Source organism: Oenanthe melanoleuca, chromosome 4 (genome assembly GCF_029582105.1).
Source record: "Oenanthe melanoleuca isolate GR-GAL-2019-014 chromosome 4, OMel1.0, whole genome shotgun sequence".
NCBI classification, from domain to species: domain Eukaryota; kingdom Metazoa; phylum Chordata; class Aves; order Passeriformes; family Muscicapidae; genus Oenanthe; species Oenanthe melanoleuca.
Genome location: NC_079337.1, coordinates 53,576,266 through 54,152,981, shown reverse-complemented (window position 1 = coordinate 54,152,981; position 576,716 = coordinate 53,576,266). Strand labels below are relative to the sequence as shown.

Here is a 576,716-nt window from a genome sequence, read left to right as displayed (position 1 = left end):
GTCCTTGGTGAGTAAATATTTCTTCATATTTGTAAACTCATGTCCATGTTGTCCATCCATCACCTTTTTCTAAGGTCATCACTGAAGAAGACAGAAATAGAAGCTTGAGAAACAAACATGTTTTATGAGAAACAGTGTTCTGTAGGGCTAATGCAGAAAAAAGGAAGATATCATTTATCCCAGTCTGTTTGCAAAACAGAATTTTAGGATTCATTAGGGATACCAGGAAAAGATGACATTTTGTTACTTCAACAAAGCTTCTTTCTCTCATCAGAGTTCACCAACTTTCCATTTTGTTTTATATCTTCTGAAATGCCTGCTCTCAAAATAATAATATATTTTTAAAAGAATTGCCTGAAGCTTTCTTGTAAACTTAAAATTCTTTCTATGTTTCTTGGACATAGTTTGAAAAATCAGTCTACAGCATTCCAAAGAGCACTTCCAAGCATTACAAAGAAAAAGCTTATTTCAGAGGTTCTTTTAATTATGCTTTTTAGTCAGCCCATATATTTAATGCAGTGTTTGTTGTGTCGTTTTTTGCACTTGCATTAAGGATAATTTATAAACAGAACAATTTAAAGTGCATATAATGTCAGAGCACGTGTGTTCATGCAATCCACAGGACTTAGAAATTAAAGTTGTCTTTCATTTCTCACATAAAAAAGGATAATAATATCGAATTATTATGGTCATATTTCTCCAGTATTTTATCTAGTTCTGGTATGCAGACTTCAAAAGGCTATTGCAGATTTGGAAATACTTCAGAAAATACTCAAAGAAAATCTTTGTCTTCTCCAAAGATGTCTAACATTAAAACCCCGACATTCATAAAACTACCCTTTACCCCAAAATGGTTGATAGGAGATATTGATACAGAGAATATTCTGGGCTAATTTAGTTCAGCTCCCTTCCACAAAGTCATAGTATGGTTTAAATTGTACAATTGTTTTTTGTTTTTTTTCCCCCTTGGAATTGTGTGACTCATTGTGTAGGCTAAGTAGCACTTACTTCACACATACAGGAAAAATTTTCTTTATCCATATTGTGGCTTTACAACTTGGTTATTGCACATCCTATCAAAATTCTATACTCAGAGTTTAATTAACGGCCATTAATGGCAGGTACTTCTGTTTAACTCATCACAACAGTGTATGAGAACTTGAATAAGTTACTTGAATTTTACAACCCTTTAAAACGAGAGTGGGATGGTACAACCTCCTTTTCAATATACGAATGAAGCTCCAAAAATATATTAGGATTCAAGTTGTCCAGTGTTATGTTTTCAGGATGTTGGTATTTACATATAACATTGTATGTTCAAATTACTGCTCTTACTGTCTTTGACTGTGCTGGAAAATACTGAGCATTTCTTCATTCAGGACACAGAGTTTCAGTACAGTCAACAACCATTTGTGAAACAATTCCTCTTGTGGAGATACTGAAAACTCAGCTGGACATGGACCTCAGTAACTTGCTCTAGATGACCTAGGTTGAGAAGGAATGCTAGACTAGATGATCTCGAGAGATCCCTGCCTATCCCAATATCTTGTGGTCCTATAATTCATCTTAGTCTTTAGTTTCTCCTTTCAACTCCTCATGCCCTTACCTCACCTAGTGATACAACATTATCCAGCAAACTCCTACAGTGTAAAGCAAGAAGCCAGACTTTTTACCAAATGAAAAATTATTAATTTTCTTACAGCCATTTTCAGGAAAGCCTGAACTTTCCTTAAAATTTTGATCTAAAGTCAAACATAAACTAGGCAAAAGGGGGAACTTTTGGCAAGGATAGAAGTAAACATAAGCAGGCTCTTATGAGTAAAAAAAGATATTGTTATGGCCCTAAATGGTAATGGCCCTAAAGGTACCAGAGTTCCAGCACTCTGTATAACAAGAATGCTGGATAGCATTTACATAAGGACAAAATTTCTGTCCGTAGAGACCCATTAAAGGAGGAAAAGCATAATGACAGCCAGGAGAGAGAAACTGGATGATAAAAAAAGCCCAAGCTGGAGATAAGGTGCACATTTTAGTAAATGCAACTTTTAAAAGATATGCTTGCATTTTCTTGTATTTTCAAGTCAAGTTTAGATGTTCTAAATACATATGCTCTAAGCTGACCAGAAACATCATAAAGTGAAAGTAATGACCTGGGTTATATCTGTGGTCAAATTAAATTACTGTCATGGTCTTGCCTGGCCTTAAATTCTGTGATTATGAAGATGTCTCTCTAGAGAATTTTGCTATTCATGACTTAAATCTGAAATTAATACCATTTAAAGGAAAACTGTTAGATTAAGTTTGATTTCCTTAAGACTCGTGAGAGATAAGAGGTTAAACACTGACAGCAGCCCCACTCTTAAGAAAAAGTCACAGGCATGACCTCAGGTTCTTGGACAACCTCCAAATACCACTCAGAGAAGACAACCCTGATTATTGCTTAGTTTGTTTCAACTTTCTGAAGTTCTACTCAGTTTATATTAGCTAGAAGTTTGGTCCTGTTACAGATAATTTAGGATGATGACTTAAATATCAGTATGATAGGATAACATTTGTCACCAGTATAGTTTTTTGCAAATCTGAGTATTTGTAATTCCTTTTAAAATAAAAAGAAAATTAAAAAAAAGAGAAGTTTTAAGTGAAAAGGGATGGGGTTTTGTGTTGTATCAGCCTAGATGCTGTTTGCCAGGGTAAGTATCTACTTAGCAATTTGGTTTTGTTCTTTGATTATGCCTATCATTTTTGTTCTTTGATTATGCCTCCTGCTGTGAAATTATTGTTCACTAACCAATGATTATATAAACTGATTATATAAACTCTTACTTTACCTACACTGTACATCTGAAGAAGATTTATTTTGAATAAAATTATCTGCACTTAATTTCTCATTAGGAGAGAACAAAGCCCAGGAAGGCTAATCAATCAAGGAAACACTTGTCATCCTTATGAGGAACACTGCCCAAACTTCATCATCAGAGGGACAGGGACTGGACTAGGCTGTACAAGTAATCTGCTGCAGCCCAGCTGCATCCCAGCCACAATAAGCATTCTGTACACACTTGAACAAGAGCAAGTCTTTCTGCATTAGCTGAATTTAAGCTTTACCCAGGAAGATCCATAGGTTTTCTTAGTAGCAAGGACATCCTGATCAATCCCCATGATGGATGGACATGTCATGCATCTGACATTGCCTTAGGATGGAATCCTTTATATCCATTAGTCCTCTCATGTTTGTAACAACTATCTGATAATTTAAAAACATGATTACTTTTATTAAAAGACTTAATAAGTATGTTAAAAATAAGAGAATGAAGGATGGAATGAGCTCACCCAGCATTTCCATGAACTTGCTGTTCTCGGTTTTAACTGAAACAAAATTGAGTTACATTTTGATATTCAAGGTGCTATTATTATTTTTGTTAAGACCCAAACTAATTTTCACTACTAGCAAGTTAAGATATATTTAAATTGGTTTGATTTTTTTATCCTCTTGGTTCATGGAGGTGCTTATTAGTCTTATTTCAAGTCTTGCCTAGTGTCTGAAGGTCTGAATCCAGTTTCTAGTAATTTATGACAAACTGTGATCTTTGCAGACACTCCTTTAAGAAAGAGTACTAAATACAAAGGGGAAGAAAACACACTCCTGGATGAGTGGTATTTATGAAGGTGTTAGGAATATATTATTGCAAATGTTAACTGTTCCTAAATATGAAAGAACAATCTTCAGCTATTTATGTTATTACATCAGTTTGTTCTATACATATAGTTATAATTTTATGCATGTACTATACAGTCATATAAATTATTAATCTAAAGTTAAAACCACTGATATTGAGCATGTTTTGGGGACTGTATTTTCAAATCAATTCACATGCCTCACATGAACATTTAACTAATGCTTTTGAACTTCCTCAAATTTCATCACATTTGTCATCCTCTTCATCCCTCAGATCTCTCTACATTTCTTATTGGTTACACCATCATTTGTTATATTAAAATTTCAATTTCAGTGAATTCCTTGAATAATATACATATATATTATTTTGTTCTAGAAACAGGACATGCTGGAACTGCAGACTCCAGAATATGGAATGATATATGCAGAATAAATTACCAGGAAAAATGTATTTTGTTGCTGAAGAGGAGAACTACTAAAAGTACAATATTTTTTAGTCACTTATTTCTCAAGTGGATAACAAACTAAACACCCTTAAACTCACAAAAAATTGTAAGCATTCACACTATTTTAAAATTTTTGATATCCTACCTCATAGAGAAGACCACCTAATATTGTTTCATCTGCTGACTTGCAGGACAGTTCTGCAGAACACCTACATTCACATTTAGGGCCAAGCCTTAGACACACTAATTTAGTATTAGCCACACTTTCTTCTCACTATATTATGTCTTTATAGATCTTTGTTATTTTTCTGAGACAGTTTCCATGAAGGAATCAGATTTGTCTTTCCTTTCATTGCAATAACTTTAAAACATTAGTTTTATATATATATATCCACAGTTTTTCTGATGCTTAGTGTACTTGTTGTCTGCTTGATAAACAAATAATAAGTATAAACACAGATAGCTGTGCAAGAAATGTGATTTTGCTGTGCAGCATAGGAGAGTTGGACCCCATGGGTCTCAAAAGTCCAAAGATGACCAACACCATCAGCCTGGCCAAGATGGTCTACCTGGTTTCCTGATAATTTCAGTGAGATTTGGGCATTCATCATCATCATCATTTGTGCATCATTAAGAGAACATTTTTCCAAGAAACAAAGAAAAAATTTTTTTAAGAAATCATGACCAAGCTCTATACAGTATGTGCATAAATGGCCTTTTCTGATATATTTTTCTCTAAATATTTCTATTGGTGTATAATTCAAATTTCAAAGTAGAGTTAAACAGAGATAAGAGCACTGTGAAATTTAAAGCTAAATTGAAAGTGTGAAAATCTAGACTAACATTCCCAGAATCCAAGCATTAGTTAACAAATTAGTGATGTAGGATCATTGTTTTAATTTCACATAAAAGTTGATCACTGAGTGCATCAGAAATCTTTTAGAATGCTTTTAATTTTCTGCTGCTACTCATCACTGAAATTTCCTCATTATATGTCCTGTGTTCTTAGACTGAAATTTCTGATTTTGTCTTCCTCTGCTAGTTTCTGAGCTATTTTCTTTCACTTCCTGTTTCCCCTCATTATGTTCCATGGGCTTTAATTAATTTCTGTATTTGATATTATGCAGCTGCAGGGTATTCCTCTCTTTTATGCCTTTAGTTGCATTTAATACAATATTAATCTGCATCATCTATATCTTACTCTATCTTTGTTGCTTGGTAGCCTGTTCACCCCTGAGAATATATTAACTAATCTGACAACTATTTCCTTCTGACATTAAGCATACTGATGTGTTTTTCCCTTTTCAATCTCAATTTATTTTTAATTATAAACCTTAATTAGATCATGTTTCCTACTGCTTAGGTACTTTTTCATTTGCTACATCTCTAATTGCATTCTGTTTTACTTAAATTGAGTGATTTTTTTCTCTTTTGGTTTCTTTAAAAAATATTACCTCATAAAGCTCAGAATAATCTCAAAAGAGAGACTAGTAAATCATGGTTTTTGCTGATTAGGTATTTTGGTTTAGCTTCAAAATGTATTATATTAAAATACATGTATCTCAAGAATAATCTGATCACAGCTCTTCATCCAAATACTTTGCCATCTCTAATGAGGAATAAGGCATTTGGACATTGTTCTTGCCATGTGAATCAGATGTGGATTTTGTGCTTGTTAAATTAGAAATAGAGCAGATGAGAAAAGGAACTTCAGCATCTCTTTATTTTGTTGGCTCGATCTTGGATAGATAATGCTTATTACTGTGTGGTGCTGAAGCATGTCCAAAGAAGGGCAATGAAGCTGGCCAAGGCTCCAGAGCATATTTACAAGGAACAGCTGAGGGACCTGGGGCTGTTCAGCCTGGAGTAAAGGAGGCTCAGAGGAGGCTCTTTCACTGCCCCACTGCATGAAAGGAGGTGTAGCCAGTGTGGTGAGCCTCCTCCCCCAGGTAACATGCAACAGGACAATAGGAAATGCTCTCAAGTTGCTCCAGGAGAGGTTTAGACTGGATGTTAGAAAAAAATTCTTCACCAAAAGCACTGGAACAGGCTGCCCAGGGAACCTGTTGAACCAACACCTCTGGAGATATATCACATATAGATGTGGCAGTGAAGGACACAGTTGAGTGGTGGATTTGGCAGTGCTAGGTTAATGGCTGGACTTGATCTTACAGGTTTTTCTAATTTACACTATTCTATGGTTCTTTGATTCCATTTCTTCCTCATGGCTAGTGTCCAAAGGTGTGTGATTGCAGTGGTAAGGGACCATCCTTGGCTTGCAGGAGATGGGCTGTGCTGGCTGTAGGTCATGTCCAGCTGCTGAAACCAGAGCAGAGAGCTGCAGAGGTCTCTGAGGAGATACAGTTCCAGCTGGCTCCAGGCAGCTACAACAGACCCATCACAGGGCACAGCTCACCTCATCAGCCAACCCTGTGGTGCCTCTGGGGTAACATGGTTAAAAAAACCCTGAATTTCACTGACTTGATGAAAACTGCCTGTGCTTTTTTCTCTTTAGGGGATACCTTTTACCTTCCTTGTTATAGTATCATTAATGTGATAACTCTAAATTTTATGTGTCCTGCCAAAGAAAGAGGTGATGACTGCTTATGTTTATTTTGCCTTTTTCCTCCCCCTTCTTTCTTCCTTTCCTCTATATTGCAAATATTCAGTAGACAAAGTTGGGAAAAATTTCCAGTTTTAATTTCAAGTGGGAGAAACGTGAAGAGCTAGCCAGAAAGTTCAACTAGTAATGCCCTGGCCATGAAAAAAAAAGACTTGTAGAAAGATTGTTCCTAAGTTTTAAATTTCTTTGCTCTTGACACTTTTACTGCTTTAGGTCCTTGGTCATTTGGTCCTTAATCACTTGGGTGTTTACAGTGTTGCTTTCCAAAGGAAATTAATGTGACATGTCAAAGAGAAAAGTTATATAAGATAACATATAAAGTGCTACCAATTTTTCCTTAATGGCTTACATTATAGCTGTCATCATAGAAGTGAATGTCAATTTGGACATATATAGAGGAGTAAAATACAAATGTCCAAGATTTTCAAAAGTGAGTATCAGAACTAAATATGTTCACATTTCAAAAATTCTGTCTTTCTTCTGGACCTGTGTTTGATGTTTTTAAGATTTGCTTTTATTTAGCTGCACATTTATTTCAGAGATTTAAAACTGATTTTTTAACAAGTATTTTTGTAATCTTAGCATGGAGGTTTTTATTTGAGGATTGCTCTATTTCATTACTGTACTTAACAGTGATGCAGTTGATGGATTGAAGCATTTGTGATTAAAAAAACTTTTACACACTTGAGACTGTAGAAACAATAAAAGGGGATTAGTCCTTCAAATATTAAAATTATTTTAGAAGGGTTATGAATATTACCCAGCTAAAACCCATCTTAGGACTACCTCCCCTGCTTTTTTAGCTGTTACCTCAGGCTACACAGTAGATAAAATCTTGTTAGTACATGGATGAGCCTATTAAAAAGCTATACTGTGTTGAGTCATCTATTGTAAAATGTATGTGCATAAACCTCTTTCACAGATTGAAAATGCTGTTATGAAAAAAATAATGCTAAGAAAACAGACTGATATTTTATTACTGAAATAAAATTGGCCAGAAGGATTCCAACAATTAAAACATTCATGTGTGAAGTACTTCTGTAAAACAGGTCAAAGGAATGGATTTATGATCCCCTTTAATTAGTGGTTTCTTATTTCAAGTTATATAGGCTTTTGTTCCAGTAATTTTAAATTCCTGCTCTTGCAGATTTGTTTTAAAAAGACAATGTAATAAGGAATTTGGACTTCTGCACTATTGAAATGCTTATGACAATTTTGTCTAAGGAAAGGGTAGCTTGTTATATAAGGGCAAAATCTGCTTCCACCAGGCTATTTTCAAAGAAAAGGAAATCCTGAATGGCTCTCTGAAACAGGCTTGGAGGAGTGGGGCACTGTCCATGAAATGAATGTTCCAAGCCTGAACATCTGGCAGGGCTGTGGTTGGATTACCCTCTTGCTTTAGGGAAAGGAACTAATGGTCAATTACAAGAGTACACATTAAGATAAAACCCTCTTAACAATTGGTGTCACTGAAAGTAATTGTCTCACTTCTAAACCATTTTTTACTGGCTTAGAGTTATGGACTCAGATTTTCCTGGTAAATGAATAGAAATCAGTAATGTTAGATGGGTCACAACTAGTTTAAAGTGTAAAAAGGAGGCTGCAGTAGTGCCCTGGGTCCAGCCTGTGAGCCATGACAATGGAAACATATTTTAAAGTCCTTATATAGCCTGTGGTCCTTCATTTCAAAATACTGTTATTTTGCAAAGCACATTTTACGTAAGATGCAAAAAGCACAAAGCTTGCTCACATTATACATTTAGATCACTTTATAGTTCTACTGAGTCAGTTGGACTGGACATGCCCAAGTCCAAGTTTGGAAATGCAATGGCAAAACTTAAATCTAGAATTGATCTCCTAAATTTTAACATCTAGTTCTTTCCTTCAGTTATGTTTTCTTATCTCCCCCAAATAATGTGCTTATCAAACAAAATGTTCTGCTCCATATCATGGAACCTCTCTTTTAATTTACTCTGACATAGGCAATGCACCAACAAAGTTATTAAAGTAAGCAGTCTGTGCCAATGGAAATCTTACTGTAACATCACTGAATGGTGATGCTTATGGAGCAAAAAAAAAAAAAAAAAAAAAAAAAATTAAGGCATAATTTTGAAAACCTGCAGGTGTCTTAAGTCTGTCTTTAAATTTCTCTCACTTGAGTCTGTGTATATTTGAAAGCTGATTGCTGTGTATAAGTGCTTTAATGTCTCAATATTTTAGTGATTTAACACTATCAATTGATGTGATATAATAGATAGATTGTTATATTCTATTAAGTATTTAATATATACTTCCAAATTGCCTCAGCACTGCTGCAATGACTCCTCCCACTTAAAAACCTGAAAGGGAATTGAGTGAATGTAATGATATTGAAGTAAATGCTAGGATATGAGTTCCTGTTGAGAAAAAACACAAAGAAAAAGAGAAAACCCCAGAAGTTTTGGAACTAAAACCGAAGTGCTACAATACTTGCTATAGGTAGGCTATTTTTTGGCTACTATAATAGAAACTGCAGAGCTGACAATAGATAGCAAATGTTCATACTTCAGTCATCCTGGCCTCAATTTTGTAGGTTAAGTGGATATATATTTTTATTTTTTTTAATTTGTTTTCAATTTTTTCAAGGAAAGATGCCTTTTACAAGCAAACACGTCTTCACTGAAGTCCAATTCATACCATCCTACTAAAATTTAAGTAAACCAAACTCCAGTGGTTGTAAATATGTCCAAGTTAGCAGAGCCAATGTAAAGAAGAATATGATGTGGTTTTATAGAATTCATGTAATTTAACTCTGTATTCACACATGAAACTCTTGCTATAGTAATTATTGCAGTCATATCACAAACAATGTGTTTATAAGGTGGTGATTAAAGTCATCCTATTAAATAATTTCTAGAATGCACACAAGATAAAGGAAATTAGTGAAAAAAACACTTTTATTCTTTTTTTCATGATAAATCAGATTCCTTAAGAGAAAATTTCAGTGGAGTATTTCTATCTGAGCTGCTAGGAACTTCCATGATCAGCCAACTTGCATAGTTTTGTCTCTAAAAGAAAAATACATGTATGGCTTATGTGGGTGCATTTTGGTCATGTTGATAAAAATTTTGATTCTTTGAAAATGTGGTACTCTGCAGAAAAATGAATAGGAAAGCCCCAGGATTTTGTGTTTTGTTGTCTTTCGCTTACAAGAATGCTGAAAGAAAAGGTTTAAGCTGTTACCACTATGAAATCCATAGAGGGACAGAATCCTAATTTGGCATATTTTAAGAACAGAATCAGCCAGCACCATGACCATGCTAGAACTTTGCTCATATAATCACAGTTTCTTTGTAACCCTTCTTTGTAATGGATAATTTGTCACATTTTTTCTGACCCTGAATCTTTGCCACTTCTCCAAAATCCATTATCCATAACATAGCTTTCTCTATTGATCTGTGCCATAAATAACCAAATCCAGGCACATAAGGGTGTCTTTAAAAAGCATGAAGGAGAGCAAAGCACCTTCCTTTGGTTAAATCATTATTTCTATTTTCTATTGCGATCTCATTCAGGAGCATCCAACAGGGATCAGGAAACCATACAAACAAATAACAGAATAATAACACCTTTCCTATCAGCTCAGACCTGAATTGGATATTACTTTTGTAGAAAAAAGCTGAATCTCTCTTATACCCAGCATGCCTGCAACTGCTGATCTGCCAGTTCCTTGGATTGTCAGAAACACATGAATGTGACAGTCACTGATTGAGAGGACAGTTCTGTGGACAGATGGGGAAGGAACTGTTCAGGGCTTGGTTTTGTTTCTTTTGTATATTTTATTGAGGAGCAAAAGAGCACATATAAACACACACATATAAACACAAACCCATTTGGAGTACAACACAGAGGGAGATGTACTAGTGTTGCTCATCATCTTTCTATCACCAAAAAATGTAAAAAAGAAAAAAATTCTAATTTTCTAATTCCTAGTGACAATTTCTAAGCCTAACAGATACGGGAGGTTTTCTAGTTCCTGCAAAATCAGGAAATTTCCTATGGAAGTACCCAATGATGTAAGCCAGACTATTTTTTGCATGAGTTCATGTCATGAATAAATACCATTTCACTCATTAGAAGAAATTGGTAGTGAGACAGAAAAGAATATACAGAAATTTGATTACTTTGTTTTTCATGGTTTTTTTTTTTTCTTTCTTTCTTCCTGTCTAATTTCACTTGTGGCAATAGCAATTTTCCTGTTTCTTCAGAGGATCTCAGGTGATACTTTATGTCAGATGGCACAGAGTTATTGAATTCCTTGAGTACAGTAGGCTTAACAAGAAATAAATTGTACTTGTATTTCTACCTGAAACACAGGATTTTATTTATACCACTCTTATAAAAGTTATTAAGACAGTTATTTAAAATAATTTGAACAGCTATTTAAAAACAGGCTGTGTTTATAGCTTTCAGTAAATACAAAAATAAAAGTTAAAAAGTTACCGAATTTTAAGTAGACACAAATATGTAAATGAGTATAAATATTTGCAGAGTTAGTGATGAGTTTGAGAAGTACTACTGGAAAATAATAAGAATGATTATAAATAATTACATCCAAACTAATTTCAAATTCCATATAAGAAACTTTAGAAGAAAGAGGTAGTGAAGAAACAATTGCTACATTGTTTATCAGAAGCAAATGAATGTGAATTTTTTCAGTCATCAGAGAGGTTTGTAGAAGCTGCTTCTGCTGATAGGAGTGCAGTTTTAATTTCTACCACAGAAAACCTTGATCTATTCTGTGCAGTCTGAGCTTATTCCACAGACTGAAACAATTATATCCTTTCCATGAGAATACATCTATTGGCAAAATGACCTCCATAACCTCAAACCTGCCTGGGCAGCATGCATTTCTTTCCTGCCTTTTCTCCTGGTAAACAGGAGTGTGGACATAAAATGGGAAGAGTATTTCTGTATTACTGATTTCATCTGTGCTTTGGTTCTCAAATCCAATTGGCATGACAGTTAAAATTAGCAGGACAAGGGCAACTGTCAAGGATGAGGCTGGCTGTAAGCAGAGGGGCTTCTGTGGCTTTGTTTGCCTGTCATTTCAGCTGCTATGTCAGCTTAAATACCATCAGTTAAAAAACACAGAGCATAGCTTAAGGAGTAATGGGATGGGGGGCACATGATCAAACAAGAATAAAATCCAGAGAGACCACACTCTCGGGACATTGTGGCACAAGAGTCTTTCACAAAATGTCAGTGCAGGCTGATTAAACAAATGCTGCTTTCAAGGCAAAGCTGATCACCCTACAGTTTATTGGAAAAGTTCACATGTACTTGTGTTATCATTCTGAAATACTATGGGTAAGTGAAAAATATTACAGTATTGTGACAAAATGGAAGGTTGCATGAAGCCTAAACATTTTCTGTACCTAGTATACCAGGATTTCACATTTTGCTTGATTTGCATTCTGTTGACATGATTTAAAAGCCTTTCAAAATGGCTCTTTGCCCAGACACAGCTTGAAAGTCCAAACTCTCCCACAAAAGCAGGTGAAATTCATTTTGCCACTTGTACAGTTCCATTCATAAATCTTTGTTCAGTATAGTTGAATTTTTTCCATTAATAATTGTCCTTACCTGAAAAGTTACATGATACTCACTTACTAAAGTTTTTTTTCTACAATTCTGACTCACTTTTTTTTCCTCTCTCTAATCTATTTTAATATTTATGCATGCATAAAACTAATCTTTTTTCCAGAGATTAGTTATTCTTATCCTGTTAATGTAAGAAATAAAACACAGTAAAAAAAGTAATTTGTAAAAGAAACTGGAGTAAGAATAGTGTAACCTTTTTTCTGGATGTAGAGAAGCTTCAAGGGTACTGTCACACGTTATAGATCCAAAGTTCACACTCCTTAGTCAAATGACTGTCCTGCAAGTCACTGATTAAGAATTGCAGAAATTGGCTGAAGTCCCTTGATTTCAGCTATGACAAGAGAACAAAGGTCCATTTGTGTCTGAGGGAGAGACAAGGAGTGTAACCAGGCAAGAAGAGGGTAGGGTTGAGCTTTTCAAATAGGTGCAGAAGTCAAGACACAAGTAAAGCAAGCTGTGTGCCAAAGAGAGGAAACACTGGTTAATGATTAAGGGGTTAAATCAGATAAAGCCCAAACTGAAGGGTATGAATTGTATTAGAACTTAGTTAGCAGAAAAGCAGCCATATAGGGAAGGCATAGAAAGACAGAGTCTATAAGCAGCCAGTAAAAAAAGCCAGAACATTCCACTAACAATAACCCCAGACACAGGTGACAATCAAAATAGAAACATGATAAAATACAGAAAAACTCTTGTGCCATCTTCCTCTTCTGCAAAATGACATAATGACAGTGCAGGGGAGTAATCCTCAATTTCTGGGGCAGTGAATCTTAGCAAAGCTGAAATAGGATGTGCAAAGACAGATCATGCAGCCATTCTTTTGGGGGGAAATGAAGGAAGTGGGAGTGGGGTTGTCTTTCTTATAATCTTTTCTCCTCCTAAATAACCAAAAATCATTATCAGAATGAAACTCTTCAGCTGAAACTAAGTCCAAGAAGGGATTAAAAATCTGAGCTAGATAGGACATGGATCACATAACCAAAGAGAAGTCTGAATCCACCACAGCTGCAGAAGGAGAGCAGAGTTAGCAATTATTTAGTGAGTTGCCCATTTAACTCTGTGTGCCCAGTGCAGCCCACAGGAACTTGGCTGGCAACGCTGTCCTCTGGTGTCTGGTACCACTTCCCTGGATGCCTTACATACCTTCTGCATACCTGGCTCTGAATTACTTCCTAAGCCTATTCTGTGGGGCTTGGACTAGACAGCTCAGATTTGCAGTTCCTGGAATTCAGATTGTGGCTATAAACCCTGTCAGGCTGAAGACATTTCCATGTAAATTACTGCATTCAAGAGGAATGCATTAGCCACGGAATGATTATATGAAATGAAATTGCAACAATGCCACAGCTGTGGTTTTGAACAAAAGCTCAAGTAATTGTGGTTGTTTTGTCCAGACCTTAATGAAATTAGTGGGCTATAGAAGTGCTTTTCACATGCCTGGGCTCAAAAGCATTCATTTTTCTTTTAAGGTAAGAAAGAAAAATAGAGGTACACATATTTTCAGATCTCAAGGAAGTACTAGTGAAAACAGTGTCTTTAGGAGATTTTCTCAGCTGTTGGGTCTTATAGGGAGTATTCTGCCTTTTTCAAAGAAGAAAAAATTAGAAATGGGGCGAGGAGGTGAAGCCTATTTCACTTAGGAGCACTGATGCATATTTCTGGAGTATAACAACTCATTAATTGGTGTTAATTGTATTGTACATTTTTAATCACTTTACCTCATTTTCACATTTCAAAAGAAAAAGTGAAAGTATCTAGTGCCCCTTCTGAATTTGTAGTTACAGTATCCCTTTCCCATGCGGTAGGTCAGCAGGACTGCATTGCCTCGTTTTGCGTGTCAGGGTCCCATTAACCTAATGTAACAGTTGGCACCGATTTCTGAGCAAGTTTTGTCTATGAAGTCAGGAGGAGAATCTGAGTGGAATATAATACTCTGCTAAAACAATAATACTCTCATAATCTAACCCTCATTACCTTGTCAAGCCCAGTGACAGTCTTTAATAGCATTCATTCTTTTTATGTTTTATTTTAAGTGATTTCTTTGTAGCCATTTGAAAACCTAAAATAAGATTGTTACTCTATCTGCATTTAATAGGGAATCATTCTGTCCATTTCTTTATATTTTAATTTTTTTTTGAAACTGGGAAGCACTTATGTTAATTTTAAGGCAGTTTGCCGCTGACCTCTTTAAGAAATGGATGGAAGTACATACATTTTACATACAGTTTTTAAAATTTTCTATCTTGAGTAAATGGTAAAAAGATATAAATGGTGTTACAAGAATACTGCTAGAAATTTTTTTCATTGTCTCATGGTTTTGTCACCAAAAGGGATATTGGGAATTGAGGGAAAGGATTGGATTTCCATGGCATGGCTTGTGCCACCTGACATTGTCAGTTAGCAAAACATATGAGAGAGGAGAAAAATACAGATGTGCTTGGGGGAGGGGGCTTGGGGGGTGGCTTTGTGGCTTTCTGTGTTTCTTGTCCCCTTCCACAATGTGCACCCCACACTTTTCTTCCTGGGCTGGTGTGGTTCATTCCAAGGCAGTGCTGGTCTCCCAGACCAGGCTGGATCCAGCAAACGCCCTTCCCTGAGCTCAGTGGGCACTTGCAGCTCATCATGACTTCAGAGGAGGTTGGGAAGATCAACATCTGACATGAGTAAGCTCTGAAAATAGCACTCTCCCTTGTCAGGTTCCCTGAGGGCTGATATCCATGGCATAATGAGAATTTAATTGACCACACATCAGGCTTCTCTATGTTCATACCTTTAAAATCTGGAATGAAGACTTGTCAAGGATTCTAAAATGAAAAAGAACTATCAAAAAAGGTTGGAACTTCCATTTGAAAGAAATTAGGAGCATCAAAAGATCTATATCTAGCTTAGCTGCTGTTTCAGTTTTGAAAATGGTGTGGAAATACCACAATTTTGTTCCTTAAACTTGATTCTTTTGTACATTTAGTTACATACCACAAAAATAAATACCTCTTCAAACTGATATTGCATTAGTTTCTTTTTCATTAGGTCTCCATAACCACTTTCTACCCATTTGGGTCCCCAAAACATAGCAATGAAAAAGTAATATACAATTCCTAATGATTTTCTGAAATACTGCACAGGTGCAAGCTGCAGCTGTTATGAGTAAACTAGATTTTGCTAAACTAATCCAAATCCCATTGGGGAAATAGAAGAACCACTGCATTCCCATAAAAAGAAAAATGTTTTCATTGTAGGATAATGAAGTTTCCATGTACATTCTACCTAGTCAAAAGGTGCTTTACAAAGAAAATTAAAGTTATCTTATAAAAACTGATGAAATATATAATCTCTTAGATTCTCACTTTGTTAAAAGTAAAATGGTATTAGTTATCCTCTTTAAAAAGCCTCACTAACATTTTCAAAATTGAATGAAATGGTTAAGATTATGTTATGGATACTAAAATAGATCTGAAATTAAAACAATAAAGCATTATCCCGACATATCTAAAATATACAACAGGTAAATTACAGTGAAAATTGCATTTGCCTGCATGTTTCTAAATGCATGTTTACATTTGGTAATATGCTATATGCTCTAATTCGTGTCACTAAGCTTTTCAATAAGGAAATTGTCTGAAAGATTTGGGTGTTTTTTTATTTTAAAACCCATATTGTATACAATGATAAACATTTAATGGAGGCAACAAACACCTTCACCTCCAGATCAACTGGCTGATGGTGCATGGAGTTCAAGGAGTGAGTTTCTCATCTTTGCTTCTCTGCACCTTCTCAGGCTTGAGGTAACATTAACCAATATAAGGTATGGAGACCTCAGCTGAGGTGTGGACATGGTTATTCTCTGAGGGAGAATAATCTCTGTTCATTGGCACAATGAAATTAATTTAGAGTGTCAAAGTTCATTTGCAGATATGTGAAAAGGTCTGAACAAGCTTCTGTACTAATACATAAAGTACAAATCTCAGAATAACAATGTGTTTTCCACTAGAAAATAAGTTATTTTGAGGCAAAACTTTCCTTCTCAAACTAAAATATTAAGCCACTCAGAAAATCTGGAATTCCTGGAACACAGTTTAACTCTGGACCATTGCTAAAAATCACTCTCAGTGCTTGGGCACTTGTACCAGGATGTGCCCTCCACAACCATTGCAGGGCTGCCCTGTTTGGCACTGCCAAGGAACTGGGGGTGCTTTGGAAATCCCACAGTTGTGCTCACTGTGAGGCTGACAGCAGCTCCAGGTTTGGACACTGGTGTGCTGCTGTCCCTGAGCCTTTCCATCTGTGTTATGGGGGAGAACATCTCAGAAAACACTTCATAGCCTTAGGGAGAGCCCTCTCAAAGCAGGGCAATTTGCTCTAATAATTTATTAGCTTACAGGTTATCATATTTATGCATTCCATAGGGAACTTTTCAGCTTCCTATTTTTTATATATTATCTATTTAAAAGCTAAGAATCATTGCAGACTTTGGATTTGCACTATAAAAAGGCCTAAATTATTATTTTAGTTTCCTAATGATGCTAGCAGGAAAGAACAATTCCATTTTTATTTTATTTTTTTTTAATTTTTTTTTCCCCAGCTAATATCCAGGATCAGAAGTGGATTACTTACCTGAATTACTCTTGGTACTTACTGCTTTACACTGTTTATGCTTATTTTTAAGTGAATTAATTTAAAACCACAGTCTCCTTTGTTAGGACAGATTGATTTTTGTAAAAAACCTGAATGAATTACTACTACAGATTTTAAAAGTGGGATGTAGGCTACCAAGTTTGCGTATAACTTTTGCCTATTTTGCTATTGTGATATTTCCATTACCAAATCTGATTAGAATCTCATTAGACACCATAAAAATAATGTATTTTAAGTCATCCTAAAGTGGATTTTAGGAGAAAAAGAGAGATTTTTTTTTTTTTTTTTTTTTTTTTTTTTAACTTCATCAATGCCTGCAATATTTTGCAATTATTTTTTTGGACATACCTTATATTTTTAGAAAAAGGGTTTGAAATGGGGTTTAGACTCTTTGGGAATTCTTGCTTCCTTGAATCAGACTGCAGAAGATTCTTTTCATCCTAATTGGAAAAACCATTTCACTTTGCTTAGTAAGCAGAGCTGTCAGTTATTTCTCTCATTCTGGGCAGACATATCACCTCCATCTTTCTTAGGAAGATGAGCCTAAGGCAACATTGAAAATCTTGGAAAGAATTGTGCTGGTTGCAGCTCAGGTGTTCGATTTTCATGTTAAACACCTGCAACCTTTTGAATTTTCAGGCACATTTTGTTGCATATTTCCAAATTCATTCCCATTTGTCATGTTCCTAGCTAAGAGAAGACAAACTGGTGCATTTCTGAGGCTGCATCTGTCTGAAATGCATGTCCTAGCCAGTCAGATTTTGGAACGAGTTATTAATAAATGCTTGTGTGTGAAAGGCTAATAGAAAGGCAAACTGTTAGCAGTAATAATTCCTTTATGAAAAATTATTACATTACATATGTTTCAACATGTAAACAGTGAATGGAACTAGCAATGGGGCCCATTAGCCTTTGTGTGTTTATTTGCTTACTGTAAACTGAATATCCTCAGAAGTATCTGCTGGAATGAGTCAGTAATTTACAAATTAGAAATCTTGCAGAAGTGCTTCAGCAGATCTTCATGATTATGCAGACGTGTCTTTAGGAACAGCATACTTTCTGCATGCCTTTAAGGATCAGGAAAATAGATTAAGGATATCAAAGCAAAATACAGACCCCCTGCAACAGATCATTTAAAGTTCTGAACAGTTTGGAAAGCCTGTAACCACTACAGCCACTCCATATTTATTTTGATAATTATGCCACATGGAATGTGCTGCTTTTCACCCCATGCTGTAAAACTCAGAAGTTTACAGTCTAATGTGGAGTAGCAGCATCAGAATGCTAGAGATGGACCAGTTCCAGCACTTACTGAATCATTAGCCTTGGGCAGAAAATATTTAGGATATCCATGCAGAAAAGAATTTATTCAAATAATATATGAGGTTTGACTTAGACTAGGGAATTATAATTGTCAAGATTGACAGGTGATACTGCCTTCCTTCACATCTCTGTGACTTTCCTTTATACATCTTGTCAATCATTTCCCTTCTAAATTTATTTAAACAATGTGTTATTCCTCTTTAGAGATGTTAACCCATTAGTATTTACTGCCCTACTAGTGTCTAATCAGAACAGAAAATGAATTCTCCATAGGAATTATGTCAGCAGTCAGAACAAAAAAGGTCATGTGAATAAAATTAAGAATGCTCTAAAAAGTTTATTTAATGAAAAATATGATCCTGAAAATGACAGAAGGGCCAAATTGGCTGCTTGCCTAATAATGGCATGGTAGTGAAATTAAAGCAGAAGTCAAAAACTCAATACATTAAAATGTTAAAAGCAGAATAATATTCCAACCAATAAAAATAGATCTTTCAAGTGTAGAATATTAATAGAGAAATATTCTGTGTTAAAATATCTATAAAATAATATATAACAAGTTTACTAGAGCAATAGAATCAAAATAGGAAAGAGAGGTCATTCACTATATGAAGAAGATTAAGATGTTTGAAGAAATAAGAAAGCCAAAGAGTTTAGGAACACTCCTGCATTTGGAAAGAATTAATATGTCTATTGTTTAGGTGGAAATATATTGTCTATTTATAACTCAAAAAAGATGTGAAGTAACATCTGGAGGTGATAAACATTTGAAATCATCAAGCTGGGAGAGCTGCACAAGAAAGAGTTAGTTGATGACACCTCTGGCTTGATAGTGTTGATTCGTAATAAATCTCTGGGATTGCAGAAAAAATTCAGAAGACTGAAGGACAGTTCATATTGTGCCAATACTCAGAAATACAAGTATGAGGAGTATGATATTTATAAGCCTGGAGCACTTACCTTTAATCATGAAAAGTTGGATACAATTTCACTCTCAGGTACATAAAGGAGAACAATTCATGCTAACTAACATGAATTGGTGGGAAAAGGAATATATATTTCAACAAACATAATTTTATTTTTAGTTTAATTGAAGATTGTGACAGTGATCATCACAATTGTGATAGTGTGTAGGAATTAGAGACATGCAAGCTGAATCCCTTTTTGTTGAGGATAAATGGAGAATAAATATCAAACAGTTCATAAATACTCCACCTAGACCTTTTGGTGATCCAGATGTTTGGGTGGTAATGGAATAAAACACTCTTCACAAACACAGCATATGACCAGTGAAAGCCAACAGATAGGAATTAACTGGGGAATAGAGAAAAAATGTTCCCTTAATAACTGGGTGGTGGCAATATCCACTCCCAGTTGCCTGTAATAAAACACAAAACTTTACCAAACAGTGTCAGAATGATAATATTAAAGCAAATCTTTAATTGAAAGCCTTCACGGTGCACAGTATGGCAATATGCACACATTATACAATATTTTTACAGTTTTATAAGGTTATAAGATTAGTATACCATTCAAAAATTTTCCAATTAGAAGAGCAGCTGGTTAGGCAATTTTCCCCCAAGTTCTGCCTCACTGAAGCTCCCCTGGATCTCTCAGCCCTACACTTCCTTCTGCCTATGATATAAGGTGCAAAACAAAGTGTCCTAATGGCAAGACTAAACAGAATTTCAAGAATTTACTAGTAAGGATTTATTAAACTATGGGAGAGGGCAGAAAACATACCAGAAATTATAACTATGTATTAACAGTCTACAAATTTTCAAATATGTGACAAATATGTAGAAGGCTAAAAATCTTTAGGTGTCACCAACCATCCTCTGTTGGTGGGAACCCTGATGGAAGAATGCTGAAAGATGGTTTTGCATAAGCACCATTGTAGTAAGAATAAATTTCTGGTAATCCTTGCCCTCAGGGAAAACAGAATAGTAATTAATGTTTATTAAAAAAAAAACAAACAAATAAACAAAAAACCCAAAAAGCTCCATATATATATATATATATATATATATATATATACATATACACACACACACATAATTTTAAAATATTTTCTCTGTAGACTTTTCTGGCTAGAGATAAAGCAGAAAAATATGCAGAATCCTTACCCTGACTTCTGCAAAAAGTCTTCATGTCATGCAATAAAGGTGAAAATTTGCTCATTCTGTTCTCTTCGTCTCATTACCCATTATTCTACAGTGATCCCAGAAATATTATGGGTTGTGTAATTTGAAAACCCATAATGTGTGAGAGTGAGTTTCACACATAAAGGGACATGAAAAGCTTGAAAAGCTGTTTCACCTCATGACTTGCCTCTGCCTTTCATTGATTTCAGCTACCTGTCAGGCTCAGCTCTTATCTTTGACATTACTAAACTCAGCTGTGTTCAAAGTTGTAAATTATAATAAAACTCTTCTATTCATCATTTCAGTGCCATGTGCATAACAATTATTCTAACTGCACAATAAATGTCAGACCAAATTGTTCAGGGCCTTTTTTTGTATATTTAAGTGTGACTGAGGAAACACTGGAAGAAGTTGAGGAAATTGCTTAGAAGCTTAAATGATTTTCTAACCTCATTCCATACCACAAAAGATTTTCAGAGATACATTCCTTTTTTATTTTTTCCTTTCTTTCTTTTTCACAATAAAGCTGATAAGTTGTCTGGGATTAAAAACTTTTTTCTTTCCACTTTATTGGCACCCAATTTTGAGAAGTGATTGGAATCCTTTGGACATTATTTTAAAGTAGTAATTATGTTTTGGAACAAATATTTACTCAGAAGTCTCCCAAAAATGCCAAGAATTAAAAACTAATGGTAAATGGTGAGTTGTGGCACAACAGATTGATAGGACAGAGTTTCAAATCTCCATGAAAAGTCCAGTGTTAATATATTTGTAAATATTAGTGAATATTCACAACGTAACTCTGAAGTTCAGAATTTATTTTATGAATAGTCAAATCCAGAGAAAGCCAAAAGAAAATATTAGAGGATTATGTGACAAGTAATGTGGTAGCATGATGTCAAACAGGACTAAATACTGATTAATCCACAGTGGAGTGGATTATTTGAATTTCCTATTCACATCACAGGTGTAGTGCATCAATTTGGGAATGATTCCTGGGAGTTTCTCATCATCCTGACTCTGAGACACAACCTCAGAAACTGGCAGAATTGTCATGTCTTAATGAAAAGGAGAAGATTCAATCTGCTTAGGGAAATAGCAGTTGGGTAGATAATGTGACATCTGCAAACTGGTGTTGGAATCTATTTCAGAAATGCATGATCAGAGACATGATAAGCCTGAACCAGTCTAGCAGTTCCCAGCTTTCTGTAGAGAATTTTTTCTAGCGGAAAGAAATATCTCAAGGAATATATCTAGTCCTTTTGGAGCCCATTTTGTTCATTGAAATATATAAATAAATTCCAATTTCTTTTAGTAGTTTTTAAAAGCTAAAATGTTATATCCTTCTGAAAAACAAAAATTGTTCTTGGCATGAAAACCACAAAGACAACAACACTTTTGTTTTATTTCTAAGTCAATTCATTTAAGTAGATTTGGAAAGTGTGTTACTCTTATAAATACTAAAGAGTAGAAGTTTACTTGCTCTTTAAACAAGAAAAAAAAAAAGTATTTGGAACTTGAGGAACCAAGTGGAGATTGGAAGAGCAATAAAGATGTGCTTATGGTTGCTTGAGATTAATGGCTTTTACATCAAAAACAATCAAATTTTTTTGCTGCAACCAGTTTTGTTTACATTTGTTTCCAAGTTGGAAATTAGTGAAATTTCTTCCCTACCCTGGAAAGTTCATAATGGCACTTACTGCTACTGTTATATAGGTATAAATATATAAATATATGTATGTATACAGACACATCTACAGTGTATGAAAATGCAGAGTTCTACTTTTCTGCCTGTTTGTGATGCAGACCATGTACAATGCCAGGTGCTGAAGCACTCAGTTGCCAAACCCCTTGGATCTCATTACGACTTTTTTCATATGAGCACACTCAGGAATTAACAACATAATTGGGATCAGTCAGTCTTTTAAAAGTTTGTGTCCTTGAAATATGTGCCATAATTCCCTTAGAACTTCTCAAACTGGAGAAATGTCTTTAGTTTTCCATGCAAATTGGATTTGTATATTTAAATTCAGAAAACATAATAGAAATACAGTCTGCTCCATTTAATTGAAAGTACACTTATAGATATATTTGTTTAAATCAAATGATGATGCTGTTAGTTCTGGTGCAGGAGAAAAAGAACTGGCAGAGACATCTGATTAATCTATTTTTGATCTGAGAGAAGAGGGCTCTGACTTCATTCTATCAACATACTTGCAAATATTAGGTTAATTACTAACACTGAAACTTTTATGATAATGTGAGAACCTGGTCACATTTTGATCACGGACAGCCCTTAAAATAATCTGTTTAACTATTATAGTGTAGGGAGCACCAATATTTATTCTACAAAGCTCAAGAAAGGTCTGGCTAAAAGACCCTGACTCAAGTCACCTCCTTGGTGCTCTCTGGAGCTGCTGCAGGGTGGTATTGCTGCCACAGTATATTGCCATAAAGAAATCTCAATTAATATCTTCATTTGTTGTGAAGAACATGTGAATGAGAGTCCTGTAGAGTGAATGACACCACAGGATATGTCTACATTAGGATTAGGAATTTGTTTTTTTAAAAAGAATCTACCAGTTGTCACCATTCATTCTGCTTTTGTTCAGGGCAGGGAACAACAACCTTCTTTCATGAGCTTGATGTAAACTTGCTTCCTCATGATAAAAACCATGTGCACTGCCTTCCAGGGATGCTAAACCAGAAGTTTGGCCTAAATCTAAAGTTCAGAAGTCCTTGTGCTGTTGCGGGTTTAATTTTGTAATTGTAAAATGTCAATGCACAATATTTTTGAAGGTTACTTTCAAATTTCTTTCTTTTAAGTGAAAGATCCAATTTTTGATGAAGAAAGAACAATTCTCTCTTAAAGCCAGATATTTTACAGTTTACTGAGTGATACTGAGCTTATGTGTTTCATTTTACCAGAAATTAAACTTAACATTTGAATTTAACTTGAAGATTAGAATTCAAGTAAAAGCAGTGAACAGCATAGAAGGTTAAAACCTTGATTCCATTACACTAGTGAATGCATGATTGGGAGTAAGAAAATGGGAAACATGGAAATAGAAGCATACAGAAGCCTCTAGCAATAATTTTTCATAAATTTATAATGTTCAGTTTAAAAAAAAAACGAAAAAAACACAACAGCAAAAAATGCATTTCTTTGTGATTTTCTATATAACTTTAACTGTGGGATTGGAAGTAAAAATGGTTGTTGAGAACTGAAATGTCATTCTACTTACCAGCTGAGAGACAGGTGGCAGCTCCTTCCAATAGTCTGACACAGCTGAAGTAAAGCATTTATGGGGATGTTTCCTGTATCCAAAATGAAACAAATCTTACTGTAGGTAAACAGATTAATAACTGCCCAAAACCACAGAAAGGTCTGTCAAAAAACACCACCAGCTTTAACAGAAATTCCATTGGTTTTTGGGATGGGTTTTCTGATTTATGTAGATACTGAAAATAGAAAAAGAATGATCTAGAAAGTTCAAAAGTGATGAGACTTGTTTTAGTCTTCTCCCATTGAAATCACTAAGTTGCTTGTTTAGTTTATTTTTTGTGCAGCTTCAGGGAGAAAAAATATGATTGTCACAACTTTCTATTTTAGAGTCTTTTAGAAATGCACTAGTGTGTGGAAAGACTAAGATAAAACCTCTCCACAAGTTAAATCCTGTTCATTCATTCAGTCTGTTAACGTTTAATTAGAATTTAATTGATTCATGGGCTTTGTGTTGATCATTTGCAGGCATCCACTGCCATAATTTCAGTGTGCTTTTAGATGTCAAGATTGCTTAGTGAACAATGTAAGTGGAGGAAAATGGCAGCCATTAAATTAATTCTCCCAGATAAATAACTTAATCAGACCTATTATATTTCAACAGAGAAGTTCAATCTATTATTTTCCCTGTACTCCAGAAATGCTACTCTGTTTTAATCTCTGCTTTTAATTTTATTTTTTTTTTTTTAACTTAGAGTGAAATTCTCCTTCGATCTATGTATTAATTATTTCTGGGAATGTCCCAAAAGTTCAAGAGCTATGATTGGTAATCTTATGATTACCAAGATTGATGAAAGCATTCCCATTTAGAGTAGAAATGCACATTCTTTCATTCTTTACTTCCTCTCCACCCTTTTATCAGGCAGAAACTAGCAGTATTTACTTATGTTCTAGCGTAGTTCTTAAAAGAGTGACTCGAAGGAAATAAGAGAGAAGTGTGTTTACAGCATAACTAATTATTCACTTTCCTGACTCTAGATAAAAGGAATATAATATGTGACACAGCAGGTTCTGCTCTTGCCACTGGAAATATAAATTAACTCTCCTGACTCTAGGAGATTTGTTTGCAAAATTGAACTGGTGTAACCGAGATCAGAGCCTGTTCCAAAGATCTTGAATAATTCCTATAAGGCAAATGCCTTCAGCTGTCAATCTTCCAAACTGACCTGTCAGTGTCACATAATAATTAAACAGCAGCTGGCATTAGTGCAAATTTATAATTGCTATAATCCTTATTGCTGACATGTCAATATTTAACTTGCATTAACCTTTCCTTTGAGGCTTACAAATAGTGCATCTCTGGCTTGCTCAGTATAATTTTTCATGTCATTGCCTTGCTAGGTACAAAGATTTATAATGTCATTTTGTGATGGATACAGACCACTCCTTTACTTAGCCTTGTAAGATGCACTAACTCTAAACTAACACTGGTTCATTTATTTTTTCTCTACTCTGCCTGATAACTACTTTTTAACCATTTAAACAATTAATAACATGAAGGCCAGGTCTCCAATATTTAGTGTGAGAATGTCACTCTTTTGAATTTTAGACTGCTTCTTTGGAGGCTGAGACCATCCTTACTACCATCACTATATAATGCAGCTAAGTTTTCAGAGTTTTTTCAGTTTAAAATGTAGTTAAAACATATCAATAGCATTTAAACATCAGGGAGAAATATTGCGAATTTTGGAACACTTATAGAAAGTTAAAATTAAGCCATTATTTTAATAGTCTCTCTTGAGAAAACAAATATGAAAATTCTGGCTAGAGTGGTTTTTGTGATTCATGGACAGTCTAGTCGACAAAGCAAAAAGAAGAAAAGAACTTGTGTACACTCACTCTGAATTGTTCCCTACCTTATGCTGTGTATGAAAGTAATAAATTATATGTAAACTTTTGTCAGAATACATAACCCCTTTTTTTTTCATTATTCTCTGTACAATGAGGATTTTTCTTCAACTACTTATCACATGAAGCTTATAAAAACTTATCTTATTATCATTAGATTCAGCATTACATTTGGGATCCAAATACTTGGAGTGATCACAAAATTAAATGACAATTAGCTCCAAAACTGTTGTGACTTCAATTCAGTTCATCACACCAAACTAAAGCATGTTCTAGGAGGCTATCCCATATTTCCATTTCCAAAGATCTCATGGTTATCTTGCCTTCCACTCTTCAGGGTTCTCAGAGTTATTTAACAAGTACCTATATATTTATCTTTACAGTCCTTACAGCAATGATAATGCTATGGACTGGTACAAAAGTTCAGCATATAATAAATGTTGTCATCAAAAATTCTCATAGCAAAGTGAAATAAATGACTTTTTATTAACATCTGAGTATTCTCTCTTCATCCTTATCACTGATCTTTCCATTATGTGCCCAGTAATGGCAAATTATAGGTCAGGGCTCTTCCTTGAAAGGGTGAATTAAAATTCTACCTGGTGCAGACACTGTTTCAAGATTTATTGAAGTTACAAATAACTACACTCAGGTTTATAATTAAACAATCTAATTTGTCACTTACTGTTATATTTCTGAGGGCTCTTGACTCTTTACTCTGTGGGGAATCACTGCTCATGTCTTCCAGATCAAGTTTTCAGGCTGTATGTAAGTGTGTAGTGGATTGATAAATGCCAGGCATCATGCATAGGAGGCACAATAGATGGTGCTTAATTCAATTGATTAAGAGCAAATGAGAAATGTGAGCATGAAATAAGAAAATTAGACCAGACTCTATATGGCAAATAACTCCTTCTGTGTCTGAACATTCTGTAAAAGTTTTGATTTGTCTTTAAAAATACGTACTTTTTAAAAAGGAAATGTTTGAACCTTCTGAAGAATCCATATGTGCTGCAAGTTCCAGGAATGAATTTAGTTATTGCTGTGGTTACATCAACATTTGCTGTAATATGACATAATCAGCTGTGATTTGCTGTGGCACAGAAATTGCATAGATATGTTTGATTTTGCCAATATGTTCTTGTTTTGCAAACATACTAGGTATTTTGAAGTTCCAGAAGGGTTTAAGATGCAGGCTGTCAACTTGGTTTAGTTATTATGATGACTCTTCAAACGGTTTCAAATTGAGCTGGGAACATTTCTCTAAAGTGAATTTCCTGGATTTAAGAGTTAAAGTATTTTTCAAACAAGTAGAACCTATTTTTTTAAACCTGCAAATTCCTTCCAGTGTTATTGTTCTTAAATTGTCTTAAATACATCATGAGTTGCTATACCTCTTTTCCATAGTATATCCATTTTAATGTCCCTATACTAAATGTACACGTATTTGGATTTTTCATTCATTCTTCTACTATATTTTTCATTATTTCTTTTTTCTTTATTGAACCTCATTTTTCCTTAAATTAGTTTACTGCATATCACCTGGATATCTCTATTACTAGTAAATTATGTTGATCTCTTGCAAAATTTCATATCTATCACTATTGATATTATGATCTTGATATTTTGATATTTCAATTTCAGAGTTCTTTATTTTCCTTATTTTTCCATCCCAAGTGATGTTTACAACTCCAGGCAGATGGTATAAGTCATTGGAGGAATTAAAAGATGGCACACATTTTAGATAATGTCTCAAAAGATGGCTCATCTATGACATACTGACAACACAACATACTTTTACATACTGTTACAAAGAAAATTACCAAAAGCTCTATAGATTTTACAGTAGAATCTCTCTCTCCACTAGACCAGATTGCTCAGGGCCCCATCCATCCATCCTTCCTGGCCTTGAGCACTTCCAGGGATGGAGCAGCCACAGCTTCTGTGAGCAACCTGTGCCAGTGCCTCAACACCCTCATAAAGAATAATTTCTTCCTAATATCTAATCTAAATTCTCTTCCAGTTTAAAGCTGTGATTCCTTGTGGTATTCTATACCACTGCAGTGTACCATGCACTTACAGCATGATACCCTCATTTGAACAGCTCCGTGTTCTAGAGAAGGATACCGAGCCTGTCTCCCTCCTGCTTTTTTTTCTATTTTATAGTTGTACATTTTTCATTGGATGGATGGGATCCCAATCTTGGTTCAGGCTAGTTTTCATAGTCTAATCAGTAAGAAATGCTATGGAAAAGTATAAATTAAAGGTTCACTTCTCTAGAAGGAAAAGGCTGCCTGGAAGAAAGTTCTTTCTTTAACTATATATGCATATATTATGAAAAAAGTAATTTCCTCTTTTACTACATATAGTGTCCTGGAAGAGGATGCTGTTTTGAATTTCCAAAGGGCTGAACTACAGGTAAAAAGTTCAGACTAATTCCTCTGCAATGACTTTTTCTTTTTTTTTCCCCTGTGTGTAGACAGCTACCTTTTTATTGTGCAGTATTGAGCTTGCATGCTGAGTCTCCTTCTGGATAGCTAAATTTTAGATGTTAAAATGTTAAATTGATACCAGCAAGAGATAAAATGAAAAATTCCATGAATTTCAAGGTCTTGAGAAGAAAGGTTTACTGGAAAATATTTGCAGTGATAAGTTTATATTGATTAATATTTTATGAGATTTTTAATATTTGAAGTTAACAATACTAACCAGATGGGATAGAATTATTGTGTCAGAATTTTTTGTTTGATTTCAGTCCATTGAAGAGTGATTTATGCACGAAATATTCACTATTGTTTCTTGTCTCTTCTGTGCACTAGATCACTGTTGTATTTTTTCACAGATTGCTGTAGTCTTTAGCCCGTAAAGGACAATTCTAATCATCTGTGCTGTGCCTGACTGCAAAATGAGCATCTGCTTAAAAAAGACCTTTATGTTTTCAATATCATAAATTTTACCAGCCAAAACCAACCAAGCTTGAAAAAGTGGATTACTGTGTGACATCAACTATCAATAGCTCTAACTGCATTTATGTGAAAAAAAATTCATCAGTGCCAGAGTTGTCTTCCAAGATTCTAGATTACAAAAATCTTTCAGGAAGAGTAAGGGAAATCTCATAATTGCAGAGATGTGATATGAAAACATGTCTGGATAAAGTTCACGAGAATAAATGGTTTAGTTCTTTCCATGAGGGTAAAGTAAGGAAATGAGCCATCTTTTTGAGTTTAATGTTCTGTGACTATATATTTTATACTGTCTAATGCGATTAATTTATTCTCTAACTGTCAAAATCTTAGTTGTGCCATACATTCAGTTATGAAAGAATAGTAGATGCTTGCAGCATAAAATATTGTAGTCCCTGTCAGCTCTTTCTTCTAATTTGGAGGGCACTAGCTGTTCAAGTTCAGCAGGAAAGTAGGTAAACCTGTGGCTCAAATTGTGCATGCTACCAGGCAGAAGACAATTGACTGTATGTGTTTGGGAAGAGGGAAGGAATTACAGGAAGTAGAAGGTGAAGGTTAAGGCTGGAGAATAAAGCTGGGAAGTAAAGAAAGGTCCCAGAGATGCAAGGACTCAAATGCTTGATTCCCAAGTATGGTGTGTACCAGCACAATATTCTGCTCATCTTCCCTGGGTGAGTATCCACCTCCCATCTGGGAACTGGAGATGTAAAGAACCTGGTGTGAGAGGGGAGACAAACTAGCAGGTATGCCAGTAACTGAGTCAGGTGTAGGAATATCTCAGGTTTTTAAATTCTGTTACCCAAATCCACTATGGGATAATTTAATCTCATCTTCTTTTATTCAGATTTGGGAATCATTCAAATTTTTCATACTAGGAAGTTATGTTTGCCTTCCTATAAATTACATCTGACTTTGTCTTTTGATTTGCCTTCTTTAAATGTTTAGTGTGTTGTTAATGCTTAAAGTTACGCTATACTTTAAAAGATTTTAAGAATTGCCTTAAAGCCATGAATGAAAAAGTGTATATTTTTCATATGTAATAGCAAAATCCTTTGACATATACATATATAATCTCATATCTACACAGGATTGAGATTAGTCTCTCTAATCTACACAGGATTGAGATTTTCATGCATTTCACCAATTATTACTGTATTCAAGATTGTGCTCATCTAAATGCTATATCCTCTTCAGCCTGCATTTACATCTGAAATATAACTGTACTTTTATATTTAACTGTGTATATATGGCTTAAATTATATCCTATTATTTCTCAGACAGAAAAGGTCAGTGTAGTCCAAAATTAATTAATTAAATTATTTATTTTTGAAACCTTGTTTCAGAATCAAGAGGACAAGACACAAAATTGGATCTGAAATACCCTTTGACACTCATGTTTTTGATCTTCCTTTCCCTGGAAATGATTGAGACCTGTATATAGATACCTGAATAGGAAATGACCTCATTATTTTTTCATATTTTGTCTCATATAATTATGTCCTTCCTCAGACACACTTTTGATCTATGTTACCATGCATAAATCATATCTGAGTTCACAGAGCAATCTGACCTTGGGAAAATTGGGCTCTTTCAGGTACAAAATCTATTTCAGAAAGTCAACACAGCTTTGTGGAGATCTAGTTGCAAAAATGGTTGGAAATAAGAAGACATTGTTTCTTTTGAAAAGTTTCATATCAAATTAATTTCTGAAGTCTAAGCATACCTAATTTTGTACTGGTAAAATGAGCTACTAGCAAAACCTTTCAACAAATACAAAAAACTCGGTAATAAAATCTACTCATCTCTGAGTCTCCAAAAATCAGAGGTAAATTCCTCATCTACATTGAACTTTTTCTGATATTATCCTATTTCCTCTCAGTCTCAAAAGGAATGCACAAGACAGGGAGCAGGGAAGCAAATGCAGCTTCCTGTAAAACCTCTTGAGCATTTATTGCAGAAACCTTAAGATTATCAAAACGGTCGGAAAAACCTAAATTAGAAGCATTTGATGGTGATTTGGTGATCACAGTTTACTTAAACATGACAATTTATCATATACTAAACCATTCTCTTGTATATCTGAAAGCATTTAAATTAAATAACAAATTTCTCTTAACTGACTTTTTGGATACCGACCTGTGAAGAAAAGGACTTCTATGAACTGAGTATTTTCCACTGAATCATAATGATTAATTTGGGTGCTGGTGAAACAAGGTGCCATGGAAACTGAATACTTTCTAAGTCTGCTCAGTGGACCTGAAGGAAATGAGCTGATGAATATCTTGCTGGGCCATGAGGTCAGCCTCCCTGGCTTACACAGAGCATGAGCACAGCAGATAGACAAGGTCACCTGGAGTTTTCTTCTCTCCCAAGACTCTCTGACAGTCACCTACAGCAGGTGTTTAGTGAAAATAAGCAAGAGAAATACTCTTATCCTATTTTTTGTCTCATACAGTGGGAAGAAGTCTTGTCCCTTTTTTGATGAAATTCAATCATAAACCTTCAAGGAATTCCTTCCCATTTTTTTTGCACTTTATGAATGCTTCATTCTGGATGGCAGTGGTCACTGAAGAATGTTTCCTCCCTATACTCCCTTTGGTTTAGTGCATCCAAGCTGGCAAGTATAGACTATGGGAGACAATGCTGTTGGCATTTGTGTCTCATTTAGCATCTCACAAGAGTTCTTCTGATAAGAACATCTGGTTTCAAGTTTTTTTGGTATCTATTCTCTTCACTTATTGCCATGCCCATATCATATCTAATAATCTGTGTGAAGAGTACTGAGGTTTGTAGGCCACCATCTACTTTAGAACAGCTCAATATTTTTCCATAACGTATCGTCTTATGAATTGAACTGGTACAAGACTCATTAAAAATACTGGATATTTACATTTAATTTAAAAATCAAGATATATTATTTGGTTGTATAATGACAACAAAATATTTGTTTTTTCATCCATAGAAAATTCAATCCTATAATATATCTGCAAGATTTCCAGTAACCATAAGAATTATACCCATGAGATGGATATTAGTGAATCTTCTTTTATTGTAACGTTCTCATCACCTTATTCAATATAAGTTAACTCTAAGGGTCTTAGGAAAAACCAAACCTGTAATGGTCAGGAGGAGAAAAGCTCTACTGTGTGTAAGGAGAAGAATGAAGGATGTGCTAAGTAATGTTACCTGTATCAAAGGTGGGGGGGTCTAGGATTCACAGAGTCTTGAAACAGCTTCAACTCATTAAGGATTAATTAACAAATATGTAACTGGGCTATAAAAGAAAAATTATTCTTTGTAACTTTAGGTCTCTAACTTGGATCCTCTGTGTCACCACTTACTAGATAGCTTATATTCTCACTGGAAAGTTCTTAGAATCCCACAGGAACCAGACAATTTGCACAGTGAGGATATTTCTGTTTCACTGTTGAAAATTCGTATGGGTATTTATGTACCTGGATCTCATTCATCAGGGTTCTGTATTCTGATAATATTTAATCACCAAATCAGACCTAGACATAAGTTAGAGAAATAATTACCTTCATAGCTCTGTGACTGCATAATCAAAATAAAAGGTAATGAGAAGAAAATCTTCCTATCTGAAGGTATTATTTTCTTTAAACTTGTGCACAGAAATATGATTGACAATTAGGACAAAGTAAGGATTAGTGCTGAAAAGAAAGAAGAATTTATTGTTAACTACAGCTGAAAAAAAAGCAAAATCTTAATTGAATTATCTTTCTTATGATCGTATGTACAGAACTGATGAAGAAAAAAGAGTGGTAAGAACAGAATACATCTTTTGACCATGTGAGAATACTTATGCTACCTGGATAGTTGAGGGATGCATAATATGTATAAATAAGATATATATACATACAGATTCATTGAGATCAAATTTTGAACTCAAGATTAATAAATGCACAATTATAAAAAATCAAACACTTAAAGAGAAAACAAACTTATAAAGATGATGAAAAAGTGCTTTAGAAATGATTTTAGGATTTTGTGTGAGATATAAGCACAAAGCTATTTGTTGATTTGATTGCCATGCCAAGGTAACTTTGTCTCTGCCAAAACAGAGGTTTTTCATTTTCTTCACTCTGTGACCTTTTAAAATTGCAGGAGTTCAATGGCAACCAGTTCAGAACATCCATCATCCTCACTGCAGCTGCTCCAATGTCCCTGAGTACATGGGTGCCGAAATGGGAAACAAATTAACAGTTCCTTTGTGGAAAGTGTGCTTTCTTCCCTGAGTGCCTGATGAGACTTCTCCCTCCATGTGTCTCTTGCAGATAAATCAGCATTCGTATTTCACTGCACAAAACCTACATAAAATAGCAAAAACATACAGTAAAATATCTGGAAACAATGAAGAGAAGCACAGAAAATTATTCTAAGTTCCTGTAACAAAGGACAAGCGAACAATCAGCAAAATAGAAGTCATATACATAGTTCATTCAGTGAAGACAGGTCAATAAACAACACATACAGAATAAATTTGTCCTACATATGGTATTCAATTACGAAATTAAACACTAACAATTAGAAAATTAATAAGAACATTAAAGAGAGTAACCATAGAATCTTTGCCAAGCTTCAGTCATTCCAATTTAGTTATGCAATATTTAAAAGAAAAATAAATTGTATTCAGCTCAAAATACTGGTCATCTGCTGCTGTTTAAGGACTCATACTGTACATGGAGCATTCAGCTCCATCCTTAGATTAAAATCCCATTTCATCTTTTCAGTCTGTCTGGGTTTTCACTAGCTCCTAAAGACACTTAGCAGAAATAAATCCAGAAAGTGGCCTTGAAGTGCAGTAGACACAAATTATTCACTGCAACATGGATAAGTAATTTGTGGAACTCTTGTGTTCTCTATTGTGTCTGTGGCTGTCTAGTGCATGCAGTCTTTTAAATGGGAAGACAAATTTTTCATTGGCTTGTTCACATTTGGAAGTTACTCCAGTGAAGAGACTTTAGGTTCAAGTACCTGATTTGCACATATCAAGTGTTATCACAGACAGCATTGTCAAGAAGTATTCTCATTAACCAAATTTTTGGGATGCCTGACCTGTTTCTGACACTGACCTGGCCTGTGTACACCACACACAGGTGGTTGTGTAGCACACAGCTTGGTATGGCTGCAGGTGGTGTGATGGTTGTGTACCCCCAGCCACCTTAGTGGGGCAGACAGGAGAGGAGGAGGAGGTGGTTTCAGAGAGCTTTTAGAGCAAGGCATAGAAACCCCAGGGAAGGGTATTATAACAGAGCCAGAAGGATTCCAGCACATCATGTTTCTGATTACCAACATTTAATAGACTGGAAGTACATTTATTAGCAAGTTATATGGTTTTCAGTTTTGCAACATCCTTATTACTCATCTTGCCATCATCAAATAGTAAAATTGCTTTTATCTTCTGTAAGGTCCCAAAAAACTTGCTTGGCAAGGCTTTTAAAAGAGCTTACAGTTGTTCATGTACTCTAAGTTAGACACAGAAATATTGAGAAGATAGTCCTAAAAGGTCAAAATAACAAAAATAGACTTTACTGGCAACTTTAGAAAATCAGAGAACTTTGGCAAAAGATTTTGTGCAAGAGTCAATCAACATAAAATGTTTCTCAAAGCATTAACTTAGCCCATTCAACTTAGCAAACTCCAAGACTACTAGAATTTAAATTACTCAAAAATTCTGAGAAGAGGGAATTAGAGAAGGAAGAAAGAGAAAAAGATGGCAAAGATATAGGAAAAACCATGTGTAGATACAAAGTCATGGGTTTCAGCAGTGTTCAGCTGATAGAAATTCCAAGAGGAGGAAGGTTCAAAACATATACTCACCTTGTGTTTGGCCTTAAATACCCCTTGGACTCCCTGGATTGTGGTTTGGCCACTCTGGGGCTGGGTTAGGGCTCCTGTGTGCTTGGGATTGGCCACTCCCAGGCTGGGATACAGCCCTAGGGAAGGGGAGGGCAGGGCTGGGCATCACTTCACCAGAGCAAGGCACGACCTTCCCCTTCCTCTCCCCACATAGACCCCAAAATATCTCAAGATATCAATCTTTCCAGCCTCTCACACCTTCATGGACAAGAATGTTATAACGAGTTTTTATGTGCTTTGTTTTTTAATTTCAGTGTTTGGATTTTTTTTATTTTCCTGGAGTCTCATGGGAGCAAAATGAGAAATATTTTTACTTCAGTCAGCAAATAGCATTTAGGAGCAAGGACTGTACCTCTTGAAGGTACATTTAAAGCTCTTTTAATTCAGAATTTTCTAAATTTACTTGAATATTCAATGCCAGCACCTTGGAGAGCTTCCTAAATATAGCAGAGATTTATTTTCACTTTTACAAGATGGTAGATGTATTCTTTCCAAGATCATGCTACAAACTGACAAATACCCTCCAGCTATTATAAAAATAAAACAACATTTATTATGCAAAAAAACCATGAAACCTGAGCAAAAAAACAACAAGAAAGCCCCTCCCAACCTAACAAAACTTGATATTGTGCCAAGTGTCTGAAGAGAAAAATAAATGTGATGCATGTTCCAAAGGGAACATTTCTCTTCACTCACTCCTATCTGAGCCCAAACACCTTTTTCAGAGCTTTAAATGGATGAATACTGAAATTAGAACATGAACAGCCTCAGATACACTTTGGACTGGACTCTTTTCTGTATAGACAGCAAAGCAAAACTGCTTGAATATTTACCCCAAATGTCTGGGGAGACACACATCTGAAAAGAAAATTTATTTGAATTTGTTTGATAGCACTAGCATAGAAATGGTGATGATGATGGCAGTGATGATAATTGCTATTAACAATAACAAGTAAAAAATCCCAACAAGCTGAGATATTTGAGTTGGCAAAACCCTTTGAACATCTGTGCTGTATAATACATTCTTATACTGTGTGAACCAAATATATCCAAGTGCCACCAAGACAACAACAACCCATGGCTGAAGTGCAGAGTACATTTATTGCGTTGTTTCTCTGGGTGGAGGATTCCAAAACACTAACCAAGACACACACACTGCAAAGCTCATTTCAGCAGGGGCAAAAGCAGTGGGGCCTGATCCCTGCATTACATATCAAGAAGCCTGAAGCACATGCAATCTTTCACCACCTGGTGTTTTACAATCTCCAAACCCTGCTACCTCCTTTTTCCCTTTTATAAGGAGGACTTAGTCTGTGGAAAAGCCTCTTAAGTCTTTAACAATATCCTGTTATCTACTCTGAGAAAATTGAATTTCTTTTTCAGCAGACAAGAACAATCCAGAGCAAACACAAATATGTGAATTGTCCCACAATGAATATTTTCTAACATCTCCCAGGTGCAAGGTTGGTCTTTGAGTGAAAACAATTCTAAAACAAACTTATTTTTTTCTCTCCTCACCATTCTTATGTTTTTCAACCCTTTTTTCCCCCCACATATACCAATTAAAGGAAAAGATAATCTGCCTGTGGTACTGACTTTGATAATTGTTTTATTAGTTACACAGGGAAGCTTTAGAGCTAGTAGTCAGTGATATGGTCCTTTAGTCAGGTGTGAAGTGGGTGGTTAACCATGAAGTTCAGACAAGGATCACAGCAAATTCTGCTATTGGTGCTCAAAGGAACATCTGTGTTTCTGTTAAAATCGAATGCCTTAGAGGGTTTAAAATTGATGCCTTAGAGGCAGAAAATGAAGTAGGGCAGGGGAAGATCCATTTAATTTTCTAACTGGACACTATGGGTATCTTCAGGTTTATAAACAGCTTCTGAATTGTTACCTTCAGTGACCATGGTATGGTATGGCCAGAGCACTGCACTCAGGTAACCAGTGTGTGTCCAGTTATATCACTTCCTTTCTTTTCTGCAGCTAATGAGCTCTCCTTGGCTGTGTATCTTTGGCTGACAGAAATCAGTGTCCCTTTATCAACTTCAGTTGTTCAATGGCTCATAATAGAACTCTTTGGACATAATTTCTTTGCTCTTATAGCATGGTGAAATTTTGTTCTTTTGGAGAAGGGAAAAAAAATGATTCTTAATGAGGAGGTCTTGTGGCTTCTTTTGGCTCACATCCCCATCACTAATTTATCTGAACCCCAAACATTAAAAAAGTAAGGGCAACACTGAATCACTGGCAGTATTTCTGACTCAAATAGTATGATTTTAAATTGTTGTAGTCTTCTGCTCCCTCTGACTGTTTACACTTGCTTATTAGGAAAGACTGAAAAATTTGAAAATACCACAACATGAGGGTTAATCACCAATGCTTCTAATGATAATTACTGTTAGAAATATGTGTCTATACATCAAAGAAGCAGACTAGACATATGTAAAACAGCAAAAAGACAATCTTAATAGTCTAAATGTTATCAGGTTAGCCAAGAGACACAAAGATTGTGGGTAAAGAAACAAAGGGAAACAAATACTTGGCAAAAGCTGTATCAGCATTAGCACACCCTTAAAATAACTCTGTATTTTTTTTTTTTTGGCCATGCCTTTTTCAAATGCTACTTTTTCAACTTTATATTAATTCTAAAATGGAGATTTTATTTTTGTCTGATAGTAAAATATCCCTGCTGAAACCCAGTAAGTATAATATTTCCTGATGGAAAGGGCATATATAGTTAGAGAAGAATGTGATTGCTCATATTTGCTCCACACTGCCTTTCTGGAAGTGTATTTGGCCTCCTGAGACATGCCAGAAAGCTGAAAGAAATATTTTATTACTATGAAGATTGTGGTGGTATACATGGCTATTTTATAATATTCACTTCAAATGAGTTTTTACTCCTGGAAATAAAAGTTTTCCTGTCTTTATTAAATTACATTCAATTTAATTTATTACAGTTTTAGGAGTATTGCACTATGAAATCTGGTGATTGTGATGCCGTTTTCAAACTAGAAATGAAACGAGATAATTTTTGTATAGAAGGTGATATAAAAGTGGATTTTTATTGGAGCTCCTGGGGCAGTTATGGAGGAATGCCCACAAAGCCCACCCCCACAGGGATGAGTACATTTTTATAGGTTTTAGGAAATTAGCATTATTGATAAAAAGCACCAATTAGGAGGACAAGTGGTAATACAATTCCCTCCCAGGTCAAGCCCTTCTGTGGAGCCCCCCCTTCAGTATCAGTTGTACTTGTCCATGAAATGTATTTCAAAGAGTTGTTCTCAGCCTTGGTTCCCAGGAAGAACCAAGAACCAGATCCACTGGGACCTTGTACCCCTTAGGGCTTGGAGCTCTAGAATTTGTTTTCTCTTGCTGCCTAGGAAAAGGCATGGAAAACTACTGGGAAAACTAGCTACAAATGCAATAATAAGCTACAGAGCTCCAAATATATGTACAAGTAATACAGAGAATATATATAAAAGAAAATAAGGTAAAAACCAACAAACACTAATTTTATACTTTGCATAAGCAACAACTTATTCAAATAAACTTTAATTTCAATGATTATATAAAAATAATTTATAAGATCATAAACTATATTTCAGTGTGTTTTTTATCTTGAAAATTATACTGATTCTTCCCCCTCCCTTGGGATATTCTTCAGAGACAGAGACAAAACAGAAATTAGTCTCCTTCTAGATTAGGTTATTTTGAAAGACACAGAGACAATGAGACAGGCAGGCTTTGTGTGCCCTCTATTACTCCATAAAGAGCAGTCACTTTCTAACAATGGAAACCTGAAATATAAAGAACTGTCATTTTAATTCAGCCTTGAATGAGCAAGAAATAGGATAGCATAAGTTCTATTATGTCAGGCATTTCACTCATTTTATGGCCAATAGCTGAATGAAGATCAGCTCTTTTCTGCTCACTGTATTTCATCTTAATATATCATCAGACTTATTCTAGGAATGGATGCAAATAGAAAATCTCAAAAACATCCAGTTTGTAGTTGACTCCATCAATGACCAGCTGCAATATTCAAGAAAAGTGAGACACTACTGCTCACTTTCTCAGTGCACAGATATAAAGATAGCTGAAACAAGCAGCAGATGCATTCAAGTATCAGGAAATAAAAGTGTGAAAACAAACGTAATATTTCTGCTCCATGTTACATTTCAAAAATTTTGGGGATTATGCACATTGACCAGATGAAGATTGCAGATAGCCCTTGGTTACTTCATTTCTGGATATGTGAATGTCTGTTTCAGAACCTTGAAGAAAACTGAGTGTGACAAAATGAGAGATCTCCTTTTCTGAATCTGGTTGCATCTCTGTGTACTGTATAGGAGAAGGATGCAGTGACACAGATCTAACATTAGATTTCATTTGTGGTTATTGCTCAGACATCAGGCTGAAGAGATGAGAGGAAGAAACTGATTAAGATCGTTCACTTTGAAAATAAAACGAATTGTTAAATTGGGGTTGGATTCAGGTCAAGGGTGGTGAGTGTGGCAAATAAAGTGAGAGAATTAGACTGCAGTTAGAAACAGTCTGGGTAATTAAAAAGGGGCATGAAGGCCTTCTAGAGTGACAGAGTGAATAAAAAGGGCATATAGGCTAGCAGTCACCAATTGCACTCAGAGTCACATAATTCAGTATATTGGTACATGTGTGTGTTTACAGCTTGTTTATTTCTATGAATTTTCTAGGCTGCTTTGATTTAAGTTTTAGGCAAGAAGCTAAAGTTTGAAACGCCTGCCTTTGCTAAACTTCCAAAATATATCTGTTGAGACTTAAATTTTCTATAAAGGAAGTGCATAAAAAAAGAGAAAATGAGGGAAAAGCTGCTGCATTTTCAAAGGTAATATTTAGCAAAATGTTTCAACTTGAAAAATAAATCAGAATGCAGCAAATCTTACAAAGACTAAAAAGGATTTAAACAGAAAAGAATGGAGTATTCCATCCATTGACTCTTCCTATTAAAGTAGGATTCTTCTCTTCAATCTCTCTTTAAATCTAGCTTTGAAGGTTTCAACAGAATTTGAAATACTTTGTATTTCTATTTCTCCCCCACTCTTTCAATTTTTTTTTTCTTTCTTCTTTCCTTTCCATTGGATTAGTTTTGATGCTTCACAGTCTTTTAATGTCATGTTGCTGTTGCTGTGGAACAATATTTATACATAAAATGCTGTTTCTGTGTAAAGTATACTGTATTGGCAGAGGTGTGGATTATCTGTCTAAAATGAGAAGACTTCTGCACCATTTCATTCCCACAGATGAGGTTCTTTCCTTTTAGCACCTTACAACCCATCCATCTTTGTCAAAACCTATTTACTATAAATGAGCTCAGGCATATTTCTTCGATGATTCAAGTCCTAGTTTATTACTCCTCATTACTTGATGTTCCACCCAATTTAATCACATCTGCATACTGAGAAATTGTCCTTAGACTCATTATTCTAGTTGTGCTCTGATATGCTTGATAAAACTGAATTAGCTATTTCTTTCTATTATATAAAGGATTTTATCACTATATATGTAAACTATATTCTTGATGCCAGATCTAACACCATATTTTTGACATCATTATCTTTTTATTTGAAATTTATGAAAGTAAGATGTTAGAAGTAGTGTCTGAAGTAGAATGCCAGTAAAAGTGGCCAGGAATGTGAAAGCTGTAGTTAATTCTTGGTCTATCCTTTCAGCTATTTCAAGACAGGATTATTTGAAAACAACAATTTGTTAGTGTCAACCTCCAGCCATGTTTCCTGAAATGAAGTCTTCTGACTAATGGGAGTGAGGTCTGGTGGCTATAATTAGTGACAACAGCTAGTTTATATTCTTGGCACTCACAGATTTTTGCAGTGTGATCTGGGGTCATTATGTTCAGCAGTTTACCTACAGGTAAAATGTACACAGCAGCACAATACCTGTGTATTTCAGAATTCCCTCTACTTACTCATGTTAAAACAATTTGGCTTCTGTAAGAGGAGGCAAAGCTTAAAGACCTATACCTGGTTACTCAATATTCTTTAGAAAATTCATGTTTTAATCTAAACTGCCAAGGAAAACAATTACTATAATTGGCAGCTTTTCATTAGCATGCAATAGCAAGAACTTCTTGGTATATTGTCATAGTTGCTCATTTGTTATCTGTGGAGTTTTTGATCTTTTTTACCAATGCTTTTTCCTATGCAATGTATAAAATGTAGGCTAAACTAAACCTAGCAATATATAAAAGACTCTCCACAGGAAAAGAATATCTAAGTTGAAATTAATTTTTTTTTTCTCTCAGTTTTCATTTAAACAATTAACTTAGGTTGCATATGACAAGATCTGGATGTCCATTTAAGTTTGCATGAAAGAGTCTTAGGCTCATTTCATTTTTTTGGTTTTCATTGACCTCTAAATGGTTTGATATTTAGTTTTACTTAGTAGCAGCAGTAATAAATAGATCTAATGTACTTTCACTCCAAAGAAAAGCTACTTTCTCTTACTTCCTCTTCCAAAATTTTTGGTAATATAAACAGTATCAAAGAAAGACATTTTCTGAATCTGAAAAACTGAAATATTTTTCATATTTTAAAAAATATTTTAATGTTTCATGGTTCTAAAAGGAAAAGTAATAAGATATAAAATATAGGACACTTACTGCAGGATTTTATTGTCCTAGAAATAAATAATCCAATTCTCAGATTTCAGTAACAAAAAACTGTAGCTAATATATTAACTAATACTTTTCCTGGAATGAGAAATTCCAGAACTTGGTCATCATTCTGTCATTGTTTCTTGATGGGAAATAAATTAAAGCCATCTGAGAGCATCTGATGGCAGATTAGGATTGGATTTTAATTTTTCCCCCTCAACCTACTTTTCTAACTAGTAAATAATCAATTACATGCTGTCATCATGGTTCAAAATCAGCCAAAACATTCTGGAACCTTCATTAAACTTTTGTCATAAACCTTGCGAGGTGAAACATGTACTGAGATCCAATGGTAAGGGAGCAGCAAAAAATCAGTGATGGGACATCCTCTTTCCCTATAATGAGAAGACTTGCCAAAAAAAAAAAAAAAAAAAAAAAAAAAAAAAAAAAAAAAAAAGAAATATAAAAAGAAAAATATAGCCAGAAAAGAAGCCAACACATCAAAATCCATGAGTGTGTACATTCACAGAGTCATGCCAGAAATTCTACTGGTCTGATACCTGTCTTTTAAGTTTTACCTAATGGAAGAATATATGTTTAAATAACATTAAAATGAAGGATTCTCATATGAGATTTTTTGATTTTTATATTTCTGAATGGTTCTGATAAGACACTCAGTATAATTTTTCATTAAGTCATTAATAAAATATATTCTAATTACAGCAATTACTGTTCAATTTTATATTTTCTAATAATAATTGCATACCTCTTAACTTGGTAATCAGGAATATTTAAACTGTTTTGTATGGAGTGTTAATTGTGTTCACCTGAAATACTGGATAGAGATGATATTCATCATAATATATATTGATTCTCTGAGCAGCATATGACTCTTATTCATGTCTTAAAAACTATAGGAAATAAAACACCATTATCCTTTGAGATCTTTATTCTCTTTTATTTACTTTGTATGGTATATTTTTATTATTCATAATTTGGCAATAAGTCAAATGATTCAATCAATGCTTACCTTAATATCTATTTAAGTTTTCTCTGTGTAGAAAATGACTGATGATTTATTAAGCACATGATTTTTTTTCAATGGATTTCTAATCAATATGGCAGTAGCAGAAATTAGTGGGTTGAATTCAGTGACTACATCATCATGTTTGAGACACAGCAATTCACTTTCCACACAAGCATGTTTATTGTCTTTCCTTTCTTTTGGTTGAAATGAACAAAGGCAATATAAAAAACTAAAAGATACAGAGACAACTCTAACTAATATTATGAACACTTCAGACATGTTTTGAAAATGGTTTCTGTTCAGTGCAGTCTTGCCTATGCTTATCTCTTTCATCAAAACCTGAAAGAAATTGAAAGACAGGCTAATTAAAGTGAAATATTCAGAGACTTGAGAGTATGGATTGAAAGACTAATTACAAGTTTTTCAATACTCCCCTTTGTTTCTGTTTTCCATTTGTACTTTTCCTTCAGGAAAAAAGTAAATTTCTACTAGAATTAGCTAATAATGTTTAGTTTCTCATCCTACATTATAATTTTTTTTCTTTGTGTCTATGAGGCTTCAACATCCTGTTCAGCAAAAAACAAAGTGAGGGAAATATGATCGTGTAAATTTGATGGAAAAGCTATGTTCCACTGCTCAGTTTTATAAATTATGCACAAATATTGACTTATGTATGCTGTAAGACCTCCTAGAATAGGGCCCCAGCATGTGCATCTGTTGAAAGAGCCTGCCAAAAAAAGTGTGTTTCAGCCTCCAACACGTAAAATATGCATATTCAATTACAAAAAATCATGACATCATTTCAAAAAGGTTTCAGTAACTTGCTGCAGTCCCTAGGAAGCAATAACTTGCGTGCCAACAACTCATGTAAGTTTTATGCATCTATTTAACTTAAACAACAACACCAAAAATAAATTAGCATTACTGCATGGCATTTCTCATAACAGACAATGCACTGGAATGCCCTCCAAATAAGGCTCTTGCATATAACAATTATATGACAACATCTTTCTACTTCATGCACCATTTTGAGATCAGAGTAGGACTGACAACAAAAAGCTCACAGGTTCAAAATTCCCTTTTTTCCAGATGTTTTTCTTTTGGATACTCCTTTGCTATAGAATACTTGACAGTATTTTTCTCCAACTTCCTGAAAAGAACCAAAACTATAACCCTGAATATTTATGAAAAGCAATGCACACTTCGAAGCATCACCTTTGGTATTTTCTTTCCATGCCAGCATTGAAGTAATATTTTGGGATTGGGCAAATGTTTAATGTATACACAACCTTCTGAATAAAAATATGAACTTTCCTTTCATGGAAAAAAACAATATCTTGTACTCACATTTGCTTTTCTTCTCAGTTCCTCTGTGCCATTCCTGTGTGTCCCACAGTCCCTACCAAATGACTAGCAATAGAATAAAAAACTCTACCTCACACCTAAAATAAATATAGATAGGCTGACCTAACCACAGGCATACTTTTAATGAACACAATTTTGGGTGTTTTATACAGCTGTAATCTAAGATTAGAAACATATGGTTCTGGTGGTAAATTAGCACTATGAAGATATATGGCAGTGAAAATTTCATGACATTTTCAGAACACATAAAGTACCCTGGGCTTAGATAAATTCAGACCTAACTCATTTTGAAACATGAAGGTTGTAGCCTTGTCAAAACAAGTCAGAATAATGATAACACTATAATGATTTATTGAAGTTCTTATAGGGAATAATAAGGGGAGTTTTAAATTATCATCTCTGTTAGTGTTTCATCTGCATGGGAATCATATAGAATTATGTTTGGGAATAATAAAGCCTTAGCAAAAAGGCCAAATTATTACTGGGATAGATACACAAAATCCTGTGAAACCATTTATTTTTTTTTCAATAGATTTTTCCTTTCCACAAATATTTACTGGGGACAAAACCCATTGGGTTTGGAAGGCAGCTTCATCTTCAGAGCTCCATCTGCCTGAATGCAGGTCTGGATCTATGGATGCAGAACACTTGCAACATAGGAAGGATATTGCTTTGGGCAATTGCACTCTGGTTAGACTTAGAATGTACCTAGTGTACATGTGTTTCAGAGAGCCTTTTTCAATTTAATTAGCATTTTTCAAAAAGCTGTGTTTCTAGAAATACAGAGCATATAAAACAATCCAAACCCAATTTTGAACACGTTTTCTAAAGTGAATACTTTCTGTGAAACAGAATTTACAATAGCTGTAAATTGAAGATCACCTGTGTTTGAATGATAATATAAATTTTGCCTTGATTTTGTTGATCCTACATGCCAATGAATTTAGGGGCTAAGGAACTCTTGAAGAGTCTCTGTGGCTCAAATACTTTACTATTAAATTTAAATGGGAACAACAAAGAGTAAAATGAAAAGGAACATAAACCTCTGGTAGGTCTCTGCTACCACAACTAAATTCCAATATTTGTAGAAAAAGTGTGTCCATTGGCCTGATTAATCTTAGTTTAAATAAAGAACTGTTCTGCAGGAGCTATGAAATAACAAGAATTTAGATTTTGTCCATCTTTCTTTTGAACCATTAAAAGTTTCATTTGTTACTTGGTGATAATAGTTACTTTGGAAAAGTCAAACAAGGCTTTTCCTTTCCTTTTGATAGGACTGAAAGCAAAGAATGGGATCATAGTAAAGGAGATGAAAATAAAGATTTCATATAATCAAATGCAGATATTTTGCCTATATTCTGTTTACCCTGGTTTAATTAGAGCTTTTTTGAGGCTTCAGAAATGGATGAAGAAATTTTTATTACCACGTTTAATTCTCAGTCTATCATCAGTGGAAGAAAGAACAATATTTAGACTCCCCCCTACCTCTAAGTAGAATGAAATCTGATGAGTAGAATAAACACAGAAAAACTAAGAGAAAAAGAAATCCAAACATAAATGCATGGGAAATATTTCTTTTATGAAAAGATTTACTGAATATTTTTTAATGAAAGCTATGATCTAAAACAAGTGGAACTAAATTAAAAATGGGTTATTTGACCCCCATCTCTGAATACAGGGTAGGCCGTATAGAAAAGGAATAAATCTATTTTTATCCTAAATTTTCAAAACCAAAATATTTGAAAAGAATAAATATGAGGTCAATTGTCACCAAACAAATGAGAATTTTTTGGAAGTACTACAGTTGACCAAAAGTAACCTAAATAATCTTGAAATTATATAGCAAACAAATTTAGTACAAAAATTATCTGCATACACACCAATAAAACTAAGAATTTTAATATGTAATTAATAAATAATTATCATGACTTCTATCAAACTATGAATGACAGTAGTACCTGAGGTACAGTATTAGAAAGTGATATAGAGAAAGTTAGGAAAAGGAGAAAGTTCAAGAGGGAAAAGAACAAGCTCACTCTGTATAAATGAAAACAAATAATTAAAAAATTGCAAGATATACTACAAATGTTTTTTCATCACTGTGATCAAGCCTGAAGAATATTACTAACTACACAGCAAATGAGCAGCCCATCTGGATGTAGCAGCAAAATATGATGCATAGTGGAAGTGTGATGCAAGCTGTAGGTACTGTGGAAATCTTTTTACTTTTTTCTTTTTCTATAGGCAGATGGCAAAAAAAAAAAAAAAAAAAGAAAATCCAGTGAAATGAGCTATAAATTCCTTTGGTACTAGGACAGGACTCCAACCAAGACAAAACAAATCTGAATTCTTAATTTGGTTAACTAAAAAATCCTTGGACTAATAATTACTGTTCTATTTTCCTTCTCTCAAAGGCAAATTACTTTCAGGATCTTTGAAGAGTATGATCCTATTAATCCATCTGTCAGTAGCTTTTTAATATTGAAGAAAATAAATTTCAGTTATTTCAATAACTACTTGGGAACTGGAAGGAAACAGAGGTAGAAAAAACAAGTTATTCAAATTGAAAACATGTACTGTCTTTTATAAAAAAGTATTAATAATGGGTTATTACTACATAAACTTTGAAAAGGCTACATGCAAGGTATACATTTTTAAATTTGAAGCTCTGCAGTCTTACTGGTTAACATTACTTTGAGAATTAAAAAACCCCAAATACTGTACTACTAATATATCTGTCAATTTCAAAAATATTCCAAAAATTTTCAATAATACCTTTCACAAGCCTCATGAAAATTAATTCAAATTTCATCAATCAAGGGGTTAAAGTCTCATAAACTTAAATAAAATAAGTGGTCCTTTTAATTTTCTGTGAAGATAGGGTGAGTGAAGAACTGGGTAGCAGCAGAATTACTTGAATCAGTGTGATAATCCTGATTGTTGTTTCTTATTTTAAAAGAAAAAAACCAAACTAGTAAGGATAACTCCAACTTTTTCAAGTTTACTTGTGCAGAGACACTTCTTTTGGAAAGCCATCCCAAAATTCCATACATTTATATAAAAACTTTCAAGGTTATAAAGATGTCATATTCACACTTTATCCCTTACTCTGATTATTTTTGAAGAATTATATTCTGGCAGAGAGTTTTCAAGGCTTAACAAAGTCAATAGCCTCATGGAGTGTAGTATGACCCCAAGACCTGAAGATCCTGGATTCATCTGCATCCAGATCACTTTAAAAGCTGAAAAGCATCCCTGAAGGTATTAAATAATCAGGAACTACATCCTTTCAAAGTTGAAAGGAAGGAGAAATGTACAAAAGTAGATGTTATATGATTAGGAAGTAAGGCAAATTTTTAGCTTCTCTTCTATTATTTTGCTATTATCAGGGTGACTTTCTACAAGGAATTCAGATTAAAATGCCACATTAGAGTAACCTCTGCTAAACACTAACTTTATAACCAATGAAATTTAATTATCAACATCAAAGTAATAATTAAGAAATTTGGATCTATGATTGCACGGAGGAATGGTGTAGAGTGAAGAGTAATTAGAAGATTAACTGGTACATATATGCCTTGAATTCAAGAATTTTGAATCTGTTAAGTCATGCACTGGTTTTCACTTAATTGAATAACAATATTTTCCTTTAAATAATGATATCTGTACATATAAATTGAAACCTTGCCTACAGTTTGGAAAGAGACATTACTCAAAAGCCACACAAAATGATCCTGAAACCTCAAATAGAAGAAAGGTTTGGTATGTTTGAATATATGATCACTGGTATTTGAGCTTTCTCCAATTTTGTTATTATTATATGAAGAAATTACATAGATAAACATAAAAATATATAGTGGACAATATTGTCAAGTGGTGTCAACAACTGTTCTTTCTTCATTGAACTATGCTTTGGCAGCTGCTGCCCCACTGGGTGGCCTCTATGCTACACTTTTAATAGTTTTTATGCCTTCAAATATCATTTCTTTTCAGCAATACTTTGTCTAATTTGTATGACCAGCCAAACCAGAAGCTGCAAAGATAATATTTTTTAACTTCCTTTCTGATGAATAATAAATGTCACATAGGAATTAGAAAGTAGGATGTAGTTCCATGTGCCATCTGCTGCGTATGGGAACAGAAGAAAGATATTAGACTTTAAATTAGGGGCTTCTTTCCTAGAAACTCAAAGATGAAAGGAAACACACAGATCACTTGGAAAATAATACTACTCTATCAGTCATTAGAAATCTATCAGTGCTTAGAAAATCTTACAATATGACATGATACTCTGGAGAGCTCTCTAAGGAATATCTACAAAGTGTATTTTAAATAAAAATTAATGTCATTAATGTCATACAGTCTTTTGATTATTTACTTTAATTTCTTTTCTCTGAGGTGGAAACTGTTAGTGTGCCCATTCTAGCAGCCCACTTGGCCTCAGCTGTCCCTGAAGAGCCAAATGCTGACCTAAGAGAAACCACCACAGACTAGGCTTGGCTGCAAGTCAGAGGGAGTGTCCTCCAGGATGTGTGCAGGTGGGATGATTGAGGTGTTTCTGGCTTCTTTTTTTATTTTTTGTTATTTTACAGCAATTAAAAAAAACAAAATTATGTTTTTTTTCTGCTTTGTAATTTGTTGGTTGGCTGCTACACACAGATTTTTAGTTTAAGCAATTGTCATATGTTTAATATCAGATGTCAGCATTTATTGCACATATAGGAAAAATGGGAGTGGAATAAATGAAAAGATAAGGAGGAAAAGAATGCAATTGTTTTGAAAAAAAAATGGCAGAAATCAGCTTCGGAACAGCTGCACAAAAATAAAACTTCTGGAGAAAATCCTTCATATTAGGCAGTATTTTAATATGTACTATTTCATGTATTATTATAGGGCCTTGAAAGTGCCAACCTGGGATCATTGTATCTTTTTTGTAAAGCTTTAATAAAAGTTTCTTATAAAATACATTGTAAATAATTTTGGCTCAAATTAGAAAAAAAATGTTCAGAACAACGAAATTATGAAATAACATTAACACTTGCTTATTCACAGTATTAATAGTAAGCTGGTATCACCAAAGAAACCAACACAAGTAATATACATGAAGGCTTGTGAAGAGAGAAAGTGTAGAAATATGGCACTATCCCTGAAAATACTGTCAATGCTCTAAATTTGAACTTTAAACTCACTTCTGTTTTTTTAAATCCACATTTCTGTGATGTTTTTGGCTCAACACTTGAGTAGTACACAGATGGGACAACTTTAGCCTGCAGATAACTCGTGTTCTGGCTTTCCATTCTGTCACACTCCCCTCTGAGATTAAACCTGTGTGGCTCTGGGGATAAATTCAGAGACCCCTCCCTGCAGATGCCATGGGTAAAAGAATGAATCTACACCTGGCTGGGCTATTTCCACCTTTCCAGCATTAAGATGCCACCTCAGCAGCCCTTCTGCTGCAGATAGCCAGCACTCCTTTAGTGGCACTGCTGGACTTGCCATGCAACATTAGGGTGACATTTATAGTCCCCCTACAGAGTAACAGTGCATACCTAAGGAATGACTTCCCAAACAAAAAGGACCTAGGCTTTAAGGCTGAAAGGGCATCAAAAACAGCTCACAAGAGTCCTGGGCTACTGTGACACATGGAAATAACTTGCTGGCTTTAGAGTGACTCACCCTGGAAAGCAGGAGCTGGAGCTCCCTTCCTTTGCCTACAGAACAAGAGGCCACAACTTGAGGAAGTTATCAAAGCTATCAGTGTAGCTTTAATAGAATCTAGTAGCAGTTCCCCTTGTATTGACATCTGCTACCATAAAATGGACCCAAGCAGAATTTATTAGAGATTAAAAACCTGTGTCTGAAGTCAAATTTCATCTTGTGAGCTTTATCAGCTTCTTTATGCTAATTAGAATATGACAAAATATTAACATCAACCTCTGCTCCCTGCATATTTTCCAGTAAATATTGACTTACTGTCTGTTAATATTGAGTGGAAATAAATAAAAATTGCCCAAAGCTTCAGGGGGAATTTTTGGTTGAGGAGTCACCTCACGGTTTCTCCATCAGAAGGAAGCCAGACTGTGTAGGAAACAGGGCTGTGAGGATCACCTGAAACTGCTGTTGGAGCCTCTGAGCACCCACACAAAGTAGGAGGCACCTCAAACATCACCACCTCCCTTGTTCAGCTTGTTTTACCCAGCATAACCACAGAAAATAAAAGTGGAAGGTTGGCTTTGTCTCTTCCTGCAGGGAGGATGACAGAGACCAACATGCATGGACTGGGAGTGTAGGCACCATACACCCATGAGCTGGAGGGGAACAGCCCTCTGAGCAGCTGACAGCAAGGCCAGTGCTTCTCACCAGGGCCCAGAATAGGTAGGATGAGACAAATGCTGTCTGAAGGACATGCCTTTGCAATGAATTTCTTAAGTTTACACATGACAAAATCTATTCCCAGAGCCTGAGAGAAAAGAATAAAAGTGATTTGAGAGATGCAAGTCTGACAGAATTATACTCATGTATTCTGTGCAGATGTATAAAAAAAATGCTTGGAAATTTACACATAATTAATCATTGCTTGTATTTTCTGAGCTGTAATAGTCTTAGGATCTCAGTCATATAATTTCATGTAATTAATTTTGCTAGCTGGCAAGCCAGCCCCCAGTCTTTTTGTTTATTGTTAGTTATTCTATAGCAAATAACATCACAAAGAAATTGGACAATAGCATGTCTCAGTTTTTTCCCCCAGAAACAAGGTGTAAGAAAGATGAATAGGTAAAGAATTGAAATACTCATCTCTGTAGCACTGTATGTGTACCTGGTGAAGGTAAGAAAAGGCATATTTTAGTAGAAGAACAATGGTTTGTATCTCAGCATACTGCTGTTCACTGCATGCACGTTCCTCAGAATATCCTGAGTTCATCAGGCATAGTTGGGCTACATGAGGAGAGAAAAATGTTCCATTGAAATGCATCATGTGTAGCAGGCTTCACATGTAGTTTTCACAAGTCTCCAGCTTCTACTGACATGGCTCTGATTTTGACAAGATAGGTCAGTCTAGTTCAAAAGCTGGAACTCATTATGGCAATCCTTTGCAGTAAATATGTGGGTAAAATTAACTATAATGGAATACATGTATTTTTGAGCAACTGTTAAATGCTGGGGTTGGGCCAAACGGACAGTTGGCCTGGGGCACCAGATTTTCCATAGGCACACGCATTGTTAGTGAGCACTTAGTCCCTCTATCTGTTACCTTCAATCACTCGTGGGTGCCTTCATTCTGCCCCCAGGATGTCTGAGCCAGCGTCTCGCCGCAGCCTGGCAGCAGGAAGCCTTGATGAGCCTCCAAGATGAGAGAGGGCAGCTGCAGATGAACGAGTGCATGAAACTAGAGAGTGATGCAGACAGAAGTGCAATCTGCATGTTACCATCTTGTGGGTTTCTGTTGTTTTGTCTTGGTCAAATAACAGTCTGCCCTTGTATGTGGGAGGATGTGGTCCCAAAAGGCAGCTTTGGATGTTAAAGGGCAAGGCTGCAGAAGAGCTCATTCACAATCCATATTGAAAACTCTGATCTTGTTATTTTCTTTCTTCCTCCTTCTTCTGTTCATCTGCTTCTAGGCTTTTGCTTCATGACTCTGGTCAAAATTACTTTCTTACAATTTCTGTCTACTTTTAAACAACTTTTTCTAATGTTATTAGTACTCTCAGTTGGAGCGACATGTAACTTGTACAGATGTCATCAGTTCTTGAAAACAAAATAAATTGTATTTGATGATCCACTCAGTCTTCTGTTAACAAGCAATATTTTTCAGTGAAAGCTGAACACAAAATATAAACAACAACTCTGGGACTTGCCTAGGTAGAACAGTTTCTTACACATTTTGATATTGTGTCCCTTACAGCAACATTCTACATGGAGAAGACTGGCAAACATTAAACCAAGGTCTTAATAAACCACCAAGAAAACAGCCCATTAGAAACACTCAATATCGTACAAGTGACCCATTCTGACCTTCTGCAACTTTGTTTTCAATTGAAACAATCACCAGCTCAAGCATGCAATCAAGTGCCTCCTCATCAAGTTAGGCATTCCCTCAGGGGGAAAAAAACACCCAAACCCACAACAAAAAACCCCATTAAAAACTGCACATGTTTTCCTATATTTTAACTACCCAATACTACCTAATAACTACTTTATTATTGTTCAGTCAAACTTTAAACACACAATCATGGGCAAAGAATCTGCAAGAGGCAACTTTAGAATCCAGGTGTTTGCTTGGATCCCAAAGAATAACTGTATAGGTGAAAAACTGAAAGGGTAACTGAGTTCCAAATAAAACCTGTGTGCACTGTATGGCATATGACAAGTAATTATTTGACTATTTTTTTTAAGGATGAAAAAAAAATTAATTTGCAATGCAGAGTAATGACCAAATAATCACTAGCAATCATTTTCCTGGTTTTGTTCTCATATAGGAAGAGTTTCCTCAATCAACTTGTTATTTGACAGAAATAAAAAGTTCAATAAATAAATTCTAATGATCAATTTAAAACATTGATAATTTTGATCCATTACAGACTTTCACTTGGGGTCAAATAGGAAATATCACATTTTTCAATTTAGTTAGAGTGGTATAAAAGTGCATTTTATATAATAATCACACAAGGACTGAAGGGAACCTCAAATTTTAGAAAAAGAAGCAACTCACGAGGGTGCACTAGCAATGTCATAGGCTAAATACATTATGGAGCAAGGTTTTCAATCTGGGCTGCATGTTTGGCATGTGTGTCTCATTTGCAGCACATACCAGGATGCTGGAAATTGCTTGAGGATGTGAATTTCAATGACAATTGTACAAGACTTAGTAATCTCATATATCTCAGGATTTAGTACCTTGTATACCTATCTAGAGGAATAGATGGTCAGATATAGGATAAAGTTTAGAGTAGCAACTGTTGTGATGCAACAAATGATATGTGGTTCTCCTCCCTAGTTTCCTCATTTTCTCTCTGGAAATTGCTTGAGGGTTTTTCAACAGAAAAAAATCTAGGTGTGCCTATTACTTTCTGTTAAAAAGATCTTCATGGAGTAAAAAAGCAGAATTAGATCATAAATTAAATCAATTATGATGTCTTTACCAAGGAAAATGGCACTGTGGAAGACTGTTGGCAGCTATTACAAGCTCTTTTGATTATGCTCTATTGAATATTTGTTCTGATTTCTCTCTTCTGCCCCAAGCCTTTGCACACTGAAATTCTTAAATCTCATACTTGTATTTCCTTGCCACAATTCACTATTTACATTTTATTCTGCTTTCTCTGTAGGATATGAATTTTCTGTCCACATCAGCTGTATTTATTGGATACTTTTTAACAAAACACCCATTTGTATCTCTCCCCTTCCTGCCTTTATTTATTAAATTAGGCCATACAATATAGTAAAGGTGAGAAAAGCAAGTTGTTTTCATTTGCTGGCTCCCAATTAAGCACGCAGCTGCTGCACTTGAGAATAATAGCCATCCAGGAAAATTCTGGTAAAGGAAAATCGAGGAGAGAGGTAGACAGAAGGATCCTTACTGCAGCAGTCCTCATGGATGACCTGTTTTAGGGAATCATTGGGAGCTGGCATTGATCTATTGTGGAACAGAAAGCTGACTGGCTAATGAAGGCATTCATGGCAGTACATGCAAGACAAAGGTTTGCTCTTCAGTTTTGACACAAGGTGCAAGAACAATGAATTTTATGTTGCAGCTACACCTCTCAAGGGCTGTATTTTATTTTCTTAGGTGTATTGAGTAAGGTGAGGAAATAGATAAATGACAAACCACAAATAATACTGTTTTGAAGGAATATTAGTGTGAATACAATGTGGTAGAAATTGAATTAGCCATGAGACCCTGCTGAGTTGTATGAAATAGCTGTTAAAGCTAATTCTCATTGTAACACATAATGGTATTATCGATTTACTTGACACATGGCTAATGAGTGCAATTGAATACAGTAAATCCTGTTTACTCTTTTAGTGCAAACCTGCCTGCTGCCTGTAATTCAGCTTCCCTTTCATTGTATCTTCATTGTTCATTCAAATAAGTCTGCTCACATTCCTTCACTGCTAGGACTTGATAACATATTCTGTGGGAGCACCTGTGTGACCTTTTTATTACATCTCTGTTATCCTTTCTGACAGTCCAGTGGGAAATTCAAGAGAAACTAACAGCTGAATGGCAGGGGAGCATTAACCCCTTCAGGACTGTACTTCATGGAAGCATTATGACACTACATCACAGTAGTGAGGAATGGATCAGGGTCAACTAGCAAGGTCATTATGAGGCTCTAAAGCCCTGAAACTGTAAGGAAAGAACTTTGACAGAATGGAAGAAATTCAACACAAAAAGGAATCAAGGAAGCTTTTAAATTCTTGGTACAAAATAAGCCTCAAAGGCAAAGGGGCTTTGGACTTTGAAAGGGCATTGCCTGCCTTGCAGTCATTCTCATGGTGAGCAAGGAGTTGAGATCTTTCCTGACACAAAAAAGATTGAGAGTAAGTTTAATTTTCATTTTGACCAGATTTTTTGCTTTTATTCTCAGGGATTTTAGACTCCATAATCAGGAGAAACATTATTAGTGAATTCCAAATTCCATTTTAGATTGTGTATATTTCCCTGTGATTCAACTACTGTCTTGATTTCCCAGATTAAATATGTTCCAAAACCAATAAAATGGATATTCACTGTGTTTTTATTCGTATCTTTAGGGTAGCAGTATTCTTCTATCCTTTCCCATGTACACAAAAATAGAACTATAATAAAAAGTCCTGTTAAAGGCTTAAATGCTTTTTTAAAATTGTAAGGTGTCTTTCTTCCTTTATGTTTTTTTTGTCTTCACATGAGTTGGAAACTGCCATGAGGTCTGGGCATGGGTGATCATGGAATCCCCTTTTAACTTTTTTCCCAGGTTTATCTTGCAAGGGTATAAAGAGTATTAGAAACTAGAGTTCTTAGAATTACCTATTTGTATCCAAAGACATGACAATGTTTTATGTTTGAGTAAACCTGTTTTATTCCAAGTGTCTGTTTTGATATGGAGCATTGCCTCTCACTGCCCTTTCTCATTTGTGGTGTCCTTCAGCACACACATCATTTCTTGACAGTCTTTGATTCTACAAAATACTTCCAAAATGAAAAAAAAAATGAGATAGTCAAGACACTTTACATAGTTTCTTCCAACCTCTCCAAAACATTTGTGATGTTTAAAGGTTCAGATGCCCTCTGTCCCCTCAACATTCACGCCTCAGACTGAATGCTTATTTTCCTTTATTAAAATATTCTGTGGTCCTTAAATATTATATTAAAATAATAGAAAAATAAAAATAGTTTCAAAATCCTACTCTTGCTACCCAGGACCAGTCCAGCTTTAAAAAAAAAAAAAACAACATAAAATGAGTTTGGTACCAGTAGAGAATTTTATGGAATAGATTAAAAATTATTAAAAAATAAAATCTATTTCAGCACTTTAAAAATCTCTGCTTAAATATTCCATTAAATTTTCATGCATGCACCCTGTCCTCCCTTTTCCAGTCAGGTCATATTATCAGTTTTAATTACCCTTCATGAGCATGTGAGTACATTTTTAGCTGATGTCCTTTTTAATTCCATGCATATTTTCTATCAAATATACAATTACAGAGGAAATATGATAAGTTCTCTATTCCCACTTATCTAAAATCCAAAGGTCATACATCTTATTGTTTGAAAAGCTTTTTCTTTCTGAACTTCTGCAATGACATCCAAACCCCATTTCTATATTAATGTGTGATAATCATCGGTCACAATAGCAATAATAATAATAATAGTAGAAAAATGTATGAGATCTTCTCATATTTATCTACTTTGTGGTGTGAAGTACCTTATTCTTAGAAAAGCACTATGAAGATTTAAGGTTCACTCTTCATGAAAACCACCAGAATTTTCTTGCAGATATTGTGAGCACATGGCTTTAACCATTTTTTTTCTCTTGCTGAAGTTACATAGTAAGGAGATTATTTCTTTTTCACTACTTTAAGAAGCTGGTGTAACAAGATAACAGTAAAAACAGTGTCCAAGTACAAGTCTCCTAACAGAAGATACTGAATGCTACATCAATCAGAAGGGGCTTGAACTGTCAGAGAGGTCCCTCTGTGGACCTTTTGTTCTGCTTGGATTTTATTTCTGTCCATATTCCTCTCATCTACCACATTCCTACAGGCAATGACTCTTACAAATTTATTATCAAATGAAACAACCATGAAGCTATCTTCCAAGGATATTAGTCAACTGAAATAAAAAATGAACTTCTGATCGGTTCAAGCCAAACTCTTCTTCTGGGGTTGTGAATATAACTTTTATGTACATACCACCACTGTATAAACTGTCAACTTTGACTCCAGTCACAAGTGCACAAATAGATATAGACTTACTTATGAGTTTTTCCTTTAAAAACTATTCACACCCTGGGCTTGCTTTGATACTAATTAAAGATTACAAAAATGTCTTTGATATCTACTTCTATTTATCCAGACCATTAAAAAAACTAACAACAAAATAAATAAAAGACTAGAAAAATAGTCTTGAAGTTATTAATTATTTTTGACCCTTCATGAGTGTAGTTACAGTGGTCTATGCAAATTAGAAGTTAATAATCACTTACTTATGTCTTGATTTGCTGATTGGGTAAAGCTGAGTATTTTTCACAAGCAATACCTTTCTGGTAAAAAGACTAAGCACAAAGATATTAATAAATTTTAATACATCTATTTCTAAATGAAGCTATGGTTTTCTGTCTCTCTCTCTCTTTGTTTTTTTTTTCCCTAAACTTTTCAATGAGAAACTGGGATGGAGGGAAATAAAGACAAAAAAGAAAACTATCTCATTAGAAAATTAAAGTCATTAAGGAGAATTGAGTTCTACATTTTTGCATTGTTTTCCATTTCATGGACTGTAGATGGAATACGAATATGTTGTGTCTTTGAGGAAGATCAAGAGGAAGGAAGATCACCCCAAACCTACCATGGAATGACAAAAATCTGGCTTGCCCTGTGCTCAGGTGGCAGACCCGGGAGGCACAGGCTGCTTGTGCAGTGAGCAGTGGGAGTGCAGATGAGTGGCACCTCTGTGAGAGGTGATGGAGAACAGCGTGATAGAGAACATTGTGATGGAGAACATTGTGACGGAGAACAGCATGATGGAGAATGCTGTGATGGAGAATGTTGGGATGGAGAACATTGTGATGGACAACACTGTTATGGAGAGCAGCATGATGGAGAACATTGTGCTGGAGAACATTCCCCAAGCAGCTGCTGCTCTCTTCTCGTGCATGTTGGTGCTGCCCAGGGTGGAGGGTCCACGCTGCCTCCCCATCCAGAGCACATCCAGAACCCCTGGCTGAGCCTGGGCTGGCACCCAGCTGTGTTGGATATATGAATAATGAATAAGTCTAGCCTCAAGTGCATGACTTAGGTTAAAAAAAAATTATATCTATATCATCTATATCTATATAATCTATATCTATATCTATATATTTATATGTATGAAAACCTACATAACCTCACTTCCTCAGACCCTTTTATCTTGATCATCATAAGGTTTCACCCTGGTTTGATCATTCCATAACAAAATACATTCACATTAAGAGACATACTTATCTCTGAAAATACCAAGTAACTTGTCCAATATTTTTAGAGAAATAAAACCTCTCTTGAAAAAAAGATGAATTTAAATTCTTCCAAGCCTGACAACTACGGCTTGTTCTGCAGCTATAATTTAGCAGACAAAAGGCCAGAGGGTAATTTTTTCCTGATGTTTCCCTGATAAAAATAAGCAGTGAAGTCAGAAAACACACCAACTTTCACTTTATTAAAAAACTGAAAAACATAGTTACCTGCTAGGAACCATATCCGAGATGGAATTTCTGAGTGTAAATTGCATATCATATCTACAATCACTGTCTAAGAAACAAGAAAACTTAATACTAAAAAAAAATTTTTATTAATTTTTTAAATCATTAGAATAGTTAAAAATAACTTTAACCCCCCCAACCCAAAACCTAACCTTATTCAAAAACAGAGACTACTTTTGCTAAAACTTTGCTCACTTGATAGGAAAAATGATAGGAAGAAAAAGCAATTGATAGGGAAAAAAATTAGAGGCATAGAAATGTGTTCATACAAATGAAAACAAGAGAATGGAATGGATGAGATACTGATTTGTAGGTAATCAAATAAAGTAGTTTAAACACAATAGGAGCACAAAAAATTCTATGTTGATAGAGCTATTTGTTTGTAGAGAAGGGGACATTTTATCAGATACAGAAAGGCAGAAGAATGCAAACATTTTTTTCTTACGTACTTCTGAAGTAGCAAGTTCAATTATGCATAACAAATGAAGGGAGAATATCTTTTCAGCCCACCAGTCATAAGGAAGGAGCAAACCCTGGTAAAACGGGCAGGAAGGAAATAAGATGCTCAATACTTTACACTGGAATCTCATTGAAGAGGTAGCTGAGAATTTAGTTTCCTCCTAAAGGTGGTTCATAATTTTAAAAACAATATATATGAGAAGCAAATTGGTTACACCGGCTTTTGAAACAGATTTCTTACATATTTTAACAACCTAACAAGTGTTTGAAATTTATCTTTATAGTAAAAAATATTTATAATATACCAAATTTTCTCCAAATCAAATTACTATATAAAATTAGTCATGCTTTCTGTGATCTGATCATGTAAGAGATGTGGAATGTAGGCATCATCTCAGCTGAGTGTCCAGCTCTTTCACAGGTCAATAAAGAGAAAGGGATACCTAGAGAGAAATAATTCATCATGCCATCCAACAGGTGTTTACCCTCCCATTGATAACTATTTACAGTTTGACTAGATGTCAAACTATATGTATGGTTTTTTTGTATATGTCAAACTATATTTTGACTATATGTATATATCATACAGAACAGAGAAATAAATGGAGTATTATTCACAAAGAGTTATTATTCACAATGAGTTATTAATATTTTTCTTTTCTTAATAAAAATGTTTATGTAAAGGCAACATTTAATAGTATATCCTAAGAGTGAAAAGTTTAAAAGCCATTCTAAATTTTCTTGTACTAGATAATCTGAAAATGAATTGGAGTTATAAAGTGCAGAGCAATTGACCTTCTTAGATATTATGTACATCACTTATAAAGCTAATTGCATTTTAATTGGGTTTTAGTAAATGGACAGTTTTGCAATGAGATATTAGATTTTAAACACTTTTGGTTTTAATGAGTGTTAATTTTCCTGGTGATTTGCTTCAGCGTAGAAGTATCATGACTGAATTAATTCTGCCTGAAGCTATTCTACATTTAAGGTCATAAATGTTGGCAAGTAGTATGGATGATAAGGAAATAATGATTAAAAAAAAAAAAAAAACAAAGCCAAACCAAAACCAGGGAAGTTCAGCTCAAAAAGAGAAATAAACTTAATTAAAAATTCCCAGGATATAATGGTTCTGCTCTTTTTAGGAAAGGCATTTTTAGCTGCAAATGTTCACAGATTTTGTAGTAAATTTTAGCAAGGTTTGACTTTTTCTCTAATTATAGCCTCAACACAATCCTGGATTAAACTTGAATGCTTGAGATAGAAATATTCTGTGATAGAAAAATTCTAGTAGATATTTTCTTTTTTCCTTCAGGTTCCCTTCCCATTGTATGACGGTCTCTCATTCATATGCAGGACACAGAAATAGCTCCATTGAGATATTTTTAAAAATGATATATTTTTCTAGCTACAAATAGATTTAACATACTCTTTTGAAAACATTCTTATATCTTCTATTCACTTTCTTGTGAGCTCTTCCTACCTGCTGCACTGTCCCTTCATCAGCTGTTAGCTGGACTCCTCGTGTGTGCTTTATAAAATCTCCTTGTTCCCCTTATCCCAGGAGCCCTGACCCTTTCTTCCAGGGAGGGACACCTGTTGCTTGGTCTCTGATCACAACAGCTGGAGTCAGAAAAAATGGATTATTGAGTACCCTGGAACACAACCCTGAGGGCTGACTGGTGAGGCCTTTTCATCTTGGGGTGAGCATCATTGATATTCTTTCCCAAGTATTTGCTGTCAAAGTTTAGCTGCAGTATCTCTCAGGACAAAGCCCAGGTCCCTCTTTCAGTCGTAGACAGTCATTAACTGTCTATATTCTGGCTGCAAGTGGCAGTCTGTTATACTACTGGCTCCTACCAAGTCATTTGGTTGAGGCACATTCAGCTTTTTTAATATATTATCTTGCCTCATCTTCAGCTGTTACACTTAGGGGCTCTCAGAGTCAATACAGGTATCTTAGCAGTTACCATTCATCCTTATTGCAGCAATTTTGCATTATTTTCCAACAGGGGGAATGTGAACCTTACAGAGGAGTGGTTCAAAAATTTCTTCTGATAATATAATAAAATAATAATTAAATAATCAGATAAGTAATCTTTTTTATTATGTATGTACATGTACATATATGTATATATGACTAGGCTTTTCTGGGTGCAGGTGAGTAAAACAGAAGGAATCATAAAAAATCATATACTACTCTGACAGTAATCTAAAATAATTTCTCCCAAATTGGTATAATCTATGAATTCCATTAGCACATTGCTTCTTCTTTCCTTAACAATGCAAAATAAATTAATAGACAAAGAAATATCTGATAGCAAGTGAGAAGAAATACATCAAAAATTGTGAGAGGCAAAATATGTATTTAATGTAAAATAGACTTTTGCCTTGTATGCTTGAGGTGTTAAACTTCAGTCCTTAATCTTTGGATATGATCAAACTATCTTCACCAAAACAGCTGCTGTGCTCAATACTTCAAACATTTTCATTCTATATGTGACAACAGTTTTGAACTGTATTGCATTTTAGAGTATTCAAGGAGTGTTTTACATAATAAAAGTATCAACATAAAGACATAGTTTATTTCCTCATGTATCTTGCCCCAAATAATAACTCTGAAACTACTATTTAGAGGGGACAAAAACACTTATATTCTTTAGGGGGTAGGGGGCTTCTACAGCTATTTCAATTTTAATATTTATAGATCAACCGTTAATTTTTCATCTACATATATTTCTACTTCAGCATATTTAGATAATTAGTGATATTTGTACTGAAAAGTTTTAAAATAAATGTATGCCAAGTAAAACATCTGGAAATTCAGAATAGCAGTAATCATAGTTTGAATTACAAAGGGAAATCTTAACTAAAATGTAGAAGGGTTCAATTATGGTGCAACTAAGGTGGTTAGCCTACATATTGACCCAAAAGACCACTGAAAAATGCATACTCATTTAAGTAACTCATTCAACTCACATAAAAATCAAAGTTCAACAGCTCCAGATGTGAGGCTAATGTACAGGCATATTTGTATGAAAAGCTGAGTGCTGGAAATGGGTCTGCAATGGAGAACTACTTATGTATGCTTCCGGTAAGCAAAAGCAAAGACTAAACTGCTGACATTCCAGCAATGGTAAACCACCTTTTAACTTTCTGAAATTCAGCCCTAATTTACTAAGCTGTGTAAAGAAACCCCAGACACTTCTAACAACACTTGGGCAACTGACTGAACAGGTAGCATGCACTGAGTGTTTCCAAAATCAGAAGACATAATGAAAGTTCAGGGGATTGAAATTTTTTTTCTGCAAGATCAGTGAACTAAGATGAGATGCTTTCCTGGAGGAGAGACAATTCTTTCCATTATTCCAGGTGGATAATTTGACTCACTTTTTTTGTATTTAAAAAAACACCAACCAAACAGTCCCAAGCAGAGTACTGCCTTCCAGATAACTTCTGCTGGAACATCTGGACTATGGATCAGCACAAAGAACTATACAAAACATTAACACTACTGGATCACATGTTCCTTGAGGAATACTTGAACCAGAACACAAGACTGTACTTAGAAATCCTCAACAAAACACCTTTAATCTAGAGGTTTTTATTAAAATAGCTTCAGTTTATATGCAAGTACTCCAACACAGAGTAAACTGTTCCCTTCAGGGAAGCTGCTGATAAAATACAAGAACATATCTGGGAAAAGAAATCCACAGGACTGACCTGAGCACTATCCAGAGGAAGAACTCAAAGGGCTAGAAGACCAGACTTATGGAGAGCCTTCAGTTGAACATAAGTGTACTGAAATTTCCTTGGTTTTTTTGGTTTGTTTGTTTGTTTGGTTTTTTATTAGTTTTTTGTTTTTGTTTTTGTTTTGTTTTGTTTTGTTTTGTTTTTTTTTGTTTTGTTTTTTTTTTTTTTTTTTTTTTGTGGAGAATTCTTTCATTCTACCCTAGCTGAAACCAGGAAAACTGCTCAGATGTTACGGGTTAGCAAACCTCACTTTTCTAGTTATCACCTTGTATTTGTAATTCAAGGGCAATTATCTTTTGTTAATTGTAAAGCTCTTTTAGAGAAAGAAATAACTTTATTTTTATTCAACCTAATTTTCTCAGCTCAGATTTACTTACAGATACAAGTATATGATGGTCTGCAGCAAATTAAGAGCCAGTAATTTGGTTAAAAATATAACATGGTGAAACATCCCAGTAACCATAAAAAGTCAAGGAACTTTGACTGGAAAGATTAAGAAAAGTATTTTACTTTTAAAATTTCAGTAATACCTCAGTCATGTAAATATTTAAATTTTAAACTTATTTTATTATGGGCAGATCCTCATCTGGTATAAATCAGTATGGCTTCTTTGAATTTCAAAGAGCTATACTGATTTACTCCAAGTAACTCCGTGTCTTCCCCTTAATGTTTTCTTATATAATTCTTTCAGAGTTCCTTTCAAATTGTTAGGTTATTTTCAGCTACAAGGGAAGCTGCATTCTGCTTGTTTTTAAGCTATTTTACCCATAGACAAATCTGTGCTGTCAAAACAGGCTTTTAGAAGTTGAAAAAAATCCAAAAAAACCCAAGCTACGTATATAGTATAAGTTGGCACCAGTTTATCTGTAAATTCTTAACCACAAGAACAGCAGTAAAATCTTCTAGAAATTGGAATTTTCAGGCTATCTTGTTTAGCTCAAGGGCAGTTGTTAACGTAGGCAATCTCACACCTCAGATGCTAAGGATATAAAGACATCACATTTATGTTTTATATTTATTTGTTATGACATTGCCCTGAAGAAAACTAACATTACTGTTAAACGAGTAATACACATCATGCAGTGAATGATAGATTGATCTGTCATGACAGAAGGTACAAAACATGTGAAAAGTCTGTTATCTTCAAAATTGGCTCCTTGATCCTCTTGTAAAAAATGTGTTCCATTTGTAACAAGTGTAATTAAAACCATACAGATTAATTCAAGACATAACCAAACATCCCAAATCCTTGAATAATTTACATAGCACTCTGTAGTCTATTGCTTTACTCATTCTGCTTGCTACATGGAAAATTCAGACTCATCTTTCAATGCAAAACTTAGATGCACCATGAAAGATTCTGGTAAGTAAAAGCATTTTCAAAAGAGAGAGAGAGGGAAAATTAATGTAATTGCAACTATTCTTCATAGAGTAAAGTCAAAAGAGGATGAACTTCAGGGCAGGATCTATGAGAAAGCTCTGCAGTGATTCCAAAATTCTGCTTGTACAGAAGGATGAGCTAGATTGCAATCTTCAATATGCATTACATACAGAGGACTGATTGAGTCCAGATGAAAGTTAAGTATTTTGCAATAACTACTGCATGTAGCCCTCAGACCTTCATGTGCTTTGTGAAGTGCAATATGCCCAGATTTTTTTCTCTGAATTCACTATTCCAAAAGAAACAACTATGCTAAACAAACTGTCAGAACCACAGTGATTAAGGTTATGTCACCACCTCTCTGCTGTTTTTCTAGGGACTACAGTTCAATTAAGAAAAATTTACCCCAGCCTGGCATCTAGTTCAAAGATAAATCAAAGCTTACTTAATTTGGAAGAGTAAAACTCTCTGACAATTTATCATCCACAGGAATGAAGAGAAAACATAAAATTAATGATGTTTTGGGATCTATTTTGCATATACTGGATAACATAGATATTTTTAGAAAAAAACCCATGCAATTTCAATGCAATCTTTCCTTTAGCTATTTGAGGGAACTATACTTAATGCCTTGTCGATGGACATTGTCCAGTATCAAGGAAGTATCATTCCAAAACCTGAAAAACAAGTTAATACACTCGGCTTTGACTGCAGAGGGAAAAATTCTATTCCTCCCTGCAGTAATCCTTTTGAAAATACATTTAATGCAAACAAACATCAAGAAGATCTCTCAGTCCTTAGAAGCTCTACTTATGTGATCATTTTGAGTGGAAGATGTAGATAGAGATGAGTGAAGAGTAGAACTGTGTCCCTTGTGTTTTGGAATGTGATGAGGGACATGTGATGAGATGTCTCACCCTATAGAGGAGATAAAAACTGATTCTGTGAAAAACAGAGTCGGAAAAAATAAGGTGTTTAGATAAAGGACAAGGGAATGAGAGGAAGCCAAGCACATCAGTGGATCTCTTTCTCCCCTGTTACCCTTATAATGCACAGTATCTTGATGTAATGCACTGTGCAGCCTCCTGTTTTTAGAAGAGTGGCTCTGACTCCCTCTGCATTCTTGTAATGCTGTAAGTGTAGGGGGGGTTAAGGGGTGGGGATATTTTTTTTAAGTATGGAATTTGTGCAGGGCTGACAGCAAGATTAATAGAGAGGACCATAAGGATTCCTGCTGAGCACTCTATTAAGCCAATAAGCACTGAACTAAGAAAAATTTGCACAATGGAACATAATGGCTTCTGAACAGCTGTTCTGGTCTACCATGTCCAAACTCTTGAAATAATTTCTAAAGTTTGCTCCTCCTTATAAGTAAGTTCTTCCAGTTTTCACTATACATCAAGTAAATATAACATAGTAATTCAACAGCTGGGGTTTTATTTTCCTTGTTTATAAGCAGAAATTACTTTTTCACCTTAACATCCTTGCCCATGTTTGTATTAATTCTAGTCTTCATTTTTCTACTGTACCTCATTCCTCTTCCCTTATACATGTGCAGTTTGTCTTTTTGTCCTTCCTTGGCTATGCTTTACATTTTCTCCAGAATACTTGCTTTTCTTCAGCCTTCTTGTTCTTTTCCACTGTTCTTTCCTGATTTACAGCAGATCCCCTTACTCCCTCCCAACTTTGCCCTTACTCTATTTCTGCCTTCAGCTTAACCTCCTGTTCATGGGTCCATAAGCCCTAATTTATCTTCCATTCCAGGGCTTGCCTAAGTAAAATATAAGAAATTTTTTTCTCCCCCACTCCAGTATTACAGAGCATGGGCGTTCTGGGGCCCTTAAAAAGGCAGCTGGTCCCATTTTGTAAAGAAATCATGCACAGGTGCTGGGAATCATCCAGGGCTGATAGGTTTCCAGCCCCAAAAGTCATAGAAACTTATGTATAAGATTGTGACTGGGGAAGGCTTTAAGTTTTTTGCTTTCCTCTGGGAGGGAAAGGATTGAAGCAGCTTAGTACTGGTAAAGACAAGGACTGGGGATGGCAGTAGATGAGAGAGGCTCCCTTCCCAGGACACAGTAGCACTATCTGAACTTTGGGAAGTAGATACCAATTGTCATGGTTCTTTTATAATTAAATTACTGCCATATCTAAAGTTTGGCATTCAAGAGGTCCCATTTCTAGCTGTACCAGTGAATTCTACCTGTGGCTGGCCTTGTGAACAAAAGGCAGAAAAAGAAGCAAGATCAAAATTCTTTGTAAGAATCAAAGGAAGAGTATCAGATTAGAAGATTTACTTCTAAAAGGAAATTCAAGGATAATCTTGACAGATTCTGATTATGTGTAGATCCACATATCTTGAAAATGGCTGTGGCAAGTAACTTTGAGGCATGAACAGTTCACTGAATTTGTAGACATTAAACTGATGATGTTGGTTCCAGATCTGATGCCAGAAGCTAAGTCCTTCTTTTGGTATGAGAAATTGTGTTCAGGGTGGCATAAAACTTTTAAGTATAACTCTTGGTTTCCTGTATGTATTAGAATTTGATCTTTTATCTCATTTATGGCATGTGGTATCTAATTATCTGTGGAAATGCAAATTTGAGGAGTGGATTCTGACCTGGCTTCTGACCTGAAATCTGTTTCCCAAAATGCCAGGTGATGAACTAAACCTTCATTCTAGTACATAACTAATTTGAAAGGTTCAGGCAGTTTTCTGGAAGCCACTACAGGTAGGCAGAGCATTGACTGACACATCTGATATACTGAGGTTTTGATACACCAGTGTGTTAGTGGAGGAACTCTAAAAATCATCAGTCCCACCTTATCTGAAAAAGAAACCCTAGCCCCAGTAATACGATTTTCTCATATGACGAAAAGTGTCTGACTTCCTTTCTAGACTGATCAGTTATCACTGTTAAGGTCTTGAGCTTTGAAAATATTTTTGCATACTGCCCCATTTTATGTGTGTATTTGATTCTTAACCAAAAAAATGTCCTTTTGCTTGCAGTACTTGACACAAATTCAGATGCAGGATAATAAGATCTGAAGTTAAGTAAGATTGCTAGTATAGGAATGAATTCTGCAGTATCTCAGACTTGTTATTATATTTTCTCCATAGAATTTGTCCAGGCTTTTCTATTTTTTATTGCCAAGTGGTCAATTGAAATTTCATAAATAAGCGGAAATCCTCATAAGAAGTGGATCTGCACCTACACATCAAAAACAGACAGCAGACATTGCAATAGCACTAGTAAATGTTTTCGACAGCACATACCAAAAATTTAGCCCTTCAGTGTGAAGAGGCATTTCTCAGACTATTCCTTAGATTTCTGCAGTTGAGTATCAAAAAAAGAAAGCAGGCAGTATTTCAAAGTATTTGCTTTTCACAACCACACATAGACACTCATTAGTTATTTCTCAGTGTTAAATGTGATGAATTATTTCGCGTGAGAAAATCAAACCAAAAGCTGACAACAATGGAAGTGCTCCCCTCTCTCTCTTCCCCCTGGAGAAACAGGAGGAACTAGGCAATGAGCTACAAATTTACAAGAGCTCATTTTGGTGACTGAATTGATTTTCTTTAATCCCATCATGCTCCATATTTTCAATCAAAAAGCCAAGTGTTTAACAAAGGCTTTTGCCCTGAATAGAGGTATCCTGGAAATTGCCTGTTTCCTGTGGCAGCGGTGAGATTCCCAGCCACTTGAATTGTATGAGTCAGAGCCCTCAAACAGGTCTGTGTGTGACTGCCAGTGGCAGTGTGACAGTGTTTTTCTTAGCAGCTGGGGCAGTTTAGAAGTTATAATGGAAAGATTTTCAATGACTTCCCAATTATATCTGAATATGGTTGGAGTTCTGCTTTGATGTTGCCAACATCGTATTTGAAAGTATCTAACTTTTCCAGATGTTTCCTCAATAAAGTAAAGCATTTTAACTTCCAGTGACCAAATCTTCCCTTATACATTTAAAGCTCCTTTCCAACCACAAAGAAAAATCCTAGATGAATTAAATCAATAAAATTACTGTTATACAATTCTGTTATCTGTGTCCAAGCTGGGCTGAAGTTCACAGGACTGAAAAATCTATGTTTGTTAAGATCAAACCTTTTCCTGGATGGGATCTGCACTGAAACCTGTCCTCTTTGTACCTCTTGGAAATGCAGATATGTTCATCTGTTGGTGACTCCTAAAAGCAGTTTTCAGCTGAGGGGAAGTTAAAGTATTTTTCTTCAATTTTAGGCTCACAGTTAACATCACAGCATTCATATCTCCTATTTTTTTAAACCTAAAACAATGAGGGGTTAAATACAATTTTAGAAATAATTAAGATGTTTATGCACAAAGTTCATAGATGCTGGATTGGATGCTCTTCAGAGATAAGGACAGATGCCTTTTGCAAAGAATATTTCAAAAAAACAATAGAGAGTAAAGAATTAATTTAGCTTTCTACTGCATTTGTATCTCAAGAATTCAGAATTTGAGTACTGATGTCATAAAATATCCATTATTGAAAGGACAGCAATGGTATTCACAGGATTCATCAGTCCCATGAAAAAATTTCTAACCTTCTCTTAGAAAAGGCCCTTTTTAATACCTGGTAAATTGAAATTCCATCAACAAGAGAATGACTTTAACACAATATTGAATTAAACTTGCATTCCTACCAACCACAGATGGAACTTCATCTGTTGTAACAGCTACAATATTTAAGAAGACTCAGTCATTGCACTGAAAATATTTAAGCAGCCTTTCATATATTTTATGTATGTCTTATGGTAACCACCAACCACAACAAAGACTCAATGTCTGTATTTTCAGCCAAATAGCAAAAGAAGATAGTCAGTTTTCAAAATAATTTGAAACTGATCATTTACAAGTTTATTCATGTCACTGTTTTGCAGAAAATTTTAAACACTTCTGCTGAGAAAACCTCAGTAAATTATTATTATTATTAAAATGTTAAATATTATTATTTTAATGTTTAAATGAAATAATTTTCCAGCAGGTATGGTATTATGCATTTATAAAAGTTAAAAATATGAATCAATTTTTTTAAGACTGAAGGATGCACTGTAGTGTTGCTGCTCCTGATTACAAAACACTCATTGATGCCTCTGCTGGTCAGGATTTCACTTTAGTCTTCTGGGCTCTCATCCAACACATTTTGGTCTATGATGCCCTTTGGGGATGGTCCTAAAGTTCCTTCCAGCCACATTCAGCAGCAGTTACTGACAAAGCCACCTCCTTTGGAAATGCAGCAGGGAATGTGTGTTTGTGCATGCAATTGCATCCATTCCATCTTCAGATACAGTTGATAAATCAGCACTCTTTTTTCTTTTTGTTTCTTGCAGATTTGCACTCTGAACTTTTGCAGAGTTAAAAGTGGCAATCATAGAAGCAGGTAGTCTATTGTTGAGGTAACTTAGAATGCACAGTAAATATCTATAAATCATCACAAGCTTCAGATTGATACAGTAGGCACATTTGGACTTTTTCTGATTAATAAAGTCCCAATGTTAGGGAAGTTTTGGGTACTTCCTTTCAGAGGGAAGTGATTTCACTTAGGCTAAAAAAAGGGGTTGAAAAATCAGTTGAGAATGGTCGACAGTTTTGTCCTTGACCAGAAGAGGTCACCCTTGTGTGTGGCATAAATGACTCTGAACCCTCTTTACTCCTTCCCCTATTTCACTAGAAATCACGGGCTGTGGTTTAAATGAAAGATATCATATCCAGCATTTGGGGAAGTTTTGGAATCCAGGTTGGACCCAGGTTCCACACCTCAATCCTAGGTGCAGGTAATTTTCAACCTCCACCATTGCCTGAAGGACTTCACTTGCTCCTTCCTGTGACAAGTTTCACACAATACCTCCAGCTCATGTCGTTTTCAATGAAGAAAAATGTGTCTGAGATCAATTTCGTTATGTAAATTGATACTTGATTAAAGGTGAAAAACGAGTTTCAAGATACAGATTTATTATTTTATATTCATTTTTTTAAAGGATTACTTTCAATCTTTCAGAACGTGACTTTAAAACAAAAGTCATCATTATAAAATTTGTTTTCTCCCCTGCTCTTGAGAATTTGAAATGTAAGAGATGTATTCTTATGGGTACTGTACATTCCTCTACTCCCTAATGGGGGCAGGGGTTTCTAATGCAAATTCAGTCCATCCTTCTTCTCTCTGGGTACAAAATTTGACTTCTCATCTTAGATGGTTTTTTTTCATTCTTTTCCTTCTTTAAAAGAGAAGCAGTGTCCTTTCACATGTGTAACCAAGATCTGGAAATCTGCCAGCATCTGTCTGACTCATCATTTTCAAAAGATGCTGTGAATGCTGGGAATCTAATTCTAGCTGTGAGACTGAAGGTAGACACTTGAGTGCCAAATTCCATTGCCACTTTACCGTTTGAGCCCAAATAAGAAAGCAAAGCAGAAAGCAAAGCAGCTCATTCTGTTGTTATCCTGCTACCAATCATCGGAGAGCCAACATGGCTCTTTATACTAAGAATATGAATAATGTACAAAAGAATTTTAAAAAAATACCTTTAGGCTAGAAAACTGAGACTAATCATAATATTGTTTTTCATGAAAATAGGACTTGCTTTGAAGTATTTATGCTACTTCCTTACTATTCCCTTGGCTATATTTTGTTTTCATAATGTTTATTCAGTTAACTTAGTTATTTTTGTACTTGTCTGGTCTTAATACCTTCTCTTTTCCCCCTTTCTTTTGATTCATGCTTTTTTCAGTTTTCTCAGGCTGATTTATCTCTGTCAAGCATTTCTTCATAGTGCAAGGCGTTGGACATAAATCCATTTCTTATGGCATGTCTATTGCTGCAGAAAAATGTGTTTCACATGGAGCTCAGGTTTTTTCCCCTTATTTTAAACATTATTTTCCATTTATAGAACATGGAGATTAATCATTAAACAGAACAAAATATAACCTAGATGTTCAATTTTAAAACTTATACAGTCTTAACTAAATATTTATTTCCACAGAATTTAGGAGATATTGCTACTGAGGTGTTTAGATACTCTAAATTCAAGTCATAACCTTCAATCCCTATGTAAATTGAACCTGTGCCTTCATGGACCCATCTATTGTTTCTTACAATGCCTGTGATGAAAAATTGAGACCTTGGTTTACATTACTATAATATATTTTGAAGGTTGCAAGGAAAATATTAGCATGGTATCAATGCAGGCAATCAAAATCTACTGGAATCATAGTCATAAGAGGCTAATATTCTCACTGGATATACTTAGAAATAAATTGCTTCCATCTCTGCTACTTGAATATGATGTAGGGATGGGAAATATCTAAGCAACTGCTATCCTCAATATTTTAACAGGAAGGAGTGCCTCTATTTTTTGCTATACCTACAAAAAATATACAACAGTGGAGAAAATAATACCTAATCTGGAGACATCATACCAAAGCAAAGAAAGCACTGAAAAGGTATATTAGTAATGTATCTAAGCATACAAAAAGATTAAAATAAAAAAATTATAAAATTACTCAGAAAACAAGAAAAGGCAAAGAAAGGCAAGAAAAAGAAGACATCATGCCAGTGAGACATGACTTTTTGGGAATGGCTGAATCCTGGGTAACATTAGTTAGTTAGTAGGTAGATGAATATGTAAAAACATTTAAGGATTCCTTTTTGCAATAACTTTTCTAAGCCTGCCACAATATACAACTTCTAATCAGGCTCTATGTCATTTTCCATTAAGTCCTTCTCCTTTTTCTATGAACAGTGTTTGAGGAACTAGAGAATTTGAACACGAAGTGTTTGCATTAATTTACTGATCTTTGTTGAAAATTCGATTATTCTCCTACCACCAGAGCAAGGTTTTTGGATGTTGATGAGTGATTCCATGCCAAGTTTAGTGCAGTCAAAATGACAACAGACACATTCACGAACAAGTCTGTAGTTATTCTAGAACTGCTGACCTAAATAATATATAAGTGAACAGGGAGAAGATACAAGATGTGAAAGAATACCTTATTTTGAAATCAATCTACTGTAGCTAAGATAATTTAAAACAATACTGGTTTATGGAATACCTGAAGTTGTACAGTGGTGTTTTTCAGAAATATTGAGAACAGTTAGGCATCGAGATACCAGTGAAATTAAATCATTGAATGGGAACTGGGAAGACAGGCAGTTGTGGATTAGTTTCCTTTCATGACTGCCACCCACCTCTCCCAAAATAGACACACATAACAAAACCAGAACAGCCATTTGAATTAAACTCCAGACTTTCCTAACAGGAAGTGTGATTGCCTCACACTTTATGCAGGCAATCTCTTCATTAGAAAAATACATAGGAATGGAAATACATAGGAAAGTATGCATAGTACTGTCAGAGAGGAAAATCTGTGCCTGTTCTTTAACAATTGTTTACAGGGAGAGTCTTTTTGCCTTCCTCCTGAAAGCAGGAGGCAGGGTCAAGCTGGGAGCTACAGAGGGGCAGCCAGAGGCAGAGATGGAATAATTGCTTCTGTGCCCTCTTCCATGCCCTCCCCTTGCAGCCCTGTAGGTGTATTAAAATATGGAAAAGTCAAAGCAAAAAGTACTTCTCTGTGCTAAAACTTAGCTGCAGTGTAAGACTTCAGGAGTGAGTTCAGCTGGAGAATGTAGCTTGGCTTCTCTAAACTGAAATAACTTTGGCTCCAGAGTGAGAGAACTGTTTTGGTTATAGTCACCCACACACCCCTGTGATCTAGGTGAAGCAGAGTAGCTGGCACATCCACTCAAGGATTTAGAAAGTTAAACTGAAGCATCAAGGCAGCTCTAACATTTTAGCTGGTGAGGGTATTGGCAGAAAGCTTTGTAACTGTAATGCCTTCAAGCATTGCAAAGAAAAAAAGTAGGAAAGTTTGTCCCTCATTGCTTTTATTGCAAGTTGTTACCTCCATTTAACGTTTCCACCACTGGGTTTTGTTGCCAATGTAAGTTTCAATGAAGACAGGATGACAAATATTTTCACAAATTTTCTGTTTTTCCTGTGAGATGCACCCCATTCTAGTGTCTGCTGAATATAACTGTCATTTAAAAAAAAAAAAAAAAGAGAAAAATATAAATCTATTGTTGTTTTAGAAATCTCACAAACTATTTTCCATGAAATTAAATAAATTCTTTTAAACATCAGAAAGTTTTAGTATAATTCTCTGACTAATCTTGGATATATAGATGGGGGTTGGGAGGTTTTAACATTCACTTAGAGCTCACTAATTGCTGAAACTCTTGCTCATTAAGAACAGTAAAGATTTATGGGGGCAGATATTTGATAATGACCATGACTGGGTTAAAGGTTCCTTTTGTTTGTATATAAATTTTGAAATTCAGTGTAGAGTTTTTTAGCACTGTTCTCCTCTGTAACAACATTTCCCCCACATGAAGATGAAGAAACATAAGAGCTTATTTAACACATGCCAGGCTCTGAAGATGCAGAGCTGTTTAAAAGCACAGTCCAAGATCAAAGTGCTGCTGTTTCAGCCATACACCCCATTTTTATCTTCACTTTATTTCCCCTGTCAGCACTAGAGGCACCAAATGTATTTCCACCAGGAGATGTCTCTTACTCTTAGGTCACTCTTAGATACTTCTCCTGAATTATTCATTCTTTAAACCAGATGGGCACTGGTTCAGAGCCAAGGTGCTGGAAAATTGGGTGTGTTCTATTTATCACATTTATCTGTGTGAGAAGCTTTTATTTCTATCCCAGTTTCTAAAGGGGTGTGTTAAAACACCAACTAAAATTCCAATTCTTCACGTGTACTGATCCTTCTACACAAAAAAAGAGTGAATTTTGCATGACAAAAGATTCTGCATTGTATTATGTTTGCCTCACTATAAGACTTTTGTTCTGCTTGGTTTTGTATGATGCATTGAAATATGTATCATCACATACAATGAGCTGGTACTGAATCAAAAATAAATCCTTTGTGAGTGTGGCTGGTTATGTCATGGTGAGTTTTGTGGGATCAAAGTTTTGATTCCTTTCTTTGACCTAAAAGCTAAAATTCAGGATCTTATGTAGACAGGTTAACAGATAACAAAAAGATTTCTTCCAATATGTAGCTATTTACATTAAAAAAAAATTGTTAGGGGAACCTTGAGAGGAATGAGAAGTGATAAAATAACTGAAAAACTTCTTTTTTTCAGCATTCTAAGATTAAGATTTGACCTCAGAATTCCTACTTTCCTCCGAATCATTCTGAAAGTTTGGCTTCTTGCTCTTTTTCTTAACACTCAGGTGTGCAACTATGGATTTAATTGCTACATGATAAAACATGATAGCTACTTTTTATCTGTTTTATCAGAACTTACTGATAATATACTGATTATAGCAGGAAGGGTAGAAGAGAGTTACCTGAGTCACTCAGGTCTATGAATCAACAGATTAATTCAAGTAATGAAAGGCAGGACAATAATGACAAAAAACAAATCTGTGAAGGAATTTTGGTGAGGGGAATGCATCTGTTGTTGTATATTCAGTAGGAGCAGAGAGGCAAGGCACACAGCCAAAGGAACCAATATCATAAACCAGAGCAGCTCTAGGGGAACCTTTAGCTTCTCTGCAGTTTGCTCCTCTAAGAACAGATAACCTTTTACATTGATAGAAAGGACAACATATGCATTGATTTTTTTGCTTTTGGTTGTTTTTTTGGTTGTTTTTGTTGTTTGTTTGTTTGTTTGTTTGTTTTTTGTTTTTGTTTTTGTTTTTTTGTTTTTTTGTTTTTGTTTTGAATAGAGACAGTGAGTAGAGAATAACTTTTCTGGATTACAGGAAACTTGTTTGGTCTATAAGTTTCCAAACAGAAAGGAAAAAGGAGCTGGATAGCTCCTGTCACCCCATCCTCAGCTAGATCCAAGGGGAACATTATCCAACTAAGAACTATCACTCTGGTGTTTCCCTTTGTCTGTAGCACCATAATTTGCTTGTTTTCAACAGATATACTTACTATTTTACAGCCAAAAATGAGAGAAGAATCCAGTGATGATTTCCCTGGACAATGCTAAATAGAACTAAAATAGAACTAAAAATAGAACAAGCAGTAAAATAAAGTGTATTGTTGGATTTTCACAACTATGTGGAGCTTTCAGCTAAGAGCATTATAGGTAAAAAAAAATAAAATCAATAAACGATTCAGAATTTACCGAGATTCCAAGCCAATGGGAACAAATTTATTTAACCCAGCAAACTGTGGACCAGATGCTAAAGGTGAGTTTCATGCTTTCTGCTGTCAGAACAGATTTCTGTCCTCCCCTATGCAACTCCTTCTCACCATACATGTCTGTTGGCTTTCTGTCAATGAGGGTATTTCTTTTCCTCCAAGGTGAACTAATGAAGACATCAGTAAAGAACCACCATTCCCTCCTTGCACCACTCAAGTGGATAATTTCTGATCACCAGCTCACCCACCATGTATCAGATGAACAACTGTGCAGAAAACATGAGGACTCTGTGGTTGATGATTGGAATCAAATAAACTGTTGGCCTTTTTTGGTAGAGAAAATGTATTAGACTTACTAAACTCTTATCTAAAATCACAAAATAAAGATTTAGAATGGATTTTGAAAAGAATGAATAAGATAAAGCTTGGTACAACAGAATGGTACTAACACCCTTAAACTAGCCAAAGACACAACCCTGAGTTTAGCTGTGAGGAGTATTGGACTTCACTCCTGGAACAAAAAAGGAAATCCTGTCGGTTCGTATTTAAATCCCAAACTATATTTCTATTTAAAAATGCAAAAAAGTATGGCTTTTCCTCTCAATTTCAGGCAAAAGAGAGGGGAAAAAAGTGCTTTTAGAAAACTGGTCTTTAAGTTTGTACAGAACTGAAAAAGCTATTGATCACAAGAGCTCAAAAGATAAACATTTTTAGAGAAAATATAATCCCTTAAATGAAAAATAAGTCTTAATATTTCCTAGTTATTAATTTATTTTACAATCTTCTAAACAATGCTAGCTTATTTGACTGGAAGACACTTCATGAAGCTCAACAGGCTGAATCATAAGCATAAAAGAAAATAAGAGACTAATGCTATTTTTCAGTGTTTTAACACTGATTTGAAGAAGCTAAAGTGGCAACTTTAGAGAACTAACCATTAAAAGTTTTTTTGTCTGTGAAGCAAAACAATTAATAGAGTGCTGTAAGTGCAACACAATTAATCACAGTCAGCACTCTGCAGCTGCCACGCAGGGAAGCTGGCCAAGCAAGCCCACCAGCACTGGCCTGGTGACCTGACCTGGTGTGATGAATGAGAGGGCTCCAGTTGGTGAAAGACAGAGAACCTGGCCCTAAATGTGTGGGTGTGCAATTCCAAGGCACGTGTGTTTGACAGCCAAGAAGATTGTCTCACTGGATACCTGAGGAATTGCATAAGGGAAAGTGACATGTTAATTATTTTGTGTTAAAGCATAATGACTGATTTACGTTTGTAAATATCAGATAAATAAAAGAATGAAAGCAATGACTATTTTTTTTCTTGTTGCCAGTGGTTTTTCTCTGACAGACCTATATTTCTTCTGGGAAATTCAATTTTTACACACCATCTCAGATAGGAATTCCAGACATACCACACATATTAGCTGAAATTCCATTCCATTGCTCATCCTCCTCTGCCTATCTGCAAAGCCTACGTATTTCCAGTATTCCTCATTTTTCTTGAGTTCAACTGTACTTTACAAATGCTGATCAGATCGTGCTCTGTCAGCCCACAAGAACACCAACAAATTGAACTGACCTTTTTAAAAGAGTATACGATGCTGATTTCACAGATGTGTATCATTAGGCAACTAGTCACACAAAAATGTGCACTAGAGGTCAAAGCCTACACAATCTTTATTTTCTTTCCTTCTCCCCCATATGTGATCATTTGTGCCTCAGGATGCTTCAGCTCTTTTTTATCTCTTCTGCTTCCAACACAAAGCAAGCGTGGTAAGTGCCAAAGCTTGCATGCTCTGCAGCTTCACAGCTGTGATACATATGCTTGAGTGGCAATGATAAGGGAACATCATATTAAGTGAAGCTCAAAATGAGAAGCTCTAGGCCACCACCAACCAAAAGACTGCAAAAATGAGATGATCAACTAATCTGATCTTAAAGAGTCTTTAGAGACTGAGGGAATCAGACCAATGCAATCAGAGGAGGAAAGGAAAAGCAAAGGAAGTGTTACTGCAGTAAATGTCACTCTAACAAAAGGAAGGCAGAAGAGCAAGGAGAATGGTTGTATTGGGAAGAGAGAGGAAACACTTTCTGGTTTGATATGAACATTAAACAAACAAGGATAAAAGATAAGGACAAAAGTTCTATGGGTAGGAAGTCACTGGAGTGAAGATGCAAAGTAAAGGGTGACCTGTATTATGTTTGGACAATGAACTACACAAACTGAACTTTTTAATTATACTTTTAACTTTCGAAATATAAAAGAAATAGGGATTAGCTGTCAAAATCCTTGGAAATGTTTAGCAAAACCTCAGGCTCACATCTGAATGGCATTATGTCCTCATAAGCTCATGACTAACTTAAAAGCTAGCCAAAGCAAGCAGCACAATTTTTATTTCTCTGACTATCTGAGATGTTATTTCCCAAAGTGAAGAAACAGAATCTAATGGAGGAATAAAAGAGAGGTACAAACAACTATGATTTTCTTATAATTACTTCTTTTACTGATTTTTTTTAACATGTAGCTGTCTTCAGCTATAAAGATTGAAATTTAAATTCATGGTTAAATCCAACAATGTATAGTTTAAACCAGAACAGTATTGTTTAGCTCTGTAGATGAACTCAATAAAAGGCTGATATAGCCTTGTGAATATTTCCTGCCAGGTCAAAGGTTTGTAATATTTACTATTTATTTAAGAGAAGCAATTCCTGAATTTGCTTATTTTAACAGAGTTCTTAATCTTTACTAATTCATAAAAATTAGTAAAGGTCAAAAAGCATAAGGAATCTTTACATTTTCAAATTCCAAACTTCATATTATCACATAAATTTTCATTATCTTTAAATCTTCTCAACTTCCTGAGAGACCGTGTAAAAAATGAGGATATTTGGACAACCAAAGGTATGAAAAATCTCCTGCAGGACTTCATTGATCATCTATAGTAACTTAGAGACTTCATCAGTTCACTGAAAGATGCCTCCTAAAGCAGAAGGATCTTGCATTATGCCTCTAAATATCCATTTGCCAGCCTATTTTGCCTATCATCAATGATGGGCTCTATTTCTAAATCAAGCTTTGTGTTTTCCTTCCCAAATACCTAAGAGAATAGATATTCTTCTGCTGATGCAATGTCTCATTCTCTACTATGAGGTATGGAATTAATTTGCATTCTTATTTGTGCTTTTAATTATTTTCTGAGTTGTATTAATACAAGCTCTCCTGAGTTAAATTGTGGTTTTTTTCTGTCCACATTTTAAACCCCTGTTGGATGCCCTTTTATTATTTTGCAATCTTCCCTCGGGTACATAACTTCTCTCAATTTATTAGCATCTGCAAATTCTGTTAATGAGCTGTTTGCTTCCACCTCCAGATCACTAATGAAGATTAAATAAAGCTGGATTCTGCACTAACCCTTTGTGGTCTGATTCTTCAGGATATCACACCATTGATTCTGATGAAATGACACCAACATAAAAGTGAAAGAACTCTGGAGATTTGAATCCTGGGGTTTGGATGTGACTACTTCAGTCGTTTTTGGCTCTGGATGTCTGTAAATTTTTTAGTAATTTCATAATCCATAGGCTAAGAAGAATCCTGGAATGAATGTTTTAAGAAATGCTACATGAGAGAATGTGTGATAGCTGAATAATAATAAATTACACTGGCTCTCAACTAAGACTTTTTCAAATGTAGATTTGGTATCTGTCCTGACTCTTTGTTAATAACATGTTGTAACTTAAAGAGGAACAACAAGCACGCAGAAATAATAAAAGTGGATATTAAAAATTATTCCAATATGTAATGTTAAACATATCATGAAAAAGTTTATGTTAAGGATCCAAAGTAGTGTAATCTGAAATGTGAATAGTCAGTTGTGGATAATCAATGAAGTTACTGTGCTGAGGTAAGCTGCAGTAACAGAAGAAGTAAGAATAGAAAGCCTTGAAAAACAGAAGAAAAAGACAGATACCACTTCTGATACAGAGAAATAGGAACATGCATAATTGACATCAAGGAGCCTTAGAAATTAAAAATAAAAGGAAAGGAGTCTGCTAGAAAATATATTGGTCACAAAACACCAAGAAAAGACTACAGTTTTCTCAGATCTCTTTAAGATTGGGGCCATATGCACACGACAAAATCCTCTTTCCTGTTAACGTCTGTTCTAATGGTTTTCTTTCCTCTATGAAAAATACGGATTATATACACTGAAGTATTTCTGAAAATAGTAATTTTAACCTTGTGAATTGTATATCAAAATCCTCATATAATCAATAGTCCCCTAATTCATAACACATACTTTAGGAATCTTTGGCTAGGGTAGATTTATAGGTGATGGATAGAAGAGGATTCCAAGCGGTTTCACTGCTGCAGCCTGTAAAAAGTACATGTTGTATATTGGAGACCTCTCCTGGCTTACTGGTGTAGGATTACATAAAATCTAGAGACAGTTATTTTATCCTGCCCCTAGTCTTCATGTCAAAGTCCACTTGGGCTTCTTAGAAGATTCTTCACTCACCAAATGGTGCAGCTCTCCTACTTTTCTAGACCTCATCACAGGACTGGACAGGGATAGTTCCAAACTAGCAAAACCTACCCCAATGTCTCAGAAACATAGTATATGGTATTAAACTGTATTGCAGGAGGCACTAAACATATTCAGCTATGAAATCTGTAATCTCATTTAAAACTTGCTACTTAGGTAAAGAAAAACTACAGTCAATATTCTTAGTAAGGTATGTCAATGCCTGCGCAGAATATGGAGACTGTATACTGTGAGAAAACAATCCCTGCTTATATCCTAGACTTCCTAGAAGCTCCTTTAATCATTCATTTCCCCTCTTCAGTTCTTATCTTGCTATACAATGCCAAATTAAAGCATGAAGAATTCCATGAAATTCTATTTTCTGTGCTATGTACAGGCACCACCTCCCTTAATAGCATTGTAGTCAACACAGTTTTTTCAACAATGAATGGCACAGAAATATTTATTTATTTATTTATTTGCTTGCTAGTAGTCAGCTGTTTAGAATTTCTACTTTAATTATTTCTGTGCTGGAATGTATGACTGGAAATAAAGAGCATCAAAAATAAGCATTTGCAATCCATGCAAGTCAAATTAATACCTCAAACTTGCAGAAAACAATAGTCAAGAGCCTGGCTGCTATGTGCCCTTCTGAGAGGTTATGATGGAGGTTATGATGGACATCAGCTACATTTCCATTGTGAATAAGACACTGAATAAATCCTCACTGATGTAAATCTCTACATCTATGTTTGGGCTCCCCAGATCAAGGAGGATGTTAAGGAACTCGTATGACTGGCTGGTCAGGAGCCTGCAGCACAGGACAGAGGAGGAGATCATAGGAGAGCTGGGGCTGTTTAGTTGGATTAGGAGGAGGCTAAGGGCAGCCTAATAGCAGCCTGCATCTGTTTGACAGGCAATTAACAATATGACAAATTGTTCCTCATTATCATTACATACCCTGAATATTTTCACTGCAAAATAACCTAAGAGATATAAATCATAATATGATGCACAGGAAAATCTTTTAGACTTTTCAGATAACACGTTTGTTTCCTGTTCCCTAACCTGGTAAATCATCCTCCAGAGAAACTGAAATTGAAGTCATGGTAACCCCTGTAGAAATTTTAAATCTTTTACTTGTTTCCATGAGAAAGGTGGATTTACAGTGACCTGATGCCTAGTGTGAGATTAGAATATGTAAAGGAAAATGTCTTCAATCTACATGGTGAATAATTATGCTTCTATTTAATGAGGTAGCAAGAGGAAATTTAAAGGCAGAACCATGAACTTGATATAACTGATACAACTTATGAAAAACTGCTTTGAATTAACAGCAAATTTGAACACTATTGTAAAATCCTTAACATTATCCCATCTCCCACAGATACAACTTGAAAAGTTTTGAGGCTAATTGGAAACTTCATTGGTCCCTAGAAAGATGGAGGGCTTAATGCCACAGTGATTTAAATTATAGGGTGATTTTAAGGAATTAAAGGCTGCTATTTTAATCACATTGATATATCTACCTATCTCTATCTCTGTCTCTATCTCTATCATCTCTTATCTATCTCTATCTCTATCTATCTATCTCTATCTCTATCTCTATCTCTATCTCTATCTCTATCTCTATCTCTATCTATCTCTATCTCTCTCTATCTCATCTCTATCTCTATCTCTATCACTATCATCTATCTAATATATATCTATATCTACATCTATATCTATATCTAATCTATATCTATATCTATATCATCTATATCTATACCTATATCTATCTATACCTATATATATCTATATCATCTATATCTATATCTATATCTATATCTATCTATATCTATATCTATATCTACATCTACATCTCTCATATATATCAAAATCTGTATCTATATTATCATTACTATCTGATCTATTAACTCAATGAATGCTTTGCAGACTAAAATATCTCAATACTTTGACGATATCATGTTTTAAAGTAAGATTTCAATAAAATATATTATGAGATATTGAGAAGTAAGAAATTAAGCTCCCTCTTTTAGGCTCCTGGAAGTTAACAGGAGTTTACCATTACTTTGTATGGAAGATGAGCATCACATCAAGGTGTGATACTTTTGAAGAATGTACCAGAAGCATTAGAATAAAGTTTAGTCAAGGAAGGGAAATGATGAAATTAATTGGGAAAGACTGAACAGAAAAACAGTAAAAAGGGGATATTGGAACAGATTCTCTCAAAAGAGGTTTCCAGCAGACTCTTTTTTTCTATTAAACCCAAGGCTAGCACTATCATCAAACTGGCAAATGACCTTCAGTAATACAGCCAGGATGAAGAGCACTGTATTGTCATCATAGGCATAATTTGTAGTGTAAGACAGGCTTGTTTAAGAGGAGATACAATTCTCTAAAGTGAATTTTAGTATACCAAAGGAAAATGATTAAAAATGGAGCCAGAAGGATAATCAAAGTATCAGAAAGCATGGTTTATAGTCAAAGACTCAAAATCTATCCCTTTAGAGAAGAAAAGCTTCCAGAGAGATCTGATCACATTAAATTTTAAGTGACTGAAAAATTTCTTAACAAACTCTTCACTATTTCACACAAAAATGTGACAAAAGGCAAATGATAGGAGCTACAGCTAGAAAAATTTAAACCACAAATACATGAAGAATTTTAAGTACTAAAAGTTAGTAGCCATTGGAACAGACTACCAGGAGTATTGTGAGTTCTCCATCCCTTAAAATTTTTTATTTCTAGAAGTCATTCACTTGTTAAAACTCTAATTAATTCAGGGAGAGACAGGAAGGAATGTGGACTACATGCCCTGAGTGTTTTCTGGCTGAATAATTCAACCCAGCGTATCATTTAAAAATCAGTCTGTTAAAAATCATTGGACATAACACAGATGCAAAGAAATGTCCCAATGGCATTTAAATTTGAACATGATAGAGAACTATTATCTGAACAGCAGAAATGTCATCTGTTGGCTTCTCTCTCTAGTTTGAATAATATGTGAGGTATTGCTTGTTAACCTTAAGCAAAATTTTATCAAACCACCTTTGATATGTTGAAAATCTTCTCAAAATTCCCCTTTTCCATAAACCTGTGCAATTAAAACTGTAGGAACATGAAATATTTTTTAAAGTCCTATAAGCTTTGAAAGATTAGAGAGAGCTTAAGAAAAGTCGTTTCAGAAATCCTCCTCCAACGACATATATGCACTAAATTAAATATGCTATTTTTATTCTAAATTCATGTAGCAAAAGTGGTCTTACAAGTATTCCACCTAAAACAGCTGATTCAAATATATAAAGTTCAAAAGAATTTTTTCCTAAAGGGACTCTTTCTCTGCAGTTCTGATCTTTAAGAAATAGCTTAGTGTAGCTCTCAGTTCAAGATTACTTATAAAAGTTCAAAAGAGCACAGAGTAGACTTAGCAATATATGTTTAGGTTGCCAAGCATGTTACTTTTTGCTCCCTTTTGTTTTCTCACCTTGCTTTTTTAATGAAACTTACTACTGAATCTGACAAGAATGTTGAATTTATCCTCTGAGAAGATGCTAAGCTAGCTAAGTTTCAGGAGGAAGCGGAAAATCTTAGGTGGTAAATTCCAATAAACATCAAGATTTTTTTAAAAAATACTAATATTGAAATAAAATTAATATTTTGAAAAATGTGAAATACTTTTTATAATACTGACAGGGCATATATGCATGTCTTTTTCTGAGAAACAATGAAGGAAAAAATTGAATTTCTCAAAATTTTCTTGAAAATTTTATTAACCTACATTCTTAGCCTGCCAGTATCCAAGTGCCAGACATTACATACAAGAGGTCTTCAAAACAAGAGATGGTAATAAATCTCACACAGCAGGTTTTGGGGTATGGTCATTTTGAATAAGAATTTTTTTTTTTTATTTGAGTTTTCTGTAATCTAATTCCTTGAGAAGGAGGTTTCTAAATATCATAGTTGTGGCTGTTAATAGTTTCCCTCCTGGGCTAATGACTCAAGGTTCACAAAACTTATATTTAGAGGAATGATGCCTGTAAGAACATGTCAAAGTTTATTTCAGCTCTGATTCTGTGATACTGTGTAACTTCATCCATGGTGGACACGAGAATGATTCATTTTTTTTCCTCTTTACAGCTTATCTGACAATACAAAGACTCAAATAAGGCCATCACTGTGAATTTTGAATTTTTAGATTTTTCCCTTGCTAGTGAAAATCTTTTCCAAACCTTTATGTCCAAGATAGGAAAAATACTGGCCAGCACTAGCTTTAAAAGGCCACTTAATTTGCTTTGCAGTTACACTATTTATACCCACTGGTGTTATCTGCCTTTCCTTAACAGTGGTGTATCCATGGCTCACACTCAGCCTTTGATCTGCAAAAAATCAGATTCTTGTTGAGCAGTATTCTCTCTTTTCAAGGGCTGTTTCTGCAATGTTAGGATCAGCCTGAATTCCAGCACTGTAAAGTACACCTGCAATCACTCCCACTGTGTAAGCAGGCTCTGTGTTCCATGAAACTGCCAGTAGTGATGCTCTTGAATATCTTCCATCCAGATCTTTGTGGAATTCTATTTAAACCATTCTTTTAAGTTGAACTTCTACCCATCTGTATGCCCATGTTGTGGCAGTTTCACCTAGTCATGCAAGATGATAGAAATTTTAGTTAAGTCAGCATATATGACACTATACAAAATGTCATTAAATATCTCAAAAGAAGAATATATGACATTTGATTATAACAAATACCTCACTGTTCTTATTTCTATGTTATGTTCTAGGCTGTCAAAATAAGGAGTCTGATTAAATATTTATTTCAGGAATTAAGGTAATCTAATATTTTTTAAAAATCAGTTGTTTTCCTTAAGGGGAGCATCTTTGAAGAACACAGAGTCTGCACAGCTCTGTAGTTTGCAAGTCCATCTGACAGAATACATCAAGAGTTGCAGCTCCAGTCCCTGATTTGAATTGCCAAATACTTAATATTGCCTATTGTGCTGACCCCATCTTTGAATAAGCAGACACAAAATATCTCAGTTCCTTTGAGTCCATTTCCTTGTGACTTCTTAGGTCAGGCAAAATGTGCAAAACAGAAGCATGTAAATGAAAACTCTACTATTCATGCTCAGGCACCTAAAGAGGTGGACTGATTTCTCAGCACCATCCAATATCTGTAGAAAGCATATCAGTTTGCTTTAATTTCTAATTAATAAGTGAACATGGAAAAGGAAAGTTTTGATAAAGAATGATTAGCAATTTTATTCACTTTATACACAATGTAGGCTTTCTTGCTGTCCTGCTGGTTTCATTTTAGTCCTAAATCTGTTTTATGGATTTTATGTTACGAGTGAACAAGTTATTCCTCTAAAGTTAAAGCTGATATTTTTGGCTAACCTTCTCACATGGTTTCCCTTGTTGTTCTGCCAATGTTCCAAAGCTCAGCACTAAAGACTTACCCCATAAAAGCCGTGGTGACATGAAAAACCCCTCAGAACATCCTTATTTATTTTCTAGTGTTATCTTTCTGCATAAACAATTAGATGTTCTCCACATATATATTTTCAATATTGTCCTTTCCCACTGAGGTCTCGTGCCAAGCATTAGGTAGGTGACTTGACTGGAAAAGGGACCCAAAACTTTCTGCTTATTATCTGCTGCAAGGCAACTTGTAACAGGTAAGAGCCCTAGCTGTAAATGCTAAAAAGAATTGTGTGTCTGAAACCTAGCACTCCCAAACTTCAGGTGTACAATTGTTTCTCATATATGTACTTAGAGAAGTGCAAACACTTCATTATCTTTTATGAACCCAATACACACCATTAGGGAAAAGGACTCACTTTTTGATCTGGAGTGAGATTTCAGGAATATGGTGATATCCATCCACTGTTTTGCCTTGCATTTGGAGATTCAGGAATGTTTATATCCCTGCTGTTTCCTCTTAAACCATACATGAGCTGTGAGTAATTCAAGTAATGGCTCTTATCTAGATTTCTCACATTAAAGGGACTCCTTAGATTTCAAATCCATCAGCAAAGGATATTTTTTTCTTTGTATAGTGACCAGAGATAAAAGGATCAGGGATACATCCATGCTAGAGGTAAATGGTAATAATCTGGTTATTACCATTAAATGGTCATCCCCTTATTTCACAGAGAGAAAAAGAACAGTGCATATATATATAAGCAGACAGTTGAGCTCTGGAAAACTCAGCTTGCTGTGATTGGGATGCAAACACAAAAGAAACCTTCTGTTGATCACTGTATGATGAATGTGCAAAGCTCCAGTGCTTTCAGCTCCTGCACTATTAGTTTGACTCTTTATATACACTGGCTGTGAGTAGGTCAGCCTGGGAGTCCTGGTGCTGCAGGAGTGAGGCTGCACTGGACTGGAGAAGAAGTAGCAAATAAGAGAAAGTGCCCAAGAAAGAGATACCATATTTTCATTATTTTCTCAGTCCAGATTTATATACTAAAAAAATTTTGAGAATACATACTCTCTTTTGATGATATTTTATTTGAAATTGAGACAGTAGTTATCTATAGAGGATGCAGAACTGAAGCATCTTCATGGGCTTACTCTTGGGAAAAGAAGGGAGGTTTTTGCAGGGCAGCTTGTGCTGGGTTGTTTTTCTCATATCATGAGGTAGATAATTTATTCACCTGGTTATCTTAATGACACATTTCTGAACATGCTCAGGTTTGAATTTGCATTTGTTAAGTAGCATCTACTGCCACTGCCCACAGAAATCCAGTTGAGGAATCACTACTATTTTATGGTATTTCAGAAGGCATCCTTGTAAATATTAAAATACCATTTTTTTATTTTCAGAAACTTCCAGCTACAAATAGTCTTATAATCAATTCATATTCCAATACTCCTCCCTGTTCTCATCTGATAAGATTTTTCACATTTTTGCATGTGTTTCATAGGTCTAGAACCTGAAGAAAGTAGCTTACACATTTCAGAGAAAAGCTCGATTTTTAGAATGAGAAGACAATAAGCAATTAGTATACATAATTTATGCAAAAGAGTATAATTTCTTTATTTGTGAAGAAACTAAATCAAGATCTAGTTCTGTGTATTCTATGTATTTGCTATGGCTTTATAGAAATGTTACTGAAGCTAAAACTGAAATCAGAGTTTTATTCACATGAAACATATCCAGAGGTCAAAAACATGTATTATACCAGATTTCTTATAAGAATTTGCTTTTTTATTTTTTTCTCTACAATTAAAATAATTTACGATTCAGTTAGTGTAATTAGTTCTCTACAAAAATCTGAGGGTTTTTTTCAGCTGTTTACACAGTGGCCTTATCCTGTCATTTTGTGATTAATTTATTCACTTACTCCTCTTTGAAAAATTAGGATGCCTAATCAAAATGTTCCTTATCTATTTTCTAATTTGTTAAAATTTCTCATCAATCTCCACATCTTGCAAGGCAGGAAATACTGTCCATCATGAAAGCAAACCACTGAGCATACTTTTGAAAGAAGAAATTAGTAAACTGATTTAGTTATGAAAATAGTACAACTAAATGACAATTTAAAGATCAACACACTGACATCTGGTTTTAATCTTAACATATCCATCACCTACATTTGCAAATCAGTTAAGAACCTCACAAATCACCACTCCATGAGGAAGAGCTTTTTAGTTTGATAATTCATAAATAATCCTCTATTAATCCATCTTGTTTCAGTTCTGTAAGCTATACATATTCAGAAACACCCAAATTCACACACACGTGTAAAAACATGTAAAAAAGAAAAGCAATCTTTAATTGGGTAATGAGTAACAGACTTATTTACTAATTGGGTGTATTACAGAAGTGTGTTCACACTGCTGTGCTGTACTTAAAGTCCTTGCCAGTGATGCCAGCAGAAGCCCACTGACCTAAGAGCTCACTAATATATGATTATACAGCTACAGAAAAGACAGTAACTCTGATTTGAAAATTACCATTTGTTGTAATTAGACAGCAATGCAGTCTAATTGCTTCAGATATTTTGTGCATTTTGTTAAAACAAAGGAGAGATGATTATTACACTCTACTAAGCTTGAAAAAGAGGATATTTACACAAAAAGAAAAGCATAGCTGGCTAATACTTAAAAAAGGTTTCCTTTACTGTTCCAGCAAAAAATTGATTTGCAATGAGAGTTCTGCTGCTATTCCAGTTACATTTCTTTGTTTGATTTTCCAGTAGAATGGAAGGTAACACAACTGAATATAATTTCACCAGTATAGATATACATGTTTTGGGCTTTATCTGTCATATATTTGGGCTGTTTTCTTGGATCACAGGTACCTTGTCTGCACATTTTTGGGGGTGTTATTGATGTTAGATATCACCAAAAGAGGAAGGTTAGAAGAACAAGCTTGTTAATTATAACAGTCTGATTCTGGGAAAAATCCACTCTTCAATTTTCATCTTGTGCAGCATCGAGGAGGACACGGTACTTGAATTTGTCTGGTTTTCCATTTCCAGCAAGAGATGTAGATGCCTTTAAAGGTATAAACATTTCTTGGGCTTTTACTTAAAAATTGGAAAAGGAAAATGTCATAAATATAAAAATTTTTCAGACTAGACAACATTTGATACCTAATTTTTCTGACTTTAGAGGTATGCTGAATTATATAAACAAAGCTGTGAGGGAAAATAAGTTATTATTCAGAAGAAAACATGTGAAAAAGTAGTTTCAGAGCATGCCTAGGTTTTTGAGGACTACTTAGTTTACTGGGAAACCTGCATGGCAGGGTTAAGGAATTAAGGGCCATATACATTTGTGTATCATTCTTCCAAACAGGCCAAAAGGCTTCTCAAAAGCTGGTTTAGATAGTTCAGATATGATTAATGAGGCAACTTGTTGAAAATAAGTACATAATTTACCTTTGTCATTTACACTTTAGAATAAGTAAAGGACTCTGGCCAGTGTACCTTCAGCAAATTATGTCCTACTGTCAGAATTCAAGCATCACTCTAATGTCCAAACAAAATTATTTGGCTCAACATGTTACCCTTTCCTGCAGAGGTTCTGTTCTGCCCTCAGTGGTGTTTTATATACAAGGGTGTTACAGCTGGGATGTTAGACCTTCACCTTGTCTCTAATGTGGAAATAAATAATCAAGTTTCATCATTTATTTAAATAGAATGTTATTATTGTCAGTTAGTGCCTGTGTCTCTTCCTGGAAACCTATATAATCTGCCAGCAATTCTTAAGACAAAACCTCAGGTTTTGGTCACTTAAAAGATTAAAAAACCAACTGCAAAGCCCTTTGTGCTTTTAATCCTTTTTTTTTTCCTCTTTCTATTGCTAGTAATGTCTGTGGGTGTATAAGACCTGTAAATCAACCTGCTGATGTAGCATGGTTCAGTGTTCTCCTGCCTTTTCTGAAATAACAGTGATATAATTTAAAGTGTCACCATTAATCCACATTAAGCTGCTCTGCACCCTTTCCATTCTTAACTACAGGAGAACAGACCAAAAGTCCATCAGTCTGGCACCTTGCCACTGTCAGCAGCCCCCAACAATGGCTTCAAAGGATGGTGTGAAATCCTCAGGGTGAACCTTGCTCCACAGACTGTTTCATGAAGGGGATGAGAAGGCAGAAATTCTGTTTCAGTCCATGTGGCAACTGTTTTATCTCTTAAATCTCTCAATTGAAGGTACTCTGATTTTGTCTTCTGAATTTAATATACTTATCTTTATCTATACCTGTAAAATAACCATCAAGATAATATTTAAAAATACCATTACAGGAGACCACCTTCACACTCTAGCAAAAGCAGCACCCATTCAGACAGAATTGCTACAGGATCTCGTTTTACTTATTTCATAGAGGGTAACTCAAGGATTTCAGGTAGTTCCTGAAAACTACATTTCTGACAAACAGCATGCAATAATTTATTATAAAATACACTCACACCATCACAAACCCAGCAACCACTCAAAGACATCCAGCATTTATTGCTTCCCACCTTTACATTTTGCAAAGGACACCAGAGGGTTAAAAACAAAATTTTAAAAAAATTAAATTGCTTTTGAGCTAAGCACTTGTATGCCAAGTCTCAGCATGGAAGGAATTTTAGCTGCTGAGCAACCTCATACAATAGTGCTTTAGAATAGAAATGCCAAAGAACAGACCCTTAACTACAGTATTGTAGCTCTGGTATGGGTGCCACTGTGATGAAAGTACTCTGATATAAAAGTGTCTGCCATGAAAATAAAGACAGAGAGACGGCTTTGTAGGTGGAACTTGGGTTCTTTTATGTGAAGACTGACCCAGGCAGTCAGAAGGGGAGAGTATGAGGGCAAGGACCACATTATGTGGGCACGTAGCTGCCTGAGTGGAGAGTCAGGGAAAGAGTGTTGTGCAAAAAGGGAATTATTCTAGCATCATTTCCCACACCTGTGGTAACATTAATGATTTTTCACAGCTTTTCTGTTTGTTTGTTTGCTTTATTGTTTTGTTTTGGGACTGGGTTGTTGCGGGTTTTTTTGCCTAAGATGAGAATAAGGTTATCTGCATTGTTTTAAAACTTCTAAAGCTTCATGCAAAATCTTCAGTGCAGTAGTGTTAGAAATAATATAGGTCTTAGCCTAGTAAAAAATGAGTGAAAAGCATGATGTTTTAATAAAGACAAGTCCTTTGTCCTCGAGCAGTGCAGATGATGTCACATCGGCCTCATGTAGAATTACCTACTTACAGAAACTTATGTGGAAATACTTGTGGCTCTCATGGAAAAGGGAGGTTTTAAGAAGATTACAGACCTTATGAAGAGAAACTTCAGATGTTAGATAAAACAGTGATTTTAAAGAGAAAGGCATTAGGATTAGCTGAACCACTTACCACTTATTTTCAATTTTTTTTCGATGAGATTTGCTTAGTTAAAAAGCACAATTTTAAAGGGGGAGAAACAACAACCACTAAAGTACTGCTCTGTTCTATTCATGAAGAAATCATGGTGGTATTTGAATTATTAATGAATATTTCAATCTTACATATTCTGGTTTGCATACAAAACCTTTTCTTTTTTAATATCTCTTAAAAGATAAACTAACTATATTAGCAAAGTAGTAATGGTATTCCTTGGAAAACCTCTGTTGAGATACTGGAAAAAAAAGAAATTGTGTTAGCCAAATTTTCTGGTATTTCTAAAGGGAAAGAGAGTGAAAATTCTTACTAAGAGTTGAAGAACTTTTAAAAAAGAAATTCATACCAACTGGTGAATATTTCTTTTTGTTGTTTTTGCCAGTTTTGTCACTCAGTGCAAGCCAACTTCCTATGAATTCTGAAAATTATTTGCATCAATGCTGTACTGCCAAAGAACACTGAACCTATAAAACATCATCTGTGATTATTTATGAATACATGAATGTACTTCATTTTTATGGGGCTTGGTACAGTATGGCTTTGAAATAGAAGGCTCATGCCTGAATTAATGCAAATAAATGAGGATTCATGCAATTACTGACTGCTGATAGTTCCTCTCTAGCAACACCAGGAATTATATGAATATTTTGCTTGTCTTGTGTAAGAACTAGAAGCTAATATTGTAGGCTAGAAATTATTCAATTCATGTAGGCTAAAGGCTAGACAATATTTTATCTTTGACAACTTCTTTTTCCTCGCAGTTTTTATCTTACAAAAATTATATTATCTGATTTTATTTGATTTCCTGGTACTTTTTTAGAACCAGGAGGTATTTAGGTTCATCTAGAGTGTCAATATCTGAACCAGTAGTGTGTCCTCTGGCAGGAAATGTCTATATATTAGCCACTTTAATTTCTACTGGGTGGAGTCTATATTTTGCCACTTGAGGGCATCCTGCCATAATGTTCCATTATAAAGACTCACATCTAAATTTTCATTAAAATAATGGATTTCTGTCAAAACAGTGGTATTTTTCAAAAGTGGTGACCAAACATTTGAAACAATAATTTGCCACACTAAACAACCATTTCTATAGATCAAAGTGGGTTCTCTTTCAGGAAATGCTAAGTCAACAAAGAAGGATATGTACCACAGATGCAAGTAGATTGAATTTGCCTGGCGAGAACCAATGTAGACTTCACAGATGTGTAGAAGCTTTGACAAAATTCAGTTACAAAAGTTAGACAGTTGGACCCATGCTTGCATGCACAGACAAGTGGATTTACCTCTTTTTATTGATAAATCATGTCTACTTTAGCTTTAGTGAGATAGATGGCAAAAGTTTCAAACTAGAAAAGACAGCAAAGTGAGATAATGCAGTACTTTGGTTAAATCAATTATTCTGTACTTTGTTAATTGTAGATGTTTGACAATTACACATAAAATGCCAACTCTCAGATGCTTGAAGATACAACCATGTTTTGAACAAATTCTACAGTGGCTATCACATCCAGAACATATCATCTATTGTTCTACTAATCAGTAATATTATAATTGTATCATTATGTAGATGTATACAAAAAGCATCACAGAAAATTTTTTACTCTTTTCTTTATTCAATTTTTGCTCACTTACCTATATAAAGGAATCCATTGTAACATAAAAGGTTATGTACAAAACTTTCAGTTCTTTATAACTTTATTATATTTGACTTTGATGCTCTCATACCACATTTACTTTATGCTGGGCTAGAAATTTTGAAACTTAAGGTCACACAAGTTGCAGTCACCAGGGGTAACAGATCCCAGCTATGAATTTAGTAGCCTTGGTGGTAAAGCAATGGAACACGCCACATTTATTTTTCCTCTCCTCAACAGCTTCCTCCATACTGAATAAGGTGCACTGATTATGAGCTGTGTCAATGTAAGATTTCCTCTTTCCACACTTGGCTTTCAGTCAGCCTTTTTTCTCTTCCACCTTATAACTTTTCTCCACCTAGTTCAGAAACCACATGCTGTCCCTTTATTAACCTGCCATTTAATCAGCCCTTCTCACTAAGCCCATAAACACAACCCTCACAATAAAACTTTATGTGCAAGAAATGTGCTTCTATTTAACAGCCAGTTTAACCTCTCCAGTCTTTCGTTTTTCTTTTCCCCTTCAAACAATACTCACATGGGGAAAGAGACTCATTCACACTCTTTTCCACATGTTCCTTTCATTTCTAATCACAGTGCTCAGCTGACTGAAGTCCTCCCAAGGAGGATCTCAGACTGCTGTTTTATTCTGTATCCTTCAAACCACCCAACTTTTTCCCAGTCTCCCCATTAAAACCATGACCAACAGCTGTAGATTGGCTGCTCTCTTTCACTGTGGTCTGTTCCCTATTTCTTATGTTCCTATAGAAAAAGGATTTGGGAGAGCTGCCACCTTCAGTTTTCCGTGCAAGTGAGGCCACCTCAGTATTGCCATTGCAGGTGTGAGGATAAGCCATAGTCAAATTCCCATTTTTCCACTGTGTAATGCCTCTGACCTCCACACTCTGCTGGGCTGTGGAAGTGGGCTTTCAGCTCCACCACCCTACTGCATCATGTCATTGGCCAGCTTCATCCTGCTGTGATCCTGTCCCTTGTCCTCACTGTGAAACACAGGGTGCAAATGAAGTTATGGAGTTTCAAGTTCACACCTATTATTTAGATTAGACCTTGCAATCCATTTCTTTAGCCTCTTCTCCCATGAGGTCATCCACAGAGTCTAGTTATTTCTTAACACAAACACATGCCCAAAGAGGTGTGCCATTTTCTAATGAATTCTTGCACTTTCAAAAACAGTATCCTTAAAATCTCATTCTAGCATTGCTGTTATGAAAGCAAGCTGACATGTCAATTCACAAGGGGCAGCCTCTGGATGGTGCAGCCACTGCAGCATCACCATCAGGGCAAGAAGGCTGTAGAATCCCCTCAGCCAAGCCTTGCAGACTGCTCATCCTCTTTTCATTGTTCTTCCACAGGTATCTCTCACTGCTTACCATAGGCGAGATGAATATTCAGTATGACCACATACAGTTACTTTGTATAAAGCAGAAATTTGAGAAAACCCCACAAACTATGCAGACATAACTCCCCTTATGAGTCAAGAGAAAAATCACTTTATCTGTTTCAAAACTTCCTGGCAACAGCTATCTATAAAAATGCTGGGTGTGGAAAAGGGAGTTTTTTTGTCATGCATTCATCATCATGCATGTGGGCAGAGCTTTAATACTGATTTCTTCCTGTTTCACAGATGTCATCTGTAAATTATCAAACACTGGTGTTCTTTCTGACTCTTGTAGTGGTAAGCTTATCAACATCTCACAGCAACCCTACTCTATGCACAAAAAATACATATTTACTCTTGAGCATCCTGCTAATTACAGAAGGGAAGAGCCCCATACTATCAATGATATAATAACCTAGGTTGTTGTAGGCTTCCTGTTGCTTCCTTAGGTTCAGAACTGTGTGATTGTACTGATTGTTGAGTGACACTGTGCTCCACCTTACTCCCATTGCCTGAAATTGGCACCCAGAATGACTCTGCTCTGTCATGTCCTGGCTCTTCCCTTGGAAATGGGATTGAAGGGTGAAAAGGTTAGTACATACTTGAGATGTCTTCCTGCAGAGATTCACCAGTGCACTCCAGAGAGGCCCTTGAGTGGTATAAATTGGTTCAGGAACAAAATGGGCATTTGCCAAATATGATATAGTAATGGTTATACATATCTTTTCACTCACTGCTGACATATGACCTCCTCTTAAATTACCACAATGGCCCATAATTAAAGAAATATAAAATGGCTAATCAAAAGCAACATGTTTGGTTTGCACTTCTGGTCACAGCAGGCAGCACTAGGGCTATGCTGCAAATCTCATTCAAAGATGGAAACATCATTGTAGGCCATGCTTGTATATGAATGTCTGTTGTGTCTACAGATTTGCTTACTTTTATATTTGTCTAAAACTCTGAACAATGACAGGTTTAGAAATGGAATTTTATTAGTCCATGGCTATTTATTGATACTAGATACTAGAGTCTGTTTGTGAAAAAGCAATTCTAACACATTTAATGAAAATATATATTTATATATATTATTTCCTTGTTTTATTAGCCATATGTAAATAAAAAAATTCTGCAAGACAATCCCTCTTTTTGTGAGTTGGTACCCAAGTCCACACAGACATACAATAAAGTCTTAAGAGAGAGTGTTATGTATGTTACATTTTAAGCTTGCATTTGTGGAGTGGTTTTGTATGCTGACACATCCCAACTCTGCTCATCAAATTATTTTTTTGATATTAAAATATATGATTTAAAGTATTGCTTCTTAAAGAAATGATAGCAAAAACGAGCAAATTTTCACCATCTTTCTTTGCCTATATGACCATTATCTGCTGCATTTTGTTTTGCTATGTTAATTATGAACTGTTTTGCACTATAGAGTACAGAGTACAGTGTTATTCTGTTGACATCAGAAATTGATTAGGAATATTTCTAAACACACTCATATCTTCTGGAAAAACACATATCTTTAAAAATAGTGAATGTGTGCCCTCTGAAAACTTTCCTGGGCAGGGCAACATGACTTGTGAGACCTGTCATATCAAGAGGCAGAACCAACTCTTTCTATGCAGGTCTTATGGTCTCTGCAGATTTCATTAGAGAATGGCATTGAAATGATACATGGTTTTCAAAAGGTCACTTAACTGCAAGGTCATTGATCTGTTGGTCTTCTTTAACATAATACTTTTACTGTTGTTAAATCATATATAAATATAATTTTTATATTCCATGTCAGAATTACAGAATCACAGACCGTGCTGAGTAAGAAGGGACCCAGAAGGATCATAGAAGTCTGATCCTGGCCCAGCACAGGACAGCCCCAAGAATCACACCATGGGCTGGAGAGCATTTTCCATGCTTCTTGAGCTCTCTCAGGCTGGTTCTGTGACCACTTCCCTGGGGAGCCTGTTCCAGTGCCCAGCCACCCTCTAGGTGAAGAACCATTTTCTAATATCCAACATAAACCTCCCATGAAACATCTTCAAACCATTACCTCAGGTCCCACAGAGAAGAGATGAGTGTCTGCCCCTTCTCTTCTCTTCACAAGGAAGTTGTAGACCATGATGAGGTCTCCCCTCAGTCTCCTCTTCTGGCTGAACTCTGGACCAGCATCTATTCTCTATGTTTGTATATGTGTAGCAATTAGCTAAATCCCACCTTTTGATTTCCTAGATCTGTCACAGAGCTGGAAACATGAAGAGGACATGCTTCAGGTACCCCTAAAAAGAGCTTGTGCTCTGGGATGCCCTTTCTCTAAGGACAAAGCATCTCTTCCATGGCAGAGATAGAGCTCTGGTCTCTCACCACGAGACCAGGAGTGACCTAAGGAGATGCATCCCAGAACTGTCCCAGATCCAATAGCTAAACCTGGAGAAAAAAAGGTTTTGAAAGACCTGATTGTGGTCTTCCAATACCTGAAGGCTGCCTACAGGAAACATAGAGACTTTTACAAGGGCGTGTAGTGATAGGATGAGGGGCAAAGGCTTTAAGCTGAAAGAGAAGAGGTTTAAATTAGATTTTAGGAAGCAATTCTTTGCTGTGGGGGTGGTGAAGCACTGGACATCCCCATCAGTGTTTAATGCCAGGTTGAAAGAAACTGGTAGTGGAAGGTATCCCTGATCATGGCAAGGGAGTTGGAACCAAATGATCTTTAAGGTCCCTTCCAAACCAAGCTAGTCTATGATTCTGTGATTTATAATTCTGTGACCTTGCTTTTGCTTTCATCCAGGTTTGACATAATCCTTTCTTCAAATTTCACCATTCACCCATTCATTTCTGCTGTGGTAAAAGCATTGTAATAAGATTACAATCACAAACAATCCTTCTGCAGGATGCCACATGAACTGGAAAAATAAAAGAGATTAAAAAAATTAATAATAAATTTGAAGCTGTTGTGTATGTCAGCAAAAGTTCGTTACTCCTTTTCCCCCTCCAGATTAAAAGAAAAATATATGTAGCACATTTAGATGCTGTTATATTAAAAATTATTTGGGTCATACTTGCTCTTTTCTGAAGGAAAATATTTTTAAATTATATTTATTTGCACATTAAGATAGAGAAAAAATATTTTCAGCTCAATCCATACAGGGAAAATGAAATTACTACAAGGTAACAGAATACAGAAAATCATCACAATGTGGCCATGTGAAATAGAGCTATTTTCTGCATCTGGCACAGGCAGTCAACACTAGACCCTGTTTTAAATCCTAAGGTTTCTATTTAGAATGCTTTCTGTCTTTAAGAGTAACTAGAAATTAAACAAAGTGATAAACCACCTATGTTTTAATACTTTTTAGAGTAAACATCTTATTTGCTATTACTGAAGAGTTTACTTATTTTATTCATTTTGTCTCATAAATTAGTTTAGTGAACAAACCCCAACACTCTGCATTCAGTGATTCCATGCTATATTCTATTAGAAAACTCAATTAAATAGATATACATGTTAATACATGTCAATATATTTAACCTGGTTTTGGCAAAGAATCTTCCTAGTACTTATTTTGTTTCTAACATTTTCCTTATTTTGCTATATGGAATGGGTACATTGAATGGAACTGAAAGAAAATGAAAATAAAACTAACTGCAAGAGAGCAAACATTAAACTGATTAAAGAGACCTTTATGTATCATTTACCTCTACCACAAGATGCTATAGAGCATAGCAATGTAGGAGATTACAGGAAAAGAAAGGTATGTGGATGAATAAAAAAATAATTCTCAATTGTATCTGAAAAGATTAAGACATTTCATAAACACTTGCAGATGTGCCATGAAACCACTTTGTGAAAGACAGTTTCATTTTTTCATACAACATCTGAAAGTCCTGGGTGGTGGTTTGCTGTACTAGCCTCCTTTCACACTGCCAGGTGGCTCTACATCCACACAATGCTAACTGCTAGAAATTCATAAGTTTTTCAGAAGAACAATGCTTTACTGTGGAAGTTTTATAGTGATAATTGTCATTGATTTTGTGGGGGAAAAGAAAAAACGAAAAATGAAAAAACAAAAAAACCAGCAACAACAACAAAAACACTTCAAAATAATTTCTTCAGTAGTTACTGATCAGGAAATTGATGTGTATCCTTGCTGTGCTCATAAAATGTAATTATAGTGCAAACACCACTGAAAAACAGCTATGCAAGTTAGTTTAATTTGCCAAATTATGCTTTCTGAGAACACTTTATATAAGATTTGTGTTGAGAGGAGACTGTTGATTCACTTGGAATGAAAATTAATTTCGGAATGGAAAGTAAATCAGTAGTTTTTATTTTTAAATCAATAAAGCAGGGCATGTTTCACACCACCAGCTTAGTAAGATTGAGCTCTTTGCAGGCTACATGAGAAATTAAAATGGACATAATTTTCTAGGTTCTGTATTGGTGATTTCAGTATTATCTCTTTTTTTGTGCTCTTTGCTCTATCTGGAGTTTTATGGTGAGGAAGACCTTTGCAGAGATAGTGGTTCACAGAACTTCAGATACATGTGAATTTGATATATGATGCACCTCAGTCTCCTCTGCTAATCAACAAAATGAAACAGCTTTTACCATTCCCACACTTTTAGGCCACTGGGTTTCAAACCACTGTCTTCAGTCTCACATAATTATTCCCTTATGTTTAAGCTCCTCAGGTTAGCTTCTATATCCATCTATTTTTTGCAAGATACTCAAGACTCTCACATCATCATAATGTGCATAAAAAATTAACAGAATATCCTCTGACAGCTCCCTCACTAGGGTGGATGCAGAAGTCCCTTCCCTGACCATATCTACAAAAAAATTCTAGTTCCTTCCAACTCATTGCTTTTAGTAAAAACAGGGTGGGTTTTTTTTCCTGGAAATTATTATTGTAGTGTTAGTGTAATAAAAAGAATACAGAACAAAGAATTTTAAAGAAAGTGAAGTGAATTCTAGTGTTGGATTCACAAATTCACAAATTCGAACTCACTTTCTGGTTCCTTTTTAACTATTCATAAAGTTTGGCTGTCATAAGCTGGACTGATTTGCCAGTCATGAATCCACAGGGGGATCAAGTGTTTTACACTTCAGCTTTTAAGGAATAATCTAAGGTGTAATATTATAAAGTGCAATCTGCTTTTAAAATATATATTTCTTACTTACTAAAATGAACAAAATTGAATTTAGGATTTTCACAAAATAGAGGGTAATATCAGAATATATCAGTAATATCAGAAGCTAAATTTTTATATTTTATCTGTCATGGGTAATCTATGATATTTTTCTGAATCATATACCATGAAAAGTAATGAAGTGTAAAATTTACTTGAAACAAATTTTGCATAAAGTAATCATGCATACATAAAATTAAAGCCTTATTAAAATGTAAGATTTATTTATTAGTTGAAAGTAAGCATTTAATTATATTTAATGTTTTTTTTTCTGAAACACAGTAATTTTTAAAATGTTTTTTCCAGAAATCCAGTAACCTCACATATCTAATGCAGAAATTTTAAGAAAAAGTCTGGGATTCTAATACAGTCACAGCAGAGAAAGCAAGTTTTCCATTGTTCTCTGAAAGAGAAAAAATGTTAGCTGAGTTAAAGATTTCAATTTTTAAAAAGTGGATGATCTCAGCAAAGGCAAGCATGAACAGACTGTATGGGACCTGGATAATGTTAGTGGGGAGAGGGACCATCACAGGAAGCAGGCACATGTTCTATCTAGGAATATGACCCGGGGCATTGGATCACAGCAAGCAGAGCAGAAAGCTTGTATGGAGCCTGGGCTGTATTATGAGGCCACTCCTCAAACTTCACCACAAACAGATTTAGAGAAACAGCAGCAGCACCAATACTTGGCAAGAACAATTTTTTAATTCTTAGGAAGATCCCCTACTTTAAAACATCTCCTTATAATGTTCAAAGATTCACATCCTACACAAAAATTACTTTTACAAACTTCTTTTTACTGAATTTCTTTTTTCCCCTTTTGAGAATGTGGTGTAGGCCAATATAACTAGGTTGGGTAAAGAGCTACATAACATGACTGATCTGCTTTCAAAATTGAGCTGTCTATGGGAGGAGGTTTGCCATGTTTTCTGGTTCTGTATTGGAGGCAATGAGCCCTCCACCTGGTACAGGTAGAGGTTGTTCTGGTATTCTGAAGAGTAAGCTCAATTTAAAAACACAAAACATTCTACAAATCAAGCGAAGATCATGTTTATTTCTAGAAGGATGTTAAAGAAAACAGAGGGATCATCAAATGCACTGTGATCAGAGGGAACTACAACAGGACTTGAAAGCAGGAGTAAAAATCATCTTCAGTTATTAAACTCTATGTGTAACCAAATTCATGTGCATATCAGGATGTCTTCAAATGTTTGGATGTACAATTTTAGACTCAGATAAACTGCACATATAAATTCTTAGCATAGTGAGGTGCCTGGGTTTGCTGTGCACTCCAATTAGATGACCAAATTTTTGCTGTTGATTATTGTGCAAACTATATCAGAACTACTTTGTGCAAAAGAGAAAAATAGGTTCAAAAGATTGCTACTGCAAATGGCAGCCCTGCACTGTTATTTCAGTGAACAGGAGAGAGGAAATGATTTTCTGTATAATCTGGTACATGGAATTAAAAGCTGGACAGATAACACATATGAAAGTATGTCTGTATTTGAAGTGTGGGAAGTAAGGAAAACAACAGATAGTAACATCAAGCTGTGAAATATTGTTTTTCTCGAATATCCCTAATGCAAGATTGATAGCTCAGTTCAGACCCTCTGGAAAATAGAAATAAAGAATGATGGATTTTCACCCTGTCATGAACCTCACCTTATGTAAGGTGGGCAAAAAATCTTGAAATGAGAATGGTGGCACCCCTAAAGCCAGCAAGCTTAATAAATTGTAAACTCAAAAATTTATGAAAATGCATAGTATTCTATGTAAGTGGAAAATGTGCTCAGCTCTTACAGATACAACTAAGTCTAATATGGTATCTTTCAAATCACTTCATAGCAAAATTTAACAGAAACTCTTTGTGAAGTCCATGTCACCTTGGGAAGGATTCTTGTTTAATACTTTCTATCAATCAAATTTCAGACTGTTTTTTGAAACTACCTTCAAATTTCCTGTCCAAAAACCTAATATGACTACCTACTTTTATAACAGAAAGCAAGTAGACTCAAAGCTTACATGTAATAGTCAAACTCATCCCAAGCAACTGTGGTTTTTGAATACAACCACTTGCAAAATATTGTATATAAATATTTTATCCTTATTTTGGACACTTTTCTGTACATCACTTCTTTTTTTTTAATGGGACAGAAAATTGGTTTCCTGAACCTCTCCTTTCCTTTTCACCCATTCAACTTCAGTAAAGTGAAAAACCTACAGGCAGGTTTTTCATTGAACTGAATAGCACAAGATTTTTACCCAAGACAGTGGTCGCTCTCTCATGCCACTAGGTCAAGTACTCTGCTCTGTGCCAAAATCAGAGGCTCACAAATCTGAAGTTTTGGCTAATATAGCACTGAGCTTTCTGGTTATGGTAGGAAATTTCTTTTCTTAAATTATGAAATTTACAGGTAGTCTAAATGTGAGGTAGCCCCTCTAATTTTGGATTCCTAGATTCATAAGATTGCTTGTGTTGGAAAAGACCTTAAATTTCACCTAGCTCCAGCTATGGGCAAGGGCACCATCCTTTAGACCAGGCTGTTCATAGCACCATACAACCTGGCTGTGAGTACTTCCATGGATGGAGCTTCCACAACTTCTCTGGGCAACTTGTTCTGGTGTCTTACCACTCTCACAATTTATAATTTCTTCCTGATCTGTGATCTAAACCAAACCTCTCTCTCTCTTAAGCCATTCCCCCTTGTTCTATCTTTACATGCCCTTGTAAAAAGCTCCTCTCTGGGTCTCTTGCAGGGCACCCCCAGGTACTGGAAGGTGCTGTAAGATCCTCCTGGAGCCTTCTCTTCTCCAGCCTGAACAACCCCAACTCTCTCAGCCTGTCTTCAGAGGTGCTGCAGCCCTGCTTGATCATTTTAATGGTGAGATTTAGCCTGAATGATGTCTTACTGCCCTGTTAGTGAAAAAATGTCAAAGGTTCCTCCAGGCTTTGCTGGGAAGGAGAACTTTGGCAGATGTCCAGCCTACCATTTGGTCTCTTGTCAGCTCCATGGTAGCAGCCTTCTGTGTGCAAGGGCTAGGGACAATGTTCTGTTTAGACAACATGCTGACTGTGGTACAGAGCAGAAAGCTGCTAGCAACACAAGTTGATTTGGTAAAAACAATTCTCAAGAGCCAGAGTGGCTGAAAAATTACCAGGAATCAAATCTGGCTGCTGCCCAAAAAACAAAAGTTTGTTGGATTTGCAGTCCTGACTTCTTTGCTTCAGAGGCTTTTAGAACTATCAGAGAAAGTATAAAATGGCTATGGAGAGACAGCCATCTACTCTAGGGGGACAGTTTATGTCAATGTAATTCAATTCAGAGATGCCAAATGCATATTAGGTCATCCTTTCCATCTTGTCACAGAGGAAAGGAAGGCACTGATCTGTACATCATTTGTTTTCTTTCTCATCTTCTTGCAATATTTCAGAATGATGGGTCCACCTCTTTGCAAGGCAAATCTATAGCCTTGTTAAAAGCTTTTTGCATACTAAAATTACTTTTCAATCTCTTGTATTGCTAGTTATGTACAAATACAGAATTGTCTGTGCCCCCACATTGGTTAGTCCCAAATTTAAGGCAGAGCAGAAAACCTCTCTTCCCATATTAATATTTTCTTTTTTGGCAATAAAAACTAAGTTCAAAATGCAGTAAAAAATTAAATTCTTGCTTCAGAAAATATTTTCTCCATCTTTTTAGCAAAAGGAGAAGTAAAACTCTTAAAGAAAAACAAAAGCTTTTATCCATTTTTTTTTTTAGAACAAAATATATTTCTTCATGAAAATAGTTCTCTTTAAGGATTCCCCTTCTCAATAACATTTTTGTTTGGAAAATAACAGATGCCATTAAAAATTGAAAGGTATTTATTTGCCATATAACTTGTATTAGAACATGTCAGTATTTGTGTTTTATATTTATCTCTCTTCATTGCAGTTTTGGCCTTCCATAACAAAAGAAATAGAGAAAATAAAAATTTTTGTAACTTTCCATGCAATAGCTGTGTTATGTCACATATTAAGAGAAAGGTTGTGAAGGAATAGTTCCCCTCTGTATATATATATTTAGTTCATCCCAGGTCTGTAATGTTTCTGTCCATAAAATTTGCATTCCCTCAAATATATCTATAGTACCAGAGTAAAATGGTTTTTAAATGCAGCTTTCATAGTACTTAAAGAGTGACAGAGAAGAACAATCCATGGCTTATTTTATCCATAAAAACATGACTTTGTTTTGTTCATTTTGATTCATGTAGTATTTTTAGTGTTCAATCTGACTGCTTCTTTTAAATAGCATAGCTTTATATAAAAGCTTTCCAAAACAAGACCCAGAATAAGACATGCCTCTGGACACAGGATTGACATCAACAGAGAACCTGAAAAGATGCAGGAAGATTTAGAGAGCTGGGACAATGAGACAGTGTTTAGATTCTCACATGATAAAAATTGACAAAATGGATTCTTCAGAAAAATATTAAAAATTTTATAAGTTGGGAAAAGGTTATAAAAGGGTGAAACAAATAGCAAAGCCCAGAAACAAGAGCTGAAACTAATATACACACATTCAAGTATTTTTCAGTCCTATCTAATCTAGTGTAAATAAACTAAAAGTAAGAGTGTATGAATGTTTGTGACATGAAAATTAGATATTAAAAATTAGACATCAATGGCATTGTGTAAATCCTTTTACATCCATGTAAATTCTTAAAACATTCTATTAGAACAGCAGATATGCAGTGACTTTTTTAGATTAAATGCACTACAGATGTGGCTACAGTAATTTCACAGTTTAAGCTTTGGGCATATGGAATTTAAAACAGAACTTCATCACCTGGCATTACACATTCAGTTCTTTCTTCACTGAAAAAGCTGTGAAGTAGGTACATTAACTCCAAACAATCATTACTTTAGCACAGTACTTCTCAGTGCTAGTGTTTCTGTTTCCTTACTGAAGCATTATGGACTGACGTGGCCCCTATTATTGCAGCCCTCTCAACCATTTCCTATGCATTTAACTGCCCAATTACCCTGTGAGATGGAATAAACCAACTTATTGCCATTTTATGGGATGAGAAAACAGGACTCAGAGGACTGGTGACTTATCTAAGGTCACACAGCAACAGCTTGAACTGTCTTGTAAAGCAACAGGCTCAGTGCCTTTATTTCTGAGTGAAATAGCATCTCACTGTGCACGGCATCTCACTAAATACACTATGAAATCAAAGAGCTTTCTGTAAGACTAGAGCCTTTTCTCACAAAATATTGATTTCAGAATCCCAAATCTTTAAGAAAAGGAAAAAAAAAAAGCTCTATCATCAAACAGTTTACTTTTACTTTGAGAAGTACAGTTTTTATTTAATTGTAAGTTTGTCATGACACAGAACACAATAATTATTATTTCCGATATTATTCCATAGTTTTTAATTTTAGTGCCATTCATATCAGTACTAACAGAGGGTGCATCTACAGCACAGTTCAGCCCTGAATGGGCAGCAGTTTGTACCTGCACAATAGCACACAAGAGATTTCCCTGAATGTCCCCAAAACTCCACTGTTCTGTGGCACTACAAAAAACAGTCCTCTATTATTGGCCAGTTTCTCCTCTTCTCCAGTGTACAACTAAATGCTTTATGTGATTAATTTTAAAATTTTTTTGTTGTTGCTAATCAATAACATACACTGTCTTTGATTTCTCCAGCAGTCTTAAACCTCTGTTGTGTTATAAACACACACAAGCTGACACACAGAGACAAATACAAACATACACAGACATACACAGACATGCACAGACACACACACACTCCTTCTGCTACAAAAATTTTCTCTTGAGCCCCACAGCAGCTAAAAGGCAGTAGAGCTGCCATGGGAAAAGCACGAATTAGTGAATCTGCACCTGCTTTATCTCTGAGAACAATTTGATGCAGTTGTGTGCAATGTGTTCTCACACAGGTGCTCATACAACACACATACTCACTGGCATTTGGGAAAGCATCATAACTAAAGTTTTTCACAGCCATTACAGAAAGTAATATGTGATCATTTTTGATAGTTTAGGAAGTGGCCTGCATTGCTTACATCCTTAAGGCTTCTCCAGTTCCCATAAATCAATTACTTTCATTTCAGAAAGTAATTTTTATCCTAGAAATCTTAATGTAGCTGGACTAGACAGGCAATGACAAATGTCCTGTACACTGGGTAAGATCTGCAGTGGCCAATCTTGGCCTTAAGGGGAGAATTTGGAAACAAACACTTGTCAAACTGTCCAGAAATTTGCAAGGGAGGCTGGAAAGTTAATTCCAAGACTGAGGTTAAACTGCCAGTTTAGCTGTCTCAAAAACATGGAAATTACTTTCAATGAGTAAACAGAATTGAAGCATAAATCTGCACATATAAAAAAAATGCTTTTTTTGTGAAACTAATTCACATTATCCTTTTAGCAACCCAAGAACAGAACCAGACGCAGTTTTTCTAATAAACAAATGTTCAAATTACAAAAAAAAACCAAAAAAAAAACCAAAAAACAAAAACCATATTACCAAAACTATATTTTCCCTGCATAAGAGGTTCAAGGAGTTCTCATCCTGGCAAAAGAGAGGTATTATAATCAAATTGACTTAGAGTGGAACTTGGCTTCCCTGAAATGCAAAGAAGGTGGGAGGTTTTCCATGCCAGTGTCGCCACTGTTCACACAGAAGTGATGTAAAACTCCCTGAACATAACAGGCCTCAGGAGGTGTGATTATGGATTAAATTCTCCTTCCAGGTTATCCTCTATAATCAATTCTCTAAAAGACAGCTGGTGCTCAGACAGAAATTCTAGGTTTTGTGACTATGTCTTGCTGAAGACTAGCAGGAAATTAAGTCATCCAAGTCTAACTTTAATTTTAGATTGCTAAAGTGAAATTACAGAAAAGAGAGGGCAACTGCGAAACTTCCAGGCACTGCATTTTGTATTGGGTCCTCTTTTCACATCTACAACTGACCTATGATGCATCCTCAGTCCAGATGCTTCACTTCATCATATCATTTTGGCACCATATCTCTCAGTGGTCTATTAGTGTTTGATCAGCTTCAGGGTGCAAATATGCAGATGAAAGTGACATTCTAACATTTTCCTTTGTTTTCTCCTAATTGTAAAGACAATTTTTAGAAAAAGAATATAAACAAGCATGAAAAGCAAGATACAGCATAACATATCTCTACTGCTGTTTCCTTTCCTAAGAAGCATTTTCTGAATGTGCATCATGTGATGTGATTCCACACCAGCAAGAGTTGTTTAAAATTTTGTGCTGTTATGAGTACAGTACCCTTGAAAGACATTGTGAGTGAATGCAAATTTGTTGAGAGATCGATTAAATTTGGGAAGTGTTCAGAATTTTAATTTCTATAAAATAATAGACATTAAATGTTTTCTGTACAGTGTCTTACACCTGAAAAAACAAATAAGAAAAAGAGTAAAAAGATAATAGTCACGATAAGCTCACCTAGCTCTGTGAAAATCTTCAGGGACTAGTAAAATTCATTAATAGGGGAATTATCATGAGAGCACATTCATCCCAAACAAAGACATTTAATTATACCCTGACGTTTTGAACTGTTTGCTTCAAGCAAATTCCAAATCCACTTGAGACTTGGGTATAAAGTTCATCCTCTAAAATAGAGTGATTTGCTTAAAGGTTTATTTTCCTGGGAAAGGTGCTTTGCAGAGAGCCTTCCTCCAAAACAAGATTCCTGCAGGGCCAGCCCTGTTCCCTGAGCTTAGGAAAACCACCAGTAGCTCTTTGGAAAGTGATGTGCAAAAGGCCACACATTGAGCTGGAGAAGGAGCCAAGATTGCAAACATGGGATAACTTTGTGTGTTTGTTTTCGTTCTCCCAGAATAAAACTTAAAAGAAAGCCTAAAAAGTGAAAACTCTGCTTTGGAAGGGATGAGTAACCATGAGACAGAATTTACTATTTCACAAAACAGTGGAAGAAATTCAGCAAATGTTTTAACCTTTGTCTGTTTTGAAGCAGAGAAGGATGTCAAGAATATACAGAAGCTCTTTTTATAGGTGAATCTAAAATAGGAGAGTACAGGTAATATGGGGAAGAATCTGACAAAGAGTCTCAAATTTGAATCGTTTGAGCCTTATCTGCATGCCCTAAGTGTTTGTGCTGATATTTCACTTTTCAGTACCTTACAAATCTATTGAGCTGGTATCATTGTAATGCTAGGAGAGTATTTATGAATCCATTGCAATGACATTATGTTATGAATACTTTTGTATTAGTTCCATTCTGGGCTCAAAATGTGCATCTAATTGAAAAGGTGCAGTTGCTTGCCATACAATCCTTGTAGTAAATACACTCTTGTAAATGTCAAATGAAGATATAAGGAGATGATGTGCCTACAAAATGAATAGAACACACTGAGTAACTGTGACAGAGCCTTTCATTAATCACTGCTGAGAGATAATTAATTAATGTTTTAGTGCCAGTGCTGCATTTGTAAGAAGACACAGCATATGCAAGGCAACATCTCGAGACCCCACACCCACGGTGTTCCAGGACAGAGACAAGAAGAGCAGCTCCAGGCAGTCTGAAGTCAGAGTTTGCTCCCAGCACATTCATTCAGTCACCCCGTGGTCCCAGACCGTTTGGTGGGGAAGGGCACCTTGTCACTGGCTGTGTCCTGCAGGCAGTCCCCTGTCATGTTCATCACTGCTGACAGCCCCAGCCAGTGCCCTTGTGCTAACGAGAGGGCAGGTAGCTGGCTCCCAGGCATCAGCTCACCCTGCTGCAGGAGGCATCCCTGACAACTTCTGTGCAGGGCATTTTGTCAATGTTACTGACATCTTGCCTTTTAGGAGTACATCTGGTGTTTGGGAGGATGCTGAGGAATCATCATAATCTGGGAAGCTGCCTGATGGGTAATGAATAATCACAGAGAATAACCCAATGCTTCCCAGGCACTTTTCAGCATGTAGGCTCCATATACAATAAAGAATCAATTAATATTCTATTAAAAATTCTCAGACAAATGCAAGGATACAATAAGATCTTCTTTATAATTATCAATCACTACTGCTCTGCCCTTGGAAGCCAGCCCAGCTCCAGCTGCCTTTTGCTTTCCTTGCTCTTCTCTCACAGCTTTGACTGACTTCTATTCAGCCTTGAATTTTAACTCCTGAGACCCCTCTATATTTTCTAATGGAAATGCTATGGCTTGGCAATACCCTGCTGAACATCTCCGTGGCCCTTTCATAAGTTTGCAAACTCTCCAAGCCAGAAAACACAGTGAAGTTCTGTTTGTTACTCTCAGGTGACCGTTCAAATGAGTTTTCAGAGACAAATCTTTCACTCTAGCTTGTGTTTTTTCTTCCCTGAAGGTAGAGTCAGGGGCTGTGTAATGATGACATTAGCATATCCTGCAAGTGCTATCAACTAAGGCAGAAAGGCAGAGGAAATGGAAAGAGCAGCTCAACAGTCCTGAATGCATCTCTCACATGCTCCTGGATAGGTGGGTCTATGTTGAACTGTTTTGCTTAGGCCAAACTAAATTGAAGGGATTTTTATGTTTACTAAAATAAACTGAGCCTAACTAATGTCCTGTAGGTTAATTTGTATGTTTGCTTTCTGCACTCTTATCAAGCTGAGATGTGCTGCTTAAAAATGGACCATTTATGAAAAAAAATCCCAGCATATAAATTAAGCTTTCAAACAGGTAGAAAATTAAATCTACGACTGTCCCTTTGAGAATTAAACAACTTTGAAAAGTGCAGACAGTCAAATCAATGTTGTCCTGAAGTTTGCAGAGATGAGAATTGTTCATAAAAGCTATAAGCTCATATATTATTAGAATGCCCAAATTATTATTAACCAAATTCAAAAATCCTTTAGTAAAATCTCCAGACACGGGAACTGAAAAAAATTAACCTTAAAACTTTATTTAGACAATAAGGCAAGATTGTGATTTGGTTTATCAATCTCCTGCCTTTTTTTCCCCCAAAAGAAATAGCTGGAAGTGGAATTCCTTCTCTGCACACATTGTAAGACAAGAGTTAGCCATGAAAGGAATATGAGCTGATGGAAAGACGCAAGGTCACTGGCATGAGGCCATTTGGGACTTTTTAGCAGAGGAATTCAGGCTCTTGAAACATAGATACCATTTTAAGAAGTGTTTTGAGGCTCTTGATGAGTCTGAACATGGTACTGAAACTTCATTTCCTAATTCCAGCTATTAAATATTATGGCCCAATTTGCTTATGGCCCTTAGCTGCTGGACACCTTCAACTCCATAAGACTACTTTACTTCTCCAGAAAGTATCTGTTTGGAGTTGAAGATCAATGAATTTGTTCCAAAAGCAAGAGTCTGGCTTGTCAGATATGACAGCTGGATTGACATAAAGACCCTTCCCCAGCACAGTAACTTACATGATTGATATTTAATGTCTGCATTCCTGCAGTCCTCTCTCCCACTAATTCCTATTTTTTACCAGATCAGTAGACATTTAATTGTTGGTCAAAAAGTGCTTTCCTGAATTGTGTGTTTGATCTTATTTTAGAATCTGCTTGTTTGTGTGGGTTTTGTTTGGTTTTTTTTTTTAATTGTTTTTTGCTCTTTTTTTTATTCATAGATGTTATTTTATTCATAGGTGTTATAACCTGTCCTTCTTATGTAGAGTAAGAGTATCTCTAATAGACAAACTTGGACTTACTAGTCTGAAACATCCTGCTTAGTCATGAAGGCACATTATTTTCTGTGCAAATTAGAAAAAAAAAATCCGAAGCATAAGCATCTTTCAAAATAAAAAATTTGAATATATCATAAAAGTGGTGTTATAAATCCACATAGAGGAAACATCTGTGAAATACTTTTTTCAGTATTCACTGACCAGTGTCAGCTTAGCAGTGTCTGCTGTCTTCCCGCAAGCTGTTCTGCACTGTTTGGTTGCTGTAATCCCAAATGACCTGTAAACCTCAGTTTTGCTCAGAAACACAATCATCTTTTGTCTGATTCACGTTTTTGTTGCTCTGTCAGTCGTTGTACAGGCACAATCAAGGAATTATGGTGTACTGTGTTCAACTTCACAGGCACAGCAAGCCTGGCTGCTCTCAGCCATGCAGCTTTATTAGATTTACAGAATATGTTCCTTTTTTGTGTATGTTGAAAAATTGTCAGAAAAAAAGAATTGCATGTTGAAATCACTGGGAAGGTCTCCACCAGGGTGACTGGAGCACAAACATGAGAGACGTTTATTCAGCAGGACATAACAAGAGAATCTGGAAAGTATTGTGTACAGATGGGGGGAAAATGAAATATATCAGAAGCTATGTTGAACAAGCTTTTCCAGGGCAGGTGTAACTGGCTCACCCCAGCATGTGACGAGCTCCTGTTCAAGGAAGAGCAGGGGGGGTCTGCAGCTGGAGCTACCAAGTAAACAACATAAAAGAGAGTCTGCTGATAGTTCCTGGGACTGATCCTGAGAGGCTTAGAGATGCAATAATTGAATAATCATTCCATTTTTCTAGTATCTTCTTCTGTTCTGGATTTCACTAATTTTGTTTAGTACATGTTGAATTCAAGTGACATGTTCAGGGAGTACAGGGAATCTTGTCATTGGATACTCACTTCTGATCCTTTCAGTTCCACTCTTTTATCCTGGTTCCCTCCTACCTAATCATGCAGTAACCACAAATCAACTTGCCTGTCTTGTACCCAAATAGTCTTGATGGCAGTGCTTGGAGACAGGTACCTTGGGATATTTCATCTGATCAGCTGGTAGGTATAAAATAGATGTAAAATGTATTAGAAGAATTCATCTGTGTCTGATGCCTTAGGCAGATAATGTTCCTTAATCAGTTCCTGGGCTAACTAATACTACCCAGTCTGATTTGATTAATTCTCTACTTATAAATTGACTGTAGAAAATTAACAAAACATGTTAAGCAACACATATTCCATTTATGCTCAGGATCTCTTATGTTACCAACTTACTAAATTGAGATAATGAAAAAAGATAACTGTGTATAAGGTCATTGGCAGTTTTCTTTCTCTTATTATAAATAATTCTTATTCCAGTTCTCTTCACTCCATGCTTTTAACCATTTAGTTGATTTTTATGATTTGGCTATTTTTTAGTACTTACATAATATAAACTAGCACATATATTTGGTGGATATGTACATATCCACCCACCAAAGTGTTTTCTGTGTTCAGATTTGCATGTAGGCCAGACAGTGCTGCTGCACGTGAGAATATAAGAACAAAATAATTTCATTAAATGCTTATAATTGCCCTTCCAGTATTTCTGATTTATTTCTGATTTCTGATATTTCTGATTCTGTAAGAATTAAGTCTAACATGTAGGAAAATAAATACCTGTAGCCCACATTATTAAAACAACCCACTACTTCTGTTACATTACTTATGATCTGTAATACATCACACTTTCAAATATTTTAAATAATTTTTTTGGTTCTTCCTTCAACTCTTTTACGAACACCGAGATGAGATAGTTGAATCCCAATGCATCTGTGCAGTATAAATAAATTTAATCAATACACTCAGAGGACAAATTAGCTGAAGATAACTTGAGGATATTTTTGAAATATAGAACATAAAATGCAGCAAAATGTGTTTGCTACAGCAATATCCCACGGTTGTTATTAAAAGAAGTAAAAACCACTTTAAATAAACAATGTTTCTGGTAATGCTGTATAGTAGCATCTAATTCTACAATGCCCTTCAATTAAGTAGAATTTTCTGTTAAGTAGTGACATGGAGGTCCAGAGTCCCTTCACATCTTTATGCTTCTTTCTGGAAAATACTGTAAAATATATTGTCATTAATATTTTCATATTTGGAATTTCTATATCTGGCAGAGAATATAAATATTTTTAGTAGACTAGGATGTATGGCCTCATTTTGGATATGTTCATTAAGCTTCTGCCTACTTCAGTCTTCTTGTCTATTTAAATTCCAGTCAAGAGTGATTACAGTTTTACCTAAGTGAAAATAAATTCTGACCATGAGAGTTCCTTTGTAACTTGCCATAGGCATTTTTTCTTCATCTTCATCATTTAAATGACTTATCTAAGCACATGAAAATATTCCAACACAGTGCATACACAGCTTCAGAGTTTATAACACAGGAGTATCATGGAAGGGAGACTGATGTTAAAATTACAGCTTGTAGGTATATATGGTTTTCACATTGATAGAAAAAAATTAGGGCTGAAATTCCAAAATGCTGGGAGCATTTTTGTGTTTCAGTGTTTAGAGACTCATAGGTGTTATTCCCTGTGTGTTCAGTTAGGGCATAGCCAGAGAAAATTATTCTGGCTGCAGCAGCTCTGGGTTGAAACAGAAGAAACCTCCCCCTCAGTGCTGCAGTTTACTATTCAGCTACTCACTAAAACCCACTCTCTGGCAGGTGGGTTGAAAACTTGCCTTTCACCAACAGCTTTCAAGGATTTGTTGGAGCTGTGGTTCATACTGTTCCCTCCTCTGGGTTGTCATCTCACCTGTCCATCCAAAAGCAGCACACCTTGCCCTGCATTGCATCAATGCATGTGGTCATGAAACTGCTGCAACTCTGATCAGCACAGTGACAAGAACACACCAAATACTCTTGGGTCTGGCAATTCAGACCACTGCTGAATGTTACATGGCCTGGGGTTGAAGATTTTGAGAAAAAATGGGGCTCTTCATTCCTTTTCTTCTTCTGATATGTGAAGAATAACTTAAATGGTCTTCCAAAACAGCATTTTTGATAATTTTATTAAAGAGAGTCCTCTTACAACTTGAAGGAAATGGTACCTTGTGAAGCAAGCAACACTTTGGGACAAAGTAGAGCTGTATTTAGACCTTAAAAAAACACCATCCAGAACACAGAAAGGAATGGCAGGTGCTTTTAGTTATAGGAAAGGATTAAGCCAAGTGCACACTGAGGCAAGGAGAGTTCTGATTTCAAGGGCAGGGCAAATTGCCAGCTGCAGTGTTTAATTGAGATGAAGAAAGGAAAAATAAGGAATGAAAAATTTTGGTAGTTATATTAAGTTTGGGATACAGAAAGCAAAGGAAAAATGACAAAAGAGTGTAATGTTAAATGTAATCTTCAGTAATGCAGGAGAGCAGAGTTAGATGTCATTTCCCTCCCCTGTTATCAAGGGTCACTACCATGGCCTTAGATTAATTCTTTTATTTCTTTTTGCTGTATTTCTTTGGACAAGAAAATACCTTTTCAGTACTGAAAATAAACTGAAGGTTATGAGGAAGACAGATACTCTAGTAGCAGGGCCAATATGAGTAACTTATACACACAAGAGAAAAAAAACTGATCCAAGTTGAAGTGAAATTCAACCTGCAGGTATCTTATTTCCAAGCCAAATTTAACAGTGCAGCTGAATCTAGTTGGGTAATACAGATCTGAAATGTATAAGAAGGTAAATTTTGGTCAAACATCAAAGGTGATACATCAGTGTGACACTGACTTAAAATTATACCTAGAACTATGTTTTCATTATTCAAGATTCTTTATTTCAGAGAGGAGTTGAAGGAAGAATATTTAGAAGAAATATTGCACTGTATTTCAAAATAATAAGCAACTACAGTGTGTAATTCATTAATATATTATCTACTACTAAACCATACATATAGCAAGTTGAATTTTTCTGTATATAATAGAAAAATATGCTCTTTCATGAAGATAAATAAGTCACTGTAGTGTGTGAAAAATGATCAGTAGATAAAGATATCAAAATATTATATTTCTTGTGAGAAGCCAGAGGGTCTTCATCTCATTGTTATGGAAGATCCCATGAGATGCTTTTTTTAATCAGCATATTCACAGTCCCTTTGGGATATATTTATTATTAGAAAAAGTATTGCAGCATTTGAAATCAGAAATGAAAATTTATAACAGTGTTTATGAGTAGAACATGAATCTCTAGTGAATACAAGTACACAGAGAAGTGAATTTATAATAAACTGTATAAAGGAGTACTCTTTTGCATACTTAACACACTCTGCTAAGTTTTGTAAGTAAACCTTTTTGTATTAAATTCTGAAGTCAAGCTGACCTCAAAGACCTAGCCTTCCACCATATCTGTGAAATATGGATTATCCATCTAGGCCTTGACTCAGCAAACTATTTCAGCATGAATTTAACTTTTTTAATTCTTCACTGAGCTGCAGTAAGAACTGCATAAAGTAGAATCCTATTTTATTGAACAAGATGATAAGTAATAATCTGTTTACTTTTGATATTTTTGAAGAAAGAAGTGCTGATAACCAGTTTTGATGCTGAGATTTACTTTTCAGACTATTTGTAATAAGATTTCTAATAAGTCCTATGCCCCTTCTTTCATAAATAGTTTGTCAAGAATGCATCCTTAAATGGGTACCTTTTGTGAATCAATAAAACTGTGCATCTAAATAAGCATAAGAAATTACTTCTTCAAGCATATTTCAAGGATGAAGATGTAAATGCACATAGGGAGTTAAAATGTGTACAAAAAGAGACTTTTATTCTCTTTATGTATTACAACTAACTCTATTAAGAATGACTATATCTTCCTGGCAATATTCAATGGAAGAAAAGTGTTAATGGGAAAGGCAGAAAATAATCTGCATTATCCTGACATTTGCAAATGACAATATTGTCAGAAGAGCTTGGATAAAAATTAATTAAGAATAAATTTGCAGCTATGTAATTATAATATAAAATTTTTAGATTACATGTTATATAATTATATTAATTACAAGGTTAATAAAATAATATGAAGTTACATATTTCTTCCCAGAAGTATTATGCTTACCTTGGCCACCAGCTTTATTTTCTGTGTTTCTCAGCTCTCTATACTGTGCATCTAAAAAAATTTCCACCTTTATGGAAATCAATGCCAAAATGCTAATTGCTTGCAGTGGAGACAGGATTTTGCCCTGGATGAAAAACTGCATTTAAGGCAGACTAAAGTCCTGTCTCTGGGACAAGAAAATAGGGACAGTAGTTCTGAGCTCACAGTAAGGCTCTGAAGGATATGGCTAATACCTCATGAGCAGATGACCCCATGCTTAGTCTTTCATATACATCTAGCTACACTATTAAAAGGAAAATTCAGGATATATGGAGCCAGATGTGCTGATGACATGAACTAGCAGCTGCTTTGGAGTCTGAACTGCCATACCAGATAAAACCTGTCCCCTGGAGGTCAGCACAACTGACCTCTGCATGTGTGTGGCTCACAGTTCTCAGTGGTGAAGCCATCAAAGAAAGCAGGCAGAGCAGCAAGAGGCAAACCCCAAAGAGAACATTGTGCATATTCTCAGTCTTTCTCAATTTTCTGATTCCTTCCCTCTGAATGGCACAAGAAAAATTATTTTAAACAGCAGCATGGTTAGGAAATGCAGAAAAAAAGAGCAACACAGAAAATTTTACAAAATTTTAATACGTTGAGTTTGAGTTAATTGGGGCTGAAACAAGAAAAGTGTGAAAAATACAGGGCTAGAAAAAGTGATAAGGAACTCTGCTTATGTTTCTGAAGAAAATATTACCCCAGCCACTACATGCTCACCCACTGAATGTAAAGTCTGTCTCACATCATGATTATTACCATACAGTAGTAGGCATTTGTTTTTGCACTGCTCTTTTTGGTTTTGAATTGAGGTAATTTGAGTTCTGTTGAGGGTAAAACTTAAATGGTTGGCAAATGAGCTGTTCCAGTGAAAGAGCTCATAAGTTATTTTGCTGTGCAAACCTCTTGATTGTAAACACCTCTGGGAGATTTCTGTAATTCTTTCTGGTCAGATGGTAAATACCATAAAATCAGCCTCTCACAGTGTTTTTCTGCCCTGACTTGCTTGTGGTCTCAGAGATATGTCAAAAGAGCAAAAATGAATAAACAAACTGACTACAATTTTTAGACATCAGGGAAGACTTCCATGAGATTAATTTAAAGACATATTTGGTGTTTGGAAGGTAAGTTGCTGTTTTGGCTCTTATATTTACTAGTAATGAAAAGGAGAATTTATAAACTTTTGGAGTCTTAAGGCTGGTTCTGAAGGTTTGGATAGGCATTACTGGATCTTCTACATTACTTGCATGAGTTTCTGATTTTTTTATCAGACATCTTTACAACTAAAAATTCCCTTCTAGAAAAGAAAACCCACCCCTAAGGCAGGAGGCTCAGAACTTGATGGTTTTTAAGGTCCCTTCCAATCCAAACCATCCTATGATTCTATAATAAGTAATTTTGGGACAGTCCCTCAGTTCAAGGGGATTGCTGCTTCTATGCTTCCAGGCTTCTCTGAGCAGTGGCCAGAATCTATATTTGGATTCATTCTTCAATCATTTCCTCTCCCTTCTCTAATCCATAGTTTAGCCTCTGCTGTGCTGGTTTATATTTATTTTGCAGAATGGCTAAACATTCTAATTCTAAAAGAAATCTCCCCATTCTCAACCAAACTGTGTGCCAGAGAGGTAAGTCATGAAATAATATACCTTTGCACAGAAGCCAAACATGTGGCAACCACCTGAGAAAGGAGGCTCTGAAAGCAAAAGCATGTCCTGCTACTGCAACAAGAGCTTTAAAATATTACAGTTGCCTTCTGGCCTGTAAAAAAAAAAAAAAAAAGCAGGTTTGACAATACCCCACAGTAAATAGTTGCTTATTTTCCCGTGGAAGTTTTATAACTTTCCTTTGTTTACTACTTCAAAGACCCCCACTTGCTTACCTTCCCAGTGTTTTCATATGCTATTTGTAGAATAAAATGGGATTTTTCTGCTTAATGCAGTTTATAATGCCCTTCTAAAAAATATTATATCTCTAATTTTAATGAAATATTCATGTTTTCAAAGCAATATGGATGAATGTACACTTTCAGTTGATTTCAGTATTATTAAGAATTACATATTACCTTAACATGTCTCTGTATAAGCATCCTGTAACCCAAATATATTTCTGGTACTGAGACTGTAACCTGCTTTGAAAATAGGGGTCATTCCCTAAATCTTGCCTCAGGAGTAAATTCAACAAGGAGCTTTTGTAATTAGCATTATGTATGTGAAGCAAAGTATAACTACAATGCTGTATGTTAAACTGCAATAGGCATATACTGTTATGTTGCTATCTCTTTGTGTTGTGACAGAAACAGAGAAGTGTACTAAGCTCACCAGGATGATGTTTTGAGGATCACATTATGTAATTTGCATTCTGATTATGATTCTCTGTTGATTCATGAGCTGTTTGTCCCTTAGGTTTTTTTGTTTTCCTGCTTGTATTTTAAATTAAAATCCTAAAATTAGCTAAACAAAAGAGAATATTATTTGTACTGGTCAGACCAAGCCTAAAAAAATAGTAGTGGTATCAGTCATAGCACTAATACTAATACTAATACTAATACTAATACTAATACTAATACTAATACTAATACTAATTCTATTATTATGGGAGCCTGCTTTAGTACATGAACTATATCTTTGCCTTTTGTCATCTAAAAATAATCTATGAGCACTGATTGGTGCTGATCAGTGAGAAATCTGATACAGACAGTTCCTTGATGGCTAGAAAAGGAAGTTTGAATACTGCAATGGAAATATTGAATTTAATAAATAGCAGGCACTCTTTCTAATATGGTCTTTCTCTGACCTGAAAGCAGCTCCAAAGCATTAAGCAATCAGGCAGACTGAGCTGCCATTGCAGTTAGGGCATTTCCTTCTACTCTTGGATAACACTCTTCTTTCAACAATTCATCTCATTGCTTCTTGTCCTGCATTAATGGACATGAAAGAGATTAGATCTAAATACAAATATTTTTAGAGGATGTTGTGAACTCCTACCTAGATGATTTTCTACTTACTTCTCTCTTCTTATCTTTGGACTGCTTATGTAGCTATTCAAGGGCCTTTCCTGCACCAGGTTGACATAGCAATCCACAAAGTGTATGGAAGAATTTCTTTATGGCGTCACATTTTTTTCCCAGTGTCTCCAGGACCTTGAGCCTCTTTAGGTCATTGCCATGAACAAAACCAAAAAATAAGAGGTTTATTTAAATGTTTACAGCCTCACAATGATTTCTATAAATAGCTCACTTCAAACATGTTGAGCCATTCTACTCTTGAATAATGGAGCATTTTTTGTTAGTTTCTGTCTTTTATTCTTTCATTGGACATAGTGTTCTTATAGAGATAGTAAGTCAGTAGGATTCAAAGGGTGTGGTATACGTACATGTGCAGTGAAGAATGAACATTTTGTGTTGAATCCAAAAAGATTCGTGTGACATGTTGAGAGGATGGATAGACCTGATTTTAAATGTGTTTCCAACTGTATATGTAACGGATTTTTAAAAACCTTTTTCTCTTGGCAAGAAAACAACTGTACCACATAAAGCAAGATGGAGAGGACAAGCATGCAGAGAGAGCACATCACAAATTAAGTCTTCATGGAAGGGTAAGCATTTTTTTTTAAATGCATCCTTAAATACCATGGGTTTTGTCGAGGGCTGAAATATAGGGAGAAGGATTGTGCACACCACAATATTTAGTTACAGTATATAACTGTATACTGTATATATACAATTCTGTGCTTTTCAACTTTTTAGATTTTCATCTTCTATATTTCTGTCCCTCATCTCTTGCATCTTCAGTAAAAAAAATCTGTTCCACCTTCACATTTAATTGATACTATGGAAAACTTAAATTCATTCAAAAGACATTTAGGACTGCTTTCCTGAAGACCTGTACCAAATCAATCAGCTACACAAAAATGGGTTATTCAGTAAAAGGCTGAAATCAACCCACTGTTAGTAAAAAGAATACATAAAATATCTCTTAGAAATGAGTCAAACCCAACACCAGCTCCAGCCACTTTCTTAGTCTAGATACTGTGCAAAGTTCTACTAAGCAGACTGGGACAATAATATTTCAAACTGAAACTCAGTTCAGAAAGTGTGTATGCATGGGAAGGGATGGTTTCTCATATTGTTCTACTTTGATTATATTTTTGGTTTTCTGCCCGATTGGCAATACGAAATTTGAGATTTTTAATGTCCATATGAATTTGTTATTACAAGTTATTAGTATGAAATTGTTATTACTATTGATAAACAGAAAATGTAACTTCTTAGAAAAATTCTTGGAAAAATTCATTTTATACAATAAATCATGCCACCAGTACTTACCATCCTTAGAACCTTTTTAAATTATTACAGTATGTCCTGTGTAGACAGAAGAATTGTAACTTTTTATTTTCAAAGGAGAAATTTGGGGAAGGTATTCTCTCTTGTTCAGTAATTAATTAGCTCTGTAAAAATGAGAAACTTTATATATTAAACTGGTATGAAAAACCATATTGGTTATGAATCAATTCCAAATCACAAGTTCTACTTGAGAAAATAGCTGAATAGTAAATCAAACACACATGACATAAACAAATGTTCTTTATTACTAAGGCTTTGAAATATAACTTGCATCATAAACCAAATCTAACAAGATGCACGGTTCTGCAGGCTAAGAAAGACAGTATGCTCTTTATTAATTTTCATCATTTTGAACAACATTATTTTAAAAATTACATGAGAAAACACAACTGTTACCAAATAAGTTCTTTTTGTCCCCTAGACTGTGGATGTTGAATTGCTTTGAATATTTTCCTCAGAATTCTAGATCTTATATAGCTGTATGCAACTAGGCACTAACTTCTATTTGTCCTGTTTTGACTACATCCTCTGCATATTGTTAACACAATGACACATCTCCTCTAAAGTGCAGACAATCTTAGATCTTTAGCTCTGCTCCTGGGAACTTGCTATAAATATACTTGTGTAATGCTGCCTTGATGTTTCTTCCTAATCTAGTCTGCAACCTAGAGACAGTCAATATTCAGCATTTAAGCCGGAAAAAAGTCAAAATTCCTTGGTTAAGCAGTCCATAAGATTAAAAAACTCAGAAATTCCATGTTGAAAAGTTTCCTCAAACTCACTGGCTGTGGAAGGAGTATGCCAGCAGATGTGTGTTGTCTGCATGCCATTAATTTTATATTTCCTTGCTTTCAAACTTTTGTTTACTTAAGTAGAAACTTCCTCTTGAATGGTTAGGCTTTCCAGCCTTAAAATTTGTGAGGTCTGTGGGTTTGTGTTTTATCTGTGCTGCAATATCCTTTTAAGGCCTTTTCCAAAGAAGCTAGTTTCATGTCTGTTAATAATTTTTCTTTTCGTGACTGAAGCTAAGAATCACCATTCCAATGCAGTGTGAAAAATGTGGCTATGTTTATTATTAACAAGACTATCCTACAAGATAATCTTGTTAATAATGCAAATCACACCAGTGCACAAGATTTTCTTCTTGAAAACTTTATTTCCTCTGATGCTTTTTCATCTTGTGGGACTGCCTTACAACTGTCACTTTATAAATTACTGTTAAATTATGCAGAGGAGCTTTCAGACAGGTTTACTGTAAAGTAAATTTTGCTTAATAATCAGTTCTGTAACTGTTTTTATGAAAAACATACAGGAAAACATGGTTTGTGCATGTTAATGACGTCAAGCAGAAAAACCCCCAAAGTTGTATAAAGGGAATGACTTAGCCTAGGAGAATTAGGGGTCCTAATTCCTCCCCTAGTACAGGATCCTGCATTTGCTGTTGTAAAATTCAAATGAGTTCTTTTCTGCCCATCTCTCCAACCTGCCCAGGTCCTTCTGAAGGGCTGCACAGCACTCAGGAGGATCAGCCCAAAACTCCTCCCAGCTTTGTGTTGTCAGTGAACTTGCTGAGGAGGTATCTGGACCTTCATCCAAGTCACTGATGAAGTTAAATAGTGAGCCCAGTGCTGAACCTCAGGAGACCCCACTCATGACAGACCACCAGCTAGATTACCTGATTAAAAACCTGGGATCTGCTGTTCCTCACTGCCCACTCATCCAACCCACAGTTCCTGAGCTTGCCTGTGAGGATGCTGCAGGAGACAGTGCTGAAATCAAGGTAGACAATATCTGCAGTTCTCCACTCCCCCATCCAGGTGATTTTTAAATTGTAAAAGGCAATCTGGTTGGCCAAGTGTGATTAACTTTCAATGGATGTATCCTGACTACTCTTAGTCACCTTATTATCACCCTTGTGGCCAGAGATGAATGGAGTGCCTCCAGAATGAGGCACTCTGTCACCTCTCCAGGGATTGAGGTGAGGCTGACTGGCAGGTAGCTCCCTGGGTTCTTCTTGCCTTTTTGAAGACCGGAGTGACATCTGCTTTTCCTTCTTACTCTTATCAGAGAGAAAAAGGAGTTACAACAAAAGGAAAATTTAATTGAGGCTTTTAGAAAAACTGTGGTGCAAAAAACCCTAATATGAAGTATGTATAGTAAAGAAGTAAGGAGGGATGCCCTTGTGCCCTAGAAGTTGTGCAACATGCAAGTAAGAAATGCTGAGTTCTCCAGGCATTGGAGATTTAGGTCTGTGAGTATTCTTTCATCAACAGTGTGCCAGCATTATACAGAGCAGCTCCAAATCAGATTGCCAAGGGTAAAAGAGAATGATGCCTTGCTGTACACCACTCCTTCTTTCTGAGGAGTTTGATATAATATATGAATTTATGCTTGCTTTGGACAAGCAATTCATTCCCCATAGGAAGGATAGTAAATGCACCTTTTGCTACTGGCATTCTTCTACAGCTTTTATTTCTTTTTTTTTTTCACATTCCTCTTGTTTCAACAAATTGATTCCTGTTTTATGGTAGTTGCTTATCATCAAAACCAATATTCTGGCAAGAGAAGCCTTGGATAGGTCTTCCTAACATGTCAGGTGTTACAATACATGCATTGGTTTCATTCCAGCACTTGGCTTCCATCTGAACACAGCAGGAAGTAACCCTTCCAAATTTCCTTAAGCCAGTGATTCTTATTAATGATAGAACTGCCTAATACTGATTCTGCATGTAGTCCATCACCATTCACTTTTGTTTCTCAGAAGTTACAGAAAACAATCATAGCTTATACAAAGATCAAGGTCAGTAATGTACATAGCAAAAATCAGCTATGCCCTGAACATGCTGCAATCAGTGTGAAAAAAACATAAAGATGATTTAACTATCCTTAAAGTGGAAGCATAAAAATTGCTGCTTTCACATTTGATGTATTGGTAGACCTCTTGTCTATGTAGTGGTTTTTCTTCAAAGATGACAAAATACTTCAGAAAAATGCTTGACCAAAGAACTGCAGGAGTTTAGAAAAAGATTCCTGCTCAGAAAAAGGCAAGTGGAACTTACGTACAAAATGGGTAGTTCCAAGATATTTTTTTCTCTTTCTCCTCTTTTGATTTGAATCCTTATTTAAGTCAAAAGTGCCTTGATTTTTTTCCTAGATGGATCTAGATTTTCATGTGGTCCAAAATCTGTGGAGAAGTCAGAACACTTTGCAATGGTCTGATTTAAGATAGTGAATACAGGATTCAGAGTACAGATTCCTCCTATTCAGCAGATTTTGGAACACACACAAGTGCTTATAATTTCCATCCAAAATATGAAAAATACTAGTATTTCAATGCTGCTCAAAGAAAATGCATTAATGCATTTAAAATGTTTTGAATTTTAAAAAAAATGGAGTCTTATAATCCTTTCTCCTCCCACTCTTTCACTCTGTATGTCTATACAACCAAGGAAAGTTATAGTGTACCCTTTTTCTTAAATATTTTTAGTTCTTTAAGATGAAAATAGACTCATTTTTTCTTTTCCAGAAACCATGTCTAACTAGTCAAGATAACCATGTTACAATGGCCACTTTAGTGAATCCAGGTGTTGCTGTGCTGTGTATTCAAGGACCACAGGACAGATAATAAAAAGAGGTAAGAAAAAATGTGATTGTTGATTAAAAATATGAGATCTACATTGTAGTTCACTTTTTATACATTGGTACTTCTATATATTTTCATAGCAATCTCAGTAATAATTTCTTCTTAGAGTGCTGCTGTCATGTCATATTCAGGACCCTTCCCTTCTGCCTTTACAAACACAGAGAGAAAGAGATCATTATTACAAAGAGGTTGGTGTGATATCTACCAGCTTAGTTGTGATTAAGGTTTAAATGGATGCTTCCAAAGCTAAAATTCACATCTTTCCAGGGAAATGTTAATAGGCACAAAGGAGGATAAATTGACCATTGTGAGATTGCAATAGTTAAAGTATAAAGGTTAAAGCCAATTTTGGTTACATCAACAGTAAAATCCACTTACTTCAGATTAAGTGGTGAGCTTCTGCAATTTTTCCATGCAATAACTCACTTTTAAAATAATTATGTGGAATAGAAAAATAGAAAGCTTCTGATCCCTGAAAGTTTAGATTAAAATGAAAAAAAAAAACAACCACTAGCCAAAATTTTATTCCCTTTTTGTTCAGGTAAAAAACCCCCGAAACACTCACTATCTTCTTTATTTAAGTACAGATTAATTATAAAGACAATTATTTCAACAGTTACTGTACTCCAAGTCCACATAAGTATCAAACCATAGGGAAACTATAAGTGTGTAATATGAAATGGAAGGGTGAAAGAAGGAGAAAAGGAGGTGTTGCATTGTAAAGACCTGCAAGGAACTCAAACATGTAATTAAAAAAAAATATATAGTTAATCTGCAATCTGCTATTTTGAAAATGCAGGAGAATAAATGTGAATAATTGGTAGAGGGGTAATACAAAAATAATGGAAGAGTTCACTGATCTCTATAATGACACTTTTCTCTCACTAACCTAAACCAAACCAAACTAAAATACAAAATAAAACAACCACTCCAGACAAAAAAACTTTCTCAAACCCCAAACAAATTTACTGAATGTGTATAAAACATATTTTCTTTTCAAAGTAACTTGTCAAAGAACTGGTTTTCATATATTTTGTAAATATTTTATCCTCCCCAGATACTCTTCTCTTTATGATTGAAGGTATCCAGCATTAAGAATCTCATTTCTTCCTCTATTCCTCATACAGCCATGAGTTTTAAGAGAATATTTTACAACTGATTTTAAGAAACTGGAGCTCCTGTGTCATTTTGATTGTTTCATTAAGCTGTAGGAAATGCAAGTATTTTTCTTTTTCTCCCCACTTCAGATTCTATTAATGTTTCCTTTTGAAAAATCACCAAAAACCTTCCTGTGTTTGGAAGCTTCATTCTGCTGAATATTGTTTGGAGAGAACCAAATCTCCACATAGTAATGGGGAGAATGTTAACTAATATATACACAAGGCATGCTTTCCCCTTAGGCAGAACATACCCTTCATTCAAAGAAAGAATAGTTGTGAGACATAGAAAGTACATTTTGAGAAGCTTTTACAGTCCCTTATAAAAATCACTAGAACTGAAGTGCTCACAAAATCCTGTCTGTAAGCTGACAGTGCCTGAGCTAATTCTATAAATTTTTGCTTTTGCATCTCTTAGCAAAACTGATTGCTACCTGAAAAAGGGTCACACAGATCATCTAAACCAAGAATATGTGGAAAAATAAGACAGTGCCACTATGACTCCATTTTCCCATCTTCACCATTAAATTCATTTAGCAGGTGAATTTTTTAAGACTCTTGATTTTCCTTTATTACATCTTTAATCTCTTACAATAGGGAGTTGATATGATTACGGTTTTAAGGGATCAGCATTATTAATTAGAATTCATTAGCCTTTACAATTATATATTTACAAGTACTTACAATTTAACACAGTTCCTGTGATTCTGCATCCCCATGAAGGAAAAGGCTTATCTAGACTCCTCTCTGAATAGAGGTGGCATGCCTGGGATGCATTGTGCCTTAAAGCAAGTATGATGCTGCTGTCTCTGATGCTGCCAATCACTGGCATGTCATTAAAGCACTGCTGTCACTTCCCAAACCCGTGGTCTTTAGGGCCTGTCTGCCCGTGTGTGTGTGCAAGAAGGGTGGCTAGCACGTTGTGGGTGTCACTGGAATACAAATCACTGTGATTCTATTGTATGTAGCACTTCTTTCACTCAGTAATGCAAAATGTTGCGTTTATCATCATGAGTAAGGCTACAGATGTTCTCTATAGTGAGCATTGCATAGAGGGAAGCCAAAATGAGGGAGTCTAGCAGCTACCTAACATCTTGTTTTCAGCTGTTCATAAAGGACTTTTCAGGGTTATAAATACCACAGGACTCATCCTGCAGATGGGGAAATGGAGGCAGAGAAAGATAAAGTCAGTGTCAGATAAGCCAAAAGGTGTTCTCCCTTGTTAGTGCAGTATTGGAAAGAACAGGAGAAAAAATGGAAACTCTCTCAATAATAACTTGTTTTAATTTAGATATTTAAGTTTTCTGTATTTTGGCATCGACTGAGATTGGGTCATCCCTACTAACAAGCTGCATTAAATTTGCAAATTTTGTATTAAATTTGCAAATATTTTTTTTTGTATAAATTACAGTACATTATTTTTTAAATGTATTGTAAACATACTTTTAAATGCATCAGATATATATGACTCAAACTGACCCCTCATATTCTTTGTGAAAATCTTGTTGTACATTTTAGAAAACAAAATGAAGAACAGGTATCTCTTATTCCTACAATAATTTTGAGGGGTTTTCAGAATTTAGAAGTAATGAAAGAAATTTGTTCTTTATTAGTTTTCCTCAATGTCATATATTTTCACTCTTCTTTTTTAGTTAGAAATTTTATATAAACAACAGTATCTCTATTGTTTTCTTCTACTTGTGACATAAATTTGCTATCACTTTGGCTGCCCTCACTTTAGTAAATGAAAACCTATGCCTCAGTTACAAGAGGTGCTTTAATTACATTCTTAGCTTAAAGCATGTGTAGGTGATTTATAGAATATAAAATAGTGTTGCAAATTTGGGGATTACATGTAGAGTTGCTTCCTCCCCTGGAAAAAAAAATTCTCATTGCTAGTTTCATCTTTCAAATTCCTTCTTTAAATACATTCCAGCAGTTATCAAATTATTGAAATTATCAATTTAGTATATTCACAGATTAAAGTTAAGTCTGTGAGTACCTTTACAAGTTTTTTCTTAATAAATACCAGATTTAGGGTATCTTGGGTCCAGACATCAGGAACTTAATTTTGTGGTATCATAAAAGCATGATCATCTGATATAAATTAAAATAGAAATATTGTGTTTCTACCTTTTTTGATTGTCTAATACTTCTTGAACATTTTCTATGCACCTTCCTTGTGTATGCTATAACTCTATGATTTCTTTTGAAACATTTTGTGTTCCAAATAATATTTTCTTAACAGTAATATTATCATTAAGTATTTTTTTTAAGCCAAGATAGTCTGCTGCTTTATTCCTTGGAATGAATTAATATACCTGATATGAGATGCAATTTTAAATACACGTATTCATTCTTTGCATGGTGGCACTATGATGCAAATGATGAAGGGTGGCAGGGTGTGGGATACAGAAGGAAAAGAAGTTGTTACTTATTTTGTTTTTGCTTTGGAAAAAAAAAAAAAAAAGTCACATTTTAATCATCACATCTTAAAAATACGTTACACTGACTGGGTTATCATTGATCTATTCCAAAACCTACTAGAATCCTGTAAGAACCTGTCCAGTGACTTTAATAGCTATTGATTGAACCTCCAGTAGATAGTGTTTTACAGAACTACTTCTGAAAATATATTCCCTATTATACTTCCCCCTGATTGTTTATTACCTTAGAAATAACATGTGATTGGTACATTTAAGATTTCTATTTGAATTGCCCTTTTTGTACAGTTATAGGCTCCAGAGAAATGTGTCTATTATTGACATTTATGTTGCTCTGTGGATGCATAATTTGGATATTCTTAAACTAATTGCCATAAGTCACCATGTCTCCTTTCACCTGCAATATTCAGTGAATGGAAAAATCATCTTGAAGTAAACAGTAGCCTCCAGACTGCACATGAGAATAATAAGATGTTGTCTACATGTGCATGTGCAGAAACAAACATACAAGTACCATGGGTTGGAGCTCTGATTAGGGTTCAAGATTTCATAGCGTGAGTTAGTTACAAGCATAAAAATGGAGCTCTGCCAATCTCTGTGTTGAACTGCTGGACAATTGGGTGAAATAGAAGCTCCTGATAACATTTGGTCATCTCATCAATTCTCTGTGAGCATTTATTTCTGAGACAAATTTTAATGTTTCAAATTTCTTACCATTGCTGAAAAAAATACTGTTTCTGATAATTAACATTACAAAATAACTTTTCTTCTTTTATTCAGAACTCACATTGTTTTACCATAGTAGGACATTTGACTGAGTTGTTGACTGAGTCCTACACACGTGGTTTTTCTGCATCCATGAAATCCTTTAGAGTCCAAGCCCTAAAACATGGTCAGGTTAGCAAAATTAGATGATAATCTACCCATGTGTCCCAGGACTGTATTTAACGTTTGGAAGGGTCCAAAGCATTTGGTATCTTAAACAGTACCACGAATAAGGACAAGAAATCAAGTTTGGGATGATTTGGGAGATCTTTTATGTTACAAAGCTTGTTTATTCTTTGTCTATGTGTCTCACTCTAAGTGAAAGGAAGTGGCATTGCAAGCAGAAGGATACATTAAACAATTCCCATAGTTTCTAAAGACTCTCCCAAACAGTCCAGGGCAGTTTTTTCTGTAGTATATGTAGCACATTCTGTAGCCTTGCTGATGAGCTGTGAAATGAAAATTGTGACCTAAATGTGGTCTTTCTGAAATGCATTTTGAAAAATAAATAACTGCATCATTGTCTTAGATATCCTGTGCACCAAAACTCATGTTGGCATTGGCATTATTTTGGCACACAAGTGCCAAAGACTTTTGCTATCTGTGCTTGCCCTTGTCTATATATTCTACTCTGAAGGTTCAAGCCTTGCCCCTTGCCTTGTGAAATGCAACTGCCCACAGTCTCTTGCCAAGGACCAAATCCACAGACAAGTTCAGACACCTTATTTAACATTTTTTGTGGTTTGGATTTTAAAGCATCATCTGTTTTCTCATTACTAAGAATAGCATTATTTTTGCCAGCAGCATGACCACAATGACTTTTACACTAATTCCTGTTTAAGTCTCATTGCTGTTTAAGCACTTTGCTGATTCTATTTAGTAGTAACAGATCCCCGTTTTCTGAAATGTTCCAGGAGTACAATGGGCCATATCTCTAAATAAAATGCACAAAAAGGATTCTGCATGAGTTATGTATACTGCATTGCTCTGTGTACCTCCCTAAGTGTTTTTAGATCATAAAACAATTTTATATGGAATTGTACATCTAAATCTCATGTATTGTAGCTTAAATCAAAAGAAAACAATTTCTGAGAGGACAAAACAGTCAGACAACCCAAAATAACTGACCCAGAAACAACTCCAAAACCACCAATGCAGCAGCATCTGGAAACCTGTGAAGAACCAGATGCTGTTGCAAAAATATCTTCCACAGTTTGACATTTGGTGCTGTGACTGACATCCAAACTACTGTTGTAAATATAAGGGAACTTACCACCAGTCTACTGCTACTCCTCTTTTAGAAGAGAAAAACACTCTGTAACATGATTTAAGACTTCCAAGTAGTTTGTGAGTAGAGGAATGACAGGCAAAATGAGTATCTGTAAACAAAAAAAAACCCAATAATTAAGGTATCTTGCTGTGTACTACAGCATTTTCAGTCATTTTAACATAGATGAACTCACATAGCAGCTCCAGATCTGACCCTAAGACTTGGCATTAATTCTCAGGTTTTCTCTAAAATGCTATAACAGCATTTAAACTACACTTATCAAATTTCAGAAGACCTTGGAAAATGGACATTGTTTATTGTTATATGTTTACTGAACCTGGAAATTTACTTACAGTAAAAGTCACTGATTAAAAAAGACTTTTATCTCAGCTGACCATATGTATCACCGGTAATAATTTTTAAATTATCTTTCTACTTTCACTGTGTTCCCTTGGAAATGTTTCCCTTACCCAGAAGCAGATCTCTTGGTGAGGCCTTCTCTCTGATCTACTTCAATTTTATCTATTCTCCTTTCTTCTTTTTATGACTTTTTTCTTCTGTTATAGTCACCAAAACCACTCATCAAGCAGAGAAGAAGGAGACTGACCTTGTTCGTACCTTCCAAGCTGGGGCTTAGGTAGAAGAGTCTCAGAGGATGAGAAAAAGCAGACTAAGATGAGTAGGATGAGATAAGAAAGTTAACAGCTGATGTTTTTCTGTTAAAAATAAAGCAATGAGCATTTATACAGGAACACTGAGCCAAATCTTTCCTGAACTAATTTGCAGTAAGATTTATAATTAATTAATAATTTTCTACTTGTTTACAAAATTGCTGTGAGTTAATTAGCCTTGGTAGCCCCTGTGTTTGCTCCATCATCCAACAACAACAATGAAACAACTAAAATGGTCTAGAAAAAAAATTACAAGAAGTCATATAGTCCTGCCTTGCTCCTGGCAAAAGTGTTGCAAGCAGGCAGTTCCTGTGGCTCAGCCAAAGTGCTGCAACTTGTTAAGCTGCAATAAATTCCACAAATGTGTAAGTACTCAGCTGGCTTGTGTGTGCTCTACAGACACAAGGAGAGGAAAGTGAGGCCAATCCTTACTGTAGGTCTATCAGGAAATCACATTTTCTTTATTTTTTATTTTCTGTTCTTTACTTTCTATTAATTCCCAGTTTCTTTAAACCATTTTAGCCCTGAGCACATGCTCAGCATATTCTGAGTGGTGTCCTGAATAGTTAGAGGCCACTTGTTATTTTAGCAAGAGGAGGACTGGCAACTTACTGTATTTCTAGGTAGCAAGGGCTGCACTGAGACTGGGGCTTACTTCATCAAGCTCAATTGTCTTGCTGTTACTTTGTACTTTCCCCATCTGTTAGTAGCCACCTGTTATATCTCATGCTGATTCCTGATTAGGGCTTCTTGACACCACTGCAATAAAAAATAAATGGCAGTCAAAATTACAGCAATGACTTTTTTAGGATGCAATGAATAAGTGCATTATGCCTGCATTCATTTTCTGGATTAAAACCTGAACAGAATAAAAACAAACCACAGATTTGAGAGACTTTTTTATTTTTTCCCCCCAGAACAGAGGGTGTTGACTGGCTTACATATTTATTCCTCAGAGCTGATTGCACTTCGTAAAAATGATCTTAAAAACAGACTAATTGTCTTTGGTTTCCTGGTTGAGATTCTTTAGAGAGACCTAAATGTGCTTTGGAAGAGAAGATAAAAAGACCCTATAAAAAACCTGAAAGCACTAGCCTTTTTTGGATAATCTTGGTTAAAGAAAAGAGCCAAGTATCAAAAGTCTTAATTAAATTGTTTGTTTTTTAAGCAAAACCCAAATGTTTTCACTGATGAAGTGAAAAACAAGATGTTTTTAGACATTCCTGGGACACTAAGATATGAGAAAAAAAAATTGGGACTGACCTCATAAACCCAGTTTTTGTGGTTGCTTTAATCCAGGGATTGAAACTTAAAAAATGACCCGCCTCTGCACTCTCTACAATGTGCTGTGACTTAAATGCATAGTTGAGATATAAGTTTCCCAACCAAATTCTCAGAAAAAATAAAACAGTGCCAAGAACAACTCCCCATCTCCTGTCTCAACCACAAAAACACATTAGAAGTTTTACTTTGATTGCTTACATTTCTGGCATTTTACTTTTTTGATAAAAATTAAGTTGGTTTATTATTTGACTGGTTTTTGTTTCATTTTTTCAATTTTCTTATGACTGAAGTAAACACACCAAAATAGAACCACAATGAATATTTTTATAAGTGCTGCAAATGCAGCCTGTGATTCTTTCCTGTCTGTAATTTGGAAAACTCCAAGTGATAGTAAAGAAAGAGTTTCCAGGCTGAAAATATGATGGAAATTGGGTGACTTCAAATTCATTTAGTACAATAGCCAGCATGGTTCACCTGGAGTTGAGAACTAACCTGAAGGGGAAAACAGTGGTAACTGAGCCTGCCATTACAGGAACATGCAGAATAGTTCAAGGCCCAGGGAAAAGGGAATATTTTGGCCAGTGTGGTGCAGAGGCAAATTTAGAATTTGAAAATTCCATAATGATCACTTGAAGGGTATGAATCATCTGTCTGAACAGATGCTCAGCAGCCACCTAGGTCTCCTTTCCTGAGACTCAGCTCTCCACATGTGCTCCAGCTGTTTGTCCCCACCTGGCAGCTTTCATAGCACTTTGGGTATTCCCATTACACACCTCTGTGCACAAATCTCCCTGCAACCAGCATCTGGAAATTCCAAATGCACTGGCTCAGAGTGTGGCTTGGAAAAGTGTTAGCTTTGTTGAATTGGGAACTTTATCCATGGCAGCTGACTACAAGCATCAGGCCAGGTTTCCTCTCCCAGTTGCACTGCAGCCTTTGCTCACAGAGGCAGAATGCAAAGTGCAGGCAAGGACCCACTGATAACCTCCTAGTCACTGCATCTGCAAACTGAAATTTGCTATGGCTGCAAATCTATGGCACCTAGCAGTAAAACCTTGCCATCCCAGGCACATTTCATGAAAGCAGTATGATTAAAGTCTTCATTCCTCCTTAATGTGGAGGATAAAAGCATATAGCTTTTGTTTTTTGAGCATGGAGTCATAATGCTAATGTGCAATAAAAAAGCCAAGACTGCAGTTTATCATCCTGTTCCCAACTGCCTATATATAGTGCACACAACATCATCATACTTATAATTTATTTGTTCCCATGTGTCTGCGAGAGAGCTACAGCATACAAAAGTTATTGCTCTCCCTACATATTCCTGCTGGACTGTGTAACCCAAGGCATTTATCTCAATATCATTTTGCAAAGTCAGGTTCTAACAGTTAAGTAATACCATCTCTCACCTCAGCTCTACTTGTCTTATTACCTTTTCTAGTGTCTTACTTTATCTAGATACCCACTGCTATATAGGATGGGTGAAACTGCTATATAGGATGGGTAAAGAAATTTAATCAGTGCTCCTTCATTCATCATATTCATCTGCAAATTAGAACAGTCAGACAAAAGCTGAACTTAGCCAAACCAATCTGGCTTGAAAACTAGCCTGGCAATATTGTGGGAACCAAGGTATTTTGTGGCTCTTCTGACACAGTCCCTGCCAAAACCTTGCAGTTCAAGAAAAATGAATAAAACCTACCAAAAATCTTGAATGTGAGGAAATGTTCAAGTAATTTCTAATTATATACAGATGGGATTGCTATTACCTGGTCACTGACAGTGAACAATGAAAACACAGGGTAGCTGGATGAGTGTAAATAAAAATCCTTGTGTATGTAGAGCCAGATTTAGAGAATCACTGAATTTCATTGAAAAAAAACCTGTAAAACCTAATCTTCCATTAGGGTCCTGAATTCTGACTACTAAAGGTTGCATGTACTGAAAGTCAAATTGGGCTGTGAGGTCCTGTTTGCCCACCCCCTTCAGTAAACATAGACCATGCAGCTGCTTTCTGGGAAGATGTCCCAGCTACCTGCCATTCATCCCTCTAGCAGGGTCTTGCATTTAGCTGTGACCAAATGTTTTCATTTTTCTTCTTCTTTTGCCTTTCTGAATTTGTTGGTTTATTTGTCCCCCAGGATGTTCACAGATTTCCATTCTGTGGTGAGTGGGATGAAAAGACTCAACAAGACCAGTTATTTGAACAATGCCTTGTCACATAAGTTCATGAACACCTTTCCCTATTCACCAGTTTTACTAATCTACTCATTGAAAAATTCAGAATTCATTAAAGCAGTAGACAACATAATTTAACTATGTAGAAAAGAGAACAGAAACTTCCAATAACCTGAAGCTAATACACCAGAATGATTTTGCAATTGGTTGTAGTATAGCTGGTATCTTTGGAAAAAGAAAAAAACTCAATGATGAACAGATCACATTTCCTAAGAATGTTACTAACAATTAATACAGAATTCAAACCCCTCCACTCCACTTATACATTGAAAGTTAGTACAATACAGCAATGAAGAAAATAATATTAAAGAAGAATTTTTTTTTAAATTCCAAAAGGTTGACTGCTAAGGAAGAGAACAAGAAAAAGGACACATCTAAATGAGTAAGACCCTAAGTTACAGCAGGTAGAATACAAGACTTTGAAAATTTAATTTTAAAAAATCCAGAAAAACTACTGAGAGATATTTTTAAAATATTTTTATATTCCATAGGAGGCCTCAGAGATAATGGAGTAATATGCAGGATGGCACACTTAAGGGACATGAGGGCCTTGTTAAACTACAGGGTTACTTTTTCATGTCAGCCTGCAGCAAAAGGTGAGGAGCTGTTAACAAATACTTGAGCAACTATTTTTTGGAAATATTTGGAGTGAGGCTTTGTCAGATATGAGAAGATGGTATGAGAACAGTACAGTTACAACTGTTTTGTTAAATGGGCTGATGCTTCAGGAATGATGAGAACAAGGCTCTGAACATTTTTAGTCACCTTTTTTTATCTGATCATATAAATTCCTGAGGGTTTCCTTCTATTAAGTATTCCTGATGTGTCAATTGTCCTCTGGAATAAAAATAGAAAGAGAGAGTGCCTGAATTCTGACAAATTAATTGCCTATTGCTACCATTCAATATCTTTTATTTTTCAAAGATTCTCTGGGTTTTGGTTGGGTTTGGTTTTCCAGACTTTGAACATGGTGGTTTAGGTGATTTCATGATTGAACCCTCTATAGCAGTTTAATTAGATTTAATCTCACCATGTGAAGACACTGTTTCACTCTCAGAATCCTTACTACTTGTTGCCATTTTGGGGGTATTTACATTTTTTTTCTTCTCTCATACTCTTTGTGTAGTGTGCTAAGATGGTTCTCAACAGTTCACACACACACTTTCTTTCACAGGTGTGAGTAGTGTCTTTTGGTGCTGGTTGTCATGCTGGATCAATATTAGAAAGAATTGTGATAGCAAAGTCTTCTATACCAACATTTAAACATACAAAGACAGGAATAAACAATGTGTAGCTCAAAGATGCATGTAGCTACATTTGTCAAATATTTCTACATTTGTCTACATTGCACCATTTATTCAAGTGTTGCCTTAATTTAATTCTGCAAGCTGCTGCACTGTATGGAGAGCCTTGACCTCACACACCTCTTGGCACTCCTTCACTAAACTCTTGGATATTTTTATATTCTACACTCTCTTTAGGACAGGGAATTTATAGAGAGTGACTTCATTGTTACACATTAACAGAAATATGATATTATAAATGATATTGCTAAAACAAAATGCAGTAAGTCACCAGGACTCCTCAATATCCTTCTGAAAGTCCTGAGCCTTGCTATGCTTTCAAAATACTCTGACCAAAGGCTGTGTCAGAAGGTGAGAATCCCACTTAAGTGCACAAACCTCTGAAAAACTGATGAATGGAATAGAATAGAATAGAATAGAATAGAATAGAATAGAATAGAATAGAATAGAATAGAATAGAATAGAATAGAATAGAATAGAATAGAATAGAATAGAATAGAACAGAATTCACAGATTCGTTTTCCTTCACACTGAGGCAATAATTGAGGAATTTTTTTTCTTTAAAAGAACTCTCACAAAACACTAAGAGATGCATAAAAACTGAAAAGAAAAATTATTTCTTTCCGTGAACTCCTTTGAGGAAATAATAATTACAGTAGATATTTAGACTAAGTAGTTATAGTGTATTAAGGTACTTTAAATTCTCTTTTGTAAAAATCACTCTGAGATCTGTTTCTAGCTCATTTTCACAAAAAGGAGAGATAAACTGTAGCTGTGCATTAAAAGCACTGACATATGTGAAGAATGAAGCATTTCACTGCCAATTATCAATGTGAAAATATATAAGGGAACCAAGTGGACAGCAATAAAGACAAGGTTGTGTGTAATTAAGTATGTTTATGCAAGAATTTGAGATTATGAAGTAGCAAAAATCATAGTTGAGTTGAAATATTTAGCAGAAGAAGGACTGTAAAATTCAGAGAATTTTGATAAGTTAATTGAAGTAACTATGGAGGATTAAATTAACATCATCAGTGTTCATTGGAAGGAAACAGTGAGCTGCATGGATGTGAATAAGGCCTAGATTAAGATAAATTTCACTAAATTTGAAATGGCAAAAAAACTTTTTTATGTGCAGTTAGATATTGTATTAATAAAGTCACTTGGGAATAAAATGGAAAAAAAATCATAAGTTAATGGGAAATTTGAAAACAACAGTCTTAAGTTATCCCCAAAAGATAACTTAGAAAGAACAATAAATACATTAATTAAACATATGAGATTTGTTAAAAGAGTGACAAGTGAAGAAATATTTATCAAGAAAACAAAAAGTAATAAAATGGAATTACTAATAACAGAACCATAGAATGTCATGATTTTGAAAGGGATCTTAAAGATCACCTGGCTCCAACTTCCCTGCTATGGGAAGGTCTTTTATTTGAGCAGGTTGCTCAGAGCCCCATCCAAACTGGCCTTTAACCCCTCCAGGGATGTTCCATCCACAGCTTCTCTGGCAAACCTGCTCCAGGGCCCTGCCACCCTCACAGTGAAGAATTTCTTCCTGGTATCCAATATAAACCTTCTCTCTGTCAGATTACAGCCATTCTCCCTTTGCTGTCACTACCTCCCAGTGAAAAGTCCCTCTCCATCTTTCTTGTTGGTTTCTTTAGGTACTGAAAGGCTGCAGAAATATATTCCCAGAACCTCCTCTTCAGCAGGCTGGACAGTGCAACTCTCTCAGCCTGTCTTCATACAAGAGATGCTCCAGCCATCTCACTGGCTTCATGGTCTTCTCCATATTTGTTCATAATAATTACGGATAAAAGATCTATTGTATGGCTCTGTATTACTTTCTATCTTGCAGTCCTTTGAAAGAAAATGTCTAATACAATTAAAAATTAAGATATTTTGCTCTAAATAATCAAATTTACATTTTCCTGCTGCATTTTGTATGTGAATGTAGATTTAACAGTGTTTTATTGAGACAAATTGCTTAGAATTACAAATACTCCTTTTCTGAGGGTATTGTATATACTTCTATGTACAGTGAAAATAAATACATTAGGTATCAGTTCTGGTGTATATGTCATAAACAGTGATAAACATCTTAGATTGGAAAAAATTGGAATCAAATAAAGCACTGTATAAGTCTATACTATGTATGTGAATTATGACTCTAGGAGAAACATAAGCGACCAGGACGAAAATTTGACTAGGATAGTATTTATATTTCTCTAATGACAAAGTGGAAGAATACAGACAATTAAAGGTGTGCCTTCAGGCAAGAGATTAGGCAGATTTTTGTATTTGCTGCATTTAAGGTAATTGGAGGTATAGCTCCTTCACTGCCAAATCCTTTTAAACATGGATTAGTTTCAGAATTAATGGAATTAGTTATTTTCAAAAGCATTCAGATACAACTTGATTTTTGTGCATTTATCAAATTCTGTAATACTTACTAAGCTCCACTTAGTTTTGAGTCCAAACAGTACAAAATTAAATGACAATAAAACTTTGATGTTAAAATGATAAATACCTTCTTGGCTTGCTTAGACCTTCACAAGTGTTTGCATTACCCTAGCCTGAATATGAAATCAATAATAGATCCATCACAGTTTTTCTGTATTCTATTTTAACTCTTTGCTGTAAATACAAAAGTCATTAATAAGACACTATGAAGAGTCCAAGTCCAGAAAGATTGGACTGAAAACTGTGGTAGTATTATACAAGATCATACACTTTCAATAAAGACAACATGGGAAAGGTTATAGTATAACTGTACTATAGGTATGCAGACAGCCAAATAAGAGTAGACATATTTTTGTTTCATACTGTCAGTTAGGTAAACCACTTTGTTGACTTTCCTAAACAAAATGTGTTTTACTTTTTTGTCATCTTCTAATTTTTTTAAAGAGAAATATTTAGTTTTACCAAAGCTTGCTTGAAATCAATAATTAATTATTTGTAAAATAAATTTGATTTGAATGAGTCCCAACAGATGTGGCTTGTTTATCATCTTTAGTTTCAATTGTCTCTACTGCAAGTCATAACAGAATGAAATGCCTACAGATTGACTTTGCCAGGTGTAGCTATGTAAACAAATGGCATAACATATTAGCACTCTGAACAAAAAAAAAAAAAAAAAAAGAAAAAAAAAAAAAAAAAAAGAAAAAAAAGGCTGCATAATCATCCTTATAGTGTCTTGTGTGATTCTTGTGCTAGAGGTTTTGGATTGAGATAATATGGCTGCAACACCTAAGGCAGAACTAAGTTGAACACAGTTTTAAAAACCTTGCAAGATAAATACAGGATTTGGTAACTGTAATTTCACCTTTACTGATCAAACCAGGTAAAAATCTCTAAAGGTGTTGGTACCTGAGTTTCAGCAACAACCACTGAGTAGAGCACACAGATTTATCCCAAAAAGAAAACCAAATATTAGTGCTGTCAGTGAGAAGGAGCGTGTGCTCTGCGGTTTTTGTAACCGCGGTATCTCCAGCAGCCACTGAGGATTTAATCCTTTTTATCAGCCAAATCCTCTGACTTTTGTTGCACATACAGGAAATTAAAAAGATAAAACTGAAACTAATAAGGAGAGCAAAGTATGACCACCTTCTATGAACAATATGCTCAGTCATGTCATTCAACAGCCAACAACAGTGGGTGAGTATTTTTTTTATGAGATCTGGACTTCTGGGATTTATGGCACTCATTTCTAAATAAAGTAAAATATATGGGAAAATTCTTTAAGCGTCTTATTAGAGGATAAAAACTGTGAGAAATTCACTGAGCACAAAAGAAGTCATCTAAATAAGGATTAAATCACACCTTAACAGCATCTTTTGGGTTTTTCTTTATTTTTCCCACCAAGGAAATCTAGGCAATCTAGGCACAGTCTGAACAGCCCAAAATACTGCAGCTAGATGTTGTCTGATTTTTATGTTTGAGTTACAGAGCTAGCAGAAAGGATATTGAGCAGATTCACATACTTTGTGGCTAGCATGGGAAAGGAGAGGTTTTTAAACTTTTTTGCTAAAATTTCAAGCTTGCCACAAAAAAGTTGCCATTCCTAGGATTAAACTATTCCTTTCTGTTTCTGGCAGTATTAGTGCCAAGAAATGGTACTGTGTCCAACTAGTGTCTGTGAAAGTGCCTACTGATATTTTCACAGAATTTGTTAGAATAAACTAGGTAAGAAAGAAATGTCTTGATTGCTGTCATCTTTAGATAGTACTTAGCCTCAAATCAACTTCTCAGCATTTGTTGCCACTTAGTTTACATTTGGACCCGTAGGATTTAGGTGGCAAATTTCCAAGAGCCCAAGGCAGTCCATACAGTTCAATTCCTGCTGTCTCAGGTGGGTTTGAGCAATGATTTAGATGAACCAGTGAATATTCACTGCAAGAATAAGGAAACATTCCTGTGTTTTGTCATTACACCCTTGCTTTACTGTCTGAACACAATTAAGTGTAAAAGCAAACACGTTTTGCAGACAAGCTATTTTTGACAAGTAGTTTCACCAAATTTAAATTTCAAGCCATAGGTCAAGCCAGACACCAGTGTATTGCTCCATAAGATGCCTCATTGTCCTAGATACACAGGAAGAAAGCTAAGATTCAAAGCTTAAGTTTAGGACATAACTTTACTAATTTAACTGCTATGCAAGCAAACAGCAATAACCTGTATGTTAAAGGCCATGAATTCTTCTATAACTATTTTCACAACCTGCTGGACTCACATAAAACTCTGTCACTCTGCAATTGAACTCTAGACCTGTTGCTTCCTTGTCCATTTCTTCCTCAGAGTTCTGATATGGGCAGAGGAGAGAGGAAAAAGTCTTTCTTTCATTCTACACACCAGGAGCTAAAAGAGCATCCTCTCTTTTCTTTAGTGACTGTTTCCACCTGAGCCTGTTCTAGCAATTTCACACTGTCAGATAAAAAGATGTGGAACAAGTGCAAATTGCACACCTTCTACTTGTAAAGTGACAACCTTTGAAGCTGCATCTCCTGACTGGAACATTGGGTTCAGGCAGCTTAAAGAAGGCTGCCCACTGGTGTGTGAAATCAGGTCCTTCATTCTTCCAGGGAGCAGCAATTAGTGAAGACCAGAAAACATCCAAAGACCCTATGTTGTGGCATGACAGAAAGTGTAAAAGTGCACGAAGCTGGGAAGAGGCAGCCTATACACTCTCTCTGTCATGCAGGAAATGAGGCATCCCAGAACAGAAGCTTCCATTCCAGTAGCAATTAAAATTGTATTGTAAAGAAAAATGTTGCCACAATTTTTCCCATAATAAAACATGGAAACATTGTTGTGTGATCATATGAAAATAAAATTATAATACATGTAAATTTCAGACCATTCATAGCTGCTAAGCAATTAAAACTGAGTGACAAATGCATTGACAATAAACTATGGAGTTTGTGTTCATGATCCAGTATAACTATCCAACCAAATTAAAATCTGTTGTTTTATTTGACCTTCTCTTACTTATTTGTAAATTAAAAAAATAAATTAATATTTCTCACCTTAGTCAAGTCTTTTTATTTTTTTCCTTGTCCTGGGAAAAGTAATAATGAATAGACTACTTACCTTTTGGGCTGTGGTAATGAAAGGCTGACTTGTGCCCACCCATTCCTGTGACCCAGAACTGCAGAATGCTTGCTAATATGTTAAGTCTAATTTTCATCTTAATATTGTCAAATTAAAACCAGAGTAAGTACATTTTTATAATTTAAGACTTGCTCCAAAACATAATATAAAGGAAATTAGTGTCTCAATTGATGTCATTAGGCTTGCTCCAAAGCATAACATAAGGGAAAAGAGGTTTTTAATTGATGTCATTCACCTTGGGATCAAATCCAATGAGCAAACTACAGTTTTCACCTCAAGCATATCATTATTCATATCTACATCTTAGATAACATCAGAAAAAAATTATGGTTGCAGTTTATTCAGCTTGAGCTATGACTGATTGCAGTAACTGGTGATTTATTAGAACTGTCTAAGCTTTTCTTGACATAGTCCAGGAAATATATTAAAGTGGCCAGCCTAGGTTCCTTCAAAAGAGTATTAATTATGCCTTAAAATTAATTTTGTGGAAATTTTTCAGAAAGAAAGTTAATACTTCTTTGAATTATAATATTAATTATATTCCTAGATTATTCCTTATTGTCACATTCAGAGGGAAGATGTTTACACAGCAGTGAAACAATATCAATTCATCACAGTCTTAAATGAAAACCGAATATGATCTGACAGGGAATTGAAGAGGCAAGTTGGAATATCTGTTCCCCAGAAGACAAGAAATAGATTGAGGATAAAGGCATCTTTTCTCTCCAAGTGTAGAGCTGAACCATGAATCTGAGCAATAATGTCATTATGTCTTATTAGTACATCTTTGTTCTTAAAAATGAGACTTAGATGATGCATTGAAGTTAACACAGGTTTCTATTGAGCTGTCCCATTATCTCATGAATATATCATTGCAGTATAGAGAGGAATATATCTAATTTGCCTGAGAAAGGAAAGGGTTGATCATTCACAAGTGAGCACAAGAGAGAATGATGGAGCTGGTAATAACCAACCAAGTATGTCCTAAGAAATGGCACAATCCTAATTTGAGAATACATTAATTTTGGATACTTCCAGTGTCTGGTATTTGCCCATTAATTTTATAACACTTGCCCAGCCCAAAGAGAAGAATAAATTTGCATTATTTAAATATATTTTAATTTTATAGCAATTAGGTTACTACATCCAGATGTCTATTTATTAGCTGTAATAATAGAGTGTTGAGAATTGGTAGATATTTTTATAAATAAAATAGTGCCCTAGTTCTGGCCAGGACAGAGTAAATTTTTGCAGAAATCAAGAGTGGGGCATGGCTAGGATCTGGAGGTTTCTGTACAACCTCACCTCATTTCCAGGAGCAGGGGGAAGGGAGTCTCATTCAGGAAGAAGGGTTTCATTCCAGTTTAGTAAATGTGTTGGAGGGAGGGGTTGGGTAACCCAGGTTCAGAGCTGGATGGAGCAGTTTGGGGTAAAGTGTCTGTGGTTGGACAGGGTCAGGTCAAGCCACACAGACAGCATTTTGCATGTGAATCACTCTGAATTTTGTACACTTTTTAATGAATATTGTTGCTGTTACTGTTCATTTTCTTATTTCTGTTTCCAGAAAATTCTCCTTAACTTAATCCATGACCTTCACCTTTTGTGCCCCAAATTCTCCTCTCCAATCTGCCACAGGGGAGGGGGGAGTGAGAAAGCAGCACATGGTTATAGAGTCCCAGTGGGAACTCTAAACTGGGGAGAACCACTTCTAAACCACATTGAGCTGCAAGGTCAATACATAGAGACTTTGAAAGAGGGGGAAATCCTATGGTTTACTCCTCTACAATGACTCTGTTCAAATAAATAAATTTTTATGCCTTTTGATAAGTGAGACAGTGAAATTGTGTTTTTAATTTACGCCTGATGGAAAGTCAGACTTGTACCAATAATATTAAGTGCCTACAAGAAAACTATTAGAGGTGGTGCAAAGAGTTTAAGTACTATTAATGCATTCATTCAATTTCTTTATCAGTTTCCCACACTTCTAAATGTGAAAACCAAGTATTTAATGTGCATTACACAGATGGCAGAATGTTTGAAGAGTAGCTGACTGCATCTCAGTCCATCTAAGAGATTGATGAATTCTGGCTAGACACCAGAAAGAGGGAGACCTGTAGAAACACTACCAAAACTCTACCAAAAGTTGAGGGCATTTTCCACAGAGCAAACAGTTTTACAGTCAGTCCTGTTGAAATTGTTATCAGACTCCAACTAAAATAAAATAATTAATCATCAATATCAATTTATTTTCCATGATCAAGACCTTAAAGAATATTATTCTCCCTGGAAGTCTGTTTTTCTCCTCAGTCTACTTGCTAAAAAGAAAGTTGACCCAAACTCTTCCAGAGGTACTTTCTTCTGAAAGCTCCTTCTAGCTTTTGTGCATCTCCTGGATGTAGAGCTGCTGGAAAGACATGGAAAGGTGTTTCAGTCCTGTGTAAGGTATTGCAGACAAAGGGTCAGTCCTCACACAGTAAATATCAAATACATGCCAAATATTAAACTTAACTGACACACAGAATAGATCCAGCATATCTTGCTACTCTAGGCATGTGAGTGTCCTTGCCTTGTCTGTATTATGCATCAAATGGATGGAGATTATAGACAAATATACTCTCTCTAATCTAAATCAAGACAAAATTTCTGGCTTGAAAGATGACATGTTCAGGGAACCTCTATATCTGTATATTCATGTAGCAGAGGAACCTGGAAAGCATAGCTCTTTGGGAAGATCCTCACATTCCACTTCTGCTAGAAAGTTATTTAGAAATAGGGAAGATAAAAAGAGTTCAATGTTCTGTAACAGAAATACTACAGCACTGATTGTGCAACATGATCAAATGGATATTAGAAGTATATGTATGTAGTATGAAATTGCTGCAGAATGAAAACAGCAATTAAAAAAAAAATGGTCAAATTTTAATCGTTCATCAGCAGATTTTTCTAGTTTTGAGGTAATTATAGTTAAAGGTGAGGTTAATCCAACATAGAAATTATCCTTATACTTTAAAATCCTTGATTAGGCTTTTGGTGAAGACAAAAAAAAAAGCCAGAAAAAGTGCTTAAAGAAATCATCCTCCATCCTAGGCAACTAATCTTCACATCAATAAAACAAAACCTGAAATTAACACATTATTGTATTTCATAGCTGCACTACTTGGGAAGATTATCTGAAATTGTTCCCTAATACTAATGTGAAAATGAAATTCAGAATTCAAGGAAAAACATACAATGCAAAGGAGAAAAAAGACGAAAAAGCTATATTTGCATAACTTGGTTAAACTTCATTTACACTTCATGCAGCATGCTTTGAACCAACCAGACATTGACTTGTCACTGTAATTTTACCTCTGGCTAGTAGACCCAAAATGGCTTAAATTAAAAGATATAAAACTATATGAAGATACAGGTTAAAAATATTTAGTTCAAGATATTTTAGATATGTTGTGTATTGCTGAAGTATTAACTAGCATATAGAGAAATCTGTGTGGCTGTCTGTGATGTCTCTTTATATAGTTAAACTTTTAAAAAAGCTACAGTTTCCAGACTTATATTATTTGTATGTCTGTGTGCCAAATTTGAAAGAGACTTTAGAACTGATGTGTCTGAAAGAATTTTCTAGTTGGTGGTCATCCATGTTGTACCTACATTTTTTTATGGACAAGATGTGATGTCTTTAAAAGTGTGTATGAGAAACAGAGCAATTGGGAGGCACCCAGTGATTCAGCTGCCTGTGTCCACATTCTCTCCCATTTTCCATCCTGCCTTCATGTCCTCCTCTTCCTTCAGCCATGCTGGCTGTGCTCCTTATTCTTCCCTGAATATCCTACAACATTTATTGAAAAATATTGTCATTTAATTTTCATTCCCTTCAAGTCAACTACGAGCTAAACCAAATGAGGCTGCTCTGACATAACACTAAATAAAATTAGAACTCCTGATGAGATTCTTCCTCATCTGTACTGTTTAAAATTAATACAGCATCTTACATCCCTTAAAACAAAAATGCATGTTTGTTAAAGGAAAGCCATTTGGCAAAAACAAAGTAGAAAGACAATTATCACAAGGCCTTTTGGAGATCTCATGTTAATAAATTAAACAGGAAAAAAAATTGAAATTTTGGGTACCTTTTGGAATAAAAATAACTATTCCAAAAGCAAAGTAAATAGCTTTTTAATCTTTTACATCTTCTCTAAAGCACCAAAACTGATACAATACGCATAACATTTGTTTTTAAAACATTTTCAGGGAGAAGTATTTTGACCATTTCTTTCCAGGTTTTCTAGTAAAATCTAAATGAATCAGAATCAAACTGATCACTAGATCAAGACAGGTTCCAAACCTAAATTGGCAGGTATGTGTAAAGAGTTTTACTGTACCTTCTAGTGTGAAAAGGACCATGATTCATTTAGTAGGAACATCACAGAATAAGATTAATGAATTTCCAGGGCTGATAGTAGCAACAGTCTCTATGCACACAGCCAAAATTATTCTACTGAAGATGAGTTTTCTTCTTACTACTGTTAGGACCAGTGTATTGGCAGCTGAGTAAATGGCCTGTCATTTAGACAACACTGAGATTTTTTTGGTAACCGTCTGATTTAAAACATTATAAACTATTAATCCAGCTGTTGTCCATATTTTTAGACACAGATAAATTTTAGTTTTCAAGTTTAGAATATCTCTTTTGAATGTGTAGGAAGTATGAGATTTTAAAATCACCTGTTCTCAGAGGCATAAATCTTTCTTAGGCAATCTGCATTTACCTTTTTGTTTAGCACCCCAGGCCATATTTGTTATTTAATCTGCTAATGTCAGAAGGAACTGCAGTTCCATAAAGCCATGGGGTGATGAATAACACCCCTAATGGAGTTATAAATTGAGACTAATTGGTTTATGTGATTGTTATTAAGTCCCATTTCAGCTGGTTAATGGAATGGTGTTTGGCAATGGAACAGAGCTAATGTTATCAGATAATTTTCCTTTGAAAATGGCTTAAATTTCAATCTTTCAGATCCACAGGTTCTAAATAAGTCAGATTCATTCCTGCTCAAAAAAAAAAAACTCTAAAATGTGCCAACTCAAGTAAATTCCAATGTTATCAATAATGAGGGTTTAATATTTCAGGGAATTTTCACACCCTATCACAATATCTAACATTGCCTTCAAAATGGCCAAAATATTCCAATCAGTGAAACATTTCATCAGAGACTTTAACCCCGTCTCACAATTGCTTGAATGGTTTCAAATGTCACATAATGAACAAATAAATCGACTTTCATGAAAACCAGATTTGGCAGGAATGCATGAGTGCCTAGTTAAACAGGCAGACTAGGACTCTAGGGGTACTTCTACCCAATTTGTTGTTTTTCAAGTGTAATAACTCCTAAATTAGTATCAAAACATGGTCTAGTTTGAAACTTGAAATCAATACCCACAAGTGATTTGAAATTTGGAGCCTTGCCTCACCATATTTAGGTTTGAGGACTTTTTTTAAATTATCAGTAAAATCCATGGATGCAAAAATACAGTGCCAAATCTAATATCCATAAAGCAATGTGTCTACATCATTAACTGCTGCTTCCTTTCAGTCTTGCTGGTAAGTCTAAGAACACCATGTTTAAAATAGCATAGCAAAATTCATGAAGATTAGCAGTACTAACATGGATTTCCCTGTTTATAAGCATTGACAAGCTTATACTTTATAACACTAGAATGCAAACACCACTAGGGCCTAGTTTAACAAACACAGGTTTCTTAAAAAAGAAAACCAAAACCATAAATGAGTTTAATTTATTCCTATGAGCACAAGCAATAATTATAACATTAATAAAATTTTGAATTATGTTTTAGGGAGCATGTATGGTTGTACCTGTGCAAAATGAAGATGTTCAAAGTTATGTGTGGTCACTGATAAAGGAGAGCTGTGAAAGTGTGTCGTGATGAACAGCTGTCATCAGCTGTGACAGCAGTGCACAGGGAGAGGAGAGGTTCTCAGACAATACATACTCAAACCTAGAAGATATTTATGGACCACAGAACATCCTGAAAGCAAATCTGGAATCAATGAAGTTTCACATTCTCTCTGTAGCTATCATCACCAAGTAACCTGGTCCTGAATAGAACAAGACCTGTGGCTTTTGAATGGCCTTCAAGAGAAATCAAACATTAAGTGAATTACAGTGACAGAATTTGGAGGCTACAATGGCAAGGATGACTCTGGAATGGTGAGCACTAGGTAGTTATAAATGTCACAACACATGCAAATGCAGGGTGAGGACTGCACCCATGCATGGGACTGGGGGACACCAGCATGAGGGAGGAACAGGGGAAGGACAACATGAAATTAATTACTAGAATGGTGAAAGGTAAAGCACTGCAAAATGCCACTGACCTTGAAAGGTGTTACAACTTCAGCATCAGCTCGAAACAACTCAAGGGTTGTCAGCCAAGGTGTTACCAGGCCAATCCAACACTTGTTTGTTGTATTTATGTCTGGTTTTTTTTGTTGTTGTTGTTTTTTTGTTGTTTTTTTTTTTGATGCTGCTTGTCCTTCCGTGGACAAGCATATATCCATACCCCAGTACATGTGACTTGAAATACTCTTATCACTCCTCACACTTTTCTATCATTACAAAAAGACAAAAATGTGAACTTAATATCTGAAGCTGTTTGACTGAGAGCAAGCATGGTAAGTATCATTTGACTGTCTCATCACCCTCCCACACTGTGCTTTTGTGTTATGACTTTTCAGACAACAGCATAAATTTATACAAATACAGACACATTAGCAAGAACTGAGCATTAATTTTCTGAGCTATTTTATCCTAAAGGTGGGTATCTTTTACAAAATTCTGATTCCAAAAAAATTCAAAGAAAAACAGTGCCAAATCTTAACTGAACCCTCTGTTCTCAAACCTTAATTAAACACTGTTCTGTTCTCTCTCTGATTGTCATCTCCACTTCTCCCAGCAACCAACCAGCATGAAGACAGGCATAGATTCTAACTGAAGGAATTGAGGAAATTATAACTAAAACTGGATTTTCTGTCTTTCTCTCTCTCTTTCTGTTATTGATTTTTACAACTATTTGCAATGACAAAGGAAGGAGAAGAGAGAGAGGCTCACATTGGTTCACCAATGAAACTAGACAGAAAGTTTATAGATTTTGGAAATAAATATTTCTTCCAGTTATTCAAGGCTGATGTTTAACCTGTTTTCCCACACCCTCTTTTTCTCAGGTCTACTTAACTTCTTTTATTTTGAGTCACTTCTGGATTTTGTTATTCCTTGATTTTTTTTTTTTTTTATAAGTAGAGAGCAGGACAAAAGCAGAGCATGAATTAGCAAAAGGGGAATGCAGAGCTCCTGGATTTTCTTTTCATTTCCATTTATGGTCTGTAATGTTTTGGTAGGACAGTCACATACTGCAAGGAAATCAGGAATGACCATTGCTGTTTTCTCCTCCCTTGGTCACCTCTCAGCTAACTCCAGTTGCCTCCTGCTCTCCTCTCTGTGGCCATCCCAGATGTGCTGCTCACATTCCAGCTGTGATGCCAGGAGGTTGGCAATGGAAGGACCAGATGTCTCCAAGAGCCTGAAAGACTCCAGCTACCCCTGTTTGCCCTGCCTCATTCTGTGCCTTGGGGCAATGCTTTAGGAGACACCAAATTTGTGGCTCCTGCAAGGGGGAGGCTGAGGTTATTGGATTGTGTCACACAACTCATAAAGACTGGGCTCTAGAGAAGGGAAAACATGGTTATCCTTAGGTTATCCTTATCATCTCACCCTGGTGAACCATCAGGAAAAAAACACCTATGATGGGGCACCCAGTTTTCAGCTGTGGGGCAAAAACTCAAACAGATGCAAACATGACAGTGCTACCTGGCAGTGAAAATGTGCTGCACTGAAACTGGGCTATCTATGCGTTATTTCCAATAAATGCACTGCCAGAGGACATGGGATCTCTCTGAAACATTAGTTAAAGTCATAAATAAGTCAAAAACATTCCAGCATTGATTGAATCATCCTATTTTGTTTGTTCCTACTATTGTTCTTTCAGAGAATTTTTATATTAAAATAAAACTGAATATTTCACAATGCTCATCTCTCTTCTTTTCCTCCACATTTTTGTGCCAAAGGGAGGGTCTGAGTTCTGGCTAGGAAGAGCTAGTAGGAAATCTGGTAAGATTTCATATGATTGGTAAGGAATGATAAAAGTACAGAAGATTTATGTAAATAGTTTGCATCTTTAGTCTGCCTAGTATGGACTGCTTGCTGTTACCAATTGTTAGCCATGCATCTTGTAAAATGGAACCAATGAGAGATATGAAGTAAATTCATGTTACTGTCATTTGCTAGCATGCCAGAATGATATCCAATGTAGCAGGGAGTCAGACAGATTAGAACTGCATATTCAGGAAAAACTGTGCCAGTCTGACTCAGTATTGAAAGCTGCAGGATCAGTTTGAGTATTTAAGAATGTGTGGGAAATAGGATGACATTTAGAGCATGGCAGAAGACTGTGAGGTGACTGACATGTCTGCAGCAGCAACGTTGCCAGTGATCCACACCCACTTCTGTTTTAAGGTATTTAAAGTACACTGAAACTCTCTCTTTAACCCTCAACAAGAATAACCAAGTGAAGGTTTCCTGCAGCCTTCATAACCCTGAAGGGCAAGAATGTCCTCTAGTAAATTCAGCAACTGTGCCAAGAGCCTCTAGAAAGTGAAAAGCTTGGGGTTAGTTAATGGATCAGACAGTCCATGATCCCATCTGACAAGTGCAACTTAAACTTTAAAATATGATGAACAAACAATCCCAGATTAAGCACAGTAGTGGCTTGCCTGTTCCCATATTTCCCTGCTGTTGTGATTTTACATGTTACACCATGGCAGCCATGCAAATTGATTACAACTGGAAATGACAACTCTTCCAGAAATGCATATCACCATTGTTTAAAGGATGCAAAAAGCATTCCACAAGTAATATAAAATCTCTTGCTTCATCTCTTTGGTCTCCACAAAGAAAGTAAAAAACTCCCCATGCATACAATTAAGCCCATGAGAACCAAACAGGGGTACTAAGATGCAGCATTTAAAAATGTTAACTGTACTGTGTGAGAACTGTGGTCTTTTATTTGCTACATTCAGAAATAACATTGAAGAGTAAACCAGTGAGACAAAATCCCTTGTATTAACATGAGAAAGGAAATACTCTTTTTAGTGGAATAGAATCATTTTCAGGTAGTTGGGTGGGGGGATAGGTAATAGCAGTTGCAAATATAAATCCCATTCTGATTACAAGTAACCACAAAATCCTCAGATGGACAGCATTTTGAATGAGGGCCTTTACAAAGAATCAATGGATAATCACTGACTTTGTTGGATTTTTGAGTGTATAAAATGAACCACCAGCCATAGTTTACTTCTTGTAGAGTGTACAAGACATGGTCTGCTTCAGGTCTGTTTTTCAGATCCTTTTTATCTGATGTAATGAGTAAAACTGTACAGTATTTTCTTTATGAAGCTTTTTTTTCTAAAGTGTATTATGTGATGTTCTATGATTTGCAAATTTTATGAGTTTTATTACAATTTTATTACTATAAAATTAGGCAAATTGAAATTTTTTCATAACTTTGCCCTCCAAAAGGGTTATTTTTTTTCCTCAAAATGAGATGGATTTTTATTTGAAAACAAATCTGTATTCTCAGAAAAGTAGGGGTTTGTTTTTTGCTTCAAATTGTAAAATCTAGGTAAACCATCAACATAAAAAGTACTTTCACTTACAAATCACATAAAACAATAAAAATTCCTCAGATTAAATAATTTTATATTTTATTGCTATATTTTGTATATACCTATTAGTCAGAACTTGTAGAAATGTGTATGATAGGCAACCTTACTGTGACATTACATAACATGACATGCAGTTGTCTTCAAACAAGGTCTTGTCTGCATTGTTTCCCCATTCTTAAGCCAGAGATCTAATAGGGGGTTACAGTTTTTCAGAGTGACAGGGTTAGAATACATAATGTACAATTTTCCTTTGCACTCCCACAGAAGAATCTCATGCCTGCAGTGAACCCCTGGCACATATAAATATTTAAAAATAAATATACTTCCCTCCTTTGGCATTTCTTCAAGCTGTGGTTTCCAGCCCTGATATCCAATACGAGCTATGACGATTAAATAAATATATTGTGTCTCAGCAGTGGTTTTCACCATGCACTCTCAGAGGCACTTTTTGCTTAGGATAACTGTTTAACAAACTCTTAAATTCAGAATCCAAAAGGTCAAGTAGTAAAAGGTGCTCTCCTCCATCTGCAGAATAAACAGAAGGACTTAATCTGCTGACACTTCAGGTGCCCCATAGATCTATTTTCTTTTTACCTATCCCAAAATAACAACTTTTGCTTTTTCTTGTATAAAGTATCTGTGCCTGAGAATAAACAAACAAAACTTTTGCTCTGACTTTTCCTGAAACACTGAGGAAAAGGGCTGTGGGCAAGAAAGTTTGCTTCCTATATTTCACAGAGAGTTACACTTTCCTTACTTACTTCTATTCAAAATCAGATTTTGGGGAGACAAAATCTATTTTCAGTTCTTGGACAATTAGGGAACGGCATTTCTCAGGCAAAACCAAGGTAGACCAAGATGCCATTAATTGCCATGGCTGCTCTGGTGCTAGGGGATTGATCAGGTGAGATATGACTTCTGGCATCATCTGGGCAAGCTACTGTCAAGGCTGTAGAAGAAGGTAAAAAATTCCAGCCTTGGAAAAAATTTTTGTGAAAGTCAGCTGCACAGAAAAAATCTCATAATCTTCCATAAATGGGTAAGTGTGAAATGCTCACTGCCGAGTCTGAGGGAAAATCTGCCTTTAGGACACTGTGTCTCATACAGTGTCTTTGGTGGGGTTCCAACTTTTCTTTTTTGTGTTGTCTTATGTGTTATCTTGGAATAACTCATAATTAATGCTTTTTGTGGTTGGTCTGTGATAAATAAAAAAAAAAAAAAAAACAGATTTGAAAAGTGAATGGTGTAAAAAGTTTTTCCAAGCAAATACCTGTACATGAGCTAGTTAGAATAACAGTTCCCTTTTTCTCCTAAACAGAGGGTTGAAATTCCAAGTTTTATTTCTAAATACACATGGAGAAACTGCAACCAGAGAGAAAGCAAAACAAAGACTGCAGCACACAGAAATTATATAATTGTAGAGGAAAGTTTAAACTACAAATTGTCACAAAGACTGAAACAGTGCTCATAATCCTCACCATATTTCATCTTCTATCCTAATAACAACATGTTGGTTATACCATCCTTTCCAAGGTCTGCTGCTAAACAAACTGGATCTAACTTCACTCAGCAAGATTAATTCATAATAAACAAATCCTATTTGGTTTTACCTGATCGTATCATTTTGGACTTAGAAACATTTGGATGCTCTTCTTGTTGTAGTTTATAATCCCTAGCCGAGGATATATAGTAGAAAAATATATTAAAATAATTTGCAAATCCGTCTTGTGCTACTTAATACTCTGCTACTCATTCAGCTATTTGTGGGAAATATGATTGCCTCACCAGCTCAAAAGAAGCAGAGTAAATTATCTTGATTATATGAATACATTGTGGTACCTGTAATTTGAAAGGTATCTGCAGACACAGTAACAAACAAACAAGAAATCAAAACTAGCATAACTAGGAAGGTCCCCAATATGAGGGCAAAAAGCTACAGAAAACATAAGAACTGTCAGATTAGGTCACATCAAAAATCCATATAGCCTAGTGTCCTCTCTTTTATACTTGTCAGGAATGAATGAATAGAAAAAGTTTTTATGGAATGGAAAACAAAAACATTCCCCATAATGGATGCTAGACCTTCAGGTAATCACTCATTAAAAATCTGGAGTTTTATCCAGACCATGGAATTTAAAATTTTCCTATTGTTGTCTTTACCACATTGTGGAGATAATTCATATTTTGCCCTTCCTAGCATCTCATACCAACAGATTCCTTGATTTCCTTCCCAGTTCTTCTCTGTCCTCTGTATCAGTTTTGCTCAGGTTAAATCCAGAAGAGTATACTGAGTTAGGCACCATGGTAGCTTTAAAAAGTCTGCTTTAATTTCCAGAAGCAGTCTCTGTGTAAGTAAAAAAAGCCTATAAACTACTTTCTCACTCTCTCTTTTAATTACTTCTAAATTTTCCTTGGTATTGATCCTTTAATAAAATTATTGAAAAAATCTTGATTTTATTATTACATTATTATTTTTATTATTTTATTATTAATTTTATTATTATTTTTTATTATTAAACATAATATGATTTCAAGTTGGAAACATGTCCCATTTACCCTGATTTTACAGACAGAACAGAAAGCTCTTACATTTCTATTCAAAGTCCATTTCCTGGATTAAATGAGGGTTTAAAATCCTTTATTCAACGAGCATTTTGTTAACTTAAATCTCAAGGCATGAGATTAGTGAATATTTCTTGTAAATCCGTTAATATCCAGACATCCATTCCCTTTCAAGATATTTGTGAGAACTGAGTAATTTCCACAGCAAATTATGCAAATGTGCAATACAAGATCTCCAGCACAGCCAGACTGCACAAATCCTGACCTTCCAACACTCCAGCTGTTCTTGCTCTGGGCTTCTCTTCACCAAGCTGCCAATCTATCCTGCAAAGCAAAGTTTTACAGTGCTGTTAAATGTCCACTAAAAGCCAAGATAACATCGATTAACTTTTTTTATACAAGAGGACTAAACCCAGAACCAAAGACTCATATCAAGATAAAGTTTCTGGACTGAATTTGTCTAAAAGTGGTAGTTAAGACTGATGTGAGGATCAGCCATGTTATGCATATGTTCAACTGGATAGATTGTTGGGTCAGAGATTAACAAAACTATGAAATGTCCTAATTTCAGCTCCTTAACACCTTCAATTAAGAAAAATCCCCAAATTAAATCTCAATTTAATCATTTCTGGAAACATTGTATCACATTTAGTGTTCATGTTGTGGTACCTGAGATCAAACTGATCATCATGTGCCAAATATGATGTTGGATTTATTAAAAAATGTATTTTTTGCAGTGTGAATGCATTTGTGCTTTCCTAAGTGAATAACCAAAGGTATTGTAACAGCACAATAAAAACAATAACAGCTGTCCCAAAAATAACTGCTACACTCTGATATCCAGTATTAACATAATTTTCCCTGGAATTCTTACTTAGATTTCCTATTCTGATTGGGGAAAAAATGGGATTTTGTATTGATTTTTTCTGGCTAGATGACAGGAAGGCATAAACTTATTACAGTGCCATGTAGAGTTTAAATTTTCTAAGAAACAATGTGCAAAATGATCTGTAGAGACCTTCAAAATTTATGTATTGTACTATTGCTTCCTCTCCATAAAAGGCCACGAAGAGAATCAGTGTAAAGTCTAACCAGGTGGTTTTGATTCTTTGTAAGGGTATTCTATTTCTATTTCTATTCCTATTCTTCTCTTCCCCTTTTAGAACACTGTGCAGAGAAATGTTTTTGCCTCTTTATACATTTATTATCTACTTTACTTAGTTCTAATAGATGCTAATGTGTTGATTTTTTTTCCCTGGCTTCAAAGATATTTTAGAAGTAGGGTTCTTGTGCAGGGGTGGAAATAAGTTGTTCTGTCAATAAGTAGATCACTGAGAGTATTGGAATATTTATTATTCAACATCTTAGCTATTTCATAAGAACCTGGACAAAGAAACTCCTGTACACCATAAAGCTATTTTACTTTAAGATAGCACAGCATATAAAGTAAAAGACATACTGAAAGGCTTTCTGGGCTTCAGGGAAATAACAAATCTAGTGTAAGGCTCTTTTTCCTGTGCATGTGGAGATCTAATCAGTTGAGAAAAAATATGTAAAATACCAAGAAGACAGAAGGGCAACCTGCTGCTAAGCAGCAGAGAAGTGCTGAGGAGTCGAGTGTGTCTAAATTCCCCTTCTCTATTTGATTTAGATCATTTTGTAAGAATTGTATAGAAGTAAGTTTGTTCTTTAACCCTGTATCTATTTATATTGTCTGTTCCACTACACAGGTATGATAGAACCAAGGAATGCTTCCATCAAAAAGGACACAACTTGACTACAGAGAAGCCATGTAGGTGAGTAAGAGAAATATACTTACCCCTAAACTGATCCTGATCTTGCTTTCCTATTCTCTACTGGTTCCTCACAATTTCACATAACTTCTATCACGCCATAGCTTAAAAACCATCTGTAAATTAATTTATGTTCTGTTGTCATTACAAACTTGACATTGCTGCAAAGCAACAAGTCTGAAATATATAAGTTACTATCCTTGGGATGGCACAACCATTTTTGCTTATTTTCCAGAGCAGATTGCTCTGACTGACTCCCACTGCAATTTATTTCCCTTTCTTCTTGAAGGACCAGGACTAACCTCTGCAACTAATCTCTCCTTTAATGTATTGCCTTACACACATCTATAGGTAAATGTGAATGCAAAATACTTTCATGCTGGAGCTCTCACATTCTGATAAAACTTTTACAAATTCACTGCAACAGGCACAACAGAAGAAGTAGCAGGACTCCTTACAGGTAACCTAGTAGGTGAAGAAAGATCCCAGAACTGAGGGAACTCCATAACTAAACTATCAGTAAAATTCCTTTCTTCCATTCTAGTCACATGCTCTAAGGCAAAGGTTATGTAAAGGAGCATTATCATTCTTTCCTCTCAGCTCACAGCCTTTGAATTTCTTTCTGCACTGAACCCAAACTTTAAAGAAATCCACACAAGAACTGCATGTCTAGAATGGATCATGTCATGATGAGTACTGTTTTCCTCAGGGAAGTGTTGAAAAGACATTTAATCCTTTAAGATTACAAAAGGATGCATGATCTGGAACTTCCACACCTGTGTAAGTGCTGAATCTAACAGCATGCAAAAACTGTTGGCTCAGACAAAAAACAGAAAAAAGTAGTTTAAACACCTTACCTGTTGTAATGATCCTGTCAGAAGAAACAGCTGGATGAGTGATTAGGATCAGAAAAACACCTATTGGAGTATAAGATAAATACTGAGCTTCTTGACTCTGAAAAAACTGGACTGCTTGAGAGCTTTAAAACTATGAAAAGAAAGGCATGTAAAAATAGAATTTTTAGACCATGGTTCTTGACTAAGATACTGAACTTCAGTACGTGTCCTAATTTAGCTACCTGTCTTCTTTTTAAATGTTTAAAGTGCTGGAGCTCATCAGAAAATTTTTGTTGTGTTATAATGTGCAATGATGATCCCATGCTCCTTAGAAGCAAAACATTTATGTTAATAGTAAGAAAATTGTTCATTTCTTCACACCTTCTCTGAAACTTTCAGCTGACATGTTACAACAAGACAAGGACACACTTCATTACTGAAAATCTCACAGATAATAATCTCATTCTTCTCTCACCCTTTTTTGTGAATTGGCTATGGGAAGCAGCAGTGATCTGCAAAGCAAAGCACAGAACTGGCAAAAGCTATTTTCAGCTTAGTCTTTACCTCTGGGTTTGATCTGGAATTATCCACCAGGTGTTGTGTTTGTTTGCTTTGTGTCAAAGTGCTTGCATATGTGGGGCAGGTTACCCTCACAACTCTTTTGTAACTCATAGTTTCACTTAAAATTAATTAGTATTTTCTTTCAGTAAGTTCGGTTTTGAGTATTGTAATAGTTTACAGAGGAGAAAACTAGTAAGTGTAAGAAAGATCCATTACTGCTGTATAACATTAATGATTTTAATTGCAATGTGGAAAGGATTTTTTTTCTGTTTAAGTAAAGGAAAAATACAGATGGTGATCTAGTGAGTTCATTTTCAGATTGTGCTTCCAAAATAAGGCACTTAGCAACGAGTTGGAAGAATACTTTTTGTTATATGTTTCAGCAAGACAGATAAACATCTCCACAGTTCAAAACCATCAAAAATGTTCAAAAAAACAGCACACTTTGTGACTAAGCAGTTGTTCTGTACTTTAATGCTGATGAAATTTAAAAAGGCAATAGCTCTCCTTAAAAATGCCATGCAGTTTTCAAGAATGATAACTGTTCTGCTTGGGTTTTCTTTACTTATGCTTGACATTTTGAAACAGTTATAATTGACATTATAACTGACTACCTGTCAGAATCGAATTGCATTTGGCTGCTAAACAACATTATCCCTACTGATAGTATTGTTCATCACTGACTAACATTACCTTAAGTTTTGGCACTGCTTTGCAAATTCATTTAATTTATAACAGCCAAATGATCAAAGTTAGGGTTTTGCTCAGATGTGGAAAAGGATGACAAACCCTATCACTTAAACTTTCCTAACGTGGTTACACCTTCTAGTCATTCAAGTGTCAGGTATTGTGGATAATAGTACCTATTGCACAATCCAAGATACAGGAAAAAGTATGGTTTCATTTGTACTGCTCTATGGTTTGTTTCTGGTATAATTTCCAGCAGAGGAAGTTTTTTCAACTGTTCAGCTTAGTTTTCAAATTTACTTAGGATGTATGTCCAGCAGTCTAATAAACAATCCTCAAGAAATAGTGGACCTGGGCTTCTTTCCTCTTTCAATCTTCTTTTCCAATCTCAAGATCCTGAGTAATCCCATCCTGAGTCTGCACACCTGTTGACATTATTTCAGTGCATCTCTAGAAAATTTCTTTGTGATTATTGCCAAACATTTTAATGAACATTTCGGTGCCTGTGAGTAGACAAGTACATAGTAGAGATCAAGCATGTAACAGTAATGTGAGGGAAGAAAGGCATTCTTATAAGAAGATACTAGAGGGCTGTCCATAAGGCTGTTCATGTCCATCCTAAAACTGTGCATAACTGGGACAACACAGGATACACCCTGACTCATGTTTCTTCTGTGGAGGAACAAAATATGAGCAGTGGCTTATCCATCTTGCAGGAATTATCTTGCTTCTCTCATAGCTTGCTGAAACTGGAGACAAGATCAGGAGTGTTTGCTCAGTGTTAGGAGAAGAGAACAGTCTGAGGAATGATTTACATGCAGTAGAGACAAAATGGGAAGCTTATGGAAGCTTTACAGACTTTTCCTTCTGGACTGGGTTGGGTCTTGGGTTTTTTGTGGGAAGGTTCTTCTTCCAGCACTTCCAGAAATATTCCTGTTGTCTGAAGCAGCCTGTTTTCACTGTGGCAAGAAAGGAAGGGCAGGAATTGGTTAGATGAGCAAGCACAGCCACACTGGGTAGTTTTCCAAGTGCTCTGATGGTGACAGAAGCATTGATGTGTGCAGAGCAGCCAGCTGGAGCAATATGCCTGGCAGGGCAATTCTAGGCTCTCCCTACAGCTTATGGATGGGAGATTTTGATCTTCTGGCAGTTCTTGTCTTGAGGGCTTGCCAGAGGTGTCAGAGAGACTCCAAGTGAAGGAAGGAGCTGTGACTGGAAAGCCAAAGGGCCAGCACTATGTGAGAGCTGTATCTGTGCTGCTCATCACAGGGGCAGCTCTCAAGTTATCCTTGGGAAAATGAGGAAGGTCCTGACTCTGGTCATGGCTGAATATCTGAGAGTTCCATTGGCAGTTTTGTGTAGGGTTCCTCTGTGCAGATGAAGAATGTCCTGTTGCTGTGGGAGAGTGTACTTAACCCTGCAGAGCCTGGTGCTCTCTGCCACTGTCACTTCACAGGTGGCTTCACAAGATTTGGGACCAGTGCAGTGTATTCCATTTCATCAGGTAATAAAAGATATGAATTACAGTTGTGTCTGCATGAGAATCAGGTAGAGTAAAATATACAATGTCTTGCTACATTAAAATTGTTTCTATAAATGCTCTCTAGGTTGCTATTTTTTTCCTTCTGGGGTGTAGAAATAACTGGCCAAGTCATTAAATTCAACTTGACTGAAGATTATAAAATAATAGCAAAGGTGAATTAATTCCCTAAAGATGCAACATTTAAGGATTGCTAGACCATAGCAGAATTTATTCATTCAGAAAAAGCATTTGCTAACAGTCCCAGCATGCTTCCAGTGTTTTAAAAAACATGCTGAAGGAAACAAAAACAAATCAAAGAAATGTTCAGATTGTTATTTCTATCATTTTCTTACCAACGTCTATCTACACATGTGCAAAACCACAAAAATCCTAAATTTAGCCCAGTTTTCAGAAAAATACTTACTTTCTGTATTTTCTTAACTGAGTAAAAGAATAGTAGTATGGCACTGATTTGAGTAAAACTGTGGCTTAGAGGGCAGAATTAACTTTTCAATTGATACTGGCAAATGTGTTTGGACATAAAGCATGAAAGTCTTGTAAAATTATCTTCTGACTTGTAAATGTTTAGAACTACCTCCTGGCACTTTTAAATCACTTGTGTTCTTATAGGACTATCTGGTCAGAGGAATTTTGTATTTTCTTCTTACAAAGTTCAGCAAGGGGTTAGGGCTCTTTTGGAGCTCATGAGTGCTTGCAGAACAAAATAGAGAAATTGCTACATATTTTAAAAAAGAAATTAATGAAGTAATTTACTCATTCAGAGTCACAAATATAAACTCTTTGATACACCAGCCATCGAGCTGTTTTCTTGACTATTCAAAATTAAAAGATTTGCTGCATATATGGTGATATTGCCTGGAAAATTCTCACTTTTTTGTCTACCCATATGCATTGATTCTGGAGACTGCACACTGATATTTATCACCAGCTCAGAAACTATTACAAGCATGTTTCAGGCTGCATACATTGATTATCAGGGCTCCAAAAACGTCCTGACTTTTCTGGTAATATGGTTGAACTTCCAGAACTTCAGAGGAAGAGCACTTCAGAAATAACACACCCTCAGACTACAGTGCTTAAAAAAAATCACTTGATTTCATGAACTTCCTATGAGAAATATTTTGAACTGTAAAACTAACAGTAGCAGGAAGTGTATGAAATGCCAAAAGGGCAGCTTTCCAACAGAAAATTTTGCTGGAGAGAGACAGATACAGACCCCACAGCAAGTTGTCACTACATTATTAGTGTCACCAAGTTACTGCTCTGTGACCAGAGTGACCCAAACCTTCTCACAAACAGCAAGGAGGGGAAGGAATAAAGACTATTGCAGTTGATGAAAAGATATTCCATTTTCTCCTTCCCACACATTTATTTTTCATCTCAGCTCTCCATAGCATCTGTTTTGCAAAGCATTTTTAGTGTTCTTCCACTGTAAAGAGCCCAGAAGTTTTTTGGTTTTTTTTTATCGCACCAGGGCCCACCTCTATTTGGCCCAAGCTCTCCCACATTCAGATTCCTCATTTCTCAAGAGTTTTCTTCTCCTCAGTCACAGACTTGTTGCAGCTATTAAGACTCCTCATAAGAGTATCTCTTCCTGATTTATCTACCACAGAAAAATACAGTGAAGATTATATTAAAAGCATGAATTAAATGCTACATTACTGGGCAGCTTGCATCCATGTAGATACTCTCACATGCTGTTACTGTTCTCATTCCAGAACCTTTGTTATTTTCAGTATCTCTCCATCGTGCTACAGTCTGACAGTGCAGACATGCCCTGAGATTGATTAGGAACGGCTGCTCCACACTTAATTTTCACAGATGTTCCCTTCCTTAGCTGCTTCTCTGCCTCTGCTGCAGCTGGTTATGGCTTGAAGACAAACCTGAGTTACTTTTAAAAGTGCTTGAGCATCAATAACAATATAGGGAGCAACATCAGCTGAATGTCTCAGCAAGAATAAGCACTTGATATGACTTGTGAAATCAACAGCTCAGACATGTCTGCAGAGGTTTCAAACATCACCCTGACTTGGGTGATCCTCGAGGTAAATATGTTTTTGAGAGAGTAAAGTTCTTTTGGTTTGATTTTAATTTTAATCCAGGTGATAGTGGACTTTCTCTCAGTATCCAGCAGATTTTCATTGTGTTCCTGTTCTCCTCCTTCCCTTCTCTGTGGGAAGGAATAGGCTACTGTCAGATCATTATCCATGTCTTCCTCTAATTATCCTTTCCAACCCAGCTGAGTGACTGAGAAGTTTGCATTACAATTTAAAGTATATGTTGTTTCTTTATATTAAGGTTCTACATTTGTTAGAATTAAAATCCTATTTATTTGAACTCTAGAGTTTTGGGTTAAACCCATTACACTAAAAATCAAGGCTTTTAGTGCTCTAGCTGCTGTTTTTACAAGGAAGGTATTTATTTACAAAGGTGTGCTTTGAGATAACATTGTACTAGGCAGCAAATTAAAAATGAGCGATGGATAAACTTGTTTCAAAATGTATTGGAAACTATTGATTTCTTTCAGGTACCAGAATAAGAAACATGAAAAAAAAAAAGATAATAATCATATACAACATAGCAAGAATGTTCTTTCACTGATAGTTAATATTTAATTTTAATATTTTCTATCAAAGGTGCACTTTGTAGTGGTGAAGAGATTTATGGCCTTAATGTGCTATTGGCTTTTTCCAACAAAGAAATGGATATTTGCAAAAATTATGTACTTTATTGATCAGTGTTGATTAATGGATTTAAAGAACTTTACTTTCTGAAAATATTTTCTTTCTGCATACTGATTTTCATTTATGTTAATTAGAACCATTTAATAATTCAATTGTGTAAAAATATTGGAGATATTTTGTTGATTAAAGCACATAGACAATTAATTGAATTTATTTTTTTATATTAGATGGCTGATGCACAAGCATTCTTCATTTAATCACTTTTTTAAACAGAGAAAAGACTGAAACACCTTTTCAAATATTTTCATGTACCCAGTCTTTCCATAATTCTCTGTTATAACAAACATATTTTCCATCCATGTTAAGTATTTAAAGATATCACATAAGACCAAAAAAATTCTGATTTCAGCTGAAAGCAACAAAATATTTTTTTCTTTTTTAAATCTGAAAGCAAGAATTCGTTTTGCCATTGTGTTTAAAAACATTACAACAAGAAATAAATTTTAAAAAGTAAACACTGTTTTGCCTAATGCCAGTTAAGGAAGAAAACAAAATCAAACAATAATAAATAGCTATTTAACGTATATAGAAACTTCATCCAGTAAAATTTCAGCATTTGCACACTATATGCCCAAATCTTAATTTTTTTAAAAAAATTCTATCATCTGTATATAGAGAAAGAGATAACTGGTCAGTTTAGTTCAGATCTGAAACTGTGAACTGCTCTGTTAGCTCAATAGCAGGGCATGTTTCACAAAATGTTAGACATGGTTAGAAGTCATGGCCTTCACTCAATTCCATCCACTGATTTTTTTGTTCCCATTGGATATTCAAATGCATCTGTGTTCATTGTAACAGATTAGCATATGTGAACATACAAAGGCCTTGGAACAGAATGTTTCATAGTATTTACTCTTCTGAAAGCACAGTTATGTGAATAAGAGGAGTGAGAAGAATGTCTCCAGCCTGCATTTTCAGGTGCTTCTATCCCAGAACCAATACTGTAATTGTATCACAACCATGCTTCAGGTATGTGAGCACAAGAGAAAAGTGTAAGAAACAATCACATTGAAATTCTGTTTCATATCTCTTGTCCTTTTTTCCTTACACTCATTTAATTGGTGCTAAATAAGATTTCTTTTTATATCTTCAAAACCGCCTCTATAGCCTTATAGCTGATCTTTATAACTGACTGAAAAACTACTAGCTAACACTAACAGTAGAAACACAAATACAAAAGTGTTTTATTAACTAAATTGCTGCAGGTAATGGAATGATCTTAATGTACAGTGTAATTCTATGCTACAAATGCTGAGGCAGAAAGCCAGGGCAGAGAGAGATCTAAAGAACTGTAATTCATAGCTCCTTATCAGTAGACATACAATATGTACTACATGGTGATGTACCTGGCTACTTGTATAAAATAACGAGCCTTGACCAAAATGTAAAGTTCTCAGTGTTATGAGAAAGCTGCAGCATTCAAATGATCTCATGCAAGAAATGAATCTCTGGCAACAGAAAATTATAGCTACATCAGATCTCATTTCACAGTAGAGAAACATGTGAAAATTTATGGCATTTTGCACTGAGATGCTCTGAAAATAGCATTGAGGTGCTCTGTGAGCTCTAAAAATAATTTTACTGGAAAATGCGTATGCATAAAGTTCACTAGCTTTATCTCCAGATTGTAAAATCTTTTAATGCAGCATAATAATTCCAAGTAAATTCCCTCCAAAATAGAATAAATAAAAAAATAGCCCCTCAGGCTAACAAGAAGTGAAACTTCATGGAAGCCAATCTGTATCTCCTAGAGAGTAAGAAGTTTTTTACTGTTCTCTTTCCTACATGCACAGAATTTGGTCTCTGAGTTTTCTGACTTCAATATTTATTTAATTCACAAGCTGTCATAGGACTGAAATGCAGAAATGCAGCTGGAGAACAGGGCTCAGAGCACTGCTCAAATCATGACTGAAGTGGATGCACTAAGTTTGGTAGGTCACAAGCCCTGGCAAGCCAAGGCAGAACTCTAAATGGAGAAGCAAAAGGTGTGCTTGGTGTGCTTTGTTTAAGATAAATCATGCAAGACTGTATGTGCTTATGTACAGGTCTGTGCAAAGGCTCTGTGCAGACCTGTGTTTAAGTAATGTCACAATTGTGTGATTGTGCTATTTTTAGCTATAGTTGGACAGGTATATATATTGATGTGTGAAATCAATAAATCAGCTTCATGCTTGCATCAAACAGGGGTTCTGTCTCCTCCTTTGGCAAGCGGGGGTCCTGTCTTTTTGTGGATTGACATCACTGAAATGTAATGAGATGTATTCTGTTAAAACATTTGTACTTGCAACTACACACACAGCACTTTCCCCTGTTAGAAAACAAAGAGTGCAACAGCATCACCATATCTGCTACAGACCAAATTTTGCAATGCAAATATAGATATATATATTGTATATACATATATATAGTGTATATATATACATATATATATATAATATATCTTTTGATCTGCCCAAAGAACTCTGGGACACTGAGTGGGCAAATGTCAGCAGCTCCAGAGGATGTTTCAAGGGACAGACAGCATCCTCTGCTCTCCCTGTGCAGCATGTCCAGAAATGTTCGGGGCAGAAGCTCCTGAGAACTACTCCTGCCCATCTGTGACTCTCTAATGAACAGTTAGAGCAAAAGGCATCTTTATTAGGTTTGGGTAGGACATTAGGTTACATGTGTTTGCCCTTGCTTCCTTTCACTGTTGACAAATGTACTAAAAGTAGAAAAAAAGAAAAAAGAAGTGACTGTAGATATTTCCAAGTAAAATTCTTGTCAATTCATGGGGCCAAACCAAGCGTTTGTGACAAAATATATTGCACAGAATCCTACTATGCCTTTCAGAATATGTATATATTACCACATGGACTGAGAAGTACTTGAGACAATGAGACTTTTCCACTAAATCTGTATCTTAGTATGTAACCATGGGTCGTAAATGAAAAACATTATCCTTTGGAGGAAATATTATTCATCAGTCAATAGTGGACATCTCATTTAATTTTAACCTCTTTTTTGTGCTCTTTGTCTTTTTACCGTTCTCAGCAACAGTCTCCTCTGTAATCCAGTGGTGCTGTTTGCATTAATGTCAGAGGAATTATGCTGCTGTAAATGGGACCAGGATTAGTTCTGTGACAGGATTACTATGCTGCAGAACCCTCCAGATGAACAATTATATTGCTTGAACTACATATGCTTTTCCTGGGATCATTTAAGTTGGTAAACAGTTCCAATATGTAGCTCTTGCTGATAATGTTATCAGGAATTTTTCCTTCCCAAATTAGGGGATTTGGAAGAATTAATTAATTTCTATCAAATTTGATGCTAGGAATTTTTGAGGACGAGATTAGGTCAGTTATGTTTTTTAAGAGGGGACTTCAAAGAAATAAAAATCATCTGAATAAACAGCTAATCATATGTTAACAGAAAGAAAATTGTTAGCAAGCTTTTATGAAAAAGGAATCTTGACTTTTGACAACATCTAACAAGAAAAAAACAGAGGGCTGCATAGCCAGAATTTTTGCAGTGAGACCTCTGAGGCACTTAGAATTAAGCAAGTGCTAAGAGCTGTACTGGACCATAGCCAAAATGTTCAGAAACCATGCAGTTTCTCTTAAGATTTGAATACTTTTTAGATATGTTCCATTATATGCATATATTCTATTAGTCACCATCTTTCCCTGATGCTTGCTCAATGTAACAACATTGTACTGAATACAGAACCATGAAATTTCCCCCTGTCAACCATTTTCCATGCTGGAAACTAATAATATGTTCCTAGCCTGTGAACTTGATTCTCCTCTTCATTTATAACTTTTATGTTATTGGAATTATACAGAAGACCTTTTTATTCAAAATGATGTTGCAAAATACATTCTGAAAATTGAAATAAATTACATTGACCTTAGCTTATAGCCTTTGATAATAACTTTTAAGGATGGTTTTCCCCCTATGCCAATACATTTTCAACCATTTATATGGTTGGTAAACAATTCTTCTTGCAATCTCTGTAATGCTAACATAGTCTATGAGACATGATAATTATCTAAATATAAGAACTAAAGCTAGAAAAAAACCCACAGAAAAACTCCAACTCCCACCTCCCTGCAAAATCTGTAGTTGTAGTGGTAGCTGAGTAGGAATAGGTTAAGGCAAAATCAACATGTTTGTTCATTAAAACAATCTGAATAACTAGAAGTAACCATGGCATCAAATTGGTAATTTAATGGCAATTTCTCTTATCTTTAACAGAAAAACAAGATCAAAAAAACACCTACAATTTTTTCTTTCTAATTTATTGTGGATCCACATGCTAGTACTACAGCAATTATCCAGGGACTGTCAAGACTGAAAAAAAAAAACATTTTCTTCCTTGGTAACCTTTATCTTAGCACTTCAGAATAATATGCTCACTCTAGTGCAATTAGGCACAATAAATATGAGAATGATTATTCTGGTACATTTTACAAAAAGAAAAATATGTTTTTCAGAAGGAAAATGCTATATTATATGGAATTATCTTTTCTAACTTTCATATGAATTTAATTTCAAAAATTTTGATATATAAACTATCGTAGGCAAATCACTCAGATTGCAGCCAAACTTAATGAATCTGCAATTTGAACAAGAAATCTCTATAGGAGGGGATATCTTAGGTGATTCCCTGCCCCTGTACTTGCCATGAATAATTTGAATTGCCCACACTTACTACTCAGTAACAGGATACTACATTTTGTTCTCATGTTTGGAAGCAGGAGGTTGTCACCACAAAAAATTCCATACCCAATTCTTTAACCTTTTCCAGATGCTGAGGAATAGCATCAACTCTTTGATGCCTTAGTTACCTTAAGTCCATGGAAACAGTGGTAAAAGCAAGAGCAGAGAGATTGGAAATGATCATAGAATCTTTAAGGGAAAAAAAGACCTTTAAGACTATCAAGATCATCAAGTCCAACCATCAACCCAGCACCACCACCATGTTTACCATTAAATTATGTCCTCAAGTCCCATTATCTACACGTTTTTGAACACTTCCAGTGCAGCCTGTCCCAATGCTTGGCAAAATTTATCATGAAAAAATCTAATCTAATCTAATCTAATCTAATCTAATCTAATCTAATCTGAACCTTGCCTGGAGCAGTTTGAGGCACTTTCTCTCATCCTGTCACTTGCTACTTAGGAGAAGAATCCAAACCTCACCTTACTACAACATCCTTTCTCACAGTTTTGGAGAGCAAATGGATCTCTCAGTTTCCTTTTCTCCAGGCTGAACACCTCCAGCTCCCTCAGCCACTCCTCCTTGGTCTTGTCTTTCAGATACTTCACCAGGTTTATTGCTCTACTCTATACTTAATTTAGAGCCTCAATTACTGTCCTGTAGTGAGATGTGGGAACGTGGATGGAAAAACTGCAAGTCTTGACAGAAGGCTTAATATTGCCCAAGCTTGGGCAGCACAGTAGCTTCCTACAGCTTAGGAACAGTTGCTGACAACTTGTCTGGAGAATCAAGCTGATAAGGCCCCATCTGTATAGGAAATTAACTGATATAAACATTTTAAATTAACTTATAGATATAAAAATTTAGATGAACATGTAGCCAAAGATTAAATCATAGAAAAGAGTATGGCTGGAGAGTATAAAGACAGTTCACTGGAGATTGTCCAGCAAAAGAAAACAACTGGGTAACTGTTTCAGTGCCTCTTTTAGAATCCCCCGAAGTCAGTGGGAATGCTTTAAAGGGATTTAAGGTCTGAGAAAACAAATTAAGAGCACAAACCTATAAGCAGACACACACTGCTAGTGTGATGGTCAAAGGATAAAACTGTGAGAGAACAGTGTACCTTCGAGTGGCCCCAAAAGGAGTGGATGTAGAATATGCAGGTGGATTTTATCCAAATTATCCTGTGAAGATTTGTGCAGGAGGGACACAGGACACCTCATAAACTGGTGTCTCTGGGCTTCCATCAGAAGTGAGATCTGCTGCACTCTGAGCCGATGGTGACAGCTGCTTCATACAGGGGACTGGAAGAGGAGCTCCAGCACTCCGAGCAAAACCTGCTGAAGCTTGTAATCAAGCTCTCTGGTATGGATTAGAACAACCATGTCCTGTGGAGAGTAGGCACAGATGGAGACCTGTAATACATGTTCATCAGTGAGTTACACACACATGGACAGGAGGCAGCCAACCTTATGCTCCTGAATTGTCAAGAACCACTAAAATTATTATCAGTGAATTTCTGCCTCTGACTTGTGCCCTGAGAAAAGCTCTTCTCTTCAATCCTATGCCAATTCCTATCCCTTCACCACTATGAAGCATATATTTTAATCCCACAAGAAATAATGGCCTCTGGGTTTAACTGCATCCTGTACATAATGTTTGTAGGAATGGACTTCATATATTTGTCAAAAAATAATAATCCTTGTGGAAAAAAAAAATAAAAGACAACCCATGCAAAAGAATGACCATGATTCATTGCTGTTATTATGGACTTCTTTTTTTGTGATATAAATATTAACAAGGCTTACTGGCAACAAAATGATTTGCTGGGTAGATGAGATACAAAGATGATGGGTTGTACTCCCTCCCTCAGAAGAAAACCTTGCACAAATGAGTTTTGTCTGAGAGAAGCTCTGTCTTGCTTGTTGATTTGCAGGAGTATCATTTATTGTACTTCAGTCTCTTTTCCTTTTGCTTAGTCTTTTAGGGGAAGTGGGGGGAGGGGACAGTATAATACAGCACTCTTCTGTTCATGCTTGTATATTTTTAATCACAATATATTTTAATGAAATATATTTTCATTTATTAAATGCCAGTGAAGTAGCATTTATTTCATCCCAGGAATCAAGATATCCTAAATACTTAGTATTTTCATTTTGGTGTTAGTATGGATGAGAAGAAAAGTAATCTCTTGCTTTAAACTGGTGTGATATATATGTGAGAAAACATGTAGAGCTGATTAATGCAGAAATATGTAAATACATATAAAACCACCCAAACATTGCCATGACTAGGCTTGTAATTTCCCTGAGCAGTTCTGACTAGCAGCATGGTTCAGTTTCAGTGACTTCATTTATGCTGATAAAAAAAGAAGGAGATTCCCCATTTGGAGGAAAGAGATCACAATATATTTATACTTCAGCCAGGCAGAAGGGCAAGGATAAGCAGGGAAGAACAGCTTTTCAAGGCTTTTTTTTTCCCCTGTTTGTTGCATTTGAGATACTCCAGCATATCCTACCAAGTGTCTGGCTGCTGGTGCAGAGCTCAGGTTTGGATAAGTACTGTACTGCACCTGCCAGCTCAAGCAGCACTAGATGCCTCTTTAAACTTCATTTCCTTTCTATTTCAATCAGAGCTAGAAATCCACCTTGGAAATATCACAGCTGGTGTTGGATCAAGGCTTATCTTCCTTCAGAGGATGGTGGAAGGCTTCAGCCCTGGGCTGAGATCAGGGTCTCAGCCCAATGGGAATAAGGTAACTTTTACAAAGAACTTTAAGAAAAAATAATTTCCAAGTTAATAACCACTAAACACGAATATATGTAGCTATTTAGTTCTCATTTTTACTATTGCAACTAAATCAAAATAATTAAAATGCAGTTTTAGCAATCTTTTTTTTTTTCCTTCTATCCTCTCCAAACTCAATGCAAGTATCATTTCCAGGTAACAATGTTAGGACATTTTTCACTGAGGTATTCTTCAAAATATCTTAGTGAGATGTGCTTTGAAAAGAAGCAACATTTCCTCTGAAGAATAGGCCGTTGAGAGGAGTTTTGCCTATTTGACCAGCTGGAGTCCCACCTAGTTGGTCATAGGAAGGAATTGCATGATGTTGTGTGTTATACACAAGAAAATATGTGTGTTGCCTCTTCCCAAAGCTCTGCTAAAAGCCATGAGACATTTTAAACTTCTGATACAGACACATCTTCCTTAAGGCACATGTTTTTAGTATGGATTTATTAACAAAATGTGAACAGCTTAATCATGTTAAAAGTAAAAATGTTGCCTCTGGGAGTTAAATAGTTTCTGTTCTCAGACAAATCTGACCTGTTTATGGTGTTTGTGTGTTCCAGATACCAAAGAATCACTGCTTTCTGGTGGGAATTCTTTGTAACATGCAGCTTTTATTAAGGTTAGGAATTATTGAATCAAATACTGATGAAAATTCTCATCCTAAAAATTATTAAGAATGGCTATTTTTAAAAAAACCCACAACATTTATTTTACTGGAAACATTTGTTTCTCATTTTAAAGGTTTTTGCTTTCACATTATTCTGCCTTGTGAAGTTTATTTTCTTAGCATTGATCATTTAATCTTCCATTTTAAGTTTTTTCTCTGAATATATTGAGATAGACTTTTACAGTTTTTGTTTTAACCAAAACCACAGAATATGATAGAGCTTGTTAAAATCCAGTTTAAGGACATGTGCTAAGCTCACCTTTTTTAACTTCTTCATCTGATAAATGTCAAAGAAGTTTGTTATTAAATTTTGTATTGTGTATAATAATGGAGAAAAGAATAATTTTATGTGAGGTTGATAACACACCAACCATTTAGAAGCCTAAAGCTAATCAGATATAGAAGTGCATTTAACAAGGTCCAGCATGTGAGGTTCCTATCCCAGCATCATATGCAGTGTCAAATTTTCTAAAGAAGGTTTATCTATTTCTGGTTGTTATATAAAGTGGACAAATTTAGTGTATAAAACCACTGGAAAAAAATGAAACAGAAGTGCCATGAGCATGCTTATCTGAAAATGCAACTAAGGAACTTTCTCCATGCATTTCTGCATACATTTCTGGATGAGAGCATGGTACTTATATTGAATTAATCTAACATAATTTACACTGAGAATTTTATCTCTGTCTTATGTAATGTAATCTATTTATGAACTACTGGGGCAGTACAAGTCCAGCAGGGTTATACAGCACAAAACTACTATGGAGAAAGCTGGCATTTGAACAGCAGTCAGGCTTAAGATGTATTTGAATCTGTGAAATGACAATACAATCAAAGAAGAAAAATAATAGACTGATATTCAAATCTGATTGATCTTTATCATGTACAGTATCATGAATCAATTGTATAGGCAACATGAACCTAAAACATTCTCAAAACATTAAGACACAGTATAATTGCAGAACTGTTTGATACATCATGAACTATAAGTGTTTCATTGTTGTTCAGGTTTTTTTTATAATAATAAATGTTCCTTCTTTGGAAAGAATATATCATATCATATCACACTTATAACAAATTATAATTACCCTTTCTATTGCATTAATTTGTCCACCCACCCTTGATATGTCCTTTCTCTTAAGAACTTCCCTGGTCCTGAAAGAATAATGAAGCACTGCAGACATCATCTGAAATGCATTAGCCTTAACTGGTGGGTGGTTCCAGCTAATAGGAAGAAATAGATATAAACACTTTGCCTGGTTTTGTCCCATTCCTCTGGGAGATATGGACTGATAAGATCAGTAGCAAAGCACTACAATATGTGAATCTGAACATATGCTGCTTGTTTCTGATTAAGGCACAAAGTATAGGGAAGAGAGAAAATATCACTCATCAACAGTCAGTATGAGCTTGTATGTGCAAAAACCTCTCTCTCTGTGGTTGTATGTAAAATATGTGTGAGTCCTGTATGGTGATTAAGGCAAAATCGATGGAGCACCACATTTAAATATGACTCACAAAATCATTATGCAGGAAAAGGAGAAGATAGGAGAAAATATAATAAAGGAATAACATACAACTTCAGCTATGGTCCTTGTGATGCTTTGTAGAAAGCAACTCTGTCCAAATCTTCTTTAATTTAGGTCTCTGAGGTTCCAAGTGATTGACTCTGAGGTGAATTGACATTTCTAGAGCTTGACTGAGCTGATCCCTCATTTGTTTTGCACTATGCAACAGCTTGCACAGTCCAGGTTTTTGTGGGTCTTGATAAAACCCACTATTATCTCACAGATATGAGCAATAAAATGGCAACAGTTTGAGTTTGTGGCCAGTTCCTTGGCAAATAATTGGAATGTTGTCATCTCTATACAACCTTAAGGCACAATTTGCAGAAGAATGACAAGGTTTTTTCTGTTTGAGGACTTCAGGCCAGATCTGAAATACCAAAAACACAGTGCAACTCATGCTGGAGAATATAAACAAACAAGGAAAAGGATAGTTCCTACCCTGTACTTCTTAATCTGAGCACTCCAGTTTAAATCTGGGGAGTTACTTCTCTTACAACAGAGATAAAAATCAAATCTAAATTTGTTCAATGCAGTCAGATCTGGTAATTTCATTGAAAATCATCTCTATCTAAAGCTAAAATGCATTGCATTTTCTATGACCTTTTTCTCTTTCAAGCCTGCCAAAGTTCATGGAATCTGAATCAATATAAACAAATAAACTGAAACCAGAGACTATGAAAACTGGTTACTGTCCAGACTCCACACAAGGTTTTTTCAAAAGACCAGATAGGTGAAGACTATTTCTCAAGAAGCAGAACTTCGGAGTAGGTGAATTCCAGGAAAATCAGTTATGTCAAGATTATGAATACTTCTTAAATAAACATAAATAGCACCAGAGTGACTGCTGGAAACAACTGACTGAAGGGTAATTTGCCTGAAGAAAAAGCTCACACAGTTTATTGAAGTCAAATAAAAACATTTCTTAATATATTCTAGATCCTCTGTCAAACTACAAAATCCCTGTTCTTATCAGCATAGATCCTGTAGTGTATCATGGAAAGAGCAAGAAGTGGAATGTGATTCTTATCTCTATTTGTGATAGAAAACCCAATAAATCTCAGAGAAAAGACTACAAGTGAATTATGAGTGCCTTACTGTCCTATCTATACAATGCATTTTTCTTGTAAGAATGATGGTGCTGATTTAAAAGTGTGAAGAGAAAAAGAAATGGAAAAAAGGAAAAGGGAAGAATCTTCCACCACAAAAAGTATGCTTACTTTTTTCTTTCCACCTTTCAGGGAAAATTACAAAAGAACTGTTTTATCAATAGTGGAAATTATGACTGTCACAGAGCAGGCAGTATTTTCATGGGTTTTTGCAGATTTTAGCTACCTAATCATTAAGATATACAATGCTATGTCTAAACTGGGAGCTTTCTGAGCTCCCTGTCCTTGCCACTGTCATAGACATGCTGTGGGCTTGGGCAAGAGAATCCCTAAACAAACCCTACTTGTCCACAAGGAACTTGATTATGAAACACTTTGGTTCACAGATCTTTCCAGTCTAGCTAGTCAGCTTAAGTGTCCTGCATTGAGATACTTCTCCCCTTGGTCAGTAGGAAAAAGAGATGGAAAAAAGGAAAACCTTAAAGAGTACTATTCTTTCATAATCACCACATGTAAACTTACTTTCCCTTAAAAATATCAGTTTCTCATCATTTACTATCCATTCAAATATGGAGAATAATCACAGCTGACATAATATGATACAACAGGTACCTACTAAAGTTCTGATAAATGTAGCTTCTTGTTGAATTTCAGAACCATCTGTGCAATATCTGGGTTACCTACCATAAACATAGGTGTGTGCCCAATTATGTAACCACCTTCTGCCAAATTTCTTCCTTAACAAGCTCTAGTATTGATTTCTGAGCACGACAAGGATGAGGAGCACAGGCAGTGATTTCCTTGATCCTTCTGGTAACAAGCAATAATATTGGCAGGAATAGACCAATAGATTCAATGCTTGGCTCTGAGGATGGTGTGAGGGAGGCCCTGCAGAGACCTAGATAGATCAGAGGGCTGAATAATCAACTGTTCTCCTGGGATGGGGCAGTCCTGGATGTATGGACAGACTGGGGAATGAGAGGCTGGAAAGCAGAGCTGCAGGATGGGACCTGGGGGTCCTGGGCAGTGGAAAGCTGAACATGAGCCAGCAGTGCCCTGGCAGCCAGGAGAGCCAGCCCTGTCCTGGGGGCAGCAGGGACAGCATGGCCAGCTGGGCAAGGGAGGGGATTGTCCTGCTCTGCTCTGAGCTGGGGAGACTTAAAGGAGACCTCACTGCAGTTAAAACTTCCCTGTGATGGAGAGGAGGGGCAGGCACTGATCTGTTCCCTGTAGTGACCAAGGACATATGAAGATATGGGCTGAAGCTGAGTTAGGGGAGGTTTAACTTGGATATTAGAAAAAGGCTCTTCACCCAGAGGGTGGTTGGGCATTGGAAACAGGCTCCCCAGAGCAGTGGTCACAGCCCCACACCTGCCAGAGCTCCAGAAGCATTTGGAAACTGCTCTCCAGGACATGGTATGATCCTTGGGGTGGTCCTGCACAGGGCTAAGAGTTAGACTCAGTGATCCCTTCAGCATATTCTGTGATTCTGTGAACTACTGTACTTGAATGCCCAGGCGACATTCATGTCTCATTTACAAAAAAATTTACATTTCTATTAAGTGTGACACTGTGGCTTGTTTTCATATAGGAAAAAGCCAGACAAATATTTTGCTAAAGAATTCAACTTTCTTATCAACAATGAAGTACTCTAGAGATGTCCCACAAAAACCTATCATGCTACTAAAATTGCTTATTATAATATTGGGATTGGTTCACTTTAGCTTTTGGACTGCAGCACCAGGATGAGTAAAAGGACTCTGAGATCTTATTTCCATTATTCTCAGTCCAAGCCCTTGGGAAATATGCTTCATTTGCAACTTTCAACCAACCTTTCATAGATGCCAGGAACCACAGCAGGATGTTTTCAGGGGGCATGTGAGGAAGGGCTAGTTGAATGTGAGGTCATGATATGAAATATGTAATCAACTCTTTCCAACTAGAACTCTATCCACTTAAAACATAAAACCTGTGGTTCCTACCATTGTTTTTTTAAATTTTATTTTAAATGCGTCTTTTGCTGCAAAGCCAAACTGCCTCTCTCTTCTACTAAAACACTCCCCTGGAACAAATGAGCATTTTGGTTAATGCACAAGGATGATGGAAAAATTATGATTCTGTTGGATAAAATCTCTTTGTTTAAAATAGTTTCCATTTTTCTACAGAGAAATCAGACACCTTGTTGGTGTTTTCTTATAGTAAACATAAGGTCACTGAGAGGAAACAGGCTGGATGGAAGATCATCATGGTATTAAATTGCTTCCATCTGCAAATGCTGTAAATTATGTAGACATAAAAAGAGAAGTTATGATAAGAACTCTGAAGTGTTGTGTATCTGGACTTTAAAACATTTTTCTGCTAAGGACTTTATTCTGCTGCCAAGATTAAGAAACATGAAGTAATGATTCAGGAGTTGGGCCTTGTCAAAGGAATTCTGCTCTAAAAATGTGCTCTTTCCTCTTGGTTTGTTTTTTTTTCTCAATCTCTATAGGAAAGATCATCTTGGATTATTGACTGTTTATTATGATTTTGTATATATTATTTTCTTAGTTCTTAGCTTGAGACTAGTTCTAGGATCAAGGCTGAGGAAACTTTGGAAAAGTACAAGCTTATTTTTCTATTTGTTAATTGTCTTTAAATAGACATACTTTGTTTGTTTGTTTGTTTGTTTGTTTCTTTTATTTTATTTTTGAGGTTTTTTTGGTTTTTGTTTTTTACTTTTTTTTTTTAATAATTCTGAGGCTATGAACCCAAACAATGTTTTCTATGTACACATTTCTACACATACCAAGTACTGATATGCGCAATTTTAGCATCTAATTACTTTATAACATTTACCTAAAAAATTAAGTTCTCTAAATTTTCTCTCTATTTCATCAGAGCTGCTCTGGTCTCTCATTTCACATGGCATTGTCTTGCTTTGTGGCTAAGTTTCTAAAACTACAACTTTCAAAATTTCCTGGAAGGACTTTTACTGCTTTGTCTCATGAAAATAGAAGTTAATTATGGCTCCTCCAAAAATTTAATTACATAAAAACACAGGATGAAATGAATGTAGTTCAAAATGTTGTCATTCCTGTAGTATTTCTTGGAAAAAAAAATTATATACAAATCAATAAATTAATTCCAATTCTTTGAACGTGATAAAATGTATTCTCAACTGTAACTTTTTCTTTCTTCTTTGCTTCCTTTGAGGGCATTTACTTAGCAATTCTTCAAAGGTGCCTTTTTATACAAAAGGATTCATGTGTTTTTTTGATTTTTATCAGTTTAAAACACCATGTTCATTGCAGCTCATTACATGCCCTGAGAAAAGTTGACATGTGAATTAAAGTTTTTTCTCAAGGAGGTCTTACATACTTGCCTAACAAAATACATTACAAGTATAACAAAAACATATATGCACAGACCACAGATATAAACATTTTACAAGGGCAACTCCCATTCCCGTCTGTCTTCTCCTGTGTATCAAACAAATTACTGTAATGTAACAAAGGAAAGGCTGTTCTTTAAGCTGCTTTTCAACTGGAGCCTTGTCTTTCTCTATGCACAGAGAGAACAAAAATGTTTATTTACACATGTGGTTCTTTACAGTTGTGACTCAAAGAGTGCTGCGTACAAACATCTAGAGTTTCTCCAGAGAAAGTTACACAAACGCACACACTGGAGATAATGCCTGTAGGTGAAAGTTCCATTTGGCAGTTGTCCACACAGCCTGAAGATATTAACAGGGAGACTTTGGAGAGAGATGCCAGATTTCTCTTCATCACTACCCAGAGCATTGTTACAGTGATGTCTGGCTCCAGGTCCAAGAATTTCCTACTAAAAAGAACTCCAGGAGTTTTCTTTGATTCTGCTTTGGAGGGGCCCCCAGTAGCCCTCCCAAGGAGATGATGATGAAAGACAGTGATGAAGAAAGTTAGATTTTTTTTTTTTTTTAAGGAAAACCCTCTCCAAAACCTTCAGTCTTGAGGACTAAGATAAGCAAAAATAAGAAAATATGGAGACTCAGGAGGCCTTAAAATTGGTGGTTCTGCTGTGTTGGGAGACCAGCTGAATTCTATTGTAGGAACAGAACCATGTTTTTTTTTTTTAAGTCAGAATCTTTCATTCAAATTTGAGCTTCTTCCTGAAGTATTTTAGAAATATAGAAGATACATTCTGTCTTCTGATTGAGTTATTTCATTCTGGCAAACTCTTCTCTACGTTGGTCTACTGAATAGTTGATCAGATAATAACACTTGAAAAATGTTTGCAAGAGAGGATCACTGAATCTTAGAATTTTCATGTAATTTGAAATAATCAGGAATAAAGAAATTTTACTTCATTTATTTACCTGAAAGGCCCATCAACCTTCTCATTCAATTCATTAGTGTTTTCCAATCAGCTAAAACTGTACAGTGAAAGACAGTGAAAGTAATTTCATTTTGTTGCTTGCAGAAAAGTAAGTTGGTTTTTGGTGCTTGCAGGAGGTATAGTCGAATATTTCCATGGCAAAATAGCATTTAAGGTATTAATATAAAATCCTGAAATTCCTGTAAGGAGAAGAGCAAAGCATTTTAGAAGTGGCCAGGTGAAATCCTTTGGGGAGAGGAGCTCAGTGGCACTTTGCAGCTGATAAATCACATAGTGCCTGTCAGACAGGGCAAAAAAAGGAAGATGTCCTGCTGCTGAGCCAACACCTTTGGCAAAATCACTCTCCTCAGATGAACTTGGTTCATTAGAGCCTAATTGTAATATTAACACACATCTCCATCCCAAAGTTACCTGTCTCCAAGTTATTGTCACCCCTTACTGGGCATGTGCTGGATATCCTTTCTGACTGTATCTTTAAAAGCAAAGTGAGACAATATTACAGCAATCAGCATGTATTCCTAGAGTCACTCAAGCACCACCTAAACACAAAAAAATGTATAAAAGCTGAGAATGGGGGACAGGTTAGGGAGGACTCCACTGTAACTGCTGGGACCAGTTGATGGGCTGAACTTTTCTTCCCCATAGCCTGTTGAGAAAGAATCATACTCTGTGCATGCTGAATATTGTATTGTGGATTAGAGCTTGTCTGTACATTGCTTTGAATTTTTGCAATCAGATACTATCACCAACAATCCTTGAATCTTAACATGCCACAATTTTATATTAATAAAGAATGTTATTCCATAAACTCTCAGTGTGAGTCCTTCATGGACACTAAGAGTTGCTGGCAGCAGGTACCACACTCAAATAAAGAGGAAGACCTGCTGAGGGCTCTCCCCTGTGCTGACTGAGTCAGCCAAGCCACCCCTCTATCCAACAGGACTGCTCAGGGCAGAGTCCCCCCAACAGGATGCTTTTACTGGTTGCACACAAGGGTCTCAGCTTATCTTGAGGCATTGACAGACAAATTAAACACTAAGGGTCAAGGAAGCCTCCCCTCTTCACATGACAAAGTACAAAATGAAAACTTACATACTTAACAAATTTACACACATAATTAACTCCTTATCAGAACAATGATCTGTTGTAATTCAGTATTTGAGGTATAAGAAATTATATCAAGGTATCCTGTAACCCCCTTCCTGCAAACCCCAGTTCCTGTCTTCCTTTCCGGTCCTGTGACCTTCCCCTGTGTCCTTGTACCCACTGGGGGGTCGGGTATTCCGGCCCCTGTCCCGTCTGTGTCCTCATCCCATTGGCAGCTAGCCAAGGCCACTCCCATTCCCCTCTCCTGATTACCTGTTCCCCAGAGAAACTCGGCCTCTTTCCGGCCATACCATCGCCCAGGAATAAACTAAGACTGAAAGAGCCTCTTTTGGTATCCTTCTCCATCCATGATGCGATACTGTGTCTGATCTTAAATAATTAGGAAATAGACACAGTGTAACCGCATCAGTTGGCGCCCAAACGTGGGGCTCTCAGTTTTGGACCCCATTTGGCTAAGAAAGGCCCGTTGAGCTGTTCAACTACCTCTGTGGGTCGGAGCGGCTTTTTGCCAGCCCCGAACATAGGAGGGTGAATCGGATAACTTCTCCGCGAACTCGGAGGAGCCGATTCTGGATTGGAGCTTTTGCAGAGTTACGGCGAGACCGCACTCCGTCTGAGGAAGGTAAAGATCCCTTCGGGGAGACGGGAACCCCTAGCTAGCCCCGAGGTACTGGGGGAGGGGGGAGTTTTAGACGGAGTAGCCCCAAATTCGCGGGGGGAGGTTTGTATCCCGCGGGGGCAGCGGCGGCAGTCCCGCGTGGAGCGGCGAGCGCGTGTGCGGTGTTGCGCAATCCCGCCGGCATTTACGTGCTCGGGCCCCTCCACCGGCGTGGTTGGGCTATTGGCGTGAGCACAGGCGCGGGGATTTCCCTTAGGAGGATTTCCCCGGGACCGCCCGGTGCTGCCGTAGCGACAGCCGCGTGTGGTAACAAAAGCCCAGCACCCCCACACCTGGGTTTGCAACGGACTGCTAATTTGTAACTTTCTGCAACAGTATAGGAATCGTGCATTTTGTGTTTATAACATCGGAATGGGGGGGAAATTTTCTGCACAACAAAAGAGCATTATTTCTCAGCTTAAAGAAATGTTAGATGCGCAAAATTTTGTAATTTCTAAAAAACAGATTAAGAAATTTGTTAGTTTGTTGTCTCGAGAAGTAATAGAATTTGAAAAGCAAGATGTCACTTCAGTTTTATTTTGGGACAATGTTGGAAATTTATTGACTTCTAAAATACAGAAAGGTGATACCACGGCTGCTTTATTTTTGCCTATGTTTCTAAATATTAACCAACACTTAACGCAATTAAATTCGGAATCTTCTGTCCCTGAATTAAAAGAGAAATCAGAAATACCTCAAGAAACTACTAATTCTAACAATCCCCCCAGTTATACAATGTTGCCGCCTGAAAATTCTAATTTAGAAAATCACCTTTCTTCAGTGCAAGGGGGAAAACCTGTACTAACTTCAAACCATATGCCTTTTTCTTCCAATAACCCATTCCTGCATCCAACTCCCATTTCTGCTCCATATCTTCCCAGCTATGTAAACCCATATTTCCAAGCTGCTGTTCCTATATCACCTTGTAACTATCTTTCTAACACAGGGACAGAAAACAATAGGAACTCCGTAAGAGCTGAAACGGGGGGAGGGGCAGCACGTGTTTCAGGAACGCAGGCAGAGACACAGAACCACTTAACCCCTGACTTGCTGACTAACCCTCCTCAACTCTTTGATACAGCTCCAGTTAGTTATGTGGGTAGAAGGAATGGTAGGAGAAGCTACAAGCCATTCTCATACCAAGATAAAAAGGAAATTTGTAAGGTGCAAAGGGAATTTGGGAGGCAAAGTGAAATATTTAAAGGGATGCTAAGAACAACCCTTTTGTCTAATGAATTAGTTCCCCAGGATATAAAGGACCTTTTTATGTGTTTGCTAACTCCAGCTGAATATGAATTATGGCTTAATATTTGGAAACGTTCTTTAAGCAGTCTTTTAACAGAGCTTCACAAAAACCCTGAGCATTCTAAAGATTCTGATGATAATGAAATTACATTGGATCATTTATGTGGGGAGGGCGAAATTCACTGCCCTGAAAAACAAATTCGGTTATTATCTAAATTTATTTTGAATAAGGTTAGTGATGCAGCTGAAAAGGCCTTTATCAGTTTGCCAACACCTGAAGTAACTACTAGTTATGTTCATATTAAACAGCATTCTTCTGAGAGTTTTTTAAGTTTTATAGATCGATTAAAGACACAGGTGGAACGCCAGGTGCAAAATCCAGCCATGCATGCAGAACTAATTAAGGAATTAGCAGAGAAGAACGCCAATCAAGCATGTCGCAGAGTCATCTCAAGCTTACCACTCTACCCAGACCCGACCCTGGCACAGATGATCGAAGCATGCACACGCAAAGCAGAACTGTTCAGTGATCCTGAGAGGACTCCGAGTCCAGCACCTCCTAAGCCTCCAGCACCTCAACCACCACAAATGAAGAAGCAGCACATGTCATCACAGCAGCTAAAGAAGATCACCTGTTTCCAGTGTCAGCAGGAAGGACATTTTGCTAGGGACTGTCCTCAGAACAGGAAACAGAAGAAAATCAGTGGACCAAAAAACTAGAACTGAGGCGCTGGCCTGCCATAAACACCATAGAGCGCCAGGATATAAATTCTGCAGGCTATACTGTAGCAAAAGCCTCTCTCTTGAAAACAAAGGGGGAGGGTGGAAGGGATAATGTGGGGATAACAGATGATATACATGTTAAATGTTCTCTTAACCAGGTCAGGCAGTCCTGTGGCCGTGTAAGGCTCCAGACTACCAAAGGTTTTCATTTCAGATCTGCTGAGTGGACCATTATTACAGTGGACATCTCAAGCCCCTTAATTGACATGACGGTTTGCCACATGGAGAGTGAGTATTTTGTTGTGGGAGACACTGCACACACACCTTTAGAAATTGAAATAGCTCCTATGATCATGAAGGGGAAAATATCCAGTGTTATAATATTAGCCCGTTGCTCTCAAGCACCTTTCTATTTGTGTGAGGGGCAAGTACTGGCCCAAGCCCTTCCTATTCCAGCAGATATCACAGCAGATGATAAGTCACCAGAGGTTTACTGGGCAGAAACAGTAAAGGAGGAAAAACCTTCTCTAGCATGCAACATGACACATGGAACAGATCACCTACACGTGCAGGGTGTTCTGGACACGGGATCAGACGTGACCATTATTCCTGAAAAACTTTGGCCTTCACATTGGGAATTGCAACCTGTGGCTGGGCAGCTCCAGGGTATAGGAGGAGTTAAATTGGCAAAAATATCAAAACGCATGGTACAAATTGAAGGACCGGACGGCAAATTAGCTAGTGTTCGTCCGTTTGTAATTGATTACAAATGTCCCTTGTGGGGGAGAGACTCCATGTCACAGTGGGGAATTAAAATGATAATTCCAAAAACCCCTCAAGATTTTTTGGAAGCAGCCACTGTTGACTGCCAGGTCCAGAAACTAACATGGCTAAGTGACACACCTATTTGGACAACACAGTGGCCGCTCAAAAAGGAAAAATTATTGGCACTTGAAAAACTTGTAGAGGAACAATTGGCAAAAAATCATATAGAAGAAACACTTAGTCCCTGGAATTCTCCAATCTTTGTAGTGAAAAAACCAGGGAAAGACAAATGGAGATTGTTGCATGACCTTAGGGAAATAAATAAAGTAATTCAGGACATGGGGTCTCCTCAACTTGGGATGCCTAGTCCCAGCATGTTACCTAGAGACTGGCAATTGGCAGTTTTAGACATCAAAGATTGCTTTTTCCAAATCCCATTACACCCTGAAGATGCTCCCAGGTTTGCATTCTCAGTACCATCATTGAACAGAGAGGCTCCAATGAAGAGATACCACTGGAAGGTGCTTCCACAAGGCATGAAGTGTAGTCCTGCTATCTGTCAGTGGTATGTAGCTTCATTGTTGTCTCCTGTGCGTGCACAAAGCAGGGAAGCTATAATCCTACACTACATGGATGATGTGCTGGTGTGTGCTCCTGACAATTCCATTCTCCAACACACGCTTGACCTAGTAGTTAAAGTTTTAACCTCTGCTGGATTTCAATTACAGAAAGACAAAGTTCAAAGGATGCCACCTTGGAAATATTTGGGCCTACAGATTACAGCCAGGACCATTGTTCCACAGAAATTACAAATTAATTGTAACCCTAAAACTCTTGCAGATCTTCACTCTCTGTGTGGGTCGTTAAACTGGGTAAGACCGTGGTTAGGCCTCACTAATGAGGACTTACAACCCCTTTTTAATTTATTGAAAGGGGAGAGGGAGCTACTGTCTCCCAGAGAGCTGACACCTGAGGCAAAAGCTGCAATTGAAAAGGTACAGCAAGCCCTGTCTGAAAGGCAGGCTCACCGCTACCAGCCTGAACTACCTTTCAAATTCATTGTTTTGGGAAAACTACCACATTTACATGGGTTAATATTTCAGTGGATTGAGGGGCAGAAGGATTCACTCTTAATCATAGAATGGGTCTTCCTCTCCCACCAAAGATCCAAAACTATCACACAACCACAGGAGCTTATGGCTCAGTTGATTCAAAAAGCAAGAATGAGGCTGCGTGAACTGTCTGGGTCTGACTTCACATGCATTCACCTGCCAATTAAACTTTCTATGGAGGGAAAAAACTCTCCTGAAAGGCTAACAAAAGAAATGTTTGAGCATTTGTTACAGAGCAATGCCAGCCTCCAGATATCTCTGGATAGCTACACTGGACAGATATCTGTTCACAGCCCAGCTCATAAGTTGTTTAATGAGGAATTCCACCTCATCCCTCGTGAAAAGAGAAGCAGGAGACCGCTTCAGGCACTCACAGTGTTCACAGATGCATCGGGGGCCTCCCGTAAGTCGGTGATGACTTGGAGAAATCCTCAGACTCAGCATTGGGAAGCTGATGTTAAGTTTGTGGAGGGGTCACCCCAGATTGCAGAACTGGCTGCAGCTGTGAGAGCCTTTGAGCAGTTTTCAGAGCCTTTCAACCTGGTAACAGATTCAGCTTATGTTGCTGGGGTAGTATCCAGGGCGGAGCAGGCAGTGCTCAAAGACATCAATAATGAGCAGCTCTTTAGGCTGCTGTCAAAACTAATCTATTTGATTTCTCACAGAGAACATCCTTTCTATGTAATGCATGTGAGGTCACACACGGAACTACCAGGTGAAATCACAGAAGGGAACCGGATGGCAGACACTCTTGCAGCTCCAGCTGAAAAGGCACTCCTACCTGACATTTTCCAACAGGCAAAACTGAGCCACCAGCAGTACCACCAGAATGCAGCAGGTTTGGTCCGTCAGTTCCAGCTAACACGGAGTCAGGCCAAGGCTATTGTAGCCACCTGTCCCAGCTGCCAGCTCCAGGCCATGCCATCGCTGGGTATAGGGGTTAATCCCCGGGGCCTAGGCAGCTGTGAGGTGTGGCAAACAGACATCACACACATTCCTAGTTTTAGACGCCTCAAATATGTTCATGTGAGTATAGACACATATTCAGGTGCAGTTTATGCATCCGCACATGCAGGGGAAAAGGCTGTACATGTAAAACAACACCTAGTGCAAGCCTTCTCAGTGTTGGGGATCCCTAAGGAAATAAAAACAGATAATGGACCAGCATACACATCCAAGGAGTTCCTGGAATTTGTCCAGCAGTGGGGACTGGGACATAAAACAGGCATCCCCCACTCCCCTACAGGCCAAGCAGTGGTTGAACGCACACACCAGACACTCAAACAAGTTCTAGCTAGGCAAAGCAGTTCAACTGTGTGGATGTCTCCCCAACAAAAGCTCTGTAAAGCTCTGTTCACAATCAATTTCTTGAATTGTTCGTTTGAAACCATGACACCTATGATCTCTGTATTTCTTTCATCTTTCTTTCCAATATTTAATTAATTATTACAGCTTATAACATTACTCAGCTTTCATATATTCACCTTTAAATATTTCTTAAAGACATTTCCTCAAGACTAACCTAATTATTGGTTGGTACTCAGAAACTGGCAAGCATCAACTATCCCTTTGCAGTGTTTGTCTTCCTTACTGTTCTCATTCTTACAATTAAAAATGTTCTTGAATCTTCTTCAAAACAGAAAAAGTAAACAAGAACTAAAATGTATAAACAAAACACTAAATATACACAGAAATATTCTTGTCTTTCCTCATACCTGCCTTCATATTTACACCCTCATCCTCTAGACCTTATTTCATTTTTATCTCCTGAACTTTTTGGTGCACAGCAGAGGACAATTTATCATCCAACACTTGGAGTTACCACGCTTTTATTGCAGTCCTCACTCACTATCATGATATGAACATTTAGTATTAACATTAATGATTGAACAGCAATTTTATTCTCTGATCAGATAGAAAACTGTTATCCAGAGTTCTCAATACAGGATCCTAAGTAAAAAGTTAACAATCAGTAAATTAATCAATCAATAAAATGTAATCAACATCTTAAATAAACAATTAAGGCAAATATTTTCTTTCTCTCTTGATATCTTAGGCACATGAATACCATAGGCATGCAAGGGCAATAAAAGTTTATTATTAATATTCATGGTTGAAGGGGATTAGAAAGAAAATGAATGAGAGACATGAAGTGTTTTCATTGTGCCTGCTCCAAGTCACTGCAGAATTTCACTTTCTGTCTTACTTATTAAGCAAAAGACAAATTACCATGATGTTAAAGAAATACAGCAGGGAGGAAAATGAAACAAGTGGCCAGTATACTTAAGCATTTAATGTTGTTTCCCCGTAGACACAATTTTCATTTAAGTTTTGCTATCACATTTCTTTAATAAATAAATAAGTAATTAAGCAAGGCAGACTTTATGGAATCACTTCAGCAATTAAAACCCCTCTTTTCCCTGTCATCTTTAACAATAAAAGTTTACAGCAGCACAAATGTCAGTTCAGTCTTATCACACCTCTGGCAACCTGTGCTTCCTGACTTCAGAGAAATGTAATAAAATGGATGGTTATTATATTTTCTTCATTTTTTTTCATAGATCCTAGATATTAATGTAGTAGAAATCAAAAGGTCATCTTGTCTGACCTGCTTTATATCATAAACCATTACTTTTCATATAGGTACCTTATTTTCAACCCTGCAGCTTCACTTTAGTTAAAGTGTATTTTCATAAAGCATCTCCTCCAGAAACACATCTTCTCTTGATCTGAAGACAATAAAGAAGTCCTGTACAGAATCCACTGTTTCTTTTGACAATTTGTTTATATGTAACCCCAATTTTTAATATGGAGAAAAGGAAGACCCAGGGCCATCAGACTCACCTTGGAGCCTGGCAATATCCTGGAGCAAATAGATTGTATTGCAAACTGTGCTTAAGCACATGGAAAATTGGGAGATGATTGGTGGCAGACAACATGGCTTAACTAAGGGCAATTTATGTCTGACAGACTTTGTCACCCTTTTTCAATATGGTTCCAGGTAAGGGAAGAGCAATTGACACGATCTGCTTGGATTAGTGCAAAGCATCTGACACTGTTCTGCATGACATCTTTGTCTCTAAATTGTAAAGACAGACTTGATTGATAGACCACTCATGGATACAGAATTGTCTGGATGTTCACACTTAAAGTCTTGAGGGCAACAGCTCCATATCCAAGTGGAGAACAATGATGAGAGGCATTCCTCAAGTGTTGGAACAGGGACTGACTGACATCTTTGTTGGCAAAACTGAGTGCACCCTGAGCCAGTTTGCTGGTGATAGCAGGCTGTGTGGTGTGGTTGACACTCTGGAAAGAAGGAAAGCCATCTAAAAGGACCTGGGCAGGCTTAAGAGGTGGGTCTCTGCAAACCTCATGATGCCCAGCAAGGCCAAGTGCAAGGTTCTGAACCTGGGACAGGGCAATAAAAGGCATAAATACAGGCTGGGGTGAAGAATGGATTGAAAGCAGTCCTGAGGAGTTAGACTTGGGGCATTGGTTGACAATTAGTTCAATATGATGTGGTAATGTGCAGTCACAGCCCAAAAAGCCAACCATGACCTGCACTGCACCAAAAGCACAGCAGCCATCAAGCTGACAGGGGTGTTCCTATCCCTTTGCTGTCATCAGAACCCGCCTGGAACACTATATCCAGTCTGGGGCTCCCCATATAAGAATGTGGGCCTGTTGGAACAAGCCCAGAAGGCCACAGAGATGATCACAGTACTGCAGCACCTCTCCTCTGAAGATCACCTGAGAGTTGCTTTGCTCAGCCTGGAAAAGAGAAGGGTCCAGGCAGATATTTTAATCTCCCTGTACCTAAAGGAGACTGACAAAAATGATGGAGAGGGATTTTTTACAAGGACCTGAAGTGATAGGCCAAAGAGTAATGGCTTTAAAGTGGCAGAGAGTAGGTCTAAATTAGAATTTGTAAAGAAATTCTTCACTGTGAGGGTGGTGAGGCACTGGAACAGGATACCAAGAGAAATTGTCGATGCCCCATTCCTGGAAGTGTTCAAGACAAATTTGGAGAGGTTGTTGAGTAATCTGGTCTAGCAGAGGGTGTCAGAACTAGATGATTTAAGATCCCTTACACCTCAAATCATTCTATGATTCTTCTCTTCTTCCTCCCTGACAGAGAGATCACATCCCTCTTCAGCAGACCAGCTTTTTCAAAGCCTAAGTAGCTGAACTCCTGGTTGTGGCACCAGTCCTGTAACCATTTGTTGATTTGCTGGATTTGGCTGGCCTTTTCAACCCTTATCTTTGACTGGGAGGATTGATGACAACACTCCCTATGTTCCACCCAGGGCTCTGTAATCCTTGCTATACCTCAGACTCTTCCTGGATGTATCACTGGTGTTTATGTGAAACAACAGCAGCAGATAATGATCAGGAAATTGTGTGACCCTTCATAGCCTCTCAGCCAGATCTCTGAAACAAACCCCTGGTGAGCAGCACACCTGTCTAGATAGTGTGGCACATCAACAAATGGGGCCTTTCCCACTTTCACACCTTTCAGAAAAGGGCTGTCTAAGCTATCACCCATTGCCTTTTCTTAGTTGGGCTACCTGCTATGTGGGGGCTGCTCCAGCATCTCTGCTGAACTGACAAGTCTTTCCTCTTCCTTCTGCAGACCAGTGAAGTGAGTCTGCAAGGGCACCACAGGCTTTGGGAGGAAGTCACTTCCTCTTGAAGGTCTTTGCCATTGCAAGTTTCCATTCTGCAGGTTATTGTCCTGTCTCCCTCCTGCGTGTGTTGGTGGGAGAGTTCTTGGATGTTTGGTCACAGAAGTGCAGGTTCCATGAGCTTGGAATGTGCAATCTCAGCCCTTCTCAGCCTCCCTGTTGCTACATTCTTCTCACTGACTCCTGCAGCTCAGCTACCTGCAGATCCTCCATGTGTCCCTGACCCAAGAGAAAGATTTTGGCACAGCAGGATGGTGGGCACTCATCTGACATCAAAGTCGCTGCTCCTTCAGGTGGCTTTCATCATCTATCCTGGCTGTGGCTGCTGTCTCCACTCAGACAGACCTGCTGAAGGAAGAAGCTGAAGGTCACACCTCAGACTGCAGAAGTGCCCTTGACCTGTGCAGATGGTCACAGAATGGTGCCCAGTTACTGGGGTGTGTGTACTTCAGGTGTCTCCCATTGCACGTGGACCGTGGAATGCTCCTCCTTCAAAGAGGTTCCCTCTTGCTCTAACTACTGTGTGAACATCCCTGGCTGATGTGCCAACCCTTTACCACTCTAGTCATGGTGCTCCTGCTTGCTTGTGCTCCCCAGGGCTGTCTCTGTAGGAGTGAGGGGCAGCCACCATCGCTCTTGGCCCCACAACTCAACAGTTTCTCTTGTGCAAGCTGCCAGCTCCTGGCAAGTCTTGGCACTCCCCTAGCATTTCCCTGGCTCAGGAAACTCACCCTGGATTCCCAGTTCTGCTGCAAAACATGCCTGCACTGAAGTTAAATGACTTAAAATTCATCTTGAAGTCATATTGAAAAATTCCTACCTCTTATTCAAGCTTTTCCATTTAAGTGATCCTCTGCATCAATTATATTCCTAATTTTCATCAGATGTGAGAATCTGCCTTCCTTGAATCACGGCCTATTTCTGTTATTTGTGCTGATTTTCTTTTATTTGCTTACATTGAATAGAACTTTTGACCACTATTCAACCATCAATTTCTATCTGAGTGACTATTACATTGTCATTATCTCTTGTGATGGAATTCAATACCGTGAGATCCATGAAAATACTGTACAATACCTTTTGTGTTAAAAAATTATCTTGTATGATTACTTAAATACTTTAATGGTGTTTTATTACTGCCTGCCTGGAACCTTCAACATTTCTCTGAATGCGAGTTCTGCATTATATATTTTTTCTTTCTGCACAGTCTGGACAGACAATGAATAGATCATGGTTTCCATATGAGTGTATGGTCTGTCACAAACTCCTACAGATCTTCCTTTCCAGGCAATGTTCATGAGTGTGCTTATTTGCAATTATTCTAGGATCCAACCACCCAAACTATTCATGGGTTTACAATAGAGAATGCCTGTTGTAAGTAATGCCATCTGTTATGCCCTCTGTATGTTCCATTTTTTCTATAAAACTTACATGATTTTAGGAAAACAACTGAGTGAGCCCCCCAACTCATTTCACAGGTTCCATTCACGTAACATTCTTCTCGCCAGTAAGAATTCCAGCTTGGCTTGTTTGTTACCCATTTTCCTACCACCTTGATGCTAAAATCTACCATTTTCTTTGTGTTTATCATTGTTCATTTTGCATGTTGCCTGCCTTGCTCTTAATTTCATAGTATTTAGCTAGGTCTTTGTTGAGTTTACAGAATATGCTGCTTGAATTTGACCACAGCAAAAGCTGTGAGATTAATAAGGATTTCCTGAAAACATTCTCTATTCTCTATTCATTCTCTATTCATTCTCTATTCATTCTCTATTGGGTATCAATGCCCAGCTTTTGGATATGAGACTAGCAGCTGGTCTCTGATAGACAGGAGAATGAGGCAGTTTACTTAAGCCAGAAATCTTAAAAAACATCTCAAACAAGTGAGAGCAGGGAGGTTGGACCAGACGACACTGTAGTGCCTTCTAACCTTACCCATCCTGTGATTCATGGCAGAACCTGGTCTGATGCAATTAGGCCCTGACTTCCCACCTGACCATTGCCAGCAGCTGCAGAGAAGTAACAAAACTGGGATGATAATTCCACTGAGTGGGAGGTCAGTGTAACATCCATCTTTATTATCTTCTGCTCGTTTGTGCATGGCTGCACTTTTTTTCTTTTGCATTGGTCAAACAGTCTCTCAAGCATTTCAGTAATGATTGCTTCACTGCATATTTTGTTAGCTTGTCAGATTTCTGTAACTCATTTGGAAATCGTTTTCTTTAAAACAAAATGGATAAAGTGAATGCAGACTTTTTAGCTTTCATAGTTAAAAGTGTGTTTAAGACAACAATAACTAAGAAAGAGAAGAGTATGTAAATGTTAAACTTCATAGATACTTGTGTGGTTTATCTTTTTCCCTAAAGCCTTAGGCTCTGTCATGGGGATGAGGACATGCCAAGGACCTGCTTCATCCATTGCATTGCATTGAGAAAGAACAGGGCTATACTGATCATCCAATGAATTCATCTGACCCCTTGATCCTAAACTCATACTCCCTGAGTGACAGAGAGCTGTGAGATAAAGTTGTAAAGAAAAGGTGAAATAATATATGATTTTTTTTTTTTAACCATCAGTATATGTGATACTTTGCATTACATTCATTATCAAATCAGCAACAATTAAAATTCAACTGTTATATTTTTAAGTAGCTATTGAAACAAGCATAATTTTATATAGATAAAACATTTCACACATGCCAAAATTTCTTTAGTGTGCTTCAATTTACAGGCATTACATCATACCTGAAAAAGAGAGGAAATACTACAGGTGAAACTAATTGGGATTGGAATGGCAAAAGATAGTTGAAAATAAAGACTTCTTGGGAAAAAGGTGGGTCTGTGAACAGAATGATGAAAGAGTAAGGAATGAATGGAATTTCCCAAAAACATAAGAGAGTATTTGAAATTATTTTGACTGAAAAGCAAAATGAAAGGGAGTTTTTCTACTGAGATTGCTTAAAGAAACCAAAACAGCTTTCAATTAAAAGTCAGAGCAGACAAGAATTTCTCTATTAAACATAATCCAACTATTTCTGCAGCTAGCTTTTCAAATCAGGTCAATATTGGCCAGCAAGGGAATCCACAAGTGGCACAATACAAGACATGTTAAAAAATGGTTGTGGATAATGTGCAGAACTTACTTTTCCAATGAGAAAAAGAAGACAAATGTAGAAGCAAAAAATTATTATCAATGCCTGGGAAATATGAAAGTAAGATGTGTTTCTTTAGTCACAGAAAACAGTCCACCTGAGAAAGGATTTCAAAATTCAATTGAAAATAAGAGCGGAGAAGTTTTGAGTAAGCATAGGTGAATACAAATAAATACCTAAAAGGAAGAGAGAAAATGAAAAGTAAAAGAGATCTAGTGATCTGAGCAGAAAGTATAGGTCAATGTACAGGAACCTGTATGCTAAAAAAGTAAAGCAGAAAGCCAAAGAGCATAGCATGAAGTAGGATAGGCATTCACTTAAAGATTTGGGTTAATTTGTCTCTAATAGCACAGAATTAATATATTGATGTGCAAAAAATTATAGTTTTGGAGAAATATTTGCTAAATATGTGGTCTAGTAAGGCTGGCTGAAGGATGGGATAGCAGAAATATTTTGGAGAGAATGAAACCAAAATAAAGTGCTACTCAAGAAGAGAACTCTGACTGACTTGGACTAATTAACTAACTTGAAAAACTAAGATTGATCTGGCTAAAATAATCAAGATATTAATTATAATATTAAGATTAATTAAGATTAATTCTAAGTTTGGGGTATGTTTTAAGCAGGATTTTTTTGATATGTTAATAAGCAAGTAAAAATTTAAATTACATAAAATAAGGAAATATGTCCAATACAAAGTTAGAGAGAGACTAATTCCAGATTAGTTTAGGGTATATAGGAACAGAAATTTGTCCTGCACAACAGTCTGCATGAGAGGGGAAATGAAGGAATAAACAATTCCTTCAATGGTCACCTAAGATGTAGAGCAGAGACCAGAGGCACTTCAGTCATTGCACTCTCTTTGGGGCTGCAGATTTCCAAGGTAGGGCATAAGACTGATAGAAGTGAATGATGTGAATTTCTCTGTAATTTGCTCCACAGAAACATCAATATTAAACTTTGTTTAAACCACATCCAATAAAGACTTGTGGAAACTAATCGACTGTGAAGAGAAGGTTGTAAGATTTTTACTGAGGTGCCAGGATACAACTTTGATTAATTGGATATTAAATGACACTCAGTAATTTGACTGGTCATGAATTAATGGCTTTTCTTCCTGCTGATAGGTCTCATACCTCACTTATCACTATGTCAGACGTTTGATATAAGGTATTAAATCACTTTGAACATTTTTTAGATTACTCAATTATAAGCCTTGTGACTGTTTAATCTCATATCATTTGTTTGATGACAGCCTGTTACATTAAAAAGTCTAGAGGAATCTAATGACTCAGTTATGAAAATTTTGCACTTAGCAGCAATTAGCAAGAACACCTGGTTGCAAGTAAAAGACAGGAAAGCAGTTTCTCAGAGATGACCTCGTTGCAGAATAGAAGAAACATCAGGGTTTACAGTGGGTTAAAAAACCCTGCCAATCAAGAGAGACCAATGAAAAAATTGGAAAGACACAATGGAGCAGATAATATTTTATCCTGCAGTTCTTTGTTATGACAAACCAAGATGAGAAATAATAAAATGACAAAACTATGTGTCCATGGAAATGTCCAGAATTTGCCAGAGTAGATACATTCCCATTCTAAAACAAGTCCAAAATAAAGGTATTTAATGGAGGAGTAAAACCAGCAGTGAACATTCATATTGAACAAGTTATGTGAACACACTTATTTTTCAAGTAGGTAGACATTTTTAAACTGTATTAAGGTCCACAGACTTTTGCTTCAATTTGGCAATATTTTTCTTAAGCACAGATTAGAAATGCAGCCTCTTATCTTGCATTTTTATTGACTTAAATTGACTAGCTGTGTGCTTATAGATCATCACTGATACCAGTTAGCCCTGCAAATATTTATGTAGAATGAATTGAAGTACCATGGCTTTTCTGACACAAGATGAAAGGCAGGAGAGGAGAAAGAGAGGGAAAGTGTGATGGGTCCTCCCTATTTGTATTATATTGCATTGCTTCTGCAAGGAGATCCACAAAGGATCCACAAGCTGCTCCCAGAGAGAGAAATAAGACAGGGAGACTCACACTGGTGTCTCTGTAGGCCCAGGATCAAGATGCCATGGTATTAATTGCCAGTAAAAAGAAAAAAAAACATGTAAGGACATAATTAAATAGGAAAAGTAAGGTAAAATACTATTAAAAATCCATAATAATAATGATGCAATTGACATCTGGCACCACTTTGCATTTATATAGAGTGATCTGACTAATTGAACTTTTGTTTCTTAATTTTTATGACAAGGCTTACTAAGTAAAATGCAAACAAAAGAGATTTGGGTTTTCTTAATATAAATTATTTATATTATAATTTTTGGGAACTGCTGCAATTATTCATGACCTTGTGAGCTTAGTTGTCTCAAAATATGTATTTTGACTACAAGAACAGTAGAATTGCAGACCAAAATTTCCTTGATTTTGCCCCGTTTCACCATGAAAACTCTACCATGCAAAATCAAAATTTGTTTCCTTTCTTTTCTCAGTTTTTGCTGTCATGGGGATGATTTTTGTACAAGTAAAGCCAAAGAGAGGGTCTAGGTCTGAAAAAATATTATGGTAAAGCATAGTGTCCAAATTTAATTTCCTTATGTATTGTCAACCCAGATTTATGTTGTACTATTTCAGAGGCTGACTCTGGTTTTGAACTTTTGATTTCCAGCTGTTGTACATTTCCTCTAGAGAAAAGGTGGTAATCCACACTGGTGTGTGTAATTTTGAAAGAGTTTGAGCCACAGACCACTATTATGATTATCAAAATCTGGAATTACTTGCTTAATATGTTAGGCTAGAAAATGAGAGTGTAGTTTAATAGTACATTACATATACATGGTACATACATCCAATAGTACATTACATCCAAGCTGAAGAGAAAATCTACTGCAAATACCATTTGCAATTTCAGTAAATCATGGCTGACCCTGTTCTGAAAAACCCATAACTACGAAATCCACAGATGACTTCCTTTCATCTATGTAGCTTTGCTTCTGTTAAGATAACTAAGCCAGCCTAGTAATTTTTGCAATAAAAAATTTGCTTCCATACAAATAATGCTAAAACAACAGCTACACAAGATTTGAGGATTTTTAGCATACAGCCAGTGGTGAAAAAAACCCAGTAGCACTTAAACTGTGATTCAGAGATGCTTCATTCACCAAACACCTGCAAACAAATAATGTCCTCATATCTCATAGGAGACTTACTCTCATTCATTTCTAGAATTCCAGACAACACACCTTGCACTATCTCAGAAGAGTCCTTTAGAATTATATAGAAACAAAAAGGGCCCAAACAAGTTGATATTCAAGAATTGATAAAGGTTTGCTGTTTGGCTCTATACCACTTCAGTAGAATGCAAACAGGAGAAAGTCTGCTCCTTAGGCCATATACTTTATACATCATAGCAAAAACAGTTTTTGATGAAAGGATACCCACTTTGAATACCAAAACCTTGTGTTACATGGTCACACAGGAATGTCTCACTCAAGCTCAAGATGGTGCATTGTGGAAGAGCATAAAGCTGGGAATGTTTTGAGAACTATATCTCCATGTTGTTTTTTTCTATTCTGGCAATAAGAAAGTCAAATATAATAAGGCAAAGTTATGTGACAGATTGTAATTTCCAATTAGAAGCCCCAAAAGCTACAAAGGTGTATCGCACTGATCTTCATTGAAAGCAGCAAAAGCAGAGACCTGTCCTGAGTTCAAATTCTTTATAGAAGCAAAGGTAAACTAATTTTTCTCTTGCTTTTTGAACCACTAATGAGAGACTATATAGATCTTAGTCCCAGCAAGCCCTGATGTGATGAGATGACAAGGTGGGCCAGTATAAATTCATGCAATGATAACAAAAGGGTCCCAAGTCTTTTATTGGTGTGCACTTACAATGCATAATATTGCAAATAGGGCCAAATTTCTTCTGCATGATACCCATGGCAGCATTCAACAGATAAAATGTTGCTGGAAAAAACAGAATATAATGGACTGGCAGGCCATATCCCAAACAATGCATGATTTTAACCCTGTTACAAGGAAGAGTGTTTGACATAAGGTCGTGACATTCACATGTGGCTTTGTAGCAATTCAGTTTAGTAAGGAATACAAATTCTCTCTTATAAAGCTTGTGGAAAATTCCCAACTGAAGTTCATATACTCTGTATAAAATTAATTATTCTAGGTACTTATATGCAACTCAACATTTAAAAGATGATTCACATTATAATATCGTTACATTAAGAAGAAAAGCAATTAATTTAAAAATAGTCATACAGAGCACATAATTGCCACTCCAGCTGAATCAACAACACCTTAGTATAGTCCTCAAATCCCATTTAAACCCCTGGGGCCATGGTATCCACTGTGAAAGCACTTATGGGCTGACTGTCCTGCCCAGCCTAACCTGGGTCTCTGCCCCACTCTGCCATGGCCCATTTCAGCCCAGATGGGGCCATCAGTCCCTGGAGGAATGTTGATATTTGATTCTTGTCTTCTGCTCCTCCTGGACAGACCCTGAGCCTGGTTTCTCACCTTGCTGTTTCTGCCGTGGGACCTTGTGCCTGGCACCCTTCTCCACCCATCACACTCATGTTTCTTGGACTGGGCATCACTTTGGTGGGTCTGGCCCATCCTCCCTCACTGAGCAGCCTGGAACATTCTCCCTGGCACACTAGTCCAGGTCCTTCGAAGTTATCAGGAGCTTAGAAGTTCATCCACTTCAATTCTAGTTGCCTCTGTGTGAACATAGACAATTCTTTTGAGTTTAGAACAGGGTATGTAGCCATCAAACCTCAGACAGCTTTTAGTCCTGTAGGATTTTTAATTTCATGTTGGTCTTCTGGGGTAATTTAACTACCAATTTTTTTATTAGAAATGGAATTAGGAAAAATTGGTTTTTTTAACACTTTTCTTATGTTTTGTTAACGAATTTATGCTTTAGGAAATTATGTTATTTACAATGTACTTATTCCTCCACCCACGATGCATGTTCTCTGCACAACAATCACAGTAAAAACATTATAAACTGAAAAAATGCAGATCTGACGAGGTAGTTTATTGCCTTTAGTATGTGACTGCTGAAGTGAAGGAAATATTTGTCACAGTGTTTCTGCTACAGTTATGAGAAGCCTTGTGGGATATTTTCTTAAATGGGGTTAAACTACAGCATGATTAAGATGAACTGTTACTTCATAAATATTCTTAGATGTAAAAAGTGTTGCTTGATAAAAAGGTCTAAATGTATGACAGAGAAATTATGAGAGGAAAAGGAATGTCCTTACTTCAAACAGCTTCCAGCATTTGCTGAACAATGAGCACCCTGAAGCCCTGTCCTTCAGCAGACCCTCAACTGCTTATCTTGCAGAGTTAGAGATAGAAGAGGGGAGTGAATGAGACTTGCCTTCAGCCAAGAATAACACAGGCAATGTACAGCAGCATCAGTGAATTCTGAATAATTAAGCACCAAGAGACTTCTTTCCACTGTGCTGAATGAATGGAAAAGGAGAAGAAACTTCTGCTCATCTTGCAGAGCAAGGATAAGAGCTCTTAAAAAAAGCCAAACCATCTCCTCACCTGGCCTCTCTACCATTAAACTCACTGAGATGAGCAGGAGACATTCCTAATTTGAGAAGAGAATATTTTTCCACTGCTAGGTCACCTTTGGGTCAGCAGAAGGGCAAATGTTCAAGAACTGCCAGTGAGGATTCTGTGTTTCAGGGGAGGTGCAACTTTCTATAAGTGTCATAGAGCTTCCTACTTTTTCTTCTTAATGGCTAGGATATAGGACAAGCAGATAAAAGCACACTTTTTTTGCTTGTTTTTTAAATGATACTTCAGCAATCCCTTTTTTGTTTTGCATTTATCTAGCTGACTCCTTTTAGTCCAAACTTCTTTAATTCTTGAAAAACCAAATTAGCTGCAAATGTGTCGTCTAATGGTTAAAATAAAGAGAAACAGAATGATGACTTTGGCAGAGGGGGGATTATCTAAATATCCTCTGTGTGTTTCCTTTCCTCTCTTAGTGCGAAGATTCAGAAACCACAACTTTGGCTTGATGACACAGAAATAAGAGCAAGTAAACATGATAAAAGGGGAAAAGGAAAAAGGAGAACTGTGAAAAAGCTTGTTGGCATCTCAATGAATGATATTACAGTTTTGTGACCCAGTCATGTTTGTTATTTTTAAAGTATAGTTTTAAAGAAATATTTTAGAAATAAGCACAACTGTTGCATTACAAACAGATATCCTTTTTGACTTTTAGTTCACTCCACAAGACTTCTTAAACTTGAGGGAAAATATATTATGCCTACTCTTTACTAGACAAAGGTGAAATATAAAAAGAACAAATTAATGCCATCTGTTTACAGTGTATCACACTTTGTGTTTCTATCTGCTGGTTCATAGCCATAACAGAATGTTAAATACTCATAGAATGTTGTACTTAACATCTGTGCCTGTTAGGGGTTATACCAATGTGCTTGACTTTGCTGTAGATTTTTAGGAAATGTTTCATTGTCTGTAAGGCATGGAATATGAAATATTTACTGTTTGAATCATTGTGAACTATTAAGATAATGTAATATAAGTGTGTCTACCAGTGATTGCTGTAAAGGAGCCAGGTTTGCTATTCCTATGTTCTCTTCCATTCTTGTGCTCCTCTGTTTGCTATTTTGGTACACTGATATAGATAAGACAGGTTTACTGAAGTGTAATATCAAAAAACCAAAATCATTCATTTGTTGGTGCATCTCAGAAGGGAGAGATGGTAGATTAAAAATGAATTCCATTCATAAAGTAATTAAATAATTTGGGAGAATTCTTATTGTATAATTTGGTTGATATTAGTCTTTCAGTTTTCATAGAGGGGACAGAGATATTTTGAAAGTTCCTCTAATGGAAATCAGCTATAAATTTATTGTTAAGACCAAAATCAATTGCATACTTTACCAGAGCCAAAATATCCATACAGAGAAAATAAATCCTTCCTTCTGCATAACAGTTACAGCAGCACCCCAAGGTCAGTTCTACTACTGAATGCACAGGGGGACACATTGATAGTCTTAATTTGGAGAGAGATTTTCATCATTAGAAAACACAAAAGCACAGTTGGCTGCCTTGTCCTACTCACACTGAACCCAATGGCTAGGAGGTGATTTGGACTGGATTTGTATTTTGAAATCATTCTTCCAGTTATGGCTTTGACAGTAGTATCATTTGATCTTTTACCAGATTGGGTTTGTTCATTTGTTTGTTCAGGCTTTTTTTCTGAACTGGTGGGTTTATTTATAATAGTATTGTTGGTCAGGATAATACTCTAGTTTTGTAAAGAGGCTTCTTTCAGATCTGTGCTGATGAAGATGCCAACACTTAAAAAATATTTGCTTATTAGTTGTTCAATTTATGTAGGAACACAGGATTCTTTCTATACCCTGGGATTCAACTTTAAAGTTCTTGGTCCTCTTTATGTCACAATTTCACAACATTTCCCATGAAAACAGTCTTTTGAGCATGATGACTTAAAAAAGAGACAAGCTCTTTCTACAGAGGAAAGAAAGTATGCATACTCAAAATAACAAAGAAATTTTTAAGGACTTTTTTTTTCTAATAACCTTGCATGTATTTGAAGGACTGAGTGATGAATAAATAGGAATAGACATAATTTTAGACCTCCCAAGATTATGCCCAGCCCTGGCAAAAAAATACTAGGCTAGGTTCTCTGAAAAATTATTGTTAAAATATTTATTATTTTATTAATATTTTAAGCCACATGGATATAAAAATTAAAATATGCATCTATGAATTTATCAGATTATTTTCAAAGTAACTTGAAATATATATATTTTAATATTATAGCATTTTTTTTTCCTTTGGTAATAATTTTCATGTTTGTTTTGGAAGTTAATGGTGCAACATATGCTTCTGTCAGTAATATATCAGCAAACTGTATTTATACTGAATTGTGTGTTCTTCTAGCCCACCACAGCTGAAGTCTGATTGAGACTATAGCCTCAAGTCACTATAAACCAAACAATTATTTTTGAGACCAATGTGTATGCTTCCTAATGATTCACAACATTAAACTCTCACTTGGAAAGACAGCCAAAACTCCCCTTTTGTTGCTCAAGGCATAAAAATTCTGTGGAACATTTTTTAAAATGGTCGTGGGTGACCAAGATGCAATTTAAAACTTCAGTGGTCTTTGCTCAGGGTTGCTTTCTTACTTGTAATTGTTTCCAGAATGTTTGTTTGGAAATTTGTTAGATTATATATCACATGCAACAACTCTATATACCAAATTCACTGCTGTAATACTTGGCACAGCAGTTGGTTATGCTTATTTCAACACCACTTAAAATAGTTAGTTCTTTATGTAAGCAAGAATAAAGGTGATTTCAGCCTATGGTTCTCTTTTCCACATATAACAGCATTAAATGAATTGTAGAAACAGATACTTCTAACAATATATTTTGCAATTTACTGTGGTCGCTTTTCCTCCTTGCTAACTAAAGTAAGAATCTTTCTTTTCATTTTGCCTTCCTTTCTTTCTTTTTTTTTTTAAATTATTTTTTCATACTTGCAATTGACTTCAGATTATTTAAACAGAGAAATCATTTATACATAGAATGTATGTGCTAGTTTTCCAACATCTTAATCTAATATAGCTGAGAAAATATTTTAATTTTTTTTATTTTAGAGAACAATGATAAGAGCAACATAAACATTAAATTGAAATATTAATTTGTGAAATAAAATTTATGTTCTCTATTACTGTTCTGAGCAACAATTACATATCTATGTTCATTCTTTCTGAAGTAAAGTCTTCCGTGTCCTGGGGACCCCAGAAATGGGCACAGCACTACAGATGTTTTTCAGCAATGCTGAGCAGATCAGTTCCCTCTACTTGCTGACAACTTCCTTCATCAAGCAGCCCAAGATATTGGTCTTTCTTGCCATGAGGATGCAATGCCAGCTAATGATCAGCTGGTTGTCAAAGTTTCATCATCTGTGAAACTTAGATGTCTGTGGTTGACATAATTTCCCTCGTGTGATGTTTTTCATCTCAGCCTGAGAAGATGCAGTGTGTTTACAGGGGTTTATTTTCTCTATATAGAAAGTGACCAGACAGATAAGCCAGGTTGTAAGGATGGGTGGTAAGCCAGATTTTACTCAGAGGTAGCTATAATTTTTTCACAGGAGCTCATAGGTTTCTGTGTTTTGGGTCTAAAACAGTCTTAACAAGCCACTGGTGTTTTGGTTATTGTGGAGCAGTCGAGCAGAAACAGCAGCAAAGTTTTCCCTTTTTCCTATATTGTCATCCCAGGTAGCAGGCCAAGATTGGACAAATGTTCAGAGGGAACACAACCTGGAATACTGACCTATATTGGCCAAAGTGTTCCATTCCATTTACTGTCATGCTCAGCAATAAACACTGAGGGGAGGTGGTTTCCAGGTAGGTAAAAATTTCTTGGAGGTTGTCTGGGTGTCAGTCTGCTTATGGAGGTGACTACCTTTGCACAATTTTTTCATTCCTGTTTCCTTCATGTATTGAACTATCTTTGTCTTGACTTTATTTTGCTCTTCCTGTCCCAGTGAGGCTGAGGGTGTGAGCAAAAAGCTGGGTCATGCTTAACTTGCTGGCCTCTGAACACACCTCAAATGTCCATACTGCAAGTCTGCATTTCCCATCCCTGCTACATTCTTGATTTCCAGGTAAAAAAGGTTTAGATAGTTAGATTCAATAGTTTCTGATACACTGATAACATACTGCTAAGAACATGGGGTTTTCAACTGAACAGACATTTTATATGAAAATATCTTTCAATAAGGAAGAGACATATCTTTTAATCAAAACTTATCCTAAACATTTAGTGTAAGCAACCAGCAGATCAATTTTGTGCAGTATCAGCCAAGAAAATTTACCTTCTCTGTCAAAACAACTAAAATTGTAGGCAATTCACTAATGTGATTTGCATATCTTTTCAGATTATGCAAAATAAGTTAACTATGTATTATTAATAATAATCTACTGCAGAAACTTTATTGTCAAGTAGACACTCTGTTGATCTAGCACTGTCATGTTCATTTCCAATCTAATATTTCTAATACAAACCTCAGAAATTCTTGGTTCAAAAAGAAGTTATAAAGAGATCCAGAATGGGGCACTTGCCTTTAGAAATCTAGAATTTCAGTAACCTGGAGACACAAATTTAGTTAAACAATATTATGAGTCCCAAAGCTGTGCAATAAAAGTTATGAAGGAAATAAACAAAATTTATATATTTTAATGCAAGAGAAATCTGCAATACTTTTTATCACTTTATTGGTGAAGGAATTTTTAGCTGAAGGGAAGTAATTCAAAGGAGTTTTTAGCTGAAGGAAAGTAAAGCCTGTTAAATCCAGAGTTCTGTATGTGCAGCCAATTGGGTCAGGAAATTTTACAAGCAAAGAAAGATAAGTCTTTCTTCTTGAAAGTTATAGTCAGGCAGCTCACCTAGAAGTGCTCTTTTTGAACAACAGGTAAACAATACTTTCAAGCACCTTTTGAAAACTTTTAGATTATTTTAGAGCCATCTACAACTTAAAATAAGGGAATTCAACATAAAAATTAACACTTTCTACACAAATACAAACGAAATGTGAAACAAGTAGAGCCAAGCCAAAGTTAAAAATTAACAGTGCAAGATCCTATTGTGAAATAAGGTTTAATAGAAGTCAGTCAAGTGCAGAGTAGAAGAGATTTGGTAAGTATTCCTCTGAATAACAAAGGTGACATTTACAGTTCTTTTGCTGTATCTTATTTCATGAGACATTCACTATAAACAAGTCCTCATTCTTTATTATAAATTACATTTCTGCAAAGGATTTGGTTTCCAAAAATCATACAGGATACATTTATTCATACATGGTATTTATTTATTAAATTTCTGTGAGAACAACAGTAATAGAATGTATTCCCTTATATATCTTGCATAAAATGGAAAAAGAATATAAAATTTGAATATAAATTATGACTGGTTTCCAGCTTAATTGAGAATGCTATGTTTAAATAAGAACTATGAATACAATTGCAACAGCTTTCTGCCTAAGACAAGGAAGATAGGAACCCATATAAAATATATAAAATATCCTCATAGGTCCAAGTGTTGCATATCACTTGCTGTAATATATTTTCTAATGAACTTGCACTAGCATTACTCCTTATAAAGATTAGGTTCCTTTTCTTACCACTCTTAAAATTTCTGCTGCTCACTACAAACTTTGAATTCCATCTACTCAAAGGTGGCAGGGAAAGAACATTTTTCTTAAGAACAATGAACAAATGCAGTTATATAAACAGTCATCTGGCTACTATTAAGTAGATTTCTGATTATTTCAAGCACTCTATTTCTAAGGTTGCTAATACAAGTTCTCTTCTCAGGGCTGTGCTTTCTGGAGAATTTACTCAATGCAACTTGTGTGGCTGGGACCGAGCTAATCTCCATCACAGCACTCTCTATGATGCTGTGATTTCCATTTCTTGCCAGAAGAGTGAGGTTAACACAAATATTCAGATATTCTCTTTCTCTATTAAACTGTCTTACCTCAATGCACAAATCTCCTGTTCTACCTTCAATTTTCTTCTGTTCTTAAAGAAGAGTTTCTTGGTGCACCTGAGTGGGTGTTGGCCATGATCAAACTCCAAGAGCTGATTTTTAACTGATCTTAAATATTCTGTGGTGGAAGAATAATACTTCTACTCATAAACAGAGTGGAAAAAGAAAGTGTTTCAAGTTATTAAGCTGTTATCTTGAATTCAACACTATTTTAAGTCAGACAATGAATTTTGATATAAAGAATCATTTAGAATATGAACTTAAATAGAGTATGACACATTTTCAACATGATTTTATGAAGTCTATACTGTATCAAATAGTATAACTTTTTCTGATAAGATTTTTTAGATGGCTTAATGCTGTGGAATCAATCTATTTAAATTTAGGTACAGAAATTAGATAGAAATTAGAATGTCCACCCCATAGGAGGTTCTTATTTCAAGTAGAAATGTCAGGATTTAGATGAGTGCCACAAAACAGAGAAGGAAATAGGTGAGAGGTTTTGTAATTTTGGACTGTGTTGGTTAGGACTTTAATACAGAAGATGACAGGATGTGTAGGATGGATTGAGAGTGTTGAATAGTGCAAAATAGAATGAAATTTAATAATACAAATTAAAAAGATGTGCATTTTTCTATTTTCTGGGGAGAGGTTTACAGGTTTCCATGGGTTTGCTTCTCATAAGAAGAGAGTATGATGACATTTCAAACAATTTTGGAGGATAAATACCAAGATACAGATGAACTACTTGGGTTACAAAATAACAGCAGCACAAGATCAAAAACATTACAAATTGGTTGTGAATATATTTTGGTGACAAATTGGAAGACAGTTTCTAGCAATGTGAAGAGTGATATTCTGTAGGTGTTTCAATTATATAATAAAAATCTTAATGAGTTCAAGACCAAGTTTGATATGCCTATGAAAAGGAGGAAAATAAGTAAGAAATAAAATGTGCAGAGTCTTCATATAGCAAATCTAAGTTAAGGGGTTTGATTTAAAAATTGGTGTCACAATCAAGAAATATTAGAAGATGGTATAAATGAGTGTAGAGCATAATCTACGCCTCAGTTAGTCTGCAAGATATGTTAGCATACTCTTCACCTATTTTGAGATCTAGAACATAAATTATAACTGTCATCTACTCTGTCTGCCTATGATACTTTACAGTTATGACTTTGGTCTTTTATTGCAGGTTTAAATTTTTTAAAGGATATTCAGCCATGTTTCATGGCCACCCCTGCTTGATGCCAAGTGAAGTAGATGTTCTGTAGTTCTTTCCAAGTTGGACATATTTTATTGTTGTTGTCTATGCCTGATAAGTCATAGGTGCAGGTTCTCTCTTGCATTCTTTGCTACCAAAGTTCATCAACTCCATAATGTTCATCATCTATCAAAAATCGTGTCATGCAAGGAATTGTTTCCCAGATAAAGAAATTGCATATTAAATAAAATATCTTCTGTTTATCCAACATGAGATTTTATTAAATGCTCATCAATATAATACTTTATAGATATTATTATTTTTACTGTGGTACTGAGAAGGTGAGAGGAAGTATCAGCAATTCTCTTAACTACATATGCACTAAGAGCCTAATGTAGTACTTTTTCAAATTTCTAAGAAAAATAAAAAAATATGAGCACAAGCAGTTGAAAAAGTGATTCTGTGAGATATTGCTAAGTTCAACCTTGTTTTATTTTCAGGTTTCTCAGAATAGATGTCTCTTTGGAAAGACTTACCCGGTTACCTAAGGGACAAGTAGATTTTGGAGTTTAAGTATAACAGATGATTTTACTCATAGTCTAAACAATTTTAAAAATGCTATAATCACTCAGAATGGTTTAAATACATGAAAGGTAAATCATCTCTGAGAGATAGAAGCTATTAATTTCGTTGAACATTTCTTGCCAACATTTACATACAGATAAGGAAATATGTTTGTCTTACTTGAACTTCACATTCCAGTCAGAATATCTGTGAAGGGAGAAGCCAAAAGGGAAAAAGTACATCCTTATGGCTAGAGAGGCATTCACAGAGAAGCATATCTCTCTATTGCTATGCAGAAATTGAAAAAAGTGCTTTACTTACCCTTTCTCAATTTTGTTTTTGTTTCTAAAATATTCCATTTTGTACTAGTACAAAGGATAAATAAAATGTGTACATCTTTAAAGGTTGCCAGTCATTTAAAAAACCCACCAATACCTGTATATACAATGCCCCACAAAAACAAACCAGCCAGAAAGCCTACCAAAGAAAAAAAAAAAAAAAAAGCATAAAAAATCTGTTAGAATTGAACATTGTTTAAACTTTTCAATTTCTTCCTTTTTTATTTTTTTTTTCCCTAAGCACAGATTTGCAAAGGGAAATATTTGGTGTTCCTAAAAGTCTGCCTGAGATGTCTAGTATTCAGTAGGAGTACTCAAACAGCTACACAGTAATTACTAAATTTGTAAGCATGTGCATCACTGGTCTCAGGAGTGCTCAAGCACAACACTTAGGCTTGCCAGTAGTTTGAAATTCTCTGAGACCAGTGCTATAGATCTGTCTTTTAGAAGACATTATCTGCCTTCTGGTCTAGCTTATGGTATTAAATTACCTGTGTCCCTGCTCTGCTCAGGGAAGAAGTGGAGTTGGGAGTGAAGGAGTAAAGTCGAGTCTAGGAAAAAAAAGAAAAGGGTGGGGGAAGGTGCTTTAAATTTTGTCTTTTATTTCTCACTATTTTCTTCTATTTTAAATGGCAATAAATTAAATTAATAAGGCAAGTCTGTTTTTCCCATGACAGTAATTGGTAGGTGATCTTTCTGTCTTTATCCTGACCAACAAGTTTTTTCATGTTATTTTCTCCCCCTGCCCTGGGGAGGGGGAGTGAGAGAGCAGATAGGTGGGCACCTGGCAGCCAGGCAAGGCCAGTCCCCTCCAAACTTAAACTCAGATATGAATGATTTCTGAAAGTCATAAGTGTTGTGGGTTTCAGGTTTTTTTTTCCCAAAGCCAGACAGACCAAAGGTCACAAAGCTGTTGAGTGTGATCTATCCATATCTATATCATCTATCTATATCTATATCTATCTATATATCTATATCTATATCTATATCTATATCTAATCTATATCTATATCTATATCTATATCTATATCTATATCTATATCTATATCTATATCTATATCTATATCTATATCTATATCTAATCTATATCATCTATATCATCTATCTATATCATCTATATCTATATCTATCATCTATATATATCTATATCATCTATATCTATATATCTATATCTAATCTATATATCTGTCTACATCTATTTATCTATCTATATCTATCAATATCTAATCTATATCTATATCTATATCTATATCTATATCTATATCTATATCTATCTATATCTAATCTATATATCTATCTATCTATATATCAACTATATATATATATCTATATCTATAGATACCTATATATCTATATCTACATCTATATCTATATCTATATCTATATCTATATCTATATCTATATCTATATCTATATCATCTATATCTATATCATCTATATCATCTATATCTATCTATATCTATATCTATATCTATATCTATATCTATATCTATATCTATATCTGTATCTATATCTATATGTATCTATAGATTGCACATGATTCACATGCAAGTGTTTATCAAAGGTATTCAACAGACTGTTAATTGTACTCTGGAATAGTAAACTTGCAGATACTGACTGTCTTAAATAGGTTTTTCCTAAAATAAAAATTCACATTCACTGAAAATGCATACTTGGATTTGATTTAACCCATGGTTTTACCTAAAGATGAATAAATTTTTATTTAAATAGAGATATAAAAAAATTAAGGGGTTTTGGAAGAAAAAAAGGGCAATCAAAGATAATTTTACACAGCAGGAAGATCCTTCACTATGTGAAATAAATGAGAGAACTGTTATCTATTTAGGTGAATGGCTACTTAGACTCAAATTTGCAACAGAGTAAATTCAACATATTTTGTTTAGTACTTAGCAGAGCCTGAAAAACTGAGCTTTTCCATGAGGCACAAAGATAAAAAACATACATTTTCAATTAAAATCTAGACATCTTCATTAGAAAAGGTATTTTCTTGGTCCCAGAGTCTTATCTAAAAAGGATTATATCAATTCTCCTTAGCTAGAATTTCAGGATAGGTGTGACAAGATCTTCAGTGAAAATGATGGGGTAAAGTAAAAAGCAAAAATGCTCACAAGCAAACTTTGTCCCCCTAACAAAAAGATGAGAAGCCCAAGTGTTACTTTAATACTTTTATTTCTTCAGATAAATTGATTTTTCTTTTACACAGCTTTCAGTATGACAAAATATACTTTTTAAAATATATATTTCTTATTTGTGTCATCACAGTAAGCCCAAAGGAAATTTCTATTCATTTTTGAAAATTATTAGGTTTTACATTTTTACCTTATCATTCATAAAATAGGTTTGGGTTGAATATAATTTTTTTCTGAAATAACACCCTCAATGTCTCACAAGTTGTAGTGAACCTGCATTCATTTGAGCTTTTTTTCCCATGTCTTAATCTTGATCTTTCCCAGCACAATAGTAATAATTTGGAAGGCAGGCAAAAATTATGCCCTTGGTTTTAACAAAGTGAAGTAATTGGAGTATTAAAACTCCAACACTGGAAGAACAAGATCACCTGTGTCCATTTTTCTGGTTCAGTTAAAGCTTGGTAGCAAAACTAAAGTGTTGCAGTACATCACACCAATCTTTTTCTGATCAGAACATATTTTTGAGTTTTCTATGCAATCATTTTTTTGTGATTTAGAAGAAAATTATTTTAGTCTTAGAAAAATATTAAGATGAATCCTGGGAACTCTCCATTATCTTGAGTTCAGAGAGATCTTCACTTCTGATAACTTCTTTGCTGCCTTTCTCTTCTTAATCTTTTTAGCCACCAAAAAAAATTCCATATCCTGGGTGAAATTCAAGACTTCTGGTAAGAAAATTTACAATTTACTATATTCACCTGTATCTGATTGAAAATTCTAATTGTGTAATTCTACCCTGCATTGTAAAGCTACCCCAAAGGGCAGGTGTAGGAGTAGGCTAGAAAAGAAAACCATTAACAGAAGAAAAGAAGACATTAAGAAAATTAGAAAATAGTAATTTGAACACAGAAGAAAGGAAGACATTAAGAAAATTAGAAAATAGTAATTTGAACAACAGATAAAGCAGAGTTTTTGTTTTTATTGTGTGTTCTAATCACCACAACAGTGATTGTCCTGAGCACTCAGCACAGGGGAACATTTAGATTCAAACTCAGCCTTGGAGTTTTGCCCCAAGCCCATCTCTGCTCCAAATGCAGACTTCAGTGACCCTTCTGTGCCACCCTGGATCTTCCTACTGCTCTTACAGATGCACAGAGTACAGAAATAAATTTTAATCTTCAGTTCTCAAAAGCCTGCCAGAACTAATGCAACGAATTAGGGGGTAAACAGCTGTTGTACTCCTGAGCATGGCAGGCAGGAGGGACATGACTGCTGACTTCCCCAAGGCATGCTGCCATCCTCTGAATGACAACTAGCAGCACTGGGGGAGGAGGGCTGCCCAGCCTGGCAGCAGCTTTGGCCACTCAGCCCAAACCCAATGCAATTATTTGAGTGAAACATCACTGAACTAAGAAACACATCTGTGTCTTTAATTACTAACTTGGAAAAACAATAGAGATCATATTAGTATGCTGGCTGTGGAGACATAAATGCTCATTATAAAATGTTCAACTGTAGTAGAAAAAAGAAGAAATGGCTTGTGGTTAAAAGGCTTCCTCGAGGCTATTGAAATCAAAAAGCAATAATTTATCTTAGTGGAATTAATTACTTCCCTCCTTTTGACCAAAATATTGCTTATTAATTTATTAACCATTAACTAATTAATTTTTGTATAATAGATGTTCAATATCTTTCCAAAGAGTGCAATTAAACATAAACTAGTTGATTTCAGTTTGTAGTTGTGCATCTTTTTTTCTCTTTGCCAGGATGTTGAAGTATACCTTTGTAATTTTTTTTAGTATTATTATTGCACTTATTGCTTTGGGTTTTTATTGTCTAGTGAGGCTGCCTCTCTATGTTTGAGGCAATGAATGTAAAAAATAGTAAAAAAAATGGACTTTGCCTTCAGAAAAAAATTTAAATGAAGATGATGTACCCAAGTAGAAGGCTTTCCTAAGATACAACTTCTATGAACTTCTGAGGGGCTAAAAATGAAACTTCTAGGATGAGAGATATATGATCCCACAAATGCTGGAATTTCAAGGGGAAAAGACAGCAGAACTGATATTGAGTCAATACTATTTAATTTCATTCATAACTCCTGCATGTCTCATTGTCTTCCACAAGTCATGTAGTTCTACTGATATCTTTAATGTCTTCATTTTTCCCTGCTATGCCCACATCAGTTGATTTGAAACATCATCCTAAATTACACTCAACAAAGAGCCCAGCCAAGTTAAGTACCACAAGTCTTTAATAGCATTAGAATAATTTTATTGTCACAACTATGCAACACAGGATATAGAATATTCAACTCTCTCCAACTTCAACATAGATAGATATTTACTTTGACAGTATTTATAATAATATATTTAAAGTATTACTCATGTTACTTAGGAGGCCTACAGAGTTAGAGGATTATTAATAGATAGCTCTATCAGATGAATTATAGGTCATAAAAATCCCATATGAATAACATCTTAATTTCTTGAAAAATAATATTGTTTCCATTATCACTACACTATATGGAGAGCAAGACAATGAATATGTATATATGTGAGGACATAAGCACATATGTAGATAGGTACACAGAGAAGCTCTTCCCAGCTCCCCAGAAAATACCTGATCATCATCTCTAGCCTCTAGACACCAATTTTAGATCCTTCTTCACTGTCAAGTATGAGCAATGTCTGTCTAAAATCATTATCAAAAACCAGTATGACACAGATCTTCCCTCAAACCATTTTATCATACTACATAATTAGACAGCATTATCTGAATCCTGTCATATTTATTATGAATAATATTAGACATCCACAATAGACATGTGAATTATCTTATGACACCTGGCACCTTTCCCTTCAATGAGTGTGCAACTGTAACTTGTTTTATAAGCACAGTGCACTCAGATAGTATCCAAGAAATGCCTGTCTAATTTTAACATGTCAAAGGAAGAGATCAGTTGAGTGAAATGCTGAATTGATATCAATATTACCTGAAAGTTTCATTCAATTAAAAATTTAGAAGGAAAAAAAACAAATTGCTTTATTCTTTAAAATTAATAAGATCTAGATAATTCAGTCAATTCTGTCTTTTTCTTGCTCTGTAAATAAATAAGGAAAGAATTCAGTTCATTAGGCAATCCAAGAAAGTCATATTGTTTTGTCTTTTAGCTTTTAGTACAATTCACACAAATCTGTGCTTCATTAAGATCAAGTTGTAGAGCATGTGGTTTTTTCCAGTAATGGTGTTTCATTTGCCAGCTCACAATGGAGATGTTGTGCACAAAGCAGAACTAAAGAAAGCAAATCTGAATCCTTGAGGTACTTTTTTTGTTCTTTACTAAACTAGAAGTGTCCCAGTGTAACCAGCCAATCTGCTTCCTCTTTATGGATGCTTTAGCAATGAATGATTGATGTTATTTTCCTCAAGCTTTTTGGGAATTTCAGGCAACTGAAGGGTATGATCTACCTTGTCATATGTCACAGCCAGGTAAAATAGCAATATTGTATTATATCCCATTGGGGGTGCTGTTAGAGAGAAAGTGAGAAATTAACATGTGGCTGTAATATATGCCAAGGTAGCATTTGCAGCAGTCAATAGACAGAAGATTAAAGCACAGAAAGCTGGAAAGATACCAGATTTCACAAGTCCTGTTAATAATTCTTGCCTCTTGTCACAGCATTACCACTCTGCAAGAATTCCAGAATATGACTGCACTAAGGCCTTGTCCTATCCCTTAAGACACAGATTACAAAAATACCCACTCTTTCCAGCTCAGCTTGATGGACAATTTCCACTCAATCTCTTTTTCTTTAACTTGCCCTAACTTGTACCAGCCTTATAAATATGGAAAAGATTGGTAAGCCTGAAATTAAATCTACCAACTTCATCTGGCTTGTAAGCAAGAGAGTGCCCCTCTGCTCTCTCTGTCTGCTTTGCTGCTGTGAACAAAAACAAAAACCAATGAGAACTGCAAGCATACCTCTCTTGAAACTTGGTGGTGTCAGTGTGATGCCAATGCAATCTGCATATCTGAGGAACTTCAAAGGATTAAAAAGTGAGTTGAGTGTCTTTTAGTCTTAAATCTGTCACATTACCATCAGTGTGCTCTAGGTTCCAGTCTTTGCCTGCTTTTTCATTGAATTCCAGGTAGGAAACATCCTATTCTTTTCCCTAAAAGCAGCTGCATGAACATTAAAACATGCAAGGAAAACATCCCTTTTCTTGTACCAGAACAAAAGTAACCTCTAGAAAGCAAGAAAAATCACTACAATGAAAGTCTTAACCAAAGTCTACATGTCTGGTAAAGATCACATTAAATTTCCCAGAAGAAAAAAAGCATTTATAGTCTTATTTCCATATAGAAGAACACACAATAGAGAAAACCCAGGTGTAAATACTCCATTGAGAAAAATTTAGTAATCAGAAGTAATTTTATTTTAACAAAACTCTATTTACTAAGAAAATAGAGATTCCTCTAATAGACATTCCCCCAAGATTTCTCAGGGCCTGGTATTTCAGCAAAATTTTGCTGCATTTCTTGAAGGTGGTTGCAACACCAAAGGTGTTCTCTGGCATCAGGGTAAAACCTGCACTGGGGCACAAATTGATGCAGGAATGTCTACACAGAACTATTGCAGTAACATTAAATAAATTAATTAAATGAACATTAAATAAATTAAATAAACATTTAATAAATATTTTATAAATAATCCTAACTTCGAAACTCACTGCCCCCACATCTTCTCATTAAAAACTTTCTCTAGAGTATTTATTTTTCTGCTTTATTAAAAATCACCGCATCTTACTGAACGCTGCAAAAATTGGAAAAGTTCCATAACATTTATTAAAATGTCCTGTTTTGGACAGCTTTATGCAAGCTGGTTTTAATTCAACTTAGAATAGAGGGACTTGTCTATAAAAAATCTTCATGATGCATAGTATGGAAAAACCTGACCTTCCACTTGAATGAATCCATGTTGCAAGTTTTCCCAGCAAACTTCACTACTTATAAAAAATGTGTGGGGGTATGTGTTTAGAAAAATTGACAATAGGTGGCCCTTAAATAAGGCAGTCTCAACTCAGAATAAAAATATACAGATAGCAAGCTGCCTGTAAACAACAAATTTTAAAAACCAAACAAATAAACAAACAAAACACTGAACAAACCACAAATCCAAAAAGAGGTTGCACTGAAGAAATCCAGCTGGTTAAAAGCAAAAAGTAGCTTAAAGAAGAGTTATTTGAAATGAATTGAAAATAAATTAATGTCAACTTTTTAATGGGAAGATAAATTTTTCTCAACATATATTTCTGTATTTGGAAATTTCATGATATTCTATAATCCTGTTTTTTAAACTAGAGAATATTTTAAAATTTATTAATCTCCTTATTAAAATTCTACATAAAGCTAGGAGCAGGATTTTCTACACACAATAAAACTAGGCAGTTGCAGATTCTAACCACAAGTCTTCTGGCTAGTTGCAGCACTTCTAAGCAGTCTGTTCAGTGTAGATTCTGTAGCTTTTAATAGCACTTGAGTTATAATGCTGGTTTTGCACCAGTTTGGAGGGTTGTGTTGGAGGTTTACAGAGTATGCCTAAACACAGGCAACCAATGCTTTCTGGGATATCCTTATACCTGATACAGAGAGGGTCCTTCTGTTATGGCAGGAAACACCAGGACACCACAAATATTAGTACAGTCCATGCTCAGGCAGGTAAATCATGCCCAAAAGTCTCCCTCCTCCCTCTAACCAAGCTTTTATGAAACTTACAGAAACCTAATGCATCTGAAACTTTTGTTGTCAAATTTTGTTTAAATCTGTCAACAGTTTCAAGCATACAGGCACGATGGTGTCCCAAGACTCATTTACTTATGAAATCAAATGCCACACTAAATAAAGTGGGAACACTCCAACTCACAAATGCTAGGTTAGGAACAAGCATGAGGAAATAAGCTCCATTGAACTTCTAGGAGTTCATCTGCGGATGCCCCTCTAACATCTAACTGCAGATGCTCATGCAGAACTACAATAACAGCCCAAGAACCAGTTGGGTTTCTTTTTCATTCTCTTTACACAGCAGTGAGTAGTTCATGTTCAATGTCTATCCTTACACCTCTTGTGACTCAGACAAGACTACCTGAATTATTAGTGTAAAAAAATAAAGTTATCCTTTAAGTATGCTTGCTCCTGAAAATCCTGTGCCACGTATCTTTTAATATGTTGCTTATGTATGGAAAATAAACCTTCACTTTTCTTAAGTTTCCAGGTCAACAGTACATCCTACAAAAGGTGATGGTCATATCATCATGCATGACTTTGTTTTCACAAGGCATCCATGCCTTCTGTTCACTAACACCTTGTAACATAAACAATGACTGACATAAGCTGCTCACCGTCCATGGTCCCCAGCAAAACTCTGTAGCTTTGCTAGCTCAGCTATGTTAACTGCTATTTTATTTTGAATATTTTTTTTAAAAAGAGATATTTTTAACCTACCTTGATAAGTGACTCACCCAGACCTAGTCAGGATGACTGGTGTTTATGCATGCTGGTGTTATCAGAGCACTGACACAGAAAGAGGCAATTATGTCTGTACATTGCCATTAATTGATTAGCAAGGTCTATTGTAATATGAAAAAAAAACCCAAAAAACCCCAACAAAACCAAAAAACTCAAGACAAACAAAAACTCAAACTAAACCAACCAACAACAACAAAAAACAAAAAAATAAAACACACACACAAAAATAAGCAAGCAAACAAACACACACACATACAAAGAGCCCAACAGACAAAACAGTAATTTTCCCATAGTTCCAGTTCTCTTCCCATGGTTTGGAAGGTGAAACTAAATAACACACAAAAAACTTGACTCTTTCTGAGGCAAGAAGCTGCAGGCTGTTTTATGGGAATCTTTAACCATAAACCACATACTGAGCCCTGTAATTTACTTACACTGCTTACTGGGAAGATGGTGTCCCAGGGATTTTAACCTGACATTCAAAGGGTTCTTAATTATTTCCAGAATATTGACAAAAATATATATGAAAGCACATTCAACAGAAAAAAAACAGAATGCCCAAACACACTAGTTACTTTACCAGAAGGAGAAAAGTACAACTTTTTTTTTGCTTATCACTGATTTGAAAGATGTGAATACAACTCATTTTCACCAGACTTTCTGGAGTTCAGTTTGGACTGACAAAGTGGAAAACAAAAAGAAAAATCTCTAAATCTTATTGCTATATATGAGAGACTTACATTTTTAGTCTTAGATTTTTCCTCACTATATCAAGAAAGAAAATAAAAGACTAAAAGCCATAGATTTCTTCACTTTCTTGTGCCAGTGAGAGCAATTTCTGTTTTCTATACAGCAGATTGTTCATTTCTTCCATTTTTCTTGTTTCACTGTTAACAAATCCCCTTTATTTTTCTCCCAGGCTTAAAGATCCTATATTTTATTTTAAAACTTTCAGTCTTACTAATATTTGATTTAAAAAAAAAATCATATCTCATTTCCTTTTAAAACTCTGAAAAGTCATCAGCACTCATTCTGTTTTTCCCAGGCTGTGGCTTCAGACCAGTTCACAATAATGAGGGCTTGGTACCCAACTCTATAGAGAACAATTTGGATAATTTATGTAAACAGACATAAATATTATGTAATGTTTAAAAAACATTATAATAACAATGGAGCTATACAGACAGATCCTAAGTCAACTAAATTGCTCCCTGGAGATGCCTATCTCCTTCACAGAACCTTGGAAAACTGGAAGCAGCTCCAGCTGCCTGAGCTGAGTGCTTAAGGGTTAAGTGGGATGAATCCTGTCCCTCCCTTAAGTTTCCTACTGAAACACAAATGTGTTTCAAATAGTCTTTAAAAGAAGAGATATATAATAAAATCTTTCTTACTCACTCTTTGCTGGAAAAAAAAAAAAAAGTTACCAGGTTGGAAAATAGGTTAGAGCATGTGATTAATGGGGCACAATGTGGGGTCCTAAATCTTCAATGACCAATTTACACAGATGAAAACTGGGTCTTTTGTCATTAGAAGTTTCCTGGACTGATATTTCTCAAGAATAAATGATATTAACAACTTTTTCCTATTTGTCAGATAACAATTAATTCCTTTTTTTTGGATATGCAAAAGAAAAAGCATTTTTTAAAACAATAAGGTAATAATCTCTGAAATTCTCTCCATATTGTGCTATGTCTCAGTTGATGCTCAGAAAAACACAGGGCACTGATTTAAAATATTCCATCTCTACCAATCCTGTTTGGTTTTTTTGCATCTGATTGATTGTGGCACTTTAGTCAGTAATATGCCAGAAAAGGTTCTCTGGACAGACTTCTTATGTACAGATTCTAAATTTATTCTGCAATTCAGACAAACCTGCATGAATCACCTTTTCTTCCTGCTTTTCTTTCTCTCTGGCTCTTCAAAAAGATCTGTTTTTCTCACAGACCCAGATCTTGGGGGGTTATATTCTTTACATTAGTTCTGTTTACTTAAGCATTGACTTTACTTTTATTGCCTTCAGATGAAAGTTTGCTGATTCACAATTGTACTAATCCAATATTCAGAGATTTTGTATCATTTTCACCAGAATCATATGACCCCATGAATAGGCATACACATATTCTGATAAATATTTCATGAGTTTCAAAGATGAAAGACATCTCTCAGTTGCCCTACTGGTAATAGTAGAGTTAAATTTCAGACAGAGATGACAAGATCATACAAGACAAATTTAGTTCCCCAAAGCTGTGACATGATGAAAGATAATTCACTTCAACCCAGGTAGCTGCATTCCAGATCAGTGATTAGTGGTTGTTTTTTTTTTTTTTTGGGTTTTTTTTTTTTTCTTTTGGGATGGGGGAGGATTTTTTTCAATTATTACCAGTATTTTGAACTGTAGGCAAAGACAAACTGAAAACTCAGAGTCAAATTTCAATGGAGACATACATTTCCTCATTAGTATTCCCATTTAAATATAGCTACACCATTTAAATTGTCATGCTGTACCTAAATGCTACCTGAATACCCATTCAAAACAGCTTTTTTTTCAAGGTACAATTAATTTCCATACCTGTGTTTGACAAATCAATTCCCATGCTTATGTTTGACACTGTGGTTGAATCCTAATTAAATCTGAAGCAAGTAAACAAACAAACAAACAAACAAAAAAAGATAAAATATTTGGGTTTGGTTGAGAGAAACAGTTCAGTGAAAAGCTAATATCATCCACTAGAACTTGGTATAAATCAGTAAGAGTTTGCAAGGTGCCCTTTAGCAGTGGGACCTTCAAGCACACCATCCTCCCATCCCCTCTCACCCTGAGCTGTACAAGCTTTTACTTCTGCACTGGGGGATCTTCTGTGCAGCCTGCCCACCTCAAAAAGGACCTGCTTGGCACAAAGTTTGAGGTCTGCCTGGAAAAAACACTAGGTAAAATTACTCTAAAAAAAAAGATCTTATTATAGCCTTCATTATTAGAATTCCAATTAAAATGCACAATAATTTCAGGATATGAGATTATATGATTTATATGATATGATACTATATGATATGATGCTGCATCATTATTCTAATTTCAAAATAAAAATATACTCTGCTGTCATCCGTCTTGGGCTTTGTATATTCTATCTATGCATAAGGTCTGAAATCACTCATTTGATATTGCTGATATTTACTGGGTAAATACTTTTAGAGACCTACTGAAGGCACAATAACTATAAACATCCTATCAGGCAAGGAAAGTGTTAAATACTGTGTCGGACTCAAACCATAAATGATTGTATCAGCTGAAGTCTATGTCAAATACGATGTGATTTGCAGAACTGCACGTGAGAATGTCAAGCTTCTTTGTTCCCCTTTGTAGTTTGGTGACAGTGACTTTATACAGTCTAGCAGCAGTGTCATGAATATTCTCAGGAGTAGGTGGATGGCATATTCATTGAGAGCTGTACTGTGGATTGCATACAAAACCAACAATATTTTTGAATAGTGTTAACTAAACTGTGATATGTCTGCCACCACTTTTCATATTTTAAACTCATTTGTCTCCATTTGAATCTTAGCTATGTTTAGCAGAAGCTCTTGTTTTAGCTATGACAGCATTATTTTCCTAGTAAGAATCTCTGAATTTGTTGAGAGAAATATGTTTTAACCTGAAATAACCCTCTTGCTATATAAACAAGTGAAATAGCTGCAAAAGAGCTTAATTGATCTTACATATATTTTTGTTCAAAATAAGTGTCCTTTGGGTCAATTAGCAACCTTAAATGTAGCATCCACAGGAACTCTGAAAAAAGCAGGTTCCGCCTAAATAAGACATGAATTGTCTGTCCAATCTGACAATCTATATAAAAACCATTTAGCAAAACCAAAATGATCTAGTTCTGGTTTGCTCTGTAATTTAAGACATTATAACGAGAAATCACTACAGTAGTGGTTTGGCAGATGAATACAAGGAAGGGACTCGTGGTTTTAACATGAACCTGCAACACAGGAAAAATGTTTTCTATTTTTGGTCTGGGCACTGACTTCTTCAGTACCCATGGGTGATTTACAGTTCCTGAAAGGTGAACATCCAGGGATCCCAGTGACTTCATCTGGGATGTGGTCACTCACCATTTCTGAAAAAATGCCTCACCTTCTCTATAATTTAGTTTTTTTGTCAGTGAAATGATGCTTTGAGATAGTCATTATTTTACCTCTTTTAAACACTTTGCCTGGGGCATATGAGTAGAATAAAATGGGAAAAATAATAACTAAAACATTCAGAAAAAATTTCACTATCTATTATTGCCACTACAAACATTACATGTGCTGTTGATTTCCCCCTTAAAACTTTGGTGTTACTTTCAATCATTATTCACAGCAGTAGGTTTATGTCCTTTCAGCAACCTTGTACTCCAAGAATTAAGCTTTTCTCCCAACTCCTCAGTACAGAAATTGAGAAATGATGCCTTAGGATTAAAATCCTTTATAGTAATTAGGTGAAATGATGCATTAGGGTTGCAATCACCCTCTTGTGAACATTCTTCATGTCCGAATTCTCTAAAACAGCTCTTTCTTGGGATAATACTTTCATAAAAACTCCTCAATACAATTTTGTTTCCAGTGTTCATTTCCTATATGTGCCTTACTTACGGTATCCCACATTCACAACCATATACTCATGCTACCACCCACAGAATGTAGGTGCATTTTTAGCTGTACACACATATAAAAAGGTTTAAATTTAGCCAAAATTGAAAAATGGGACATCTCTGGAGTATTTATTCTAGTTTTCTTATCAATTTTAGTATAGGTACAGGATTTTTTAATTTCCTAGATATTAATTTACATTGCACTAGTAACATAACTCCAACACAGCAACCTATGACAAAAGGTAAGCATCGTGTCAGTACTAAGAAATCTTTTTTAATGTTCCTTTCTCAAGACCTTCATCTGTATTTTGAGGTGCCAATTGTAAAATTATGAATATAGAACATTTTACCAGTTTTGAGATTTTAAAACTTCCTCATCACCCTCTCAAAAGGCTGTCACCTGTAGTTACCCTTGTGAGCAAACATCTGAAAATATGGAACAATACTCTTAAAATTGTGAAGCACTTACTGCCAAAACATAGTCTAAATCACTTCAGTGGTTGATATAAGTCTCCCCAGAGAAAAACATTATTAATAAATGTAATTAATTTGGTGAAGCAATATATACAAAGATATGCAACAGTGAACTCATTAATTTCTGTTGAAATAATTATTTACAAATATTCATCTATTTTCCCAAGACATATTAATGATTTGGAAAAAATGTTTACTTTGTTTGATTGGCTGAAAAATAACTGTGGGCTTTTGCCTTCAAAAATAGTACTCTTTTGCATGCTTTGAAACACAAATGTTAACTTGATTGCACCTGAGTTAATGCAATATACTCAGCCCAAGTTACGAATAGTTTACATTAAAAATTATCGAACAATTTAGGCTTAAAAAAATCTGTCCAAAAATGTCATTTTTTCATTTAATTTTAAATTAATGTCTTCATTGATAAGGTTGCCTACAGCTAATTTTTGAAAGGGTTGAAAGCTGAATTATGTTTCAGTTTGTTATGCTTGAGATATGTTTGCATTTGTTTCACAAGAGAATTTTTGTTGACTCTATATAATGTAAACTTTTTTTCTGCAAATCTTGTATTCTTCTCATGGTTTTGCAGCTTAGGCTATTTTCTGAGGATCTTTTATCCCTGTTTTCTAGACTTTTCTTAGAGTAAACTGCTCCATCAATAGCAAGCAATAGATGAGAAAGCATTCCTTTGACTAACACTTTCTTTCAGAAGGTATCAATTTACTAACTCCATAGAGATTCCCTGCATGGATTGAAAATCTCAACACTCTCAAATGTTGAGACCAACATTTGAAAAGCATATTTTAATTGTATCCTTTCACCACCATTCTCCAAAAATTCCTTACACATAATTCTGTCTTTCCATTCAGTGACTACTGTGAGTTTAGTTTTTTTTCGCTTCCATCTACATGTTGCCAATTTTCTGGCATTTGCTCAGATAATTTTATTTGAGGAATGTTGACCCAAGATCAAATCATGTTAATGGGCTTCATCAAGGGTGAGATTCAGTTGCCTAAATGCAGGCACCTCATGCCATTTTTACCCTCTGGGGGATCCAGAATATCTGCAAAGAACTGGCAGATAGGGATGGGCCCCCAGGATACCCATGCCTTTCTGGAGAACCTGATGGAGGTCTGAGACATATCCTAGAGAAAAACCCTAAACAAAGGAGAAAACAATATCCCCAATTGTTTTCTCACAATATATATTTTTGAATCTCTTACTGAAAATGCACAATGCCATAATTTTGTCTGCTATGCAATGTGTAATTATATTTTTAAAGTTGTTTGCTGATTCTTCAGATTTTAGTCTTATTTAAGGAAATGCAATCCCTATGGAAGCACCCAGATCATATTTAACGCTGATGTCAGTGATGACATAGATACTAGAACTAGCAATAAAATAGGGAATCTCACTAATTTGGATTTCCATGTTTATAAAATAAAACGGAACCTTCAGAGTCTCTTTACAGTCCAACTTCCCCCCTAAAATTTTTCAGCATTACGAGGTCATATAATGAGACAGTGCTGTAGGATTGTGTTCACTAAAACAGAAAGCCACAGTTACAGAAAGGTTTATGTTAGTAAAAATAAAACAAGACACAAGAGTGCTGTTTGCAGATAAAGTATCATTAAGTCACTTACCCATAAAGGCAGCAAGTGACAGCAATAGAAGGTGGAAAACAAGAGATCAGGGTGTAATAAAAGTAAGCCACACTATTTTTGTAGAGTTTCAACATATGTACTGTATGTTTTATGAATTTTAAGCATGAATGGAATTCTGTGCTTGCCTAATTGGGGCTTCAGATTGGCTATGGGCCAGTCAGGACTATAGGGACTCAAAGGCTAATAACACTACAAACAAGTCTATGTTCTGCACTGCTCACTATCCATTTTTAGAAAATGAACAGAAAATTTGGGACAGATATGGTGTGTTCAAGGTTTCTCTTGACATTTGAAGCTAGATGCTATATATGTCTTGTTTTTGTGTCAATTAGTTATTTCAATTTCAAATATTCCTCTGGAAAAGTAATAGATTTCAAATTTTAGGTTGACAAAAGCAAATCTGTATTAAAGATATCAATAACTGAAAGTAGGTATAGACTTTGCCTATTTGAAAATTTGGGATTGAGATTTTAATGAAGATGATGTATAAATAAAGAGAAAGTAGGTTCTTGGAGATGTATTCTGTTTATCCAACATAATAAACTTGAAGTGGTACTAGAGGTATTAAATACTAAATCTGATTAGTTGTAAGGTTTCTTTAATGCAGCTATTTCTTAAACTCCATTTCAGAGCATTGTTTTTGTCTTAAATCTGTCTTTCATTGGAATCAGACAAACCCAGTTTTCAGAAAACTGAAAATTCAGACAGCTAGTAACAGCTAGATTATGAATTTTAGCAGTTTATAAAAATTACAAGTATTTTAAGGAGCAACAAAGCTAACAAAGTTTCCTGCAGGTTTTTATCTTATATGTGGTTTATCTGTTGTCTCTTGGCATTGTCTCATGATGTTCACAGCAGTTTTCTCTCACACCAAATCTTTTCTGTCTGATAAACTTTTTGAATTCCTGTAACACAAGATGCTTTCATTAATTTAATCCTTCACACAACACACAAACATGCAAACAGCACAAATCTTATAACTGTCAAATCCTTAGGAACTTAGTTTTATACATCTAATCACACACATTTGTTCTTCAATGTCTGACCCTAATTTTAATTCATTGTGTGGTGTTGTAACTATATTCAAGTCACTTTTAGGTTTTCCAAATCAGTCTCTTGAATAGCATTCTTTAAAGAGCTAAATAAATTATTTTGGCTATTTGCAGAACTTTTTTTATTGAAAAGATCATAGAAAAGAACAGAAAGGAAAAGAAGTACACTATTTTTATTTTTTTTTTCACCAAGGTATATTTAAATAAAAATTGAAATTGAAAAAGTTTAAATGCTGGAAAGGGAAAACACTGAATGTGCAGCCAAGGCAGTCTTCTGTGGCTCTCAGATGTACAGGTTGTCCTAAAGTTGGAGGACTTACAGATCAACAAACAGTTTTTCTTATTTCTTGTGTGTCATATTTTCAAAAATGCGAATTAAGCTGTATTTTTCAGTGACTGTGGCTGTTTAGAACAATATAGTACAGGCTATGCACTGTACATTTCATGGAGTTCTAACATGAAAGCTAGGAGCAAAGAACTATATTGGAAGATAGAGCAAACTTGGAAAAATCAATTTTAATTAAGACATTAATAAAATTATGCTGTGGATATCATCCATAAACACATGTCAAGTAAATGGCTGTGCACCAGGAGGAGCAATGGCAATGAGTAAATCAGTATCAGCACAGACTCACTGCCTTGGTATTCAGACACAGCAGGGGCAGGCCAAAGTATCATCTGGGAAATGATACCTCAGGCAGCCTACAATGACATTTTCAATATTCTTCCTGCTCCCTCCTGCCTTGAACTTTTCATTACACCTCCCATTTAGCTCATTCAGATTGTATTACTGGTAATGCTAATATTTCCATATTTCATCCAAAGTACATTTTAAAGCAATTATTAGAAACTAGCTTCCTATTTCACTTCTCATATCAAAGTACAAAGTCCATCATTTTAATATAATTAAAAAATCCATTGGCAGTCAAGGCGTGCCACAGATGGAACACTAATCAGTTCATATTTTCCTGATGAGAGCTATGTTTCTGCTCAATTTTGACCTGAAGAAAGTAAGAAAATGGATAAAATAATTAACCCTCCCCTGTTTTCCATGAGACTGGAAAGAGATGTGATGACACAGAATAAACAGACATGACAGAAGCAGCCCAGTGACTGCTCTGTACCTCTGTACTTGGCAATGACACAGGAGAAGATGACAGTATTAATTATACCCTCTCCACGTGAGCTCATCAATCTTGTCTTTCTGGAAGCCTCAAGAATTGTTAATTTGAAATCTAAAAGTTTGGTGAATTTTGCAGGTATTTCTTGTTTAGCTTGAAAAGGAAGATAAAACACAAATTCTTTAGCAATCACTGAAAGGTGCACACAATGTTGTATGGTTTTTTTATGGTTTTTTTAAGTTTCACTATATTTGCCTTTCAAAATCCCTGTTGTTTTCAGGTGTGGGAAAATATGCAATCAGGTCAAACACTGAGTAAACTGATGCCAGTAATAAATCTTGTGTATACAGAATGAATCTTAAGCCTAAGGTAAAATAGCAATACATTATCTGATCAGTTACAGAAACAATCAAGTAGGATGAAACAGAGTAAAACAAATACTAGAAATAGCAGATGAAAAAGGTTATAAAATGAGCTGTTTTGTTTAGTGTCTTGGAAGTCAGGATATCAGTGTTAGAAGTTGAAATGAATCAGGCTAAAACAGAATTCAAATTCCTGGTGTCTCTGTGGGCAGATCAGGACACTCGAAAGAAGTTAGCCAAGCATCAAGAAAGGAACTATATAGTCAACGTCATTAACAATCATGACTTTACCACTGGCTTCCCACTATTCATTATAAAGAGATAAGAATATAGTCAAACTTGAGGGGAAAAAAATCATTTATCCCACTATTTAGACAGTGTAGACTTTCTGATTCATACTCTCAAGGTAAGTTCCAAATGAAAAATAACTCAAAAATTGCTTCCCAATTCACAAGTAGAGCTTCCAGGAGAGGGCTCCAAAGCAGCACTAGTACTCAAGGGAAACAGCCCAAACGTCACTGTCCCACTTTGAGAAACAGTTAATTAGTTTTAGATTAATTATAGGTCTCATGCCCTCCTGCTTACAAATTTGAGTGTGACTTACACTAAGATGGAAAAATGAAAGCTATGAGCTAACATGGGCTGGTAATGTTTTGACTTACAATAATATAGCTAAAATGGAAATATCATAAAAAGGGCTAAAAATTATAATAAACCTTCATTATTATTTTAAATAGCATAATATCTATATATAAATTACATGAATATATATAAAAATAACATAAAGATGACTATATAATATAGAATAAGACAATAATTATCACCCATGTATTTTCCTAAGACATACATTTCTGAGGAAACAAAAGCTGTCTAGCCCTTCTAGGGGAATAGCAAATGACTAGACTGTGGTCAACACTTCAACAACTGGAAAGAGGGAAGACCAAGGGATCCAGATCTATATATGAGATATTTGAAGAGTTTTTAACTAACAACAAAATCAAAATAATAGTAAGACCTTCAAACGAAATATATCTTCAAATGTTTCAATGCTTTAAACATTTAAAGGAGATATTGTTTTAATTGAGATGAAATAGTTTGAAGCATGCCATTTTTTCTCACTGATTCTTTTACTATTGAGTTTAAGATTTGTTTCAAGTGTAGGTATTGAATGGCCAAAATTTGCACTCAGGATATTCAGTCTTAGCCAAGCAAATAACATTTAAATTCAAATTTTGTTAGATGTTCATTGTTTTGATTCTGTGTTTAATTTAGGCCCGGCATAGCATCAGATTCAAGCGGAACAAGGATTTAGGTTTGAAATCAGGATCTGGGGTTTGGCTCTGTCTCCAATTAATTGCATAAAGCTGGCTCAGGGATTTTTAAAAGTCTCTGCTGAACATTGTGAAAGATGGATGAGGTGAAATTCCCAGGCACAGAAAATAGAGAAGTGTAATATGTTACTGTATAATGTACTAAACTCAAAGACACAGCTTATTCCACTCAGACACAGCCAAAAGAGCCACTGATGCCAAAAATCCCAAGGAAATAAAAGGTTAGTTTTGAATTTTTTGGTTTACTTCCAAATATTTTCCATCTTCAGGCACACAAATAGCCAGAGCCTATAAAAAGTGCAGAAACCTAAACACTGAGCCTGCCATGCTGACCTCCCATTTGTAACACCCTTCATGTGATGGGAAAGGTTTCTCCAGGCAGTCCCTCCAGCCTCTGGAGCTGCAGGGGGTGACTGTCTGCTGGACCTCACAGTGAATTTGTCACAAGAATGTACATAGCAGCTTGTAGAAGCAGGCCAGGGGCTTCTTAGGGAAGCAAAATGGGACACGAAATGTGCATGCTTGTCATGCACTCATCAGTGAGCAACTGCTCAGAGGTGCAAATTTATGTCAGCTGATGCCTGCAGCAAGAGAAAAGCAGAGTCCCTGACCTGGTCTTGTGTCCTTCAGGAACAGTATTTCTCTGCCTCTCTAAGAAGTGTTCTTAGCCACACTCTTCTCTAGTCTTGACCAAAGTGCTATTTATATATTTTGGGGTCTTCATGACAGACTGTCCTGGTTTTCAGGTGGTACATTTCAAGTGAGTTAATGCACTTCTGTGTTTTGAAAATTCCTTGTAGCAACAAGTATAACAGCTGTCCTCCAAGACCTATTTGTGAAGCATGTGCATTTTATTAATGCTTATCTCATGATTTACAATGCCATACACAGTGTTGTGTTGCTGAATGGTTGATCAACTATTCAAAATGCTGAGTTTTGAAGAAAAGATACAGATGTTAACATTACAACCCTCTCCCCAGAAAAAGACCAAAAAATAACAAACAAAAAACAAAACAACAACAAAAAAAATCACCAAAAAAAAAAAAAAACCCAAACCAACTCTTCCAAAACCCCCCCACAATTTTGTCTTTTGAAAGATATTTCCTGATTCTTATGAATCCCAAGATTTACTACTAGAGTCTAAGAAACCTAAAGCCGGGAAAACAGCTATTTCTCTTCAGCTGCTTCCAGACTTAAAACCTCACTCATTTAAAATGTTTTTGGATTATTTCAGTTTGTCTGGTCAGCCATCTATAAGGGCTGAGTTAATCCATCTGAACCCTTGTGCTCATTCCAAATGCTATTTAACTTTGTGATCTGACAGTTTAATGCTGTCCCATCAAAAAATATATGTTCCCAATGAAAACAAGCATTTTTCATATTAGCAATAGAGACAACTTCAAGGGATGAGGTTATCATGAGGCAATTACACCCCAGAGGGATTACAGGCACTTATATCATGATAACCTTATCTTTAGTGTGCCTTATTAAATAATTACAAGACTGCCACAGCCAAATATAAATACCCATAAGCTTCCCAGCTATGGGCTTATCACTAAATAAAGGTAAATGTTTATGTGAGCCTGGCAACCTCTACCACTCATGTTAGAGCATCTAAACAAATCAGCTTTCCATTTAAATGACAGATGCTTAATGTTGAGCTGCTCTTGCTCTAACAAGATGTTTGAATTTGGGGTGTGACTTGCATAGAAGACTGAGCTCTTTCTCAAGATTTGCAGAACTTTTTAGATTGGAAGAAATCTCTACAGTTTCACTGATTATATTATGAACTTCTGCCTAAATCCTCTGATGTGTATAGGCCTATGCTGATAGAGTTTTTATGAAGAATGGCCCTGACTCAGGAAATCATTCCTCATCATTTTGTTTCCAGTGCTATTTTCAATATCTGTGCTGTCTGTTGCTCTATAACAAACCAAGCCTCCTCATTCCACCCTGTAGAACTGTGGCAGAACTGTGCAAATCATACTCCCAGAAAAGTACAATAGACATTTCCTATGGATACATATTCAAATTTCAAAATCATTTAATTTTTTCATGCTCACAGACTTTCCTCTCCACTTGCAATTGTTTGTGACTGAATTTACTGACAAAACTAAATTTTAAGCTTCAGCAACCTAATATCCACCAAAAATAAATTAACAATGATATGTGATAAATTCACCCAAATACTAATTGATTTTATGACAGCAATTAAACAAGAAAACAAATTTCTAAATCATCCCTAACATTGATTTTTAATGTGTCCAACCAAGTAGTAATATTCCTTTTGAAAAAAATACTTCTTTCTTACATTATGCTAACAGTGCCAATAAAAGGTGATAGCAATAAGCTACAGTAAGAGCAATATCTCTAGGCTACTCCAGCTCAGTAGTGAAATTCAGATGCAACATATTTCTAACCTACTTGCAGAAAGAGATAAATGTCATAAGCAAGTCACAAGAACTGGGAATAGTAAATCAATCTGAGAATGGCTGGCACTGAGAACAGACTAAGTAAAAGCTGTTTGTGGGAAATGTTTCCCATGTTCCATGGTGTACATAAACCAGCAGACTTTACAGACTGTGCAATGAGAAGCAGATTAGGAGCAGAATTCCTTAAGCTATCCCACAGGCAGGAGTGGGGAGAAGAGAAAACTATTCTAATAAATGAGGAACATGGAAAGGGAAAAACAGTTCATGTTCTGTTACAAGAAGCACAAAAGTGCCAGGAAGTGTTTTGTTAAATGGAGAAGGGCCTCAAAACTGTGTTTTTATGTCTTCAGTGGTTAATATCAGTAGATGCTAACACAATTAACTATGTAACCCTAGGAAAAAAACATTGTAAATGTTGGAATTTGCCCCAATAAGCTGTGAAAATTTAACCTGGCTGAAATTTAAATCAAGGTAAAATTATTTGACCCCTTTTGGTTTCCTGTCAACAGATCACTGCCCTCTGGGCATGTGACATACATGAACTTTTCAAGTAATTCAACATGTTCATATATTTCCCACATCCAGTAATGATTTGAGATAAAATGTAACAATTTTATCACCTTCAAGCATAGATCCTACTTGTTAAAATTTACACAAGTTTGCACTTAAAATCCCTTCTGTACCCAAATGTCCATTTCCTAAAGTACATATGCTCATTCCATTCTAAGACAGCTCTGGTTAGAAGAAGGACATTTATATATTGTATTTATTTTTCATAAATCAGATGTGCCTAGAAGTGATCAACATATCCTCCTTTAATTGCTCACAGACTGTCAACTACAGTGTATTAATCATTCAGCTTGCTCAGTACAACAATGCAATTTACAGGTCTGTGATCCCTTGTGTCCACTTGTTTTCCTTACCAAAAATAACTGAGTGTAACAGCAATAATTCTGCCCAGGCTGGGTTTTTTTCCCAGTTTCTTGACTAGATTCTACTGGAAGGAAATCTCAGAAATAATTGACTGCTTTGCTTATGTGTTCAACATCACATAAGGAGCGTAACGAAGCTTTTTTTGCCTAGAAAAAAAATATATGCTCATATTATTTCCTTTAAGGGACAATTCTGTTAGATTTAAACTAAGATTTCAAAACCTAGGTCATAACCTGATGGTTTTCACGTCCTCTCCATGCATACAGTAACATTTCCCTGTTTGTGGCATTCTGGAAAGCTAACTTTGCTTAATTTCCTTCAGAGAGTGTGCTGTAACTTTGCACACCTATAGTAGCCAAATTTCAATTGAAATTCAGCAGGAGAATGTCCAGCTGACACTGATATGAAGACAGTACTGAGGAATAAGGTGTGATTTTTTAGGCTGTGACTTTTCATGGTTTAACCCCTCTGTGTCTGCAGTAGAACTGTAGCAAAGAGTAATAGCTGCAAGTCTCTGTGTCTATATGTCTTAAGTAAAGTTGCAGAACTTTTTTGTTATGGATTTGACATTCTTTCAAGTTTAATTTGGCTAGTTCTCAGTCTGAATAAGCAGCATCTGCACAGGTGTGTCTCTGTAAAAGGAAACAGTAATGTTCTGAAGGCTTTTATCAGCAATACATGATCACTACTTCTGTTGTCTCGTTAATTCTGGCTAGTAAAGACTTAAAGTTTTTTCCACTCACCAGCTGCCTATTTTACTGATGAGTAGTGCCATCCACTTGCCTGGATAGGCTCTTTGAGTGTTATCTGTAATCTCCTCAGGGTGATGGTTCAACTCAAGCTATATTTGCCCTATATATTTAACCATTTTCCTCAGAGCAGCCTGCAGAAGGGTTAGAAGAGCAATTAACTTGGTAGAGGCATTCAGGTAGCAACTGTAGTGAAAAAAACACCTGCAATAAATAGGAAAATGCACTTGAATCCACAAAAAAATCAAAAAACCAAATGAGTAAAATACTGCATGGCTACCTAGCTGACCATGTCCATTTAATCACTAAAACTCCTAATGTATATTTTAAGAAACCAGCATTAAAGTAGGACAATTTATTTTGGATGATGCATGATAAACACATTAAAGTTTCAGCACGATGTCTTTCACAATTCAGTCAAATATGGATTTTTTTCTGTGTTAGCTGCATATTTAGTTCTTTAAAGAACATCCAGTTTCAATGTGTTTCCATTTTTACATTCACTAGAGACCTGTGTGAGGAACTGGAGTACATACATGAAACATTCAGGACCAAATGGACCAAAAAAATTACAACACTAAGGAGGAAACCTAAATTAAACATTTAGTCAGCAATGATGTAATCTTGTCAAACAAACACACAAAAAAGGATGATTTAAAAAGGGAAAAGATGACATCCAATCTCAGTTTTTGAAAATGAGGGTTGTTGTGAAAAAAATTTCAGAATATTTATCAGCTAATAATATGTGCAAGCATCACAAGATACTTTATGCATTTAAACATCTATTTTGATTTCTAATGCAGCTGCTTATGTGAGTAACTATTTATCAGTGTGAATAAAATGTTTTCACCTGTCTCTTCAAATTTTGGTCATTACAGTATAACAGCTAGCACATTCACTCAGAGGGAGCACTTTGTATAAAATTTATAACAAATTAGTGGTTTTGAAAACATTACCAGATGCTTGCCTCCAGAGCATGTATGTGCTGCTTACCTGCAAGATAAACAGTGGTTCTCAATTTCAACAGTGTGTAGTTTCAAGACAGTTCATTGTTTGATATCACGGAGGGACAGATTTAAACATGTACAATACATTTATTTAAGGCCAGATTCTAGGAAGACTAATACTGAAAGTCATTGCATTTCTTTTGGCAGCCAAACTTCTTTTGAGCTTGAAATGGGTACTGGTTCATCCAAGTTTGAGCTTTGAAGGGGCTTGCTAAGTTTTGAAAATCTGGACATGAGGCTAAATAAATATATACCTTTACACTAGGGTATATGGAATGGTGATTGCTGCAGGACCTGTGCCTGACTTTAATCTAGCTTTAATTTTTAATACCTTATGGATGTGACTTTTAATTTGTGTATTTAAATTATTGGGCTTGTTTAACTTAAGACAGCAAAAGTTAGCTAAACTTACAATCTCCTTTGCCTGGAATCCATCCTTGTGGACCTTGTGTTGCACCCCTCTCTCAAAGGCATCATTCACTTGGACAGAAAACTCCACTTAGCCCAGAGTAACAGCTTTCAATGTTTAGTATTACGGTTCCAAATTATCTTAAACCCCTTCACAAAACCGATGATGTGTTTTGTCATCTGACAGATGAATCACAAATTAAGTGGAAGATGCAAACCTGACTACCTATTTTGGTATCAAGTCTGTGCAAGAAGAGACTCAATTCTTATCTACAGGACACTGTCAGAGCTACTATTGATTGAAATTAGGGCTCTAGTCATGGGGTTTTTTACTTGAATTTGCCAGAAAATTGGGCACTCTTCCAGGTGTTTGGGAAATATATTTATATGTATTATATTCAAAACTTCTTATCTCAGATTAAATCAGAGAGAAGTATCAGAACTTTCATGCATCTCCTTCAGTATTGAAACAACCTATCTCCCCAAGGCCAAAAGAGCCAGAACTTCCTTCTGCCCAGCCTGGGAAGCATAAATGCTTCTTGTCAACTCTTCTGTTCTTTATTTGCTACTGAGCCCAGATTCTTCAACATATTTCATCCCCTGTGGCCAAAACCTGTTTAATGTTTTAGCAAATCAACATAGGAAAAGAGATTTGATTACTAAGTGATGATTCTCATTACATTGTTATAAACCATCTCTCTTTAGAAAAAAAAAATCGAATCTCAGTAGCTGATCAGATTTCTTTATTCTTTTCTTTATTTCTTCTATACATGGTCCATGGGAGCCAGGTTAAAGCATGCATTTGTCTTGAGTACTGAATGAATGTCCTAGTGCAAGCATCAAATCCAGTATTACAAACACTAAAACAAAGGATGCCTAATTTATTTTTCTATGTAAGACAAACTGGTACTGTATTTGTACTCTGAAAGAGGAAACAGTTGATTAAAACCAGCCTTCATAATTTTCACATGCTTTTTGATCTTTTAAATACACATGGGACAACAATACTTCATAAACTTTGCTATAATTTAATGACAATTAGATCCCTTTTCTCTAATTAAAAAAAAAACCTTAAATCAATTCCTTCATGTTCTACTATTGGGTTTGCAACTTCACACTCATGCAATGCTGTTCAAGCTTTTTCATGCCTCACCTAGCAGTAGTAATTCAATTCAATGACTCTGTTGTACTCCACATTGCAGAATGTCAGCATGTGTTTCATGCAATGTCAGTCATGTGCTAATTTGACAAATTATTTCAGATTCAAATGGAGAGAATTCCTTTGAGGATATTTAAGCCCAAAGCCCAAAATACACATTTGCTTCCCAAAACTCATATTTTTTAACCCCAGAACTAGAATGAGCAATGCCAACTTCACTGCAGATGTCAATCAAGTTATGTGGGGATTTTTGACCTCCCTTCCAGGAGGAAAATATACCCACAGCATACAGACTGTGTGCTAAAGCATCAGAGGACATTACTAGTTTTAGGATACTGAAAACTCCAAGCTTTGAAGAAATATTCTCCCTTTATACTAAAACCCATGAAATCTAAAACACAATCCCTACCTCCCTTTAAAAGTTATGTGAACTTCATATTTTAGGGTTTTTTTAATATGGTCCAAAACTTACTAATGTCAAATATAACATTTCTGATTCTGAAAGACACATTGATAATTTTGTAAGAGGAAAGCAGCTTTTTTGCTATTACTAAATTCTAACTCACAGTGCTTTTTTAAGAAGGAAGCAACAAAAGTGAGCACACTGCAATGACCCCTAACTTTGATTTCTTCAGCTGTTGATAGCAAAGACCAACGTAAATGTTTTAGTCACAAAAAAGCCTCAGACCTACAAAATAGGCTAAATGCCTTAAACCATAAATTTTTTTCCAAGGCAATTAACTCTTCTTACAATAATTTCCTTTTCTGAAGATGTATCTGACATAGAGACAAACTGGATAGGAAGTGGAACCTACTTGCCAATGGAAAAATAAATTAATAAATTGGTGGATTTGTATTATCTGGAAATTAAACAACGCCTTGAGGAGACAAGAGCAGAAGGGTGAACTACAGAAAGACAATTTTCATAACTAAAAATGCATTTTAACTTGCTCATAGCACCATGAATCACCTTTCAGTCTTTGGCACCACGAGCAACAACTGCACAGCCACAGGCATTACTTCTCTCAGAGCCATTGATTCCATACACAGCACTTATATCATCCAGCAGCATGACCCTGAAACAAGTGTCATGGGATTTATATCAGATGTTAACATGCAGGAAGTTTCACTGCATAATCAAAAATTGAGACCTGTAAAACTAACCTTAAACAGCATTGACAGATCTGTTGTCCATTCAGTTCACTCTCACCTCATGAAGCTAAGTACAATCACATATATTTAAAAGATCTTTTAAAGATGATAAACACCACATAAGTGTTAAAAAGCCCACTGGGGAGCCATCAATTTGAAGAAGGGAATTTAAGAGAAAGCATACATGTATATGTATAAAACAATCTCAGCTAGAGGGAGCATATGATATATATCTAGCATAATCTCTCCAGATTTGTAAAAAACCTCACACATCAGACTGAAGGGAAGTTGGTTTCCTCTAGCAGACAGCACAGCTGGACATGTATAGTCATAAAAGTTCTACCTTTTTTGGATGGAATATATTACATGATGGGAAATACTTGCTTTTTCACTAATGACTTATATCTGATTACACTGTGGGCAAAATCCTTGCTCCCTAATAAAATCTTTTTTTTTTTTAATGTGGCTCTTTTCAAGGCCAGCTTTAAAAATAATAATAAAAAAAAGTTTACTTTGACAGAAGTTTTTGAAACGTCCTTTTCTGCTCATCACTATCCATCAGATTTTTTTAGGGTCATGTTGTGTCATATGTGACATAACTCAATGTGACATTATAGTTCATAACCTAATATATGCTCCACTGAGGGATACTGTCCAGTGAGTTTGTGCTAGACCTGTAGAGAGCAGTGTACCAAATAAGCAAACTGGGTAATGAGCAAAACCTTCACAAGTCCTAGATGGCTGCTGTAAGGTTCCCTGTGAGGACTTGATCTCCATTTTTTGCCTGAAGGAATAGTATGAAGAAAAGGAGAAATTCAATATATTTAGAATCACAAAAGGTCAAATTTCCATTTATTCAGCCACCAATGGGGATAAAACTTTTATAGGAGGATCCACAAAATTTACTATTTTTTTTAATTATTATTTGTTGAAAACATCAAAGTGGTTTGTTCTTGAATAAAAAAAGTTTGTTATTTGCAGAATATTAAGGCCTACTCCATGCCTCTGCTGTCTTTTATGTCTTCTATGTGGTTGATTAACTGTGAAAATCCTATAAGACCTTACCCAAACCTTTCCACATCCAGATGTTTCTGCAGAAGAGACACGGATTTCCACATACATTTAACTCCCACTATGGATTGTAGTTTATAAGTAAGCAAAATGCCACAGAATCTATCCCACAGTTGCTTCACATGTTCCCAGTCATCTCTTAACTGGGATTCCAGATTTATTCAGGTTGCAGACAGGCAGCAGTGAGATGCTTGCCATGCTTTCTATAATTCACCAGCCTAGACACAGAGACACTCATCCTTGAAACAAAAGTTTACATCTGGAATATCTCCAAAATGAGCCAGGAACAACAAGATGATGGATCATTCTAGACAAACTTCACAGAACATGGAAGGTTTAAGCAAACATTTCAATAACCAGAATTTCTAGATTTCTAGGTTGCTCACCTTTGTTCTTGAGAGCAATACCAGTCACCAGAGTGATTCTGGCAGGACCAGAGTTACAGCCATGCAATGGTTTTTCAAGTAATACAGCTGCAGCATCCAACAGTTCCTACTGCATCACCTGAAGCTAAATTTCCCAAAGGTTATTTCAGTAACTGCTGAGATAGACATTTTTGATCAGGTAACCACTAATCTTGTTGTCTAATAAATAACAAAGCATTTCTTAGTTTGTTGTAAGTCATGCTAAACTTGGCCCATTATCAAAGCTTCAGCCATACATCATCTCCTTCAACCACAAACACAGCAGAAATGATAGAATGTATTTGTGATCCATGTTTTCTGTTCCTCACAGCTGTTTATCTATGTTTTGTTAAGAAGAAAACAAAGCCATCCCCCAAAAAAATGAAATCTCCTGGATATTTCTTTAATTTTACATTCTTCATTTTACTGAGGCATGTACAATTCTAAGAATTGCAGCTTCTGAGCTGGATAAGGGAGGATAAAGGAAATTTGAGGATTGAATCTGGAGACATTGATCTAATCCAGTCTCTGACAGAATTCTTCTCTGGCATTGCAGATTCACAGGAATCAAAAGATTCCGGTAAGAAAAGCTAACTTTCTGACCTTCAGTTGGTTTCCCCTGCTAAGATCCCCATAATTAAAGCAATGTTTCTAGTTGTAGATAATGTGAATCAAAACACATTTACATCAACTCATGGTGAAAAAGCAATTTTTTAGTTATGTGCTACAGTGAAAATTAAAATTCAGTTCTAATAAATATACTGGGAAAGAACATGAATATACATATCACTAGGTTTAGGGGAAAAAAAAAAAAAAAGACTATTTACATGGTGTCTTCAAGCACTGAAAGTTATCTGTAAGAAAGTTGCCAGAATAATAGTACAAGGAGTTCCTGATTTTTTAATGTCATTGTACAGCATGGCTAGTGAATTATTTAGTGAATCAAACTGCCCATGGATAATTCAAAACTTACATCATCTGGATACCAAATCCCTCATCCTAAATCTTCTACCTGTTTTCACTTGATATTTTCTGAAGTAATTAGAAAGGAAAAAAAAATAAACCAATGATGATTTTCCTACTAGAAAATATTTAAAAGTGTGTTTAAAGAAGAATGTTACAGCACAGACCTTATGCACTTTTAAAGCAGCCCAGAACTAGGAAAAGAGTGAGACAGTAAAGAAACCAAGAAAGAAGTTCTGTTGCAAATAAAACAGCATAGACAGAAAAAGTAAATGTTTGCATGGTATCACACAAGAAGGTTGTGTCCTAGTCTGCATTTTATGCCTGTTTCTGAGCCTGATTTTTCAGTTTAAGAAAGGATAATTCCCTTCTAATGTAAGAATAGTAGCTGAAGGTAACAGTGCACTGTTCATAAATAACTCTGAAATCTCATGTTACTTGTGGAGAAACAGGAAGCAATTCCCTTTTTTTTCATTGTCTCCTGTGGACCCTAGTTGGTATAACTCCTTATTATGAGCAAAAATTCACACGAGGGAAGGAGTCTAATGAGGATTCTTACTCTTCCTATTAGGAAGCAAGTGTTTTTTTAAATAGAAGGTGACATATCAGGTGCTTCAAAGAACTATAGAATCAGTGATGTATTCTAACAGGGGAAAAACAAGCATACAAAGCTTTGCCAGCAATAGGGCCAGGAAAAAAGAGCATTCCAAGCAGAGTGGGATCATTAGTGTAAATACCACCAGCTAAATAGCAAAGCTTTGGCAATCTAAATCCTGTGGAAATTTTTTGCTTTAAATTCATTATTTTAAATGTAGGAAAAAACATTTATTAAAAATTACAAGTCTGTGTTATTTTCCTCCTGGATGGTTGCAGTTATATATCAATTCTGACATTGGTCTCATTTATAAAGTGCTTGCAGTTCCTATTAGCTCTTGTCAAAATTGTCATTACTCTAGCCAGTGGTGTTTGTTGATGATGTCCAAGCAGATCTTTATGCCAGTGAAGGTGCTACCAAGGAGAGTTTTGAATAAAGGAACAGATATATACTGTATACATGAGGAAGGTCAAGGGGGAGGTTCTGCATACTGCCATGCCTGTCTAACACTGCAACACCATCTCTTTGAAATGTAAATGTTTAATAGCTCTTTCAAGGAGAGTAAAAACACCTTTGAAAATCCACTCAGTGAGAAATCTGTGACTGTCCACCTGTGAGAACCTAAGGGAGGCATGAGGACAATGTTGGCTTTTGTCTTGGCTAATAGACAAAACCTAGCAATGGTTATGGTCTTCTACAAGTATTCCACTGTAATCATCCACCACAGAAGGATAATTGTGATAACCTTCAGCACAACTTTTTATTTTTCCTATGGGCAGTGGAGGCAGCAAGAGCTTTCTCTATTCTGACACAAGTAAACTCTTCTCCAGGTAAGGCTTAGCCTTGTCTTTCTTTTTTGCCTTGACAAATTTAAGAGCTCATTCCTCACCAAGGCCAGAAAGCACTCTCTGATATGTTGTCTAACTTTCACCAAAGTAGGGAAACCACCCTGCAAGTCTAGATTCTCAGTAGTTCTGGTTCTCTCAAATTATTCTATGGAATGAATAGTATTTAATATAAACCATTATTGCTTGAGAAAATATTCATCTGCTGAAAGAAAATTTCCAAAATTAATCTACGGGTATCTTAGTTCCTTCCTATTTAGGAAATGTTCTGAAGCCAAAATATGTGAGCAAAAGTAAAGTCAAAATATGGACATAACCTTGGATTTATGTTCCAGCCTCTGTTAAGGCAGTTTCTTACCATTTTAGGTTTTATAATTAAAAAATACTTATTTATTCCAGGGTTCTTATGAAGAACAAAATAACAGGCAGAAACACTCACTCACTAAGGGATGTGACATCCTACAACATGGCAATGCAGCTATAATACACAATACACCTTCCTTTTAGGACTCTCTGGGCTGCAGACTAGCTTTGCATGGCTACATAAGAAGTTTGCTGTAGTGTGATAATTTTCCATCCTGAGGAAGAAAGATTTAAATATTTCTAACCTTAGAAAGATGGCTGCTTCCTTGAATCCCACAATTATGGTGAAAATCTCATTTTAATAGGCACATCATCAGTACCATCCTTCCAATGGAAAATGAGTGAAGTAATTTTTTTTTCTACATGTACTGTATTTTTCAGATCTTATCAGGGTCAGGGTGCCCTTTTTTAAGGATATGGAAATATGTTTTATAGTTTAGGACAAAATATAGTAGAAGTTAAAATCAGATAAGAAATTAGTAATTGCTGTTTAATGAAAACATTTGACAGTACTTCTGATCTGATTGTAGTTATTCAGAATTCTGTAGAAAAATTAGGGAGATTTCTTTAAGAATCATTCTTTCTAAACTAGCATGTTCCCTCCTGCATTGCCACTGAGTGGGTATTTGCTGTGCCATTTGACAGTGTGCTTGATCAAACTCTCACCTCATGCCTCTGCTATTATCAAGGAATAATAAAATTTAATCACAATCTTTTTATCTGCATGTGAAAAAAATATTGACAATGTATTTAGGAAAATTTATATAGGGAAAAAATGCTTCTTTTTGTTAAAGACCACAGTTTTGACAGGTTAAATATTGCTCACTGTGCTCAGAAATTCAGATATAAGCAAATAGAAACATAATCAAGCTTTATCATTTCAGCTCTGTCTGGGAAAAAGACTAAAATAGTTTTTCTAAATAAACAGAAAAAATTGTAACTTTTTTTTTATTAAAGCCATTCTATTAAAATTTGGAAGCATACCAGAATATAATTTGGCAATTTTTTCTTGCTGCAGTTTTTAGAAGCCAGGAAACTGGTGTGCAGAAAGTACAGAGTCAGAATTATGACATAATAAACCATTAGCATAGAACACATTTCCAGAATTCTTCCCATTTCATTTAAAATAGTGACATCTCTGTCCTCCTCTCATTCAACTAAAATGATTTAGGAAGGAGAAAAAGAATGCTTCAAATGGAGTAAATTTTCCTGCATGGCACCTGCAGAAACTAAAATTTAGATATATTTCAACAGGACCATCAATATAATCTTCTAGCATTCAAGCAATGTTTTGTGAGTGTGAAGTTGAAATAGTGGACTGAAAAATGTGTGTTTTCTGAATTTACTGGAACAGATCAATGATGGCAATATCATTCCCTGTCATTCCCAGGCCTCTAGAATCCCATTTACTGTTCCCCTGTAGTTTCTTTGCTACTGAAAAACAAACACTGAAATGCCATATATGTTGTATATTGAAAAATTCACCAAAGATGTACACTGGAGCTGAGAGTTACTCTTCTGAGCTGTTTATGACCAGCAGCTTTTTGCAACCATTCATCATGCCCCCTTCACTGCAGACCTATTGATCAGGCAGATGCAGAAGAGAATAAACAGAAGTGTAAGCTGTTTCCAGTTACAGGTAAATTGATTCTTTAAATCTGTCAAAGAACAAAACATTCAAAAGCATGACAAGGTTTGCAGTCACCATTCAGCACAAACAAGAATGTTATTTATATTGTATATTGTGGCAATTCAATTTGCTGAACTGGTTATTTGACATTAAAATATAACTCAAGAAAGATTTAAAAGGCTGCATTCTGGCATCTTCACTCAAAATGAATAAGGATTTTTCTAGAGGCAGTGAGGCAATCTACAGCAAAGAATTAATAGCCATGGGGAAGCCCAGCAATATGTTAATGAAGAGCATGATAACAAACTGCAAATATTTTATATTTGTAATCACTGTAGAGTGAAAGAAATTATTAACTTTGATTAAATGTGTATTTTATAACTGAGGAGTGTATAGTTAGAAATAATGACAATAAATTAGAATATATCACAAAGAAATTGCTGACAATTATAGTAATTATGTTATAGGAAATTCTTCAAACTGAGTTCTTGTTGCATAGTAATTACAATCTAGATTGGATAACAAAAATAACAGCAGTGAACCTACAAACATGGAACTGGCAGTGAATAGGAGCAAATAATTTATTATACCAGATATTTTCTACTGCCATTTCATTAAAGGACATTTGAAGGAGGAATGAAGTATCAAAGATTGATTGAAATATTGAAATATGAATACCACAATGAAAATTTTCTCATGATGTCACTCACTAAATATTTTATCATTTAAATACATTTGCAAAAAAAAAAATCCCAAACAACAAAGCACCAACTTGGAAACTTCCTTTTCTGCTGGACCAGGCTGAATTCTTTATCTATGTCTTTTAGGTGTTTTTTTTTTCAATAAAACTAAGAGTGTGACAAAAACTTGCAAATGAGACTGGATAGGTGAGTAAACCATGAGAAGAGAAGAATTAATTTTTGTTTTTTTTGCTCATTCTTATAGAAGCAAACAGTGAAAAAAGTCTGAGTTATTAATATGGATCATATTTTAACTTTATAGCAGGTACAGGATGCACTGCAGTAGAAACCCTTACTCAGCCACAGAACCAATGTTGCAGGTTGTGAAATCAGACAACCCATACAGGAACTAACTACTTAAAAAAGGATAAAGGGACAGCATTGTATTCTGGTTTTTCAAACCTAATCTGAAAATTGAGTATACTGGAACTCTAAACCAACAACACTTATGTTCAAAAAATTTATTCTCTTAATATGGTGACAGAGGTGGATAACCCAGTGGATGCAGGGAAATTTGTAGTCAAAATAGTCACTGGATCTTTTGCCCTCAAGCTCCCTCCTGCTGCTAGCAGGGTCATTTTACCTTCCCCACAGTGGAGTTACTTCTTTCAAGTACTTCATAAAATGAAGAAAAACTGCAGGTGGTCATTTTCTTCTCTCTTCTAATACTTTTTTCTTTCACAAGAAAATTTGAGAGATATTACAAAAAAGATGAAAAGCTTTGAATTCAAATTAATCTAACTGCATCAGCTCTGAGTGATTTCTGAAAACACAGACTAAAGTTCCATTGGTTTGTATCCAAAACACAGGTTTATGGCTCCCCAGGTCCAAACAGTGAGTGTAGCCATGACTGCAGCTCAAAACTAGAGCCCCAGAGAAACAATTTCCTTCTCAGAGCATATAGATGTTCAAGACAAGCAAACCAGTGAAGGGAAAACTGGTTCTTTTGGGGTTGGGATAGGAGGTTTAAAGAAAAGTAGACTCACATATTACATCTGTGATGCAGGGATATTGCTAAGCCACTTTTTAATTCTAGCTGATGCAGCAGAAGCAGTGATGGGGCAACATGGATTTCAAATCACATGTCCAGTGCAGCCCTTTCTTGTTATGTGTAAGATATGCCACAGCCTACAGAACTGACATGGCCACTGGAAAATATGAATGGCTTTATATTAAACTTGGAATTTTAGGGGCAGAAGTACATCTGAGGCCATATGAAGGGTGAAACAGTGATACTGTGCCAAAATACTTGTGCAGGTGGACATCAGGTGATTCTTTTTCCTAGACCTTAGCTGGGAGACCTTGGCCAAATATGTTTCTTTCTGCACTTTATTTTAAACTGGGATGAAAGCTTAACTATATCCCATAAATGTTTGAGAAAATTATTGGAAGGTTTTGATATCACACCAAACCCAAAGCACATCAGATGACATACAGACATACAGATGACTGGTAAAGGATGCATATGGAAGAGCAAAAGAACTGGACAAGTTCCCAGAGCTTTTTGCCAGTGAATTACAGACCCAAGGTGGATGCCAGAGAATGCTTCTTTCATAAAATGTTAGGTCACTTTTTCCACCCATACTAACTTATTAATATATGTCATGTCCTTTAGTTAAATTAATGTGAAAAGGTACCTCGTTCTTACATTTGATTTGATTTAAATTGTTCACTTGATACCTCCCTAACTCTAGTAGTGCAGGGCACAAGGAGCAGTCCTTCCCTTGGCATTGTCTCCATGTTACTTTGTTTTTGAAAAATATGTTAAATTCATCACTGATTATTTATTTTTAATTCTAAAACAGGAGATTCAGTAAATCGAAATAGAACCCATGTTCAGTGAGCTGTTCTTTCTTGTTTTTCTTATTTTCCTTGTCCAGACTTCAATTCTCACACCTACATTTTTGAGATGCAGAATGAAAACTGTACATAGTGTGCAAGATGTGCACATGTACCCAGTGAAATTACAATATTTACTATTATGGGGGTTTTTGGCATTTTTGCAATTATTTCTGATTTTTCATTATTATCTGTATTTTATTTTCTGCTAATTTTTCATGGAACCATTATAAATCCAGTATTTAATTATGGAATTATAGATCAGATCTGAGCCTGTTGTGTATCTAAATTTGAGATTTTGTCCATTGTTTTACATATAAATTTATTCAACATTTTTTATTCCATTTTGTGACTCATTGAAATTTGTACATATCTTCTGCAAATTTTTGATAACACCTCAATACCTTGATAACTTGATATTTTAACAAAAAAAATATTTGACTCATTGGTCTTTCCTTTTCCCACATTTAGGAGGACACATACACAGAACCAATCCCTGTGGGACTTCATTCTTTCCTTTGTGAAAACTACTGCTTTTTTTTCACTCTTTATTTCCTACATTTCAAACTGAGCATATTTAGAACTACTTTTACTTGTGGCTATATTCTTTATCATCCCATGACTTTTTAAAGAGCAAAATCTCTTAAAGATCCTCACCAAAATGAAACAGGTATGACTAAAGAGGAGGCTTTTTTTAAAATTAAAGTATACTTTTAAATGTTTAAAAGGTTCTAAAATCAATGTATACTTTTAACCAAAGGAATATCTAAAAAATGTTAATAATAGAATGATAAAGATGTAAGCAATAAGATAACAAGAACATTAATAAGGCAGTCAATTGTCCCATTGTGGTAACGAGGAGTGCAAGAAACCATCAATAGTGATGAAGATGGTACAACACACAAATGCCATAGTGATCTTAATCATTGACAGCAGTCTTAAAATATTCAGCTAAAGTGGCTTCTTTCAGGCACTAAAAGTCATGAATGGATTTTGACTATGATAATGAAAGGTGCTTAGAATGAATGAAATCACTTAAAGTTTAGGACAACACTAAGGTGCAGGTCAGCAGAGTCACTTTTCCATTTGTGAGCTCCAGAGAACTCAGCCACAAGCTCCTGGGGACAACGTGCAGACATCCCAAACCCAGAGACACTGGAGGGCTGTCAGATAACAGCAAAAACTGGCAAACAGTCAGAACACAATTTCAAAAGTTTATTCGATGTTCATATTCACAAAAGATTTAATTGCACTTTTTTACAGTTGCTTTAGTTATAAATTGTTACATGGTTATACATAAACTAACCACAGACTAATCACAGGTAGCTAGCAAATAAATTAATACACAGGCATCACATGGCACAATATTTCTATTAGAATAGTATTGCAACTCCTCAAGCTTTCATTATTCTTAAGTAAAAGCTCATAAAAGACATAAATTATTCAGCTCCAGTTCCAGATCATTCTCATCACAGCATGCTCTTGAGAAATAAAGACTGATTTCTTTATATCTAGAGTACAAATATCATTGAGTAACCAGACGAAATATGCAAATTGTCCATTTCATTCTCTGTAACTTAGAAGATATAGATTCCTGCTATGTTACACATCTATATAAATAAATCTGACATGGATTTCTTGTGTCCACTTGACCAAAATTCTTGCAGGATGATTATCACTCTACACAATCCAATGAAAGTTTTATAAAATTGAATTTGTGTATACATACAATTTTAGTGCTTATTCAATAGACAGATACTTTGCTCCTAAACAGAGAAACTTGATTTTCCCTTTTTAAAATCTGTATTTCACTTTTCTGTATCTGAATTCACTTCATGATGAGAAAATTTCAGTCCACCAAAAGTGAGAGCAAAAAGATTATATTCTTGCCTTGCCTATCTTACAGTTTTGAAAAGTTCTGTTTCATTATGAAAATTTGGATATAAATGGATCCTTTGAAAAGAATGTAAAGAATAAATCTTACGTTATCAAGGGCAGCTGTCTCTTGTTTGTCTGTGAAAGTAATCTTCCTTCATATCCTGATATCTCAGACATAAGGAAATGATTCACCTTTGACACAAGAGAAAAATGTGTTTAAGTTCTAAGGCTGCATTTTTTGTAATACTGGGATATATGATTGAATTATATGCACTGGTATCCACATAGCCATATGGGTCAAATAATAGAAGTAATTTTGTAGATTAACATAACAAATATTTATATATCTCATTGCTTTTGAAAGTGTAAGTTTCACAAGCACATATTCTGTTTTACTTCAAATTCATGAGGTCCTCTTCCCTGGTCTCCCAGGAGCTCAAATAAAACAACAACCAAATATTCCAATAATAAAACTTGTCAGAGAAGTGGACTGATAGGTCTTTTCTGGAAAATAATACTGTTTAAAGACTAAATCAAAGCAAAGTTTTCTGTCATTTCAAAGTCAGTGTGCTGTCTTTGATACTATCCACTCCCACAATCACACTTCTCAGACAGTGAACTGAATTTGATCTCTAGCAAGACAAGCTTTTATGTTTGATATCAGAAAACTAAAAATTTATTAAAACATGTTACTAAATTAGTCAGTTCTACAGTTCAGTGTTCCAAATTCTTGCTATGAATTCATTCTGAGAGAGATTTAGATGTGAATTTAATGTCGCTTCAGGGAACATTCCAGATAATTGTGAAAAAAAATCGAATAAACAATGAATTTAAGGAACATATTAAAATTACATTTATGAATTGACTTGCAATAGAGAGAGTAAAACATCCTAAGCACTTCGAGCAAAAATGACTGGAAACTGATTGTGTATTCCAACCCCAGATGCTTGATAATTTAAAAAGAGCAACAAATCTAAGTGGTATGGTTGATTCAATGAACCTTTATTCTTTCTCCATTCCATGTGAGGAATGTTTCAGGACTACAGTGTCCACTTCAGCAAAACAGTCTTCCATGAGCTTACATGAAATTCATTTAACTGAATGTTAATGACATTTTACTGACATTTTGATAAGCATTGGCCATGAGTCACCAACTAAAGCAGAGAAAACTGTAAATAACAATATAGTCAGGAAAGTGTTAACCTCAGGGACATTCTCATGAGGGATGTGTACTCACAGTGTTGCACAGCCAGTCACAGTAAGGCCAGAAGCTCCTGGCAGCAGAGGATTTGGAGCCTCATTCTGGTTACCTTCAACATGGTAAACAAAAAGAAGCAAGCATTTATCTGGCTTCTAAGCATACGCTGATAGTGTATTTTCCCAAGTGATGTTCCTGAGCCATTCCACCACCCACTACCCCTTTTTTCATCATCACTTCCATTCCAACTCAGAACTTCTCTATTCAAAGTGCAATTTTGCTTGTATTGCTTTGCATATCTAGATCTACTATTTAGAAATTGTAATTTTCCTTTTTCCAAAATAATTCTGATTTGGGAAGTGCTGTTGTTTCCTCTTTCTTCAGCTGTGTGAATGGTAGATTTGCATGAACATAAACTCAGTGTCTGTGGACTATGTTTTGTCCCAATTCACCAGACTCCACCATTGATTACTCTGTTGGCAGCTGTATTCATGTTAGCAGTTGTCATGAAGATTCAGTTCAGCATTTCACTGCTAATGACAATCCCAAAGGCAGGTGAAGCCATGAGAAGAAGGGATAAAGGGAGGAGAGTGAAAGTACCTCATTACAGGGTTCTTGCAATAAAAAATGTTAGCTCCCAAAGCAATGTGAAAACTACCCCTTCTTAATTTCTATTATTTAATTAAGCTGATGATTTCCTCAGTAATCATGAAGGAATCTTTCAGAATATGTTTTTTTAAAAGCTTCACATAGGCATGTCATCATTCCCAATGATAATCTTATCATATATCTAAACAGATGAAAAACATTGCCCCTACTTGGAATACTTCCAAGCTCTGTATTTATATTCAATAAATAGTTTTGGAATACCATATTCAGCAGAGGAACAGGACAGGAATACTTGGAGTTGCTTCAAAAGGAGGTTCACGCTTAACTTCAACTGTTCATACTCTTAACTTTTCACAGAATCAAGGAAATTTATCTCAAAATATCAACTTTCCAAAAAATAGCACAGATTTCTTTGTTAGTGAAGAGTTTCCAACTAAGAGCACAAACTGCTTTATTATTCTTTATGCTTCTTTTCATAACCTTCATGACCTTTGGGAGCACAGATCCTATACTTCCTTGCCTGCCAGCAATTAAACTTTCTCCAGCTATCCCCCACCAACCTTTATCAGATGCCATATATCCCCTAGACAGAAATGATAGATTTTTTTTCTGTGGTTGCTAAATTCTCAAATAGTTTAAAACCCTATTTTTCTACCTGTTCCTTACAAGACTACTGAGTGGGGAATAATCTATTTCAGCTTATCTTCACAAGAGCAATGCAAAGTGTGAAAAGTTCCTCAGGATGCCTGGTGTAGGAGAATATGCTATAGCTCTATCATCAATTGGTCTGAAGACAGAGGAAATAGTTTTCCTCTCTTTGCTTCAAATGCCAAAAATTTTGAGAATTATATTGCATTTTGTCATGCTTATATGGAAATGTAGAAGAATGTTTCTGTACTTTACAGATGAAAGGATCCTAAAATATTTTCCAGCTATTAGAACTATTTTTTAGAATTCAAGATAGGGATTTCTCATCTGCAGCTTTGGATTCCTTATGCATGACAAAATTGCAGATGCTAGAGAAACATTTTCAGGGTTTAGTGTTTCATTAAGCAGCTTGCTTGCTATAAATTAAAAAAAAAAAAAAAAAAAAAAGTGCAAACAATATAATATTGAATGCACAGAAATGTATATTGTTATATGTATATAAATGAAATGTATATTGTTATTTTCTATTGTTTCTCAGAAAAGGGAAACACTAAAAAAGTATTAATAAGTGCAGCTACTAAATTAAGGATATGAATGTCACAGGAGAAAGATATAAGGAATTTACAGTCAATAGTACATATTATCATGCAAATAGCTGACTTCTTGATTTCAGAAATAAAATATCTTCATCTAATTCAGTCACTTTCTCACAAAATGTGTGACTTTTCAAGAAATCATAAATATTACAAAAGGGTTGAAGCTTGTCAAAAAGTTAAATATAGAGTGCTTGAGGAATATTGTGTCATGAAAGATTTAAGGATGCATGCGTTTATGCTTCAGCAGCTTAATGATAGAAATATTCTCTCAATACCTTAAAACTTGAATATTTATTATATTCACTGCTGTCACAAACTCAGCAGTGGAATATATATAATAACTACACATACATACATGTGTTCCCTATATAAATGGACTTGATGAGATTGCAGAGACCTGATAAATATTCTGCTACGGCTAAACTTCTAATTAAAGTTATTTTCCTTCTATCTGAAAATATGCAATGTATGTTTCTACTACATGTTTATGGTTAGGAAAAAAAAAAGGATTAGATTTTTTAAGTTACAATACCAGTGCTTAAATTCTGAATTTCTTCACACTAAGTTGGGGAACTGAGGCCAAAAGATGGTTATCCTAAGACAATGAATTCTATGTAGTTAATAGACCACATTTTGCAGCTTTTATCAGATTTCTTCTTCCATAGGCATTAACTTGCAGGTTGCACAGGAATCATGTGCTCAATGGCTCTGATGACAGCCTGGCTATGGGAGCAGAAGCAAGTGAGAAGGATGTGTGTATTTCTATGCATTAAGTTGATAAGGTCCAGGCTTAGTGACCTGAGCACACAGACAGACATGCCTTCTTGAATTTTGGAGGTGACAAGGCTGGAGCAGAGACAACCACACACAGTGTCACTTCAGAGTCATGCTGCAGACAGCCATGACTGCTCAATATCTCCAAGCCCCCCACTTGAGAACGTACAAGTGCTAGGATGAAAACAAGATCTGGCTTACTACCTCATGACCACATTTTATCACTGAACCATACTGTAACAAATGCTTTTTGCCCTTCAAGTCAAACCCCAGAGCATCTGAGTGTGAGAGGATACATAAAGACCACATGGATATTAACCCAGTCTAAAAGTCTGCTAAGTAATTTTGGTTTATGAACACTTTGTTGCCATCCTTATTCAGACAACTAATTGAATTGCTGGAGACGTAGTCCAGGCAAGGTGAGTCTCCCAGGAGACCTTTGAGGAGCCCAGCTCACAATCTCTGCTCTGCAGTGGTGGTTACAGTCCAAGTGTCAGACAGCACAGTAACAGATGAATACAGGGCTTCCCATCCATCAGAATGCCTCTCATGGATAATTTGGGATGGCAGTCTGGATGTTGGGTTTTAATGGTAAGAGCAACATCACAGTAGAGCCAAGGTTCATGGGAACAGTTCCTCTGTACTTTAGGAGCAGTAAGGATTCACAGGAAGATAGCAAAGGCTAGGTAAGATATAAATACAATTTTTTTCTCTGTCTACAAGACATACAACACTTGAGCCTGGAGTAAAGTAGTTCTCTAAAGGTAACCAGAGAGCACCATTTCCCATTATTTTTGCATGCTACAGCTACAAACCAGGATGAGAATAACCAAAAATGAGTAGCCATTCTGGACAATAAAATTATTTTTATAATACACAGTTTGCTATATATCAGTATTATGCTTTGTAGAAGAAGGATTTGTTGAGCTACAATAAGAAAAGCTGACTGACCCTGGGACCTGGGCTGCTGCACTTTGGTTCAGATCAGCCATTCTGGGAGGAAAGAAGATTGCTTCTACCTGAGAACCTGAGCCATGCTGAATTTGAGAATTAGCCAGACAGGTTGGCTGAGCAGGGAAATGAAAATACAGTTTAGAGTTCATTGGCAGTAGACTTGTTTGCAATAAAACCACGGCTAAGTCTCAGTGCAAGAAGAAAGAAGGAAATTTTCTTAGACATCCTGAGAAGACCATTTAAGCTTCATACCTTCAGGAAGTCTCACACATCTCCTGGAAAGCCAAACAAGAGGAAAAGAAATTTTCTTGCAAAGGTACAATGGACAACATTCATTAGAAAGGAATAATTTGCACAGCATCATTTTAATGAGTGGTGCTCTCAACTCTAAAGGTTTTGTCAAATTTATTTAATCTTAACCATTTACTTTCAAAAAATAATAATTAAAACAAACACCTATACTCCAAATTTTCAACATTTGAAGTCATGTGATCTCCTAAAATTCACCAAAAAACCAAACCAAAACCAAACAACTTTAAATTATAGCTTTAACTATGGTTCAGTTGCAAGCAGCTAGTTAGAAATAAAGCATCCAAAATGAATAAAAAAGTAAAAATAACCTTTGAGATACATATATAAAAACAATTTCATGGCTTTATATACCTCATTTGACCACTGAACATTCTGCTTTAGAACTGTGAGATGGTTTCATGACCATCCTCACAGAGAGAGGAAGAGATTTTAACCTTAATTTTAATATAATTAAAACCTTTGCAATATACTAAAAATATTAGTTACTAACATTAATTTCTAAATTATTTTTTGAGTTTGTGAAGAACATATATTAAACATCTGGCACGTTGTTTCAAATATATATATATATATATATATATATATATATATATATATATAAATTAATTAATGGAGGTTAAAAACTTACAAGTCTGGGTTTTTAACAGCTGACACAATTACAAAGACAGGAAAATAGCATATTTAGTATGGGCCTGAAGTGAGCAGTTTTGCATGCAGCAGTACCACAGATAGAAATGCTTTTATGTTCATAAATGGTATGATATTTTTTATACAATCACTATCTGAATCCAGTCCCCAAGTTTGGCTAGATAGATTGTAAGAGAAGAGAAACTAGCAAGTGAAGCAATTGTTTTAGCATATAAGTATGTCTTACTAACACAGATGGTGCTTTTTTGTTGTTGAAAGCATGTTAACTGAACTATTTCCATATGTTGATTTACATAGTTTTATTGCTGCAGATTGTAACACGGCCCTTGACAAGAGACAAAGCAATCTCAAAACTCAGGGGAGAGATGGAAAATCACAGCTACTGGTACAAACAAAAAAATGGGAGCCCTGTTTGCATGTCCTGTGAAGACTGTGTAGCTAGAGTCATAATTTTGTGCTTAAAACCATTACTATATAAAGTTTTCTTCTTGGTATCAACATATCTTCTAACAGTCCCTGCTGTTGATTGTACAAATTCCCATAAAGACTCTTGAATGACAGTTTTTCCATACTGCTCTGCAGAGCAAGCTCCTTACAAGCTTAGGAATCTTCATCTAGAGGATGTTTCTAATTAATGTTGTCTTGAAGTTTTTTAAAATAGAGGGACAATGCACAAGGTTCCCAGAAACATTCTTCTGTTCCCTGCCCTCATTCTGGAAAAGGACACTCTCTCAGAATTGCACATGTTTTTGAGCTGGCAAAGCTGTTTTATGGAATAGACAAATTCATATACATTCAGAAAAATTTATGGCACTTAGCATGGAATGTTCAGCGAAGCCAACAAGTGGACATGGAGCAGAAAAAAAACCAGCTACAAGCAAGTTAGTGGTTGGTCACTCCCAGCTTTTGTGTGAAATATGAGTAATCCCTAGTGCCATCATCTCCACCTTTAACATTTACCACCACCTTTATTCCACTTTAATGGAATATCAAAGAGATGCAAAAGGAGACACTGAAAGAAAATTGCAGAAGCTAAAAACAGAGTAGTTAGAATACATTGTTCCTTTTGTCCCCTACTGTAAACTCCCTATGCCCTCCAGTACAAAGGCCTATTGTAGATTTTGTGAAGATAAGTGAGGCTGGCACAACTCCAAAAACAAATCACTCAAAACTCTCCAGACATAGTAATGATAACACATTTAACATGCTCAAAGTTATTCCCATGATAAACCTCCCCTTGTGTCCCTCTTTTCTGCACTCCTTAGCCACACTTACACCCCTACAATATAAAACATCAGCATGCAAACTCAGATTTGTGTGCACTCAGTCTGCCCTCCAAATTGCTCAGGCTGTGAGGTTGAGGTTACACTTTCTCTAGGAGTACACTATCTGTATGTATATGAAATATCTCAAGTTTCAGTACAGCCTACCAATGGATAATTTGAGCAAAAAAAAAGCAAGGCATAAGACCTTTTAGCTCTCTTCCTTTCATTTTTCCCAGAGGGGAAGTAGCAAAGGTCTTTTCTGCCCAGGGTAAATCCTCTAATAAATCAGTTTCTGGTATAGAGTGGAGTTCTGCATCACTCATGCTGAAGTGTCTGTGTGAGCTGAGGAAAGTATGTCCATATTAAACTGCCGGAAAAACTGAAGAGGATACTAGCAAGCAGCATGTGCTCAGAAATCTATACTGCATAGTGGAAAAAAAAAAACCCATAGGGGCTGGAACATTTTATGGCTATACTACTAAAAACCACATGCTTGCATTGCAGCCTAATATATTTCAATACCTTAGTTTAGTTTTAAATAAGGATATAAAGGTGTAATAATGCTGTAAAATTTATTATTGACAGGACTTCGTGATGCCAGTGGAAACTGGAAAGCTCACATCACATGAAGACAATTTCACTCATACATAAATTCATTCACTTTTACAAATTCGTCAAGGGGAGATCTGTCCCTGATTTTCTTATATATTTATTTTACTTAATAAACAGCTTCTATTTCATGATGGCTAAGACAGTCAGAGAAGTGAATTGTTCTGACAAAGAATGTCATAAAACATGATGGGTCCACCAAACCTTAGACTTGTTTCATGGTTTTTTTTATTCTTTTTGTTATTTTTTTTTCCTTTTTTGTTGGGTTTTTGGGGTTTTTTTAGACTGGTTGTTTTGGGGGTTTGCAAGGGGGTGGAGGGTGATATGTGTAATTTCCTACAACTTGAGGTCATAGGGTGACAGCTGACTGGAAGAACTCAGCAGCATCAACACCAGAGAGGATAAGATCTGACTAAAGGAGAGAAAAAGACATTTACAAGAAATATCTATACTACTAGGCAAGAATAAGCTAGGGATCCATATCACAAGGTGCAAAGAGCTAGCCTGGAGTTATTGACACAGACATATGATATAAGGACCAAAATCTAAGATATAGGGCTATTTTACATATGACCCTTTGTTTAAGGCTGTGATCAATATCCTTCTCCAAAAAGACCACAACATTAGCAATAATTAAAGTACATGTTCAACCATGCAAGGTCAGTGGCAAAGTCAGCAGCTTATGTGATATCAATGAATCAGGTGAGTGCAAGACTAGGCAATGTAAGGATTGCTGAGGAGCAGATGAATTCACTGTGAGCAGGTGAAGGCTTGGAAATGTGCAGCAGACAGCTTCTAAAAGAGAATACTCACATAAAGAATGAGACTTCTGTTGAAAGAGAAATGATGTTACAGCAGCTAGGTTTTGTGCCCAGTGCCTAAGCCAGTTATTAGCAGGGAGGAAGAAACGAAATATGAGGAACTCACAGTGCAAAAATATTTTTTTTGGTGCCTGCTTCTTCTGTCCCTTAAACCAGCCACTTGTCATAACCTGGTTGTTCAAATCTGCCATGAGCAGACAGGTAAAGCAGAACAAAATGGAGCCTGAGGATTTGGGCTGAGAAAGTTGAGAGCTGATGTAACAAGACAACTGAAATAGTATTTATTATATGAGGGAGAAAATTGTCCTGCAAAGACAAAGAGGGGAAAAGGAAGAGATAGAGACATGGCAATATATTATAGCTAAAGAACATTTTGTGTCTTAAGTGTAGAAAAAACCATGGGCAATGGTAAAGGTGAAAGTATGGTGTTGTTATAATAGAATCATCCACTATATACCACCAGAGACAAAAGAAGGGAATGAGGGATTTTATGAGCAAAAAGAGAAGTCATTCAAACCACCAGATCTACAAATAAATACAAATTTGTATAGCCCATTGTAGAGCCCTGACCCTGCCTGGATGCCAAAGCTGCTCTATCACCCCCCTCCACAAGTGGACAGAGGAATGAAACAGCGAAAGTTCATGAATTGAGACAAAGAGATCACTCAGCAAATATCATCAAGGGCAGAAAAGACTCAACTTGGGGATACTAATTGAATACCTTACTAATAAAATCAGGTAATGCAAAGTAAAATAGATGTCAAAAACACCTTCCTCCCACCTCTCCCTTCTTCCTGAGCTCTTCCTCCTCCCCCAGTGGCACAGGGAGTCAAGCAATGGCAGTTCTGGTCAGTCATAACACATTGTGTCTCCCACTGCTCAGGGACAGGGGTCTTTCTCCTGCTCCAGGATGGGATCCCTTCCATGGGACACAGGTCTGCATCACCCCCTTTGGTGTGAGTCCATCTCACCAGCAGCAGATCTCTGCAAGCTCTGCAGCCTGGGTCACTCTTCCACGGGCAGAATCCCTCAGGCACAGCCTGCTCCTGTGTGGGTCCCCCACAGGGTCACCAGTCCTGCCAGGAAAGCTGCTCCAGTGTAGGGCACTCTTTCCATGGGCCCACAGGTCCTGCCAGGAGCCTGTTCTAGAGCAGGTTTCCCCAGCTCCACAGGATGCTTTCAGGCATCTACCTGCTCCAGTGCAGGTGTTCTCCATGGGCTGCAGGTGGATTCTGCATCCTGGTGGATCTCCATGGGGTGCAGGGCTCAGCTCCTTCACCATGGTTTGCACCAGGGGCTGCAGGGGAATCCCAGCTCCTGCCCCTCCTTCTCCACTGACCTTGGTGTCTGCAGAGCTGCTCCTTTCACATCTCACTCTGTTCTTCTCTGTCTGTAACTAAATCTTCACAATAACATCTTTTTTTCCTTTTTAAATATCTTGCCACAAAGTCATTACCATCATTCCCAACTGGCCAGCACCCCATCTGTCCTGGAACCAGGTGTCATTGTCTCTGCTGGACACAGGGGAAGCTCCTGACAGCTTCCCACAGAAGCCACCCCTGGAACTCCCCTCCTACCAGAATCTGGCCACACAAACCCAATGCCATTGAAAATCACAGCACTGTGAGGGCTGCAATGGGAAAATTAGCTCAGACTCAGTACACACATTCACTCTGTGAAAAGGAAGATAGCAAAGGGGTCAAGTCTTGGTTAACTCATATGCATTTTTAACAACTTCTAAATACAAGCATAGGAGACATCAATGGATAGAAAGTGCAGAAAATGGTTAATAACACCTAAGTAGAAAATATCTAGAGAGAGAGTGAAATTATAGAGTTCATGATCCTTAGGAAAAAAAAAAAGAGGGACTATAACAAAACAAAAACGAGGTATTTATAGAAAGTGAGCTTCTATAAATTCATAGACCTGGTAAACCTGGAGTCCTAGGAGAGAAAAAAGAAATTAAAGTGAACTGTCAGTTCCATAAAGAAGTAATATTAAGGTCATTGGTTCAAAATATACTATAACAGAAAAAAAATTAAAGGTGCAGTAAGAGATGAGCTTGATGAAATCATAGTCTTTTTGTGAATTTCAAACACAAAAAGAAAGTGGAAACTAGGTTTGGTTACTACAGTCAAATACAAAAGGAAGAATAAGTGCATAGGGAGAGAAAAGAAGATACAAACAAAACTGAAAACCTTTCACTAGAAAGCTAAATTATATCAAGAAATCCTTCCATAAGATAAAAGACTGGTTGACTACTTGTTGACTACTTGTTGTAGTGTGGTGTTATTGCAGGCTGATCCAGGAAAAGTGAGGAGTTTAATAATTTTTTTGCAAGTTATTCCTGAAAATGTCTTAGGGCAGTCATAGCTAATGCAATTATCAGAGGGTAAGACCTTTCACTAATAAGGAAGGAACAGGTCAAACAATATCTAAGTATTCTCAAAACAGTGGAAGCAGCTGGCCTTCACTGTAGTGCAATTAAAAATCTGGCTGATAAAATCGCAGCGTCATTAGCTGTTATCTCTGAGAAATTAGAATGGAGAAACAGACAAACATAGTTCAAAGAAATGGAAATGTGAAAAGAAGAAGGCAGAAAACAACAGACTAACCAGCTTAACACCAGCCTCTGGAAAAGTACTGGAAGAGCTATTTAAATTGTTTTTAAAAACACAGACAGAAACACAAAAATGAATAACAGCTGGCATATTATCAACCAGAAATAATACCAAATCATTTTAGTATCTCTTTCCCACAGGCTAGCAAACTAAATGGGTAGAAGACAACGAGCTGATACATAGCTTGACTACAGCAAATTCTCAGCTGCAGTATAGTCTTAAAGAGGAAAAAATGGCCTCAATGAAAATATAAGAAGAAAGACACAAATCTAGTTGTATCAAATTCTGAAAGCAGTTATGATGAGCCTTGTGTCAAAACAAAGGAAAGAAATTGAGAAATTCTGCTGGGATCTGTCCTGAGTTAGGGTTCTCATGAGTTATAAGGTTTAGATCTATTAAATATGTAGATCATACATGGGTGGGAAGACTGGCAGTATGACTGAGGATACACCTAAAACTCACAACAATCAAGACAAGATGCAAGATGCCATTTAAAAGACAAATCCAAGGTATTAATGCAAGAGAAAGACACCAGCTAGGCAGTAGCAGTAAATGACTGTTTGCAACCATTTTCAGGTTTGCTGTAGGGAGCAGCAGATTTGACAGTATTCTGGGTTCATTATAAATAGAAAAGGACTTAATGTAAAAGAGATTTAGACAGTTCTGAATAGTAAAAGCATTTAAATTGAATTTGTCTGGGAAGTTTGTATCTTTCCAATTTCATCCAACATTGTCTTCAGTCTGAACAAGTTTGTCATCACTGACCTACATAATTCTGCCTTGGATGTACCAAAGGGCTGAAAGATGTTCTGTGGTTTCATGCCTCCAATCTTATGAATTTATGTCTACCCAGAAGCTATTGCAGCCGCCTTCAGCAGCTAAGAGGCAAATGCAAACTTCTCTCCTACGTGAGAATCCAGCTGAGATGCAGGAATGCATGACAGGATCACCATATGCTCCCCTCTCTCACAGCTCCTTCCTGCCAGCTCTGAAGTACACTTCATCCCTTCTGTATAAATCTTGTGCAGAGGGAGAGTGCTGATCAGGAGACACCCTGCACCTGGTGTCAGCAGGTTTCTGCAGATGATGCCTTCAATGCTTGCTAAAAATTTGGATTTACATCTAAGATTCTGCAATGTACCTGCAACACCAAGCACAACACCCTTGCTGGGTAATTGCATGCAGGTAACAGAGTCCCTACAGAATTTGAAGGCAGAAGAATGTAGAGATGAAAGACTGGGAAAAACCTGCAGCAATGCAGCATTTCCTAGTCAGTCCAGGTATAGACAGGATGTTCCTATAGGCAAAACTGGCATTTTATTTGGCATCTCAATAATCTTCAAAGCACTTTTTAAAGGCACTAGAACACCAGTAACTTTAAGCACTGCAAAAATATGAGAACAAAAAAAATTACAGGAATATGTTTGCCTTTCTTTTAAAAACAGATTTGCATGCCAAATCTGTCAGAAAATACCCACTCATGTATCACAATTAGGAAAGTTATATTCCTCAAGTATTCAAATCATTAAAAATGTATTTTAAATAATTTTTTTAAAAATCTGTTACAGGCTACCATTTAGTGTGGGTACACTGCTAAGATCTAATAATTAACAAGTCCCTATCTGTTTTTTCTTGCATCCCTCTGATATCTGAAAATTAATAACAGTCAGTATTAATTTCCTGTGTGAAGAAAATAAACCTCTTTTTCCAATGGTATTCTGATTTTGAGCTTTAATCTACTATAGACTATCTGAACTCTTTAAAATGAAGAAAGCTGAACAACATTCAGTCTAGATAGAATCTCTATACACACGTGTTATGATAATGGTAACATAACCAGAGGGAATATAAATTCACTGCCTGTGACTTTGTCACAGATATAAAGATCTTCTGGAGAATGTATGTGCATCAAGCCCAAGAATATATGACATTTCTCCACCTCTGCAGGAATCAGTTCATCAGATAATCTTTTTAAGGAAATTCCAGCACTGTAGTTTGCCTTTGCTTTCAAACAACAATGCAGTAATGAAGAAGCCACGTTCAATGATTCAGAATGATTTAGTTTTCAGGAAGCCCATTAATTTAACCATATTTTCCCATACTTTTCATCACCATGTCCTGTCATCTGGAAATAATAGAAACCTTAGCAGTAAATTCCAAAAGCTAAAAAAAACATGCAAGCAAGTTCACGTGATATTTACTGGCATGCTAATGTTAGCCCAGCCTAACCAAAATTAGTTTCTTGGTTAACCTGGATTAGCTTTCTAGTGAAAAGGATACTGAAGTGACAATCAAAAGCAAATGTGTTGTAGTTCTATATTTATTTATATGAAAGGCAGATATATGGAACCTAAAAATATATGGAAAGCAAGAATTTTCTTGTTGCTGAAAAATGTATAATCATAATAATAATTAATAATTGTCTGTGAATGCAAAATAGGACTAAGAAAGAGAAAGGGTTCACCATAATTCAAATGTGACTAAGTTTTCAGTACAGCTCAGATTTAAAAATGTAGGTCAGACTTTTTTTTTAAATGCACATGATTACCGTAAATTTAGCTTTCCCACATTCTGAAAGGAAAAAAAGTTTCTATAAAGTTTTGAATCTTTCAAATAAATTTAGATTCTCTGCAATATTTCTCAGTCAGAATGTCAGCCTAAAATCAAGCAAGACTTTCTAGTCTAGACTCATAACAAAGCTCACATGTTGTTTTCTGAAGCTCAGTTATAAGCAGTAAATATTTTTAGGTTTTGACCATGGGTATGTGCTTCAGATGGATTTAATATTCTCTAAAGGCAATTATCTGAAAAATTCTTTTTCATTTTTTCATTAAAGTGAAAAAAAAAATCTTTTCACACAATAGGTGGAAAAGAAGATGAGAAGGGTGCTTCCACTTATGGCTTGTGATTTCTAGGAAATGGCATGAATTAGGAAGTCTTTATCCCCTGAGCCAGTTCTGATGCCCTTTAGGTAATTCTAAGATGAGTAGCTCCTTGTGTCCTCCAGTAAATGTCTCTATGCAAGTATATATGTATACATCCACACACAAATATATGTAGATTTTTGTCTGTTTATTTGAGGACAAACAGACAGACAGATATACACACACAGATTATGTGTGTGACAGTGTCAGACCTGGTGATAGCTCTGTTTGGGATAGAATATGAAACAAAGCAGAGGATGGGATATCTCAAAGGCTGCAGCGCTTTCCCTACTTACAATGGTCAAATGGCTCACAGATGTGAATTATCAATATGCACAATGTTGATTATATCAGCCACAATGTAGTTGCACCTCAAACTTGATCACTGTTTTACTTTGAAGTAAAAGAACTTTAAATTTTTTACCAAATCCCTGCAAGGTCTGTTGTAAACAATGATTAATAAAATGCATAACATAAATTCCCAGGATTACTTGGTTTTGTAATGTGTACTTGGCTCTTTCACCTTTACTTTACTGTTCTCCTGATTGCCCCATGTGCCTGTGAAGGAGATGCTGGTAGCAGAGTGGTCAGTGAATGTGACCTTCCTGTCACAAATTTCATTAAAGAGTGTGCAGATACTTTGATCCAAATCCAATTCCTGTAATAGAGAATTTGCAGTTAAACTATCTCTCCATTTCCATGCCTTTTATAGATTGTTACAATTGAAACCTGAAGCCTGTTATACTGCTGAATTTTAGGCACATGAATAATCTACTTGAGAAGAGACTACTCCCAGTTTAAAGTGATTTTCTAGATTTAGGTCCTACCCAAAACAATGTGAAAAAAATGATAAAGATGTGCAGTTGAAAAGAGAGATATTCCCTCAGGACTGTAAGTTCAGCACCTTAATCTATAAGCCCTCAAAAGATGAAGAGTGAATAAAGATGAGGAATAAAATATTTTATTTTCTTCTCTATTACTGCTTGAATAATACTCTCTACTAAAGAAGTTTATGGCCCATGAATACATTTATGCTGATCAGAACACCTAGCACGAAGAACAAGTTGCTATATATTTTAATATAATTCAAGAAGCTGAACAGAACAGACTAAAATGTTTTCAGAGATATTGCATCTATATTATGGAACAGGAAGACAGTGTCAAACCAGAAACATATAGTGATTTTTTTTTTTTTTTTTTTTTTTTTTTTTTTTAGTTTTATTTGTTTTATTTGAATAATCAATGAAAAAAAAGACATTTGAAAACATCTGATATTAATTAGTTTGGTTTTTATAAAATAATTCTCAAATATTAAAACATTTTTTCTAGAAGGAAAGAGTAATTTATCATAATTATTAATGAACACTGTAGTCTTTTATATTTCACTCTTATGCTCTCCTGATGAAGAGTAGAAAATGAACTAAAATGCACAAAATATTTAAAACCTAAGAATGTAGGATGGCAATAAAAATACTCAGGTGCAGAATTGCAAACTACTCTTTGATTCCTTTTACACAGTATTTATTATTTCATTTTAAAAAGATAGTCTAGTAAGAATTCTAGAGAGTAAGGTTGACTGAAATCAGAGATATCTGATAAAATCTAATTGAAATGTATTTGGTTATCATTCATTATGTTTAGGAACTTTAATACAAAACCAGTTGGATCACATGTATTTCTCTAAAAATGAAAGGAGCAAATAAATTTTCTAAAAAGATAGCAACTTATGCCATGTAAAAAATGTTGTTTATATTAGTTTGAAAGAAATCTGGTTAGAAAGGGAAAAAATACTAAATTCTTAATTTACATGTGCCAAATATTTAGATTACATACATATCTTTGTTTCCTGTTCAGCAACAGGAACCTAGTTAAAGAATTCCTTTAAATCCTGACAGTCCTAGTGTGTCAACAGAAAGAACATTCTCTGAGATACTGGGATCACAGGATTATGTTCAGCTTCAGAGCTAATTAGCAGGACTTGGAGCTGGAGGCATGGAAGCAGGCACTATGTTGTGCTGGCTGCTCCTTGTGCTTCTAAGATCAGCAGTTGTATTCCTGGGCAGCTCTCAGCAGCTACAATTCCCTTCCTTTTTTTTATGAAGGGAATTTTAGTGATTCTAAACAGCCAAAAAATCTGAAAAGACATCCTCTATGTAGAATGCAAAAAAAGAGACAACTTCAGTAACTTATAGTAAAAATGGAAAATACACACTCCCAAGAGACACTGAAGTGAGAATGCCACATGCAAGACCATCACATACAGAATGAACTGAATTTCCCCATTAGCTTTTTTTTTTTAAAAATACTTATAAAGTCTTACATAATAGTTTTGTCTTGCGTGTACATTAATATGGCTGGAAAAATCTCAGTCTTGATGCATAAAATATAGTCAGACAAACTTCTGGTCAACTTCTGATCAAAACTTGGGAAAAAGCAAAGATTCTGGCAAGGAGTAAATACAAAATTGTTGAACAAAAATGATGAATTAATTTCATCCATTCTAAACAATCGTCATCTGGTAGCACATGTGATAATTTTATTGAAGACAATAGATGAATTGATGACAGCCTGGTATGCATGATTTGTATCTACACCACTGAAGAAATCCTCCTCCAGAACAGTGAGTGTCCTACAGTGAGCACTGTCATCAAAATCAATAGTTTAGATGTCTGAGGATGTGCAGATTGCAGGAGCCAGATGTTCCTGGATTTTACTCATCCTAGGTTCTCAGAAAGTGAAGACATAAGCATGTGATTATCTACATTCCAGATAAAATAACAATTCCATGCTTTATACACTGTTTCATCTCAAATTCCTCTTCAAACTTGTTTCAGAATACTTGTCTGAGCATACATCCTCACACTGACCTTCTTTGAACCTTTTTTCTGGATTCTTCATGATCCCGAATAATAAGTAGCAGGACAGGAAGAAATGGCCTCAAGTTTCTCCAGGAGAGGTTTAGATGAAATATTACTAAAACTTTCTTTCCTGGAAGTGTAGCCAAAGACACAAACTGGCTGCCTGGGGAAGTGGTGGAATCACTATCTCTGGAAGTATTTAGAAAAGAGGTAATTGTGGCACTTAGGCTTGAACTCAATGATATTAAAGATTTTCTCCAACCTTCATTATTCCATGATTCTGTGAGATCAAACTGCACATGGTAAGACAAACTGCTTTCCTCCAGAACCCTTATAATTTTTCTTCCATAAGCAGGAAAGCAAAAGAAGTTATTCTCACTGGGACCTTTGTATTAAAGAGATTTTCTAAATGACAAGATGGAGCTAAAGGTTACAGCCAGATGTAAAAAAAAATACTGACTGCTTTAAGTGATGGAATAAATCTCAGTACATTAATCTTGTGTCTGTACCAGCATGTTGGGACTTAAACAAAATGTCCATAGCTGTTCAAGCTGCTTACTGACCTGTTCAAACTCACTCTATAGAATGGATTAAGTAATCTGTTTCTCAAGGCCTAGAGAACTCCAATACACCTGAGTGGGCTTTAAGTAGAGCCACCAGAGGCAATGGAGATAGCCAAAATATTCCTTCCAATCAATTAATGAATGGCTGCTTGGAAATCATGTTTTGTCATTTGCAAAGAGATGAATCTACAGATCTCCAGTATTGTTCTCAAGGGACAGTAGTTACATTTTGCTGACAGTTGCATAATTTATTTCCCTTTATTTTTCACTATTTTGCTCTTGATCTATATATATATTATTAAACCATGCCTGACATTCAACTATATAGTTTCTGGTGAAAGTAAAATATTTCTCCTGCAGAGGCTCTGTGATGGTGTTGCAACTGTCTGATACCCTTAGCCAAAAATAATTATCTCATGTTTGTTTTAAGGTCCTTTCAGTCTCAATCACCAGTATAAGTTTTTAAAGCTATTTAAACTAATTTTTTTCCCATTTTCACCTGCACAATGCTTTAAAGTGTCACAGCTTCACTTTGTTACTTTCTGAAGTTGAATCCTACAAAGTAATAGCTTCATTTTTCCCTATACAATTTGTAAAAATTCTATAGTTCTGCAGACATAAGTAGCTTGGGACAGCTTGTATTGCAGTATTCCTACTATACCTGCTTTCTTTATTAACCAAATAATTAAGATGTGTAGCTGATAGGTTTTAACTCCTAATAGAATCTGCCTATTCTTCATAATATCAGTAATTTGATTAACTATTATTGTTCAAACTTCTTATTACAAATGGACAAGTCTTTCACTCAGCTGTCATTAATCCAGTGCTCCCCCAGAAAAGATATTTAAAGCTTTTCACCAGCACTCAAGTGTTACTGCTACAGTTTTATAAACACTATCTTTCACTTCTGTGTTTGTTTCTCTCCTTGCTATCTTCCTGGAATAGATTCTCACCTTCACTGTCTGGGATGTATATAACAATTATAATGTAAGGAAACCACATGATCATATTTGAATTTCAAATTTCCTTGATTATTAATAATAAACACAGATATAGTTATTTATTACATAATAGCTGGTTTGCATGATTAAAGATTACAAATATAGTAATTTGGAGTAGGAAATTTTAAGACACCAAAGACAAAATCCATACAGATGGAATGGGAATTCAGAAAAAATATTTTCAACAATATATATGCAGATTTTGGACTAAAAAGTTCCATTTTCTATTCCTGCAATTGTACAGCTAATGCCATCTTCATTGTTGGATAAGACTCTTTATACTCTATATCATTTGTTTAGTTATTTTTCATCCAAATAGAAAAAAAAGTTAATTTCGGGTTTGTCTTACTTTCATCCAGAACAGAGTTAATTTTTTGCAGCAGCCATGATGGGGCAGAGGCTGGGGCCATGGGCCAGTAGGTTGTTCTATAACCCCTCACCTCATTTTTGGGCACTGGGAAAGGGATGCTCATCCCTTGGAGAAGAGCCCTCCCTTTCTGATGGGCAAAAGCATGGCTGGGAAGAAAGAGGAAACCAGTTGGAATCTGTCATGGGCTTTCCTTGTAAATTGTTTCTTTATCTTACATTTTTTGTTACTAATATTATTGCTGCCACAGTTCCTTTTCTTATCTCATTACTGTTTTCAGTAAATTGTTCTTATCTCAACCTGTGATTTCCACCTTTTGTGCCTCCAGTTCTCAACTCCATCCTGCTGGACTGGAAAGGAAGAGGGGAGGAGGGAGCAAGCAGTGTCTGCTTTGGGAGAATCTAGATGGGGACACTTTATTGGAGGCACTGAAAATAACAAAATCAGTTATGGGCCTTCTAATTAGCAAAGAATTTTTGCATTGCCTGTTAGTAAATTATAACTTCCTGAAGATATTGATTCCCCTCCACTTCCATTGAATATGGACAATATTCTTATTCAGGGACTGTTCAACTTCCTTTTTAACATTCAATAGAATTTTATTTTCAACTGGTGCTAGAAATGCTTTAATTTCCGACATAACCATATTTGCAGATTTTGTTCTTACCTTCCTTAAATAAAGTAACCAGGCCATTTCTTTCTAGTCATAGGAAACCATGATGACCATGATTTTTCATTTATGTTTTTTACATAGAAGCTTTCACAGATAAACAGAATCTTGATTAGTCTGCTTTGTTACAATAAATACCGATATACTATATCCCAAATGGCTCAGGACTCAGTTAAATAAAATAATATTACATGCTTTTTAAAAATGTTTTTAACGGTGGTCTTTTTTGACACTGAAAAACATGTGGCTCTTTACCTTGCTCTCCTACCAAGGAAAGATAATTTTTTGTCTCCTACTGTTCTGGACAATTGTCTCTTATTATTCTGCAAAGCACTTACAAAAGAGTTTGTAAAAACCACTAATGCATTACACTGTAGAATTTTATAACTTTTTCTTATGAAGACTTTGTGATCTGTTGAGTTACTTTTGTGTTCTCTTACCTGAAAACATTTTACAGACACTCTGAAAAGATTTTGAAAATATTTCCAAATTTTTAAAGGTACTAGATGTAAGTAAAATTGTCAGAGCACAAGCAACATTCCTTCAATTTATTATTGTTAATACTGTGGTTTTTTATATGCTTCAGTCTTTTTTCAGACTGAATTTTATTATTTAAGATGTGGTTTTCATTGGTTGGGTTTGGGTTGGTTTTTTGTTTTTTTGTTTTTTATTTTTTGTTTTTTGTTTTGTTTTGTTTTGTTTTGTTTTGTTTTGTTGTTTTTGTTGTTATTGTTTTTGTTGTTTTTGTTTTATTTTTTTGACTTTCATACTAGCTTTAAAATCACATAGAAACCATATAAATTAACATGGAAAAAATATTTTCTTTTCTCACTTTACCTTTTTCTAAAACTTCCTTGAATGAAGCGAAAGTGCCATTTCCCCTCCCTACCTTCACATGCAGTTTTCCATAGTAAGATGGGATGTTCTGTTTAAGCAAAGCTCTGTAAATGTAGAGTAGTAAAAGAACTGGTGCTACATAACCAGTCTTTTCTACAGGCTCACAGTACAAAATAGAACAGATTTTAGAGTTTGTTGGCAAAGGAATTTATTAAAGCATTTGACAGTATTTACCAAACCAACAGGGCTTTTTCATGAAATAAGACCACCTCTGCATGGGCACACACATATCAAGTGTTGATATAGAATTAATGAACATGCTTTCTTGACACATAGGCACCAACTCATTACTCTTCAGGATACTAAAAAAAAAAAATCTGTGTAAAGGAAAGGGATATTTGTATTTAAATTTCCAGCTCTTTAGATCAGTGCCCAATCCAGCAAGAAATTCTGTTTTCAGGGACCTCTGCCTTGCATGCATGCAACCAATTCTAAATGATAGTTATCACTGCTATAATTCCTCATTAGTACAGATTATAAATTAAATAATAAAAATTAACTTTATACTAGGTTTATCCCTTTGAAAAAGATAAATGTATGTATTTACAAAGAATATTCTCTTTTTCATTCTTTTTTTGTGATCACAATGAGGAAAATGGCTCTTAAAGGGGATAACAACCAACAAATATATGTCACTGCATATAATATTTTAGATTATTCAGCTTGGCTAATATGATAATGTCTTAAGTCAGTGTGTCATACTGTTGAGGGCAAGATTGTGTTCTGCTTACAATCAATCTTGTTTCCCCAGTCAAATCTGATGACAATTCATGTGCAGGCAACTCAGCCCATCATCCTCTCACCTATCTTTTCTGAACTGTGATCAAGCTTTTATCTGGTAGCCACAAAGAGGAAACATTACAGGGAAAATCACAAGAAAAATGCACAATCAGTCTAACAAGAATACTGGTAAGTACCCATGAATCCAAATCATACATAATACTTTCCTGCCATATTTTTAGTCAGATATACAGAAATCTGAAATATAAGGGAGGACTGAAGATCTAACATAGATTTAATGGGATACCATTGGCAGAAAAAGAACTGACAATAAAAATGAATATTTGATGCAGAAAAATGATTAAAGAGACTACAAAGGCTTCATAAGTGCCATGGTCTTGCAAATATAACTCCATCATTTTTTATGTGTAGCAATAAAGATTTTGACAGCTAGACAGAGTCATTGCAAAATATGCTTTCAACCCTGAGGTAATTTATATCATTAAAGCATTGCCTCTGATAGACATTTAAGAGGTACAATAGTAGTCACGCTTCATATGGTAATATATTGCATCTTTGCTAGGATGTAATTGTAGAAAACAACTTGAAGATAAAGAACTTCAAACAAGGGAAGCTTTAAAGTGATTATGATTATGTGTATGTGTTATTAGCATGTTCAAAAAAATGTCGTAATTGCTCTTCACCATTGCCATATGTCCCATTTCCCTATCTGTATACCAAAAACTGTTGATGTGTCTACTAAAACACTTACAAACCTATTATTACAGACAGCTGTTCATCTGTTTTCTGCTTCCAATTTAATTTAATTTCAGATTTAGGGGGAAAATTGCACAGATTGTAGACTTCCCAAGAAAAGATGTGTTACCATTTTAATTAAGAGACATAGCATAAATACATAGAATAGAATAATTAATCCACCAATAATATCAGTGTAGTCTTTAAGACAGCATGGCTCTATTTTGCTTTCTTTTTACTTATCCTGAGATTTAACAGAAAGGGGTCATGTACTGGGGAATCATTTGGCAGAAGGAATATGAAAGGGTCATTGAAGTTCAATGAAATGAGAAAACTCGGGATTCAGGGGAAAAGAGGAGAGCACATAGTGGAGTAGAGCCTCAGAGGAGTAGAGCAGAAGCCTGAGGTCCTCATGAATGGCTGCTCTTCTGTGCTAGGCCTGGAACAGGGAACAGCCTGCCTTTCCTGGGGTTTCACCTGCAGCAGGCAAATTTGGCTAAAAGGTCCCAACACTGAGCAGGAGATAAAGAGAAGCCCCAAACAAAGGACATTTACATTTATTTAAAGTGGCTTTCTGTTGTTGTTGTGGTTGTTGTTGTTGTTGTTGTTGCTGATTTTGTAAGAAAAAGGTTTGTTTTGGCTAGCAAATTAAAATAATCTCATTACCCCAATAAGACTGTAGACCACACAGGAACCCAAACACTGAGGTTTTTTAGCTTTTTCTCTGTGTTCAACAAGAACAGGTTCTTCAATATGTAACAAAAAATAACTTGCATTCAGTGTTCTCCCAGTCAGAAAAGCAAATCCTTCCCAAAGCCTTTGTTTGCACAGCTATGCCTGGAGATAAGCAGTGTATCATATGCAGCATGTGCCCTAACCAGAGACCTAGAGGGGTATCCACTTCTTTAACAAATTCAGCTGCTAGGATTTATGGGAATTTAATGTTGGCTGGCAGATTATAACTTTAATACCCTTTTATAACAGGGAGATGCCTTGCTACTGCAACAAGCTGCATGTATAAAAAATACAGTCATTATCACATGAAGCTATTCCACTCACACCCACCCACAAATAGCATCATAAACAGTAAAAATAGTAAATACAGCATAATTACCATGTTTCTGCAGAAAACCTACTTACAAACATCCTATGGGAAGACAGTCTGGCATGCATCTTAGAATAATTTTGTTCCATTTCAGAAACAAGACTTAAAATGAAAGATTATCATATTCAAATTCAAAGAGATTAGAATACACAAACCATCAAAGACTGCTCAATCGCTAACATTTCATAAATGTATTGAATTATTTCTTAGATCTTTACCAGGGGATCATCCAAATTTATAAATCAAATTTTCATGTAGCTGGGCCTGGATTCATTTAATATTTGAGGTCATGTTCCAAAGTGTCCAGATTTGAACATTTTTTTATTACTATGCAATGACATAGCCTTTCTGAAATGCACCCCTTTAAACCCTTTAAACTCTGCAAACATATTTGAAAATTACATATATCAGTATTTGATCCTCAATGGAGAAAAAGTAAATCCTGGGGTTTCCCCCTAAATTGGCTACATTTAGAAGAATTATCAATTACTATACATATAGAAGTTTGTTTCCATTTGGAACAATAATTTCTTTACTTGTATAGATGTCATTCACTATATCAAGATTAGTGCCTTTCTGGGCCTTAAAAACTTGAACTATGTAAGTAAATTGACATCTAGACTGTCTGTCCAGGTTTCCTTTCAAAAACAAAACACTCCATGAAGAAAGCCAGAAATCTGTCATGCTATCAGTAAAATCAGGCACAATACCAGACTGGACAATACAATTTTGAGTACCAGCTTTTGGGCATTCAATATGTAATATATTTTTTTTATTTTTTTATTTTGGTGCTGATTCTGAGTGTGCTGATAGAACTGCCTGCATTTGCACTACCTAGGAATTCAGCATTGGGCTCTCAGAGAAGTTCCTTCAGTCGTTCTTACTGTCATATCTCATGTTTTGAAAGTGCCTTGTTTTGTAGAGGATTGACTCTGTGTAGCACCAAATGACCCCTGTGCTGGTACAGTGAGGACTGTAAACAAGTGCCTATCATCCACTTCTGTCTTCCTTCCAATCAAAGAGGGTTCATATCAACTACCAGACTGCTGACAAATTTACCAAAAATATCCTGGAATAAGGACTTCATCTGCCTTTAAGGACTAAGAAGTAATATTGTGTTCCTACTAATAAGCTGTTTGCCCATGGCAGGCAGCTGGAAATGCTCTTACTTCTTTAGAAGGCAAATGGATGCATGTGAGGTTGACAAAAAAAAAAAAGAAATACATAGCATCACCCCTTCCTGAGCCTCTTCAGTAAAAGGAGTGCAGTTTTGATTTGGTTCACTTGCCACTTAATCTTATCTACCTGCTGAGACTTTTTCTGAGTTAAAATTACATTAAAAAAAAATGTAAGAGACCAATTTAATGGCCTGCCCTTGAAAATTTAGTTGGGCAGTGTTTTTGTGACATTTGGTGCTTGAGATATCTTATTATTTCTCTTTCCATTTAGTTACTGATGGACACTTTTTTAAACCTTTTTTAAACATGGACAATAAAAACTTGTGAGAATTATTGCATGACTTAATTTAAAATTTTCTCATTAAATAGGTGGTCTCATATAGGTGACAAGATTAACCTGTTCCAGGCTTACAAAACTGTGTTTTTGAACACAGATAACAAAAAAGTTTTTAATATTCAAAAGGAGAAAACTTGTATGACTTTTTTTTTGCAGAATATGGGACCAAATTCAAAAGTAAATAAGAAAAAACTTGCTTCTGGATGCTTGGCCTGTAGCAGACAAATGCTTTTACCTTGGTCAAAATCCAACATTTGGACTTCTATGCAATTTGCTTCTGCTTCTTTCCAAATGTATGTGTTCTGTTTTCACAAATATATTCTCCTTGTCCACTCCACAGCAGATATTCCTTTCCAGACTATAACAGGTGTGGTATTGTCCCTGACCCTTGGGTGTTCCAGCTGGATGCACCTGACAAGCTCTGGGAGAAGAATCTATTTGCATGACCTTAGAACTTGATATGTCCAGTGTCTTGACTTCCCCACGGTGCAGACAATCTCATTTTGATGGATAGTACTAATGAAACATCATTCTGTAGTCATGAAGCCCCCTTGTGCTAATAGGTGGGTTAAATCTCTTTGAAGCTGGTAGGAATAACAGCAGCTTCTTGGAATAAATGCAGAGATATTGAACTCTTAAATAGAAACAAATAGCTGAAACAATATGAGCCATGACCAAAATATGGCTACAAGGGAAAACTGCTGTGGAAGTGAAGCCATATGTCAAATAGACATTATAGAAGAGAGGTGTTTTGGTAGAAAAAAAATATAAATTTACCCAAGGGCACCATGACAGGAGCATCCTTGAAGCTATTGTGATTCTCAGAAAAAAAGCTGGTTTGTAAGTTGAGTCTTAATTTTAAAGAAAAAATTGCTATGAAAAAGAGCATGGAATGGTGATCATACAAAAGCTTCCCGCTTTTTTTATTCCTGAACGAAAATAATATACAAAAATTTTAAGAAAATTAATTTAATACTAACTAATAATTCAGCTCAATTAGAAGAAATTGTCGAACAAGGATATTTGAAATAGAAAGAAACTAATCGAAGCCAAATATAAATTACACGATAGAATTGTATACTTTTCACCCAGAAAATTTCTCTGCTGACAGCTAAAAATAACGCCCAAAATAATTTTTTTGTGATACTGTCATAAGGAAATGAAATGTAACATTACAGATTTTCAGATATAAATAACACCAAATTAACTGATCGACTATGATGCCAGCAAAGCTTAAAAGCTTCCTTCTAGAAAAAAAAGAGAAATCTGAACAGCTACTAAAGGCAGCTATTTCACTTTAAATTCTTACCTTAGTTATTTTTCAGTAACTTTCCAGAACTTCTCCCTTTAAAATAGCACTAAATATAAAAATATTCCCTTTAGTATAGGGTTACTTCACTAACAATTTGCTAAGGCTTTTTTGTTGTAATTTTTCTAGACTGCTAACCTTTATTATTAAGTTGCTATTCTGAATATAAATTATAGATGTTCTTTCCTCTGCATTTGTTTTCAGAATTCTTAAAAGAAGAACTACTAAAGACAATATTCATCTGTCTGTCACACAAAAATAGCTCATCCAGGATAAGATACCACCTACCTCAAGGTCAAATTATGGTTTTGGAGTTTTTCTGCAAAGATGTGAAGCTAGATGTTTGCCATGCATAAATGAATATAAACAAATATTTCTTAATATTTCTTAGTATTTTAGGGAGAAGCACTGACTGGCTATATTTCTGTGTTTAAAGTTTCTTCTCATTTTACTTTATTCACCCTTTAATATTGCTGCTTTCATGTTTACACATCTCATTCTAAATGCAAAAAAAATGCAGGAATTGCTTTTATTTTATTTTTATCTAATTTTATCATAATTCATTTCCAAGTACTGAATGAAGTGGAAGATTAAACTAGGACTAGGAAAGCATCTCTTCTGAGGAAACTTGGACATACTTGTTTCATTAAAAGCAGAGACTTGAATATGTCCCTAGCTTTCCCTGCAGTGATAAAACAAAAATGCCACAACTAATTTACTTCAGTTTTGCACTGAATTTGTGAACAATACTTATTGTTTTGTGTCTTTTCTTTGAGAGGCTTGACTGAGAGGTGGAAACTCTGATTCACAATGAAACATAATAATTCTTTCATTTTTGATTTTTGAAATGGAGTGAACATTGCGTCCAAACACAGAAATTGAGTTAACATTCTGACTTAACATTGGTTCAAATACATGCACAGATTCACTAGACTTTGAAGTGTAGATAAAGAGACCTGTGAAATATAGACTCACTGATTTTTAAAAAAGTTTGCAATCTAAATTACAAACTGTACACCAAGACCTGACCTAGCCTGGACAGAATGGCCAGGAGGAGGTGGCTGCATGTCACCATCCTGGCTGATGGAAAGCTCAGATGGATCTGGTTATCACAGCCTGAGATGGGCTGGGTCATCCTGCACTTAACTTGCAAACTTAGAGCACTGACAGACTAAGTGATACAAAATGGAAGGGTCTATCAGCTAAAAAATACAATTGAGAAAGTATTTAATCCTATAATAACATGAAAAATCTTTAGGCCATTTACCATAACCGTGCAAAAGTTGAACAGTTTGGATCAGATCGTGTATGAAATAAGCAAATAGTGGTTTTTGTTCTGCCAGAGAAGCTGAGCCACTGTGCTGAAATGGAACAAAGGGAACAAATTTGATCTATCCAATTGCACAATACTTCTGTGCTGCAGTTTGTGAAGCCTACAGTAATTTAACACATGTCATGAAGCACTTAGAAATGTAATAAAAATCCTGTTTATTACCAGTGCAGCTCTGGGCCAAAGCGTTCATGTGAGACTCATCTGATCCTTATAGTTGATGACCTTAGAATCTATCTCCATCAGGAAGAACAAGAAAATTTATTGTTCTAGGGATTTCTATACTTTGCAATATTTTTGCAGCCAGCTTCTATATAAATGTGATTGTTTACTAAAGCTTGGACTCTGTGTGTCTCAAATTGCCCTCTGCAGATCCAATATTCTTTTAGGAAAATAAGATTCCACTGCAAGCACAACTTCCCCCTTCCCTTTGTCCAGATGATTGCTCTCCTCCTGAGGAGCCAAAAGGATGTGTAAGGCTGAGTGCCTTCACTCATAGAAGTCAGCACAGAAAATTCATAGCACAGCTCTCCTGCTTTGTTCCAATTTGCCTCTTAATTTGCCTTCACAAGGGGAAGATATGTAGCCAGTACATGTGCCAGGGGATGACTGAAGGTATGAGAAAAATCAGATGAATAGAATAGCTAGGACCTTAGCATGAAAGTTGTAGATAAACCTACACTGCAGAAATCTCTCCAAATTTGTTCTATTCTAGGAGTTCCTACATGGTGTAGAGGAATTTAACTACCTGAACCTTCTCTTCAGTATTCCAGCTTCCCTTAAACTTCCCTATGCAGTGTACCATAAGAAATACTCCAGCAATGTTGCAAGACTATTTGGAGACGTTTTCTCACAAGTTCTTTTACATGTTTTCCAATGTGCTCTCTCAGCAAATTTTTGGTTGTTAAATCTCGCCCTTTAGAAAGGGTTGGAAAACACTGGAGTCAGGATAATAACAGCTGATCCTTCTGATGCACCTGGCACCACATGCTCCTAAGAACAGCTTTTCAGTCTGGATCAGACCACTTTGCTGATTAACAATGCAGCTTAAGGCTGAAGCTAAGGGGATGTGATGTGCATGTTCTCTGGCCTCCAACACCTGAATCTGCATGAGTATAAATATTATGAAAAGCAAGATATTGATGCAGAAGGCAAAAACATACCTGAAACACATCTTTGAGGTTCCCATCCAGTGCAGCACTACAATCAGGGTAGTTGTCCCTCCACCTGATTCAATGTCATCTTCTGCCACTCTGAGCTTTAGCTCCTCGTGCTTGCTGCCCATGCTGCATGCGTTTCTGTACAGACACTTGCAGTATTTCAGACAACTGCAACTTCTTGTTCAGTTTAACCCTGGTGTAACATCAAAGGCAACATGTATAGGATATAATTTTTCCTTATAAATTCTATTTTATTTCTACTTTGGTATTTTTTTTTCCTTTCTGTTTGGGGTGGTGTATGAGAAACTCTATAGTTCTTTTGAGCAGTGATTGTTTTTTTTTTAACTATAGATGGACCTCAAGTGACAAAGCCTATTGATCAGAAAAGAAATAGCAGATTTTCACCTTGAAATGCTATTAGAATGGGCTACAGTCTCTAATTAGGACTAGTATATTTCTATATTAAGCATTGACAGAAATGAGCTGATGCGGGCATTCCACAAAAGGTCCAGCTAATATAATACACAAGTTTCATTGTTCTAATAAAAATTTACAACCACAAATACTGAAAGCTTAGAAAAGCAATGGCAAAGACATTTTGTAGTCTTATACTACTTTTAATAATTCATGTTTCATTCTGCATTCACTCAATCTTCGGTTTGTAAACATATAAACAAAAGGTCAAAAAAACCAGCTAGAGGACAAACCTCTTGAACAGAAATAGGAAATGCAGTCACTTGTATACTGATGAATGGATCATTTGCAGTGATAAGGAGATAAAAATGCTAAATGATTAGAAAGAAAATATCAACTCAGCCACTGAATTTGAGATGGTTTTGCATGTACACATTGGCCTTCACCCCTCAGCCTCTCCTTTTACTTGTCAGCTACAGTCTTTTTTTTAGTATCCCTCACTGGTAGACAGGAAAAAAGGAAGTTTTTTGAGTGAGGCAGAGACACTCTTCTTTTCACACACGTGTATTTCTACAGTGGTGCTGTTGAGTTAGAGAAAAACATTTTTTTAACACCCAGAAAGCTACATATTTCCTTAAAAAAAACTATTTTAGGAAAAGAACGACTTTCTTAAGGGATACCTGCATACCTCTGTAACTTATATGGAAGGTCTGTTAACCTTTTTACTTTTTTACTTCTTTTTTTCCAAGAAAGATCAAGATTTGTCTCTCTGTCAGTATTCTAGTTATATTCTATATCTAGAGAGAAATAAGTGTCCCTTCCCACACCTTCACCATTCAACTGCTGAGATGTTTTTCACAAACTGTGTTTAACATTTCTATATAAGGTCACTCCTCTTCCTAAACCTGTATTTTTGAAATCTTAAGTATAGCACTTCTCCAAATGTCTATTTAACCCTTCAAGTTAATTGGTTTCTGTTGGACTTTGCCTATTGTTTTCAAGGAAGCAGCTTAGTTTGGAATTTTGGAGTGTTTTTCTAAAGCTAACATTCAGTTCCTAATCTCTTTTGATTGTTAAATATTAATTTATTGACAGACCACAGTCAGTGTGTCATAATAATCTGATATTTCCTGTGCCCAGAGGACTAACAAAAACTGAGTTCTAGGAGCAAATGCATGCTGAGCCCTGCAGCAATTCTCCTTTTTTCCATATATGTTTATATAACTGTTGTGCTTAGCCAGGTCAGGACCCAATTACATTAAGTGCTGTATAAATATTAGCATCCACTTCATGCTTCTCAAGGTTCTTGACCACAATGAAAGGTGTGAAAGATCATAAAAAGGAGTAGATTAATTGAGGACCTTGGAGTGATGTCATCATGGTGGTATGTGTAATTTACTGAGTAAAGACAGTATAGATGGTTAAGATACTAAGAACTATTCTAAGGGTCAGTCAAATCCCTTTTTGCTTCCTTTTTTTTATGACTGCTTCCTCTCATATTAAGCTTTACATTCACATCAAGCAATATAGCATCTTAGCAGATCATTTATTTCTTCTTTATGCTATAAATATTTAGTTGTTTCCTACATGAATTTGATTCACTTATTGCAATAAACTATTTATTCTGTCATCCAATTAAAACCAGCTTCAGTCTGAAAATAACATGCCAGGAAGCATATCTGAGCCTTTGCTAAGTCTTCCAGCTGTAAGGAATTCATAAAGCTTAATTAAACTCAGGACACAAACATCAGTGGAATAAAAAATCTCGAAAGAAAACTGAAGAGTAACAGCCACTTTTTAGTCTGAAAATTAAGGTAAATGGAAGAAAAGTCTTCAATGGACTGTTTACTCTTATTATCTCACATTCCAGCTATCCTCTTATGTATTAATTGAAGGTTGTGAAGTTTCCCTTCAGCTTTGAAAGTCTGTCTGCACTCTGTGGAAACTTCCTATAACAATACTCCTCAGTGAATGGCAGTATCTTTGCCAGCTGCAGTAACCCAGGGAAACTACTTTCTTGTGCTTCTTCTAATAGTGAAACAACATTTCCACAAACAGCTGACTGAGGAGCAAAGCTACACCTCATACTGGTATAATTAATTAATCCTTGCTCTTTGGAAGGCACTATCCATGCTTTGTAAATCTCAGACTGTGCAAGTTATCACAGATAGGTTTCTTTTTATGAGATTTAGCCACAGAAGAAGGATTTTTAGGAACCTGAGCTTTATTTTTATTAGCATGGTGCTGGTCTCATAGCCTTTTTTTCTTTTTTCTTTTTTTTTAATCAGAATGAAATAAGATTCTAATACAAGGTTCATTAGTCTCTTGCATTGAAAATGGCAGAATACAGCAGTGCATCTAAAATGCAGATTTGAAGACAGTAAAATATATTTTATTCAGTGTTCAAAAACTTTCAGTCTGAGAAAATAAAGGTTGGAAACTATAATTGTACAAAATTCAAATATCTTGTGAACTGTTATAACCCTTCATTTTGATGAACTATTAATGCTCCCTCAATGAAAAACCGCCAAAAATTCCATATGTAAAACCATCAATTTATTGCCCAGAGGGAATTTGGAGATTTTTTCCTTTTGCTAATTTGATACATTGGCTTGGTGTTCATTGGCTGTAAAAACAAGCTTTCAGGTGAGGATTATTTTATTGCATGCTTTAAAAATTAGTTGCTTCATCTTAAATGAGATGCTGTTTGAATTTTTAATGATGGAATTTTTTGAAATCTTTTTAAAAAGATAGGTATTTTTGTTATAGTTCCAATCTGCAAATGCAAGCTGGATAACTAGACATATAAGCCTTGCCCCAGAGGAGTGGCATTCATTTACATTCAGTCAACAGTATACATGGGCTACATAATTATTCTTATAAATTTTAAATCATGTTTTGCATAAAAATACAAAATACAACAATACTTCTTCTGCTGAGTTACTTACTTGATTTTATTCCAAAACCTGTAAATGTCTATCTTCTACACTGTCATCAATCACTGTAGGACTTACAAAAAAAGTTATGATGCCTAGCAAAAAAAATCAGAATTATATTTTAACCATTATGTAAGTTTACATAATTCATCATTATTGTTTTAATCTTGTGCTTTTTAAATATTTGTGCTCTAAAAACAGAATTCACAGAATCACTGGGTTCGAAGAGACCTTCAAGATCATCAAGTCCAACCCACGCCCTAACACCTCAACTAGACCATGGCACCAAGTTCCACATCCAGTCTCTTTCTAAACACACCCAGGGATGGTGACTCCACCACCTCCCCAGGCAGGCATTTCCAGTACTTTATCACGGCTTCCATGAAAGACTTTTTCCTAATATCCAACCTACATTTCCCTTGGTTCAGCTTAAGACTGTGTCCTCTGGTTCTGTCAGTTGCTGCCTGGAGTAAGAGACCAGCCCCACCTGACTACAAACACTTTTCAGGGAGCTGTAGAGAGTGATAAGGTCACCCCTGAGTCTCCTTTTCTCCAGGCTGAACACCCCCAGCTCCCTCAGTTTTTCCTCACAGTGTTCCAGCCCCTCACCAGCCTTGTTCCCTCCTCTGGATGTGCTCAGGGGTCTCAAGGTCCTCTCTGACCTGAGAGGCCAGAACTGGACACAGCACTCAAGGTGTGGTCAGTTGTTCATTGAAGACATGTAACAAAGTAGTAGATTTATATTTACTTCCCTTCCTTCCAAAAAGAAATTCTTAAGGATTGTCTGTTACTTTGACATATCAGCATTCCCCTATAGGCAGGAAAATCTGAAACTCCACAGTGCTTCTTACCCTGCCTCTAATGGCAAGTGTGAAACTAGAGCAATGTCCTCTCCAGGTGGGACAGGTAGGATTCAAAAGACTGTGAAAAATAAGGAAATGTCTGCTGGTGCCAAATCATGAGAGGTAACTATTGATAATCCCTGCCTAGTGCTGCTGCAACACCAGCTGGAAGATCCCAAAGTAGATGAGCCCAACTAGGCTACTGTTTTCCAGCTCACAGCCTTTTCCAAAGTTCTCTGCTACCACAAGCTGGTCTCTTCTTGGCACAAAAATAATTACTCTTATGGCACTGGGATTCAAAATACATAGAAGACCACTGAAAGAATTTTTTCAACTCTATCTGCCTGTAGACCACAGACAAGTGCTGGTATAGTTACTGATATCACTTCCCTTCCTGACAATACCCCTTGTTGATGAGAAATCATATTTATAAAACCACAGGAGTGGTTGCTATGAAGCTCTCTTCACTCAGTCACCTGTGGAGCAGAGTTGGTGTTGTTTTCTCAGGGAGCTGCTCATTCTGCTTGCTTGACTGGTTGCTATGGTTCAGAGAAAACAGCAGCTGCTTGAGGAAAAGGAGGGGGAACCTCTAACAAAAGGACATGAAAACCATTAGTCTAAAAAATTGATTAACTGTTAAGGTAGTGATATCTTGGGTGTATTCCACTGGCAAAGTTGAGAGAGTAAACAAAAAAGATATGGAAAAATAAAGGACAGGGCCATTATTTAATTCTGTTCAGGTATGAAAACTTACATTATTAGGATTATATCTCTTTGAAGTTTAAATCAAAATGGGACAGTGGGGCAGCTTATCTTTCCATGCCCATATTGTTGATAATAAACAAAGGCATTTGATACAAAATCACTATTTCCTATTGGTAGCACCGAGAAAGAAATATGGTATTTTAGATGCTGCTGTATGGTCACTGTAGGGAAATGCCATTTGTTTCAGAGGAAAAGAATATTTCTTGCAAATAGATTAATACCTTTAATTTTTTCTTACTTAAAATAAAATGCTTCCAAAGTAAAAATAAATTTTTTTTTTTTTTTTTAATTTAGGAATGTGGTGAAAAATCTGAGCACAACAAAATTTTAGCTTGCACTTTCTTCCATAAACAAGTTGAACTAAAAATCCAATTATATAATTATAAAAAGTTCTAATTAGTCAATTCTACTCTAAAACAAATCAGCTTGAATTTTAAAAACGGGGGTGACTTAGCAAAATAAAGTCTATAAACAGTTTCTCATGTTGGAAAAGAGGATTACAATGAGAAACTCATCAAAAATGAGGCATGAAAAAACACCTTTTGGGAAGAATAGTTCAATATATGACTCAGAATTTTAGAAAGACAATATTTTGCATTGCTATTTTCACATCCAAATTGCAAATTAAGCTTCTAACAGCGTGTGAGGGATTTTATAAAATAGCTTTCAAAGAAAGGCAATGTGGTACAAAATCTCTTGACATTTTTCCCGATAAAATTACTTAATTATTTGGCCAGTAAAGGGCCAGTTGGTCCTCTAGTTTTGGGTGATATTGCTTATGAAATTTCCACCACTATTTTTGGGAAGATATTCCAAACAAAAAAATATTTGAGAGCTATTTGGAGGCTTGTACCAGAAGTAGAGAAGTACTGAAAGTAACTAAAAATTAGGTAGATGCTATACCTACCTTTGGAATAAACACACAGCATTTTTTCTGTACTGGAATAAGCATCAAAGGCTTAAGGCACTTGCTACAGTTCTATTCACAGAAAGGAAATAAAAAATACTTTAAGAGAGGTTTATTTATCAAAGGAACAAAAGTTTAACTGACTCACAAATATCAAGAAATCTCGAGGATGTACTAGCTGTACATATCCTGGAAATGTAAACCAAGATTTTGAGGAGTCTGACCCCACTGTGATTAAATCCTAATTTTTGTTGTTTATTCTCAGTTATATTTTTTCATTCTCGTGAGGGTAGGTATCTAAAATGTCAAGTCAATTGTGGGAAGGTTTTGAGAAATGAGACTCAGCATGCAGAAATAGCTAAATGGGAAAGATGCACAAAAGAAGCATTTGTTTTATCTTCTAAATGAAGTAATTTCTCCAGAAATACTTTTCTGACCTATGCCATGCTTCAAATGGTTTTGACATTAACACAGTACAACTACTTTGTAGGAGAAAAGAGAATTAAAATAGCTAAAGATACCAGAAGCAGTATAATAAGATGGAATGTTCTTCAGTAGCTCTGACAGTGCACAGTGCAGTGTTATTGACACAAGCAAACCACGTGGCTACCACGAAAAAATGGAAAAGGGTTTTGAAGAAGCAGATCCTGGGAGGACAACAGCCCAAATGGTAAAGATAAAACTTGGGTTCTTTAGCAAATGTTGGTAATTCACAGGTTTGGAACTCTGAAGTTGCTCTTCAGATACAACACAATGAAAACTCTGGAAGAATGAGCAGTGTGGTCAGAAATATTGTAGATAACAGAAGAGCAAGGTTGAATCTCTTAGAGACATAATCAAATGATTCCCAAAAACCAGAACTATAAGTCTAACTTTGAAAAGTGCCTTATTTGTACTCAAAACCACGTTACTGAATACTCCTATTTTCCCTACTATTTCCTTATACCAGATGTTATGAAAGACTATGATTGTGATATGACCATTCACAATTATCTCTGGTTAAGAGATGTGAATCTTCTTTTTAATACCAGTGAAAAGCAATCAAAGACTTCTAAAGTAGAGAGGATCCTCTGATTTCAGTGCACTTTTAAATAGACCCTGATTTTGAAGTCTGCAGAAAGTCTGTGTATATAGAATTTAAGTGTCACAGAATGTTTTTGTTTGTTTTATGATTCCACATCCTTCTACTGTGAAAGCAGTTGCTGGGAGTTTATATAAAAAAAAGGAAAGATCTAAAAGTTTATGTGACTACAGAATGTTCATAATATTAACAGGTAACAAAAAAAAATGTGTTGGGTTTTTTAATACCTCAAAACAAGGTTGATTCAGATAATGACTATTGTTAGAATAGAGAAAGTAATGGAATGAGAGCTCATAGTTGTTGAAAAAAAAAAAAACAAAACCAAACTTGAAATTTAATTTAATAGCTAAGGGAGACCACCCCTATATTCTCTCATGAGCTAGCATTACAAATTTACAACTGTCAAAGGAAACTTTGAGAGGCAACAAAGCTGGTTATTTAGTGCTCTTTTATAAAACCCTCCTGTAGCCACAGAAGTTCCTTATAGTCTTTAAAATTTCATCTGTACTTTTTTCCACTCTTCAGCAAAAGTATTCCATCAAAGAAAAATCATTGTCAAAGATAGTGATTTATTTTCACAGTTCACTCAAATTGAAACTGCTATATCACATACAGTAAAAGTGCAGATTTTGAACCACTATTAAACAAATGTGCATTAAAAAATATTTTGTACAAATGCCAAACCAGTCCTTAATCATCTTTGTATCTGCTTACCATATTTAATACTTTAGCTGCCAGAAGATGTGCCAAAAGGCATATAAAGCCTTAGAGAGATTGGCACACTTGAGAGTCACATAAATTTAAATAATCTCCTTATATCCCAAAAATGAAGTGGAAGTGGTATTCAGAGCAGTAAAGTGCAACTTTGCAGTCCAAAAAAATTGGCATTAACTCTGAAGGAGCACCAGGACAAAAGGGGTTATTTTGATTCATATGACCTAGAGCATTTGAAAATTCCAGAAAATCCATTAGATTATTAAAAATCTGAGAGAGGAAGAAGAAGGAATTTTTGTTGACAGTCTTGGTTTAGGATATTTTTCAATCTTCTAACAAATTGAAATAGGCAAGTTTAAAAGTTTTGGTCTGAATCTAATCTGTATTTAATTAAAGCCCAACAAATATTTTTAAAGCATGAGAAAGCCTAAAAATAACTTTGGTTTTAATTTTTCCTACTGTCAGAGGAATCCATGCAGATTTTTTGTACCAAATAAATTACTGGCTAAGGTGTTTAAGAATGAAAAACAAAAATAATAATAAACAATAACAATAATTCTTGCCAAGTTAAAAGCAAACATCTGGAATCTGATTTGTATTTCAACTCCTTGACAAACTTTGACAAGAAAAAGTACCCAAAGAACTAACCCTTTGCAACATGCATTTCTTGCTGATATTTGCTTCTCTGAAACAGTCAAAACAATTTCAAACATGATTTTCACATTTCTAGTAAAGCAAAATATGGAGAAAAATGGAATAAGTGTCAAGCCAGTTCTTTTCAGGACATTAAATAGAAGTTCCTGAATAGACAAAGGCATGTGAGAATTCTGTATTTTGTAAATACAATATGAAGCAAAACCAACACAATGGGCTGCAGAGGGAGCACAGTGAATCAGGCTGGAATCCAGCTGTCTTTGCATCCAGTTGAGTTCTCTAATGATTACATTATGCAAAGTCATTCATATTCTCCTGAATTAATATTGGTTACATGAAGTAGAAGCTCTTCAAAAGGGGATTGATATTGATATTTACTCATTCCAGAGTATCCTATGAGCCAGAAGTTATCATACTCTCTTGAGACATAGAAAAGCCAAGTTCAAGTCTGCTTTAAATCAAATGTAAAGAGAGTTTTGGTACCAGCACTTCTGCAGAGCAGATAAGTGCTCCAGCAACCTTACAGGCTGTGTGTGCAAGTAGCCACTGCCTCCTCCAAATATTTTGCAAATGATGTTGAAACCTGAGGGTGAATCCTGCTCTCTCTTTCCCTATTTCTCAATAGGACATCACGTATGGTGAACTGTACTTCACTTCATTCTGAATCACAGACCCACAGAATAATGGAATTAATTAAGTTGGAAAAGACCTTTGAGACCATTGAGTCCAACCTACGACCTAACACCACTTTGACAGCCAGACCACGGCACTCAGTGCCATATCCAGTTTTTTTAAAACACCTCCAGGGTCAGTGGCTCCACCACCTCCCTGGACGAAAATCTTTAGTCACTGGGAAAAAATTAGAGATCATGATAAAAATAAATTAAATATATTGTTTCTTCCTATTGTAGAAAAAATACTTCCACAGAACCATGAATAACTACCAACAATTTTAAGTACTGAAAGTGACAGGTATAAAGGAAGTTTTATCATTAATCAAATACTTTCTGTGCCATCTTCTTTATGGATGCCGTTTCATAGGTACAGAACTATCCATGAGACACCTATCAAAATTAGCTTATAAACACAGTAAACACTTTACAAATTAGTTTGTCCTATAATTCTCTGCTTATTAACAAGCCACCCTAGCAAAGAAACACGATTTTGCTCTCATTTGACTGCTGTTCAGAATTGTTTGAGAGCATGAGAACTGTTGAGTCTTTCACTTACCAAAATTATTTTCTTTTTAGTGATAAGAGATCACAAATAACTATAGGGGAAAAAAGCCAAATCTTTTCTCTGAAGAAGGGAGGCTAGATGGGGCCTTAAAATAAAATAAAAGAAAGCATTTAACAATGCTAACATGGATTATATAGTTTGAGATGTTGACTTTCTTGGTAACGGTTGCTATGTTAGGTAATCTGATTTGATGCTATCAACTATAATGAGGAAATATTTCAGGATTATTGCACTTCATTAACAAAGGAATAATGCAGACACACTAAACAAGTAAGTACAATGAATTACAGCAGTCAGATGAGAAGAAATGCAATGGTGACTTTAAAACTGAAAAAGGATAACAAAACAAAAGCAAGATGGGTAATAATGCAAAGATATTAGGCACAGGTTGCATTTTGGAATCTATTTCACTAAATTTGACATTGAAACCATTATCAAATGATATATACAATACATAAGGAACAAGTAATCATTCTGTCTTCAAGCATTGTTCCATTAACAAGAAAAAATATTTGGTGGAAGCTCACTTATTCTTTATTCACAGATTTCTTCAACATTTCATTGTTCATTAGCCAATGGACATCAGACTAACATCCTATGCATGAAAGTTCATTAATAGCCTTTCAGTTCTCCAGCAGCTCTTTATGAATGTTAGCAGATACTGCCTTGAGTTTTACAGCATACATTCACTCACACTTAACTGGTCCATTCTTTGTATACAAAATTGATATTTAGCTATATTTCATAAGCAGGCCATCATTCAAATATGATTTTTGTAAACATCTTTTATTACAGTGAATTTTTAAAGGCCTGCATACGTAGCTTGGACATGACCTTGAAGATTTTCAGAATTGTTTTTTATCTTTCTCAAACCCAATATTACAAAATTATAAATGAAAAATCTCTCAGCAGTAAGCTTTCTTACAAGATGTGTGTGTCCTTACTTTGGCTGTAATATAAAGAAGATACTCCTTCAGATTTTAATCGATTCTACAGCTGGTGATCTGGTATTCTGGTCATGTGAAGACGTGAAACTAAAATATTGATTAAAAGGAAAAAAATAAAAGAAACAATAGTTTAAAAAATTTTTAAACTTGCTTTAGAGTTTTGTAGATACATTTTTCTTTTTAAACTGTCATTCAGTTCTGTACATATTCAAAGTAAAATACTTTAAGAATTTGACAAATGCTTACTACTTCAAATATTTAATTTTCTATGGTAACATTTTAGGGTATCTTAAGTCTGACTTCTCGTTACCACTGCCAATTCACATACCAATAGTTTGTTTATATGACTCCTTTCTTTGAAGTAAACAAGTAAAGCTGCTGGTCTTTCTGGCTGTTCAAGCAGTACATATTACAGTGACTCAAATTAGCTCATTCCAGGACCCACTTTATTTTTTTTTTATTTTTGAAATGTCAGAGTAATGGAGATCCTTTATTATGGACATTGTAGTGCTTAAACTTCCTAATTTAGATTGTCGTTTAGACCTACAAAGCCTTCAAAGTTTCCTCCAATTATTTTCTTGGCATTTCTATTTTTCACTGCAGTGCAAATGGTTTATGCTGGTAGGAAATTTGTCATTCCTTTTTTCTGATATTCTCCTTTTATGCAAAAAATGTCTCATGTACCAGTCCTCTTGAAGATATAATAGGTTTTATATCTTCATATATTAGGTCTCTTTTCAAAAGAAATCAGAAGTAATTTCTATATAATTCATCTTATTTTGCTTTTAAAAAAATAGAAAGATTGTTCATTTATACATACAGTTCAGTTTCTGTGCTCTCATTATCTCTTCTTGTATCTGAAAGGAATATATAGAATTGTTTTTGCACACTTTCTCTAGGTATCCACCATGATTTTCTTTCTACTTGTTACTTTTTCCTCCTCACTACAATGTTCTGCTTTAACAACACTTACCTGCCATCAGTTTGCTGCTGTCTCTTACTTTTCCATTCAGATGCAGCTCCTGTTCAATAACTCTCAGCTTCTACCTATGACTGGCAGGAAAGCTTAAAGTACAGCTCTGCACCTTCTTCCCCACAGTCTCAAGATGAGATGTCTGAACCACGTTTTCAAAAGCTCGAATCTCCACTCTTTGTCATTTATACCCACATACACGTTAGCTGCTTTCCCTTGCCATCTAAATTATCTTATCACTGAGCTGTCTAGGGCTCTCTTTAGTGTAACAATTTCATTTCACAGCAAGTACTGCACTTTCCCTGTCAGCCCTTTAATTACAACGTCAGGAAAATTGGTGGAGATTGAGGAGGAAACGACTATTTCTCTTCTGCTTCGGGTGTGGAACTTGTGTGTGTTGGGAGGGGGGAGAGACAGATGAATGCTGATGGGGGTGAGGAGCAAAGAATCTGCCTAAAAAAAGAAGAGAAAATATTTCTTTTTCTTAACAGGACAATCTCCAAAGAAATTTTTATGCTCTTTCCTAGACTTTGAGACTCATACCCAGAAATGTTCCTACATGTCTCTAAAAGCATCTATAATAGCATTGATTATCCAGTTACTACCTATAATTTCATTGTCAGATTTAAACTTCTTGGAAATAGGCTGTACAAACTTTGCTCTGAACACATTTATCCAAATAAAAATACCTCATTATTCTTCTAAGTAAACACTTTACAGATTCCATATTTACCTTATGTGAAGGGCTTTACTATTCTATTTCCAATGCTAAAGCCTCTGCTTATTGAAGTGATTCTAAAATTGGTTAGCTGCATGAGCAGGTACTGCTATTGTCCAGATTCATGATGAGTTTTCAGTATTGCAGTTTCCCTCTTCAGTGTAAGCAATGAGAAGAAACTACTTTGCATTGTTGAGGACTCAAGCAGCAAAGCTACAAACCCACAAAGATCTGACAGTTTTTCATTTTCCGTGTCACTAAGCAAGGAAGAAGATTTGAAAGGCAGATCTTTTGACCTTCCCTGGTACTTTTCTGGTAATTATCCACAGAACATGATGCTGTGCAAGACCCTAATTGCAGGTAAGAGATCTTGTCTGGTACATTTGAAAGCAGGATTTGCAAGTATCAGACCTACAGAAGTTACTGGAAAAGTGATGATGGAAGGATAAATCTATAATCAAAAAGCTTAAGACTAAAGGCCCAGGAGCTTTTTGCTATTGTTTCCTTCAGAGATAATCAAAGAAACAAACAAGCCAATGCATGCTGTATAAAACATTGTTTACAGTTTTTTTTCCCATGAACATAATAAATTCTCTTTATTTTCTGTTTGTTGATGGTGTTCATCTCTCTTCTCATTTTGGTGATGATATGGTGAATTTCAGATATTTTGAAGTAGAACAGTATTTTCCCAATATATTTATCAAAAATTAGAGGTTTATGTGTGTGGTGTGTATACAAGGATACAGATTTAAAACTATTAATTGTTTACTCACCTTCAGAGTAACAACAGTCCCCTGCACATTGCAGTGGGTTGATGGCTGGATGCCAGGTGTCATCAAGCCCCCTTTATCTCTCTCTTCTTCAACTGACAGAGGGAAAAAATACGACAAAAACTCATAGATTGAGATAAGGACAGGGACATCACTCAGCAATTACCATTTCAGGCAAAACAAACTCAATTTTGGGAAATTATTTTAGTAACAATCAAATCAGAATAGGATGAGAAATAAACCCAAATCTTAAAACATTTTCTTCTCACTGCTCCCTTCTTTCCAGGCTCAGATTCACTCATGAGTTTCCCTCTCCTTCTTCACCAACCTTGGTATCTGCAGAGCTGTTCCTCAAATATTCTCACTCCACACTTCAGTAGCTGTTGCACAGCAGCTCTTTTTCCCTTCTTAATTATGGTATCCCAGATGTGCAGCTACCTGGACATGTGGCACCTTCTGGCAGCTTCTCAAGGAAACATCTCTGCAGATGTTTCTTCCAAAACCTTTCCACACAAACCCAGTACCCATAGAGAGCTCAGGTCAAGATTTTGGTATCCTGAACTGGTACACTGATACAGATGTGAGAAAGCATTGGCCTGCTGTTTCTGTTACAGATAGATATGCAACAGTGGATGTAAAGACCATGTTTAATAATCACCATAACATAATTCTTACCCCTACTTTAACTGGTTGAAATGGACAATAGCAGCCATTTTCAGAATGTTAAGTGTTTTAAATAAATAAATAAATAAAAACCCAAACAAAATTACATTATACTAAGGCAAACACAGAATAGGTCTAAGTATTCCATGTATAAGTCAAACTACATTATTGACAAAAGCATTTATTTCTATGCCAGCTTTTGCTGCATTGTGGCCAATACTTTCAGCAGGATTAAACTGAGATTAAAAAAAATCCTCAAATTCTGTTTAATATTAAACAATCTGATGGATCTGGGGGAAACTGAATCCAAAACCAAAAACAAAACAAAAAGTAACCCCCAAAACCAAATCAATCCAACCAACCTAAAAAACTTCCCGCAAAAACACAAGAAAAAATGCAACAACAAAAAATAAGCAAACAAAAAAATCCCACCAAAACCCACCCAAACTTTTGACTAATATCAATAGCTTTTGAAAAACATTAGATGTTTTACTTTCTATCATACTTTTCGTGAAATATTTCTTAAGACCAGTACATCTTTAATGCTTATGCCTAGAATCTTTATTCTGTTTTACTTTCTTTAGACTATAGAAGAGATATAATACAGACAATTTTGAAAGCCTAAGGCAAGTAGTAAAGCAATCTACAGCTCCTTTGGTTTTTTGAGACAATGAGCCATACATGTTTTTCACCCAAGTTTCTTCCAACATTCTGCATAAACAAAGAACAACAGATTGATTTAGTAACAGCCTAATATCAGATTGTGCCTGGAGATCTGTGGTAAATGCCAATTAAATTTACAGATCTTGATCCCAGTCCAATGGAAAGACTCCTGCAGACCTGCAAGCAATTAAGACTGGGTCTGTTTTACTTAAAATTAGGGAGTAGAGAATTTTTTTGTTCGAGTGTCCTGAAATCCACCTCCTACTCAAAGGCACAGAGTAGGAAAAATCACGAGCCCAAAAAGCAACTTTGGGCTCCAAGAGGAGGGGATGGGCCATAAACTGGGCCACTCAGATACTATGCAGTCTTATGGAGCAAAAGCATTGTATATATACCATTCAGTTATTGACTAACTGGTTTTTTCTTCATCTATTTTTTTTCTTCACCTAATTAAATATCAAACAAAGTATAATGAATTTAGAACATATGTCATATACATAGAATAAAGGATATTCTGTATTCTATGATGACCCAGTGTGGATACTGGTGAAGACCCTGGGAAAGATGCAGCTTGGATTTTCTCAAGCTACTCAAAGGAAAACAGAAGCAAGGGAATTAATAACAGAGATTAACACCTAGTGTTGATCACAGAACTGTGTGAGAAATGTGATGTTTGGTACAGACATGTTTTCAGGAGGTGTTGCCTTCCTTGGGCCAATGAGCTTTTTCTATCCTGTGTCCCACAATCTAGTCTATAAAAGTTGGTTGCTTTAGTCCTGGGGTTAAAGCAGTTGAAAGTCAGCAATTTGCCTTTGCAGTGAGGATGGCCAGCAGCACGCTGGGCTGTAGTGGCAGGAGGGCAGCCAACACACAGGGAGGAATAGTCCTTCCATCCTTCTGAAGGATAATCTGCAGTCCTGGGGCTCCCCAGTACTGCATGGACCGTGCCATGCTGTAGTCAGTGCAGCCAAGGGCTCCCAAGAAGGTGAAGGCACTGCCACAACAAGTACAAGGAGATGCTGGGAGAGCTTCAACCTCCCTGCTGGAGTGCAGGGCAGAGCCAGCCTCTCCTCAGAGAGGCACAGTGAGGGGCATGGGCAGCAGACACAAGGTGCAAGATGGGAATCCAGCTTAAATACAAGGACATATTTTTTCACACTGAGGGTAATCAAGATTTGGAAAATGTTTGGAAGCTCTGAAGATATTCAAAACTTGATTGGACTTGGCTTTTTCCAGCCCTCGATTGAACTTGCCCTCTGGAGGAACCTTTTGGGACAGTGTGACCATGACAATATCAGTGGAGAGAGGGCTGAGAGGAGGAACAGGTATTTCCCAATCCTGCTGAGCCCTTTGCTTCAGAAAGGGGAAAATGAAATATTAATCCTGTTCAAATATTCATCCATTGTCTCAAGAGTGTCCCAGGAAGTGAGTCTATCACCTGTGTCACTTTGTCCATAAAAAATCTAGTAATTCCTTATTTTAAAGACAAGTGTCCCATTCTGCTGGGGATAGGTTCTCTAGATATACCAGCCACATACTGATTCTAGTTAGTACATTAAGAAAAAAGTATTCTTGACAGTCTGATAAAAATATTTTGAGCACTACAACAATTAGATAAATTTGTTTGAGCATTATCTTAAGTATCTATTGGCTCTCATAAATATACCTTGGAGTTTGGGTTTAGAACATGTAAAATTCTGAAGTCTACAGCAAACTGCAATAAACTGTGAACTCTTTCAATAGGACAATTTAACAGCATGCTCCTTGGGACTTGCTGAAATACTGTGTCTAAACTACAATAGTGACAGCTGCATGGTGCTCAGTTGCCAGCTGGAGATAAACCATGTTGCACTGGACAGTATTTGAGTTCTCTTCCACCCTGCAGTCTTTTATCACTTTTCTAGAAAATAAAATATTGTGACATTTCTTGTCTAATGCCTCTGAGTCTTTATATTTCTAGTTGTAGGAAGCTCCTGTTTTATCTATGTGTGATTTCAGATAAAATACAGTGTATTTATGTTATGCCCATCATAATGCTTTCTCCTATGCAACATAGGTAAGGGAACATTGGCACTGAGTTCCATTTTATAAAGCAGTTCTGTGAAACAAGCATGCTACTTAAAATCCTGAAAACCATCCTGCTGGTGACAGCCTGAGATCAAATTGCATAGGAAAAGATTTCTCTGGTCAACCTCAGTGCAATGACTGGGGAGAGGCAGAGAAATATTAGTAGGCCAGTTACCATTTTCATTACAATTCCTTTTTATTCACTGCAGTAGCTTGTTTTAGCATAATGATGAGCAATACAATCTAAATAAAAGCAAGCTTTGAAAACAAGAGATACCTAATGTGTAAGTAAATATCTATGACAAGATTTTTTTTCTTATTATCCAAGCTCATAAATTTATAAAACACCTAACTGATTTATAATTTGATTCTAATGGACTTCATAGGTATTTTTCTCACCTTACTCAGTTTTAGAGATCTCAGCTTGGAGTATGACTGCAACTGACATGAGAAGGGAAACTCGATGCACTGATGTACTGGAGGTGAAATTTTATGTGTAATGGAATGTATGCTGTGCAAGTGTGTGTGGATATATTATCAAAAACTTTAGAAAAAATCACTATATGCATGAATACATAATGGGTGGTAGTTTTCTGGTAAAAAAAAAAAAAGTTATTTAAGAACCAAAAATTAGGCAAACAGGAATGCCAAAATAATTTTAGAAAATATATTGCATAAGATATACATAGTCCATTTGTTATTGCATAGATACCATGTTCTTCCTAGAAATGTGACATTCTAGAATATTTTATAAGATTTAAAAAATGCTAATAGAAATAAAAGAATAGCAGTACTGCCTTTAAATCCCAATATTATAATTGCTAAAATTAATCTAAATGGTAAAGGGTACAAAAGGCTCATAAAATTTCTTTAAATTATCTAAAATAGCTATTTTATTCTACACCTTAAATTATAAATTTAAAAACCTGATCAGACTAGTTTCTGAAGCTAGTTTCTGAAATCTCCTCTGTCTCACTGAATTAAATATCATTTTCAAACCCAGCATGGGTGACTGGTATATGACTTTTAAATGAGGCAGTCATAATGTCCAAAAAATTCCAACTGGCCCAGATCTGTACCTAGTGGTACACCAAGGAAATGTGGTAGACTGACACATTTTTAGAAGAAAACTTATTGGAACTGTTGGAAATTTAGAAAGTTAGAAAATGTTCTGGTAAGGAAATTGATACTCTCAGAGCAGATTATACAGACCATACAGGTGAATAGTACAGGACTGCAGTGATTTGAGCTGTATGGATGATCTTTCCACCTCTGAATTGTGAGACACTGATCAGCTTAGTAGATATGCACAATATAATGCTCCATCTTTGATTAAAGGAGGAGTATTTATTTCAATGAAATCAACCACTGTGTCCATTCACTACACAAGTAAGGAAACTGCAGAAATTAAACTATTCACCTTGGAATCTACCTTCCAGCACTACATTGTCACTGTCAGATGTACAATTTTTGAGTTTTCTTTGGCCTTTTGTTGACATGTTTTTCTGAGTTGCTCAAATCACTACACTTATGAACATTGTATAAAAAGGTTTTGCAGCAGCACAAATTAAAAAATTGTCAAATGGCATTATTTCATTTTCATCTATCTCTGCAGAGAAGAAAACATAAGTGAAAATATATTTTTCCAAGATATGGGGGTGAGGGAGATGGAAGATCAAAGACAAAGAGGAGGTACCTTTTTTGTACCTTCTCACCAAAATTTGCCATCAAATCTTTGCTCCATAAAGAGTCTGTAAAAGACCAACACTTTAACTGAACAGAGAGATGATGAAATGAATGCCTAGAAATTCTTAAGTTCTTTTGGGGCTATTCAGTCCCAGTTGACTGAGGATGAAGTATACTCCTGTTTACAACTTTCTTCCCACCTTCAATCTGTCCAAAACACAGATATTCACACACCAGGAGAATTCATACTGCACAGGAGAAGGCTGTAACAGAGGCAGAAAACAGAAACTGTGATTGCTTTAAGGCTCTGCTTGTTCCATCCCACAAAGTGAGTGTCTGGGGTTTAGACAGTTGTGCTAACAAATAGCCAACTTCCAGCTGCAGTCATTATTCCATATCACCATGACAAATGCACAATTTTCTTCAGAGAGGAACCTGTAAGTTTGCTGTGAGAACTATTGCTACCTGTGAGATAACTGAGCTGTGAGCTGCAGAGAGACCACTGTACTCTGTGGTGCCATCTAAATAAAAAATCCACTCTCCATGATTGCGTCATTTTCTTCACTTAGTGCTGACTTGGTTTTGTCTCTTGTGGACTGAAATGAGAAGATGGCACGACATGCTTCTCTGACATATGTATGCATCACTAACTTCCTGAAATAACAAGTACACTGCACTTCTGCATGGGGCAATGGATGGTTCTTTAAATGCACATACATATTTTATAGCCTCATTATAGCAGACTGGCTTTATATTTCTCTTTTAAAGTACTGTATTTTTAGTAAGGTATTTTCCCATTGTGACAGTCAATCTAACACAATTATGATAATTGGATTTATCAACATATCATTTGTTGCCCTCTGGGTGAAATTTACATGCTCTCTAATGAACTGATGAGATTTGAATGAATCACATATTTCTTAAGTGTGAGAGAATCAAATATTTTCCAGCAGCGTAAGTATATACACTCATAATTATCTTACTTGATTTTATCTGAAATGTGGGAAGAGCTTAGGTAGAGAAAGAAAATAATTTCATGTACCATTTCATTTTAAAACATAACTGCAGGCATAAGAAAATCAGACTTTCTAAGTTCTAGCAACACAAAGAGTGAGGTTTATGCATCCAAAAAGGTTTTCTTGGAAAATTTGTATCTAAATATGTTGTCACAAGTGACTTCTGTTCCTTAAATCATGTGTTAAAGGTAGAGCTCAGAAGAACTAGCTTGCTGTTGGGAAATTTACCTTCTAAATTATATTTTCCCAAATGCAGCATAGCAGCAATTGCTCTCCTTGGAAGAGGACCCAATTCATCAGCCACAGAGAGTCACATTAACTGACTGGCCACTCTAAAGAATTAACTGTTTGGGCATGTTTCTTTTACCCAGCTGAGGATAAATATCCCAAAGAGTGGTTGAGTAACCATATGATCTGGTATGCTTCCTAACATCATGCAGGGGGCAAAGTGACTGAAATATAGCTCTGCTCTATTAGTGGGAGGATTTGTCTGTTTTAGCTCAGCCAGCTTGATCTAAGCTGTGTGTGTCATAACTGATGAACGACGAGGAGAGAAGAGGGATAAAAACTGATGTCTAGGTTGGTGATGTACAGCACCTTTTCTAATTCATAAGGTGGTGAAATTGATGGAGACCTCTAATAGGGTTTCTAAGTATAGATTTTCCAAGTATAACTTCAGGCTTTTATCACAAGGCAAGACAGAAGAAGATATCAGGGAAACAGAAGGAAGTGAAGTGATAAATCCTTTGTCCATTGTCAGATCTTTTTTAATCACAAGGAACTGAGACTGGTTGCAACCAGTTTTAACCACGTAAAAGTAAGTAATGAAAGTGGTAAAACTACCCAATACATTTGTATATTAATAAAAAAAAATTCAAAACAATGTTTTTTATCATGAAACTGCTTCTCTGGCACTGATGTCCTTTGCTTGCAGATGTCCCATTTGCAGATATCAGAAAAACCTTCACTTAGGGCTCTGAATCTTGTCTTTTCCTACCAGCTGAATTTTATTAGACTTTAGGATTTAGGATTTTTTCCTTTAGGCAGAAATTTGTTCAAACTTACTTTGTCAGCATCAGGGTTATCAGAATTGCATTTTTTTGTTTTTCATAATTCTCCAAAACTCTGTTAGGGGTTCATATCTGTACATAGGCACCTGACCCTAATGATCAAAAATGATCTTCAAGAAAAAGTTGGTATCAGGGCTGATTACTAGAGGCAGGATAGTTGTGTAGCTGAAGGAGGCCACAGAGAGACTTAGGACACCTGGAAAGACAAACATCAACTCTTTCCCCACTGCATTAGAGAGGAGCAGTCAAGCACCTACTGCCTGCTGGAGCTGAGCTGGCATAAGGCAGGCTTAGAACACACCCCTTGTAAATTACTACAGTACCTGAAATTCCCTCCACTTGCTTTTCAAAAGAACACAGAGCCCTTCTTGCAAAGCTGCTTCTTCCTGCTGTTGTAACATTCCCAAGCTGAAGAAGAGGTCTCCAATATAGCTGTCTGGGATGAATTCTGCTCCTGGATGTGTGTGTCTGATTAAGATAGAGGTCAGCCTTTTTTGAGTCTTAAAAGTAGATAGTGAAAAAATGTCTTATGTACTCTGAATTGAATCATCTCATAAAAAATAAATGGACAAAATTATCATTCAGGAACACTTTAATCTGTTACTGAGCAGTTATTAAGGAGTACTGGGACAAACAGAAATCCAGCTTGCTTGCAAGTAATTGATCAGGAAAATTTTATCATAGGTTTCTTTTTTGTTTATTTTTCATTTGGTATCAGCATACCAAACTTTCAAATGACCTATTTCTAAATCTAAGTGCCAATTTATGATACTAAAAAATATAGCATAAAATGCATTATTTTGTATTTTAATAAATATGTGGGACACACATTGCAGTATTGCTCAGTCTTCAATACTTCAAGCATTTAAAATTACTCTAAAATCTGAAATTCTTATACATGCCCCAGAAAAAAACAAACCTTCTGCTCCTGTAAAAATTTCATAGGAAGAATAATAAGTTTAGTTTTTTTCTAGTGAATTTATACAGAGCAGACAGAGCTTTGCCTTTAAAACTATACTTAATGGTAACAAAAAACATTTTTCTTAAAAGCAAATAGGTAACACAAGTCATTATGCCCATTTCTTATTCATAAGTCTTACACACACATAAAGCTGCATGTGCATCGGTTAATAAATTCTACCTTTTGAACTTTTTAACTTAGTTCTCTATATAGGAAAAAGGATGTACATTGGAAGGAGGTATTATTTCTCTGTTTCTTCTCATATTGCAGGGTGTTTCTCATATATCCAAATGAAAGTCTTTTATTAAATGCAGTTTTCCTTTCATATATATATGAATGTGGCAACTGTTTTCATATCTAGGCAAGTTTATTTGTTTAAATAGCTCCCATATACAGATGAATGACTTGAAAGGAAATAGGAATGCTTGCATGATGGGATATGGTTGCTGAGTGATGTCTGCAGGGACTGCTCAGTGTTGATAAATAACTACGGAATTTGTCTATCAACATTTTGCATAAATGTCAGTCATAGGACTTGTGGTTGGGTTGAGGCAGCCCTGAATGACAATGTACTTCTCATTTATGTACAAGCTTTAAAGGGGAAGAATAGGGAAACAGAGAACTTATCTCAGAGCAGCACACATTTTTTAAATGTAGGTGTCCTCCAGCAGTTTTCTGCAGTTGCTTCCTGTGAGATTTTGCAGAATCCAAACAGAACCCAAATGAAATCATGCCTTTGGCAGGTTAGCAAAGTAATATGAATGTGCTCCATACCTAAAATATTACATTTCAAAAACTCCTTTAAGCCAAGTCCAATATCAGATTTGTCATTTCAGATGTGAGAGAAAGCTAAACAGAGAATACATTAAGAGCCTGAAGATTTACACTTACACAGACAATAAAATTATATTTAAGAACCTGAAATTCTCAGATACCTCCACAAAGCTGGAACAGTAACAAGAAGAATACTATAGGGATAGAAAAGATATTTTGAAAGCCTATATTTCTCCTTGTATTTTGTATAAAAAGAGATCTTTTCATGTTAGAGGAGCCTGAACAGCTCACCCAAAAAGCCCATAGTGCAGCACTGTTTTTCTACCAGTGCACAGAGCTCACTCTGGTTTAGCTCTGCCTCTAAAGCAGATAGAAGCATGCATATAATCTTCACAAAGAGGCCCCAGTGAGTTGATAAAGCACAGTCTGATATTATTGCAGATTAGGAGGCCCTAGAGCATTTCTTTTGTATTCAACTTTTCCCTAATTAGTCAACTTAAAATAGACTGAGATTGGTATGCATAATAGCTATGACAACATCTTCATAGTGCCAAGCAATCTCTTTGCTTTCAAGATCCCTGGTAAGTGATATGCTCTGGCTTATCTCTCCTCTCTTTGAAAATGCTGTAAAGCAGGGATCATTTCAGATCACTCTTGGTTTACACAAATAGCAATGAGAACAGAACCAGGACCAAAGGTCTTATGAGTGTTGTCTACCACACTGCAAAGCTACAAACTGCTGCATCACAGAAACTGGCCACTGCTGGGCCTGAGAAGTTTCAGGAGGTTAGAATTCCTTCTTGCTTAATTCCTCATCATGAAAAGGTTTTTAAGCTCTAAATGACCCAAGAGTCATCTTTTCTAGGTGACCCCCAGCATTTCCACAGAAAATAAGCTGCGACACTTTGAATCTAATACTGTTGCTACTATATACAACTGCACAAAATGCAAAAAAAATGGAATTTTTGTTAGCTTAGATGTTGCTTTAGTTACATTCATATATCCTAAAATCCCAATAGAAATAGACAAGTTAAAGCTATCTTATGTGTTAAACTGGGAAGAAGGTTAATAGCAAAGAAGTTGACTATAATAAAACTAAGGGTAGTGGTCTTATAACAAGGCATTTTTCCTGTTGAGGCAACTTTGGTGCTCTGCTTGATGTGGAGTAGCATGATCTTCCCTTTACTGAATTCAGTAGAACTTCAGATCACCTGGACACTGAAAGAATTTGATACCTGTAGGGAATGATTTTTGAAAAAAAATTTGTAATTTAATAATGTAATACATTAGTTCATTGTGTGCATCTTAAAAAATGCTTTTTTTTTATTGAAGAATTTCAAATTGGAATGAAGCCATCAGAACCACTTTTTATACTAAATTTAGAGCTACAATGGGATTGATGAAGGCAATAGTACTCATAGTACAGACTCAGATACTCTCAATATTAAGAACAAAGTGATTCTTGGTTACTTTTCCCTAGACATCTGGAAGTGTTTCATTTTTATTTTTATCCCAGCTTTCATAATTCTCAGACTTTCTAAACAACTATTTTTTCATTGATTGAGATGGAAGTATTAAATTGAATAGAATGATGGTATCTACTGAAAGCTTTTACTTTCATATGCATTAACTGAAGAAAGACCTTGGATAAGATAAACAGCATTCAATAATGACTTTATGTTCTGTCATCAATTCTTATCCCAAAGTCAAACACCAAAAAAAGGTCAAAATGTCCACAAATATGTACACTTCAGTTTGGTGTGCACTTTTTTGTCTGGGGAAATAATTTTCAGAGTAATCTGAAGCTTTAAGGAACAACTGAAAACCACAGAATTATTCAATTAAAATGATAAGGAGATTAGTTGCTTAGGGTCAGATGAATGCAGGAAAAGTTTCATCTGGTTTCAATATAATGGAAAATAAGACAATAGCTTTTGGAAGAGTGCATAGGGCCAAGCATTTACTGAGACTGAGTAGTTTACTGATGTAATAAGTGCCAAAGCTGTTCTTACTATGTATTTCTATATCATTAGTAATTTTACTTATTTCAGATAAGCCCTGAGACTGAAAATACTGAAAACACTTCACTTACTCTGTTCTGTACTTAACACTGTTAACATACTCAGTACTTTTCTATATTCCAGTCTCTCCTGAAACTCAAACAAACATCAAAGGTGAAACAGGAAACCTGTGGAAGAGACTTACACCTCTTTTTAATGATGTTTATTTTCAGGTTTGTGACTTTTTAAAATCCTACAGTTGCAGACAAAAAGAACTCCCGAGGAAATGACAAATCACTTGTCTATGGAATATAATTTCAGATATTTCAGCATGAAAGCAACTTCTTGATATCTGTTACAGACTAATTATACATATATATATATATACATATACATATATAAAAATTAGTAGTTCATATCATATCATATCATATCATATCTCATATCACTTTCCTATTCTCTATGCATATATCATTATAAGATATTCTATAAGATATAAGATAAAATTCTATAAGATATTCTACATTCATTCTCTGTTCTTATCTGATTAAGAATTCACATCATCTCTCTGGAAAATTGGGGAGGGAAAGAATTATAAATTTCTTTAAACATTCCACCAGTAATTAAACACGTCAGCTAAGATAATTTAATTATCAGTTGACTACTATTTCCAGTTTATTTGCTTGTCTTTAGTTATTAAAAAAAAACAAAAAAACCCAAGAGTTCTGTTTTCTTTAAATATTCCTCTGTAGATATTGTACAAAATTGTGCTACCTCTAGTCTGCATCTATTTTATTATTTTGAAGAAAAGCCATTCTAGACCAAGGAAAAAAATTATGTTCTTATCTGAAACTACACAATGCTGCTATAATTATTGCCATATTCAGTATCAAGAATCGAAAAGGCAATGGGATGTATCAGGTAACAGCTAGTTAATCTATAACTCTGCTGAATCATTATGTTTAAAGACATCTTACTTTATTACTTAACATTGCAGTGAAGTAGAAAATTAATGTGGTCATTCTAACCTGCTTAAACAGGAAAATATGTTTAACACAGATGTATCTAATGTAGTTTTCTGACAAGGGAATTTAGGTAAAATCTTAAGAATTATACAAATGCCATTCTAGACCAAGGGAAAAAATATGTTCTTATGTCACTTTTAAAGTTTTTCTTTTTCTGCCTTTTGTTTTCCATTTTTAGGTTATACTTATCATCCTTTATTCATAATTTTAAAAGCTTTTATTTTTTAACTTTTTTTTCTCTGCAAATTCTTGTCATATTGTAGTATTAAAAAAGAAAATATTTTATTCAGAATTAAAGGAGTTTGTTTGATCATTTTCTCTCTACTGATTCCTCCTGAAAACTTTTTTTTCTTTTCCACATAAAGCCTTGAGAATTAACTAAGGATTTTCTCATTTTTCATCAAAATCAGCCAAAATATGCTTTTTATTTCCACATGGCAGTACCCAACACTTGAGCTGTGCCTAGATGCTTGCTCAGAAGTCGTCTCTGTGGAGCATCCTTGGCTGCTGTGTCACCACTTCAAAACTTTGGAGGACCACTGGACACCTTCTCTTGCATTTTTTTGTTCAGCAGAAATTTGGTTTCTTGGTGAAGACAGCCAGCCCATAAATTTCACATACATTTCCAAGTGATATGGCCTTTGCCACCAGCACCATATGACCTCAGCACACAGGACCTGTGCACAAGGAGCAGGAGGAGGGGACATTTTGTGAGGGACAGCTGCCTTCCCTGCAGGCCCACACAGCATCACTGCCTCAGCAGCAGCTATTAATACTGCTACACAGAGGGAAGACACATGGACACTCATTTAAAATACTATTGCTTTAAAATTTCAATGAGGATGGATCCTCTAACACTCCTTTCTGCTTTGCCCCTGTCAATCCAGACGTGCCCAGGCACAATGGGCATCGTGCAGAGGGGATGGCAACTGGTGACCTGCAGGGTGAGGGGACACCAGGGCCTCACACTCAGGCCTGAAATGGACCCACTACAGACAAAATACTGAAGAAAGGACAAAAAACCTTGGGGGAGAGAGAAGAGAGGGAGACACAAAAGCATGGACCCCAGGATGAGAGGAAGGAAGGAGGCACTTCAGGCTTGGGAACAGATATTTCCCTGCAGCCCATGAGAGGATCACTCCAGAATAGATATCCACACTATGGCCCATGAAGGATCCCCCACTGGAGCAGGGGGATGGTTTCTGAAGAACTGCAACCACTGGGAGCCCACACTAGAGCAAGTTAAAAGTGTGAGGATGAAGCAGCTGCAGAGGAGAACTGAGAGTGTCCATAGACCCCTCTCTCCCTGCACCACTCAGGGCTGAAGCGAAGCTGAGTCTGAAGAAAGACGAGAAAAGTTCTTATTTTAATCTTTGTCCTCACTCGTTACAATGCAGCTCTATTTGAAGTGACAATAAACTGAATTAATTTTCCTAAAGCCAAGTGTCTTTCACTCACAGTAGGAGCTGGTAATAAATCTCCCTGTTTTTATCTCAACCACTGATTTTCCTCACCCTGTTTTCTGTCCCTCCCCACTTAAGAGGACAAGTTATTGGGTGAGTGAGTGAGCAGAGCACCTGACTGGTGTCTGGGTGGGAATCTGGCTGTTTGGCAAGGCTAACCCACCAGACAATCTTCCCTTTAAATTAGCTATCCAGACTTCTTTGGGAACCTGGAATCTAGGCAATCCACAGTTGTGGGTTGGTGGGTTTTGGCCATTTGTTTTGATTGAATTGTTTGTTTGCTTCTGTCTCATTTTTGATTACTTTAGATGGCTGTCTGAGAAGGATAGTAAAAATTCTGGACACTGAAGCTGGTTGACAACCCTCAGTCAACCCAGACCCATGATGTCTGAGAGGGCAGTGCTAGTGATTGCAGGTGAGTGTAGGAGTTTGCCCAAGATTCACAATGTCCCATGCTCACTTACTTCTGGCAACCGCTCATTTTTAAATATTGCAACACTTTTCAACTCAATTACACTGATGGATGAGAGTGTCCTATGGCAAATACCAGAAGGCTTTGATCCATTTTTCATAAATATACAGATTTTACACCAGTCTCATAGCAATGGTAATGGAAAAGTGCAGGGTTTTTTTTCCTTTGGCAAAAGAGTAACAAGTCCAAAAGCCTTAAAAGCATGATAAAGCTTACAGACAGGCTATAGTTACATCACAGAAATGGATTAAGGCATTCCCAAAAAAGAACAAAAGTATATAGTTAGAGACAATATTGGCTATAAAGATGTCTTATCTTAAAATCCCTAATTTAATTAGGAATTAGTTTGTTTCTGTAACTAAGAAACCACATCAAAGTCTCTGGTGGCACTGTAGAAGAAATGAACTCCATTACAGGTAATACAGTTACAGTGAAATATTTAGACTGTTTTAGATTGATGGAATCTGCCTACAGGTGCAAAACAAGCAACTGACTCTACTAAGAAGTCTAATTTGTGCAAGACCTAACCTTGGATGTGACTGGAGGAGATGCTTACAGCAGATGTATTTATTTGCATGGAATCACCTACAACTAGGGGATGGGAGGAGAGTTTTGGTGATAAAATGTCAGGAAAATAATGAGGAACCCACTTTTCTTGGGTTCTAGAGACACACATGTTCAGCCAGGGTATGAAGTTAACAGAAAGGCTTAGTCCAGTGCTGGACTAATGCCTGAACTCAAATAGTCTCATAAAGCTTTAAAGTAGGATGTATAACAGACAGCCAGGTGGAATAAATTTTTACTGAAAGAAACCTGAGGCAGTGTTAAAATCTGAAAAGGGACCAAAGAGGAAACTGCGGAAGTGTGACAGAGAAACTTTGAGAGATGGAAGCTGCCAGCCCCTGCTTAATAACTGTGGCATTGGCACCATGTCCTGCCTCCACTCAGAGGTGAGCAGGAGCCAGGAGGCACTGTGATCTCTTAATCTCATCAGTAAAATCCAGATCTTGGATTTTTTCCCAATCTCTGTTTCCACTGGGGAATTGCCCTTTGTTGTCATCAGAGACCTTCTTCTCCCTCTTCTGTTGCCTTTCCCAATCTGTTCCTCATTCTTTTAATCCTTCTCCCTCTCAATTCAATTCTGATCCCTTCATTAACATTCATCTTCTTTTCCCTCCTTGAAAACTATAACCAAATCATCCAGTTTAGAGACAGACCCTCAGACTATTGGTGCCATTGGCCTGCCATAATCCTGGACATTTTGTGGGGTTTATCCATTTGTTTTATTATTTTTATCCCTTGTTCTGGTCTCTTTTTTGCCCATACTTTCCTTTTGTACAATATAAACATTTTGATTGGTGGGCTTTTTTGGGTTTTTTTTAGGAATCTGTATAATGTTTCACTTGAAAATAAAACTTGAACAAAAGTGAATATGATGTGAAAAGATGTAATTTGGAAGGACAGGAGTAGAGAAGAGTTGTAGAAAGGAAAATCAGGGTTCAAATATATCACAGATTCCAAGGCTTAAAAAAAAATCCGTGCTATAATCCAGTCTGACATCATCTCTGATTGCTTGGCAAGAGCTGGAAGATTTTTATAAATTAATTGATGTTTTAACTCTATGTTTTTTAGATGCAAAAGCTTCAATCTGTTTTTTAAAATGTGTGGCAGAGATGCACATACATAAATGGTTCCAATTCTTAATTAATCTCAGTGCTATAATAAAACACAGTTTTATCCTAGTCTAAAATTGCCTGTTTTAAACTGTAAGTCATAGAAATATTTTATGCATTTATCTGATTAAGAACATCCGAATAAATTTCTCTCCCTCATTAAATATTTTTACATTGCTGTCAGTCCATCTTATAAACTTTTGTAAAAAAAATAGTATCCAGTCTCCTTTCATCCTATTTTTCCTTGCAATCCTCCTTGATTTTCCCATAGCATTTTGTTTACCCACATGAATATTTCGACTCTTGAAAAAGTTACTTGATTTTTCAATATCTTTCCATGGTCAATAGAAGGTGTGGAGACTTCCAGGTGTGTCTCTTTCAGGCCTGCCACTGTCCTTAAATCTGGGGTTATGAACATACCCTGAGTCACATATTTTTGGAGAGAGATATTCTAGCTATGTATTACACCCCCAGAGAGCCATGTTCCATTGTAATTTCACCTGGTTTGTACAGGAGAAATTAATTTTTTTTAAAAAAGCACCAAGCTTGCAAACTCTTGCCATTGATCTAATCTCATTTTAATGTTCATATTTAATTAATAAAGACTCTTGTCTCCTCTGTTTCAGTGGTCTTGCTGTATCATCGTCAGTATAGTTAATGAGGAAATAGCCAATTCTATAGTTGCTTCTACAAAGTAGGAGGGAAATGGACAAAGTATTTTTTCCCCCAACATTGCTATTTCTCATCTAACTCACACAAATATAGCATTCCAGTTCTAGCCCTAGTGGTGCCCTCTGGATCTCTTTTGTTAATTCTGTTGCTCTATTCTAAATACACAAGTCTGAAGAATTAAATGCTTAGGATTAGGTCAAGATTATTTTCTTTTGGTACCATTTTGGAGTTAGAAACCAATTCTTGCATTATCAGGTTAATCTTTAAAAAACCCAAAATAAGCCAAACAAACTAAAAATCCAAATAAACAAAAATTTCACACCTCTTCCAAGTTAATCTGGACAGCACCTGAACTTTTTGTTGAGTATGATAAATTTTCATTCTTCCTATTAAGATATGTAATAGTAGATAATATACAAACTATCTTTTATCTGCGTAGTTTAAAATATGTACTAAATTGTAGCAAAGTTATTGGGTACAATTAGAGCTAGAGAAAAGAAAAACGAGATACAGATATAGCTATAAAATCAAGAACTAATTAGAGCATGATTGGAATAGCTCACTAATAGATTATGGAGGAATGAATACTAATGATATCTTATTCAAAAGTGCAGTTGTTTTTATGGAGTACTTCTCATTGAGCAGGTTATTAATGTATTCAGGGTAAATGACCCAAATATAATTTCTCTATATATACACATATCCAGAGGAAGAATGGATATAAGACACTGTGGATGGATTGTTTTGTTGCAGCTACTCAAGACAATAAAATGTTCCTCAGAGACCATTAAAAGTTGACATTCAGGGGTTTCCAGGCTGCTCTGGTTTATACTGGGGATATTAAATGGTTCCAGGGCTTCTGGAATCAGGATGGCAAAATTTAGAGCCATTTATACCCCTGGAGAGACTGATCTGACTTAGAAATGGTAATGCTGTCCAAGTTTATGGGTTAGCTATTCATATTTGCATGAGCTGGAAATCTCAGACACTGAGATGTGTTGTGCAGGAGAACCATCAGTTTGGAAATAATTTTGTATCTTTTCTTCTTTATGTGACCTCTGCTCTCACACAGGTATTCACAGATTAGTTCCTTTTTTTCTATGATCTAAGTTATAAAATCCTTTTAAAAATTGCCTTCAATATAAAAGCAGAAATAAAAACATTCTGGAATGCAAATAATTTTTACTCATTTACTCATATTTCTGGTAGCTTTGCTGTTTGTTTTTAAGGCAACTGGCTCAGTTCTACTGTTAATGATTTTTATCAAATACTTAGAAGAATGATATATAGATATATACAAAATTTCTCTGACATTATAGTGCCAACATAAGGTCATTTTAGTGAAGAACAATATAAGCAATTTCTGATTATTGCTGTGGTTGCAGTGTGGCAAAAATATCTTCTTTAACAGCTGACACTTCTATATTTATGTGTATTTTTCTAAAATTTTCTATAAAGAAGAGGGTTTATGAGAAATATAAATTCTTATTTTCTAGTCTTTCCAAATTTTATTAGCCCAGGTGAATCACAGGACAGGATACTTGTTCTCATTGACTGACTCTTTAAACCTTAAGCAAATTAAGTAATTAATTACTTCTATTAAATTATTTGAAGCATGATTTCACAAAAGCTGTAAAGAAACAACAGCAACAACAACAGCAACAACAACAACAACAGCAACAACAACAACAACAACAACAAAACCAAACAAAAAAAAGTAAAAACCAAAGAGAAGTGAGAATAAGGGGCAAAATTTGTTTAGCCATTTCTATTTACCCAAATCCAAATTCCTTGACTAACAGCTCTGCTCCTAAACCAAAACAAGCTGTAAGAAATCACATCATTTTACAAAATCAAATGCAGCATACTGTGAATGTAAAAACTAAAGTCAAACTAGACAATGTTTTGCAATGTTTTCCACGTCCAGCATCATCCAGTGGAGCCTACTTAATTCCACACAGCAAATTCATACTATTGTTCTACATATATCAGAAACAAGAGTATATTTCAAATTGGCAATGAAGAATGGATTCTCAAAGAAATGGATTCTTGGTAAGATACTGCATCTCTGGGTCTCCAAGGAAGGTGTTTCCCAGTAGCTGGACATAGTAATGTTGGACATGTTGAAACAGTTGTGATTAAAACAAAAGATTTTGAAAATACAATAAATTAAACAAATATTTCTAATTCAGTTCTCCTGTTCATTTTCTCATATGAAATGCTTTAGGTGAGATAAGTCATTGTTTCCATTTCAGCAAATGCTGGACTGCTTCCAGGGCAGGGCTGGTTCCTACGATATGAATATTGTCACATGAGTGAATGTGACACCTGAGGACAAGTTGTACCGGTGAACATGGTTGTGGTACTAGGTTGGCAATTGGACCTGAAATTAGAAGTATTTTCCAACTTTAATAATTCTGTGATTCCATTAAAACTTTTTGGCACGGTTCATTGAGTCTACAAGCTCTTGTTTTAGGCTTAAGATGTTCAATGAAGTGACTTTTTATATGATAAAATTATTTCATTCCTTTTATCACGGAAAAAATATCAATACAAATGGGTACAAATAAATTATGAATAAGAAGACTATTTAATGGATTATCTCTAAAGTAATGCAAATTTCATGAGAATATCTGATAAAACTGAAGAGTATAAGATCAATTTTTATTACTCTCCTAAAATTTCTCCTTCTTTGTATGCAAGCACAGTTGAATCAGTTGGTTCTTTAACAACATATATAAAACATAACTCTTTCTTCCTGGATTTGCTTTAAATGTTCATTCTGTATCTTTCTGGTGAATTTAACATGGACTTTTTCTTTATGTGCAAGTAAATTGCTGAGAGAAAGGAGGCAGGATAAATAAAAGTGCACCTCTTGTAATACACAAATGTATTATACCAGAATAATCATAGATGCATTATTCTTTCCTAAGTTGTTTTCCAAAATAATAATGCATTTAAATAGTGAAGTAGAGATTAAATTCCATTTTTATTCTCTTTTTTTTTTTATTTCCTTTTTCTTTAAGAGTAAAATTTCAAAATTCTTCTTTGAACAGATGAGAACCAGATTACAAGAGATTTCTGAGATAATGGTACCTGTCAAGTTCATATTTTGGAGGCACAAAGGTTGGTCTTATAATATCAGAGAAATAAATTGTTACATCATGCTAAACCATTCACCAAAGACTTTGGGAAAGTAAATCTATAATTCAGGATAATGAAGGAATTACTGTTAGAAGCCATCAGGGTAACTGTGATAATCTGACCAGCACTGACCACATCCACTGCATGTTCTGCAGCCTGTGTGCCAGAGTTCTCAATTCCTCTTTCAATAACCCTTCATCTCTTTTGCCCATTCCTGCTAAAAGCTTGTTTAGCTTTTCCAGTTTCCACTGTCATCTTCTCTATCACATCCATCAAAGCATCATAAAAATGCCTATGTCATTGTGCCTTACTTGCTCTTGAATATCTGATATACATCTGCATCTTTTAGTTACCCACATCAGTATTCCCTACCTTCCTCCCTTCTTACCTGTATCTCCATTCCTTGCTTTCCTTTGATATCTTCCTTTCACTGTTTTCTCATGGAAATAAATAATTCAGGGTCTGAAGATCTCTAAAGTGTTTAGGACAATGAATTGCAATTGCAGGCAAAATGCTGTTAAACAACTGGACACGTGCAATTAGCAATTGATTAGCTGACAATTATGCAGGTAGGTGAAACTGATGGCTGTGTTAATCATATGCAAGAGCTGAATACATTCCTTTCTTCCATTTCTGTGTACACCAAAATTGACTAAATTTTCTCCCCACTGTATAGAAAATCCTCTGCAGCTTTAAAATTGATTAGAGAGCTTACAATATGTACCATGCTTGTTCAAGTGAAAACACCAAATGATACCAAGCCTCAGCTCACCTGATTTTGCTACATCAGATTGTAAAAGTAAAAAAACTGAGGGTGAAAAGCCATGTGCAAATGTTTTGATACCATTCTTCCCTACAGCTTGAGAAGGGTTAGGCATCTGCCTCATCTCAAATCAGTGAGTATTGGATGTGTCCTTATGAAAAATTAAATTAATGTATGTGGTTACCCTAGCAGCTGTCCCTGCTTATGCTGAAGTCCACAAAGAAACTTCTGCCAAGATCTGTGGAAACAGGCTCAAGCCCTCAATATCATCCCTTATAGTAATTGCTATTCACAGTTTTCTGTCATGATTAAACTGTTCTTTAAAAAAGGAAGGAGAACAAAACACGGAAATAATTGTGTTATAAGGAAAAATGTTGATCAAATACTCTGAACTGTGCATACAGTGCTGATGAAATTTTGCAAATATCTTATGCTAAGTATTTGGAGTGAAGCAAAAATTATTGCCTGAATATATTTTAGGAGCACATATTTATTTTAATTAAATCTAAACTGTACAATCACAACAATTTAAAAGAAATCTATATAAGCATTATTCAAATATTTAATCTCAGAAAGTGTTTTGGTAACAATATTCCTGCACTGCATGACTCAATCTGTCAAGGAAAACTTTTCCTATTGAGCCAAGCCTCTGACTTTCACTCTGAAGGTCAGATCAGCTTCTTTAGCTCCTCTCTTGTGCAGCTTGCAAGGGAGGCAGAAGGGTCCCAGTCCTGATGATGGAATAGCTGCAAGCAGTGTCCACTTTTGTTTTTAAATAGGCTTTATAGGGGAAAAAAAGTGAGCATTTTTTGCTATTTAATCTCCTGTAACTCAAAAAGCTTTTGAAACTATTATGATAAAAACTTCTTTCATAAAGCTTTTCTTCCTGGCTTACAAAACTGAGTTTTAGACTTTGGGATTTTAAACCCCTCAGTTTTGAACAGAAATTATAACAATAATTTTATTATAGTGTATATAAGACTGACATGTCTTTCTAGAATGAAGAAAACATCAACAGCACAGAAACTATTTCAATAAAGCCAAAAGTTAAAAACCTTTTTGTTTCTCTGATAAACATTAGTTTTTAATGAGATTCTCAAAATTATTCTGTAATGTGTATTCTGTGATTTCTGTGCTTTAGAGTGGAAAATTTTGGATCCAATAACAGGTACCTTATCTAGAAAGCCTCTAATCTATTGTTTTCTTGTTCAGCCTATATCCTCAGGTAATTGACCTGCAGCTACATACATGATGTCTTCAAAGAAATACAAACTTTCTTCTTGAATTCCATTTGCTGACAGATCAGATATTTGGGAGCCAGTTGAGATTCATGGATCTATGTAAGTTTATGCCAGCTGAGAAACAGACCATAATCCACCATCCCTCAGTTTATCTGAAAGTAAAAAAATTCTTTTCACACACCAGTTAAGTCTGCTAAGTGACAACAGTGTATTTATCCAGCACGTCATTTACAAAACCCCAATGCTTAAAATTGAGGAAATGAAATGTTAAGGATGCCATAAATCTTAGTGCTCAGAAGGAGTCTAAACCAACTTTTACTTAAATCCACATGAGTCTTTCCACTTATTTCAGTCAGAACTGGACTTGGTCCATAATAAACAAATATTTTGTCAAATGTATGGCCAGATATGCCACTAAGGGATGCTGATCTGTGCATATGAATGGCCTAATATGACAGGGACAGTAGCAAGAGGGTGTTGTGTTCTAGACATTTGGTGTAAATACAAATTCTATGGAGAGCTCAGGAAAAATTGCTGTAGTCAAAAAACACCATTACCCAAGTGTGGGTATCAGCTACCTTTTGCTTCTCTGATTTATAGTATTGCACCACTTATTCAGATCAAAGAATCTGAAATACAAGGGGAGAAGTCTGGCACTTGTTTCTTCTCACTCACCTAGAATCCTTTTTATGAAAGGTAGGAATGGTTTATCACTTTTCACTACCTGCAATCTATGTACTTCATAGCCCTCAAAAGAAATAAAGCTTTTTCCAAGCATTTGAATAAATACTCAACTATGTTGTACAAATTGTAGCATAGTAGGTACAAAAACATTTCATCTTTCTCATTTTTTTGAGTACTCAGTTCATATTTAACCCATAGAACCAAAGCATATCTTAATAGCTTTATGTGAAGCATTCTTACTCAAAATTAGCAACAATGAAGTTTATACTCTCTCTCCAAAGCTTGCTAGAACACAATAACTTGGAGCATCTTACAGTAGCTAACCTTAACATAATAACCTTAATATTTTCAATGGAGGCAAAAGCCTTTCAGACTTACCCCATCTATTATATGGCAAACTTGTTAACAATATGATTAAGAAAAAGGAAGGGCTCTATGCTTATCTCTTCTGAGGAAGTGTAATTACGTTGCTTTTTTTTTCTTAAGGATTGTTTTTTAAGATGTAATTAACCTTTCTAAACTCAAATAATAAAGATATTATTAAAAGAGAGTAGAAATATTCAAGCAGGACTCAATAGTTAAAAGATTGCTCTGTACACATAGACTAGATATCTAGTGGCAAAAGGTCTTCATGGAAAAGAAGCAGTGCAAGAAGCCCCCACAGAAATATCATTAAAATGCAGCTAGTCCAAATCTCTGGACTTGTCAAAAAGTATATTAAAGAAACTTTTAGGCAGCGACAAAATCAGTGTACCATAACTCAAATTACACAGGTCTAAAGTCCCCATTTTTTTCTGTATAAAACTCACGTTGCTAAAATGATTTTTTTTCCTAGGTAAACTACTAGTAGTTCAGTAGACTCAGTTTTCATAAAAATAAAAGCTATTAATCAGGGAAGAAAATTATAGAATAAGATATTCTCCAGAAATGTTTGCATAATAGTATAATCAAATAATAATAGATGTGATATTTTACAGGAGCATTCCAGCTGGTCTTATTTATCCAGACAAGAGAGATGGTTTAAAGCTATGATCTTCACCACTGAAATTGATATATCCAGGAGAATAGCAGATACTATCACAATATGCTGAAAAATTCTTGTTTTTCTTATGCAAATGATAAAGATGTTAGATACAGCTTATATCACTGAAAATCCAGTAACCTCCTTAAGAGATAAAATAAATTTAGTCCCTAAACTACTTATAATCTTAATATAGTTTTGATATAACTAGCAGGACAAGAAGAGAAGGTGGAGTAATATATATGTTCATTGTATTTCCAACCTGCTTACTTCCCACTCAGTGGTTTTATATATTAAATATTAGCTCTGGCTCAGCACTACAGGCTGCATCTGGCTCCTTAAATCCATACACAACATATACTGCATTGTATGTTGGGTCTGATCCAGAGCATGGTAAGTTTTTACCTATTTGAACCCAAACTATAATCTTGAAGCACCCACTGGACATGGAGCCAGACTTTTGGCACCTTGGGTTGGCTTGCTTTTATTGTGAATTTTAATGGTGAAAAAATTGCATTTGTTCCTAACTGCGTTTCAGCTGTTAGTCACTGCTGCATAGCTGATACCAGAAACAGATGGGGAAGAGAAGAGATACTCTTTTTGTAATCAGTTAGTGAACTCAGCTGGGAGAACAGTTTGTGGAATAAATGGCAATGGCCTCAACCCCAGCCTTGACATCCAGTGAAGACTATCTGAGATGGCTCTGGGTGGTTGCACAGCACTGCACCTGAGCTGATAAGCCTCAGTGGAGATGGCACAGTTTTGTAAGGAGTTAGTCCTTTCATAGCAATTTCTGTATGTATGGAGCAATTAATCTGCAATCCAGATAAACCATCCACACTGAGTTGTGCATGTCCATACCTGAGACCGTCTAGAAATGCTCGTTCCCAATACACAAGACATTTAGCATTATTTATATTCAGGTTTTTCTGAATTTCTACCAGACCTGATTTAGTTTTTCAGATATTGGGATGGATGATACTCATTCTGCTTGTAAACTCTGTTGTGATCAAAGACAGCACCTAGTGGAGAGGAAAGTTGTCTGATGAATTTTTCAGATATTGTATTCTATAACTCTCTGGGGGATAGAAACTTCTGAATCGAAGTGAGGGATTAGCCCTGTGTTGAGAGCAAATGAGCATAGAAAATTGCTTTAGGTAAAACAATTTCCAAATCCTGGTGTCATACAAGGTGGAAAAAACAAAAGACTGATGATTATATATTCACAACTGGAATACAAAAGTTTTTCTGTAAGCCTAAAGAAAATTTTGGAATTTTTTAAACTTAAAACATAGCCCAGTGTGTAATTAGCCTCACTTGCAATGAGAGTGTGTCCTTGCTTTATGATACTCAACCTAGAGGTCACCTTATCCTTCAGGCCCTTTTCAGAAACCTCCTTTTCAGTCAGTCACTTCTCAAACATGCACAGATGCATGGGGTTTGCTGTGCTAAAAGCAGCACCTTAAAAACTTCAAGGGCTTTCCATAGGTGTAGACCACAGATTTCTCAGGATAATTTTAGACTGAGGCTCTTCTAAAGTTCCTGTAGACTGGTGCCTTAAATTAAAAAGGATGCATTTGTTTTGATTATCCAAGTAACTGATGAAAATGTTTGATAAAAATGAGGCCCAGTGTCAATACTAATGTATTCTGCTGATAGTCCATCTGTGCTCATATTATTTTACTTGATGTATGTATTACATTTGATAACATTATTATTGGTTTGCCTTTAAGTATTTCAAGTAATTATTTGCAGGTGTGTGATTATTTGTTTGTGGATTGTAGGGAGGTGATTAGGGACATTTTTGTTGGTTTGGGTTTGTTGTGGTTGGTTCGTTATTCATTTTAATTAACTTATTTCTAATCTAGCCAAAGATGTATTATTGCCAGAGATATTTTATTATCTTCTCTTTCATCTGGAAAGTAACTTCTTTTACAATCATAAGCTCCTTTGCTCCCTGACTTGACCAATCTCTTTAAATGACTCTGTGGTCTTTAGGATTCATTCACTCCTGGAAAGAACAACTTCAGCTTCTGTGTTCCTCAGTGTTCCTCTGTCTCTCTAAACTGGAACTATGTCTTTGAGAGAAATGGTTGGCCATTAGGTCTGAGATACCTTTTCACTGAGGATTTACACAAGTAATGCCATACATAAGGTATCCCATTAATTTAAAAATGGTATTATGCAGTTTAGTACTTATTTGGGCTTCCTGCTTCCTTGGAAAATAACTTACATTTCCATGAAAAACATGAAATTTCCATAACTGGTACCTCAGACAAATCAAGCCAGTCTGGAAAGGTCAGACTGAATTATTTGCTCATCTTCCATCACTATTACCTGTGAAGGCCTTGACACTTAGACAAGACCTTCTTGAGTGCTGATTTTCACTTGTAACTCAGGGCATTTCACAATTATACTGTTAAGCTATTTATCCATTTCCTGGAGTAATATTTTCTCTGCTGCCCTAAAAAGCACTTAAATTAAAGTTTGAACAATGCATGCACATATAGGGAGTTATAAACTTATTTCTTAAAAACCTCTTTTCAAAGTACAACAACATTTCAATTTATGTCTTTATTTGTCCTGTGAGCTATTCCTAAAAATAAAACTTTGGATTAATGTTTTGTTCAGAGGGTTTGTATTTGAGTTGTATGTTATGCAAATGATTATAAAGTACTTGGGAAGTTTTAGATGGGAATTGCTGTTTTCTAGGTTTACTTTTGTATAATTGGTCATATTGGCCTTTGCTGTAATTCACAATATCATATATTCTGGTACAATTCTCTGATTGTTTTATGCCATTTTCTTAAGATTTGGCTTAGATTAATAGTTAGCCTAAACACTGAATAGATTTTGGTTGCTTCTACTGTATCACAGTAATGAATACATTATTCATATGTAATATGAAAGCAGTGCAATTCCCTCAGACTGATAACTTTTATGCTGCTCTTTTCCATGCAGCAGGATTCACATTTAGTTGAGGGAAACTACAGTTCCCTAGACCATAAGTAATTTTCCCAAATTTGTTCAGTGATTATCCATAAATTTTGTATGAGATGAGGAAGGGAGTACTTTACTCACAGTATGATTCCCAGATTTAGTGAAATATAAAGTATTTTTCTTTGTGATTACTGAGTTAGTCCCTCCATTTCAAGAAAACTCTTTAGTGTTTTTGATTTCCTACTCCTTTATGTTTTCAATTTTGAGCTAATTTCTTATTTCAAGTCTTCAGAGCTTTGGAGGGGCAAACATTCTTTTACTATTTTATTTGGGAAATCTTCCCCTTGTGACAGATTTATTATGTTCTTTGGATGGTAGAGCATTTACTTGTTTAATGCAAATACCCTTTCTTTTACCTGGCTCCTTTTTACTGTGTGGAAAATATTTTCTTTGATAATAAATTAAAATTTTCAATTAAGACCTCCACAGCCAAAACTGTATAAAAGCACATAAGACAGAATGCAGTCCAAACTACACTATTTTTTTAAGACTGTCATACATATGCAGTGTTACTGAACAAACACAGTTGAATGTTCCACTTTTGTTTCTCTTTCTAGTGACCACAAGAAGAAAATCTGTTGTTTCACAAAGATCTTCTACATTTACTTATTATCATGAATAATATTCTTCGCCAAAGACAAATTTCAACCATAAGAAATGACAATGGATTAATACTGATTTTGTTTTATATTTCCCCTTAGCAGGAACTTTTGTTTTGATATACAGAGTGGTGTGAGATTAGTAGACAGAAAGAGACTTGAGTTAATCTTTGAAAAGAAAATTCCTGAAAATTTAATATGCCTGCCTTATATTTACATTACAGGGAAACTCAAAGTAATTTCAATAAATCTTTTAGAATTGCTTTTGAAGCACTGTTTACATCTGAAGGAAATGACTTTATTAAGAGTACAACAGGATTGCTTGATTAAAATGTAGGCATATGATTTTATTTTTAATTGAAAAGTAATTCTTGTGAAGATACTTCCAAAATTTTTAGATTCATTAATGCCTATGCCTGTGAGAAATTAAAAGAAGAAACACAAAACAAAACCCCTACATGTTATACCTGGATGAGATTATGTGCTTTAGACTTTTAGAATTCAAAAGAAAATATGACTGGGGATCAAACAATAACCCACTAACAATTCATTGTTGTGCATTGTAATTTGAAGGCCCTTCAAGAAATATATGAGAAGAAAATGGTAAATATTGTCAAAATACAACTCTATTCAATACAATGTTTATGGACTGTGCTTGGATACACATTCTTTCTGACTACACATTTTTAAAAAGAGATGTTAATTATTATGGGTATTATCTAGGCTTTTCCTTCCTATTCACACTTTTATGGATTGGGAGGGGCAAAATAATGTGCATTAGTGATAAAATTGCAGAGCTGTTTAAAATTATAATGTACTTTGGGAAGAGCAGCTACTTGTAACTAAGAACCTGATTTGCATTTTTGCTTCCACGTATGCAATCTTCCACTCATTTACTTCAGTGTTTGAATCATTAAATGAATCTAGTCTTATAGCACTGGTGTTAGAGCTGAGAACCAATTGCACAGATAACAGAAATTGTGACTATTTCTTCTGGTGTGAGTTCTAGTCTATAAGTTTATAAGGGAGGATGTTGGTGGCTGGTTATTGTTAATTAGCCAAACCAAAGACTGCTTTAAAGAGAAGGGATAGATCTGACCAAGTGAGGTGAAAGTGTCTGCCAATAGGCTGGCCTACCTGGTGAAGAGAATTTTAAATTGGGAATGAAAGAGAGAGAGATGATGATGCGCAGTTCAGTAAGAAAGTGGTGAACAGGGCTGGGTATCAAAGGGTGCAAATGGGGACAAGAGAAACCCTTTAATCAAAAAAACCAACCCTGAAAAGTGAGCCATCCCAAGTGTTAGACTCAAAGGAAATATTTCTGCCCTTTTCTCAGGAAATCAGAAGGAATGGAGGCCATCTGACGTGCCTCTACACTCATGTACACCCTTCACATGAGCAAGCAGCTGAGATGCATCAGGTTCTGCTTGTGGACGTGTGATCAGCACCAGCCAGCAGAACAGGCAGTGAAAGCTGTCTGCTACCTGCTGCCTGATCAGGAAGAAGCAGATGAGGCTTTCTTCAGACAGCTGGGGGAGACCTCACCATGCACAAGCCAGGTCCTCTTGAGCACCTTTAACCACCCTGAGAACTGCTGGAGCATTCCCAGAACACAAGCAGTTCCCAGAACACAAGTAATTCAGGTCCTACATTCTGGGGGCCAGCTGGCCAAAAGCAGCTTTGCAGAAAAGGGTCTGGGGGTTCTGGAGAGCAGGAGATTGATCATGAGCCAGCAGTGGCAGTGTGTCTTTTTGCAAGAGGGGTCAAACAGCATCTTGGAGTCCACAAGGAAGAGAGCTGACAGCTGGGTAAGGCAGATCCTTCCACTTTAACCACATCTGGAGAGCTGAGCCCAGGCTGCACTCCTTGTGACAGGAGAGATGTGGACATAGTGGACCAAGTGCAGAGAAGACCCAGGGAAATGTTTAAGGACTTGGACCATCACAAAAGGAGAGGATGAGAGAGCTAAAACTACAGTGTGGAGGAGAATAAGCTCAGGGAACCTTATCAGAGTGTACAAATACATCACAGGGTGAAAATAGAGTATGGGGTCAAATACTCAGTGAATGGACAGGAGACAATAGGCACAAAATACAGCACCAAAAAAAAATTGTTTAAATGGAGGAAAATACCTTTTTTCACTGTAATGATGAACAAACACTGGAGCAAGTTGCCCAGAAAGGTTGTGGAGACATTAAAAACCTGACTGGGTGCATTCCCACGATAACTGCTCTAGATGACCATTCTTGAGCAGAGGGACTAGACAATTTCCAGAGCTATCATCCACTGTTAGGTGACTTTATGAAGCTAATTCTTTGCAGAAAATTGAGCAATATATTTTGGCAATGTTTATTTTGCAAGCTCATCATCTGAGATAAACTTGGTGAAAATTATACTTGATTTCCCAGAAAAAAAAACAAACCAACAAACCAACTTAGAATGAAAAGATTAAATGAATATAAAATCTTTATATTGTGAAAAGTTGTGAAACCATAAACTGAAATATGCAAATGCATAAATAAAAATATAGTTACAGCTATACAGTAAATATTAGCAGGCTTTAGCATATTTTCACCAAAGCATCATGTGGGTTACCATGAATTACTTAAGGCTGGGTCTCAAGATATAAATAAGGCAGGGATCTAACTTTGTTTCACAACTAAAACATTTCCTGTTCCTAGGAGACTGTGTGCAGATTAAGCACCTGCATAATTTAAAGGAGGAGAGGTAGTTCCATTAGTTTATATAGGTTACTTAATTAAAGTCACATCCAGGCATGTTTATGAACTAAAACTCGTTCAAAATCACAAATACATCATCTTCAACTTTATGCCTTGCTCTATAAAATTATTATTTTTTCCTCCTATCACAAAATTTCTTGCTGCAAATTCTTTAAAAATTCAATTCTATACTTTTAAATAAAGCATTCCAAATATCCTTTCTTAAAATATACACACCAATTTTAAATACAATAAATCTGATTTCAAGAAGGTAAGCTCTTATAAAAATCCAATCTCAGTTGATTATTTCCCTTGCCTTCTTGTGCTCCAGAAGAAAATACTGTATGGAGATTACAGCTTTGTAGAGCTCCAAATTACAGTAAAGAGTGTCATTCATTATATGTAAAAGCAAATCACAGACTAATGGTGCAAGCTTACACAGTTTTAATATGCTTCATTGAGAACAATGTATTTTTCCCTATAAGTTAAGTTTCTACAAACATCATGTATAGTTTCACACCCTTTTTCATTAAAATCTAGCATTTAATTAAGGCTAGCAGTGAATTTAAACTTAAGTAGTAGACTGTAATCTATTAATAACACCCCAGAGACAACAACTTAAGTAAAGTTTAGAAAAATAAGAATAAAATACAGACAGTCCAAGATATCTTGGGTTTGATAAATGAAAAAGTAAAGAAGAAAAGCATGAAAAACATTGTGGGTGACATTTATGTCCTGACCTTTTCCATTAAGCCAGTTGACTGCAAAAATACATATGCATATATATATAGATATATACATGTATGTATATATGTATGGAAATCTTTATATGTGTGTGTATTTGCTTTAAATGAGTCAAAACAATTTTATCTGGAAAAAAAAAAAAAAAAAAGGAATGAGAAAAAAGTTCTCCTTTTATGTTTCTCTTCCACTGCAGTAATATCTATGCAGTATTTTGCTCCTGAAAACTACCCACAACCAGTTTTGAAACTAAATCACTGACCTGTATTAAATAATATTTTCTTCTCAAGCAAACCATCCTCCTATTTGTGTCCTTCAAGTTAAAATTTGCCATTCTGAATGCACATACATAGCTAATTAGTCATTGCTATGTGTGAAACTTTGTCATATCTGTGTCTCAGTGTTCTTTAGTTCAAGTCTTTAAAGATGTATATTAATGAGTAAAGCTTGTCGTGTTTACTGCTGGCTTTCCTTGGAGCCAGCAGTTGTGAAACTCTGCTTTGCTCTTTAGGGTGAACCTTGCCAAAAATGTTAGTCTGCAATAGTGCCAGGGCTTTCACAGCTGATGGACTGGAAATCTGTTTTCCTACTACAACAGAAATAATCACAAATGTTGAATCCTGAGGCTTTAAAACTGATATCACAACTTAATCACAAGGATCAAAGCAGCCTTGCTCTGTAAATTTGATAAAGTTGCATTTGACAGGAAATTATTTTAAATAAAATACGTTAAAAAAAAAATAAGTGGAACAAATACTTTAAGTCACCTATCTCTTTTTTTTGTTTTTTTCAAATTCTTCATGCAGGTGGCCATTGGGATGGAAGGAAGGAGATGGGTTTCCCAACCATTTAAGCTCAATGCCCAGCAAAGGTTCTTTGCTAACAACAGCTTGCCCACCAGGAATGCTATGAGGATAGTTTGCTTTGCACCAGCTAAGTGTTGAACCAACAAACATTGAACCCCATGTGCTTCTAGCATCCTCACTGAGATAGATGAGATTCCTAGAAACCTTATGTCTAGCAGTAGGTATTACCATATGACTCAGAGTGAAGTGCAAGAATTCAGTAATGCAGGGATGGAATAATCTGATCATACAAGAAGCTTTCTCGGAGCATTTTCAAGAGAATGTTCTTGGTGTGAGTTCCTATGAGTTCTGCTAAATAATTTATTTGAGTGGCATCATCTTGGAAAGGCTTCACAAAATACATGAAGTGAAAAATAAGGAAAAAAATCCTTAACAGAAAGATATTGCATCTGTAAATTACTGCACCTAGAAAAAAAGGAGGCTTCCTGAAGGGAAAATAATGCTTTTATATGTAAAGGAGGAAATGAAGAGAGGTGCTGTGTAAAAGCAATAAAGAAATAATCTTTTGTCTGTTGTAAGTGTGAAAGAGGAAAAATTCCAAGACAAAAATAGCATAATGACATAATAATGGCATAATAGCATAATGTTAATACTCTGTGTGTAACTACTAAAACATTTGTATAACCTATGATTAGTTATGAACATATTTTAAAAGAAAGAAATGCATTTTGATGTGGAGTCTCTGAATAAAGCTGGAGTTTGTTTATTCTAATAAGCATTCATATAGAAAGACTGCAAAAGACCATTAGAAGACAATTAGTTGATGATTTAAGTCATGGCTCTCTTAAGTGACTCTTTTCTTTAAGTGACTGGTTTCTTCTGATAGAGTTCTCTGAATTTTATCAGACTTGTTATCATTAAAATTCTGGAAACTGTTTTTGAGTAATTAAATTTTATTCATAGCATTTTGAAATAACCTCTTACAAGAAACCTTTTTAATTTTAATAACCTTTAAATGTGCTCCAGCTGTTCAATTAGTAAATTACTATAACCAAAAGTACAATAGGAAAAAAGTCATCTATTTTTCTGGATGAACTGGAGAATGTGGAAATGGCTTTCTTAACTATTTCATCCTTAGCTATTGTTATGAGATTTATGATTTTTAGCTATCCAGCTCCAATTCATATTAATAGGAAAGTAATAGGATTAATTTGTTATAGTTATAAGCCACCTCAGAAAATTTACACGAATGGGGAAAACTAAGCAGGAGAAATTAATTCTGCCACTCTTGTTCTCTTCATGAACAAAACCCCAGAAAGGATCACAGCGTAGAACTGTACCCATCAGGAGAAAGAGGTACTCCAGCAAAGTACTCAGGTTGCTGTCAAATGTCACATAAACCTTAATTAATCTGACATAATCTAACCATTTAAATTAGACACCTGAGGTAGGAGATTATTTCAGTGTAGGAGTACTCCCACGCTTCCCCTGCAGTCAATGAAGAAAGAAAGGCATCACTGAAACATGACTCAGGTTTCAGATAAGATGACTCACTGTGAAGTCACGTATTTCACTTTTTCTTAACTATTTAAGAAGCACCAGTGTTGTAAATTTGCTGTCTGAATGTAGATGAGAGAACCCCCTCACTTAGGTATCTAGTCAGTCAATGAAAAGAGCTGAGCCTTTCCACAGGATGATTCCTTCTGCTCTGGGAAAGATCCGTAACACACTCCAGAAAAGCTCAGCTCTGCAGTGGTGCAGTGGAGGCCTAGATGATTAGCTCAGGCTCTAGTAAAACTACACCTTAAATAGCTAAAGTTAGGTGAGACTAATCTTTGCTTAGACTAGTTTCTTACCCAAGTACCTCACTGAGAAAGCTGAAACTAAGGGGAATGAACCTCACATACAATGCAAGTGCCAGAGGGCAGTTACTGTGTTGGAAGAGGTTTGCCTTGGTTTAAGAGAGCCATCCACATGGATGTGTTAGAATTTCTGAAGGTCACACATATTCTTGCATTGTTTCAAATATTCCAGCATTTCCATAATACCAGAAAAGTGCAAGCCTAAAAACTAGGCTATTCAAAGGGTTCAGGCCTCTATAAATGTAGCTACTTGTAAGAGACATCCTTAATCATCTCTCTGCTGCTTAAAAGTCTTAATGACCTTTTGAAATGTGGTTCTGTTTGGCCAATTAATGCCAATTCTTTTCCTCTACTAATTTCTTTTAACTTTTTATCTTTTGAATTGAAATTGAGCTATAGCTGAGTTATACTGACAGAAATAAATCAGATAGTTGAGAAACAAAATCTCTTCTGTACGAAATTCTAAAATATCTTTTGTTTTTTCACTGAAGGCAATCTTCTTTCCCCTTCTCAGGCAAACAACATACATATCCTCCTAACACAGCACTGTGACAGGTGTAGGGCTTCAATGTTGTCAGTTATAATCCTTTATATGTCACACCTTCAATCATGCAATGGGCCATGCATTTTAAACAGAAGTCTGTTTTTTAGTCTGTGGCAACAGAGTGCCAGGACATACACTGTACAACCATATGGGTGTCTCTTTGCAGGACATATGTTGTACATCCTTAGGCACTAAAGCAATTAACAAGCAACTGTAAAGTAAATGTGATCTCCTCTGAAAAGCTCCAGAGCAGCTTTCAGTTTTTACAATTATATTGCTAATTTATGCCATGAAGAGATTCACAATGTCAGAGGCAGGCATAGAGATCATAAATGAAACAGCACTAAGAGGTAAATACGAGTTTATTTTCAATTATAGTATTTTCATGGTAGTAAAGCATTATGAAACTGAAAATGTTAAAAAAGTAGTAACATTCAAAGGATAACTCAAGTATCTAAAGACACAGTAGATAAAAAAGACAGTTGAATATTTTATGACAAAGCAGAATGCAAGCATTATGATCAACAGCACATTTTTCTTGTTGGCCAGTGTATATACAGAACATCATGGGAGAAAACTATTTTAATTTTGCATTTTCTGCTGCTGTGGTGAAATCCACTGTTGAGCCTGCTGATGGCCACAGCCCAGCAGAGGCACAGCTGGCCCTGCTCTGCGTGCCCAGCTCTGGCCAATACTGGGCTGCTTTGCACTTGACTTGCAAGCTCACAGCTGCAAATGGATCTTACTGAGAGCTGATCCTGGACCAGTCTCCAGGAGCCTTGGACCTCTTACTTCCTCCAGCAGCCAACTCTCAAACCCTCTCATCTCTCCAGTGTCCAGCTCTTGGAACTTCCTGTGACTAATGGTGCTGGTGAATAATTATGTACTGTACAAAATTGGCTGTCACTGGTTTCCAATCTGACAACTTTAACTTCAGTTGAATATGCTATTTTCTTTTGCTAGAAAAGAAGATCACAGTATGCCTTTTCTTTCACACTACTTATTATTTTCCTCCTATTTTATTACAAAATTTTTATGCATTATTTTCTCTGCAGGCAATCTTTTCACCATACTTCATGCACATTTTTTCATACTCTAATTACTACTGTTAGCTTTCCCCTGATGTTTTCTAGCATGTATTTGGGAAGCTTGTGATCAAATATTCTTATCATGTAAGCCAACACAGCATCGTACATACAACTGAGCAGAAAAAATATAAAAAATTAGAAATGTATCATTTCACCTCTAGGAAAAGCGTGCTATAGAAATCAGATCATTTGAAAGGTGAAAGATAAGATTCAGTGTCTGACATTACTGCTTGGTGATGAGGTAGATGTTACCCACTGATTGGTTCTGCCCATTGCAGGGACAGAAAATGCCAGTATTTGGGCTGTGAGAAGCCTTTTATACCCAAGAGGTGCAGAGTACAAAAGGTTAATGACAGGAAAGGTGACTGAAGTAGGTGCTTACCTTTTATGTGTTTAAAGCTAAAAAACCAAAGAATAGACTTGCTGACTCACTAGCTTTGCTTATTCTGATGCTGGATTTTATTTTTGGAAAAAATCCTTTTGTCTTTAAGACTTTTAATTTGTCCTCCTCAACGACAGTTTATACACAAAGTGTGGAAAGTCAGTCCTAATGCAGCCACATTGGCAGCAGAACAACACAGATTAGGAACAGTTTATAACTTTCAGCTAAAATAACCATTCTGCTACAGATCCTTTTGCACTTCGAGAAAAACCTCCTTTGTCCTGCCCTGAGGCTTTGCTCCCTGTGACATCCCTGGTAACACAGAACACTGACAACTTTCCACGTTTTATTGTCTGTGAGGGTGTAATCATGGCATCTCAGGGTCCCTCTCAGCAGGTTCACACCTCTGGGTGCCCAACACATGATCAGATGAAAGGTACTTGGAAAACTAACCCACTAATGACTGCATTAAGAGAGACCTCACCTAAAAAGCTTTGCTTTCCGAAATGTTTATTTTTCTAGATTTTTCAGATGTAGCTTAGAAATAACTTTGATTCTAACTACTATAATTAATGTCTAACTGCACAACAAAAATGCTTAGCTTCCTCACTATTTTGAGCCATCTTATGCTATTTAAAGAAAATACTTTTGTGTATGAGGAAAAACTATTTACTCCAAAATTAAAAACATGTTTCCACATGGGTGTTCCAGGGTTCTTCTGGGCTGCCAGTTTTAGAAATATTTTGGCTGGAAATTATGCTGTAGCCTCCATGAGGTTTTTAAATTATTAAAATACTTGAGCATTTTTCCATGTTTTAGTATTTCTTTTTACACGTAATTTTAAATTTTATTTTATTTTATTTTATGGCTTTAATGTAGCTTCTTACAAAGTTTCCATAAAGATTTGGAGTGTGAAAAACTTACTACTACAAAACATTTTTATAGATTTCTCTGTTAGTGAAATGTCTGAAAGGCACATGACCTTCAATAGTTTGAAATTAGGCTAAGTACTCTGATGAAATCCTATTTCCACAAAAGACAACAAGAGTTTTACCACTGGCTTCAATAAGGCCAAGAACTGACTATCTACATCTTTCCATGTTATAACTCTGAAACAGCCCTGTTGAACCAAGAAGTTAAGAACCACATTTAAGTACGGGAAATAGAAGTATGTTGCATAATATTTATTCAATCTTGTGTAACCTTTATTAAATGAGGAATAAAAATTAACCTAAGCAATTGCTTAGATAGTTTGCTGTCTTCAGTTGGTTTGAAATGGGCAGCATGAAGTATAACTGGAACAGGCAAAAGGGAGCTAATGGACAAGAGCAGTCTTTTCTGTGCATTTCCTAAAACCATGCAACACTTGGCTCAGCTTCTTCTTCTTCTTTCACGTTAGTCAGTTCTTGAGCTGAGCAAGGAGTTCATAGGAGCTTTTTTCTTCTGGAAAGTCTATTAAAAAATATTTTTCCATTCCCTCTTCCAGCTACATCTTTGGTCTCTCTTCCTTATCTTCTTCCAGTATTTAGTTCTTATTTCTGTTTTTCTGTCCTTCTAATATCACTCCTTACTTATCAGTCCTGACAGCTGAGGATTTAATGTCATTGTTTTTGAAGCTTCAGGGAAAATGCATAATTTATAAACAAAAACAATGGTCTGTTTTTCACTACATATCCTCTTTCACCTGAAGTCTACTTACTTACTTCTGCTCAGAATTTGATGCCTCTTTGCCTCTTAAGCTGTATCAACAGTGGTCTGCCAGGACAAGCAAAACATGAGTGGCTGAAAAGAGAATGAGGTATGTCAATTTTCCATAGGGATGAGATTTAGATGGATTCCATGATTAGCAGATGAATAGCATGTTGGCCGTTTGTTTGCTTTGGGGTTTTGTTTGTTTAGGGTTTTTGTTTGTTTGTTTGTGGGGGTTTTTGATAGATTTTCGTTTAGTTTGTTTTTTTTGTAGGATGGGGAGGCAGTAAGACTGGATCTCTTTTGAAAAACTTTGTCATCCATGATTTGAAGAGTCATCTTGAATTTTAGTCTTGACGTTGTCCTTATCAGAGCCATGCCAAGAATAAATATCTTCTGAATGTATCTACATATATGTCTGGATCTGGATGGGAATCAGACATGATAAATATTTTAAAAAATTAGGGGGGGATTACCCCTCAGACAGCACTGAATTGGTGGAAATCTTGTCCACTGGGATTCTGAATCTCTAAATGGAAAGAGGGGCTGATGAGTTGTGTGGGACTGTAACAAAGTACAGACAATGTGGAACACAAGTTGTATAACAATGACTAAAGGCTCAGGTCATAGGCACCCCAGGCTGGGCATGGAAAACGTAGTGAAAACTTCAAACCCTAATTTCTTAGTGCATAAAGAATGGTGATCAAATAGTAGCTTCTCGTATAGTTGATGTAAATATTGAAGAACTGTGTTAGGTCTTAAGGTGACAAAACAACATACAAAAACTCAGGACGAAATTCATCATTTTGTTTTCAGCATGAAGACACAAAAACAACATAGAGCCTGAGAAAAAACACTGACCACACGAAAAACAACGTGGGAAAAGAAAAATACTGTTATTGGTTTAATACCACTGAAATAAGTACTGAAATAAGTGGAGTCCTGAGGAGAATGCCTCATATACTTTAAAGACTGAAGAAACACAGGGACTGGAGTTTTTGCCTGTTTCAAACTAACAAACAAAACTGTGATGATTCAGAATCTACTGATTGCAAGTATAATTTTTTTCCAGCTGTTAACCTCTGTGCTGGTGAATTATAATTCATGGGTTCCACTTAGGATTTCTGGGCTGGATAGAATATCAGACTATTGCATGTAATTTACAACAAAATGTTGAATATTTTGTTCTACCTTCTGCTGGCTACCGACAGTGATTTTTTCTGTTCAGAAAAGCTTCTCTTTAAATCAACACTCCTGTACCATAATATTGTCCCAATGAGAGAATTTAATAATACAAGAAACCAGCATGTTTAAATACATAAATACATAAACCCCACAGTAGGATACAGAAACCACAACAACCCAGCAAGCCCCTGCAAGAGCAGCAGTTACTGCACTGGCAGAAGGATACAGGTGAAGACTGACATATAAATTCACCATTTATTAGCTTGAGGAAATTATTTAGTGCAGCTGAGGCTGCAAAATGAGAGTTAGAGAGGTGGTAAAATGGAGTTTCCAGGCTAAAATAACCCAGGACTCTCAGCAGTTTGAAAATAGTTTTTAAGCTCTGTCTTATTTTTGTTCTAATAAGCTACATCCTGATCAAAGGAATTATTTGTTTTGTAGATGCTAAAAGATTAATTCTGGAAAAGTTGGCATTCACAGAGATGGTTAAAAATTGTATTAGGGAGAAAATATTTTTCAGCATTTAATTTGCTGTGTATACACAGTAAGAAATGTCTTGTATTCATACAACTTTCTTCCTGCTTCAAATGTAGATGTTACGTTCTTTTCATTCCTCAACATGGTGTTGAATAAAGAGCTAAGAATTTCTCTGGTGTGGCAAAAAGTGTGCTGCACTGACAACAGGAATTTCTTTGCAAATAAACTGTATGGTTAAGCTGCACTTGGTTTAGATTGTAAAGTTTAATACACTTATTGAGAGAAAAAGGAAGTATTTCTTTCCAAGTTGTTGAACTCCTCTTTTGTACTTTAGATGTAGTTATGTATATTTATCATTCTGTGGATGTTAGCAGGAGAGCCAAAAGAGGAGCCTCTTACTCAGAATTGAATTAGTATTCTGCCTTAGTACCAGGCCCACTGGGCTGGTGGAAGTGATATATTTCAGATGAGACACATTGTTTTGCATAACTAAATTCTGATGAGAAGTACCCATGTTATCAGAACACTGGAGTATTTCAAATGATGAGTAAATTACACCATGATCACATTATCAGAACACTGGAGTATTTCAAATGATGAGTGAAATTAATCCATGATCTCTAATCCTACACAAGAGGAATTGGATTTGTCTATATTAAAAAAAAAAAGAAAGGAGAATATCTGTAGATGTCCACAAAAGTATTCCAATGTTTAGAGTTATACAATTATCTTAGCCTTTGAAAGATGAAGTGTGTTTGAACCCTCCATACTCACCTAAAAGAATCCCCAAACCCAACAAGCAAAACAAAAAACCACCCAAACCTAAACAAAAAGTTGCCACCTCAAGTGAATGAAATAATACTCATTATTTTATTCTACATTGCCAAAACTACTTGTAATCCTCTTTGGCAAAATTGAGTATTCTTTAGGTAAGCCTGCAAGTTACTCTTAGAAATTAACATACAGAAATAGGCAGGCAATGTTGTTCAGTCAAGGAGCTTAAGAGTTTTTTCAAATTACCTTTTTCTATGTATCATTGAATCTTTCTTATCTGTTTGTTGGGGTTCTTTTCTGCACATTGACTTGTGGTTCCACAATCATTCCAGTCCTTTTTCTTATATCCTAAATTCTTATGTGCACCTAACTGTCTATTTTCATACCTTTATGTACTAGCATAGACAACTTGTTCTTTTTTTCAAGTATACTTAGTAGAAATTCAGTTTCACCTCACTTTTACTGGAACCCAAGTCCTTTCTCTGCTCTTTATTTCATTGATATTAATTAATATTTTGCCCTTAATTGAGATTTATAAAATAGAATAAAGTCTGATATCTCTGCTTTTGTTTTGTGGTTTAGTTGCTTATTTATAAGCTTGGATCTGAAAGCATTGTTCTCATTCATTCTTACATCCTTGGAATACAGATCAAAATGATGCCATTCACTTAAAGCGATTTCAAGTCTTTTTCTCTTGAAGGAAACAGAGTTCTCAGTTCAACCAGTTCCATAAACTGCCTTCCTGAGTATACCAAATTATCTTATGCAGTTGGTTTTGTTTCTCTTCATTTAAATATTTTAAAATTGATAATTCAATCTAATATTATATTCTATTATCATTTTTTTTCTAGCCGTACTTTGTAAAATTGCAAACAATTCTAAACCAGCCAAATAGCCACTTGGTGGTTTAGGAATTGTTTCACAATTAAATTTGCTCCTGTTGCATTCAGGAATATTTCTTTCTTCAGAATACTAGTTTAAAACTGCACTAGAACCACACAGTTTTCAGGGGCAATCTTTTCCATAATTCTGAAGATCTTTATCCATTTCTGACTAGCACCCCAGGTGACTGAAAAAAGCTCTCACCAGTAAAAGTTCACTTCTTTACATACTTCTCCCAAATATCCAAAGGTTCTGCTTATAGATTCCTTAGGAATTTGGAGACTGGATTTACATGACTAATTAATCTTGCATTCATTGATTATACCAAAACTGGAGCAGATATTTCATATAAAATTTGGGTCAGTGTGAGCTCTTTGCTTTCTTTCTTTTTTTTCTGATTCCCTGTTGCTTGCATGTTGTGCTTTTAAATAACAGAGCAAAGTGCCAGGTACACAAAAAATATGCAAGGGGGAGAGGCAAAAATATTTTGGTCACAAAAATCACAGAGTCCCAGAATATTCTGAGTTGAAAGGCACCCACAAGGATCATCGAAGATCAATTCCTGACCCTGAACAGGACACCCCAAGAATCCCACCATGTGCCTGGGAGAGTTGTCCAAACACTTCTTTGACAGGCTTGGTGCTGTGACCACTATTTTGGGAAGCCTGTTCAAGTGCTCAGCCACCCTCTGGGTGAAAAACTTCCTCTTAATAGGTAAACTAAACCTCCCCAAACTCAGCTTCAGGTCCTGTCACTGATCAGCACAGAGCAGAGATCAGTGCCTGCCCCTCCTCTCATGAGAAGTTGTGACTGCAGTGAGGTCTCCCCTCAGTCTCCTCTTGCCCAGGCTGAGCAGACCAAGCGACCTCAGCTGCTCCTCAGGCAGCTTTCCCTCTTCATCATCCTCATTGCTGTTCTTTGGATGCTCTCTAATAGTCTAATATCTTTTATTGTGGCACCCAAAACTGCCCCAGCACTGGAGGTGAGGCTGCCCCAGCAGGACAATCCCCTCCCTTGCCCAGCTGGTGATGCTGCCCCTGATGCCCCCAGGACAGGGCTGGCTCTCCTGGCTGCCAGGGCACTGCTGATTTATGTTCAACTTCCCATTGACCAGACTCCAAGGTCCCTTTCCTGGCACTGCTTTCCAGCCTCTCATTCCCCAGTCTGAACCTAAATCCAGGATTGTCCCATCCCAGGTGCAGAATGCAGCACCTGCCCTTTTTAAACTTCATTTGGGTTGTGACTCAGAAGTCAAAATTTGTTTCTGAAAACAATACACACAGCTGAAAATACCTACCAGCTTTTATAGCTAAATATTATTTCTCTAGAACATTTCTTTTAAGTTATCTATGGAAATAAGCTGTTTTTTTCCCAGGAAAAGTATGTCCTCACAAAATCAATTTTAAGCAGTAAGAGGAAAACAAAAACTCAGCAATGATCTCTCTCTCAATGATAAAATTTCAATCCTAATCAGATATAATTTAAGTACATTATGCTGTCTTTTGTGGTGATGAAAAATAAAGAATACATACATAATGAATATATCATGTTCTAGTAAGTTTTTGCATGGTTAGACAAAATAAAGTTTTAACAACTTCTTCAAGGATAATTGTCAGAAAAGTTTGAGAGAATTCAGTACTCAACTGAGATATTTTACAAGCCTTCCTTTCTGCAAAATGAACCCACTCCCAAAACCAAACCTTTGGTTCTGAAATGTCGAGTAGACATTGGGTTATAGTGTGGGTTTTGATTTTCTCATTTGTTTGGTTGGGGTCTTTTCGGCTGAGTTTCTTTTTGTTGAGTTGAGTCTTCAGAGAGGCCTGAAAGAAGAGCAGGTCTGCTTTCCATGGTAGGGCCAACAAAAGGGTTATCAGTGAACTGACCAATTTTTCCTTACAGAGAGGCAAGAAAGAACGACACAAAGTCTGTCCATGCTGGTTAACAGTATTTTCCACTTTTTTTTTTAAAGAAACATTTATCTTAACCTAAAATTGCAGAAAAATATCCTTTGCACTATTAACATATCCATCCATTTGATTATTATTCATCCTGAAAGGGAAGAAAGAAACCTTCAGTTAACCATGTGGTGAACTTGGAGAAACCTTTTTCAATTACCTTGGGGCAGATATGTTTCTACAAAAGTCTGAGGAGAAGCTGAGAAAGACTTGGAAAGTCATTATGAAAAGATTAAAAAACAGTCCAAACCAACACGGACCACAACATAGCCAAACAGTTGCAGCTTATTCCCTTGTGCCAGGAATGAGGGTTCTACCTCTGCTGCTAGATGACACTGAAAACAAGTTGTGAATTGCATTGTTGGAATAGGTAAAAGTTAATCTCAAGAGGAAAAGCCATTTTAACCTCAGATTCAGTTACAGCAGAGGAAGCCTGACAAAACAAATGCTGTGAGAAAGGATATGTTGTCTGTTTATAACTATATGAGGGTGGCAATCCCCAGGGAAGGAAAATAGCAATTTAATTTAAAGTCTAGACATTAACACTGAAACAAATGAGGATAAAGTAGCATGACTGTGCTTGCTGTGAAAATTAGGTTTCTGTTTGCAAAAAGCCAAAATGAAGCCAAACCCAAACCATTTAAAAACTGAGTTTTCCTTGTTACTTTCCATAGTAAGAGACTAGATTCTTTACCATGCAAGGATGTTATTTTCTTAGCACAAATTACCAGTCTTCATGCAGAAATATCAGCTGCAGTGGTCTGTCTCATGCAAAATGTCAGCCTCAATAATTTGAATAATCCCTTTTACACTAAAGTATAATGAAGTCTAGGAATTTGCACACACTAAGCTGGGATTTGAATTCTCAAATACAAATTCCTTTTCAATTATTACAAGTTATTTTTTAGCTGAAATAATAGTTCTTAATGAAAGTTTTAAAACTGCACGAGGTGGATGAGGTCCCCTGTGTCATCACAAGCGAGATAAGTAATATATTTTGTTCATTAATCTATGTCATAGGAGTATTGAACATACAGCAACTATCACATTTTCTACATTTGATAGCACCTGAGGGGTCACTGCTAAGGGTTAAAGACTTTACTAGCACAGTTTATGAGACTTACTGCTAGGTGAAGATGCACCACAATAAATAAACACTTAAATCTGAGTTTCAGGTAAATAGTGAAATGAATTAATTTCTTTGTTGTATAAGAACTTGGGGAAAAGATTGGCAATGTTTTCTGTTGGTTTTCTCTGCAGAAGCACTTCATCCATTCTCCCTTTAAGTATCCTATTTTTTAAAATTTTCAAATATTGTTTGGAAATTCATCTTCTTAAGAGAGGTAGATTTATCCATTTATGTAGTAGTAGTCAGATGCTGGTCAGGCAGTTCATGCAACTCCTTCATTTTCTGAGCAGATTTAGCCTAGCTATCTTGAAATAATTATATGTTGCCATGTGAAATCTAAGCACAATTGAAGCAAGCAGAACCTGAAAAAGGAAGTGTGCATAGTCCAAGTCTTATGATATGACTGTCTTCACCTGGCTCCAACACTTCCATTTCTCCCCTTCCCAGATTTTTCTAGACCTAGCCATGAGGTATTGTAAATGTTTCCTCTAAAGGGGTAAATTCTAAAGACATATTGCTATGTTGCTATACAACAGACCTGCACATAGTATTTGGAATTCTACTTATTTGAGAAATTAATAAACCCTATTCTATTCCATTAGAATGATAGTGAAGGAATTCAAGGTTTTAATTTTCAGGTCCTAAAACCCAGGAATTTTTTCACATAAATTTCCAATCATACTTTATGGTAAAGTATTGTGAGACTCTAGATAGCTCCACAGGAGCCTAAAGGTTTTACATGTGTGAAATCCATGATCTTAAAAATTTGATAGCACCCCTTTGATATTGGATAAACCTTAGGTCTCTCAGCTTTAGGTTAAGGATACATTTCTGAACTATTTACTACCAGTTGTAATGTTTATTATGGGTGTTGTTTGAGAGAAGTAATGAAGTTTGATCCTTAGCTGCCTTGGAGAAGCTGTACAAACACAGACATGGTCCTGTGCCCCCACCCTGCCAGTTAAAATTTGCTTTTATATTGCACTTAATTTGGAGACATTTTGGTTCTAAACTTGGCCAGATAACAACTAGAGAAGACTGCTAGCAACTAAATAAAGTCTTATGAGCTAAAATACTGTGTTGGTACACTCATAATGTCCACGTTGCTCTTTAAGCTGCATTCCACTGTTATACACCAACACATTTAAAGCTTGAAAAATACAAGCTCAAATTAATCTAATGAGAGTGGGGGAGGAAAAAAAAAAAAAGTAAATGTTTGGAAGAAATAAAAGCAAAATATTATTCAAATAATATTTAAACAGGGCTTCCAGTGGATTAAATCTACCCCTCTGTGTCTGTTTTAATAGATTCTTACAGAAAAGTATGGGGATTTTCTTCACATTTCTTTAGCAAAGCAATACATAGTTTCCCCATTCTTTTGCTGTGATTTGAAGTTTTTGCTCTCATTGTGTATGTTAACTTTTCTCCAGCATCCTTTTTCTTTCCTACATTATTTTTGTGTTCTACTTATGATTTTTTTTTTGCACCTATCATAGCACAATCTTCCTCTTCTGTTCTCATTTGGGTGGTAGCATCATCTCTGCATTCCTTGTTCCTGAAGATCTCCACTTGCTTACAGGTAAATAACTAATGAGGTTCACATTAGCTTGATAGACAAAATTATCTATTTGTCAGTTTAAAAAAAATTATATGTTTTTCCCTCCGCATTTCATACTTCATGTCTACATACAAATTAAAAACAAGGGAGTTGAGAGCATATTTTTGTTGTACCATTCACTTCCAAGCACAATTCTGACTGGAAGCATTAGATGATCCTGATGATTTTAAATATGTTATTATAAATAATAAACAACTAATACACAGAGCCAGATGTCCATTTCAACAATTATTAATACTGCTACTTCTTTTATGCTCATGAAAAATCATAGCTAAAAACAACCTGAAAAGACAATTATCTAATGTCCTCACTCTGACATTAAGTACAGCACATCTAGATAATTCCTACTTACTACTGCTTAATCTGTTTTAAAATTTTCAGTAAAAATTTCACTTGGAGACAGTGAAAAAAATAACATTATCATATTTTGGTTTACAGACTGTTCTTTACCAGCTTTCCTGATTCATAAATCTTCCTTCCTGGAAATTAAGCCCTTTACTGGTTGTGAATAGTAACTGAACATTGTACTGCTTACAGAAACCTTTTAATTTGGGAAAGTATAATCATGTCTTTCCTTTGTCTTAATTGTTTATTTGGGGTACAGTGTTTTGTTTATTCATTTGTTTGTTTTAAAAATAGGAAACTACACTCTTTTTTCAAACTTTTTTTCATAGTTCATGTTTGCTTACATTTGTAGCCTTTGTTTTATTCCTTAAGTCTCTCTGGTTTATTTACAGCATATTTTAGGAATGATGTCCAAAACTGAACACTTTATCCTACTCATAAAGGCTGACAGAAGCTTATATTAAATTTTAGTAATCAGTAGGAAATTAAGAATGCTTACCTTCCTTATGCAATATACACTTCATCAGAATGGAATGGAATCTCCTTTGTTGTAAATTTAAGATGATACATTTTCATCTCCATATCCTTCTCACGAGTACTGCTGCCCAGCTGGTCATTTTGCATTTATGCATTTGAAATTCTTTTCAGAATGTAATGTTATGTTCAAGTCTTCCTTAAGATTTATTAATTACATGTGTTTTCTCCAGTTTATCAAAACAATTTTGAATTGTTATTCTCCTTTGCAAGCTCCTTGCATCCCTTTCCATTCTGGTATCATCTGTTAATAGTTATACTTAATTTTCAATCACTAATGGAATCATTCAGTGGTATAACAGTCTTAACAGCTTTTTAAAAGAGTGTACTTTCTTTAAACTCTCAGATTGACCATCAACTATACCCTGGATATAGGTTTTGGATTTTTTTACCCAGTTAAGTGTCCACGTTCCAGCAATTAGATTTTAACTGTATTTAAGTAGATTGCTTAGGAGAATGTTAACGTGCATGGTGGCAAATGGGCTGCTAATATCACCATCTATCATACTTTCCCCTTACCCAGAAGCTAGTTACGTTGTCAAAGAAGGAAAACAGATTACTTTATAATGTTTTTTCTTGATAAACCTCTGTTGGCCATTTTTCTCTCACCTTACTGACCTCCAGTTATTTACAAACTGATGAGTCATTTGGTTCAGTATCTTTCAGGCATGCTGGCCTTGAAAATCTACAGTGATGTTCAGAGAGCTGATTATGTTCATTGGGCTCAGTCAGATGTATCTGTGTAGCACAGAGCTTTGTGCACAGCCACAGTCACTGTTACCAACCTCAGCTGGGAGTAGCAGCTTTTTCTTTTTTGATGTTCTGGATCCTGTTCTGAAGATGTTAACTATTATTATTGACTTTGATCTTCTTATGCTAATAGTTCTGATCTTCTTAGCTTTTTGAGTATCCCTTTAGATTACCCTTCAAAGAGTGGAATGTTGTACAAAGAAATCCAGAGAAGAGAAAACTGGTTTTCACTGCAGTCAATATTTTCTGTAATGGCTGCAGCAATACTTTTGCTTTTCCACTGAAAAATGTTTCTAACTGTTTTTCTTTTAATATATCGTGCTGTTAAAATTTTTCCCAGCTTCTTCCTCTATGGGAATATTTTCCCTCAAAACTTTGGAAGTGGTTGAGAGAATTCTGCAGCCACAGGGCACTCTGCAGGTTCATATTCCAGCAGTGATACCAGAGTGTGTCTGACAGGCCTCGTCTTCACACAAATCCAGACACAGGGAGTTCTCCCACAGAAGTGTTTAGATCACAAAGAGAGAGTTTCAATATGCTAGCAGGCAAAACACTCAGGAAAATCAATCTGAATGACTGAAAGGTATGCTTCAAAGGTGGATATGTTGAAAATCAATGAACTCCCCACCCCAAAAGGAATAAAAAATTATCTTGCTTATACTTAGAATGCTCCTCTTTGAAAACAAAGTATATTAAATTAAGACAAATTTAGGTTTTGAATCAGGTCTACATAAAGTAGTTCAGCAACATTTAATGCTCTAAGATTTAGATTTTCTGAGAATTACCATATTAAAAAAAATTATTGTTTCTTCTCTGTCTGTCTTTTGCAGCACTAGGCACATTGCTGGTACTTGAAACAAATAATGAAAAGTATGGAATGGCTAACATTTCTATCTTCTGGTTTTTGTCTGCCTTGAGTTATATTTTTAAAGGATTTTAGTAGAGGCATAAAAGCAATATGTTAGAATAAGGGGTTTTTTCTTTTCTGTTGCTTGCTAGAAACTTGCAAATTCCTTTTGAAATCCTTTGTAAATACTTAAAACAACCAAATGGGAGAAAAGAGTGAAAAGCATTTATACACAGAAGCTGATGTACTCCCCTTGCACCCACTGAATTCTCCTTCCTGCATCAATGTAAGAAGTGGAGTATCTTCACATCTCTGTAAGAGCAAAGACGCCATGATCAGCATTTGAAAACAGTGCAACAATCATATTTACTGAGCGTTGTCTAAACAAATGGATCAAAAACCATAAAGCTTTTGCTGGCATGTGCATTTTTAGCAATTTTCCTTTGGGCTCACATTCTACAGTAAGAGAAGTCAGGAGGAACTTTGTTGGCTTCCACTTCAGCAGATTAACTCGGCTCTAGAATAGCATTTCTGAGAACAGAATTTGTCCTCTTGGTAACGGGCAAAAAGGCACAGTAAGCCTCTTGCGGGGATTGTGCAGCAGACCCCAGGGATGAAGGGACTCAGCTGGACCCAGCCATATGGAAGAAACGACAGACTCCCTTGAGCATTTCCAAACTACACCTTGCTGAAGGCTTAGTCATCCCTGCTGGGGTTTGCCGTCTAATGAAAGACAAATCACTTTCACCTATTACTGGAGTCTCAGGAGCTGTTATAAATCGCATGGAACTGAATTCACAAGCAAGGAAGAACAAAATGATTTAAAATGTTAAGATGCACATAGTATTTTCCTAGGATTGAGGAAGATGCACTGACACAGTGGGAAAATTTATTAGGAACATTGTGTGTATTAATAAAACGTTTTTGTTTGTTTTTTTTGGTTGTATTTTTTTTTTTTTAATGGAAGATGTTTTCTAAAGGAGCAGTGTTATCGTTGCTACTTGACATATTTTAATGTATGGAATAACACTTGCCCCTTTTATTTTATTTTCGAAAATAACCTGAGAGATGCTAGTGTGTTTCACACTAAATCTGCAACCAAAGAACATGCCACTACAATCCTCGTCCTCTTTCCCAGACAAGACCCTTGGGTGAGACCCCCAAGACATCTCCAAGCGCAGCCCAGCGGCGTTTCAGCCCCCTCCCAATCCAGCTAAAACCCACACGAGCATCGCGAAGGACCCCGGTCCCTCTCCCTCCTCTCCCTTCTCCCTCGTGGAGCGCCTGACACGGACAGGCCAGGGCTGCGTGGCAAACTCCGCGCACAACTCCACGCTCCGGGAGAGGAGAACGGAGAGGAGTGGGGAGACGAGTGGGGACTGGAGAGGGAAGTGCCGGGGGGAGTGGAGAGGCGCTCCCGGCCGGCCTGGGGCAACCTGCCTCCCCCGCCGCCGCGCTCCCCCAACTTCCATTCATCGCCGGCGCCGCCGCGCACCCCCCGCCCCGCAGCGGCCGTGCCGGGCGGGTCGGGGCCGTGCCGGGGGAGCACCGGGGCCGTGCCGGGCCGTGCCGGGCGGGCCGGGGCGGGCGGTGAGCGCAGCCAGTGAGCGGGCGCGGGGCGCCGCGGGCGGGGCCGGGGGGGCGCGGCCAGGCCGGCCCTATATAGGGCGGCGCGTGGGGCGCTCCCGGCTCCGTGGGAGCGGGCGAGGGGCGCCGCGCCGGGTGGGGGGCTCTGGGCGAGGGGCCGGCGGCTCGTCGGGCTGGTGGCCGCGCTCGGGGAGCACTCTCGGCGGCAGGCACCTTGCGGCGGGGAGGAGAGCCGGCCGGCCTGCGAGCGGCGGTGCTATCCCATTGTTCAAGCGGAAAGACTCGGGGTGCGAGGGAAGGAGCCCGGCGTGTCGCCTCCATTCTCCCGCTCCCCGCCGCCCCCTCCGCCGTTTCCCTCCGCGCCGGAGGAGCGCCGCCGCCAGGGAGCCGAGGCCGGGCTGCTCGGCACCAGCACCGGCAGCTCAGGTGCACCGGCGGGATCGGGGAAAGAGGCGCCAGCCTTCCCCCCGCGCTGTGCCTCGAGGGGTTCCGGGAGAGGAGGAAAGTTGCTCCCTTTCCTGCAGCAAGCCCAGGAACTGCTGAACTGGCCTCACCTGGAAGGACTGAGCAGTTCCCACCTCTTCCATCAGGTGCCTTTGCCGCAGCAAAGCCACGGTATCCGGGAGACCACGGGGAGCAGAATAACACCCCTCCCGCCCTCGCCGCACTTCGCTTGTTATCTGCTCTGTCTCGCCGTGCTCCCGGGATCACAGGAGAGGATCTATAACTGTGATCTGTCACCGAGGAGAAGGTCGTGGATGAACTCCCTTCCAGCAGGGCAACGAATCACTTCTCGGCTGCTTATTATTAACGTGTTCTAGGACCAGCCCTTTCCTGCTAAACTTGGCTTGGGAACGTACAGCAGGAGGGGGCGCGGGGGGTGGAGAGCCAAGCCCAACAGCATCTTGTGTGTTTGACTTTTTTTTTTTCCCCTCCCTCCTCCTTCCGAGAGACAGTTTGATGAATGCCTGCGAGAGGGGTATGATTTGCTGAGGCGCCTGTGGCAGGGCGGTGTGTGCGCGGTGTCAGCCCCGCCGCCGCCCCCCGTGGGGCTGTGAGCGGCCCGCGGCGGGGGACGCGCGTGGGAGCGGCTGCAGCGCTGCGCGGGCCGCCGCGCAGGAAGCGCTGCTGGGGCGGACGGGGCTCCGCGGCCTCTGCCGGGGGCTCAGCGGGCAGGCACGGCTTTCAAAGGGGCCAAGAGGAAGATAAGTAGCTCGCCCAACTCCGCCGCACCGTGAGCCCCCCTGGGTTTGCTTCGCCATCGCAGGGAGCGTGTGAAGACGAGACCCAAGTGCCGCCTATCCCAGGCACCGACGGGCTAGCGAGGGACGGCCCGGGCGCGGCCCCGCGCCTAGCGAAGTTGCCTTCAGCCGCGGACCGGTGCCACCCGCCTCACTTTGCCGGGGTTGTTTTCTTGACTTGGCTTTGGATAGAAAAGACTTCGCTGTCTCCGCACCCTGAAAGTTGCCCGAGCGCTCCCCGCGGCGAGGAGGAGGGCGGCGCGCCCCGCGCCTCCCGGGGCCGAGGCCGGTGGGCCCGGCTGGGCTGCAGCGGGCGGTGATGATGTGCGGCTGGGGGAAGCTCCCCCTGTCCCTGGGGCTGCTGCTGGCGATGGCGGGCGCGGTGGCGCCGCAGCCGTGCCCGGCGCAGTGCTCCTGCTCGGGGAGCACCGTGGACTGTCACGGGCTGGCGCTGCGCGGCGTCCCGAGGAACATCCCCCGCAACACCGAGAGGCTGTAAGTAACGCGGCCGGGGCGGCGGCGAGCGCCCCTCGGTCCCCCGCTCCCCCGAGGGCTCCCGGCGCCGGCCTGGTTTGGGGTCCCGACGCCCTGTGGGTGGGGGATTTCTGTTCCCGTCCCCTGCTGCTGGCCGTGCCCGTTTCACAGCGATGCGCGGGGACACGGAGGCGGCGGGCGCTGCTCCCAGCCGCTGCCTTTCATCCCGGGAAGCCGCGGTGAGCAGCGCGGTTCCCGCCTCCGCGGGCAGCGCGGCTGCCGGGGGCGCCCCGGGCGGCGGCGGAGCGGCCTGTCCCCCCGCCGGCGCCCATTTCCCGTCAAACTTGGCTGTTAGGGCTCGGCTTGCCCGGGGCAGAGCCGGGCCGCGGCTCCGCGGGCGTGCGCAGGGAGGCCCCGGGGCGCGCAGCGCTCGCTCCCGCCGCGGAGCCGCGCGGGCGCTGCCCCGGCCCCGGCGCGCATCCGCGGCGGGCGAGGGCACCGGGCGATAGCCGCGCTCGCGGGGCAGCGGGTCGTGCCGTGACGGTGATCCCGCCCTGCGCCCGCGGCTGGGCTGCTTTCTCTGTGTGGCCGGTTATTTATCACATCAGGCTGCCTTTTACAGGGGTCCTAAGAGTGGAAGTGGTGTGCGCGTTATTTCTTGCTCTCTGATAAGTGTTTAAATGTTGACATGTGAACGCGTGTCTGGAGTGGTGAATTTCACTCAGGGAGAGTATCAGGGACACATTTCTCCTGAGACTTGTGTGATTTCTTTACCGTGGTGTTTTGGCCATGTGTAGTATAAAGCACTGGAAAAAATACTGTTTTTTTTTCCTTCCTTAGCTACATTTGGAATGAGCTATAATTGTTAGAATAGCTTCCATGTAATACCACCTCCTAAAGATTTATTTCATAAGTTGCCAAGTCCGGTTTTATTTCTAGTGATTGGAATAGAAAGATGTTTAGATGTTAAACCCAAATAGTTGAGAAAAAGGTATATATTCCAGAAAGTGAAGTAGTACAGAAGTATGATCCGAAATTCTAGGGCCTAAGTACAGCTTTCTCTTACTTCATAACTTGCTTTGCATTCTGCAGTGTAGTTTCCACTTGTGCAGCAAGTGGAGAGCTTAGTTTTGGTAAAATCCTATTTCCCATCACTTACTCCAGCGGTGTTAATGCTTGTTTGAAACCTAGTGTTGTTATAGGTAGTTAAGCCCTATGCCACCTTTTTAGACTTACTGGGAGATCTGAAAATTGCTTGAAATGGTGAAAGTTGTCTTTCTTCAGTCGCTTAGTTTTTGTAACAGTGGAATAAAAGTTGTAGCATATATATAGATATACCTTTATGTACTGAGTTTTGTGGCTTTCTAAGTGCAGTTATAACCCCATTCATAGAGCCTTGGACTCTTCTATTGGTAAAGATTGTAGTTAATGATAAACCTGAATTTTGTAATGGCAGGCAGAACTGACTTTCCAAGACGCTCTTGCTACAAAGTTTTAAACTACTGTTTTCGAGGTAAATTGCATTTCAGGTGCTTGGAAAGCAGAAATTCACATGGTGTTAATTGTAAGAATGGTTTGTTGTATTCATTTATGTCTCCTAACTTCTAGAAATGCTGTGCCCGTGAAAACAAACAAAACAATTTTAAAATAGCTTTTGAATGTTTTAATTTTGCTGCTTACAAATTATTCTTCATAGGGATCTTAATGGAAATAACATCACAAGAATCACGAAGACCGACTTTGCTGGTCTAAGGCACCTTCGAGTTCTGTAAGTTTTCTCTTTCTCTCACTGATAACTTTTAGGACTGGTGCTACAGGTTGTAGTTATGTTTCAGTTCATTAGCTGAGTGGGTTATCACTTTTTAGCTACTGTATTACTGTATCTGAACCTAAAGCTGCTCTGCCACGTGTTATACGCTGTTATGCACAAGTTACCAATTCCATTAAATAAAATTTGTTAAATTTTTTTTTAATCTCCCCTTAAATATATGAGAACTTGAGGACTTAATTTAGCATATAGCTTTCAAGAAAGAGTTGCTAAAATTGGTTGAATAAACATTGGAGTTACTTCAGTTTAAGGCTGTGAAAATTATAGTTCACAGTGAAAATGGGTACTCTCAATCAAAACAGGGAGTTAATTAAGAAAAAAGTTATTCCTTCACTGAATGTAAAAGCCAGGTGATTACTACCCTTCTGTAGTATCTGGACAAAAAAAAACCACTTTACCAGTGAAGTTGATGAAAGAATTGTTTGGTTGGTTTGTTTGGTTGGGTTTTTTTGGTTGTTGTTTATTTGTTTAAAGTTTTTTTCCAAGCATTATTGAGGTTTTAAAGTTTGGTGGCAGTTTGTGTTGGTTTTTTTGCTTGTTTTTGTTGTTTTGGTTTTTGGTTGGGTTTTTTATTGTTTTCTGAAGGAAATATCTAAACACTTAGCTTATTTGTTAAGGCCAATTTAATTTGAGCAAATAGTCTTGTACAAGCCTTTGCCTTTTCTCTCTGAAGTAAATATAACATTGTAGTAATTTTAGGTTTTGTTACTAAACAGAGATACTCTTATGGTTACAGTCTCTGTGCAGTCTTTCACTGATGTTTCTCCGGAGTCCAGGATTCTGCATTTTAGTTTTGTTATTCTCATGTGAGACTATCACCTTCATACTGTTGGACTGGATTCTCATCTTGCTGAAGAGCAGTGATATGTGTGTGCACACAGCGTGTATGCATGTGTGCAGCTTTTTAACTTGCCGTGCTTTAAGTAAATGAGCAAATCTATTATTGAATCCTGTTTCTTTTACCAAGACTTATTTTCCTTCTTTTGGGTATATGAGCCCATGTAAATTGCTAGTGACAGGAATATGGAAAGTTAAAGTGGATATCACTCTAGAATAGCTGTTGTATTGTTTTAAAGAGTAGGTGGCTGCCTTTAAATGGCCATTGTTAATGCAACAAGTTATCTCAGATATTATGACTTACATATAAAAATTTCTATTTTTCAGTCAGCTCATGGAGAACAAGATTAGTACTATTGAGAGAGGAGCATTCCAGGATTTAAAAGAACTGGAGAGGCTGTAAGTATTTTTAATTCTAAAAGTATCAGCTTTTGGGGGGTCAAAGTAGTTGTGTGTTAAAGCTTCAGATTTTTTAAATACTTTTTTTTTTATAATTTGGGACTTCTAGCCTTACTGAGATACAAGAGAAGAAATTCTCAAGCAGTATTTAAGGGGCTTTAGCTGGGAGGGAGCATTCAAGAGCAGTCCAGATTCAAAGTGCAAACTGCAATTGTCCCGTAGAAAATAGTTTGAATACTATCTAATATTTTCACTTTAATCTTGAATACACAAAGACTTTTGGGAACTCAAATACACCAAAAGAAGCATGTTCTCTGACCTGTAGTGTTTAGATGTTTTCTGAAATGCCTTATTGGAGGTAATTACTGGCTATAAAGTGTTTTCTTGTTACATAGCAGTGATTCAGTTCTACTCCAACTTTTATATGGTGAAAGATTTTATAAAGGCTTAGAAAAAATATGAACTGTTGAATTTGGTTAAAAAAAAAGATTAAGTACTGTGGGGAGAGAAGATGGAACAGAGATGAGAGGGCCTTATCTGGTTAAGCTGAAGTACAAACACCTGTTTGGTTGCAGTGAGACCTAGAAAATGAGAAATTCCCAAACTAGTTTTCAGTATGTGCCTTGTTACTTTGTTAGGCTTCAAATGAAAATATTTTTGAAATGTGTTGTGCAGCTTGGGATATCTGACTTGTTAAAGGCAGGATGCTGATTGCTGGATATATTGTGGAGCCTGGAAAGTATTAATATATATTTTCCTGTAGAACTTAACTTGTGCCTTCATTATTAGGCATCGTAGTTGTTGCATTTTCGTTGTTTCACCTTTTCTTTAAGCATGTCTCTGAGGTCTTGCTTAGTGTTTCATTTGTTGCTGCTTTAACTTTATAAAAGTATTTCTACTTTACTCAATTGAAAAGCAGCACTGGCCTGAGCATAGTTTGTCTTGTTATAGTTGCTTTGTATCCACAGCTGCTGTGTGTTTAAAACAAAAACCTCCGCAAACCATTATGGTTTGGTTGGTCATTTAGACAAAGCTGTTCAAGAGACTTGGTGACCACCAGGGTAATTATGATATTTCTGTAATAGTTGTAATACTGTGTACTTGAGATAATTACCTTATTTTTTCAAATAAGTGTAACTTTTTGACCTAAAAAATGAGTGTTATTATATAGTGCAACTTTTTAAAAATAAATATTAATGAGATTGATTACTCTTTGGAAAAAAAACTGTGTATTTCTAAGTTGTATTAAAACACTTAATTCAATGTTTTTTTACAGAGTGTTTTCAACTTTGTACAAAGTATAGGGATTTAAAACAGTTTTCCTGCTGAGGGATATATTGGAATAATATATACACATTCCTAAATTTGGTTTATAGTGTCTAGATAAAAAATTAAACAGCGGTGTAGTTCATATTGCAAAAGTAAATACACATATATGAAACATGAAAAACATTAAAAGATCCCCACTTTCACTATGGATGTGGTTTGACACTGAGATATCAAATGTTTACAAAGTTTTAAAACAATTTATCAGCAGCCTTATTGCTTAATTATTTCAAAGTAAGATCCTGCTATGTGATTTATTAACAAATTTCAATAAACTTCACGGCTTTTACTATTTATATTTCTGAAGTATAGAATTGTTTTTCCACAGAAAAATGAACTTCAGTAGTTAAAACTTACTTGTCTGATGTGTTTGTATTTTGCCATTACATTGTTTCATTTTTTCTTTGGTTTTCCATTGATAATTTAAAAACAATAGATAATTTCCATTTACATGAGATACCAGTTCTGAAGAGAAATTGTGGTACTTTTGGCTACTTTGTGGGTTAGGTTTGTTCTTCCTTCAGTAGGCAAACTATGCTATCTGAAAATTTAGTTATTTAGACCTAGGAAGTTAGATTGTTTTGTCTTCAGAGTTATATTACATCTGTTCCAACACTTGTCAGTTTCTTTAATATACTGGAATTCAGTTTGTGTTAGGTGTGTGGGTGACTTGTAATTTGAATATATATGCAGGATGTCTTTAAACTGCCCCAGCTGTTGGCAAAGAGCAAATATTTCATGTTTGTGGGGAAAAGCTGAGAAAGTTCTTCTTGTTTACAACTGCCAAGTCCATCTGATGAAGGGACATTGTTATCTGACAGCCAATTCATCTCCTTGGGATTTTGAAATCCAAAATGATTTCTCAGGAAACCTGTGGGCACTTCATTCAAGTATTTTCTTTTATATGTCAAATAGCAAGCACTTAAAAGCTTTTTAATTTTTTTCAGTGTGCGAGTGTAGGGTGTCACATTTTCACTCCAAGTGCAATGTACCAAGCTGCTGTCAAAGAATACCTGACACAGACCTTTTAGCATGCAAACAGAGAGTGTAAGAAAACTTCACTGCAGCTTAAATTAACTCAATTTGATTTATAAGATTGTTTACATGTAATGCTGCTTATGTTGAAATACCTTGTGCTAGTGTATATGGTCTGTATTTTAAAAGATATTTTCTGTTCTTTAGTACTTTTTAATGTGAACAACAGGTTTCACAGTAGTTTCTCCTTGGGAATAGATGTTCATTTCTCTAAGTGAAGTGCTGGGTGTTTGCGTGGTATTTTTTATTTCTTGGGTTTTTTTTTTTTTAACTGGAGTTTCAGTTAAGGTTTTTTTTCTTTTTAGACCAGTAACTCTGATTTTGAAGGAACTATTTGGTTGGTTAATGAGTTACTTGTGAATACTCATTTATAGGTCTGATAATTCAAAATGCTGAGTATCTTCAGCTCCCTTTAATGGAAGACCTGAAATGCTTTGCAAAATTAATCTCAGAAGAAACTTTTGACCACTTCAGAAGAGATCTGCTTAAGATAGATTTTTATTAAAGCCTTAAAAATCTATCAGGTAGTTTCTCCTGTAGCTAAATAAAATAACATCTCTAGTACACTATGTAGGTTAGTATGTGCACAAAGCTATTTAGACCTATTATGTTCCACAATGGGAATTTGTCACACCAGTGTAATTGTACAAGTGCAATGGAACCAAGGCTACATGAAGTACTGCTGTAAAAAGTGATTATTACTACAGCAGCCTGAATTAAAGTAAAAGTTTTCAGTTTGTAATAAAGGATGTTGTAGCTGTGCCTGCTACTTAAAAAGTAGGATGGAAAAAGAAGGTGGAAATTAGCAACTTAGTAAGTTTTAGGTTTGTGGAAACTTCAGTAACTGGAGAAACACTGGTGAAGTTGGTATTGCTGTAAGCCTTTTAGGCAGTTACTTCTGTGAGAAGTGTTCAAGTCAAATAAATGACTATACAGTGCATTGTTCACTTAGTTCCAGTCTCTGATGGTGTTGAAGGCTCTTAAGGGCTGAGCTCATAAGGCTCCAGTCAATGCCAATTACGTACAACACTGCCTGAGCTGGCAAGTCTGCCACAAATATGGTTTTCTTTCAATATCTGGATACTGGACAGAAGAATCCAATGGTTCTTTTATTGTGTAGGTGCTCTGCCTGCTGAAACAGCCCTCTTTGGTTGAAAAATGGGCTGTATGCTGTGAAGTTCAGTTGGGGCAGTTTGCACCTTTGAGCATGTCCTGAGACAGTTCTAAAATCTCTTGGACTAATTGCAGTCTTGATGTCTGCAATAATTACAGTGTTTAATATTTGCAAGACTTTCTTTATTTTCTAGTAACTTGCATGAGCCCATGTTCTTGAGCAGGGCCTCTAAAGAATATATGGCTGTTCAGTATGTGGCAAGTCCCATAGAGAAAGGATTGGATGTGGCCTCTTAGGGTTTTTCAACCTCTTACAGAGTTCACAGTCATGTGTCAGCAGTGATTTTCAATGTTTCATGGCAAGAAAACAAAAAGGATCAAGACATAGGGGATTTTCACAACACTTATGGATTTCCAGAGACCACTGCTTATTCTGGGGGATGAAACAATTCCTTATGAGAATGTGAAATGGAACACTTGTTTCTTCTTTCTTCATAAAGCTGTCATCTTGGGTGTGATGTTTATAATAGTTGGAAATAGTATCTTAAGAAAGCAAGATGAAGATAAACTGAAAGTTTCCACTTTATGAAAAGTGACACTGTTAGACACAGCTTTAAAATTATTTTTAGTAAGTTAGGCCATTGTTATCCCAAGGATCACCTCATTCTCTAGTGTTGCAGATACTGCTTAAAATATGCCAGTTTTTACAAGTTATTGTCATCTGGAGGGAAGTATAAAATGTTTTTGGAGACAGCTGCCATAGACTGTTGAACCAGTTCTGTAAGAAGCTGCTTAAACCTAAAGCTTCTTTACATTTCTGTGTACTCCAGAAATAGAGGGTTGTCAGGTTTTTGAGGGCTAAATGTACTCTTCACTTGTTTACAGAGAAGAGCAGTTACTTTTTCATTTATTAAAAAAAATTGTCTGATAGGAAAACTTTTCAATTACAATTTTTCCTAATGTTTAAGTCTAGTAGTTGAGATTTCAACTCATTCTATGATAGAGCCATGACATGAAAAAAATGTCAGAATAGGAAGAGCTTATAGCAATAGCTTTGAAACTACTCACTTTTTTTCTTCCTGTATTTATGAATAATCCATTGAGGGGGCAGTGTGTCCCTAAAATGCTAATTTAAAGTCTGGTTCTGCAGATGTTTACCGTGTGAATAACTTGGTTTGCATGAGTAGTCTCACTGATTACTCCTGTGAGAAAGGTTACTGGTGTGGCCTAGAAATTTTCCAGGCCAGGCTTCTATGTTTTAGATACTTGAATTGACAGTTTTTTTAAAAATGCTTATTTATTATGTTAGCAGTTCTAAAGGGTTACCTTTAGCCAAACTATTGAAAAAAAGCAAAAACTCAACCCAAAGCCCCACAAAGGAAAAATAAGCCACCAATCCCTCCACCAAACCTATTTCTGCTGAAAACTAGTGTGTAGATATGTTACTCTCTGAAAGGAATAACTTTAACTTGAGTTGGTGTCTGATCTGAATACCCCCCACCATACCTCTCCAAAAAATGGCCCCCCTGAGCTACATAATGAGTAACCTGAAATCATGAGTTCAAGAAAAGAATGCTGTAAGGATTGAGCATCAAGTTGGTACACAAAGTAGCTTTTAAACTTAAAGCTATCTGTTGTATTTTCTTGTTTCTTACAATGCATTACTCATGTAGAAAGAAATATTTCAAGAATTAAACATTTTGTTACAGTTCATTGATTTTTCTAAATTTTTGCTACACAGTTCTAAAATGACAAACTGAGGAATTGTCCCTACTTGCTATTTATTTGGGCTCCATCTCCACAAATACATTTTAAAAAGTTATTCAAAGTTAACATGAAGAGAGCACCTACTTAGGTGTGTACTTAGTGTTTGAGTAGTAGTGAAAGTATTGTTTTGTACACACTGTGGGTGAGCAATTTGAAACTTACAGATGTGCCATAGCACAGAAGTAAAAGTATATTGCAACTATGTAATTTCAAGGAAAAGTTATTTCTACTTATAAACAAACTGTAGTGGATTTCAGGATACAAATCAATATGTGAAGTTACTGTGTACAGCTTCAGCTGCAACAAGGGCTTAATTATAACCTCAATACAGAGGAGATCATCTTGTCAAAAATATTAAATGGGCTTCAGTAAAATAAAGTGGTGTTTAGCTGTATTTCATGTGTTACAGGGTTAGAGTTATCTGTCTGAGCTCTAACTTAGATCAACATGGTAAACTATTACATTGCATTAGTAGGTTTTGAAATTATAAAATCAAAAACGGACTTAGGTGTTACCATGATCTCTGAATGTATGGGATGTTAAAAAAGCATTTCATATTATAAAGTCATGCATTGCAGGGTAGACTAAGAAATAAAATGTTTCCTCTAGGATAAAAACAAATACAGCTTTTATTAAATTAGAAGAGATTAAAGTAAATTGATGTGCCAGCTTTCTGTTCAATATTGATGTGTGGCATGAGATTGCAGTTTTATTCCAAATTGACTAACTCTATCAATAAAATGTAAATTCCTAGTAAGAAAATACTTTTAAAAGAGGAATGCCAATGTTATATGTGATTCTTTAAATGTGAGCTATGTCAATAAATTAATCCTAGAATAAGCAGGTTTGGGCTGAACTTTGTCTTTCTGAGTTTTAAATCTGATAGCATGTAGTCATTTCAGTTACAGGAGAAGTGTTAGAAACCTTAGATTTCACTTCTATGAAGCTATATGATCAAAATTTAGGAGCAAGTGCTTCTGGAAAAAATTCTAAATGTTACCTGTTTTATGATGCAGTTTTGGTTTTTTAGCTGAAGAAAAAGATGTGGTTTTTTTCACCCAATTTGCAGACACTTGGGTGTAAAGGCTCATGTGGAGTTTTAGGATCCTTGGCAAAGATTGTGTTAGCAGTGGAACTACTGTTCCAGGAATCATTTATATCACTATCATAAAAGTAAAGTTGATAAATGAAAAATATTTCATCTTATGTTTCATTATAAATTGTATCAATGAAATCACTTTTTTAGGGGTAAGACCTTGTGTTATATAGTACAGAAGTTGTGCCGAGCTCTTAGATTAACTTCCAGCTAAAGAGCCAAGAACTCAGTCTCCAGTTTTGTTTCTCACTGAATGCTGGTCTTGATTGTGGTGTGCAAGTTCATTAGTGAGAACTAATTTTTCATTTGGGGTACATTCTGAGCAGTTCTGACTGCTGCTGGGAAAGTCTAGGTTCAGATGCCTAAAACCCGTGGGGTTATTCATGTGCTTGTTTTTGGAGGCTGGTTGAGGCTGCTTGTCTCCTCCCTGTCACATTGGCACTTAATCACCTGTGCAGCTTCAGTCTGAATATATTGAGCATTTGAGGAGTTAATGCCTTCACACAGGTGTGTCATAGGGAATGGAAGAATAATGAGTCAGGTAGAGAATTCCTGGTTTTGAACAGCCCTGAAGGGGGTGAACAGTTATTCCTGTTAATCAGGGATGGGAAAAATCCTCCTTTTAGCTAGCCTTACATAGTTTAAGGGCAATGCACCACACATTCTTCCTCTCAGAACAGGGAGGAGAACATGAGGCCTGCGGTGTTAATCACTTACCAAAGGAATGTGGGACTGTATTACATGAATTATACCGGCCACGGGTATTTATGGCTTTTTAAGAAAAAGAATAAAAAAAATACTACTGTAGTTATTCTGTATTAGCAGGCTTTTGTCAAAACAGCATTAAATATCTTCTTTAGAAATGTTTGTTGAATCAGAGAGAGGCAAAGGCTGTTTTTGAAGGCAGTATTTAAAAAGATGCAGTGTTCTAATGGAATTCTAAAAAATCAAATTTTAGCTACATTTTGATTAGAGATCACTACAAAATATTTGATAAAATCTTAATTTCAAGAGCAGTGTTCTTCTAAAAGTCTTGTCAGTGTCCTCTACTTATTTTTATTATATTTTATTCATCTGAGTGTCTTTTCTCATGGGATTCCTTTTATAGGTCTAGAAGTCAAATTGCAGTGAGAAGTCCTGTTTGCTTTTTGCAGACCTTTTTACAAATTCCAGGGCAGGAAGGCTGTTTATTTTTCCCACATCTGTTTTGTGCCCATCCTTTGTGGCATTGTTTGCTGGATGCTCTTCTTTTCTTGCTTCTTCTGAAATGGGTAATTTGCACTGTTGCAAAATGGTGAAACTAAATCTGTTTCTGCAGAGCTGTTGTGCCAATGTTTTTGTTTCAAATGGTGTTTTGTATTCAGAAGCTATTTGAAATGGATTCAGTAGAGCACTGATATTACAATTACAGCTATACATTTTAGTTTTACTCTGTAAGAATCATATTTATTTCTTGAAGAGCCAGCTAAATATTTTTTAAATACTGATTTAATATTAGTTGGCCACAGGTGAATATTGACTTGTCATTACATTTTAATATAGCATGTTAGATTATCTACAATGCTTATTTTGATTGCAGAAAACACACATCTATCTGGAGTTTTACAGATAAACTCCAAAATGTATGAGGGATCTGGCTGCAACTTCACTGACTCATACTGCTATATTACCTCATTTACTATGAAGACCTTGGTTGAAACTTCATCAGAAGAAATATTTTATTTTCTTTCTTAGTATATAGTTCATTGTGCTGGCTTGTTATTAATAATAGTCTAGACTGATAATCAAATATAACATGGCAAAGTCTCTCTTCATTTTTTTTAAGGCACAGCAGCCTTTTCTGACTATAGTTTGGCAGGCTGTCTGTACAGGTGCTCCAGAAAAATACTTGAGTGAAAATTTACTGTGGTAACTTGATGCCAGAAAGACAGTTACAAGCTTGTCAGGACTGTCTGCAGGTCTTGTCTTTTTAAACAATCTGTTCAAACCCTAGCTAAATTCCACCTGCTAGATCAGTTTCACCTTCTCTTTCTTTGTCCTTTTTTTTTTTTTTCCTTGGAAAAAATCCCAGGTATTGTCAAAATAATTCTTGTTTCATCTGAAACTTGAACCTCTGTTACTCTATGGAGGTTTTATAATTTCTGTTTCCTTCTTTATGGTGTAGTTTATAGAATAAAATCCAATGAGTGAGCTTCACAAGACTGGGGAGGCTTGAAGAAGTCTCTGTAGATTGTCTAATCCCATGCTATAGATTAACTCAAGGTCCATCAGAGCAGGTGACTGAGGGCTGTTTCCAGCTGGGTTTTGAGTGTCTCCAGCAGTGGAGAGTCTGAAGCATTTCTGGACAATCTGTTCCAGTGTGTGCCCACCCTCACAATCAAACACTTTTCTTAAGTTTAAATACAGTTTTCCTGTACCTTAATTTGTACCCATTGCCTCTTGTCCTTTCCCTGTGCACCCGTGAGAAGCGTCTGGCTCAGTTTTCCTTACTTGGGATAGAAGCACATCACTTATTTATGCACATGAGGCATTTGTACACATTGAGATACCTCTGACTTTTTCTCCTCAGGCTAAACAGTCCCAGCTCTCTCAACTTCTTCCAGTGTGACAGGTGCTTCAATTTGCCTCCTTAGTCATGTTAACAGTTCTTCCCTGGACTTGGTCCAGTATGTCCCTGTCTCTTGTTGTGGGGAGTCCAGCACTGGGCACAGCTCTGCAGATGTCTCACCAGTGCTGATGGTAGGGGAAGGACCACATCCCTGACCTGCTGCCAGCAATCTTGTGATTACAGCCCAGGATGCTTTTGGCCTTCTGTGCAGGGCACATTGCTGGCTTCATTTTAATTTCTTGTTCACCTACACCCTAGGCTGTTCTTTGTGATAGTTCTTCCAGCTGCTGGTTCTCCAGTGTGTGCTGGTGCATGGAGTTATTCTCCAGGTTCAGGGCTTTCCTTTTCCTTTTTGTTGCCCTTCCCAAGGTTCCTTTTCAAGCAGGTCTTCAGCTGGTCTGGGTGCACTCTCAGGCAGTGCACACACCTATTGCATCAGTCATTCTTTCCAATTTTGTATTGCAAGTATGCTGAGGGTGCAATGTGTCCCATCTTCCAGGTTGTGGATGAAGTTTTGAGCAGCACTGTTTCCATTACTGACAGCTGGAGTGTATCAGTTGTGACTGTTGTCCACGTGGACTTTGTGCTTCTGACCACAGCTCTTTGAACTTGGCACTTCAGGCAGTTTTCAGTCCACCTCACCATCTGCTTTTTTATCTGTACTCTATCAGTTTGTCTATGAGGACAAGCATTATGAATGGCAGTGTCAGAAGCTTTACTGAAGTCAAGATAAACATCTACTGTCTTCCCTTCATCTGCCAAGTTCCTTATTCATTGTAGGAGGCTATCAGGCTGGTCAGGCATCATTTTCCCAGTGTTAAATCCATGCTGACCAGGTCCACTCATCTTGCCCTTACTGTGTCTAGAATAGAAATAGCTTCTATTTTGCCCTATTGCCTTCCCAGGCATTGAGATGAGGCTTTCCAACCTGCAGTTTCCTGGCTTTTACTGTGTTTTTCATGCTTTTTAGTGCTGTAGGCAGAATATAAAAATAATCACCAAATATTTGTAGAAATATCCTTTCTGTTGAAACAGTAAGGAATACAGAAAACAGCAGCCTTAGTTTCAGTCTTTTCTTTGCAGTGAAAAAATGCTTTAAAAAGGCAAAGTGAATATGGACTCTTGGCAGCACAAAACACTGTTCTGCATAGTGTAGGGAGAATTGATTGGGGTAGGAGTGTGGTAATTTTGGACTTGACATCAAACTCATAGGAGAATATGAAGGACAGAAAATACCTTAGGTTAAGTAGTGTACTCTAGTTCAATATAGTAGTATAGTTAAGAAGTACCTTTCACTGCTTCCTACACAAATAAGAAACTGAGTTTGCATTAGTGTCCTGCTACTGAATTTATTTTTTTCTTACTGAAACAAATATATACTTTATATTTGAAATTAAATGGGGAATAACTTGGATGTCTTTTTTAGCTAGTCACTATTTAGCCTGGAAAATGGAGTCCTGCTTAAGTGGTTCTTGACCTGAGAAAAACCTCCTTGGACATCCAAATGCTGTAAGAACAGCCTTGAACTTCTCAGATTCCAGTTTTTACTCATGTGGTTGGCAAACTTGATATCGTCAGGCTTAATGAGATTATAAGTAGTTTGACTAGAGAAATTCTCTTTGCAGAGGATTCTTAATGGAAAAACTGGCACAATCTTTTGCTTAGCTCTTAGTTCTTGGGTTTTCCTCTCACTTGATGGCATACAAGTCACATTAACTGACAGCAGTTGCCAGATGTGTTCAAGTTCAGCAGATTGTGGCTTTGGACATGGATGCACAAATATTTTCTGCCTCTGGCAGATACAGCACAATGTTTATTGTACAAAAGTAGTGATTTGCCTTCCTTTCAGGCATAAGTCTAAGTTAAGCTCTCTATAATTTCTCTGAGGCAATAGGAATCACTTCTTCTGACGTCTGTTATTCTGACCCTACATATTAGTCAGATTTTTAGGACATCCTACTTAAACCAGCCCATGGAGAAGATTTGGGTGCTGGGCACTAGTTTTCTGTTTTGAGGTACTTGGACAATTTTGTAGGTGTATTTCCTGAGCTTATAAAGCCTGAACTGATGTTAGACCTTCCCAGAGGATGCATATCCCTGTAACATCTTGGAATTACTTAAGGAGACTTGTGGGCTCAGTTGTCAGTAGAAAGTGCTCCTGTGTGAACACAGAGGTTTGATTACTGACATGTTCTTCTGTTCTAAATTGAAATGTAAGGTAAACAGGCTATTATGCTTTTAAAGTTTATGTATATTTTGCAGATGATCTTGTCCTGTAACATGCTATTTTTGAATGGGTGTGATAGTTATTTCTTCTGCTGATAAACAGGAATGGATATGCTCCTTTGAAGATTACAATTTCTAAGCTGTATGGTGCTGTGTGCTACTATGTACAGATAGTGTACTTACTTCTCTTGGCTAACTCTGAAGGAGGAATGAAAAATAATAAATTCTATTGTCAATAATCTTGTATGGATTGGAAGCATTCAGTCCTTTTTCCTGAAGCAGTGGTGGTGGAATAAAATGCATCTGTGCCTGTATTTTGAATTTTGGAAAGCTCTCATTTTCTATGCACCCAATGGGACAGGCTGTTTCTAATTAAAGAGCACAGCTGATTTATAACTTACTTGAAACAGCTTTTAACTTCGATCAGTTCTCAAGTTATCTTTGAGGGCTGCTTTTGTCCTACAGGGTCTATGGGTAGAATTGCCTTTACTTGAAGTAAAACCCAATGGAAAATTACTTAGGTGGTTATTACTTGTGAGGTGGTTATGAAAAAGCTCAAGCCAGGCTCATTGCTGTGGTGAGCCAATGAGCATAAATCAAAGTGGGAAGTGTAACTGCATGTAAGGGCAAAACTTCTTCACTGCAAGGGCAGTCAAGCACTGGAATAACTCATTTTCCCAGAGAGGCTCTACAGTCTCCTACACCTTCTCTGGCTGTATATAGTTGATATAGCAGGTTCAGAAACAGGTTAGAGTGAAGGCCAACAAGTTTGAAACAGATGGGTGTGAATTATAGCAATTGCAGATGATTACTTTGTACCCACTGCAATCAAGACGTTTTCTTTCTCTTTCTCCTCCATGCATGATTGCTGCTGGATCATAGTTATTGTGGTGTGAAACCTTGAGAGAGACACCAGGATGGATTTGTGGCATGGCCAGACTTCAGTGGGTTAGGATATGTTGCTGCTGGGAACATAATGTGCTCTCCCTGCAGTGTACTTCTGTCTATTGTCATCTACATGTACTCTGGCTGCATGCAGAAGACAAGGAAAACTCAGCTATATACCAATTTCAACTAAAATAGCCTGTTGTTCAGAACCACCAGCTCAAATTAAGCCACATTTTTACTTCTTAATATTGTCTGCTTCAAATAGTTATTTATTCTTTGTTGGGTCTTACTTTGTCTGCCTGTTGGTATTGAGCTTCCTTTGAGTATTTTCACCTGCTCATTTGTCAAAGGTATTTTTTTCTTTGTCCTTAAATCCTTTTGTACACTTCTACCATCATTTTACTTTGAAGATGCTTTTCTAGTCTTTACTGTGTCTAGAAGACTGAGCTCTGGGAGTTTTAAACTAAAGTATTTTAAATACTTTATATCCTTCTGAGTGATCCTTGTAAGACTGTTTCATTTAGTGAAAGGCAGCCTCCCTGATGAACTTCATCATCAATTAATATTATGTCATTGTACTAGAGAGGCTTTTATGTAATACACAAAACTTCTACGAAAATACAGATACTGAGTGATTTCACTGCCCTTTCACTCATAATTATTGTCGAGCATCCAAACTTAATAGAGTTATTAAGAAGTATCAACAGATTTTTTTTTTCCTGGAAAGCTGATTAGAAACTGACTTTTTAGTCTTTACCCTGTATGCTCTTCCATGTAATTTTGGATCTGTAATCATGGACTTAGACGTTTAAGTCTCTATTTAGCCAAGAGAAGCAGAGAATTAATTTTATTTCTTTTTTTACTTGCTCATTTGCTTCATTTTCAAAGTCTTCTTGGATTGCAAATATAACTTAGTTTAAAACAATTGTCTTCTACTTCAATTTTGTAGCCTTGGCATATACTTTTATACATAGATTTACTAAAGGTCAGAAAATGTCTATTTTTTAAAACCATTTTACTTTCAAAATGTAGTAGATGCAGAAACAGTAAAACGTATCACTGTCTTGTATTTATGTGCAGCAGTGTTCAAATCAGAAGTCTTCCAGTAGTCATTAATTTATAGCTCTTTCTTTATGGAAATGTTTCATTCTACTAATTTGGACGTGTGACTTGCAAGATGACAATTATATTTTTTGTTGCTTTTGCTGGATTAATATTTTTTTCTAATTATTAAAATGAATTGTCACTCATCTCTCTTATCCCAGTAGTGTAGCCTTTCATTTTCTGGTTCTTTCACTCTAAGTCTTGTTTTAATCTCTAAATGTGTGATTTAGGTTTCTTCTGCTTAGAGAAATCAGGAGTTCTGCTGGTTGACTAACAGAAGAAAATTTGACATTAACACTGGACAATTATGGATATCTAGAACTCAAAAAGCTGACTGCTTGCTTATGATTTGAAGTGTGGCAGAAAACCTCTGCATAAAATATTTCTCAGATTATTTAATTCTCATCAATAATCGCATTCAGCTTTAAGAGAGGTAAAAACTAATTGAGCTAAACCATGGAGCTATGTAAAATTTGGTTTGGAATGTCTCTGTGTATCTACGTGGGAGTTTCTGGAAAAACCTTTAAACTGGAAAGACCATTATGTGGAACAATGCTAATGAGAAATTAGCCCAGAGAGGCTAAGCAGGCTAAATTATTTAAGTTGAGCCCTAAGACTAACAAACAGGAAAATCTGAGCCTTTATGAAATTGTAAAACTTAATCTTTCAAGACTGATGCCCAGTATATTTTTTCACCTTGTGGAATGTATTGATAACAGTTTGATGTAGTGTAACCACAGTAACAATTATTTTTATACATATATATGCATATATATGTGTATATCAGATAGTCCTATGCAGTCTGGTTTCCACGAGTGCCTTGAATTATTGAGGGCTCGTGCACTGCAAACTCTGACCTGTGATGAATTTTGTGGGACACAGTTTTTTCCAGTAGGTTTCTTTACTTGAATGGCAGGTGGCACATGTGGTGGATGCATTGCTTAAAAACAACCAAAAACCTGTTTTGAGCTTGACTTCTTGACTGGGATGGCTGTATGCTCCAGGGCTGTCACACATGATAGAATAATCTGCATTGTATGTTTAGGAAAAACCACGAAGATAGAGTATATAGAGTATATTTGCCTTAGCTAGTGCTTGTTCTGTTGTCTGTGGATATGACAGAGGGCTTTGATCTCATCACCTCAGTCTGAGCAGCTGTGACCCGGGTCAGCATGCTCAGTGAGAATCTTCACAGACAAATGGGCACCTTCCAGATTTCAGCTGCAGTTTTTTCTTTTGTACACTGTCTTATGTACAACTGGGCTCTATTTTTTTAATTAAGCTTCCTCAAAGTTCCTGTCTTTACAGAGAAAAAAACTCCATGAGAAAACCTCCTCGTAGTGCCAAATATAAGCTGTGACTCCTTGGGTTTTTTGACTTCTATTTGATCAGGGTTTCTGTAACAGCTTCCTTGTCTTTTTAAAATTTATATAAATAGGTTTTATGGATCTTTAGACATAATATTACCTTGTTACTGAAAGTGTGTGCATTTGATGCATGCTTCCCTGAATCTTTTCATGGTCACAAAATGTCAATCTGCTCCATTGTACTAAGAGGAAGAGAGAGTTGGTAGGGAACTGAATTTACACTGCTGGTTTTGTATTTTTAGCTTTCATATTGTTTATGCAGGATGGAGTCCTGACTTAGTGATTGGCTCACACTGCAGAGATTCAAAATCTTTCATAAAATAGGTAATATGGTCTGTTGGGGGAAACCAGAAAATGTAATTAGTCCATGGTAAATTTACTACTGGACCATGTCTCCGCTAATGGACCTTTCTGGTCTTTAAAATCAGCTTGTTACAGCACTGGGATTCCAACTCAAAGTGGTTTCATTGCATTGCTGTAGCATTTGTAATTTAACACAACTTTTTCTTTTTCTTTCCAAAGGCGCCTAAACAGAAATAACCTCCAGTTGCTTTCTGAGCTGCTCTTTCTGGGGACGCCGAAGTTGTACAGGCTGTAAGTAGGCATGGCCCAGTAACTGTTACTTGGGAAAATCTGGATTAGGTCTTATTGTGTCTTGCATTAGAATTCTTATCTTTTGCCTCAAATTGGGCTAAAACGTCTTGGAACATTGGTATTTTGTTTAAACTGAGAACTTTGACTGCTTTGCAAGATTTTTTTAATATAAATTTTATTTTACATCTAGGTCAGATGTGGATACTTGCATGAGGATATTGTCATGTATTACCACTTCTGTAAGGAAGTTTTTCTGAAAGAGTATTTTGATATTCATTTTCTCCTGTTTGGGTTTTTAAAAGCTGTTTCTGTGTTAAAAGAACTGAAAATGCCTGTGGAGATTCTGACCCAGCCATGCAGCACTGTATAACCACTTTGGTTTTGTGATGTTCTGGTTTTTGTAGCTATACACACTTGGCCAGAAAAAATGATAGCATTGGCAAATGCTAGGTCTGTAGAGAAGTCTCTTCTGTGTCCCTTCACAGAGAAAACAAAGCTAGTAACTCAGCTCTGGGAAGAAAAAGCAATGAAATGATTTACCTTAAATAAAAATGATAACAAATCAAGGAACGAGTTTTTTGTTTGGTTGTATTACTTGGTTTGATGTTTTACTCTAGGCAATATTTTAAAATACGTGGTTTGACCAATTGTCCTTTTGAAGAAGCTGCTTAAATCTGTTGTTGTTGAAATGTGGAATAAAGTTTAGAATCTGGTTTATTTGAACAAAATAAATTGTAAGGTAACCTTTAAGTTACCATATATGTTATGGAAGGAATAACACATGACATGCTTAAGTAGGCTTTGGCAAGGTGTACCAGTTTAGCCTGCTTTTATTTAGATATGTTTGATACATTTCTTCAGACTCTGGGTGAGATTTCTGCTGTTGAAATTGCTAATTAATACTGGACTTTATCACTTGAGTGCTTGGAAAAAGAAAAGTGAAGTTAGAGGAAAGTGGGATTCCTCTTGTTTCCACTTTAATATGTGAAATTATGTTTGAGAAGAAATACGATCTTTTAATTTTTAGTTGATTTTTATCTTACTGTTGTGAAATAATACTGCTTTTCTCCCTTCTTATAGCAATATGCAATAGCAAACTGAAAATTACTCCTATTATTATAAATATTTATCTTTGTGTATTTTATTTCATTCCATTGCCTTAGATGTGTACTTTGTTTCCAGAAATTCCCTGTAGATGTAATGAGTTGTTAAGTGACTAGGCCAGAAAGCTGCTGAAGGTTTTTTCCCTGACAAACAAATATTTTTCTCTGCTATAATATTCTAATATATTCAAATATGGTATTGTATATTAACAATTGAGTCTCTTATAATTTCTATCAGCTGGGATAGACATTACTTCTCTCAGGAAGGAAACGAAAGGGATTTATAGTCATTTTATTATTCCACCTACAGTGTAATGCTTGCTACCTAGATTCATATAAATTAGAAATGAGCCATAATTTGCAGGCAATAATGGATGCACACTTCAGTCAAAATCATATTTGAATATATTTTTCAGAATTGTGTGTTTGATAGATGCTAGTCTTAAATCTGTAATGTCTTTTAACATAAGGCACACAAGTGCTCATAGTGTATATGGAGGAAAGTAAGAGATCACTGGCTTCACAGTATTAAATTTCCTCTGCCTCAGGGTTATTGTTGATCAGACCATGAAAGTGAATGTCTGGTTATAATGTATTCATGTTCAAAAGAAAATATGAATGATAGTAAAAAAACACTACAGCTGCTTAGCACAAAATTTGTAATTAAAAAATGCCAGGCCAGCAAAGGCACTGATATTAGTTAAATGTTTGTGGTCAGTTTCCAGATAATACATAGCTTGTTGCCTTTGAAGAGTATAAAGTGGTTTGTTTTTCTACATGTATCATTGTATATGCTTAGATGTATTTACATCGAAATAAATATTTTTCTAAGGAGAATTAAAGTTCTCTAAACATGATCAATAATATACATATGTATTTTTCTTTGGGTTTGGTATTTATTTTTGGCCTTTAACAGCTAATCAAACAATGTGTGTACTGCGAGGTTTCAACATACTATTGAGCTTCTGTGAATAATAATTACCATTTGACCCTTGGCTGTAAATGAGATGCCAGGTGAAGAAGCACATATGCTTGTTGTGTAGGCTAAATGCAATATAAAAGGAGGAGGTTACACTGTATATGAATTATGATTCGACACAGTTGGTTGCCGCCAGCGGCCGGCTATGCTTTCCCTTTGCTGTCTGCTCCAATTTCTCTTTGGACGGGTTGAGAGAGCACTGCGTGTTCAGGTCAAGATGTTTGCCTAGAAATAGTAGTACAGTTGCAGCTGTGTTTGCTGGAGCAGTAGACTAGTTTAAATAGCATTACCATTTATCCAGTCCATTAACAGAACTCTGTAAAATAATACCAACTCTGCATAAACTACAGGACAGTGTAATAAAATTACAAGCACTTGTTGACAGATGGGAAGTGTAAGTAAAGGAAAGCAATAGGTTGAGAATTTAAAAGAGACAGTGCATTATTTTCTGTGTCAAAAGACACCTAATTTCAAAGGTAGTTAAATTATTTTTCAGGCTACTTTCTTTCCAGTTTAGCAGCTTTCCAAGAAATCTCCTGAAACTAGTTAAAATGGATAATTTTAGTCAAAACAGAAGCTGATTTTCCCATTAACAGCTATCTACAAAGGTGTTTTGACATAAATATTTCAGTAGGAAGTAGCTAATGCTAAAAATAGTACGGAGAGTGCTGTAGGATATATTAATCTTACCTTGCAAGCAATCTCTCAAAGCATAATGTACGTGAACCTCTGTTTTGATGCAATACCATTAAAATAAAGGTGCTGTTTGAAATCACCTGGGATAATAATATAAGTTCTTGCTCAAGAAGTAGTATTCCTGCAAGGAGGAGCATTCTTTGGTGACCTGCATGCCACTCATGCTACGTTGTGTAGAGTCAGGGATGGTACCTTAGCACAGAGAACGACCACAGCCTTGTGAGTGCTTGTCTGAGGCAAATAGAATTTGACTGCTTACTTTAGCTGGTTGGATCACAGTTCATTGATTGCTGTTTGCTGCAGGATACCAAGTGCTGGACCCAAGCTGTTTGAAAAATCAGTTTTAAAAAATACCTTTATTAATCAGTGGCATGTAAAGGTTATTGAATTACATGCACAAAACTTGTCCCTTTTGATTTACATTTCTTGTGCTTGGAATGTGGTTAAGTTTCTTACTGACTACTATCTGAATAAGTTAGGCAATGTTGGCCTTGAAAAAAAATCAAGCTTTGTAATGAATGTGGTCTTGTATATGTTTTTCTTTTAATATGTGTATTTGAAGGTATGTGCTGTGAATATTTCTCCTCTAAAGGAAAAAGCCTCTGAAACTTTATGTAGTTTGATTAATAAGCATCAATTTTGAGATGTCTGGTCACTAAAAAAATTCCTAAGAGCAAATAATTACAGGGAAAAAAGTACTAAACATAAAAAAAACTTTAAAAAATTATCTGAGGCCAGAACAGCATCAGCAACAACAAAACATGCCATACAGGGGGCCCTTGCAAAAATTCCTCCTGAATTAATTTCTGCCAGCTATGATTAAAGTGTGGGGTACTGGATGTGTCAGACACCATAGTTCTCTGCTTCATTTTACTCCTGGCCCCTTTGGCCCTTGCCACAATAAATCCCAGTGGCGAGGCAGGAATTGCAGGATGTGGTTGCCGGGGTGATGGTTGTCCGGCCGGGCCGGCACCATCGCTCATCCCGGAGCGCTCCCGCTGCATCCCCGGCTGAGCCACCTCTGGCTCTTACCTTGGGCGGGAGAGAAACGGGAAACTGAGGCACCTCTGGCTCTTACCTTGGGTGGGAGAGAAATGGGAAACTGAGCCACCTCTGGCCCTTACCTTGGGCGGGAGAGAAACGGGAAACTGAGCCACCTCTGGCCCTCACCTTGGCCGAGAGGGAAACGGGAAACTGAGCCACCTCTGGCTCTTACCTTGGGCGGGAGAGAAACGGGAAACTGAGCCACCTCTGGCCCTTACCTTGGGCGGGAGAGAAACGGGAAACTGAGCCACCTCTGGCTCTTACCTTGGGCGGGAGGGAAACGGGAAACTGAGCCACCTCTGGCCCTTACCTTGGCTGAGAGAGAAACGGGAAACTGAGCCACCTCTGGCCCTTACCTTGGGCGGGAGAGAAACGGGAAACTGAGCCACCTCTGGCTCTTACCTTGGCTGAGAGAGAAACGGGAAACTGAGCCACCTCTGGCCCTTACCTTGGGCGGGAGAGAAACGGGAAACTGAGCCACCTCTGGCTCTTACCTTGGGCGGGAGAGAAACGGGAAACTGAGCCACCTCTGGCCCTTACCTTGGCCGGGAGAGAAACGGGAAACTGAGCCACCTCTGGCCCTTACCTTGGGCGGGAGGGAAACGGGAAAAACCCGCACTAAAACTACGTCAGATAGGAAGGGAAACGGTACTGAGGTGTTCCAGCACCTCACATGCACTGAGGACTTCTAAATATTGCTAAGTGCTGGACATCTTATTTATAACTTTCTCATTTCATTTAATACTTATGGTGAGACTATGGTCATAATTTTGTAGAAGAGACACTGATCTTCAGTCTGAATCCATTTTAACAACTCAATAAAGGAATCACTCATTAGAAAAATGCTTATCTCAAATCCTCTGAAATATTCTAACTGCAAAAACTGCTCTGGGTTTTAAATCCAATGAGGAGAAAAAAAATAAGTTTCCCCTTTTGAAAAGACAATATTGAAGAATTTTTCTCCTGAGAGTAGATTAATGGAACTGCTGTCAGGTAAGAGTAGTGGGTTCGATTCCACTGTGCTGCAGTAACATTACAGTGTGCTCCACTTTATTGCAGAGGTGGGCTGGATGGACAAAAATTCAACAAACATTTACTCAAACATGAATTATGAAGCCACCTTGTTATATCCTCCCCAGGATAGGGTGTTGAGGTATTTTACTCAGCTGTTTGAGTTTTTTATGATTTGTTATGGTGTATTCTAGCAGCATACACACAACTCCTTTTTTAATTTTTTTTTTCTTTTTTCAGTGATAGAATTAAGTCTTATTTTAGGGCTAAATGGAAGCAAATAAGTCTTCCCTACATTGAATCTGTCTGGCTTATGTTATGACTTGTATTTTTTTTAACCACAGTTGCTTAGTCCGTGTACAAGAAGGTTTGAATTGTTTTATCTAGCCAATTAAGTTTAGTTGGCAAGAATAAAATGATTCTACTGCTAGTTAGTTTTTAAATACTAGCATTATTTTGTTAGCACCACTCTTTAACTGTGACTATAGTTCTCAGAATGTACTATATTTCAAAATTATTATCTAGTGAAGACATACTGCATATTAGTATAGGTATAAATGAGTATACGGTTCTGGGTTTGTGGTCTTGTAAGTCACCAATTAAAAAGAAATCTTTAATATATTAGTAATTAGTAATCTTTTTTGCTGTGTGCAAGCACACTTATTGGTTTGCTGCATCACTGCATTTTTACTAACAAGAGGCCTTATTGCCCCAATATGCAATGTTTTTGGGGTGAATATGGTCCTTTATGCTGCATGGCCACTGCCAGTTACTTTTCTGAGAGTTTATTTTTGTATAATCCAAGTCAGTAGACAGACAGGCCTATTAATTACATGTGAATTCTTTTCTAAAAAATGAAAGAATTCATGTGTAATAGAAATATGCTTGTTAAGGTTCATTATCTGTAAGAACAAACCAAAGTAACTGAGAACATATTACCTGTGTGCTAGGTTTGTAATACCTGTTCTCTGGCATTCATTTCTGGCATGGAAGAACTAGGAGATAAAATTTTGTGAGACATTATAAATACTGTTATTTCTGTTACCTGCTCATTTTTAATGTAAAGACAAAAGGGAATTGGGAGCTCAAATGCTTTATTCAATTTGACTTGCATGCTTGCCTTTTTTCTGGTCCTACCACCACTTGCTTCTACCTTAAGCTTTCATTCTCTGCCATAATGTTTCAAAATTGAAAATTCTGTCATCTCAAGGTACTGAGTAAAACTAAAAACACTACTGTAGCTTTAAGTCTTACTGATATGGCAGGATGGCATTTTAGAGATTTTTTGGAAGTTTTACAATTTGTCAGGTAATTGATTTTTTTTTGAGCAAAGAAACAAGTATTGCTTGTATGCATTTGGTGTACAATTTGCAGTAGCTATATCCTAGCAACAGCAAGCATTCAGCCTTAGATTCAGCTGAGTGGAAATGGTGGTAGAACCAGAATGAACTTTTGAAATGTAGTCAGAAAAACAAAGTAAAATGAATTATCACTCTGTGCAATTATTGGACTTCAAAATTCACTATGTTACTCTTCCTGCCCTTTGTTACAGAATCTCTTAATCTGTTGGCCTTTCCTGAGCTGTGCTTTCTTTTGGATTTGCATGTCACCTGCTATTGTGCTTTGCAGGAAAAAAAAGTCGTACCAAATATACAGAAATCAAGTGAATTGTTACTGGAAGTGATAGTACGAGATTTTTGAAGTTGGAAACAAGCTATTTTATTTGTGAAAAGCTGCTCTCAATATGGATGCTTAGTTTTTAGTTTTGAGGTAATTGGAAGCCATCTTTGAATTGTGGTTTAATTTGCCTTTATTTCTTTAATTATAAAAAAATAATTCTGTTGATATTTTACAAGTGGTGTTTCTTTTGCTCTGCGATAAAATGGCAAATTGGATGGACTGCTGGGGCTTTAAACTAAATTTGGTCTGGGCAGATCACTAACTCTTTATGTAAGCTGCATTAATAAATGAAAGGCATCTATAGGATATCCAGGATTTGGACTTTGATCCTTGTGGATCCCTCCCAACCCATAATTCTCTGTGACTCTGTGATGCTTATAATTTTTGGGGTTTTTTATTAGAACAAACACTCCAAAGCTGTTCAGTCACTTTTAACCTTAACTGGAAATTTATGTTAAACAACAAGCAAACAAAAATATGACTTGAAGTAATTCTTTTCGACCAGAATAAATGTGTTACTTAATTTTTTATGCTATTAGCTGTTGGCATTTAAATATGTCTAATGTGAAAATATCAATCATATTAATTACTCAAGCCATAGCTCTATTTAAATAGTGTGGTGGTGTTCAGAGTAATTGAAAGGTCAACTTTAGCTACTTTGGTTTTGGTTCTTTGACACCAAGCATAAATAATTATCTTCTGTGTCTTTGCTGGCATCATAGCACTGAAAGCTGAGAATTGTGTTTGAATACAAAAATAAAAGTGGCTGGTTTTGGATCACTTGTAACCATATTCATGTCCAGTCTGAATCAGTCCCTGAGTTGTTCCTGGAGGGCTGACTTTGGAAGCTTTGGTAAATTATGATACAGGAAACAGTTTACTCAGGAGTTAAAACTCAGTGAAGGAAGTCATGAAAAGTAAAAAAGCATGTCAGAGGAATTGCCATTATTGTGTGGTACAGAAACATGGTGTGAAATGTTATAAAGAGGACATCTGTAAGTCTTGGCTTGTGTGGAGTAGACATTTAAGTGCAGCCATGTCATCTTGATTAAAAAAAAAAAAAAAAAAAACATAAAAGAGGAATAAATCAAGCCAAGGGAAAAATCTGAAAGTATAGAGGCTTGTGCCTGTGATGGTAAGTTTCTTCTACAAGTGGAAGATTAAAGCCTGAAGTAACTGAATAGCTGAGAAAAGTCCAAAGAAAAGTTGATTGCTTCCCCTCCAAGAGTTCCAATTGATTGAAAAAAGCCTAATTTAAAGTTCTGTTTGTTCTGTGTCTTAAACCATCAGAATTTTCTTTTAGAACTGGGGGAATGCTCTGGAAGAGAAAGAATCCAAGGATAAAAAGTCATTGCAAGCCAACAATTGTTCCTAATCCTCACAAAATGCTGGAGAAATTAAATTTATTCTTTATTGCTCAAAGTGTTACCTAGGTCACTGGGCGATGGGAAAATTGAACTGGAAGTCGAGTAGGCACAATCTTTGTTTTGTGTCTAGATGCTTAACCTTAGACACCACAAGGCATCTTAGTGTGTTGTGGGAACCTGGTTCAGAGTATTAACACCAGGACGTTTATTACCCTGGATTTATAATGGGCTATGCTGTCAGCAGATGAAAATGTTGTGTTTACATTTCAGTGTTAAATGATCATTTAATTAACACCTAAGAGAAAAAAAAACCCTTGTGAAATTCTTAGCGGCTTTTATTGTTGGTTTCCGTGGAGGTTTTAATATCCAAGTTATGCTGTGGTTGCTGCTATAATACAGCTAGAAAAGACATTTATGAAGGCAATCAAGAAGGACAGACAGTTTAACCCCTGTTGACCCTTCTCCTGAGTGTTGATTTATATAGCATTTTAAATGCATTGAATTTGTTTTAAAGCTTCTTTAAAGTTATTCACACAGCATTCCAACAACACAATATTTTTCCATTTAAAAATATTTCCTGAAGTGTACATTCTTATAAAGAGCATAGTTTCTTAGAAAATAAATAATATAGAATATATAGAATTTATCAACAAAAATCTTACTGCAGTTAAAAAATAACTACAGTAATAACTGTATAATAACTACTAAATAGAAATTACTTTTATAAATTTAATAAGTACTATAAAAAAATAAAGTTGTCTATAGATTTGTCTATATGTTCTTTATAAGGTTTTACAAGCTTCAATAAGAAAAAAAAAGGGAATTTTGAAGCAGACATTAGATCAGGTTCTGGTTGCAGCATCTACTTATTCAGAAGAACCAGTCTGAGTTCTTCAAAAAGAATAGGAGATTGGCAAAGGAAAGAACATTACTAAAAAACTGCATGTCCACTTTACCCAGCAGAAATCTACTTCCATATGTTCCATTCTATCAAAGTCAAGGCTTTCTCAAAGGTTTAATTTGCTCTGGGTCCTTCATAATGCTTTTTGTTCTAATGTTGATCTGCAAATGCTTTCTGCAATAATATTGCCCTAGAAAGCATATTTGAATAGGTTTTTTTGCATCCTAGATCTAATGCTAGATGAAATGCTTTGTTAAAGGGCAGATGCTTTTCAATTGATACGTTTTTACAAACACACTGTAGGAAAAATTGAAATTGCATACAGGTTTAGAGATTGTTTTGGGGGTTGTTTATTATTTGTTCTTTGCTCAGGGAATAAACTTCACAATTTTAAAGCATGTTACGAGAATAATAATAAAAAGCCCAGCACAGCTTAAGTTGATTATTGATTATCCACAAATTTTACTGTGTTTTTTGTTTTTCCTGATGATCATATCCTTCTCACATGTCAATAACTGAGTTAGAAAACGCAGATGGAATCTGCTGATACAGTAAATGTTCCTTTTTTTTCACTGACACAAACCATCTAACACTTGATGAAATATTACAGCTGCACTGAGACTTCTATCTGCCAGTGGGATCTTAATATTTTTAAAACTTCTTGAATATATTTAAGTTGAAATTTAATATTCAGATAGAGACTTGCATTTGCTTTGTCTAAAATATTTGAGCATTTAGAGTTAAAGGAGTGTATTGCCATTTCAGTCCTTTCTTCAGTGTTTTTAATTGAGAAATAATTCTGCAATATCCATTTCTTAATTGATATGTTGGATGGGGGAGCCTTAGGATAGATAAGGAAGGCTTACCCTGTACTATGTGTAGCTTGCACTCTTCTCAGTCCTGGCAGAGCTTGTAGGTTTGCTGTGCTGTGAGTAATTACGATGAGCAGTGCATGTGGCAAGACTCAGGCTGCACTTTCTACACACAGACCAGTGAACTTCAGCTGAGACTACTGAACTGCTTGGGGCTCAGAGGCCTGGTGGGAAGGTCACACACATTATCTAAGTGCCAATTAAAGGGGCTCTCACTGGGGTAAGGAAAGTGCCAATATACAAAGTGCAATACGTGGTCTTGGAGAAGAGCTGAAGGCAGGGCTGCAGTGATGAACAGCCCAGACTGTTGTCCCGATCCCTGCAGCTCTTGTAAGGGTACTTGGAGCCAGGGCTGATGGCTTCACTTGGGAAAGGCTTATGAATGCTGAGCAGGGTTATTCTCTGCCTCAGACACTTGAGAGCCTGCTCTGCTAATGGCTGTTCAGACCCACCTCATGGGGAATAAAGCTGGGGCTTGCAGAACTCTTTTCATCTTTATAGCCAAGCCCAGGTGCAGGCCCTTCCTGGCTCAAGGGTGTTTAAAGGACCACACTCTGAAGGCTTCTTTCCAGGGCCCTTAGTCTTCAGGGGAAGAAATAAGGGGCTGAACTGGGAGAGGGGGGTAATCCTTTCAGTTAAGCACTCCTTGAGGATTGTCAGGTTAACGTGTACAAGAGAGAAAATCTTTGCCTCTTTTCATATCTCCTTCTGTCCAGACAGTTCAATGGTATTTTTATTTTTGCTAGGAATGTGTAATCCATGCAGTTGTAAGGAAGGGCTGCTCATACTTTATAAAGTAGTGTGTACAAGGAAAGGTTTGGTGGCAGTTGTTCAGTGCTTATAGTACTTTAATATTGGGAATATTCTTTTTCCTGCTTTTGTGGCTTTTTTGTGGGAGTGGTGGATAGCTGGCAGGGATTTAGATAGCTGACCCTGAAGCTGCAAAGGTTGCATATTAAGTTTGATAAGGCTCAAAGGGAAGAGTTACAATGAAGGTAGGTTAACGGCTAATATAATGAAAGTGGATTTGTAATAGCTGCTTCTCTGAACACAAAGTTATGGAAGGCTTATTAGAGAGAAAAGAATGTAAGTGTGCATCTAAAAGAGAGAGAAAAGAATTTGAAAAGCTTAGCAAAACTAAAGTTATTTAAATAACTAAAATGGCACTGACACATAGGTATACTGAAAGCAGTGATCATTTCTGAGACTGGAGAAAATTCCTATCTGTTCTTACTACTTCTGTATAAAAGTTAAATCTGGTCATTGTTTAATCGATTCTGTCATTTTCTGTGTTCTTTATGAATTGCACATTCTTTGCAAAAGGCAAGAGGCTTAATTCCCTTCTAGATTTTAGTAATGTGTGTAAATTCAATAAAGCAAATACTTCTGTGTAACTCTCCTATGCCATAGTTTGTTATAGCAATAGTACTGTCTTCATCACTTATGTGCCTACAACACAATAAAAATACTACTCAAAAAGCAGTACTTTTTTTAATGTCAGAGTAATTTCTAAAAATGACAGAACTTTGTGGACAGCCTACCAGATCTGTAGAGGAATGCTTTGCCACTTGATCTCTAGTACTGTGTTCATGTCAGAGGTGTAGAAGCCAAAACTGCTCATGTGGCACAGAGTATACAGAGATGTCTCATGGCAAAATTTTAGTTTTTTATGTAAGCTTAGCAGATGCCAAATTTAAATTTCAACTATAAAAAATCATAACCACAGTGTTGCTTTTTCTTGGTTTGCCAGTGAGGGTAGCCACACATATTCAGATTTGAGGGTCTAATTGCCAGTCAGGTCATCTTCACTCTTCTGGCTGAAAATAGTGGCTCTATCTGTGTAAAAGAAGAGAATCTTCATGTTTTAAGTCTTGGACTAGAAAATCAGAAAATTGTATAACTGTTTTTAAGATCCATAACAAAGATTACTGTTAGTAAAATTTGTTCAACTAGCATTCCATATTAAGATGAAAGGGTTTTGCAATATGCAGTCAGTGTACTATCACATTTGAAGTCTTGCATATAAAACTGTATGCTCTGTTCAAAGCTGCAGGGGCATGGCCAGTTGTGCCACACATTCCTGCAATTTTAGATACTGGGGTGAAGTATTTATTTGGGCTATTGTTTTGTAGTCTATTGATTCCTGATCTAAACTGTTTAAACAGCACACCAGTAAATTTTGGTAGAGGAAATAATGGTAACGGATATAGGTAAAAAAAAAAAGTGTACTTGAATTATCTTTTCTGTGGATATGAATTGGAGAATGTGGAAAATACAAAACATGCCAAACTAAAGTTTGAAATCACTGGGGAAAAAACTATTGTGAGAGACTTAATAATAGCTCTGAATGTGCAGCATGGAACAACATAATCATCCCATTTCATGTGTATGTATCAAAGGCACTGCAGGAAATGGAAAAGAAAATATTTCTAACTTTGTTATGGAGTTTTGCAAAACTGATGGTGATGTGGTTTGCTTTGTTAGTTAATCTTATGGGAAGTTCACTTCAAATGGATATTTTTTCTATTTTGTTGCAACATTAAAAATATTTCACTAAAGTTTTGGCTGAACTGAGATTATTTTTTTTCTGTTCTAGTGAATCAGGTTGCGAAACTTATTTTGTCTTTTTCCTCAGTCAAATGTAAAAAAACTGAAATGGATTTGAGTTGTAGGGAAAGCTTTAAAGTTGGTATGTGCTGTTAGCCTATTTATATGAGTGGAATAGGAAAATAGCATTAATATCATGTGTGCATGTATATTGGGAAGAATAAACAGCAAAACTGGGAGAAATGCAATTGAATTAGGAATTGATTGATCAAGAAAAGATTTCTGCAGGGAGTTGCGAATTTTTGAGATGGGTGACCTAAGAATGACCATTCAGCTTGAAGTAAAATAATACTTCAATTATTATTAATCAATATTTATCATTTATTCTGTATTATGTTTATCCTTATATTAATGCTACCAGATACACAAATTCTTATTAAAGAAATTGAATTGTACAGTTTGCTGGAATAATAAATCCACAAGATTTAATATTTAGGAATAACAGGGGTGTTGGATTTTCCGTGTAGTGGTTGAAAATCAAAGCTTTTTCTGCTTTGTTTTGTTCACTGCTGGTCTCCAAACCATTCTTTTACAAGCTCTCTTCATCATGATTTTATCCACAAAGGTGCCAAGTGGGGAGAGGAGCCTAATTCTTGCTAAATGTGAATGTTGCTGAAAAGTCATTAATGGTGTAATCTCATTGTGCACCATAGTAGTGCAGGTCCCATATAAATTTGGCAAGTATTTAAAAGAGGGCGAGTAGTTCTGATATGCCTAAAGAAAGATACCAACAGAAGGTGATCACTGTATCTGTACTGCTCAAGTGTAAGGTCATCATCATTTAGGCATACCCTGGTTAATGAATTTCCTTGAGTATGCTAGGAATGTCTTTCTTTCTAAATAAAGATATAGAAAACCCAGGGTCTATTTTTCTTTTCCATATAGAAAGGAGAATAAGCACTGTATAGAACGCTATAACTAGTAATTAAAAAAACCTAAACAACTTGAATTATGCTCAGTGTTTCAGTTGGGTGGTCCAGAAGAAGATTGAAAAGATGTTCTGAATTTAGTTTCTGTTCCTTACTAGAGGAAAATATTGTATAATCAGAAATCACACTTTAATTGATGCTTTGTTTGCTTAATAACAATATCCTGCTGTGCATAGATTTTATCAGCAGTGCTTTCGAGGTTGTGTAATGTTGAGAGAGGATTACGCTATGTAAAACTTTCCAAATATGAGACTTTTTAAAAAAAAAGAAAATGTGGTGTGAATTAACTAGTTTTGAAAGCAAACTTAGTAACTTTCTTGGGGGAGAGCAGGGCGTGTGGTTAAAACATTTATGATAAATATGATTTCGTGTCTGTTTTCTGCTTTTTGTTTTGTATCTGGATGTTTTGTTGAAGATATGGATCCGTAGGAACTGCTCCAGAAGATATGAACTGTAAAGGGAAAGTAAAGAAACATTTGTTTGTGCTGAAGGTTTATGTAGAATTGGTATTCTGAAATAAGCCTAGGTAGTGTTTGAACACATGGGAATTTCTTAAAATAAACACAGCCACGAAGGGAAAATGTGATAATGACTTGATGATGATGAGTGTCTGCTGTTACGGGTCCAGTGAGATGCAAGTGCCAACACCCCAGCCTCTCTGCCATGATCCAAATTGTAATGAAGGAATTTGGCAGCTCTGATGCCTTTATGTGAATGTATTGCCATGGCTATGAAGATAAATAGTTCCAAAATGGAAATACTAACAAATATTTAGTCATTTCCAAGCAGATTAGAAGTGAAAATAGGCATACTATAGGGACCAAGATAAATAAGAAATATATCTTTAGAGTACATGTGTTCCATTCCTGTTTCCCTGGGTTGGTTCTTCCTGTGTATTTAAAATCAGTGTATTTAGACAGGTTATATATATTCCCTTTGTAAAGGTCACATGCCCATTTTCTTGATTTGTTTCAGCTTCCTTCCTGCTTTCCCTCTCTGTGACTCCCTCTTATGCAAACATGAGCCCTGATTAAAGTCTAAAACTCGTGGAAAATGTTCTGTACCGAACTGTGGACTGGTGAGCTGTCCGACAGCCGTAAACTGTCTAATGAAGAGCAAGAGCTCGGGTTTGTTCCCGGGGCAGGCTCCCCCTTGTGGATGCTGAGCCAGCTACTTCCAGCTTCCATGAGCTTCCTAGCGTTGTACTAACTTGACTGTAATTCCATGCTGGGGTTTTTTTTTTAATTAGTATCTGTATATAATTAAAAAGTCAGTTTGTTTGAGGTTTTTTGTATCCTCAAGTGATTTTTCAAGTCAGACTGACCTGAAAAGTCTTAACTCAGAAAGAAAGTTTGAAAGTAGGAAAATTATTGTTAAAACAGAAATGTCTAAATTTTTTTTTTGTGAATCCTGTTTTTGATGCAACCTCTGCTTCTGCTTTTTGATAAAAGCAATTTCTGTATAAACACATTATGTTAGATTTTCTAAATGTTCCACTTAGCTTCTCTGCTAAATGAAGTCATGTTCAGTAGTTGATATCTAACTATACTGATACCACTGTGAGTATCAACACTGGCAGCCAGGAGATTATTTCCATCAGGTTCTCCAGGTTACTCTATGCAGCTGTATTGCTGGGTGGAATGATGTCTTTTGTTTGTCTAGAACAATGGTGCAGGACTTTGCAATGGAATGTGGGCTGTGGCACATCTTAGAATTTTGTCAAAATTCAAGGTTAGCATTTCAAACTGCGGTAAAGGCAATTTTTTTGCCCTCTTCACTTGACTGCCTGTTTCTTGCAAGGTGTTTAATGCAGCTCTTTGAGTTGACTTATTTGCACAGGCTTAAGGGGCTTTGCTTGCTCGCTGGCCCAGGCTGAATGACTCAGAGATCAAACTGTTGACAGAGGAGGTGCTTTTGGAGCTGCAGATGGCACTACCAGCATCTTAATGAAATCTGGTGCCAAGGGAAGCACATGAAAAATGTAGGAAACAATATTGTCAATTGCATGTGAATCTTGAAAAATAGTGATGTGTCTGTAGATGGAAGATGTGTTTTTCATCCTGAAGAACTCAATCTTCCTCATTCTTCCATCAGTCCTAGGTCTAGCCCTGAAGAGTTTTTAATGGCCTACAATTAATTGATCTGATTACTTGTTCAATGTCCTAGTAGTTGAAATTGTCTCTAAAGTGAATGATAGTCTTGTTGGAATATGATTTTTTGAAATTCCAAAATCTTCTGATCCTTCCAGATTCCTTTTTTCCTATCACAGTACTAGCTAGTACTGTTATAATGTACACATGGTTTCCTGGTTGATGGAGCTAATTGTCTGTTCTCAGATTATTCTCAATCCCTGAGCTGCTGTTTGCTAATTTCAGTCACTTTCTCAGTGTCAAATGGCAGACTTTTCATGGTGCATCTTCACCAGAGTGAAGCTGCATCATGAATCAGGACCAAGAAGTTTGGCAAATTATATAACTACATTTTTGTATATGGTGACTTGAAAATTCAAATTATAATTCTTGGGTATGTGCTTTAACTTTAAGACGAAGAAATCATCGTGCATGTCTGAATTAAGATGAGTATAACTTACAAAACCATCGTTAGATTTATATTGGGGAAAAATGCTACTGCTTCTCCTGCTTTTGTGGACCAATATTTTCTTTGGCCAGCTGCAAGTGTTTCAGGTTGTTTGTTTCTTTGGGAAATGTAAGCTTGCCAAACCTGAATCTGGAGTCACGGGATGGGGTAATTCAGAACAGAAATTTTTATTTTCTCACCAATACAGACATCAACTGCATATAGTAATCAAACCTGTAATTTGAGTTTCAGATTAACTTACCTAGACAGTCAGGAGAAGCTTTAAATCAAATCCCCTTTTTACATGTCATGGGTCAGTGAGAAAAAAAACAAACTGTGTGCAAAGAAGTAGAAGATCATATAATGGATAAGATATCAGCAATAATTTCTGATTCTGCTTGTTCTTCATGTATAACTTGTCTCATACCAGGGGATATCGTGTTTAGTCATGCTTCTTCCATACTTCTGTTATCAAATTCATCAAATTTTTGGGTGCAGTAAAAGCTTTTTGTCTTCTCAATATCTTCAGTATATTATTTTTCATCACTGTCCTGAACCTCAGCATGACATTACTTGTTGGTGACTTTTACTGGGAGCTCAGCTGTGATGTGACATTGTGATATCTAGATTTCTGTCTTTTTGGGAGAATATGGCATTTTCTCCTAAAAATTATCTTCTGCATTCTTAATGAAAAATCTAGTTAGTCTAGCTTTCTTTACTATAAATGATTCCAAGATGCTTTGAGTAAAAAGACAGTGTTTTCTTATTTCTTCTATGGGAAATGTGCAGGAGAAAAACAAATTACTTGCTCACTTTGAAGTCTCACACACACACGTACTTATTAATAAAATATTAAAAACATCCCCCAAGACAAATAAAAATAGTGTCTGAAAAGTAAACATGCATTTTAAATAGCTATATGGGATTTTTATATCTAATTGCCCAAAGGTAACCATGACATTACATTTTGTTCCTTGTGCATGCTAGTTGCTTTAATTTGGTAGATTTGCTAAGTGTGTCTATTACTGTGTTAAAATTTTAATTACTGAGGTTTGTGAAACTGCTTCCAAATACAAGGGGTATTTGTAGAAAGCTGGATAGATTGACAAGTGATTGACAGGGTAAACAATCTCACTGTGCTCTGATATGCTGTGCTGTGATGCAATGCACCTCATAAGCCTCAGGAAGTAGCTGCAATCCAATTTTTATTAAATTTTTACTGCCAGTGTATCTTGACATTATTGTTAATCGGAAACTAAATTGCCACTGTTGTCTTTTTCCTAATTTCTTTAGAAAGCTTCAGTGTTATCTTGTATTCCTATAAAACTTCAATGTGACATAACCCAAGTGTGATATATTTGTTTTTATTATTAAAATACAGTGCTGGCAAGAGAAGTCCAGACTTTCTCTCTTTTTTCTTATTTAATTATTTTTGTAATGTGAAAAGTCTTTAAATGGCAGAAGCCTTGTTTGGTGTGATACTGAGGAGTAACACCTATTGCTTCCAAAACAAGGTCCACCTAGAAAATTAATGTGAATCCTATGTAGCTCTTAATATTCACCAATAGAGACACAGTTTTACCTTTCTGTCACCCTTTCCTTTTCCCTGCCACCTGCTCTCTGCAGTGCACCAAAGAAAGAAAAAAACATGGAAAACCCTCTGTAAAGACAGATAATTTCATTGGTTTGCCTTTGAAGATCTTGTTTTTAGCATCAAGACAATATTGGTAAATCTGAGGATACAAGGACTATAAAGACAGATTTTTCAGCTGAAGACCGTTATTGATACTTGAGTAAAGAAAGATAATTCACATATTTTGAAAGCTTCTCAGCTGTAACATAATGCCTGTATTTCTTACTGGGAGATCAAAGAGACCAGTGTAAATTTTGGCGCAATGCTGCAACTTAGTCTTGAGGTGTCACCTGTGGGTCACAGACACATCCATCACATCATTCCCATCTCAGCTTAGGGGGTTCATGCTGTTACCTTGCTAACTGGATCTTTTGCTGTGAAACAGGCTTCTTACCTGTTCTTAGACTAGCCTCTCCTTTCAAACAAGTGGACCTCTTTTTCCATGTTGCCTGGAGATTTCCCCCAGTTTGTCAGCTTACTTTTCTTCTCCAGTTGAATGGGAACCAAATGGACTATGGCCATAGTGTTAAACTATGTTAAGACTCTGATAAGAGACCCTGCAGTCTGCATGAAAACTTCTTTCATCCTTTTTTTAGTACAGTAAAGTCAAGTGACTAGAGCCTTCTTAGGATGCTACTAGGGTTTTTTTTTACCTCTCTATTAAATACAGTGATTTCACCTTACTGCTTCATAAAATGTCAGTGGGCTGCTGTAACCTTGCTATATAATTTAAGAAATTTCCACCTCCATAGTGGACTTTGTCCTAAAAATTATAGCTTTTGTGGTTGTGATAAATGATTCAGCATAGACTGGAGAGCTCTGAGTATGGTGCAGAACTAATAGCAGCAAAAGGTGTTGTGAAAATGGGAAAATGTATTTTGAGAGTGAAATAAAAATTTTTCTTAGCACCATATGTTCTACTATCTTCTGTTGGACCTGTCTGTTACCTTGCCCAAGTGTTTTGTTGGGCATTGGCAACACCTAAAGAGTTGGGTCAGGCTCATTTCACTCATTCTCAGGAAACTGCTGAACAGAACCAAAGTGTCTGGAGCTCTCTGGGGGGGTGGGGGCTTCAATAGAAAGCAAAGAAACACACTGGCATTTAGGCCCTTTCCACTCCTGAGGCAGCAAGGATGCTTCTAGAAACTGGGAAGACAAAGGTTGTGGACACCAAGAAGAGAGTGACTGGAATAAATGAGCTCATTTTAGGATGAAGGATTTTTCATAAGAGATAGGAAATAAGAGACCCATCAAACTACAAGTAGACATTACTGAATATATGAATATGGTATATTTTTTATGGTTTTGCAAGAGTCTCAACATCTTGAATACTTTGGCAGTAGATATTAGGAGAATTTTTATTCAAGCATTGCTAAATCTTTCATAAAAGATTCCAGGTGTTTGAATGACAAAATTATTATGCTTCCTATAATAACCTGGACCTCTAGAAGCATTTTGTATGTTTTTTTTCTGCCTTATGTGCTTTAAAGCCTCTATTATGCAAATATATAGTTTAATATAAAAGTTTTCAAAAGGTTTTAAGCCATGTACCCAAAATGATACATAATGTGCAGTAAAGAAACAGGAACTGGCAACATTTTTAAAAAATGTATGTAAGTGCAGAAGATGGAGTTAGTATGGGTAATTTCCTGCATTTCAGAACAATGCTGAAAATACTAGTAATTCTTGACACCATTTGATTCTGATTGCATTGGTTAAATTGGGCTTTTAATTGGTGAATGAATCCAAAATTCACAAACTGGATGAAATTTAAAAAATACTCACAGAAACTATTTTATCTGAGTTAATAGAATTGATAAGTTATCTCAACAGAAGCTGTTTCCTTAGTGAATTATTTTTTTTATTTTTCTTAGATTAGAAAATATTTTCATTCTAGAATTTTTAAGCCAAAAAGTATTTGTCAGAACTGCGTTCTTCATTCAGTGTTCTTACTCTTTTAGTCTATATTTTTGCCTGTGGAAAAGTCTAACAGGTAGTAACTGGTGTCCTGTTTTAAAAAAATAAAATTGTTTTCTCTATCACCAGTTCTATTAATTAGACATATTAATGTAAAACTGTGTCTCTTCACGTTCAGGTAAATCTCTGCCTGATTTCTAATAAGAGTTTTATTGTTGTGTAGTTGTTTGAAGTGTTTGCTGAGAGAGTATTACAGTAGTATTTAACTGTCTGCTGAATTGTGTTAATTTTCTGTTTGTTCATTCATTGTGCTGTAAAATTACCTTTAATAAAACATGCCTTTAAAACTGCAGCTTTTTTTTTTTTTTTTTTTTTTTTCTTTTTCTTTTTTTTTTTTTTCCCCCCCAGTGGCGCATTCTAAAATTTGGATTTTGGAGAAAAATGTCCTGAATTCTATAGAGAGGTGGAGAATAAAGCAGATTGTTACAGTTATCGCTGTAGGAACAGAATAGTTAGAAGAGAGTGGGGCAGAAGGCTTTAAAAAAAAAAGGTAATTTTTAAAACTTCTGTCTTCATAGCTTCCTATTTCATTTTGCCTACTCCAGGGGCTAATACACCTGCCACCTTTCTGGAAGTCTAGGGGTATCCTGACAGCTAAAAATTTTTTTGTACTCCTCTTTAAATTTAGCTTTTCTTGCTCCTGTCTCCTGAGCCATCACTTCTGCCAGCCTTTGCTTTGAATTATGTAACTGACTGAACCTATTTTCTATGTGTATTTGAGAAATCTGGTCTCAGAGATCCAGATGAAAAGGGCAAGGCTGGAAGGATCATGTCATAAAAGCTTCCTTCTGACTCTTTAAATGCATTTAAGGAGATGGAAGCCAAGACAAATGAGCTATCCCCTACAGTATATTACTTTGATCGAGCTGTCTTTGCCACCATCTATCTAAATGATGGTGACATATTTTTGAAATAAATCGTGGAACTCAAATACTTCAGATGAGTTTGGAAGCTCGAGTCTGTGTGTGTATGTAAGTGTGCATTTCTGCTTGAAGCTCAGTAGGGTGGCCAGAATGAGGGTGAGGCTGTGGAGAGCCTGTGTTACTACCAAGTTTTTCTCCCCAAGGTGATGCAGCTTAATGTTTCTCACGTGTTTGTCTTACCATGTTGCACTCCAGGAAACTGGTGCACAGTCAGTGGTTTATGCTCTACTTTTATGTGTGTTGTGTGGGAATGGGGCAGGGAGTGTAGCCTTGGGGATAAATGCTGAGCAGTGAACATGACCTGTGTATCTTGTTAGTTGTTATTCTGTTTTCTGCTGTGTTCTCATAAATGATAAAAGGAAATAGGATTAGATAAATCTTTACCTATCTTCCTAGCTGAAACAGCTTTCTTAGAATCACTTAACAGCCAATTCCTTGTTAGACTGAGAAGGTGTGACAAGTGCAGTCCTAGATCTCCTGATGCTCTACCCAGGTATTGGATCTAGCTGCCTTTGCAACATATGGGGCTGGGGCACAGGGTCGGTGAGGGGCTGAAATTGGGGTTCATGATATCTGTAGTGTATTAGATAGGTGATCTGAAACCCACTCATTAAATACAGTGAACACCACTATTGAGAAGGAGAAATTAGCGCAGAACGCATACACAAAGTAGCATGGCAAAATACAACCTGTGAGTGGTTTAGGAGGTCACAGGATGAATGTTGAGTCATGGTTCTGTTGCAGAAAAGGTGTATAGTCTCTGACATACTAAAGCTCCTGCTGTGATAAGGATGGATCATCTTCTGTTTGGTGCTTATCTGTGTCTACTTTGGGAGACTTTTTTATAGACTATTATAGAATTACAGAAACTTTGTAGAAGAACAAGCCTTTAAAAAGAACTGTAAATTAGTACTACAGAGCTTAGGAAATGCAGCTCCTCCAAAACTTGAAATAGTTTGGATTGCTTTTACTAGAGGGGAGAGGACTGGACAGTAAGAGGAGAATGTTAGAGAGTTACTAGGAACTAATTGTTATATTTTGCTTTTTTCCAGCAGCTTCATTTGGAGTGATGAGTTTAATTTGAAAACTAGGAAACCTTTCTCTATTGTCCGAATTAGTGAGAGGTTACCAAGGCTTTTGGAAAATGTACTTCAATCTATATTTTAAATACTGGATTGGTAACATCTGGTAGGGGATTATTTAGCTGTGTAAACTGAGTCTAATTCAGAAATGCTTTCACAAGCTGAGCATTTATAAAGGTCTTGTCAACATATTTTTTTGTAATTATTAGAAGAATGTAGTAATTTTAATAATTATGTTACTGTATTTAATATGGAATTATATTTAATTGTACTTATCATACTTAATGTGAAATGCTTTCTATAAGAAATTCAGTTAATTTACATTGAAATCTTTTGGATTATAAACCATTTTTTCTTCTTTTTTTAGTTTCATCCTGCTAAGCCACAAACTAGGTTACAGAAAAAACTAAATTATTTATATTATTGTGACTTCATTCTTACTGCTCTTGTTAATAATGTAACAGAAGAACACAAATGTATTTCTTGAGCTCTTAAAAAGTCTTCAGCAGCATTTTTTCACGTAAGGGCTATTCATTTTTGATCTGGATGTAAGTTACAGCATCACTGTCATAAGTGCTCTGGTTTGTCATACTTTAATTCTGTTGTTGAATAAATGAACTTCTGCCTTCACAAAGTAGTAATCAGTTTTGTAGGTGGAATATTTCATTCATTGAACATTACTATGGAAAGCTCTAGAATGGCTTTTGCAAAGCTAAAGTTAGTGTTCCAGCAGCAACAGTGAAGTTAGGTGGCTTTTCAACCCATTCATTAAGCTCCTGCTTTTGACAGAGGAAGCATCATTAACAAAGAAGAATGCATTTTACTCTGAGTACTGTAGAAATTAAAACCTGGAGTACTTCCACAGTGAAAAAGAGGGTAAAAGTTGAAAGAAAGGCTTTACTAATATAAAAAAGGCTTAGAAGTTAGTAGAATTATTCTGCTAAAGTAGAATAATATATAATTCTATACTTTTCTGCTATGCCTTTTATGTATTAGGAGAAAAAAAATCAGATTATTTAAATTGACATTAGAACCATTAAAAAAATATCCAGTGGCTCTCATTTACTGGTCTCTTACTTTTAAGATCTCACTTGTAAGTAATGCAGCATGTGCCACTGAAGGTTCTGAGTTTTCAGGTTGTTCTTAGTAAGCTCTAGATCTGGTAATTTCTGTAATGAGGAAAAACAACCCCAGCATACAAAACAACAAAACTTCCCCTATTAATTTATATTTACAGTATTCTATTTTCATCCTTCAAGATATTTCACTCAGAGACATGCAGATGTGTTATGTTCTTTCCCAAGAGCTTTTGAACTGTAGTATGTTTTGTATCACTGGTTATCTGTATCAGATTATTTATGGTCTAACATGTAGGACTGTTTCCAGAAAAGCAGAGAATTCAATGTTTTTGGATTAATTTATTTTGCTTGCTTATGAATTAATTATTTTCCTTTTCTGTCTGTAGAACTTTTATGACCTTTTTCCTCTTTCCTTATTGGTTTCCTTGTCTGAGCCTGAGATTTTAAGCTTCTTAGTATGAAAAAAGAAAGAGAGGTGCATGGTACCTGTCTTATGGGCTTCAAGTAACATTTTTGTACAGCAAACATGGTATAACTTGATACTTTACTTGTGGTGCTGTAATTGCATTATAATCCTGATATCTTTTGTACTAGCAAGAAATCAATTCTTCTGTTTTAATTTCTGAATAATTTTTTTGCATTATGATCTCATCTTAGTCTCCAGAATACCTAAAAGAAAAAAAGAAAGATAAAATAATCTCTCTGCCGTTGTTTTAGCAATAATTATTTTTTGGGTGAGAATTATGATAGGAGAGGTTGTGGTTGGTTAAATAGTTAAGTAGTTGGCTATTGCTAATACATATTTACAGTATAGTTCTGGGATTTGAATTCTTCTTTCCTGAAATGTGATGGTGGGGGAGAATTTGTGATCATGGATTGATATGGGGTATATAAACCAGAAATTATGTAGCAGAAATGAAACAGATCTAGGATTGATATTTTAGTGCATAGTGTACAAGATTGGGTCCATGCTCCTCAGCTTTTGCAAAGATGGGATGAATCTGACATGAATAAAGGCAGGAGTGTCATTGTATGATATATTACAGGGAGTGTGGTGCCTACAAGGTTGAAGTGCCACCTGAGAATGATTTAGGTTTCCAGTTTGCACCTACATGACTTTTTCTGGAAATCTCATATTTTTATGGATTTAACTTCTCACAAGTCTTGAGTTGGTGCCCAGGTCTCCATATTTCCCAGGAACTTGCAAGCTGTCAGGGAGTAAATTAAGGAAAACAGTAGGAAATGCTGAGGCCTGCAGCACAGTTTGTCTTCTCTCCCTGCAGATTTGGGTGACTGTCACTCCTTTGCTTTCTTACTGGTATACTTCCTTCTGATATTTGAATAGCCAGGCTTTTGTTAAGAGAAATAAGGGAAAGCTAAAGAAAAGTTTTCTAAACAGGAGAGATGGCTTCTTAGATTTACTCACAAGACAAATAGGACATTGCCATTGAAAATTTCTTTATAGATATTCCTGTATCTTGGCATAGACACACTGTATATGCCAGGACAAGCTTCTACTCACATACTCAATGGTTTGGAGTCTAAGTTGTCATCTTGTTCAGTTTTGAAAAAGTTCTGCTTCTCAGGAAAAATGTACCAGTGGGTGCAGAGTGGTTTTAATCCTGCTCTCTGATATTGCAATGCCATTGGTGACTCCCTTCTTCTGCTCCCCATTCCTTATACTAAGTATCTTGTTGGTCTCAGAGAGTAAAGTAATTTGTAGCAAAGGAGAAGCAGCCTGGTGGTTAAGACAATGTCCTGGGATGAAGAGCATCTAAATTAAAACAACTTTTTGAAAACAGCAATGTGAAAATGACTGTATCCTTGAAACAGAGTGTTCTTCTTACACCTAGCTATAATTTGTCCCAAACTGGTAGTCTGGGGAGGAAGTTGATTCATTTTATAAAGCATTAGTGTGGGTGCAAAGTGTCTGAATGTTAGGTGGTCTTGTACATAAATGCCCTTGTTGTGGAGGTTTTAGTTGTATAAAGGATTAGGTTGCAGTTGAGTGGGAAATTTGAGGATATCAGTGACATCTGATGTTGGTACCTGGAACTAATTTTGTGTATTTAGCTCTTGGTGTTTCTTACTACTTGACATTAATTTTTAAAGCCCAGGAGTTTGAGTCTTTTGTACCTAAGAGTCTTCATTATTTCATTATTAACATTAAAAGAGCTTTTGCTGTTGGTTGTGTTAAAATATTTAAATAATTTACCTGAAAGACAATGCCATCTTAATATATCATAGCTTCAAGATACCAGATTTCTTTCTTTCTCACACTTCATTTATTGAATAGAATGGTATTGGTGTCTGTGGAATTCATGACTTACCAAACTTATCATACATTAATAATTTCTTGGAAGAATATATTTAAAAAGAACAATCTCATGATCTAATAATTTAGATCCAGATTTTTTTTACAGGAGTTTTTCACCCCATATTTAGTAAGAACATTCTTCAAAGAAAACATGTAGAACGTATTTATAATAACAGTTCCCTCTGTGTTTTTAATACTAGTAATAAAATACTGGAATTTGACAGAGCTTTCAGGTGCTAGATTTATTAAGAGCTTGCCTTTTTTTGCCTTTTTTTTTTTTTTAAACTAGTTTTGGAAGAAGGCCATCTTGAATTTTATGAGGAGAAATTTGTTATAGTCAAGCCAAGGTGTAATATCTGTGATTCAGTGTTAGAAATAGAACAACTAGCTAGAGTGTCTTACAGTATTATTTTAGGATTTGAAAGGACTGGTGTTTTTTTATATACATACAAGAAATAACTAAATATCTGGGATTTTGTATGAAATTAGGTGTCTGAAGTTTTTTATAATGCCTAAGGATTTACTGAAAAGGTGTAGTGATTCCCTCCTTTTCTCCTTAGAACGTTTTAATGCTCTTTAAATAGCATCACTAAAAAAAGGACGTCAGAAAACAGAGGCACAGAGACCAATCCTGACACTTGATTTGTACTAACTTCAAAAGGAGGCAGCAGCTCCCATCTTCACTCAGCACCAGCTGACAAGTTTTGTATTTAAATTGCAGTTCATCCTGCTCACGTGGATGAGTTGGACCATTATGTGTGTACCTCCATATGTAGTCACTCTCTTAATACAAGCAGTCCTTTTAAATGTTACATCAAAGTAATTTTTCCTTCCCAAATTGGAAATACCATTATCTTGACCAAGGGTAGTGTTTCTAAATATAAGTACTGTATCACATCTGGAATTTTTATGGTGGTGTGAGATAACTGTGCAGAGCCAGTTAATACAGAAATGAGCTGATATTCACACGTTTCAAAGCAAAAGATAGTTTTTCAAAGACCAGGATAGTTTTTACATTGAACACTTAATTATGCTACTACTACTTGGGACTTATGCTGTGCCTTTCATCTCTGGATTTTTAAGCATAGAAGCAACATTAGCCTCACAGTATCCATCTCATTGATGTAGGTAACAGTAATAAATCACTTTGAGGCTTGGTTTGCTTACTTTTGTATAAATGGACTTGACCAAAGTATAAAGACTTAAGCAGCTGATCGAGAACTGCACTCAGATCTGATTCTCTGCTTCAATCTCTATTGCTTCATAACATATATTCTCAAAGATTTGGGCCCTTTGAAAGGTTGCCTGACTTTATCTCTTCTTGTGTTACTGAGCTAACTTCAGGGTATTTCTGCTTCTCAAGAACTGAACTTCCACCATTAGGACAATGCTTTTAACTATACATATGTGCATTGACTTTATCCTTTTTTTTTTTTTTTGTTAGTGGGAACATTTCTTAAAAAACAGGAATCAATTGAAGTGGTGGGCAAGTTGATGTGTTGCCTGCTTAGACCACCAGAGTTGCCATGGTTAACAAGCAGTCCCAGTAGATTAATGCCTGGAAAATGGATCCATCTCCTAGCAGGACTTGACAAATGGTAACTTGTCATAATATTGATTCTTCCCTACTATAAAAGAGGTTTTGTGTGAATAGATGGTGCTTAGGACCACACTTGAAAATTCAGAATTATTGTAGTCCAGTGATTTATCCACCTTTCTAGATTAAATGGTAGTATTTTGAAATAGTTATTTCTGGATAAATTGCATTGACTTGAGCTGAACATATTTTGGTATCTTAATACTAAATTTTTAGGTGTAATCCAAATTATTGGGTGTACATTCTGGTACTATTTGGATATCCTGATGCCAGCAGAGTTGTGTAGTAAATGTCACTCTTAATGATATCCCTCACTCAGTGCAATTAGAATATAGATTAGTTGCACATTTTCAGGGATTTAAGTTGACAGAAAGGCTGAGAACAGTGCCTTTTCAGCATGGTGCCACTCCACTTAGGTATCCTGAGGTATTATATGGTGATATTTTCTTGTGAAGCTGTGGCTTAGATCAAGTGTTTATCCTGGTTGGAATTGCATTGCTAACTGACCCTTTGCAGCCTTTTCAGTAGGAACAAATTGATGTTGTATGCTGATAGGATGTAGTTATTTGGGCTGATTCTGTTTCCTTCTCTGGGGCATAAGATCAAAGGAAAGCAAGTTCTTCTCTGCAAGTCTCCCTCTCAAAATAAAACCTTAAAAAACCCCAAACACCACAATACCCAGAGAATTTTGGTGTAAAATCAGTTCAAGTATGGAAGTATAACAGCTGGAAAAGATGTGATTCCAATCCACTAACATGTACAGAGACTACCATATGAGAAAACATGTCTGGTTGTAGTCAAAGATGTGGATTTAGTTTGAGAGCTCATCTTTCTTTCTCTTCCTAAATTAAATCAGAAATTTTATTCCTATTTGCTTAATTCAAAAATGCCATCAAAATTATTTTCAGGTAATTGTAACTCTTCAGCATGACATGATGGAGCCTTGCTTCATGGAAATATTGCAAGAAATACAAGCATTTTTCAGAGATCACCTTCACTTGTATTTGCCAGTTATTTCAGATTGTTCAATTAGTAGGAAATTGCACAAGTAGAGGAATATTTGTAGATCTCAGTAAATGCTTGCCATTTCTCTGCCAAGTGAATCTTTCATCTAAATCTATTTTTTTGGATGAGCAAGGTGTATAATACCAAAGTCTTTAAGCATTCTGAGAGCAGGTTATATATCTGGTCTGGTTTCAAGCCTTCTCTGCCACATGTTACAGATTCTATACCCCTAGAAATATGCATGAAATTTTTTTCATTTGTAATGCAATTTACTTTAAAAAGTGCTGCCTTCAAATTATTTTGCTTGAAAATCCTCACTTTTGTGGGGCTTTAGAGATAACAATTCAAATAAAGACATACATGAAAAGTAATCTGAATTTTTAGAAGATTTTAAGGGAATGAAAAAAGAACTGTCATTCTTATTCAAAATTTTTACTTTTTTGTTGGTTTACATGAGAATACATTGTTTCTATGGGCTTGAGCACAGATGTGGATGTTTTATTTTTTATTGCTGAAACCTCTTAATGGATATGTGTCTTTGTGCCATGTAGTATGTCAAATTGATAAGACAGTTTAGGTTCTTTAAATTAGGAACAAATAAAAAGAAAAAAGGAAAAAAATGTAAATGCTGTCTAGATAAACATTGTGATTAATTTTGTCTTTTTTCCAGTATTTTTCTTCATCAGAGTGTTCTTGTGATTTCAGTTACTTGTAGTTGTTTTGATTGTACAGATCTGTCTGGACAGTGGGAGCCCCAGAGGAGCAGGAGAGTGGCTTTCTCTGTGTGTTCAGTGACTGGATGTGGCTCTTAGTGCCATGGTCTAGTTGACAATGTGGTGATTGGTCAAATGTTTGACTCAATGATCTTAGAGGATTTTTCCAACCTGAATGATTATGATTCTGTGTTCTTAACTGACAATTTCAATTTTGTCAGGTGGAATTCTTGTGGAGCTGTAACACAGAAATTTACTTTTGACCATTTGTGGGCTGCAGTAATTTGCATGCCTGGAACATGAATGCAATTTGTCATTGGTTTAGAGAGGGCCAGGCTCTTGCTGGATGTATGTGACTCGTGTATCCTTTTGGCTCTGTCCATTGTAGAGTAACAGAATGGTTTGGGCTGAAAGGGACTTCTAAAGATCATCTAGTCCAACCTCCCTGCAATGACCAGGACATCTTCAACTAGATCAGATTTCTCAGAGCCCAGTCCAGCCTTATCTGAAATGCTTCCAGAATCTACCAGAGATCTATCACCTCTCTGGGCGTCACATTCTAGTGTTTTGCCACCATCACTGTAAACATTTCTTCCTTCTACCTGTTCTGAATTTATAGTCTTTCAGTTTAAAACCATTACCCTTGTCCTGTTTCTAAAGGCACTGCTAAAAGGTGTGTCTTCATTTTTCATATAAGCTCTCTTGAAGAACTGAAAAGAACAAATTATGTCTGCCTGGAGCCTTCTCCAGGCTGAACAGCCCCAACTCCCTCAGCCTGTCATCATAGGAGAGATGTTCATCCCTCTAATGGATTTGGTTTCCCTCCTATCTGGCCCTGCTCTCACAGGTCTGTTTTCCCTGTAGTGAGTACTCCAGGTGGAGTTTCACCAGAATGAAGCAGAGGGGCAGAACTGCCTCCTCCAACTCAGTCATGCTGCTTTTGATGGAGCCCAGGATGCTGTTGCTTTTCTGGGCTGCAAGTGCACGTTGCTGGGTCATGTCCACCTTTTTACCCCCTTTTACCCCCTCTATCCCCACATCCTTCTCTGCAGGGCTGCTCTCAATCCCTTCACCCCTCAGGCTGTGTTGATACTGGGGTTTGCCTCGACCAAGTGCAGGAATTTCACAGTCTGCAGATCTGTACACTCCAAATATGCAGATTCACTGAAAGATTGAGAGATGTATACTAATTACTGTAACTTTGGAATAAGAACCTTTGTCTGGCATGTGTGGCCAGCAGCCAGGTAATGCATTGACTCTGGAGTCTATAATTACTTAAAAGAGTCAGTTGTTCTTACAAGGCTAAGATGTTAAAAGATAGTTGTAATGTTCATTGCATGACTAAAATCACTATTATAATCAAAAGATTGCCTTCACAATTGTATGTGTAAAGGTGTATGCATCCACACACAGTGTTCATTGTTTTTCAGGAATTGTGCCATCTCTGAACACCAGGTGTGGTTTTATGTTCCTTTTTCCCATTTGAGTCACTTAACATGTGACTGAAATTTTCAGGAATACTAGTGACTGTATATATCATCACAAGTCAATTTATATTCAGATGTTATAACATAAAACTGAAGAGCACACAGAAATAGAAGCAGGGAGTTTTTGACAACATGCTTCATGTTCAAAGGCTAAGCAGCTCAAAAACAATTGGGGGAAAAATATAAAGGTTGAAAAGAGAAGAAAAGAAAAAATTGTTAGCTCTACTATATACATATAAAACACCCCACATTTTCAGTCTGAAGTGGGAATTTTGATTAAAACCATCTAAGGACTGCTGTAGAAACTAATAATTGAAGGCAGTTTGGTTTTTTAAACACTATCCAATTTTTTTGGCAGATGCCTTTGTTTGAATTTCAGAGATTCTTTTATATTAAACAGTAGGTGCCTAATTAGAATGGTTTAGAATTGGAAGAGTTTCAGTGTGAGCAAGAGGAAGCTTCAAAATGTTAAGCTGTTAATTTTACTTTGTGTAATTTCTTAAAGCAATTGTTTTTTTAGAATTGAACCAGTCCTCGTGATGAACAATCCTAGCAGGAATATTAAAATGGAAAGCACTGGGAATAGCACATGTGACCACGTGTTATGTACATTTATTTATAGTCTTATGGTTTACTTTATCTTTTTACATTACATGATAAGTAATCTTGTTTTGTGATTGACTCATCTGTTTTAATTAAATGTTTACATTTTTGTCAAGTTGAATCACATTTCATTTTTTGCTTATACAATGCCATTATAAAGTATGTTTGTAATAAAGACTTGTTTTATGAAGGCAGAATAACAAGAAGAGAAATTATTTCTTCACCATCTCTTTGGAGTGTCTGAGTACCAGTTCAGACTAGAACCATATTTCAGAAGTAATACTTTGTGTTACTTTAGTGGAAATGGTTTTCTGTAAGTATTTTATCACTTAAGACTGATAGTGGAATATAAAATCAAACCAAGAAGTTTAGGTTTATTAAATGTTGTTGAATCCTGCCCAGAAATGCAAGGCAATCAGAGAATTTGCAAGATGAATAGGATGGGCCTTTTGCTTATAGCAGAGCAGCACTGAATTTGAAGCAGTTTGCTCAAGGCTGTGCCCAGGCAGGTGCTGAGGACCTTCATGGCCAGCCAGTGCTTCACCAGCCTCCTGCTGAGACACTGCCTCTGCAGACTTCAGAGACTGCTTATCCACTGAAAGCTCGAGTGCATTAATTACATACCCTCTTCAGGATTTGTCCAAATTTCTTCTTCCAAGCTATTTATGTCTGTTTTGTTATGCTTTGTAATAATTAATTAAAATTAAGTTCTATGCCATGATCAGGGAATGTCTTTCCTTCAGTAGTAATGTTTTCTGTATTGAATGAATTCTTTATTTATTGGTCAAAATATCACTCTGTTTGAAACACTATAGAATTTAATCAGCTTGAACTGAAGAGGTGAAAACCATTCAGATTTTTTTTCTCCTGCTATTTTTCCATTCTTTGATTTGGAAGAGTATAACTTGAGTTTTCGTTTAACACTTTGGACTCCTACTTGAGTTTTGATGAACTAAGATGATTATTACCTTTACTGTTGGATTTTTCTTTGCTGTAAGCTGCATACTGAAATAAAATAATTGAAATTTACTGCAGGTATGGTTGGGTTCCTTATCAGTGGTTAAATGTGTTAGCATTGGTTCTATTTTCTTCATCTTTTACTTACCAGTTGTATTTGTTGCATCACTTTGGTGCATCATTATTTTGATACATGAGTGTACTATGAACCAAACTCATTCATCTATAGGCAGGATTTGAGATGAGGCAGTATGGAAAAATCTCTGTTTTATGAATGCTCCTTTAGATTTTTGGCTAGGACACACCAGCCAGGATGGGGCTGGATTCTTCTTTTAACCAGATTCTGAGCTTAGAGTAGGAAGATGTTCTTGGCTGATGGTTTACCCTTTGCTTCCCTGAGTTTCCTTCATCCAGCAGGACAGTGCATGTTCCAGCTCATCCTCATGGTCAGGTGCTAATTGGGATCAACAGGTGAAACTCCTTAGGGATACTGTGGTTATTTCCATCTTACTCTTTTTGCTAGCAACTTGTCCATTTGATCTGTAGGTGCCAGAAAGAGTCATGCTGTAGTTGTTTCTGTTCATTATCTTTATTGAGTTAGTTCAGTGCCTTGTGCCAAGGGATCTATCAGCAATACAAGGTTTTTTTGTTCTTCTGCCTTGCAGTGTGTCTTGATTGATTTTGTCTGTATTATTTACGATCTCCACAATTCATTCTTTCATTTCAAAGTCAGTTTTGTCATGTAGGACTTGTTTTTCTCTATGCCAAGGCCTACAGAGGAGCTTGTTTTTCTTTTTCCAGCTATCAGAAATAAGTTTCTGTGCTGAGCACTTAACAAAGCCCAGTGGGTTCCTTCTCACACTATGGCCAGTTCAGCAGATGGAACATTCTCTAGTTCAAAGAATTAATAGGAGATATTTGATACATACCTGAAAAATAATAAGTACATGCATTTTCCTATGGAAGTGGTTTTCATCTCTCTCTTTCTGGTATGCAAGATGTATACTCTTCCCCATCTCCTTCAGAGATGAGCATGTTAAATTCAGTCACATTTCCCTAACATGAATGAAAGTATAATTTTTCTTCATCTTGCATTGTTGAGAACAGTTTTGGCCTTCCTTCTTGCCCTTGTAAGCTTGTAAGGTGCAAAAGAGGAGTCCATATTACTCCTACATGCCAGTTCTACTTCTGATTGAAAGATTAAGAGAAGTATGTTTTTTCGTACAAATATTGTAGAAAATAATTTTAAAGAATGGTAAGAACACTTTGAGGAAAAAAGCAACTTAATACAATGGTGTTTTAATGTCAGATGAGTGAAAATTGCTCTAGTAGAAAATTACATTTAAATGGTTTTTTTTACTTTTAGAAAAATTGATTTTTTTCATGGTAATAAATAACTAAAAGACTAGTGAATGCAACAGAATTGGGGCAAGGAGGGAAAAGAGTGAATCTTACTTATAGGAATATTTTAGGGTTTTATCAGTACATGTGTTTTAGCCTTTCCTGTGTTGCTTGGAGAAAGTTGCTATGCTGCTTAAAGACAAAAGAACAAGACTCTTCAGGTGCATTGAAGAGGAATAGCATAAAGGGGAGTTTCAGAGGCAGGCAGTGTCTCCCTCCAGAGCCTCTTGCTGTCTCTTGCCATTGGTCCTAGCTCATCCTGGTCAGAGGGACACTGCAGAATGGGATCATTGAAGATGTTGGGTGCAAGCTTTTAAGCCTCCTAAGCTACATGTGAAAAATTGCTGTGGAGGGAATTATTTGTTTATCAACAAAAATTGTTCTGGAAGGAATTATTTTTATTAACATATCAATGCCAAAAAATGCTAGGTAACTGTACTATCTGTTTTCTGTTATGCATGATTGTGTCTGAAAAGTGTCCTTGAAAACCAGGTTTAGGTATTATTATTTTGGAGCAGTTTTGGAATACAGACACTGTGATTTTTGTTTCCTTGTTACTTTTTTGAGTTCTTTGCTTGCAAAAATTTTAAGTAGCTTTAGAGCATAGAGTATATGTTGTAATCAGAAATGAGGATATCAGGTCAGTGTCAATGACACATCTTGGTCTATTTATATGTGTACTACAAATGAGATGGCACAGTGGTTCATTGGGCAAAGAATTGATTCTGTGTCAGAAAAAAAATGCTCTTGGGTACTGCAACCAGTTTCCTCTTTTCTATTTATTTTTTTAGAAAATTTAGCAAGAATAGAGGAAAAATGATAGTGTAGACAATTTTTTTTCTATCACTTCCAAAAACTTACTGGCTTTTAAGAAATCACACGTTTTTCTCCTTTTCTTTCCTTTTTTTTTAATAAATTTGTCTTCTGTGTTCCTTAATTTATACCTGAAATGCTAGCAAATAGACTGTTCTGAGCCATGAAATCTAAGCCCACAAAATGAAGCCAAATCAAAGATGTTATATTCTACCTTTCCCATTTTCTTAAGTAGATTTATTCTCAGCTAATATCTATCTCATCTATCTGTGTAACTAGGTGCACAATGTATTTTAAAGAAATTTAATTGCGTATGATCTTCCTGCAAACAGTTTTTTCTTCTTTTTGTTGTTAATATTTTTGCTGTTCTGATGAATATGTTTTTAAAATTCAGGAGGAGCTAACATATTTTAAGAAAATATTGCAGCATCCTTAATGAGGAAAAGGCAGACTTATTAATGCAACTGTATCCTTTCCCCTCCCTTAAAGAAGAAAAAAGCCATCAGACAGAAAAAGGACAACCCTGTTTAATATATGTTGAAAATACAAGATGAAGATCAGCTTTTATACTGAGTGAAGGAGAAAATGTGGCCGTGGCATCTTATCATAGATGGCAGGAGGAGAAATGTTGAGAAACTCCTCCCGACTTGCTAGAACATAAAACTCTGGTGACAGTGTGGAAGGAATTCAGTTCTGTTGTCTTCTATCCATCCTTCAGAGGATCCAAAGCCAGAGATGAAAAATGTTACAGGAGATACCAAGATCAGCCTAGTTGTAAGACCTTTGGAATTGAAGTTGGTATAAAGCTCTTCTACCTTTGTTTAAATTAATTGCCAAATTTACAAAATAGTTGACAATACTCAGTCAGTGTCTTGCAAATAAACCTCTAAGAACTAACAAATATCACTGGATTAATTTTTCCTGTGCTAGGAAAATTACTGTTCCATGTGTGAACTTTATTATGTATAAACTTCTGCAGTCATAAAAAGGATCATTTAAATAATGATGCTCTTTTTAAAGTAAACATAGAAGACAAATTTCATAAATCCTGTTCCTGTTAACAGTTTAAAAACACTTCAGAAAACAGAGCCTGTCTGAAGCTTTAGGTATGATTAATGTTAAGTATTAGATTTGCACAGCTTTTCAGTGGCTGATCCAATTTCAATTCATCACGACAGAATTAAAACAAAAGCAAGCTATATTTAGGAACCTAAATTGTGGAAATGTTGAATAATGCTGTCTTGTTTAGTTGTCTTCTGAAGAAGCTTAGCATGGGATTTAAAATAAGCTGTTTCATGCTATTAATATAAAAAAATCTTCTGTGCTATAGAATAGTTTCTGAAAAAGGTTAGGGTGTTTTCTGTAATATAGATAGTATATGCAGTGATTTACTCCTAAATATATAATAATAATTTACTTTCATAACGTCAGAGTAAATTACTTGCCTAGTACTGTGTCAGAAAACTTGAACTCATATTTACAACTGGAAATAGCAATAAGAATCTTCATCCATAGGAGAGTGGTTGAAAAGAGGTACTTAGAAACTAGTTGGGGTAGCATTGCAGATAAAAAAGCATGCTCAGCCTGGGATTTGTTAATTTTTTATTTTTTTTTAATTTGTTCATTTTTAATTTTGTATGGTAAGATAAATTTTAGTGATGGACTCAGCGTAAGAGGAAGTGTAGAAAAAAGGCCAAAGGATTCTGTTAGTATTTTCAAACTTGAATGAATGAGGTTTGAATTCTAACTGACCAGATAAATGAATGTGTTGAGAAACCTCAGATTCCACTGACCTTAACAAAAATTTGCAGCTTTTAGTGCCTTTGAACATCAAGCATTGAACTAAGGATCTAAACCCTCAGAATTTAACAAGCATACTTGATTCTTCTAGTAGTCATTCCTAAATTCAAGATAATTAATTTTGTTGTGTCTAGAATAAAAGAGAAGACAAGACTTCCTTTATACCATTTGATCACTTACAGTTATCCATTTTGTCCTTTTCTTCAAGTTTCCTGATCTTGTCAGGAGTTCATGATGAGCTTTTAGGGGAGGCTATTTGTCCATTTTCATGTGTTCTGTATGGCTCTGAAAATGTGAGTCTGCATGAAAAGCATGTAGTGTTTGCCTTGTCCTTACATCAGAAGAATTTTTTCTTTTGTCCATTTTATGCTTGTTTCCAAAGGCTTAAAATGCAATCTTTGTTTCTGCAATAATGGCTTAGTGTAGGCTTACATTGTTGATCCCCTCAGTAGATGCAATGTAATCCACTTTGGTAATGTGAATTTTTAAACAATCATCAGCCTTTGCCATTAACCCTTCTATACTAATGGTAATACCCTAGAAGGACTACAAAGGCATTTGGTACTCAAGCTTAGCATGAGACTTGAAGGACACTTAATGGCATTTACATTCCTTAGTCTAGTCACAGTGAATTGCAGAGCTGATTTTGAACTTGATTGGTACTGTATTCAATATAAAATAGTTGATTGTGAAGTTGATGCTGAAATACGACTTTGCAAAGGATTACTTTGGGAAAATATAAAAAAAAATCCTTGAAATGTCCTTTGCAATTAAATGTTACTTGAAGATTCTTCTGTCCCTTGCTTTTGTTTGCTATTTAATTAGGTCAGTAGTAGACTTTTCTCAAACTGCTTGGGTTTTTCTCTTTAAACTACATAACATTTCCTGCTTAAAAACCTACTGATGTTAGAATTACTCAGTCATGTTTTTATTCATTAAGCTGTTTGAGAACATTTTTTTGTCTACAATAGGACAAGTATTTATGGCATTCCTTTTCCTTTAAATAGTCCTATTATGTCTTAGTAGCAGATCAAAAAACTTTTCTTTGTACCTAATGTGATTTTTTTAAATTGTCATTTTGTTCCATTTCTAAATTCTTACCTACCGAATATTCTCCTTTTCTACCTCTGTTCTTTTTTGAGAAAACTTGTAAGCCAAATAAAAATTGATGTGATTACAGTGTGTATGACCTTTATTATAAAAAGAACATGGATGATTGAATTTTGTGTCTGAGCAATCAGAATTACTGCACTGTGTATCAATAGTCCCATTGCAAAGATCTGTCAAAGTTAATCTGTGTTTACTGCCTCCCCTTGGAGTATTTTGGATATCTCTTGTGTGGTAGTAAGATGAAGAGCTCTCTTCTGTTTCAATGCACTGTGTGAAAACTACTCCATGTTTAATGAGACCAAGGTTTTGGGAAATCACTGAAGGATTATTAACAGTGTCAGCAACTTAGCTAACATCCTCTGCAAAATTAGTAACTCAGTTTTGTGAGTTGATACTACCATGAAAGAAAAAAAACAACAAAGCCACCTGGCTTTGTTGAACATCACAATTTAGTATGTTTTTTGTGTTTTGAAAGGTAAAGAGATTAGAAGCAGTGCAAGATGGAAACTAATTCATCAAGAAACAAAAACTTACATAGTGCAGACTTCTACTGTGGTCTTACAGCTTAAAGAACAACTCAAGATAACATGCACCTTCAAAAATTTTTAAGAAAAGGCATTATTGTAGTGTTTTTAGAAATTAGTATCAAACCTTTCAAAGGACAATACCAGCCTGAGCAGCTCTGGTGTTACAATCCCTAAAACCAGCTGAACAATTGAGAAGACACATAAGATATGCTAGGAATAAGGTTTCTTCCCCAAACAGACTGCCTCAAAAAGGACAGTCATTATGAAATAACTTAACAATCAAGGAGCCTGCAGTAGAGTTAACTAATAGGTTTTATTTTATAGTGGATGGGAATGGAACAACTGAGGGCAGAAAAAGAGAATTCTGTCAAACTTTTTCCCATAATACAGGAGTAGTCACCAGTTACAGATTACTTCCTGAGTGAGCAACACATTTTTGTCCTTCCATAACTAGGTCTACATGAAGTGACTTGACTATTTACTACCTGCAGTTAAAGAAAATTCAAGTTCCATTACAGAGCTGGGTAGGGTTAGTTTAGAAGCCCTGGTGTTGTTTCTTGCTCTACAGATATGTTTCAGGACCAGGGTAAATTGTTACTTTTAAAAGGAAATATTTTCTACCTAATAATATTGAATGCTTTTGGGCAAGTTTTTTTGAGTCTTGCTTGAATGTTTTGAAATTTTTGTTTCATAGTGATAAAATGAACATTACAAGTGCAATTTGCTTCCTAAATCCAGTGGATTGTTTAGATTTTAGATCTTGTGCAAATGTTTATATAATGTTTAATAATATTCTGTCACTCAGTTTCAGGAAATAATAAAATGTGGAACTGAGAAATTGTCAAAATGAAAAACCAAAACGAGGTGTGGGTGCCAAAGCATAGGTACTTTGAAAAGGTTTTCCTTACTTTTCCATTATGAGTAATACTCATAATGATGTAATACTCATAATGCTCATAATGAGTAATACTCATAATTACACATAATGAGTAATACTTACAATTTTATCTAAACTTTAGAACAAAAAATACTTCTTTAAAAGGTATGAATCAGAATACAATAAAGTCCATTTAGAGAATATGAAGTTCTTTACAATAAGGTAAGTGGGATAAGCACTGGAATAGACCTGGGGAAACACTAGAGTCTCCATCCTTGGATATTCAACACCTGACTGCACCCAGTCCTAAGCAATGTGCTCTAGTGCACTCTCTTTTGACCTATAGAGGTCCCTTCTAACTTCAGCTTCAGTGTTGTGGTCATAAACACAAATGCTTAACTCTGCAATGAATCAAAGCAAGGACAGTTTATTTCAGATCTAAGAAAAGTGATTTCATGTGCTGATTGCAGGCTCTTGTGTGTGGATTGGTTTGAAGGAATCATTGAATTGTGGAATGAACAGAATTACAGTAACTGTATTTTTCTGAAATGTATTCAGTTTGTCTGTTATCATAGTAACCACTTAGTTTTTTATTAATATAGTCAAAATAAAAATAACTTTTACAAAACCAATAAACGTTTTAGATTAAAGTACTAAAAGATCTGGATTAATTAAGACAAACTGCAGAAGATAAATGGAACAGAGGGATCTTAGAGGAAATGTTCAATAATCAGCCAAGAATGCAATTAGCAGTAATTGTATGCTAATATGTACAATTTTTGGCTTCTGACTGCAGTGAGTAGGTATTTGAAGAAGAGAGAATTATTTTTCAAAAAGAAGCATCAGTTTGAAGCAGCATTTTCGGAATCCAAGTTGGAAATCAAAAACTGTTTGATAGATATGTGCATTACATTTAAACAGCTTTTAAAACTAGTTCCACAACATACAAAAAACATGTCAAGATAGAATTAACTTCTCAGATACCTGGGCAGAATAATTTTATAGCAACTTCTACACTGTAAAAGCTGAAAATGTATAAAAAGAACAAAAAAAACTCTTCTACCTTCTATGTGTGTTTAATGAAGTGCTCCTGCATTAGACAGTTGTCAGGTGCTTTTGACCATGGCAAGTGAATTTTCAAAAATTAAATGTAATGGAAACCAATTAGGATTTAATTAAACATTCCACACATACACTCCCTCCAAAGTCACTTCTGCTTAGGACCATGTATACTTTCATACTTGAGTGAAACTTGAGCATTCTGGTGATTATGGGAAAAAAACAGTCCTTACAGTGTAAATATCAGTAAATAATTTAGTCCTATTATTTCTTTAAATGTTAGTCCCAAGAAGACAAGTAAAACCATCCAAATAAGCATCTGTTCATTAATTGCATAAATTTTATTCTATTAGCCAAGAAGGGTTATTAATGTCAGGCAATTCTGAGTTGTTTGAATCTCATGATTTAATTTCAGAAAACAAGAGAATAGTTAAGAATTTTGCTGCTGTTAATTCTTTATGCTTTTATTTCTGAAAACAGGTGCAATTTGAATGCCAGTTAAGATAAAGATGCCATGCCTGTTTTGCAGTGCAACCTGAAAGGACATAGGTTATGAAACATTGGCAGTAGTTGGAAATACTAAAGAACTTCAGATCTGGGTGGCACTGGTCCAAGACAGCTTAAATATGAGAGAGATTGAACCTGGAAATTTTGGGATCTGTGTGAATATGTATGATAGCATTTCTGATTTTACTGTTCCTGTTAACGTCGATATGGTGCATGTTTTGTCCCTTGATGCTCCATCCAGTGCCTGAAGTCTGTATATTCTGATTAAAGATTTATGTAGTGCAACTCAAAATGGATTTCAGTTCCTTAAAGTCTTACAAGTTGCTCCAGCCTTTGCTGAAGGATGCAGAAGATAGAGATGTTTCTGGAAATTATAGCCAAGGGTAATGAGTAGTGAAATGTTTCTGATTTTTTGTGTATATTCATTAGAAACTCTTGTGTGTAAGGGAGAATACAAATAAATACATTACTTTTCTGCTTTTTTTGGATGTCCACTCTATATTGTGTTCCTAAAGGCAGTTATCCAAAGCTAATAATAGAAATTTTTAAAGCTTAATTATGTGGGTTCAGCCTTGTATGATTTGCTAGTTGCTGCCTAGACAGATAACTCTGCTTAGTTGTTATCCCATACAATCAAAGGATTACCCATGGAGGAAAACTGATTACCTGAAAGTAATGATCTGGGGCTGCATAAGGTCAAAAATTACTGGAGGCTTTAGAAATGGCTGTTCACTGGCTGGTTTTAAAGGAGAGGCCAGAGAGGGAATCTAGGTTCAGGAGATCCTAAGTTTAGAGTTGAATCAAAGTATAGAAGGGACAAAATAAGAGTTTTACTTTTGGAAATTTGTCTCATAGCACTGTGTTATATTTGATAGAAGTCAGAGAATCACAGAATTGTTACACTTCTTGATAAATGCCTCTGTTGCTTCTTCTGCTTAAAATTCTTCAATATACATTAATTACAGAAAAATTACCTCATTAAACAAACTATCAGTAATGCTTAATACTAATATGTAATGTATTTAATAAAATTACACTGTTCAAGGGGAAAAATGTCAAGTACACTTAAGAGATACTAGTCTATGCAGCAACAGTTTCCAGGATATTTGCTCAGTATTTAGCCAGGGTGTTATTCCGAAGTGCAGTGTATTTTAAATTACATTTTAAGGCCATTAAAGAGTACAGTATGTGCATTTCAGACATATAGCAGACACAGGAGGGTATTTATTCTAGGCAAGTTGCAAGTGGGGGGGTTGTCAGTCTCTAGGTAGTTTCAATGGACCTAAGCAGAAAGATATGGACAAATTAAAGGAGGTGTTTGGTAGAAAGCAAACTAAGTTGGAGTTTTAGTAAAGGCAGTGAATGAGATGAATTTGAAAGAATTAGCTTTGTTCAGTTTAGAAAAGAGCAGATTCAATGGTAATGTAGCAGCTTTCAACACAAATGCCTGAGGGAGGACTCACACTTTGAATGAGAAGATGGGCTGAGGTGATTGTGAGGAATGCCTACTCAGGACTGCTGAAGGTGGACTCTTCTCAGTAGAGGTGATCTTAGAAGTGCAGTTAGGAGAACTGAAGGTCTGTAGAATAGATAAGATATGCTAGGATGCTCTTTAGTTCCTTCCAAATCTTTTATTTGCATATTGTATGTATTGCATTATTTCTTAGGAGTCATATAAAGATGCTGCTGCAGTAAGGATTTCAAATTAAGATTTTTAATTACATGGCTATTTATTATGTGCAGTAAAGAAAGAATTTTAAAAGTATTACGCAGGAAGAATATGAAAGGTTTTAAAGAAAATTGGAAAGAGGCCTTCTTAGCTACCACTGAAGAAGAATTATGGTATTAGAAGCATTTGCAAAGCTTTCTGTTACAGAACATATGGATTCAACATGCCTGGTGTTTTTCCAGCTGGGAGCTTGGCATACTTATTGTGAACTGTTCCTAGCTACATGATCCAGAGGTCCACAGACTGGTTGAAAGTGGCTGCTGATCTACAGTGCCCTTCCTTTTTTTCCAAGTGAAGCACTAGAAAAAAAGCAGCAGAGCAATAGAATCAAAGAGTCCTTTAGGTTGGAAAAGGCCTTTGAGATCACTGAGTCTGTTAACCTAGTTCAGAGGTGAAGAAGGCATTAAGTACCTCAGCCTTCCTCTCATCTTTTGTCAGTGTTTCCCTCGACATGCAATAAAGGATGAAATTCTGCTTAGCCTCCTTTTTGTTGCTGATGTATTAATAGAAGGATTTTTATTGCCTTTTGCAGCAGTAGGCAGATTGTTTGGGTTGGGCTTTGCCCTTTGTAATTTTCTCCCTGCAGAGCCTCACAACATCCCTGTGGCCTGCCCCTTCTTCTAATGGTCATAAACTCTCCTTTTTTCTTTAAGTTTCTGCCAGACCATTCTTCCCTATTAGCTTGTCTTTCAGAACATGAGTAAAGCCTGCTCCTGTGCCTTTAAGATTTCCTCCTTGAAGATTAAGAATGTGTCATCTTAAAGAACAGATATAGTTTCAGAGATTGAGTGTGTACCCATGTACTGATGTTGAACCTTTTTAAGGGAATAGGAATCTTCAGGACAAATAATGGGCTGGATGTTTCATCCTTAGATTTTGTAACTTTTTCTTTCTTTTTCCTCTTAAAGTACAATTTTTAAATCTTTTCTTCGTATTGTTGCTTCAGTCTGTTTGGCTACCATGAGATCCTATCTGCTATTACACTCCTTTTTATCAAGCTTTCTTTGAAGTACAGATGCTGATAAATTTATCTAAATCCTGTGTATTCTGTGGCACTACTCTGTTAATTAACTGCATATAGATTTTTTCTTCACATGCTGTAGAGATCGATATTCCCAGTAGAAAGGACAGAGAATTGTAGCAGTTCAAAATAGGTGCCCATCCTAATATGCCATGGATAGAAGTTTAGCTTGGTTGGAAGTATTGATGTGCCATTTGTATAGCACAGTATATCCAACATCCTTTAGGAAGTTAAATAACAAATGGACCAGAAAAAATTGTGTTAGTTAAATATAGATGTATAAACATGTATATGTATAAATAAGCAACCTGCATAGCTTATTCAGTTCTGTGTGTTCTATGTGAGAAGCTGGCAAGTTTCTGGTTGGTTACACTTGCCCTTGTTTGTCTTGGGATGGCCATGAATGGCATGGAATGGATATGTGGGAGGTTCTTCATTTGCCAAGGCATTCTAGTGAGAGATCTTATTTATGGCTGTTCTTAGCTCAGACTGGAGAAAGTGTGGTCTTGGACATGGAAAAGTCCATGGAAAAGATGACATGAAAAGGTCTTGTCTCTCTTTTTGCACTCGTTTTTATTATACATCATACAGATTGTCAAAGCTTTAAAAAAAAAAAAAATAGTGTTTTTCTGTGTTGAAGTATTCCTGTGCTGAGGTACTGTACATTAGCATGTACATTAATAAATTGAAACATAATAAATGTAATTAAATTTATAAAATGGGTTTTCCATACCTGTCAACCAGAAGCCCAGTAGGAAGCCTGATCATCATTTCAATTCATACTTTCTGAATTAAAAGTAGTTCAGGAAACTAATACTGAAATTGGAAAGTACCTATTCAACACTTCTTGTTTATTAGAAATTGAACAGCTTTGGTCAAGTCCCAAGTCATTCCATCTTCATTTTTCATCCAACAGGGACAGTTCTTGATCACTTCTCTAATTTCTATCAAAACCAAACTGGCTAATTTTTGACAAAGCATCAGTGCAGCTGATTAAGCAGTGACCATATGCAGCAGAAAGTTTTATGAATGACCATATGAACACAGAAAGTTAAGTGTTCACTAAAAAATACATACTAAGATAAATTCAAAGTCAGATGATGTATGCTATGATTTTTCTTAAAGAAGAAGTAAAAACTAGTAAACTAGAGAATAACAATGTTTATGCAGTTTCTCCTAGCATTCCCTATTAATTAATCATTTTCTTGCCAAAAGTGTCAAGCAGATTTTCTGGGCACACAAATAGGGAAAAGCCTTATCAGATGGATGGCATATGTACCTGACATTTCAGAAAAATAGATGAGAGAATTAATATCTTAAATATGTATTACTTCTTGTATCTGCCAGGGGGGAGAGTTCATTTATGGGGGTAATTGTATATCAGGGCTTGAAAAAGAACAATTACTTATTTAGGGGGTTTTGCTAATTTATAAATATTAAAAACCACTTGATACTTGCTCCATTGTGACTGTTTAGTAGGAAATACAGACCTGTAAGATAGTAAGCTATTTAGTGTGTCTTATTCCCCTGATCCCTTTGTCTGGTCTACATTTATCAGTAAACATGAGTGTGAGGTGGAAAAAATTACTGAATACAAAGGTTTTACCATGCATTTTCAAAACAGTGTTGTGATGTTCTTTTGATAATATAAGTTTTTTAGGAGGTAATTACATGTTAATATGAGGTGCAGAAGAGTTTTAGCAATGAATTGCTAGACATTGTGTATAATCTTCATCTTTACTGTCTCAAAAAGTTGGGGTGAAACTGTAGAGCTGGTGACTTCTTGCCCAAGCCAGTAGACTTTCCAAAGAAAATCTGTGACCCCCACAACTTTAATAGCTGGATGATTTGGACATGACCCAAAAATGTTTCACTTTTAGTGGCATACCAGAAGAGACTATGTGTTGGTGACTTGTATTTCCATAAGTACTGCTTTGTCAAATGCAATTTATCTGGAGATACTGGGAATAAATCTCCTCTTGCATTGCAAGAATGCAACCCAGTTTTTTCCCCTCTTTTAAACAAAAGTCATGACTATATTATTTGTACTGTGCTTTAGACGCCAGTGGGTTTTTAGAGAAATCCACTTTTCTGAGCACTTGGCAGCCATACAGTGCATGCATAGATAATATGGGAAGTGGAGCACAGGGAAACATGTTGATTTGCTCAGTGTCATGCTGCTCATTCATGCTGGTCAGAAGTATTCATGTTCTTCACAGTTTACTACCCCCACAGTCTACTGTGGAGTCAGAGTTTTCCAGGCTGAAAATAATGCAGTTCTGCTGACAAGATGAATTTTCAGTGTCTGAAAAAGAAAAAAGAGGTAAAATTACATAGTTTAATTGGGCACATTTTTAGAAGTTGAGGAACTATATTTTCTTCAAGAAGGTGATTTGAGCATGGGAATTTATTGTTTTTCAAGACACCTGGATGGTGGTTTAGTGGTCTACTAGTTGAAAAGTTACTCCTCAGTTCCTTTTTTCTTACTCTCCATAGATACTTTGGTTTCATCATAGTAATAATCTTAGTCTTTCTTTTGAAATGCATTTTAGGATATGGCTGTGTTCTGAGATTTTAATCTCCATCTTTTTGTATGCTTCTTTTTTTGACTTGTTTTGTAAGCCAGTAGTAACAGCAGCATTAGATGAAAAACACTTTACTGCATCTTGAAGAAAAGTCATTGACTTCAAGGAGACTGGTCAAATTGGCTTGAAATTTGTGAAGAATATATTTAGGCTCACCCATGTCTTGAGTTAAAGTGATAAAAATCTGGGTGTCGCAAGTACGTAGGTTAAGTAAGAATAAATAAATAAATAAGCCCAACCAACAAAAACTGCCCAACTTAGAGAGATTTTCTAGGTGTTTGGCATGTTTGAAATAGCATGTTCTTATCACACAATTTTACAGGGGCCTGATTTTAGTCCCCCACAGATCATAAAATCTCAATGACTGAGTTTGTGGAATGTTGATATTGTTAACAGTAAGTACCTCTAATGAATTTCTTTTTCTTCCCTTTTCTTTGTGATTAGTTTCTGGCTTTTTTTTTTTTTTTTTTATACTAGCTCTGCAGGTTAGGGACATGGGTCTGATTACACAACTCTGTTATTATATTTTATTCTGATTCACTGATCTCTTTTTTTCATAATTTTTTTTCTTTTATGATACATGTTGGCCGTCTTCTTTTTTCTCTCTCTATTATTCTCTTTTTGTTTATGGAGGAAGGAAGCTCTGAGTTTTTTACTTCTTCCTGATTAATTTCTTGGATCTAGCTTTTAGGAAATTATTCAGGAAATAATTTCACTTAACCTAATCTCCCATTCTGCTTACATTCCAGGCAAAAAATAAATACATAAATAAATTGAAGGATCCTGGTTCTCTCATTGATACAAGATGGGGGAAAAGCTACTATCAAACATTACTGATTATTAGAATTACTGTACTTTAATGTGTCATTGAAATAGTCACATTTTCTTGTCTGTCACTTAATCATGTTAGTCTTTAATAACTAATTAAGGCTGATGTTCACATTGGCTGTTACAGCAATCTGAGGAACTTTGTATTTGCTTAGGTGAAATACACTTTCAGTGCTATGGGTGGACTATATTATTTCCTTAGATTTGTTTTTACAGGTATTGGTTGTCACAGGTATGTCAAAATTCCCTCAATTTAAAACCAATGAAACAACTAGGGCACAAAAAAAACCTGCCCTCTCTAAAACAATGTTTTGATTCTTAGAGCAGGAGCTTTACATGTGATACAAACAAGAATAGTTTTGTATAAAATTCAGTAGTCTATGAATTCTAAAAGTGAAGACATTTCTTGAGTATCTTTCTTTCTGTTTTGAAAGACAATTCATTAAATGTTCACTATAGTAAACAACCAAAGCCTGACAGTTACAACTGAAGTATGGTATCTAATTTTGAAATTTTTACTAAAGCATTTATATATTTATGTAATGTTTTTATAGCATATCCTTCTTCTTATGCTTGATCAGGGTACCTCTTCAATAAGGGTTTTATATTTTATTTGTCTGCTGTAAACTTTCATGAAAAAATGTTGGTGATCAGTCTTTCTTACAAGAAATAATATAATTTTTTTCCATTTTCTTTTCCTTCAGTAAAGTCCCAAAGAAGCAGGTCTGATAAAAAGTCACTGTGTGGCATAATTTACCCTATTTAAAGTGATCATATTAAAGAAAATTAGTAATTGCCTTTTTTGTTTCTATTCATCTCTGCAATTAGCAATGCTGTGCTTAACAGGTAAATTTGCCATGGATCTGAATGCTTGCATTTTTGTTAGGATGAGCAATGGTTAGGTGGTGGAAGCAACAGTCTGTCTCAGAATCTGGGTTATATTTTTAAGGTAGCCTTTAGAAGTTGGTGTCTAGAGACAGGCAAACACCACTGCTGTTTAAATAAAGTAAGTGCTAGTAGAGCCATTACTGCTTCTTGGCTGTGTTTATTTGGAGGCTGCTAGTAGCAGGTGCTAAGTTTATAATTTTCCCTATGGTCTTCTTAGCCCTAGACAAACTGTGTCAATTTTGTACCCAGCTGTTTTTACATGTTTTCTTTTAACAGCTTTCATTTGCACTCTTACTTTATAAAATCACCTAACTTGAAAGGAGGGTAAGGTTCTTCCAGTGAGGTTAATATTTCCCTTAATTCAGTTGGAACTACATTAGTTTTTTCCCTTTTTGATCAAGTGTTAGTTATTGATTCATAGGATAGATCATCTTATGACAACAAAACATTCAAGCCTAGCTTTTTCAATAAATCAATGGTTTTGCTTTTTTTTTTTTTTTAAAGCAAATAAACATTTCTGAAAATTGGCTTACAGTGTTTCTATGACAAATCACAGAGGTGCTGCAAAGTATCCATGGTGTTGGCTATGGGGCAAGGAATTAAATGGGGCTTTCAGTCCATGAATACTGGTGTTCATTATCATGTTCCCCATGATCATAGGCTATTGCTTGGAAAAGATGGTATAGAAAATGGGCAGAATTCTTAGCTGAGCCATCAGTCCCTTTTATGTATTGATAACACACTTAGGCTTTCAAACATTCATCAGCTTGCAGTATGGCTGCCTAGGAACACAATTTAGAGCAGAGCAGAGCTATTTCTACCAGATCAGCTTTTTGGGAATTACATGGGGGAATTCACCATGTAAAGCAGATCTGTGCTTTCAAAATGCAATTAAATCTGTAATAAATGAACAGGATAAATAAATCTTAAGCAACTGCATGTAGTGATTTGGCAGAGTACCTGGGATGAAAATAGCTCATTTTAGCATCTACTTCTGTCTCACTAATTCTGAAAGTTTTTGGTTGATTGCTTTCAAAAGTTTATGTTCCCAAACACTGTTTTAAACAACTCATGGACATCTTCTGAAAGGGTACCATTTAACTGACTCTCTTTACTTCCCATGGAAACTATTGACTTTTATAACTCAATACTGCTGTATTTTGATTTTTTTCATGTAGGTGAAGTTCAGTGCTGTATCTCACAGAATATTTGAAAGACTGCTTTCAGTGAAGTTGTTCACTGTCAGCCATTTGTACTTACATAGCAGATTCTAGCATTACTGGTCTCAGAACTGTTTTACTTTCATGGTAATTACTACAGAGAAGCAGATACATATGATCAGTCTGGAGTGCCAGGTACTTTAATACTTTAATGTTTTAAATATAAATTTGTATAGATATATGCAAAGAGTAAGGACATATCCATCTTAACTATTCTTCTATCTGCCTTCAAATAACATTTTATTGACATTAATTTTAATACTATATTTATAGCTTATACTCCTAAAGCAACACATTCAAAATCTGACTAGTGGCCATAGAGTGATATGCTATGGAAATGAACAATTATCTAGGTTTATCCCTCCTGCCACAGGAAGGGATGTTTTCACTAGATCAGGTTGTTAAAAGCCCTGTCCCTCCAGACACTTCCAGGGATAGGGTATCCACAGCTTCTCTGGGCACCCTGTTCCACTCTCACAGGAAAATATTTCTTCCTGTTAGCTAATCTAAATCTGTCCTCTCCCTCCTGTTCCTAACACTATGTTCCCATGTAAAATGTCAGTCTCCCTCTTTGTTTATAAGCTCTCTTCAAGTACTGAAAAGCTGCAATGAGGTCTTTATTCTCTCCTCAGCCCATCTTCATTGGAGGGATGCAGTATTCCTCTGATTATCTTGATGCCCTCCTCTGGACTTGCTGCAATAAATCCATGTCCCTTCTGTGCTGAGGGCCCCAGATCTGGATGCAGTGCTGCAGGTGGGGTCTCACCAGGGTGGAGGGTCCCTTGACCTCTGGCCTCTCTGGTTTTGGTGCAGCCCATGATGCAGTTTGCCTTCTGGCTGCAAACACACACACAGGCTGGTCCATGTCCAGTTTTTCATCTGCCAGAAACCTCATTCCCTTTTCCACAGGGCTGCTGCCAATGACTTTTTCTGTCTGTACCCATGTCTGGGAGTGCCCTGACCCAGGTGCAGCACACTGCCCTTGGACTTGCTGAACTTCATGAGACTCCAATAGACCCACTTCTCAAGTGGCATCCTGTCCTTCAATTGTATTAACTGCATTGCTCAACTTCAGGTCATCTGCAAACTTTTTGAGGATGCTGCTTCCAGGACAGGACCTTGAGGGATGCCACTTATCACTGGTCTTTTTATCTATCTTGCATATTTTTTCCTACTTTCAAATCTTTAACTTACCCCAAATACTATATTGCCAATTATAATTTATTATTTATCTTCAAATTTATCACTGTGAACTTTTCTCCAGTTGATTATTACCTCCTTTGTTCCAATTTCTTTGTATTTTAATATAATTCTTTACACAAGTTTGGAAAATAAGAAGAATAAGAATAAAGAATAAAGAATAAGAAGTCTTAGTATTTGTCATTCTTTATTTAGACAGGAATTAACTTCAGTAGAATAGCAAGTGGATAGAATGAGCTGTTTTCATCCAGCTGAAAGTTTAATCTAGTGGAACACTACTGATTGTATTAACTTGACAGGGTTAGTAATTATATTTAGTGAAGGCATACTGTTTCTTTCTGCCATGCTGCCATAAAATAAAGGTTTGCTGATTGTTGTTGCAAAAATTGGGCCCTCTTTGTATTGTAATAGTCTAAAAATAAAAATGAAGTTCCTAGTGGAATCTGATACTCTCTGGGCAGCCATTATGGTTTATAGTAACTGATGTCACATAGATTTCTGAAATTATGCCTGTGTGTTGAACACCCAGAGTTTTCAGGCTTTTTTCCATTTTAATCAAAACCAACGGTGTCATTATTCTGTTCCTTCTCCCTTTTCCAACCAATATTTGGTTTCTGTGGCATGATTTATGACTACCTGTTGTAGTCTTTTGTGTTGATAGTGTTTACCCATCTGGGCTGTCTTAATTTTAGTCCAGCATAATGTGTCTTTTGGCTGGTTTGCTCTGTGCTGTCGGTCTCTTTTTCCTGAAATCAAAATGTGCAAGGAATTTAACACCTGTGAAGTGATTCCAGAAGGAGGTAACATTAGTGAATCCATTATTGCTGTTGTTGTTGCAATAAAATAATATTTAAGATCAAGAAAAAGCTCAAACACCACATGATTTAACAGGCAGTAGAAGTAATTTAAAGGAATCAGTATTCACTTCTTGTTTAACATAACTAAAAAGCAAAGCTCTTTTTTTTGCATGAAGCTAAACCCATTTTCTCTGTACATTTTTGTATTTTACCTTTTGAAGGGTGTTCTTCTGTTCTGTGAAAGTTCTATTTTACTGGGGAAAAAAAAGAAATTTTAAATAAAGATACACACCACATTACAAAAGAAGCCTTTCACAGACTCGTGAATTCAGTGAGCCAAATTGCATTTTGAAGCAAAGACATTTAAATATATATGCATTTATATATCCCTTAATTCACAGACTCAGAAATAACAAAATAAATCATTCCTCCTTCAGTTTGGTTCCCGTTGCACCTCAGCAGTAATTCCTGATGATCTGGTGATGGATAGATATAATTTGGAATAGTTGGATGGCAGTTTTGGGGGTTGCAGGGGTTCCTTCTGCCATGTCTGGTAGAGCCAGTGCCTGACTGCCCAGGATGGAGCTGCCTGGCCAGGGCCAAGCCCATCAGTGTCCTGTGAGAAACCTGGGCTGGAGCAGGCTCCTGGCAGGACCTGTGACCCTGTGGAGAGGGAAACCCACCCTGCAGCAGGTTTGGTGGCAGAACTTGAGACCCCCATGGGGGACCCACACTGTTCCTGAAGGGCTGCACCCAGTGGAAGGGATCCCCACTGGAGCAGTTCATGGAGAACTGCACTCCATGCAAAGGACTCAGCTTGGAGAAGTTAATAAAGGACTGTTTCCATGCTGGGGATCCTGTGCTGGAGCAGGGGAAGGAGTCCTCTGAATGAATAGAAAACACAGCAGCAGAGACAATGTGCAATGAACTGACCCCAGCCCCCATTCCCTGTCCCCCTGTGTCATTGAGGGAGACAAGGAACAGAATTTCAGAGTGAAATTCAGCCTGTGGAGAATGGAGGGATGGCAGGAAAGTGTTTTAAGATTTGATTTGTCATTATCTTCCTCTGATTCGACTGGTAATAAATTAAACTAATTTCCCCAAGTTGAGTCTGTTTTGCCCATGACAGTAATTGATGATTGATCTCCCCTGTCCTTACCTCGACCCTTGAGCCTGTTGTATTTTCTGTCCCCTGTGCAATTGAGGAGGGGAGTGGAGAGTGGTTCTGGTGAGTGCCTGTTATCCAGCCAGAGTCAAACTGCTGTCTTACCTAGACCATAAGGTTTTTCTTCCCTGCATTTGATAAATCTTTGATAAATGAAAATGTACCTATAAGTAATATGAATTAGCTTACACTTAAAAGCTGAAATAAAGAAAACTCCTGTAAGCTTCTCCTTTATTTCTCAGCTGTCTTTCAGTTTAAATAGGTAGAGATGCCTGACAGTGCATGCTAACAGGTGATGAAGAAGACACAACTCTATTTGGGAGAATCATAGCATGCATTTTTTTTCTCCAGAGTACCCCCAGCTGACATCTCTTCAATGGCTGAATGAATATTCTTGAATCTCTTTGCTTGGCGTTCTTAGACTATAATTTTTTTTTAGATAGCCAACCTCTTTTTGTAAGCATTTTAATCTTTCTTTTTTAAAAGAAGCTTTACACATTTATGCAAATTTTACACATTTATTTTACATATAAATAGGATGGAAATAGCAAATGTCTATAGAACATTTCAAGAGGACTTTCAGTATATTTTCATTTTGCCAGAGAAACAGTAAGTCTGTGCTAGTGACTTCTTTTCTTTTCAATGTAGTGTGGAAAAGATAAAAGAATTTTCAAATCCTAAATTGCTTTCTTTGAGCAGTTGATTATAGTGCATAGTACTTGGTGTGTTAGTGTATTTTCTCACTATATAGAAGGTTAGACACCTGGGTGGGGGGAGCACTGCACATTATTGGGGCTAACATTATTAAAGGATTTGTTGTACACCTGAAGAAGCAGATAGGTTATGTGATTAATCCGGTGACTAAACAGACTTAAAAATATTCAGGCTGTAGTAATCTTCATCTGATTGATGATGTGACCATGACTGTTGATCTATGTCTTTTCCAGAGGTTTATAAAAAATTTTAATTATGCCATTTATATGGACATATTACAGATGATATTTAAGATGACTTAATTTATATTAGTGTGGATTACCAAAAGATGAACATCTGGGATTATTTATTTTTCAAAGTTAACAGGATGCATAAGCAAAATGTGTGAACATTTCTGACATGAAGTATTTTATAAAAAATATAGTTCAATATTGTGCGTTAATTATCTTTAACATCAAGATGTGTGAGTATTCCTTTGTGCTTTTATCAAGTCTTTCAGTGTATGGAGAAATTAAAGCCTAATCATATCATAGTTAGAGTTTATTCTCATGAAATTAAGCAAATAAGTAGTCCAAAAAACAACTGGTGAAGTTAAGAAAATCAAGAAATTTGCAGTAGAAACATGTTGGTAAATGTAATGACTGGAACAGATTTTGAAAGTTGAATTATATTAGCATAAAGTATGGTAGGAACACGCCATGCCTGCCAGTCAACTGTTCAAGGAAATATTATAAATCTCCTTAAATTGTATTGAGAAATTAAATTGAGTCCCCTCTTCTGCACCCAGCGATGTTTCTTGAGGATTTAGTACATGTCTTTAAATTTCTTGATTGGTCTTTTTCTGTTCAAGCCATGGAGCTTTTGAGCAGTAATCCTCCCTGCTCTTGTTGGTGCATTTGTGGAGTGCACTTCTTTATCAATGTAGCATATAGAACAAACCTTCATTACTGGAGGCCCTAAACATTATTTGTGCTTTATAGCATCCTATCATTTCATTTATTATGACTGGTTATTTCCAAATGGAGACTGGTTGAAAAGCTTACTCTTTAATCTTATTGAATCGTATTAATAGCTCCCTGGCAGTGTTCCTTTCTGACTTCTACAGAAAAGGTCAGTCTGTGTTTCTTCTGTCCCATCTCTCTGTTTTGAAATTTTAAATTTGCTTTAAGGCAGAACACAATGTTATTTATCCTGTGAAAAATAAGTGCAATATTTGTTGCTTGTAGTTTTCTTTTTAGTGAGTGCAAACACAACCTTCTTTCAACCTGACCCTTCTGCCAAGCACCTAACTTGGTACTGAAGCATCACAGTCTGGACATGATATAGGATGGGATTATTGTTTATAATTGCCTGTTTGTGGGCTCAGTGCATGAATGAATGACTGGAAGTCTGTGAGATGAGGCTTTGCTGTCACCTGAACCCTGTCACACTGGGGTAGCCCAAAGCCTTGCCTGGTTCTGGTGAAGCATCAGTGAAGCAGATACTGACTTTGCTCTACTGAGATCTCTGCAATCAATGCTTGTGTTATATATGCAAAGTGCCTTACTACAAAAATTACTTTTGATTTAATTTCTGTCTATACTGTTTGAATTATAGCACATCTTAATAGTGATATTACTCTCAATAGGTTTTGGGGAAAAGATGATTAACTTAGTATGTTGACACAGCCAGTCAAGAAGTTTCTGAATGTTATTGATTACAAAGAACATTTTACCTTGAGAACATGACAGTAATATCTATCATTATGTTGTGCTGTCACTTTTGTATTGCTCATATCTTTAATTTTTGTACAAAATCTAAAAGATATAACATCTGCCTGTATATGCTGAGTGGTCTCCCCATTGCTGCTGGCACTGCATAAGTGTCTGTGATAACTGTGTGAGATTTTATTTTGCTTGTTCTCTATCAATTTCCTTCCAGCTTTTGGTGCTTGATTGAATTAGTGTCATAGTGATTGGTACTTATTGTGAGTTCACAGATCTGAAAAATACATTACAGGTGATTGTTTTTTTCTTGCTCCGCTGAACCTGTCTGGTACCTGCTCAGAATGTAGGAGAAAGTTTATTTTTTTGTTTTTTTTTTTTTTTTCCCCCTCCACATTATATTTATGTGTTCAGTGGAATAAGGGTTATTTAATGCATATTTTTTCTCTGATGACATTTTTTACCATTCCTAGAGGTAGTCACAACTGCACTAAAGGTAAAAGTTTAAAAGGGGTATGTGATTTTGTTTGTATATGAAATGAGTTGTAGCTATTGTGCCTAAAGATTTTGTGCTATACAAATAGGAAAAATTAGAAAGAGAAAATTTTCTGTTTTTAAACAAATAGCTCCCACAAATTATAAGCTTAAACCATTTCTGTGTTTTAATGTTGTTTAGAAGCTTGCAGATATAATCTAGCAACTTTATTGAATTCTGAGAACTGCTTGAACTTTTCAAAATACTTACTCAGTGTTAGAAAGTAACTTTGAGGGGTAAGTCTCAATTAGTTCTCTGAGTTTTGACTTGTCTCTGAGTTTTGACTGGCCTTCAGTATCTTCTGTAAACTAATGACACCTGGTTTCAGGTACAAGAAGAATGGTAGCAGGAAAGAAGTTTTTCACAAGAAAAACAGATTTCTCTTTTGCAAACAATTCAGAGAAATTCTTGTTTTATGCATTTGCAGAGTTTTAGATTTCTGAATTATTTTGATGACTTGGCATGTCTTACACTTTTGGTTGAGGTGGCTGCCTGATGCTTGGTAGGAGGATATAAGGCAAGGGAGTGAAGACTGCAATTCTCTTCTGGGAAAAGAATAAGGAATATAAATAAAACTGATATTTGAAAAATAGGGTTTAAAACTCAAAGTAAACCTCTGCTCTATTTATTTTGAAGGATCTAAGGACAGAATTGTCATCTTGCCATATTCAGTTCAAAGCAAAGCACTGGAGACATTAGGCTTTTTTTTCTTGTGTTTTGAATTCAGCTGACATTTTTATGTTTCTTACAACAAAACATTTTTTGGCTTTAATGATTAATTCAAATACAGTGCTGAAGGTAGTACTTCCTTATGAGTAAATAAAGTAATTGACTATGGACAAAAATGAAAATGTCATGTTTTCTTTTATAATGAGAACTGAACATGTCGTGGATCTGCAAGAAAAGGAATAGAACTTTCTGCCCTACACAGCACATAAGGACTGTTCATCATGAAGTATCAGAAATTAATTTCAAGTGCAGCCTACAGCTTGCAAAGCAAAAGCAGATTTAGAAGTGATAAGACTTAGTGGGCAGTATTTCAGGAAATTAGATTGATTTTTCCTCCAGATTTTATTGAGGTATTTACAAGCTTATGAATGCAAATACTGGACATTATGGGTTCACTGAAGAGAACAAAACTGTAGGTGAATGATTTGGAAGTAGGCATAAAATTTGGCTGAAATTTTGCCAAATAGATATATTAATAGGAAACCAGGGCACTTCATTGCAATTGCAAGTCATCCAGTGGCACTTTGAGTAATCAACTCTAATATTTAGCTAGTCAGTTCTGGATATAAAACAATAACCTGGCATCTAAATGAGCAAACATGAAAGTGTGCAAACATGAAAGTGAGCTTACAGAAAATCAATGGTCAAAGATGCTGTTGATATACCCTGTGCAAGCAGTAAAGCTTTTACTTCTGGTTTTTTTAAGTAACTTATTAGACTGATCAGGCTAAATCTGGACTGTGCCTTGCTAGCTGCAAAAAGCTCTTTCTGTTTAGATGATGGTTATGGGAAGCTCCACACTTCTGTTTTCACACCCCCTTAATTTTTTAACTGAAATACTATGTGGAGAAGAAGCAGACTTTTTTTTTGTCATTTTGACAAGTATAGAAGATGTGGAGCTAAAGTACCCACAATACTTATTACTTTTCTGTTTTTCCTAATTTTTAAATGGATGACTAAGAGTAAACACAGGTAAGCTCTTCTAGGTGGTGCATGGGAAGTAAATACAGTGCCAAATGCAGCAATTTAAAGATGGGGATTCAGCTGCCTTCCTAGTCTTTCCCATGCTATTAGGAAGTAGCTTTCCTTGGAGAAGAGGATTAGGAGTGCATCTTCTCAAAATGAAAACTAGAAAACTTCTCAAAATGAAAACTCATTGCTCTGAAGTAAAAGCTTTGAGCAAATTTATAATGCCATATATTTTTATTCTGTGCCAGATTTCTAATAAAAACTGTGATAAAGCTGCCATTATCTTACTGTAATTTGCTTAAGGCAATATGATTTTCTCACTACTTAACGTATATTTATGTAATTTTAGGTTTGTCACAGGGATTTTATGAGTGTCTCTGAGTTACAAAGGATTAAAAAACCTGGAGTAAAGAATCTATAAGTTTTTCCAAATATGGAGTGTAACTAGTATGTTTGACAAAGAATGTGATAAAATGGAACTCTAGTCCAAAAATATGTCTATTTATTGTAAAATTGATTACAAACTCATAGGATTATTTCTCATTGACATATTCTCATTATATGGTGTTATTTGATCTTCTGGACCTATGATAACAAAGTTACCTCAGGCATCTAATAAGTTTTAGAAGTTAAAGTGAAGTTGTGAAGTTATTCCTGATTTTGTTCATGATATCAAAAGTACTTCTGCAGGTGTGTTTGACAGGGAGGGGAGAAAATACTTTGCATTTTTGCTTTCTATTGTCTTTCTATTCTCCTTACAAATAATTTGTGGTCAGCAGGACCCAGCAAGGAGTTGCCTTTTCCTCCAGATGGTTGTGACATTTGAGAAAACCTTGGAGGATTAAAGGCAGTCCAGTGAGCACTCACTGTAAACTCCTGATGCAACATGACAGTCCTAATCTGGGTCTTGGGCTGATTAGATGGTAAGAGGACAAAGCAGGGGAAAATTCAAGTGTGAAATAACCATTTGCACTGATGAAAGACACTAAAAAAAGCCCCCTATCCTAAGTTTGGACTAAAGATTCTGTACATGTATAAACTTACACAAGTTAAGTTTTGAGTATAATAACTTAATAACTGTCTATGCAATAACTTCAGTTGGTTTACAGCTTTTCTCTGAGTGACTGAATGAGCACTGCTTGATGCAAAAGTTTTTGCTGTATATTGAAGAGAGTTTGTGAACAATCCAAGTGGTTAAATGATGGTAGAAAATACAGAAATTGATCTTAATGAGACTCTGAAATCTGATTATGCATCATCACCATCTGCTGTAGTAGCATAACAGAAAGGTAGAGAGATATTCAACATTTATTTGGAAAAATGGAAAAACTTTACTGTATTACATTTGTAATATATGCATATAAAGAGAACTTGTCTGCATAATGGGAAATTCAATCAGAAATTATACTCTTTATTAATATAATTCTAAATATCTAAGGTATATTTGATGTATTATTATTTTGGTTTTAATAAAATAAGGAAACAGTTGCTAAAATGGCTTGATTTTTTTTCCCATCCTAAATTTTTAAAAGCAGAATATTGAACTTTCAAAAGATGATATGGCAACAGGTGTAAGTATTCAGTATTGTGCATCTTAATTTATTTGTTTTGGCTGAATGAATTTTAAATTGTACTGCTCAACACCTCCTGGTACAAGAACAATGCTTCAAGCCCAGCTTGTAAATTTGCCTACTTATCTATAGATTACTTTTACTGCAGAGCAGTTGAGTAATTTGTTCCTTTTCCAAGTCTATCAGTCCAGTATTTTATTTTCAAAGGCAAATCTGTTGCATCTTTAGTTTTACAATCTCTACCTTCACAATGATTTTTTTTCCCCCAAGGTATTTTACTAGTATAGTTAGAGGTATCATAAAAATATCTGCTGAAAATAGGACATGTACTATGATGATTTATTGCTTGAAATGTAATTCTGTTGACATTCTAGGAAATAAACCAGGGTGTTTAGTGCCAAATATGTAACTCATGGCAATACTAAACATACTCTGAATTTTCAGTTATTTATTTGGTTTTACAAGCTCAAAAAAAACCTTAATTATGGTTGCTTATTTGCTGAAAAGAAAGTCAGTTGCACAGAAGCTGTGAGAGTTCAAAGGAAGTCCAGTCAGATTAATTTATTTAATGAAATCTACTGAATTATTTCTGTACATACTGAATTTCCTTTACAAATACTTTAATTAAAACATCAGGCTTCTTTTTAAAAAGAAAGAGACAAGCTTTAAAGCTTATGCAAATAGATCATAAATGCTAATGGCAGAAAATTGTACAACTTCATTTCTGGTCGCCCTACATAACATGAATCACTTGGATGCAGTGTTCAAAAGGAAGTGCTTTTTTAGCAGTTTCATTAAAAACATGACTGTTCGAAATAACAAAAAATACTTCACCATATTCTTATTTTTTCTACCTATCTTGCAATTTGTATTCTAAAACCACTGAGTAGCTGTTTGGCATCCAAGTTGTGTCTCTTCAGAACCACCACAAATTCACTCAGATGTGTGGGCTGGAATTCTTAGATTTTGAGAAAATCCTCTGTAAGCATGAGATAAGAATGTGAAAAAGACCAAGCTTGACCTACCTTAAACTATCCCAGCAAGGATCTAAATTATAGCTTCAAGGGGTTGAACTGGTTACGAGTTGAGAGTGACTAGCAATCTCACAGCACCTTGTTATCTTTGCACTATGTCAGGACTGTGCCTAGACCAGAACAACAAATGTATTAGAAATATCACAGTCCAAAGTTTAGTGCTTTAAGCAAAGGTTCTTAATCCTTTTACAATATTCTGTAAAAATTGGAGTTAAAGCAAGCCAAAAATTAGTTGGTCTGCCCAGCCCTCTGCTCACCCCATTTCCAGGTTTGTTTTTATTTTATTTCTTATCCTATTTAATGTAGCCTGTATTTATAGCCACTGGTGGTGGGAATACAATGGTGTTGCTGCAGGTTTCCTTTTAATGGATCTTTGCCAAAGATAGCCATTGTTCCCATTGCTTGAGGTTGTTCAACTGTGCAAGGTTGCTTGGAAACCCTCAACTGAGTAAAACCTTCCAATCATTTTCCTTTACCTCCCAAGTCATACCAGTTGAGTGCCTAGGGATTCAGAGGAGGATCACAGTCAGTGTTGTTGCTTTCTGTGACCTTTTTGATGCTAAACCAATGACCTCTTAAATTCAGCATTGTAGCATGCACGACTGTGTGCCTAAAAAACAAACACTGCACTAGCCAAGAGGTAATGACATCCACAAAAGCAGTTATCTGATAATTTAAAAAATCCTGGACTAAGGAAAAGGCCTAACTAGTTGTTAGGTTCTGCTTTAGGTTAAACCATTGAGAAACACATTACCTTTAAATTCTGCTGTGCTGGTTCATCTGTTGTGCCATGTGATCAATTCTAAACAAACCTGATGCTCTGTATGCCTTGGTTTTCCCTAACATGCACTTCCTTTGATCATGCTGTCTCCTTTGCTCACATTGCAGAAATCAATTGTATTTGATAAGCACTTCAGAGTGAATCAGTCATTATTAGCTTGAGCAAGCTGGTGAACAGGAAAAATCAAATTCTATGCTTATTTATATAGTTTGGTCCACAAATAAGTGACCCAAACAATCTTGCTTCTTTGCTGTGTTAAACCAATTACTCTTTTGAGCAGCTAGTATGCTAAATCTTTTCAGTTGGTTTATAAACCATGTTATTTATGTACATGAGAAGTGCTGAGATGGAATGCCTTCTTGGTTGTAGATATTTCCTTAATACAAAGAATACAAGCAGTCTGCTGTAATATTAGGTGAAACGTTCACTGGTATTGTATTTTCTTGCTGGGGAACTGAATATTGCCATCACTGTTCTCCAAATAGCATGAGCTAAAGATCTGTGGGGAATAAAAGGTTGCTACACGATAATTTAATCTTCTTTCTATTCTGATAGTTTTCAATTCTCTCTCTGCCACCACTTTGAGATAATAATTTAAGTATTACATTATACATTGCCCTGTGTATTGGGTTGTCTCTGCTGACTTGGCTCCATGAGATTTTATGAGTAATGTCATACTGGCACAGACCCCAGGATATTTGGGTTTCCTTGAAATGTATTTGCCTTGTGCCTTTCTCTTTTTCCTGACCCCCAGCCTTCTCCCTTCCTCTTAATACTAAACTTCTACTGGTGTAACTGACAAATGTTTATTTCTATACATCCCTTAAACTTTTATGAACACTACATGATGCTGTTTATTGAGTTCTGAAGTTAGAAAAAAAATAGTGAATAATACTTGAAGGATTGGCACTAAAGGAAAAATTACATCTCTTTTCATCTGCACCCAAATTTTTTAATTAGTTCACAGAACCAAAGCAATTGTGACTTTTCCCAAAAGGTTTTAGGCCAGTTGTAAACTTAAATAGCAAGTTGAACTGGAATAAAAAGAGTTCTCTAGGATCTGAAGGAGAGCAGTGAGACTCTGAGATTTCCTAGTCTGGTTATAAGCACTGTGTGAAATGAAAGAGAACTAGATTTAGGATGTGCTTGTTTCTTTCCATCTTACTTGATAGAATAAGGGTTGTGTGTTCGGATACAGCCACATAGAAAGTCTAATCATGTTTAAGCTGATAACTGTATAAACAAAAGCATTTAAAAAATGTTAGACTCATTTTAAAAAAGATACAACACAGTTAACTGTCCCTCTGTCAGAATGCTGGAAGCTGTCTGGCAATTCCTCATTGATGCAATTCAATAGACATGTGGGGCTCCCTAAGCAGAGCAGATTCAGTTTTGCTACAGAATGGGATTCATGGCTGTAGTACCAAATGCTTCTAAGTTCTTAAGTCAAAAGCCTGTCTTATGAGAACATCTTTTATGTCTGGAGGAATCCCAAAGTGATTTTGTTATCTAGTGCCTGCGATATTGCCCAGAACATACTTCTGGTTACTGGAATAGCCAGCAATTTCTGTAAGTGTGGATGAATATTATTCTTTGGCTTTTTTGGGTTGTCGGTTTTTTGTGGGTTTTGTTGTTGTTGTTGTTGTTGTTTTCCCCTTCTCCACTGTAATTCTGCTAACTTTGAGTGCAGATTTTAGTGTTTTGCTGTAGATAGAACCACACTTACAAAATCTTAACTCAAGTACTTAAACTGGTCTTTTAGGTGCTTTGAAACTGATACCTTAATTAGTATAGTATGACAGGCTGTCAATACAGCAGGTTGTACTCAACTGGAAAGAATAAAATTATAAAATTTGAGAATTCTTTGTTCTTGAGTGGTACCTGTTAGATTCTTAAAAGATTACCATTTTCTCTCTGTTTGTTCTGTATATTTATGATATGTAGACATATTTACTTCTATATCTAAATTAACTTGGTGTAAGCAAACTTGGAAGGATTCTATCTCTCCTGCAAGAACCCACAAGGTGCTAAATGCAGTCTAATACAGAAAATATTCAACAGTTTTGTAGTGGGAGTTGAGTCAGTGTGATTTCTCAAAAGGAAACTGTAGTTTCACAGTGTCCAGGCTCACATTTGAACACGGAATATTATTTCTCATCATTGCTTTGTGTGCATACATGTAAACACATGAGAATAAAAGCAGCACACTCTGCAAAAAATGCAGAAAAATCTCTTTTTGCTCCGATTGTGGCATCAAGTGCTGTTTACAAGATGAAACGATATTTTAAAGTGCTCTTTTTTCAATTACAACTTAGTCATTAACCTAAAAATAACTTGGCATTTGGTGATTGTTTTCAGCTATGATCTCATACACCTTAGGTCTTTCATTTTAAAGACTTCTAGAAATCTCATGGCAATGTGTAGTGTATTACGTGACCATATATATGTGTGTTCCTGAGTTTCCTTAAGAATTTCCTGTCATAAAGGTTCTTTAGCTCTCTGGCATTAGGTCTTAAATGACATATAATCCCTAGATGAATTTACTTTTATTGTCAAATACAACCTCTGAGTAGTACTGTATGTATTTATACAAGCCAGCTTTGTTTCCGAGCATCCATCAAGGAAAGCTTTAACAACGCGCAGGAGCTTCAACGACACTTTATCAACACTTGGGAAATTCTCATGTGGTACGAGCTTCATGGCATCCACAGGCAAGCTCAGAGTCCAGGAGGAGCATGTAAGACTCTTACTTTGGAGAGGTAGATATGAGCAGATTTAGGTTCTGAACTTCAGCAAGGATTGGAACAAGCATCAGGGTCAGTAGCAGTTTAACGTTTTAGGAAATGTCATTTTGCACTGGTAGCTCACAAGGTCTTGTTCCATTTATTCCAACAGGATTACCTAAGCATGCCAAAGTATCACACAGAACAACAGCAAAGTAAAATTTGTCAAGAATAAATACAGCAATACTGTGAATAAAACATTTAGTAATTTTTTATGTAGTAGAAAAAATGTGCTCAAAACAAATTCAGGATACTTTTGTAAATGTCTAATTTATTATTAAGTGATTTCACTTCTGTTTGCTAAAAATGGAAGTTAATTTTTTTGTCCATTGGAAAAGAAAACATGGAATATCTTATTCACTGAAAATAGGGTGTTGCAGTTATTGCAGTTTTTTTCTTCCCATACATACATATCCTTGAAAATACTTGATGTTGTCAAGGGAAGAAGAATACACCTCTTCTGTTCCTTGCTATTGAATTTATTTGTGAACTTGACCTACACTACTGGTTTGAATTCTAAACAGATTCATCTCACATCTTTTCAGGATAGAATCTGATTAGTATGGGGGAAAACTGACATATGAAAGTATCAAACTATCACAAGAAGGGAGAAAAAGTATGGATTTCACTGCAGAAATAATATCTTGTAAATCATAGACTACTCATTATGAATTTGAAAGAAAAATGAGTCACTCTGCACCCAAAAGCATATAGATTCTGAGTTGTTATGGGAGGAGTTTAAAGGAAGGCAGTAATAACTGCATAGTTACAAATGAAGTTGCATTAATGTTCTGTTTTTAAAATACAACTGCAGTTAAAGATTCGCCGTGTGCCAAATTAAGAGGTTCATTTTTAACTGGAGTAATAGATGTCAAAGGCTGTATCAAAGAATTGTCATTAAGTATAACTGTATTCAGAGACTAGAATTTTATGAAGTGATTCCTGCAGACTGTGAAACTGGTTTGTACTTTACTGAGATAAAGCAGTAGAAACAGGCCAAGATAAGAGTTTTCAATTAGCCTCCTTGTCTTTTTGTCCAAACGAAGAGAAAAGCCAGTGTGTGCTTTTAGGGCTGAAAAGTGGTAGTTAAATGTGCACCACCCCTTTAGACTGTTTCTGCTCTCTAAGCCTCCATTGTCTGAAACAGTGGGAAGCAAAATTCTCAGTAATCAAAAGATGTAAGGAGGAAAAAATCCGCGTTGATACAGATTCCAAATAGCAGTGAATAAAAACCGAGCCACAGATTTTGCTCTTGGATTTGGCCTCCATTAGCTGGAGCCTATTTGAATTTTTTAATGTCATACTTCTGTTTTTATTGTAAGCTTTGGTACAGTGAGGAAGGTTTCTGATGGAGAGGGTTGCAAGTAGTGCACATTTGTTGGGAAAAATGTGTTTAAATGCATATGAATATAAAACAGCTAGAAAAATGGTTATTATGAACAGTAAAATGAAGTGAAACTTTGTGGATAGCTCTTGCTTAGATGCCATACACAATTTTGAAATGTCCTGCATAAAAATAAAAGGAAGTCTTTGGGATTAAGTTTTTTTTTATTAAGTGAGAGAGAAATATTAGAGAACTATTAGCTGTACAGACTAAACAACGACAAGGCTATAAAACAGAATCCAATATGTGTGGTAATTTTTTGTATAATGTAAAACACTTGCATAATGTGTAGCATACTCCATTGGTATGTTCCATTCCAATGGAAGGAATATTTATTCTACCAGTCTGTACAGAAAAAATGAGGAAAGAATTTGAGTCTTGGATTTATCATCATTGCTTTAGGTTTTACACTAGCAAAGAAAGGGAACTTGGAAGAATTTGTATCTGCTTAATTTTTTTGTCTTTCTGTTGAGTTTTAGTTGTGTCCTAGAGTGATGAATAAAATTGTGGCCATTAGTTTTCCTTTGGACCTTTTTTTAGTTTCTGTAAACTAGTTATACAACATGCAAGTATTCTTATCAGAGTTATTTGGAAAAGCTGTTGTGAGTTAATAAATATTAAATAAATGAAATAAAAACTATTCTTTCTATGTGGCAAGGAAAGCCCTACAAAAATGGCTGTTTTATGGTGGAAAGCAGTGATGTTTTGAGAAGAAACTTGTTCAGTGGCATCCAAAAATTCAGGGTCTTTAAAAATTAGGTTAAACTATGTTGTTTTACTGACATGATTATTTTGCTTTCATGTTGCCAAGGCTGTAGTGGGAAGCTTCTCAGCTTCCATAACTTACCAAAGGCATATTCCATAGAATGTCATGGCCTGAATAAAAACTGGGGGAGTTACCAGGAAGGGAGCCAGGCTCAGGGCTCCCTGCTTGGGGACAGGCTGGGCATCAGTCAATGGGTGCTGAGCAACTGTGGTGTGCAGCAGTTACTTTTCTTCAGTTTTATTCCTCCTTCTCTCTACTTTCAATTACTTTTACTAATACTGCTATTATTATAGGTAGTGGAGTTTACTTTGTTTTGATTATTAGGCTGTTCTTGTCTCGACAAGGGAGGGCTGCAGGGGAGTGAATGGCTCTGTGGTATTTACTTTCCAGCTGGGGTTAAACCTCAACACTTGTGGTTTTGGATAATGTTGGGTAAAAAAAGCTGGCTGTTTGTGAATGCTGTTGCACTGGACAGTTAACACTCAAAGGATTCCTGGTATGTCATGGGGCAGTTTGTGTTTCCTGGCTATGTGAGCTTCAAGTCAGTGCAGGAAAAGGCTTTCCTTGGCACTCTGTGGGATGGGTTGTAGGCTTCTCCTGCCCAACACAGTGAGGAAATAACTTTCTCATCTCCCAAAGTGTCCATGGAAAAGGCAGTCTGCTACGAAATCACACAAGAAAAGAAAGAACTTGGTCTAATTCCAGTAAATGACCTATGTAAGAATTCATATATGATCACATCTTTATTGAAAAATTAGGGATATGTAAATAAAAATGGTTGAAAAGATTTTATCGTGGTCTGAAACACAAACATTTCTCTTGAGGAAAAAGAAAGGAGGAAGAGTTGTGCATCTAACGTTTATGTGCAGAATATTAAGTCAACTGCATGAATGTCTTTTGCTATACTTCTTTTGCAGAGTAGTTCTATACCCTGGGCATCATTTTCAAATGAAAGAAAGAAGCTCAAGGAGTCAGGCAGTGTTACTCTCTCACAAACATGGAGAGAGGAAGAATCAAAGGTAGAAAAAAAGATAAATTGTGAGTTGAGAGAGAATATTTTTATATTTTTCCTAAATTTAGGAATAAAATTACTTTCAAAATGTTGGTATTACTGTGGTTAAAAAGAAAAGGATTGATCATTTTATCACATGGGAAAAAAGCCCTTTGAAGTGCATCAGTGCTATGCTGTGAAACTTCACAGAGATTTCACTAAAAATCCAATTTAGCCATCAAGAACACTCAAATCTTACTTTTAGATACAGCTAGATTTAGTTTAAGATAATTCTCAGCTAATAGAATGTGCTGAGTGCAGCAGCTTCAGCCAGTTTTGTGTTTCACAAATCTCTGTTCATGGCTCCCTTTTCTGTCCACGAGTAATGGTTAATGGATTGTTGAAGGGATGTTGCAATTGGCTGTTGTGTTCTGTTTTGTCCATCACTACTCCAATTGGTTTTCTTTCACATATATTTTTGCATTTTCAGATCATAGTGAAACATTTCAACTAAGCTATCTTTGGACTCCATACTAATTCTTATTTGGGTGGTAAATTAAATTTTAAAAATGGCATCTTCAGCTAATGTTTACACTGAACGATCAGTTTCCGTTGATATTTATGATCACACCCTATTTTGCTGAAAATTTTGTTGAAGGGGGTTTTGTTTGTTTGTTTCATTAAAGTATAGAGATGTGCATCTATCTATATCCAGTGACAAGAAATCCTTTATTTCTCAGTGAAATACTGTCACCACAATTTTCCTCTTACCTGTTTTGTGATATGATTCTTACAGAAGTAGCTGGGGCAACAGTTACAGGTGAGATCCAGGTGCCTGTGTCATACTGTGTTTAGACAATAACACATCTTCATCCTTTTTTTGGCAGTATCTATTTATTGGTATGGAAAGATTTGCATTGCAGAAGATGTTGTACCTGCTGTGAAGTTAATGAGAGAAGTATCACTGATACTTACATGAGCTGGAGTTGAGTTTAAGCAAAAAAATACGTAAGACTGCCTCCCTCTACTCTTGAAATCTTTCAAGGTTTTGTATTTTTATATTTAAGTAGTTGTAGGTTGTTTTTCTTTTCATATAGGATAAAATAGCAACCACCTCTTCAGAGATTTCTGTAGGGCATTTTAAAAATTTTCTGGCTCCTTCTGTGATTTGACTGCTGCTAAAAAAGCTGTGAAAACTGGTTGCATTAATACATAAATTTACTTACTAGTTGCAAATTATATCAATACATATTTGTGAACTTAAATGTTTTGAACATATTAGAATTCAGTAGGATTAGTGCAATGAGAATTTGAATATTTAAGGAATTTCTCTATCTGCAGGTTATAAACAAGAACCTCTGGTCTTTATTGCCCTCTCTATGAATATCCTTTCATTTACCCTTGAAAGTATATACAAAACTTTTCTTTAGCCCATATAAGTGGTAGATAACACCTGATAAAAAGGTCATGCTTCAGTTTTTTATTCTTAACCCCCTGCTATTTGAATATTCTCTTTGTTTCTGTCTCTGTACAGCCCTGAACAGATCCCGCAGCTGATAAAGTCAGTGGTCCTGAAGTGTGATCACACTAACACCCATTGATGTCAAAGTCCTATTGAAATCAAATAAAAATTTCCTTAACTAAGTGTTGTTGTACATTGCAACTGAATTTAATTGCTGGACTGGAAAGACAAGCTCCTATGAAGCCTAAAGACCAGAGCTGTTCTCTGCAACAAAGACATCTGAATTAGAGCTATTCATCTAAGCTCCCTTTAAATCAATTGATAGAAAAAGGAGTCAAAGGTATACATGTATAATGGGTATAATTTATCTGATGCTGATAAAATCTGAAATTTCTTTGATCATTTGCATCCCATAAATTTTTGTTGCTCTATTACTATAAAAGAAGCATATATTAGTTGCCCTGTAGAAGTGCACATATTCAGTGGAAGCTCAGTGTGCTACTTTTGCTGCTCCCTTGTTTTCATAACTAAATATTATCTTGAACTCAGCAGTCCTATTCCCCTTTATAAATATTTGTGGTTAGTTTAGTTTTGTTTTGTTTTTCTTTTTCTCATCTAAAGTGCAAGTCTTCAGTTTTTCTTAATTTTAGTATTAACTTGACTTTTTAAAAAATCTTTTTTATTTTTAATCTGTTAAGAGCACATGCTCTTACAACTTCCTTGTTTTGCTTCCTGAAGAGAATGAAAGCAGTTTTAGAAAAAGAAGGTTTACAGATGAATCTGCATTGAGTGCAGAAAATTAGAGTTCACCTAAGACGAGTAAAAGAGGGATGATATATAGTTGTTGATGTCATGGTTAAAATACCATCTAGTATAGCAAACACAAAGAGTTCACTGGAGCATTCAGGTATAAAGAGCTGGTCTGAATGGCTGTTGGAGGACTAAGTACTGCTGCCTCTGGGATATTTAATACATGCCTTGCATTTTCTCATTTCAGCAGTTCATATGAGCTATATCTAACCCCCAGGGTTTAAAGAGGGGAGGTTCATTCTAACTATCAAGTTTGAAGATTAACAGTCTTTTGAATTAGTGGATATCCTGAATGCCTTTGCCCTTTATAGGAGGTGTTTTTATTGCTCCATAGTTAAAGTTCCACTTGGTTGCATAAGTGATTAATTTACTTAATCAGCTCTTAGTTCTCTGCTCTGTACATTGTGCCAACAAAATCCAGTTTTCTCTAACCCTGATGTTGTTTGTGTTCCATTTCATGGCCATTGTATGTTGATTTTTCTTAGTTGCATTTTCAAAACTTTTTTTTTTACCTTGTTGAGGGATTCATACCTGTTAACTAGCAAACCCCTTTACCAGGAATTCTGGAAAGGGAGGAATGTTTAGGAATGATGATTTATTTTTTGTTTTATCTTCGACCTGCTCAGCAGTGAATAGGTCAATGCTGGTGACAAAAAGCTTACAGAGACTAGACACATTCATTTCACCCTTTTGCTCTTAACACTGTGATGGGGCCAGGAGGCTCTTTGCTGGGAGCTTGCTCCTTGCATGAGGATTTGGCTGTTTCTGGTTTTGAAAACTGGTTTGGGGAGAAAACAAAGGGAAATTATGACTTTCCTTGCATCCTTTCAGTGAGCATTCTGTCCTGGCAAAATTCAACACTCATGAGTCACAGAGGCCCAGAACAGAGTCAACCACAGAGAAAGTGGCCTTCTGAATCTAAAATGACATTGTATGTTTATTAGTCATGACAATTCAGAAGAAAATAATCTAAAAAGTGTAGGAATCTGTGCTTTAAATGGTGTTACAATATTAGACTGGTCAATGGCTGGTACTACCTAAAAGAAGGGTAAATGACCTAACCTAGTTAATTTAACATCAAAAAATCAGTGATGATTTTCAACCTGCTTTTCATTTCATTGATAACTGAGGATTGTGGTACACCACAGCTGTTAAAAAAGGTAATTTTAATCTCCAATTGCAGATTACTTGTATCTAAGATTTTGAGTACTTTTCTGAGGGTGCCTGTGACTGTTGGATACATCATAAAACACTTGGAAGTTGTAGAAAGCAAGCTGAGCTAATTTTTAAAAGATAAATTAATTTTACCTAAAATCAGGATTGTAAATAGCATGTCTCCTTAGCATTAGGCAGTTTGCAAACAAATCTGGGGGATTATGTTGGAAATGAGTGTGACACAAAAAGAGTGGTCCCTCTGGCTTTATAGTGTGTGGGCTGTCTTTCAGGATCATGGAAAGAACATGGAAGACTTGTGGTTTTTTAATAAAGGCACTTACACTATTTATTAACTTCTTCCATTCTGATGAAGAGTGAACAGGAGGAATACAAAGAGCCTGATACCTGAAACCTTCCTACTATTAATTTGAGGTTCTTTGCCCTGTATTTATCTCAAAGTCAATTTAAGTTAATTTATTTAATGATATTTCAAAGAATGCTTAATTGTCTGAGGGTTGTCTGATCTTCATTTCGGTGTGGATCTGGCAGCCTTTCAAAACATTATAACAATGTGATGAAATGTTTGGCAGAAGAGATAAGGTCTACCCCAAAAATATAATTCAGGGCTAAAAGCAATTTTTTTATCTGGAAACTCTTTCAACATAGGGGAAAAAACCCAGATTGTATGAATTGACATAGCTCCAGGAAAATCTTTGAGGTGAAGGTAAGTCTTCCTGTAGGACTTGAGTTTCTTGCCTGACCTGATGGAAAAAAGCCCAACACATTTTCATCAGTGAAAATTCATTATTTGCAGTATTCATAGCGAAATATTAGTTAAATTCTTTAAAACACAAGTCCATTCACCAAGCCTTAATGTTATCTGCCAACTCTATTGACAAAACATCCTCAAATTTAATAATCTGAGGCAAAATGCCTCAGATAACTAAGAGGCCTCTTCAGCATCAGTAACATGAGATGCAAGTTTTTTCCTGCTTTATGCTTTGTTTTAGCTCTTCTCAGATCATCTGCTCAGATCTTAAATACATTGCTTATGTATTCATAAATGCTGTGCAGCTTTGGGAGACACCCATAAACTCCTTTATGGGTGTGCAAAGGAGATCTGAGAAAGAAATGAAAAAAAGAAATATAGCAATTTTTTTCTACAGTATTTCTCCATTACATAGGTAATTTTGACTTATTTCAAAACCCATGATGTCTTTATTTCAGGAAAGAGGACAGAAAGTAAAATAGAAATGCTTCACCAAAATTGACCTTGCAGGTGTAAAATTTAAGATGGATTTTTTATCTTTTATCCTGAAGGCATTCACATGTGCTGTCTAAGTAGATACATCTCTCCTTGGTGCTAGTTCTTAAAACTTGTAGAACTTCTCTATGAAAATGATACCTTTTTTTGTTCAAGAAAGCAATCTCCTTTTGGTCTCTAAAAAGAGTTCCTTTATGTACAGTCATTCATGTGTCAGCCAGTAGCATTTTACTCATGGTCTATCTATAGCATTTCAGTTAGCATATTGGAAACTTGATTCAAATGCATGCTTCTGAATAGAATAATGGAATATTTCAATATGCCTGTTATTTCCAACTCTGAATTCAGATATCTTATAGTTATTAATGTTTGTAGGCACTGTATACTTGCTGCTGACAGAAGAATTTGATGGTTCTATGAAAAAAAGCCATTGAGCTGCTTATATATAGGCACCTATAAATATGCTGATGGACATGCATAAAAAATCTTCCACTGCTATAAGCTAAACTTCCATATTAATAAAGATAAAAGGTTAAGACTTTTGTGTAGGTTTTAAATTTAAATCAAAACCAGTGAATATAACCATAGTTAAGACAAGACTGAAGCATTTCTAATGGATGGTAATACATATTAACAAAAACCAGATTGTAATTATTAGACACTTTTGCATATTTACAGGAAGTGATATTTTTTCTGGCATTTTATGCCAAGTGAGTTATTTCACTACTTGCATCTTACTTTTATGTCCCATCTTGTATGGCTTCATTCAATGCATGCACATGCTCAACACCACTCAGAATCAAGTAGTATAGATGCAAGAATTTATGTTTACCAATGTCCTCATTCTGGCTGGCTGTGAATGTACTACAATTGTATTGATAAGATTGCTTAATGCCCCACCCCTTGTCAATCCATATGAAAATGACTCAGATTGCCAAATGTATGGTTTTATCTGTGGATGCTCCATTTTTCAGGGTATCACCTTGTAGGGAGAACACTTACTCTTTGAAAATCAAAAAAAATGACTGCTTTTTCCATTACACTTTTTGCTTTAAAAAGCAGTCAGGCAGAGCTTCCACACATGCTGTCATGTCAGTCTCTGAAAGTGCTTTGAATGCCCTGCTTCTGCTGCCTGTTGTTGGTCTCCAGCAGAATAATAATGCAAATAAGTACAAATTGCATCTATGTTGCTGTTGACAATGATGAAACCTTTTCTATGATAGTACAACAATGGTCTCCTAATTTGAATGCAGCTCATGGAAGTATCTTTTAATTTACATTTCTAAAAATCAAATAATGTTATCTCTAGTGAAGTCATTGGGCATATTTATCTTTGTTTTTTACCTCCAGCTTTCAAGTGGAAGCTTGAAAAAACCATTTCCACTTGGATTAAATAAATAAAGAAAAAAATTATTTGTAGAGTGTGCTATATTCCTGTTCTCTGTAGACTGAGCATTTGAACTCAGCTACCATTGTTATGATAGCTGTGTCCCTCATCTGATTTCTAAAGGTCAGTCTGTGTTATCTTTATCTCTGTAGAGATTTCCTAGGAAGGATCACGACATGGTTCAATGATCACAGCGGGGTTTTTCCTTCTACAATTTGTAATATTAAAAAATACCAGAAGATTACTGTATAGACTTTATCTATGTCCCTTAGTATGTACAAAGAATAGCACAATTGTAGTTGTGCATTGATGTGCAGTGATATGAAACATGAGCAGGATTTGAAAAGGTAGCACTGCCACAAGGAATCTATGGAAAAAAACTATGCATATGCATCAGATATAGTATTCTGGTAATGTCCTGTGGCACTAGTTTTCGTCTCTGAATACAATGATTAATTAACAAATAACTGTGAAAAACTCCGTTAATAATTTCATTTTGTTTGTTCATTGTACTGGGACCTCAAATCATTGAAATACAGTTTGGTAAATCCGTACTTGAGGGATGATTACATTTGAGTACTGGATATTTCCATTGTACCTCCTCAGGAGTTTAGATCTTTGACAAAAATGTGTGATGATTATTTAGACATATAGCCAAAACCAGAGAAGTAAGTACTGTAGTTTTTTTCTAATTCGCCCATCTTGTGTAGGTGTTGCATGTATTCAAAGCTTAACTCTGGAGAAATTATATTGAAGTATGCATAGACCACAATGTTTTGATTTTGTGTTTATTTTTGAAATTGGGTTCTCCTTTAATAATTTATGATGTATGTTTAAATCCTGCAGAATATTTTTAATATGAAAGATTAAAAAATTTTAAAAAGTTCACAAGGAGATTATCATTAGATGCTACAGAAAATTTATTGATCTTTTTAAAGTCTGCTGAAAAAGAGTGGAGTGTGAACAAAAGATATATTTACACAGAAAATGTTCCTGAAAAATGCATTATTACTGCGAAGAGAAGGGCTTCAGGGATTAGTGGATACCAGCTTTTTTTGCTTCAAGCAAGGCAGCTGAGTTCTGATTTGGGTCAATGGTGACAGAAACTCCAACAGAGATCCCACCCTGAGCCTATTAAAATCGATGTTAGTGTGTCACAATTTAATTGGAGTAAGGATGAGGCCTCTGATGCAGCACTCCCATGCCTGTGTGCTGTTAGGTTCTGACAGCTCATCATGACCTTCCTTTTTCCAACTCTGCAAGTACAAAACAAACTAAGGTCACTACAGTGTGTGTTAGCAAATCTAACATTTTTGAAGTCTGTTATTTCACTTCAGTGTCATCCTTCTCTCTATATTTAGAAGTTTTTTATTATTATAACCACCCATCTGTATTTCTGAGCAGCTTTACAAGCTTCTGTGTCATTTCACAGATCTGTTTTGTGTGGATGTTCCAGGAGTTATTTTCTGACCTTTCCATTATTTTTGGGGAGGACAGTAGCAGCACTGTGGCTTGTGTGCACTTTGTTAGTGCCTAGGTAGTGGGTAGAGGCTGGAGCTGGGAACAACTCTGATTAGAATAGCGTGGTGTGCAAGAGGGAAGGTTTAAGAGTTGCTGTGCACTTGGTTAAGAGGGGAATAAATCTGCTCTTAGAGGGCCTAGATTGGGAATAGGATTTGCTGATTATTCCTGCAACAGAACCGACAGAACAGGTGATTGTATTGCAGATCACTGGATACTTGGTTACTATTCACAGGGTGGATTGTTTTGGATAGCTGTGTTTGTTGGGCACCTATCTGATACGGAGCACTGAGTGCTTAGAGAGAGCTCGCTACTGCACCTCAGCTGGATACCAAAAATTATATTTTATGGATTTGTCTTCTACTCTGCTGGGAGATCTGTTAAGAGGATGTGTTTTGGGCTTCCTTTTCCACTTTAGTTTTTCCTTTCTTGTTACTGGCATGGTTTTTAAATTGCTGTGTGCCCTCTGTTCTTTCCTTTAGAGAAGATGCTGTGCTGTCTTTTTTACTTCTCTATTGATTATTCTGTAAAGCCTCTCCCATGAGTATAGTGACTTAAATCCGACAGTTGGGGGCTGGAAATAATGTGGTATTTTGTTCTAGTCTATTGATATTAATGGCTCATAACATACATTTTAGGTACTCATGCTAAAAAAACAAAATCTGTTACAAGTTTTGGCCGTAAGGAGTAAGTGGGGTAAAAGCTGGATCAAGTTAGGCACTCGTGGGAGAATTAGGTCCAGCCAGTATTACCTGAATAATGTGGTTTACACTTGATTTCAGAGAGGAAAGGCTGTAAGTGTGTGTGGTCCTGAAGCACAGGGATGATATTGTTCTAATGCATGGTTTTATGAATTGCATTTCAGTGGATAATGCTGTGAGCACAGGGTGCATTAGCACATCATTGCTGCTGATCCCATGCTCAGGTGATTTACTACCATGTATTTCTGTGGCCACATTTGGTCTGGTTCGTTCTTAATAGTGATATAATTTCCCATAATGGTAGATCCAAAATAAAGGCATGTTTTCAAAGTGATGCTGTTCTGCTTTCTTCTTGAGTCTGTGGCTGAGTTCCTGATACAGACACACCAGAGCTGCACCCAGAGACAATCCAAAAGAAAACATGATTCATTTTTCTATGGATCACCAGCCTGGTGGGGCTGCCTATTTGTTACACCTGATGCAGGGGAGGTGGCTGTACATTTGTGGATAGACACTGTGGGAATAGTTCATCATGAGATGGATTAAGTATGGCATGAAATTTTGCTCTCTGTTTGTAATTAAAAAAAAGCTGCCAACAATTAGACCCCAGAATAACACTGTCTATCTTTATTAGTATCTGTAGACATGCAGACATATTTGTGCATCCTCATGCCCTTTTCTCCAGTTTTTGTTACTGGTGTAAAACCTGAACTGCTGTCATAAATCTATATATTTCAAATCATCTAGGTAAGAATAAAACTTCAACACTGATAGCTGAAAAAAATTGCATAGCTGTGAAATCCATCTACTGAAGGGAGCTCAAATAAGCATGACTTTTATTTTTATTATTTTTTTTATTATTCTGCTCTATAAATTGAAATATATCTTAGGACATTTTGTGCTCTCTGGAAAGGGGTTAATATATTTCAGTATTATTTTGCATACTCCAACTTTTACTGTAGATGTATGTGCATTTTTACAGTCTTTTGTGGCATAATAGTGAAACATAAATATTGAAAGATTGTTTTTCAACAGCTTGTTTTTTATACTGAGAATTCTTAATGTGTGCATGGTTCATTCTTTAGAATACCTAAAAATCAAGGTAAAGAATAATAAGGAGATGATCCTGGACCACTTCTAAATGGCTCTGAATTGTATGTTGATTAGTGTTGCATATTAATAGGTACCTGGGAAAACAGGGCACATAATTTTCACCTCTTTTAACCTCTCTTTTTTTTTTTTTCTTGTCTTTCAAGTATGTACATAGTGCTGCCTTTTAGTGTTATTTATTTAAAATTTCTGTGTTGGCTTCAGAGCACATGTTACACACTATGCTGTAATATTTGAACTAAATAATTCCTAAAATCATAGAATTTCCTGAATTGGAAGAGACCCATAGGGATCATGGAATCACAGAGTGGCCTGGGTTGGAAAAGACCTTAAAGATCATTAGATCCAACCACCCTGCCATGGTCAGGGAGACCTGGTTGCTGAGAGCTCCATCCAAACTGGCATTGAAGAGTCCCAGGGATGGGTCATCCACAATGACCCAATGAAAAACAATGTCAGTGCCTCACTGCCCTCACACTAAAGACTTTTTCCATCAGAGTCCAAATCCTGGCTCTACACGGGGCACTCCAAGAATTGTGCGACGTGCCTGAGAGTGTTTTCCAAATGCTTTTTGAGCTTTGTCTGCCCTGGGGAGCCTGTTCCAGTGCCCAGCCACCCCCTGGGTGAAGAACCATTTCCCAATATTCAACTTAAACCTCCCCTGACTGAGCTTCAGGCCATTCCCTTGGGTCCTGCCACTGTCACCACAGAGCAGAGATCAGTGCCTGCCCCCTCCCATCCCCTCCCAAGGATTCTGTCACTGCTGTGAGGTCTCCTCTGTCTCCTCCAGGCTGCACAGACCAAGTGAGCTCAGCCATTCCTCACACAACCTCCCCTCCAGAGCCTTCACTGTCCTCATGGCCTCCTTTGGATGCTCTTTAATAGCTTTATATCCTTCTTTTATTGTGGCAGCCAAGTGCATGCAGCACTCAGGGTGAGCAGAGTGCAGAGCAGAGCAGGACAATCACCTCCTTCAAGGTGATTCTTTGTGTAAGCACTCATCAGGATTGGTGCTGAGCCAGGAAACTGTAAGGTGGACTGAGTGTGGACTGCTTCTGTCCCAATCTAAATTGAGTTTAACCACTGAAATTTCTAACTAAATCCTACTTGAGCTTTTTTTGCTAGACTAATATGCTTTTATACTTTAAGATTCTTAGCTGTCCAGACAGTCTTGCACACAATTTTCAATTTTTTATTTCTACCTACACTTCCTTATAAGCCTGCCGAGTCCTTTCTGCTAGCCATAGTTAGATTTTTCTTTTTAAAGAATTGCATCAGTCATGGTTTGTATTAGATTTTCCCATATTCCTGTTCCATACTGCATTGCAACATTGATGGCACACAGATAAGAGAACTGGGAGGAGGCTTAACAATGGCTGTTTTTTGGTTCTAAAACACCCTCATAGACCTGAAATTATCTGTTGAGAAATCATTACTCTTACACTAAGTAGAGGCATTTAAACTACCTTGAGCAGCTCTTAAGAACTGACTTTAGGCAGAAAGACACGTTTATAGTGGAGAGGGAATTTCTCCATGTGCTAGAAGGGATTTCCATAAGTCAGGCACCCTAACTTTCAGCCAGATGCATGCAGATTATGTCATTAGTGTGAAAGGACAAGGAATCTTACAGTGGTGGAAAAAATTTACTCAGAGACCAATAGTACTTTGGTAAGAGATAGAACTCATAAAGATAGAACTCATAATCGCCCCGGAAAACCCACCTGGTTGGCAGGTGAATGGGGTCAAGCAGTGTTATTTGCAGTTACAAGGGAAGGCTTTATTCTCTAGTGTGTGGTTTTTGTGTCTCACCTGAGACTACTTGATAGTAATAGTTCAAATCTGTTATGAAATGTCATATACAATTTAATCTTTACAAGTTTTGATGTTGCCAAAAATGATGCATTAACTCTGCACACTGTAACAGATACACCTGTATGTAATACACTTGATAAAATTGTACATGTATTAAAATGCAGAGGACAAGCTTTTAAAAATTATGTTTACGTAGAAACTTTATACTTGTTCTACAAAAGAATAAAAGCATGAAAGGGGAGAGGAGGGAAGGTGTTTTTATTTATATAGGTTTGGATACTGAGTACTCTTCTGTCAGCTTTTAGAGCTGTTAAGTGCTATCCTCTAGCATCTCAAATATATGCAGCTTTGGAAGTGAAGAAGCACTTTCTAATTGGCCAACTTTAGATGGGCTGATCATTAAACAAAATTACTTGAATAAAGTCAAATGCAGGATTTTTATATTAACTGATGAAAATGCAAAGACAGAGTTGGTACAGAGCAATACATGGGTGTAGCAGAAAATTTTGATCCCAGATCCTTGGCTTTAGTTGTCAGCAGTCAAAATTTTGAGAGCAAACACAGAGGTATTATAGTATAGCTTCACTGAGAGCCATTTTCCAGGCAATCCAAGGAGCTGAATTTCCCTTTTCTGGAAAAAGACTTTCCAGGAATCTGCCTGGTCTAGTTGCAGCTACTGGTAGAGGTGCTGAGTTCAATACCACTGGTAGCAGTAGTACAGAATCTATATGGTATCTGCAGAGTGAGCAGCAAGAAGCTTTTCACAGCATGCACTCCCCTTGATGTGGCATCATGGAGCTCTCCTTCATCCCCATTCCTGTTCAGACTGAAGTCAAAGAGTTAGGTATATTTTGTATGAGAGTTGATTGTTGGCTGTGACTAGATACTACAACCAGTTAAAAGTAGGTTGTAATAATTATTTTCTCTCACATGATCAGTATCTAGTGATAAAACAGACAGACCAAGGTTTCCTTTAATATTTCACAGCTCTCATTTTTAATAGCTGTATATACAGTTATTGGAAACTCAGGTAACTGCAAGAGCTCAAACACAGAATACTAGACTACTTGATGTTTTCCTTTTAATAATTTAAATAAAGATACACTTTATATATATACATTTATATATAAGAACAGGTGGAAGTTACCTTGAAGTGGTGCTGATCTGGGTTTGGGAAAGGGGGTCTGGCATTGGCCAGTGGGTGGTGAACAATTGCATTGTGCCTCAATTGTTTTTCCCTTTTTACTATCATTATTGTTACCATTTACCATTATTATTGTATCTTACTTTGTTTTCAATTATTTAACTGTTCTTATCTCAACATACAAGTTTTAATTTTTTCATCCTGCCATTCCACTGGGCCAGGGAGAGAGGAAGGCTTGAGTGAGCAGCTGCATGGTGCTTAACTTCCAGCTGGGCTTAAACCATGGCAATATTTAACCTAGTCAAATCTCCCATGGTGTGGAAGTAGAAACCTGAGAGAATTAATCTGTTTTAGCACTAAACCAAACTTTACATCTCTTTTGGAAAAAAAACCCATTATTATTATTAAACCATTAGAAATTAAAAGACTGCTTTTCAAACCATTCTAGTGAAGTCAGTTAATGGTTGCTTGAAAAGCTTCTGTTGGTGAGACACTACAATGTACATAGCTGTAGTAAAACACTACACCATTTCATTTTCAATATCACAAGATTTGGACCACAAATATGGGAATAAACATAGATATGCACACAAATATAGAAACAGACTGATCACACAGCAAGAATATTGGGATGCATGCCACACATTCTTTGATAACTGCTGGCTCAGGGCTTCAGCACAAGAATTTGAGTTTCTAAAACCACCTGGTTGGTTGAGTTGAAACCCTTTTGAAAAATACATCAAAAAGTTCCTATGGCACTGCAGGGGATACTTATGCACAGGATAATAGAAAGGGTGTAGTGTTCTGTTCAGCAATTCTTAACCCACAAACATTTCTGAATTCTAAAAGTATTTTGACAATTGTTTGTTAGAATACTACTTAGTACTTAGCATTTTGCTCTAACTCTTTTAAAGTAAAATCAAAGTCAAAAACTTAGTATTAGATTTTTTTCCTTTTATTTCTGCGTCTTTAAAAATAGCTTGTAAAAACTTTTGGATAAATGCACTGGTTCCTTTCCTGAAAAGAGTGTGGGTGCCTCTGAAATGTAGTAATCTTCTGTCTTCTTTTTATAGAATTCTGATTATATTCTGAGGGAAACGAAAATGCAGTTTGTATATGAAATCCAAGGAAAAGGGAGGTTTTACCAATTCCATATGAAATGGGGAATAAGATATGGTACATTGCATAAAGCTATCTGAAGATTGCATGGCACAGAATAATACTGCTTCTATCATTGACTGCAGTGGATTGAATAAATCCAGTCTGAGGTGGGTGTGAGGAAGATCTACAAATTTTTCCTGTGGCATATCCACTGGCTCACATTATTCATGTTGAAATCAAAAAGTTACTACTCTGCTTCATTGGTAGTTGCAGAAAATGTAGTGATATTGGGGGTTTGCATTGGGTTTTGCTTCTTTTCACTTCTACTATGGCACACCTAATTTTGTGGAGTTGTTTCGGCTCAAAATTTAAAATATAAATATAAATTTAAAGCATATTTTTAGTTTTGGCTCCTTTGTTGAAGTTTATTTTGCAAATATAAGTAGCATGATAATCATATAACAAAGACAGATATTTTCTATATTATATTGTGAAATCATCTCTATATTCCAAGCTGTCATTTATATCAGTGTTTCAGTCTTCTCTTAAAATAAATCAGTGTAATTTATTGACTCATCCAGGAACCATCACAATATTCTTGACACTTGAAATGACTTGTGTGAACAATAAGAACACTGTGTGATGTGGACATGTAGGCAGACAGGAAAACAGAGAAGAGCTGAGAGCACCAAGTGAAATCCCACTTGTCTCATTGTTCCAAAATTTATAAACACGACAAATAATACATTTTGGCATAATTCAGTTTTACTGAATGTTTTAGGAAAGGAGCATAAAGTTGGCTAATTGGTTAATATATTGTTCTAAAGGACCTAAGTGGTTCTCAGCATACTTTTAAAAGGAATGCTAAAAAGAAAATTTTATTTTAAAAAAGCTTCCCCCCCCCCATGTCATCATGAAAAGCTGGTTTTTTTTCCCCAATATATTTTCCATTTTTTTTCTGTTTACTATTAAAATTGTATCTTGCTTCCTGTAGGTTATGTATCTCCATATTCTAAGTATAGGATCTTTTAAATTTTTTGCAGTGTCAATGCTCAATTAACCTTCAGAATGTCTGCTGAGTGTGCAACATGAGCATCTGAAGTAGTGTCATTAAAGAGCCTGCTTTCTTATTTCATTTCATTTTCTCCTTTCTGTTTCTCCAACATAGTATTTAAAAATACTGGAGCTGGAAATAATGTATTTTCAGAAGAGTTTCTTTTATGCTCCAGGTCAAAGTAGTATCACTGCCTGCATTACAGAGGTTACAGAAGTCACTTCTATTAATGATGTTGCCTTTGTCAACTGATACGATGAGTCCATTAGACATCATGTTTTAACAAGAACTTTTTTTCTGGGAAGTCCCTTGATGAGAACATTCTTCATGTTTTTGTTCTTTTTATAGAATTTCTGTGTCTGCTAGACTGGATTTAAAGTCCATAATCAGGTGACATTGTAGTCATTACTAAGCAGCAGAGAATCTAGGACCTAGAGCATTTTCTCATTAAGTGCCCAACATTTTATGATTACCTTGTTATTTAGAGCAAGTTTCCACTTGCATGGTTTAGTTGTCATTTAAAATGCACTTGAATGGTAGCCTGACATTTCTGAGAGAAGTTTTCAAACAGTTGTTTGAGTGGTTCTCAGATGAAGCTTTGGAGTGCAGAATCTATTGTAGATAGAAATAAAGCAATCATCCCAAGTCCTGTGAGCTAATAATTGTTAATAGGCACACAGATGTGAAGACCATAGGGCATTAATTAGTGCTCCTGGTAGCTGTCATATGGAAGTATCATCAGTTAAAAAGGTCACTTGAACTTTCTTACAGTGAGGACAGCAGCCTTTTTATAGTATCTGGAATCTCTCCTTCTCTTCCTTGTAGGAAAATTCTAGAAAATCAGTGGAGACCTGTGATCTTGTATACTGATATTTTTTTACTTGAAAAGAAAATCTGGTTCTGTTGGGATGAATATAATTGACCTAAGGTTACTACTCCACTTTCCATCCTTTCTACAGTGGTCTGTGAGAATGAATTAGATATCAATATTTACAAATCCATCATCTGATATAAATTAACAGTATAATCTGCTATTAGCAAGATTTTTCACACAAGTGTCTGTGATATTATTTCTGCTTTGCTGGCATTTGCTGGAAGATTTTGTGTTTGTGGTTTTGATGTTTGTATTATATTTACATATTCTCTGTTCATTCACATGAGGCACTGCATGCCTGTATTCTCAGTCCCTCCTGACACAGACTCTTAGAGCTGACAGTGGAGCATGGTGCCTAGAAATATGAAAGAAATTGTGACATCCTGTAAGTTTAGGAGCTAAATTTGCAGCCTAGCTCATGTTTACTTTATACTTACCATCTTGTGTGCATTGTCACACCAACCTTCCTGCCAGAAAATTTTAAAAGGGATGGGAGTCAGCATCACTTGAATACCTCTTGAAGAGGGAAGAGTTGTTCAAAACAGCAGTCTTAACAGAGATCAGATTTTCATACAACATGATCAGTAGCAATTGCTCCCATAATGTTACCTTATTTTCTAGTTTCAGTTTTATGTCAGAACAGCTGGATAATTGATCAGATCTAGTGATAGTCTGTGTTTGCATCAAAATGCAGATTTCCAGTGTAAAATGAGACAATCCTGTTCAAAGGTGCTTCTTTGATATATTCTGTATTATCATCTTACTGGAAACAGCATTTCCATTAATACTCCTAATTTCTGTGACTGACTTTACAATGGATAATCAACTGTGAATTTCCTTCAGCCATCACTTATATTTACTCTGTAGTAACACTCAAATTATTTGAAGATGCTATGAGTAAAAACAGTTCTTTTAAAAAATTATAAAAACCTAATTAAGTAAAAGAAATTTTATAGCATCTACTGGACTTACAAACATTTGCAGTGTTATTTCTAGAAAGACAATATAAAGAATCTTGACTATGTTGCAGCACATTAGTTTTAATTAAAATGAAATTAACCAATTCTTAAGAAAATAAAATTAAATATAACAATCTAAGGATAGTTTTCTGTGGATATATATTGTAGTTTAAATATTTTTCCAGAGAAATAAATAGACTGTATTATTGTTCTGTCCTATTTCAACCCAAATGGCCAGAGTGAAAGAGAGTTCACGATCAGGGTTTCGTAAAAAGGTAAAGCTTAAATTTTCTCCACGCTCTTTCTTTTTAATGCTTTTCAGGACTGAATCCATTAGAAGCCAAACAAAGCACATCTGTGTTGTTGTCCCTACTGACTGTCAGCATAGAGTACATTCAAATACTGCAGCCAGAAGGCGTTTCACAAAAACAGCTTTCAAGATGTGCTCTTGAAATGCATTTGTCTAGTCATTATGCAGTGCTATTTTTTGTCAGTGGGGAGTTCTGTAAATAAAGCATCAAGGTCTAATATTGCAGTAGCTGATAGCAATAAAGTAAACTAGAACCAAATAACCCGTTTTTCTTTCTGCTTTGTTTACAACTGTGACCAATAAAGGAAAAAAATTATTTCTCTTTTTTAGTTTTTGCAAAAACTTGGACTATCTAGAGTGGCTTTGCAGCAGAAAATGCAATAATTATTTATAAATATAACAGGATTGGTGATAATTTACAGATTCAGTTGCCTCATGTTTGACCTATTCAAGTAAGACAACTATATTGCAGCAATATAAGCAGATGGAAGGAGTACAGCTGCCTGGAATTTATAGTCCTTTCTGTTCCCAAACTGAAAGGAATTGTTAATCCCAGAGTCCTGCTCCAAGGTTGGTAAAAGTGAGTTCAAATCTGATAGGTTACTGCAACAGAATGGGTACTTGGAATTTTGAGGACATTCACAGGACTGTAGGTGAAAGTTGGGAGTTTGCACAGTCTGTTAGACCATCTTTTCTTTTGAAGCACATTCTTTTGGAAACTATAGAAATAGTGCTTGCAATTTATAAAATTACCATTGAAGTATCAAGTTCTTATTCAAAATATAAAGGGTAAAAACTTGGCACAGGTTCATATATTTGCTTGAAGTGGGGCTTTAAAAATATTTAATTGTACTGTAAATTTTATTACAATGTTATTGGATGGGATAGTAAGAAAAATGTCCTGTTAATTATTTTTGCAATGGATTTCTAAAACAATACTGTGCAATAAGAATAGAACATGAAATAATACTTGAGTTTACAGAATATCAAAGCACTTTAGAAGAAGAAAACAACAGGTGCAGCACTGCATTTTGACTTTTCAGAGAAAGGCTTGCTTAAAGGAACTTACCTCTTCAGTAACTAATTTAAGAAGGAAACATTTTGTTGAGATGAACTTTTGTTCAAAAGTTTTCATTAGAGATCTTGCAAAGGTGGGCTGCATCTGCTGCATTGAAAAGAATGCATCTGGCAGAACAGGCATATCCCCCTGGCTATTGAGTACTGCTGCCCTGGTTTTATACTCAATATATGTGCTTTTGGCAAGCCTAACAATAATATCTACTGGATACTGCCTTACAACTGGGCCTTGAACTTCACTTTTTCAAATCTTTGTTGGTGGGACACTGGTTTCTGGACTGGCACTCTGTTAGCCTGATGAACTAATTGACCTAGCAGGACTCCCCGTGGAATTGCAGCTTCTGCTTAGATCATCAGGAGCACAATTTCTTGTTTCATTTCCTCTTCGACTCCCATCAGGGAAATTGAATTGTGAAAAGACTACCTACTGGGAGCATTCAGCCCTCGTGACTGAATAAGTAACTTTATTTTTTTGGTACTGTCTTAATTAACAACAAAAGAGGGACTTTGTTAGGAGGGAGTGTGCTGCGGTTGTGGTACAGCTGAGTGACCCCCGTGGCAGGAGCGCTCTCGAGCCGGGGGCCCTGGCAGGTGCAGCTCACACAGAGCTGCACTTGGGCTGACTCACCCAGGCTGACGGCTGCAGGTATCAAATGTTTGGTGAAAACATGCCAGGGGAAGAGATCTAGCTTGTCTAGACTTAATTAGTAACAATAATTAATGCTGTTTGCTCGGAGGGGTTTGTACTTATCCGTGAAAAGATGCAAAGCTGAAGAGTTTTCTGGGCTCTGCCATTATAAGACATCATCATCATATTATTATTAAGGCTGCCTCTTTTTTTTTTTTTTTTAACAGGACACATGCATTTATCTTGTTTTTTCTGCCCCTGAGCCATATTCCATCAAAATATGCTGAAATTAAGTGTTTAAATTTTTATCCTTGCAGCATTTTGGACTTATTTTTCCCCAGTCTCTTTTTGAGTTCACTTTCGTGTACAGGTGAAAAAGAATGATTTTGTTGACTCATAGGAAAAGTTCCTGACGTTCTTTTAAGGAAACAATTGAATAAAGTTTAATGCTGACAAGTCTTTTTAGAATCACAAGTTTGAAAGCAGAAGGCGTAAGAGAAACAATACTGCAGAAAGCTGCTTAGTGTGGAGGCAGATTTTTCAGCATAAACATTGTCTTTTTTCAGAAACGAAATTTAACATTCCAAAGTAATAATAACAAATTTCAAATGGCAATGACTGCAGGTTTATTCTAGGAAACTAGAGGCAAGGAAAGGTCTGATTAGTAAGGCCATATCAATGATTTACAAATCTGTATTTAGAGTAAAAAGAAATTCACAGGGAGGAATCAAATTTTGTTTTACACAAGTTCATATTTCTAAGTTTATGGAAGGAAAGGTTTCCTTTCTAAGCAAAGGAAAAGGATGATGTTATGCAATTTTGATTTCTGTGTTGATTTGTAGAGGCTATGGGATTGAAACTGGTATATAAACCAAGATATTCCCTGCAACTCAATGAGGGAAGGATTTGCCATCATGATAAAGGGCAGAACCATCAGTTAAAAGTTAGTGGTAAACACCTTAATTTTGTTTTTTCTGGTACCTGAGTTTGGTCTTTGTTAATGTGATGTTGAAATCAAAACTGAAATAATGCTTTCATTTTATTCAGAAATCATACAAAACACAGAAAATGGCTCTAGTTTTCCCTTTATTATCCTGTTTATTCTGTTTTGTTAGGCTTTTTTTTTAACAATCCACATAATTTCTGAATGTTAGATGTAAGCATGCACAGAAAATACTAAAAGGCATCGAGAGAGCACTTAACTTACCTGTCCATCAGCGTAATGGTGATGTGCTGGGGGAAGGAGTAGGACAAGTGAGGGACAGGAAATGGGAAAGTGCAGTGGTATTGGTCTGGGAGAGCAAAAAGGATGGCAGGGTCAGATGGTCAGCAAGGCCAGCCTCATCTCTGTCTCTGAAAGGATTGTGGTTTTTGATATTCCTGGAGAAGACAGAATGCACCTCTCTTCAAAGGCAAAGAATAAAGATACAGGTTAGCTTCTGAACACAGCATTATTTTGCCATGCTTGTTGGCCATAGCTCAAAATAAAATGTGCTTATTTAGCTGTTATAGCTTAAGGAGAACAATTTTAAGGAGAGAAATTTGTAGATAGCCATTCTGTGGGTTTTTTGTTCATTCTCTTCCTCTTGGATCCCCGGATTTCATCTATAAAATATTCAGATACTTCAAAGGAGAAGTATATTTGAAAAATTTCTCTGGTTGAAAAGGCTGGAAAACTGCATGTAGAGCAGAAGACAAGATTAGAATTTAGTGATGGCTGTGGTCTATGGCATTTGGTTTTGGTTTTTTTCTAAGACATGTCTGCTGTTGAGTTTCAAATGACCACCAACAATGTGATCGGCAGCTTTCTGTTAGTGTTAACACCAACTCCTCTATATTTGAACCTTTTAGCTAAACAGATTTTCATTCCAATTTCTGGTATTTACAAAGATCCATGAATGCAGCACACAGGGAAACCTCCTTTTCAAAGGAGACTAACATCTGAAGAACCTAATTGATCAAGAAGTCTTTCCTGTCTGAGTTATGTAGAACTATATGGGGATTACTAATCGTGTTTTATGCTTACAAAAATATTTGTATAATTTTTTCTACTTGTATGAAAATTACATATAATATGACAATTCTTTGGCTTCCAGGCACATAGAAGAATTATATTCTTTTTGTATAGAATAATGATACTCTATTCATATCTTATGGAAACCATTGGATCTTTTGTATTAGAAAATTCACTTCAATGTTTTATATATTAGTGGAGATTTTCACTCTTATAAACTGGTGCCTTGTTCTTATCCCCTTCAAATTCAGCTTCAAGACTAAGCTAGTCTATTGTTTGATAGTCATTGAGTCACTTTAAGATTTTAGTTTTAGGAAAGTTGAGCAAAAATGTCCAGAAACTGACTAAACAAGCAAACCATAGTCTGAGAATGCATTTATATCAGAGAATCCTTTTTCCAGCTGGGGAAGGTTGGTAATCTAGAATTTTTGTGGAGAGAGAGAATGTATGTGTCTGTTTACACATATACCTAAATACATAAAATACACTTACATAGGCACATTGTTTTTAACATGTGGAACAAGAATTTTGCCTATATCAAGTTATTCATCAGTTTCATTAAAAAAATAATTATCTCTAGGGTGTGGATAAATTAAACTAATGATTTTAAGCAAGTAGATTAGCAATCCAAAATACTCCTTTGGGATCTGCAGATCCTGAGGCTGAGTCTGTGGGTGAACTGTGACACATTTGGAGTGTTTGAAACATATTTAATTATCCTTGGTGCTGGATACTCAGGGGCATGACTGGTCTGGGGAAAGTTAGGAAAGACCTTGTGTTCCTTAGCATTCTGTTGTCTGTGTTTCTGTCCCAAGTTGTTTGTATTCCTGATACTTCTGGCAGGAAGATCCTAGATGAGACTGAGAAACTGGCTGGCAGCAGCACACTCTTTCTGATAGAACTTTTGTGCATGACTTCTACAGTTCCCTGATGGAGCCACAGAGACCTCTTCTTCTTTCATCATTTGTATGTGCATTCACCATGGCTGGAATATAAAACTGCAAAGTAAATTACAAGAAACCTCTGCACATGTGATGAAATTTCCCAAACTGTCTCTTTTTGTGGCTTGGAAGAAATCTGCATGAAATTGGGTTTTAATTTATGCCAATAATTTTCAGGCACCAGGATAAGGTGCTTAAAAAATTACAAAGGGAAAGTAAAGGCAAATACTTGCTATTGTATAAGAACAGACATTAATGTAAATAATGCTATTAAGAAATTCAGTATATCTGTGCACACAGAAATTTTTGTTGCCAAAGTATTTAATGTTCAATTTTCATTTTTTTTCTTCTCTTAAATCAGATACTTTGATCAAGGCAGGCAGGCTGCCAAATAGTTTTTTCTCTTAGAAATAATAATGTAAAATATGAAGCAATTAAATTTGAAGCACCTCATAATGAGATGAAAAACTTTATTCAAAAGGTGCTGTGAAGTGAATTAATTGTTGATGTTTGTGGGATACTTGCAAGGCCTTCTGTGACAGATATTTTTTATATAAGGTCAATGTCATTTATGGTAAAACACTTTTTTTGTTTCAGGTATTTAATTTGGGTTGTTTTTTTTTTAATCTGTGTTGTAAAGGATTGGTATGCTGTTGGTTTGGTAAAAGAAAGTCAAAGAGAAAAGGATCTTTTATGATGTGTATAAATACATATTAAAATTGCAACTTCTTTTTTGTAAGGTGTTTTTAATGTCATTTTACATTCCTCTCCAACTCATCTGTAAAGCAGGATTACATTTGTGCTAAAATAAATGTATGATGTATTTTTTATTTTTTTTTTAATTACAATTGTGTGAGTTGTAGAGTGCCTGAGAGGACTTTTAAAATGTTACACAGCCATTGGTATGATGCTTCATTGAACCTTCCCTCCTGTTTTACTAGCAAATGTAAGTTAATAATGTTATGATCAGGTAACATATATATATGTATATGAAACAACTTTATTGTTAAGTTACAATACTCTTGAGATTTATAATGAGCAGTCTTTGGAGACTGTTCTTAATAACTCTACCACAAGCATATTTTCTCCATTTAGATGCCATCATTTTTCAGTGGGATAGTTTTTTTTTTCCTTGGGGCACTATCATTGGCTCTGCTTGGAAGGCTTTGGTTGCCCAGAAGCAGCCTGACATCAGACTGGGCAACGTTCATAATCTGTGTTTTTCATAGGGGCTTCTTGTACAATGTAAGTGTTTAGTCAAACCTCATATATCAAGCCCCAAAGATATGTTATTGTTTTGCATTAGCAGCTAACTGCTTAAGATGTAGGCATTTTGAATATTTTTAAACAAGTAAAAATAAAGTATCTGTGTGACATTATTAACATAAAGATAATGAAGCAGTAATTTCTTAGAGAACTTATTATTGAATATTCATTTCTTTATATTAAAGTTGTTGTTTATTGATTTTTAGCAGGCTTGAAGAATAATAGGTTTAGAACTGGAGGAGAGAGATATAAAAGCAAAAGGAGCTTAAATCTGTGTTTTGCTAAATTAGCAGCAGCTTTTGGTTTAAATGGTATTGTTGTATGTACAAATAGATTTTACTGCTGTCACTACTTAGAGTTTGCAGTCTGTAAGGCATAGAGCTTAAGAAAATATTCCTGAAATGTGAAGTAGCATGGCCTGGCAAAACCACTCAAATGTTTTTTCAGTACTTTTAAATTGTAGGAAAGAAATTTGTGATGCAGTGTTTGTGCTCTTCGTTTTTTTTTGAGGCTTTGTTGTGACTTTGTTGCATGTTTTGACTTGAACTGAACACATTTCTTTGCTGTCTCTTTCTTCAGCGTCCCTTTAACAACTCCTGTTTTCCTTCTGTTCAGTCTCACAACTATTCAGTACTGAGAAAATCCGTGTTGGCTGTCTGGGGGAATACATTGCATTTCACGTGTCATATTCCCAGCAGCAAGATGAAGCTCCCACAGATATTTAGAGTGTTCATGCAGAAATAGGTAGTACACACAGATTGTTTTATCTTGTTCTTTCTTTAGTTTTGGTAGGTGGTTCTGTACTTATACAACACTGCTATCACTGTTTCATTGATTAACTGATGTTTCAAGCTGAATGGGTAAATATCTCAGATAAGCATTTTAACAGGATTTAATTTAAACTCCAAATTAAATTTTCATACAACTTTAAGTATCAGTTATTATGTGAAATAACTCAGTGTTGAAGGTTAGTTTGTTTTTAGAAAGTCTTTGAGGGAAATATTCTGAGCATAATGCATTGAAGTATATTTAATTTTAGACAGAGTAAACCATGCTGCAGCCTTATGTGCTGATAGAATTTTGTTGGCTCCTTTGCCTGGATTTGCATTTTCTGTTGTTGATAAAGCTCTTTTTGCTGCCTAAGTTTTGTTATACATATGTTAAACTGTATACAGACTTTGGAAGAGCACTGGAGAGTTATCCAGGCACAGCTTTGACAATGAGAACTGCATTTTGAGCTGTTCCATGCCACCCTATGGAGGGGGTTTGAAAGGAAAATTTGGTACCTGGACCTTCAAGGGAGAAGCATGCTTGTCAGATGAGAGCCAAGCTGTCCATTAAACAATCATAACAGCAATAAAATAGGGTTGAATTCCTGACCATCTTTGAGACTTCTGCAATGAACAACTTAAATTTGCTTTGCTTCCTCTTCACTTTTTTACTTTTGTGTGAGTTCCTTTCTTGCTATGCCTTTGTGAAGTGCTGCTGGGAATTCTGCCTTCCTTTCAGTTTTGGTCTCCAGATACTACTGGGTTCACATGAAAAAATCCCCTAACATTATTTATAAATAGAAATATTGATCTAAGCAGAAGTAAGCTATTTGAAATTCATGTATATGGATACCTGCATTAGGAATGACGACCACCCAGTGCAGCAATTTTCAAATGCCAGTGATTGTTGCTGAATGTTATTCAGCTCAGTGGGGAGGAGCTTTAAGGGAAGGCAGATGATCAGTAAAGCATTGACTTGGCCTAAAATATGTTATTGTAAAGCAGTAATGAAGTAGCTAAATGAGTATTTTTATCCATCTACCAACTTACCTAATAGCAAAGGACTGTAAACTTTAACTCATATTTGTACTAATCCAATTCCAGGTGCACACTGCATATTTTTGTAGTAATAAATATTAAGTAGTATATATTTTAAAGAGCAGTGTGTGTCTTAGCATTCTTGGTAGGAAAAAGGAACTCATAAATTTTCATCCTGGCACTGACATTGATTCACGGCATTGCTATGGGCAAGTCACTTAACTTCTGTCTGTGTTTCTTTAGCCATAAAATAGAAATAACAGTACTTATTTTCTTGCTTCCCACAGGAGTTGAAAGAAACTTTAACATTTGTATAACTCTTCAGAGAATGTTAATTTAATGTCCATTTAAGCTTTTGGTTGTATCCAAGAAAAATATATCCAATATTATTTTTAGGGAAATTATTTACAACGTTTTTACAACTCTATTTTGTCTGATATTTTATCCAAGTAATAATCTTTTCATTATAATAAAACATGGTGTTTCCTTTTAAATAGGAAAGCTAATTAACTTAAGGAAAAAATGGGCCTATTTCAATTTTAAAAGAAAAAATTAAAAATCAATTTTTACGTATTACTTATTTATAGCCATCTACATGAATGTGCTGTGAAATCAGATGGTTATGTATACAAGAAAGTGGAGTACTACCAATGCATTTTAGAATTTTTTTTTTCAGTTGGTCAGCTGTAAATGGATGAAAATAACATTCTTGTATGGAGATTTTCAAAGGATTGCTTACTTCTTACTTTTTTCCTGAAACATACATGAACAGTGAAGATTAATTTAGCCTGCAGCTGGATATGGAGACAGGTTCAGGAAGAAGATTGTAGGAAGCTCATGTGGGTTTTGGCACATGTGAGTGGAGTGGCAGTTTAAGGTCCACATACATGTGTAGAGAGTAAAGGAAAGGGCCAGATGGTTGCATTAGTAGAGAAGAATTTGCCCTCAGAATGGTATTGGCTAGAGAATGAGAGCTGCAGATGCTTGAGGGGACATGAAAGAGTAGGTGGAGCAAGGAAAGTTGCATGTTGAATGGAAAATCCACCAGATACACCAAGTGAGATTAGCACAAATGTTGGCCCAAGAGCCCACCTGTGTCAAAATTAATAGCTTTATAATTCAAATGATACTTACATACAGGTACAAAACGTTCCATGGTGTTATCCACTGACAGATTGATTTAAGCATAAATAAACTTGTTGAGATGATCCATGGCAATTAAAAGTTCGTTTTTAGTTCTCCATACTGCTAAAACTTGAGAATGTGAGAATAGAAAAACCTGGATCCAGTAGCTGAAAACTGGCATTCAGAATTGGGTGGAAGAATACTAACATCATAAGCTTATTAAATTTCAGGAAATAAAACTTTTGCAAATCTTGAATTAGACACTGTACAGCAGTCATTGGAAAGAGTGAAAATCACCTTTGTAAAAGAAATATATGAATTTTATTATTTATTAAGCTGAGCATGTCAGGAGATAGAGTACTACAAGGTATGAATTTCATTGTGGGGATTAAAAAAATGGAGAAAGAGATAGTCAGCATGGCTTGATGAAAACAGCTTGTTTGACTGGAAAGGCAAGCTACTCCATTAGTTTTTAAAAGAAAATGATGGGTGAAGGGAAAGGAAGAGTAATGTGTACTTACGATTTTTTGTTATGACCAGTTTTCAAAAACATAGGGATTAGAATATTTAAATGAAATTTCACAAGAGGTATTGCAGATTTTCTTTCTCATCATTTCCTGTAATAGAAGTTTGTTAAATCATGTCCTGTAACACCAGCAGAAATCTTGTCAAAAAAGTGTCAGTGAAGGCATTTTGTTTCTGTGTAAAAGAGTACAGAATGAGAATGCAAGAGAGTGGATTTTTTTTTTCTGTTGCTGTTAAAAAAAAATATTTGAACAGTTTTGTAGAAAAACTTGCATTAATAAATACTGAGTGTGGTGTTCTAGCAAGGTTATGTGTAGGAGCCTAAAATTAGCTGCTGTGATTAATCCAGTATAGGTGCTGTGAATCAGAGGATGAAATCTTGATTCTATTGAATTCAGTAAGAGAAGTCCTGTTGAGTGCATGCATTTAAATGCTTACAGGATTAGGACACCCAAAAATATTTTGAAAATTTGAGCATCTATGTGTAAGGTATCATTTGATGACACACTTGCAGAATGTCCAAATTAGCACGAATTTGAATGTTCTGCAGTTCCAAGGTCTGCATCATCTGCCGTCGGTTAAATTCACCATTGTACGACAATTTTATGGAGCTCTGAGAGTTGCACATTGAAATCACTGCAAACAGGAAATGTTTTAATCCACTGTCAGTCACCACTGAAAGTTGAAGGAGCGAAATGCTTTTGATTTATCCTTGTCTGGCATAACTGAAGTGAGAAATTATAACAACCTTGAAAGTGAAATCTTGGTAAAGTTCCAGGTGCTTGGGAGGAATGCATCGTTTGGAGTAGAAGACACTTGACAATTCATGCTGAAAGTTCTTGGTGTAAATTCGTGTATTGTTGGCAAAGGTCAGTTTATTTTCTAGAGGGGAGCCCTAGAGAAGAGCAGGAATGAAATGAAGAGCCTTTTAAGTCCCACATGCGTTCAGTTTTTCTGTCTAGTTTCATGACTATAGATAGTTCTGAGAAATTATTTCCATTGAAGTTGACCCATGATGAGAGGAAACTGTCTAAAAACAAATCCCAAAATGTTCAAATAGTGAGGTTTGAGCATTACTTTGTTCTTCTTTTAATGAGATGATTGTAATTTGTAATTGGTAATAAGTAATTTGTAATTTAAGAATTCTAATTTATTTTCTGTTAATATGTAAGCTGACTTCCAAGGAAAAGACAGTTCAAATGTGTTGCTTTCATTATTTACTTTAAAGTTAATTCATCATAATCATGAAACCAGATATAGTAAGGAGAAAAAAAAAAAGTGCAGAATAATTCAAAGCAGACATGATTCTGCAATTTTTATTCCTTGACAAAATACCAGATTGCACCAAGGCAAAATTTCTATGTACCAGGATTAAAGATTTTGTCCTGAGTTGATATAAAAGTTCATAGAATAACTCCATCAGTCTTTTCCAGTCAACCTTTAATGTCTATCAGTGATAGTATTGTAAGATCTAAAGAAAAATGAAATTCTATCTAACAAGAATTTTTCGTACTCTCATGAAAAGACAGAAAACAATTGCTCATAGATCTGTAATGGAATTTGGTTGTTCATGGTAACAGGCCCACATACAAAAGATCCATGCAGCACATAATTTATAATAAATAAACTTTATAATTATATTATATATTTATTTATAATAAATAAATAATAAATTAAATAAACTTAATTTTATGGATGTAGGAAACTGGCCTTTCAAGTGATCTCCACAGAGATTCTGTTTGGCTTTCATAATATCTTACAGTCATCTTGATGTCTTGCTTATCATGTGCCTAAAAGATGTCTAATTGGGATTTATTAAAATTCTGCTGGCATATTACCATCTGTAGTATTGTTTGGAATTGTATTTTTGAAGTACAGTCCTCTCTGGATAGATCTGAAATTTACATAGAATAAGAACTGTAAATTTACAAGTGCATTTTCACGAGATTTTAGAGCAATATGTCTTTGAGCTATTGTAGATGGATGCATTTGCTATGACATGCTGAATACAAACATACAGATGCATCTGCATTTATAGCAAAAAATTCTGCATGACTACGTGATGCAGTTACTTACAATTCTAATTCTGTGGTCAACAAGTGCATCACTTCAGTCATTATTCTTATTAACTTAGAAAGCCTATGTCCTGTCATGTGAAAAAAAAATACCATAATGATTCACAGATTCACAGCCTGTGAACTGTTTGTGGTATGGGCTATTGGGTATCATATAATTGTATTGAACTTCAAAACTATTTTACAGTGCAGAATCATGATTCTTAAATATTGAGTTTCTGTGTTGTTTTGTTTTGGGGTTTTGACAAGTCACTTCCTTGTCTTGTGATACCACTTACTCATTTTATGACAATACAAGTGTTGCCTCCTCTGATCTTACAACAATGCTGTTCCCTACAGTAAATCACAATAATTACAAATTCCTTTAGCAAGGAAATCTCTTTGGAATCTCATTGAATCATGGCAGTTTGAGAAGTGCAGTGCCTTAATTTGTGCCTTAGAAACTGATGGATCTTATAGAAACAGGAACATAATCTGGTTTAAAAATCTGTCACATTATGTAATACTGGAATTGGTACAGGGAGGCTATGAAATGATTTCTAGACTAGGAAATGAGAAAGAAAGAAACCCAGACTGCTGGTCTTTTTCATCCAATGCAGTAATTGATACAAAAGCACAAAGAAATACACTGCCTGGGCGTTTTTACCTAGTCTTTAATAAAATGGATATGATATTCTTTATTTCCAGTAAATACTCACGTGCCTATTACAAATCTAAATGGCCTAATGAGCACTACTCCAGTTAATTCAGTATGTGTATAAGCCATATAAGTTTTCTGAGCCAGAGAAATAACTGCTGTAGCTTCCAGGGACTGGCAATAAAGTGAATACTTGGCATAAAACTCTTTCCTGTTCTTTGAAGCCACAGCAGTACTCAATCCAATCCACTCAGATTCTCAGCCTTCTAGTTTTTGGCATCTGGATTCAGGTGATGAACACTCTGGCTCTGGACATGAAGGATGAAGACTTATGTTACAAAGCCTGACCAGAGCTGCTGCTCGACCAGAGCTTTCCAAGCACTGCTGGTAATCATTTATGTCCAGTTTCCAAGAGCAGCACTGAGAGCCAGATGTAAGATAACCTCCTGGAGACTGACATTTGGGGGGGATGATAAGAGAGCTGTTTATCTTCTTTTGGCATATACATTGGTAGAGATAAAGATGGGAACATATTGTATAAAACAACTTCAAATACAAAATAAAATAAAATCATGTGTGATTTTTTTCCCCAGACAATTGAAAGACTGAGGTCTTTACAGCTGCTTGGAAATCTGTTTCTACAACTAATTTATGCAGTCTTTCACTAAGGGTGTCTACTGAGGTGGGAATACTAACTTAACCTCTAGAAAGAATTACAAATAGCATCTTTAAAGTGAATTTTTATTTATTTAAATCTCAAAGCATGTAAATTGTTGAAGGGAGAGACAGCTCATTTTTGAGTTCACCAGTATGTGCATCATATATCAAATTTTCTTCAAATTCTATCAGTCAAGGTTTTCTTCAGTCTAAGCAGAGTGTAGATCCTCTCTCAGTTGGTGTTTTAACTTGTGATGTTCAGGTTTTTATAAGAAATACTATTTTGTTTATCAAATCCAACTTTCCCAGTGTCTTATAGATACATAGATATCCTATGAGGAATAATGTAAATTTTAAATATATTAAGGATTTAGAGAAAAGTCTTATTTATATGCTGAGAAACAGTCATGACTTTAATATTTGAAATCTTTTTCTAATATCTATAAACCTCAGTTAAATAGGCCATATATAATTAAACAATATAATTCAAAGGCATGGGGTTTTTTTCTGTCAAAAAGTGTGGGTTTTATTATCTTAAGATTCCCTTTGTTAGTCAGTCATTTGGTCAAGTTAAGTGGCTTTCACACATAAGTGATCTTTGCAAGCAGGGTAGAAGAGAATTTGCCATTGTGGTAATAGCTTTAATTATAGATACCACTAACCTGTGGCTTTACAATCACTTTATTGTGTTGTCTTTTTTTCTCTTCCCTAGTATTTTTGTGTTAAATTCAGATGTAAATTCTCTGAAACAATGGACTTTTTTTTATGGTAGATTTGTAGAAACAGCTCAGATGTAGAGTTATGGAGCAGGTAGAAAGAGGAATATGATATGGTTTTATAATAGTTGGGACATAAATAATTTCTGAGTGTCTCCACACTGCACAATTTCAGTGTTCCAGGGTGACTTCTTAATTACTGTGAATTTGCTAATGATGGTTTCTCCATGGTATTGATAGGCACTGTCCAAGCAGGTACAATGTAGGATTGTGTGCCCACACAATTATAGAATTGAGAGCTCACACAAGGAGAATAAAATCAAGAGGAAAATGCTTCCAACATAGTAGAGCTTCTGTGAGGATAAAGTCATTAATGTTTTAAACACATTTGAGGATTATCAGATAAGGGACATGATGTAAGTGTGAAGTAATAACATATGTATGTGTATTCAAAATGTAAAATACATTAGCACAGTTCTGTTTCCATTAACTGTCTTATGTGTGTTAAGTATTTTCCGTGGGGAAATTAATACTCATTTCCATTCTGCACTGGCATGAAGTGTTCAAATTTTATTTAAGGTAGGATCTGATGACTATTCTCCTCCTGAATTAAAACTTTGATTTTTAAATAGTTAAATAAATCCATGTGGAATATTATTTTTGGAGAATAGCTGTGAAAACTGTTCATAATGGCCAGGAAAAGATGTTAAAAATCTCACAGTTATTTTTATGGACAACTCTTCATAATAGGAAAAATTATACTAAATGATGTTTTGTAATTTAGTATGGACATGCATGGTTTGACTCAGTAGGAATTTGTTAGAGAGTTTCTTGCTACCTCCTCTCATTCCCACTTTGATATGTGAGGAGGCATTCCAGCAGCTTGGAGGGCCAGCTACACTGAAGTGATTTCCCTGGACAGTTTTACAAGGGGACAACTCATGTGCTTTACCCAAGCTTTCCTTCTCCTCATTCATCCTTGGGAAAAGGAGAAGGGAAATCTCAATGGCATGGTGAAGTCTGAAGTTGTGGCTTCTTTGAGGGAACAATATGAATTTTACAACACTTTCTGCAGTTTATAAGATCTTCAGCCTTTGGAAGAGAGGACTGAGGGCTTGCAGGCATCCTCCAAAGAGCTGTTCCTCCTGAAAGCCTTGTATCTATATGGTCCTGTCATTTTCCATCTCTTTCCTGAGAAGTTCCCCAGGAGCTTAGACACCTCAACCCTGCTCAAAGCCTCCTTTCTGTGTGTTTTGTGGTCTACAGCAGTCTCTCAGCAGCTGTTTCAATATGTCTATGCCTCTCTGCCTTGGACAAATTTGTTTATGAATTTGTTTCCCATACTTTCTCTTAAACAAATACAGGAAACTTGAATTTATTTTCAGTCAGGCACTTCCAGGAGATGTAATCTAGGTGTCAAGGAGAAAATAGTGGTGAAATGTGGTATACTTGTCTCTTCTGAGTAACTTTTGGGTTCTTGGAGAAAATGTCAAGGAGGCCTAATGCTCTGCTGAAATGGTGTTTTGATGGAATGACTTTGATTACATCCACATAAAAGACTGGAGTTGGATTGTTCCTCAAAGTTTTATTGTGACAGTGGCAGTCATCTGATGTCTTAATGTTTTGCATAACTCCCAAGTTTTGCTAATAATACATCAGCATCTAATAAGAGCTATGATCTCTTTTTTGCTACAACATCCTTATTGTTAGAGCTGGTGGACTATCTTGTATTGATTTGAAATACTTATTTTATTAAACTATGGAAAACTGTTCAGTCACTATTAAACAAATCTGTATACTGGTATAGGATAGGATTCTATTCTAACTAAATAAGGGTTATATATAAGTAATTAGGCTAATTGTCGATGGCTTTACATGCAGTAAAGTTGGTTTTGGTAGGTTTTTTTAAATTGTTCAGTAAAATGGTACCTCTTTTGTAGAAAACAAGTACAGAATTCTATGGTGGAAAATTCTGGTGTGACTCATTCTCACCATCTTCCACCTCATAGTGTCATTAATTAATTAATTAATTAAATTCCTGAGTGTGAAAATTCCTTTTTCAGAGAAGCAGATTCATGTTATTCCTTCTTCTTTACCTTCAACTGCAACTTAAAAACCTCTGTGTTTCTTAGTGTTTTTTAAAACAGATTGCAGTTGTAGAGTGAATTTCAATATTTCCTAAACTTTTGAAGTAGAGTAGCCTATCACAGTCATCTAGAATATATTTCCTTGGAATTTTTGAATAATGTATTATCTCCTATAAATTAAGTTTAAATTAGAATAAAGCTGAGAGTCCAGCAGCTGAAACATTCTGTAGTTTGCTAGATTGCAGATGTTTCAAGAGTTTGATATTCATGTTTAGAAATTACTTTTATTTAATATTTCAAAAACTTTTTCTCTTTACTTAAGTGTACGTGATGTCCTTGGAATCACTATCATGCCTCAAACCTAACTTAATTTTAAGGGTTTTTTCCTTAATGCCTCTCAGTTCAAACTTATTTAACTGTATTCACTTACTTAAAATGTATTTAATTTATTACAAATTTATTTTATCCTTTAGGCCAGTGCTTGCTAGGCTGGCTGCTGCTGCTTGACACTGGACTAAATTTGAAATTTAAAATGCTTTAGCAGGAATACACGGTCAAATTACGTGGGAGACAGGGTTGTAACTGAGCAGACAGAAAGGTGAGAACTTGCACTGATTGCAGTTTTTCTTTAGATCCTTGCATGTGAAAAGGTTATAATTAAGTTAATCTAAAGGAATGTTTCTGACTCTCTGTTCTCTTTGTTGAAGAGATGCTAAATACAGAAATAAAAAATACTGATTTTCAGTATTTCATTTAGCTTTCCAGTTATTCAAGTTGTGTATTATTTCTAAAGATTTGAAAAATAAAAATTATAAATAGATTAGTTTTATTCTATTGTAGACAGGAATAAGAAAGCCTGATAAGCATCTTGTGATTCAGTAATGCAGTATATCAAATCTGCCACAGGCAAAAATTTATGAGAAGTGATCTGAAATTTCCCTTGGTGTAGTTTCTATTTCTTTTGCTGCTTTTATAGACCTTGCATATGCCCTCATGGCATTTATGACATGTCTTTGCTCTCATTTCAAAACTAGTCATTGCTTTGCTTTTCAGATGCTGGACAGATGACTTATCAGAATCCAGAAGAAATTGCTCTTAGTGTTTTGCTAGTGGGATCCCATCAAAGCTTCTGGCAGTCAAAGAAATATGTTAAAAGGATAAATTCAGAATTTGGAGTTCGGTTATTCTTATTTAGGCATTTTTTTCATTTGTCTTTCTCTGATAACTTTGAGAGGATCACTTCTTTAAAAATACTGCCATTTTTCTTTAGAAATAAATGTGGACATATGTGTCAAAATTAGACTTGCTTTCTGATGAAGCAGAATATCCTTGACAGTCGTTAAAGGTGCTACCATGACTCTGGTTGGTGTTTTCTTTTTCCTTCTCCCTTATAAACAATCAGTGTACTTAAGGATGGAGCTATGAAAGCAGGTTCCAAGGAGCAGAATGTTTGCACTCTATTGCCAACCTGGTGGGCTGGCTCACAAGGCAGAGCTCAGTTGAAACCATCACGTGGCTTCTGATGTTGCATGTGAAATGTGGGGGCAATTAGTTTAACATTGTGCAGATACAAGGGATAATTATGCCTTGCAGTATTGCTGAAATCTCCAAAGAGTTTTCATACCAGGATCCTGAAAAGTTGATTGCTAACATGCAGTAAGTAACAAAAGAATTTATACATAGGAAAACAATAATTAAAAAAAAACCTCTCATAAATTTTCTTGATGATATTTACTCATCACCTCTCTATGAAATAACTTCCTATTGCTTGTTGGAACAGGTAATTGGGCTGCATTTACTCTAAAAAGTGCTTGGTTACCCATAAAGTATATTTGCACAATTGTTATAATATCTGTAGCATGAAACATAATACTTGTGCAAGTGACCATGAAGACATGATTGTTGAATAGCAGATTTTCAATCTTTGCTTAGTCAGTTGTGTGACACTGTACAGTGCTATTGACATCCAGATAAATAGTCTAAACCTGCCTGGTTTTTAGCTGCAGGAGATGGAATTAGCATCCCCCAGGAATGGAGGTGCCTGCTGTAATAGTTGCCATGATTTAAATCTAAACCCAGGAAGCAACACAGTTGAATAATCCATTAAAGAATGCCTGTTCCTTAAGAACTATGTTTTCTCAATTAAGAATTGTTCATATTGGCAAATTCATACTGATGGTAAATCATACACAAATTTAAATATTTTTCAGGTGTTCATTAGAAATGGTACTAGTACTACAAAATCCACATGGAAATTTATAAGTTCACAGAACTTTCCCTATGTTGACAATCCTATTGTTCTGAGAACATTTTGTTTGTTATCTTTTTTAAACCTGCACATCAGGACTGATGCTTTTCAGGAGCTGGTTGGTGATTTGTCAACTAGATTATGAGAGCTAATAGATGCAGCTAAAAGAACTTCATAAAAATAACTTGCTGCTGGAAAGAATACTATATGTTAAGGTAATGGAAGGTGTTCAATAAATAAATTAAACTTGCAATAACCAAACTTCAATTTCTTGTGGCTTTCACTGATAAAACAGCTGTATCTAAGCCGTTGTGTCTATATTAAATTCAGGTAAAATATATTTTCCTCCTAAATCACAAATTTCTCCTATATTTGGCTCTATTACTGTTAAACTATCCATTTTGCCATAATATATAGGAAATATTTCATATTACACATTGCAATTAAAAGGTCTGTTCTGTAAACAAGTCGAGTGTTTGCTTATTACATCTTGAATTTGATGTTTACTGTAATTATCAAATTCTTACCTTCCCACCTGCAAGTAGGTTTAAGATCTATTATATTGTTATCACTGAAACTTCCATTACAGAGTTAAATCCTGCTTAGTTAAAATATAAAAGTATTATGAAACTAATCAAGATGTTTTGCTCTTCTATAATACTATCATTCTTATTAACAGTGGCAAAATTAATAAAGAATTTAGGCCTATTTTTATCAAGCTTAATTAAAATCCCTAAATTACTTGTACTGAATAAATTGTAAGGAATTTACTGTAAGTGCTGACAACTTTTTAGAGTAAAATAATTGTGAGTTACTCAATAGTCTCACATAGAAAAGCATATAAAAGAAGTAGTCTAGAAAGGAATTTTTATTTTCTTTTTATTATTTTATTTTCTTTTTCTTAATTAAAAGGTCCCCATTCCAAAAGTAGTAAGCCTTTAATACTAATGATGTGTGATCTACTACTGGCTAAATCCTCAGAGTATATGGGGAACAATGCCAATCAGAATATCCATCCTATTTTTACTGCCTTCATCAGTGTGGGAAGGTAGATCAATTTTATTTGTTTGCTTTAGCAGGCTGATACTGCTGTTGGAGAATTACATGAGATTTATGGAAAGATTTGAAAAATGTCTGGTTTTTTTTAGTTACCTAAACATGTTGATACATTTTTGAAAATTCGTCTTTTTCTGTCTTGATCACGTGGTTTTAGTTTTTTGAATGATCAGATGGTGCATAGAGCCAAAATAGGTGAAGTGTTTTAGAAATAAAGTATTATTCAGTAAGTAGACTTGTACTCTAATGGATCTTCCTGCATTTCATATTCATATTAGGAATATTTCATATTCATATTTCACAATGATAAAACATAGGCTAGAGGGTTTTTTATCACTTCTGAACGTCCACCCTAAACATTTTTCCAAACTGAAAAAATTCAAACTTAAGTTTTTGGTATTTTTTTTGGTGGGAAAGTGGAGGGTCCCATGGCTGCCCTGCTCCAGCAGGCTTCCTGGGCTGGGGCAGCTGGCAGCAGGAAAGCTTTGGGGAGCATCCCCAGCTCTTCCCTGGGCTGAGGCTGTCAGGCTGTGTGCCAGGGAATGTGTGCAGAGATGGAGCACTTCCATCAGCCTCCTGTGTTATGTCTTTGTGCTGTTAGTGGGGAGTGGGGATTGCTCCCTCAGGGTGCCTGTGGGGTGAAGCTGTGTAATCCTGGAAGTCACGGTCTAAGAATTTGTCCAAAAGTCAAATTAAGAAAAGCTTCACATCTTAACAAGCAGACAAGATCAACTTCATGCACACACTCCTCCCCTCTCTGCCTCACCTTAATATTTTAGTGTAATTTCATTAGAAAGCAATGTGTCCATAAGTTGACAAATGCTGCAATATTAGTAATATTTAACAGGTTTTCTTTATTAAGAAATTCTTTTGGTCAGCTTTAGGAGAAAGTTTATGTGGATATTCAACAGCATTATATTTTCTAAGTCTTAGCAATTTCTCATCATGTTTTTATATGAGTAGAATTCAACTAAGGCTTTTGAGCCTGAAGTGGTAAGCAGATTTGCATGTTTAAGTAATAACTGTTGATCCAGCTAATAATTTAAATTAAAAGATTGGCTCTACTGGTGTCTGAAGTGCAGGTCTGAGTGGTAAATAGTATCAAAAGTCTCTGGGATGACATTCCAGTCACCTCTTGGGAAATAGACAGGTTGTGTTGCTTGTAATTAACATAAAATATTTAGAGCTTGTTGATGTTTAAAAGTTGTTAATTAAATCTCTTAGAGGCAGTGAGATTTTGGGGTAGTTGACTTTGAGCAGTTGTAAGGTTTCTAACACAGGCTGTCTGTCATACTTCAGAGCAGACTGTGGGGCTCAGGAGATGCACACAGATGAACTAGATGCTTTAGTTTGGATGGAGAACAGAGTGCTGGATTGTTTCCACTGTGCAGAGAAATCCTGGATAAGCCAGCATTATTAGAGAATGCCATATCCCAACGTACAAATACTTGTGGAGCCATCCTGGTGTTTGGGAGACATCAGTTCAGTACACAGCTGCTCTCTGACCTTCACTAGGCAGCGTGCCAGGGGCAATCTGTGTGGATTTCCAGCTTGCCTTCCCTAAAACTGAGGTGCTAAGTCCAAGCTGTCTTTCAAAACTTCCTGTATTCTCAAATGTGGAGGCAGAGGTAGAGTTACTCTTCTTCTAAAGGTGTCTTCACTTTCTGTAGACAATTAAGACTAGATTATCTGTTTTTTATCTGGCTGAAGATGGGTGAGATGACTCCCTCTGCTATTCCCTTGGTACTGATCCCTTTTTTCCCTCACCTTAAAACAAAATTAATATACTGTTTTTATGTACTTTGCAGGATGAATGTTTATTTTGCTATAAAAGTATTAAATATTTAGGCAACGTGATAACGAAATTCTGTAAGTACTCGTGATGGACAGAAAATCTTTAGTGCTTGCAGTTCTTCTAGCTCTACAGCCCATTTTTCTGGACATAATTCTTGGTAGTTTTGGTATTATTCCCAGTGAGTATTCTGTTATCTGACAAAAAACATATCTGACACATGGAATATTCCTGGATTTTAGGAAAACTGGCATGGATTTAAATACATGAAGTTAAAGCTTACTATGGTAGAAGAGAAAGCAAGTCTCCTTGGCTTTTCTTGTCATCTCTTAGAGCAGTAGCTTGCATTTTTAAACATACTTCTGATTGATTGTTGATTACTGCTTGGGATAGTTGGCTACACTACAAATGGCAGAACTGCCTTGTGTATAAGATGATTGATTACATGCTAGTATTTTTTTTGTCTAGCAGTCTGATTAGGCATTTTAACCCCCTGATAAATTAAAATTAAAAAATAAACTTCTGTTGGTACCCCATGGGGATCCTCCAGTAACTAAGGAAATCTGTACAGTACTGGAATCTGAAATTTTCAAACCCAGATGTGATATATTCTGAAGTGAGGCTCACTAACCTCTTCACTACACTGTTAAGGTGTTTCCAGAGGATGGAATGGGAATCTATGGAACAGAGATGTAAGAGTTCAGCAATTAACTTTTTTGGGGTGTTTATTCCAGTAAGGTTAAAAATACTGAATATCCATTACAATACTGGTACTGAAAGTACTGATACCTTTCGTCCTTCAATAAGAAAAGTTCTGTGGTCTCATGATGACCCTGTTCATGTCCAGAGAGTTAATACCTTTCTGTAAACCAGTGTGTCTGTCTGGAAAAAAGGAACAAGGAGTTGAGCATACAGCTCCACCTTCAGATCTGAGCTGGATCACAGAAATGAAATCTAATGTAAGGTATACACATACGAGGCTAAAGTAAAGGTGTAATAAACAGTGCAAGCTTTAGCTTTCATGGAGGAGAGAATGCTTTTCTGTGCAGTAGAAATTTTCTCATGACACAAACTTTTATTGTTATTTAATGCTGTTTTTAAGTGTGTGATGGCTTTTAATTTGTGTGTAGTAATAAAGCCTGTTGAGATCTTTGTACCTATAACCAGTTGTTCCTTTCATTGAAATAATCTCTTTCCTTTTGGAACACTGCAGTACCCTTTTAAAAATGACATATATATATCATAACTGTATGGCAGTAGAAAATAGAAGTGTTGGCTTGTGTGTAAATTGATTTGTATTTTTAAGTACTGAAAGGGGTTTGGTTTTGTTGTTTTTTGTTTTTTTTTTCCTTTTGAGCCTTTACAATGTAGGTTAAAGAAGCTGAAAGCATATGGTAGCAATTTTTTAACCTCTCTACATGAGGTGCTTGTCAACGGAGGTCCATACGTCCAAAGCTAGTTAATAACAGCTGCAGGCCAAAGTTCTTTTAAGAGCTATTGCCATGTTCCAAGATTCTCAAAGACTTTGAACAAGTGAAGTTGGCCACAAGGGAAAGCAGCAGGTCTGCATTCTGCTTGTTAAGTGAACCCTGTTTGAACGGAAAAAAATGTGGCATAAACTCAGAATTTTCATGCTATAAAACTTGACCATAAAATATCAGATAGGATTGGCTAGTAGGCTCCTACACTTTAGCCTAAACTAACCCTTTACTTCAATCTAAAACTTTATTTTGCTGATTGCTTCACTGAAAATCTTTGGGGTTTTTTTTGATGAAAATCTGGAAGGCTAATTATAACAATTTTTTAAAAAATTATTCAGAGAATCCCAAAATAATGGAGTACAGTTACATTTGCATTTACATTTTGTATGTAAGAAATATAATGAGAAATAAGAAAAAATATAATATGAAAGGAAGAATGTGTGTGAAGAAGGAAAAATTTCAGTTCTCTTGACCTTGTGGTCTTTCTCAGTTTTATATTGCTGTCCATTTTTGCCATGTTCTTTTCAAAGTGGTAGTGAATCACAACTAAGTGAACTCCCTCTAGACAGCTTTTAGACAGTTTGGAAGTTTCTTAGCAGTTTGGAGGAAGTCCAGCCTTAAAATCTGAAATTTCTTTCTCAAAAGATATGGTCTATACGTTTTTGCTTATTGATTGAAAATCTTCATGGTATATTAAAGCCTTTATGAAAAAAAAGCTCTTTAGAATCATTTAAAGGGAACAAAGCTGTCTGGCTGGTTATCTGCCAGTAATAAAGTATTAATAAACAATACTCATCATTGTTCTTCAAGTTGAACATAAGGCAGGATGCTTGAAAGGAAATATGTTTTGTGCTCTACACCGGAATGGGGCTGGATAAAAGCTGAGATTTGCCATGGATTTGTAGGACACTGAGTGCCCCTAGGTGGTCACAACTAAAAGTACAGCAAGAAAAGCCTCCCCTGTGCACCTGGCTCCTGCTGAGGGCCAGCTCACCTCTGCTGGGCACTGGGAGCACATCCCACCCAGGGTGGCACTTTCTTGGGAGGCATTACAATTAAAGAAGCACTTTTTTCCTTTTGCTCGTTCTCTGCTTTACAGGAGAACGTTTGTGTGGTATTAATTTTAATCAGGCAATTGCTGACATACTGAAGTGGCAGTCTATCATTACTCCCACTTATGGCTCCAATTTAGCCCTTGTCATTGCAGTTGTCAGTATCAGTTGGGGATTATGGCATGCAAAGTGGATGGTCAGTGGATCAGTACCACTTTTGTTCCTTTTTAGCTCAATCTTGTTATTATCAAGCTTATTGGTGCAATTTTGTTACTGCTTTTCAGGTTTTTAATGTGCATAAAATGTTTTGGAGATAAATTGCTTGTTATAGTTGTATTTGGTTCTCTGCATTCCATTTTGCTACAGGATTTGAAATCTGTGTGTAATTAAACGGCACAGAAATCTTACTACTTCTGAAATACACATTTCTAAAGTTAAACAGTCAGTTGTTTTGAAAACACCTACTTACATAGCAGTGATCCTTAGAGAAGATGTGGACTGTGAGACATGTACAAAAAAAATGTGTCATCCATTTCTCATCATGAGGAAAGCAAGCATTAATAATGGAATTGTAGAGCCAAATCCAAACAGCAAGATTTTGAAACCAAGTGATGGAATGATATGTAATGATACAATTTATTATAATTTTCACCAGATAAATGATGTCTCAAATCTCCAAGTATGGTATGTGAGAAAATAAATTTTGTATTTTACCCTAAGAGTTAAGTTTTCACTGACATAGGCATTTCTGCAGGGAAGGAGGGTCAAAAAAATAAAGGTAAATCTCTTACTCTCAGAATTCTGGTGGATTTGCTTCTATGGTAACCAGTTAGCCAGAGCTTATTACTCATGTAAAACAAGAACTGTTTGCATTTTTAAAACCTTCATTTGCAAAACAGCATGTCTAAATGATAAAGTTAAATTTCTTTCCCAAGACCACAAGTCTTCTTTGTAGGTGGAAACAAGTAAGTGTAGGTTTAAAAAGCAGGGAAGAAGGCGCTCCTAGGCAGCAGCATCCATCCACGCTGAAAGCAAATATTTGTTTTTGGAGCAGAGAATGGCTGTCCCCGGAGCAGCCAGCTTAGCAAAAGCAGGAATGGAAGGGCAGAGCTCATCTTTTATGGAAGTCAGATAAATTTCATGCTCTTTAACATCAACTGTGACTGCAGGCTTTTCACTGAAGTCTGGCTCCTTCCCCAGCGTGAACAAAATAGGAAAAGTGATTAAAGTTCACTCAGTACTGGACGGCAGGAGGCAACTGCTGCAGTATCTTCAGCTGAGGGAGAGGGCGAAGGGCCCTTTAATGAGACTTGTGGGGCTTCTTTGAAGAAAAGAAGTGGGACTCGCAGGGGCTGTAGGTGCTGCACTAACATCCATTCATTTCCGGCACTTCATATGGCTTCTTTGACACTTTGTAATATTGTCATCCCCTTCATTAAAATGTTCATTATGAAAGGGGAAAGAGAGAAAATGTAACTGTTAACTGGAGTCAAGGGTCAGCAAGTTCTGCTGTGAGCAAAAGACTCGGAGCTGCCTTGGATAATAGCGGCACTTCTGGGGCAGACACCAAAGACTGACAGAAAATGAAAATATGGACCTTACAAATTGTCCTGTCCTGTGATGGATGGGAGTCTTGAGTGTCCTGACAAATCCTGAAAGCTGAAGTGGCTAGCAGATCTTCCCAGATCCTGCCTTTTGGCTTTTTCCCTCTGCCTCTGTCTCTTTTTCTGTTTCTCCCTGTTTTAAGTTGTGCAATCAGTATTCACACATTCTTATAACTAATAGGATTAGAGGCGTTGCAAAGGGATTTGAACAAGATAATTAGTTTACTGCTTAGCCCACAGTATAACAGGCAAAACCCCTCTGAGAAGAGGCAGACAAAATGGGTCAGAAAATGTGTGGGAAATGAGGTAAGGCCTCTCAGACAGGGCTTCAGTCAGCTCCACCATTATGAAGGGACTCTGCAGTATTCATTCATTGCTGCAGACCATTGACTTTTTTGACTTGGCCACCAGAGGTGCCAAGGAGAGAGACCAAGCTGAGCAGTGGGAAGTGTTGCTGGATATGAAGGAGCCTGTTAAAAGTGCTGAAGTGCAATTAAAGGTTTTTTGCCACCATGCCACATAGAGCAACTCTAGAAAAGTGAGGCAGCCTCCAGCAGTTTACGAAGGTGAGGCTGGAAAAGCAAAGCTTCTTGTACATCTCAGAATGACACCTCAGAAACAGGCAACTGAAATGATGAACCAAAAAACTTAATTTAGATTTAGTCTTATGTCATTTATCTGAGAATTATCTAAAACATAAATATATTTTTTATATAAATATATTTTTTCTAGTTTCAAGAAGAGCCAGGGCAGAAAAAGCCCCACATCCAGTCCCCCACTGCCCCCGCCCGGTGATACTAGTATGGTGCATGAATTGCTAAGTGATGGTGTTTGGTTTCCAAAGGAGTAGCAGGAAATGCCTCAAAGCTCCTGCCCTTTTTTTTTTTTCCCCTGTGAAACTTGTATGAACCACCAGTGTGATCAAAGCTGCCAGAAGTTGTTAGAAGACATGTCGACTTTGGCCTGCCTGTGTATGATAACTTAGAGGTGCCTCCTCTCCAGTGGAAGGAACAGCAGGAGCTTCTCTAATGAACTGTCCAGCAGCTCTATCTTGCAGTGTATATACAACCAGAGGTGAGGAGAGGTTAATCCATATGGGAACTAGTTAGAAAAGCAAAGCAAAAAATACCAGGGAGCTGTATGACCAAGATTCAAGTTGAAGATGGCTGCTGACACATTTGGTTTCTTTTAATGAAACTCTTCTCTCAATCTGTTGCTTTTTGTGCCAGCTTGTAAGTTTTAAGGTACTTCAGCTGTGGTGCAGGAATATGCACTGCATATGCAGTACAGAACAATGCAGAATGTCTTGTTGCTTGTAGCAAATTGACCTCCTCTTCATTTTAAATACCTGTATCTTATTTCTAATGGAGATTAAATTCCTAATCTTGAGATTAGTCTCAGTTTTATTTCAGCATGGGGCTTTATTACTATAATCTTTATCTGTTCATAAATGTAAGGAAGAAAAAGACATTCACTGTTAGACATGTACCTACCTGGCAGTAATATGAAATCCTTATACTGTAATCCTGGCTGTTGTGATTTTCATTGTTAAGCACTTTTACACAGAGGTTTATCCTGATTTTGTTAAAAAAAAAAAAGTTTCTTTTGTTCTTCACATGCTTTTTCAGTTTCTTTGTTCAGAACTGCAACCTAACATGTCATCTCTGTCTCAACTGGGAATCTCTATTTTGTGTTAGTTATTATTTTTAGTATGGAAAGGATATCATGCATATTAAAATATTGTGAAAAATGGGCACTGTGAGATGTTTTCTGGTTCTTTAGGACAGGAGTTGTACCATACATATATTTGTTTTCATAGGTGAAGGGTAATTTCCCACTGGAAGTGTTGTGTTCCTAATTTAAAAAGTAGAATCAAAGCAAAAAAACCCAACAAGCAGAAAGTGGTATAGGTATGCAGAAGTCTATATTTCTTCCTAATCTGTATAAAAAATAGGTGTTAATCAGTATTATAAATAGCAAGTATGTATAATGAAATTTCAGCTAAGTTAAAGGAAAGGAAGAAAGAAATGCAGGAGAATAAAATACATATCCTGAAGTTCATCAGAACATTTATTTTTAAGCTTAGACTTCACACTTGAATAAAATCGACATGACCAACACACATATCATTTTGTGTTTTGAATGCTGACTTTGTATCTGCTAAGTCCTATTCCTTAAGTTACCAGTGTTTTAAGTTCTGTTTACAATAGTGTTATCTAAGATCTTTTTTCAAGTCCATATTTCTGTATGATCTTTTATATTTATTTAAGCTGTTCAATTAATACAGCTCATCAAAGAAGTTTTGGACATATTTTCCAGTCAGATATTTATGTAAAACATACCAATGAGGAAGCTTTGGCTTATTTTCATCATTTATGGATATGGATTGGAAGATGGTTAACAGAGGGCAAAAGAGATATGGAAGAAAAACTGCAGGGCTTAATTATATATTCTGTATCTCTGCTGAATGCTGAATTTGATCTTTTCGTTTTCACAGATTGCAGACCTTTCATTCTCACCCACGGTCTAGTTAAAAATGATACTAAGGGAAAATATTTAAATATTTTCTTCCCTGCTTGGAGCAAATGTTTGTAGACATATCCTCATGACACCTTGGCTCCTTTGATGGTTTTGGTGTATTTTTAGTTTACATATGTGAAGCACTCAGTAGCACTGTAGTTCAGCTCTCAGATTTACTCAGTTACAAGTCAGGGATGAGTCCTTATCTGTATTTACTTTTCCAGCAATATATATATACTCTTCTAGTATATATGTTAACTGCTTTTGATTCCTCCTCAGAATGCTGTTCTCAATAGCACAGTTCCTGTGTTATTCTACAGGGATGCAGACCTGACACATAATTTTGAAGTATAGTATTATATTGAATGGTCAGTCTTCCTGAAATACTGACCTTCCACCCCAAAGCTTTCATCTCCCTGGCCACTGGAAGAGATTTCTTTCTCTGAGGGAAATCCCTTGAACTTATTAGGAGTGCTAGGAAGAAGCATGTGAGACTGCAGTTTCAAAATTATTTTTTTGCAAGGGTAACTGAGAACTTGGCAAGATTCACCCCCATTCCTCAAAGAAAACCCAAAAAGCAACACCAAGCCCCTGAGTTTTGTTAACTGAAAAATATATTAATATATTATATTTATGTATGTATACATATATATATGTATGTATATATATGTGTTCATATAAAACATGTTATATGAAAAATAATTATATTAAGGACTTGCACATGGTCCAGTTGTCTGAAATAATGGCTTTGGTGTCACAATAATTCATTATGGGGCAAGATGAAAATGTATAGATGGATTACAGGAAATAATTAACTTATTTTTCTCATTCTGTTTCCCCATCTGAGGATAATTTTGTCTTTTTTCATATATGGTTAAATTAGGGAAGCTTATGATTTAAATGTGTTCACTGCTGATTTTCTGTAAGTAGTTTGTGATTGAAAGATGTATTTCGTCATATTCTTGACACTAAACTTGTGAGTAGTTGCAATGAATTTAATGGGATTTAAGCACATATATTACATTGTATATGCTTCAGTCCTCTCCTGAATTGAGATGAAATTATTTGTATGTTTGTGGTTAATAAGAGCTGTGTTCAACTGAGCTAGTGTAATTTTCCATCCTGTGTCTTTGAAGGTGCTGTGCCATAGCCTATGCAATTCATATTGTCACAGGCCATCTTACAACGTGTAACAGCTTTAATTTAGCTGATAATTGGGATCTTTGAAGAATAGTGGTTTTGTTTATTTTCAGAATTAGTGGGGATGAGAACCATTCCCTAAGTAAATTTCATTCCTAACCTATGAAAATTAGGGTTGGTTGTTGATAAAAAAACAAACCAAACAAGCAAACAAACCCCCCCAAAAAACAAACAAACAAAGAAAAACCCAACCCCAAAAAAAAGCCCAACAAAAAAACCAGCAAGCAAAACAAAATGAAAACCAAAATAACAACAAAAAGAAACCTCCACAATCAAAACAATCCCCAAAATAAAATAAACAAAAAACCCACCAAAAACCTGGAAATAATCATTAGAGAGTTTGGAGTTTTGAGTTGGAGTTTTTTGAGTTTTGGGCTTATCTACTCCCTGTTTTTGTCAGCAAGGAATGAGAGGCAGAGGATTGGCTCAGGTATGTCTGAAGGGCAGGGGGAATATGTGTAATAAATGATTTTGCTCCCACTGTTGGAACAGATTTATTGGAAATAGTTTCACTTGTGAGAAGCACAGCAAAACCTGACCTCCAACTTTTCTTCCTCTTTCCAAGACACTTTGGAGAAAAAGTTTCTTAAAAGGCGTAAATACTGTTAACCATCTCTCTCCTAAATAACCTTAAACACATTGAATAGATAATTCAAACAAAGTTGTGAACTATAAACTATAGTTTAAACTTGGTTTTAAATTAGGGAAATCAAGTTGTGTGTTTCTTGTGCACTGGTTGGGAATTGAAGCAGGAAATCATGCTGAAAAATGAAGTGAATGGGAACAGGCAACAGAGTTACTTTGTGATTTAATACATTGTCCTAAATATGTTAGATATATAACTCTATAGAAATTTTAGCTCTTTACTGCCATAAAGCTGTGCCTTAAGTGATGTATCTTCAGTAATTCCATAGCATTTTGATTCATAAAAGTTGAGTAGATTGGAAGGAACTTAAAAAATGCATTTTAGTAGGCTTTTTGACAGATGTGATTTAAAAGCTTAGAGAAAGCAATGCACCTGTCACTTTTAATTGCAGAAAGCTTTCCATCCATTAACTTTATTTTGCCAGAGCCTTCTAATGAAAAAGTTCCAGTATCTAATTTAATTTAATTTTCATTGGGTTTGCCAGAAAAGCAATTAATTTTTAGAACTTCAAACTATGTAGTTGTGCTTCAGAAAGCAGTCTCTCTATCTTACATACCATTAAGTTTCATCATGTGCCTGTCATACCTTAGGAACATCTTGATATCCTTGAAGAAACGTGGCAGTGAAATGTAGACATATTGTCTGTAGCACTAGGTAGGGTTTACAAATACAAGTGTTCCTATGATTGGGTTGTTCCTATCCATCATTAGATTGGATCTCTCTGGAGCTGTAAGTACATCTGTGCCTGGCAGCCTTACGTTATCACTGATGCATATGGGGACCATGTGTCAGTCTTCCAACAAAGATATTTAGCCTTGTGTGGGAGCAGGATTGGATATGCTTGTGTTTCAGCCTCTAAATCAATTTCTGGGACCTTTGCTACAGATGTTTGAGGCTGCAGGTCTGTAAAAAGAGTATACTGTAACATGAAATGAAACAGAAGAATAAGCATGAGAAGGAATTAGCCATATGGCAACAGATAGCAAGCGCAGTAGAGCCTATGAAGAAGCAAATTCTCACACCTTCTCAGCTCTCTGTGTAAATATTGTTTAAATTCAATCACCTCAGAGCTCAGAGCCAGTCCTGTTCTAAGAGGAGATCTGTTCATACTCAGTTAAAAGAGTGAGTACAGATTCTCCTGCTGTTGTAAGATGCATGTCCTGGGATTTTTGAGCTGGTGGAATTCCCTAGAAGTACCAATGGATTCACACTGCTTTAGCAAAAAGCCTGGCTGTATAGTGCTGAGATGTTGATCTATTTAGTGGCTGTTACTGATACAAGCACAATGCTACGTGTTCTTGTATTTAGCCTTATTTCTTAAATCCCTTTTAAGCACTTCTGCCTCAAACAAAATGCAATCTAAGTATTTAAATATTTAATAGTATATTTCTGAATTAGTCCTTAAGCAGTAGGGAAGTTTATGCTGTTTTGTTTTGGGGTTTTTTTAAGTAAATTTAGTAGTCTCTTTTCCCATTACCATAACTGTTCTCAGCATGTATGTGGTCCCCTGGACCTCTCTTTTCTGAAATTACCTGTTGGCTGGCTGCAGGAGTGTGTAGTATCTTGTGGATGGAGACATTGGTCTTGCTCATCCTGAGTGTGCTGTGCTCTCATTTGATTGCAATTGCTTAACTCTCATCCATCCAACCCAACTGCCTTGTGTGCCCTGATACAGAAAAACACAACACCCATCCTCCTGAATGAAAAAACCCTCAAACAACAACAAAAAAACACCACACCCTCCACACAGTCACTCATTACCCTGATTATTAGGGTTTCTCAGTGGGGTTTTCTGGATAGTTACTTGAGGCAAAGCTCCATCAACTACTTAGGAGAGTATGGATATTGGTCAAAGGGAAAGAATTTAGCAGTTTGGAAAAAAAAAACCAGCTTGAAAACATACAGATGGAGGAAAAACATATGAAAAGAGGGAAGATGGGTTTTTAAAGTGCAATTAACAGCAGCCACTTTTTTTATGCTGTCAGTGGAAAAATGCAATCCTGGAACAGAAAATCAGCTTTGTAGACTTCAAGCTTAAAAAAATGTCTGAATGGAAATTATTTTTAGTGCAAGCAGCTGAACCTTTTGCAAGTTTGAGGGGAAAGGGGGATAAACATGGCAGAAGTAGCAATAAAATTTAAGCTTTTCTATAAAAAAATACTAAATTCAATTCCACATGGATTATTTTTTCCTAGAACATTTTAATGTAATTTACATACTGGTATTGTGGCAACAGCATACAGACAGGGCTATTAAGAAGAAATGGAATTTTTCACATTCTTGAGATGTGGAATGGGAGAACTCTGATTCAGTTTTTTACCCATGGTTGTGCATTTTAAGATTAATTCATTCTGGATTGCTGAATTTTCTTTTATTGCTTACATATGTTTTTACCATTTTTAAGTGGGTTTACAATTCTAAATAGCCCCAGAATCCAGCTAGGATGCACTCTTCATGTTTTACAGAGCACTTGTATTGCCCATGCTGTATTCTCAGCTGCTTTTATTAGAGGAAAATACCTCTTGAAATTCTGATTCTTTGTATGGCACTGAAAGAGAAAAAGTTGTGGTGACAGAAGTTTGGGGGAAGAGGCTGGAGGAGTCATAGAAAAAGGAGGCAGGCTCAAGAAGAAAGAAAAACCTGGAGCCTGAACAGAAGCAACTTGAGGATTGACGCTTCTGGGATGCACAGCTAGAGTATTAAAGTAATTTATTCCTGGTCAGTGGGAAGTTTTACTTCCAGAGTACGTGAATATATGTATCAGTAATTGCCCTGAAGTTTCTCAACAATTTCTTTTTTCTCCTAGGAGCTTTTAATTGACTTATATTAACCAACACATATATGGCACACAAGAAATAGAATTTAAAAAATAGTCCAGTCATTCCATTAATCAAATAATTGAGCTTGTTATTAGTTTTATAGTACACTGCCAGCGAAGTGGAGGATTATACAAACATACATTTCTTGTCCTTTCCATTTCTAGTTTTCTCATAGAAAAGCTTAAATTCCTAGTTCATTGGTCCAGAAGCCCAGTGGTGCTAGTCACTGTACTTTGTTACACAGAATAAGGAAAACACCAACAAACTGGCACCCAGTAAAACAAAAAAAGTTTCTGTGAAAGATATTACAGTCTAATAAATGACATATGGGTATCAGCAGATGGGTGAAGACCAGAAAAACAGTAATATAATGTTGGTCATCTTGATAAGCAGCAATAATTGCAGCTTAGCTGTTGTCAGATTTTTTAAATCATCCGTGGTAATCCTTTTGGTAATTTCCTTTGGTTTCTTCCACTGTTTAAGCATAGTTTTTGGCACTGACAGGCAACAGCTTAAAGCCTGAAGCATCAGTGCTTCATATATATATTATGCACCTACACATATTGTATAAAGCTAAGATGGCACAATAAATCTTATCAAAACAATCAGCCCATCTCAAGAGACAATCTCCAAATTGCATCATTCAAGTCAAATGAAGGAAGAGTGAGCACAGTGCTATTCAACATTAATGGTCTGCAAGATCTTTTCTAGTTTGCTCTCGAAGTTTTTCCCTGTCCCTTGACAAATTGTTCAAGGTTAGTTTTACTGTTAGGAAACACTTGAGCTACTCAGGCTATTATCAGAATAAAAGTTTGGAGCTATACTTCATGAAAAATGTCTGTGTCAGGGATGTAATTATTACTTGTCTGTACTGGAGCTGCAGCTCTGCATAATGGGGTTGGATCAGGAGTCTGCTGTGCTCTGTTTTGAAGAAACAGAAATTGCCACAGCTTGTTGAGTGATATTTCAGATGAGGGTTGTAGGCTGTGTAGTGAAACTAGACAGTTTCAGTGTACCAGACAACCTTTCAATCAGTTCCTGAAAGTGCTTACAGTTTCAATTCCAAAGCAGGTGAAACAATATTAAATATTAAAGACATGTTGACAGCTGCAAACTTGTTCTAAAAAAGAAGTTCTGTTAAAGAGAAAAGTAGTGATAGATTTTTCAGATACTGTTGAAGAGGTCTTTTGGAAAATGAAATATGCCATCTCATCTATTCTTAATGTGAGCAGATCCCCAGCCAAGCCAAATGGATGTTTCAGCCATGCATATGCTGAGTGTCTAACGTACCAGAAGAAGTGAAAGTTACCTGGCAGAGTCTTGTTTAATTCTTTTAAAGTTCTTAACTTATAGTGCATTTTCAAGTCTGTCAAGTGTAACAGTTGATTAAAAATTAATCACCAAATCACCTATCAGGGACCAGTAAAATGAAAATACAGAATCCTCACCCTTTTCCTACTTAAAAACACCCTTTTGTGGCCTGTATGAAAAAATGACACATAAAGATTTAAGTTACTTTTTTATTTTTCCTTCAATTCCAACCAGGTTAAAGAAAAAGGAGAAGAAAATCCATGAACAAAACCCATATCAAACCTAAACGTCCCCTGGCACAAATTGGGACGATTTCCTCTTGTTCTGTCACTTGTGCAGGAGAAGATACTGATCCCCACCTGTCCACAGCCTCCTTTGAGACAGTGGTAGAGAGCAAAAAGGTTTTCCCTGAGCCTTTTTTCACCAGGCTATACACCCCCAGCTCCCTCAGCTGCTCCTCATCAGTTTTGTGCTCCAGACCCTTGAGCACCTCCTCTGCCCCTTGGACCCAGAACTGGACTGCACCTGAGGTGCAGCCTCACCCCATGGAAGTGCATCCTTATGGGTGAAAGTCATTTCATTCAGGGCTGCAGGTCAGTGATACCCTCAGACATCACAGCTGTGCTGCTGTCTTGGGCCCTTTTAGGGAATGATGGTGCTATTAGGGATGCATGGTAAGCTGCAGTCAGTAAAATGTCACTCAGTGCCTTCCTTCAGCTTGGCCAGCTGGAGACTGTATGGAGGATAAAGAATTGTCAGTTTTTTTCTTTGGGGCATAAGGGGTGTTCTTAAGAGCTTTAAGCTTTTCTACGAAAAGGATTATGCCAAAGCCAAATTTGAAGTGTTTCAGTTCTCTCTGAAACTGTGGGTGGTCCTTTCCTCTTTAGGAGCTACAACATGTAATTTCCTTTCCTGTTTTGTTTTCGGATTTTTGTAGTCTAAACAAAGGAGAATTATATATTAATTTAGTGGAACAGACTACTAGAGAATACTTTCCTTTTCAGAAATAATTTCTAAGACTCCAATAAAATACATGTGTGGTCCTAATACTCCTATTTTATTGCACAATTAGCATTTGCCCTGCTAGGCCACTCTAGAACAATAAAGAAGAAATGGTGAATCTCCTTAAGCAGTTATTTTCAGTAGTATCAGAGAATACAAATTGATTTAAGTACACTTTTGGAGACATTGTAGAGTGGAATTGATTTTGCAGCCCATGGATTAACTTTTCTGCCAAGACTAAGACTGGAGGTTTTGGCTTAGTCAAAACCCAAAATGTATTCCTGTTAAAAAGTAAGAGGCCTAGTACTTGTACTCTGTGCTATTTAGATTCTGCAGAAATCATCAATTGCTAATACTAAAAATTATAAATAAGTTGTGTATTATATTGCCTGGGAGGGAAGAGCCAGGGTGTTTCTCAAACAAAAGAAAAAACATTAGCACTAATTATCAGAATTTAAATTCTGGATGATTTATACTAAATGTTAAGGTTGAAGGTACTGATAAACTCTGAAGATTACCAGGCTACCAGTATTACTCTTGTGTAGTGCATTACTTTTTCTCTTCTGTTATATATGTTCTATAATGATCTCTTATCTTTAATAAATAGATAAAATGGATTAAAATATCTTCTGCTTAAATAATACAGATAATAGTATGCCAGAATAATAAGACTATACATTCTGATTCCATAACAGATTTATAAATGGATGACATTTACAAAAGCATTGAGAATGAAAGAAGCATGAATGATATAATAAAAAGGGCTATCATTAAAAAATAAGATGAAAGTGGGCAGGGGAATTCAGTCTGAATATTCTTAGGGGAAAAAAAAAGAGAAAAAAAAAAGCATTCCTTACCACGGGAATTGCTGTGACTCTAACCATTCAGAGTGGCAGTGATGATTGCCCTGTGTTGTGAAATGTGAAATATTCACTTGGGCAATGCAGCACACCGTGGCCCAGGGAGTGATCCTGCTTTAGCGTGAGAATAGGTTATGTGCCTGCTGTGTGCAGCATCTGAATCCCTGGGGACTCAGCAGAGCAAATGGAAATTGGTGATGCAGAGAGAACCTGAAATTCTGTCATCTAAATCTTTCTCATCAGTTTTGTGCTCCGCAGCATGGTACTGATCCATGCTACAGCTGATATGTACTGCCTTGGTCTCCCATCTGTAAAAGGAGGTTAATAGTAGCTTTCTCATACATGAAATTTTAATCCTCCTATGGGAAGCAGCAGCAATAATGATTTACAGAACTAATGTTTGAAATTATAATTTGTAAGTTTTATCTTCATAAGAGGAAATATATGTGCCTTAGAGACCTATTACCTACTGCTGGTATTATTGGACACCTTTTGTGTCTTCAATATGAAGAGAAATAGCTGCAATGATTGTTTTACTAAAGAACAGAAGAAAAAAACTTTGATATTAATAGGAAGCTAGCTAGTTTATTTCACAGTCAAAGAATAGTGGTATAGCAGAGTTGTTGGTTGTTTGATTTTGTTTCTTTGTTTTACTTTCTCAGAACAAGAGTTTAGACTGAATTTTTAAGTGTATATATTTTTAAACAGTTCCTTGTTCCATCATAATTGATCTGTAGATCTGCCAGAAATCTATGCCTACTAAAAGGACACGACAAGCCATTTGGGTATAAGATTATCTTCATGAATAAGTGATGCCATACTGTAACTTGTTATACAGTAACTGCATAAAGTTAAAGCCAAACATATGTCAGTATTCTAACAATTAATTGGCTAAGCCTTGCTTGCCTGATGGGAAAGGTACTTAGTTGTTTGCATATATTAATGTATTTGCTGAACATGGGATAAAAAAATGTGTTTTAATTAAAACATTTGTGTTTGTTTAGTAAGCTCATGTTACAATATGATATATTGCTGCCATGATGGAATTCCTAATAGGCTTCAGTGACTCCAGTTCACCTGATTTAATTTAAGGTTTTGATTCACCAGATACTAATTTAAAGGAACTGTCTCTCCAAGATGCTCCCCCTGCAATAACACCACTATGTTCAGTAGCATCTGTACTCTTGATGAGTTTGTACTTTGCTTTGATTTTCATTACATAGTTTCAAAAATAATTTTTATACTTACATACTTTATCCTGGTACAGTAAAACTTGTGGTTGTCAAAACATGCCTCTGAAGCATTCAGAAATGGTCTTAGAGTAAATTCCCAGTCATACTGGAACTTTGCAGTTTAGGAGTTGTATAGTGAAAAGTAAGTCTCATGAGCAGAAAAAAACCCAGAACTTTTCCATGTTTACCCAAAAAACCTAATACAGAGTAGAAAAACATATTTATTCAAATGTTGAAAGTAGAAAACTGGAATTTTAGAAGTGAAATCCAAGTCAGAGATCCATTTTAAACATGAAAAATCTAGTTTGGCATTTAATTCTCTCCTCTTTGCACTGGGAAGCCCATGGCTGTGGCAGCTTTTGCAGACAGAGGCAGCTGCCAGTGTTCATGATAATGGGAAATAACCTTTTGCCATACTTCTCTGGAGACATTTCAAGACACTCTTGAAACTTGGGGCTGTGGCTCCCTTGTCTAGTGCTGTCATGTTGCAGCATGTTCACACCTTCCATATCTCAGATTTTACTACTGGTGTTTTCAGTGCCTCCCAGTGGGACAGAGTACTTTGTTTTCCCTAAGATCAAAGCCAAGGGAATAAATAATAGCTCCTGGTTCTTGCTCTGAAATAGCTTTGAGGTTTTAGATGATGTGCCTCATTAATGTGATTGTGACTAGAGAAATATCTCAGACCTTGCAAGACCTCACAGATATCTTGGTGAAGTCCAGGATCCAGCTAGTAGCCTAAACCACAGCATATTTCACAGGCTTTTCCTGCAAGGAGCTTCTTAATGAATAGGTAGTGCATGTTTTCTCCCTGCCACCTGTATTTTTCTCAAATACAGAAATATTGTAGGAACACTGAACAGCACTGAAGAAAAAGCCAATCATAATAAAAGCAGCTGAAATGGACAGGACCGTTTGATATTCATAAATTATTGCTTGGTTACTTTTACTATTTTAGGATAAATGTCTGATTGATACTTAATGTTCCTAGAAAGAATAAAATAATCTAATTGGCCTAGGTCATAATTGTTGGTCCCTTTTAACTGAACTAACCTATTCTAAAATATGTTGGGTTTTTCTCACCACGTTTGCATTCTAAGTGAAATCACCAATGTCCCAATTAATATATTTTATTTTCAGTCAAATAATTTAAATAATTATCATTCTTTTTATATCTTTTGAATGCCCAGTAGTCTCATTATCTATGAGACTTTGCCACCTTATACAGGCATGGAGGATTTCATGCAAAATGTAGTTACCTAATGTTAAAATGATTGTTTTCCAGTAAGAGAGAAGTACATAGCAAGGCTTACTTCATTTATGTCACTAATATGTAAATAATTATCAGGATGCCAGTCACAAAATAGCGCTTTCTGAGATGTTTCTGTAAACTTGAATAAATAAACTGGTAAATATTCAGTATTTAGTTGGGCTGAGCATTTCTGCCTTTTCCTTTAAAAAAGTCAGGACACATTATTCATTCCCAGTACTCAGTATTTTACAAAGTACAGAATGGCAGTATAGATTTATTATATCACTGGTCAGATGCAGAGGGAGGTTAAACCATGGAGGAAAATAAAATTACAAGTAATTAAATTTACAAGCAGGTTTGCCATCTTCAAAAGATTTAGTATTTCAGAATGAACAACGCTTTAGCCACACAACAAAACTGTGATACAGCCTTAGCAGTTTATGATATAGATATTTTATGTGATGTTTCAATTTATATAATTAAAAATTGAGCACTCCTTTTTAAGGGTATATAGGATATTCAGCTGAGAACCATACATGGTAAATAATAAAATAACTGCAATGCAGTACTGTTTGCTTTTTTTATAGCTGAAACATTCCATCAGGATCATTAATTTCAGGTTATCTCAGGGTTTTATCTTCAGATAAGAAAGCAATACTGTATATAAGTCTTCAGGGGTTTTTTTTGAGAGCAGTTTAGTATCTTCTATTGGTATGAATTTCAAATGTTCACAAGACTCTAAGCTGTGAGGTTTTTTTCCCTGATACACCTCTACCTACTAACCAGTAAATATGATAAATATAACAGTACCATTTCCATCTTGTTCCTAGGAAGGATTCAGTAGTAACAAGGTTTTTTGGCAAGGTCTTCCTGCTATTTCCACAAGCTTAGTACATTATCATTAGCTACGTATTTTTGGAGAAAAAACATCTGCATGCACAAAATGAAGCTGTTGAGGGAGGAAGGGTGGAGCAGAGGTGTTTGGGCTTTTTTTGATTATGTTGCTTTTGTTATTACTGATTTTTTTCTTAGTTCATTGATTTGTGAAATGCAGAAATCTACATTCTTTTAGGCATCATTTCAAATTAGACAAGTTAAGTTGCTTTGTCAGAATATCCAAATTAAATCTTTAATCTTTGGAAATCGGTTTAAAAGCTGAGGCATATGTGCTTATCAGAATCCATTGCATGTAAATTGCCTTTATCCAGTTGGTTTAAAAATAAATTCTATTTTACATAAGCATGGTAATTGCAGAATCTACTTCATCATTCCGGGTCTTGGAGAATCCATAGTTGCTCTGTTTTTTATTGATGAGTTTGAATACTTGGATAGATTATGTTAATTATAAGAAGTAATTATTTAGATGCAGCATTTTTAGTTTTCAATTAAGAAACACACACCTGACCTTCAAAGAGCGAAAAAAAATAGTATGCAAGTTTTTCTAAGTTTTGCTGTAGTTGGGCTAAAATTCAGAAATTTTTGTGCATTCTCCACTCTCTATCTTCACTTATAGTGGGATTCAGCTTTGTTTGCTATAAGAATTCGGTTTTCTGTTTTTACATTTGAGGGAAGGGAGCCAGAATATTACAACTCAGAAGAATGTGTTTCATATATACATCCTAAACTTATCTAAAGCAATCCACTTTACCCAGGCTGGTTTGTGCATCTAGAGCAGCAGCAATGCTCATTTGTGCCTCCTCTAAAAAGTCTCTGTCACCTGCTGCCAGTCTAACTCACACAGGTGGATTTTGGTGCCAATCTGCTGATTATCCCCTGTACTACCTCTTAACTTGAGGAAACAAACCTGAGAGTTGTCCTTGAGAACATCTCACATTCAGAGAGACTGAAGTTACACCTGGCCCTGAGCACAGGTTTGGTGATGCTGGAGCAAGGAGGAGCAGTGGAGGACCAGGAGTGGAGGTGCTCTGACCACCACTGAATGAATAAATGAAGTCCAGAAATTTGCATTAAGGAATTTTCTTGAAAGGTCAATGTCTAAGGTACTCCCCTTCAGACTTAATAATTTGGAGTATATCTCTCTAGGAATTATATAATAGAGTCAAGAATTATAAAATAGAGTCAGCTAGAATCTGCATAAAGGTGAATTTGTCAAAACATCTCGCTAGATCATTGTACTCTATTTAAGAAAGAAATTTTCAGATAGCCTTGGCTTTTTCACTCTAGCTGTATATTTTAATCAATTCTGCTGTTCCAGTGATATTCTGGATTTTAGTGTAAGGTCTTGGGCTGTAATATTAATGGAGAATAATTTGTTCCAATGAAAATATCTTGGATTGCTGCTTTCTGGTGTGAAGCAAGTTCATACTTTCTTTTGAAAAAATACAGATCTCTTCTTATAAAAGTAGGATGTTTTGTTGTATCTTGGCTTAAATATTATTGAAATGCTTAGATATTCTTTCATTTTGAGGGGATCAATTGCCATCATAGAGCCTCTATTCAAAGGCTGCCTATTTTTGAAATGGAAGATAACAATAGTTATAAGTGCAGCAATACAATGACCAGCAGGCTAAAAAGGAGTTTTGCACCTTTCTTCACTACAGAATATTAGTTGCAAAGTCAAATCAATGTAATGTAATGGCGTGCAAAATTGGCTGGTTTTATCTACAAAATAGATTCTTTTGCCCCATTTCCCTTGAAAGTCACAATGCACCTTGTGCTTCTTGTGACCTATTTTTTGAGCAGTCTAAGAATTGCAGTGGAACAGGTTCAAAGATCAATAAAAAAGACCACACGCAGCTTCTGAGTTGGGAAATGTAGGTGTAATTTATGCAAGAAGAAAAAGTTGAATGTTTGTTTAAGCCTCTAAAGGTTTTTATAAGGAAACCTTTTTACACTGAGCAGATGAAAACTTGAAGCAATGAATAAATAATTACTAATTTTTTTTCCTGCTATAAGGAAAATAATATTTTTTATTATAAGAAGAATTTAGCAGTGTAGAAATGAACTTATGCTTTTGTTACAGAAACAGGTCCAAGTTTCCCAAACCATCTAATGCGTTGCAAAAAAATTACTTTTGGGAAACAACATTTGCCAATCTTACTTAGCTCTCCATGGTTAAATGTATGCTTTAAACAATGCCTTCTTCAACAAGGTTGGGAACCTTTGCAGTCAAGTAGTTTACATTTGAAATGAGCTGAAATTACCAGGGAACACTATACTTCAGTCTACTTGAGCTTGTGCTACATGGAAGTGGTGATGACTGTGCTGACCCAGCAGTAAATCTAGCATGCAATTAGTCTGCTGTCTTTTGCATTTGTATACACACAGACATACCTGTGCACACAGACAGCTCAGTGGATTGTCTATTGAGGCACAGTAGCTGTCACTTGTAAGCCCTTGCATTGTGCCAGAGTTTCCCACGGAAACAAAGATTTTGACCCTTGGAATTTTCTATTAGATCTTAAAAATAATTTACATTTGGCCTCAATATTGCTCATCTTTCACTTTTTAAATTATAAAAAATTGTGAATGATGATTCTCTATCGAATGCCATGAAAAGCTTAATGCACCATTACCCATTATCTCCTGTCATATATATTTATGAGTATGGCAGTGGCTTACATAGATACATACATATATCTGTGTTTTAAACTAATCATTGATCATGATACAAATCACTACTGCTAGCTTACCCACTTCACACACAATTTTTATAGAGGTAAAATGTATTAGTCAATTAAACAGAAGTGTAAATATAGATATTTGCCTTTTATGCTTATAAGGGAATTTTTTCCAGGGAAGTAGGCTGTTAAATCATGTTACCGTAACAAATGCTGAAGGCTGCTTTTTCATTCATTGCCACTGAATTTATTGTCAGAGCAGTGCAGTCATATCCCATTTCAAGATTACTTAGGTGGCTTGAAAATTAAATCACAGCTCACAAATTCTCTTTTTTCACACACGATTAATAATACTAAAATTGGGTCTAGTTTTAAGTATACTTTGCAAGATATTGCAGAGCAATTAGGTGCATGAACTATGAAAGATTTAGTAAATAGAAAGTGATTTTCCATAAATTAACAATGAATTGGATAAAACAAAATTGCTGTCAATGTATGTGAAATTCTTTTCAAAATAATTACATTGATATAAATTTTGTTAAACTTGGGCACCATGGGGTTTTATAAAGTCCTCAAATTATTTTTTGCGAGTTCATAAATCTGAAAGGGATCTTCAGGAGTGATTGCTCAGAACTGGAAATATGAGCTCATGCTAGCTTGCATTTTAGAGAAAGAATATATCAAAAGCATGACTTTTTATGTCTAATTAACTAAATGATTCTTGCTTGTTCGCTTACTCTGAGCTAGATCTCTTATTTCTATGCACAGTCTTGCAATGTTTCTCTTAAAGTTCTCTCTGATAAAGGTCCTCTAAAGTTGTCTCTAAAGCTCAAGACAGAGAAACTTTACTTCTGTTAGGAGCTGAATTGCATTTGCTTTTAGAGTGCAGATCCTGGATTGGTTTTAGCGAAATGAAATCTAGTTAACCAGAAGAAAACTGCTGTGCAAATGCACTTAAAATCCCTCTGTAGAGGCAACTATAGGCATCTGATTTGTTTGTACATTTTCCTTCAGATGCTCAAGAAAGCTTCTTCATGTAATTGTGTTCCCCATTTGTGTATAGATGGGTGCATCTTGGAAGGCTTCCAAGAGAAGATCTGATTTTGTATTTTTAATGCAGCAAGGTAGATATGCCCCCTTGCAAGACTCCAAACATTCATGTACCATGTGTGATAGGTGTATTTAGTCCAGGGTAGCAAGCTGTTGTCTGAGGTGAAATCTCCAAACTGCATGTGGTGTAGATACAGCAATAAAGACTTTAATGTATTGGTCATCTCGTATTGCACTGCATCATTAAGAGTGCAAAGCATAAATGGAAAGTTCTGGATCCTAGTTTACTTTTGGTATTTTCTTTTTTATTTTCTCTGTCTCCTCTGCTGCTATCTTCAGTTCTCCAGATTTTATTGCCAATATTGACCTGTGAAGGACAAAAATGTCTCGGGATTTCAGAAAAGTTAACGAGCTGTTTATTCATATGGATAGCAAAAGACCACTAATTTTAAAAGCATTTTAATAATATTTCTCTTTTGTAAAAGATATTAATTTCAGATAGCCTGATACAGCTGATCCTATACCTGCTGCAGAATGTATTTTAATTCCTTATTTCAAAATATATGGTGCTTGACACTGAAACAAAAAAGTCAGAAACATATTGATCTCAGATATTACACAACTTCATCGTTGTTTCTCAATATCTCACTATTTTTTCTTTTAGCTGGATTGCAGTCCTCCTTATGTAAAGCTGAACATACTATCAAATATGTATTTGGAATAGTTGAAAAGTAAAAACTGCTTTTTTTTTTTTTTTTTTTTTGCATTTATGTTGCTATTTTCTAAAGGAACTTCTCTGCAACACAAACTGTTCTGACTATTATTGCTGCTTCTTCAATTACAAATCAGTTCATGTAATAAAATAAGCTTCATTGGAAATATTGACTGAACCATAATGGCTGAAATTTTTTTTGTTATATGCAAAATTAAATATATATATATAGCATTTTTACATTTAATTTATTTTTTTTTTTCACAGTGATCTTAGTGAAAATCAGATTCAAGCAATACCAAGGAAGGCATTCCGAGGAGCAGTAGACATAAAAAATCTGTAAGTATTTTCTTCCTTCCATATATTAATGCCTTGTTTGTACAGTGCTCTTTTTTTTTGTATCAGATACCTTTTTTCTAATAACAGTTATAGCTGCTAAAGGAATATCTTCATAAAACTGGTATCATCTTTGGCAAAATACTTTAACATATCTTAAACATCCTCAGATTGCCTTATGGAAATGTAAAACATTGAAGTAGTGTCAAAGACAAGATAGCAGTATAACTATTAGTTTATAAAACCTGAGTTTAATATTTGAATGTCAGGCAATTTGAAGCATTTTATAGTTGTGTGTGGAAAAAATCATTTTGCCTTGGTTTTAAAAGTTTGCCTTTTGTGTGCTTGCATAAAAGAAAGAAAAGTCATGCTATTATCTAGTTTTGCTGACATATGTTTTTATACTTGTTTATATTATATTTTTATACTGTTTTTATTGCTCAGTTTTATTCTATTGTCTTTTCTGAAAGAGATGCTTTCCTGGAGATAATGACTTTGAAGTTGGGGCAGGTTTTGAATTCTTATGGTTTCTAAGTGTGGAAATATGTGAGTTTCAAGACAAAGCAAAGCAGTGACTTTTTGGCTTTCAGTTCAGAGTGGTATGTCAGTTTAGTGGATTGAACAAACTGAACAACCTGAAGACTGTGATGAAGTTCTGTAGTAGAAAACAATAGGTCATGTTCTCAAAAGCTATAACCCCTGCTGTAAGCTAAGGACTCATCACTTAGAAACAACCAACAAAGACAGAGGACATAGAGTAATGGGTTCCAGAAAGACTATGGAGCTTCCAGTGTGATACAACTCTAAAAAAACATAATTGCCATCTTATGTGGCATCAGTAAATACAGGGAAATTCTAGATTATAGGAGGCTTTAATGTAATTCCTGATGAAATAATTTTTATTAATTGAAGTTGCCAGTGCTAAACCAGAAAGACAAACTTTCTAGTTGTGCTGCTTTGAAAACAGGAGTGTTCTGTGGTTGTGAAGGGATGGTTTAGATTGGATATGAGGAAAAATCTCTTCACCGAAAAATTTTTTAAGCTTTGGAACAGGTAGCTGGGGGAAGAGATTGAGTCACCATAAACTGGATGTATTAAAAAATGTATAGTTGTGGCACTAAGAGACATGATTAAGCAGTGGACTTGGCAGAGTTTGGTTTACAGTTGAATTTCATGATCTTAGAGATCTTTTCCAACCTTAATGATTCTATGAGTCTGTGAAGGTGATTAACCTAAGGTCCAGGAAACAAATACTTGTATATCCTCACTAAGAATTGTCATAAACAGAGTTCCATGTTTGTTCTCGTTTCGGACATTTGTTTTAAAAATCGCCCAGTAGCTGAGCATAGTGTTAAAGATATAGCTCTTCCAAACTCATCTGTGAGGCAGGTGAAGGTACAAAGAGAAAAGAAATCTGCATTAGAGCATATGGTAATATATATATTTTTTTTAAAAAAAAGTGTAACAACATTAATTACATTAGTTTCAGTTTAAATTACTGAGCCTTCTTTTAAACACGGACTGATTGATGACCATCCAGGACAGTAGCTCTATTAAGAATGGTTAAAAAATTTCACAGAATTTGACCTGATTAAGTATTTAATGTTCCTGAATGGAGACTCACCATTCTCTCATTTCCACTAAATACCTTCCTTCTGAATCAGGACTTGGAATATTTTGGAAAACATCTTATTGTATACTTATTAATCTTTGCAGAGCAAAGGGAATGAGGTTTTAACTCAGATATTTGAAGGAAACTGGTTTCTATGAGGTTGATAACACCACTGTAACCTCCTGCAGTATGTTAGCTCTAGAGTTGCTCTTGATGTTTCTCAGAAGAAGCTGTCTGCTTTCCATAAAATGCATCCATGGGGTGTTTTCTTTCTGGACATCTTAATAACACTCACCACAAAGATTCTGTAAAAGATAAAAACAAAATGGGCAAGATATTATGAGAATTGGCAACATGGGCAGCCTGCCACACCCTTGTGGTAAAAACAATAACAAACCCTGAGAAATATTCAGTCCTCACAAATGTAATTTACATGTAATTGGAATTACCCAGTTTCCAATTTGTTATGCCTTTTGTCTTTTAACTGAGAGAAGTTTGGCTCTGTGTGTACCCTCACTTGAGGCAGTTGTAGGCAGCAATAACATCTCTCCTTTTCCATCTCTGAAGGCCAAACAAATGCAGTTTGTGCAGCCCATCCCCAAATGTCACCTGCTTCAACCCTCCCATCTTGGTGGCCCTCTTTGGACTCTGTCTCCTACTGGGGAGGCCAACACCAGGTGCCATCTCACAAGCTCAGAAATCAAAAATGTCAGAGTGTCCCTGGCATCACTCTCAGCAATCTAGCCCAGTTGTTTGTTAAGTATTAAGTTATTCAGTAAGCATGACAAAAAATGAGGGAACTTTATGTTATAGTAGTTCTCCAGATTAGAAATCCAGTATCCAGTATTTTGGCAGTTCAAATATAGAAAGTCAAAATAGCTGCAATGTGTCAAAGTCTCAATTTTTCTATTCAATGAAGTATTCTTGAATGACTTAAAGAGTAATACACTGTATGCACTACAGCTACTGATCTGGGACCTGAGAGAAATTAGAGTGTATTTCTGGAAATATAATTCTGAAAGTTACCCCTAATTTGCTAATTTTTCTGGGAGAAAAGTATTCACCAAGACATTAGATTCTTCAGTGAACACACTGGCACCCACTTTTTAAAAAAAATAAACAGAAATTATCATATAAGTGGAAATTTTTATCATATAAAAATCCAAACACAGACTTTTTTTTTAAATATACATGTTAATGAACATTTCATAATGCTACCTCTTGATATGCTACTCGCACTGGATGTGAAAGATTCTTTAAATTTTCCCAACCTCATGAATTTTGTTTGTATTTAAGAGGGTAAGAAAATGCTTTAGGTGCCCAGATTGTAAGCTTTAATGGGGTTGTGTCTGAAGCTGGTTGAATTAGGAAGAAAAGTAACAGAGTTACTAACAAATGTAAGGCACCACTGAAAGAACAATTGTGCTGTGCTCTCCTTTTTGGGTAGATTTTGGCCTTATGACTTTTCCATTTCAAGTGTGTAAAATTTAAAAAGGCTCTAATTTTCTCTTTATCTGTGTAATCAATACTTGGCAGAGGATGGAAAGGAATATACCAATATGATGGAATTGTGATGCTACATATATGCAATCTCCAATGTTGCCAAAAATAGTAGGGCACATTTTCATCATATCTCATGCCAGGATCTTGTGCTCTGTTTTTCTTGTCATGCTCTTGGCCTTTCTTTTGACTTCTCTCTTCTTTGTGTTCATTTGGTTCCACTTTTTCCCAGCAAGTGGGGGAGACTGAAGCTGTCATGCCAGGGATAAAGGCTGCAGAGCAATGTAGTAGCTTCACATATTAAATTGCCTGGGAAAATGAAGAATTAGTGAAGAGAAAGGCAGTCACCAGCATCCAGTCTAAATCTTTCCCATTATATTAAGCTTTGTCCAAAACTTAGATTGATACTACTTGTTGTTGCCCTCTTATGCTGATGTGAAATATTTAAAGCTGCCACTAAAGACATAAATTAATTTTGAATTAATCTTTTTTTGGGAATGATTTGACTTATTAAAATTTTTTAAAATTTCAATTATTAGCAATTGAAAAAAGAGATTCCTGCTGATGATGTTCTTATTTCTTCTCAGATCACGCATAAAATTCCACTGCAACTGGAAGTGTAGTTGTCTGTTCATCTGTACAAGTGCTGTTCCAAATGCATTGCTTGTCTAAGATACGCTTAAATAATCTAGAATTCAATATTTCTCATGCTTGTTCTTACTGGGGATCTCAATTGGACAGCTAGTCTATTTAGCAAGCTGCATTTCAAGGTTACATAGAAAAAGATTTTCACAGGTGTAGTGAACTATATGCTGTGTATGCTTAAGTTTTTTATTACAATAAAAAAAAGCTCTGAAGCCATGAAGGAAAAATAGTTACACTTTTCCAGCGCCTCCTAAACCTCTTGTTGCCAAGCAGGTTGGTGACCCTTTGACCTTTGAGGGAAAAAAACAATTTGTTCTTACTGATCATTAAAAGAAATAGCATGTCAGTAATATTTTTAAAGTTTTGTTTTATAGAGTTATTTCTTATTAAAGTGATAATATCTTTGAATTACATAACAGATTTTTCATTTTGTATACATCCTCCTTTTGATGACATTATACTGTTTCATTTTCATTTTTTTTAATAGTATTTTCCTCCTGTAAGATAATTCTGGGATTAACCAAGTAGAGTGCTAGAGAATTTTTAGAGGATTCAGCAGTTGAGCTATAAATCTTTTAGTTTCCAAAACTTCTAGTTTGTTCAGCAGGTGTGTGTTACTTGGATGTAAATATTAATAGTCATGGGAATGGGAAACAGGCAGTTATTTGACATTTGATAAAAGCAGGATAAATTCTATCATGATTTTTTTTACACAATTTTAAGTAATTCCTCTGAAATTATTGATTTGTCTTGAATTTGAAACTGAGAATTAAGAAATAGGAGACATAAGTTGGTTCTGTTTGAAAAAAGTAGCTCTCACACAGGACAACTAAGTGTCCTCAAACTGTGAAGAACAAGAGAGCAAAGCAGACAATTGTTTGAATTGTTCCAACTTTCTAGGAATGAGTAAAGGTGGTTTTCTCTGTCAAGAGGCAGATGACAGATTTTTCCTATATGAGAGTAGTAGTTTTTAAATGTATGCAGCATCTTCTGTTAATCATTAAATGTTTTTGTGGGATAACAAAGTGTATTTTAAGATATTTATTTATCATTATCTGGTAGACAACATATGCCAGAAAGGAAGAAAATATAAGTTAGCAACATGTTTCTACAGCATAAGATGTATCTACAAGAGCAATAAATAAAAAATATTTTAAAGTAGGCATATTATTAGTTGAATCATTTTTATTCTTACTAGTTCTTATTGCTAAGCTCACATAAACATTGACATTTGAAGCAGCAGTAGATTAATTCAGTTAGATTAGTTCATATACAAAATACCCAGCTAATGCTGCAGACACAGGTGCAAAATTAATTCTCTGTGGTGATGATGGAAGGATTTTGAATATTACAACTGTTGTTTGGTATCTTAGGAGCTTCACACACAGAACAGCACTGCTGAAGCTTTGTGAATGTTGGAGGCAGAAAAGAACAGCAACTTTACAAAAGCATGGAGAGATCCCACAGAGAAAAGACCCAAAATGGAGATGGAGCAGGCAGAAATGATAAAGACAAACTCGGAAGAGGGAAAGGATGAGAATGGGCCAGGGTTGCTGGTCATGCATGTCAGCTTTGGTTCTCAGAGTGTTCTAATAATTTGTAAAGAAGAAAAGCTCCTGGGGAGAAAAAAGCTTTCTGAAATGGAATGAAGGTTATTGGTAAACTCAATTGCTTAGTGGTGAGAAAGGTTTCGTTATGGTATTGGAGATTTTTTTATGTGTGACTTTTAAAGTCATGCTTAAAATAAACAATAGAACATAAAATTAGATATATACTTTTTAATTTCTAGTATTCTTGCTTGTGCCTTAAGACATAGGTTAATACTACTTGCTATTGAGAGCCAGTTTTATCAAAAAACACAATTACATTGCTTCAGTATATATGTTAAAAGGACATCATAAGTTAATGTTACACTGGTTGTGGAATATTGTCTAACTTTCTGTTTGGGTCATATATGCAGTGTAGGTATCCTTAACCTTTACTTTTGCCATAAATTGCTATTTAAACCAGTCACACAGTCTTCAAAATCATGTCTTTATATAGCTAAAAAAAATAAATATAGATAGATATATCACACCACTTGTTATTCATGGTGTGTGTCTAATCATTGTTGATCATGATTGTAACTGATGGAAGATAATTTAAAGAATAAAGATGGTAGCATCATTCAAAGACAGTAATTCCTAAAATTAGGGAATATTTTTCTTCTCCCATCTGCAAACTTCCCTTCCTCAAACTGAAATCAATTTTTTAGTTCAGTGCAAACAGAGTAATCTTTCTGGTAAGAAGGTTTAAATGGAAACAACTCACCCTTCACTAAGGTAGTCATCATGGTGACTCATTAAAGGAAGAAGTCCAAAAGTTTTCGGGATCACCACTGCTGCCAGTCTAGTGGAAGAAATCTGCCTTTCAGTTTGTGTAGGACAAGATTTGCTCAAGTGCTTTCTCTGCTTTAAAAGATTTTCCTTTGTGTATAGTATGGATGATTTAGAAGAAGCTGTGTCAGCACTGATTTATACATTGACAGCTAAGGATAATAAGATATGGGCAAACATACAGCTCACCCTTTTACAGATTAACCTGCAGACTGCATTAGGCAAATTTGATGGCATTAAAAGATTTTTCCAATTTGTCTGGAAACAATTTCTCTTTTGTATTGTGTCAAGGGTAACATTTCATGCTATTGTAGTAATTTAAATAGCTTTGATAAATTGTTTGAGAGGTTAGAGAATTGTACTGTGTATATATTTTACCTCTTTAAGATAAAAAGGCTATTAGCTTAATTGTTAAGTGAAATTAATTACTAAAAATTGAAGAAGCCTTAGAAAGTGGACCTAAATATTCCGACACTGCAGCACTGGTGTTGTAACATTGCACCAAAATGATTGAAGATCATATTCAGCAATATGATAGTTTGATAGACTGATAGTTTGCATTTAGCTTTCAATACAGAGAAACACAGACACTGTTACAATTATGATAATATTTTATTCCCTTGTAGTAGTAGTTCAGATGAAACAAGAACTTTATAGAAGTTGGTACATTGCATTCAGCGGTGGGTGTGATGATTTATTAATAAAGTAAAATGTTATCATAGATTCAGAAGAATCGCAGAAAATACTTTAGTAAAAGTGTCATTAGCCCTGCTCGCTAATATATAATTGAAGACAGAAGGGCAGAGATCATTTGTATTTTGTTCATTTTCTTAGTATTGTTCACACACATTTACTCATATATATTATCTGACAAGCTACCAGCTTGGAGAAGTTTTTAAAGTGAGATTTTTTTTTTTTGTCACTGCTTTGCAAGTCATGCCCTGAAATGCATAAGACATTTTAGTATTTATAGGGAAAGCTTTTATCAATAGAGAAAATGTGATTTTATATTTGCATGGTTGTTAATTTAAGCAGACATTTTTAATTGAGCTATATGTGCTGCATAAATGTTTTGAATTGAAAAGGTAATAATCATCTTCAGAGAAACGAATCTAAATTTTTCATAACTTCATACTTAAGGATTAATAATGTATGGGATGGATTGCTGAGTTTTATGTCTAGTATTCAAGTGCTCCATTACAACATACTATCTGCATATAATTGCAGACAGCACAAAGTCTGTAGAAAAGCAGATACTGAAGGTTACAGCAGAAACACGACTTTCATTTGAAGCAGAACTAAAGGAGATAAGTAAACAGGTCTGTAAACGCCTCGGACACTGTTATTTCTACATGTAGGCATATTCCAGGAGGTAATTGCTCTAAATCCCCTGCATACCCGGGGGTAACACCTCCCACCTGCTCCAGGCGTGCACACACAGGGAGAGCCCTAAAAGTGGTGTCTGTCCCTGTCCGTGCCGCGGCGGGTGGAATTAACATGCAGCTGGGCTGCTCTGATAAATGGATTCTGTTAGGTCACCGAGGGGATGCGTGTGACATTAAGTGATTTACCGTCCTTTACCTTAATGAAATTGTTTCAGCAAGATGACGCTGAGAGCTTTTAATGGATAGCTTTTCTTGATGTAATGAAATTGCATTCCTTTGGCATTTAATATAAGGTGCAGTTATTATTTACTGGAGCTTTCCCAGCGCCGCTGTTTGGCGCAGGCAGTCGAGAACAAAAAGGGATTTCTGTGGCGGCGTGCGACAGCCTGGAGCGGGCACAGCCATGGCCAGAGCCCTCTGTGCTCATGGCCTGCCTCTGCCAGCCCTTGGGGAGCCTTCCCTTGCACGAGCCGTGCCAGCCTCTCCTCACCAATGCCTTCCTAATCTCTTTACCAGGCAGCTGGATTACAACCAGATCAGCTGTATTGAGGATGGGGCGTTCAGGGCTCTGCGTGACCTGGAAGTGCTGTAAGTATTCCTCCTATCTCTTACTCGTAGCAAGGGCTCAGTGTCTGGGGAGTACTAATGTAGCAGCTTATCTGCAAGCTGCAGCCTGGTGTCAGGATGGTCTGGTGAAAAGATGTCTTAAAATAATCCACTGCGACGTACTGTAAAATGGTAAGAAGATATGGAGAGACATAAATGCTCCTTTACTCTCCAAGACAGCCATTAAACATAATAATAATAATAAAAAAAGCCATTGGCAGATACTGTAAGAAAAGAATATATTTCATTTTAAAAAGGGGGAGCATAGCAGTATAATTGAACCCAATTAATTTTTTAAATTATCCATTACTGTTGATGTGCTGAATATTTTCAGGATTGCTTTTGTTGTATACTCAACATCAGTTTGATCTTTCAGACTCAGTGAAAGAACAATATGCTATATCTATTTGACAATCTGATGTTTAGCATGTTTATGTTAATATCTTCTTTTTAAAACATTTTGAATTTTATGTGTATAAATACATTTGTATGTGTGAGAAAATAGTTTTTTTTGTCTCACAGAAGATTATTATTGCAACACTTCTTTGCATACCTTTTTTTTCACTTTTTTCAAGGAGCTATCAGTGAGGTTAAAGGCAACAAAATTATCATCTGAGAATAGTAACTGTAATGAGCAAAGTGTCTTAGTTCTCAAAGAATCTGAGGCAAAGGACACATTCCTGAAATATTTGCTCTGTCAGTCAAAATGACACATTTTATTTGGATTTTCTTCATTAAGAGAAGTGAAAGAATTTGTGTATCACTGAGTTGCTTCATATTAATTTGAATCACACCTGATAAATCACAACTTGAGCGGGGTGAGAAAGTGGGTTTTGTTGTGTTTGGGGCTTTGGGTTTTTTTTTTTAATATTCTGAAGAACAGAAGCTTCTCTGGCAATAGATAGTATCTGCCTGTCTAAGAAACCAAAGAGTGAGTAGCTGATGGTAAAAGTTTTTTTATTATTAAACACTAGCTGGTTTTACTTGTGAGTGAATGAAACTGGCAGCCAAATTTGATATTATATTTTTAATTTGCTATCATAGAATAAAAAGCTTATTGTTAACTCTCTGTTATAAAGCCATGTAAAATATATTATAGGTTCAGTACTACATCTAATTGTTAAGTTGATGATTAGTTGTCTGTCAGTAAATGTGATGTTCTCTGAGATTTTTATGTTTGGAGCTCTTATATATGAATATTTTTTCCAGTGATGGCTTAGTCTGCATATTATGGTTTGGTTTTGGTTTTTTGTTAATATGAGCCTTTTTTAAAAGTTCAAGGGCTAAATGTTTATTAAAAAAATAAATATATCAAATGTTTTCTGCATTTTTTTAATGCTTGCAATTTTAATGTTCTTAAAAGGTCATCCTTACAGTTGAGGTCAGGGATACAATTTTTACATTGACTTCAGTGAGTGGTAAAAAGATCAAAGAAACCTCTTAATATCTGCTGAGAAGCAGGTAGTTAGAATTTTTGTGAATGAATATACATGGTCTGTTAGCAATGTTCAAACATACAACTAAATGTTTGCTGTCTTGAATTATATGATAAAAGTTATGTAAAGATTCATGGCATTTTAAGAAATTGAGATAGATATTTCAAACACTACTGAAGATTTTGTGTCTAATTAAGCTTAATTTGCACTATGGCTTAAAGAATGAAAGCTGTGTCGATCAGACCAGACTGTACACACTGAGTAGCAAATAAGACTATGCATATTGTTTTCATTTGGAGTCCATTATTCTAACTAAGTGGGTATTACTTCAAACTTCAAGTTTGAGGTAAAGCTTTTAAATAGATTGTAATCCTGTTTAGTAACAGTTTGAAAAGCTTACCAAAGTAGCAAGTCTTATATCTTGGTTAAATAACTGTAGAATTTTAGAGGCTGTTAGTGTTAAAGATACGAAATAGCCTGAATATTCCTCCCCATGAATTTCTGTGAAATGTTAGTTTTCCTTTGTCTTTTTCTTTTTTTCCTTAAAATGAAATCTGCTGTATTTGGGTGACAGGCTATGAGAAATATATAATGCTGACATGTTAAAAAAAGAAAAGTATCTACAGAATGGAAAAAAAAAATCATCACAGTTTTTGTTATAGCATGTAACCCTTTGGTAAAAGTATTGAGCCAACTTTTTTTAATTAGATCTCTGTAATGAAATTAAGCATTTTTATCATTACAGAGAAATAGCTATAACACTAATTTAATTCTATATTTATCCCTTTTATCTATTCCTATATCTAACTTTCTTTACCCTGAAAAAATAAATTAATAGCTCATATACATAAAACAGCAAGGCAAATATTGAACAGCCAGTATTGGAAATTAAAATGTGTAGATTCACCTTCTCTTAAAAGCTTTAGGAATATTGGCTGATTTCTTTTCCCTTCATTGAAAAGATATGATTTTAAAATCTTGTAGGAAGTTATGCAGGAAGAACTGTGGGAGCCATCATTTACCATGTGGACATTGTAAGAAAACTCTGCCACAATTTACTGGCATTTATTCATTAAGACACCTTTTGTGGATATACCCAGTACATTGGTCTTTTTTTGTTGTTTTATTTGTGTTATGTTTTGAAAAGGGGAACAATTCCTATATTTACCTGGTTTTTGGGGCTTTTTTAGTTTTGTTTTTATTATTCTTCTCTCTGTTTATGTATCACTAAGAACACATGGGAGATCCCTTATGCACAGTGAAAGAAAGATTTAGTACATGGAATGAGTAAACACACAAAGGTAAAATGCTGTACTTTGCATCAGTAATTAATTGCTTGGTTAATGTGGAGTTACATAGCCTGATCCTGGTCAGAGTGCTGTGATTTTACCTTTCTGTGTTTCAAGATCAGACAGCACTGAAAAAAATTGTTCAAAATCGTTATAAATTAGGGTTTGTGCTCTAAAAGAAAAAAAAGGAAAATACTTTGTCTTGCAAAAGGGAGAAAAGCTTTATTCAGTGGACATTATTATTTATTACTGTTCTGGTTACATAGAGCTCATTATGCATTCTGCTCAGATGGGTAATCTCTAAGTCAAATCTGTAAACTCTATTGGTTGCTTCCTTTTTTTGGACTCAAGCTTGTTTGCTTATTTGCAGCCTAAAGACATTATTTAACTGCAAGTTAATTCATAGAGTTCCTGAATCTTTACCACATGTGTACTGAGCATAATGGACCTGTGTACCAAGAATTGGCTAAGATTTATTTCTAGTTCCCATCTCAATTTCCCAACACGTTGTCTAAAATTTAGATTAATAGTTTGCTAAAGTGTTACAATTCATGACTACTATCATATTGGAAACTCTCCTATTGTTCATGCAGCACTGGATCATCTATAGTAACTCATTCCATACAAAACCTAAGCGCAGCTCAGAGTAAATATTTTCTTAAATTCTTGGGAAAAACATTCAGCTCTTGTATCATCTGTCAAAAATCAGATTCTCAGAGGCTAGAAAGAGAAATCAGTATCCTAGAACCAAGGCATTTTTTCCAAGGACTCTCTTTTTTACTTCAAGTAAGGATATCAAGTTTGGGTTGAAAGCTCTAGATGTTATCAATATTGGTGGAAGTTCCTTTTGAGTGAATTATGAGGCTACTGTGATCCCTTACTTAGGATTGGTTAATTGTAAAACCATGGTATTTTGTTGGGGATTCAACAGGGAGGAAAAATAAAAAAAGCAGGGAGTTTTTTCATAATACCCATCCCTAAAAACAATACACCATGAGTTTCATTAGCTGTGCCTTTTTAAAATGTGACAAAACTCTTAAGATGTTAATATGCTTCTTCTTGGCTTTGCAGCACTCTCAACAATAACAACATCACTCGACTATCCGTGGCAAGTTTCAACCACATGCCCAAACTCAGAACATTGTGAGTAGTCCCACTGGAACTGGCTGCCATTTTTATCAGTCCAATATTTTTATTTTTTACCCCTATTAAGTTTTTCAGGGATCTGTAATTACATATACAGGCAAATCTAGCATAACCTCAAATAAAAAATATTGATGTGTCATGAGGCTGAGGAGCATGAAGTCTGTGTGTGTGTCTGTAGAATCTAATTCTGAAAGGTAAACCTAGAAAGTGACCCCAAAGCTACATGGGGCACAGGAGATAAAAGAGAAGTTGTATCCTTTTCCATCAACTTTTTTAGGATTTTAATGACTAAGTCTATAAAAACAGTTTCATGGCCTCTTCCCAAATGGGATTTCCATAATGCTGTATTCAGCCACAGAAAAGCTTCACCTTCTAACCAAAAAAAGATGAGGGCAGGGGGAATTCTTCTAACATGTTATAGCTATGTAGAGAAAAAAATTAATGTTTTTTGAAAGTCAAAAATTTGTTTTACTTTGAGCTTTTGAATGGGTCACATTTCATTTAGGAACATTGGAGATTCTTTGATTGACTGTCAGATGTGATAAATGGGAAATCTTTATGCTTTTATTACTGTACTGCTAGCAGACCTAATTAAACTAAACTGGCTTGCCAACATTCTTTGTAACATAAAATTACAGCATCATCCGGTAGTGCTATTATAATTAAAGTTGTGTCAGCATTTACAATAAGGTTCCCATTTTTAGAGGTTATGACTTTGACAGAGGAGCACTTCAGGCTTCTAAAACAAAGCACAGTGGAAATACTGTGTGTGTTTTAGTATGTTTATACTGACTACAATAAATCTAGATTATGTTGACTTTAGTTCAGAGACTCACTTTTAAACAAATATTCCAGTGAAGTGGGAATTAAATATGAATGGAATGTTTCTATCAGAGCTCAAGAGTAGCTGTTAGTGATAAAGAATTACTTTTGCAACAAACCCATGTTGGGTTGCATAATTGTTCTGAGAACAGTATGACTGTTCACCTGGGTGAGCATATGGCTTGTAACTGAAGAAACTACACACAGGTGAGTAGTTCTGTTGATTTCATAACAGAATTATAACTATTCTTGCTTGGACAAATACGAGAGTAGTTAAATAGTGCTGACTTTTGGTGACCTCAGGTAGATTTTGATAATAGAATTTCATTCTGTTCTTTCAGGCCCGAGTCTTGAAAACATGCAGTACTTTTTTCAAACTTTCAAATACAGTTTCTGTTTGAACCATAAAACACTTATTCAAATTCGCAATATTTACATTTTCTTTGGTTAGGATATTTTGTTTTCTGAAAATATATTTCGTAAACAAAATAAACTGGACACAGAGAATCCAGGATTGTAGCTGTAACATCCCATTTGCAGTCAGAATATGCTTGTATAACTGTACTGATTTCAGTGGCATTACTTCTGATTTACAATGGTCCTCATGCCTACAGCTGGCCACAGATTACACTGAAGGAGTGTGCTGTATGGTGAGCTGTATTTGCAAAGCACCCACCCAAGAATTAGTACAGGAAAATATATTGCCCTTAATTCCTACTCAGTGAAGGGGTAAAAAATGTTGGTTGATATTTTAGTTTATGTTGGTTACACATTTCATGTTGCTTTGCACATTTATTTTCAAATGGATTAGTTAGAGTCTTTGTCTACATTCTGAATTTCCTGCACTTCCTTTCTAGTTATTTAGTTAGGACTGAGCACATCAGCTAAAAAGGACCAAAATGGCATGTCTCTGTTATGGATGATTCTGAGTAATGGTTTGATGTATAGCTGTGGACATCCTTTTCGGTAGTGTAAGAAAATGTAAGAGCTAGGGAAGAGCAATTTTCTTAATTTAGTGGATACATTTGTCTGATATTTTATCAATGGCAAAATGCTTTTTGCCACTTGGCAAAGAGCCATGGTCTTGTGTCAGACCACACCAACAGAGACAACTTTCTTTATTCCATCACTTAAGCAAGTGAAAGTTTTCTTTTTGGTCTTTTAATTAATTTCAGGCATTGCTTAAAATGTAGATCCCTAGCAGCCAAAAGCAGCTAATCCCACTTTCTGCTGTTAAACAACTAGAGAGGAAATCAGAAAAGAGATGTGAAAGAAGGTGCTTTATATTGAGTTATTACTCTATCTTGTTCAGCAGAAAATGAGTATGACCTGTTAAAGGGACCTTTCAGGCTGTTTCTATAGAGACTAATAATGGCCAGACTTACAGATATATCTAATTGGAAACAAAATCTTTTATTAACCCCTTTTTTTGACATTATAGTATTACCACTCAAGGGCAATTTTCTTGAGATTTTTTTTTTGTCTTATTCACTATTTATGGAGATTTGGTCTAAAGATTCCCATGTCATCTTTCAAGTTTTTGTACATTTACTCCTTTGTTTTAGACAAGAAACAGAAAACTAGAGAAAAGTTAATTCTTTTTTTCTCCCAGTTAATTAGGCAAATGAAAAGTAGTTTTGCTGCTTGTATAGTTTTATTTATTAGCTTGTAACTCCCAGACTTTGAGCGGAAGATGTAAAAAGCTCGAACATTACGAACCGTTGGCGGTTGCGTTGATAAGTCGGTGTGCTGCCGAAGGGAGGGCTGGGCGAGCTGGCTGCGGTTCTGGCTGCTGTTGCTAACTGGAGGGTGTTTGGTTCCGTGCAGCCGCCTGCACTCCAACAACCTGTTCTGCGACTGCCACCTGGCCTGGCTGTCGGACTGGCTGCGGCAGCGGCCGCGCGTGGGGCTCTACACGCAGTGCGCCGCGCCCTCGCACCTCCGCGGCCACAACGTCGCCGAGGTCCAGAAGCGCGAGTTTGTCTGCAGCGGTAAGAGGAGCCGCGGGTCCCCCCTGGGCATCCTGCTGCACGTGCATGATCCAAGCACGAGTGCTTCCTGAGGAAAACCTAATCGATTTTATTGGTGCTTTGTGGGGGTGCTCGTGTCCTTGCCAGTTTTGTGCAAATATTGCGTTCGCATAGATTTTATAACCTTCTAAAATTGTAACTGTGCTGGACAGATACAGGAAATTAAATAAAAGGTGTACTGATTGAGAACATAAACCTCTTAGTAATCTGAGGAATTTTTTTTTAAACTTTAAAGATATCTACTTGTTGTTATTTTCCGTTTTTTAAATATTACTCTGAATCCCTAAGTAACTTTCTGAATTTTATCGTTAGGCTTTAATGCATAAGGTTATCTTTTGATATGGAATAATGAAATTACTAACAGTTCATTACTAATCACATTTTCTCTATTCAATTTTTTTCCTTTATTTGTATCTTCTAGATGAGGAAGAAGGCAAGTTTATCTTTCTTATTTAAATATTTTTACATGCAAATTGAAAATTTTCTGTAAATTTTGTCTACTACTTCAACTTTTGTCAAGAACATTAAAAACCTTTTGCAATATTGTTGTCTTTTCTGTGGTTCAGCAGGGCTTCTCCTACTGGTTGATTTTCTGCAAACCCCCAGAAGCCTATTGCCAAATATGCCAAAATTTACACAGATCTATGTTTCTAAAAGAGTTTTATGGAGAGCACAATGTTCTGTCCATATTAAGTAGCCTCTGACATCAAATTTGTCATCCTCACATGGCAAATGCCAACAGTATTCTTGCCACTAATTCTGCATTTATGTACATTTAAAAGGGCTTCTAACAAGATCATTTCATATATCTTACATTATAAATGTTATGGCTGTAGAGCCTAGAACAGTCAAGAACAGTTTTATAACTTGATCCTTATAGTTCTGATTATTAGCAAGGGCAATAACCATGTTTTCTCTCTGATTACCTGTATTTTTGTTCAGTATAGGTAGGTGAAACATTTCCTTCCTGGTAGTATAAAAAGAATAGTCTGTGTTACTAGATTTGATTATTGTTTATACTTAAGTAACACAAACATAAACGTGAAATCAAATTATTATATTGTAAAATTCTGTCTCATAGAATCATAGAATGGTTTGGCTTGGAAGAGACCTTAAAGATCATGTTCCAATTCCCCTACCATTGACAGGGACACCTTTCACCAGACTAGATTGCTCAAAGCCCTATCCAACCTGGCCTCAAAATCTTTTCAGCAATTTAGAACTTGGACAGTTGTTATATGAAGTTTTAAGTGGGAACAGCCCTGGCTGCAACTTACATTATCAGTGTACCCTTCCTATAATGTCATATTAATATATGACATTAAGTACTGTGAGAGAAATCTTAAGTTAAATTGTGGTTTCATAGTCAAGAAATTACTTTTTTTTCCTTGAGAATATCAAAACAGTCTCTAGCTTTTTCTAACTTAATGAAAAAAAGAAAGAAAAGGGTGTCATGCCTTTCTCATCTCTTTATGTCTTTCTGTATCATTATGACACAACTGTTCTGTATCATCAAATTGATAGAAGAATGAGTATATTAATGTATTATAAAATGTGCAGTCTATCTATTTGCAGGGAAATATAATAAGGCTTTTAGTTTCTAAAGCATACCTGAATATGAAATTATTAAGTTTAAATGCAATTAAAAATTTTGACTTTAACATACAACACTTAGAAATTAGGGGGAAACTCATATAAACTAGCCACCTGAGTTAATAAGAATGGCAGATTGTGGGAGGAAGTCTGCTATGCTAAAGCAGAGTGAGAGATGTGAAGTCAAAACTTTGATGTATTTTTGTGTGACTGAATGAAAATGTCATTAATGAATGAAAACTCCAAAATTGTGTATAAGCAGTACATAAATGAAGGACCATATTCAAGTAAATATTTGCAAAACAGAACAAAACTGGCAGGTCACATTCAGCTCATAGCAAAGTTTATTCATTTCTCTTGACCTGCATTTTTTAATACTATACAACATTCTGAAAATTAAATAAATTAGTAATCAGTTTTTAATAGCATACAATAAATAAGATATATCTGAAAAATGGATCACAGTCTTCTTAAATGACATGATTTTGAATGTCTGTTAAAAAAGTTGAAAAATTACATAGTGCTGTCACAGTAGTTGAGCATTTGTCTCTCGCCTCTCTGGGTTGTATCAACATGTTAGTATTAACTGTGTTTAAATAAATACAGTTTGGAAGTACTGATAGGCTACAATGTTTTAGAAGTTCAGCCATAAATTTTTCAAGTGTAAAATGTTGTGTTCTCCTTTGCAGGTCACCAGTCCTTTATGGCTCCATCCTGCAGTGTCCTGCACTGCCCTGCTGCATGCACCTGTAGTAACAACATTGTGGACTGTCGTGGGAAAGGCCTTACTGAGATCCCAACAAACCTTCCAGAAACCATTACTGAAATGTGTGTAATCTGACTTCTTTTCCATTAACTTACAGAAAACTTCTTTTTTCCTATGTATTAGTGTTTGTTATTTGTATAAATGTATGCATTGTATAGGGTAGGAATTTTGGTATATACCATCAACCTCAGATATAAAAACAAATATGCAGGTATATGAAAGCATTTAAGACCTTTATGCTATTTTATGAGTTATTTTTATATGTGCTACTCACACTTCACGAGTAAACTGCATTCTGAATTTGTTTAAGAAATTTGGGAATCCTTGCTCTTCTACAAGTGAATGCCTTTTCAGTGCAGACTCGAAAGCCTGTTGCCTTCAGGGTCACTTTCTGTGCTGCTTTTGGCTGAGATAGGATTTCTTCATAGTAGCTGGTATGAGGCCATGTTTTGTATTTGAAAAGAGTGTTGATAAAACAGAGATGTTCTCAGTACTGCTGAGTGCTGCTTACACAGAACCAAGGCCTTTTCTGCTCCTCACCCAACTCCACCAGAGGAGGCTGGAGAGCACGAGCTGGGAGGGGACCCAGCCTGGACAGCTGACCCCAGCTGACCCAAGGGATATTCCATACCAGATGGCAGCATGCTCAGCATGTACAGCTGGGGGGAGAACAAGAACTGTGAGAGGTTCAGAGTGATGGTGTGTGTCTTCCCAAGTCACTGTTACACATGGCAGAGCCCTGCTCTCCTGGAGATGGCTGAACCTGCCTGCCCTTGGAAGTGGTGAATGAATTCTGTGCTTTGCTTTGCTTTCTTTGCATGCAGCTTTTGCTTTACCTGTTAAATGTCTTTGCCTTAGCCCATGAGTTTTCACAGTTTTAACCTTCTTGTTCTCTCCCCCATCCTATTTTAGGGGGTGACTGTAGGGGGTGAGGCTTAGTTGCCAGTTGGGGTTGGGCTGCTCCACTCACCTTCAGTCACTTTATTCATCAGACTTCCTACTAGAGAGGCATCAGCAATCCACACCAGCAATAATGTGTTCTGCTTGAAGCAGTATCCTCAGGGGCTAATCTGAGGAGGCAAGAGTAAAATGTAGTCATTGTGTTAATAGCAGCTACCTTTGTAGGGAAGAGCATGGCACTGGTAGTGTCCCATGACATGTCATACACAAAAAGTGCTGCCAGGTCCTGACTGTAGAGCAGTCATAGCAAGGGTGCTGTAGGGCCCACAGTCTCCAAAAGCAGTGTGGCTGAGAGGTTTCCTACTGGGCACAGTAGGAAAGTTACTGCTGCATTGTCATCAAAAGATGAGCTTGCTGACAAGGTGGGCAGGGGCACAGCAACATGAACATTTTTTTTTTTTTTTTTTCTGGGATCAGCAGGGGCAGCGTTTTGGAAGGGAAGCTGGGAGTTCCCTTCAGGGAAATAGTGGGAAAGTGGCTGTGATGACCACCTGGTAACTGAGGTCTAACTAGAAGTAAATGAGCTGGAGAAAATATTCAGAATAAATAGCTTTTGAGTATTTCAATGATACAAGATGATTTTGAATGTTTAAAATCAGGGCTTTACAATGAGATTTTAATTGGCTTGTTGATATTTGACCTGTGGTTTTGAACATTAGAGGGTTGGTATCGTGGTTTCTTCTTAGGATGTGAATAATAATCCCATCTGTCAGTTCATTATTACTGTTGTTAATACTGACCTGGCTGACCCTACATGATCCAGTACAGTCATTCAGCTGTATAATACAAACACTTCTACCTTTCACCACACTCAGAAAAATCCCTCTGCTTACAAATAAAGTGACTCTTTCATAAAATCCATTCACAGTGGCCAGGAAGGCTGCACAGAACTTTTTTCTTTATTTAATGTGCTGTTTATAGATGTTTTTACTTGCATAAGTGCATCTATGTGCATAAAGGAAAAATATTGCAAGAAAGAAGTAGGGAGTACGTGTCAAATATTCCTCACTATATTCCTGGTGCTAACCACTGGATTACAGACACTGAAGACTGACTTTTTTACTGCTTTACTTTTCTTAAATATGTAAGAAATTCTCTTGAGTTTTAAGCATGGAATGATATGTTCTTCAGCAGTTTATTGTCCTGGAGAGTAAAAGTAAGCATGTAACAAAACCTTCAGTATTTGGCTAAGTGTTTAACAAATTGCAAACTGGTGCCCAGTGTTTCCTGCTAGGCTGGACATCATTCAGTTTCTAGTGTGACCTTTTTTCTCATTCTGAGATCCATAATCCATTAAAATAAAGATTTTGATGTGTGCTCTTATACATATGTACAGTATATATGATAGATTTTGAGTAACTCAGAAAAATAAGGTACAAGATATGATTTGAACCATTGGTAGGCTGACCTTATAGAGAGAAGAACACTTTCCTGTTGAGAGGAAGGAAGGAAGGAAGGAAGGAAGGAAGGAAGGAAGGAAGGAAGGAAGGAAGGAAGGAAGGAACTGAGTGGAAGAATTAAAGGATCATGTGTTTGCTGAGAATCACGGGATCATTTCTGCTTCCTTGTCAATATGTTGAAGAGGAGTTAAAGTTTTGACAAATACATTTAGCTGGTTATATGAAGAAAGCATTATGCTATACTATTGCTTTAATGTGAAGTAAACAATTAGTGATTGTTTGATTCTCAATTGTATGATTTTCATGGATGGGAGGTGGATTTAGCTTCATAGCACTAAAGAGAATGAGAGAGAAGAGGTTGGAAAATGAGTGGTTTATAGAGTGAAAAAGGTTTTACCAATAAAGAGGTGAGGAAAGACTGATAGTGAATCAAACCAGTACTACATCCTGGCCAGTGGCCCACATCAGTTGTCCCTAAAGGATATTTTGGAAACAGAAATATACAACTTCAGAAAAAAATATCAGTAGCGCAAATATTTTCTTAGCTCCCAAAATGTGTTGGCATTTCTCTGAAACTTGAAAATTTTCAGAGGTTTTGGGGGGAAAATGGGTTTGCCTTTAAATATCTAATCTGCTTTAGACCCTACTATGTTTGCATCCTCATGTTAAGATAATAAATTTTGGGGGTGGGGTTGTGCTCAAACTCTTCCAGTTTATAATACAGTTTTTTAAAGTTTCGATAATGTTCCTTTGTAGAGGTGAGGAAAATGCAGTCACATACCTAATTTGCTGTGTCACCTTCTATTTTGTGTGCCATCTTTATTCATCTCTTCTATGAACTAATGTTCCAACTACACTCAATCTTTTTGGATGCCAAAACCTTCCATGTCTTAATTAATCTACTCTTATTTCTCTGAATTACGTGTTTTGTAACTTTTTTAATCTTCAAAGACCAGACTTGAATACAATATTTCAGATGACAATGAATCATCCAGTTTTTATTAAGAGAATTTTAGTTTTCTTTCATTTTTGTTTTGCAGACTAATAATCACTTGTGTTATTTAACTGCCAATACATGTTTCACCATATTGTAACTTGAACTAGCCCTGCAGAGTCCTAGGCTTTTTTTTTTTCAGCTGTTACGATTTTGTCAGGAACAAGAAGTTGGTAAGTGTAATCCTGTTATCACATCCACAGACATTTCTAACATTGATCAGGTTGTCACATTTTAAAGCTGCTTTATGAAAGACTTCAGTCCTCTCTGCTTTTAACTAAATTTAACTTGCAGGAAGATTGTGACATTCCAGTATTGTTACCATACAATAAGTGTTTTAAAGCTTCATTTTTTAAAGCAGTCCTCTGCAACTGTTGCTTATAGCAACCCCTTGAGATTAGCTTGAAAAGAGTGATTGTATCCCACAGAATAATCTGTTTTTTCACTTAGTGAGGCGATAGTACCTGTCAGTATGCCAAGATGGTGGCTGGCAGTAAACACTTGAAGAGATGAGCCCGTGCTGTCACAGCAGCGTTGGGGATGCTGGGGAGCTGCTGAGCACGAGGCAGAGGATGCAGTGAGCTCTGTATTTCCACAATCACTACAGAGTTCCCACACACATGGCTTCATTACCTTAATCACCATTTTAAGCACATGCTTTGGCAGGAGCTCCCCAGTTCTCAGCGAGAGGGGGAAAGAGAAATGTGCTGGCTCCCTGTTGTTTTCTGAAAGATGTACAGGCTTTAACAGCCAAATTATTATTTATTCACTCATCTTTATGATACTACCAGATTCCTGTGCACACTGCAAGAAAATTAGCTCTATGCTTCCAATTTACCTGCACCAAAAATTGTCCTATCTTTTCAGTACTTTTTCTTTTTTGCCAGTCTTTTTCTGCATTTTCATCTGAACATTTCCTACTTTATTGATAGGGACATGAGAAAAATCCACAGTACTTTCAGATTCCCTTACTCTGAACATGTTTCTCTGCTCTTTGTTCCATGTTTGTGAGCTGCATTTAAGGAATCCAGTGCTGAGAACCACCAGATTGTCATATTGTGCTTCAGCCAACTTTGTGGTACACAAACACTTCTGGTCCTTATATCTTTCCATCCTTTTGTCTTTTCTTTATTGTATCTCATATAAATAATATTTTCCTGTGAAGCTGGCATAAAACTTTTTTGTCAGCCCTCCTTTATAGAGGTGTTTAAAATCTGATGACTTATTTTTGTGAGATTTTATTTTTCCACCCATTTCTTCCTCTTACTTATTTGTTCTTATATGGAGAGCAGGTTATTTTTAATAAGAATATAATCCATATTTACTTTTAAAAGATCCATAATTCCATTTTTTTTCCTTGAGGTTCTGTTGAAGTGTCTTCAACACATGCTCATGGTTTTGTGATATTTTACCAGGTTCTCTGTCCATTTCTGCTGTTCTTTCTCTCAGTGGAAATCTTGACCTCCATCAGCTCCTCAGTACCCTATGAAACATTGATTTCTTAACTTTGAAAAAAATGTTATTTGATCTGTTTCTGCACAAGAATACTTTGAATTCATTACATTGTCAGTCTGTTTGGGACAATGTTGTATAAAAATAAGCAGTATGAATAATAATGCAATTCTCTATTCTTTTGATAAATATAATGAAATCACAGGTTTAAAATGTATATTCCATGTAGACAATTGTATGCTTTTTTTTTTTTTTATAAATTAACTTGTATATAAATAGCAGGCTGAAAAAAAAAAACAAAAAAAACAGAACAACCTTTAAATGGAATATTGAATTTCTTAAGTATTATACATTGGCAGTTTCCATTGAAGAAAATTTTTCATGTTGAAGCTCTGAGTTATCTCTCTGTGGAAAAGTACAAGAAAAGTCTTTCTGTTTAGTCTAATATTGATGTTGTGACTTTACACTGCCTTGCTAGCTCTACTGTCTTGGAATGTTGTTTTAAACATTGGGAACTGTCTTGGGCTGGTGGCTGCTGCCCCTGTAGCAGAGCTGGCCAGGAGGGCATGTGCTTGGGCTGCCCTGCAGCCTCTCTGTCTCTGAGTTTGCTGTGGTAGCCTAAACCACTGCGAGAAGTAGTTAGCACTGGAAGCTGAAGTGGTTGAGGAACGAGCTGGCGCTCTGTGATGGTGGCAGCAGGAGGAGGCAGAGCCAGTTGCCAAAATGGTCTCTGACAGTGTAGTCAGATTTACTGGTGACTGTCAGGGTGCTGCTGAGCCGATTTTGTCATCCTCTGTGTCTGACTCCTCAATTGGTAGAGAAGTCAGCTGGCTGGAAGCACGAAGGCAGTCAGCAGGCAGTGCATTGTCTGCCAAGTGCCTCTTCGGAAGATGCCTTCAGAAACAGCACTGCTTATCTCCCATAGCTGCCAGTGAAAATGGGAGAAAAAAACATGTGGTGTCCTCTATTTTTCCCTTCTGTTTGATAAAGCTTGGAGCAAAATCCAGTATTCAGCATTTCAGTAAATGTAATTCTTAATCTGTATTGACTTAGTACAATTGTATCTGTGCCAGTTAAACCTTTCTCCAAAATTAGTCCCCACTTTATTATCTAAATAAACTCACAAACAGCCAAGTATAAATACCTAAATACTTCCTTCAGGAAGTATCCAATCATTGTGATAATACTGGAGAAAGAAATATTTCATATTCCATATGTATTTTAAAAAGAATTTGGTTGAGCACCAAAACTCCTCCAGTTCTAGTGCACCTATGAATTCTACAGAGAGCACAAAAATTAAAAGGGTGCACAGATGTACCTTTGCCTCTGATTCAAATGAATAGATTTCATACCATGAGTAACCTGCAGGAAACATTTTGGGAACTTAAAATTTTTCCCATAGATCTGTTATTTTAATGTCTGTATTGTAACATTGTGAGGCAAATTACAGTGCCCATAAATACTATGAATGCTCTTCCAACTTTTGTTATTTAGTATGTCTTACTTCAGCCTTTTTTCATTGACTTAAGAAAAGCACAATACATTATTCATTAATTCATCTCAAACATCATAATTTGAGTTGGTTTAGATTTTTTGTTTAAACCTCTCTCCTTTTACAGAAATTTTTAGGAGATACCCTTTCATTGGCTGTTCAATCTGTTACACTTAACCAACTTAAGTGGTCTCACACACCTAGTGCTTTCCTCCTTTGTCATGCAGTTCATGTATTAAAGGCATTAAATGTCATTATGGTTCAAAACTATTACTTTAATTGGTGCTATAAATTATAGCCTTTCTAATGGCAATAGCATTTATCAGCCTTTATGCCAGCATTCATTCCACATTTTAGTTTTTCACCACTGTTAATCTCTTTTCGCTTGGTTTAATTTCAAGATTCACCTTCTGAAAATTCTTTGAGAATGATCGGCAGAAATAATTCTGATTCCCTTCAAATAGAGACTTTTCTTGGCACATGTTCAAACAGACTGTGAGAAACCCTACAAATAGTAACTCAGCAGCAATTCTATTAATTGTACTGGTACCTTATCCCAGAATGGTGTGACAGGCTCTTATTTCAAAAGAGGCCAAAACGCCATTAATGAGCTAGATCTACCTTCATGAAAATGCTGCTCTTGTATTCTTCTGATCTTCTTTTCTCTTCCATGGCTTGAACCTGTCAAAGTGGTTCTAAAACTTCTTTCCTTACTGTAATATTATGCAGAAATGAAAATAAATAGAGCTGCAGTAAGTGTTTCTGAGAGGTGGTGGAGGGGAAGCGAGGGAAGGACTGCCTGCACTGATGACCATAAATGTGTACAAATGATGATTATTTAAGGGAAAAGAACATGGAATTAAATTGATTGTTCCTTCCCTTTTTGATATTAAAAAATCATTAGTCAAAGGAAGGACTTAATTAAATTCTTTTTCTTGTTCAGAAGGGCAGCAGTCACTACAATGGCGTTTAGTGGAGGAGGGAGGTTTGCTGGAGGGAAGGATGACTGGAGGATTGCCACTGTTAAACAAGGAACAGTTGTATTGATAATTCTAGCCTTTGTAATGGGAAGAAAAGACCCTAAACCACATAATATGTGAAATGAAAAGGAAAATAGGAGTCAGGAATTTTAACATTACACCTTCACAATCCAGTGTACTGAAAAGCCCCTGACTTCTCATTACTGTGGCCTTCAGGATAGTTTTTATTTCATGTGAGTGGAGCTTAATGCTTGAATACCAAAAGAAGAAACTGTACAGTTGTTTCATGACAACATTATTTACATTTTCCATGAGTTTCTTAATTTTTTCCCTCAGTCTTGTCTTATCTTGCCATCCTGATTTCTAGCTATTTTTCTTCACATTTTCATTTTGCTATCTCATTCTTTCTTATACTTTGTTTTCTTAAGTGTTGATTAATGATTGTGTGTTACGCCAGGCACTCAACTACATCTTTGTGAGCTGTGTTTGAAATTAAGCAGGATTAAAAACTCCTGAGATTGCTTCTCACAGTAACACTCAGATTATATTAAAGGAGAAAGGAGAAAAAAGGAAGTGAAAGGAGAGAAAGAAGAAAAAGAAAAGAGTGGAAAGGAAATGAGATCAGACAGAACTGATTTTGACAGATGGACTTAACCAAGATAAACTGATCTGATCACACTGCAGACACTGGGGAAGTGCTTTGCATACATGAGGAGTTTTATTTGAGTACTGGGACCTCTGTGTCTGTATCTTTCCCAGTGACACTTGGCATGTGTACAGTTTCACTATTTCTGTTGTCTTTTAATATTAATCCTTAGATAAAGGTCCAAGGTACAGCCTTAAGTAGAAATTGAACAGAGAGACTCTTACATCAAGATGCCAAGATACTTGTAAGGATGACCCCTTACAGAGAAAAATCACCTGGAGAGGTGACTTTGGGCACATTTATTGAAGACATTTTAAAGAGCCTCATAGCAGGAAAGCTCTGAAACATCAGTGATAGGGCACTTTTCTCGAGTTTTAACAGCTCAGAGAATGATTTGGCTATCTATGTAGCAGGACAGAAACAAAAGCAAACCCTGCATCTCTGTAGATTGAAAGGAATGAGGAATTCTGTAAAGAGGATGCAGTAAGTTACATAGCATTAAATTCATGATTGGTTTTCTGAGTTTGGTTTGTGTTTGCTTTTTAGTTTAAATCAAAACATTAGTCTTCTTAGGACTTGGAATGTCAATTCATACACGTGATTTACCTCTTAAACAGTTAAGCCATCAGCCAGAATCTTGCACATCCAGCAAGGTTCTGGAAGGGTTTTCCAAGCTGTCTCTATATATGCATATATTTTCATAATCACTGGTCTTTATAATACATTGCTTTTTAGTGCTTTTCAAGAGTTCTCTATAACTGTTTCTTCTGGTTTTGAGCAAATACGTATTAACCTTCTGATGTTACCTAAAATGCGTAACTCTCTTTGTTCTCACTATAAAATATTTCAAAATAATTTTTCTTATGGCTCTTTTTGGCACTTTTCTGTTTTATCAAGATCTTTTCTTAATTGCTCCCATAACAAATGCTGACAGCTGTGCCACACTCCAAAGATATGTTGTTAATCTTATATTTTATTTTCATACATGGTTCTTCACTTGCATGTGTCAAGTGAAAAGATGATGTCTACTTATGGTTGAAAAGTTAAATTAATTAATATAGCATTCATTTGCTTATGAGTAGTGATATGTACTTTGGTCAGTAGGAAGCCAGAAAACTCTCAGGCTTTGAATTCTCAGAAAGTGCTAGATTAAAATAAAGTGTGTTAAAAGACACATAAGTAACTAGATGCCCCTTAATAAATTCATGTGGTCTGGCTAATATTTTCTCAGCTCTTATTCTAACATTCAAAACTTTTGAACAACTTTATGTAATTGTCCTGATAGTAACATATATATATTATATTTTATATATATATATATATATATATAAAATTATATATAACATATTATATATGTTTGTCTCAAACTGTACTACTTGGATAGCTAATCCTGCCTGCTTAACACACTCAAGAGAAATGATTTGTCATGCTTTTACTCAAATATCTTCCTAATCTGAAAATTACTATAAATCATGTGGCTTTTTAGTTTTTGGAAAACAACAAAAAAAACAAAACAAAACAAAACAAAAAAAAAAAATACACCAAAAAAAACAGTTTTTTCTTTTGAGTTGTCAGATGTTTTTGCACATATAGCATCTAAGCTGTTCTTTATTAGCCTATGTTCCGTGCTGCCATTGTTCATGTCCTTGGATTTCTTCATACCCTTGTGTCCTATCTTGAAAACCAATTAAATTCAGACAACAGGATAGTTTCAGGAGTCAAGAGAGCATAGAGACACAGAACAAAAGAACTGGACAAGAAACATATGAAAGCAGAGCTGGTCTCCAGACACTGCCAGTAGGTACTGGGCAGCTTGAACACTATTCCACCTCTCAGGGTTTTGTGCAATTTTCTTGTGGGTGTTAAGTAGAAGAGGCACCTTGATGGACCTCTGATGCTGCCAAGGGAAAGAAAATAACTCAAGCATAGAATAAATGAATATTTTATACCACAGAAAGGGAAGCTGGAGAAGGCCCAGTCGCTTTTCCAGAAATACCCTCTTAGATCTCTTGACAGCTGTGCCACACTCCAAAGGTGGTGTTAATCTTAGATTTTATTTTCACACATGGCTTTTCACTACTGATTACTTTTCCTCAGCAATTATGTGAGCAAAGTAATTTAAAAAGAAACTATGGATACTGACTTTTCAGTATTTTGTGTTTTGTCATCATTCAAATATTTCTTCGTCAATTATATTTTTACATACATAATAAAGTAAACAATACATATTCTCAGTTAAAAAACTTTTGTGGCAAATTTTTAGTGTAAGACCACCTATTATTTAGCCTATAGTTGAGGTAATGAGGGATCCTGTCACCCTGTTGGTCTCACACAATGGGGGATTTTCAAGGTAGTGTTTCTGCTCTCTTAGGACAGGTGGACAGGTCCCTGCTTATGGTGAGCCAAGAGTTTAGCAGGATTGTATCTGTTTTTTGGTGACTCACCTGGACAGCTTGACTAGGTTTGGTAGTGTAAGAACTCTCATCAAAAATGGGCTAATTAGAGAGACTGGGTGACTCAGGCTAATTGCACTGGAGCCACACTGACAGAAGCCAAAGTACTAAGCAAATAATTATTTAACAAGTGGTGTATTTTGCTACAACCTGAGCCTGTAACAACAGAGGAATGTCAAGCCCATCATCATTAGTGATGCTCTAGAGTTCAGAGCATGAGATGGCCTTTTCTGTAATGAAATGCAGGTTTGAGACTTGCTTTTGAATAAATGCAATGAATTGTTTAATAGCTTTAGAATTGCAGTTCTTATTACTTTCTTGATGTAATGCAGACTAAGGAGTTGTCTGTCATTTAAAATCAATCCCCTGAGGAAATATTTGATAGAACAATTAGACTGGATGTTAACAGTTTGGCAAGCTTTAGGGCAACATTGACAGTGATTCTTTATATACAAATATTTGGGAAACTGTCAAACAGATTTATTAATACACAGACTTAGAGCCTGAAAGTAAGAAATACAAGTAATGTAGTCATTTAAAATACATCTTTTGTTTTGTTAGATGTGGATGATAACACAGGTTTCAACAGAATCTTCTGCTGCTAAGGCTAGAAGTGACAGTTAGTGGATTTAAGCACTCTAGAGGTGCAGTTATGGAGTACAAAAAAGGTACTTTGTTTAATAGCCTTAAGGATTCCTCTAGCAAGGGAGATCATTACTGTTTCCTTATTTTAAAAACAAACAAAAAAAGAAAACCCAAAAGCTGGCAGATGTTGCATGTGATGAGAGATGTGTTGGCTGCATATTTCAGTTCTTCAGATTCAGGAGCTGTACTAAACCCCATCACTGAAATCTATTTTTTGGTTTTTTGACAGCTGTTTTTGCCATTTACTTTAAAAGCAGATGGGGAAAATGCAAAGAGCTGTCAATTTTATTACCATGTATAATCAGCATCTGTGCAATACATCAGACTCATTTCACAGCTTACACTTTGTCTCTCTAGTAAAATTCTTTTGGGATTTCTTAACAACTTTCTTGAAAGACTTTTTGTAAATTAGGAGATACTGGAATTAAGAGTCTCGATTAATTAACTGCTAAAGCCACTATTCTGTCATCTTAATCAAGATGTTATGTTCTGATTGTTTAATTATAAAATATATGTCTAATTTACTCCTCCATGTTCAAATTCACATTTTCTTAAGCAAGATGTTTTACTTTTTTTCAGTATTACAGAATGTATTTTATACATCTCTGATCTCTTTAGGTGCAACACATCTCTGTGAATACATTTTTACCATTCTCTACTGAGAGGGCTTAGTATCTTGTATCCCATCTGCATGATATAAAGTAAAAATGATTCTGTAGAGAACAGGGGGTTCTCCATTCTCAGAGTGCCCTCTTTCCTGGTGCAGCAGTCATTCACAGAAATGACTTTTTATGGTGGGAAAATGAGCTAGTTGAAAAGTGTCAGTATAAATAAGCGTGTTGTCTGTCCCTGTGAGCGCGGGAGCAGTAATCAGTAATGGTGTGCTGCAGGCTTGTGGTACAGAACAGCATCCTCCTGGAAAGTGTCAAGTGATTTACATGTCACAGGCCTCTCTGGGGACCATGTGGGAAGAATCTGTCTGCTGGCTGGGGACCTGCTTCGATTTGATTTGATTAGGTTGGAAGTCACAACTGCAGGAGCACCTTTGTTTCTTCGAATAGTAAGTGGTTGTACATTACAGTGTCTGCAGTGATAAGCAGAGGGGAAAGATTTCCAAAGAGAAATGTTCACAGTACATTTTCTAAATAGGAGTGATGAGGAAATAGTCTTCAAAAAAAGGTTTCAACTAGTTTGGCAGCATTAAAAGACAGCAAAACACTTATGTATCGATGCAGGCCTTCTTTGAAGTGAAACACTAAAAGGAGATGGAGGCTTAATATTAAAAGCATTAATTAGTGTTTGTGTGGTGGTGGGCAGAGTAGTTTTTTACATGGGGCAATGCAAGCTTTGATGAAGAGTGTACTTAACTGTCTTCCTCCATTATCTTAGCTTATTAAATATGCTACTAAAATTGACTATGACTTTTGAAAAAGAAACCACCAAGGCACTGCATATGATACATAGATGCTCATTTATAAGAAAAAAAAGACTTCTGGAATGACTTTGAAAGGAGCTGTTGTGAACAAAATTTAATATAAATTTTATGGAAAAATAATGGCAAGCTTTTTTGTTGTTGTTCTTTGGTGACATAACACAACTTATGGCCAAGTCATTTTAAAGGACTTAATGGCTGACTTTTTCTGTAATTGATAACTACAACCCATCCTATTCCAGAATGAAAAATATTTCATTTAATACAGGGCATTAATATAAAGGAGATTTTAATTACTACGGGTTTTATCAGTAGAATGCAAATTTCCTTTAGATATTAGTCTATCTCTACTTTGTGACTCGGGAATATATCTAATTAGATTTTCTCTGGAATAGTGGATACAAATTTACACTCTGTGAAATTCAGCTGATTCTATGAAGATAAAACAGAAATTAGAGGATAACAAAGCTTGAAAATGTGGGTTTGATTTGCTTTCTTTACAGACAAAGTGGGGTAGAAAAGATTTTTCTTCTGTGTTTGTAAAAGCTTATTCTTCCTGTCTTATGTTAATCTCATTTTCTAAAATATTATGTGTTTCTCTGCCTACAATTCGGCTTAAGTTAAGACATACTTAGATGATCCTTCTAAAACAAATCCTTCATCCAGAAGAGCTTGTAAATATATCCCTGAGCTGCACATTCTGTCTGCTAGAATGTAAATCTCACTAAAAGGAAATTTTAGGTAAAGTTGACATAAACTTCTTTTTCATATCCACCAGTGAATTGGTGCTAGAATTGGTAGGAAATTACCTCAGAAATATGCTGTAGCAAGACTTCTTCGAGTTTTGGACCCATGTAATTTGTAGCCAAATTGGACAGCAGTAAATGAAATCTGCTATTCCATCTTCTCATGAAGAATGGCCTGCATGGATCTTGTGAGGTACTTCAGTTTATAGAACTAATATGTATTTTCAATAAGGAGAATAAACTGGAAAATACACTGTGTCCTAATTTAATGCTAGACCTTGAGCTGCATGCCTTATCCTACCTAGTTAAGATCATTTTATGTTTAAAGATATGTGAATGCAGACTGGAGCCCCTCCAGCACTAGGCTACGAATCTCTACCTCTTGGACTAACAGGCAGCTTCTATAAATGAGGTTTGTGATAGCCTCAGGTGGGAGCATTGCTACTGCAATTTCTCTTTACCATATACCCAGAAGCATTTTTCCTTCTCTGGCAATCCAAGACCTCCTCTCTATTATGGCTTAATCCTTCCCTGTCCTTTTTACCACCCCTCTCCTTCCCAGTCCTCTGCCTATGCCTTATGTGTTTCCCTGGGCAAGATAATTCTTTGGCTGGTTTTCAGAGCTCCACATCTGATCAATGTCAGGTTAGGCTATCCCTAGTGGTTGGAAACAGAGTGTGTAACAGGAATGGATGGATGGCAACCATGCTCCTCATGGCTGGGTTAAATTGGTTTTTCAACTCCTTACAGTTACTAAAATGAGGAAGTTTGATTATCTGGAGGGTTTACTTTCCCTGATTTAGCCACCTGAGTGGAAAAACTATCTTAGCTGATAACCATCTTTATTTTCTGGGAGAACTAAGCTAAAATTTTAATGTAAGGACAGAAAATACTTGAGTGTGCCCTAACTTGGTATTGGCCTTAATTTCAGCAAGTGTTTGCTTTTTCAGGTGCTGGCCTTTTGCATCTAGTCTAGTGTAGAGGAGAGATGTGATCTTGTTGCTTTTGTATCCTGTCAGCATTCTGATGCAAAATGTGTTTCATGGGTCCAAAAGTCTCAGCCAAGCAAAGAGTATGAATGAGTTGATGGAAAAAGTTTTCCATCTTGTGCCATAGGATTACCTTCAGTGTTTAAAATATGCCTGAAATCTACAGCAAGGTGACAATATTTTCCTGAAAAGGACTAAAAGAGTTGTGATGACTTGAGATATTCTTCGTCTAGAAGATTTTTCTGGAACTTTTGGGTTTTTTTCTTGAGTTCATCATAAGCCATTCAACAACAAATTCTGCTAAATTAAAGCATGTCTATACCATGATCGCTTGAGAAACTTTACAAAAAGAAACAGTCTCTGTTAGAATATTTTCTTGGAAAAGCTTACTCAAAATATATGAGTTTATTATTTATACTGCACACACACAGACTCATATGTCTCAATCAGAACTAAAGTGAAACAGAAGACAGTTGAAAGGACAAGAATGAAAGGAAAAAATAGGCAAATTTTTCTGCATCTAAATTTAAAAAGGCTCTTTCACCTTAAATTCTGGGGCAAGGTTCTTGTGAGTTAGAATAATGCAGTAAACAGGTCTGCATCTGCATTGATTTCCCATATGCAAATTGCTTCCATCAGGAAATTCACACTTTATAATATGAGAATTTGCAATTGTAGTCACTATACATACAAAGCAAGCATGGCCACTAACATTAGCTACAAGTTGAAATTTAAATGCTTGTTTAAAGAAGTGTGGTAGTATTATATCTTAAAGAAAGTATTTTGTGTACAGTATTTAAAGAAATTGTGTGCATCTTTCAAAAAATGGCAGTTGCCTTTTTGCAGGTAGCAACGTGTATTATTTGGTCTGTAGGAACATTCATCTTCCCATTCCTATGGTTTATATATTACAATTATTTCACAGAAATCTTTAGGCATTTCTGAATAAAAATATGAAAATTGCTATATGTGAATAACACAAAAGTAAAAAAAAGACTAAATCTGCATTGAAATTTTTGATCTTAAATTTTAGAAAAGTCTTGTATGCTCTGAAAATAAATTTTCTTTAAATATAAAATCAAGATTTGGTTTTAACTTACAATATTACTCTGTACAGGTTAAAATGTTTGGCTGGTTGATTGGTGCGGTGGTTTTTTTGGGTTTTTTTTTATTTTGTTTGGTTTTGTTTGTTTTTTCTATTTTTTTTTTGGTTATGAAAGAAAAATTATATACTGAAAAAGAAAGAAGTTGTCTTCTTTGTTGAAGTCTATTCCTTCTAGTTTCTTATGGCTTTAGATACATTTTTAGCTTGGGGGTTGCATTTTTAAATTGTTGCTATTCTTTTGCAGACGGTTAGAACAAAATTCAATCAAGGTCATTCCTCCTGGAGCTTTCTCCCCCTACAAAAAGCTTCGAAGAATGTACGTACCAAATAACACACACACACACATATATATATATATATATATGAAGATAAAAAACAAGTCAAGATGGTAAAGGGAAACTGCAGCTAATATGTGAGCACTTAGGAAAATTTGACTGCCAGAAGGTAAACTGAAATTGTAGCCTTATTATTGAGACTATATAGCATCTTTGTCATATTGATAATAATTGAGGTTTTACCAAACATTGAAATTGTTTAATGTGGTTCTGTAAAGAAGCAATATGTTACTGTAGTGAAAAAAAAAGAGAGTTGAGACTGTATAGCTCTGGGGTTGTAGCAACCAGAGGATTTTTCAAAAAATGCACTTAAGCAATTAGGAAAAGTAAATATTTTGTCCTTTTTTTTTTTTTTTCAACTGTTTTGAACTATTTTTAACTATGCATTTTGTTTCAGTGTACTGCAATTTTAATGGTTTTGTATTAAAATTATTTGGCAGTGTCTCATGTAAATATTTCAATTTCTCTCTCCCATTCATGCTTAGTTCTAATTGTATATTATCTTACAGTCCATAACTTTGAAAATAGCTTGAATTAATTAAGTCAAATTTTGTTTCAGTGACTTGAGCAATAACCAGATCTCTGAAGCAGCTCCAGATGCTTTCCAGGGCTTACGGTCCCTCAATTCACTGTAGGTATCTGTTTGATCTGTAAACAGCAGAAAATTTCTCATATTCTTATAGTGAGATTATTTTGTCTGTTCGGCTCCTTGAAAAATTTTTCTATGAATTCAATCAATTCTGAAAGTTGTAATAATAATTTCAGAATGATAGTGATAATTGAATATCTTTTACAGTTGGACAGTAATAATGTATGGATTTTTTTAATAACTATGTTCATGGCAAAGAGTTGAACAAAACCAAACATGTCTTTCATTCCTCAGTTAGCTGTTGTTGCAAACAGCAAATCCAGTTAGCAGGGTCCCTTGGTATGCCTGTAATCAGAGAGGTGCTGATTCTGCAGAGAGCTCTTGGGGTTACACACCTTTTGGGAAAGTGTGTGATCCTGCTGCCTCGCAGCACCACAAGGATATTGCAAGTATCAAGTGGTTGTTATTAAGTTCCTTTCAGGAAAACGGGAATTTCTCTGTTTTTTAAGTCAAAATCCCATAGCATGTGCCTTTCATAATGGTAGCTTTGCTTGCTTTGTTTCCTGGTACAGAGTCCTCTACGGCAATAAAATCACAGAACTTCCAAAGGGCCTATTTGAAGGACTCTTTTCTCTGCAACTGCTGTAAGTATTTTTTTTTTTAATTTACTCTATTTTGGGATCATTCAAAAGGGTAAATATGATGAGAGATTTATACCAGAAGAAGAACTGGCAGGAAATCCCACATGTAAGATCAAAGTACAGTAAAACCAAATTATGCTAAAACCAAAATAGTCAAGACTGTTGTAGGCCAGCTTGCCATTCATCCACAAATGTTTCAGCCTAAGATGATTAAAATGAAATTATTCTCCTGTGTGGAATTTCTAAGGATAAAACTCATAAAGATATGATAATGTATGTAAATGGCAAATAGGATGTATATAGTTGTGTGGGAACCATAGAAGGAATATTTGTGTAGTTTAAAAGGGAAAATATATTGTGGAAATGCTATGCAATTGCATTTCTAGTTGTAGCCATGAAGGAACAGTATTGCACCACAGTTTCGTTGATGACTTCTCATGTTTTCTGACACCCTGTACAATTCTTTGAATCTGTGAACTCGAGCTGCTACTTTGTTTAACACTTTGGAAATTTCCACATGTAACCTTTTAAACCATTGCTGTTGAGATTTTATACTGGAATAAGGAATGTCTGGTTAAAAGTTTATTAAGGATTGTCAACATTTAGCATAAGAGGCTGTGCAGTAGGTGTACAGTGTAAAAGAAATGTGTTAAATAGACCAGGAAAGAACAATGGTGGTTTTGAAAGAGCTTGTCCCAGAATAATTGACTTGTTGAGTTAGAGTCTTCTTAAAGATTTTAAAACATATTCACACATGCTTAGAATTATCCAATGTCCAGACTTCACCATGAGGTGGTTGGCATAATGTCTGTTACTAACAACTAATTGAGGATGGCAAAACAGTAAATATATAAAAAGAAAATTCAAGTTCTAGCACCACCTAGAGGTTTGCATTTTGATTTACTTTAGTCATAAAAATAGTGTAGTGTTGGACAGGATATGCTTTCCTGTTTTCCTTTAAAGATGTTTTAGCTATAGAATGCATTTCAGATCTGGGGGGGAAAGAAAAAAAAAAAAAAAGTAAAAGACCTTTCTGAACTCTCACATCCATATTAAAAATGTCCATATCTTAATGTGGATTGTACATTGGTAGTATATTACATTTAGGTCTAAGTAAATTTCTACTTGTGTGGCAAAACGTTTTATCAGAGCATTAGTTTCCAAATCCACCATTTCATTCAATTTCTGGCTCAAAATGGAAAGAAGTAAAAAATATTTGGTTATAAAAATGCATCTAATGGAATGGCTTTTTTTTTCTCTTCAAAAGGACTTGGTTTAGATTGGCTTGTTTGTTTTAACACTAAAAGTCTGGGAGGTGCAGGGAAGAAAAGGTTCCCTTTGAAGATGCAGAGGAGAAAGGATCCAAGACAGATTTGGATATATTCCATGCCACCAGTTTTTACTACAACTCTGTTAATGTGGCAGCATGCTGATTAGTAACATATAATTAAAAGTGCCACTGCACATCTCTTCCAGCTAATGAACACAGTGTTCAGTTCCTTTTTTGTTTGTTTATTTATTTGGCAAGAGAAACTAGTTTTCTTTGAATATACTTGATTTTTTAGGCTTGTTTCTTTGCACAGTACACAAATGCCACACAGACATTCTACCAGCATAAAGAAGAAATGTGATTTTAGCTAAGTGAATGTAAACATTTCAACTCCAATGTTCCAATATGTAGGAATACATATAATCTGCATAAGATATTTCAATTGACTGAAATTCCTTTTGTCACTGTCAATTATTATTTGTTACTACATCTCTTGTTCTGGTTCTAAAGGTACACAAAATGTGAAAAATGCTGAAGCTGTGGCACGGAGCGATTTCTTTCAATTTTATAATTATCTTCCATTAAACAGATTATTGAATGCCAACAAGATCAATTGTCTGCGAGTTGATGCATTTCAGGATCTGCACAACCTGAATCTTCTTTCTCTGTATGACAACAAGCTTCAGACCATTGCAAAAGGCACCTTCTCACCCCTACGTGCCATTCAGACCTTGTACGTATGTTCTTGTTTATTTCTCAAGGATGACTTCATATTCTACAGCGCAGTAAAGCACTGGGCGCTGCTGAGACCAAAGGGAAGTAACGTGTGATATTATTGTTTTTCTCCTCCGTGGAAGGCATTTGGCTCAGAACCCGTTTATCTGTGACTGCCATCTGAAGTGGCTGGCGGATTATCTTCACACAAACCCCATTGAGACCAGTGGTGCCCGTTGCACCAGCCCCCGCCGGCTGGCAAACAAAAGGATCGGCCAGATCAAAAGCAAGAAATTCCGCTGCTCAGGTAATTCTCTTCGTTCAGCTGCTATTTTTCCTTTATTGGCCAAAAAAAAAAAAAAATAGTGGTTATGGAAGTTCTAATGAAAGCAGCTGTCTCTCTACAGAATTATTAAACATCACAGAATTTTTTTCGTAGTTCGTTGACTGAACAGAGGGAAATCTGGGAAGTCACAGACTATTGGATCACGGAACATTACTGTAGTCAACATATTTGGCACTGTTTCTGAGTAGCATTAAATCTAACAAAACAAATGTAATATATAAAACTTCAGAATGAAATGCTGAAGTTATTCACTACAAGTATCACTACCATAAATCATTTTTTTAAATTTCCACAGGGCTCTGGAATATGTGAAAGATCTAAAAATTTCTAAGTTAAATATGGAAACGTAACATATTCCTTTTATACAGGGAGCTTGCTGCATACTGAAAATTACTGTTTTCTTTTTCTAATCTTATTCCATTTCCTACTTACATTTCTTTAAATCCTAACTTTTGTCATATGGTATCCAGCTGTTCCAGGTGCATTTCACATTCTACAGTTTATTCAGTCTCAAGTGCAAGTACCAGATGAAAAGGGTTTTGTTATCCGTGTTCCGGATACATTTATGACTATTCACACTTTGTTGTTTATCAGCTCTCGTTGTGAATACACTTTTTTTTTTCACTAAATTATCTGTAGTTAACTGCAATCCATACTTTAATCTAATAAAACTCATTCTTTGCCTGCTGACATTCAGGTGCATCTTCTATTTTTTTTTTCTCTTTATTTAGCTAAAGAACAGTATTTCATTCCAGGTAGGTTTGGCTCTGCAGTAAGATTGACTAACTGCAGATATTCTCTTCCTTTCACCCCAAAAGCAAAGTTTGTCATAGCTTTTAGGAAACTGATGCATGTGTATTAACATTAGTCTTTACCTATAGCTATACATAGTTTTCCTTTGTAGAATACTAATAAATCTGTTCTCTGAATATGAGAGCTTAGCATGCAGCTCTGTTTATCTTTTTCTGTCTCACAGATTTGCACACAACCTACCAAAATTGTACCTAAACTTAAATTATTTAGAAGGTTGCACCTGCTAGTTCATATTTTAACTGACACTTTTACTTACCTTGTACCTTTCCTTTCTGCTGCTGCTGTTTTTAAAATGTAGCTCCTGAGCTGCTTTTAAACACATGCTGCCATCAAAGAGCTAGCACAACTTTAAAGACTAAACATTTTACAAGTGAACATTTTCTTGCCTTGCTTTCATGCTCTACGCTGGTGCATCTGCTGCTTGCTCACCCTCCTTTTGTTTAGTTAATCACAGTGGAATGCTTGGAAAAGAAAGCTGATATTCTTAATTAGAGGCATTCTGTGGTCACATGCATACAGTCAATCAGAAGCACTTTCCATTGAAGAAAATATGAATTTAGTTGGGGTGGAATACCAATTTACACACTGCTTCAAGCTACAATAAGTCTATGATATTTTTAAAAAAGATTTACCAGTATTGGTCCTAGCTCTTTGAAATATGGATTCTTTCTTTTACCTTGCTTGTCAATGTGTGCACTGTTTCCTTAATAGAAAAAAAAAATCACTCACATTATATTCATAACAGATTATAAATAACAAAATAAACAAGGGAATAATGCATCTATTGATGAATTACTGTATGTGATTTGCAATCAAGGTTTTCTGCCATGGTTTAATATCTAGAAAAATACCTACAGTAATTGATTAGGACACCAGTGTACTTCTTTCAAGTACTATAGGTATATCATCCTTCTGCAGTCATCTGAGTTGTCTCTTTAGCTGGTATGTTTAACAGCCCTTCTCCAAATGCTGTGTGATGTAACACTTAAATTTGCAGCAGTCATGTGAAGTTCTTCATGCCCTTATACTAACATGTTGTTTTGAACATGAAGAAAAAACAAAATGAAATATAAAATAAGGCAGTAATTTGTCAGTACTGGCATCCACAAAAATGTGTTTTAAAGCAGCATAAAACAGGGGGATTCAATTTCACAAACCTGTAGTACCACTCAGTTTGTTAATGTGTAGAACAGCTGTATTCCTGCCACAGAGTGACTTCTACTCAACCTTGCCAGCACAAATTTTGCTTGTGAGTTAGAAATGTTTTCTTGACAGCAAATATCTTCACAGCCTGGTTATGGTATGGCCACTCATGCAGTTTAGGCTTATTTACATACTCTTTAAAAAATGATATTCCTGGGGGAGGGCAGGGTAAGGGGGAAGAAGAAAAATAAATAAATTTTTAAAAATTAGCTATATACATACTTCTTAAAATACAGCTTCTGTTGCTTTCTCTTCCTATCAGATTATCAGGGAGATACTACCTAAAAGTATTTTAGTTGTTGAAGGCATTGTCCCTGAATATTTAATTATTTAAACTGCCAAAAGTGATGTACTCTGGGTGCAGGAGAGAAAAAAAAACCCAACATATTTGTAGACTTGTTTATTGGTTATTAAAAAGTGCTAAAAACACTTCTTTATACTTAAGTGGATACTATAAAATAATCTTAGTATTTTTTTAAACACCTAAATATTTTTAGCATTTGTTTTAAAAATGTCATTTGGAGGTGTAGCTCCACAGATATGATGAAGTCTTAGTAAAATTTCATTATAGTAATTTGGAAGATTAAAGGTTTGCAAGTATTAAATAATTTATTTGAAAAAATATCATTTATCTGCTACCTCACAGAAGTACTCTATAGTAGTTTCGTTATATGGATTAGTAAAACATTTACAGGTGGTAGATAACATAGTATGTGATGACTGTTGAGTTTTTCCCCCTCCACTGAGCAATCTGTTTCTCCTATATTTGGCTTTTTAAGGATTTAAGTGGCATAGCATGTACATTTCACTCGATGATCCTTGTGGGTCTTTTCCAACTCAGAATATTTTGTAACTCCTCTATGTGTTCAGGGAGCAGCTTTTAAAGTACGCATTCAAAATAGTGAAGAATAATTCATGGGAGGCATGATCATCATCCTATATGAAATCTGTAATATACCCCAGTTTTATCTTCAATTTTAAATGCCACTCAAAATGAATTATTCTTTCTTTCTGCTGAACACAATGGCCCTAGCACCATCTTCTAATCAAATGAAAGTTAAGTAGAGAACGTGAGAGCTTAGTTCATGGTTTTGTCTTAATTGGCATTACTCTGTCTTTCTTTCCTTCTTGGCTATCTTTACTTTTTCAGGAGTTCACCATTTTGGCTGTAAGTAAAGTTCAGTGTCTGAACTAAATCACAGTGTACCTCCCAGCCCTGATGCACCTTCTGCTAGTCTCAGTCTTTTCACCTTTGTCCAAGAAGAACCCACAGGTCCTTTCGGCTTCTCTTTGTTTTCTTTGTCACCCACCCTCAGTTCCTTACTGGATGTTTTTTCCTGATATGTTTAGGATGTTTTCTTTGACTGACACTGGGAAATGGTGGAGGAAACTTTCAATGTGGTTCTTTTTTTTTTTTTCCCCTTTTTTTCCTTTTTTTTTTAATATATATTGTATTTTTATTTAATCTGTGACAGTGATACTGTTACTGTGGCACTGGACATTCAGTAATAAGAATGCCATGTCATGTAAGCAAGTATTAAACTTCAAATGCTTCTGTAATTTATACCTACTCCTTCCTCTTTTCCCTTGCTCTTATCCTTGGCCTAATGGATGCAGTTTTGATAATGTAGCGAGATTTTCTGTTGTGCTTGATCTAACCATGTGGTTGTGAGGTATGAGTAAAACATGGTTCTGTCAAGCACCATGGAACGTCACGCAGCTTTCTACAGCATGGCAAGCTGCTGAGGCTTAAGTCAGGATCACACATTTTTAAAATTAAAGCTGAAAACAGGGCTTTCAACTTATTTGTTGAGATGATGTGGAGTATCGGGACTATAAAAAAACCCAGAGGTTAATGAAGTCCAGTGAACAATACAAATTTGTAACCAGAGAAAGAGAAAAGGTGGCATTCAGGATCTATTTGTTCTTGATACAGAGAAAGAAAACAAATTCTAAAACAAATAGTGGCATTTGTGTGATTAGCTATAAACAAGGCTAGATTGGCTGACAGCATAATCAGCAGAAAGTACAGCTGTGAAAAGCTCAAGTTAATGTTATCCTGCTATGTGAAGTTGGTCTCAGTTTCTTTTTCCAGCATATCTTAAGTCCCTATATTTAACCCTCTCTTGAAGCCCTTGTGTCTGTTCAGTATCACAAAGTTTATCATACATTTCCCAAGTTGCCCACCCGTTATCTGCATTGCAGATGTCTTTTCAACCCTCTCACAAGAAGCAAATCTTACACTTCATTGACATAGTATCTGTGTTTTGACTTGAATCTTCTACAGGCACTGAAGATTACAGATCCAAATTAAGTGGAGACTGCTTTGCAGATTTGGCTTGCCCTGAGAAATGTCGCTGTGAAGGGACCACAGTGGACTGCTCCAATCAGAAACTCAACAAAATTCCTGATCACATTCCCCAGTACACAGCAGAGTTGTAAGTTGAACCCATAATAAAGGATTATTTACTTATGGAGAAACAAACTAAAATTTTTAAATATAAAACCACAGCAGAACAGCAGAAATTGAAAGTAACTTCTGTGGTGCACTTCAAAGGACTAAATATTCATAAAAATCATTTATGCATTATTTCAATAACATGTAGTCTTAAAAACCCATGATAAAGAAATAAGATAACTCTTCTATGTTTCTAGCTCTTCAGGACCTGAGCAATCCACTTGGATTTTTTTGAAAGGTAGTGGGGTTTATTTTGCTTTCAACTTTTAACTGCAGGCGAAAATAGGGCATGCAGTAACCACAGAGGTCTGTCTTAAAAAGTGCTACCTAGATGTTTAAACAGAGATTATTATTTTTATGCAAAGCATACATCACATTTGTTGGGCAGGAGACCAGAGGAAGATAAAGCAGACAAACAGGACAGAACTAAGAAAATGAGATAATATAATGAATAGAGATGGGGAGAGACTAACTCAGAGATTATTACTTGCTTAATAAGTGCCATATGGGAATGATTTGTGGGCTTTAAAACTGAAGTAATCTTCAAGGATGGAATGAAAGATAAAATTAAGACAGCTTTACCAGGTTTCTCCACGTGCAAAGAATGTATAAAAAGGAATTGCAGAAAGGTAGATAAAAGTGGCTGTCATTGCAGAGTAAAGGTGGAAGGAAATATCTGGTTTTCCTGGGAGATTCAGTTGAAAGAACAAGGCAAAATGTTGAGGGACAAAAAAAAAACGGGGCTTTGATTTGACATAGTAAAGCAGTATAGAGATGTGGAGACAAGATTATTGTGATCAAGTTGTCACCTGCAGGGGTGAGATGGGCAACAGGGTGGCACACCTCTTAGAAGAGCAGCCCACAGCTGCCATCAAAACAACACTGTGGCAATCAGATGTGAAATATGAGACTGTTGTTAAGTATTTGAATGTCTGGACAGGAAAAGGGATTTAAAACTGAAATATTTTTAAAACATACAGACTTTTTTCTGTCCCTAAGCTGGGAGAAGGAGTTGAACTTAGTAATTTTCTGTGCTGGTTTTGGCTGGGGTAGAGTTAATTTCCTTCACAGTGGATAGTATAGGCTTATGATTTGGAATTGTGCTGAACAGAGGGTTGATAATATAGAGATGTTTTTGTTCTTGCTGAACAGGGCTTACACAGAGCCAAGGTCTTTTCTGCTTTTTGTACTTCCCTGCTGTCAAGGATGGGGTGCATGGGAAGCTGGGAGGAGACACAGCCAGGGCAGGTGACCCAAGAGATATTCCAGACCATATGAGATCATGCTCAGTGTATAAAGTGGGGGAAGAAGGAGGAAGAGTGGGGCATTTGGAATGATGGCACTGGTCTTCTCAAGACACTGTTATAATTGAAGGAGCCCTGCTCTCCTGGGGGTGGCTGAACACCTGCCTGCCCGTGGAAGGCAGTGAATTAATTTCTTGTTTTCTTTGCTTATGCGCATAGTTTTTTATTTCCCTATTAAACTGTCTTTATCTCTACCCATGAGTTTTCCAGCTTTTACTCTTCTGGTTGTCTCCCTGGTCCTGATGGTGGAGGGGAGAGCAAGTGGCTGTGTTGAATGTGGTGTCTTGCTGGGTTTAAACCACAACATGTTCTTATTACAAATCTGAAAATTACAATGCGAGAAATAAAAATTGAGACAGTCTTTGAGACAAAGTAAATTGCTTTTAATAGGTAAAAGATTGTTGCAAAGATTGAATTGCTTACTTTTTCAGGGTGGTTAGAAATGTTTGCAGTAGAGCAAGTAGGTATTAAAATCAGTTGTTTTTATTATCAAGTCATTCTAGATGGTATAGCACTTGAAAAGTTTTTGAAGATGTCAGCATTTATAGAATGGTCAGTGATTCTGTTGTTGATAGGGTAAAGAAAATTGTGTTTAGACTGAAAAAGTAACTTTGTTAATTGACAATGTGCAAGAATATTTTATATGGTCCCACTAAAAATCATATTAAGTTTTTCAGCTGATTTTTAGAGATGATGTCATCTTCTGAAATTCAGATTCCTTGCAGTTTAGTGTGATGCACAATTATTTTGTGTATATCCAAAAAACTTTCATCTTCTTTCTGTTTGGTTCCATGTTGAAAATGTTGAACAACCATACCTTCAGATTTACAACTTTATTTCCCTTCTGGCTGGCAATGAGAATGAACAGGAGAGAAGGATGAATGAGAGCTTTCTTTAATTTTCTAGGGTTTTTTTAAAACTTGTCTTGCAATAAGGCAATTCTGAAAAGTGTTCTGGGCTTGGAATTCTGCTGAATTTCATTTCACAGTGATCTTGTTAGTCATATCTTCTCCTTCCTATTTAAAATTCCTAAAGAAATGCTGAACAGACTCCCTTCCTTAATAATATGGCTCCATTAGAGCATATAAAGGATCTAAGGCTCATAATTTCCATTTTCTTTCCAAGAGAAGAAATAGGGAGTACTGGGTCAATGTAGGTATTTTTTGAAATATAGATGTTCCCCTAACCTAGCTGCTGTTAAAGGTATGCTGTACAGGAAGCCTTGATAGAGAGAGAAGTGCCCAGCTAGTATTTGTTGCTGTTGCATACCTTCTTGCCTTCTTCCAGTGTTAAAAGTCAGCATTTAATGCTGCCTTAAGCAATGTATGTGTGCCAGCTGTAGTGGTGTGGAGATAAATCATGGTGAGGGAAGTGATTTTAAATTAATGGGAAGACCTATGCAATGGGTTTCATTCCCTATTCAAAAGAAGAGTAATTATTTCATTCTTGTAAATAGTGTTCTGTGACTACCTCCAGATGTCTGGCAGACTCCACCTGATATCCTTTAAAGAACAGAAGACTAATCTTCAGTGGTTTATATGTCCTTCATAAAGACTTTTATTTATAAGTTGCCATGGAATCCTCCCTTAGTTACATTTTTGTTTGAAAAATTAAAAACATAATCTTACGATGTTTATTAACTGAAAAGTTAAAATTTTTCAGTTTGAGCTGTATAAAATTATGTGATCAGGTTTTGAAAATGTCTTATGTATGCCTATGTTTAACTGATGAGAATGTTCATTCACAGGAATGAGAATGTTCATTTACAGGAATTATCAAAATTAGAAATGTCACTATATAAGGAATTGTTCTTCAGCTACCAGTTAAATATCAGATGTTCAGGGAAACCAGACTGAAAATTCACTTAATATGGAACATTCTGTATCAATCCCTGAATAATGTTTTTCTGAAATGGATGTAATTTCTTTTAGGCGACTAAATAACAACGAATTTTCAGTCCTGGAAGCTACTGGAATCTTTAAGAAACTTCCTCAGCTGCGTAAAATGTAAGTGCAACTTCCATGACCTTGTCTATTCAGATAGTAGATTAGCTCCTTGCTGTGTCTCTCCACCTTTCTTATTCTAATCTACAAAAGATTCAGTTTATTCCAATCAAAAATCAAGAATGGGTTTAAATTAATCCCTGAGGTAGGTCAGAGTTGGCAGCTCTCCTGCATGGGGCTTGGCACTGCCAGCAGCCACTTCTCAGGGTGCAAAGCTCCAGCACCTTTGCAGCAGCATCCAGCCAGCTGCTCTGTTGTGCAGCCACAGCAGGGAGCTCTCAGGATAAGCTGCTTAGAAAAGATTCCAGTAATCTTTTGTAACTTCCTGTATTACTCTCTAACCAGACAATCTTGCCTCTTTCAGCACATTAAGGACATGCCGTTGATTCTGTGCTTCATTAAATGGTCATTAGGTGAGGGGGATATCAAAATTTAAATGGCTGAGAAAAAGTGGTTTGATAGGTCATCCATGAAAGTCCATGTTAACAGCTAATGTTCTAAGAGTAGTTTATAATCTTACCAAGTGCAATTGTTGATAAAAATAAGACTATGAAAAGTTTTTCTTTAGCTTATGTAAAAGACATATTTGAGTGTAGATGGTTTAGTTAGACTTTGTGACTCAGTCACTTTTAGGATTAAATCCAAACATAAATAGTAAGTGAAGAAAAATGCAAGTGAAAATAGATTAGTAGTCACCAAGTAACCACCATTTGTAAGAGATCAATATTAGTGATTGAAACCTTAAGGGAGCAAGAGTATTGCTGCAACTATTGTTACCCTTAAACACGCCTTGCTGGCGTGATCACAATCAGTTAAATAGTTATTACTGATTTTTTTACATTAAAATATTATTAAAACCCCAGCAATGTAAAATGAACTTGTCTTTTACTTGTCCATTTGAGTCGGCCTTATGACTTCCAATTGGGCTGCAATACTTAGAAAAAAAGAATATGGGATGTTTGGCATAAGAATGATCTTTCTGGTGCTGTACAGTAGATATCTTGTTTTATTCAATCTTCAAGAATCTCAGATTAGCACTTTTTATAGCTGCAGTGTACTTTGGAAATATCAAGTATCAGGATGAACCATCAGTGGTCAAGGGAAGGGCTGTAGGTGTTATTTATCAGGACTTCTGTAAAGCCTTTGACAGGCCCCCCCAGCATCCTTCTATCTAAACTAAGGGGAAATGGATTTGATGGGTGGACCTAGATGGATAAGAAATTGTTTGGGCAGCAGCATCCAGAGGGTAATGGTCAGTGGCTCAGAGTCCCCAGACATCAATGACAAATGGTATCCTTTTCGGGTCTGTATTTAATGTCCTCATCAGTATACAGTGAAAGTTGTCCCTGCCTACAGCAGAGGGACAGGACTTTGATAATATTTAAGGTCTTTTCCAACCAAAGACATTCTATGATTGCAGGATTCTGTGAAATAAAAAGAATGCTTGATGTGTCATACATGCACACACACAGATTTATACATACATCAGATCTTCATATTTAACAATATTTCTTTTAAATTGATGAGATGTTCAAGACAAATGGAAAAAGAAGGATGAATATTTATCAGTCTCGGTGTAGCTGTCTGTTAGACCTTCCAAAGCCTTTAAAATCTGATTAATTGAAAAGGGAAAAAAATAAAAAAAAAACATAAATTAAGAGTTAACTATTTTAAAAATACTGTTCCATAACTTCTGAATATAGTTATCAGTTATTACAACATTCTTCCATTGAGAGAATAATACAGTGACTGCTTAAGCATCACTGGAAAGAAGTGAAGTACTGATGTTGCAGAAACACCAATATGAGTGAATTCTATATTTCTGTGAAGCTCATATTTCTTCTGGAGGTTCAAAATAGGTGCAAAGATCTTTTTGCACAGATGACATTGAAAAATTGAGGTTTAAATGTTTCATTGATTTGATGCTTCATCAGTAATAAAGCATGTGTATGTACTGCAACATTGATTAGCTATGCAACATTAATCTTTAAATATCTGTGTGAAATGGGTGAAGTAGTATCCATGTTACAGCAAGAACAAAAAAAGGTTTTAGGAAACTGAGGGCTTGACATGGACAAGCTGTCTGATACTAGAAATAATGAGTTTCTTTCTTCCAGTCTTCCACAGCACTATGCAGACTGAACAGCTCCACTGTGAAACTAAATGAAAGCTGTGATTGTGGATGGTGTCTACTTAGACTTTAGTTAAGCTTTTTACACCATTTCCCACATCACTCTCCTGGATAAAGTGGCTGTTCATGGCTTGGTCAGACACATACATCACTGGCTAGAAGAATGGCTGGATGGCTGGGCCCAGAGGGTGCTGAATGAAGTTAAATCCAGTGGGCAGACAGTCACAAGTGGTGTTCCCTAGGGTTCAGGATCAGCTGTGTTTAATACATGTATTGATGATCTGGATGAGAAGATTAAATTAACTCTCCACAAGTTTGCAAGTGACACCATGTTGGGTGGGAGTGATGATCTGAGGGTTAGGAAGGCTCTGCAGGGTAGATGGGCCAAAGCCAAGGGCATGAGATTCAGCAGGTCCAAGTGCCAGGTCCTGCACTGTCACAGCATCCCCATGCAGAGCTCAGACTTGGGGCAGAGTGGCTGGAAAGCTCCTGGCAGAAAAGGACCTGGGGATGCTGGTTACAGGTGAACATGAGCCAGGTGGCCAAGAGGGCCAGTGGCACCTGTATCAGCAATGGTGTGGCCAGTGGGACCAGAGCAGGGATTGTCCCTCTGTGCTTGTCATGGTGAGGCCACAACTTGAATAGTTTGTTCAGTTTTGGATTCCTCTCTACCAAAAACACAATGAGGTGCTGGAAAGAGTCCAGAGAAGGATAACAAAGCTGCAGGAGGGTATGGAGCCCAAGTGTGATGAGGAGCAGCTAAGCAAATGGTTGTTCAGCCTGGAGAAAAGGTCCCTGCTGAACTTCCATATCACTGTTTACACCTATCTGAAAGGTTCTGTTGAGCTGGGGGCTGTCCTTTTTCACAGGTGACAAGATGAGAGGAAATGATACCAAATTGCAGCAGAGGAGGTTTAGTTTGGTTTCTCCAATGGAAAGGGCACTCAAGGATTGGAACAGGTCACCCACAGAAGTGGTGGTCTTGCCATCCCTGGAGAAATTTAAAACACTTGGGGAAGCACATTTGTTATGGACTTTGCAGTACTGGATTAGATGCTTGAATCTGATGGTATTAAAGGTCCTATCCAACCTAAGTGATGACTTGATTGTATCCTTCATTACAGGCAAGGTGTGGTTACATTTCAGCTAGGCTAGAGAGGGTAGTCAGCACTGAAGATTAAGGCACAATATCCTGGTTTTTTTTGTAACAAATATTATCTTGTTTTGAATGATTTGAACACCATTCTAGAAATTGCATCAAATAATGTTTGATTTTCATCCCAACACCATGAATTCCATCAAACAGCCTTTAGCTTTACTTCCATTCCCTTTGTCTCAGAGTTTTTAAGACCTTTTTAAAAATCACTGGTGTATTATGACAGTGTTTAATGTTTAGCTATGTACTTTTGTAATATGTTTAAATAATGATATGAAACAAACAAAAGGACACTAATATGAAAAGTATTTAAGAAAATGTGTGCTATTGCATATGCTTGCATTTGTGTCAATATTGTACAGACTCTACCCATTTGGGATACAACTTACATATTTCAACTAAAAGTGTAAACACTAAGTATTTTGGCAATATTTTAGGTAATTTTCCCCACATTTTTTCCACTTTGCAGGCAAATTGCAGATACATTAATTATCTTGCTTTTAAATCCTCCTCTCTAACTAATGTCATAAATTATTAACATTTCATGTACTGTTTATATTCACACATTTCCTTTACATATGTTGCTGTTTATACTGTTTTCTTATATTTGCCTATCAAGAGAAAATAAATCAGAGAGGTTAGTTGTGCTATACTCATACAGTATAATTTTGTTATTAATTCATCTAAAAATGCTGCAAAGGCTGGAGACCTGAAAAAATATATTACTGATAAGGTTCAAAATCAGGAAAATATGTTCTTGTGTGGCAGAGCATAGATTGGGAAATTGCCATTATTTAAAAACCATTTTCCAAAGATTACTATAAAGACCTTTGCTTTTTTAATTAGAAGAGCATTGAATTTTTTTTTACTGGATTTAAGTTTCAGTGATGTATTTGTATTTTGTGCTTTTACACAACAACTTGGCTATTGTATCAAGATTGCATTTGATGATTTTGGAGGTCTTTTCCAAGTTTAGTGGAAAACTAAGATTCTAAGTCTTTCTTGACTTTATTCAGTCTGTAGCATTTAACAGTTAATTTAGGACATTTATAAAAGAAAATCTCCTCCATTCTTACCTGTTTCTGTTAATGTGTAATAGAAACCTGAGCAATAACAAGATTACAGATATAGAAGAAGGAGCATTTGATGGAGCCTCTGGTGTGAATGAACTATTGCTCACAAGCAACCGTTTGGAAAGTGTTCAACACAAAATGTTCAAAGGACTAGAAAGTCTCAAAACACTGTAAGTATATTTATTTGGGTGTTTTTCTTCTACTTCTCTCACAGGTATTTATGAGAATAATATTATGTCTGTCCTAAAAGAAAATTATTTTGGAGAATTAGCTATGGATTATTCAAGCATATTTTAGGTTTTATTTCTATTTTACTAGAGGCTGTGCATTATATTAATTTATTAGTTTTTAATTATGGGTATAATGAGTCCTCTAAAGAAATGAAGCAGTTGAGAATGGGTCAACATCCAAATTCAGAAAAGGAAATGGGAATAATCATCAAAGTAACAATTGTGCACGGGAATTACACATTTTATGTAATGGAGTCTGATTCATTTCAGCTCAACCATTACTGGGAATTTTGCTGGAGGAAGAAATTATTCTGGTGTGTATTGAAATGTGGGAAATTATTCTTTCCTAAGTAATTTTTTTGTCATTTCAACAGTGAAGGCAAGATTAAAAGCACTATAGCTTGAACTAATTTCATTCTTTCTGTGAAACAGTTTAGTTCTTTCCACTCAAAAAAGATGTTTGTACAATCTACAGCATCTTGGCCTTCTTCAGAGAGCCTGTCCTTCAGATCTGCAGACCAGAGCCAAGACTAAATGGTCTTTGGGCTTTCAGATGTCCATAGACATTATGTGTTTTAAATAAATCACATCTACAATTTCTAACCTTGCAGTTAAAGCTGCTAAAATTGTTTAAAGCAGCAAGTCCTAGACAAGAGCATGGGGGAAAATTACCATATTTTGGTGGACAGAGAGGAGAGCAACAGACTTCAAAGCTCTCAAGTTTTATAGAAATTTGAAATATTTCAGAATAGCTTAGGATTCTGAAATTTATACTGTCTTAGAGTCATGTTGAAGAGGAATGCTGTTTCCTTTTGAATGAAATGCTTCTGAATGCAGTAGAACTGGTTTCTAGAATTTGTCTTAAGAAAAATGAAGGGAAAGGGATCTCAAGAGGAGAAAAGCTGGTACAAGCCTCTGCTCTGTATAAATAGCAGTTCTGGAGTCATCAACCTTGGAAACGTGAAGAGAGGACTGCTGTGTTTCTCTGATTTGAAGAAATTCAGTCAGTTTAATTTCTTATCAATTAAAAGTTCATAATTACTGCTTCTGGTATTGAAAGAAAAGGGAAAAAAAAAAAAATGCTGACCCTTCTTTCTCAGGATGCTGAGGAGCAACAGGGTGAGCTGTGTGGGAAATGAGAGCTTCACAGGGCTGAGCTCTGTCCGCCTGCTCTCGCTGTACGACAACCAGATCACCACGGTGGCCCCCGGCGCCTTCGACACGCTGCACTCGCTCTCCACGCTGTGAGTCACCTTCAGCTGGGCCGTAGCCACGGCTGAATCTCTCACCTTTGGGGGGCCAGTTCCCTCATGTTTGGTGCCTAATTTCACAGCACTTAGTACAGGAATAAAAGGATTTCATAGCAGTTTTGAGGAATTCTGTTTTCTGGACCATCTTGGGCGCATGGAGGGTATGTTTTCATGGTGCCCTTTGATACAGCATTTGACTGGTTTACAGAAGTTTCTGAGAAGGCAGGAAAAACATCCTGCTTCCTCCCCTCATGGAAGCCCACTGATCAAAACCAGGGTAGAAAGCCACATTTTGGGTAGGCAGCACACAATCACAGCTGGTTAGATTACCATGTTGTCTGTTCTTCTGCCCTGTGCCACCCAATTACTAGCTTAAATTTCGTTGGCCTACTGATAATTTTAATTCATATGTGTTTTCTAAGGAAGCTTCAGTCTCATTTTCTATAAAAAGAAGCAATCTTTTTAAAATTTAAATGTGATGTAATTTAAGGGAAGTGAAAAGAGTAATCAAAGCTGCTACTCGGTTTCATGAAGTGCTGGTTGTAGGTAACATACTTCAGGAAAATACTTAATCCCCCTTTTACATGAAAAGTGACATTTTGCACCCAGTTACTAATTTTGCATATTAAGGATGACATGTTTATAAATAATGGAATTGTCAATATGTTTGTGCTGAAATAAGGAGATGCCAAAAGTACTGAGGCTTTTAGAAGTAAATTCATTTTTGTAACTGGCATGTAATCAGCTTAGCTGTCACTTCAGATAGGAAACTTATTCTCTGGAGCAAATAAAAGATGGAAATCTTGAGATGATAAATTAATGGAATACCTGTTGTCAGGTTAAAGCTAATAATGTAAAGTAATAAGCATCCATCTCTATATGAAATTATTGCATTATTGGTGCAGAGTGGCTTGACATGAATTCGGGTCTTTGACAGTTTAAAATTATTTCTAAACAAGTTATATCAAGATTCACCACACAGAGCCTAAATTACACCTTTCACCTCTGGTTTACCCACAGTATTGTTTGAAGAACAGTGTTTAAGGTATCCTGTTTTGAAAATAGAAATAGAAATAGAATCCTTAGGATGCAAGGATGGTGCCATCTGAGATAAACTTTCCTGTGGTTCCAGAAACCTCTTGGCCAATCCCTTCAACTGCAATTGCCACCTTGCATGGCTTGGAGACTGGCTGAGGAAGAAACGCATTGTGACGGGGAACCCTCGCTGCCAAAAACCCTACTTCCTCAAAGAGATTCCTATCCAGGATGTGGCAATTCAGGATTTTACATGTGATGATGGTAAGGAAATTAGTATTTGAACCTTTTATAATTTCAGGTTTCATATAGATAGCTTCATGACTCCCACAGATCCCAAATTACTGCACTTTAAAGGCCTTCATACTCATTTTTTATCTAATTTTAAAAATTTTCCAACTGTTTTTGGATGATCAGCAAGCATGGGCTCTTGTATATATGCCTTCAAAAATTTTTCTTGCCTGTCTTCAGTACTGTAATTAATAATTTAGAAATATTATTTTAAAAATGATCAAATGTTATAGTACAGATGAGAATATTTTCAAACACTGATGCTTGAATCAAGCATCCTTTCAGGTTACTTTATCAAATAACATGACATGTTATAGCTTGTTGCTCCATTAACTCCTAATTAAAAGAAATGCTGCTATCTTGCATCTCTCACACATACTTCCATTTACTGCATTATTAGTTTGTCAATTTTCAAGGCTGCATCTTTTTTTTAAAGAGATTGTTTTTATTACTTTTTGAAGTTTATTGTCTTTCATTTTAGAATATATTCTTTTTTTAATGATTTTTTTTCCATAGAATAGCATTCTTACCTAGTAAAACAGCATTGTACTAAGTAAAGCATCACCTGAAATAGAAATTCTTGGAGTGATGGTTTACATAGCTGATTTAATTTTTTCCCTACCTTGAGACATTATAATGCAGAAGTATCACACTGGCTTGAAGAAAATCGAGGTGGGCTATTATTGATAATACTGAAGAGAAATTTATATGCAATCTTAACATCTGTTTGTTTTTATTAACCAGGAAATGATGACAATAGCTGCTCTCCCCTGGCCCGCTGCCCTGCAGAATGTACTTGTCTGGACACAGTAGTTCGCTGCAGCAACAAAGGTCTGAAAGCTTTGCCTAAAGGCATCCCTAAAGATGTGACTGAACTGTAAGTGGCATACTTTTTCCCCTTTTATGAAAAATAATGTCAGATTTTTATTGTCAAGGTCAAGATTGAGGGGAAAAGAAAATGAAGAATTTAATTTAGTAGATGAGTTGAAATTTGTTTATCCACTGCTTTTTAAAGACTTTCACATTATCTTGAGAAACTGGAGGTTAAGTTTGAATTAGCAATGCTTAGTATGTTCCAAACCAGTCTTAAGAACTGTTACTGAAAAGCTTTAAAAATATATGAATATAAAGTTGTAATCACTCTCAGATTTTATATCCCCAGCACTGAATCACTCTATAACTGTGTGGATATCATGTTACAATGGGTTAAATGAAGGGCAACAGTGAATCTGATTAATCTCTGGTCACTGATTAGAAGGGAATGCTTTTTCAATTACACAAAAAAGCAAAAAGAAAAGAATAATATGAATGTGTTTTCATAATGAACACGTTTTTTATACCTCTAAATCGAGCACCTTAATCCTCCAAATCAATGGCCTTCATCTGTGTCAAGGAGCTAAAAACACCTGTACAATGGCTCTATGGTAAAAAGGAAAGCTGCTCTCCTGGATTTGTTGCATTTTAATAAGAGAGTCCTGTGAGTACAGTGGCATCTGGTGTCTGTCTTGGCCACAATGGTCATAAAGCAGTCAAGTTTAAAATCTGTTGACAGGAGGAAAAGCTCCAGCAAAACTTCAGCTCTGGATATGAGGAGAGCAGACTTAGGCTGCTCAGGGAAATGGAAGATCTCCATGGGAGATGCTTTGGAAGGTGCATCAGTGCTGGTCACTTTTTAAGTACCACCTGTTAAGAGCTAAAGAGAAAGCAATTTGAAAATGTCAGAAGCCAAGCAGGTGAGGCAGAAGGGCAGCTCGACTAAGCAGGGATCTTCTGGAACTAAGGCAAAAATGAAAAGTGTACATCCAGTGGAAACAAGGTTGGATGACATGAGAGGAATACAGAGGTGCTGCTGGTCACTGTAGGAAGAAAACTGGCCCAATTAGAGCTGAAGCTGGCCAGTAGTGCTGGGGACAATAGAAAGAGCTTTTAAAATATCTTAATACAAAAGGCAGCTGACAAATAACACTGGTCCATGTTTCCGTGGGTATGAGCACCTCATAAACAGGGACATAGACAAAGCAGAGATGTTTAATGCTTTCTTCACTTCAGTCTTCAACACCAGTGATGGGCTCTGAGGTCCCAATGCCCAGAGCTGCAGGACCATGACTGTGAGAATGATTGACTCCAACCAACCCCAAACTTGCACAGATTTGCTGCTCCTGCTGCCTTTCTCTAAGTCAGTGGGGTCTGATAAAAACACAAAGAGATGACTGGTGCTATTCCAAGGCCTCTCTCAATGATTTCTGTCTGGTTTTGGTAATCTGGAGAGGTTCCAGTCAACTGGGAAATGTCCCAGTTTTTGAGAAGGGCAAGAGGATTGACCCTGGTAACTATGAACCAGTCACTTTCACTTCAGTGTGAGGTAAAATTATGGCAAAGAAAGATTTTTCTCAGAGGGTGGTAAGACACTGGAGAGGCTCCCCAGGGCAGTGGTCACGGCACCAAGCCTGAAGAAGTGTGGACAGTGCTCTCAGTGTGACTCTTGGGCTTTCCTGAGCAGGGCCAAGAGTTGGACTCTGTCCTGGGGTGCATTGGGAAAAGTGTAACCAGCAGGTCAAAGGAAGTGATCCTCCTCCACTGTTCAACCCTTGTGAGGCCACTTCTGGAGTACTGTGTGCAATTCTGGTCTCCACAGTTCAAGAGACACAAGGAGTTACTGGAGAGGGTCCAGTGCAGGCAAAAAAGATGATCAGAATCTCTCCTATGAGGAGGGACTGTGGGAGCTGGGCCTGGAGAAGACTGAGAGGGCATCCCATCCATCCAAACAAAATCTCAAAGGCTGGTGTCAATAGGTTGGTGCCAGACTCTTTTCCATGGTTCCCAGCACCAGGACAAGGAGCAATGGCCATAAACTAAAATACAAGAAGCTGCACCTCAACATGAGGAAGAATTTCCTTACAGTGAGGGTGTCAGAGCACTGGAAAAGGTTGCCCAGAGAAGTCACAGTCTCCCTCTCTGGAGACATTCCAAACCCACCTGGATGAGTTCCTGTGTCACCTGTTTTAGGTGACTCTGCCTTGGCTGGGGTGTTGGACTGGATGATCTCCAGAGGGTCCCTTGTCATCCTAATGATTCTGTAATACTTCCAACTCAGGATGCTCTATGATTATGATAATTTTGTGATAATGCAAAAATACTGTTTTTAATAGAATGTCTTCCTTTTCACACAGTTTTATAAAATCTGGACTATTTTATCAATCTATTGAAACATTTTTTCTATAAGAAAAATTGTTAAGATTGCATTTTGAAAGATACTATTTGAATATGCAGGAGGATAGTAACATAGATATTAAAAAAGAGCTTGCTACCTCATGTATTGTTTCAAGGTACTAAGTGAATAAGCTACCCATAAGGCTATATGAGCAAAATTTTATGCATTATGAAAGGGAAAATATGAACTTAAAAATTGAGATATTTATTTGTTTTGATTCTTGATCAGATAGGTCACAATATTAAAAGAAATTATTTACAGGAAAAAAAATGTCGGTTTGTGTTACATATGGCAAGTATTTAATAATGTTTCATAATGGCTGGTTAATGTAGTGCTTTTCCAGAAAACATCATAACTGCATTTCATAAGTAAAAAATTTTACTCTTTTGTGGTTTGGTATTACATAGAAAATTCTGAGATGTCTACCATTAGTTTGGTGCTTAATAGCATCTAAAAGTATTCAGCCATTGATAAACTGAAATTATTAAGACCTTAAATTAGCACACAGGTATATACACCTATAGCTTCATTAGGTTTTGTGTTTGGTGATTTATGTTTTTTTTCCTCAAAGAGAAAATTACTTTCTTGAATACAGTCCAGTATAAATACAGTTTGGCAATATAAGGTCACCAATGCAATGTAAAATAAAGCAGCTAAAGAGAGATACTTTTGGAATTGCAAATGGAACCCTGTGACTGAAAATTCATTTGTGTACAATTTTGGATGCTTTAGTGTCTAAGCATGCAACTTAGCATATTTTTCAAAAGAATAATGGAAGTGGTTCCTGTTAACAGTTGCATACTGATTGATTCTTCTCTCTTATTAGCATTCATGGCTCTTCTAAGATGTACTCTTCATGTGTTTTATAAAATATCTTAATAGTTGCTTCATTTGAACAAGGAGGAATTTTTATCAGGCAAGTGGATACTTGTAGTACTTCAGTTCTAATGAAGCTTAATAATATAACCTAATGTATCTTTTGATAAAGGAATTTCTTTAGAATACTTCTTCAAAAATTTTAAAAGTTGATTTTTTTAAAATAATTTATTAAATGACCACCTGCTCTATTCACCACCATGAACATAGTGCAAGGATAAAGCTTGTTGAGACACATTTAGGGTTTGGCAAGCAGCCCTAGAAAGGGAAAAAAAAAAAAAAAAGGAAGAAAGACAACCTTTTGATTAGATGTAGATAGATGTTTTGTGAAGTTTAGCTGTGTTTCAGCTCATCCATTTAGTTAAGACTAAAGTATCCAAAGATATTACAGCATACTTACAGACATTAAACGCAAAATAAAACTAAAAATGTCTCTATCAAAGACTGCTCTTAGCTCAAGCATGTTGCAAGTATTTGGATGGCAAAAATATCTTCTTTGTAAAGGGATAATGAGGGTGTAGTTTCCACTTGGGTTCCAGGAAACATAATACCACCATCAGCAAAGTAATTTTCCCCAGCTGAGAAATTAAAGACCTCTAATCTTCTTGCCACTATCTGCTTCATTTCAAACCATCAGGTAAATTCAGCACTTCTTATAATCGCTACACTACTTGCCATGAAGAGTCTTCCACTTGTGCTTTTTTATGTCTGGTGCTCTCTGGAAGCTTTTGAGGTGAAGCTTGTTACCTTCCTCTGCCTGTAACACCAGTGCTGGTGCAGTTTGATAGCTCTGTACCCATTAACTCCAAGGATGAGAAAGTCTCTTACTGAGAATTATGAGCATGGAAGAAGAGGGAGCAATATAATGCAGGAGCTGTGAACTTATGGAGAGGAGAAAAAAAAAAAAATCTCACTTTTCTAGTGAAGGGTGATTGATTGCTGTCTTCAGTCACTAAAATACTTCACAGGAATAGGACTGTAGCAGGTATACTGATGTATCATGAAATTTACAGGGATAAATTAAGGAAGGTGACCTGAACCACAGGCATGACAAATGAATTTACTGTTAGAGCTAAAACCAGACCTTGCTGTTTGTAGTGTAAAGGACTACCAATGCCAGTCTGTTTCATTTTCATGATAGCTAAAAACCCATACTTAAAGTGATTTGCAGGAGTCAGATTTACCTTTCCTCTGTAGGTGTGTGGGAAGTGGAGATGATAAAGACCTCATTTTGCAGAGTCATTATGAAATAGTAGAAACTATAATGCAAGAGATGGTTTTTATTATGTTACTTCATAATATGCTTTATATATGATACAGTAGCATTTGGATCTTAGGCTACAAATCCTCAGTTGTATCTCGAAAAGCCAAAATTTGTAAGCAAGTTTTCTTATAAAATGGAATAGTATGCATTCATTTGCTATTAAATTTACTGTTGGATTCTGAGATTAGTGGATGAAGATGTTCTTATTTTATTGAAATACATAATACCCTTTGTTTTATTTTTCTGGTTTAGTTATTTGGATGGAAATCAGTTTACCCTTGTTCCAAAAGAGCTTTCCAACTACAAGCATTTGACACTCATGTAAGTAGTTTTAAAGCAGCTTTCTCTACTGGAAATTGAAGCAAAACAAAGCACCTCACTCAATTATACCTGAATTTATTTATAAGAAAAAGTCTGTAAAATGTATCATATTTTTCAACAAATGCACAACCATATTTGATAACTGAGGATATTTTATTCTACTTATCACATCTTACATATAATATATTCAGTCACATATTATGAACATGGGTATTTTATTCCAGTGTTACATCACAAAATAACAAAGCAAAAATTATAATTAACCTCAAAAGAGACATAAAATCTTAGGAAGTCAGGTAATTGTTTCTCCCACAGTATATGGTTTTTATGACCCAAGGAAAGAGCTTGCCTAAAATTCCTGGCTGTCAACTCTATTGCTGACTCACTGTGTGATTTCAGGCAAAACACTAGTTGCTCTAAAATCTACCTCATGGATGGTTTGAATATCATTTCTGTACCTTTTAAATGTACAGTGAGAAGAAAGAGAGACTGTAGATGCAAATCCCTATAATTCCAGCTGTAATTCCATGGTCTTTGTTAGGACTATAAAAATTTATACCAGCTGAGGCTGAACCTGTGTTACATTCTGAAAGCAGTTTGTGGTTTCATTATAATCAGAATGAAAAGTGGAGGGGAGTAACAGAATCCCTTAAATTTCGTTTTTCACTGGGTTTAGAACAATTCAAAAACAAGAACTTGATTTCCTTTATTTACCTCATGTTAGAAAAAGGAAGTCACAGTCACAAATTTTTTTAACACAATAACTTTTTGTATTTTTCAAATAATATAATGAAAAAAACCCTTGCAATATTTTCAAGTCTATCTTGTGTAGAACTTGCAGGAAATCTTTGTGAATAGTTTAGGGAAGTTATGAATAGATGAATGGTAAATAGAATGCAAATGAGTATTAACAGTCTCCATTTATGAGACCTGCAGGGCACATTATTTTAAATTCTTCTCTAGGTTTACTCATACTGCTGTTCTGTAGTTGAGAATGTTCCTCAGCTGTTTTGGAAAAAGAAACCACTGTGCATAGTCCTGTGGTCAAAGAAAGAAGTACATACAAGTCTCCTGAGTTCCAGATTAACAAAGAAAGTAGTTTATTTTTATCTTTCTCTTTTGAATGTATTTCTCTGTTACACTTGCCTAATGTGTTGATTATAAGTCAGTCATCTTACATACTTTCATACTTGAAAATTTCAAGTGGGGAAATATGTATATTGCATAGCTATTCAACAGTACTCTTAAGTTAATATATCAAGGTTCCCTCAGAAATAAAGGCAGTATTTCACCACAAAATACATGAAACAATACTGAAATAATCAGCATAAAATAAAAAGTAAAGCACAGTATGAGAATAAAGAACAGACAATATTCACATTCAGTGCAGCATCTTTGAAGCTACCAGTATACCACTACAGCTTCCATCATAATTATGTTTAAGATTTTATTCATTAGAATTTTGAACAAACAAGACATTAAGGCTTTTTCTGTAAATCTAAGTTCTTTATATTATTAGTTCTGGGCTTTGATGTCTTCATCATGTAAGTGTTAAGTAGAGTATTAAATGATATTTACTTAGGTGTCATTAGGGACATGACTAGAATGATTTTCACTTTAAAACATTACTTTCATTTCTGTGCTTGAGTTCATGAAGGATTGCATTATTAACTTGGTAGCATGATGAACATTGCTATTGTGTTAGAATGCACTGTGCTGCTTTTTCATCTGTGTTGAAATGAGAATGCATTTTATTGATCAAGCTAAACACTTGCTGGGCTTGTATATGGCATGTGAAAATAAAAGCAGGTGCTGCTTTAAATAGCTATATCAATGGTAATACTACTTCTACTAATGAAAATGTGTCTTGTCAGTTTAACTTACAGTGTTTTGGGACCGGGGCAGTCATTTTAAGGTCTGAATTTCTGAATTTATTTTTTAGAGATTTAAGTAACAACAGAATCAGCACTCTTTCTAATCAGAGCTTCAGCAACATGACTCAGCTGCTCACCTTGTAAGTTTAAACATGTAACAGTGACTCTTTGGAAACATTACAGTGGTTTTTTTGTCTTGGAAAGAAAGGGTGTGTAGTTGATATTAAACCTTGCTTGGTTTGGAGGCTGTAAAATAACTTGTTTCCTAACTAGCTATGTGTGCAAAAGCTGATTTTGGTCATGTTCTGCATAGTTTTCTGAGTAACTGATACACTTGCTGACAGCATTTTATGTATTTTCAGAATTCTTAGTTACAACCGCCTGAGATGTATTCCTGCACGGACTTTTGATGGGTTGAAATCACTTAGGTTGCTGTAAGTATTATTTTTTAATCATTGCTATTTTCCATAATTTTATTTATGTACAGAAGATAGCAGAACCATAGGAAATTAGCAGATTTTTAAACCAATCAGATATTTCAGAAGTGATAATTATGTAGCCTTAAAAATCTAACACATGCACTTTTTACTTTTTTGATTTTTAATTCCAGCTGTATTATTTTTGTGTTATATTCTTCCTTGTTATAAGCATTAAAGTCTAGAAAAAATGCCATATGCATAAATTCCTTCAGTATGTATTGGGGGTTTGCAGGTCAATTTTGAATATTTTTATTCAAACAGTTTTCTTTCCTTGTTTCATTTATTGTGGGAGTATTTCCAAAACCATGATATCATGATTAAGTATTGAAAATCTATAGCTTTATTTTTTGGTTGCAAGAAAACTTTCCATTTTGCCACTAGGAAAAACGTGGTTGATAGGGCACAAAAATGGACAAAGTAAAATAGAGAACAGTCAGTCTCATTTACAGCTTCAGTTTATTATTAAGAAAAAAGCCTGCAAAAATTCCAACCATTTAAATACTTGTTGGATTAAATACCTAAAGCATGGCATTTTTTTTTAAGTGTGCTTTCATAACTTGAGTTAGTCAATACAAATACAGATAATTTCAAGAGCCATAATTCTATACGTGTTAGATATTCAAGTAACTGAATGAGTTTGTAGAAAAGGAGAGATACTTTTCACAGAATCACAGAATGAGTTGAGTTGAAAGGGACCCACAAGGATCATTGGGTCCACCTCCTGGCCCTGCACAGCACCATGCCCAAGAGTCACAGCCTGTGCCTGAGAGCATTGCACAAACTCTTCCTGAGCTCTGCCAGGCTTGGTGCTGTGACCACTGCCCTGGGGAGCCGGTTCTAGTGCCCAGCCACCCTCTGGGTGAGGAATTTTTTCCTAATATCCAACCTAAACCTCCCCTGGCTCAGCTTCAGGCCATTCCCTCGGGTCCTGTCACTGTCACCACAGAGCAGAGATCAGTGCCTGCCCCTCCTCTTCCCCCCATGAGGAATTTGTAACTGCAGTGAGGTCTCCCCTCAGTCTCTTCTCCAAGCTGAGCAGTGAGCTCAGCCCCTCCTTATAGAGCTGCCTCTGAAGACCCTTCACCACCACCATTAGTCTTCTTTGGACACTGTAATAGCTTCCTATCTTTCTTATACTCTGGCACCCAAAAGTGCAACTTTCAGGGTGAGGCTGCCCCAGCTCAGAGCAGAGCAGGACAATCCCCTCCCTTGCCCTGCTGGCCATGCTGTCCCTGATGCCCCCAGGACACACTTTGCCCCCCTGGCTGCCAGGGCACTGCTGGCTCATGTTCAGCTTTCCATTGACCAGGACCCTCAGGTCCCTTTCCTGGCACTGCTTTCCAGCCTCTCATTCCCCAGTCTGAACCTACATCCAGGTCTGCCCCATCCCAGGTGCAGAATGCAGCACCTGCCCTTGTTGAACTTCATATGGCTGGTGAAACCAGCAGGTTTTCTACAAAAGAAATATCACTAATCCCAGTAGTGATGCTTAATGAAGTCTTTCATTTCCTACCTCTACTATCAAATTTGGACAAAAATGCTAATACTTATATTAATAGTCAATGTCTCTATGTTCTATGAATCCATGAAAGATTAAAATGAGCATATGAACATAATTAGTGCCAATTTCTGGGAGCTGCCAAAAAAAAAATCAGAAACTCTTTTATATCTAAATCCAATCATTACTTTGCATAACTGTGCCTACTTTTAACAACTTTTACTTTTGAATTTTAAAATAATGACAGTATTCATATTTCTTATGAAAACCCAGGATGTAAAAAACCAAATTACTAGTAGGCTGCCAGTTAGAGCTTAAAAAAAAAAAAATAAAACCACAAACATTTAGAAACACTGAGGAACTGGAAGAAAAAAAGATGAAAAGCTGAAAACTGTTGAAAGAAGATGAATTTTGCCAAGTTAACCTGATGGTTTTTTTTATGCATTGATATTATTGTATTTTTTTTCTCTTTAAGGTCTTTACATGGCAATGATATTTCTGTTGTTCCTGAAGGAGCCTTTAATGATCTTTCAGCATTATCACACCTGTGAGTATTCAGCTGGAATAATGTATTTTATTTGTTGTTCTTTTGTTATGCTTAACCAATTTTATATAGCCAAACAAAGACATAATGCAAAGAAGTTCTCTGGAAGATGCTTGTGCTTGTGTAGAGGCTGGTGACTGGCCAGAGAGCTGGCAGCAGCTCAGCAAAAATCTCATGGGCTTTCTGCTTGGGCTGCAAGTTGAATTGTCTGCCCTGTGTCCTTATGGCAATGAAGGCTAAAGACACTCTGGGCTAAATTTGGAAGTGAGCAGCCTGGGGATTGAGGATACTGATCACTCCTTTCTGCTTGGCCCTCCAGGGCCACATCTGGAATATGTGTCCAGTTTCTCCAGTACAAAGCAGATGTTTATGCAAATCCAGCACAGGGGCAAGCAGGGTTTGAATGTGGTGAGATTGTATGAGCTGTAAGGAGAAGCTACAAGAACTGGGCTTATCCAGCCTGAAGAAAGGGAAGCCAAGGAGAGACCTAAAGCTCTTCAAGCCTCTAAGGATTACAGCAATGATGGAGACTCAGAGGTGCACAGTGAAGAATCAGAGTAAAGCATCAAAACCTGCAAGTAGGGAAATTTGATTGAACATAATGAAAAATTCTTCACTGTGAGGATGATTCAGCCAGGTTGCCCAAAGAAGCAGGAGAATCTCCATCCCTGGGGTTTTTCAGAGCTCAGTTGCAAACAGCCCTGAGCAACCCTGACTGCCAGGTTTTGTGAAGGAGGTGAGAATAGATGAAAATTAATTTATGATTCTGTGTCAGTGTCTTGTTAAGTTGACACTAAACCCATGACATCTGATTCCAGAACATTTTGAAGTAATAGCTTTTTCAGTTTTTTTAATTTTTCATTGGGAGCCTAAATTAGAACAAGCCACCTTCTGCAAACCTCATGGTGTTTATGGATAGTTAAGACTTTGAGGAGTATGTTGACTGGTGCCTTTAGATATATCTGGGGGTTTAGGTTTCTGAACAGCAGCAGTTGTTAAAAATTTAATTATCTGTTTCTGATTCAGTATTGGACATTTACATTTAGGTCTCAGAAATTCCATACTGATGAAGCTTTCAGTTATTTATAATTCATTCAAATTCTACTAACAAACTTAATTTATCTGCATGAAAAAACAGTAAAACTTGGTTAGATTTGATTGTTAGTGGTACTTTTTAGTAATGGATACCAGTTATCCTTGTTAATATTCTGATATTAGCAGAACAATTGGGTTAGTTCAGGCTGACATCCACTTTGCAAATACAGAATGGACAAATTCTAGGTGTTTCTCCTTGCATGGGAAGTTCCCTTGTCACTATGTCTCCTTTTTTGCTCTGACTCAAGCCTGACTGAAAAAATATGTATATTTTCTTGAGTACAGCTTGAATGTATTAAAAAGTTAATATGAGAGGGCTTTCTGCTCAGTGGGGCAGAAAAGAGTGTTTCAGCTCTGGTAGTTCCTACTGCTTTTGCCTGCCAAAGACTTTCTTGTATCTCTGGAAGAACCACTGATTCAAAGCTGTGGAATGTATTGAAACATCTGGAGAAGGAGAGTGTTCTAATACAGCCATTCAATAGTGTTTGCACATGTTGGGATTATGTGTTAAAAGTTCCATGATTACTCTATTTCTTAAAAGGAACATGAGTACATATTTACAGAATAACACAAGGCTTCAATCCTCTGAATTAACTACACAGTATCTCATTGTTTTCAGAGTTTTAAGAGTATTTATAGTTTCTAGCAGAGAAAATAAGCACTTAAAAAGCTGTTACAGAAATTAATCCTGAAAATCTTTAGCTAAATTATTTTTTAATTAAAAAAAAATCACAAGGATCATAATTTCAAGAAATGGATTTGCTTTCATAATGAAGCAATTCTTACGTAACTACTGCAAAGCCAGGGGAATGTAGTTTTATTTACTCATGCAGCAGAGAACTCTTACAGAATTCTGCACATAGTTGTGAGTTCAGTGAGACAGCTCCAAAGAGGAAATAATTAAATCCAATTTGAAAGTTTAGAAACAGATGGTTTGTACCAGCTTGGGAGCCATAAAATGAAAAGGAGAAATATCAGGGCAGTGCTCTGTGGAATTGTCCTGACTGCTTTGGAAGAAATACTTTATTCTTGTTATCTTGTAGAATTGCCCAGTATCAGTTTCACTCTGCTGATGCAGCTGATCTGCCCTGTCATAAACCAGCAGTGAAACAGAGCTAATTGGCATTAACTCACCAAAGTTCACACATAGTGCTGCTAAGAATATCTAGATTCCTGGATTATGTTTCTACTAAAACTATCACTTCCTGATCTAGAACCCAAATGCACACACTTAGTGCTGTAACATGCATTTTGGTGGTGGGAGAGCAGGTTTGCATTCCAAATGGTTTTTGCCAACCCATTTTCTGGCTTCTTTTTTACAAAACAGCCATTTAAAAATTGATTCATTTTTTTATGTGTCTTTTTTCCACAGGGCTATTGGAGCAAATCCTCTTTATTGTGATTGCAATATGCAGTGGCTGTCTGACTGGGTAAAATCAGAATACAAAGAACCTGGTATTGCACGTTGTGCTGGTCCCGGGGAAATGGCAGATAAACTGCTTCTCACAACTCCTTCTAAGAAATTTACTTGCCAAGGTACTCTTGTTGTATTTTTTTCTCTTTGAAGTGTCAATATTTCATTTTTTAAAATAGTTGAGCTGTGAATTAAGAGTCTTCTGTACTCAAAATACATTTATTATAGCATCTTAATTCAGCCTTGTCATTATTACTCATACTTAAGGATATAGCCATTGGTTCCATTCAGGAAATGTATTTATTTTAAAGATTTTAATTCCTATCTTATTTAAAATAAATAGAGAAATAAGTCTTTGGGCTTGCAGTACTGTATTCTTCATGATGGACATAGTACATCAAAGTACAGGATGTACACAGGTACTTTTTACTGCCTCAGTCATGAATAGCATTTAAACATCTACACTTCCCTCAGCATTTTTTGAAAACATACAAACTTCTACTGTAGCTTCATTTTTCATGGTCCTGATTTCAAAACATTGAAACTCCAATTTAAAAAAAAAAAAAGTGTTCTTATATTTATAAGCCATTACTAAGATCACTGCAATTTCTGAGGCATCAGATGAATATGATCTTTAGTCTTGTAGAAGTAATTGATTCTCAGTATCTAGGTAATCTTCAAGCTATTTTGACTTACTCTTCTTTTAATATATCTTCAAAGGTGAGCTTTTTCCCTTTGTCATTTTGTTCTTAAAAAAGCAAAGCAGTGGGACTCTGTCAGAGTTTGTCTTGTCCAAAGTTGTTCTTTGCTGCATATTTAATCTATTCAGTCTTTTCTCTTTAGACTTTCTGTCAAAATCTTTTTTTAATTTGTATATAAATACCACTGGGTGCCATCTTGTAACTTGTGATGCCAGTGAAATTTTTTTCCCTCTGAATTCTTCCTGAAATTTTTCAGCAGTACATCTCTGAGGTCATGCCAGTGTTCATTGTATATGTCACTCAGCTATTGCAAAGTCTCTTAGCCTCATTTCAGATAGGACCTTTGCTGGCCAATCTGATCATTTTCTCTACCAGCATCCATGGAACAGTATTGCAGATATGCTTTTATTGCGTGCTGTCATAGGGATACAAGTGAAAGAATATTTGCATGGGCATGAGGAACCTGTTTAGTTATTTCCCAGCTTTGTCAGTTTTGCAAACTGGATCACTTCTGCCTACAATCATTGTTATGTTTCTGCCAGACAATCCAGAAATTATATATTACTCCCTTTTGCCCATCAGAAAAGATCCCTTCTAGTATTATGCAGGGCAAGAGCTGTGTATTTGTTTTACTTTCAAGAGTGAAGATCTGGTGTTCTGGACACCTTTGAAAGAAAATAATTTTCCAGCCACTGTCCTATGAAGGTGCTTTTAATTACAGATTGCAAATCAGCAGTTTTCCATGACATGATGGCCCTGTAAGACATTTTGTGTCTGTTGATCAAAGATAATTAATTTTATCTTTTGCTTAAAACTGAACTGCTGAATAATAGAAATTAGGAAGATGTTATGTTCCTATTGGAACAAAAATTTTTGCCTATGAATAAAAGGGCTGATTTCAGAATATCTGTTGTTGGTCTGCTACTGTATATGTATTTACAGGAAAAGAGTAATTCTCTCTTATCACTATCCATGGATTCAATTGATAGTAAATTGAGTGCTTGAATTTTACCTCCATAATAAATAATTCCCAGTGAAAATGCCATTTTACAATGAAGTCTCATCTCAGTTGTAAAGTTCACTTTACAAAATCACTTTACCTTACTCTAATTTTATGAATTCCTTGCTGCAGGAATCATCCATTAATATTTTCTTCTTCCAGTTATTTTTCAACGTTTGTTGGTGGGTTTTTTCTTTCATTTTTTTTAATGTGGCCTCTAACAGCTTCTCAATCTTTTACCTCTTTATTACCCATGCCCTGCTTCTAGAGATTCCAGGGCCTTGTGGTTTTCTGATACCAGGTAAGGTTATAAGTAGATCTGGAATGGGTGATCTGCTTAAGCACAGACCTTCTGACCTTCCTTTTGTGTACCTCAAGCAGACTTCTTTCCTAAGACACGCATGTGTACTGTTTGTTTTCCCCTGTGATGAATTTACGGATGATTATTCGTTATAGATCATTCAGTATATTGTATTTTTTTATTTCAAAGGTCTGGGTTCAAAACTGAGTTTTTAACTGAAATTATTACTGCTGTTACATTGTACTAAAATTGGTGATTTCATTAGCAGTGTAAATACTGCTTTAGAGGCCATATGCAAGAGAGGAGTTGTAGAATGTCAAAGTTTTTCTTGCAGCAGGTTTCTTTAGAAGCTGTTTTGAGATGGTTTGCATCATGGTTTGTCTTAAAACAACTCAGCTATATGTATATATCTATATCAATAAAATACTGTTAAGCTTTTCTCAGTTTAAAAAATAATTCTTTTTTTTTCCTCAGGGCTTATTCAAGAACATAAATGTCTATACAATTTGAAAAACTAAACCAACCAATAGGTTATAAACCAAATTCTTTCTCATATACAAGCCTTTTAACACATGCAAGCAGAAAGAATAAAGGAACAGTATAGTGAAAATGAAATTAGGTTCCAAAACTACCTTTGCTTTTTTTTTGGTCTTACAACTGAAGGATGATAAATCAAAATATTCATTTATATTGGATAATACATATATATTAACTTGCAATAAATAAAGTACAAAATCCAATAATGTTGGATTATTTCTCTCTTGTTGAGACTTAGATTTCCATTTTCTGTTTCTGTTTTGGAAGTGAAATTTAGAGTGCTAATCCATTTGGGAACAAAACCTTAGTTACTGAATGTTTTTTAATTTGTGCCAAATAATTAGCATTTTATTGCATGAAAAATTGAAAAGAGGATATAATATTCACAATCAATGGCAGGAAGGATTGACTCCCAGGCTACAGCACAGTATTGCAAATTTTTATGTATGTGCCTCTTTCACTTAATTTGTTTCCACAGAACCTCTTTATATACTTAATAAATAGCAATAGTCTAGAGTACAGTCAGGACTTTCTAGATGTTGATTCTATGATATTTGTTTCAACTTTTCTACCTCTCCTGTATCGAACAGGTACTCTGACCAGGTATAGATTTTTCTTTCAAAATAATGTAAAGAAGAGGAAAAAAAAAAAAAATCATGATCCATCCAGATTATGGCTTTGGCAATCAGCACCTTATCACATATTACTGTGTTCATCTTGCAAGCTGTGACACAGAAGGGTACTAGCAACTGCGGATTTAAAAAAAAAATAAAATAAAAAAAAATTAAAAAAAAAAAAAAAAAAAAAAAATTGAAAGGTCACTGGCTCTTTGTCTAACCCTCTCTACTGGATCCTTACAGTCATATGGCTTCCTTCCAGGCCAGCTTCTTTACAATTAATGTGGGATTATTTTGCAAAGAAAAATAAAAAAGTTAATCAATCTAAGTTTAAAAGTAGAATAAAGCTCCATATCTAAGCAAAGCCCTTTTAGCTTTGAAAACTCTGCAGTTTGGCTCATTTTGTGTAAAATCTGTTAAAGAGCAATCAGGTGTTCGCTCTAAGCCCCAGGAGTCTGAAATTTTTTTCCATTTAGAAGAAATCACTGTTTATTCCTTCAGAGGTACAGTTCATCTCTGGGTAACTGAAGGATTTTTTAAGAGGGGAAATCTGAAATGAGACTGAAGGCAGTATTGTTATCAGGCCATAGAGCCAGTGATAGGGAATGTATCTTCATTCTCTTACTAGGCATTTCACAAAGTCACCAGATTTCTCTTACAGTAATCAAACTTCACAAATATTACGGAAATATTATATACACAGGTTTTTCTAATTAACAAGTACCCAGTGATTTCTTGAGTTGTTTGACAAAAAAAAAAAAAAAAAAAAAGTGTGGTTCCTAACTTTAAAATTCACTATTCACAATAAAATGGCTATAAAACTGGGAAACTACAGAGAAAAAAAAAACTAGAAAATATTTATATAACAGAGATCAGATTTGTGTAAGTCAAAGCTCAGGTCTGGGTTCTGAAACTTGGGGTTTTGTCAATTTCCATTTCTGATTTCTTTCATTATTATCATTGATAGAAGAAGCTAGACTGCCAGCATGGATTGCAGTCTTCACTTGCACATAGTTTTGAGGTTCAATTTACATGATTTGTGGGCTCAGCTAACACAGTAATGCACAGAATTGTGGCTGACCCATAAGGAAGAAGTTCACAGCATAGAGCTATTTGTGGTGAGATTGCTTGGACAATGCAATTTACATTACAGTTTGCAGATGTTCAAGAAATTTACAGGTAATTTTACCATTTCATTTTGCCATCTACGTGATCCTGCAGATAAAAAATATGTTCAAGCAAAAATTCATTTAAAGAGATGTTCTCAGTAACACTGTCATGGGAAGGACTGAAAACTGTGATAGCCCATTTTTTCACTGGCAACTCCTACTCCATAACAAAACAAAAGCTGAAATTGTATTCTTCAATTTGTTGATACAAAGGAAAGGTAATTATCATGGATCAGAACCGTACTTCAGATAATAGGAATACAGCTTTCAGAGAATAGGAATAGGGGAATCACTTTGGTGTCATCTTATTAGCAAAAACTAAAAAGTGATTCTTAAACAAAAAATCCAATCCCATATTTCTTCAAAAGAGTGAAGGAGAGCTCAGCATTTCATTAATAAAGAAACGCCATGAAGTCTAAAATACAATGTCTATTGTAAAATTTAAAGCAACATGTCAGATAGATCCTATCCAATGTAAATTATTAGTTTCTTGTTTCTGACTATCCAATTTGTATTTTTAAGGGCCTGTGGATGTTAATATTCTTGCAAAGTGTAATCCCTGTTTATCAAATCCATGTAAAAATGATGGAACCTGCAATAATGATCCAGTTGATTTCTACAGATGTACATGCCCATATGGTTTCAAGGTAGGTACTGCATGAAGAGGAAAAAAAGCTCACTGAAATGCAAGCTTATCCTTATATATCTTGAAGTATTCTTTGTCTCATTTCCACTAATGTCTGTATTTTCTTCTTACATTATAATTGTTGTTCCCTGTGTAGGGTCAAGACTGTGATATTCCCATTCATGCCTGCATTAGTAACCCGTGCCACCATGGTGGAACTTGCCATTTGAAGGAAGGAGAAAAAGATGGTTTCTGGTAGGTTTTTTTAATTGTAATAACAGGATGGAAAACTACTGAGATCTTTCTGGTAAACTAATGTTGGTGTTAATCTTTAGGATCTCTGTGTATGCTGGTTGGAGCACCACAAAGGCAGATTTTTAGCACTTTGGAAATTTTCAGAACATGTTGCCATCCTTGGAAAGCTTCTAGAGCTTTGAATCTGTTAAAAACAATAACAAATGACTGTGATTAGTTGAGGCATATCAGGTCAAGACAGCATAGTATTGACTCCATTATGTTAATTAATAGCTAGCTAGATCCCTGCTGAAAAAATCTCATAATTCATCTGTTGTTGTGTGTATTACTTCAACAGAGAGCATGTAAATGATAAAATGTAAATCCCAGTGAAACAGAAAATTAATGATTCATTTGAAACTCACTATGCCAGCCGATAAACATGCTGTGAGCATTTTTAATCTTGAGTTATTTAATCACACAGTACAATTACTCCAGATGTACTTCATGAATTATGAAATAAAGTTCTTTAGCATTCTTATGTGAGATTATTAGTCATTTAATAATCTACACCTCAAGCTTGTTAGAAATGACACTTCAGAAAGATACAATTCATTATCCTGCAATTCATTATGACATTATTCTTACTTTTAATCCAAATTCTGCCCATATTAAAAATTAAGTGTATACATCTTAATACTATGCCTTAAGAATTTAAATTGACATAGTCATGCCTTAGAATTTGACCTTTTCCATTTATTTGTTTGAACACTACATATTTTGAAAATCAAAGCAATTTCATAGTGAAAGCTTCAGAAATTATAGATAGTGCAAATTACATGAAAATGTATGTGTAGTGACTTTTACATTTACTATCTATTTTGATGTATTTGTTTTGCAGAAACGTGATTAAAGGCAAAAAATAAATCACTGCTTTGAAGAATATATGCAGGCTTTTTTTTATATGAATGCATGTACATTAAAGAGAGTTTTATACTGGGGAATTTAACTGACTGATTGTGGGAAACTACTATTACATACATACTTATTGCTGATTCCACAGTATTTTCCATGTGTTTAACCTTAAAAATCTAAAAGGATTGCTTTCCATGAGAAATATAATCTTACAATGTAAAGGAAGAATGTCTTTCCTTTTTTAAAAATTATTTAATTTAGCAGGATCCTTAAACTGAAGACTAAGATGACTTTAGAAGCATTTTTCTGTAATATAAAATAGAAAACATACTTTGGGATTGTTTAATATAAGGGCTTTTTACATTATATTAACCATTCTATTAATTACAGATATCCTTGTCTGGACTCCCCACCTAAAATATCCATGAGGTTATTTGGTTTTCTGTATTACAGGTGCACTTGTGCAGATGGATTTGAAGGTGAAAACTGTGAAGTAAATGTTGATGACTGTGAAGACAATGACTGTGAAAACAACTCTACTTGTGTGGATGGAATTAATAACTATACTTGCCTTTGTCCACCTGAATATACAGGTAGGAGTATAAGAGAAAGCACAGGTAATTCCAGAATTCCTAGCAGAACAGTAATATTTTCCTCTTTGCAGGTGTATTAGTAGTTACTCCACAACCAGGTGTCCCTCCATATTTTTCTCCTGTGTGGTTTATAGTCCAAACTAGATTTAATGTCCACTCATTAATTCCTTGTTTTAGTTTTGAAATTATTGCATTTTTGTATTTTAAAAGTCATTCAAAATCTGCCCCTTCTTACTGTTTGCCTAGAAACCCCAGTGGAGGACCTCTTTAGTTGTAGAAATCTGAAAAATATTCTGCATTTATTCTTAATCCTCATTTTACTGTAAAGACTTTGTCTGTGCCATTGGGGAGCTGTATTTGGCACCCCTGGATGTTGTCCTGTACTCCACTAGAAATATTAATCCTGAGTATGATAAAAACCAAGTGTCTTTTGTTTCTGTCAGTTAGCAGCCAAGCCAAAGCATATCCTTCTCTTTGTGGCAGAGAATAATCCTGTGGAAGAACAGCACTGAGGAAGTAGGATCTATTATTTGCATTGATTTTTTTTGTAGCTCTTCTAACTAGACAGATCTATTTTCTATCAGATAGTTGACCACTAGAAGAACATAGAGCTTAAATTCATAATGATTTGAAATGCATTAAAAAAAAAATTAAGATCCACCGTAATTTGGGAATTAATTCTTCTCGGTCATTCTATATTTTTTCTTTAATTGATCAAAGTTGAGCTCTGGGAAAGTGTAAGGAGAGGTGAATGCATGAATTAATTTCATTTATTGAAAACCCAGCTAACTCTCATCCAAAGTGTTTCCATCACCAGTTCTACAGACTGTTGAATTGCTCCCCTGTTTTAGGGTATTCAGATTTAAAGTTAATGAATGCACAGTGAGTGAAGATTTTAAAACACAAGTATAAGAAATACAATTTCATAATCTAATAGAGGTATCCTTTCAGTAGTTATTCTGTTTGGTAGAAATTTCCCCATGCAGGACAAATGTCTCCAATATCCAAAGCAGTACAAAAGCCAAAAAGCTATTCAGCAATATGTGGATGATCAATATGTAGAAGGAGAGGCATAATCTTCTTGTAAGAGAAAATACTGTTTTCCCAAGTACCAATACTTTAATACTTAAGTATCAGGCCTTGGAAAGAAATAATATGTAACAGCCTCAGTAAGTAGAAACAGCAGTTCTCCTACAACAAATATTTCAGGTATCTGTGAGTCAAGTTCAGCTCCAGCTGCTGTCTCCTTTAAAAATGGGATCAGGTATTCTCTTGTGTAGGCTGGAAGAATGCAAAGCCAAGTCACACCAGTCCTGTATTGCTCTTCAGTGGCTTCATGCTAAGAGGTTTCATGTGCCCGTTACATAGGAGATACTTCACTTGCAAGTGCATTTCTGCTCTGCAGCTTTGGAGGTGTTTTTACCTGGTTGCTCATTTCTACATTTTCAGCCTTACTTTGGCTGCCAGAGTCATTATCTTGTTGGATTCACAGTATGCCATGGGAAGAACTGCTTTTTATTAAATATCATAAAGTGGATAGAGAGGATTGTCTATATGTGCTAGCCTAAAACTTTGATTAAGTGTGCCTGTTGCATTTTTGGAGTATCTTAAATGAAATGTAATGTAAATTTTGAATTTATATTTGAAATAAAAATTGAAGCACTTCTCTATAGATCTCTATGGATAGAGAAAAAGGAAGATTAAACATTGATAAAATTACTGATATTTGTATTGCAGTTATGCTTCCTTAGACAAAATACAAGAAAATGCATTTTTAAATTTGATTCATATCTGTGCACAGTTTTACCATAATCATACTGTGATTTTTACAGATACAATGCCTGCTCATAATCTCCAATAAAGTCAGTAAGACATGTGAGTAGGTGAGAGTCTTCTCACCAGCTCTAAAAGAAATCAAAACATTCTAATCATTTAAAAACTTTTGAGAATTTACACCAGCTCATCAGGCTTTCTTCAACATTTTTATTTTAAAAAGGCACTTTTTTCAAATGCATCACTAGATCCTCAACTCATTTTATAGTAATTGTAGTAAAAATTCAGGTTTTCTGTTACACAGAATAAAGTACAGAATTCTACAATATAATATCTATCATACAAAACATCTAAGAATAGGACACAATGTGTGAGATCTTAAGTGATTTTTGAAATCAGTTATAAGGTGAAAATGTAAAACATTGAGCTAGCCAAGGGGTCCTCATATCTGTCATCCATGGTCTTGCATAATAAATACCCTTCAGTATTAAAAATTAGACTGAAAGCAGTCTGGGCAAATCAGGATCTAAAAAGAGGAATGTTCAGAATATAAAGTAACTGTACATTTGCTTCAAGTGTGTATGAGGTACCAAATAATTTGTAGAACTTTTCTTTTTCTCTGGCCTATAACCTGAGTTGAAAGATAAATAACAGAATCCCTGTCAAGTATATATATTTAGAGTGATTTTCATGAGAAACTTGGTAAACATTTGGATTTTGATACCTGTTCTTACAGGTTAAAATCAAATTTACATATCTCTAATGTTTGTTATGAAAGGATTTTTCACTAAATGAATTCATATACTCTATGGCCAAAAGTACCTTAACAATCAGGAAAACAGGCTATATATTCATATTCAGTTTATAAAAAGATTTTTAAATTCAGAGATATTGATGTCTGGCTCAGAAAGTCCCTGAGCTGTAAGTGGCCCAGTGTATATACTAGGAAAATACTACTGTAGGCTTGTCCTGTCCTATTTAATTTGGTTGACAATACTCTGAATTGGGTTTGTTCAACATGTCACAGCATATATGTACTCAACATGGAATTGCACCAGCAATGGGTGAATGATTATCTGCAAATATGCTTTGCATTTCAGCAGCACAGTATAACAAAGAAGTCAGATGAAACACGCTGGTATGAAATGCAAATTCTTCTATAAAGTCTTATTTTTATGTGGAGGGCTTGTTAGAACCAGAGATGAACTGCAAAGAATGTTGCAGTGTAAAATCTAATAGTCTCTTTGACTTTTCTAACAATCCCTTGAAAATCAACACTTCTCAACTATATTGTGTTGATTTAAAAACAAGCAATTAGAAAGCTTATTATGTTATTGCATTAGAATCAGGAATGTTTTGCTCTGCCTTTGTTAAGTTTTACAGCAACCACCACAGTTACAGGTGGAAAGACAACTAATGGTATTTGCACTATAATATGAGCTTTCTTAAGATCACAGACTCTAACTGTGACACAGCAGTAAGCAAGTGGAATCAGCAGACATTCAGGGTTTCTGATGAAACTTAGAGAAATAAAACATTTAAAATACCTCACTATGTCCTGCACTCTTTAATCTTGCTATTTTCTTAACATTGTCATCTCTTATTTCAACGCCAGTCTAGTAAACTTCAGGTCATTTTATGTACATTCTATAGATTACAGATGATCATTTCTCTTGCTCATTGTCGTCAGTCATTAGATCACAGAACTAATCCAGAAGTAAAGCCTCTCTTACACCACTGGTGGCATGTACTTCTTACCCTTCTGTTTGTTTTGTTCTGCTGGAGGTGAGACTTTGAAGCTTGCTTTGTTTGCTATATCAACCTCTCTGCTGCTATAGCTGTGCATTAGCTTAATGTGCTCTGCTGTTGTATTACAATGTAAAAAGTCTCTTGTCTCTTCTGTCTTTGTCACTGCAAGCTGCTAATCTGAATGAAGTGGAAAAAGGTCAGTTGTCTTTTAAGCCTATTTTCACTTACCTTGGTTTCTCACTTTCCTTTTCTTAAAGGTGCATGGATTTCAATTATTACAAATGACCAAACCGTGTATAGATATAATTTAGAAAGCTCACTGCAAATCCTCAAATTAGGCTCTTGGCTGTTGCTGTGAATATGTGTCAAAAGAATGTTGTTAAAGGTGCAGATGGCTGTGCAGGAGTACTTTAATACTGCATTCAATGTCTTTTTCAGATGTATTAAAAATTTGTGCAGACATTGATATAGGACTAAAAAAAGATTATATTATTATGTTCTGAAATCCTTATTCTCACCTTAAAGCCATCCCTTGGTTCCGTGCTAATGTATTCTCTGATATAGCACTGTTTTTCTTTAGTATTTTCAATAGATTGTGTTACTAGAAAATATGCTGGAGTATAAAATGGCTATCTCCTTGCTCCTCATTTCTGTGGCTTTTTATTTGCTGTAACTATTTGGAGAAACTGAAATGACCAATCTGGGGCTATTGTAGAAGAAAGGTAATATGGAAGAGATCTATTACACTAACTTTGGGTACTTGATTTTTAATTTTTTTAAAGTTTTTATTTAGCACCTATCACACTAACAGAGATAAACCACCTTCTCTACAATCCAATCATATATACAGTCTGAGACCTAGTATGATCAATGACAGCATATTTATAAAGTTGCATATTTATTTTTAAAATGATATGAATAATTTTTGGTTTATTTGCCATTGATTTGATAAATACATTTTCAGTTTTTGAAGATATATATATATATATATATATATATATATATATATAGTAATAAAAATATGTTCATTATCCATTAATTAACATGTTAAGCAAGACCGCAGTTATATAATCTATTTTGCCTATTAACAGCTATGTTGATTAATTTAGATATCTGACTAATAATTCCTACAGCTTAAAGCATAAATTTTCTCTGTAACTGAGGCAGAGTATAAGACATTTTCAGAAAGTTATTCCAGCCACATGTTCTCCATGCTTAAACTATCTTCCATTTAGACATGTCACTGTATTTGCATTTTATTGCTACTCATCTGGGCAACAAAAATAACCTGCTGTTTTTCTTGTTTATTACACAAGTGTGAACTGTAACATATTAAAATTATTAGTTATAGAAAGAACAAACTCCTCACAAGCATACATGTGAATGGGGGTGTGAATTAAGTTTGGCTTCAAAACTAAGAAGTTGTCTATGTGATACATATTTATATTAGCTTGCCATCTGAACATGAAAGTTATTGATATTCTGTAAGGCACTTGGAGGATCAGTCAGTTTTATCATGCAAGACATCTTTTGAATTGTGACAGTATTAGGGGAAAAAAAAAAAGGGATCATTTCAAGCAATCATCTCAGTTTATGCTAGCCTTAGACAATAAAGGAATTGCATTGCTACTTTGAATTCACTTGGTAATCAGATAAGTACCTTCCTGAAATTTAAGCACGCAAGTAACCAAATGCAAATCATGTGATATCAAAATTTATAAAAAGTTTAATAATTCCATAAAATTAAATCATAATCCTCATCCTTGTAAGAATTGCATGTGTTACAGATTCTTAGAATAAAGAGATGCATTTGTTACTTTTGCTTTTTATCACTCATAAAATTTTCCATTTCATCTAGCTTAAGATACTTTAAATAACTATTCTATATTAAAAACTCAAGTATAAAAGTGATTTTACTTCATTTGCATAAAGGGAAAATATATATGATATTTGTGGCAAGCTGAGCTACCTGCTTCTGGGTTAATCATTGCCATTACTCATTCTAGGCTATGATCTACCCATCTGTTTTCCTTAATTGTCTTAAAGCTTACCTGCCTAAAAGTTTGTTTCTTTGCTGTTGCCAAACAGTGTATCTAAAACCAATAGAAATGTTGAACTAAACTAAGCTAAATAAGCCCCATCTTACACTGAGATCCACAAGCACAGGGGATAGCTGAATACTCATGCAATGGTGAAAGATGGGAACAGTCCAGCAAGTTGACTCTAAAATTAAATTCCAAAAAAATTTTCAAATTTATGGTTATAAACTGCATTCTACTGTCACTGCGAACTTTGTTAATTCTAAAAAATTTTGTCCCTCATATAGTAGATATTTTTATTTGTATTTTCTGAATAATGAGCTTAAGACCTGAAATAATTTATGCTGTATATTGTGCATCAAACTCAAGACTTAATAAAAATGCAGCAGTTTTCTGTATATAGTTTGTCAAATGGCACTGACAGTTTTCCAACCCCTTCTGCACCCTGTTGGCTTTTTGAGTGTTAAACAGAGTCCTCCAGTCACTGAGTCAGATAGTGATACATAATTGATAAAACATGAACACTGCAGAGGTTGACTCACAGTATATCATAACCAAGCTCAGAGGCTGAAATAGATATATAAGCACACCCATAAAATCCTTCTGTTCTAGTGTATGGAAGGTATTGGGTATTTTGGCTTTGGAAGAAGGAATAAGTCTTCTAGGAAAAACTTGGGTTTTGATAATTAAAACTGAGTACTGTTGCTTCTGGATTCTCTGTCTAGTTTTTTTTTAATATCAAACTTAGCTTTGCTAATAAGGGTGATTTAAAACTTGTTTCTTCATAAACTTACCTGTAATTACTATTGTGCCCTTACATCAAGAAGCCCTTATGTCCATTTTTATTAGAGCTGTCCTCCGCATTCAGAAATGTAGTGGCTGACATTGCTTTATTTTTAATTTATTTCCCAATTATTCAAAATGACAAAGATGTAAATCCCTTTTCACCTCATTGCCTTGTTACTTATTATTTGTTGTACTATATATCTATATAATTGAAACTCCAGAGTTAAGGGTCTATTCAACCTTGAGAAAAGAAGGCTTGAGAAAAGAGTGTTTTCACTCTCTTTCCAGTGTTTGAAAAGGTGGCTCTTTTTTACAAGGAGTCAGATGGAAAGGGGGAGGGGTAACAAGTACAAGTTATTCCTGGGGAGATGCTAGTTAGAATTTAAAAAGAGGGAAACATTTTACAGAGAGGACACGGAGCCATTGGAATAATCTTCCCAGGAAAGTGGTGGATTCCCCAACATGAGACACTTACAGGATTTAGCTGGAAAGGATGCTGGGCCATCTTTGTCCCTTCTGCTTTTTCCAGGAGATGATCCTTAAGGGATAAACCTGGTATTCTATGATTAAGTTTTTAGTGATTTATGTTCTTACCAAGTCATAGGAGTGAACTAACACACATAGGAAGCACAAACTGACCTGTGAATCTAGCAGACATACAGCTTTGGTTACCTATATAAAGTATCATCAGTATATATCTCAGTGTTTAATAATATCTGACTGCTTAAGTCTACCTCATACTCTATGAAAAATCTCAGTAAATATTTGTCTTGAGCTTGGAGGGCCCTGTTCATTTGTGCCAACCACATAATTCCACTGGTTTCAAAGTTACTCTACACCAGAATCCAGACTCCCTTAGATTAATTAAGCCAGATGTTTTATGAAAAGAGTTATTGCTGGTTCTAATTAAACTTTGGAAGCTTTTCACAGGTTTTCTGACACTTTATCTGCTACTTATTTTTAAACAAACTAGTCTGTTCTTTATTCTCCTACATACAGAAATGTTCCCATCTTTCAAAAACATAATTACTTAGCCAGTCTTTTACAGAAGCCTCAATTACAGTATTATTAGATGAATAAAAGAATGTCCTCACACATTGGTGTCAAGCTTCCTTGAATTGAGACTTTTTTTCACAACCTTTTCTGATTACTTTGAAGTATGTTCTTTAAACATTGTATTATGTTTCTCAAATCAGGAAACTCTCTGAGATTTTCTTCCAGTAAAGCCAAGGACCCTAACTTGGTAAATCTGGGGTGTTTTTGTCCAATGAGCGTTTCGCTTTCATCACTATCTTTTCATTTCGACAAAATTAACTACTCCTTTTCACCTTGTCTCATTTAAATTCTGGATGATACAATGGTTATTCAGTATGCTGAAGGAGGGGTTTCTTTACCAGGAAACTATACTCCTCAGTGGTTCAGATTCCATGTCCAATAATTTACTTCCCTTTTCTATGAACTTTTTCAGAACCAGGTTTATTTTGGCCATAGGAATGCTCCATTCAGAATATTGATCTATTAGTATTTGTTAATATTAACAGTTATTATCTATTAGCTGTACAAGACCTTGCAATTTGGGTTATCTTGGCTTGTTCTTCTGATATTTACATCTTCATTCAGAAATTGAGTATCTGATATGCATACTTGGAGTTTATCTTGATCTTTTCTCTACTGATTCTGTGTACAAGTCTGTCATTAATGCTACTTTTTTTTTTTTTTTTTTTTTTTTTTTAACTAAAGGTTGTGCTATAAGTAAAGCTAACTTTTATGGTCATAGTATTTTTACATGAGTCTTTTGCTACATGGTCACCATCCTGTTTCCTGTTTGCTACAGATTGTTCAACTAAAACTCCAGGGATACAATTCACCATGCATACATTTAGCAAATGCAAGGGAAAAGTTTCCTTACTTTTCTGCTGTCACAGCATAAAAAGTTTTTCTTCTATGTGCTTTTCTACAGAGTACTCTGTAGAAAACTCTGACCATAATCTCAAAAATGCCTGGTGATGTTTGCAAGCCATTTGGCTGCAGTATGTCTGGTAGTGTAACATTGATTTTACAATTTGAAGTGGACATTTTTCAAAACTATAAACCTGTTTAAAACTTAAATGCCCAATCATTATGTAGGATTCACAGCCAAGAGTGGGAAATAAGGAGATTTCAAGTGCCCCTGAGCACTTCACATGAGGTGATTCAGCTTTCAGTATAGTTATGAAGACATTAGGGCCAGCAACCTATGAATACTAAAATGCAGTGTACTTTAAGAAATCCTGTATTTTTTAAGTACCTGGGGGAAGATTTAGAGAAATGTACAGGCTTAGACCCTACTGGGTAAAACTATTTGCCACTCAAGTTATTTCAGAAATATGTGCCAATGATAATCTCAGCCAAGTTATGTCCTGTAGCAAAATCAGCTTAATAAATTTGATAGGAATGGTAAGAATGCTTATTCCTATTATGCTGCTCCTAAATTGCCATTTTCTAGGTAGTTTGGTTTTCTTTGCACTCAATATTGCTGTGAATGTGTAAGAGGCAGCAAGCTCCAGACCTGCTTGGGGGATAGGTTCAATTTGTCACTTTCAGAAACTCTCTGATATGCCATCAGATTTAATATTCTTGGGAGTATTTAGAGGTTCTTTATTCAAAGTTTTGTTAGTACTGTACAACCATATTTTGATTATTTGTAGGGAGATGTTATGTATTTTTCAGTTCTGCATGTAATTTAATATACAATATGTGCTATAATAAGACATTTGTATAAATGTCTGCATATATATCCACATACATACATTTTTAAACTATGGGAATGTGCACAAACTAGGTTAAAACAACAGTCATTTTTGCTTATTCTATTCCCATGATCCTTGAAATCTGAACTCACTGTTCCCATACTTATATCTCACTCTTAAATACTGCTGGTCTTTGAACATATTTCAGCAATTACAAGTTCTGCAGTTTGAGTAAATGCTGTGTGAAGAATAGCATTGAAGATCTCTTCTATATGTATTTGTTTGAACAAAACCCTTTGAAAAAAGAAAGGGATCTGGGTTTTGTTTAATGTATCATGGGATGCAAACAATCCCTGGTATTTCAGGATTTTTTGTGCACTGACCTAGTCATAACAGTTGCATATTTCCAGACTAATAATTCTATTGAGAGCTTGAAGAGGCTTTGAGGATAGAATTATAATCCTTTGTATTAGTCATCTTCAGTGGCCTGCATTTGATCCCCATTCAGTTTCCTACATGTATTGACTAAGTCAAGTTGTTACTGACAGTTTTCCTGAGGCTCTTAAGTGACCTGTTCATGAGGGCCATTTTCTTATGTTAGCTCAAACCTTTATTTGGTTTGTTGAGAAAACACGCTTCTTGCGGATTAGGAATGGGGGATTTATTTATTTATTTACTTATTTATCTTATTTTTTATAATCTTAGTGTAGAACCAGTCTGGGTCTTTTGAATTGCTGCAAAATACTTGTCTAGCTGTTTTTTGGCTTGTCCTCTCATTTTTGAAGATGTAGAGGTCCCATGTCTTATTGCACTTATATTTTTCAGTTGTGTTTTTAACTGGCATAACCATCTTTGCTCTCGCTTCACTTTTGCCTTTTTCTCTATCCTTGCTTTAATATAGACTGTTCCTCAGTTCTTTTATGTTTTTGTTTATTTGTCACTGCACTGCAAACCACTGCCATGCTCAGCTCAGTAAAACTGAGGGATATCAAGTATGGCCTCTTTGAAGGCAAGTTCAGTTTGAGCAGTGAAAGTGTCTGATCATTCTCTCCTTTCTTTTGCTCTTTTCTTTCCCATTGTAATGTACAGTTCTACTTCTCTTTGCTTGCCAGATCATGTTTTATTACTGGACAAAGGACAGGGACAGTCATAAAGTTGCAAATAAAAAAATTTTAACTATATTAAAATACTTTTTAGATTATAAGCCCATTTTGGTAATTAGAGCCACTGCCTTTATCAGCAGGGAAGGATAGACATTTTATGTAGATTATTTTTTTCTCTTCTTTTCACAGAACAGATTATAGATAATTATGGTACATTAACAAATGCAAAAAATGGAGAGTCATATTTAAGGAAAAGTAGAAAACAAGTTTTCATTTTTGGATAATTGGAATTGTATTGACATGCAGTGATATTAACAGGTTTTTTTCAGGTAATAGATTACTTATAGTGATAGTGCAAATCTGGCTATGTCTGTGTGTAATGTGCTTAGAAATAAGTAAAAGAAAAGCATATTGATGGCTTTTTTGTTCTAGTGAGTTCAGTCACTAGTGTTGCTATATATGCAGAGCTAGATAAATACTGTAAATGAAGAATAATTACAAGATTAACATTTATATCCATGTGTAGATGATTCATGTTAAACTTGATATTGTTTATAAAGGAGTTACCAGGTATATTATTATTTATTTTTATTATATCTGTATTACCATTTATTTATTGGTATTTATTATAAATGTATATATTACTATGTAAAGAAGTATGCATATTTTAGTGTTAGCAAAGGAATTTGTAGCCATTGCTTTTAAAATTCTGTTCATTGCTATTTTCAGGTCACTGTGATATTTTCACTGAATTGACATCATACATTATATTTCAGGTGAACTCTGTGAGGAGAAATTAGATTTCTGTGCCCAAAACCTGAATCCTTGCCAGCATGATTCAAAGTGCATCTTGACACCCAAAGGATACAAGTAAGTCTGAAATATTGTTAGAGTCCAACTGAATCAAAGTTTGTATTTTTCTATCATAGGCCTAACTTCCTTTCCTTCTGTTTAAGTGGAAGCCAATTCAATTCTCAAAGTACTAATTTTGATTATTATTAAACCTTATGGCAGAATAGGCCATTATTTTCATGTACAGCAGAATTATTATCTTAAGTATGTTTTACTGAATTTTAATGATCCTTAAAAGGTTTAATTCCAACCAGATTTTAAATAGAAACACAGGATAGTCTTTATGATGGTCTATACAAAACCCTTATAGGAGTTTGAGCAGTAGGAAAATAATTGCATTTAATTGAATGGAATAATTATACTGCTTTTAGAGAAGTAATTGTGAAAGAGATTATTAGGAAGGCACACTGGAAGGTATAAAGTAAAGAAGTCCCTCCCCAGGAAAGCTGATCTTTAATTACACCATATCCTTATCACGATTAATTAGTATGCACAATTTAAAGTTGTTGTAATGGGCTTTAGGCTAATAAATACAGGAAACCTGCAGATTTATATTGTTCTCACAAGTACCTGTTTTATGCACAGCATGCTTTCGTGCTAAAATCAGATTATTTATTGTCATTCCCGCTACTTATGAAATGACATTTTATTTAAAATATGGCAAAAAGTATTACATATTCAGTTGAATGTGAAATTGAGTTGATAGTTTCCAACTGGAAAATAGAAAAGTTTGGTTTCTGTTGTAGTGCATTATGTTTGTTTTTTCATGTCACTTCAATAAACCTAGTTAGTATCTTTACCATGCAGTTCATTAATCTTTCCTTTTACTTTTAAATCAGAAAATAGCACATGCAGTATACTTCAAGATGTATCTCAGTCAGACTTTTAATAGGATGCTTTATATTTTCATTCCCTTATCTTGTTCATACCTGTTGTTCAATAAAAATGAGATGTATTTGATTGAAGTACTAAATTTAAACTTACATGGCTATGTAAAATCACTCTTGCCAGCTTAGAGCAAATTTTAGATAGTGAAATAAATAACAGTAAGAGGGAATCACAAGATAGAATGAAATTAATTAAAGACATCTTAATTTTAAAAAAATATCATATGGATGCTTGGATTTGTAATATTTTCCTTTAATTTTTGACAGAGTTCTTTGCATTCACTCAGTCCCATATATGAGAATTCCCTGAAGAAATGCCACTAGCCTTAGCAATGAGAGTTGCACATGGAAAAAAAAAAACAAACAAACCAACAAACAAAAATCTTTACATACTCTCTTGAGGATGTGCTGTTTCTAGATCAGTGGAGGTTCAGGGAAGACAAGTGATGAGTTTTGAGACTTCTGTTAGTTCACCAACCATGGACATATTTGTAGTAAATCAGACTGGTGGAACTTTAAAAGCAAAAAATTATGCATAACTTTTAAAATTCATAAATGGACCATTGGTCTGTTCTTAGCTGTTCAGTTGACAAACAAAATAACCATCAGTACAGACTTTGGATTATTTCTCTTGGTTTCACCAGCCAAGCATATTGATTATGTTTTGTGTCTGCAGCTGTGAATAACATCCTGTAAAAATTCTGTGTTGCTCATAAATTCTAAAAACTGTATAAATTATTCATAAGGGCTCTAGATTTGCACACAATTCTTTGATATAATGGCAGGTGTGTAAACATTTTAACTAGCAAACCTGTATTCATTACATCTATAGATTCCCCATCTAATAGTATGGTTAAGATGTATAGTCTTTGCACTTGATTTTTAAAGAATATAGTTGTTCCTGAACTTTTTCATAATCACACTGGATCGTTAAAAGGCACTGTGCTATCCAGTTTGCTTTCCTGTTTTACAGATGTGATTGCACACCTGGATATGTAGGTGACCATTGTGATATTGACTTTGATGACTGCCAGGACAACAAATGCAAAAACGGAGCGCAGTGCACCGACGCAGTTAATGGGTATACGTGCATTTGCCCAGAAGGGTACAGGTGAGAAAGAGCTGAGGGCAGCACAAACATGTATGTCTTCTGTCAAAGATGTTTTTTCTTGGAAACTGATTGTTTTCTGTTTTCATTCAGTGGCTTGTTTTGTGAGTTTTCACCGCCTATGGTTCTACCTCGCACCAGCCCTTGTGATAACTATGAATGTCAAAATGGGGCCCAGTGTATCATAAAAGAAAGTGAACCAATCTGTCAGTGTTTGTCAGGCTACCAGGGTGAGAAATGTGAAAAGCTGATTAGTATAAACTTCGTCAACAAAGAATCCTATCTGCAAATCCCTTCAGCTAAGATACGCCCCCAAACCAACATCACTCTACAGGTAAGCTTGCTTGTGTTGTGGATTCTCTTTTCTGGAAAGGAGAGTAAAGGACCTTTCATGATGTGAAAAATGACCCAAAGTGGTCACTGGCTCACTTAAAGAGCTTTTCAAAGTTTGAGCTAGAAATCTAGAAGAGTTAATGCAATAATTATATATTGATATTGAAGTAGATGGGCTTATTGATAGGAAGAGAAAGAGTTTTGTTAGGTTGCCCTTCAAAGAAGAATTTTATAATGAAATAGCAGACTATGGCAGTAAATTCAGAGATTCACTTTATACCTAATTTTGATTAAATACCTAATTTTAGTTATTTCTAAATATTTCTATCTTTTAACTAGATTGCCACAGATGAAGACAGTGGGATCCTGCTGTACAAAGGCGATAAAGATCATATAGCAGTGGAACTGTACCGGGGTAGAGTGAGGGTCAGCTATGACACAGGATCATATCCAGCCTCTGCTATTTACAGGTGAACCTGGATGAAGCACATTTGTAACTGAAATAAAATATAGATTCATTACTTATATCAAAGCCACATTTTTTTAATGCATGGTTAAAAGAAATATATGCAAATTAATGTGTTGTCAGACACTTAAAACTTCTTGCCAAAAGATGTGATTTGCTTGGCAAGTAGTTCTAACAGACAGATATGTCAGACAAATAGTATATTATTTGATGCATTAAAACAGAATAAGAGTTAGCTCACAACAGACTATACATTTGTGTAAAGCTCATATGTAGCAGTGTTTTTTCTTTGTTGTAGCTGCCAAACAATTTCCTAGTGTACTGAGTAAAATGAAAAACTACACTGTATAAGCAGAAATTAAATAGAAGCTTCTCTTCTCTGTTAGGCAGTCATATAATGTGAGATTTTTCCCTGGCAAGTGAAGAGAAAACTAAATACTTTATTCTGAAAAAAGACACTACATTTGAAAAAGAAATGGCTTTTGCTTCCAGAGTCATTAAGAGAAAGAATCCATAGTGGCTTCTGTAGCATAATCTTTGAGGAGTTTTTTAAAATAATTTTTCTCTGGTTCTCTGAAAAATTACCGCCAGAATTTTTTGGGATGTATTGTATCATTTCACAAGAGTTAGCAAACAGTCATTGCAACAATAAGCAGAAAGACAACAGGCATCACTTCCTGGCCCTGACTGCCCTCTTGGTGCTAAAATTACTGTCTGAAGTAAAAGAAAGTATTAAATAAGTTTTTCTTGAATCTTCTTTTTGCTTTCTTTACACCTTTTGTTGTAAAATTATATAGAGGTATATTTGCTCTCTAGAGTTTGTAAGTGACATTGTTCTGCATTCTATTAGGGACATTTCAGTGAAAATAAATAATTTTTATAAATTATTATACTGCTATTCAAAATCGTATTGTTCTTCTTTTCTGTCTGGGTTAGGGCTGCACAAGAAGTTCAGATTCTTTTTTCGGGAGTTTAATTAATTTTGTTGATGTTTTCAATAGGTACATCAGTCTGAGAATAAAAAGCAATAGGAATGAGGGTCATATGTAGTTCCAAGTTAATTTGGCTCCCATTTCTTTAATCTGTCTAGAATACTTCTACCTTTTCAAAACATGTATTTCCTTCTCATAAATTTAATGCTTTCTCTGGCATTATTGAAATATAATAAATACTGATAATTCACACTTGTCTATTATAGTTATCTAGAGAAAGACTGAAAAACAGTACTCACATACAAAAAAAAAAAAACCAACCAAACATAAACATGGAAGGAGTTAATAACCAAGTGACTAATTAAAAAACAGTCCCAATTAGGTTACCTTTACAAAATAATAAGCATCTCCCCTACAGAGCTGATAATTTCTTTTAAATTCTGTGACAAATGAAGAATGCAAGTGTAGTGAAGAAAGGGGTGGGAAATGTAGTGATGTTACAGAGTGATACAGTGATTTAGTGAAGCAGATACACACTTTTAGTGTTATTATTTTTGTTTGTGTTATTGTAATTAACCACCATTTCATTTCTAATAAGCATGAAGGTGAGTTTCTGAGATATTTGAAAACTATCATGTAATAGTCCAACTGTCATGAAGTCTTCTGCTGTTGAGGAAAGGCTGAGGGCTTACCTTCTCTCTTTCTACAACTGTCTGAAAGAAGACTGTAGCCAGGTGAGAGTCAGACTCTTCTCACAAATAACAAGCAATGGGACAAGAGGAAAAGGCCTCAAGTTGCCCCAGGAGAGGCTTATATTGGATATTAGGAAAAATTTCATCATGTAAACAGCTGTCAAGCATTGGAATAGACTGCCCAGGGAAGTGGTATAGTCATCATTCATGGAGGTATTTAAATAGGTGTAGGCATAGCTTGGTGGTGGACTTGACAGTGCTGGTTTAGTTGTTGGACTTGATGATCTTAGAGGTCTTTTCCAGTCTAAATGAGTCTCTGATTTCATTATTATACTTTGGAAGCCGTATATGCATTTCCACATTTGTATATAGGTATATATGTGCACCTAGTGATAGCTGTTTAATTTCTATTTCATGATCTAGAAGGGAGCTTGTTGGAGAACAGAATCTTTTACACATTTTACTAAAATCCCTTCATTATTTTCCTGTTTTTACCATTTTACCCTCCCAGAATCTTTTTGATATCTCCTGCCCTTTTTAAGGTCTTTACCTTCTTTTTATCCATTCATTACATGCTGTAATATAATGTACAGTCTTCTGTACCTTTGTTATCTATTACAGCTGTCTCCTGGAATGTTTCCAGTCCTTCCTTCAGTCCCTCCCTTTTGTTTTCCTCCTATCCTCCCAGTTCATGGGAACTGACTGCAGAAAGTGCCATCATCCCAAAAGCACTCATCAGTCAGTCAGAGAAACGAGATGATGGCACTGCCAGGACCAATAAATAATATTCATTCATTGGAGATGGTTATTTGGAAAAATTTGATCTGCTTGTATTTTGTTTTGTCTGGGTATCCATTTTTAAAGGTTAACTGTTTTTTACACAAAAGAAAAAATATTTTCGTTCTGTGAACTAGTTTTCATCATATATTTATTGGAAATGTGGGACTATTTCTTCCCATTCATTATTCTTCTACAGAGTACCAGAAGCCTTAAATCAGTTCTTCTTACAGCTTTTCATTACAATCTATACATTCAGCTCTCATATCTCCAATGGGAAATGGGCTAGAAGTAATGTAAGTGCATTGGCAGGAAATATTGCAGATATGCCTTGAGTTTATTTCCCCTTCAATTTAAAACATCCTTACCTAGAAGGGCTTCTCTTTCTGCAGTAAATTTTTACCAGTGAAACAGTTTAAACCAGAGGCTTTTAATAATCACTCTTATCAGAGACACATTCCCTTTACAAAATATGGTTTGTATATCCCTGGAATGACCCCTTGCTCTAAAATGCATTTTCTGTGTTGCTCTTATTCTTTTTAATACTATTGAGTGAAAGGTTTAGAAGTCATAAAATAAGTTTCCTTGAAACAGAAGCATTACATTAGGGTTTCTTGCTTCCTGAAGTTAAGAAATCATATGCACTTCGATTTTTTAGCACTTTTTTTTTGCCTATATTCACTGAAACATATTAAGTATTTTAATCACAGCAACTTTTACATTGCTTGATCAGGGCAAACAAACCTCTTGATACCTTGAATAAATCTTTCTCTTTAGGAATTATAAACTTTGACCATTTCCTTTCCTCCATGGAAGCTGGCAGTCCCCCTCCTGGCAGTTCCCATAAAGTGTTTATTGTGCCAGTGTCTGCTCTGTCATGTGTTTGCACTCTCAAATAGAGCTTGGTTTATGTAAAGCATGCATGCTACCATGCAGATCTTTGATCCATAGCAAGCAGAGGCTGTTCACAGAGTTAGTAATAAATGGCTAAGAAGCTATTTAATGTGTCACAGCTGTGAACAGCCAAGTGTGCTGCTGATTTGTTCCAGGACAAAAGCAGTTAGGTTAATTAAAACATCACTAAGGATGTTTTAAGGTAATTTGTTTGATTTTTGCCTTGAGATTTAGGAACTTAATCCCTTTCAGCTATGCTGCTTTCTCAATGAGAAGAGCTAATTGACTGTGTGACTGTCCATTTCAGGCTATCATACAATTGGTTCATTTAAATAACTTTTTTTCAAAGGATTAAGCTCACTTATTTGATGGTGCCCTGAAACAAATAAAGGCTTTCATGGGAGTGCTTTTAATGTCTGGTCTCTGCACTACAGCTCACACCTTCCATGCATATATTCAGCTCTATTTTGTCAGAGGAAAATGGACTACACATTATGCAAGTACAATCATATGTTCAGTCCCATAATTGACTAATGATATTCTTCCTTCTCTGATGTACTTAAACTGTGTTCAAGAGTAGTTCCTGCACTTAAGCACTTGCTCTGTAGATATTGAAGCTGAAAACACTGGCAGCTATTTCTTGTGCCTAGTAGCATGAGCAGGCTTGTCCTTATGCAGGGTAAGCACCATGCTTGAAACAAGTATTTTCACCTTGAGAACCTTCAGACATTCTCCTACTAGTGAGTTCATATCTTGTTGCTAAACAGAAGGAAATTGTATGTGTAGACAAGAAAAAAAAAAATACTTGTATTCACTGTACTAGCCAGAAGATGAACACACTTAAATAACCATGCCCAATAAAGATAACAAATAACTTTATTGCAAGTGTCAGTGAAGCTGTGTGGCAGCTCCATGATATGGTTTTGTCTGGCAGGACTAAAGTTAGATGCATTTCCATATTCTATGAAAGACTAGATTTATGTATCACTGGAGTTGACTCAGGCCTTCATACTTGCAAGATATGTCAACCCAGCACTCTGCAAAATGTAGGGTACACACAGAGTTGAATGCAAATACGATCTTGAAGTAACATTAGAATCACATGAAGGTTTGAAGGACCTTAAACAATCAACTAGTTCCATCTTCTTTATTATGGGAAGGGACAACTTCCATTAGATTAAATTGTTCAAAGCCCCATCCAACCTGATCCTGAGCTTTTCCAATAACAGGTCCACAAATTCTCTGGTAACCTGTCCCAGTGTTTCTTATTAACCCACCCTCATATTAAAGAACTTTTTATGTCACTTCTTTTACTTAATAGTTTCTATCTGATCTATATCTAACCTCTCTCAATTTAAAACAGTTAGCTGTGTCCTGTAAGTACAGATCCTGGTAAAAAGTCTCTCTGCATCCTATAAGCCCACTTTAGATACTGAAAAGCTGCTATAAGGTCTCCCCAGAGCATTCTCTTCTCCAGGCTGAGCAACTCCAACTCCCTCTCTTGTCTTCATAGAAAACATATTCCAGCCCTGTCACCATTAGTGCAGAAGAAGAGATGTGGTATTATATTGGCTTTTAAGTATATGTGCATGTCTTTGCTTAAAATGTAACTTTCAGGAGAATTCACTCCTAGAGAAGTTCTGTTCTGTCCTGAAACTCTTAAAGGGGAAAAAGGTAAAAAACTGTTCTAACCTGACCATCAAATGTTTATTATTAATGTTTATTTTGCAGTGTGGAAACAATTAATGATGGCAATTTCCACATTGTGGAGCTGCTGGCTATGGATCAGATTCTGTCTTTATCTATTGATGGAGGAAGCCCCAAGATAATTACCAATTTGTCCAAGCAATCCACTCTGAATTTTGATTCTCCGCTGTATGTAGGAGGTAAGAGGGATCTTACTGATTCTTATTAGAGATATTATAGATAATTTATTCTGGTAACATGCTTTAAGAAACACATTCTTGTGTTTCTTAAAGAGACTCATTCATTGATGTTCATCTTTCATTAAGGTGAAATTTTGGCAGTTAAAGTCATTGGCTTCAATTTGAAGAAATAATATGTCCTCAAACTACACTGGTTGCTTTTTTTAAAATTATTTTTTATGACTAAAATTTTGTAATTTTCTGCTGTAATTTAGCCTTTTATTGTACTGAAGAAGTGTTCTTAATTATTTAGCTGCATGAAGATTTAGTAATGCCTATTCAGAAAGTGTGGGATGGTAGCATTCTGTTTTGCTCATTTTACGTTCCTATTTCCCTTTACTGATATCTGCAGGAAATGATAGCATTGTATAAAGCCATGAAGTATAATTTATGTCTGGAGATCTTAGTGCTTAGGGTTGATAGGAGTTAGGACACTAGGTAAGAATGTGTCCAGACAGTTGCCTTACTGTATGTGTCAGGGCTTGGATTTTGTTTGTTTTGAGAAAAAAAATAATTTTTTGTTTAATTGTTTAACCTGAGCAGCTAAAGTATTTGAAAAGTTTTGATCATTTGATGCCGTTTACTCTGTAGAACTATGAGTTCAAACACATTGTTTTAACTAGAAGTTCCTGTTGGATTTATGATGGGTCTGTTCAATCTAAGTCAGAAAATTCAGCCAACACTTAGTGCCTCCTCACTAGGTAACAAGTCTAAGAGATTCAGCATAGTTTTTAAATACTTTTTAAATGCTGCAGATTTTAATGTTCTACTTAGTTTAACATTATACTCTTACAAGAGGCATGTAGGAGCTTCCTTCTGATCTATTCCTTCTGTTAAAAAATACATTCTTTTTCATTTTGTCTAATTCTTTTATGTCTGAGAACAACTTTTTAGACTTAAGCATCTTGCCTCCTTGCAAAAAACTATGCCATTTTTATGATGTACTGATGCCTTCAAATGAGGATTGCCCTCATAGAAGCACATTACATTTTTTCCTGTGTATCACTTCTGCAGAATGTCCTGTGCCACATTTGGAAGAAGAGGTCCTAGACTCTCAAAAGACACTGTGTGCTTGCTTACTTGTATTATCAATATCAGTTTGTTTAATGACTGCTGAGGCCAGTTGTGCTGTTTGAAAGCTGAGCTTAGTGCAGAACAATAATCCTCCTGTCTGTTATAAGCACCTTTCGATGACATGAGGCCAGATTGCCAACTGTAAACATTTATTCTGAGCACATTCTTACCACTGCCAGGCTGATTTGTGACATATGGTTCTCTTCATTCCTTCTTCACTCTGCAGATCTGTGCCTCCATTAGCTGAATCCTACTAATCTGCATCATCATCTTCAAGTATCAGAAGAATAACTTCTGGAAATAAATTCTCTTAGTGGTTTGATACCTAAGAGCAGCATGCATTCTAGTGCATGTTCCTTAGGGAGGTCCTGTGTTCATTCTATTATAACTCTTCACTTCCAGGCTCCAAACAGACAATTAATTCTGCTGTCATAGAAAATGGTGATGCAAAAATTGTGAAAATCTATTATAGAACATATGGTAACAAAATTAAAAAAAAAAAAAAAAAAGAACAGTAAGTTGGTGTCCAGCTCTTTATCTTTCCTCTTCTTTATCTTAATATGTCTGTTTATTATTTTTTAAATTTTCGCAATGGGTAATTTTCACTCTTCGTATTACCCATCTTTTTAAGATTCAATAATTTTTTTCTTATCCAACTATGTCTAGATTTTTTAGAGAATTTGATTACGCATTTTCATCAGTTAAGAACTTAAATTCTCACTAGGTTTTTATGCAGTATTTTTATCTTTGCCAAAGTCTTAGTTTGACACCTAAATCATCATGTAGCTTACACTTACTCTTACCACTTTCCTGCTAAAATGCCATTTCTGATAAGCATCACCTCAGTTGGCAGGCTGAAATTCAGACTTGACAGCAAGCCCTTGTACAGTGTGTGCTCTCATTGCCTCTCTCCCTCCTTCCCACTTCTTTTTTTTTTTAATGTTACTCTTGGGTCACAATATTTAGCTTGGTTTAAAAGGCACAATTTAACATTATTTTTACCAAAAGTGAGCTAATCAATTTATACATTTTGGGGGGGTTTTTGCCTTTTCCAAATGTATGGCTCTTTTGTCTGGTCAGAATACACGTGCTTGTTATTTTTCAGTCTTTCTGTAACAAATGTCAGTAAATTGTATTGAAAGTGCATGGCTTTATAAGATTTTTAAGGGACAATCTGTTTCTTCTCAAAAATTCTTCAAAGGAGTCACAGACATCACTGACACTTCACATTATTCTCCCAGAAATTAGAGCATATTTTACTAGTTGAGAGTGGCACCTTCTTTCATGGATGTCCCTGTTTCTAAGACAGGTAGAGTATCAGCTGCTTCTCATTTGTGCCTGCTCTCTTCTGGCAGCTTCTAGAATTAGATACTTGTTTTGACAGTTTTACTGTGTGACTCTTATTTAAGGGAGATTCCACCATTTGCCTCCTTTAACAGTAATTTACCTGTAGTCAGGTTCAGTGTCCAAAAGCTTAAAAGGGGGTGGGAACTACTCTCTTACCTTGCTAAAAATAGATCTGGAATATTTGTCTGTATTGTTTCTATGTCAGTTCTTTCCCAATCAGTAAAGAATCTTTATATAAAAATTATCTAAGAAATTTTGCTAAAGAATATCAGCAGTTTTTACACACACTTTGGCCTTCCAACGTTTGGTATCTTGCCAGAAGAAGCAAAAGTGTATAGGCTGAAAGCTGGTGCACGTTTACTTTGTGTTTCCAAATGTCTCCCTTATTAGAGAATATAGAAAAAAAAAATTTGAATTGTGTGTGATATACCACCTATTGCCTGGTATCATAAATGCATGCTTATATGGTTCCCAGAAATCACATCTAAGTTTCCTGGCACTTTCAAGTGTAACATCAGGTTTAGCATTGCATTGGTGTGCTTAGTTTTATACACCTTTTATTTTTACAAAGAGTAAGTGCATCTATTCTACTGAGATATTTCAAGCATTTTCTGTGAACATAAGCTGAGTGTGGCTTCCAAGGGAGACAACAGGCTTAAGGGGCCTTGATGACTCTGCCCTGGCCCTGGTTTGGGAATATGGCAAGTAGATGTGAGGATGTAGAAACTCACTATCCTTTGCAGTCTGAGTCCTTTAATATAATATTTCAAAGCCTATTTTACAGTTTGACCCTGGCTGGGTGCCAGGTGCCCACCAAAGCCACTCTGTCACTCCCCTCCTCAACTGGACAGGGGAGAGAAAATGCAATGAAAGCTCATGAGTTGAGATGGGGACAGGGAGAGATCCCTCACCGATTACTGATGTGTCAAACAGACTCAACCTGAAGAAATTAATTGAATGTATTACCAGTCCAAATCACAGTAGGATAAGGAGAGGTAGAATATTTCTTAAAGATACCTTTCCCCCCCTCCTTCCCTTCTCAGGCTAACTTTTTCTCCCCCAGTTCTCTATCTCCTTCCTGCAAGCAATGCAGGTAGATGAGGAATATGGGTTGTGGTCAGTTCATCACATTGTTTCTGCCATTGCTTCCTCCTCAGGGAAAGGAGTCCTTCCCCTCTTCCAGAGTGGGGTTCTTGCCATGGGAGCCAATTCTCCACAAACTGCTCCTGTATGGTTCCCTTTTCTCCCATGGTGTCAGTTCTTCAGGAGCAGGCTGTTCCAGCATGGGTCCCCCATAAGGTCACAGGTCTGAGGAGAACCTGCTCCACTGGGAGCTCCTCTCTGCACAGGTCCTGCCAGGAGCCTGCTCCAGCACAGGCTTCCCATGGGGTCACAGTCCTCTCAAGCATCCACCTGCTCTGGCATGGGTCTCCTCCATGGGCTGCAGGTGCATCTCTGCTCCCCTGTGAACATCCATGGGCTGCAGCTGCATCTCTGCTCCCCTGTGAACATCCATGGGCTGCAGGCAGATCTCTGCTCCCCTGTGAACATCCATGGGCTGCAGGCAGATCTCTGCTCCCCTGTGAACATCCATGGGCTGCAGGGGCATCTCTGCTCCCCTGTGAACATCCATGGGCTGCAGGCAGATCTCCTCCCCTGTGAACATCCATGGGCTGCAGGTGCATCTCTGCTCCCCTGTGAACATCCATGGGCTGCAGGTGCATCTCTGCTCCCCTGTGAACATCCATGGGCTGCAGGTGCATCTCTGCTCCCCTGTGAACATCCATGGGCTGCAGGGGCATCTCTGCTCCCCTGTGAACATCCACAGCTGCCTCACAGGGGCTGCATGGGAATCTCAGCTCCAGTGCCTGGAGCATCTCCTCCCCTCCTGCTTCACTGAACTCGGTATCTGCAGAGCTGCTCCTCGTATATTCTCACTCCTCTCTGGTCACATCTGCACAATTACTCTTTGAGGTTTTTTCCTTTATAGATATATTATCTCCTAGCTGTTCCTACCATCACTGCCTGGCTTGGTCTAGGCAGACTTGACTGGTCTATCCTGGAGCCAGCTGGCATTGGCTCCCTGGGACATGGTGGACACTTCTGGCAGATTCTCTGAGAAACCATCCCTGTAGCCCCCCCTCTACCCAAAGCCTGGCTACACAAACCCAATACACTTACTTAACTGATAAGATCAAAGAAGATTAGGCTCTTCAACAGTATGGATACAGTATTGTTCGTTTCTATAATCACTGAAGCCTAGCACAAATGAAATTGCAATAACCTCTAAATGAAAGGCAGGTCTACTTCATTAGGTTGCACAGTGTTTCTGCATGACTCTTAACTGTTCAGAATAATATAGAAAATTATTAGAAGTATCAATTGACATGGTTAGGGAGCAACTATGCAGAACATTGCTGTTTTCTTGTCATTATCTAAGTACCAGAATGAAAAATGTTGATTTTGTCTAGGAATAAACCTGTGCAATTAATAAAAATATTTATTTTCAGGTAAACAGATCCTTTCCAATGCTTAGTGCACTTTAATTTCCTTTATTTGTGAGTCTCAGGACTCATTTAGGTATTTGTGTATTCATTATTAGAAGACTGGTTATGGGCTAATATGTTGGCAATAAGTTAAAAGAAAACAAGCAGGGGGTAGGAGTAGAAGAAACTTCATGTTTAGAACAAAAAGTTTGATAGTAATGTTCCTTTTGAATCATTCTTGAATAATTAACAAGATAAGTGTATCACATACACCTACTGCTCTAATTACACCTGTAACAACTGTAGACTGTAACAGAGGAATTACTTTGACAATGGTCAACACTGGGGACATTTGCATTATGTAAAAGTGTACACATATAAGTAGTTTGATGTTGAATAATTGTTATATTGACTGTTTTAGAATGTAATGGCAAACTGTGAATGGATTTTAGTTTTATTCTGTTAATCTGTGTTTGAAACATGCTAAAAGAAAGTATTTTTGGTTTTGGAACCTCAACCTGTTATGCTGTCCTTTCCAATAAATTTTCCGTAGCAAAACTTCACATTTGAAATGTGTATGCTAGCTCCATTTTGATGAGCTGGTCCGACTAAATTCTTCTGGATTTGATTATCTCAGTTTACAAAAAAAAATGACACATCAGCTGCTAAATTTCAACAACCTTTGTTTTTCTAGGATTCAGAAACTGTGTGCTATCCTGGACTTAAATGCACTAGGTCAGAACCAGGCAAAGCTGACCTTTTCACAACTCTGAACTTCCTTTCTGATGAAGTCTTATATTCATCTCTTAAGTGTGACTTAGAGACTTACAGGTTTGGAGCTGATTTACACACATGCTTGACAACCAGGACAATTTCCAAAAACTAGATTATTGTTCATGGTTCTAGTCTGAATAGCTAAGAATAATTAATTAAGAGGAAGCATTCCTTTAAAAGTATTTTGAAAATAGAGAAAATGGTGATATTTTTACACTGATTATTTGCTATTACTAATTTCCTAGGCATGCCTGTGAAAAATAACATAGCAGCTTTACGCCAGTCGCCAGGGCAGAACGGCACTAGCTTCCATGGCTGCATCCGTAACCTCTACATCAACAGTGAGCTCCAGGACTTCAGAAACGTGCCACTGCAAGTGGGAATTCTGCCAGGTTGTGAGCCTTGCCACAAGAAAGTTTGTGTGCATGGCACATGCCATGCTACCAGCCAGTCAGGCTTCTCCTGCGAGTGCGAAGGAGGGTGGACCGGACCGCTCTGTGATCAGCAAACCAACGACCCGTGCCTTGGAAACAAGTATGTCCTTCCTCAAGAACAGCAGTAGTGTAATATGCACATAAGTCTCCTGTTATGTCTATTTCTTTCATGAAAGTTCCCATTTGCAAAAAGCAACATAACCTGGGCATGTAAAAGTGAAAACAGCATCCAGGTTATAGTACATATTCTTTCCATAAACCTACTGAGGGAAAGTCCCTTTTTGGGGGAGCAGATTCACACATCTCACTGAAGTGCTGCCTAAAGCCTGGGAGATGCTCTTACATACTTTCTCTATGGGCTTCTTTTGTAATGAGATGCAGCTGTGGATTTGACCCTTGGCACAAAAATAATTTTGAAGGCGTTGCAAATGGAAGAAAACTCTATTTGCTTATTTTCAGTTGTAAAGAATGAGGTAATAAAACCATTATTATTAATAATAATACTATTATTAATAATAATAATTATATTCTCGACTGTGTTTTTGAAAAATTTTACAATGGACCTATCTAATATTTTATATTTTCAGAGTACCCCAGGTTTTAGCAGGAAAATAGATTTCAATCTTTTTGGTGAACTTCTGTTTAAGTGTTTTAATTCTATTTACTGATTGGAGCAGAAAATTTCAGTTTATATATTTATATATGTCTATAGAGAGATTCTTGTATATAAATGTATGGAGGTAGAAAAATATATGTATAATTGTGTATATGATAGTATTAATATCTGTACATATTCATCTTTCAAATTTACTGTAGAGACAAATTCAATTTTGTTTCATGGACTCCCAGTACAAGATCAGAAACTTCAGAAGTTCCAAGTTATTCTGTATTTATCGATCTTGGGCAACAAAATGTCATTCTGTTTGTCCTTTCCACTGTCCTTATTACAGCTTGGCAAACTTTTTTTTTTTTTTTTTTTTTTTTTTTTTTTTGTAAAGCAAACCTGCTTGGATCTTTTGGCTGCTGTTTTTTCAGTGCAGCATTTGCCTATGTAATTTTCAACCAGTGGCCTAAGTTTGCTAAGAGATTCTAATAAGATGATTTTCACCTCCCATATAAAATGATATTTAAATCATCTTTTCACATAGTGTGTGGAGAGTCTGACCCTTTTAAGTTTTATACAATAGTTAGCATGCTTTGCAATACAGTTTTCTTTATATTGGTTATAGACTCTTTCAGTACCTTTAAGTTTTGAACTCTTCCCAGAGCTAAAGCAGTCAGCTTTTGAAGGATATCATTATTATAGAATTTCTTTTTTTTTTTTTTTTGTCTTTTTCTTAGGCTGTGCTCTTTCACAGTAATTTTAAAGAAAGGTAGTCACAGCAAGTAAAAAAATACAAATGTGACTTTATACTTCAATACCTCAGGATTAAAAAATAACATCAAACTCTGTCCCCAAATTTTACTATCAGAAAAGCCAGAGAATTTCTTTAAACTGTCCTTGAAATATTAGATTCTTCATTGGTTCTTATAACTGTGCACATTAGCACCCAAACTGAGTACTTTTTTCCAGCAAATTATGGATTTATCAGTATCAGATGTAGGCAGTATCAAAGACAGAAGTAAGTGAGCACAGTGTTAATATTTTGTTTGCTCTTTAAAGTATTAGGTTTGTTTCAGCTGTATACAGTGAGCTTTAAAGAGAGAAAGCCAAACCAAATTTTTTTACTTGGAGTGGAGGGCTTTGTTGCTTTTTTCTTGGGGATCTTAATTCTGTATTTCTTGATTCATCTCTAAACTCTCTATTGAAAAGATGCATTTTATCCATCTAATGCAGTTTGACATCTCCTTTATCTAAGCAACAAAATTGTCACTGTGATCTCTCTTTCAAAAATGTAGGTGATCTTTTAGAGATCCCTGCACATCATGAAAAGGCTTAAGACACATTTACTTTACCTACACCTAGGTGTTTGAATTCAAAATACAGTGACCAAAGTTTGTTCTCTAGTCAGTAAAGGAATAAGCACATTTCAAAAAGGATAAATAAGACCTCAAGTTGTCTAATCATCCTCTAGATAAGCTCATTTCTTCCAATGACTGACTGTGTCTGGAGCTTATGGCAATTATACATCCAACTTGAGTGCCTGACACAGGTACCTAAAATTAGATGAGATGAAACTGTGCCTGAGAGTTTGCACTTAGCTTGATGTTCCTTTCAGTACAGTCTGCAGATGAAATTTAGAGCTTCAAAGAGCAGGTGGAAACAAAAGTATGAGAGTTGGCATTAGCTAAAATTTAATCATCATCTAAGTCAAAGCAAAACTTTACCAAAGATCTTGACGCAGGTTGCTTTGATATCTAAACCCTGTATAGAGTATGACAGGATGTCAGTACCACCTGAGTAACTTTGTAGATCAGATGTCCTAAAAGTGGATGTTTTATAAATGGTGAAAAGATCAAATGCTGAACATAATGAAAACTAAACAAAAGCTATCTGCCCTGTGATACTGTCAGAACCTTCCATTTTGAGTTGCTTAATAACAGTCTTGAAATATCAGACTTCAACCACAAGAACAATTTTTAATTTTTGTAGAGAACATGGTTGCTTCAAAACACAGACTAATAGAGAAGTTAGAGGTGCTTAACCTACTAGTTTTATATTTGCAGGTTTTAATCCCAAACTGGTTACGTTATCTTAAAAATTTCAAAATTAGGTGTTGCTCTTAATAGAATTCTTCTTTTAAGACAACATGCAATTTTAGATGAATTTTTTACTGTCTTCAAATTGAAACAAATTATTTTATTTTAGGTCAAATGGTGTTTTTATGTTTTTTAATCTCATTTTTCATTTATTTATGTGGCTATCATAACAAACTAGGGCGGATGTGAGTTCAAGAGCTGTATACTATAGAGAGGAAAAACATTAGAGAGCAGAAACATCAGGAAGGGTGATTTGTATGTCAGGATTGCATTCCTCCCCACAGAAGAATTTTCACTGTGATCTCCCTAGGAAACTGTATGTAGATAGAAAATTTTTCTATGGAAAAAATAGTTAAAAAGAGGAATTATTTTTGGGAAGAAGTTATTGATCCTGTGCTGCCAAATAGGGAAAGGGAAGTAATTTTTTCCCAAGTCATTGGTAATGGTTTCAGAAGATGAAATCACCTAATGTTCAGCTTACAGCTAGGAACAGGTAATTAAGCATCCTCCTTTTGGGAAACACCACCTCTCTCTCCAAGAGAAGTAAGACCAGCTGTGTGTTTCCATACTACTGGACATCAGAACTTAGCAGATGCAGATGAACTCACAATCTTTTTTGTCTTAACAACAAGATTTGAGCCTGCCACAAACCTTTATCAAAGTTCAACTGGGAAATCATCTGCTTTAATCACTTTGGGTGAGAGTAGTGTGAGGTTTGGTATGGATTTTGGGTGAGTGCTCTTGCCTTGCAGTGAAGCACAGACCTGCCTCAGATGTTACAAGACCATGCTACTTGCAGCTGGCACTGACAGACTAATACAGACTAATGTATTTGAAGGCAAAGCACATGTTCAGCTTGAAACTGCCATTGCTTGAGTCAGAATAGTTTCTCTTAGGAAGTGTCTGACGTGTCTTTGTGCTGGGAGCCCCATATTTCATGAGTGACAATATGGAGTTTCTTTTAAATGGTACACAAACCAGAATTTCAGGTGAGTTTCTTTTTTCTTTGGCTTGATTTTGCTGTGTTCTTCTCAAAAGCATGCTGAAAATTTATGTAGACAGGAAATGTTTTTAGTAACTGTGGCCTGTAAAATTTCTCCATAACACATCTACAGTGGCTATTTTCTGGTGAGAGGGAGTTCTGTACTGCAGCTTGTTTTGTGTAAACCTGCATACCAATTATAAATCACTTCACTGCATCTCACTGAAAAAGTCCATTAGAAACAAAAGCAATTTCTTCTGAGTACAGTTCCAAAGTATTTGTAGTTAATGTTGCTTAGCCTGAACTTTGATGAATAATTTATTTTTATTCTCTTGGGCTTGTTTCCCCTGTAGATGTGTGCATGGTACCTGCTTGCCGATCAATGCATTTTCATACAGTTGTAAATGCCTGCAGGGACATGGGGGAGTCCTCTGTGATGAAGAGGAAATGCTGCTTAACCCCTGCCAGTCCATCAGGTGTAAACATGGCAAATGCAGGCTTTCAGGACTTGGGAAACCATATTGCGAATGCGGCAGCGGATACACGGGCGACAGTTGTGATAAAGGTAAAAAAAACCATTAGTGTTGCTGTGGTCTTAGGAAATAGGCTTTGTTAGTAAAACATGAACAGCCAAGCACATGAGCAGCCAAAAACATGACCAATTTTTTTTTTCCACAACACATGCATCTGTTGCTTTTTTTTCTACCATAAGAATTTATCTTGATGAGAGAAAAATCAAGCCTTTCCCATGAATTTGTTTACATTTTGAGGATTTTTTCATCGAGTGTTTTGCTGTGAAAACATTTCTTCTTTTTTTTTTTTTTTTTGCCTTTATTCAGAAACACATTTTTACTATATTTAACTATTACCTTTTACCTGCTGTATCTTTCTGTATTTATTTTTTCTCTACCTCCTGCAACTGAGAAGCCAAATCCAATGATTCTGCTCCTAGTTTTATCACAAACTCTACTTTTGACCTCTCAGCTTCAACTGATTTATCACAGCGAATTATGCAGGTGAGATGGATGAAAACAGGATGACTTTTCCCCCTACCTTTTTCTTTCTCCTTTGTCTATCAAAGCTTTCCCTCTCCCTCTTTTTCCCTTACCCCAGATGGCATTTATTTTGTATTGTACATAGACGTGAATGGAAGAATATGGTTGTAGAACATTTAACAGATGTCTCATTTATAGCTGCCTTTATACCTCAGTAATTTATGAAGTTAGCAGAATGTAACTTATATTAAATAAGAGTTTGAATAATATTAAACTCCAGGTCTAATAAATTAAATTGCATGCTCTCTGAAACATTTCCTATGGTAAACAGAACCAGCTGCAAGCAGTGTAGCAACAGAAGATGTGTATTTTTATAAAAGAAGAAAAGGTTTAAGCTTCCAATTTTCTTGTCATTGTAATAGCTTCGTATTTATGGTTTACATATACATAATATAAGCTTTACCAAAAATAGGAGGTATAGGGAATGAAACCCAGCATTAATCAAATCATGTTTGGTAGAACCGCTTGTTTCCAATACACAATCTGAGTCAAACTTCAAAATACAAATTCCAACTGCAAATAGTAGCACAGCATCTTCCTGTGTTGCACAACCCTCGACGCGTGTCTCAGAAGCGTCTCTCTTATCTCAAATGCTGTTTCCTACAGAAATCTCTTGTCGAGGGGAACGAGTCCGAGATTACTACCAAAAGCAGCAAGGGTACGCTGCGTGCCAGACGACCAAGAAGGTTTCGAGACTAGAGTGTAGAGGCGGGTGCTCGTCCGGGCAGTGCTGCGCGCCGCTGCGCAGCAAGAGGCGGAAATACGCCTTCGAGTGCACGGACGGCTCCTCCTTCGTGGACGAGGTGGAAAAAGTGGTGAAGTGTGGCTGTACAGATTGTCCCTCCTAAGTGTCCCTGTCACACTTGTCTTTTGAAAATGTTGTATACTTATTGACCGTGTCGGACTAATTAATGCTTCATAGTGGAAATATTTGAAATATATTGTAAAATACAGAACAGACTTATTTTTATTATGAGAATAAAGACTTTTTCTTCATTGAAAAAAAAAAAAAAAAAGATTCAAGTGCTTGAACTGAGACTTCTCATACCCAAGAGGAGCTTTGAAGAAAAAAAAAAAAAGACCTGGTAACATTGCAGCAGAGATGGGAAACTTTAACTGCTTTTAACATGGATTCTTCTTTGTAACATGCTGAAGATATACTGACACTATACACATGTGACTTTCAACTTAACAGCTCAGAGATGAAATACTGACTAGAACACGAGTCTTGTTTTTTCACTTTCGTATCAGTCTACTTTATTGTCTTGGCAGGCCATACCAGTCACTTACCTATGGATGAGGAAGCTTTATGAGCAAAAAAAGAATCAGATTATACAGAAATAACAATTGTTTGAAACACATTTTGTCTTTTGGAATTATTAAGCATCTTCAGAAGATGGCGTCTCATTTAATGAATGGGAAATGGGAGATACAAGAATATACTATAATCCTGAAATCTCCTGATGATGTGTACTTTTATGTCAGCATGTTAGCAAAAGAAGCATAAAAAAGTGTTTATCTTCCCTTTTACAGTATTAATTTTTTGTAATATAAATGTTCTGGGGATGATAAAATAGATTATTGATGGATAAAATAGTAATAATATGGATTTCTGTTTCTATGAGTTCTAAACAACTCTATACAGTATTGGGTTTCATTGAGAAATATTTATTGTATCAAAGTACATTGTACTTAACCCTTTTAGGCCATCCCTTTTACTGTTTTTCAATGCTTTAATATATATTAATTTATATTTGTCCCAGTATTTTTGTAATTTTTTTTAAAGGACTTAAAAATCAGGATTTTTTTGCAATAGAACTAACGTAGCATGTCGTCTTGGGGTAAATGTTTTTTTCCTTTCCATTCCCTTTTACTTTTCCTTAGAATCTGACCACTTGGTGTCACTGAATAGAAAGTGGTGACAATTTGCAGTTTCACACATAGCAGATATTCAGGACACCTTCCAAGAACCTGTAATATATTACAGAAAATGTCTTTACACTAGATGGCATTTGTAGAGAAGTTAATTTTCCCTGTATACAGTACTTACAGAAAATAAGATGGCGTGTAGAAAATGACATTAGAAGATAGATCTTTATAAATTAATATTCCCATGGAGCTCTTTACCTTTTTTATAAAAAAAGAAAAAAAGGCTGTGCTATCAAAAACTGTGATTTTCCCCAAATAATAAAACTACTTTACTGCCCTAATGTTCCTCATGTTAACATGTTGCTGCTAAATTATAATGTAGAACTGGTAATCAATAGTGGGTTGTGTTCTTCTTTCAGTAAAACCCAGGGTACCCTGTAAAAATGCAGATGTTTTTTCAATTTTATTTTATTATTTTTTTTACAAAGAAGTTAGATGTACATGTGTAATGCAGTGTGCTTTGTCATATTTGGACTGATATCAGTAATGCTACTGATGTTTGTAAATTAAACAGATATTTACTTCATTAACAGCTTTTATTTGTATTCTTCTGAGAAATTTAAATTGTCTAGCAGCCTTTAATTAAACATCTGTTACAAAGAATATTTGGTTAAAAACAGAATAAAACCCAACCCTAAATCTAGTGTATTCCTTGCTGAAAATCTGGAGAAGGAATTTACTTGGGGCTGTTATACCTAGAGGCAGTGACATCTGAAAATGTCTGTGCATTATGAACTCGGATGAACTTGCACCAAAACTAAGATAAATAAAGTATGCTGCAGGAAAAGGCAAATTGAGTCTATCCTAATATTTTAGTGGTTATAAAAATGGCAATTTGACTGTTGTTCTAGCAAGTAATTTGATTCTTTGGAGGGATTCAGTTTCACTAATCTTTGACTAAATTTAAGCAATTGGATGGGATGATACTTAACCAGGTTTATCTTCTCTAATATATTTTTTACAAATAATTCTGTGTTTCTTTTACTTGGTCTGCTTTAGAATTTGCCTAAACATCCAATGAAATAGCCTTTGGTATGAAGATTTCTTTGCAGTTTTTGTGACCTGCTGAAAAATCTGCTGTAAATAGGGGTAGCTTTGAGGAGAAAGAAGACATTTTTGCCTAACAGTCCTTAAACAGTAATCTTGGATATGGAAAGATCTCTTAGAGCTCAAAGTCCCCATACCTGGAGCTGGACTGCTTTCTGTCCTCATATTGACAAAGATGA

At 35.9% G+C, this 576,716-nt stretch overlaps 1 protein-coding gene across 5 annotated transcripts; it reads left to right on the top strand.

The window, feature by feature from the left end:
* The first annotated feature begins 329,219 nt into the window (after positions 1–329,219).
* SLIT2 (slit guidance ligand 2) lies at positions 329,220–576,296 on the top strand. Of its 5 annotated transcripts, none has more exons than XM_056490470.1 (36): positions 329,220–330,288; positions 331,964–332,035; positions 333,260–333,331; positions 348,384–348,455; positions 472,987–473,058; positions 481,089–481,160; positions 484,975–485,046; positions 487,699–487,862; positions 490,184–490,322; positions 505,799–505,870; positions 506,449–506,520; positions 507,051–507,122; positions 508,979–509,122; positions 509,247–509,410; positions 513,753–513,903; positions 517,159–517,233; positions 521,617–521,760; positions 522,921–523,064; positions 524,203–524,369; positions 525,141–525,273; positions 530,000–530,068; positions 532,011–532,082; positions 532,305–532,376; positions 534,395–534,466; positions 536,931–537,094; positions 541,820–541,944; positions 542,080–542,177; positions 543,525–543,664; positions 554,620–554,713; positions 556,556–556,693; positions 556,784–557,024; positions 557,363–557,493; positions 562,516–562,670; positions 568,636–568,924; positions 572,921–573,071; positions 573,434–574,158. In XM_056490470.1, the coding sequence occupies exons 1-36, from the start codon at positions 330,113–330,115 to the stop codon at positions 573,524–573,526; spliced, it is 4,353 nt and encodes a 1,450-aa protein (XP_056346445.1). In that variant the 5' UTR covers positions 329,220–330,112; the 3' UTR covers positions 573,527–574,158. The 5 variants fall into 5 exon arrangements, with proteins under 5 accessions (XP_056346445.1, XP_056346443.1, XP_056346444.1 ...); XM_056490468.1 differs by having other exon boundaries at positions 329,222–330,288; positions 572,860–573,071; XM_056490469.1 differs by lacking the exon at positions 573,434–574,158 and adding an exon at positions 574,168–576,296 and having other exon boundaries at positions 329,224–330,288.
* The last annotated feature ends 420 nt before the right edge of the window (positions 576,297–576,716 follow it).

Coding starts and splice junctions, on each gene's coding strand:
- SLIT2 (XM_056490466.1), top strand. CDS start 330,113: ATGATGTGCGGCTGGGGGAAGCTCCCCCTGTCCCTGGGGCTGCTGCTG. Junction 523,065..524,202: donor CTGCACTCGCTCTCCACGCT/GTGAGTCACCTT, acceptor CTGTGGTTCCAG/AAACCTCTTGGCCAATCCCT. Junction 573,072..574,167: donor GGGCGACAGTTGTGATAAAG/GTAAAAAAAACC, acceptor TGTTTCCTACAG/AAATCTCTTGTCGAGGGGAA.